We start from the raw sequence: 496,900 nt of genomic DNA, 5'->3' as shown, positions 1-496,900 counted from the left end.
GACCTAAGTGACAGAACCCGAAGAAAACGGAGATTTAAAAACAGAAATGTAAAGACGATATTAGGCGTTGCCATAGCAACCAGGCCTAACAAGATACGAGCACCGTTTCCAGAAATCTTATTGAGTCCGATAAACAAATGGAAGAAAGTTGCGAGTGCAACACTGTAAATGACGTGGGAAAGTAACAGCGAAGAAAACTGGAGAGAAGACCTCAACTTTTCGACTAACAAGATCGGGTGTGGAGAGGAAGCAGTCTTCACACACGTACATCGCGCTGACGCCGACTGCACCAGATGCTATATTCACCGGTGCTGACTCCGCGTCCGCTCGCCGACGACGACGCTGAATCCAACGTCCGACGCCTCCGGCGCCAGTGCTGTCCTCCATCGCTGCTTACACATTCGCTCACCAACGCAGCTGGAACTCTACACCGGGTGTGCGAAAAACAATAATTTTTTTTTTATAAAAGTTTAGGTGGCGAGTGAATAATAAACTTTTAGTGTAGTTATTGTACTTAGTGGTGAATTTTCTTTTAGATGATTACTAGGTCTAAGATCAATAAAATTATGGATCAAGAACAGCAACAAACTTCGGGATCAGCCAGGGCCATGACAGTGAACGTGTCTGGACTGAAGTAGCAAATTTAATCAAAGGACTAAGTCTAAAGTTAGACTCAGTAAATACTCAACTAAATGCTAGATTAGATGACCAAAAAGCTAAGTTGGATGACCAGAAGGCTGATTCAGCAACTCTAAGTGAAAACTTAGATGCTCAGAGTGAAATTTTAAGTAACAAAGTGAAACCTTGAACAGCCAAGCAGCAGATATAGTTTTATTATAGACCGAATTTGACTCTTTAAATAATAAGGTAGAAAATCTGAAGTTAGAAATAAAGAGTGAACCCACTAGTTCTTTGAATACTCTCGTAAATCAACTGTTCACTGACTTAAATCAGAGACAGAATGAAACCTTAAATATTCCAATGACAAATATAGGTTTGTTGCCAGTCAAAATAGACGTTCAAAGCAAAGTATCTAGTAATCGATGGGAAGGCATAGTTACTTTCGAGACGTCATATATTATAACAATTTAAAAACTGAACTTGGTGAAAAGTCAGGATCTCGTGAAAATGTATGTAATATTAAGTTTAATTCTCTAAGACAGGAAACGAATACTTTGGAAGAGAGCACAGACCAGCCGAAAGAGTTAATATCGATTATTCAATCGCAAATTCCAGGTGTTAGTATACCAGCTGTTACTACACGAGCTGTCAGTTCGCGAGTAAACAATGTAGAACAAAATTTCAAATGAAAATTAGTCTGGCGGAACCTTTTGAGCTAACCATAGATCGAGAAATTTCCGTGAGTATAATCTCCGGAAACATTACGACTGTTGCTTTTCCAAACCTAATGATACTAATAAGGTTATAGACGACCTGCGCGAGGACTTCAAACTTGTCCATGATGAAGTAGAAAATAGGATAACCTAACCTGCTGTTGGGTTACGTAGTAAAATGGTGATTGTTTTGTTGTGAGGAGACTTTCACACAAAATTTAACGAGAAATATAGGTCCGTGAGTAATCAAGTGAGGTAATTTTAGATTCCTGGGATCCGGGCGGAGTCACATCTACCTGCCAGGGACCTTAACGTTCTGTGTTAACGGGTGGAGAGACGACCGTCGGATCCCTAGTTGTTTTCGGTGTTTCTTCTGTACTGCTGTTCCTGTACCGAATGCCCTTCAAATCTTAAACTATTCTGTAATCTATTCTTGAATTCTTATACTATCCTTTTATCCGCCTTTAAAAAGAGAGACATATAAGTTGATCAGTTTTCTCTTGCATATGCAACCTTGTCTTTACTTGGTTGACAAGCAGCGGCTACTGCAAGTCAGTGATATCAAAGCCGTGCTGCTTCTTGTAGTAATAGCAATAAGTGGTCTCGAATCCCAGCATCATTTTAGAGTTTGGAAGAAGTTGTCCTGAGTATTTAAGTCGCCTTCACGCTCCACTCTAGTCAGCAATGGTCTCGAATCCCAGCATCAGAGTATAGTTACATCTTAATTTTGCCTAAGTTATTCTTTGAGAGTAATCAAACTTTTACCGTTTGTGAGATATAATGTAAATGGGAGGGTTTGTATCACTTTTGGAAGGGGTGGGTAGTGTAAGTACAAGTATGACTAACACTAATCACACATCCCACCTTTCAGACAACCCTGGCAGGCAAGTGTAACTGATTCTTCACCATTTGCCGTTCCTTAGGTGTTGCTAAGATTTTTCTTCGTGGGCTTCAAAGGTAAAGGTGAGACTGTCCGTTCTGTAGGAGACATTTAACATCATACCTCCTCTGGCTTCTCACTCAAGTACCGGCAAAGTAGGGATCCTGGGGAAGGGGCGTGGGAAGGGTTTCCCTGTCCTTGGGGCTATCTTCTTTCACTTCTTCGATCTTAGAAACCGTTTCTACTATTTCCTATCTTACTTCTCATCTGAGTACCAGTCTATCTTTCCCTCTTTCCATATGCATATACTTCCATCACTGAAGTGCTCCTTATTTTCCGTGGTTTCCAATAACCTTCAGCTTATTTCATATAAGTAGGCCGAACAATCAGGATACACGAACACACATCTACATACACACAAAAATACACTTAAACACAAACAAGAGAATTACGAATTAGAAACCTGGAGTGATGTCAGAACCGCCAAGGGATTTGGGGAATAAAGATATATATGTACATCTGAGTCGATGCACATATTACATTTTTGATATGTGACGTTTTACATCATTACTTTTGGTTGCTCTCAAAGATATATTTACATGTGCTGTGCTAGACCTTTAAGAAAAGGCATAGTGTCTACTGGGAGTTGGTAAATACAGGTAGACATAGCATTTACTATGTGTGCGCATGATATCTGTTTATATAGTAAAAGTGAGGAGTGGAAGAGGACTCTAGGGTATTAGATGAAATATTAGAGGGTGGAATTGAAGTGTAAAGTAGATTTGTAATTTTACCAGAGAATATTTAAGAATAGTATTCATAAATATGTATGCTAGGACAATCAACCAGGAGGCCTACTCAAGAAGGATATGGAGGACTCACTCGACATTTAGTGGATGAGAAAAAGGGTGGACAGGCAGACCTATGAAAGGCTGACCTATACTGCACAGACAGGGGCACCAAAAAGGGGATTGACTTGTACCATAGGAGGATAGGAATAAGAAAGGCGCATACCTTACAAAATGGAAGGAGAAAGGGTACTCCTAGGATCAACCCATGTAAGATATAGGTACTGTTCCTAAAAGGAAAAAGTGCAGTATCGTGACAAAAGTCACACATTTAAAGGAATGAGTCTGGTAATTTTGAATTCTATGCAGCACTAGCATTTTCACGTTTTAGATTTACAAGTGTCAGGAGAAGGGAACACTTTTTTTCTACCCAGAGTTCCTCCAGATTACAATAAGTAATGAATAAGCACATACTTAGGAAAAGTAGTATGGGAAGTAAGAACAAAGAAGTAGAATATTCCTGAGTTAAGTACGCCTGTAATTTACGATTCGAAGAGGAATAGAAAACAAAAGTTTGGTACTCACGAATTTTTGGAGAGTGAAAAGAGCTAACTCCAATATAGATTGAAAGGTTCAAGTTTTATAATTGTGGTAAAATATGCACTGTTATTAGTACACAGAGATGTACTGTTAAAAGATAAAAATTGTCTTGTGGGATATTATTGCACATAATGAATATGTATAAAATATCGCGTGTTCGAGCTAAGGGGAGGGATATGTAGTGCCTCAAGAATTTCGAGGTAAATTCTAGAAACACTCAGCCTTCCATCATCTCGAACATCTGGTATTTTAGGTACGAGGGCAGGAGAGTGAGAACGTTTTTAACGATCCACCTGTTTCTAGGTGCAGATCGGAAGTTTGTTATTAGAAGACTGTAAGAGGGACGAGTCACTGACGATGACAAGTGTTTACTGCCAGTGCCACAGAAGATTTGTAGTATTCTTTGATGTGTTAGTGTCTGTGATGATTGACAAAAAGACCATTGAACAAATGAATGTAGATTGCTACGCACATTCATGAATTGGACTCGATTGAGACTAGAGACTTTTGAATTATTTCATGTCTTGGCTATGAACGAAACAAGACACATGTATGCTATTTTAAAATGTGTAAATGAGTCTAACATGTAAGGAATAAGTTAGCTTGCAGAAATTATTATCTGTGAAAGTTGAAAATAAAAAGTGATTGAACTGAAAAGTATTATACGAGTACCAAAATTATATCAAGGATAGATAAGTATTTTAATAAATTCCGTTAACCACCTATAGTCTTTGGAGAAGAAGCTTGTGGGAGATACATGTAGCTGATTACCCAGAGAAGAGGATCGGCTACACACAACGTGCAAGTTAACTGAATTGAGAGACATGTGTGCTTGGCAACACAATACCAAACTGTCTCTTGTCGTCCAAAAACGTTAGAACCCTGAAAAGATGAAAGTAATTAAGGAATGTCCATCCCTGAAGAATAGGACACAATTTAAGGCTCTTCTGGGTTTTTGTTACTTTTACAGAAATTTTGTACCTGAACAAGTGTTCAAATGCCCATGTTTGAAAAGGCTTTCCAGTTCTAAGGTAGCTTTTGCTTGGACAGATCAGTGTCAGGAAACTTATAACCATCTAAAGGAGTTCTTGAAAGAGGACAACATTTTATATTATGCTGGTCTTAGTCGACCTTTCTGTCTAAGGACTGACTCTATTGGAAATTGTATTGGAGTAGATTTGTTTCAAACTTTTGGGGATGATGAGAAGGAAGATCATAGGACAATTGTCTTTGCAAGCAGATCATTAAATAGTTACAAGAGAAATTACAATGTGACAGAACATGAAGCTTTGGTGATAATTTGGGGATTCAGAAATTTCGGAGATTATCTGTGGGGAAATGAAATTATAATTTAAACTCCAGAACGAGATTTTCACTCTGTAGCGGAGTGTACGCTGATATGAACTTTCCTGGCAGATTAAAACTGTGTGACAGACCGAGACTTGAACTCTGAACCTTTCTGGAAACATCCCCCTGGCTGTGGCTAAGCAATGTCTTCGCAATATCCTTTCTTTCAGGAGTGCTAGTTCTGCAAGGTTCGCAGAAGAGCTTCTGTGAAGTTTGGAAGGTAGGAGACAAGGTACTGGCAGAATTGAAGCTGTGAAGACGGGTCATGACTCGTGCTTAGGTAGCTCAGTTGGTAGAGTACTCGCCCGCGAAACGCAAAGGTCCCGAGTTCGAGTCTCAGTCTGGCACACAGTTTTAATCTGCCAGGAAGTTTCATATTATTTACACTGATAACTAAGCAGTTATGCTTTCCAATAAATTTAGACTAATGCTTTCATAATTGATGGACAGTGTTTATGCAACAATTTGAATTTGAAATCAAATATGGCAAGACTACACAGAACATAATAGCAGATGCATTATCCAGGCTACCATTGGGAGAGAATGGTGAGGCAGGACAATATGTAGATGGCGCTTGTGTAAAACTATTTTATATAAAATGGAATTTGTAAATACATGAACAGGTATCAGAATCATGATGAGATATGGAAGATGATTAAAAGGGACTTGGATAAGCAAAATGGCAACAATAAACTGCCAAAATACTACAAGATTCATGTTATAGCTTGGTTTAGGCGATATAATGAAAATTCGGAAGACTGGAAGGTGGGTTGGCCCAGTGAGTAAACAGGCAGTATAACTGATAACGTCCACTTGAGTTTTGGACATGTAGATGTTAAGAAATATATGCAGAAGCTAAGAGAGGTGTCATTTTTGATAACATGTAATGAAGGTAAATAACTTTATTAAATTGTGTGATAAGTGTCAGAAAGCCAAGGTTAATAATTAAATTTGTAGGCTTCTCATACCAAATGTTAAACCGAATGATTTGATGGAACTGTTTGCAATGGACTTTTTATGACCCTTTGCCAAAGACAAAAGTGTTTGCCTATACCATTGCAGTGTTGGAAGTATTCTCTAAATTTGTAAAACTCTATCCTTCATGTAAGGCAACTGATGCGATTTCGACTAAGTTACAAATGGACTACTTTGTGAGATCTGATGTACCAGAAGCCATACTTTCTGATAATATGTCATAGTTTACATGTAAAACCTGGAAGGAAGGTCTTACCAGCTATGGAATAGCAGTAATTAATATATCAATGTGTCATCCAGGAAATCCTGCAGGGCATTATATGAGGGGAAACTGGATGGTTGTAGTATCTGTACTGTAGCAACACTTGTAACTCACAGGGAGATATGTAGAGAACACTGAAGATGTCATGAACAATGTAATTCATGATGTAACAAGATTTACTCCTTATAAGATTATGAAGAGATAAAGAGGTCTTTGAATTTTGTACAGGAGAAACTGGATTTTTACCTTAGAGATGAATTAAGTCTGGATGAGGAGAACAAAAGAGTGAGGGAGTTGGTGGAAAGGAAAGTGGAGGAGAAAAAGAGAAGACCTGATGAGAACATAAAGAAAGTTGATATAAAATTGGGAAATTTAGTGTTAGTTAAGCCGAATGAAAAATCCAGAGAGATAAAATGTAATGAGATACCAAATTTTTTTGATGTATGGAAAGATCCGTTTGAAGTCATGAGTATCCCACACCTGAATACATTCTATTTAGTGTACCCAGAGTCAAAGAAGAAATTCGGTCTTAAGAACATAGTGGATTTGAAACCATTAAGGTTAGAGTAATACAAACAATGAACATGATTGCAATGAGTGCAATAAAATTTCAATATGACGCTTGGGATCAAGGATGAGAAATGGATGGAAGGAAAGGGAGTATATAATTTTGTTTCTTGAAGTATAAACATAACATTTTTAATTGTTTTTTTAAGTTTGCGAGGCCATTTAAGGCAGAGGATATTTCATTGTGTGATGAGTGTTAATTTAATAGTAGTTCAGTGTTTTTAAATTTGTTTACAATATGCAGATGCAGAAATAAACTAGGAAAAATAGCAATAGACAAGAGTTATGCCAAGTAGTAAATAGAATTGTAATTTGTAAGATTATGCAATTTTCGGTAGATTGCACAGGTTAGTAGTAAGAAACAGATTGAAAGACTACTTGTATCTTGAAACATAGTAACAACACATTTGTAGGTAGAGGAATAAGTGTACAGAAATAGGGAATTCGTATGTGATGAGTTAAGAAATGAAAACCTACATAAAAGTGCTAAAAACAATAAAAGCTTAAAAGATTATTATTTTGAGTTCTGTGTAAGTTATCAGTTGTAATATGTTTTGTTGTATGCCAATAAGGATGGATGAAACATGTTCCTTGCAAAGTGTGTCATGTTACATCTAATATCGGTTGAATAATTTAGGTCCAATGAAAAAGTTATTCTTATGTGTACCTCTCATAATGAGAATTTGTATGTGAAGAGAGAGGTCTCGTGTGATATTGGTCTAAGCTCAATAGAACACAGTAGTATTTTAAGTTATGTTGGCATATGTGAATAGAAACAAAACACAAACATCATACTTCATCTGTGTTTGTGATATTTTACGATGAGAGCTTCATTTCATAAAATACGTGAGGAGGGGGGGGGGGTGGAAATGTACAGATAACACTACAGATAGACACAATTTTTTTTCCTCTTTACTATATTGTTCTTCCCTGCTTTACTTTCCTCATACATTGAAAATGTTATTTCAGACTGGGTTTTGTAAATTTAATTCTTGGTGTAACTATGTTTCTGTTTACATAATGTAGTTGTTATGAATATGATTGCTATTTTCAGTTATTCTGTTGTTATGTACTTTCATATTTGTCAACATGTTATTTAATTCGTTTTCGAAGGGCATAGTAACATGAAACTGCGATCCTGGATAAAACTGTAAATCGATGAAATCAGAATTTTCGAATGTGTTCTGTGAAGCAAGTTATTTAAGCGATGTAGAATCATATTGAGAGAGTAGAGAAGGCGTCAACAAAGAGTTGGGAGTGAGAAGAAGAGAGTGAGGTGATTGCCGTGCCACATATGTACTGCTACACATTGTGTTCATAGCCAATGAAAAATATCAGTGTTTGGACAGTGCTACACTTATGATCTCTCTGTGTACCACAATTAAATAGCTAGTGACTTTATGAGTCATATTACTCATTTGCTGGAACCACATTTTGACTCACTGAACATAAAACTTTGATATGCAGACTGGTAAGCTATATGCACACCATACTGTTTTTGGTTGTAGACGGGACAAACTGTTTAGTAAAGTCCGCATCATGTTGGAAGACGGCCCAATTTTCAGCCATTCTGCACATCCCCCTCCACTAGCCACTGGCAGCCAATAATATTCATTCTCTTTTCGTATGGCTAGCAGAGGGTTACAGCTACACAGCGAGAATCTCGCTCCTACGTGCTGCACTGTTGCTGTACTTTGCGACATCCGAATTAATGATTAAAATGTCAGTTTTCTTTTGCGTTGTTTATTTTTTCTTGTAGCTGTATTGGTGTGAACGTATATCTGTAAATGTTTAAGTTTGATTAAAAGAAAAAAAAGCCAGGGACAGCAAAAATGTGAAGTCCTTCACAGACAGGCGAGGGGGATTATTTACCGCATTTATAACTTTTTCAACCATGGATTTGAAGGCAGGTCTCCTTCTGTTGACAGTTAAAGACACAAGAACGGACTCCAAAAGTATGTGGTTTCAGCAAGATAACTGTAAAGAGAATTGTAAACGAAAGGGTCAGAGCTGTAGGGACCAACGAAAAAGTTGGTTTTGTGTCGCCTGGAAAGCATTGAAATCGCAAGGAACCTGTAACACAAATGGATAGTTTTAACAACGATGTTTTAAGGTGCTCCATGAATGCCTGACATCAAGAAAACATGTTACAGCTATGCAGGAAAAAAATAGCTTCAATGGTAAGCGCTTTGTCAATGTAAAGGATTTTAAAAGACGCTGGTTCCTGATAAGTTAAGAAAAGAGTTTTTAGTTCAAGGAAGTGACATAGGTGCAGCACAAACTACATCCTATACAAAGATTCACGATATGATTTTAATGAATTGCTTGTGCATGAGGCAATAGACAACATCCCAACTGTAGCATGGGCACAGCCTGGGCGGCACGCTTAAAAGCTTTAGAAAATATAATTTGACAGGGAAGTGATGAAGGAATATAAGCCTTGAACCTACCATCGTAAATTTACAATCAGGTTGTTCCGAAACAGACTCAAATAGAAGTGACGGTGGTATTACAATGTGGACTTTGGCACAAAATAATAATATTTCTTAGTTTCAAAGACTCTTAGTTTAGAAAAGGTGTTTGTCAACATATCAGTTGCATACATAATAATGAGAACTTTATAGCTTTTTGATTAGGACTTTGTATCCTTCGAATTTTGCAGACTATAATGTTGAACATACTGCCCAAGGAGAAGTTAAGCTTTACCCACCATGTTGTATGCTATAATAACATACGAGAATGCAGCTTGATAAATTCGTCAAAAGTCCGATATTTTCACAGGTAAACCCCTGTCATTTTCAAGGCACGAACTGGATAGGGACTTAAAATGACAATAACTGTTACTGGTTTTCGATGTTATCGGCCATCATACCCTGGGGTTGTTCACAGATGATGGTACTGTTTGCTTGCTCAATGGATTATAAATGCGGTCTCTCACTGTAATATCGAACGAGTTAATTTACACTCATTATGCCCATTAACAGCGAAAAATATGACAACTTACTTACCATTTTTACGATAGTCTTTTCATTAGTCTTTCCTACCACTAATTCTTTTTTACACATAGTGATTACATGTAACTACAGTCAAACACATCAATACACACGCCTTTAAATGGTTCAAATGGCTCTGAGCACTATGGGACTTAACGTCTGAGGTCATCAGTCCCCTAGAACTTAGAACTACTTAAACCTAACTAACCTAACGACATCACACACATCCATGCCCGAGGCAGGATTCGAACCTGCGACCGTAACGGTCGCGTAGTTCCAAACTGTAGAGCCTAGAACCGCTTGGCCACTCCGGCCGGCACACGCACCTTATAAACAGTTTTAAATATTGTATTGAGTAGAAGCAGTTGTTAAGCAAATATAATGATTTCGTTTGTGCTTGAAGTTAATTTTGTTGTGTATTAATTTTTTACTTATATTACAGTTGAAATCGCAATAAATGATAATTATCACAAGCAGTTTCAATGATCTTGTCGTTAGAGAATTGTTCTTTTGAGAAAAATTGCACTTCACGTCTTCACAAAACTGTGTCATCTGTTCTCGCTTCCCGACGTCACGCAGAGTAAATCTGTAGAGCAGTGGACGCAACGTCGTCAAGGATTAATATTTCTCTCATGATGACTGATCGACTTTGGTTTTAATATTTACTATTCCCCTCATAGATTTTGACGTATAATATGATGTACTGTAGACAAATGAGCTGACTGTTATCAACAGCAACGCAGTTCGTCAACGTGGATTTTGTTTGCCCACTCTGCTGCCACGCATGCGCAGTTCTCAGCCCTCCACTGCTCCGCCTCTATGAGCGGAAGCGCCGTCTTACGTGACCTGGGCTATATATACCACGAATTGTGGAATTAGAACAGAAAATACGGTAACACATTAGTGTGTCACATATTGATATGAAGGACTTTAACTGTGAATGTATGGGGTGCTGATCGCCACGTGAGTGAAGAAGTCGCTTAGACAACAATGCATGGCACTCATAGTTCAGTTTAAACTGCAAACTAATGGTATACACTACAACTGACTTAATTTACTTCCGTACTGTGGATGAGTGTATTGCAAAGCACTGCACCACGATTGTTAAGCATAAATCTGAGAACTATGGTTGGGCTGTGTAAAAAACTTTGTAGCATTGGGTTATGTCATGTGTTAATGGAAGGAAGTGTGTTATATGTATGTCTATGCATGCAGATTGGAATTAGTTCTGCAAATATCCAGCATTTCTGTTAAGACCCCTGTAAGAGATCAAAAATTTTTTCAAACGTAAGTATGCTTGTCAAATAGTTGACCACATACGGTGCTGTTTGACATGTTTGTCAAGCATAGACATGTTTGCGAGAAATTTTGATTCACAGAAAGATTGACAAATGGCGGACGTTGTTTGTGTCGATGTATCGCCACATACGTTTAGTGACTTTTATTACAATTTCTCTCGCTGTATCGTGAGTTTCACTACTATGAAAGATAATATAATGTATAAAAATAAAATAGCTTTGACAGTTACCAAAATGGTAGACCTATCATATGTTTCCCAGCCACATGTTATGCATAAAGAGGTTATGAACAAAATCAGTATTTTATGTATACAGTAACTTATAAGCAGGGTGAAATAAAATAAAAGAACTGGAAGCTCACCGGTTGTTCCACAGATAATGTGAGCTATTTGTTCCCATGCTGTGGTATTTTAATCAACTGTCAGTAGAGGATCAAGCAGATGAGAATACATTTTCGACTACTTGTGTCTTCTTTTTCAAGGTGAATAACACTGAACAAGTTATTAAACGTTACACTCTCCATCCACAGAAAGTTAAGTAAAAATTAGGTTTCAAGTGCAACATTTCCACTAATGGGTTTTCGTTTGTATATTGCTCATTGTAATCCATTCGCTGGACCACCATCCTGTTTTCCTTTTCCTTAAACACAGTGCCAGAGACGATGTTAGAAATGCTTTGTCTGCATTTGTAGCCATTTCCATTAGTGCAAAAATACAGCATACTCCAAAAGCGTCTGCATCAAAGGTAAGGGTAAACTGGCAAGGCAAGTTTGTTCTCTTAGGAGAGCCTTAAAAAGTTTCGTTGTCCATTCGCAGAAAGTTGTTGTAATCATCAGGTTCTGAGAGTAATATCTCTTTTAGCAGATTTTTATGGGTAAATCTGTCATTTTAAGTCAGTCCCTGGATTAGAGTTGTGTGTTTAACTTCTTCTTTAAAAACAGGTCCAAAGTCAGTTCCAGGACTGCTTTCTCTGTGTGTGTGGCCATTCTCACTACTGTCAAAAGCTTGCATTGCAAATCTATGGCTAGAAAAGAGCGGTTTTTTAAAATACATTTGATCTTTTACGGGGAAGGAATTAGCGAAGTTCAGTGGCAGGAGGAACAAGACTTCTGGTCAGGTGAATACAGGGTTATAATCAAAGAGAGGTAATGCAGGAGTAGGTTTAATAATGAATAAAAAAAATAGGAGTGCGAGTAAGCTACTACAAACAGCATAGTGAATGCATTATTGTGGCCAAGACAGACACTTAGCCCACGGCTAGTACAGTAGTACAAGTTTATATGCCAACTAGCTCTGCAGATGACAAAGAGATTGAAGAAATGTATGATGAGATAAAAGAAATTATTCAGATAGTGAAGGGAGACGAAAATTTAATAGTCATGGGTGATTGGAATTCGATAGTAGGAAAAGGAAGAGAAGGAAACGTAGTTGGTGAATATGGTCTGGGTGTACGAAATGAAAGAGGAAGCCACCTAGTAGAATTTTTCAGAGCATAACTTAATCATAGCTAACACTTGGTTCAAGAATCATAGAAGAAGGTTGTATACATGGAAGAAACCTGGAGATACTGACAGGTTTCAGATAGGTTATATAATGGTAAGACAGAGATTTAGGAATCAGGTTTTAAATTGTAAGACTTTTCCGGGGGCAGATGTGGACTCTGATTAAAAATGTGGGAATTTAAGGAGATAGGACCTGGATAAACTGACAGAACCAGAGGTTGTACAGAGTTTCAGGGAGAGCTTAAGGGAACAATTGACAAGAATGGGGGAAAGAAATACAGTAGAAGAAGAATGGGTAGCTTTGAGGGATGAAGTACTGAAGGCAGCAGAGGATCAATTAGGTAAAAAGACGAGGGCTAGTAGAAATCCTTGGGTAACAGAAGAAATATTGAATTTAATTGATGAAAGGAGAAAATATAAAAATGCAGTAAATGAAGCAGGCAAAAAGGAATACAAACGTCTCAAAAATGAGATCGACAGGAAGTGCAAAATGGCTAAGCAGGGATGGCTAGAGGACAAATGTAAGGATGTAGAGGCTTTTCTCACTAGGGGTAAGATAGATACTGCCTACAGGAAAATTAAAGAGACCTTTGGAGATAAGAGAACCACTTGTATGAACATCAAGAGGTCAGATGGAAACCCAATTCTAAGCAAAGAAGGGAAAGCAGAAAGGTGGAAGGAGTATATAGAGGGTCCATACAAGGATGATGTACTTGAGGACAGTATTATGGAAATAGAAGAGGGTGTAGATGAAGATGAAATGGGAGATATGATATTGCGTGAAGAGTCTGACAGACCTAAGTCGAAACAAGGCCCTGGGAGTAGACAACATTCCATTACAACTACTAATAGCCTCGGGTGAGCCAGCCCTGACAAACTCTGCCTTCTGGTGAGCAAGATGTATGAGACAGGCGAAATACACTCAGACTTCAAGAAGAATATAATAATTCCAATCCCAAAGAAAGCAGGTGTTGACAGATGTGAAAATTACTGAACTATCAGTTTAATAAGCCACAGCTGCAAAATACTGACATGAGTTATTTACAGACGAATGGAAAAACTGGTAGAAGCCGACCTCGGGGAAGATCAGTTTGGATTCCGTAAAAATGATGGAACACGTGAGGCAATAATGACCCTGTGACTTCTCTTAGAAAATAGATTAAGGAATGGCAAACCTACGTTTCTAGCATTTGTAGACTTAGAGAAAGCTTTTGACAATGTTGACTGGAATACTGTCTTTCAAATTCTGAAGGTGGCAGGGCTAAAATACAGGGAGCGAAAGGTGATTTACAATTTGTACAGAAACCAGATGGCAGTTATAACAGTTGAGGGGCACGAAAGGGAAGCAGTGGTTGGGAAGGGAGTGAAACAGGTCTGTAGCCTCTCCCCGATCTGTGTATTGAGCAAGCAGTAAAGGAAACAAAAGAAAAATTCAGAGTAGGAATTAAAGTCCATGAAGATGAAATAAAAACTTTGAGGTTCGCCGATGACCTTTTAATTCTGTCAGAGACAGCAAAGGACCTGGAAGAGAAGTTGCATGAAATGGACAGTGTCTTGAATGGACAACATAAGATGAACATCAAAAAAAGCAAAACGTGTGTAATGGAATTTACTCAAATTAAATATGGTGATGTTGACGGACTTAGATTAGGAAATGAGACGTTTAAAGTAATAAATGAGTTTTGCTATTTGGGGAGCAGAATAACTGATGATGGTCGAAGTAGAGCAGATATAACATGTAGACTGGCAATGGCAAGGAAAGCGTTTCTGAAGAAGAGAAATTTGTTAACATCGAGTATAGATTTAAGTGTCAGGAAGTCGTTTCTGAAAGTATTTGTATGGAGTGTAGCCATGTATGGAAGTGAAACATGGACAATAAATAGTTTGGACAAGAAGAGAATAGAAGCTTTTGAAATGTGGTGCTACAGAATAATGCTGAAGATTAGATGGGTAGATCACATAACTAATGAGAAGGTACTGAATAGAATTGGGGAGAAGAGAAGTTTGTGGCACAACTTGACTAGAAGAAGGGATTGGACATGTTCTGAGACATCAAGGGATCACCAATTTAGTATTAGAGGGCAGTGTGGAAGGTAAAAATCGTAGAGGGAGACCAAGAGATGAATATACTACGCAGTTTCAGAAGGATGTAGACTGTAGTACGTACTGGGAGATGATGCAGCTTGTACAGGATAGAGTAGCATGGAGAGCTGCATCAAACCAGTCTCAGGAGTGAAGACCACAACAACAACAACAACAACAGGAGCCTTTATAATCGCAACAGTCGCCCATGTTCAAGGAGCTCCGCAAGACGACAGCAATTACTGGATTACATTCTCACGGATCGTAGACTAACGATGCGGATTTCGACGACCTGGTGGTAGTATCAGTTAAGGGGAGACCCAGGGCAAAAAATGGAAAAAAATATTTTTTTGTTTCATTAAAATGTACAGAATCTCCTGAACATTCTGATATATTATTTATTTGGTGGTAATATTATCTTGTTGGTATTATCGTCCTTTACTGTACATCTGCATTGTCAGTTTTCCTCCTCGCGACTTACATTCAACTCATTTGAACGGTCATGTTTCCGAAACTATTTACTATAGAAGGCTGTGGTTTTGTTGTTTTGTAGTTGACAGTCTGCTCTACAAAGTGTATTGTTTCCGTAGAATTTGTTTGAATGGCGCGAAGTGTTTCGTGAATAACTTTCTGTTCAGTGGGTTTTAGTTCGCGCAGCTGCAGACACTGGCAGCATTTTGCAGATGAAAAATGACAAAACCACGCGGAATATTCAAGAAGCGAAGAAACAAAGGTAACAAGTTTTACCGAGAATGTGTAGCTGATGAAGCTTGTTTGAGTATGCCACAAGGCACTACAAGCGGCAGCAGTGACAAGAAAAGTTCAGTGCCTACACCCTCTCCCCCCAGTGCTTCAAAAAGGAAAGTTGACTTTAGAACTCATGAAAAGCTCAGTGTAGATAAAGACATTGATACGAATATAATTATGGAGTTCGGCATTCTGGCTCGTGTTCTAAGTGAAGCAGTGAGTTGGTCTCTTTGTGGTGGTGCAGTAACACTGACTTAAGATGAATCAGATAGGAAAGGAATTGTTTGTCGTTTACGTATTTCCTGTCAGAACTGTGAATTCTCTAAATCGTTTTGCACATCAAGCAAGTGCAAAAACAAATTGTATACTAATAACGTAAGATTAGTATATGGACCGAGGTGCATTGGGAAGGGTTGGGCAACTGGGAAAATGTTGTGCTGCGTCATGAATTTGCCAGGTCCTCCTACAGAGTATGAACACTACACTAATGTCATTGGTGATTGTGTAAAGTAAGTGGATACAGATTCCATGATATCTGCAACGAAAGAAGCAGTGGAAGCAAATGATGGTTGCACTGATATCAGTATTGCCTTTGATGGTTCCTGGCAGAGACGAAGACACAAATCTAAGAATGGAGTTGCAACGGCAACAAGTGTTGACACAGGTAAAGTCCCGGATCTTGAGATTTTGACAAAATATTGTCAAGGATGCACATGTGCTGTCGTGGATAGAGAGAGAGTAGAAGCCCATAAACCAAACTGTGGAAAAAATGAGGGAACAAGTGGAGGGTTGGAAGTGGCTCCTGCAGTAAATATTTTTCAGTGATCTGAGGAAGAAAGTGGAGTTAGGTACATTCAGTTCTTGGGAGATGGAGACAGCAAGTCTTTCAAAGCAGTAGTGGACAGCAAACCTTACAGTGTGCCCATAACTAAACTAGAGTGTGTAGGCCATCTGAAAAAGAGAATGGGTGCATGTCTCAGACAGTTGAAAATAAAACTTGGCAATGCAAAGCTATCAGATGGTAAAACAATAGAAGGTCCAGGCAGACTGACTGACAAGGTGATAGATCAGTTTCAAGATTATTATGGCAAAGCTATCAGGTACAACACCAATGTTTTGCACAAGATCGTGAGAGCAGTGTGGGCTATCTACTATCATAAAATTTCAACTGATAACAACCCCAAACATTGTTTGTGTCTTCCTCCTCCTGAGACATGGTGCAAATATAGAAAATCTGAAGCTGAAGGATCTCTGACAGATTTTAAGCATAAAAACAGTGCGCCTCAAGCAGTAATGGAGGCTCTGAAGCCTATGTTTAGATATCTGGCCCATCCAGATCTGTTGAAAAGGTGTTTGCATGGGAAAACACAAAACGTCAACGAATCTTTCAATAATCTTCTCTGGACTCGCATAACAAATGTGTATTTGTTGTCATGAAGACCGTACAGTTAGGAACGTATGACACTGTAATCACATTTAATAATGGATGTAGTGGCAGGCTGAGAGTACTTGAGAAGCTGGGAGAGACTTTAGCGAAGCATACATTGGAAGGTATTCACAAAGTGGACATCGGATGAGTGAGAAAAGCTGAGGTTTCAGCAAAACATGTGACCAAAGAGGCAAGGAAAAGGAGAAGCCAGCTGTTACTTGATAGAACTGATGGTGAAGTTGACCTAGAATATGGAGCAGGGTGTTTTTAATAACATCATGTAACAATAAAGGTAAGAAATTTCATATGAAAACTTTAAACGTCCTTTTCTCAGTTTTACATATTTCACTACAAATGCCCCATTTTCTCAGAAACCATTCATGCTATTGAACTGAAACTTTTACAGGGTCCTGCACAACTATCCAGTAATCCATGGATCTACAACCAAGAATATACGTTCAGCTCAGCTATTTTTATGTATATTTATGTTAACAAAATTTTTGCGAAAATACAGGCACTGAGGAAAAACTTCGTAAAACCTTTTGTTTTCATGCAAAACCTTCCATCGTAGATCAGTAGAATAAAGAGTCAGTAGTTAATATATGGCAGAAAATTCGAATCCGTACCTACAACAGTCTCGGAGATAATGGGTCAATAACATTGGTGAATTAACATGGGCGAGGTAGGGGCCCGGGTCTCTCCTTCAGTGGAAACTGGTTTGAAAGGGCATTGGAGAAGAGGCACCACTAATCAGTGGTGTAAAAAACCTCCTTACATAGAAAAAACAATAACCATTCGTTTCATATGATTGTAAACTCTCATGTTGTAATACTATTCGGCTTTAATTTGAATAACATTCAGAACAGCAGTTAAAATTGATTTCACCCATTTAATTATTTCTTTTCATAACCATAATAACTTTGCAAACCTATTATTTTCTGACAAAGTCATTTGGTAGAATTTTTATATTTGGTATCGCACTTTCAAGGACTTTAGCAGAATAATCTAAGAAAGAAACGCTGTCTCTTGGATATTACCATTTATTATCAGTTCTTTGTCATTCACCAGTCGTGGCTGGACTGACTGCATCAATTTTACAATAATGTTACCACTTTAAAATTAATAAAAAATGCAAATTAACCTATGATACTAAAATAGGTGCTACAAACGTATATTTAAGAATTTATATTTCAATATACATTACAATAATAAGACAATCATGTAGTAAAATACCAGAGCTGCTGTTTTCAGTGGCAATGAGTTACCATTCAGGTAGACACTGCAGAATGACCCCAATGTAACAGCCCATAGCTGATGTGTCTGCAACATTGCATCATATACTGTTAGTAGGTACTGATGTGCTATAACACTTTTTAGTTTTCTCAATAGTTATAGGACTCATGAGAATTTGGAACATACATGTTTAGTGTGCTCACCAGAGGAGTTCTCTTCTTCTATGTCATACTATACAAAGGTTTTCCTTTTAGTACTCCTTCAGATGGTATGGTGGTGAAATTCTTGTCTTGTTAAGGAGATGTTAGTGGTGTTGATTCTTCTCTTGTTGCCTATGTTTCTGATGATAATGATTCTGGAGATGCTGCTGCCACTGGTGACTGATTAGATTAGATTAGATTAGATTAGATTTACTTTCGTTCCAATTGATCTGTAGTGAGGAGTTCCTCCAGAATATAGAACGTGTCAGAAAAAACAATAATACATGACAAATATTTACAACTGAAACAAATAAGCTAGTGTACCTTCCACAGGACCCAAGTGGAATGATCGTCATTTTCTTTACTAAACACTATATGAAAGAATCATTTTACAAACACTCATTTACTAAGATCGCATTAATGCACTAAATTTAAAATTAAATTTTTTTTATTTGTAAGATAATAAACATATAATAGAACTACTACAATACCTATTTACAATGAACACATTACTGCACTGAAATGATGCGGAAGTTAGATTGTACTTACACACACACACACACTTATTTACAATGAACACATTACTGCACTGAAATGGTGCAGAACATAGATTGTTCTTATACATATTTATACACACACAAATCATTTGGTTCTACTGAGAAATTCATCAATGAAGTAGAAGGAGTTGGCCACCAATAAATTCTTTAGTCATCTCTTAAACTGAACTTCATTGGTTGTTAAGCTTTTTATGGCTGCTGGAAAGTTATTGAAAATGTGTGTTCCTGAATAATGCACACCTTTTTGTGCAAGAGTAAGTGACTTTCAATCCTTGTCAAGATTATTCTTATTTCTAGTGTTGATTCCATGAATTGAGCTGTTGGTTTGAAAAATTGATGTATTTTTAATGATGTATTTCATTAAGGAATAAATATATTGGGAAGCAATAGTTAGTATCCCTAGTTCCCTAAACAGGCTTCTGCAGGGTTTTCCTGAGTTCACACTATAAATAACTCTTATTGCACGTTTTAGTGCCCAGAAACCTTTAGCTTGACTTTATGAATTACTCCAAAAAATAATCCCATATGACATTATGGAATGAAAGTAAGTTCATTTTTATATCCCCTATGTCTGACACAATTTGCATTGCAAATAGAGATTTGTTAAGACTCTTCAGCAGTTCTGTAAGGTGGTCCTCCCAGTTGAATTTATCATCAAGCTGTAATCCCAAGAATTTAACACTGTTCACTTCTTCTATCTGCTTGTCATCATATGTTAACCATGTACTCGTGGGACACCCCTTACAAGTTGTGAAATGCATGTAGTGTGTTTTTTCAAGGGACTAATGACCTCAGCAGTTGAGTCCCATAGTGCTCAGAGCCATTTTTGTTTTTTCAAAGTTTAGTGACAAAGAATTGGCTAGGTACCAGTGATTAATGTCCTCAAATATCTTTCTAAGACTACACTTGATTTGCTATTTATTGCAATGTTTGTTATCATCAGCAAACAAAACAAACTTGGCATCTGATAATGTTAGTGATGATACACAAGAAAAAGAAGGGCCCTAAAATGGAACCTTGTGGGACCCCACATGTAATTAGTTCCCAGTTGGATGATGCATGATAGATTAATACATGTCTCTTTCCTAATAACACCCTTTGTTTCCTGCCAGAGATATAAGATTTGAACCATTTTGCAAAATTTCCTGTTACGCCATAATATTCTAATTTGCTTAAAAGGATATTGTGATTTACACAGTCAAATGCGTTTGACAGATCACAAAATATACCAGCTGCCTGCAAGTTTTTGTCTAATGAATTAAGTACATTTTCACTGTAAGTATAGATAGCCTTCTCAATACCAGAACCCTTTAGACTTCCGAAATGCGACTTTGACAGTTTGTTATTTGTGATAATATGGTTATAAAGCCGATTGTACATTACCTCTTCTAAATTTTTTGACAATGCTGGTAGAAGTGAAATTGGACAGAAATTTGATGCTATTTCTTTATCTCCCTGTTTAAACAGTGCTGTACCATCTTTTAGAGTCTTCTGCAATATTATGTATAGAAAAATGAAACCTCTAGTGGTACGCTTAAAAAGCATACTGACACACCTATTTAGCACATAATCAGTACTAAACTAAATCTTATTATAATCTAAAATAACTTATCTTTACGAGAACACCAAAACTCGAACTAGTCGCCTGGCTGCAGGGCTGCTGTTGCCAGCAGTGGTTGTGGCTCTGATGTTGACTAGGATAATGATGAGGTTTTTTAGGTCGTTGCTGCTGCTTCTGACAATAGTTTTGTTTTTGTTGCTGCTGATTTAGCTGCCGATAGTGCTGGTTCTGCTGAAGTAGTAGTAGATGAGTTTGTGATGGCTACTGTGTTATTGTTTCTGGTTGGCAATCAACAGTTGCTCCTGCTATTATAGACACATCATCCATTTTTTTCCAGCTGTGGTCAACAATTCCAGAATTTTGAAGCTGAGAAGTCTCTTGCCCTTTCTATTTATGTCCATTCCACGCTTTGCGAAGCTTTCTCTCTGCAGGTAGTCAACAAGTAGAAACCGAGAGTTTTGATACATTTTGCAGATCTCCTCAAACTGTTTGTTGACCTTAATAATTGCTCATTCTACTTGCGAATCTTTTATAAGGTTGTATTTACGTGGTATTCCAATGACGATCATATTTTTGCTCTTATTAGAGTTCAATACTGCCTTCAGATATTGGACAGCACTAGACAAATCGTTCCTATATACATCATTGGCACTCCCCCCCACCACTATTATGATACAGGGTGGTCCACTGATCGTGACTGGGCGAAATATCTCACGAAATAAGCGTCAAACGAAAAAACTACAAAGAACGAAACCTGTCTCTAGCTTGAAGGTGGAAACCATATGGCGCTATGGTTGGCCCGCTAGATGGCGCTGCCATAGGTCAAACGGATATCAACTGCGTTTTTTTAAAATAGGAACCCCCATTTTTATTACATATTCGTGTAGTACGTAAAGAAATATGAATCTTTTAGTTGGACCACTTTTTTCAGTCTGTCATAGATTGCGCTGTAATAGTCACAAACATATGGCTCACATTTTTAGACGAACAGTTGATAAAAGGTAGGTTTTTTTAAATTAAAACACAGAACATAGATGTGTTTGAACATTTTATTTCGGTTGTTCCAATGTGATACATGTACCTTTGTGAACTTATCATTTCTGAGAACGCATACTGTTACAGCGTGATTACCTGTAAATACCACATTAATGCAATAAATGCTCAAAATGATGTCCGTCAACCTCAATGCATTTGGCAATACGTGTAACAACATTCCTCTCAACAGCGAGTAGTTCGCCTTCCGTAATGTTGGCACATGCGTTGACAATGCACTAACGCATGTTGTCAGGCGTTGTCAGTGGATCACTGATAGCAGATATCCCTCACTTTTCCCCACAGAAAAAAGTTCGGGGACGTCAGATCCGGTGAACGTGCACGCCGTGGTGTGGTGCTTCGATGGCCAATCCACCTGTCATAAAATATGCTATTCAATACCGCTTCAGCTGCACGCGAGCTATGTGCTGGACATCCATCATGTTAGAAGTACATCGCCATTCTGTCATGTGGTGAAACATCTTGTAATAACATCGGTAGAACATTATGCAGGAAATCAGCATACATTGCACCATTTAGATTGCCATCGATAAAATGGGGGCCAATTATCCTTCCTATCATAATGCCGCACCATTCATGAACCCGCCAAGGTCGCTGATGTTCCACATGTCGTAGCCATCGTGGATTTTCCGTTGCCCAATACTTCATATTACGCCGGTTTACGTTACCGCTGATGGTGAATGACGCTTCATCGCTAAATAGAATGAATGCAAAAAATCTGTCATTGTCCAGTAATTTCTCTTGTGCCCAGTGGCAGAACTGTACACGACGTTCAAAGTCGTCGCCATGCAATTCCTGGTGCATAGAAATATGGTACGGGTGCAATCGATGTTGATGTAGCATTCTCAACACTGACGTTTTTGAGATTCCCGATTCTCGCGCAATTTGTCTGCTAGTGATGTGCGGATTAGCCACAATAGCAGCTAAGACACCTAATTGGGCATCGTCATTTGTTGCAGGTCGTGGTTGACGTTTCATATGTGGCTGAACACTTCCTGTTTCCTTAAATAACGTAACTATGTAACTATCCGACGAACGGTCCGGACTCTTGGATGATGTCGTCCAGGATACTGAGCAGCATAAATAGCACGCGCCTGTTCGGCATTTTGATCACAATAGCCATACATCAACATGATACCGACCTTTCCCGCAGTTGGTAAACAGTCCATTTTAACACGGGTAATGTATCATGAAGCAAATACCGTCCGCACTGGCGGAATGTTATGTGATGCCACCTACTTATAAGTTTGTGACTATTACAGCGCCAAGTATCACAGAGCCAAAAAAATGATCCAACTAAAACATTCATATTTCTCTACGTGCTACACGATTATGTAATAAAAAATGGCGGTTTCTACTTTAAAAAAAACGCAGTTGATATCCGTTTGACCTATGGCAGTGCCATCTAGCGGGCCAACTATAGCATCATCTATTTTCTCCCTTCAAGCTAGACGACTTTCGTTCATTGTAGTTTTTTCGTTTGATGCTTATTTCGTGAGATATTTGGCCCGGTCACTATCAGTGGACCACCCTGAATATTGGTTTGCATTTGGTGAAATCCCAGCTGTTAGTCTTTTTGTGATTACGAACATAGGTACCCTGGTTTCACATAACTACGAACATTTACACAATGTTCTTTATGTAATACTTTTGCTAGTCCACACACATGGCTATCAGTGTGTTTGTTTACAAAAGGTTTCTGTCCTATCTTTTTCGTCATATTTGTCCATTTAGGGCTACTTTTGTTTGTAATTTCATTTGCGCACATTTTTTCTACGCTTGTGTCTATCTCTGGGACACTAAAACTGTTTTGTGCTGGTATTTTCTGCGGGTAAACCTTTTAGGCCTAATAAACTCTCCATACTTTCTGTTTGGCGTAATTTGCGATGTATTTGCACTGTTGCACTGTTATAATTCAATTCAATTCAATTTATTAGCGTCCTTCTAGTTCATCATTAAAATGACATTACAATTTAAAATACATGTACATGAAAATTTATAATTGAATTCACTTGTCACTTAGATATTACAATTTTAATAGAACTATAAGAACATTGACATAAAAATATACTAGTAGGATAACAACATACAAAAAAAGCTAGTGATTCTCACATCAAAGATTATTTCCATTCTTACATTAACACTGTTTCACACGTTCATAGAAACAGCAAGTATTTAAATGTGAGCAATTACACATATTTGTTATCTCAGGGAAATATTAACTGCACTTTTATTGTCAATGATTCATAAACTCTTCAATACTGTAAAAACTATTGCTCTATAACATGTTTTTTAATTCTCTTTTAAATATGAGCAGTTTTGGTATTATTTTCAGTTCTTTGGGGAGACCACTGTAGAGGATTTTGCGTTGGTATAGTACACTTTTATGATACATCGCTTTTTTATGAATTTCTCTTTGGAAATCATTCCTATTCCTTGTTTCTTAGTTGTGAAATTCTCTGTTTAATGTAGAAAATTCCTCGTGTTCTTTTAAGAAAAATATGCTTTCATGTATGTATAAGGATAGTAGTGTCATGATTTTTAATTCTTTGAAAGCATGCCTACAAGAGTCTCTATATCCTATACCTTTTATTAATCTGACTGCCTTCTTTTGTAGTCTAAATGAATGTTTTGTTAGACTGTTGTTCCCCCAAAACTGTACACTGTATCTTAATTAACTGTGCATGAATAAGAAATAAACACATAACACTGTTTTAATATTACGCGAGCTTTTAATCATTCTAAGTATATAACATGTTTGACTTAATTTTTTGTTCAATGGTATTCCATACTTTTCCCATCTTAAGTGTTCATCAAACCATACATCCAAGAATTTAGTGTATGATGGTTGTTCAATCTTACACTTACCCTTACACTTACCCAGTTCTACTGTAAGGTTAGTTTTTTATTTTATTTGTAATATGACTGAAGTTGATCCATGTTGTTTTTGTTGCATTCACAATGAGTCTGTTTTCATTAAACAATCTGTCTGCTTCGTCTGTTCCTGTAAGTCAGTTGCTTTAACTAACAAACTTGTATCGTCAGCAAACAGTACTGAATCTGCTTCAGATAGTTGACTTTGTAGGTCATTGATAAATATTAAAAACAGTAATGGCCCTAATACAGATCCCTGGGGTACTCAGTACAAAACTCTCTTGAATCTTGATGAATATCTCCTATCTGCATGGCTTATCTCCACCTTCTGATACCTGTCCGACAAAAATGATTCAAACCATTTGTGGGCAACTCCACGTATCCCATAGGCATATAACTTGCTAAGCAGTAACTTATGGTCAATGACATCAAAGGCCTTTGATAAGTCTAAAAACAATCCACAATTTAATTACTTTCTGTTTATGGAATTTAGAACCAGTTTTAAAAAATTGATGATAGCTGTTTTTGTTGATTTATTTTTATGGAAACCATTTTGCGCATTAACCAATATTCTGTTCTTATCTTTCTATTCTTATCTTTGGTGTGACGTCATAAGCGCGTGACTGCATGTGATATTGCTCTCTTAGTTTTCATATATTTTTAGGTTTCAGGTACATATTTTAACGGTTTTTGTGATAATATTTACTATATAAGTGACTTATTAGTGGTTTCTTCATTCACTTCCGCCTTTCTTGTGTTGTGACCTGATATTTGTGAGTGTTTCGTATCGAGCAACTTTACTTCTTACCTGTGTTTACATTCTGCACTGACCAGTTGCAGCTGTAGCGGTGCATCAAAAGCTAAGTTTGTGTATAGTGGTTTATTTAGGAACTTTATATTTAGGAACTTTACTAGTCTTCAACTGGTGTTGTTTTCTGGTGAAATAATTTCAGAAGAAATTTTTGGAAACTGTTTTCAGTTTCGTTACTGTGTCATTAGACGTTTTATTTTCCTTCTGTGTTAGTCTTTTGTTTTATTATCATTTGCAGTTGATTAATACTGTTAATAATAGTAGTTACTTCCCTTGTAGAGTAAGTTTGTGACTATTGTAGTCAGTTTTTAACGTCTTCTTATTGTACTAGCGGAACTTAGATAAAGTAGTTTTCTTGTTTCAAAAACTCTAAAATTTTACCATGAGTGAGAAGTGTCGGCTTTGCCATGGGTTTGTGAGTAGAGGATTGCGGTGTGAGACTTGTTCGAAGTATTTTCACTGAGGGGAACGCCATGAGGAAGCTAGTGGGCATTCTGGTCAGATCCTCTCCTAGAACTGCAGGTTACGTACCAAGAGTAAGTTGATAGAGGAGCAGGAGTGTAAGATCTGTGCCCTTCAGATGCAGTTGAAAAATGCACGGGAGGAACTAGATAGGATGAGGAGGGAGAAGGGGGCTGGGGAATGGGAGCTGGCTGTTGGCAAGAGATCTGGTAGGAGAAGGAGATTTTCAGATAGTTTTACTATTGGTGCTTGCAATAGATATGACCAACTGTCAGAATCTAGTGGAGAGGAATCTCTAGTAGCTGTAGATGTAGGAAGTATGCAGCAGACCCCGGCAGTTACGGTGGCTAGGACAGTTGCAAGGTCTAAGAGAAAGAAGAAGATTCTGCTGTTTGGTAGTTCTCATGATAGAGGTGTAGGCCAGCTGTTGTAGGAAGTGTTGGGGAGTGAGTACCAGGTAACCAGCATTGTGAAGCCTAATGCAGGATTGGCTCAGGTGACTGTTAACATAGGGGGGTTATGTAGGGATTTTACTAAAGAGGATCAGTTAGTGATTGTGGGTGGGGCTGGTAATAGTATTGATAGAGATGGGGAGTATGAAATAGATGGTGACCTGGTAAAGATAGCCCCTCAGACTGGCAACATGAATGTGCATTTCGTGGAACTGTTTCAGCATCACGATCGGCCTCATCTTAATACAGCCGTCAAGCGTAATAACATGAGACTTGGGGGTGCCCTGATGACAGAAGGCATGAGTCACATTTCAGTGGTGTCGGTGGAGTCGATCAGCAGGACAGGTTTCACTAGACATGGCCTGAGAGTGTTTGATGACTTTCTAATCCCCTGTGTAACCCATGTTTTGGTTTTATGTCTAGTTTTGACTCTTTTTATAGGAAAGGCAACATTGAAGCAGTGTTTGTAGCTTTCAAAGAATGAGTCAAACTTTGTGTTGACGTCACCACTTGATTCACTACCCCAATTGTTATTTTCCAGAATTTAATTAAAAATTCTTATGCTGTCATCATTTATAGATCTCCTTTCTCTGTAATTGTTATTGATAACAGGGTCCTTGCAAGATGTGACATTTAAACTCAATTTGATACCCTTGTGATCCGACAAACCAGTGTCAATTACTTCAGTGTGTAACCCCCCCCCCCTGCCCATTCACTTATCGACCTTAATGACAGTGAAAAATTAATCCGCATGCACCTAATGGAAATTTGGGAAAAGCAATCATCACCGAAGTTAATTTGTCGGTAAAGAGGGAGGAAAGGGTTACATCTAAATGAAAGGAAAAATGCAAATGAAATTGGTGGAAATTAATTTTGAGAAAAGGGTAAAATTAATAAAGAAAGTAAATGTGCAGTCGTTACATTAACAATTAATTGGCGTTAATTAGATATTTAGGATTTGGGGAAAATTACGGTCGCCAGTCCTATGGACAACTACTATAATAACTGAAAATGAAAGATTAATGCACATATAATTAGCACTAAAAGCATAGCAACTGAAGGTTGACACATGCTGTGTGAAAACTGAATGTTTGTCAGAAGTAATAAATTTCGCTACACTCTGACTTAATTTAGCAAAAGAATTAATAAAACCGGAAAATAGAAAGTTAATTTAGTGACTGAAATTAATAGTGAACTTTGTTTCTGAAGCGCTACGAAATTCAATAAAATAAGGTTAGTCTTGCGCTACCTCAACAATCATTTCAAAAGCTACTCGAATATACGCAATTTAGAAATAAGAGATTGAACTTTGGACTTGAATTAAATGATTGTGAACAATTAACAATAGTAAAATTTAGTACGTACCAAGCTGAGCTGCAGTCACAGGTAAGCTAAAATATGGTAACAAAACTCGCACTCTTAATTTGTGCTTGTGTAATGTAAATATTGTAGCCAACTATGAATACTTTAACTGAACATTGAAATTAAAGCAGTGAAATGGAATGATATTACTTTAATGCTGGCGTTTGAATTTCAACGACACTTGGGTTCATTCCGGAAAAGGAAGGGACCCCACTTGGTAATGCAATTGGGACAATGAGCAACAAAGGTTCATGCTAAGTTGCTGTAATTTTGCGAAGCAACAGTTTGAAAAAGCTGAGGTCTGCAATACAGTTCTAGAACTTTACGTGCTTTTAGCCTTCTTCTCGACACGGTCACCAGACGAAATGGGCTCTTGATGTGCGCCAGCTAACGCTTCCTGTCCGTGACACCGTGTCAGAAGCTATCATAGGAAGTCGAGCCCAATTACGTGCTGCCAAACCCCGAAAGCGTGGCAACTCGCGGGAGCGTCACACAACACACCTGCTCCACCGCCCTACTCCAGCCAAACTCTGCTCTGCCCGCGCTCCACGCGGCAGAGTTAACACTACCAAAGATCCTAAACACTTTGGTTCTCCACACGACCTATCGATGTAATCGTTCGATAGCATTGTTTTCCCTAGGCTTGACCCAGCGTAAAAATACAAATAATATTTACAAAACAAACCAATTAACACCGACACACACACACACACACACACACACACACACACACACACATATATATATATATATATATATATATATATATATATATATATGTCGGTGTTAATTGGTTTGTTTTGTTACCTGAAGATATGACATTTCTACGTCTTTATATATTGTAATTGTTTTACTATTTGCTTTTATATATATATATATATATATATATATATATATATATATATATATATATATATATATATATATATATAGATAGATAGATAGATAAGCAAATGGTAAAACAATTACAATATATAAAGATGTAGAAATGTCATATCTTCAGGTAACAAAATAAAGGAAAAGAATTTATAGTACAATAGATGGAAGTAGGAGGATATGCGTTTAAGGCATTACAAGTGTTTTATTCACACTTGTGAATATGACTATAGATGTTTCAAATCCTTTTGAAGCTTGTTTATATTGTGATGGTAATAATTTTTTTCTTTCGTCGATATTTCACAAAGTATTTAGTTTTTATTTTGTTACAAAGATCTGTGTTTTGGGAGCTGATCACTGTTACTTGTACTTACATGTGGATCTACTTGCACTTTTCTACTGGTGTTTTTTATTAAAATGTGACATGGCGCACACATATTATCATACATTGCATTGTATTTTTCGCACAAAGAACACATATACACACGACCAGTATGTAGATGTTCAATGGCTGCCGTCTTTACGTACAACACTACAGCAGCACAGTGAATGCATTATTGTGGCCAAGATACACACAAAACCCACATCCAACACAGTAGTACAAGTTTGTATGTCAACTAGCTCAGCAAAAGATGAAGAGATTGAAGAAATGTACTATGAGATAAAAGAAATTATCCAGATAGTTAAGAGAGGCGAAAATTTAATAGTCATAAGGGCTGGAATTCGATAGTAGGAAAAGGAGTAGGTGAATATAGACTGGGGGAAAGGAATGAAAGAGGAAACTGCCTACTGTAATTTTGCACAGAACATAATTTAATAATCGCATACACTTGATTTAAGAATCATGAATGAACATTGTGTATGTGTTAGAGATCTGGAGACAGTAGAAAGTTTAAGACTGATTATATAATGGTAAGACAGAGATTTCGGAACTGATTTTGAATTATAAGGCATTTCCAATGGTAGATGTGGTCTCTGACGACAATTTGTTGGTTATGAACTGTAGTTAAAAAGTAAATATTTTCCAAAAAGATGGGAATTTAAGGAGATTGGACCTGGTTCCTTTAACCAGAGGTAGTTGTAAGTTTCAATGGAAGGATTAGGGAACGATTGACAAGAAAAGGGAAAGGAATACAGTAGAGGAAGGATGGATAGCTTTGAGAGATGAAATAGTGAAGGCAGCAGGGGATCAAGCAGGTAAAAATACAAGGGCTAGTAGAGATCCTTGACAACAGGAGAAAATACAAAAATACGGTAAATGAAGCATGGTAAAAGGAAGACAAACGCCTAAAAATTAAATTGGCAGAAAGATGCAAAATGGCTAAACAGGAGTGGCTAGAGAACAAATGTAAGGGTTTAGAAGCATATATCGCCAGGGGGAAGATAGCTACCACCTACAGGAGACCTCTAGAGAAAAAATAACCATGTATATAAATATCAAGACCTCAGATGGAAAAGCAATTATAAGCAAAGAATGGAAAGCAGAAAGTCGGAAGAAGTATATCGAGGGTCTATACAAGGGAGAATTGTTTGATGGCAGTGTTATTGAAATGTAAGGGGATGTAGACGAATATCAGGTGGGAGATATGAGACTGCATGAACAATTTGCCAGAGCACTGAAAGACCTAAGTTCAAACAAGCCCCTGCAAGTTGAGATCATCCTGTTAGAACCACTCATAGTGAGCCAGCCATGACAAAACTCTTCCATCTGGTGAACAATATGTATGAGACAGGTATAATACCCTCAAACTTCAAGAAGAATATAATAATTCTAATTATAAAGAAGGCAGACGCTGACAGATGTGAATATTACTGAAATATCAGTTTAATAGATCATTATTGCAAAATACTATTGTAAAATACAAACACGAATTATTTACAGAAAAATAAAGAAAATTGGTAGAAGCTGACCCAGGGAAAGATCAGTTTGGATTCTGGAGAAATGTAGGAACATGCAAAGCAATACTGACCCCAAGACTAACTGTAGAAGATAGGGTAAGGAAAGGCAATCCTAAGTTTTGTAGCATTTGTAGATGCAGAGAAAGCTTTTGACAATGTTGACTGGATTACAATGTTTCAAATTCTGAAGTTATCAGGAGTAAAATATAGGAACCGAAAGGCTGTTTACAACTTGTACAGAAATTAGTGACAGTTACAAGAGTTGAAGAGTGTGATAGGGAAGCAGTGCTTGAGATTGGAGTGAGACAGGATTGAAGCTTATCCCCTATATTATTCAGTCTTTTCATTGAGCAAGCAGTAAAGGAAACAAAATAAAAATTTGCAGTAGGAATTAAAGTCGAGGGAGAAGAAATTAAAACCTTGCAGTTTGCTGAAGACATTGTAATTCTGTGAGAGACGGCAAGGGACGTTGTAGTGCCCCCAGTCTGCTAGTCCAAGGAGCACGGGTCTAAGTTTTAGAGAAGATACAATGGGGCACCACAAAGTGGAAGAGCAGTTGAACAGATTGGACAGTGTCTTGAAAGGAGGATATAAGATGAACATCAACAAAAGCAAAACGAGAATAATGGAATGTAGTCGAATTAAATCTGGTGATCCTGAGGGAAATAGATTCAGAAATGAGACACTTAAAGTAGTAGATGAGTTTTAATATTTGGGAAGCAAAATAACTGATGATGCTTGAAGTAGGGAGGATGCAAAATGTAGACTGTCAATGGCAAGAAAAATGTTCCCGAAAAAGAGAAATTTGTTAACATCGAGTTTAGATTTAAGTGTCAGGAAATCATGTTTGTAACTATGTGTATTTGTATGGAGTGTAGGCATGTATGTAAGTGAAACATGGATGGTAAACTGTTTAGGCAAGAAGAGAACAGAAGCTTTTTGAAATGTGTTTCCAGAGAAGAATACTGAAGATTAGATTGGTTGAACACATAACAAATGAGGAGATACTGAACAGCACTGGGGAGAAGAGAACATTGTGGTACAACCTGACTAGAAGTAGGGATCAGTTGGTAGGACACATACTGAGACATCAAGGGATCACCAGTTTAGTACCGTAGAGGAGTGTGGGGGGTAAAAATTGTTGAGGGAGGCCAAGAGATGAGTACAGTAAGCGGATTCAGAAGGATGTAGGTTGTCGTAGTTACTTGGAGATGAGGAAAGTTTCACAGGACAGAGTAGCATGAAGAGCTGCATCATACCAGTCTTTTTACTGAGTCCCAGAACAACAACATTGTCAAATTAACCAGAACAGATTAATAGTAGATCCAACCATCGGCAGCTGAAGCTTGTAGGGGATGGTAAGGAAGTGACATTGTAAAAGAAAGTAGTGTGCCTTTTAACTTTCGTAGCTTATACGTAAGTTGGCATGATATTATGTAAGTACGGTGATTTAGTTATGTTATGTGTGAATGGTGGTTAGGGGGATGCAAGTGTAAGAAATTCATGCCTGTGGTAACCCCACTAAACATATCAAACAATATTTACAGTCTAAGTCAAAAGAAATGATGCCATATGAAGGAGTTAGGAAAATTGATTGCAAATTGATATTCATAAAGATATCAATGGAAAACGAAAAACTGTAAACTTTGGCAACTGATGGATGAAGGTGTGACCCTGCAGCACAATCTCCACACAGCAGGTAAGGACTGCAACTGGAGGACATATCAATATTAGTGCATGAACTGTTTGTGTATTTTGTTCCATGTACCTAGGGGGGCTCGAGGACAGGCATGTTAACAATGTACAAAAATGTCAGCATTTGAGAGAGGATATGTAACTGGGCTCACAGAAGCTGGTTGGAGTATTTGTGGAGTCACTTGACATTTGTAAAAGGAGCGATGCTACTATTCGACGTATTGGCAAGAATGGGTGAAACGCGGCTGAATACATCAACCAGAAGGAAGTGCTCAACCTAGAGGGAAGACCAAGCAATCATCAGAGAGCCCTTCAGACCTCCAGATTCATCGTTATAATCAATCCAACAACAAGGACCATTGATAGGTGGCTCACATAAAGGTGGCACCAACAAGCCAGTTTGCAGTGTTGTTGGGCCAATAAATTGTTTTCTTAGCACTAATAATTGTTTAAGCTCTTAAAAATACTGCTCATGCAGTGAACACAGTTGGATTTAAATTAACAGTCCGGAATAAAACGGTTCACTATACTCGACTGTGTAAACCTTGTCAAATTCACTTACATTGCTGTGAAAGCTTCTTTTATGCACTTAACAATAGTGTTCTGCAGCTGCATAGTGTACTAACTAAGAACGATTCTTTCATGTGATACAGCTCTATTTTGGAATAGGCCTACGCATTCTAATATGCTTACTGAATTACTATTGGTCTCTGAAGAGCATTTGTCGTTTCATGGTAAGCCAGATGTTTTCCCCTTATATGCAATTTAGAAATACTGATGCACTTTTAGTACCATGTAAGAGTTATGAACATAAAAAACTATCATTATAACTATAGTAAAACCTGTTTTTACATTAGCAGACTGTACATTTTGCCGCCATTTTCGTTTCGTCCAGTCCTAAGCTTTTTGTCTCTGAACTACTTGTTGTCCTGCTATTAAAAATCAACATTCGGAAGTAACTGAAGGATATCTTGTCATCCTTCCATTCAAACAACGTTTGAAAGCTCCATCCTCCTCTCTTCCTAAATTAATTGTATGATGATCCCAAAGTATTCGGTTTTTCCTTCTCCTTTTCATTAGTTGACACAATAACAATACTTAGATTTTACTGGCTGTTCATTTCAAACAAAACTGTACGTTTAAAAAAATAATAATTTACATAACACATTAAAATTAAATGAACGAGTTTGATGATGAAAGTACATTGCCTGTAATCTGCTGACTCCTGCGGTGGCGACGGTGATTTTACCGTGGTGTGTGTAAACACTGGATTTCTGACAATGGCGACAGTCAATTGACCTGGCGGAAAATATCCGCTGTGAGTGCAACCGGCTTTAAAGACCTGGTCAGAAAGAGCGCGGCCTGGCGGTCCGACCTGCGGCCTTGAACAGCAACGGCAACGGCCAGGCCGCATCTTTGTTGTATATAGGTGTCGGTTGCACAGAGCGCGACTCTGGCCGGCTCGCGGCACCAGCTGACGTCGAGTTTCAACACAAACAGATTCGCAGCAGCCCGGAGCGGCTGTTTGCATTTGCTGGCGCATTTGACAGCAGCGGCGCGAGGCAGATCTTTGATACCACGCTACACGTGCAGGCTGCTATGTGATGAGGTTCCGTCCGTTTCCACGGTGTGACAGCTGACGCAGCAGCAACCGCTTTTGACTGTGCGGCGTTCCTTGCCCTGGTCATCCGCCGTGCCTGACCCGCACAGGCAGACTGCGGCGTTGTGTCTGACCAGCCCTTCAAGATGCTGAAAATCAGCACATCCAGGATATATTATAGGAATGAAGCCTAGAAATACAGGTGGCCCTTGTGACTCCTAAGGGATTGAGACCACTCATTTCTAGGTCATTATCAAACTATCACAAACAAGCCATCATTGTCTCATTAATCATCAGTCACTTATTAGTTACCATCTCTCTACAATATGCCATATCGATCAAATGCCTGGATGGTTAATGGCAGCTGGCAAATGTTTCAAACTTGGTCCCAGTGTGGCGACTCCACATGGTCATAGAGAGGAGACAAATAAAACTGGAAACGCATTTCCGAATAAAATTTGGCATCTCTGCAAAGTTTAGATTCGTATGCTATGATGTATCTTACAGGCAGACGCCCTAGTGTCAGGCACATCGGTTTTAGATGAATTCGCTGTTTCTCATACATTTGCTGTCAAGGTGTCTCATTTTAAGAGTTAATGTTGTGGGAATATTCTGAATTGCTCTCGTAAATGCACATTTTGAGGCACAACGCCATGTCAGTAAGTGCACCACTGCTGAGAGATGTTAATAGGTGCTTAAAATACATAATAACAGTTTCAGATGGTTAAATAGGTAAAAATAAATTATTTTCTCTTTTTAAGTAAGAATAAACCGTTCATTTTCCCCTGCCTTAATACGTTTTCTTGCTAGTTACACTTTTCTCTGTTAGTCCCCTGAAGAGTGAAAAAAACAGTGCTTTACTTTCTATTTTGTAAAGTAAAAACTAAATGTACACAATAATTTCCACAACCCATAACAGATTCATGTCTTAACAAATTTTGTGAACTTTGGTTGTAAGGATGATGTGACTGTTTTACTGTTACAGACATATTAATGTAGTTTGAAATACTGTTGTAAATTTAATGTTAAGAACAATAGAAGGCATACGGTTGTGGAAATCGGTTCTGTTACTAATAATGTGCAAAACTTGACTACTCACATACCTGCATTACTTAAACAGAAATTGAATTCCTTTCGGGTCCTTCCCATAACTATCTACCACTTTTTTGATAAAGGACTCCTCCTCTGATTTTATCTTATCATGATGAACTGACACCATACACAAACAACTGAGTCGATTATCTGCCATGGTAGTTCTTAGCCACGTTTTCACACGCCTAAAGAGTGCTGCAAACAAACATGACGTCGGCCTATACTAATTCATACAGTGTAACCTTCTTCAATTACTCTATTGTGATAATATTTCAAACAAGATTTAAAAATAATTAGAAGAAATGTTTCATCTGACTTAAGAAATTGTTTCAAAGTCTTTCTAATTAAGTAATTACAATCAGAAAAATGTTACTGTGGTAATTAAGTACCTGAACGATCTTTCCGCAGAGCAGGTGGTTGCCGGTAAGCTAAAGGCTATCTTCAAGGCTGAAGCTACGGTGGGCAAGAATTTGGCTTTGTCCAGTAGATCAGTCAGGCTTAATTCAGCAATATCTCCTTCAGTTACTTTATCGCGTTCCCACATACTGATCCATGTCCGTGCTTCTTCAGTGAAGTTATTTAAAAGGTCGCCATAAAATCTTTTGATATTTTCAATTATCCTTTTCATATCTAGGTCGCTTTGGGATTTCATTACCTTTGGGTGCAAGCAGAAAATCTCAAAAGATGCCTTGTTTTCTTCTGAAAACCGTACTTGCAAGGACTGGACTGGGGAATCCAAATATGGAATAAAGAGAGATTTTCTGTAGAACTAAGTGACAGAAACTGATGGATGATTTGGACGATGCATTTGTCGTGCAACAACTCGCGGTTGTCGAATGGCAGTGACATCTATTCCAAGTGCACTCTGGTTGCTTTCAGCACTTTTCATTATTATTTCAAATTCGGCTTCCGCATTTTCTGTGTCATCCAATAACATTTTTACAATTCCTTGAATGTGTTCTGAAACTTCTAACAATTTAATGTTTACTGATTTTAGGATATTGGTGACAGGTTCTAGTTTGGCTGAATATTTTGCTATGACTTTTAATGTAACAATAAATGTTGGAGAAGTAAGTTGCAGTAAAGTTGCCAGGCTTTCTGCCTAGTTTCACGATCTACTTCTTTATGTAAAATTGCTAATGCTTCAACAGTTTCTAAGAACTTATCATTAAATTTCCTTATAGACTTATGCTTCTCAGACCAACGTGTCTCACACAGTTTTTGAGGTTCCCAACTAGGAATTTCCTTGGTGTGCTCCCCCGGAAAAAAGAAATTCCTTCTTTGATAGTACCAATGGCATTTCTAACCTCTGGTAAGGTGTTCAAATCATTCACAACTAAATTAAGTCTATGGCTAGCACAATGATAGAAGCGAGCCTTGGGATATTTCTCAGCATTTATCTTCTGTACTCCACCAATTTTACCGGCCATTGTACTGCACCCGTCATAGCCTTGTCCTACCATTTTATCTAGATTTAAACCCCAAGCAGATAAAGTAGATATTATTGTTTGGAGATGTTTTTTGCATCTAACCTTGCTAATGGTGTAAATCCAAGGAATTCTTCTCTGACAACATTAGTTGCAAGGTCAAAATAACGTGCAGAAAGAGAAAGTTGTGCCTGCAATATCCATTGTTTCGTCTGACAAAACTGAAATGATTCGCTGTTATCGATGGTATTAATCAAATCATTTCTTAGTACTTCGGCGCATACATCAATTATATCATTTTGGGTTCTATGAGAAACATAGGTAGCATTTTTAGGCGCACCCTCAAAATGTTTCCGCAATGTTTCGTCACCTGACTGTACTCTAAATTGTAATAACTCATCAAATACAGCATTTGAATTTGTTTTTCCTCTTAAAGATAAGTCACGTAATGCAAAAAACAATGCACAAGAAACAATTGATTTTAACTTTGCACAATTAGTTTGTACTAATTTCGCAAGATTCTCGTTGGCGAGTTCTTCCACACTTTTAGTTTTGTTTGTCACAACACTAATGAAATTATTTGCATCTTTATGCCACTCATAATTCATATGCATTTTTGCACGTTCATGGAACTTTCTGAAATTTGTGAATGGGCGGCTTATGAATGCGCCATGATGACTACCATGCGTTATGCGTGGCCGGAAAAGCACATAAACCTTGCAGAGGGCACCTTTAACTGCTTTAGAATAGACCAACCATGGATATAATGACAGCCAGTCTGGTCGAAATGTTCTTTTTGTGCTGTCTATATCATTCTTAAAATTATAACTTTTTTCAGGCTGCCATGGATTCAATAAAATCTTATACTTTGGGCAATTGTCAATATCCTTTTTTTCATTGTAATTTCCGACATCGGGAATACTGACCAGGATACTACTACCCTTTTCATCAACGCACTTGAAGCCAGCAGAGGTACTGGCTTCATCTTTATTTTCTCCATCAGCACAACTACTGGAATTTTTAATAGTGATGGTTGCATTTGACTCACCCTTTTCCTGTGATACCTCATCATAGACAGTATCTTCTTCGACACCTCCACTTTCATTTGTAGTTGTCATTCACTTATGAGGTATGAAAAACTTACGTATATCGGTCATTTTGCCACTGTACACACTGCGCTTTTACATTCACAACGCACAAACGTCTATGCAAACCACAATCATGCACCACTGTCCACTTACAACTCACAATGAATTTACACAACCCTTAACGCGATGCGATGCCAAACCGAGCTGATCGATGACTAAAGAACAGAAGCTGAAATCGTATCACAGTGGCGGGAGGGAGGGAGGGGTTTTGGTTCAACAATGAAACAGCGCGGTGTCCATTAGGCCGCAAGCCAGTGACTTTGAGTTTCGAGCGATCGTTTGGAGCGGTTTCTTGCAATGGATGTGGAAATATTTATGCGATATGTTCCTATTAGAACATAGCAAGACTCATCTAGAACGTTCCGGAAATGAAGGTAGCTCATGCCACACCCTGCTAGACCACGTTCGTTGACAGTAGTTCCAATGACGAATATTGCCTACTTCTACAGACAAGTAGCGATATTAGTGGCTACACAGTACCATCGAACATTTCTTCAGCAAACGAAAAGGAACATAATACAATACGCTAATTTAAATTAGCGTCTGATAATTGTTAACCACTATTTGAAATGTGAAAGAATAAAATTTTGCTGAGTGTGTTTTGTTGTGCAACTGTATTGTGTTGCCAGTTGAGGTTTATGAAGAGGTTTGTACCTAGTGAGGTGGGAGCAGATAGGGTGACATTTTAGTACACTATAAATCAACATTTTCGAGATGGAACTCTCACCATGGGAACCATTCTTAATGGGACCACGTACACATGTAGTAGTTTGTCGATCGGCAGGTCGCTTTATTTGTTATAGCTTATTAGTAATGCTCAGAGTTTGTTAACATGTAAATGGTCTTTTCTTATAAGATATGCGTTGTTTACAGTTACTAAAATCTCGAATATTCCGGCTATAGATATCTATCTTTAATTTTGTATTTTTCGTCATATAGGTACTGTATCGTAGATTATTTTCAAGGAAGATATCATTTTTTTACGTTTGTGTTTAACGTCCCTTTATGACACAACTGATTCTTTTAATATGTAAAGAATGAACAATGGGCGTGCCTTCAGCAAAAACGCTTAAATGTTGCTCAAGAATGCATTTGTAAAAGTTAACAATAAACTGCTGGTTCATCTGATTATTCCAATTGTTGCCTCACTTGCTGTTGTTAATTTCTACCACGTTTGGGCATAGAAATAAAAATAAAGATACTTCATAGGCAATAGCTGTAAGACGGATATATAACAATTTTGCACATCTTCAACGAACAAGATTTCTTAAAGAAAAACATACAATTTTTAAATTTATCATCATTTTTTAATTTTAGTTCGATCCTCCTTTAAAGTTTTTCATTGCTCTAGTTCATCCTGTAATTCTGTTTAAATATGTTTTATATCATTTTTACGTCATTTTATCGATATTTTCCGGTTATTTTAGTGGTAATATTGCAGGTATTTTAACTCATACATAACTGTGCCCTAAAGTTACAGGTATTTTTCATGTTCGTAAACTGAATGAATTCTCACTAGGGGCAGCTGCCCTCACTGCCCCGCCCCACCCCACCCTGCAGGCGCCCCTGCCCAGGTCCACTTGCATGGGAGACACCCTGGGCAGTTGACTGTTGCTCGCCATATGGCCTGACAACCGGGAGTGATGGATGGTCTGGGGTGCCATTTCGTAGCAGGTTCTCTTTGGTTGTCATCTGTGGCACTCTTATAGCACAGCAGTACATCGACGATATTCTATGCACTATTTTGTTGCCCCTCATGGCAAGCCACCCTGAGCTTGAATTTCAGTAGGTATATGCCCGCCTGCACTCGACGAGAATTTCTACTGCTTGTCTTTGTGCTTGCCAAACCCTACTTTGGCCAGAAAGGTCACTGATTTCTTCCCAACTGAGAACACTTCGAGTTTTATGGGCAGAGCACTCCAACAAGCTCTGGATACTGGCGAGCTAACGTGCTAGATGGACAGTATTTGGCATGATATACCTCAGGAGTGCATCCAACAACTCTATCAATGAATGCCAAGCCAAATAACTGCCTACATAACTACTGGAGGTGGACCAACAAGTTATTGACTTCTTTAATTTGTAAAACTCTTACTCTTGAATAAATCGTCTAGTTTTCTTGTAATTGTAATCGTTTGTTTGTCTGTACATGTGCATCACAGCTACCGATTTCCCATTTGGATGATTTCTTTGAGGTGGATAATTGTATTTTTAGTGTATGAGGGACTAATTAGAACCTATTTACCTTATTCATTATGTTTTGCTTTCTTAACCAATTACTTACGTCATAACATTGTATTTCTCTCCACCGTTAGAGCTGACTTTTTCATTTAAAATGTTATTTAATGACAATTTCTTCAACTTCTTATTTTTTCACAGATTGGGTGTCAGCTCTGTGCTTTTAATGTAAAACCAAAATAATTTTTCGCTTTCAGGTATTTCTACTCGGTTGCGGAAAAACAATAAATGGAGAAAACATCCATGTCACTATAGATTCAAAAGCAAAAATGCCACAACTATAAAATGCGTGAGCACCGCGAAGTTCTCTTCTGACAATGCAGTGAAAACTTTCCTCCTGACTAACCTTAACGGCAAGTGACGTGACGTGAAGGTCCGTTGACAGCTTGTGTGACTGTCACCATTTGAAATTCATTATGGAATATTCTGACGTTGACATGGCGTGTTGGCCTTAAGTCATATCCTTAAGTTCACCGTTCGGTACTAGAGTAGAAGCGAAATGATGTGATGTGACATAACACCCACTGTAAACGTACCCTCGTTCTCCATATTGCCACAGTTAGACTAATAAAATAGAGTTTTCCTTTGTGCGAGGCAGCACGCACAAGTTCGTGAGCCGATTTTTAAGTTCTAGATTCGCGTATTTTGCTGGTCACGTAATTTCTGTATGATCTTTCATTGATTGTGTCAATACCCGTTTGTATTGCGATATATATATTGGGAATGTGTGAACATTAGCGAGTGCCGTGATAAACTTGTACTGTTATCATCAATTGCAGCCTTAAACGTAATTGAGCTCTTTAAATTTTTTTAGAACATTAGGCCTATCCTTGTTCAAAACAATCTTTCTCTAATTTCATTGTATAGTTCCATGAGAAACAGGTTATTTTAGGAGTTATCGGACGCTTACAAAACTGTTTTCGTATGTTACAGGTATGAATGTTTTTGATCTGTAGTTCATTTCGTAGCACATCAGTGTTTCTGATTCACATAGTTCTACCAAAGAATATATCACCTCTGAACTCCATCGTATATTTATCAATGCAAATAAACGTGCGTTTCAAAAATTTTGGGAAGCTACCAAAGACTTTGCATAATCTAGGAGCAGTTGTAGCAAATTGGTGTTTGTGATTTAATTACTGTAGCAGATTTTCTAACTGATATATTGCGTTACATCTAACTTCCCTTAAAGAGGAGTACCCCTGTATATTATCAGCATTTATCGAAAATCAACTTTGTTTTCGAGTTTGCTAACAACTGCAATTAATCTCAATACAATTTAGGAAACTAATAGTTTCTGCCACTGGTTTTTGTATTGTGTTAATAGAAATCTCGTTTTGTATATTTGCTTCATTTCTCATAGGGAATCAGCAACTTTTTAGCTCAACAGATTAAAAGATAATCAGCTGGCTTATTTTAAAGTTATTTGTTCCCTGCTTTATAATATATTGCACCAGCCAAAACGCATCTCCACTGTGAACAATGTTCTCGAACACAGGATGAGTTGATTGACGTTCGTAAGCAGCTGGAAATTGCTCTGACTACTGTCAAACAATTGGCAGCTGCTGCGAATCGGTGTGTTGGGAGAGCTACCAAGAGTCATGTACCTGTTATACCAGTACCAGAGGTAGCTCATCTACTATCCTCTCCTGTGGATCCCATCTCCTCTGCAGAAAGTACAGTATCTGACATTAATCGTCTACTTGATTGCAAGTGGCGTGTCAGTGGTAGATCTAGGCGTCCTGTAGCAGGTGGACAGGGACTAGGGAGAATGCAGTGTGTTGTACAGATTCCCCTAACCAACAAGTTTGAGGTGCTGTCCTTTACTGAAACTAACCAGTGGGAGTCACTGCATCTGTATTGGGGAAACCTGCTTTACCCAGTGTCAGGAGGAGGCAAATGGAAAAGAGTAGAGGTCTATTAATCGTCGGCACTTCAAATGTATGGTGGACGATGGTACCCCTAAGGGAAATAGCAGCAAGAGACAGGAAAGAGCACAGGTTCACTCAGTGTGTATGCCTAGAGGTCTCATACAACATGTTGACGAGGCTATTGCAACAGCCATTGAGGGAAAAGGGTGCCACCAACTGCAGATTGTGCGCATGTTGGAACAAATGATGTCTGTTGGTTGGGCTCTGAGGTCAATCTTTGGTCATTCCAGCGACTGGCAGAGAATATTGAGAAGACCAGCCTTATGAATGGGGTTTACGAAGCACACAATTTGCTCCATAGTCCCGAGAACTGATTGTGTCCCTTTGGTTCTTAGTCGAGTGGAAGGACTGAACCAGAGACTTTGCAGTTCTCTGACAAGTTAGACTGCGACTTCCTGAACTTGCGTCATAGCGATGAGAACTGTAGGGTCTGGCTAAACGGGTTCATGTGTACATTAAACGGCAGAGGTTGCTACACAGGTAGCTAACGGTGTCTGGGGTGCACACAAGGTTTTTTTTAGATTAGGTGACTCTCCATCCAATCTAGATAACGATAACTTTAGGAAACGCAGAAGCATCAGAGTAAGATCGAAAGAAATGCCTCCAATAGGTGAGAGTATTAAAATCTTAATGGTAAACTGCCAAGGCATTCGCAACAAAGTGCCAGAGTTTCAAGTGCTCCTGAAAAGTATTGAAGCTCACATAATATTTGGTACAGAATGCTGGTTGAAACCAGAAACTGATAGCAGTGAGGTTTTTTGGGAAAAATTTAAAAGTACATCGAAAGGATAGGCAAGTGAGAAACAGAGGTGGTGTATTTGTCACAATAGACAGGAAACTCAAGTTAAAAAAAATGGCTCTGAGCCCTATGGGAATCAACTGCTGTGGTCATCAGTCCCCTAGAACTTAGAACTACTTAAACCTAACTAACCTAAGGACATCACACACATCCATGCCCGAGGCAGGATTCGAACCTGCGACCGTAGCAGTCACACGGTTCTGGACTGCGTGCCTAGAACCGCGAGACCACCGCTGCCGGCCCCTCAAGTTCATTAAAGTAGAAATTGAAGCTGCATGTGAAACTGATTGAGCAAGACTCAGTATCAAGAGTGGGCATAAAATGGTAATCAGATTCTTCCATCACTCACCAGATAGATAGTGTCGGAAGTTCCATGCGGCTTTTCGCGGATGATGCTGTAGTATACAGAGAAGTTGCAGCATTAGAAAATTGTAGCGAAATGCAGGAAGATCTGCAGCGGATAGGCACTTGGTGCAGGGAGTGGCAACTGTCCCTTAACATAGACAAATGTAATGTATTGCGAATACATAGAAAGAAGGATCCTTTATTGTATGATTATATGATAGTGGAACAAACACTGGTAGCAGATACTTCTGTAAAATATCTGGGAGTATGCGTGCGGAACGATTTGAAGTGGAATGATCATATAAAATTAATCGTTGGTAAGGCGGGTACCAGGTTGAGATTCATTGGGAGAGTGCTTAGAAAATGTAGTCCAGCAACAAAGGAGGTGGCGTACAAAACACTCGTTCGACCTATACTTGAGTATTGCTCATCAGTGTGGGATCCGTACCAGATCGGGTTGACGGAGGAGATACAGAAGATCCAAAGAAGAGCGGCGCGTTTCGTCACAGGGTTATCTGGTAACCGTGATAGCGTTACGGAGATGTTTAATAAACTCAAGTGGCAGACTCTGCAAGAGAGGCGCTCTGCATCGCGGTGTAGCTTGCTCGCCAGGTTTCGAGAGGGTGCGTTTCTGGATGAGGTATCGAGTATATTGCTTCCCCCTACTTATACCTCCCGAGGAGATCACGAATGTAAAATTAGAGAGATTAGACCGCGCACGGAGGCTTTCAGACAGTCGTTCTTCCCGCGAACCATACGCGACTGGAACAGGAAAGGGAGGTAATGACAGTGGCACGTAAGGTGCCCTCCGCCACACACCGTTGGGTGGCTTGCGGAGTATGAATGTAGATGTAGATGTAGATGTAGATTTGTTTCCTGATGAAATCTAAAACTTTAGAGAAAACCTCAGTTCACATGTATGCAAGTTCCCCACTCATACTGCAGTCATTGGTGAAGACTTCAATCATTCAACAGTTAATTGGGACAATTTAAGTTTTGTTAGTGGTGAGCATGATAAGGCATCCTATGAAACTTTACTAAATGCCTTCTCTGAAAACTTTCTAGAACAGACAACTAGGAACTTCACTCATGATGGAAATATATTGGGTCTAATGGCAACAAACAGACCTGATGTCTTTGACGACATCCACATCGTAACTGGTATGAGTGATCATGATGAGGTTGTGGCAACAATGATTACCAAAGTACAAAGGACAACTAAAAGAAACAGAAAGATCTATATGTTCAGTAAATTAGATGCAAAATCGGTAGTGGCATATCCCAATAAGGACCTTGAAACTTTCAGCACAGGGCAGGAACATGTATAGGAACTTTGGCTCAAGTTTAAAAGAATAGTTGGTCATGCACTGTATACATATGTAGCCATTATAACAGTTCATAACGGAAGGGATTCTTCACTGTATACAGTCACTGTAAAGAAACTTCTAAAGAAACAGAGATTACTGCATAATAGGTGTAAAACAAAGCCTAGGGCTAGAGACAGCGAGATGCTGAATGAAAAGCAGTTGGCTGTCAAAAGAGCCATTCATGATGCCTTCACTGACTACCATAGCAGCATATTGTCAATTGAACTTTCTCAGAACCCAAAGAAATTCTGGTCGCATGTAAAATCTGTTAGTGGCACCAAAATTAGTTTCCAGTTCCAGTGAATGAGACAGTAACTGAAATTGAGGGTAGCAAAGCAAAAGCTACAATGCTCAACTCTGTTCTAAAATGTTAGCTTATAAAGGGAAACCCAGGAGAACTTCCCCAATTTCATCCTCATTCCACTGAAAAGATAAATGAAATTAGTGAAATTAGTGTCAGTGGAGTTGAGGGCCCAATGGATTCCCAATACTGAATTTGCAGCTGAGTTTGCTCCTCTTCTAACTGTAATCTGTCGTAGATTTCTCTAACAAAAAACTGTGCTCCGTTCTTGGTAAAAGGCACAGGTCATTTCCGTCTACAGGAAGGTTAGTAGAACTGATCCACAAAACTACTGTCCAGTATCCTTGACATCGATTTGCTGTAGGATCTTATAACTTATTCTGAGCTTAAACATAATGAGGTACCTTCAACAGATCGTCCTCCTCAGTGCCAACCAGCATGGATTTCGAAAACTTCGATCGTGTAAACCCACTCACACTTTTCTAACATGACATACTGAAAGCTTTGGCTCTAGGCAGTCAGGTAGAAGGAGAATTTTTTTATTTCCGAAAAACGTTTGACTCTGCACCACACCTATAATTATAGTCAAAAGTAGGATCATATGGGGTATCAAGTAAAATTTGTGACTGGATTGAGAACTTTTTGGTATGGAGCACACAGCACATTGTCTTGTGTGGAGAGTCATTGTCAGATGTTGAAGTAACTAAGGGTGTGCCCCAGGAGTGTGTTTGGACCCTTGCTGTTCATGTTGTATATTAATGACCTTGCAGGCAATATTAACATTAACATCAAGCTTTTTGCAGATGATGCTGTTATCTATATTGAAGTATTGTCTGAAAGAAGCTGTATAAACATTCAGTCAGATCTTGATAGGATTTCAAAGTGGTGCAAAGATTAGCAACTTGCTTTGAGTGTTCAAAACTGCAAAAATGTACACTTCACAAAATGAAAAAAAAAAAACATGGCATCCTATGACTATAATATCAATGAATCATTGTTGGAATCAGCCAACCCATACAAATACCTGGGTGTAACACTTTGTAGGGATATGTAATGGAATGATCACATAGGTTCAGTCATTTATAATGCAGGTGGTAGACTTCAGTATATTGGTAGAGTACTGGGGAAGTGCAGTCAATCTACAATGGGGATTGCTTGGAAATCAGTCGTGCAACTGGCTGTAGAATATTGCTTAAGCGTGTGGGACCCATAACAATTAGGAGCAACAGTCGATATTGAATGTATACAGAGGAGTGCAGCACCAACTGTCAAAGGTACCTGTAATCCGTGTGGGAGCATCACAGAGATAGTGAAGAAAGTGAACTGCAAGACTCTTTCAGACAGGTGTAAACCATTCTAAGAAAGCCTATAAACAAATTTTCAAGAATCAGCTTTAAAGATTACTCTAGCAGTTGGATTCAAGACTTTCTTGCAGGTAGAACTCTGTTAAAAGAAAAGAAAAAATTTCTTGACGTCTATATTTATGTGCTGCTCCATGACTCTGCTGTCAATATCTTTATTCTTGGCTTGTGTGTAACTTCTGTGTATTTTCTTACAGTAAATGTGTTTTTCGTATCCAGGGTGTAATTACAAAGTTAATAAAATGTTTTCTTGCCTTTAAATAATATTTTTCATCAGGTTATGGGCCCAGTACACGTGTAAAGGCAAACAACACAGTTTAATTAAAACAATATTTGAAATGAGCGTATGTCTGTAAAGAAACATGACTGCTAGCGGCGATTATAAGGTCAGCATTGATAAGCTTGAAGGACCTGACGACTGGGCCAAATGGAAATGGCATATTTCAATGGTGCTACGTTCATATGGACTAGAAGATATTATTAACGGTACACGTGAACGTGTAGAGTTGCCGCAACATGCGACAAGTGAACAAAAAGAAGCGTATGTGGAATGGCTCAAGGACGACGCAAAGGCAGCAAGTCTTATAGCAAGTGCGCTAAGTAAACCTGTTGCAGAACTCGTCTTAACGTGCAAGAATGCTAAAGAAATCTGGGACAAATTACGCGCCCGATTTGAACGTAGCAGTACTCAGCGTTTGAATATGTTGATTGAAACATTTTTCCGTGTTAAACGTGATGAATCGGAAGATATTAGTGCACATGTGGCCAAACTGCAAAAGTTATTTGTGGACCTGAACGATGAATTAGCAAAACATGAAGAAAATACGCTATCTGAAAGAATCTTAAATGGTCGAATTTTGTCTACACTGGGAAAAGACTACGATAATTTTAAGGATCTCTGGGATACGATACCGACAGAAAAGCAAAGCTTGAATTTATTGATTGAAAAACTCTGTACTATTGAACTGCGTGAACAAGACGTTAATGGAAGTGCAGCTTTTGTCGTTTCTAAAACAAGAAAACGGCAAACAAGTAATCAGCAAGTAAAGATGACGAAGTCACAATTAAAACAGAAGTTTCCGTGTAATAAATGCAAACAATTAGGTCACTGGGCAGCAGAGTGTCCACAGAACACTTGTGACAGCAATAAAAGAAAAGAGAAGAAGCGAGACAGTGAACACGCTGCATTTACTTCATACGCTATGGGCGTGTGTACCAGTAATCACAGTGACCCAAATAAATGGTATTGCGACAGTGGCGCTACAAATCATATCACTCCCAACAAACAGTATTTTGTTTCGTATAGTGAATTGGATGTTCCTCAAGTAATTTCATTGGGAAAACAAGATGTGAAAATGTGTGCGCACGGTCAAGGAACAGTTTACATCCGAATCCGACGAAACAATAAATGGTACAATGCTAGAATGGACAATGTTTTATACGTCCCTGATGCAAGTGCTAATCTGTTTTCTGTGAGAGCCATTGCCTGCAGAGGCTACAGTACTAATTTTAGTTATAATAATGTCTGTGTCCGAAAACAAGTCAGTGGCAATATTGTTATGACAGGTTATGTGAAAAATGGACTTTATGTGTTGAACATGCATGTTGTTAGAAATGCAAAAATGAATCGTATGAGCTTGATGACTTCATCCGAAACATTGCAAGTGTACCATGAAAGGTTTGGTCATCAGAATAAACAACATGTGAAGAATATTTTAAAAGGAATGAACATTAATGTGGAAGATGCCAAGAGTGAATTTTGTGACGGCTGTGCGGTTGGAAAGATGCATAGGCTGCCATTCAAAACACGAACAATACGCGCTACCAGTACTGGTGAATTAATCCACGCGGATGTAAATGGACCAATGAGCACGAAATCTTTTGGAGGCAAGCATTATTATGTATGTTTCAAAGACGATTTTAGTAAATTTCGTCGAATTTTCTTTTTAAGACACAAAAGTGAAGTGTGTACTGTGCTTAAGCAGTTTTTAAATGAAGCACGAACTAATGGACATGTTGTCAAACAATTTAGATGTGATGGTGGCAAAGAATTTAACAATAAGAATGTCAGTGAACTGCTTGCAGACAGGGGAATAGAGCTACTGATTCCTCCTCCTTACACTCCTGAACAAAATGGTGTGGCTGAATGGGAAAATAGGACCATTGTTGAAGCTGCCCGGTCAATGCTAAATCCGAGTAAATTACCTAAAGGGTTGTGGGCAGAGGCATGTAACACAGCAGTCTACCTAATAAATCGTACTGGAAAATCTTCAGTTGAAAATAAAACCCCTTATGAACTATGGTTTAATCGACCAGTAGGACGACTTGATCATCTCAGAATTTTTGGTACAGGCTGCTATGTTCACATTAACAAACAATTCCGTTCCAAGTTTGATGATAAGGCAGTGTTTGGACGACTTGTTGGATATGTTAATGACAAAGATGGGTTCAGAGTTTGGATTCCATCTAAAAGAAAAGTGGTGTTGAGTCACGATGTAAAATTTAAGCCAGAAATTGTTTGTGATTTACATAGTGATCATGTTGAATTTGAAGTCCCTCGGGAAGAATTTAATGATCCGAATTCATCTATAGGTGACCAATGTAAATCTCCTAGGCTGTACACTTCTGGAGGAAGCCAAACTCAAGAAAGAAATTGCTGTTTTTATGGATGTTTTACAACATGAATTCCAAATAACAACTGGCAGTCTTGACAATTTTCTTGGCATAAAAATAAAGCAATATGAAGATGGAGCAATAATGATAAGTCAAGAGAAATACACAGAAGAAATTCTGCAAAGATTTCGAATGGCAGAATGCAATACAATCTCAACTCCTATTGGACGTGAGGACAATAATCAAAACGAAGAAGTTTCGTCATCTGTACCCTACCGTGAAGCAATTGGTTGTCTCATGTACCTTTCAACAGTAACTCGTCCGGACATCACTTTTGCAGTCAATAAAGCTGCTCGTGCTATGGAGAAACCAACCACTGAAGACTGGAATAGAGTAAAGCGCATTTTCCGGTATTTGAAAGGGACCTTAAATTTTGGAATTGTATATAATAAAAAAGAAGAGTTAAAGATTTACGCTGATGCAGATTTCGCAGGTGATAACCGGACAAGGCGCTCAACAACTGGAATTCTTGCAAAGTACTCAGGTGGTGCAGTGTCGTGGACAAGTCAGTTGCAGAAAGTAGTGGCCACATCCACAACCGAGGCGGAAATAATTGCGGCTAGTGAAGGAGCAAAAGAGTTAGTTTGGTTACGTCGTCTGCTATCAGAATTAGTGGAAATGTCGGGACAGCCTCCAGTTCTTTACATTGACAATGCTAGTGCATTGAAGTTGGCAAAAAATCCAGAATATCATCGACGTTCTAAACATATAGAGGTCCGACATTTCTATGTTCGTGAAAGATATCTGAACGGTGACATTTTCTTGGAACACATTGATGGACACAACCAGTTGGCAGATATTTTGACGAAACCTCTTGAACGAGTTCGATTTAATTTTCTATGTTCAGAAATTGGCATGCAAGAGACAAAGCAATAATTTCATGATTTTTTTCTTTTGGAGGAAGTGTTAAAAGAAAAGAAAAAATTTCTTGACGTCTATATTTATGTGCTGCTCCATGACTCTGCTGTCAATATCTTTATTCTTGGCTTGTGTGTAACTTCTGTGTATTTTCTTACAGTAAATGTGTTTTTCGTATCCAGGGTGTAATTACAAAGTTAATAAAATGTTTTCTTGCCTTTAAATAATATTTTTCATCAAACTCAACACTCTGCTCTTAGTGGAACTAAATGGACATATGTAAAGGTAATATCCGGAGTACCACAGGGAAGAGTGATAGGACTGTTGCTGTTCACAATATATATATATATAAATGATCTTGTAGAAAGCGTTGGATGCTCTTTATGGCTATTCGTAGACGATGCAGTTGTTTATACCAAAGTAGCAACGCCAGAAGATAGTAAGAATTTGCATAACGACCTGCAGAGAATTGATGAATAGTGCAGACTCTGGTAGTTGGCCCTGAACATAAATAAATGTAACATATTGCGCATACATAGGAAAAGAAATCCACTACTGTGCAGCTACACTACCGATGAGAAACAGCTGCAGACATCGTCTGCCATAAAATATCTAGGCATAATCATCCAGAGCGACCTTATGTGGAAGGGCCATATAAAACAGATAATGGGAAAAGCAGACACCAGACTCAGATTCATTGGAAGAATCTCAAGGAAATGTTACTCATCCACAAAAGAAGTGGCTAATAAGGCGCTTGTTCGCTCGATTCTTGAGTATTGTCCATCTATCTGGGATCCCTATCAGGTAGGACTGATAGAGGAGATAGAGAAGATTCAACGAAGAGCAGCGCATTTCGTCACAGGATCGTTTAGCTGGCGAGAGAGAGTTACGGAGATGCTAAACAAACTCCACTGGCAGACATTACTAGAGAGACTTTGTGCATCATGGAGAGATTTACTATTGAAATTTCAGGACAGCACTTTTCAGGAGGAGTCAGACAACATATTATTTACCCCCACATACATCTCGCATATTGACCAGTTGCAAATTAGAGTCAATACAGAGGCTTACGACAATCATTCTTCCCAAGCACTATTCGCGAGTGGATCAGGTTTGGAGGGATCAGATAGTAATACCGAAAGTACCCTCCGGCACACACCATTAGTTAGCTTGCGGAGTATGATCTAGAAGTAAATAAAGAAACCTCCGACATATTGAAGATAAGAAAGAATGAAGCTGCGGGATATTCTCAGATTTATCTAAAACGTGATCTAATCTGCCATGACTTATTGCTTATGAAACTATAATTTTATGGTATCTGGGGACTTGCCTTCAAATGCTTCAAGTCTTATCTCTCTGATAGACAACAGAAAGTACAAATATGTCATGAAAGCAAAATGCGTCTTCCAGATTTCAAAAAAACTAGCTATGGTCTGCCCCAGGGTTCCGTGTTAGGCCCTCTGTTATTCATGGTATACATAAACGATTTGCCAAATCATCTGACAGTTGCAAAAACGGTGATGTTCGCTGGAAACACTAGCATTTTTATGAAATGATACACGGAGGATAATCTACAGCAGAGTGTCTCTAGGACAAGAAATGAGACAGGAAAATGGTCTAGCGATAATGCTTTGATCATAAATATGGATAAAACGGTATTGACGAATTTCAGTACTATTAAAAGTAAAGCTAGCAGAAGAGCAAAAGCTGACTTAGGGAACTATGTTATTGCACAAGCTCCATATACAAAATTCCTAGGTATATGGGTGGGTGAGCACTTGAGATGGGAAAAGCATCTAGAAGGACCGAGCGGGGTGACGCAGTGGTTATACACTGGACTCGCATTTGGGAGGACGACGGTTCAATCCAGCATCCAGCCATCCTGATTTAGGTTTTCTGTGATTTCCCTAAATCGCTCCAGGTAAATGCTGGGATGGTTCCTTTCAAAGGGCACTGCCGACTTCCTTCCCCATCCTTCCCTAATCCGATGAGACCGATGACCTCGCTGTCTGGTCTCCTTCCCCAAACAACCCAACCGCATCTAGAAGTTTTGAGTAAAAAATAAAGTAAACGCTGCTATGTGCTAATAATGTTTCAGGAACGTTTCAACACTGAACCATTTCTGTTTGCCTATTCTGCTTATATGAAAAGTATGCTTAGATGTGATGTGATCTTTTGGGGAAATACAGATTTTGGAAAACAAGCTTTCAAACTTCAAAAAAGTAATATTAGAATAATGAAAGGGGTTCCCTGCAGAGTGTCATGCAGGGAAATATTTATAGAATTTAAAATAATGACTCTTCCTAGCTTATACATCTATGACTGTGTATCCTTTCTGAAAACTCACCAGGAATTTTCAACATTAAATAATCAGGTTCATAACCATGAAACAAGGAACAGAGATGATTTTCACAGAACACCCACAAAGGAGCACTCTACCAAAATCGTGTAAACTACCAGCCCAAAATACTTTTTCGTGTATTGGCTTCTACAATAAAGAAAATTAAAGAATTTCATAAATTTAAGGTAGATCTTAAACAATTTTCACTAACACATAGTTTTTATAATATTGAAGAATATCTGAATATGTAAAAGTAATATTATTTATATATACTGATATAAAATATTTGTATTTATTATCCAAGTTTTTGAAACAAATTAAATATTAGAATCTATATTGTAATTGACTACATCTATACAATGTATAGTGTTAACGGATGAATAAAGGGATTGAATTGAATTAGAATAATTACTGCGCGCACGGAGGCATTCAAACAATCATTCTTTACGAGCTCGATACGTGAATGGAAGAGAAAAAAAACAATGGGACGTACCATCTGTCATACACCTCATGGTGGTTTACAGAATACAGAATATAGATGCAGATGTAGAAATGTGTCGCGGGATACGGTACTACAAATTAGATAGCTAGCTGCAGCAAAGTCAAATAATGATTCATTATCGGACGTGAAGATTAGATAAATGTGCAAAGGTAGCAATGTAGTCATCCGGAGTTCTAGATACAATTTTTTATTACTTCTTAACGTAAAAATATTGTATGCTTTGCAAACTTAACTTTCCAAGCCAAAGATTCCTATCATGGTGTGTACTGTGTAGTTGTAACTTTGCCTTGCGATGTACGAATCATTTCATTTGTATACATTGTATAATACAAACATGTTTTATCTGTGAATGATGTTGGATATTAAGCGTAAAAAATGTCAAAACGGAGGTCTGCGGTGACTCTAAGTAATGTTGTTGGTGTCGTAAAAGAGGTTCACTACCCGGGAAAAGCGATAGTAACGTTTCGGTTTGATGGGCAACAAGAACGCGCGCTTCTTTACGGCGAGAAATTGCTTGTAGATGGAAAAAGTGAATCTGATAGGCAAACACTGTACGAATTCGTTGCGCAAGGGTCTGTGCTGAAGTTCACATGTCATTCGTTCAGTAATAATGGTGAAGATCGTTGTAACTGGTTTATAACCTGTGCTTGGCGCCTGCATACTTACGACCTGGGTAGTCCTTCTGGTACAACCACAGTGAATGTGATATTTGGATTGAACAGTACATTGGGTACTGTTGTTGAAGTGACTGCGAGACATTGTGTACTTTCGTTCATCAATTATAAAGGTGAGTACCTTGACTGACAGCTCCCGTGGTTCTTGGTTGATATTGTATACATTATGAATGAAAACACTGGCGACATTGCTGTAATATTGAAAGATATTTATCATTTGTTACATGAACCGTTTTTCCAACGAAAGTACTGTGTTCTTTCATTCATAACGAAGGTGAGCTATCGTATATGCATCTAATTTAATATGTTGTAATGCTGTACCACAGTAGTGTTGGTTATGGACTGTTGGATTATATCGGTATTTGTAAAGCTTAATCTGTCGTCCACTAAGCAGTATTAAAATGATATTGAAATATTGCTTTAGTGGTGGATAAGTGTTGCACTGGATGTTTCAAAATGAATATCGATGTTTTAAGGCTTAGTAGCATTTATGATATTAAACTTAATATAATAAATAATAGCTGTATCAAATGAACGAACTACTCAATTTTGTTTGTATACGTGTTACAAGTTCCGAAGCGCACAGACTACGATTTTCGTAATCGACATGTCACCTAAGGGGAAATATAAACGCAGTTTGGTGGCATCCGGGCGTCAGCAAAAACTCACGAGATGGTACTGTTGCGAGACACCCTTGAACTGAATGTTCTTTGTGCCATATGCGGGAGGAAAGTATATGGGCCTTTCTTTTTCGGCGAAGCTAACCTGGGTTGCCAGGTGTTCAGTTTCTTCCCAAACTTTTCCGTATTTCAGGCCCGCGTTCGATACCGACTTCCGTCAGGAATTATTTGTGGTCTAATGCTAAAAACAAATTGGGTGTCGATGGGGTAGAAGCAGAATTACGCAGTCGTTGTAATTTAAAATTTGCTACATGCAGCGACTATTACCAAAAACTTAAAGGCAAAAGAAAAAGAAGAAAGAGATGATAATAACATTGGAGAAGCGTCCGATTCCACAGTCTGCTTGACCCATGACGTCATCAGTATGGCGGATCCGGTTACTTCCAGCGTGTACAGAGTGGCGACAATGACATCATTGCATTCACACGCCAACAAAAGCGGCCAAAAATAAAAAGACACAATAACGTCTCTCCAAAAATAAAGTGAAACTAACGGGACAGCCATTAAAAGGTTAGGATTTACGACGGGGCAAGCTAAATATACAACAATAAAAACACACCGCACCGTCCCAAAACAAATAATATAAAAAAATTAAATGACTACAGCGAAAGGCTATTTACAATTTGTACAGAAACCAGATGGCGGTTAAAGGAGTCGAGGGACATGAAAGGGAAGCAGTGGTTGGGAAAGGAGTGAGACAGGGTTGTAGCCTCTCCCTGATGTTATTTAATCTGTGTATTGAGCAAGCAGTGAAGGAAACAAAAGAAAAATTCGGAGTAGGTATTAAAATCCATGGAGAAGAAATAAAAACTTTGAGGTTCGCTGATTACATTGTAATTCTGTCAGAGACAGCGAAGGACGTGGAAGGATAGAGAAGGATAGAGTAGCATGGAGAGCTGCATCAAACCAGTCTGAGGACTGAAGACAACAACAACAACAAAAACAACATAGCAGGTCAGCAACTGGAGGCAGTTAATTCCATAAATTATCTGGGAGTAAGCATTAGGAGTGATTTAAAATGGAATGATCATATAAAGTTGATCGTCGGTAAAGCAGCTGCCAGACGGAGATTCATTGGAAGAATCCTAAGGAAATGCAATCCGAAAACAAAGGAAGTAGGTTACAGTACGCTTGTTCGCCCACTGCTTGAATACTGCTCAGCAGTGTGGGATCCGTACCAGATGGGGTTGATAGAAGAGCGCTTCGTTACAGGATCATTTAGTAATCGCGAAAGCGTTACGGAGATGATAGATAAACTGCAGTGGAAGACTCTGCAGGAGAGACGCTCAGTAGCTCGGTACGGGCTTTTGTTGAAGTTTCGAGAACATACCTTCACTGAGAAGTCAAGCAGTATATTGCTCCCTCCTATGTATATCTCGCGAAGAGACCATGAGGATAAAATCAGAGAGATTAGAGCCCACACAGAGGCATACCGACAATCCTTCTTTCCATGAACAATACGAGACTGGAATAGAAGGGAGAAATGATAGAGGTACTCAAGGTACCCTCCACCCACACCGTCAGGTGGCTTGCGGAGTATGGATGTAGATGTAGATGTAGAACTTCATTGAAAACCATCTGGGTAATAGATGAAAAAAGAAAAGTCTGTTATGCTCAGAGTGGAGTGCTTCCAATAAAAAAATAATTAATTTGCAAGCAAACATGGACAGAAGACCTCCAACCTCAAGATGATTATTTCAAAGCCCTGTCAGGCGTTTCTGAGCAAGCTCTACAACAAATTCCAAAATGCCACAGCAAAATTACAGCATACTATTCTAAACATAAAATTCAACAGAATCTATCTTTCACATAATGTAATAGCTAAATATATACATGTCAATGTAAACAGTATGTCTCCTACCAACCACAAAGCCAAAATTGGCTGCCTAAAATAAGAAATTAGATGTGAACATTCAAAGAAGCAGGAACTCAATGTTGAACTGTTCAGAATTTATATGTAAATAGAAAGTAGCATCAGTATCTGTGACATACTTAATGATATCAGGAATACAGTGTAACAAAATACAGAATCAGTAATAAAGATAAAGCAACAACATAAAACTAATCACAGTTTTGAAACAAAATCATTAAACATAAACACAGATGGCAAACAGACCACACATTCTGCCGACACCTGGTCAGTCTTTCTGACATGTAACGTACCAACTAAGAAATAAATTTAACTTACCAACTAAGAAATAAATTTGCTAGAAAAAGGACCTAAATACAATGTGAACACATGCAAGACAGTGGAGAATCTTATTATGGAAAGTGAATATTTAATAAAACAACAAGAAAGAAACAAGGTCAATGCTGGTCTGACAATTGAGTTAGCTGCACAAGAAATTAGATGTGTAATAACATATTGACAGGAACAAAAAGCAATGAAGAAACGTCCAGAATATAATGAACAAACTTACAAACAGTGGGGCTCTCATCACGAAACTGGAAAAGGGCAACATCCTGATAGTAGTAAAACAATAGGAATACAAAAATAACACATTAAAATTTCAAGAAGACATAGTAAAGGTAAACGGTGACCCAATACAAAGAAAGCAGAAAAATATAAAGCTAACCAGTGACCCAACACCAAAGATACATTTCAAAAAAAACATCTCACACATATTGACAAAACAGAAAGTGGAATAGATAAAACAAAGAACTCCAAGGCACCTACACTGAACAGCCTGCTATAACTCCACAGGCAGGATATTCCAGTATGCCTCATTGTAAATTTCAGAAGTGTACCCACATGTAAGAAATATTACATAAACACAAACGACAGAAGCATGCACAACCCTGGAGAGCTGACACAAAAAATCTTAACACATTAACATATTCACCACACACACACACACACACACACACACACACACACACACAAAATCATGTGACATCACACCAGCGTACATGAATATAATCCCCATCACAGAAACCACCATCATCATCATCAGATGGCAATTAAAACAACAGAAAGACATTCACAGATCCCACATAAAAGAAATAACAAGCATTCTGAAACTAATCACAGAGCAAAACTATGTTTTGTTTTACATTCGGTTCTACTCACAACAACATGGGCTTCCCACTGGATCAGCAGTCAGTGGACTCTTAGCTAACATCTTCCGCAATCACCGAGAACAAGAACAAAATAGCTGAAACAATAATAAGACCCAAACAATACTGAGTAGTCTAGTGGAATCACCAACTAGGTGACATCATATGCCTTCCAGATGAAACATCCAGTCTCATCCAACAGCTCTACAGTACGCAGTTCACCCAAAAATAAAATTCACCATAGAAACAGAAAATGATATGTTAAATATGCTTGACCACACAAAACACAGACACAACAGCCAACAGCAGTTCTCCGTATTCAGGGAACTCACTACCACCAACACAGGTGTGCACAAATACTCAAATCACCTGACTGTGCAAAAGCTAGTCAGTTTCCAAGTTGGAGAAAACAACTAGAAAAATAAGTTACAAAAAATCATATAATCAAAAAAAATAGCCGTAGAGGAAGGATTTGACACAAATTTTATAGAGAAACTGAATCACAAGATAAAAACAAAAATAAAGGGGGCTCTAGCACCTAGTGCCTAGAATACATGAACAAGAAACACCCACAACAACAATGAAATGGTGTGCTCTCACAGCAACAAAGCAGCGCATAGGATAGCCAACATACTCAAAACGCAAGGACTAAAATTAACATACAGAACAAATAACTCAATACTGAGAAAACTAAGAGCAACCATTACTAACACAGATAAACACGACATATCTGGAGTTTACCGACTGACATGCCAGGACTGCAAATCACTTTATACAGGGTGCTCAGAAACAGCCTGAAAAGCTTGTAAGGGTGTTGCAGGATAGATTGTGCCCAGAAATAATTCTTAAGGAGTAAACTGATATGTTGTGCCATTTCCAGTTTAATTAGCATTTAACAATCAGGTTGTTGCACACACAAATTTAAGCAGTCTGCCAGATACGGTGTTGTCAGATGTGTCCAATTGGACGTTGGATGGTAGCAAGGATTGAACATGAGGTAATGGTTGAACAGTCTTGTGTTTTTTTATTTTTTTTACAGGCTGTTTCTGACTGCTGTATATAGGACAGACAAGCAGAAACTTTAATACTAGATACACAGAAGACAGAAGATCTTTAAAAATTAACAGTTATCATTCTACATTTTCTGAACATCATATGGACATGAAAAACAGTCCATCAGACATCATCACCAACTTGAAAATTCTCAAGTGCAGCAACAGACCCGCTCAAAAACTAAAAGGAAAACAGATAACAATGAATACACAGCTCTCTAAAATGGAGCTCTGTTCTCTGCCCTCAAACCCATAAACACACACAACTAAATAATTGTTGAACAAAACCCACAAACATTCAGCTATTTACACACACACACACACACACAAAAAGAAAATGCAAGTGGAATACACTGCACAACCACAAACACCTAATCTTCCACATAGAATAAATTAATGCTAGGCCTAACCGCAAAATTCCCAGTCATAAAATTTTGAGATAAATAACTTTCTTACATTACGTTATACACTAAACAGAAAGAAAATGAAAGCTCACTAATGATGATGAATCTTCAGTAAAACGTATCTGGGTAATTGAAAAAGAGAAAAACTTGTGTTTTGCTCAAGGAAGACCTTCCCCAACAACAAATTAATTTGTAAGCAAACATGGACAGAAATGTGTAAGCCTCAAGTGAATAATAAATATAATTTCTAATGTTTTCTAAGTGTGTTATTGTGTGTTATTGTGGTCACCCTTACCTTAGCAAATCCTTCCACCAGGCAATGTTCAGTAATTTTGTCAGCTTAATCTGGAAGCCCTAAATCTAACTGTTGTTTTTTATCTTTATGTGTTAGAAATGTGGCTCTTACCTCAATTGGAAGAAGCTGAATCGCAGAACTTTACCGGGCAGTAAGATTGTGTCTCACTGGTGTAACTCAGTATGCGATTGATTCAATGACATTCAGTGGTGGCTGCTGTGTAAGAGCACAAGAGCACGTGTACACCATAACTTGTGACACCTTGTGGATTTATTGGTTATTTTTCTTTGAACGCTGTTAAACATAACTTAAATGCCACAATCTGAAAGATATGGGACTTAAATCTGCCTCGCTACTGCTCTTCTATACTCCGTGGAACTTGGCATCAGTTTCCCTTGCACACCTTCAGTTGTGCATGTTTTAAGGTGCTTTTGCGCAACTCGCAAGCCATAATTGCATTATATATACATATGGACTTGATAGAAAACAGTTAGCCCATGCCACTAGACTAGAAGTTTACGCCATTGCCAACAGGTGGTAGCACTGTAGCAGACTTTTAGCCATGTTCGCTCAGATTAAATCCTGCTAGATAATAGCACACTCCTCAGATATGCTAATTCCACTCACTATGTACTAAAATTAGATTGGACGTTGGTATATGTTAAAGTTGTACTGACACTAAACCTATTTTGAGGCTATCTGAATGAGTTATAGCATATTAACTTATGAATTTTACCATACAGTAATCCATTTGAGGTGCTAGGAATCATAAGGACCTAAAGCACATCACTGTTGATTGTGAGACTGTAGCATTTATTCATGCTTCTGAAATCTTTTGACCTTAAGGTGAGTCAAGTTCACCTGTGCTGTAGGCAACATTGTATATATGAAAATTCACGAAAAGCTGTGTCACTGATTTCCCTGTTGTCTTGACATCACTCAGTTTAAATAGTACCATCATATTATACTTTCCACTAATATAACATTCTATTCATTTCACTTCATGTCTATAGATCACTATTCATCCATGATTCTCTTAAATTGGTCTCAGTCTTGTAGTCATATCCAGTTTCATACGTACTAAAATTATAGTATAGTTAAGAATTCAAGACTAGATTACAGAGTAATTTAAGATTTGAAGGGAAATCAGTGCAGGAAAAATAGTACAGAAGCAACACCGAAAACAACTCAGGATCTGACGGTCGTCACTCTGCCCATTAACACAGAACGTTAACGTCCCTGGGAGACAGATGTGACTCCGCCCGGATCCCATGGAGCTGACATTAATCTCACTCAATTACTTACGGACCAACATTTCTCGTTAAATTTTGTGTGATAGCCTCCCAACAACAAAACAGTTACCACTTTACTAGGAAACACAACATGAAGTAAAGTTATTCTATTTTCTACTTTATCATGTGGTCGTGCGGTAGCGTTCTCACTTCCCGCGCTCGTGTTCCCAGGTTCGATTCCCGGCAGGGTCAGGGATTTTCTCTGCCTCGTGATGACTGGGTGTTGTGTGATGTCCTTAGGTTAGTTAGGTTTAAGTAGTTCTAAGTTCTAGGGGACTGATGACCATAGATGTTAAGTCCCATAGTGCTCAGAGCCATTTTTTTCTACTTTATCATGAACAAGTTTGAATTCTTCGCACAAGTCATCCATAACCTTGCTAGCATCATTAATTTCGGAACAAGCAACCGTCAAAATGTTTCCGGAGATCATACTCTCAGTAACTTCTTGATCTTTAATTAGTTCAAGTGGTTCCACCAAACGACTTACATTTACAATGTCAAAGTTGGCTATTTTTCCTTTAACATTTCGTTCCACATCGTCTACTCGAATGCTCATGCCTGCCATTTATGATTGAGTGATAGGTATTAATTTATCCTGTTTTTCCAAACTCTCCTTTAAGATGTGCAACCTCTGCTTTACAGCATCAAATGTAACGTTGCATACGCTTTGAAATCATCCTAACTTTTCGCTAAGTTCAGCCTCTACATTATTACATTTATCTTCAATATCAAACTCTAATTTTTAGTTAAGTCCTGAAATTTGTTATCCTGCCTTAGACTAAAGTCAGTGAATAGTTGGTTTACACGAGTATTTAAAGAACTAGTTAGTTCACTCTTTAAATCTAGCCTCAGGTTCTCGACCTTATTATTAAAAGTATCAAATTCAGTCCTTAATAAAACTATAGTTGCTGGTTGACTGTTCAAGGTTTCACTCTGAGCATTTAAACTAGAACATACTAAACCTATTTCTCTCCTTAGAGCTTCATTCTGAGCATTTGAATCTGCTCTTTGATTATCTAACTTAGCGTTTAGTTCTTGTCTCTGTGCATCTAATTTTTCACCCAAAGGTCGCAATTTGTGCATTTGCAGCTGCACTTTGTGCTTCTAGTTTTTCACTTAAAGTGGCACTTATTAACTTTACTAACTCCATCCAGTCTGGCACTCCCCTCTCGACTTCCCCAGCCATGGCCGGCTCTGAAGTTGTTCCACGTTGATGTTCCTGATCCATAGTCTTACCTCCAGACCTAGTGTTCATTAAAAAAAATTTCCTTCTTAGTATAATAACTATTCTGCCAGTTTATCATTCAACAGTTCCTTCAACTTTACCAAACAATTATTGATTTTTGCTCACCCGGCATAGATTTCTTGCTGTGTTGGTGAGTAAATGTGTAATCAGCACTGGTGTACAGCACTGGCGCTGATGGCGTCGAATGTTGGTTTCAGCGTCGTTTCTGGCGAGCAGACGTGGAGTCAGCACCAGTGAGCAGCAGCTGGTGCATTCGGTGTCGGTGGCTGGTTACTGTGTTGGTGTCGGTGCGATGTATGTGTGTAAAAACTGCTTACTCTCCACATCCAATCTTCTTAGTCAAAAAGGTTGAGTTTCTTTTTCGTTATTACTTTCTCACGTCTTTTATAATGTTGCACTTGCCTCTTTCTTCCATTGGTTTATTGGACTCAGAACAATTACTGGAAACAGTTCTCACTTCTTGTTAGGCCTGGTTGCTATGGGAACTCATAATATCTTCTTCTTGTTTCTGCCTTAAAATTCTCGTTTTTTTTGGGTCCTGTCACTTGGGTTGCCACGTTCTAACGTTTTCCGTATGACAGAAAATATCATCATCTTATTTCTGTAATCTGTTGATCACAATATGAACTTTAGTGTCAATGTACTCATTGATTAACGGTGTACTAGAACTGCTATGCAGAACAAAATTCTCTTCTTAGACATATAAATATCTTCGTCATCTCACTCGTATCTCGAGCTTTAGAAATAATTAAGTGCATTGAGACATAAGAGTTGGTTTAAAAACCATATGAAAAGATGAACATGCGTCTTTACTTCTCAGAGTCCAAGACATGAATGAACATAGAAATCTATATTCAATCACAATCAACACAGACACTAAAGAGCACAGAACACTACATAAAGTTCCCTTGTTCTTCTCGACACATACATGGAGACTCTGTGGACCGTACAGCATGTACTTATGTGCCGTGTTCGGCCGCCGGATCTATCTTTTTCTCGTAACTGTTTTTTTTTTTATCTGCCCATACAAATAGGCGATGCGCAGTGGGGTGTATTAGTTTCTCCCACTCACCTCTAAAGTATCAGTTTTTCGAAATGGTGGAAGACTGAGTGGAGTGGTTCTAGAAGTTACTCCAAAATTCTTGAAGCACTACACTGTAACAGCGAAGTTATTTTGTGCTACAGCCCTTGTAGTTCCTAGTCAGTACATGTGCTTCTGCGAGCTCTGTGTAATCAGTAGTGAGATGCTGCTCACTCAGGAGAGTGTGTCTGCTACCACATTCTCAATCCCAGATATGTGTTGGATGTCTGTGCTGAACTGTGCAATAAACCTAGGAGGTTATGCTGCCACAGTGAAAAGTTGAGATTTTGCTGGTATGTATACGTGAGCGGCTTGTGCTTGGTGAAGATTGTAAACTCAGGGCTTCCAGCTGAAGTCGAAAGTGCTTGACCACCTTGTATATCGCTAACAATTCACAATCATAAGTGCTCCACTTCTGTGCTGATGTTGACAGTTTCCACAAGACAAAGGCTAGAGGCTGCCAAGCATCATTGTTGTGTTGCTGCAGCACAGTGCCCACTGCCATCTGGCTCGCATCTACTACAACGCTAATGGTGCACTTGGCTCAGGGTGCGCCAACAGTGCAGTGTCTGCCAGTGCTTGTTTTGCTTGTTGGAATGCAGGAGTCATGCGCTCTGCCCAGGGTATTGTGTGTTCCCTGTGAATTTCGGGGATGCAAGTGTAGCCATGAATGGTTCTTGAGTTTCTGCTGCCCACAATAAATGCCAACGTAAAAAAATTTAGCATCCCTTGAAATTGTCACAGATGGAGGGCCGAGGGATCTTTGGAACGGTTTCCATTTTTTTAGGTAGTGGTATGGAGCCTGATGGGATAATGTGATGACCAAGAAAATCAACTCGTGGCTGATTGAATATGCACTTTGCTGTGTTCAGCACTATGTTATTCTCATCCAGCCGCTTGAAAACTTCAGTACGATGCTGATGATTTTACTCTGGTGAGGTGGAGAATACCAAAATTTCACCAAGGCAGGTGGACTTTACAATTCGGAGTCAGTTAGTCTCTGCCAAGTCTATGTGGCATTCTTGAGGCTGAACATCATGAAATTGCTCTTGAAGAGGCTGATTGGTGTGATGATGGCTGTCTTTGAGATGTGTTCCATGGCCAGATATCTGTGTGTCTGCCTTGGCACAGTCCAAATGCTGTACTGGTGAGCATGACTCAGTTGCAGAGTAGTGGCACTGGATAACAATCTGACACTGTACGGACATTCAGTGCTCTATAGTCAATGCAAGGGCATCGTGCACACCATGTATTTGGCACTAGATGCAGTGCTGAAGACAAAGGACTGCTGGACAGTTGCTTGATGCCTTCTTGAATCATGCTGTTGAATTCTGCATTTGCAATTGCTAAGCAATCCAGGGCTAACCGTCCCAGCCTACAAAGTAACAGGGGTCACTTGGTAGTTGTTATAGTGCACAGTGTTACGCTTCACATTTTTAGGCATGTCTGGTGGTCTTTTCAGTGCAGGGAAATCTTAAAGCAGGTGGCTAACTCACTGTTGGTGGCTTTGATCAGCTTGGCAGGCTAGATGGTGCCATGGCACCGTAATCCTGTGGCCACGAGTCCACCATTGTGTTTGAACAGGCATGTATTGGTGGTGTTGGGCAATCTATTGTAGTTTGCCAATAAGTCAGCCCTGATTATTGGCTCAGTGACATCCACTACCATGAAATTCCAGAAACCAAATACTCCAGATGTGTCTCAGCATGCTGTCTGCCACAGTGCCAGCCTCGATCTTGCTTCGCAAGTGCTGTAACTACTGGGGTAGTTTGTGATCCGTGATGTCTTCTTGTGTCAGGACTTGGCAGAGGCATTCTTCTTGCAAAGTAGATGCACAATGAATTAGCTCTGCCTCGAGACAGATGTGTGAGGAACACTAGACAGATGTGTGAGGAACACTCTGGCAGTGAAATTATGACATTTTGCTCTTCAGCCGCATACTGATCGTCAAGAGGACTCTCAGCCAGTGCGAACTTGATGACGTCAGTAGTTATTCCTGAATACAAGAAAGTTGCTTCAACCTGAGTGTGCAGGGTTGTGTGGCTAGAAAGTGGTAATCGTACAGCAATCTTAGACACAGCAAGGTTGATTCGATGCATGGTTTTCTGTCATCTCATATTATGCTTAATCAAATCTGTGCGTTACACAGGTGGTAATCACATCAGGGTCACAACTTTGGCCATAGGGCTGAGTCTGGCGTGTCCGATCGGTTAGCCTGCATACTTGGATTAGAGAGATGGGTACAACAGATTAGACCTAGTACAATAGGTATTAGTCTCAGTGGTGCTGAGCAACAGCTGGAATCTTTGGAATTGAATAAAGCCCCAGAGCCCAATGGAATCCCTGCCAGATCCGTTACTGAATTTGTGGCCTATTTAGCCCTTCTTCTAACTACAATCTATAGTAGATCCCTTACACGAAAAACCATGCCCAGTAGTTTGAAAAAAGCACAGATCAGGTGTTTCTACAAGAATGATAACAAACATACTGGTGGCTGTGGATCAGGGCACTCAGGTAGGTGAAGTATTTCTTGATTTCCAAAAAAGAATTTGACTCGGCACCACATCTGTGCTTATTATGAAGGGTAAGATTGTAAGATGTATCAAACGAAATTTGAGACCAGATTGAGAATTTCTTGGGAGGGAGGATACAACATCTTTAACGTGGATGGGGAGTCGTCAACAGATGTAGAAGTAACTTGGGGAGTGCTGCTGGCAAGTGTGTGGGGGCTTCTAATGTTCATGTTGTGTATTAATGACCTTGAGGACAATATTCATAGTAACCTCAGACTTTTTGCAGATGATGCAGCCATCTATAATGAAGTACTGTGTGAAAGAAGCTGTACAAATTTTCAGTCAGAGCTTGATAAGATTTCAAAGTGGCGCAAAGAGTTGCTTTAAATGTTCAAAAATGTAATTGTGCACTTCACAAAATGAAGGGGGGGGGGGGGGGAAGGAGTATCCTATGACTATAATATCAGTGAGTCACAGCTGGAATCCGTCGGACCATACAAATACGTGGTTGTAACACATAGTAGGGACATGTGGTGGAACAATCATACAGGCTCAGTTGCAGGTAAAGCAGGTGGCAAACTTTGTTTTATTGGTAGAATACTAGGGAAATGAAGTGAGTCTACAAATGAGATTGCTTACAAATCATTCATGTTACATATCATAGAATTTTGTTCAAGTGTGTGGAACCCTTACCAAATAGGACTAACAGGGGACTGTGAATGTATACAGAGAAAGGCAGCATGAATGGTCACAGGTTTATTTGACCCATGGGACAGCATCACAGAGCTGCTGAAAGAACTGAACTGGTAGACTCTTGGAGACAGATGTAAACTGTCCTGAGAAAGCCTAACTACAAAATTTCAAGAACAAGCTTTAAATGATGAGACTAGGAATATACTACAACCCCCTACTTATCACTCTCGTAAGGATCACGAGGACAAGATGAGATCAGTTACAACGAGCACAGTGGTATTCAGTCAGTCATTTTTCTCGTGCTCCATATGTGAATGGAACATGGAAAAGTCCTAATAATTGGTACAATGGGATGTACCCTCTGCCATCCACTTCACAGTGGTTTACAGAGTATAGTTGTAGATGTGAAAATCTGGGTCAACCAAAACACACGGTTTTTAGCTTTGACTTGTAATGTAACTGTGTTGTTTTATGTGGCACTGCAACGTATTTTAAATGGTTTGTGTTTGAAGAAGACATTATTTGTTGTACGTGGTGGTGCTCTCTAGCGTTGAAACCGAGGGAGGTGATGCAGTGATTAACACACTGGACCTGCATTCAGGAGGACGATGGTTCAAATCCACTTCCAGCCATCCAGATTTAGGTCTTCCATTATTTCCCTAAAATCACTTCAGGCAAATGCTGGGAGCTTGTGCTCCAACCCTAATGTCCTCGGTGTTGATAGGATGTTACACCCAATCTTCCTTCCTTCCTTCCTCCCTCCTAGTCTTGAATGTCAATGATTTGAAGTATCTTTTGTGTGGAGTTAGTAATTAAGTGGACTCATTTAGTGATGTTTATCAGGCATTGTACATTGTCTGCTTTAGATTGGAATTATGTTTTTGGAACTTTGTTAGTGATTTATTGTAGTGTCAGTAATTATTGTCTATGGATTTCTTATGATCTCTGGAATTGTTAGTTTAGTGTGTTGGTAATGCTTGGAAATTTAATTTTTGCCTTGCATATCTGATGGATATGAAGAGAAAATTGACTAATAGGTTGTTGCATGCCCAGAGGGTGATCACAACAATAAGTTCCTTCAGTGTTTTTATGTTTCTTTTATTGTAAGAAGTATGGTATGTGTGTTTAATTTATGTGCATGATTGATTGCATTTTAATTGTGTACTGAAATTGGTATTAAATTATTTTTTTTATGAATTTGTGGGTTGTTTTATTAGTTGCAGTTAATAATGATTCAATTAAGATTGGTGGATCATGGTGTTTGTTCTGTCTATTTTGTCCAGGTTAAGTTTTCGATAATAGTTACATTAGTGAGGTTTGGTGTCATAGAATTTGTTCTGGCTGGTTTGCTTAAGTGAGATCTTCGATAATACTGCAATGAGTTGTGGCTTTATCATATTGTGGTGTTTGTTCTAGTTAAGTGATGTTGTCAGTTCAAGTTGTTGGATGAGTTGTGGTTTTGTGGTATTGTGGAATTCGTATGCACTATGTAGGTCAACCAAAGTTTTCAATAACAGCATTTGGAGTGAGTTGAGGTTTTGTGGTATCATGGACTTCATTTTAGCTATATAGGTCAAGCGAAGTTTCTGGATCAATCTGTGTGTACAACACCACTAGTCAACTTTGACTAATGGCATTGTCTGCACCACAATACACAATGCACACTTTTTTTAAATGATGAGCAATACTTTTAAACATTTCCATGCTGCACAAATATAATAATAAAGTATGCAAATTCTTAATAATAAATAATGAAAGTAATGGAACAACCACAGGAAAGTTGGGGTTTGGGCAGGAGGAAGCTGCCATCTAATATAACAACTGCAGAATCATTTTACTACCAAAATAACAAAATGCAACAACAGAAACATGATAAACCAATAATTAAATAGAAAAACACTATAAGAGGAAAAAACCAATAAATCATATAGAAAACATCAGTTCAACTATATAGCTGATGTTCAAAGACCAATACTAATAAAGAAATTCTAAAAGAAATCACACTACACACATAGTGCAAAACCACAAAAATAACAAAACATGATACCGAGAAAATGAGTTGAGCTATATAGTTCAATTTGAAACTCCAATACCAATAAACGAAACCTAGAAGAAATTTCACAAAACAAAAATAAATAACCATGAAAATTAACAGGGTGTGGAATCAGCAACATGAGTTGAACTATGGGATATAACTTAAAACAGGAATCCCTGTGAATAGAATGCCATATTGTCCCACTGACAGTGTCACATATACTGGTCTCTGGTCCAAGGTACAGCAACTCTAGTCGATCTCATATCCTTTTACAGTGCCTGGCAGTTAAACCAAAGAACTAGAGGAATGTAATCGAACTCTAGATTTCACCCCCATCGTAACATGATGGGACTTACTTGTGCAATTTTTTGTCACTCACAGAAATAACGAAAAATAAATCTCTACCAATAAACAAAACACCACACTAATCATTCCAGTCCTGAAATTGAAATATTTCCCATAAGTGTCAGCATCAAATTAACTCACTAACAAGCTGCCACAAACTCTTCCAGTGTTATCACAAACAGCCCTCAAGGAGTCCAATATTACTAAAAACACTCACAAATAATTTACAGGCATAAACATCCCACTCTAAAGTGAACTTCTGCGTACTCCAACATGCTCTATGCAAACACAATACATTTCAAATATGTTGTCCACCATGATATCACTCAACACAGTACAGTTATGGCACAGGTCAGAGAAGACGAGCAATATCGAGCACTTAAGTTGACCCAAATTTCTGGTATCACTTTCTTGTAGATTTATTTACATGTTGGTTTAGTAGAGTTTTGTTTATGTATTTAGATTGTTTGATGATAGTGACACAAATTTTGTGGATTTTGTGTAATGTTGGCATACTGGAATTTTGCAAAACTTTTTGTGTGGATATACATTTTGTATTAGGAATGGTAGTGTGGCTTCAGCTGCCAGAGACTGTGGTCATGTGTGTGAAAGTTGCGACCTTTTTTTTTTTTTTTTTTACAAAGGCTTTGTCGACCAAAAGCTCATTTTGTGAAAGTCTTTTTGTTGTTCCTATCTGCGACCCAGCATCTCTGCTGTATGGTGACTAGCAACTATCATTTTCATAATATTGTTATATTAGGAATATTGTTTATTTTATACGTCCCCTTCCCAAAAGTTCCTAATTTCCATGGCTGTCCCATTAGTGTCATGTTGTTATTCGAATTATTTTGATTATGTTTTGTATAATGGGATTATTTTTGTTTGTTCTCATCTGGAATGTTTGTCTTCATGGCTGCCATATTGCCTAAGGGTGAAATGATGTTATGGATCGGAGCTGACAGCCATATCTGCATGTTTTTGTTATTTCCAAAAATCTCTATTTTTCTACTTTGGTATGATAGTTTCAAGTTTTTAATATGTTTCAAATTGTTAAAAACAAAACAGCCCTGTTACCTTTTGTTTTTTGCTTTGCCGAAGTTTTCAAGTAGTTATTGATGTCATCTATTTATCATTTCTTGAGATTCATATCTCTGCCATGTTAAGAAGGTCATCTGTCTGTTGCTACAGCATCATGTTATTTATTAATCCAAGTCATCAAATGTAATACACACTCAAAAAGTAAGAGAGACTTCTCTTTTTTTCCAGGTGAAGAGGAAAATGTCCTTGCATTGGCAAGCAGAATTTTTGTGGGAGGTCATCGAGTGAGCTCCAAGCAAAGCCTGCAGTCTGTTCTGCATGTGGATGATGCAGTCACATTTGATGCAACTCCCTGTGAGCCAGAAGAAATTCCAAGCAATTGCAAATGGTTTGCAACAGTGATGTGGCGTGGGCGTAGGCCTTTGCAGGACTATGACAGTGCTTTGGAAATACCTCAGCACTTGAATCTAAGTAATCTACTTGGCTTTATAAAGCAGGTACCAGTATATCTATTGTGATGGTAATGTAGCTGGAAATCTCTCTCTCTCTCTCTCTTTTTTTTCCTCAACCCCCATTGCAGGCTTCCTCCTCTCCTACCCTGTTTTTCTCCTCTTTATGATCTCCATCCCTCCCTTCCCTCACCTAACCACTCCTGTCCATATCTTTCAAATGAATAATGTTCCTGACAAGCAAAGACACTAAAAACTTTCTCCTCGCAATTAATAGTCTGTGTTTGTGGTCCCCACATTCAGCTCTTTGCTTTAAGAATATCTTAGGCTTCATTGCTGTAATTGAAAGCACTAATTATGATGAGGGGCCCTGTTCTTCAGCTTAAATCAGCCAAGCTAATATACGAGGGGAAGTCCATTATTATCCACAAAGTAGTTATAAAATTTTATCCTAACCAAATAGGAAACTTACAAGAACATCATTTTTCGACATAGTCTCTTTGCGTTTCAATGGACTTGGTCCATTGTTGTGCAAGCTTCCTGATGCCCTCATAAAAGAAGGTTCTCTGTTGAGCTGCAAGTCAGGAATGCACCGCTTCTTTCACTGCTTCATCCGAGGCTCCCTTAATGCCTGTTTGAGTGGACCAAACAAGTGATAGGCAGAAGGGGGCAAGATTGGGACTATATGGAGGATGATCCAGTACTTCAAATTTGAGTTTCTGAAGCATTTCAGCAGCGTGGACAGCAGTATGCGGACGGGCATAGTCGTGCAACAATACAACACCTTTTGACAGCAATCCTCGGTGTTTGCTTCGAATTGAAGGCTTTAGCCTGGCAGTAAGCATCTCACTGTAACATACACTGTTTATTGTTGTGCCCCTTTCCCCATAATGTTCCAGTACTGGACCTTGAGCGTCACAAAAAACAGAAAGCCTCAGTTTTCCTGCGGACAGTTGGGTTTTGAACTTTTTCTTGCATGGCGAATTTGGGTGTTTCCATTCCATACTCTGCCATTTACTCTCTGGCTCATAATGATGGATCCATGTTTCGTCACCAGTAATGATCATGTCTAAGAAGTTGTCCCCTTTGTTACCATAGTGATCCAAAAATTTTTTGCGTATGTCCAAGTGCATTTGTTTATGCAACTGTGCGAGTTGTTTTGGGACCCATCTTGCACAAACTGTATGGAACCCAAGTCTGTTGTGGATGATTTCATAGGCAGAACCGTGAATAATTTGCAGACGATGTGCCACTTCATCAATAATTAATCGTCTGTCTAAGAGAATCATTTCATGTCAACACTCAATGGTTTCTTCATTTGTCGGGGTAAACAGTCATCTGGCTCCTTCATTGTGCATAACACTTGTGCGACCATTTCAGAATTTTTCAATCCATTCGTAGACACTCCACTGTGGCAAAACACTGTTCCCGTACTTACTGAAAGTCTTTGATGAATTTTGGCCTGTGATACGCTTTCCAACCACAAAAAACGGACCACTGAACGATGCTCTCCTTTGGTTCAAATAGACAGCGGAGCAGCCATGATTAACAGCATGGCAGTGATAACGAAACTAACCTAGCAGCTTGAAAATTGCAAAGATATAACAATAAATAAACAAAGCATGTGTCATCAATGAAAAACGACAGTACTACCAAAATAAACAAAAATATAACTAAATTGTGGATAATAATTGACTTAACCTCATATTTACTTGTAGTGTAACAATACAGGCCTTTCTCTGGAAAAACACACACACAAAAGGATTCTTACGTTCCATCATTCCTATATATATTGTGTTGTTGGCTTTATTGATTGTGATAATGTTGTGTCATTGTTGATGTGTTATGGCTTATGTGATGAATCAGTGTGATTTGGTGTTTACTAATTAAAAGGTGGGTCATTCCTTGTCAATAAAACCAATTTGAGAAAATGTTCCAGCTGATACTCTCAGATTTTAGCACACCAATGCTACCAAGTGTGGAACACTCATTTACAAAATTTTAAGTTTCCCTGCCAATTATTTCCAGAATTTTGGCTTGTGAAAGAAGGTGGCGTGACCCGGAAATTGCAACCCACATCTGGTAATCTACCTTCAGACCCACCTTCAGTTCTTAATAACTTTGGAACTATTCCGCACAGTCCAGTGACATTTTTACAACCCAGTAACATCCATTTAGAGAACACACTCTATGAATCAAAATACCAACAACATATTTCTGAGGGAAAATAAAAAAATTCCAAAATATGATGTAAAAAATGTAATATGTTAAAAGGTACATATTGTAGGTTCCCTCTATGCTAAATATAATTCACTCGAAAAGGGTATAAATCTTTTTGGTGGTAAGCTTAATGTGGCCTAAACACACACAGAACTCATCATGCCCATATCAGTCACAAAAACTGAGTTACATGCACACGAAAATACAAAAATTTGAAAAATTACCTGAAAAACATGGATTTTCTAAGTGTGGTAGCACAAAAGAGACACGTGATATCCAAGCCAAATTTCAAACAGTGCATAAGTAGACCATAATATAATATGTGACAAAATTTCAACTTGTTATTGCAAGGAATTTGTGTACAATAAAAGTTGACAGAGATGTATTTGGTTATGTTTCTTTTAACACAATTTAGCAAGTAATAATCATGATGCAGGCAGCTTGTTTTAGATGAAGCTGCAGCAATTGTTGGAAAGCATTAGGCAACAGAAAGTTAAACAATGGTAGTTTTCAGGGACAGAGTGAGTCATAATTAGGCAGGAACAACAAAGGAAGCAAGCAACAATTACAGGTTACACATGTTTTTAAGATTCCAGTTCAGACTGGTCAGTACTGTTGTGTAAAGTCAGTATGGAGGCAGAAGAGTGTACTAGTGGTGCTTTTGTTCAAACAAGTTACAGTATTGGTAGAGCACAAGTGTCTGAATGTCATAAAACAACATATGGAACAAAATGTGGTATTCGCTTTGTACTGTATGATCTGGATGAATCGGACCAAGATTTGTTGCTGTGGAGATCTGGGATACACCCTGTGTGCACAAGAAATACAGTTCCAGGAAACTTTAGTGTTTGTTATCATCATATGAAAGTGTTTCTGCATAAGTATTCTTTCCTACATAGAAGTTGTTTTGATCCATTTCGGATTCATAAGAAGACAGTGAAGTGTAGCCTCAGAGAAACTGAAATAAAATCAGGATTGAAAGTGAATCAGTGCATGGGACTTAACATGAAACCAGGACAAAAGTTATGTTCCAGGTGTGTTACACTGCTAAAGAATGAAGAATATTCTGATAATTTGCATGACAGTGACGAAGAGTATCAGCCACCTACAACTACAGCGGATGAGCAATTAAATACTTCAGTGACTGCTCTTGGTTTGTCTCCCATGAAGACACACGAAGTTGGGAAGAGATACAGGCCCAGCTATCGTAGAAGAAAACTACAAGAAGCTCAAATGTAATTAAAACACAAAATAGCTGACACACTAATGGTGGAAGAGGAAGAACTATCTGCTCCAAAGTAACAGAAACCTTGCCAGAAATGCTCTGATTTGGACAAAATTGTGCATGATTTGAAAGAAAAATGTGCCATATCCACACACCAGAAAAAAGTAGCTTTTCTTACCCTTGCACCTTCCAGCTGGTCTATTGCCTACACTGCAAAAGAATTCAATGTTTCTACACATATGGTAAAGCAAGCTAGGAAAATAAAAACAACCCAAGGAGTGCTTCCACAACTTCAGCAGGCTCAGGGTAAGCAATTGAGTTCAGAAATAAAGATGCTAGTGTCGGAGTTTTATGAAAATAATGACTACAGCCGAATAATGCCTGGAAAAAAGACTATGTAACGGTGAAAATGGGAAATGTGCATGTACAGATGCTAGAAAGACTGTTGCTATGCAACATATCAGAACTATATGTAGAATTCAAGGAAAAGCATCCCTATACCAAAGTAGGTTTATCATCTTTTTTTCAATCTTTGGCCAAAATGGGTTGTGCCTGTAAGTGCAAGGGGCACACACAATGTTTGTGTATGTGAGACCCATCAAAATGCTAAGCTGATGTTTGCTGCTATAAAGGATTCTGGTCTGGATTACAAAGGTGCAATGAAGATGCTAGTGTGTGATATCAGTTCCTACCAGTGGATGATACACAGGTGTGAAAAGTGTCCTGGTCAGGCAAATCTGGCAAAACACATGAATAACAAACTGTATGGTGAACTCCTTATGGATGACGATGATCTTATTTCTTATAAACAATGGACACACATGGTTCGCACAAGTCTTGAAACAAAGCAAATTACAGTGGAAGATTTTGTTGAAATGTGTTGTCAAAAAATGGACAAACTGACCACACACAACTTCACAGCAACAGCACAATCGGCTTACCTCCAGTTTTGTGAGGATAATTTGAAACAAGATGAAATTATAGTAATACAAGACTTTTCTGAAAATTATGCATTTATAGTTCAAGATGCCATCCAAGAATATCATTGGGACAACAGTCAAGCAATTCCCCAGCCATTTGCGATTTACTATAGAGGTGAATCACGTGATGTGTCTGTCATGAACCTGTTTGTTTTTAGTGACTGTTTAATTCATGATGCCATTGCAGTTCATGCCCACATTCGCACTGTCATGGCATATGTGAAAAACAAGCTGCCTCACATACATTTTGCAAAATACTTCAGTGATGGGGTAGCGAGTCAGTACAAAAACTGTAAAAATCTCAAAAATTTATGCATACATTACCATGATTTTCAGATTCCCGCAGAATGGAATTTTTTCACAGCAAGTCATGGTAAAAATGTATGTGATGGTATTGGTGCTACCATTAAGCTCATTGCATCATGAGCTAGTCTGCAGCACCCTACAGAAGGTCACATTCTCAACACCTCTTCAATTATTACCTGGGTACAGAAAAGTATCTCTGGCATACAATCATTCTATGTTTCGAAAGATGAGGTGAAATCAGTCGAAGAGTTGCTAAAAAGCAGAGTAGAACATGTTAAAACAGTTGCAGGCACAAGGAGCCATCATCACTTCTCTCCAGCGGACTCTGACAATGTGCAGATGAGCAGACTGTCCGGTTATAACTATAGGTTCATGCACAACATGTGTCTTCACAGTGTGTCTGGCTCAGGATTCAGAAGCAAAAGCAGCAACTTACAACCAGGTTGCAATGTTATTGCTGTTTATGATGACAAATGGTACTTAGGATGTGTTGCAGAGTGCTGTGAAGCAGAAGGTGATATATTTGTGAACTTCATGGCACCAGCAGGACCAGCAAGATCATTTTATTGGCCACGTTTGGCAGACAGGTGTTGGACTCCTTTTGAACACATCTTATGACAGTTCGAGTTCCTACCGCAGTGTCAAGAAGACAGTACAATTTGCCACTCAATGTACAGAGTACAGTAGCTAAAGTGTGGGAGAAGTTCCGTTCGAAGCACAATCGACTGGTTTTTAGCAGTTAATGTGCAGTAAACATTAATGATAGGTTGTGTTAATCTGTCTATATGTTGTTGCTTGTGATTAAACAGTTGTGCGAGAGGATAAGAAGAGGCAGAACAGTTTACGATATGTTTTTACAAAATTGTGTTGTGGCACAATGGCCACATCACCAAATACATATGTCAACTTCCATTGTACACAAATGTCTTGCAATAACATGCTGAAATTTTGAGATATTTATCATTATGGTCTACTTATGCAGTGTGTGAAATTTGGCTTGGATACCACTTGTCCCTTTTGTGCTACCACACTTCAAAAATCCATGTTTTTCAGGTAATTTTTCAAATTTTTGTATTTTCGTGTGCGTGTAACTCAGTTTTTGTGACTGATATGGGCATGATGAGTTCTGCGTGTGTTTAGGCCACATTAAGTTTACAACAAAAAAAATTATACCCTTTTTGAGTGAATTATATTTGGCATAGAGGGCACCTACAATATGTACCTTTTAACGTATTACATTTTTTAAATAACATTTTGGAATTTTTTATTTTCCCTCAGAAATATGTTGTTGGTGTTTTGATTCATAGAATGTGTTCTCTAAATGGATGTTACTGGGTTGTAAAAATTTCACTGGACTGTGCAGAATAGTTCCAAAGTTATTAAGACCTGAAGGTGGGTCTGAAGATAGATTGCCAGATGCAGGTTGCAATTTCTGGGTCATGCCACCTTCTTTCACAAGTCATAATTCTGGAACTAATTGGCAGGGGAAACAAATACTTTGTACACGACTGTTCCACGCATGGTATAATTAGTGTACTGAATTTCAGTTAAATATGAGACTGAGCTGGAACCCCTGGTTGAACTGACATGGAATGACTCAGGTGTCAGGTATATCAACCAAGAGATGGAATTAAATTTTTACTCTACAGTGGAGAGTGTGCTGATATGAAACTTCCTGGCAGATTAAAACTGTGTGGTGGACTGAGATTTGAAATCGGAACCTTTGCCTTTTGCGGGCAAGTGCTTAACTGACTGAGCTACCCAAGCATGACTCATAACCTGTCGTCAGATTTATTTCCACCAGTACTGCATCTCCTACCTTCCAAATGTCACGAAAGTTTTCCTGCTAATCTTGCAGGCTAGCACTCCTGGAAAAAGGATATTGCAGAGAGATGGCTTAGCCACAGCATGAAGTGTTTCCAGAATGAAATTTTCTCTCTGCAGTAGTGTGTGCACTGATGTGAACTTGCTTGTAGATTAAAACTGTACATACAACATGCCTTCACAGATTTACTTCCACCAGTTGTGCAGGAGAATTTCTGTGAAGTTCGGAAGGTAGGAGCTGAGGTACCAGCTGAAGTAAAGCTGTGAGGAGGCATGTTGAGTTGTGCTTGGGTAGCTCAGCTGGTAGAGCACGTGGCCGTGAAAGGCAAAGGCCCTGAGTTCAAGCCTCAGTCTGGCGCACAGTTTTAGTCTGTCAGTAAGTTTCAACCATGAGATAATTACTATCAATTTTTTTTTTATTTCGTTTAATTTCCAAGTTTTTTAAGAGCATGTAGCAACATTGTTCCAAAATTGCAAGCGTACGTTTGCGATGAATTGATATTTCCACCGTGAAACTGTAAGTAAATAACTCTTTGAATTCAGTGACTTAAATTTATGTATTTTTTGCATATATTTTGTTCTTCTGTATTTCAGCCTGTGGGCATGTAATTAATGCAGTGAAAGTTTTGTGGATTTGTTGATTTAAATTCTACATGTTATCTGTGTAACTGAGAATGAGTTTTTAAGTAAGTATTTGTACATATGTATGTGGACATCTGCAAGAAATTTGCAGAATGGGTTGGAAGGACAGAATTTTGACACATTGCTCTTCCTTTCCACAGCGCTATGCAGCTCTGTCTACGAGTGTTTTAGTCATAGTGGACAGGTTACTATTATTGTTCTAAGTTTCATGTTTTCAAAGTATGTATTAAGCTTCCTGCACACCAACTGTACATTGTGCGCTACAGTTAATCCCGAAACAGAGCATTCACTGTGGCACCATAACCATAGTACCAGACATGTAACTTACTATAATAATACCTATCAGACTCTTATGTTATGTGTTACGTTTTTTAAATGTGGTAATAAATATTCCCTCCATCTGATCAGCATAGTACTTGGATCATGTTTTGCAGTCCTCTCTATACGTGCTGGAATTGAAAGGTGGTGTAGTTATAATAGGTTTATGTTAAAAGTTCCTATTTTAAGATTTTATTAGGATGGAAACTAATCCCTATTTTAGTTACCTTAAAAATGTTCTAAATTGGATTTGACTTAATCCCAAGGTATGGCACCATCGCAAATATCAGTTGTAGGTTGTTTACTGCTTCTGACCTAATCATGATGCTGTATTGATTAACGCATGTTGGAATGTACCACTCTCAGAATTTTAACTGTAAAGTATGCCTTGCTACATAATGCCTCTCTTGTAACAATTGCTACTGGAGGTGGAGAAGCATTTCCATGACAATTTCACAATTATTAAAAAAACCTGTGATGGAACATGCTGTGCACGTCTCTATTTCCACTATTAATCCTGCTACATAATGGTTCCAGACTGAGGAGCAATAGTCAAGTATTGGTCGTATGAGGGTTTTGTAAGTTAACCCCTTTGGAATTGGACAACACTCCACGAAGATTCTTCCAGTAAATCTCAGTTTGGCATCTACCTTTCTTATGATTGGTTTTACCTGCTTGATTCACTTTAAATTGCTTGGTATGCATACTCCCAGGTATCTAATGGCTATGACTGCCTCCAATGATGGTTCCGGAAATTGTATAATCATACAATTAGCATCTTTTGCATATTTATGTGCATTTTGTCTTATGCTCCATATTGTGTTTCTGTTTGAACATCTTCATCACCATTCCCAATTTAAACCAGTTTTTAATAGCTGTATTTTGTAGAAGTTTAAACCAGTTTTTAATAGCTGTATTTTGTGGAAGACTAAGCTCCTCATTGATCTCTTAATTCTTTAGTGAAGGGTCCAAGATGTGATGAAAGATTGCATGAAATTGTGCTTTTTTTTTTCTACCCTTCAGAATGACAGTATTGGTTATCTGCATAAATAAAAATGTAAATGTTAGTTTGTTCAAAATCTTAAATCTCCGAAAGGTCTTCACCAATCTTTTGAAATTTTGACACAGCGTTGTATTCCAGTATATGCATGTTTTTATGTACCTACTGCACCATAATACCCATCTCCATACTAATATTATAAATTAGAAAGTGATTCTGTGTATTATGCTTTCAAGACTAAACTGATGAACCAATTTGGACGTAATTTGGTATGGAGATAGCTAGAAACGTGAGGAAGAACATAAGCTACTTTAAGAAAATGTGTAGTACAAGATTTTATTGATTTGAAGAATATAATGTGAAACATGGAACAATAATTACTCTTTGAAAAAAAATTACTTAGTCTTTGACTTTTTAACTTTATCGTATATGTCAAAATGCTTTTATTATTTGATATATTCTACATCATATGATTCAATGTAATTAATACAATGCTTATACAATCCTCAGCATGTTTAATCCATTCTTCCATACTAATATCATTCACAAGATCATCACATGCATCTCTTACAGTTTCTGAGACGTTTAAAAGCCCACAATGATGTCATCATTTCAATGCTGTACTACAAACAGAGAGACATCATGCTTTTATGTAGAATGTGGGAGGTTGCATTTGATTATGATAAGTGAACACAGCAGGCACTAACAGGCAGAGATGTTAGGGCAGCCAATGTTATTACAAGTACAAATATTATAAAATTTGTGCTGCACTGAACTGCAAATTATTTATTTTCTTTCTTCACAAGTTTAATACTATATAATAATTTTAGAAAGTATTGCATTTTATTTTAGTACTGTCACCATCACTCATGATAACAAAACTACCAATATGCTCAAACAGCTTGTGGACTAGTGCATAGCATTGCTCACTATTGATCACAAGGTTACAAGTTCAATTTCTGGCTGCCTTGAATTTTCTCTGCTAAAGACTATGTATGTGCGTTGTCTTTATCATCATTATATCATTGTCAACACACAAGTCGTCAAAGTGACATCAAATTAAAAGACTTGTACCATGCAACCTGGCCAATAAAGTTATACACACATTACAGTTCATTTTACTGTTATGGGCGCTCAGCCATGGTTAGCAGCTGGTTGTATATAATACATACATAGTGTAAAAAGGGAAATGTTGTTACCAAAAATTTGAAAATTACTTGGTCAGTTTACTTTATGTTTTTACAGTACACTCTAATAAACATTCATATATTTTTTAAACAACACTGTACAGGTTTTATGTAAAAACTGGCTACAAGAAAGGAAATTCTGTGCTTTGCCCTGATGTGAATATGTTTGTTTTGTTTTCTTACTTGCAGCTAGTTTTAACTATGATAGTAGGCCATTTAAACTATTATAAAAATTGTTTTCCCCACACACAATCTTTCTCAGTATATATATTTTTAAACAAAAATTGTGTACACAAGAATGTGCTGTTTTGTTTTCTTTCTCGCAACAGGTTTTCGTAGAAAACAGTGAAGTTGTATAAATAGCTTGTCAGCTTATGATTAACAACAAAATAAGGAATGGCCAGATTCCTACTCATCGTAAAGATGGCCCATTGAATTGCACACTGACACAATGAGAAGACTGTTACACGTGCAGCTATTGGCCAAAGCCCTCCTCAGAAAAGGAAACACACACACATTCACACAAGCAAGCATGCTTCACATACACTTGGACACCACCAGCAGCTCTGACCGGATTCCTGTCGGAGCTACCAGTAGTGGTGGTCGAGTGTGCTTGAGGTGGGCTTGCTTGTGTGAATGTGTGTTTGTTTTCTTTTCTGAGGAGGGCTTTGGCCGATAGCTGCACGTGCAACAGTCTTTTCGTTGAACCCGTCTGCAACTCAGTGGATCATTTTTACAGTGAGAGTAGCAATCTATCCTATTCATTATATTGTTGTTATTCCAACCTGAAGTTTCCATTGTTTGTCAGCTTATGATTAGAATACTACTACATAATCTGAATTTGCAATAACAATAAACAAGACCCAACACCAGAGAGAGGGGGAGGAGTAGATGGACAGAGAAGGGGAGTTGGGAGGAAATGGATGTTGAGAGGGGCAAGGAGGTGATGGACAGAGTGGGGAAGGGGGTTAAGAGATACGTGTAATTTCAATACATATGTAGCAATTGCAAATCGTTGCTGGATTAGCTAGTGTATTTGTGTCTTTCTCAGAAAGAGAATTGTTTCTAATGAATGTATGTTATCCTCATGTCTAGGAAATTGGCAGGCTGTTCTCCTAAATTAGTTTTGTGGATTTAGTTTTGCAAGTCCTCATTTTGATTAATTTTAACATAAAATAAAACCAAAACATAATCTACACACCCATAATAATAGGCAATTCTAGCTTTGATTTTTTGAGTTTTTATGTTTCTAATTTATTCATAAATATATCTGCCCAGGCGGATAGGTAGATAGTTTTTTGTTTGTTGATGGCACATTCAGTCAGAGTGAAGGCCTGTATGAGGCACTGAATTACTTAAAATGCAAAATTAAATTAATGAGAAAAATAACAACATTGTAGCAGTGTTGGTAACAGGATCTCTACTGGAAAATATGTTTGTAGTTAGTTTAGAAAACGTGATTCTTTTTTCTTTTATTTTTTTCTGAAATTAATTTCCAAACAAAAAATCAACGTATCTATTATCACAAGTACATAGATGACACACTGTTATTTGATGGCACAGTAAACCAAATTGAAGACATACATGACAATATGATCTTGGGATGGTAGTACTCTGTGTGTTCACAGACCTTTAGTTGTCACATATCATACCTGGTACACTTATAAAAGTGAACAGTATGCAATATTTCCACTGGTTTTGTTAGTAATTATTATAGTAAGTAATGTGAATGTAATATGTTGAGTGGAATCAGGGCCATGTACTTTGTGCCTCAGCTAGTCATTCCCATTCCTGTTCCATTCTCAAGTGGTGCAAGGGAAAATTACTGTCTGTATGCCTCTATATAAGCTCTGATTTCTCTTATCCTATCTTTGCAGTACTTGTGTGAGCCGTACATTGGTGGCGGTAGAATCGTTATGCAGTCACACAGAAATACTGATCCTGTAAATTTTCTCAGTAACGTTTTGCAAACTGAAGATGGTCTTCACTCTAGAGATGTCCATTTTTCATGTAACTTTTATGTAATAATTGCACATTGGTCATACCTGTCCATAACAAATCTAGCAGCTCACCTCTCAATTGCTTCAATGTCTTCCTTTAATCCAACTTTGTGGGGATCCCATACGTTTGAGCAGTTCTCAAGTATGGGTCGCACAAGTGTTCTATGTGTGGTCTCCTTGATATATATGAGCTATACTTCTCTAGGACACCCCCAATAAACTGAAGCGAATCGCTTGTCTTCCCTACAACCGACCTTAAGTGCTCACTCCATTTCGCATAACTTTGCAAAATTACGTTTAGATATTTAATTGATTTGAGTGTGTCAAGTGCCACACCACTATTGCTGTATTCAAACATTACTGTATTGTTTTTGCCACTCAACTGCTTTAGCTTGCATTGTTCTACATTTAGAACAATCTGCCATCCATCATGCTAAAGAGAAGTTCTGTCTGTCATTCTGTATCCAGCAATCACTGAATGACGGCACCTTCTTGTACACTACAGTATTTTTAGCATCTGGTCAAATGATAATATGTTTGTACAATCTTCCTATGTGAATGATTTTAGTAAACACGAGATTTAAATTTTCAGATTTCCTTTTGTTGTCTTTTATTGCCACACCCAGCTGGTCGATGAGTGCCTGAATAGAAGCTTTTGACCCGTTTATCTACTTTACCTAGGACCAGAATGTATGGTTCCCAGCAAGATCTTGCACAATGTTTGATGGTGGCAGTTGTTGTGTGCTTTATGCATCAATCTTTTAGTAGATGCACAAATTTCTACTAACCTCTGCCTATTGACACTTCTGTGTTTTGTTTTGATCAAGAGTGCAACTGTCTGTGTTTCTTCAGCACTTCCGGAATTTTATTACTAAACCAGGGTAGGTCTATTATGTCTTTAATCCACTTACTTGAACTTACTTCTCGAGAATGTGATTACCAATCAGTTTAAACTTTGCCTATAATTCCTATATGTCCATCATATTAGAACTAAATTACATCCATTCAGTGTTTAAGTAGGATACTAACTACTGCATATCTGGTCTTTCCACATAAAAACTATTGCAGTCTTCTCAGTGAACTGATTAACAATATTAACCATCACTATGATAACATCACAACCCTTGTTCCCTGTCTCTGTACTGACACTGTCAATAAGATCAGACCTTTTCATATGCACTAGGTCTAAAATATTTCCATTGCGCATTGGTTACCAAACTAGCTACTCAAGTCAGATTCTAGGGAATGCCTTCAGAATTACTTCACAAGACTGTCTGTCTCCATTACTGCAGTGGATCCACAGACATCCCAATCTGTAATCGGTAGCTGATGTTGCCTCCAACTAATATTGTATGAAGACACAAAGGAATCAATAACATTTGCTGCTAGTGGGCATTGATTTAAATCAATGGGAAAAATTGAAAATTTGTGGAGCACTGGGATCCAAACCCAGGTTTCCTGCTTACTTGTTCAGGTGCACTAACCACTGCTCCATCTAGACTATGGTCATTGCAACAGCACATACTACCCTAGCATGCCTCCTGTCTATCCACACACTACTGATGTAGTGCCCCTTGGCCTATTATCCTCATTACTCATGGCATTTCACCACTTCCCGTAATGGGAATCCTCTGTAGCAGCTAATGTCATTAATTCCATTATGTTTTACTTCATAGTAACTGCAGGGTCAAAATGATGTTTGTCCATGTGGACATGTCTGAAAGAACATAACCACGTATATAATACTGCGTGATGAGTATACTTCTGCACTACTGTGCATAGATTTTCTTTGATGGTTCTACAACTGTTACAACAAAATTGGTTGACCACTGACATAGGCTGGTAATTTGCATCCATATAACTTCGCAGTCAGCCTCAATTTCAGTGTTGATGACAAATTGTATGGCCCTGCTGTAAACTGATGCCTCCAAATGTTCTGTGTGAAAATGAAACAAATGTTATCAACATTCTACATCTTTATTCTTCATGTCTACATATTTGCATCCCTCTGCCACTATAGTGCTCTGAACTGTGGCATGTAAAATGCCAGTGTGTAACTATTTCAGTGTGTGAGAAACAGCTTAGTGTAATTGAGCTTTGAATTTGAAGAGTTTGTCCACACATGGAGCCCCCTCTCCTTCAACATGACAATGCTAGACCACACATGAGCACTGGAACATCTGCAACAAGCTCAAGCATGAGGTTGGCTGTTATCTTTTGTCTTCCACACAGTCCAGACTTGACCCCAACCAATTTTCATCTGTTATCAAAGCTTAGAGAACACCTTCGAGGACTTCACTTTGATGTGATGAAGCGGTGCAAGCAGAGGTGATGTGGCTCCATCAACAAAGTCAAACATCGTACACTGACTGTGTCAACAAACTGGTCTCTCATTGGGAAAAAAGTGTTCATTGCCAGGGCGACTATGTTGAGAAATAAATATGTAGACATGAAAAATAAACACTCCCTTTCCCTGGTATGTGTTTCATCTCGTTACATATTTCAGAGCTTTATATTTAATGTTTCATCCATAGCTTGGTTCCAACTATAATCTGAGTGTGATAGCTATCCTGGACCCTAATGAATTTAGAACCTTTTCTATGAATACTTCGACAATTTACTGTTAATATCTTGTCATTCGAAGTGTCTTTATTTTGTACACAATCTGATTCACCCTCTTCATATTGAATGGCAAGCATTCATCAGAGCATCTCAAAATGTTGTGTAAGCCCAGAAAAATCTGTATAATCTCTGCAAATAATCTGCCACCCTAGTAGTAGCTGCTTTGTGTGTGTAGTGCTCCCCTGACCTACCAATGCGAATCTTACAATTTTCCATCCCAAAGCTCAGATCTAGAAATCTGCAGCCACCAACAACTTTAATCTCGCTGCAATTAAGAGTTCTTTTAACCCATACAGACACAGACTTTGACTCATTTATTTTGCAATGATTCCTCGTCCTAAGAACCAAAGGCATTGTGGACATATAATAAAATGTACCCCTATCTCTGTTGTACACCTCACAAATCTGAAATGTCTGATAAGCAATAATTTCTCGACTGTTAAAAGTTTCCAGGACTGCTGCAGTCTCTACTTAACCCCCACGTACTACAGTCACGGTAACTCAACGCTTACCATGTCCACTAGCATCTGCGTTAGTAAGTGTAAAATTCAGTATACATCCACAAAACACTGAAGGGCCGTGCAAAATCACTTGTACACCTACACTGTTCTTCAATTGACAAAACCTCTGGTTGAGCCCCTCCACTTGGTTCCCAACCAAAGGACCCTGATCACTTTTGAGTACTGCAAACAGTAAGCTCTGCTTGCATCCTGCAAGGTAGGTCAGCAATCTTCACCACACCAATCAAGCACCTGTACAAACTGAGGACAGCTTCAGAACCCGAGTGACAACTGACATTGTTGCTGGTATGAGCCTCAGCTTGCAGATAACGGTACCCGGCACTCTTCGTAGCTGCAGACCGACCTCCTCCACATCTTGGCAAACATACTGAGTGCACGTTGGACTTTTTTCCATCCCTGGATGGCATTTTCTAGACTCTCCATAACAAGTCCAACATTTAAGTTCTCAATAACTAGCGAAACCCTGACCCCGTTTGCCTGCTCAGATGCTGCTGAAGAAACAGCTACTTGTCCACTCATAGGGTGAACTGGTGAGGCTACATGGACAGTCACCATATTCACTCGCTGTAAGGGATTATCCATGTTCTGATCTCAAAGTGTATGTTAAGCCTGTCACTAGCTGATTTGTATTGCCTATGATGTTGTATCAACACTCTTAACCTACTAGGTGCTAGTGTGATAAAACTGAATTTTCAGAGAAAAACACTTCATTACAGGTGCAAATACATACAGATAAAGGTAACAAGCTAACATAGATCTACCGCTATCTTTTGTATGTAGCTTCATCAACTCTCATTTGTATTTTACCTTCCAACCTTATCTAGACCTCAGGCTATGCAGTTCATCAGTCTCTCACTAAGATCTAGATTCTGCCTTGAGACGAGACGTTAGAGATCTTTCAACACAGACAGTGAAGAAGCTTCTGTATTTACCAATAAAAGTACTCCTGTAAGCAGACATTTTACCTTGGATGAACCTGATACGCTACAGTTATCACAGAAAAACCATGGGGCCCATGGAATACCACGATATGGCTGCCCAGTCATCACTGACCCCAGCTATGTCTCACTCTTGTGGCATAAACTCGACCAGAATATGGAAACAGTGTGCAATATCACTCTTCGTACCAAGTGACTTTCTTCCATTGCTCCATAATCCAGGTTTTATAGCTTCAGCATGATGTTTTCCTGTTAAGGGTATTTGCATCACTGACAAGTGGTTATGGGATTCCAACTAGCTCTGCAATTTCCTGCATTTGGAACTCTCTTCATGTTGTTTTGGTGCTGAAAGGGTTCACGAGTGCAACATTCAGTTCTGCAGAGACTTAGCAGCTGGCGTTCTCCTAATTTTCATCACAGTCACTCTTCAGTGACCATCTGTCATGATCACTCAATAAACAATTTTGTATGCCTTGTGACTTAGTGGATTATGTTTTTCCATTTTCTCTGTAAACAGTATAAATCTTTGACATGGTGCATTTTGAAACATCAAACACTTCAGCTACTTTGGCTATGGAAGCACTGACCATGCAAGCACCAACAATTTGTATCTTTCAAATTCCCTTAGCTCCCACATAGTGCACTCGCAACTAAAAAGAGCGCTGTTCTCACCCTGACGCTTGCATTGTATAGACGACATTGAACATGTGTCAATTGTGTTCAAATACAACAACCAACATGAAGGTGTATCTGCAACTGTTTAACAGCTGTTAATTGACTACCACATATTACCCTACCATTGGAAGTCTCCAACGTAATATGGAAACATGTTGCCAACATCTCATTTGTACATCTCAAGTGCAGTCCATGAACAGCCCTTTGTAAAGCTTCGCTCTCATTTGTAGAAAAATGTTACACCCCCATTTTATATGGGTAGCAACAAAAAAGTGTTTGATCGTATACAGATGATGTGAAGTGGGTTAATATGGTTGGACACGAGGACAATGTCCTCTTCAACATGTTGTTGTTGTGGTCTTCAGTCCTGAGACTGGTTTGATGCAGCTCTCCATGCCACTCTATCCTGTGCAAGCCTCTTCATCTCCCAGTACCTACTGCAACCTACATCCTTCTGAATCTGCTTAGTGTATTGAACTCTTGGTCTCCCTCTACGATTTTTACCCTCCACGCTGCCCTCCAATGCTAAATTTGTGATCCCTTGATGCCTCAAAACATGTCCTACCAACCGATCCCTTCTTATAGTCAAGTTGTGCCACAAACTTCTCTTCTCCCCAATCCTATTCAATACCTCCTCATTAGTTACGTGATCTACACACCTTATCTTCAGCGTTCTTCTGTAGCACCATATTTCGAAAGATTCTATTCTCTTCTTGTCCAAACTATTTATCGTCCATGTTTCACTTCCATACATGGCTACACTCCATACAAATACTTTCAGAAACGACTTCCTGACACTTAAATCTATACTCGATGTTAACAAATTTCTCTTCTTCAGAAACGATTTCCTTGCCATTGCCAGTCTACATTTTATATCCTCTCTACTTCGACCATCATCAGTTATTTTACTCCCTAAATAGCAAAACTCCTTTACTACTTAAAGTGTCTCATTTCCTAATCTAATCCCCTCAGCATCACCCGATTTAATTTGACTACATTCCATTATCCTCGTTTTGCTTTTGCTGATGTTCATCTTATATCCTCCTTTCAAGACACTGTCCATTCCGTTCAACTGCTCTTCCAAGTCCTTTGCTGTCTCTGACAGAATTACAATGTCACCGGCGAACCTCAAAGTTTTTACTTCTTCTCCATGAATTTTAATACCTACTCCGAATTTTTCTTTTGTTTCCTTTACTGCTTGCTCAATATACAGATTGAATAACATCGGGGAGAGGCTACAACCCTGTCTCACTCCTTTCCCAACCACTGCTTACCTTTCATGCCCCTCGAATCTTATAACTGCCATCTGGTTTCTGTACAAATTGTAAATAGCCTTTCGCTCCTTGTATTTTACCCCTGCCACCTTCAGAATTTGAAAGAGGGTATTCCAGTTAACGTTGTCAAAAGCTTTCTCTAAGTCTACAAATGCTAGAAACGTAGGTTTGCCTTTTCTTAATCTTTCTTCTAAGATAAGTCGTAAGGTTAGTATTGCCTCACGTGTTCCAACATTTCTACGGAATCCAAACTGATCTTCCCCGAGGTCCGCTTCTACCAGTTTTTCCATTCGTCTGTAAAGAATTTGCGTTAGTATTTTGCAGCTGTGACTTATTTAAACTGATAGTTCGGTAATTTTCACATCTGTCAACACCTGCTTTCTTTGGGATTGGAATTATTATATTCTTCTTGAAGTCTGTGGGTATTTCGCCTGTCTCATACATCTTGCTCACCAGATGGTAGAGTTTTGTCATGACTGGCTCTCCCAAGGCCATCAGTAGTTCTAATGGAATGTTGTCTACTCCCGGGGCCTTGTTTCGACTCAGGTCTTTCAGTGCTCTGTCAAACTCTTCACGCAGTATCTTCTCTCCCATTTCATCTACATCCTCTTCCATTTCCATAATATTGTCCTCAAGTGCATCGCCCTTGTATAAACCCTCTATATACTCCTTCCACCTTTCTGCCTTCCCTTCTTTGCTTAGAACTGGGTTGCCATCTGAGCTCTTGATATTCATACAAGTGGTTCTCTTCTCTCCAAAGGTCTCTTTAATTTTCCTGTAAGCAGTATCTATCTTACCCCTAGTGAGACAAGCCTCTACATCCTTACATTTGTCCTCTAGCCATCCCTGCTTAGCCATTTTGCACTTCCTGCCGATCTCATTTTTGAGACGTATGTATTCCTTTTTGCCTGCTTCATTTACTGCATTTTTATATTTTCTCCTTTCATCAATTAAATTCAATATTTCTTCTGTTACCCAAGGATTTCTATTAGCCCTTTTTACCTACTTGATCCTCTGCTGCCTTCACTACTTCATCCCTCAGAGCTACCCATTCTTCTTCTACTGTATTTCTTTCCCCCATTCCTGTCAATTGTTCCCTTATGCTCTCCCTGAAACTCTCTACAACCTCTGGTTCTTTCAGTTTATCCAGGTCCCATCTCGTTAAATTCCCACCTTTTTGCAGTTTCTTCAGTTTCAATCTGCAGTTCATAACCAATAGATTGTGGTCAGACTCCACATCTGCCCCTGGAAATGTCTTACAATTTAAAACCTGGTTCCTAAATCTCTGTCTTACCATTATATAATATATCTGATACCTTTTAGTATCTCCAGGATTCTTCCAGGTATACAACCTTCTTTTATGATTCTTGAACCAAGTGTTAGCTATGATTAAGTTATGCTCTGTGCAAAATTCTACAAGGCGGCTTCCTCTTTCATTTCTTCCCCCCAATCCATATTCACCTACTATGTTTCCTTCTCTCCCTTTTCCTACTGACGAATTCCAGTCACCCATGACTATTAAATTTTTGTCTCCCTTCACTACCTGAATAATTTCTTTTATCTTGTCATACATTTCATCAGTTTCTTCATCATCTGCAGAGCTAGTTGGCATATAAACCTGTACTACTGTGGTAGGCATGGGCTTTGTGTCTATCTTGGCCACAATAATGCGTTCACTATGCTGTTTGTAGTAGCTAACCCGCACTCCTATTTTTTTTATTCATTATTAAACCTACTCCTGCATTACCCCTATTTGATTTTGTATTTATAACCCTGTAATCACCTGACCAAAAGTCTTGTTCCTCCTGCCACCGAACTTCACTAATTCTCACTATATCTAACTTTAACCTGTCCATTTCCCTTTTTAAATTTTCTAACCTACCTGCCCGATTAAGGGATCTGACATTCCACGCTCCGATCCGTAGAATGCCAGTTTTCTTTCTCCTGATAACGACGTCCTCTTGAGTAGTCCCTGCCCGGAGATCCGAATGGGGGACTATTTTACCTCCGGAATATTTTACCCAAGAGGACGCCATCATCATGTAATCATACAGTAAAGCTGCATGCTCTTTAACATATAAGATTTGTATCAACTCGCTTTATGTTGAAATGTCGCTTGGAAATGGCACACACTATGAAGTCATGATTCCAAGATAAATAATTGCAATAGAAATCCTGGCAGAACATGTTGCCCTGTGTGAAATTTCACAGTTCAAATTTAAAAACTGCACTAGTTAAATGTGTGTGTGTGTGTGTGTGGTTTTTTTTTTTTTATTTTTTTTTTATTAAGGCCAGTGTACATAATTTCAGTTTCATTTCAAGTCAATTGTAGAACTAAATAAAACAACAAGTTTACTGTTACCAATCACTGTTTATTTATCTTCACAATACGTTTCAAAGGTTTAAACCTCCATCATCAGGTGGATTTACATTTGTTAGTATGACATTTTTGTGTGAGTTGTGTTACAATTTTTTTGGAGGAACTTGTGACACCGTCTACAGTGGTCACAGGTTCCTTTCGCTGTCGTAACACATCACATGTATACTGTCATATTTTGTATTTAAGAATATTTTGCTAGGAGAACTTGATCTTTTACATTTAATGAATTTATGACTCAAACAAGTATTCCATTTCAATTGATTCTTGCAATTTCTGTTTATGAGTTTCACATTTATTTATACTAAGACATTATTTGTTGCCAGTATAACTGACTGCAATGTAAACTTCTACTTAACTACTCTTTAATTAGTTCAGCAGTTCCATTAGAACTATATCATGGATTGGTCTTAAAATTACAGTCTTGCTTAGAAGAAAGGGTTTTGCTTTCCAGCCAAGTGACAGTTCTACTTTTTGTACAGTATTTCAACAAATATCTCACCCGTCTTTTCCGTATGCTCCAATCAGTGGCCAGACTTTGATGTTTGGCTAGTGTAGCTTCTTATAGCAGAGTTTTACCCTCAGTGATTGCTACACCCTTTGATGCATACCTGATTACATAAATTTCCACATCTTTAACAGATGACATCATGATGTCTTATTGAAATGAATGTATGACCCCATGCCTTACTTAAATACAAATTCCTGAGTCATCCTATAATGTCTGCTGGCATCTCTATTTGAATAGACTCCTTACTTTCACTGTTCCAGAAATTTGGAGGCACATCACAACATCTACATCTACATCCATACTCCGCAAGCCACCTGACGGTGTGTGGCAGAGGGTACCCTGAGTACCTCTATCGGTTCTCCCTTCTATTCCAGTCTCGTATTGTTCATGGAAAGAAGGATTGTCGGTATGCTTCTGTGTGGGCTCTAATCTCTCTGATTTTATCCTCATGGTCTCTTCGCGAGATATACGTAGGAGGGAGCAATATACTGCTGTATACTGCAGGTACGTTCTCGAAACTTTAACAAAAGCCCGTACCGAGCTACTGAGCGTCTCTCCTGCAGAGTCTTCCACTGGAGTTTATCTATCATCTCCGTAACGCTTTCGCGATTATTAAATGATCCTGTAACGAAGCGCGCTTCTCTCCGTTGGATCTTCTCTATCTCTTCTATCAACCCTACCTGGTACCGATCCCACACTGTTGAGCAGTATTCAAGCAGTGGGCGAACAAGCATACTGTAACCTACTTCCTTTGTTTTCAGATTGCATTTCCTTAGGATTCTTCCAGTGAATCTCAGTCTGGCATCTGCTTTACTGACGATCAACTTTATATGATCATTCCATTTTAAATCACTCCTAATGCGTACTCCCAGATAATTTGTGGAATTAACTGCTTCCAGTTGCTGACCTGCTATTTTGTAGTTAAATGATAAGGGAACTATCTTTCTATGTATTCGCAGCACATTACACTTGTCTACATTGAGACTCAATTGCCACTCCCTGCACCATGCGTCTATTCGCTGCAGATCCTCCTGCATTTCAGTACAATTTTCCATTGTTACAACCTCTCGATACACCACAGCATCATCTGCAAAAAACCTCAGTGAACTTCTGATGTCATCCACAAGGTCATTTATGTATATTGTGAATAGCAGCGGTCCTATGACACTCCCCTGCGGCACACCTGAAATCACTCTTACTTCGGAAGACTTCTCTCCATTGAGAATGACATGCTGCGTTCTGTTATCTAGGAACTCTTCAATCCAATCACACAATTGGTCTGATAGTCCATATGCTCTTACTTTGTTCATTAAACGACTGTGGGGAACTGTATCGAACGCCTTGCGGAAGTCAAGAAACACGGCATCTACCTGTGAACCCGTGTCTATGGCCCTCTGAGTCTCGTGGATGAATAGCGCGAGCTGGGTTTGACACGACTGTCTTTTTGGAAACCCATGCTGATTCTTACAGAGTAGATTTCTAGTCTCCAGAAAAGTCATTATACTCAAACATAATAAGTGTTCCAACATTCTACAACTGATCAACGTTAGAGATATAGGTCTGTAGTTCTGCACATCTATTCGATGTCCCTTCTTGAAAACGGGGATGACCTGTGCCCTTTTCCAATCCTTTGGAATGCTACGCTCTTCTACAGACATACGGTACACCGCTGCAAGAAGAGGGGCAAGTTCCTTCGCGTACTCTGTGTAAAATCGAACTGGTATCCCATCAGGTCCAGCGGCATTTCCTCTTTTGAGCGATTTTAATTGTTTCTCTATCCCTCTGTCGTCTATTTCGATATCTACCATTTTGTCATCTGTGCGACAATCTAGAGAAGGAACTACAGTGCAGTCTTCCTCTGTGAAACAGCTTTGGAAAAAGACATTTAGTATTTCAGCCTTTATTCTGTCATCCTCTGTTTCAGTACCATTTTGGTCACAGAGTGTCTGGACATTTTGGTTTGAGCCACCTACCGCTTTGACATAAGACCAAAATTTCTTAGGATTTTCTGCCAAGTCAGTACATAGAACTTTACTTTCGAATTCATTGAACGCCTTTCGCATAGCCCTCCTCACACTACATTTCACTTCGCGTAATTTTTGTTTGTCTGCACGGCTTTGGCTATGTTTATGTTTGCTGTGAAGTTCCCTTTGCTTCCGCAGCAGTTTCCTAACTCGGTTGTTGTACCACGGTGGCTCTTTTCCATCTTTTACGATCTTGCTTGGCACATACTCATCTAACGCATATTGTACGATGGTTTTGAACTTTGTCCACTGATCCTCAACACTATCTGTACTTGAGACAAAACTTTTGTGTTGTGTTGTACTGGTCTTATTGCATATCTTTTGTAATTACATTCCAGCTATTGCTTGGCAGCTTGTGATTTGCTTGACTATTTCAGTCTTGTGTGTGACTGATGTTCAATACAAACACTGGGAAGTCCACGTTGGCATCTCCTTGACTGTTGCACTTGTTGTGATTGGCCAATCAACATATGCTATGTCACATTTAAACAGAATGTGGCATATGCCGGCTTTTGGAGCCCTAGATTGTCTATGAGATTAGAAAGCATACATTTAATTGTGACTATGTAGATTTTTCCATTGTACTAATATATGGGTATTCTTTTCACATTTGCTGCCAAATCCTGAAAAAAGTAGTATAATCTGGCCACTGTTTTCAGAGGAGGTGCTCTTGCTGTGTCTCATATGAAGATAGGAGCAAGGAGAGCTGTTAAAATATTAGGTTAAGTTGATTTTATGATCTAACAGCATGCGTGAGAATAATATCACAGATTTTGTTGCTGTTAGTGGAAATGAAATGCATTAGATGACACACTTTTTAGGAGTCTGCTGATTTCTCAGCAATTTAGTTTGCTTATGACAGATTAGTGACCCTCTGGGAGAGCACAGAAGCAGCATCCCCAGTGACTGTATAAATTACACCATGAAATAGCAAAATAGCAGTACAGTTGAGTGCACCATGGGCAGTAGTGTTTATTAGCAGCGGTCGATTCCTCCACCAACAGTCAACAGAGAAGCAGTAATCTCCCTAAAGAGTCATTTTCAACGCCACTTTTTATGGTCTTGATAAACATCAATGGATTTGGTGTGTCAAGGAGACCTTATTGGCTGATTTGTGTAAGGAATGTACATGTGACAAACATCCTGGTAGTTCAAAAGGCTCACCGAGTCTGCAACAGTCATCAGCCAAAAACACAGGTACAGAGTTGGTTCTGGGGAGGTTCCATGATTAATATGGCAGTGCCATCATCACGAAAGCAAACCTGACATTCTCATCAACCTCACTGACTGAAGGAGATAACATCAAGATTCTTTCGGTGTATATTCCGAAGCTTCTATATACAAGCTTCCAAGTGTCAACTTCATGTTTGAAGAACCCATCAACTTCAATTAACAGGGCATACACTTAATTGTCAGTGATTACAACTGTCAAAGTACATCTTGGGGATACACAGATTAAGATACCAGTGGCGAAAAACTGAAAGCTGGACAGAGATTCACGATCTGCAGCTAAGTCATTTCCTAAAGCTGAGAGCATCCTTCAGCAGTGATTGAGTGACGTGCTTCATCTGCTCCTTACACTGCAGTCACATTCATGAAGAGCATGCTTCCATCCCCTTACACTGGAATCACTTTCATGAAGAGCATGATTCAAATCCCTGTCTGGTGGTCATCCTAGTTTACATTCTCTGTTGACTGCTGTATCGCTCAAGGGAAACACTTGAATGGTTTCTTTTCACAAGACAGGTCTGCTTTCCTTCCCTAACTGTGTTAAAAACCAATTATGTGCTCAACATAACTGACCTCTTTGTCAATGGGGCCTTAAACCCTAACCTTTTCTCTTAACCAATATATTAACGAAATGTAGGTGGTACATTGTCACAAATGCTGGTGTGATCGATAGAGTTTAGTTGTTCTAAGAGGTTGTGAATTTTGTCAGTTACAGTAGTATATTATTACTAAGAGTATCTTGTCAAACAATAAATATCGTGATGTCATAGTCTGCTAGAAGAGTTTAGTGTAGGATTCAACAAACTTTTCAGCAGTTAGCTCCAAGGATACCAAAGGTATTTCTTGCATAACTGAGTACATTAAAACAAAGTGTAATGTACGAATCTCAGAGCTGCAATTGACTAATGTGGTGTTCAAATTCAGCAGGGTTACAAATGTTGTGTTTGCTGTTGTATACATATTGTGTATGAATGAGTATCTGCTGGTAGAGGAGTGAATTAATGTTACTAACTACAACATGTGTAAAACTATTACTGTGTGGTGGACACTAGGAAGTATTGCTCTAATACTAGTAGTTAGTAACGTTGGTGCACCCACGTACAAATTGGCAATAATGCACTCATCAAGAAGAGTTTTGCATCACGCCGGTTCCCAGAACTTTTGAAGATAAATGTTGACTGTGGATATTGTACTACAAACACAGTCCCTTTGACTGTTCAGTGATGTTACTAAACCTGTCCAAAGATGTAAACAACTATGCATGAGCAGTGCCTATTAGATAGAGGAGATCCGACAGCTGTTCAGTTCCAGTCATTCTACCAGGAAGGAGGTACATGGCTCATGTTGTGTGTAGTTAAACCATGCCTAGAAGGCCAATACCGTGGTTTGATCACGTCCACATTGTTACTTTGTGCCAGGAAGGGCTCTCAACAGGGGAAGTGTCCAGGCATCTCGGAGTGAACCAAAGCGATGTTGTGTGGACATGGAGGAGATACGGAGAGACAGAAAGTTGATAACATGCCTCGCTCAGGTCGCCCAAGGGCTGCTACTCCTGTGGATGACAGCTACCTATGGATTATGGCTCAGAGGAACTATGGCAGCAACACCACCATGTCGAATAATGATTTTCGTGCAGCCATGGGACGTCATGTTACGACTCAAACTATGTGCAATAGGCTGCGTGATGCGCAATTTCACTTGCGACATCCATGGCGAGGTCCATCTTTGCAACCACGACACCATGCAGTGCGGTACAGATGGGCTCAACAACATGCCGAATGGACCGCTCAGGATTAGCATCATGTTCTCTTCACGGAATAGTGTCGCATACGCCTTCAACCAGACAGTTGTCGGAGACATGTTTGGAGGCAACCCAGTCAGGCTGTGAACACCTTAGACACACTGTCCAGCGAGTGCAGGAAAGTGGAGGTTCCCTGCTGTTTTGGGGTGGCATTATGTGGGACCAACATACGCCGCTGATGGTCATGGAAGACGCCATAACGGCTGCATGATACATGAATGCCATCCTCCGACCGATAGTGTAACAATATCAGCAGCATATTGGTGAGGCATTCGTCTTCATGTACGACAATTCACGCCCCCATCGTGCACATCTTGTAAATGACTTCCTTTAGAATAAAGACATTGCTCGACTAGAGTGGCCAGCATGTTCTCCAGACATGAACCCTATTGAACATTCCTGGGTTGGACTGAAAAGGGCTCTTTATGGATTATGTGACCCACCAACCACTCTGAGGGATCTACGGTGAATCGCCGTTGAGGAGTGGGACAGTCTGGACCGACAGTGCCACGATGAACTTGTGGATAGTATGCCACAATGAATACAGGCATTGAGACGCCCTGCTAATCCAGCAGGACAGGACAGATAGTATAAATTGTGGGAAGGGGCCAAAATAAGGGCTGTCAGTTACACTCGAACGTACAACTTTATTATTTGATCAAACCTTACAAGATTCCAATTTTTTTTTAACACAAGGCTTTAATCCTTGGGACTTAATTATCGGCTGAAAACCACTTTAATTTAAAAATGGCTGAAGGCCAATAACTTAAAATGCAAGCATAATCAGAAATTTAACTGGCAAGTGTTATCTGAAAACAGTCCTTTAGTTAGGCTGAAGTAAACATATTAAATTCAAATCGGCCGAAGGCCTAACATTTAAAACTCCATAACATTAAACTTTTTAAATACCAAAGGCCTTATGTGAAACAGTTCTTTAATTTAGGCTGAAGGCCTTAAGAGCAAAAGAGCTCAAACTCAAAATCGGCTGAAGGCCAAAGGCTTAAAATTCAACAACATTAAAAGTTTTAAAATGCCAAAGGGCTTACATGAAACAGTACTTTAAACGAGGCTGAAGACCTTAAAAAAAAATCGGCTAGAAGCCGTACAAGTACAAACAACAAGAACCCAAGGGTGCTCAGATGTTCGAAGGTCGGCCTGTATTTCAAACACTAATGCTCGCTTAGGTGAGACAGGCAGTCGGGCCAACCATTCATGATCCGACGACAACCCAACCAACCGACAGTCAACGGACCCACCGACAAGATAACTTCCACTTCACCCAACCAGGGCACAACAGGGAGTTCAACAGAACAACGTATAAGATACTGGCGCCCACAACCAATCATACATGAAGCTGTCAAACTACACACTGTGCTGGGCAACAACAACACGATGAGGAAAATACACTGCCTGAAATTTACGTCAACGGCCAGGCCAGGTAACCGGAACGTTAACAGCCACAAGGCAGAAAATTCCGCTGGTGCACTTCAATTCAAATAACCGAATGCAGTGAAACTCCACCAGAGGGTGGCTAGAATTTTCCAACTTGAAAACCACACTGTTGCTCACGAGCATATCCCAACAGCCGACAACGAACTCCAAACGACACAATGTGAACAGTCTTGACTTGCTGGTAGGCCAAATCAAAACTCAATTTTTGTGTCCAGGGTCGGTGAGCCACGGACCTCGTAGCAATGGGAACAGCACCACACACTCTGCATAGAGACCGCCAGTGGGCCCAGCCAAACTATGCCCTGTCGAGAATTCCTCGCTGCTCCACGCCAACTGACCGACTCCGCCAACCCATAAGCGATCAGCGAATAAATACACGTCATCCGGTAAGATGACCAACCGACGATCAACCAAGACCGTCCCCACTCGAGCCATGTGTGCTGGCAAAGGTTGGGTGAATCATGGCTATCCGAACCTCACTCCCGCTCCAACCCAACCAAACTTCTGCCACGTCCCAACTGTCTGACTGCCAGGTCCGAACCCCACTGCTGGCACGTTCCAACTCACAGCAAGACACATGACGACCGGGAAGTAATGACAGTGCCGCAAAGATAATACGGCAGAGCTTATATTGATAGCGCTGCTGTCGCCACTCATGGGCAGGCAAAGCAGCAACTCAGTGACACAAGTAATTGAAACCAACCTAATGAGGTGGCAGTACGTCAAAAACAGGATGTTAAATAAGAGATGGCATGAACATGAGCCACGCATAGCTCAGGCATGCATCAGTGCAAGAGGACGTGTTACTGAGTATTAAAGGTATTGGTGTGAACAGCAATCTGGACCACTACTTCTGAAGGTCTCTCTGTATGGTGGTACAACATGCAATGTGCAATTTTCATGAGCAATAAAAAGGCCGGGAATATTGTTTATATTGATCTCTATTCCCGTTTCTGTACAGCTTCCAGAACTCTCGGAACCGAGGTGTTGCAAAACTTTTTTTGATGTGTGTATAACTTGAATGCCTTAACATCTACACCCTAAAACTTGATTGATTAGTTAGGAGGAACAGTTTGATCCCTTCATCACTATGTAGAGAAAATCCATTCACCTCATCCTCTCTCTCCATGCTGCAAAACATCATCGTTTGTCAGAAATAAATGCAATGCGGAGGACTCCGGACTGTAGAGCACTGTTGGATTAAGAGACCCTTGCTGAATTAGAGATCCCTTCAAATAGTGTTCCAAAGAAGTGGGTTATTAGGTTAACAAATCAAGCAGGTGGTGCATCTAAAATAAACAGTGCCTTTAGAAGAAATCAAAACTGAAAAGGAATTAGAAAACTAAACCCAAAATTATGATACAGGCTCCTAGTCTCTGATACATTATAATTGTTTCTATCATAGATTGTTAAAGTCTTGTAAATAGAGACAGGGTTTTCAGTTGGGGCAAGGTGTAAATTCAGTTCTCATAGTGTTAAGATCTTGCTCATTATCTCACATCTCAGAGCTGGGAAATCTTAGTGAATCAAACCTGGTTGTAAAGCTAGGTGTAACATCATTCACATTAAGGCTAGAGTCCAAGGCAGCAAGCACACAGCAGACTAGTGCTTGGAGCAGCTGAAGAAGATAGCTAAGTCAGTTTTTGGAATATTTTGAACAAAATGGGTTCTCCAAATCATCTAGACATCTGATACGTACCTTCAGTTAGTTGCACATAGAAAGTTTCAGAATTATCATTAGAATTCATTTGAAGATCCTTTTGATGTCCCACTGTTGTGTTATGGACATACTTCCTTGGAAACATTTGCTGTGCCTACTTGTAATGTTTCATCGGCCAACCATCTTGTGGAATTTGGTGGTAACCAACCAAATGTGGTTTGTGGTGAGTACCACATGCTGCTTGCCTCCATGATCAGTTTACAGTGCGGACAATGAAAACAAAAAATGTAGAATATATGTTAAAAATTGGCAACAATCCATTAATCGACAACGTATTTTCTGGCATATGCATATGATTTGATTGTAGTGTGCTATATTATTTTAGTTTTTTTATTTTGTTGTTGGTGTTAACTCTTTCAGGCTGCCTTCAACCCTAAATCACCTTTTATTAAAGGGTATGGTCGCATCATTGAAATACTTAATGAAGAATATGGATTGGCACTGATATCTCTGCGTCATAATCATTGGGAGAGTATGCTTTTTCATCGTAGTGTTGCTTTCCTTTTTGGCTTGAAACTAACAACACACAACCTTCAAGAAATCTTCAAAGAAGGTGAGACATTTAATACTTAGTGAGTTAAACACATCGCTGTTTATGTGATTTATGTAATACTGCAGTAGAAAGAGAACATGTGTAAACTTTACTTTCTTTCTCAAGTTTACTGATAGACAGCCAGTACACAAAAACTGAAAATATGAGTAAGCTATAATGCAACAACAACAAGAATGCTCATTTAACATCTCTTAGAATTAAATCAACTATAACAGAGCTGCAAATACAGTGAACATGTACAAAATTCAACTCTCTCCGTTCAAAAATCTGTGTTTTGGCTGTTCGCTTCATCTGTTGAAGGTAACCAAGCATTTTAACGTTTTTTTTAACTACGTAAGATGAAATAACTAAAGTGCTCAAAAACTAATATTCTAACTGCAAGTCACTTGCTCACATGAAAATAAAAGTCTGTAATGCAGAATGGAAATGTACAGTTGAACCAAAGTAATTTCCAGCACAGGGTGTATACGACCTAGGACAACCGGGAGATCCGGGAAAAATCCAGGAATTTTTTCATCCGGGTGAAAACCAGAAAACCCAGGAATTTTTCATTGTTTCAGTTAAATTTTTGTAATTTTGACTGGAAAGAACCAATACTCTGACAAAGGACCTCACTCCTGCAGAATAATACTGCAGCAATAAAACATGAACGACAGAAAAAAAATGAAAATAAAACTTATGTTCTAAAGGAAATGCGCCATATACAACAACAAAACACAGTGCTCATATAAGCGTCTGCCAACAGCAAAATGTGTCGAAGGCTTTAGGAAGACTATGCAGTGCTTAATAACAAAAAATTGCCTTAGATGAGCACGAGGTCACAACTGCTTACATTAGATTCATCTGAGCAGTTGCAAGCGAGCTCATGCACATGCGCAGTTAAGTCGCGTTTGAGTAGTACCTTCTCCCGCTTCTGGCTGCGGAAGCCTGGCAGTTAGCTATATAAGCAATAGCAGCAGGCAGCCAGATGCTACCCAGAAAATTTTTACTGGCACTCCTAAGCTGCCAGATTTACGCATGTACATCAGGCCCAGATCTAGGGGGTGGGGGGCAAACCGAATTTTCTGCCCCTGGCGTCAGTTTCGGGGGAGGGGAGGTGGGGGGGTGCAAATTCATATTCTTGAGGAAAAAGACCTTGTTTCACAAAGTGCCTAGTATCCAGAGCACGTTGGTCTATTGATTATTCATATGATTTTCTTCCTGTTGGTTTTTGAGCAGATTCTAAGTTGATTTATGAAGGAATAAGTTGATTTTTGAATGCGTGCATAGTGTATGTAATGTCTCTGCCAGGGGAATCCCTGATGCATCTAGAAATAAACTTTGCAGACCAAAGGGGACAAGGCTATATGAGCTGAGCGAAATAAAGCTGATCGGGTGAATGCCCGTTGCTGTTTATGTGGTTGACTGGGTTTGTGAATGATCAGCATTGTTATAATTACTAGCGAAATCCATAGATTCAGACTACCAGAGTGGAAATAAATGACTAACAGGAATAACAGGTAAGAAAGATTACAAATTTTCTTCTCGGTGTATCCAAGAAAATGAAGTTTTCACAGAAAATTTTTGGCCAGCCGCCACACTAGTAAGGGCCAGTGGTACAATCCCCGACTAACAGCCGCTAAAGTGCGGAAAATGCATTGTACAAACACATAATAACGCCTAACCGGAGAATAAGCACGGGATAACTAAACTGGTGATCGTAACAGGGTTAGTGAAGTTAACCAGAGAACAAGTTTTGACCCTGGCAGGAATAGTTACAGAATTAGTGATGACAAGATTGTTTGTTAGAACGAGGAATGAGAAGAAACGAGGATGTCACACATATTGTGGAAGAATATGACGATTCCAAATTTATATAAAAGTGCTTCAGAAGTTAGAGTGTATGAATTAAATGTGAAACTATTTCCTAACATAAAACTTTTTGCTTGTAATAAGGCTAATAGGCATTTGGTATTGGTACTTCGGGAATTACATTCTGTCGTGTTATAAAAATGCCCATTTGTGCTGAAACAGTCTCGCTCATTTGGTGTGTGTTGAAATTGCTGCAATATTAGGCAGACCTATATTGTTTTATCTAGCAGATAGTGACAAAATACATGTAATTAGATCAAGAAACTGCACCAGTGTTGTGTACTATTTGTATTAACAGTTTTTTCAGTATTAGATAATGACATTTTGAGTTTTCATGTAGCAAAACGTCTTACGATCTTTTATGAGGTAATAGATTCTTTCCCAGGAAGGAAAGCACACCATTTAAAGCTGTAGCAAGATTGGAGAGAAAAAAAATGCTAGGTCTTAAGGAGTGAAGAAATGTGTACTGTCTTCCTTGTCTCTTGTCTTTACTGGTTTTATGTATCCTATATTTAATTTTATGTCACACAAAACAAGAAGTTATGAAGAGTTCTTGTGCTCCCGGTTACAAATAATCCCATCCAGTATTAATTGTGAGTTTATTTTTTTCAGAGGGGCAGGATGTCAAACTGGCTGACAGGGAGCAGGAGAGGCACCACAAGACATTTTAATTTCCACTGTCCTGAATATAGTTTGATGGCACCCATTACAAAATATTACACATTTGAACTTCACAGAGTGAAATTCAGTGGCGTGCAATAGAAGAATGCTGTGTGAAGAGGCATGGCACTGCACTTAGGCATACTTACAACCAAATAACATGTCTTACATTTCCTCTAACACATACGTTTTAAGTTTATCAGACTCTTCAGAAAGATGCGCACTACAAAATGAACATATTTTTGAAAAGTCGATTGTTTTTAAGTCTTGGTGTCCTACATAACACTCGAGGGAGGGGGTGGGGGGTACTATCATCTATTGTTGCCCCGGTTTGGAAATATCGTAGATCCAGGGCTGATACACAGAGCAGTCTGAGTTGTAGTGGGGAGGTGGGTAGTGTCCACGTGACCCTTGTTTACATTTAGTGATTTTGCTGTTTCCTCTTTTGTTTATTGCTCTCATGTCAAATGAAAACAAAACATATTTCTGTGACCGGGAGCTATCATGTGAATTACAATACGTTCACATAATTACGGAAAGCTAAAATATGTTATTACTTTCAGATTGTATTTTATTTTATTTCCACCTTTCTGACAGTCAAGCATTAATTGCCTTGCAGAACAAAGAAGTTATTTTTGTTGGTTTGCTAAAGAAATTCGGCTTTTATTAATCTGTTCTGCTGAGGTAGTCAATTTATTTGAAACAAAATGTTTAATTCCACACTATTGGCTAGTTTCATGTGTTCATTGCATTTTAAATGCACATTTCTATCTTCTAGCGCATGTGGCATTATGCCATAATAAAGAACCAAACATGCGGTGATACAGTACTGGTATCCAAGAAAATTTTACTTTATGCGTATTAGTATTGTTCACAAAATTCCGATGCTCTTGAAGTATCCTTTAATGTCTTGTTTCTTTTATGACATAATGTGAGCTCTTTTAATGTTGTACACACACGAACATAAGAGTTTCCTGCGTAGTCGTAGCAGTGCAAGCATGGTGATGCCTGTTATCTGGCGCTCTCTGGAAACTGCTGAAACAAATCTATTTGTAATGGGTCGCGGGAAAATATTGTGAATGGTTGTTTGAAAAGTGTTACTTTCAGAATAAATTTCCTTTTACACAAGATGAACTATGCGCGAGAATGTGTGATGAATGTGTTAAATCACAGAGTGCTTGACTCTCATTTAAAAATCATCTCTTTGAGGATGACCATTTAGAATAATTTGGAGCCCAGAAGATCAGATATTTATGTTATTGTTAAAAAATTTTACTAGCACATTTATGTGATATATCTTAACGTGCAACACACGCAAAAAAGATCAACATTATATGTGAAAGCTTAGCTTCTCTTGCAGCTTGTTAATCTAAGAGACCAATATTATATGTGAAAGCTTTGCTTTTCTTGTAGCAGCAGTATGTATAATCATTTAAACCATTAACTTTTCCTATTTGTTTGTTCACACTACTTAACAGTGATGTTGCTATTGGCCGACTACATCACGTGTCCTATGCTCTGAATATCCCCCGTCATCAGATGGTGAGATCACGTGACATGAGCTATGACTGGCTAACAAAAGCGCATCACAATCTCGATTTCAATGCTTCGGAAAGTAACATGCGGTGTTTGGTGAAATTAGAATTTATACTTTCATAATATGAAAATATGCAGTGTCCATGTTGCTACATATCAGAAATCTTTCCAAAACATGTTTTTTCCGTGAGTTTCGTGTTCGAAAGTGCCAGGAATTTCTATGCCAGTGTATAAAACCATAACCATTCGAAGGATTGATAAGTTTTACAGTTCCGAGGAAAAGTATACTGTCAGTTAATACGAAAAAGTATATTTTTATCTAGGAGAGGGTGTATTTTTAACCGGGAAAAATCAGAGATTTTTTTTTCCTCGTCTGTGTATACACCCTGTAGCAGACAGCGTCAAACATTCTTCTGGAGTCTTTCACCTGTGACAGGCAATCTGTAGCTCAGACTGCAAAGATTTGACTCAGAGGGACAGTTAGAACAATTTTTATTCTCACGTTTCCCTCCAGTACTAAATTGGTGATCCCTTGCCTCAGAATGTGTCCTACCAACCGATCCCTTCTTGTAGTTAAGTTTTGCCACAAATTTCTCTTGTCTCCAGTTCTATTCAGTAACTCCTCATTAGTTACATGATCTACCCATCTAATCTTCAGCATTCTTGTGAGCACCACATTTCAAAAGCTCCTTTTCTCTCCTTGCCTAAAATGTTTATTGTCCTCATGTTTCACTTCCATACAGAGCTACACTCCATATAAATACTTTCAGAAAGGACTTCCTGACACTTAACTCTATAGTCGATGTTACCAAATTTCTCTTCTTCAGAAACACATTTCTTGCCATTGCCAGTCTACTTTGGCAATCATCAGTTATTTTACTTCCCAAATAGCAAAACTCATTTAGCACTTTAAATAAGTGTCGGATTTCGTAATTTAATTCCCCCAGCATCTCCTGATTTAATTCAACTACATTCCATTATCCTTGTTTTGCTAAATCCTTATTCAGTCATTATTTCATTAAACCTTTTTACCCACTATATTATTTAACAGTTGCCAGTGACAACAGACATTTGGTTATTTTGCATTTTATTTAAATAAATATTCATGATTTACTATGCCTGCATGTCAAGTGAAGTGAGGATGCAAAAAGTCGTTTTTTTTTTCTAGGTTGTTATAATTTGAAAGCTCCTATTCTCCTCTTTACAAGAAACATTTTACTTTTTCTGAAAAGTAATATCTCAAAAGTTACTCATATTCAAAATTTTTGTGTTCCAAAGCATTAGACTCTTAAAATGCACTTTTTTTCCAAAATGCAGCTACATAAATTTTGTTGCCCTGGTTTTGCAGTTTCTGAAGATGTGTACTACCTCTAAAATAACCGTTTAGTCTGTTAATTATTCCAGTTACAAAATTTGACTTTCAAGGAACTTTATAGTGTACTTTGGGAACCACCGCACACACTCTCCCATAAGATAGTACCAATAATTTTACTGTTTTGTAATCACAAAATTATGAGTTAAGCAAATTTATTTCACCGTGTTTTGTATCTTGGCCCCTTTTAATTTTTCTGTCTTATGTTCATATGCAAAATGAAGTAGCTTAATATTTTGCCAATTTGTAATTTTCTGTAATATGCACATCTATAAATTAGCATAATGCACAAAACTTCAATCAATCTATTACTCTGTTAAGCCACTCGTGGAGTATGTAAAGTGCTGACCTTTGAGATAACAGTTACTAATTACAAGTCAATCGTGATTGGTTTAAAACAATACATGCAAATAAAGGAACAAGTGAATTTGACTTTGTTGTGATACTGTATCATTATTTTCTTCGAACAAACCTATTAATTAGGTACTTAAGATTTTTGTAGTTGAGTGTCAATGAGACTTATGAGGCAAATTACGGGTCGGTAACAAATTTATCCACTCATAAGTATAAAGCAGTGCCTGGCCTCTGCACTGTGTGGCACTCATGACAACACAATCACAGGTTCATTGCCGTATGTTGTGGCACCTTACAGTCGAGGCTAAAAGTTACTACGTAATTTTATTTGGGAGACAGGACATTTCCATTTAGTTAAAACAGTACATGTCAAGTAGAGCAACTGATGGCAACTGAATTATTACAGTAACTTTTGTTACAAACTTGGTGACAGGTAGCTCTGCAGCTGTTGATTTGTAAATGTTCTGTAATGTTCTGTAACAAAGAACAACTGGATATCTTTGTAAAAAATGTGCAACACACAGTAATAAAAGGCATTAAAGGCACCATTGTAATACCTGTCTCGATACTAGGGAAAGACTGATTAATTATGGTAGCCGCATAGGGAAGATCTGGCAAGAGAACCCACTAATCCATGGTGTATGCATGTGTCTTACAGCACATTTTATTTTTTGACATGAGTGACAATGAAAGTTGAAGTCAGGTTAGGAGACATGCTTTATTAGTGTAATTCTTGAGTCAACTGCTTGAGAAAAGCAAGAATCTGGGGTTTCTTTTGCAGTCTGGCGCAAATTTTAAATTGTCACGATACTTTCATATTCATAAAACTTTGTAGATTTTAATGTCGGTGTGTGAGTGCACATTTCCATAGGTGGACTGTGTTAGTAAATCTTCCTGTCTGTCTGATAATTATGTTGTTCAGGCTCTAGTATCAAGGACAACTGTCAGGAATGTGCTGATATTACTAAATGTTTTCAATTGATTGTTGTTTGAAGCATTGAAATTGACATTTTTCCTACAGGCTGTTATGTCGACAACTTATCCAATAACTATGAAGAAGTCATTGAAACAATTTTGTACTTGATCAAGATTTACATTAATACCATTTTTAAACTTAATTTGCAGAATCTTTTTACTTTTAATCTTGTATTTAATATTTAATTCTATTTCAACAACAGGTTACACTGCCCTTGTCTTGTTTCTGTGTTTGATTATGAACATACAATTGCACTGTTCTTTTGTTGTCATAACTTTAGATATATATGGTGTTTAACATGGATCACAAAATCAGTATTCTTGTTACATTTTAGCTCGTCTTGTAGCTTTATGATTGTGGAATTGAAGACTTTATCCCTACAACCATTCTGTCCCATTTACTTTCTTCTTTCTTTTGCCAAGTTTGCATTTTATAATACTGTCTCCAGTTCAAAGAGTTATTGGGGCATGTAATTACCCCCCATGTATGCTGTCAGAATTGTCAAGAAGCAAATGCTAATTTTACATGTAAGAAACAGTGGTATTACATGTTCAAAATATAAACAACCTTTTTCATTTGACTGTAAGATATGCAAGAACATTTTTTATTGTTCAGAAACTATGCAAAAAATCAGAACTTCTAAAGTGAAGCCTGTAATAGCCTTGAGTACATGTTTAAACATCGTTTTTGTTCCAGGTGACCAGATTCGTTTTATTGCTGTGCCAGCACCAACTAAAAAACTTATGACCCTTTGGCTGGCAACACAGATTAGTGTAGCAGTTGGTTCCACACTGTTGGAGGGTGATCTCCCTCCAATTAAATGATAAATTCATACTGAATTATTTGTACATGATGCTTTCTATTGTTTTCAAAGCTATTACTTGTATGGTTACTGTTTAAGAAGATTATTAATATAGTGCTCAACGAAGTTGAGACAGAGAGGTAAAATTTTGAATTCAGTTTCTTGTAGTTTTTTTATATGTAAGATTGTGTAGAAGAATTGTAATGAGGAGGTGAATTAATGACTCTGTATCTGTCAAATTTCATATTTCTTTGATAAAAAGATGTGTAATGCTGAGATGAATATCTTCAGGTTTGTAAATTGATTATATGAAGTAAAGGGACATAATGTATAACAATAAAACAAAGAGAAGAGGAATTAACCAATTAATCAGAAACAACCATTCCCAAGAACATACAAGAATTATAAAATTAACAGATGATTTAGAAATATTGATACCAGTAGGCAAACAACAGGCTGAAAAATTGAGTCCCATATGAAATTGATGTAAAAAACACAAAAAATGCTGCCAACCTTATAAAAATCAGAAAATCATTCAGCCAAATTATCAGCAAATCTAATCAGCTCAGCACGAGAATATTACAAGACCTTTGGGAGACAACTTCTGTCGTAATGCAGAGAAGTGAGTACAGAGAAATGCTGTATGCTAACCAGGTAGTGCCAAAATCATGGAAGAAGCATTCAGTATACTTTCGAAACCTGCAAAACTTTGAGATATTACAAACACCCCAACAAAGATGAAACAACAAGACATAAACCATCCCCTTCCCCTGTCCAAGAAGCAGCACTCAAGAAACTGAAAATTTAGAAGGCATGCAGAGAAGACAAAAGTTTTCACAGAAATGTGGAAACATGCCAGTGACATAGTTTGGACACACTCCCTAGCCCCCTACACATGGCTGTACAAAAATTTGAATAACATAAAAATTCTGCAAACATTGGACCGACATATAATCCTCCTACTCCAGTAACAAGGAGGCAAGAAAAATCCAGGTAACTACAGGGGTGTATCTCTATGGGACTTTTTTTACTTTGTACTTAATTATTAAATTTGTAATATCAACTTTTAATAATTCAGCTAAGAACAGTGTATCATGCAATCTTTCTGAGGTAAATGTTGTGAGAGAATCAAATTTTCTTTTACAAATCGTTATTCTCTGAAAAAGCCTCTTTCTTTTGCTATGGAAGCTTAGGGCAGTACTCACGTATGACTTGCAGCGCATTCTATTTCTGCTTCTTGATTTTTGTTAATAGTGTATTGTAGTCCTCCATGAGCTTGACCTCTTTTTCGATAGGATTATTTACAACTTTCAGTGGTTGACTAGATGTAGAGTATTGATTAAGTCTTTCGTACCACTGTGAAGAATCCATCTTGAGGAACTTTACCTTCAAGTCAAAGCGGATGAAAATAGTTTTGTTTTATTAGAAAGAAACTATTAAATCCCATTATTGATAATTCTGAGAATGAATATTTCTAAATGAACCCTGGTAATATATTCATCTGATAGTTGCAGCTCATTAGTCCGTGTGTTGATTGCTTAATTTTTTATTCAGGAGACAAATTAAGGTCAAAGGTGACAAATTCAGAAGACAGGTACCACAAATGTTTTTTCAGTTTCTGTAAAGCCATACGAGAGATCATGACCAACAACCTGATATTTTTAAGACTTTGAAAGAATGCTGAAATCCAAATACAGTGCTGTGACTGTGAAGAGGCACCAAACCACACTTCAGTGTAAGCCTTGACAAGGACAACAGAAATATCACAAACTGCATTCTCTGCTTCTGATCACTTTTGCCCTCCAACTTTGCACAATGTAGCCCTTGGAGCATGGAAAAATATTCCATGAGATGATGCTTCCCCTAGAAAGAGCACATTCAACTCTAAAAATTCTCAATAACTTTCTGTAGGTTGCTGTTCTCTGAAATTACCTAAAAAAGTCTAATATATCAATGGGAAGTCAAGCCAGAATAACAACAATATGAAAAAGGATAGATTGCTACTCACGACATTAGAGAAGGCTTGAGCTCTAGGCAGACAATCTTTTCATTATCTGTGCCTCCTCTATCTGGTGAGCAGCAATCTATCCGTCTCATACTGTTAAAATTAAATATATTGACTTGATTCTCAAGTGTTCCATGACTTATCCTTGATGAATTCCAATGTGGAGTTTATCATCATCAATTCCATACCAAGCATTTTGAATCTTTTTAAGGATTGTTAGATTCCTACACTTCCACCACCCATCTTTTCCCGAAAAATGTTTTTGGTACTTATAAATGTTATGTCTGCAAGGTAAATACAAGAGGTCTATTTTCAAAAAAATTGGCACTCGGAACATGTGCAAATGTGTGTGCACGCACAAGCCCGCGCACACATACACCCCCGCGCGCGCTCACACACACACACACACACACACACACACACACACACACACACACGTCTCTAAAAGTTTCCTTTGGTTGGAGTTGAGGTTGGAGTGGGAAGGATGTTGGTTCCATCAGATTCACCTGGTCCTACTCCAAATCCCATGCCACTTTCCTTGACGTTGACCTCCACCTGTCCAATGGCCAGATTCACACGTCCGTCCACATCAAACCCACCAACAAGCAACAGTACCTCCATTATGACAGCTGCCACCCATTCCACATCAAACGGTCCCTTCCCTACAGCCTAGGTCTTCGTGGCAAATGAATTTGCTCCAGTCCGGAATCCCTGAACCATTACACCAACAACCTGAAAACAGCTTTCGCATCCCGCAACTACCCTCCGACCTGGTACAGAAGCAAATAACCAGAGCCACTTCCTCATCTCCTCAAACCCAGAACCTCCCACAGAAGAACCCCAAAAGTGCCCCACTTGTGACAGGATACTTTCCGGGACTGGATCAGACTGTGAATGTGGCTCTCTAGCAGGGATACGACTTCCTCAAAACCAGCCATGAAATGAGATCCATCCTTCATGAAATCCTCCCCACTCCACCAAGAGTGTCTTTCTGCCGTCCACCTAACCTTCGTAACCTCTTAGTTCATCCCTATGAAATCCCCAAACCACCTTCCCTACCCTCTGGCTCCTACCCTTGTAACCGCCCCCCGGTGTAAAACCTGTCCCATGCACCCTCCCACCACCACCTACTCCAGTCCTGTAACCCGGAAGGTGTACACGATCAAAGGCAGAGCCACGTGTAAAAGCACCCACGTGATTTACCAACTGACCTGCCTACACTGTGAAGCTTTCTATGTGGGAATGACCAGCAACAAACTGTCCATTCGCATGAATGGACACAGGCAGACAGTGTTTGTTGGTAATGAGGATCACCCTGCGGCTAAACATGCCTTGGTGCACGGCCAGCACATCTTGGCACAGTGTTACACCGTTCGGGTTATCCGGATACTTCCCACTAACACCAACCTGTCAGAACTCCGGAGATGGGAACTTGCCCTTCAGTATATCCTCTCTTCTTGTTATCCGCCAGGCCTCAATCTCTGCTAATTTCAATTTGCCGCCGCTCATACCTCACCTGTCTTTCAACAACATCTTTGCCTCTGTACTTCCGCCTCGACTGACATCTCTGCCCAAATTCTTTGCCTTTACAAATGTCTGCTTGTGTCTGTGTATGTGCGGATGGATATGTGTGTGTGTGCGCGAGTGTATACCTGTCCTTTTTTCCCCCTAAGGTAAGTCTTTCCGCTCCCGGGATTGGAATGACTCCTTACCCTCTCTCTTAAAACCCACATCCTTTCGTCTTTCCCTCTCCTTCCCTCTTTCCTGATGAGGCAACAGTTTGTTGCGAAAGCTTGAATTTCGTGTGTATGTTTGTGTTTGTTTGTGTGTCTATCGACCTGCCAGCACTTTTGTTCGGTAAGTCACATCACCTGTGTTTTTAGATATATTTTTCCCATGTGGAATGTTTCCCTCTATTATATAAATATTACTTTAGCTTGACATCGACAATTCAGCATATTGCTATGAGAAAAAATAAGAAAGAGATAGCAGTAGCAATTTCAATCACCTAAATATAGTATCCTCCCAATTATTTGGGGTAATTTGGGGGAGAAGATGCACAAATAATCGAAAAACACGGATACTCAAGATTTTTTAGAACAGCTTTGTTTGAAAGTTTATGCAAGTTGAGTGCATAGACACTGTTAGATGTGTTATTTCTTAAAACAGTTCTTTGTTTTGTTTTTTTTGTTCATTATTTGTGCAGTTATTTTTTCTTTACTATTGAAACCTTGAAAACCACTTTCTTCTGTATCTGGAAGAATTTTCCTCCATGATTGACCTAGTGTATGTGGCTTGACTTCCTGCCAGGTATCAGAAATGCTTTGAATGGCATATAGAATTGTGAACTTCTAGAATGCCGCCAAATCATCCTCGTCAACTAGCATTCTCAGTAGACTAGCCGAGCAGTGCTGTTTTACGAATGCAATTATGTCTTGGTCCATTGGCTGAACAATGGCAGTCATGTTAGGAGCTAAAAACGTAGATATGATGAGACCATCATCAGGTGTGATAATCATCTCACTGGAATGTGAAGGGGTGTTAATGAACAATGGGACAGCCTTCTATGCCAATCCTTTCTGTTCTAGAAATTGCTGAACTTGTGGTACAAGATGTCTGTGGAACCAGTTTTTGAAAATTGCACTATCCATTTATGCTTCTTTATGGTTGTGATAATGGACATTGAGGTCCTTAGCTGTGATGTCCTTGAATTCTCTTTTTTTCCTCAATCATTAGTAATTTCACTTTTTGGTTCTCGGAAACATTAAAGTATACAAAATTGTAATGTGTTCTGTAGAGGACTTCTATCCAAGAGTACGAACTTCACTCTGGAAAGCAAGGGTTCTGGTTGGGAGACATTTACAATACAGACCACATTATAAATTTAGTCTGGATGGAAATTCTCTTCTTCCACAAATTTTTGGTGATATTACCAAAAGGAATCAGCCACCACAACATTTGAAATAAGTGCTCTCCTTGCACATGAAGTATGCAAATCCTGTGAATTTTAAATCTGCTTAACCATGCAGATATGGCGTTAAATTCTCGATCTAACCCTACAGCTTCAAAAAAAAAAAATTTTTTTTTGGCACAAACAGTACCTGAAACAGTGACAACTTCTGCTCATTTTCGGCTAAACCATTGCAAAAGAATAGAATCTAATTCGTCAAGTGTAGACCCTTCATGTTTTTTGTGCAGACGATCCAGAACTGGTATCACATTTCCTGATAAAATCCTGTATTTTGTTCTTATTGTTCCAAACAGTCTACATTCTGGTCTGATAGGTAGCACTTAGTTTTGCAGCAGTTTTCTCTTCCTCAAATCTTTTAGTTAATTCTAATTTTTATTTTAATGTCAACACATTTCTTTATTTTTTTTATGTCATCTCTTTTGCAGATTTCTTTTAACTTGCTTCGTTGACACTTCCAATTAACATCCGAAAACAGTTCATTTTCAATTTTTACACAAAAGGCTGGCCAATAACACAAAGAACAATCTCTGTTATCACATAGCAGTTGTTCAAACAATGGAAATGGCATGTATTGTCATGTGGCGGGTTGTTTATTTCTGTTAGTTAGAGAAAAACATTGCACTTTTTTTAAACCACCTAGGTAATTGGGAGTACACTGTAAATGTAAAGTTATCATCATTGAATGAACGGTGGACTTTTATTTTATTTGCAAATACATACAAAAATGTTTAACAAATACATAAATAAATTACTTACAAAATTCATGAATTTTGTATTTGCCATAATCTTGCGTCTTTCTAGATAATCGTACTACATTCTTCTCTCTTTCTGAAGTAACTGGTAATGATTTCACACTTGAACCCTGGCCATTCTTTCAACTGTTGGCTTATCGTGTTTATAATAATAATAATATTTAAAGCAGTAACATGGGGATGTCAAAGGATCATCAGTTTTTTGAACGATATCTGTTTCTTATGTCTGGCAATCTTCCAGCATATTTTCATAGTTATCTTCAGCATTGATACAGATCTTCTAATTTTTGTATGCTCTTTCTCAACTCGCATGTCAGAATCTGCAATTTTTCCAGTACATCAAGACTTCCTACGCAGATGGTGTGACACTTTAGTGCAGCATTAGTTAAAACACCTACAAATTGTAAAAGCAAATCTCTAGATCTCATAACTTTCTTTCTTTCTTCCTTCCTTTCGTCCTTTTTTTTTTTTTTTTTCTTTTGGGGTGGGGTGGGGTGGGGGGGGGTTGCTTCCAGTTGTTTCATGAAAGTAATATTTAAGTGCTTGGCAAAGTGGTTCATCGAACCACAATCATACTATCTCTCTACCATTCCACTCCCGAACAGCGCGCGGGAAAAACGAACACCTAAACCTTTCTGTTCGAGCTCTGATTTCTCTTATTTTATTTTGATGATCATTCCTACCTATGTAGGTTGGGCTCAACAAAATATTTTCGCATTCGGAAGAGAAAGTTGGTGACTGAAATTTCGTAAATAGATCTCGCCGCGACAAAAAAGTCTTTGCTGTAATGACTTCCATCCCAATTCGCGTATCATATCTGCCACACTCTCTCCCCTAGTACGTGATAATACAAAACGAGCTGCCCTTTTTTGCACCCTTTCGATGTCCTCCGTCAATCCCACCTGGTAAGGATCCCACACCGCGCAGCAATATTCTAACAGAGGATGAACGAGTGTAGTGTAAGCTGTCTCTTTAGTGGACTTGTTGCATCTTCTAAGTGTCCTGCCAATGAAACACAACCTTTGGCTCGCCTTCCCCACAATATTATCTATGTGGTCTTTCCAATTGAAGTTGTTCGTAATTTTAACACCCAGGTACTTAGTTGAATTGACAGCCTTGAGAATTGTACTATTTATCGAGTAATTGAATTCCAACGGATTTCTTTTGGAACTCATGTGGATCACCTCACACTTTTCGTTATTTAGTGTCAGCTGCCACCTGCCACACCATACAGCAATCTTTTCTAAATCGCTTTGCAACTGATACTGGTCTTCGGATGACCTTACTAGACGGTAAATTACAGCATCAAACATTTAAATTTATTACTTTGTTGCTACTAACTCTTATTTGCAACACCTTTTCCAGGCAGTATCCACATATGCTGCTGAATGTACCTAGAAAAGTATATCATTGTACAACACATACAAGTAGTTCAGGAGATATGACGTCATAAACACTGTAATGCATGGGAAACTGCCAAGTCAAACATGACATTTTAACCAATACTTACTTACTAATACCTCTATTCACAGCACAATCCACCAGATGTACCTGCAAAATTATATCATTGTACAGCACACAGTTCAGGAGATTTGTTGTCGTAAGCATTGAGCTGTGTGAAAATGAAACTGCATATATACAGGTGAAATGAAATACATGTAATAATACACATGAAGTTTATATATAATAGAGGGAAACATTCCACGTGGGAAAAATATATCTAAAAACAAAGATGATGTGACTTACCGAACGAAAGCGCTGGCAGGTCAATAGACACACAAACAAACACAAACACAAACACACACACAGAATTCAAGCTTTCGCAACAAACTGTTACCTCATCAGGAAAGAGGGAAGGATAGGGAAAGACGAGAGGATGTGGGTTTTAAGGGAGAGGGTAAGGAGTCATTCCAATCCCGGGAGCGGAAAGACTTACCTTAGGGGGAAAAAAGAACGGGTATACACTCGCGCGCACACACACACATATCCATCCACACATATACAGACACAAGCAGACATATTTAAAGACAAAGAGTTTAAACTTTAAATATGTCTGCTTGTGTCTGTATGTGTGGATGGATATGTGTGTGTGTGCGAGTGTATACCTGTCCTTTTTTCCCCCTAAGGTAAGTCTTTCCGCTCCCGGGATTGGAATGACTCCTTACCCTCTCCCTTAAAACCCACATCCTCTCGTCTTTCCCTCTCCTTCCCTCTTTCCTGATGAGGCAACAGTTTGTTGCGAAAGCTTGAGTTTTGTGTGTGTGTTTGTGTTTGTTTGTGTGTCTATCGACCTGCCAGCGCTTTCGTTCGGTAAGTCACATCATCTTTGTTTTTAGATACACATGAAGTTTGTTACATATTTGTGAAATATATTTTACGTATGCATATGCGGGCAAAGGCAAGTGTAAAACACCCATCCTAAACCCTGCAAATGATTTTAATCAAATTTGGCGCACGTATGTGGAAGGAAATCTACAGGTACGAGAACCACAGGCCTCCTATTGAGGTGTGTGTGATAATGTGGAGAGAGCAAGGAGATGGAAAGACAGCAAGGGAGGGGGAGGGGGAGGAGGAGGAGGAGGAGGAGGAGGAGGAGGGGGAGGAGAAGAGAGAGGCACAGGTAGGAGAAGATGCAGACAGAAAGAGAAAAGGAGGAGAAGGAAATTTACAGACAGGATAGGAAGAGAGTCAGAGAGATGAGGGAGGAGGAGATGAACAAACAGAAGAGGATGAAGAAATGGACAGAGAAAGCAAAGTTGAGGAGATGGACACAGATAGGAATGGGGAGGAGATAAGCAGGCAGAGGGGGGGGGGAAAAAGTGGACAGAGAGAGAGAGAGAGAGAGAGAGAGAGAGAGAGAGAGAGAGAGAGGTGGGGGGGGGGGGAGATGAGATGGGCAGGAGGAGGAGGAGGAGGAGATGGACAGAGGGGTAAGGAGTAAATTGACAGTTAGAGGGAGAGGAGGAGATAGACAGAGAGTGGGGGTGGAGGAGGTGAACAAAGAGACAGAGATGGGAAAGAAGGAGATGGACTGGTAGAAGGTTGGAATAAATACATACCCAGCAAAGCTGAGTACTCATCTAGTTATGGTATCAAGTAAGATCAGCAGACCTACTAAAACAAAATTTCAAATGTATTTATGAAATTCTTATGTTGTTTGAAGAATACTTGGCCTTAAGTAAGTACATTTCAATGGAAAGAAGTTATTTTGGAATAAAAATATTTCTTCTGTATCAGTGTTGAACTCAGTAATAATCGGTATTGATTGATATGGTTATTAATGGAGGTGAGTAGTACATACTGGCTGCCCAGTGACAAGTCTAGATGTCTCCCATTGTAATTTTTTCTTTTGGTCCATTTCTGATCACCTTGTTGTTGAGCATTAAAGCCCAATCGCTGTATCTTGCCTTCCCAAAGCCTAATCTTGCTTCATTTTTCCCAATACTTGGGAGGCAGAGTAACCATTTCAGTAGATTTGATTAACAAGTGAGTATACAGAATAAAAGTACAGAAGTCAAGCATACATATGGCAGAGTACCTGAATGACATCAGTGGGCCATCTACACCAGCAGACCGGTTAGAAAAGTTGAAACACAAATGTATGTTGTGTTATCATGGATAAATATAAAATGTAGTGATAGTCTTATTTCTCAAAATAGCAGTCACTCTTGTGTGTATTCTACTTGATGTTTTGAATGAACTGCTCCTGTTTGTTTCGTACTCCTCTTTGTACATTTGTACCTACTTCCTTACTACTTGCTGGTTTGTGAGCTTTAGCACAAAGCTGAATGTAGTCCTCATCCTTGTTGGAATTTCCGGTATGACCCCCTTGAGTTGTAGAAATGCTCGCAGTTTGTATACTGCTTATAAGTATACCTGTCCTTTTTTCCCCCTAAGGTAAGTCTTTCCGCTCCCGGGGTTGGAATGACTCCTTACCCTCTCCCTTAAAACCCACATCCTTTCGTCTTTCCCTCTCCTTCCGTCTTTCCTGATGAAGCAACCGTTGGTTGCGAAAGCTAGAATTCTGTGTGTATGTTTTGTTTGTTTGTGTGTCTATCGACCTGCCAGCGCTTTCGTTTGGTAAGTCACATCATCTTTTTTTTTAGATATAACTAATAAGGTAATATACACATATATACTAAAGATATCTCAAAGTAACATTCACTTAAAATTAGCAGATTAAAAAAAATGTGTACACATTCAAGACAAATTGGACTGCGCTGACACAGCATCTGACAAATACCTACAAAATGACATATTGACCATAGTCCACAATGTACTGACATAAGAATTCTGTGTTTAACATACACATGTGTTTGGTTTGCACATGCGAAAGTTTAAGATACTATTCAAATATTTACAGTACACATGAATAAAAGGAGTCTTCACTCAGTTTACCACAACACCCATGACTTTACCCAAAAGAACTCCTGAAAATTATATTAAATCACTTTCTGCAGAGTGCACAACAATTATAATAATATTTAACACTAATATCATTCTAAAATCAGAAATCTATCACTAGATATTTAATGGCAGTGTCACATTTGAAAATTGTAAAAGGATCAAGGGTAGTGTAACACAGAGTTAAACTCAGTCAATAGATAAGACAGAACTTTAGAAATGAGATCATCTTGCATACTACATTCCTGACAAATGAGAAAGAAAAGAAATTAGATACTTATGGATCATGTCTATAAGCTTTCAGTTCAGTGGTATTGCATAACCCAAACAACTTCTTAGATTTAGGATATGCAAGTCTGTATGCATTAGGATGTGGATTTTCAAGAATTTTGAATGGTCATATATAAATATCGAAGAATTTATTTGTCAGATGTCAACATTTTAGATTTCTCTTTGGCTTTCACCAACACAAGATCTCCTATCTCAAACTTAGAAAATCTGCCTTTACCACCATGTATCTGCTTTCGTCTATCCCCCTTTTCATCATCTCCCTGACATAGTCTTCTCTCTTTTGCAGTGACAGAATTTTACATAGTGGAAACTCAACATTCTCAGAAAAAAAGTTAGCTGGTCTGCGATTAAACATGATTTCAAATGCTGAGAAACCTGTTGAAGAATGTTGTAAGCTGCTCATAATATCCTCAAAATCACTGACATAATCTATACAACTGGTATGATTCTTACTACTCTATATGTTCTAAACAGTCTTCCAATTTCTCTTATATACAGGGTGATTCAAAAAGAATACCACAGCTTTAGGAATTTAAAACTCTGCAACGACAAAAGGCAGAGCTAAGCACTATCTGTCGGCGAATTAAGGGAGCTCTAAAGTTTCATTTAGTTATACATTTGTTCGCTTGAGGCGCTGTTGACTAGGCGTCAGCGTCAGTTGATGCTAAGATGGCGACCGCTCAACAGAAAGCTTTTTGTGTTATTGAGTACGGCAGAAGTGAATCGACGACAGTTGTTCAGCGTGCATTTCGAACGAAGTATGGTGTTAAACCTCCTGATAGGTGGTGTATTAAACGTTGGTATAAACAGTTTACAGAGAATGGGTGTTTGTGCAAAGGGAAAAGTTCTGGATGGCCGAGAACGAGTGATGAAAATGTAGCACGCATCCAGCAAGCATTTGTTTGCAGCCCAGGAAAATCGACTCGCAGAGCTAGCAGAGAGCTGCAAATTCCACAATCAACTGTATGGAGAGTCGTACGAAAAAGGTTAGTTATGAAACCTGAACGTCAACTACCCGAGGCGATGGATCGGCCGCCAAGCAGCCCGTGACGGAGCACTTCATCACTGGCCTCCAAGAAGCCCTGATCTTACCCCCTGTGATTTTTTCATATGGGGGTAAGTTAAGGATATGGTGTTTCGGCCACCTCTCCCAGCCACCATTTATGATTTGAAACGAGAAATAACAGCAGCTATCCAAACTGTTACGCCCGATATGCTACAGAGAGTGTGGAACGAGTTGGAGTATCAGGTTGATATTGCTCGAGTGTCTGGAGGGGGCCATATTGAACATCTCTGAACTTGTTTTTGAGTGAAAAAAAAACCTTTTTAAATACTCTTTGTAATGATGTATAACAGAAGGTTATATTATGTTTCTTTCATTAAATACACATTTTTAAAGTTGTGGTATTCTTTTTGAATCACCCTGTATATTTCTGCAGGATTTCTTGACAGATGGTACACAGAGATTAGAATATGCCTTATTTTTGCATGATCAACAAAGCTTTTCCAAGCTTGAGATGTAAACTGAGAACCATTGTCAGATAAAATTGTTGTAGGAATACCCACCTAATGACAATATGTGTTTTGCAACTTAGAAATGATTTGCTTACTGGCAGCTTTTTTTAAGAGAAAATGGCCTTACGAACATTGAAAATACATCAACAATCTCAAAAACATAACAAAATCCATTCTTAGACTTAGGCAAAGGTCCATAGACGTCCACAGACACAAACCTAGACAAAGCAACAGCAACTACATTGTCTGTGCCCTTAATATATCTGATTTCACAATTAAACTACTGTAAAAACAAGGCCCAGTGAGTAATTCTGTTGTGTTCCAGCTTACTCTCCTGAAGATAACGTAATGCTTTGTGATCAGTATACATGATGACTTTGTGACCTAGTAAATAATTTTAAACTTGTTGAATGCCCAATGTACAGCCATAAGTTCTTTCTCAGTTACAGTATATGTCTTTTCATGCTTCTGCAATACTCTACTACCAAATGCAAGTGATCTATGTTCAGTAAGACCTTCAGCTCCAGCCTCCTGAAATATCCAGCCTCCTGAAATATCCAGCCTCCTGAAATATCCAGCCTCCTGAAATATCCAGCCTCCTGAAATAAATGAGCACCCAAGTCAACATCACTACTGTCTGTCATAAAACAAAAAGGAAGAGACAAATCCGGTCTGAAGGATATCTGACTTTGACATGACTGTCCTTTGATCTCATCGAAAGCATCCTGGCATCGAAAGCAATCCCAAATAGTATTCTTCTTCAAAAGTTCACATTGGCATGAAGCATTCAAAGCTTGGCTGCTACAAAATTTTGTATAGAATCTAATTAACCCAAAAAATGATTTAATCTGTTTTTGTTGCAAAGAGCAGGAAAATTAGCAAAGTTTCTCTTTATCAGATGCAATTCCTTTCTCCGATATAACATGTCCTAACACCAAATTTACACTTACTTATTTTCAAAGTCATACCTCCTGATTCCAATTTTGAAAACACATCTCTTAACAGATCCAAATGTTGTTCCCAAGTCTTTTGAGTGACCAAAATCTCATCCACATACACAATTAATTTTGAACCCATTTCACTTCCCAAGACAGAATCCAGCAGGTACATTTAGCCCAAATGGCACCACACAGTATTGAAAACACATACCTTACATACAAAAATGCAGTATACTTTCTAGAAGTCATTTCAAATCGAATCTGGTGAAATTCAGAAGTGAAGTCCAAACTACTCATGAATTTTACATGGTCAGATTTGTGTAACAGCTTGCCCATGTTCTCAGGATGGTCATTCTCTCTGATAAGAAGCTTATTAAGATGTCTAGAGTCCAAAACAATTCTCACTTCCCCATTTCTCTTACTTACCACAGCCAAAGAATTATTATAAGCACTCCTCCTCTCAACTACCCCCCTCTCCCTTCCCCTCCTCCCTCCCCCGTCACCACCTTTCCATTTTCTGAATTTCTTTCTCCACATCTTCCTTTTTGAAAATGGTATATTTTTATACAGCTTGAGAAAGAAAGGTTGACGATCTCTAAGGAAAATCATGCACTGATAGCCTTTCACTTTCCCTAGTCTTTCACTGAACACTTTTCTAAACTCCAATAATAAATTCCTAAGTTCTTCCTTTTGTTGGTCATTAAAATTTTTAGTTTCCCTCACTTTAGGATCTACTGCACTTCCAAAATTCTGATCCTTAGTGCCATCAAAATTTATATTGTCATAAAACGTCTGGTACTCACCTTGGTTCACAATTTTTTGCAGATAGTTACAACTTTTCCCACAGTTTAAAATACAGAAATTAGTTTTCACGTATTACTTTTAGGTTCCAAAATAAACAATTTTTTAGCACTCCATCCAAAACGAGCCTCAACTTCCACTATCCAATCCATAGCGAGAATAATATTTTCTTCCAGACTAGGGATCACTTTGCATCCGTGTTCAAAGGTCTTGTCTTCTATACTAAAAGTTGAAAGTACCTGAGATTTTCTACCAATTTGCTTTGCTTACCTGTAGCTCCTCTTATCTTTACACCTACAATGGGCATTTCCACAAAATTCTTACTATACTTCATTTTGTCTCTAAAATGTTCAGATGTACCACAAATCAGGCTACCTGTATCAATCAAACAGTTGCCTTCCCACTGATCAATCTTAATTTTAATGTAAGGACACCAAAAATCTGAATCATCTTCTATGTTGTCAGACATTTCATGCAAAAGATCACTTCCAATTTCATCAACTGCTCTATCCACATTGTCTTTTCAAGGTTTTATCAACTTTAATGTATCATAACATTTCTTTGATTATTCTTGTTGTGAGGTAAAGAATAGATTCCATGGCACAACTATCATCACTTGTTACAAAAGGAACACAAGACACATTACTGTCAAAATTACAATTCCTGCTTAGACTCTCTTTCACTTCCTTCCATCAACTGGGATACAAATTCTAGCTAGCCACAGCTAACTTATTCCAGAATACCCCTTTATCTAAGTTATCACCAATCTGGTCCCAAACAAACTTCAGAAAGTTTTCACCTTTATTCTCCGGGCTCACAAGATACCTTATCTTCACTGTTTGAATCATTACTCTGCATGATATTAATGAAAAATTGTTATGGCTGGACTGGTATTCTGGGACCCTCACTCATAATATCACATACATCATTACCTTACGTGTATTGTCAACATCATTTACAATTAACTCTGAAACTTCATTAATCTTAATCTGCACAAATTCCTGGTACTCATCATATTCCTCCAAAATTACTTCATCAACAACATCACTGACAATACTAGTCTCATCTCTGTCTGTCAAAGTCACTTATCTCACCTACATTCATTTGCAATAAGCCACCAGTCTCAGACTTACCAACCTCAGTTGCTTCACAGCTTTCATCAAAAATGCCACCCAGTTCTGATCCAATACAGTCATCACCTGCTCAGTTACTTCACAGCGCTCATCAAAAATACCACCTAGTTCTGATACAATATAGACATCACCTGATTTACATTCATCAACAACACTGTTTTCCACCCAAGAAAAGAAATCATTAGTACATACTACATAAAAATTCTCACTACTCACATATTCTGGTTTGTGATTATCACTTCATCATCATAATTAAGCATAGTATCCCAAAACTTTTGATGAAGACATAAATGATAATCTGATGTTCTTTCTGTTCAATTTCAGATACATTTGTCATGTTATTAACACTGTTATTACTGTCTAATTGCAAGTGTAACTTGGGGATCCTGTGCTTGTTATGTTTCCTCAGCCCAAAACTATGGACCTTCATTGAGACAAACTGCAGTTTCCTGAGTAGTTACTTCTGTGATTCTTTCTTCTGTTAAAATGCCCATGGTTATTCCCATTATTCCTCTCCTGCTGCTGTTCAGAATTTCTCTCTCTATCGTCACTTTTATCGTGGTAGAAGTTAACATTATCTCTGTTTCAAAGATTATTCCCATTGTGATTTCTATCATTCCTATTATTATGGTACATACCTGTTTCTACTGCCCTATCCATCCTGTCAACACATCGTAAAAACTGTTCAAGACAATTGTCAGGTCCGTGTACCAAATCCCACTGCAATCTTTCTGGTAATCTCCTTTTAATTGTATCAGTCAAGGTCATTTAGTCCAATGGTTTGTCAAGAAGTGCTAATTTTTTAAGTTGGTTCTTACAAAACTCTTTCAAAGTGCTTTCTCTAGTCCTATAATTAGGGCCATTCAAAAATTCACTTTTGATTCTCCCCTGTTCTGCTTATGACCAAAGTTTATTTCAAAAACTTTTCTTGAAACGCTGATATGTTTCCCACTGGCTTAAATTTAAATTCACCTATGACAAATCTTCACCTTTAATAATTCTTTAAACAAATTTAATTTTTTGATTGTCATTCATGCCTGGCACAGAACAATCACTTCAGTGTTATAGAAAATCTACTGGATGTAAATTATCTGATAGAAAATTTTTTATTGGAGTGTTGGACCATGCAATACTATTATTTGCATGCAGATTTTTGTTAATACAACTTTCCTGAACTGCTGAAATTTTTTGATCTTAACCATTTACATTAGTCTGCACATTGTTTTGTACATTTAAAATATTTTGTTTTAAATGGGGAACATTTTGCGGTATGGTAGGTCCCAACTCAAACAGTTTTTCCACTATGGCCTTCTGTTCAACTCTGTCATCATCAACATTCTTTAATTGTTTCATTGACTCAGCTACAAACTCATTTCCTAAAACAATAAACATATTTTCCGAAACATCAACTTTTTCATTCACACTTTTTAACCCATTTTTTAGTTCTGAAAGTTGATTACTAAATTGACCTATCTGATCTTGTACCCTGTCCGTTTCACTATTGTTTTCAGTTTTCAAGTCATTTAAGTGTCCTTTTAGTGAAGTAAATTTGCTATTGTTATCTGTTCATATTTCAGTTAACTGATTATTAACTGCACTAAATTTGCTATTGTTATTTGTCTTTATTTCCTCCAGTTTTGCCAAAGTTAACTGCAAAACATCAGTCTTTACCGTTTCTTTACTGTCTACGATTTCACTTGGCTAAAACATTATATGACTGAATCCTGCAGCTTCCATTTCTACCTCACTTTTGCTTTTGTTCCTATTCATTTTGTTAACAAGCGCATGAGCCCACAAACAAATCAACTTGATATAGTTCATACTTATCTTTACTTTTTGATGTTCCTGGTTGTAATTGTAAAGTCCTCCTCACTTTCATTAGATTCAGTCCATCATTATTGGTAGATCCTTCATTGGGCAGCCTTCAGTTTTGCTCCATGTGATTGAAAATTTATTCATACATAAATTTCAAAAATCTAGAAATAAAATACTTTCTGCAACAGACAATCTTCCCCCCCCCCCCCCCCCCCCCTCCTGCCCTTATTCCTTCTTCCATCTATTGTCCACATTAAACAATGTCCAGTACAAGTAATTAATAACCAAAGTCTTTTACGAAGGTTGGAGAGGAGCAAAGATTACAGTAAACTTTCAAGTTTACTTAGCTTGTCATATTGAGATGGCTCCAATTCTTCTAATCTGGGGGTCTGATTTTTGAAGCTGAAACTCTAACATCAGGTCCTCACAGTTTGTTTGGACTAAATAAGTTTGACGATTGTTGTTGCAGGACTTCTTATGTAAATATATGTATTGCACTGATTTTCTCATATTTTAGTATATCTTACAGTATTTTGATTTTTCATACTAACAAAGCTGAAATTACATTGTTCGCACCTATTACACAAAAATAGACCTGATCACATCAGAGGCAAGCTTACCACTCTCACACTCTGTGGGAAAAACTATATTCCAAAGGGTTTACAATTTTTCTTAACAAATGAATTCATACTAGTTTTTATTACATTATTAAATTCGATTATTATTTCATAAATGAATCCAGAAATAAACATGTTAAACACTATAGGTTTGCATAACTAATAGTAGAAATTTTAAGTGTGCAAGTAATTCGTAATTTCAAATGTTTCTGAAAAAGAAAAAGAAAATTAACTGTACATTCAGAACTAGTACTTATTGATTAGAACATCTAAATTAAAATATTTTGTAAAGTAATTCCTGTTCATTAATTTTAGCTTGAAATGTACCATACTGTGTATAAATTATATGAATGTTTTCAGAAAAGCAACAGAGATAATATTAACCTGTCTGAAATTCTAAAAATAATACTAGTATCGACAACTACTGTTGAGGGACAGTAATGCTAGAGGAATATATCCCGTTTCACTCTGCTTGTGTATTCATCTGATGACAGGTATTTAGGTTGCCACTCATGTACTCGGCAGCTAGCTATGCTCAGGGCTGCATAGCAACCATTCAGCCGCTCCACAGTTTATGCTTTCGGCTCAATGACTACTGGCAACTGCTGCCCATCAGAATCATCTTGCCCTTGCTGTGAGTAGCAGCCACTCGAATTCCATCAACATCATCAAAGTGTTGAGGAGGGTTAACAACCTGACCTTGCAATGCAGTGGCTTTTGGCAGTCAACCAGTGAGGAGGAGGTGCCAAGAATGAGTAGCGATCAGGTTCCACATGGCTGTGGGTTCACGGGCTGTTGACACTCCATACCATGAAGTGGTGCCATTGGGAGCGGTTGACAGAAATGCAGTGGTGGGTGCTCAGGACAAGGACAAGAAGTTACCGTCTAGGCCTTGTGTCTGTAGCAGGAACTATGGGAGTGACTGATACTAGTCCAATGAATGTTGAACAGCCAGTGTGAGCTGAGAGCATAACTAGCTGCCATATGAATGAGTGGTGATCTAAATGGTGCAGCAACATGTGGTCACACGACCACACAGAAGCAACTTAGTGCCCGTGAATTCAGCACTGTTTGCCATGACATCTGCACCACATACCAGCCTGGTCAGTGCCCCCTGTCACTGTGGCAGCTGTGGGGGCTTGGAGAGAAACAACCTGGTAAATTTTGTTGATGTTGTCTATTTACAAGTGGTGTCCCAGAGTAAAGTGACTAACAGTGTGAGCCATGCCTGGCCTACGGAACACATCTGTGTGTGGCTGCATATACAGGGGCACAACCCAGCTTATGCCACAGCACTCCCCTCTTAAGAGAGATGGTGCAACCATCTTGGAAAGTTGTGGCCTCCAAGAGAGGAGGCACAACACTGTCACCAGCGCAGACGGCCCCATTGACTGGGATGAAACAACAGTATGTTCAGCCAATTTGCAAACATTTGCCTGATATGGTACAACCAAGAAATTTTTGTGTACTGTAACACAGCATCACACTCAACAATTACTGAACATAACCAAAATATTGGACACACTATGATGAAAATGTTAACAGTAACCCCATAAGAACACAAAAACCTCTGAAGAAGCATGAAAGGTACAAAGAAATATAAATGCTGAGCATATAGGTCATGACTATTGACATCTGAGACTCAAGCAAGGAAAAAAAAAAAAAATGATACCAACAAAATGAAGAAGCTTGTTGTGTCTACATAGTGGAGTGGCAACCGCACTCTGAAGGCGGTGATGGGAGGGGCCAGGTGAAGCCAAGACAGCAGCAAAATTTCCCTTAATGTGCAATCCAAGGCCTAGAAGAATGCAGATAAGCAACAGTTGCATAAACTGAACCTTGCAAGATGTCAGTGAAGGTGTGCATGCTACCCTTGGCTGTACCCTTGGCTGGAGGCAGCCAAGGAGGGCTGAGCACTTCACATTCTGAGGAGCTTCACTCACACTTGGGTAGAAACAGGCTCAGTACAGTGGTAGGGGCACTGTAGATGTGTATGGAAACACTCCAAGGGAAGGGAAGAAAGACACAGGCACTTAACAGAGCTGTCATGGAGTCTTGAAGTATCGAAAAGTCAATGGGATTGGTGGTGTCACTTGGGGCAACAAGCTGGTAACAGGACTCACAGCAACATTGGGGGGATTGGGGGGGGGGGGGGGAGGGGTGGCTGGGCTGGCTGCAGGGATGACTTATCTGAGACTGACAGCGGCAGCCGGGGCAGCGTTGAAGGGGCTGGCAAGAGAGCTGGTGTTGGCATCAGCAGGGCCAGTGACAATGTGTGTAGCATTTACTGGGCTCACAACAAAAGGGTTGTCGATGAGAGGGTCAGCAACCGATGCCGTCCCATGTGAAGAGGGTTTAATAGCACATGAACTTCCTTCACAAAACTCTGAGAGCAAGAAACTGGGTGTCATAAGACATGGCAATGCTGCAAACAAACTGAAGATGACCCATCTTGCTGCACACAAAACTCTTGGATACCCAGTTGAGACACTGTCCAGAATCATGCTCATGTGAACACTGGAGGGAAGATTGCCTTGACAGTGACCAGAGGAGTGGCACATGCATGCCACTGCTGGAGGTGACTGTCACCACAAAAGTGCTTATCTAATCATTCCAATAATGACTCACAGTCTACATCCTCTGGACAAGAGTTTCAGAAGAACTGACAACATTTCAGCACCTGTACATCCAAGAAAGTGAGCACTGCGATGCATACCTTTTAAGTGATATGCTGTGAAGTACAACTTCACCTGTGGGCAGTATATGGCCTATGAGAATACGCTGCCAGTGAAACTGCAAACTGAAATTTCACAGAAGTGCAAGAAATATGCTAATAAACCACTGAAAACAACACAAACTAACAACATAAATTAAGATGTTGTATTGTTTGGAACTGGAGACCTATAAACGATGGAGAGGCTTTGTTCCCCTGTAGCCCTCAGTGGTTCACAACCCCACAACAGGGTACAGCAGTCCACTCATCCCACCACCACCCCACACCAAACCCAGGGTTATTGTGTGGTTCAGCCCCAGTGGACCCCCCCTGTGAATGTCTCACACCAGGCGAGTGTAACCCCAATGTTTGCGTGGTAGAGTAATTAAGGTTTACATGTATGTGGAGATAGTGTTTTTACATCAATCGCTGACATAGTGTAACTGAGTTGGAATAAGGAGAACCAGCCTTCATTCGCTGAGGCAGATGGAAAACCATCTTAAAAACCATCCACAGACTGCCCAGCACACTGGACCTCGACACTAATCCACTGGGTGGATTTGTGCCAGGGCTGGCACGCCTTCCCACCCAGAAAGCAGTGCGTTAGACCACACGGCTAACCGGGTGGGCAAGTATGCATTAACAAACACTTGAACATACTGCCCCAAGATCACAGAAAAGAGAAAATGCAAAGAAAGGTATTTCACAAACTTGCATTCAGTTGGAACACCAAGCTGACAACCAAAATTGACATACGAGTTTAACTCTGTGACTGAGTCCAAGGCAAGAACAGTTCTTGTCCGATACGCATTCGGACACACTTGCTCTGTAGTATGACATTAACATTTCTTGCCCGGTACACAGCTGGGCACACTTTCTTTGTTGTAGTATCTGCTGATGATGACTAACACTGCTGAACACAGGCTGTCACAACACATGAGCATGAATACGCTGCCTCTTAAAAACCAACCATTACATGTGTGAGAATCAGACTCATCACCATTTTTCTGTCCTTTGCCAACTGGTGTAACAGACCCAAATTGAAATGCACATGTAGTAGTATCAACTATTTGTTTATTAACTAAGAACAGAATTCAGTACAATTTCTGGGTACCATTGTCCATGCTGCTTGATTACAAACTGTAATGACAGGGCTTGACAGCACTTAGTAAGTGCCCATAATGATGCAGTACATGAAAACAGTAGTGGACAAAGGTCAGCAAGGTACTGAGGAGGATTAATGACCTGGTCCCATGAGGCAGTGGCTCAAGAGCAGTCAACCTCAGGGAATTATGGTGTTAATCCTCTTTGGCATGTTGCTGCTCATCACCCTTATGACTTTTGTGGACTGTGCCATTGTTGGCACTTGTTAGGCATCATCAAGGGTTGATATTTCAGTTTGTAACTGAGCAACATTGGCACTGTTCATCAGAAACTGTATTGTATTCAGTCCTTAGTCAATAAACAAACAGTTGATATTGCTATGTGTACATTTCAGTTCAGGCTAGTTGTACAAATCAGCAATGAGTAGAAAAATTAGAGAGCATTTGAAAGAGGTTTTGAGGCAATTGCAGGAGACAGGATTGACAGTGAACCCTGAGAAAGTGAAGTTTCTGTGCCCTGGTATGCAAGTCCTGGGACGTATAACTTTCCCAGAAGGAATAACCATAGATCTGGATGGAACTAAGACTATTTTGGCAATTCCTTCACCCAAGAATGTTAGTACAATGACGAGGTTTGTGTGGATGGCCAAACTTCTTTAGTAAACTTGTTCATAAGGCTGTTCCACTGAATCTGCTAAGGAAAAAGAGTAAAAAATTTGAATGATGAGGTTTCCAGGAAGCAGTGTATACAGCACTTAAGGAATGTTTGAGTACAGCACTTCAACAAGCCTTTTACAGTGCACAGTGATATGTCCATATTAGGTCTTAGTGCAATTTTGCTCCAGAAAAGACAGCAAGTTGTTACTTTTGCCTTGAAGGGTCTTAGTGAGCCAGAACCATGGTGCTCTGTCTATGAGTTGGAGGCAATAACAGTATTGTTTAATTTAGAGGAGTACTTTTAGAATCATCTGATGTCCTACCAGAATTTATTGTCTTACAAAGATTTTAATAATTGTATTTAACAATACATTTTCAGAACTGTCAGTTATAGTGCTAAATGTCCAAACTATTACATGTTAACTGATATTATGCTTAATTGAAGTGGTTTTTTGATAACTGATTCTTGATTGTCAGATGATTTCAATTGTACAGAAGTTGAATCTTCTGGGAGTTGTTAACAAGTTAAATGCTTGTATTGTGATGTTTAAAGAGCAAAAATGTATTACTCAAGATTATATTTTCAGCTTAATGCCATTTGTGTATTTGAAAATAAATGTGTAATGAAAGTGCTGCTTGGGGTCAATTAGACTAGCCCTCCATGCCATAACTCCCCCGATAAGTTTTTTGATCCTCTGATATTGCATTTTGGTGTCCACCCCAAGGGCACTGTGGAAAGGTGGGACTCAAAATGTATCGATATTGACTTTAACAATTTCTTCATCTCCTTTCATGTTCTTAACACCAACAGTATCTCTGTTTCACATCGGAAATCAGTTCATTACCAAAATGAGTTACAATATCAAATTACATCTGATTGTTACATTGTTTTCAATGTAGTTTTTCTTACACACAATATAATTAGCAAAAGCATATAATTTCAATTCTAAATTTTCTTTTATATTTTCCATTTTTTTCTCAAAACAAACCTGTGTGATATCAAAGTTATTATTTACACTTTTATTCCTGCTGCTAAGACTCAAAACATTCTTTCATATCGACCCTAAAATTGTCAGTTTCACTTATGATGTCACTTTTAAGGTTTTGGTTATCATGTCGGATTATTGAGAGATAACACACACTAAGTATTTGATACACATTTATTAATCACTCATACATAACAAATATGGCAGTAGAACGAGTTACGCACTGAAAGTTAACACTGCAACAAAGCAGTCCAAAGAAGCGAAGAGAAAGATAGGGCACTCTGCGCCAGAGACGCCACAGAGTGACAGAGTGCCCAATGGGTCACACGGTTGTTGATCGATAAGATGTACCTCTAACCCTCGGAAGGGGGGAAAAGTCTAGTGATGTTGATATGGACATGCCGGAAACGCCCCTTTGGAATGTCAAACTTGCCCAATGGTGGTTGAGTGTGCCTGCCGACCTCACTGCACTGGCTCGGGATGCATGCACGGATCCAAGTGTGACAGTCGTTCTTCATGCCAGGCCAGACAGAGCTCTGTAACCGGCTGCATCGTGGCTTGCATCCCAGGGTGAGCTAAACCATGCAAGGCAATAAAGACCCTATGACAAAGGGCGGCAGGGACCAGGGAGGGAGTGTGCCTGTAGAGGTATCACAAAGGGCAGGGATCACCGAACCATGTAGTATATGGGGCTGGACAGAGAGTGATGAGTTGTTGTCTGATATTATTCTCTGTATATCATCGTCGTCGGCTTGTAGTTGGGCGAGCTCCTCCAGATTCAGTGGTGCGGGTAGATCGCAGATGTGGGAAAGGTAGTCTGCCACAACATTCTCTGTGCCACGGATATAGCATGCATTGGAAGAGTGCTGACAGGTGTAGTCCATATGTAGGAATCGCCTCAGTGTAAGTTCCTTAGCCGGATTACAAATAGCATCCATGAGTGGCTTGTGATCTGTATAGATCGTGAAGGGTCACTGCTTGAGTTCACTAGGAAAATGTTTAACTGCCTCATACACAGAGAGGAGCTCATGGTCAAAAGCCAACCACTTGCACTGGCTCTTAGTCAGTTTCTTGGAAAAGAAGTGAAGGGGTCAGGTGGAGTCAGTGGTGTGCTGTTGTAAAACAGTGCCCACAGCTGAGTCACTGGCATCAGTCATAATTGAGACACGGGCCTCAGGGTCAGTGTGGGCAAGTGTGATGGCTTTGGCGAGGGCAGTTTTAAGGTTACCAAAAGTGTCGAGCATCAGTTTGGTCCACTCCAACTTCCGTTTTCCAGTGGTGTTTTGCCGGAGAGAGCGTCGATGAGGGCCATTTGGATGGAGGCAGCTTGAGGAATATGGTGGCGGTAAAAGTTAGCCATACCCAGAAAACGATGGAACTGAGCATAATCCTCAAGGAGAGTAAGGCTAAGTATGATTTCAACATGAGAACTTGTCGGTCTGAGGCTGTCAGCAGAGACAGAATGGCCAAGGAAGGTAATGGATGTGGAACAAAGTTGAGATGTATCATGGTTGATCACCACACCATTGGCAGTGAGGGCCAAACAGACTGCACTGAGGTGAACTTGGTGCTCCTCAGCGGAGGAGGAAAAGATAAGTACAGGCTGTACATAAAGTCTGGGAACACTTTCAGTTATTTGTTGCACAAGAACTAAACATTGTATATATGTCATACAGATTGCATTTTGGAGAGAAACATCTGATATGTGAACCATGAGTGATTCTTGCCATATCTGTCCCAGCATGGCATCGTTGACTGTGGCATTCACTTCCCATATTCTCTCCTGGAGCTCTGCTACATCATGTGGTAGAGGCCTTCCTTGTTGGTGGCTTCTTACTGTACTTGGTTCTAAACATCCGTTAAACAGCTGTAGCTGTTTATGTTGAACTCCAACTCAGAAAGCTCGCTCTGCACCTGAACTCACCATGTTTGCGACTAGTACTGACTATCGGCAAATTACCACACTATGCTGTGGCAGTGTACATGAAAAGAAACTTTCAAGGTTTCTCTTCAAAATGACATATGTATGATATCTGTAAAATGTGTGGTTCTTGTGCAATAAATAATTGAAAGTGTTCCCGGACTTTATGTATACCCTGTATATCATCTAAGTAAGTATAGGCAAATGCCAGAGGGAGCAAAATGGAATCAATGAACTGCTGCCATGTCTGCGCAGCATTTTTCAATGCATAAGGCATGTAACAGTATTCAGATAGGCCAAAGGGAGTGATGGTAACTGCTTCGGAATATCCAGTGGCTGCATAGGAATCTGATGATATGCCTTGGAACAATCTAAAATGGAGAAAAAGCTAGAACCATGGAGTCATTGCGTGAAGTCCTGGATATGTGGAATGGAGTAGTTATTGATAATGATGTGAGTATTAAGGGGCCTGTAGTCCCTGCACGTGCATAAGGTGCCATCCTTTTTCAGAACGAGGTGAACAGATGAAGACCAGTGACTATCGGAAGGGTGGAGGGTGCCAGAAGCCAAAAGATCCTGTATGATTTCCTTGCCATGCAGAAGTTTGGAAGCATTAAGGCACCTGGCCTTATAGTGAACAGGCGGACCATCGGTGGTGCGAATCGTATAACAGGTGCCATTACTGATGGCCAATAATCGAGTAAGAGGGTCAGCAAGAAGAGTCAAGATGGTTCACTGACTTGGGTGAACCAGGGCAGTGTAGGCTGGGCATTCACTGTAGTCTGTGATGGGAGGCACGATGCAGGGGCGAAGCAGCACAAAGAATCTCGAGGGGCGCATTCAGGTGCATCTTGTTGATTTGTCTGCGGCGGTGGAAAAAAACAGCAGGTGATGGAATGCTTGACACAGGAGCAGATTGGTGAGAAGACGCTGTAGAGGCATGTGATGGTCTGCCTCACTGCAGGGCTGCAGATAGGTGATGTATGGTATGCCGTGCATGTGAGAATTCAGCAGAGGCAGAGGTGACGCGGGTTCATTAGGCCTCTTTCTGGGTGCTGAGTTCGTTGATTTGTGAGCACACATGTGACAGATCAGAGAGCCATGTTGTTATGTGCTTGACCAGGGACACACATGTGGAAAACATAGCCAAGTAGGTGGAGAGCAATGTCATGCTGAACTCATGTGAGCATGGAACTGTAGAGCCAGACGTATGGTGGAGCATGGCGGCCTTCAGCTTTGTTGAAAGTTCGTAATGGTGTAGTGAATCCACCCTGATCACAGGTTGATCCATGACATCAGTGTGGAAGGTCCAAGGGAAGGTGTGAACCAGTGATAGGTGAAGTGACATCTTGATGGAGCCATGGACAGAAATAGGAGAACGATTGGCGGCGATCAAGGTGAGGATAGAAGGAGACAGTGCATTGACAGCGTGCTTGTCCTAAATGTGCCCACTGGTCTCGTTTGGGTAGGTGCAAGGCATGTGGCAGTTGTGGGCAGCATCCCCACAAGTAGCATGGAACCAGCACAGCAGGTAGGTTGGTTGGCATGGTGGTGCGGTATGGGAGGGAATTGCAGCTAACTGCTTCGGAGCTGGTAGCTGATTGGGTTGCTGCTCAGGCGAGGTTGGCAGTTGTCGGGAGCCCACTGGCAGTATGTCCTGTAGGCTGCTATGTGGCAGCTCCTGATAGGCAGCTGAGGTGTGGGCACTGCCTCTGCCAATAGGGTGTGGAACCGGAGGTGCAGGTGTGCCAACTGTGGATGATGGAGAAGACGTTCATGACAGGCGGTGGAGGTGACAAATGATAGCGTAAGCCTGATCTGCCAAGCATAAACAAACCTCAAGTGCGTCAGTGACGTGATACAGTAGATGAAGTTGCAGATCCAAAGGCATTTTGATCATCCACAACATCCAAAGCACAGTGTCACGTAAAACTTGATCATCAATTAATGCATGTAGGTGCCGCCAAAGCTGCGAAGGGGTACGGTTGTCGAGATGCTCCTCATGAGTAATGTGATGAATAGCCTCCATCAGAGGATGGGAAAGGTGCTGATCGATAAGCAGTGCTTTGGCTGTCGAATATTTGTGCGATATTGGCGGTGAGAGAAGCAAGTCGCTGATGAGTTCTTTATGTGCATGTAGGTGGCTCACTAGGCAGACAAAACAGGCATCATCATCCAAAATGCTGTGAATTTTCAGTAGGTGGTCCACTAACGTGAACCAAGTTTTAGGATTGTCGTTTTGTAATGCAGGTAGCTTAGGGAACCTGCCAGGTAACACATGTTGAGGCAGCTACGGCAGATGGGGATTGGTGTGGGCAGAGCAGGATGCCTCTGATGCTGGGAGTGTGGTAGTGGTGAACGGTGCGTTGCCCAAGGTCTGTGTGGGGCAGTGGCCTGCATGCAGCACGTGGTGTGGACTGAGTGGTCATATAAGTTGGCACGGTGTATCCAATCTGCAAGCCCGGTGAAGAACACGGCGCGTTTGTAACGGCTGGTGGCATTGCAACAGCAGGTGGGGAGCGGTTGTGGTGGCACCACTGAGTGACTGACCTGGTAACCAGTATGGGTGGAATGGCTGGCGCCGTTATGAAGTCGAGCGGAAGGCAGTCATGGTGCAACTACAGTGCAACCATGGTGTGATGGTCGCGGAAACTGGCGAGTCAAGGCGACCGGAGTCACCGAGATATGGCGGACAGAGGGGGAGGGGGCAGGGGTGGGGGGTGGCGCTGCAACACCATGTATATTAAAATGTGCTACCCCATGCATAGAAATGTTCGATTCACAGCTCTGGAACTTTGTCGGCACATCAAGCCATTCTGAAGGTAACGATGTACATGAAGGATAAATCACAATGTCTTTAACTGGAAGATCATCCACGATGTGTCCATGTTGTGGCTGTTGGTGTGCTGCCATGTTAGGCGGCAGCCATTTTGAGCTGGATGAGGTTAGTTGGCCCTCGGCATGGCTGGGAGTAAATAATTGTTCACTTTTAACCAAATTTGAAGTAGATACACTTGTCCACACGTGTTCACAAGTGGCATATTTAATGGGGCCATTATACACTGGTGTATCCATTGTGGCAGAAAGAATGTGGGCTGGCACATGAAGTTTGTAAATGACGAAGCCAAGCAAAAAATAACTCATGATGAGATGACGACAGTGTTGGGGTCACCACTGTGGTTATCAGGTAGGATTAGTTGAGAGATAACACACACTAAGTATTTGATACACATTTATTAATCGCTCGTATATAACAAATATGGAAGTAGAACAAATTACACACCAGAAGTTAACACTGGGACAAAGCAGTCCAAAGAAGCATAGTCACAAAGATAGGGCACTCTATGCCAGAGATGTCACAAAGGTCATTGGTGTTTTTGAATAGCTTAGGACACAAACTGTTACCAAGTTTGTTTGAACCTGCCTTTACTTTACTTTAATACCAATATAAGATTTGTTATTTGCTGCGCACAATTCTTACATTGCCTGTCCATTTTTACCTTTAAATTATCATTGTTACTTTTAATATCATTTTAGTATCTCTTTCAAATTCATTAAGAATTCTTTAATTCATTTTAATCAATGCATTCAATAACTACTCAAAGTTACTAACATTTAATAGTCCCTGACTAATGGAATATTTCCTGGTGTATTGAACAGGTGCTCAGAGGGGGATTTCATGTTTTAATTCTGATGCTGATGTTCACCAAACTGAAATTACTCACTTTCGTATTGGAGTTTATCTCCCCTTTCAATATCTTCTTTCTTCTGTCTTGGAACTTAATCTCCTGTGCAGTTTGCCCTGTACTGGAAGTGGAACTATTCCAATAAGCTACTAAATAACAGAAGTCCATCTTTCAAGACACACTTATTTTCTTCCAGCTCTTACAGTATTGAAACACTCTACACAATAAATGTGTGCCATTATAATTTGATTTTTATATCAAGCAATACAAATTGATAGGCAGTTCAGAGCCAACATGCCACTAGACTTCAGATCAGATTGACTCTTTTTCTCTTTCTCCCATGACATAGGACATTGTTATGGTGTGCCCTATTTCACGGAGCACAGCACGTCTCCAACCCAGGGTTGCAGCTGCATGGGGTAATTTCCAGATCATCAGGTGCCACAAAATGTGAGAAAAGTGCCAGTGTCACTCCATCCTGCAGATCTACAAACAATATGTGTATCCAAACTTAATAAAACAACTAATGAAAATTAATTACATGTTTGGTGATCATTATTCATTGGTACTATAAAGACTGTGCAACATGCCACTTTGCTGATATGGTGTGTTCTATCTCACCAAATATCATTATGGTTGTACCTTTGGTCCTATCCCCAAGTTACTCAACACTCTTACATCACTTTCCTCTCTCCTTATCACAGTATTCAGCAGGTAAAGCTCTTGACATTTCATCAATAACACAACTGTCATTCATTTAATTATGAAAGCTTGGATCAAAACTTTGATTTATGCACACTATTCTCACAAGGCACACTTTGAAATACAGGATGCAACAAAAAGAATCATCTGATTTAAAAACATATATAACTTTTATATTATCTGAGACATTTGTGTGAACAACATACTGTTGGAAAGAGTAAAGTCTCAAGTTTTACATGTTTCCACTAGGTAGCAGCATCAGTGTGTGTCCACTTCAATTCTAGTAAAAATGGTGTCGGGACGACAGAAAGTGTTTCGTGTTCTATGTTTTTCACAGTGCTGGACAGTACAAACTGTTCGGCATGACTTTCATACTAGGTATGGTGTGGATCCTCTTACAGCACAGAGCATTAGACAATGGCATGAACAATTCGAAAAAACAGGTTGTTTGCGCTATCCCTGAGTGTCTGACAGAGACGTCAAATGTATCTGCCATACTTTCACAATGAGTCCACAGTAATCCGTTTGCTGTGCAGTTCAGTGGCTCAATGTGACCCCAATGTCCATCTGGCATGTGTTGCGTTGGCATGTGTTGCGTTGTTGTTTACACATGAAACCATACAAAATTCAGCTACTGCAATCTATTCATGAAGGTGACAAACAATAATATGTGGAGTTCTGTAATTTTGTTCTTCACAAGATGGAGGATGACAGTTTTCTTCCATGCTTATTGTTTAATGATGAGGCAACATGCCAATTAAATGGAGAGGTGAACCATCATAATGTGAGAATATGGGATATGGAACAACCACATCAAGTTGTACAACATGAGAGGGAATTTCCAAAATTTAATGTGCTTTGTACAGTTTCATGGGAAAAGGTGTATGTTCCATTTTTCTTTGCTGGAAACACTGTTACAGGAAGCACATATCTTGATGTGCTTGAAAAATTTCTTTTCCCGCAGTTGGAGACTGAGTCAAATGACTTCATTTACCAACTGGATGGGGCACCACCACACTGGAGTCAGCAAGTGTAAGCATTCTTAAATCAAAGGATTGGTCGCACTGGACCAAATGATTCAGCTTTACATCATTGGCCTCCAAGGTCACCGGACCTGACTGTAAGTGATTTTTTCTTGTGGGAGCTTATAAAAGACACTGTTTATGTGCCTCCATTACCAACAACAATGAATGAACTGAGACACTGCAGAACAGCACCTGTGAAAGCTGTAACTCAAAGACATGCTCACTGCAGTGTGGGAACAATTTGAAAACTGCATTGACATATGCCGTGCCTCTCAAGGAGGGGATATTGAACACCTATGAGAAGGTGTGAAAAAAACTTTTTGAGTTTCCCGTTCATCAGAAAACAAAATTCATTGTATATGTTCATTAGTTTCAGAAATATAGAAATGCCAAACTGGATGGTTTTTTTGATACACCCTGTATTACTTTTTCCCCACTAATTGCTACTTCCCACATTAAGCACACACTCTTCTACTGTACTGTACTCATTTTCAAATTATTGTAAATAACACTAGAAAATATAAGCACTTTACCTTATCTTTCTTCTGAGTTGACTGTTGTCGCATGTACTCCATCTCATATCATCATCTTCAGATCTGCATATTACCTTATTCATGGCTGTGTTGACATCTCAATCTTAGTCACATCATCACTGGTTGAATCTCTTCAAATATGGCTGCTACTGTCCTGGGCTTCTTTTGGTTAAGGTCTTAAAAGATGGTGATTGCTTCTTGATGTTTTGTTGGTTAATGTGTAACTTGAAGCCTTCCTAACACAGCTCATCTGCAAGTCAACTGCCCAACATCTACCCACACTTTGTTTTGACTTTTAGTTCATTGTTTACTTTTCATCCCAGCATACCATCAGGTGCTCAGTATTTTGATTTTTCTATACTAATAATATAGTCTGTACTGTTCCTAGCTATAACACTTGCATTCAAGTTCAGTGTTTTATTGCCATTGTCACTATATTTCACTGTCTTTAAACGCTTTTAAAATCATGAGTTTTTTTTACTGGGTCCTTTCTGTAGCCAACTCCAAAACCTTTGAGCACCACGTATAAGGGTACTAAGCTTGTGGTGTCTCTGCAAATTGTCTGTTGTGCACACGGAACTGAAGTCTCATATTCTGAAATTATTGTAGTTGGTGGTTTCACTTTTCAATGAAAGATGAAACACCATTGATTTAATTTTGACAGTCTTTCAAATTTTTTTCAGATTAAATTACATTTGAGTTATGACCAGGTCTCTCTACACGTTTTCATATAATCAGCTGTTTGTTAATAAGAATCTCATTAGTAATACTCATCTGATCAGTCCATTCTTCCTTTAGGTAATAACACCAAGTTAGCCAAGTCAGTAACTGAATATAATGGACTTAAGATAGTGCCAGGAGAACTGGTCAACAGCTCTGTAACAAGTTGAACACTAGTGTCCCTCCTTTCCATATTTACACACATCACTCACTAAGTGTCCAAAGAGGTTCATAAAAATTCATTTATACAGGTTACACTGAAGTAAATAGATGGCTAGATGCAGATCTCATCACTGATACTTTGACAAAGTGATTGTTGCTTGGAGGTTAATCAAACTTACATGGAGATTTTAGCTTTGCGATGGTTAGACACAAACTGTGGTACAGTGTGTGATCAGAATGAATGTTGCATGTAGACTCACTTTTACATGAACTGACATCGAGATGTTAACCGTGTGATAGCATGAATCTGACTTTTTAGACGTAAGATTGGACTCTGATACACAGGTCACAACTGATAAAATTCTAATTGGTGACTCATTTTCTCCAGGTACAACTCACTGAAAGATCCTTAACATATAGGTGGTTACATAGCTAACCCCAGACCGATTACGTGCTTCTGGTTATGGATAATTTGTGAAATCAGTAATTGCATTTAACTTTATAGTAATACAAGGTTCAAATTTATTAGAGGTGTCACTCCACTGAACAAAGTATTTATTTTGTTTAACTGTATGCTAAATATTTATAAAATACAGTATTTGATTGATACACTGTATAGCTACATGGTGGTTGACTGAACTTCATGTAAAATTCAGAGGTTCATAGTTTCGCTAAATTATTCAGTTTTTTAAATTAGTGGCATATTTCAACAACTAAAGGCACTGTATGGTTTAGAAAAATTAGGGCAACAAAAGCATAACATAAAATCTGGGTGTTAAATAAGCTTAAAGACTCAAATAATAAAAGTAATTTCAGGTGGGGCAAAAATTTAAGTATGAATAATTTCATAGTCAGTGAATTTTTGGAAGATGTAAAGTGATTACAGTAAAGCATAAAATTAAGGCTGCCCAACAAGCTAGGTATTTTTATGAATGAAAGGTTGTTAATTCACCACATTTTCGTGATAGCCCAGCAAGGGAACAACTTCAATTACAGTTTTGTCTTAAAAGGAAACATTTTATGGCAAACAAAATATCCCAATGAAATTATCAGCACTCCAATACCCTAAAAATTAGGAACTTTAAAAATATATAGCTTAAATAGGAATTATGGCAATGGCCTTGCCACACTGGATACACCAGTTCCTGTGAGATCACCGAAGTTAAGCACTGTTGGACGTGGCCAGCACTTGGATGGGTGACCATCTAGCCGCCTTGCGCTGTTGCCATTTTTTGGGGTGCACTCAGCCTTGTGATGCCAATTGAGCAGCTACTCGACTGAATAGTAGTGGCTTCGGTCAAGAATACCATCATAACGACCAGGAGAGCGGTGTGCTGACCCCATCCGCATCCTCCTCTGAGGATGACACAGCGGTCAGATGGTCCCAGTAGGCCACTCGTGGCCTGAAGATGGAGTGCTTTTTTTTAAATAGGAATTTTGACATTTAAAGTAACCTACAAATATTTGCCTTAATTTACTAACTAAAATAAAAAGAAACAGATATTTACGAAGAATGTTAGCAAATGGAATAATTCCATCTTGCTATGTCTCAAGTTCATTCATTTTGTATACTGTGGCACTTTGTCATCATGTGTCATCACATAGTAAAGAACAGTAGAAGGAAATGCCATTTAAAGTATCTATGAGGTTCGTTCGAACGAAACCTGGTCAGTGTGTCTACCTTTGCCTTACATGTAAGGTGGCACCATGTAACTGTGGCTATGGTGGCACCATTTATTGGTAGAGAGACTGACGCGTGCGCACCATTTGATGTTGCATAGTGCCAGTGTGGTTTCACACCAAAAAGAAGGTGGCCACACAAATTATCGTCCGCTACTGAACATGCAGGTGAGTAAGCAGGAACAACAAGGAGTGATTCAATTTTTGGCGGTGGAGGGAGTTGGAGGCTGTGAAATGTATCGACGGTGAGTACGGTCTGATTCATTCAAGTGTTGTGGAATGGCGCAAATGATTCCTTGAGGGGTGCAAGTCACTGGAAGACAACGCTTGTCCTGGACAGGATCATCACGTCATCACACCAGAAACAGTTGCAGAAGTGGATGCTTTAGTCCTGGACAACTGAATCACTGTGGACGAAATCCATCGGGTACCTCATATTAGCATGGGCACTGTCCACACCATAATGCATCAACACTTGAACTTTTGAAAAATCCGTGTGCAGTGGATTCCCCACCGACTGACTGCTGAACAGCGCAATACTCGAATGACGCTGTCTTTGAGTCATCTGCAACATTATCATGAGGAGGAATACGGCTTTCTGTCATGTATTGTCACAGGTGATGAAACATCGTATCACCATTTTGAACCAGAAATTAAGTGTCAGAGCAAGCACTGGAATCATGCGACTTCATTACCTCCAAAGAAATCAAAGGCCTTGCACACCAGTTGTAGTAAGGTGACGATGTCCTTTTTTTTTTACGAGGGCCCACTGCTTGTCAAGTTCCTGGAAAGGGGAACCACCATCAATGCCCAGCATTATCAAGCCACTTTACAGAACCTTAGACAAGCCATCATGTCAAAACACGGAGGCATGTTGTCCAAGGGCATTATCCTCCCACATGATAGTGCCCGCCCACACACGGCCAATGCAGTGAAGACAGTATTGCAGCAGTTTCGATGGGAAATACTGGAACATCCACCATACAGTCCTGACCTTTCACCGTGTGACTTTCATGTGTTTGGACCTCTAAAACAATCTATTATGAGACATTCTGTAAAACAACATATCAGATATTATACTCTTATTTACAGTAACAATTTGATACAAAAATAATTTATCATTTGGAACATCACAATTATAGTGAAGAAGACTAAGTTCACACATGGTCTATCTCATTTCACAGATTCCAATTTCCCCCATTATATCATGGGCATTGTCACCACCACTCTTCCTCTATGGCTCACACCATATCTCCAGGGCAGGACATGACAACATGGAATAAACCAGCCAAACAGCAGCTACTGTGAACATGGTATGATGTCTATTGCAGTCCATTCATTTCATGATATGTGCACATGAATAAAACATACATTCAAATAATACATTATGTTATTTATTATGAAAATAAACCTTTTATAGTGGCGATCATCATTCACTGGTTCAAAAAATCCATGTGCAATGCATCACTGCATCAAAGTGATGTACCCAGTTTTGGCTAAACCTGTCAGTCCAATGTACCATAGTTTGCTTAACATACAAGCAAGGCTATCTACCTTCTACCTCAAATCATCCTGTTTGTCTCTTTTTGTTTCTGGATAAGTTTGTAAATCCATGATAGCTCATAATGTAAAGTTTAAATTTAAAGATACTAATGAGTGTCACTGTTTTTGTAAGTTTTCTCCACTATTGAACTTAATAATGTGTCTACAAAAGTAGACCACTCAAGGTTGCTGCATACATCTCACCCCTCTCTGTCCATACCAGCAGTATTGCCACATCAAGTACTGTGTGATCTGTCACTACAGTCTGCTGCTTCCATGTATTTCATTACACATTGTTCCATGAACTAATTTTCGTTTTACACTTAGTTATGAGTGGTACTGCCTAACTACAGTATAGAATTGGGTCTGAGGGAGCAGAAATGGATGTTCTTCTCCGTCAAAAAGACATATTGCTCTCAAAAAGACATACAGGTCTTAGATGTGACAATGGATGCAAATTTCTTATGGAACAAAGGGATACTGTTGCCTCGATAGCTATATTTTTGCAGACTATTTATTTATTGCATATGGAGGACTATCAGGTACATAATCAGAGATAAATATCTTACATATCCTCATAAATGGAAAAAAAATTCTTTTTATCAATGTTGTTGTTGTTGTTGTTGTTGTTGTGGTCTTCAGTCCTGAGACTGGTTTGATGCAGCTCTCCATGCTACTCTATCCTGTGCAAGCTTCTTCATCTCCCAGTACCTACTGCAACCTACATCCTTCTGAATCTGCTTAGTGTATTGATCTCTTGGTCTCCCTCTACGATTTTTACCCTCCACGCTGCCCTCCAATGCTAAATTTGTGATCCCTTGATGCCTCAAAACATGTCCTACCAACCGATCCCTTCTTATAGTCAAGTTGTGCCACAAACTTCTCTTCTCCCCAATCCCATTCAATACCTCCTCATTAGTTACGTGATCTACCCACCTTATCTTCAGCATTCTTCTGTAGCACCACATTTCGAAAGCTTCTATTCTCTTCTTGTCCAAACTGGTTATCGTCCATGTTTCACTTCCATACATGGCTACACTCCATACAAATACTTTCAGAAACGACTTCCTGACACTTAAATCTATACTAGATGTTAACAAATTTCTCTTCTTCAGAAACGATTTCCTTGCCATTGCCAGTCTACATTTTATATCCTCTCTACTTCGACCATCATCAGTTATTTTACTCCCTAAATAGCAAAACTCCTTTACTACTTTAAGTGTCTCATTTCCTAATCTAATCCCCTCAGCATCACCCGATTTAATTTGACTACATTCCATTATCCTCGTTTTGCTTTTGTTGATGTTCATCTTATATCCTCCTTTCAAGACACTGTCCATTCCGTTCAACTGCTCTTCCAAGTCCTTTGCTGTCTCTGACAGAATTACAATGTCATCGGCGAACCTCAAAGTTTTTACTTCTTCTCCATGAATTTTAATACCTACTCCGAATTTTTCTTTTGTTTCCTTTACTGCTTGCTCAATATACAGATTGAATAACATTGGGGAGAGGCTACAACCCTGTCTCACTCCTTTCCCAACCACTGCTTCCCTTTCATGCCCCTCGACTCTTATAACTGCCATCTGGATTCTGAACAAATTGTAAATAGCCTTTCGCTCCCTGTATTTTACCCCTGCCACCTTCAGAATTTGAAAGAGAGTATTCCAGTTAACATTGTCAAAAGCTTTCTCTAAGTCTACAAATGCTAGAAACGTAGGTTTGCTTTTTCTTAATCTTTCTTCTAAGATAAGTCGTAAGGTTAGTATTGCCTCACGTGTTCCAACATTTCTACGGAATCCAAACTGATCTTGCCCGAGGTCCGCTTCTACCAGTTTTTCCATTCGTCTCTAAAGAATTCGCGTTAGTATTTTGCACCTGTGACTTATTAAACTGATAGTTCGGTAATTTTCACATCTGTCAACACCTGCTTTCTTTGGTATTGGAATTATTATATTCTTCTTGAAGTCTGTGGGTATTTCGCCTATCTCATACATCTTGCTCACCAAATGGTAGAGTTTTGTCATGACTGGCTCTCCCAAGGCCATCAGTAGTTCTAATGGAATGTTGTCTACTCCCGGGGCCTTGTTTCGACTCAGGTCTTTCAGTGCTCTGTCAAACTCTTCACGCAGTATCTTATCTCCCATTTCATCTTCATCTACATCCTCTTCCATTTCCATAATACTGTCCTCAAGTACATCGCCATTGTATAAACCCTCTATATACTCCTTCCACCTTTCTGCCTTCCCTTCTTTGCTTAGAACTGGGTTGCCATCTGAGCTCTTGATATTCATACAAGTGGTTCTCTTCTCTCCAAAGGTCTCTTTAATTTTCCTGTAGGCAGTATCTATCTTACCCCTAGTGAGAAAAGCCTCTACATCCTTACATTTGTCCTCTAGCCATCCCTGCTTAGCCATTTTGCACTTTCTGTCGATCTCATTTTGAGACGTTTGTATTCCTTTTTGCCTGCTTCATTTACTGCATTTTTATATTTTCTCCTTTCATCAATTAAATTCAATATTTCTTCTGTTACCCAAGGATTTCTATTAGCCCTCGTCTTTTTACCTACTTGATCCTCTACTGCCTTCACTACTTCATCCCTCAGAGCTACCCATTCTTCTTCTACTGTATTTCTTTCCCCCATTCCTGTCAATTGTTCCCTTATGCTCTCCCTGAAACTCTCTACAACCTCTGGTTCTTTCAGTTTATCCAGGTCCCATCTCCTTAAATTCCCACCTTTTTGCAGTTTCTTCAGTTTCAATCTGCAGTTCATAACCAATAGATTGTGGTCAGAATCCACATCTGCCCCTGGAAATGTCTTACAATTTAAAACCTGGTTCCTAAATATCTGTCTTACCATTATATAATCTATCTGATACCTATTAGTATCTCCAGGATTCTTCCAGGTATACAGCCTTCTTTTATGATTCTTGAACCAAGTGTTAGCTATGATTAAGTTATGCTCTGTGCAAAATTCTACAAGGCGGCTTCCTCTTTCATTTCTTCCCCCCAATCCATATTCACCTACTATGTTTCCTTCTCTCCCTTTTCCTACTGACGAATTCCAGTCACCCATGACTATTAAATTTTCGTCTCCCTTCACTACCTGAATAATTTCTTTTATCTTGTCATACATTTCATCAATTTCTTCATCATCTGCAGAGCCAGTTGGCATATAAACTTGTACTACTGTAGTAGGCATGGGCTTTGTGTCTATCTTGGCAACAATAATGCGTTCACTATGCTGTTTGTAGTAGCTAACCCGCACTCCTATTTTTTTATTCATTATTAAACCTACTCCTGCATTACTCCTATTTGATTTTGTATTTATAACCCTGTAATCACCTGACCAAAAGTCTTGTTCCTCCTGCCACCGAACTTCACTAATTCCCACTATATCTAACTTTAACCTATCCATTTCCCTTTTTAAATTTTCTAACCTACCTGCCCGATTAAGGGATCTGACATTCCACGCTCCGATCCGTAGAATGCCAGTTTTCTTTCTCCTGATAACGACGTCCTCTTGAGTAGTCCCCGCCCGGAGATCCGAATGGGGGACTATTTTACCTCCGGAATATTTTACCCAAGAGGACGCCATCATCATTTAATCATACAGTAAAGCTGCATGTCCTCGGGAAAAATTACGGCCGTAGTTTCCCCTTGCTTTCAGCCGTTCGCAGTACCAGCACAGCAAGGCCGTTTTGGTTAATGTTACAAGGCCAGATCAGTCAATCATCCAGACTGTTGCCCCTGCAACTACTGAAAAGGCTGCTGCCCCTCTTCAGGAACCACATGTTTGTCTGGCCTCTCAACAGATACCCCTCCGTTGTGGCTGCACCTACGGTACGGCCATCTGTATCGCTGAGGCACGCAAGCCTCCCCACCAACGGCAAGGTCCATGGTTCATGGGGGAAGTGCAAAAATATAGACAAGCAGTAAAGTATAACTTCATATATTTGAAAAAAAGTTATTATGTAAATAAGAATCCAACATGTAATCTTGATACGTGGTTTACATACTACCTCTTAAGCTAAGAGAACAAAACTCAAAGAATCAAAATGAAAAATGTTTATTACAAGTGTTTTGTGGTTCTTCTGTGAATGATATGTTCATTTAAATATTTAGCACTTGTAGACACATTCTTATGAAGCACTTTAAAGACCATAATTATGTGCATTATGCACAGCACATCATACACACTGATCTAGTTTCACATGAATGCGCTGAAATTATCAATTCATAGCACAGAATATTGCCGTGACATCATAGTAACCTGCTCGTGCCGATACACATAACACAGTGTGGCACTGTGAACTGAATAAAGGGTGATGAGAAATGTAAACAAACATGCTGATGACTGGGCCAGGAATGTGAATGACCTTCCAGTGATGGAAGGGGCATGTCACCTACCAGCAAACCAGAGTTGTTGCTCCATTGCACCACATCACAATATGATGTACTGTCTTCCATTATGGCTACAGCTGCTCCCAGTAATGCCACTTGATCACATCTAAGAACATGAAATCAGACAATGTTAAGTATCCTCACAAAACACCACATGCTGAAACACATGTGTGTGATTGTCTCGCTGTCTATGTGATCTGTTTACTGTTGTTGGGTTGGCCATAGTGCTGCTTTGATCATCACCATAGGTGCAGCTTTTGTACACTTATGATATGTCACACTTATGATATGAATGGATACATTGTGAAATTAAACATAACACTGTCAGAATAAACTACTTGCACTCAAAGACCCTAACTGAATTGTCAGCAAATCCCGTTAGAAAGATTGCCTGACACTCTTAGACAATTCTGAATAACTGGAATTGATATTTTGGCCCTTTGCACAAACACCAGAAGTGAATCTATGTGTATTAACTAAAATTGGCCACTCCTGATGTTTCTTTGCCGTGGTCACCATATGAAATCAACAGGCAGAAACAGTGGCACATGGTATGTTAAGCAATGGATACTGAAGTTCAAAATGCTAGAGATTGTTTTAACTGACCAAGGCACTAACTTTATGTCTGAGTTATTGAGGTAATTTTGTCAACTATTACGCATAAAGAAGTTAAAAACTTAATGCACTACACCTGAAATACATGAGATGACTGAAAGGAAACACTAAACAGTAGGAAAATGCTAAGTTGTTACAGAAACAATAGCCACAATGATTAGGATGCTCTACTACCATATGTTGTAGCAGCCTACAGCTCAAAGTTCCATGAAAATATGGACTTGTAACCATATGAGGTTGTTTTTGGCCAAAAAATGCCCTCCCTTTTCAAATTAAGCAAACCTGCCTCAAGAAAAGATATGACCTCATTTTGAAATTTTGGTAAAAGTTCAAAAAGTCCCACATCTGAAAGGCAAAATTGCCTGAGTACCACCATTGGACAGTCAATGATATTATCTAACCATTATGTACCAAAAAGGAAAACTAAAAAGTTCATTTTGTATTACCAAGGACCTTATCAGGTAGTCAAGATGATGTCTCCAGGTAACACCGAACTACAACATCTGACCCAAAGCACAGTATGAAGTATGTGAAGAAGAAGTCCATTTCAGGTTCAATCTGAACCTCAATTGCCAGCAGCTTCTTATGAAGGGGAAGGAAAGTGGTTGGAGGTAAAACTAAGCAGGTGAAGAAGACTGTACCTGCAGTTATCCTGTCCATCGGTATGTGACATTTCAGAACCTTTCAGGAGACGTGCCACTGTGACCTGAACCACAACCCTAAACACCAACTACTTGTTGATACATTCTAATGCTGTGCGATGATAAGGATCAATGTGACTTTGGATTGCAATAAAAATCGGCACCTGTCTCACATCAGTTGACTTACTTGATATGCACAACCGATCTTCTTCTCTGGATAGCCTGCTACATCGATCTCCAAAACCTCCTTCTCTGAAGAATAATGCTGGTTACCGGAATTTATCAGACTATCTCTCTCTCTCTTTCTCTCTCTCTCTCTCTCTCTCTCTCTCTATTCTTGAACTAAGTGGATACTCACAGAATACCCTCTCTACTCTTGAAATAAGTGGATACTCACAGAATACTTTTAGTTTAGCCTTGATGTATTTCAACTTCTAAAAAAAAAAAAAAAAAAAAAAAAAAAAAAAAAAAAAAAAAAAAAAAAAAAATCATGAACATGTCTTACTTCTAGCAAGTCCAGCACATGAAGTACAATTAAATGTCTATAATCAGTTGTTCATTTTTCTTTAACAATAATCACAGACACTAAAATAGCAAGGAATACTACAAGATTACTTCTTGCTTTTTGAATTCGGCTTCCGTGGTGTGGACAGCAAACACTTGTCGATGCCGTTTGACCGTCGCGTCTACCTTGTGCTCATGACTCCTTCCAGCCTGCACACACAAACATGTGTCGTGCAGTATGTACATTCTCTCACACTTATTTTTAAAATATCATGTGTTTGAGATGGTAGAAGGATGAGTGGTTCTGGAATTTACGTGGAAATTCTCGGAGCACAACATATCCCTTCCCTCAGCTCGAACACACGATATTTTATACAAACTCATTATGTACATTAGTATTACATAGAATAACAATTCATAATTCCACATTTTTTTATTAGCCATGCATAACCCTTTTATTTACTCTCTAGCTTTTCTTTTTTCATTTTACTTTGAATATAAAAGGGAGTATTTTACTCGATGTTGGAGTCAATTCTTTTATATCTAGAATTTGTGGGGCCTAAACCTTTGAGTTTCCAATCATAAGCTCCAGGTGTTCATGACACTTGAGTATTTTACTCTTTATTCTAATTCTTTGTACTGCTTCTTTAGTATATAATAACATCATTAATTATATACTGTTTGTAGTCTGGAGGAACTATGGGCAAGCCGGCTGCGGTGGTCTAGCGGTTCTAGGCGCTCAGTCCGGAGCCGCGCGACTGCTACGGTCGCAGGTTCGAATCCTGCCTCGGGCATGGATGTGTGTGATGTCCTTAGGTTAGTTAGGTTTAAGTAGTTCTAAGTTCTAGGGGACGGATGACCACAGATGTTAAGTCCCATAGTGCTCAGAGCCATTTGAACTATGGGCAAATGAAAGTGTTCTTCTCGATACTTGTAAACTCACATAAAACATAATAATGCTAGTGGAACATAGAATTCAAACTTACTAAAATAATTCCTATTTAATGAGTGACTTCTGTCATGATACTGTCCTTTTCCCCTAGGATCAGTACCTATATCTTACAGGTGGGTTGACCCTATGAGTGCACTTACTCCTCCCGTTTTGGTAAGTATGCCCCTCTTAATTCTTATTCTCCTATGGTACAGGTCAATCCCTTTCTTGGTGTCCCTGTCCACACAGTATAGGTCAGCCTTTCTTAGGTCTGCCTATCTGCCTTTTATATTCAGTAAATGCGCCCCCCTTATCCTTCCCAAGTAGGTCTCATGGTTCATTGCCCTAGTATACATCTTTATGTATACTATAATTAAATATTTCCTGGAAAAAATAAAAATCTATTTCACACTTCACAATCACTTCTTAATACTTCATTTAATACCCTAGAGACCTCCTCTACTTTTCAAGTTTTGTAATCTTTAGTTGATACTATGTCTACCCATATTATTCAACTCTTAGTAGATACTATGTCTACACCTAATGATCACGTCCCACTACTCTGTGACTCATCACTCCATCAGAACATTTGATACACTGACTTTACTTAATTAAGCATCATAATTAACTCCAATCAATTAACACACACGTGCGATGTAGAACTGTCACAATAAACAACAATGTGTGAAGTTCTCATATGTATATATTTTTTTTCCTACATATACATCCAATGTAGAACCATCACAATAAACAACAATGTGTGCATATTTCACAATGTGCACACACCTTCCCTCTACAACACTTGACGGTTCATACCTCTCAGCAGGTTTCTAATTAGCAGTTTCATTGTTTGCGTACTTGTGTATCTTTGTGTGAATGATGATGTGTGTTTGTGTAGCCTGATTCTTTGGCCTACTTATATAAAATAAGTTATAGATTATTGGAAACCACAAAAAATGAGAAGGACTTCTGCGATAGAAGTAGATGAATATGGAAAGAGGGAATAAATAGGCAGGTACTCAAAAGAGAAGTAAGAAAGGAAAAAATAGAAATGGTTGTTAAGATCAAAGAAGAGAAAGAAGGTAGTCCCAAAGACAGGAACCCTTCCCACACCCCTTCCCCAGGATCCCTACTTCACCGGTACTTGAGTGAGAAGCCAGAGAAGGTATGATGTTAAACATCACCTACAGAATGGACATTCTAACCTTTGCCTTTGAAGTCCCCAAAGAAAATCTTAGCAACCCTTATGGAATGGCAAATGGTGAAGAATCAGTCACACTTGTCTGTGACGGTTGTCTGGAAGGTGTGGTGTGTGTTCTGTGTTAGCCATGATTTATTAGTTAGTGTAAATCATGCTTTAATCTATAATACCCACCCCTTCCAAACTCAATACAAACCCTCCCCTTTACATCACATCTCATAAAAGGTATAAAATGTTCTATAAAAATAAAAATTATACATTAAAGTCAAATTGTTGTTTAGTTAATCACTTTACACTATATTTTATACACACATAAAATACTCTGTCCAGTTTACGTCTTCTAGACATCACTTGGTTTAAATAGTACCATCATTTTATACCTTTCACTCAAATAATATTTTATTTATTTCATTTCATGTCTACAGGTCACTGCACATCTGTGATTCTCTTAAATTGGTCCTAATCTTGTAGTCATATCTGGTTTCCTAATTACCAACATTATAAGATAGTTTAAGAATTCAAGAATAGATTACAGAATAGTTTTAAGAATTGAAGGGAATTTGGTGCATGAAAACTAAGTTTGAAGAAACACCGAAAACAACTGGCGATCCAACAGTCATCACTCTGTCCATTAACACAGAATGTTAACGTCCCTGGGGGATATATGACTCTGTTCGGGTCCCATGGATCTGATATTAACTTCACATGAGCAAGTGCAGACCAGTACTTCTTGTTAAATTTTGTTTGAAAGTCTCCCCACTGCAAAACAATCACCACTTCCCTAGGGAACACAACATTAGGTGATGATACATTTTTTTCTACTTTATTTTGGGTAAGCTTGAATTCTTTCCACATGTCATCTATAACCTTGCTAGTATCATTAAGTTTGGAAGAAGCAATAGTCAAAATGTTTCCAGAGGTTATACTCTCGGTAACATTTTGATCTATAATTTGTTCAAATGTTTCCTCCAAACTACATACATTCATAATATCAAAGTTAGATATATCCTCTTTGAAGTATTTATCAACATTATCCACTCAAATACTGACACCTGTAATTTGTGATTGAATAATCAGAATTAATTCCTTAGGCTGATCTACACTCTGTTTCAAAGTATTCATTCCCTGTCTTACATTACTGTATTCACTATTGTACACTTCTTCCAAAGATTCTAAGTTTTCAATAGGTTCTGATTCTACATTATTACATTAGGCATCAAATTTAGTTTTTAAGCACCCATGCCTTTGCACAGATTACTAGATTCTTTGCTTTGAGCATCTACTTTGACATTGCATCTAATGTTGCACTCTGAGCATTGAAATGAGCACTTAAAGCTTCACTCTGGGCTTTGAAGTGAGCATCTAATTTAGCATTTAAAGTTTTGATCAGATTTACTAACTCAGACTAGTCAGGCCCTTCTTTAGTAATTCTCATAGCCATGGCTGGTTCTGACTTCTCTCCAACTTGTTGTATACTGTCCATGCTTCTATAGACTTTAAGCTCTCATGAGCATTTAATAATAATTATATTTATACCAATTACACAGTAGAAGTTCACCCCACACTATTTTGTAACACTTCTTATGAGAGTAATAAAGTTTTTATTTCACGCTCACCCAGCATAGAATTCTAGCTGTGTTGGTGAGTGGATCTATAATCAGTGGCGTCGAATGTTGGTTTCAGCGTTGGTGAGCGTATGTGGAATCAGCACTAGTGATCAGTGACTTGTGCCGGCGTCATAGGATTTAGGCTGGTTTCCACATCTGTGTCTCCGTGATGTGGGTGAGAGCCTCTTACTCCCCACACTGGATCTTCTTTGATGAATTATTCTCATCATATTTCTTCTTAGTCTAATACATCAGAATCTTCTCTCTTTTCTTTTAGCATAATATCTTTCTTATGTCTTCTCTTTTACTGCATTTATTACTTTTCACCATTTGAACTTTTAGGCCGAATCCAATTCCAGGAAACAGTTCTCTTGTCTTGTTATACCTGGTTGCTATGGCAACACATCATATCTTCCCATTTTTTTGAGTCTTTTTCACTGATCACCACATTCTAACACTGTGCAATGATAATAAGCGGTGTGACTTTGGATTGGAAGCAAAATCCACACACCTCTCTCACATCAGTTGACTTACTTGATATGCACAGCCTATCTTCTTCTCTGGATAGCCAGGTATGTTGATCTCCAAAACCTCCTTCTCTGAAGAATAATGATGGTTATGGGAATTTATCAGACTCTCTCTCTCTCTCTCTCTCTCTCTTTCTCTTGCTCTCTCTACTCTTGAAATAAGTGGATACTCACAGAATACTTTTAGTTTAGTCTTGGTATATTTCAGCTTACATTCACCACTTCTCACATAAATATTTGAATGTTTGCAAGTCAACTGATTCGTCTATCATTATATTTGATTAGATACATTTTTTAGCGTAGTTTTTGCAAGCACACAATTATGAACATGTTTTACTTCTAGCAAGTCTGATAGATGTTGTGGTGCTTTGAGAATTTCCACATAAATTCCATAACCTGTCATCCTTCAACCATCTCGAACACACGATATTTTAAAAATAAGTGTGAGAGAATGTACATACTGCATGACACGTTTGTGTGTACATGAAGTACAATTAAATGTCTATAATCAATTGTTCATTTTTCTTTAACAATAATCACAGACACTAAAACAGCAAGGAATACTAGAAGATTACTTTTTGTTTTTCCAATATGGCTTCTGTGCTCGTGACTCCTTTCCAGCCTGCACACACACAAACGTGTCATGCAGTATGTACGTTCTCTCACACTTATTTTTAAAATATCGTGTGTTCAAGATGGTTGAAGGATGAGTGGTTATGGAATTTATGTGGAAATTCTCGAAGCACCACAACATCTATCAGACGTTCTGTAGTGTAAGTGACTGGGGGGAACAACACACAATGGCTGATGCACCCAGGAGTAAAGAACAAGGGAATTTATCGAGTCTAATGAACAGTTTCCTGGAAAGTGGGTTGGCACTACTTGGTTAAGTCTGATAGTCAATCACAGAAGCACTGGAATGTCCTAGAGGGTAATCACTGCTGGTGGATGAGCATTTTCACATGTGGATGAAGTCCACGATGACAGTGTCCTGTGATGTGGCAAGCTCAGAGATGTTTCAAAAACAAAGTCCCATTAAGAGGAGAGCTGTGGTGGGCTCTTGGCTGATGGACTGCTAGGTGCATTCAGCATAGAGCAAGATACATAAAGGACATGCAACAGACTGTAGAGCTCAGAACACGTAGTTGGCAGAAGAACTCTTAATGGAGGAAATGCTAGGCACAGGGGGTATAAAGCCTGGAGTGTGAACTGACTGCAGAGCAGTCAGGCAGTGACCTAATTACCCATCCAGTGGAAGAACCCAGCATATTTGTGTGTTGCTGCAGACTGTTTTCATCTGTGTTCCAGAGGAAGTGTTATTTATGGGCCAGAGCTATGCCAACCCACAGTACACAACTCTTTGGTTGGTAGCTATGTCACCAGTGGATACAGCACCTACCCTTCAAGATCCTCCCATGGAAAAATCTAACGTACTTAAATGACACGCTAGACCCAGTCCTTTTTCCTTCACTGGATCAGATGACAGCCACACAAAGTGGTCATGTAATTATGGAACACCTGCTTGACTATGTGAAAAGATACTGGACTGAACACTGTCACTGACTTATTATCATAGGAACATCCACATCATCTGTCTGTGTAACTATAACAATAACAAGTACTATGCACTGTCACTTCAAATGTAGAATTGGTTAAATCCCACCCTTACTTTCCTTCAACCTGGGGATCCATAGTAGTTATGTCGGCACCAGTGAAGAAGGGACTTAACCTCAGCGAGTGAGGTGAAGTTGTGCAAAAAGGAAAAATCAAGGGGAAACCTAGAAACCCTATGTTTCAGCACCACAAGAGTAAGATGTGTATGCAATATAAAAAGGGAAGAAGGACATGCCAAGGGGGAAAGTTATGCAAGAAGTGTTTACTCTGAATTGGTGCAGGAAAATGTAAAATGTAGAACAATGATGGCCATATCAGTGCCTCTGATACAGCTAGACCATTAAACAGCAACATGGTGGGCCAGATTGATCTAAGAAGGGAGAAAATGTAATGTTACAAAACTCTACCATGGTCCAGAGTTTAACCAGGCTGCCATTTGCCATTAGCAGCTGCAGACAGAGACCTGTTGATGCAGCAATCTTGCACTGTTGGGCCAATTTCATATTGAGCTCCTTCTGAGTGACAATATTTGCACATGGAACACTGGTCCCTTTTGAGAGACCTTGACACAACACGGAAACCTGGCTTCCCCACATCAGCAGAACTAGGCAAATGTGTTTAAACTGCTGGAGCCAGACCATTTTCATTCAGTACAGCCGGGCCACCTAATGGTGATCATCCTGTCTGCTGCTGCCAAGTGGTCTGTGACATGCAGTGTGGTTCAGCCAGCTTAGCACTGCCATTCCTCAGACTGTGGGGTCTGTGTTCAACACCCAGGCCAGTCCCGAGGGGCGAGCCTGTCTATCCCTGGCCCCCGGTTACTTCTCCACTGTCTTGATGTAGCCAATAGCCACCCGCTGCAATGCACAGATAGTGAAAGCCATATGTTGCCTCAAGGAATGCATGCGTCAGTGTGCTCAGGTACTAGGGTCATCATGTGCTGTCTGCAGTCTGCTGCAGACAAACTGCTCTGCATCTTTTTTTATGATGGTTGAAGAAGGGATTTTAGTAACTAGTTGGCTGCCTTCATTGTTTTCACCTCCACCCACATCTGGCAGGAAGCCACTTGCACACACCTTCCTGTTGACACCCAATGCAGTATAAACTGAATTATATGACTGAGACTTTTATTTCAAATAGTATGAAGCCTATAATACAAGAATTGTGCAGAACTGAAACTGATCCTGGGACACTCAAAAACACAGCTTCATCATCGAGAAGATTGACTTAACAAAAAATAAGTACATTACTCTTTTAAAACACTTTGCTTTTCTTACTAATTTCAAGTTTGTTGTGCTAACATCACATGACAGCAGCCATTGTGTCCAGCTGAGAAAAGCAAGTGTATTTCAAGCAGTAACATCAATATACAGAAGTGGAGATAAGCAACTGATCTCTAGTTATAGACATGTCCAGCCCTTCTCAAATATTCAAAAATATTTGAGAAAGTAGCTTACAATGGAATACTGAAACATGCTTTTGAGCATAACCATTTAACAAGAACTCAGTTTGGCTTCAGTAAAGACCTTGTTACAGAAAATGCAGTATATGATCTCATCAACTCAATTCTAGAACTGAACAACAAAAGTTACTCTGTCAGCACTCTCTGTGATCTTGCCAAGGCCTTTGATTGTTTGAATCATAGAATTCTGCTGGGAAAACTAAAGATGTGTGGCATTAATTGTCTTCCCTTTGCAAATTCAGAGTGGGGAAACATTAAACATGCTGTACCATAGGATTCAGTATTTGGCACCCTCATGTTCTTTGTCTACATAAATGATTTACCTGGGACATTGGACTTCTTCAGAAACTGTAATCTTTGCTGATGACACAAGTTTATTGATAAATGGCCCAAGCACATACATACCTGACAAAGCCAGGAGAATACTGGAACAGGCTTATAATTGGTTCACAGCCAACAATGTCCTATATATTATCCTTATATTGTGCAGTGCTAAACAAATAAAAATGACTTGGAAGTGTCATATGAAGACATCAGTGGAAAGACACTGGATGAGGCACCATATGTGAAGTTCTGGGAATCCAGATGGATAATAAATTGAGGTGGCACCAGCACATGGAGAAGTTAACAGAAAAAGATCAGTTCTGTCTGTTTTGCATTGTGTTGACCTGCAGATGGAATTGCTCGTAAGCTTTGCATGCTTTCATTTAATTCTGTCCTTTGGTATAACTGAAAAAAGTATTTATTTTAGAGAAGTGTACAATAAAATTATTATGTCAAGTTTATAACCACATATCTTGCAGAAGCCACCGCAGGACAGGGATTCTTACACTTACATGCGGATACCTGTATCTCCTAATGGTACTTCTGCATTATTACAAGAGTGAATATAAGATTTCTGTATGCACCTCTCTCTAGGACTCAGACAGTAAAAGTCTTGCAACACGTTTTCAGTTAGACATCATGCAAGAGGTTAAACATCTCAAACATTTAATAATGAGGAAAAGAATGCCTCATTAATTACTCCTTTTATAATATATTGGAATATCTAGACTCAAGAATGTAAATTCCATGTTGGGCTGACAGTGGCCGCTCATCTGTGTGTGTGTGTGTGTGTGTGTGTGTGTGTGTGTGTGTGTGTGTGTACAGCTACATAAATCCTTTGTTTGAAGTAAATGTAACTATGATAATTATCAATTTGAGTAGATCAAACTAGTCATACATTGGTGTTAGTATACATTACAGAAGTAGGCAGCAGTGGTTACTTCTACCTGTTAATGTATAACTTGATACATTTCCCACCAAAGAAGGCTCTCCTTCAAGATGTGATTTATGGAACACAGTGTTTGAATGACTCAAAATGAACAACTGTTTTATACAACTCCAAATAATTTCCAGAAATTAGGTTTACAGTTCCATATACTGGAATGAGATATTCACTCTGCAGCGTAGTGAGCACTGATATTAAACTTCCTGGCATATCAAAACTGTGTGCCAGACTGAGACTCAAGCTTCTGTGAAGGTTGGAAGGTAGTAGATGAGGTACTGGCAGAAGTAAAGCTGTGAGGATGGGGCATGAGTCGTGCTAGGATAGCTCAGATGGTAGAGCACTTGCCCGCGAAAGGCAAAGGTGCCGAGTTCAAGTCTCAGTTCAGCACACAGTTTTGATCTGCCAGGAAGTTTCAGTCCCCCCCCCCCCTCCCCCCCCCAAAAAAAAAAAAAAAAAAAAAAAAAAAGAGGAGCAAGTCAATGATAGGCTTGCGCAAGGATCAATTTCCTAAACTGCTAAAACAGCTGGTTGATTGTTTGTATGTAGAGAAGAAGGAAAATATGATATCTGGATTAAAAAAAAAAAAAAAAAAAAAAAACAGGTATAATTCCTTTTGAGGGAACCAAAGTAATGGAGCGCTTGCCTCAACATGGTAACTTCAACAGCCCTATGAAAAGTCTAATTGGAGAAAGTTTGATGCAATGCCTTGCAGAAAAAAAGGAACAATGTGACAAAAAATACTAGGCAAACTCAGAAAGGTAAAAAGTTGGATGTTCCAGCTGGAAAAAAGTTCTTGTTCAAAATTGTTTGATGAGTCAATTGAAAATGAAATGGACTTCTACATCTAAGCCAAAAAAAGTGGCCCGGCGTAGAAAGCAAGAACCAACAAGTGAATCAGATAACTCTAGTTCTTACAGTCTTCATGATCACAGTGCTTCTGATGATGGCTCACACCTTTCTTTAACTGAAAGTGAATATGAAGATTTTGACGAAGAAGCTGTTGCCATCGAGTCTGTAAAGGAAACACCACTGGCTCCGGACCTAGAATCATTAAAACGTAACTTGAAAGAAGGTGACTTTGTTATAGTCATGTGTGAAGGAAAGTACTATCCAGGTTTGATGACAAAACTGTATAATGGGGGAGAGTTAAGCCCTACAGTAGACTGTGTGAGGAAGACAAAAAAGTCCTGGAAGTGGCCCGACAAAAAGGATATTCTTGTTTGTGAGTGGACTGACATGAAGTAAAAAATCAACTCTCCCAATCGCGTGAAACAAGGACACTTTAATGTTCCTGAGATGGCTGATTTTGAGTTGGTATAAGAAATTAGATTTAAAAAAGTCTGTAGAATAAAAATAAAGATTTTTCATGTTTTACAAATCAAATCTAAAATTTTATTTTCTTTATAGGTATTTAAATATGTAAATAATTTTTTTGCTACTCTGTTTTCTCATTTCATTACCTGATGGTTGTGTAAGGAGTTACAATATCCTAACATGTGATTTGTATTCAATTTGTGTTAAAATAAGTGAGTGGTCCAAAGTAGCCCCGAACAGGAGTTACTTTGTTCCAACATTTAAAAAATAGTAAAAAATTAAAAAAAGATCATTTATTTAAAGAAATGTGATACACTTTATTTCTTTACACTTTCTTAATTTGTTAAAACTCAATTTTGACATTGAAAATACATTTATTATGTTTTTTATTATTTAATACGCAAGTGAAAACATGAAAACCTGGCCCAAAGTATCCCCAGTTGACATACTGGGAAATGAAAAAGACTTTGAAATTTCAGCTACAGAAGTAATTTCACTGAAAATAATAACAACTTCCCTGAACAGAAACCCAGATTGTGAATTTACATATATTCGTACAGAAACTAGACAGTGCACCAAGTAAACTTAAAGGTAATGAAAAATCTAATAGTATGTGGTGGTTTTAATATAAGTTTCCGAGAAAAGCCAGACAAAAAGCAAAATCCATGATCATTTTTTCAATGCGTCATTTGCAGCCCACTGTAAACTCTCCCACCAGAATTACAAAAACCACACATGTAGGCCTATCACTGTTGACCAAATATTTATAAATGCAGAAAATAATGACTCCCAGGTAGTAACTATAAGTACAGGATTTAGTAACTGAAATGGACATTATACTGCTTTCCATACAATACATATAACCACACAGCAGACAGAATTAGTCAAAGGACAACAAATCCTCAGTGAACAAATTATAGGCATCGTCAGACAACTGTTAGCAAAGGAAACATGGAATGCAATATATGAGTATGGCAGTACAAGTGAGAAGTCCAACAGATTGCGGAAATATTTACTAACTAGTATTAAAGTGCATTCCCAGTGAAGAAACACAGACTAGTGCCTAAAAATAAAAACAAGCCTTGGATAACAGCTGGAATTAAGATCTCAAGCAAAAAGAGAAAATGTCATGGTATTATTAAGACACAGCAGGTGGGTGATGAATTTCATGCATACTACAGGAAATACAAGATAATGCTTAAAAAAGTTGTCAATGAAGAAAAAATGAAGGCAAATGACCTTTATGCACAATCTGTTGGAAACAAGGCAAGAGCTATATGGAAAGTCATGAACCAAAAGTTAGATAATGCCATTTCCAGAAATATCAATGTCAAGTTATGTCAAGATGAAGAGAAAATAACAGACTCAGGGAAAGTAGCAAATATCTTCAATAACTATTTCACAAATGTAAGTGTGCAACTAATCAGTAAGATTAACTCAAGTAATCAAAATGCAACAACAGCATCAATTAAGATCAACAGCTGTGCTAACTCGTTGTATCTGTACCCAATGAGTGAAGAAGAACTTCTGACCATCATAAAAACCTTAAAAATGAAACAGTCTTTGGGAGCAGATGGTGTACCTGATAAAATAATAAAAAGATGTAGTGAACTCATTGTAAAACCACTCAGAAAATTGAAACCAACATACAAAAAACGAAACACAGAAAATGTTGACTATTGCAGACCAATCGTGCTATTTAGTAAGCTGAAGGTTGGAGGGGGAAAAGGGAAAAGAATGGAAAGGAACTACTGATGTCAGCTGCATCAGGAATTTATGTGGAATAAACGGTGATGAGTGGAAATGTGTACAGGACTGGGATTCAAACCCAAGATCTCCTGCTTATTAGGCAGTTGCATTAACCACTGAGCCATTCGTATATGTGGTCATTGCAATTTCACAGACTGTATCGGTACACCTCTCACCCGACCCACATTCCCAGCTAGCACCACCTGTCTGTAGTCCGTGTTCATGTTCTTCATGCTTGTTACTTTGAGAGGTTGAACATAAATGTGTGTCTGCACTGAAGATGGTGGATTCATTGCCAATTGTTGTGAATAAATTATATGAAAGCATGGTGTTGGTATCTGTTCTTTCAGACATTTCCACAATAGACTTACAGGCTTTGTGCAAAAATACCAAATTCTGTGAAGATCACTGCAATGGGCTTAGAAAGACTTACTCAACCAACAATGCTGTCTATATATTCCTGTATGAAATATACTGGAAAGTAGCCAATAGTGACTATATTACTAGTGTGTGCCTTGACTTGCTGAAGGACTTGAGTATTTCAGATCATGCGGTACTACTCCAGAAATTAAATCAACTGGGGCTCAGGGCCACATCTAGTGATGGAGTCAGGTCACACCTTTGTGGACTTAAACAAAGCGTGGAAATACAACACACTGAGGCAACAAAATTTCAAAACCATTACTTAGATTACCAAGAGATCAAATATAATGTCCCTCAAAGATCAATCCTGGAACCAGTGCTGTTCCTCATACATGTAAATGACCTACAAATAAACATATATTGTTGAAATGCTTATCAGTTTGCTGATGACACAAGCTTTCGTTTGTATGAGGAAGTGTAATGAAGACAATAGCCACCACAGTGGAATGGTTTACACATTAAAAGCTAATCATAAATTGAGAAGAACTGTATCATTCAAATTTCATAGTGTCAAGGGAAAGATCCCACAAACTTTTAAGTATCCAGTTGTCAACAAATCTGCAAATAGAACCGACAAGACAAAATTTCTTGGGCTCTATGTGATGAGGGGCCTTGAAAGCTGGTGCAGTAAAGACTGCTTCAAAAGTGTATACTATGCAATTGTTCAGTCACTTCTGAGGCACGGGGTAATTTCCTGGAGAGCTTCTCCAAACAACACAAAGCTATTCAAAATCAAAAAAAGAATCCTAATAATCACAGAAGGTACCACAAACAGAAAATCTTGCAAGCCACTCTTAAAGAATCTGCAAATCCCCCATTTCCATGTCTGCGAGTGTACAGAACCAATAAAATAGCTAATGGAAGTGATGAGCCAATGCAATGCAATAATATCAAATTGGGATAACTGAAGCAGCAAACTGAACCACAGTATTCATAAAGCAGTATGCCATTGAAAATCCCACACTTGTTCTCAAAAAAGAAGACGTACACACCCACAATGCAAAACAAAAAATGAATCTCCAAATGCACAGAAAAAAATAAGGTCTGACAAAATAGCACTCTGCATCTTTGAAAAAAATATTTAGAAAATTATCAGATAACATACAGTCAATCAACAGTGTTATTGATGAATTTCTTAGGAGAACAGATTGACAAGTTGATGTTATTAATAACATCACATTATGTGAATATTGCATACAATCTGACTTCTGTGCAAATTTTGTGCAGTAATGTGATCATTGTAAATAAGTTCTGTAAAATGCTTTTATTTAATTTTTTTAATTTGATGATGCATGGTTACAATAACCTAAGAACTACCATATACACCTTCGTGTATGGAACATTTAATATTTGGTGACAAGTTTTATATCCTTTTAAATATAAATACACTTAAGATTTTGTTGTTATGTTACTGATTACACATTCACAAAGGCAGTTTTGTTTGTGATCTATGGATAGTACATTCGCTTATCTCATCTTATTTTGTAAATATTTATTGTGTATTCTTGTTTTCTGATATGATCCACATCCCAGAGGATCTCCTCACTGTGGCTCTATTGGAATGAAAAGTAAATCTAATCTAATCTAGCATTGCAGGATTCAAAGCTGCAGTGAACGCATACCTACAAGTAATTGACCATTGCTTCTATGGCCTGGAAGGTTTTTTGATAGCTAATGCTGTACCAGTACCAATAATATAACAATATTATCCACTGAAACAATAGTAGCATATAACCAATGAACCAGTAGTAATAATGTACAAATAAGCTGTATTGTAACCATAAGTAATTAGTGATGTTTTACAATGACAGAGACAATATTGTGTTAAATGATGTCCAACATGTTACTGCACATTCTATGTACTCACATGATCTCATGGACAAACAAAAAATACCAGATATTTTAATGTTTTATGTGTACTGGTGCAGTGACTAAATCTGCATATGGGTTGCACTTTTCTCTTTCTAGATATAGAACCTACCATGTCTGATTGGGAAAGTATCTTGCCCTCTCAATTGACCATTGCTGGACCCTTACCCCATCACTTGAGCTAGTACCAGCTACCTTCCCTGTGCAGTGTTTTTGACTCTCTTTATATGTGTTTGGAGCTGAGTCAGAGCACTGAAATTTGATTTGTCACCTGATATATTGCGTGTTAATTTACCTTTAATGTAACTCAGTTGCTATTAATTATCTTCTTTATGTGTTTTGCAGCTGTTATTGGTTGAAGGAAAAATGATATCTACTCTAATTATGAAATGACATCAACATTTCATTGACTGTCTTATATTTGTTTCAGTGGGTGTACAGACCACAATTACTCTGTGACTTGCAGCAGATACAATATGAATGAAATATAATATGACCCTTTAAGTTTGACAAGAACTAAGTGGCATTTCATTTTAGAGCTTCCTTTGTTTGTTGCTGGTTACATTCTTGGAGAAAGTGTGTGCTCCTTGACAGTCAAGACACTGCCAAGCCACAACGTCAAAACATAAATCACTCCTTGTGATTAGTCACATTGCACACTTCTCCATTCATCTCTGCACAAACATGAAACAAGATGACCTCACACAGTATGTTTTTTGCAACTTATTCTCTACCTAATACTAATTTACTATTTTGTCTTGATCATCTTTCCTTGTCATAAACAGGGAGTGGGGAAAGTCGTTTGCCTAAATGGCATTTAACACCAGAACTCAATTATTGGTTCACCACTGTCATGCTCTGTCATAATCCCATACCATAATATTCCTTACACTCATCATCCCATAGCCCTTCCATATCTCCGGCAATGACCTAAACACAAAATCAATACTTATAGCAGTTGGTTTGTAGTGATGATAGACAACGGTGCACAACATCACTGATCACTGGCAATACTTGGATACCTGTAAGGTTAATGCTGTACAATTTAAAAAAAACTAGAAAAGATGCATATTATCTACTTTTAATACCACCACTGCTCTCAGCTTACTCTTCTTGACTTAACATATACTGCCTGAAGATCATAACAGTGGCAACAAACTCTAGTCATTATATGTAGCCAAGGAGATGGTACAAAGTGGGGAGATGTGCAGTAGTAGTTGATACTATATGTAAATCTTCTTTTCTCTGTCATGACTAAAGAGCTATTGCCTACAACAAGATATAGCGAAGATACTGAGTCACAGATAGGCACAACAAAGCTTTCAGTCAAACAGGCCTTCATCAGAATCAGACAACATACAGACACACCCACTCATGCAAACGTAAAACACATGCACCTGACCACAGTCTCTGGCTGCCAAGGCCAGACCATGAGCAGCAGTGCATGATGCAAGAAGCAGCCTACTGTTAGTGGGGGCAAGGAAGAGGCTGGGTTGGAGAGGGGCAGGGATAGTATGGTAGCACTGGTGGACAGTGAAGTGCTACTTGTGAGAGCATACAGGGATGAGGTGGGGAAAGGGTAAGGCAGCTAGATGTGGTCAGGAGATTAGCCAGAGAGCACAGGGGGGCAGAGGGAGGGGGGTTGACAGTGGAAAGGGAGAGATGTAAAAAGACTCTGGGTGCATGCATTGGTGGAACAGAGGGCTGTGTAGCACTGGAATTGGGCCAGGGAAGGGTATAGGTGGGTAAACGACAATTAATAATGTAGGTTATATTGTAGGGAGAGTTCCCATCTGAGCAGTTCAGAAAAGCTGGCGTTGGTGGGAAGGATCCAGATGGAAAAGTTGTGAAGCAGTCATTAAAATAAGGAACATCACACTCTGCAGTGTGCACAATAACTGGGTGGTCCAGCTGTTTCTTGGCCACAGTTTGTACGTGGCCATTCATGCCGACAGACAGCCTGTTGGTTATCAAGCTCCCATAGAATGCAGCACAGTGGTTGCAGCTTAGCTTTTAGATCACGAGACTGGTTTCACAGATAACCCTGCCTTTGAAACCTGAGACTAGAATTCAGGACCTTTGCCTTTTGTGGGCAAATGCTCTATCATCTGACTTACCCAAGCATGACTCATGATCCACCTTCACAATTTCACTTCATAGAAGCTCTCCTGCAGATCTTGCAGAACTAGCACTCCTGGAAGAAATGATATTGCAGAGACATGTCTCAGCCACAGCCTGGGGGATGTTTCCAGAATGAAATTTTCACTCTGCAGTAGAGCATGTTCACTGATATGAAACTTCATGGCAGATTAAAACTGTGTGCTGGGCTGAGAATCGGGTCTTAGTCCAGTACACAGTTTTAATCTGCCAGGAAGTTTCATACCAGTGCACAGGATAAGTATAGTAATTTGATTAACAGTCTTTTTGTTGTGCCTATCTGTGACTCAGCATCTCCACTATATGATGAGTAGCAACTATCCTACTCATAATATTGTCATTATGCCATCCTGGATTTTCCATTATTTGATTTTGCCTTACGATTTTCTTCCATCCCCTAACCCAGTGCTGTTTTCCTTTGTTACTCTCTTCTTAAACATAACTATACTCAGTGTCCATCCTTCTGTCTCTTCTTTTCTGCATTTAAGTTGTTGCCTCCCAAACCACACTGCAGGCTCTATTTACAAGCCACATTGTATGACTGTATGAACTTATCAGCCGCACAGAACAGGTGGCTACATGACTGCACTGATTGTTGTTGTAGCATCTCATGTGCCATATTACTCCTGCCATTATCATTAATCCTAGACCTTCAAATTGATCACTCTTCCCGCATCACTCTCATGTATTTCCTCATGTTATTTTCTGAATATTCCTGTGTCACATGAACCTTTATCTCATTGACCTCTCCCCATCCCCCATTCCTTCTCATCTCTATTCCAATTTGCACATACTAACATCACTTAATCTAGGCACATCTGCCATCCCTCTTCTTCACAGTTATCCAACCACAGACATGCAACCCACATTACAATCTTTTTATTGATATTTTTCTTTGATCTCATAGTGTTTTCACATCAATTTCAGGTGGTTTTCACCTTTCACTATTGTCCTACTCATCTGATTTCATCTTGTTTCCACACACATCAGCCATTTTATCCTTTTCATGATTTTTCCCACATGTTTGGATGTATTTTTGAGAATTTTTCTGGATGTATTTCTACATTATTTACATATATTTTAGCATTTTGATCCTCCACCATGAATCCTTGCTCTTCCCATCTACATCAATACAGAAAAGTTTCCTTGTCCCTAACCAGAACCCAGACCCATATACTGTTCGTGTGTTGTTTCTTGGCTGTTGGAATCCCCCAAAATGGCCTTATCTTCAAATTACCCATCTTTTGCCTGCAACCCTTCCTTCCACAATGTTCTCCATCAGTCCAGACTCTGCCAGTCCTCAACCCTTACCAAGACAGTCCTGCAAAGCCACATCAATCAGGACCAAACCTCCTCGCAATACCTTGTCTCCATCCATAAAATTCTGATTCCTACATCCCATACCTCATACTAACAGCCTTAGGAACTAGAGCGGCATTCACAGTGCCATCTCAAAATACTCTTCACCTGTTCACTTCCTACTTCTGCTTTGGACTACCACTATCCACCACCTCTACAAGAACCTCCAAACCTGCACTACAAACCCTGCCTTGCAGACCTTCTGCGTCTACCCCATCAAAAACATCCACCCACCACCATACGGAATCCAGAACCTAAACAGATCCCAAACACAGTCATGTACCTTTCCTCCAAGTGCCTTAGCCCTCCAGAAGTATCAGTCCTGTGTAAAGGCCTCACCTTATGCACCACTCCCAAATTCAGTCATGCAGGATTTACTAAACACCTTCTCCCCTTCTCCCAGTCTCTACAGTGGTGACACTTTTTTGCCATCTACCCCATCCATCAGAGTCAACCAAAGATCAATGTTGAACCCTGCCTGACTCACTTCTCCATCCAATTGTGGTCCACCCCCACTATCTCCATATCACCCTGTGTTAACTTTCCAGAATTTATTAACCTCAAATATAGTGTCACCACCATTCCACAAATCCCTCCACATGATAGCTAAGCTTACATCCACAGAAAGAACCACATTCCACCATTTAAAAACTGGTCCTGACCTTATAAATCTATCTGCTGAGAGGCTTCACCACTGTTGTTTTGAACCACTAAGATTAGCTGGCCGAAGGCCTCCTCCAGCTGTCAAATTCATCCACCTACAAACCCTGCCACAGAGACCCAATTCCAGAAATCCAACAGGATCACCAATCTCTGCTCAAATCCTTAGGCTCACCTCTACCTGAGTCCATCTCTCTCCTCACCTCTACTGTTCCCCACACCCATGCTTTCTACATACTTCCTAAGGTCCATAAACCCAACCACCCAGGATGCCCCATTGGGGCCACTAACTGTGCACCCACTGAGAGAATATCTGATCCCATAGGCCAACAGCTTCAGCTTATTACCTGAAATATATCCTCCTATATAAAAGATACCAACCATTTCCTCCACCGACTATCCACGATTCCTGTTCCTTTATCACACGATAGCCTGTCATCACTATTGATGCCACCTCCCATTACACTAACATCCATGATGGCCATGACCTTGTCACTACTCAACACTACCTTTCCCAACGCCCAACAGATCCAAACCTACAACCTCCTTCCTGTTGCCATTACCAACTATATCGTCACCTGCAATTCCTTCTCCTTTGAAGGCAGCAACCACAAACAAATCTGGGGTATGGATATAGGGACCCACATGGTGCCATACTGTGCCAACCAATTCAGGGGCTGTCTAGACGAATCATTTCTAACTATCTGGACTCCCAAACCTCTCACCAGGTACAGCTAGGATGATGACATCTTCTTGATCTGGGCCGAGGGTGAGGACACCCTGTCCACATTCCTCCAGAATGTCAACACCTCCTCCCATATTCTCTTCCCCTGCTCCTCCTCAACACAACAAGCCAACATCCTTGATGTTGGCTGACAACTAAAAGATGGCTACATCAGTACCTCCAACCACATCAAACCTACCAACTGCCAGCAGCGCCTCCACTTAGGTAGCTGCCACCCATTCCATACCAAGAAGTCCCTTCCACATAGCCTAGCCACCAATGTCTGTCGCATTTGTAGTGATGAGCAGTCCCTCTCAAAACATACCAAGGGTCTCACTGTGACCTCCACAGACCATAATTACCCTCACAACCTTGTAAAAAAAGAATCTACCATATCTTATAGTTCCAGCCAACCACCACCTCCCAAAGCCCCACCATCTGGCTAGAGAGCAGCATTCTTCTTGTGTCTCAGTACCATCCAGCACTGGAGCAACTGAATCACATTCTCTGACAGGATTCTGACTACTTCTCGTCATTCCCTGAAACGAGTAATGCCCCACCCACTATTCTTCCCACACCTCCTACAGAAGTATTCTTTCACCCATGAAACCTACACAATAATCATCCATCCCTACACAATCCCTGCCCCCAACCCCTTGCCTCATGGCCCATCAAAGCAGTGATACCAGTGAAACCAGTTATGTGGTCTACAAGCTAAGCTGCAACCGCTGTGCTGCACTTTATGTGGGCGGGACAAGCAACCAACTGTCTGTCCACATGAATGGCTACTGACAAGCTGTGGCCAAGAAACAGCGGGAGCACCCAGTTGCTGAGAACTCTGCATAACATGACTTTCTTAATTTCAATGACTACTTCACAGCTTGTGTCATCTGGATCCTTTCCATCATATTAGCTTTTCTGAATTGTGCATTTAGGAACTCTCTCTACAATATGTCCTATTTTCCTGTAACCCTCCTGCCTCAATCTTCATTAGTCATTTTCCTTTACCCATCTAACCCCTTCCCTGTTCCCCTTCCAGCATTACATTAGCCTTGTGTTCCACCAATATCCCTACAGTCTTTTTAATTCTCTCCTTTTCTGTTGTTCCCTCCTCACCCCCCCCCCCCCCCCACCTCTTCCTCCCCTTGCCTTCTGTCTAACCTCATGACTGCATCTAGCTACCCTACACTCTCCCCACCACATCCATGTATGCTCCCACATGTAGCACTTTACTGTCCCCCGCCACTACCCCGCTATCCATCCCCCTCCCCGCCTCAGCCTCCTTCTTACTGTAACACCCCAAGAAGCCCGAAAACCAAAATAAGAATATCATGATAATTTAAAGTAGGGAACAGTGTTATCCTGACAGGTATGACAACTGTGACAGTAATATAACACCTTAAAGTTTTGATGAACACAATTTTAATAATTACTGAGTATGTCATGATATAAAGCTAGAAAGAAAGAAAGGTTATTTTTAATTAGCTATCAAACATCTAAGTAATAACTGTAAATCATTATGGCAAAAGTTAAGTCCAAAGTAATATGTCAGTCAGAGATAACATTTATTGTGAAAGAGAGTTGTAAATATGGTGAAAAGGAAATTCAATGTGTCTACAATGCTCAATCATGGAAAAGTTAGTCGCTTGCTAGCATGCTTGCTATCAAGTTGAGAGAGAGCACCGTTTGTTATAGTACTACAAACGGAATGCTATGAGATTGTTTCCATAAAAAAAAAGTAATACTGTGTGATAGAGATGTGCGGACTTCGTTCGCAGTTATTCTGATTTGAGAACTTGAATTGAAGTGATATTCTGATAGTGTACGATGAGTTAATGAACTTTAATTATTGGAGATATTATTGTTGGACTCAACCTTCATCAAAGTGAACAGTTACAATGTAGAATGGACATAGCATTGAAGACTGCAATAGCTGATTAGCCTTGAGTAGGAAACGTTAATACGACCACATGAAGATAATATAAAGACGCCAGTTGTAAAGCTGTCATAATTGTCATGATCACCAAACTGAAAAGAATCATAATTGATCTGATCCTTCATTGTGAGTGTGGTATGATGATTATAAACTAACTGCTAAGAAGGAACAATAAAATTGTTCATCAGTAATGGAAATCTCACGTGTTGGCTCCATCATTAATTGAACTGTGTGATAGTTGATGATCAAAATTAATTAACTGTGAACATTTTAATTGAAAGAGTGACTTGATGAACATTGAGCATTGAAAGTCCAAGTGTTTTGCTGAAATAATATCATGATGCACAAAAGCAGGATAGCATTATAGATTATCTCTGGATTTGCATCATGCCGTAGTGAACAATTCTGCTTAGCAACGTAACAACAACTACTGATACTGAACTGCAAATAAATTTTTCCTTGCTTCAGTGGTGTGAAACGATGCCGGTGATGAATGATTCACTCAATACTGCAATAACTAACTAACTGGGCATAGCATATCATCATAAAACCATAACAGACAATTAACCCTTTCACTGCGCATTTACTCTCAGTGGCTCCCGCCCTGTGCACGTTATTTTCACCCGGTGCGTATATATACAACTGTAGCAGTCTACCATTATTATTGAGATAAAAATTGAAATGCAAAGTCCAGTATTGTCAGTGTAAACCATTTCCTTTTTTAAAATCTTTGTCCGGAAAGTCTTATTTTGTTCAAAAAAGTTACTTTATTAGGAGAAAAAAATACAAAACATATTACATTAGTAATACCTCAAAGTATGATATCTCTCGAAACAAAAATTCAAACACAAAGGCACATTACATTTTACACAAATGTATCTTGTGTCACTTCGTTTATTATGTTTTGCACATACAATAAACCTTCTTTGGGCGACCTTCTTCTTTGAAGCTCCTGGGATTAGCGAGATAAAGTGGCGCTCGGTTAGGCATAAGGGATTGTCACCATCAGCCAATCTCCTTCCATGATGTCCCTCTGTTTGCGGTTGGTTTACTTCCTTGATAAGTTTCTGTTGAAAATCAGATACTGAAATATTTCGTCCCATTTGAGTTTTATATATATTGCATGCGCATTGAGCAGAGACAGATCCACCAAATGAAAAAATACTTTTTTATACCATTTTACAGTTTTTCGTATACATTCTACTGAACTTATATCTAAAAACAAAGATGATGTGACTTACCGAACGAAAGCACTGGCAGGTCGATAGACACACAAACAAACACAAACATACACACAAAATTCAAGCTTTCGCAACAAACTGTTGCCTCATCAGGAAAGAGGGAAGGAGAGCGAAAGACGAAAGGATGTGGATTTTAAGGGAGAGGGTAAGGAGTCATTCCAATCCCGGGAGCGAAAAGACTTACCTTAGGGGGAAAAAAGGATGGGTCTACACTCGCACACACACACATATCCATCCACACATATACAGACACAAGCAGACATATTTAAAGACCATTTAGGAACTCTCTCTACAATATGTCCTATTTTCCTGTAACCCTCTTGCCTCAATCTTCATTAGTCATTTTCCTTTACCCATCTAACCCCTTCCTGTTCCCCTTCCAGCATTACATTAGCCTTGTGTTCCACCAATATCCCCACAGTCTTTTTAATTCTCTCCTTTTCTGTTGTTCCCTCCTCACCCCCCCCCCCCCCCTTTAAATATGTCCTCTTGTGTCTGTATATGTGTGGATGGATATGTGTGTGTGTGTGTGCGAGTGTATACCCGTCCTTTTTTCCCCTTAAGGTAAGTCTTTCCGCTCCCGGGATTGGAATGACTCCTTACCCTCTCCCTTAAAACCCACATCCTTTCGTCTTTCCCTCTCCTTCCCTCTTTCCTGATGAGGCAACAGTTTGTTGCGAAAGCTTGAATTTTGTGTGTATGTTTGTGTTTGTTTGTGTGTCTATCGACCTGCCAGTGCTTTCGTTCAGTAAGTCACATCATCTTTGTTTTTAGATATATTTTTCCCACGTGGAATGTTTCCCTCTATTATATTAATATCATTAATTTCTACTGAACTTAGCATCATGTCACCCCTGTCGACAGCCACAGTATTTTCAGTGTAGCTTAAGATGCAAGCTGGTTTTGTTTTTGGTTCATTCATTGTTCTGTCAATTTTGTCAGTTGCTTTAATTTAGCTTGTATGAAGAGTTGAAAGCATTCTCACTTCCTGCTTGTCCTGCCATTTCAGAGCAAGAAGTTTATCTTTTGACATAAACTTGATCTTGCCTTTTCTAAGTTTTTTTGATAAAGCAGGCATGCCTTTGCAGTATGTTCTCACAGTTCCACAGGCATTAGTCACTCTGTCATGCAAATAAGAAAATAACATTGGGCTAGAGTACCAATTGTCAAAATATAATGTGTGACCTTTACCAAGATAATGTTCAAGTAAAGTTAGAACAATGCTTCCAGGTATTCCAACATTTACACCAAAGTCAGTTTCTTTTTTTACATCTGTTGCTGCACCCACATAAATAATAAAGTCAAGAATATAACCAGTTTCACAATCACATAACACAAAAAATTTTACATCAAATCTGTGGCGTTTGGAAGGAATGTACTGCTTGAAGAAGACACGACCTTTGAAGAGAACTAAACTTTCGTCAATGCACAAATTTTTAAAAGGATAGAAAGCACCTGGAAATACTTTTCTTAAGTGATCCACAATTCAACGTAATTTCCAGATTTTGTCATCTCCAGGGTCCTTACTGTTAACAGCAAAATGTAACGTTTGAAGTAACAGAAGATATCTATCTCTCGGCATGATTTGTGCAAACATTGGAGTAGACAGTAACTGATGATGGTCCAATAACTGTTTATTTGATTTTTTCTCACTTGATCCATCAGAAAATTTTCAGCAAGGAAACAGTAAACTTCGTCACTGTTTGTGTTTTTCCAAGGTCGCAGTCTTGATTTTTCACTGGCATCATTGCAAAGGTGTTCATAATATAAATTACATTGCTCAGCTATGTCGCTCACAATTTCTTGGCTAAAGAAAAACTTGGAAGCAGTCGTATACAGTACATAAATCATCTAAATTGACAATTTTGCAACCGAAACCACTGTTATCGAAATTATACACTTTAGGGTCCAAATCAGAGTCTTTTCATCCAAAATCAACTGTTTTGTGTCTCTTAGGAGATTTTTCAGGCATACACTCAGTCTCTTCTTCGGAATCGGAGAAAGAATCGATGATAACATCAAAATCTGAATCTGCATTTACTGGTTAAACGTTTGTTGGTTCACAAATATTTTTTATATTTGTAGTGACAGATTTATCTGCCAGCTCATCATCATCATTATTTGTCCACCCATAATCAGCTGGATTGGGCATGATGATGTCCTCGTCGTCACTTTGGTTTAGAATACTCAGCAGCTCATCGTCTGTAAACGCACGGTAACGTCGCGTCATTTTATTTGGTAACGCGGAAACGGCCGCACACAAACTAGGTAATATAGCGATACGAATGAACTCAGCAGAAAGAGAATTCAGCATTCAATAGTTGTTCAGGTATTTCCCAGTATTCCAACAATTAAACTGCGTACTTGCACAACAATTACCTCCGACTCGCTGGCCCGATTGTCGGCGTTATACGTAACTACATGACTGCACCAGGGAACTGCTGTAAATATTTTTTATAGTAAATAGTATATATACATCTGGAGCACTGAAACGATTAGCGTATATTTACGTCTGGAGCAGTGAAAGGGTTAAAATCAGCAGTTCGCATCGCTGAGACGACTACGTGGATTCGCAAATGGACTTTCATACATTACACGAGGAACAATTTTCTTTAGAGATTTTCAGGTGCTGTTCCATGTTATCCAATGGGGACAACTATCACTGCGTGTCATGTCTCCATTCCACCGACCGAGCTGTAGCAGTAGCGGCTCAACATCAACAGTGACAACAAAAGGGGAGAGGGGACGTCACATCACCCCCACTGCACAAGGTTGCTTCTCCCATCATGCACTTCAGCTCACAGTCTGGCCTTGGCAGCCAGAGACTGTTGTTATGTGCATGTGAGTTGCTTTTGTGTCAGTGAGTGTGTGTGTGTTGCCTAATTTGATGAGGTCTATTTGCCTGAAAGCATTGTTTGATAGTCTTTTTGTTGTACCTGTCTGCAACTCAGCATATTTGCTACATAGTTAGTAGGAACTGTTCTTTTTATAGTATTTCCTACATCTAAGGCTGTTAAAATCTCCTTGTGTAATAATTTAAGTTTAATACCCAACTTTTAGAATGGTGGGCGGTTGGCTATGAAATACCTGTAAAAATGTGATTGGAAGGAGTGTTCACCATGGTTCTAGAAGAGAGAGGTCTTGTGCCTTTATCAATATATTATCTTTTCGAGTTTCTACCACAAGGACTTCGATGAATGCTCTTTTGAGAAAAATAAATGAAATGTCAGCTACATAATCATGCAGTTCAGGAATCAAATTATTACGTAAATCATAGAGTAGTTTCCTCCCCATTAGTAATGAAGTCAACATTGCAATAGGACCCAGCTGTGTTCAGCTCACAACTCATCTGGACATAGAGGCCTGGGGTGATGGTAGTGAAAAAGGGAGTTGTGACATCAGTGACTTCTTTTGTGCTCTCTTCTTGTGGATGGAGACTTATAAGGTCTTCTTGGACATTTGTTGAGTTTACTCACCTTGCTGTATGGTATTTTTGTGCGTTAATTAATTTGTCCATAATCTGCTTCAAATGGAGTTTTTTAAAAACTATCCAGCAATTGAAAAATCAGGATGGAATAATGACAGTGTTGCAGTGGAGATGCAGACAGTCTTTTCGTTGTGCCTCTCTTTTGTGTCACTAGGTCCTCCTGTCGGGTATACCATTCGCCGGGTGCAAAGTCTTTTGATTTGGCACCACTTCGACGACTTGCGCGTCGATGGGAATGAAATGATGATGAATAGAACCACACAACCCCCAGTACCTGAGCGGAGAAAATCTCTGACCCAGCCGGGAATTGAACCCAGGCCCTTAGGATTGACATTGTGTCGCGCTGACCACTCAGCTACTGGGGGTGGACTGTGCCTCTCTGTGATTCAGCATCTTTGCTGTATGGTGAGTAGCGAATATCCTTTTCATAATATTGTCTTTTAATTTTTTAAAGATGATATTACCACAATAAAAATAAATTAATAGGAATGTTTGTGTACTCAGTGTGGCCTTTTACTTCCCTGGGGGTGTCCTGGCAGAGAAATTGTGCAGTACCTTTCTCACCAACCAGTAATTCCTCTACCTGTGGCTTCATAATACTAAACTTCCTTCACATAGCTTTTTTTGCCCATTATTCACTTGGCCTGTGCTGCCATATTGTATAATGAAAGCAGGCTAGTTAATAATATTATCAGAAGGAAAGTTACTACTCACAAATAGCGGAGATGCTGAGTCCCAGATAGGCACAACAAAAAGATTTTCACACTTAAAGCTTTCAGCCAATGGCCTTTGTTAACAATAGACACACATATGCACACAGTCACTCAGGCAAATGGAACTCACACACATGACTGCAGTCTCAGGCAACTGAAACCACACTGCGAGCAGCAGCACACATACATCTCCGCTATACGGTGAGTAGCAACTTTCCTCCTGATAATATTGTTACATTCCATCCTGGATTTTCCATGTCAGGTTATACTTTCATCAACAGTTTCCTGTTTGCCCACTTCAGTGGTTTTCTTTCCAAGGTTGCAAAGTAAAATTCACATTAGATCTCATATTTCACTGGTACAGTTAGAATATAGATAGATGTGCAATTTGATTAAAAATATTAATGTTAAATTCAAAAATAATGGATCAGACTAATGCAGGTTCAGCCCAAGCCCTCCCTCCCTCCCTCCTTCCCTCCTTCTCTCTCTCTCTCTCTCTCTCTCTCTCTCTCTCTCTCTGTGTGTGTGTGTGTGTGTGTGTGTGTGTGTGTGTGTGTGTGCGGGCACACGCGTGCGCGTGTGTGTGTGCATGCATGTCTGTTTGTATTCTGCAGATCTGATCATGACTGACAACTCGCAGAGAAATGAAATGTATCAAAATATAGAAGTACAAGGTAAGTCACTATGAATGTGAAATGCTGGTACCTTAATAACCAGCGTAACCACCAGAATGTTGAATACAAGCATTCAAACATGCATGCATTGTTGTGTACTGATTCTGGATGTCAGTTTGTGGGCTGGAGTTACATGCCTGTTCTGTTTGGTCTATCATTACAGGTTGTAGATGATTCTGGAGTTGTCATCTGATGATGTCTCATTTGTGCTCGATTGGAGGCAGGTCTGATGATTGTGCAGGAGAAGGCAACATGTCGTTACTCTGTAGAGCATGTTGAGTTATAACAGTGGTATGTGGGTGAGTGTTATCCTGCTATAAAACACTCTCTGGAATGCTGTTCATGAATAGCAGCACAACAGGTTGAATTACCAGACTGATGTACAAATATGCAGCCAGGGTGCATGGTATAACCATGAGAGTGTTCCTGCTGTTATACAAAATTGCACCACAGACCATAAATCCAGGTGTAGGTCTAGTGTGTTTAGCATGTAGACAGGCTGGTTGCAGGCCCTCAACTGGCCTCCTAACACACATGTCCATCACTGGCACTGAGGCATTAGAAAACACAACTTATCTCCACCCTTCCCTCCAGTGAGCTCTTGCTTGACACCACTGAAGTCACAAATGCTGGTGGTTCAGGATCAGTGAAATGCATGCTACAGGTTGTTTGGCACAGAGCTTTCCTTGAAGTAAATGATTTGTAATAGTTTTGTTGTGTCACTATGGTGCCAACTGCTGCTCAGATTGCTGCTGCAGATTCAATACGAAGTGCCAGAGCCACACATCAAATACAATGGTCTCCCCTTTTGGTGGCATCATGTGGCTATATAGAACCTGGTCTTCTTGCAATCATATATTCCTGTGACCACCGCTGCCAGCAGTCATGTACAGTTTCTGCTTTCTTGCAGAGTCTTTCTGCAGTATTGCAGAAGGAATATCCAACTGTTCACAGACCTATTACACAACCATGTTCAAACTCAGTGAGGTGTTGATAATGGGGTCTTTGTCATCTTAAAAGCATTCTTGACTAACTTCAAGTCACCATGTCAAATTTCAAAGGTAACTAACACTCTCAACTGTTACAATATGTATTTAAGGCAAAGCTGATTTGCACCTTCATATGTAACTGGTACAAAATTTGAATAGACATCATTTTTCAGATGTACAAACATGCCTACCAGCTTTAGTTTATGTCAGACAATGTCTATTAGTGCTGCAATTTTTTTGTTGTTGTCAATGTACATGATGACTTATCTGAGGTTCAGCCAGAATGATCCACTTCTGACACGTATAAAAACTGCTACGACAATGTATGTTCTTTTTTAGAGTCACATGGCATACTGTTATCCAGACTTTAAACTGCTACAAACAAGTGTTGTATACTTATTAGTATAGATGCCACTTTTTTCAGAAAATCTACTGATTCTCAAAACATTCTGTCCAGTTGCTATTTGTTTAACACAACATACTTGGTAATTATGTTAGTTTAGAGCTTACTATTAAAGAATACCATTTATTTAATACATTGGAAAACCCAGGATGGAATGTAACAGTATTATGAAAAGGATAGTTACTACTCACCATATAGTGGAGATGCTGAGTCACAGATAGGCACAACAAAAAGACTGTCAGACTATGAGCTTTCAGACAACAAGGCAATATACACACACAAACACACTCATGCAAACACAACTCACACACAAACGTCCACAGTCTCTGGCTGCTGAGGCCAGACTGTGAGCAGTAGCACATGATGGGAGAGACAACTGAGTGGTGTGGGTATTGAGGCAGTTGAGGTGGGGAGGAGGAGGAATAGTAGGGTAGGGGTAGTGTTGGCAAAGTGCTGCTTGTGTGAGCATAAAGGGATAAGATGGAGAGTGGGTAGGGCAACTAGGTGCAGTTTGAAGGAGGGCAGGGTGAGGGGAGGGGGGGTTAGCAGTATATATATATATATATATATATATATATATATATATATATATATATATATATATATATATATATATATATATATATAAAAAAAGAAAGATGATGAGACTTACCAAACAAAAGCGCTGGCAGGTCGATAGACACACAAACAAACACAAATATACACACAAAATTCAAGCTTTCGCAACAAACTGTTGCCTCATCAGGAAAGAGGGAAGGAGAGGGAAAGACGAAAGGATGTGGGTTTTAAGGGAGAGGGTAAGGAGTCATTCCAATCCCGGGAGCGGAAAGACTTACCTTAGGGGGGAAAAAGGACAGGTATACAGTCGCACACACACACATATCCATCCACACATACAGACACAAGCAGACATATGTCTGCTTGTGTCTGTATGTGTGGATGGATATGTGTGTGTGTGCGACTGTATACCTGTCCTTTTTTCCCCCTAAGGTAAGTCTTTCCGCTCCCGGGATTGGAATGACTCCTTACCCTCTCCCTTAAAACCCACATCCTTTCGTCTTTCCCTCTCCTTCCCTCTTTCCTGATGAGGCAACAGTTTGTTGCGAAAGCTTGAATTTTGTGTGTATATTTGTGTTTGTTTGTGTGTCTATCGACCTGCCAGCGCTTTTGTTTGGTAAGTCTCATCATCTTTCTTTTTAGATATATTTTTTCCACGTGGAATGTTTCCCTCTGTTATATATATATATATATATATATATATATATATATATATATATATATATATATATATATATATATATAGAAAGATGATGAGACTTACCAAACAAAAGCGCTGGCAGGTCGATAGACACACAAAAAAACACAAATATACACACAAAAGTCTAGCTTTCGCAACCAATGGTTGCTTCGACAGGAAAGAGGGAAGGAGAGGGAACGATGAAAGGATGTGGGTTTTAAGGGAGAGGGTAAGGAGTCATTCCAATCCCGGGAGCGGAAAGACTTACCTTAGGGGGAAAAAAGGACAGGTATACACTCGCACACACACACATATCCATCCACACAAGCAGACATATTTAAATATGTCTGCTTGTGTGGATGGATATGTGTGTGTGTGCGAGTGTATACCTGTCCTTTTTTCCCCCTAAGGTAAGTCTTTCCGCTCCCGGGATTGGAATGACTCCTTACCCTCTCCCTTAAAACCCACATCCTTTCATCGTTCCCTCTCCTTCCCTCTTTCCTGACGAAGCAACCATTGGTTGCGAAAGCTAGACTTTTGTGTGTATATTTGTGTTTTTTTGTGTGTCTATCGACCTGCCAGCGCTTTTGTTTGGTAAGTCTCATCATCTTTCTTTTTAGATATATTTTTTCCACGTGGAATGTTTCCCTCTGTTATATATATATATATATATATATATATATATATATATATATATATATATATATATATATATATATATATGAGTGTGTTGGTGGAATCGAGGGCTGTGTAGTGCAAGGGAATGAGCTAGATGGGTAAGGACAATGGCTAATGAAGGCTGAGGCCAGGATGGTAACAGAAATGTAGGGTACATTTAGGGAGAGTCACTAAATACACAATTCAGAAAAGCTGGTGTTGGCAGAAAAGATCCAGCTGGCACAAGATGTGAAGCAGTCGTTGAAATGAAGAACATGAAGTTGTTTTGCATGCTCAGCAATGGGGTGGCCAACTGTTTCTTGACTACAGTTAGTCAGTGGCCATTCACGTCTACAGAAAACTCCTTGGTTATGTCCACAAATATAGTACAGTGGTTGCACCTTCGCTTGTAGATCACATGACTGGTTTTACAGGTAGCCCTGCCTTGAAGGGATGTGTGATGTTTGTGACCGAACTGGAATAGGTGGTGATGGGAGGATGTATAGGACAGGTCTTGCATCTAGGTCTATTGCAGGGATATGAGACAAGAGTCAATGAATTGGGAGCAGGGGTTGTGTAGGGCAGTTATTATGTGGATTCAGCTGGTGGCAGAATATCACTGTGGGAGGGGTAGGAAGGGGGAATGATACTGGATAGAACACTCCTCATTTCAAGGAGTGATGAGAAGTAGTCAAAACCTTGGCAGAGAATGTGATTCAGTTGCTCCAGTCCTGGGTGGTACTGAGTCAAGAGGGGAAAGCTCTTCTGTGGGTGAATAGTGGGACTTAGTGAGGTGGTGGATGACTGTAGAAATAAGTCATGGGATATCTGTTTTTGTACAAGTTTGTGAGGCTAGTTATGGTCTACGAAGGCCTCAGTGGGACCCTCAGTAGATTTCAAGAGGGGCTGCTCATCACTGCAGTTGCAATGGCCATGGGTGGCTAGGATGTATGGAAGGAACTTCTTGGTGTGAAATGGGTGGCAGTGGAGATATTGGTGGTGATTTGGCCTATTCATGGGGCATCTAGAGGAACCTTTCTGAAACACCCTGAACCTCAAACCCCTTACCTAATTCTGATTCACTGATGGCATCTTCATGATCTGGATCAAGGGTGAGGACACCCTATCCACATTCCTCCAGAAACTCAATACCTTCTCCCCCATTCACTTCAACTGGTCCTCCTCACCCAACAAGTCACCATCCTTGATGTTTTCCTCCACCTAAAAGATGTGGGAGAGGAGGAGGGAGCAATATACTGCTTGACACCTCAGTGAAGGTATATTCTCAAAACTTCAACAAAAGCCCATACCCAGCTACTGAGTGTCTCTCTTGCAGAGTCTTCCACTGGAGTCTATCTATCATCTCTGTAATGCTTTCGTGATTACTAAATGATTCTGTAACAAAGCTTGCTGCTCTCCGTTGGATCTTCTCTATCTCTTCTATCAACCCTATCTGGTATGGATCCCACACTGGTGAGCAGTATTCAAGCAGTGAGTGAACAAGTGTACTGTAACCTACTTCCATTGTTTTCGTATCACATTTCCTTAGGATTCTTCCAATGAATCTCAGTCTGGTATCTGCTTTCCCGACGATTAATTTTATGTGGTTATTCCATTTTAAGTCACTCCTAATGCCTACTCTCAGATAATTTATGAAATTAACTGTTTCCAGTTGCTGACCTGCTATATTGTAGCTAAATGATAAAATTGAGCTCTCACTTGATATCACTGAAGTCACAAATACTGGTGGTTCAGGATCTGTGGAATGCATGCTACAGGTTGTCTCACACAGAGTTTTCATTGAAGTAAATGATTTGTAACAGTTTTGTTGTGTCACTGTGCTGCTCAGATTGCTGCTGCAGATTTAATATGAAATGTCATGCCACACATCAAACACAATGGTCTCCCCTCACAGTAGTGTCATGTGGTCATTTGGAGCCTGGTCTTTTTGCGACCATACATTCCTGTGACCACTGCTGCCAACAGTCATGTACAGTGGCTACATTCGTGCAAAGTCTTTCACTCCTATCAAAAGTTTTCCATCAGACAATTTACATCCAGTGGATTTTCTGCACCACTATACATATAGTTTTGTGTCATGCATGAATGATAATCAAAAAATTAAGTCTGTTAAAAGAGGCCTTGAAGGCAAAGCTCTGTCACTGGTAAATTTAACTTTATATCCAAGTTTCAAGAAATTTTTTTAAAATAAATTGTGATTGGGAGCTGAATAGCGGAAAATCAAAATTGAATTTTTGGATTGGTCCTAATTATAGGAACAGGGACAGTGCTTTGAAAGAGTTTCATAAGAAACAACTTAAAAAATTAACATACCTTGACAAACCATCTGATGAAATTACCTTGACTGATCCACTTGCAAGGAGATTACCAGAAAGGTTGAAGTGGGATTTAGTACATGGAACTGATGATCATCTTGAACAATTTTTCTAATATGTTAACAGGCTGGATAGGGGAGTAGAAAGAAGTATGTACCATAATAACTGGAATGATAGAAATCACAATGTGAATAATTAAAGAAACAGAGATAATGATAACTTATATCCGGATCAAAGTGTTAATAGAGAGAGAAATTTTGAACAACAGCAGGATAGGAATAATGGGAATAACCATGGGCATTTTAATAGAAGAAACAATCATAGAAGTAACTACTCAGGAAGTGGCAGTTTACCTCAAGGAATATTCACAGTTTTGGGGTGAGTAAACACAACAAGTACAGGACCCATAAGTTACACTTACAATTAGACAATAATAACAGAGTTAATGATATGGCACAGATATCTGAAATTTAACAGAAGGAATGCCAAATTTCTCATTTCTGTTTTTATCTAAAGTTTTGGTAGTTCTGTATGATGTAGTAAACAATCAAACAAAATTTGGTGTGAGTCTGGTTATTGTTGCAAGCAAGAGAATTGAAAATTCAATTTCTGTTCTTTCTATTCAGTTTTTGTCATAAACAAATTTCAGGATTACTCCAAAAGGTTAGTACTGAACATATTATCACTTGTAGTTTATAAATTTAAATCCAAAATGGCCCATTGGGGCAAGTGCGGACGGTGTTCACTGTTACCCCATTCCTGATTTAGAACAGAGGCCAACTATTAATTTCATAATTTTACATTTATAAATGATTTTAGTAAATTATCTCTATTGTAGATAGTGAGGACATATATCTGGAAAACTGACAGGGCTAATATTGATGAAGAAATACTTCAGAAAGCAGTAAAAGAAGTTTTGTTCAAAAAGGGGAGTATTTGACAGACTGCAGAGAAATGTGGATTAAAGAAGTCTATGCCACAGAAATGCGTCACTACAGCTAAGAAATATGCTGCTGAAAGCATTCAGACCCATACTGTTGAGTTTCCAAACGACTATGCTAAAACATAATAATTTTATTGTTCTTAGTAAACCAAATGTCTTAGACAAATAATGGACACAGTTGTGTAACTGCACAAATCCTTTTTGATTCTGTACATTGTGGCTTGTAGCAGTTCCACAACATTTTATTTCTTCATTGGTTGTTTGTTGTCCTTATTGTCAGCGTACACTGGCTGGAAAATTGAGTTTGTAATTTGGGCACTGACTACTGTAAATAATGTAGCCAACAGATGCAGAGTTGCATTTCCTGTCTTTTACTTTCACTTTTCACAACCCCCCCATATACACGTTTATATGCCCAGTGCACTATTGTTTAACTTTCCATAAGCCTCATTAATATTTTGCACGTGAACATCCACATACTGCTACAATAGTTTCCTGTTTAACACCTACGAACGGTAAAACCTAACCACAAAGTTCACAGTTCTTGAAGAATAATCAGATGCATATGGAGCAGACACTGTCATTGTTTTACACATGACCTAGTTGTTTAACACTTATTCCACAGTTCAGTTGAAGCATTGTTGTTGTTCTAACCAACACAGGTTTCTTGTCTGAAACTCAGCCATGGATTGACTGCCTCGTGATCAAAATTCATTCCCATCACAATAATAGGTGCTGAAACTACACATTGTTCAAAGTTAAATTTACAGAAAATACAATTAAAACTTAACTCATTAAATTAACTGAATAGATTGAAAAAGTCCGTCTTTTGAACAGTTTCTTCTACTACAAGAGTTAGGCCAAATTATTTGTTTAAATCATGAAATTAACAAATATAAGTATGTAAACAATACTTTGGACAAAGCTGTTAATTACTTTGGAATTAATTAAGGCCTGGCTTTGCTAACATGTTTTCAAACAGAGCTGAATAGATACTTTAAGATTACTAGTATTTTGTCTTCCAAATGTTTATAATTAGTACAGAATTTATATTTGTTTATATGTCAACAATAAAATTTCAATTACAAAACAATTACTGATTTCACCCTATAATGAAAGATACTTACTAGGAATAGTCAAAATAAATTAGAAAATCAGTTACATACCTAAAACTGAGCACAAAATTAGATCTGGTGTTATGTTCTTTAAAACTGAGGGCCAAACTTTCTCCTTTATAGAAATGCAGATTATATTCATGTATATTAATGATAATTAGTTAAAAGTGAAAAATTGAATTCTAAGGAGGCTGATGGCAAAGCTAGAGGGCAAGTAAAAATATCCCAGCTTGGTTCGTAACATCACCCACTCATTGGTTTGACCAGACAGATATTGCAAATAGCTAACTGGACAATTCAATGACCACAAGTGACCCCAGACATTGGGTTTAAAATCTACAAACAAAAAAAATTTACATAAGAAATCTTGTTAAAAACGACAGGAAATATGTTTTCAAATTCTAACTTATATTAACTGGCCACACAAAAATCCTCGTACCTAATACACTTCTGGAAATTGAATTAAGAACACCGTGAATTCATTGTCCCAGGAAGGGGAAACTTTATTGACACATTCCTGGGGTCAGATACATCACATGATCACACTGACAGAACCACAGGCACATAGACACAGGCAACAGAGCATGCATAATGTCGGCACTAGTACAGTGTATATCCACCTTTCGCAGCAATGCAGGCTGCTATTCTCCCATGGAGACGATCGTAGAGATGCTGGATGTAGTCCTGTGGAACGGCTTGCCATGCCATTTCCACCTGGCGCCTCAGTTGGACCAGCGTTCGTGCTGGACGTGCAGACCGCGTGAGACGACGCTTCATCCAGTCCCAAACATGCTCAATGGGGGACAGATCCGGAGATCTTGCTGGCCAGGGTAGTTGACTTACACCTTCTAGAGCACGTTGGGTGGCACGGGATACATGCGGACGTGCATTGTCCTGTTGGAACAGCAAGTTCCCTTGCCGGTCTAGGAATGGTAGAACGATGGGTTCGATGACGGTTTGGATGTACCGTGCACTATTCAGTGTCCCCTCGACGATCACCAGTGGTGTACGGCCAGTGTAGGAGATCGCTCCCCACACCATGATGCCGGGTGTTGGCCCTGTGTGCCTCGGTCGTATGCAGTCCTGATTGTGGCGCTCACCTGCACGGCGCCAAACACGCATACGACCATCATTGGCACCAAGGCAGAAGCGACTCTCATCGCTGAAGACGACACGTCTCCATTCGTCCCTCCATTCACGCCTGTCGCGACACCACTGGAGGCGGGCTGCACGATGTTGGGGCGTGAGCGGAAGACGGCCTAACGGTGTGCGGGACCGTAGCCCAGCTTCATGGAGACGGTTGCGAATGGTCCTCGCCGATACCCCAGGAGCAACAGTGTCCCTAATTTGCTGGGAAGTGGCGGTGTGGTCCCCTACGGCACTGCGAAGGATCCTACGGTCTTGGCGTGCATCCGTGCGTCGCTGCGGTCCGGTCCCAGGTCGACGGGCACGTGCACCTTCCGCCGACCACTGGCGACAACATCGATGTACTGTGGAGACCTCACGCCCCACGTGTTGAGCAATTCGGCGGTACGTCCACCCGGCCTCCCGCATGCCCACTATACGCCCTCGCTCAAAGTCCGTCAACTGCACATACGGTTCACATCCACGCTGTCGCGGCATGCTACCAGTGTTAAAGACTGCGATGGAGCTCCGTATGCCACGGCAAACTGGCTGACACTGACGGCGGCGGTGCACAAATGCCGCGCAGCTAGCGCCATTTGACGGCCAACACCGCGGTTCCTAGTGTGTCCGCTGTGCCGTGCGTGTGATCATTGCTTGTACAGCCCTCTCGCAGTGTCCGGAGCAAGTATGGTGGGTCTGACACACCGGTGTCAATGTGTTCTTTTTTCCATTTCCAGGAGTGTATTTTCATACAGTTCATTGTACAATGACACAAAAGATCCACAAGTTATACTTTTAATAAAAATTATGCATCTTCATCATAAGTGATGTCCTTTTTGGGTAAGTGGAGAATACATTTAAAGATACATATCATTTGATACAAGTCCTGTCCTGCTTTAAATAATAAATCTGCATTTGTAGCAATAGACAGAAAATTTCACTTGCTCAATGTTTGGTAATATTCACAAGCACTTTCACTCTTTCAATGAGCTTTACACACTTTTTCACCAAGTTGTCCATGCCTTCAACAGGTCAAAGTGGCAGTTAGTAAGGAAACCCACTGCTATCAGTTCCCTTGGAGGTGGTTCTCCTCCGCCACAGTACATGAAAAAAATCAGACAAAATACCCTACTTTGGTACACTTATACTTCTAACTTAAGTCTAAGAAAAAAATATGTAACACTAATGGCAAATGATAGTCATTACATCATAAATATATATGTTATATAGTTCTCATAACATTACAATAATCAACACTAAGATCTGACTATAGTACGAAAGGTGTGGACTAGAAATATTTTTAAATCAAGTGCTCATTACACTACAAAACATTAGTCTAAGTGATAACTCTTTCTGAAACTGGTTAATCTTGAAAGATTTGGGTCTCTTTCCCATTTGCCAAATAGCAAAATCTCAAGATGTGAATTACCTCTAGTAAAAACTCAAGATGTGCAGTAGTATAGATTTACTAATCATTACATAATGAAAAAAGACTAGAGTCATCATTACATAACTTAATTACTACACAAATCAAAATTAACTCTCATTACCGATCAGACAAAATTATCACTTAGAAAAAGTATTATTTGCTTGACATTCTAGACTGAAGGGCGATATACATACAAATCTTGTTTATTCTTTCCACATGCATTACTCCAGGGAACTATGTTCTGAAGATGGAATTCCTTAATGTTAGAAAAGGCTGTATCATGACACAGATAGATGGATATTTCACATATACTGATTGCACTAAACACTAACACATCTACTATATCACAATTAATATTAAGATATAGTATTGAAGATGATTTTTACTGTATATTACCTCTGCTGCTACACCAAATTAAACTAATTTCACACATGAGCTGATTACTTTGATGTTAATTATCCTCCACATATGCTGACAGCTTTCATTTTCAGTTTACCTTACCTCCTTTCATTCACCACTGTACCAATTTATTTTCTTCCATCCTCTTATAACTGCATTACTTATCACTAATGCAACATAATGCATATTAATAATACTGGAGAAACAATTTCTAAAATATTTCTATACTACAGAATCCTACTGCACAAAACTACATGAAAGTAGAAAGATAGAATGATTCTAATTTACCTATAAACTATAGATAGAATAGGAGAAGAGTCTAACTACCTCAAGAAACATGAAAAATGAGACAGACAGCTGGGGTAAGCATTATTGCCACATAATGAATCCAACACAGAATGATGAACCCCCTACTTGCTAACTGCACAAGCAATTAATTTGAAATATTACATCAATGCTTTGAAATTTTCAATTACCAAGAAAGTGCACTCCAACAGCTGTACTGCCAATTCCACGGTTAATAGTGTAGTGGGTGGTGCCAGGAAGTGCTGTATTAAAACTCTGCGAGAACTTTCCAAGTGATTTATTGTTTTTTTAGCTACAGTGCCCTCATTTCTCTTGGTCTGCACCACAGGGCCCCACAATGCTGAGAAAGCATCCCAGCGGTCCATGCAATGCAATGCTGTGTTGATGCAGCCTTGTACACCAGTGAAGTTGCGGCGTCATCAGTATGCCAGGAGTTGGCTCAGTGGTCTGCATGTCCCTGCCAACTCAGTGCTGCTCAGTGTGATCTCCAGGTGGCCAGCTGCATCCTTCTTCTCGCCGGCATGGCTGAGATCACTAAAACAACAAGCACCTGTGATCCAGCGTCTGAATCTGCAGCCCTCACATTGGGATGCCTTCGGTGTGTCTTGGAAGCCAGGACGAATGCCTGCAGTAGCGAACCATGGAGTGGCCCACTGCTGGCTGGCTACGGACCCATGTCAGCCTCAGAAGGTCTAACCAGTGACCCACCATAGACTAGAATGCTGGTGCCACATCTGCTGCTGTGTGTAGCTGGTGGTGTGACACGCCCCGCCATCCAGGAGAGCTGCCACACCTGAATGAATCTCTTTAGAAAATGGCACTTATTTATACTCGGCTGTGCACCTTTGTTTTGCCAACGTGCCACTCCGAGTCACATACGCACAACACCTGGGTTGCGTCAGTGGCCCCCTTCTGCCTGTGATTTGCACCATGAAAACTTCTGTGTGTGCCCTCTCCAGCAGTTCTATGCCCCTGTGGCCTCTATGTGCCTTCACAACTCCTGGTATGTGTAACTCACTGCAATCTGGCCCACACCTGACTGTAACTTGTACTCAGAATATCACATAAAACTAACTTTCCCTATCCTATACGCTGGTGCCACTACATTATTCCCCTCTTTGGAAAGACACGGTCCCCGGGTCGACCCTTAACTAGCTCTTAACTTGTTTGGGTCGGCACCTATGGCATATTTCCTTACCACTAATAAAGTTAAATGTGGTCTAGTGCCCCTCAAACCATGACATGAAACAAAACGAAAAAATTCCTTACTGGATGACCACTGCTTGATCAACCCCTTACCTACTCATCTGAGGCCCTCGGTATCCAAGCCACTGGAACTTTGACTACCCTTGGTTCCCTTGTGGAATTAATTCTCCGCTTGATTGAAAAGAAAACAACACATAACAAAGTTAAGATGGTGATGACACCTGTCACAGAGGTTCTCAAAATGATCGTTATTTGCCATTGCCTTTCCCTATACTGAGCGACATGTTGGACTAGCTGTTCAGCTGATATGCACCCCTCTTGCTCTAAAATGAACTGGTTTACAGATCTCAGCAGACCTGGCTCCAGAGTTTGATTTAACAAGGTCAGATTCTGCCTTGGCAAAAACTCTAAAGTGGCTTCTGGCCAGTACAGCTGTGGCTGCGTAACATTCAATTGCGTGACTCCTGATATTGACTCTGGCAGGTGGAAGGTTGGTCCTATTATGTTATACTTAGTTCTACTGATTAAAATTCTGCTCCCTCCAAGCTCTATACATTTCACTTCTGAAAATACTCCTTGCTCAAAACAACTTGCTACTACTACCAAATTCTCGTAGGTGGAGGAGATCCAATGCATGCTGACCCATTGCAAGCTCAATGATGTCCCTTAGACAGTCTATTCCTTTCCCCCTAGCTAAAAATAACTGCACCATGTGCGTATCCCATATTTGTAGCTTCACAGATTTTCCTCTGACATTCACTATTTTTGATCCAAAACAACACCAATTGTGTGACTACTTTCATCTTTAAATTTACATTATATGAACTGGTGCAATAAACATGACTTCCCTGAGCCAGCACTGTTGATAACGAAAAATTTAAACAGGAAATCATATGACTCTGACATCATTCAACACATGCACTACTGGCCATTAAAACTGCTACATCAAGAAGAAATGCATATGATAAACGTGTATTCATTGGACAAATATATTATACTAGAACTGACATATGATTACATTTTCGCGCAATTTGGGTGCATAGATCCTGAGACCCCCGCCCCCCCCCCCCCCATGAACCATGGACCTTGCCGTTGGTGGGGAGGCTTGCGTGCCTCAGCGATACAGATAACCGTACCGTAGGTACAACCACAACGGAGGGGCATCTGTTGAGAGGCCAGACAAACGTGTGGTTCCTGAAGACGGGCAGCAGCCTTTTCAGTAGTTGCAAGGGCAACAGTCTGGATGATTGACTGATCTGGCCTTGTAACAATAACCAAAACGGCCTTGCTGTGCTGGTACTGCGAACGGCTGAAAGCAAGGGGAAACTACGGTCGTAATTTTTCCCGAGGGCATGCAGCTTTACTGTATGATTAAATGATGATGGCGTCCTCTTGGGTAAAATATTCCGGAGGTAAAATAGTCCCCCATTAGGATCTCTGGGCGGGGACTACTCAAGAGGATGTCGTTATCAGGAGAAATAAAGCTGGCGTTCTACGGATCGGAGCGTGGAATGTCAGATCCATTAATCAGGCAGGTAGGTTAGAAAATTTAAAAAGGGAAATGGATGGGTTAAAGTTAGATATAGTGGGAATTAGTGAAGTTCGGTGGCAGGAGGAACAAGACTTCTGGTCAGGTGACCACAGGGTTATCAACACAAAGTCAAATAGGGGAAATGCAGGAGTAGGTTTAATAATGAATAGGAAAATAGGAATGTGGGTAAGCTACTACAAACAGCACAGTGAACGCATTATTGTGGCCAAGATAGATACGAAGCCCACACCTACTACAGTAGTACAAGTTTATATGCCAACTAGCTCTGCAGATGACGAAGAAATTGAAGAAATGTATGATGAAATAAAAGAAATTATTCAGATAGTGAAGGGAGACGAAAATTTAATAGTCATGGGTGACTGGAATTTGAGTGTAGGAAAAGGGAGAGAAGGAAACGTAGTAGGTGAATATGGATTGGGGCTAAGAAATGAAAGAGGAAGCCGCCTGGTAGAATTTTGCACAGAGCGCAACTTAATCATAGCTAACACTTGGTTTAAGAATCATGATAGAAGGTTGTATACATGGAAGAACCCTGGAGATACTAAAAGGTATCAGATAGATTATATAATGGTAAGACAGAGATTTAGGAACCAGGTTTTAAATTGTAAGACATTTCCAGGGGCAGATGTGGACTCTGACCACAATCTATTGGTTATGACCTGGATAAACTGAAAGAACCAGAGGTTGTACAGAGTTTCAGGGAGAGCATAAGGGAACAATTGACAGGAATGGGGGAAAGAAATTCAGTAGAAGAGGAATGGGTAGCTTTGAGGGATGAAGTAGTGAAGGCAGCAGAGGATCAAATAGGTAAAAAGACGAAGGCTAGTAGAAATCCTTGGGTAACAGAAGAAATATTGAATTTATTTGATGAAAGGAGAAAATATAAAAATGCAGTAAATGAAGCACGCAAAAAGGAATACAAACGTCTCAAAAATGAGATCGACAGGAAGTGCAAAATGGCTAAGCAGGGATGGCTAGAGGACAAATGTAAGGATGTAGGGGCTTATCTCACTAGGGGTAAGATAGATACTGCCTACAGGAAAATTAAAGAGACCTTTGGAGAGAAGAGAACCACTTGTATGAACATCAAGAGCTCAGATGGAAACCCAGTTCTAAGCAAAGAAGGGAAAGCAGAAAGGTGGAAGGAGTATATAGAGGGTCTATACAAGGGCGATGTACTTGAGGACAATATTATGGAAATGGAAGAGGATGTAGATGAAGGTAAAATGGGAGATACGATACTGCATGAAGAGTTTGACAGAGCACTGAAAGACCTGAGTCGAAACAAGGCCCCCGAAGTAGACAACATTCCATTGGAACTACTGACGGCCTTGGGAGAGCCAGTCCTGACAAAACTCTACCATCTGGTGAGCAAGATGTATGAAACAGGTGAAATACCCTCAGACTTCAAGAAGAATATAATAATTCCAATCCCAAAGAAAGCAGGTGTTGACAGATGTGAAAATTACCGGACAATCTGTTTAATAAGCCACAGCTGCAAAATACTAACACGAATTCTTTACAGACGAATGGAAAAACTAGTAGAAGTCGGCCTCGGGAAAGATCAGTTTGGATTCCATAGAAATACTGGAACACGTGAGGCAATACTGACCTTACGACTTATCTTAGAAGAAAGATTAAGGAAAGGCAAACCTACGTTTCTAGCATTTGTAGACTTAGAGAAAGCTTTTGACAATGTTGACTGGAATACTCTCTTTCAAATTCTAAAGGTGGCAGGGGTAAAATACAAGGAGCGAAAGGCTATTTACAATTTGTACAGAAACCAGATGGCAGTTATAAGAGTCGAGGGACATGAAAGGGAAGCAGCGGTTGGGAAGGGAGTAAGACAGGGTTGTAGCCTCTCCCCGATGTTATTCAATCTGTATATTGAGCAAGCAGTAAAGGAAACAAAAGAAAAATTTGGAGTAGGTATTAAAATCCATGGAGAAGAAATAAAAACTTTGAGGTTCGCCGATGACATTGTAAATCTGTCAGAGACAGCAAAGGACTTGGAAGAGCAGTTGAACGGAATGGATGGTGTCTTGAAGGGAGGATATAAGATGAACATCAACAAAAGCAAAACGAGGATAATGGAATGTAGTCAAATTAAGTCAGGTGATGCTGAGGGAATTAGATTAGGAAATGAGACACTTAAAGTAGTAAAGGAGTTTTGCTATTTGGGGAGTAAAATAACTGATGATGGTCGAAGTAGAGAGGATATAAAATGTAGACTGGCAATGGCAAGGAAAGCGTATCTGAAGAAGAGAAATTTGTTAACATCGAGTATAGATTTAAGTGTCAGGAAGTCATTTCTGAAAGTATTTGTATGGAGTGTAGCCATGTATGGAAGTGAAACATGGATGGTAAATAGTTTGGACAAGAAGAGAATAGAAGCTTTCGAAATGTGGTGCTACAGAAGAATGCTGAAGATTAGATGGGTAGATCACATAGCTAATGAGGAGGTATTGAATAGAATTTGGGAGAAGAGGTGTTTGTGGCACAACTTGACAAGAAGAAGGGACCGGTTGGTAGGACATGTTCTGAGGCATCAAGGGATCACAAATTTAGTATTGGAGGGCATCGTGGAGGGTAAAAATCGTAGGGGGAGACCAAGAGATGAATACACTAAGCAGATTCAGAAGGATGTAGGTTGCAGTAGGTACTGGGAGATGAAGAAGCTTGCACAGGATAGAGTAGCATGGAGTGATGCATCAAACCAGTCTCAGGACTGAAGACCACAACAACAACAACAGATCCTGAGAAATCAGTACCCAGGACAACCACCTCTGACCATAATAATGGCCTTGATATGCCTGGGCATTGAGTCAAACAGAGCTTGGATGGCATGTACAGGTACAACTGTCCATGCAGCTTCAACACGATACCACAGTTCATCCAGAGTAGTGACTGGCGTATTGTGACGACCCAGTTGTTTGGCCACCATTTACCAGACATTTTAAATTGGTGAGAGATCTGGAGAATGTGCTGGGCAGGGCAGCAGTTGAACATTTTCTGTATCCAGTAAGGCCCATACAGGACCTGCAACATGCGGTTGTGCATTATCCTGCTGAAATGTAGGGTTTTGCAGGGATCGAATGAAGGGTAGAACCATGGGTCGTAACACATCTGAAATTCAATATCCACTGTTCAAAGTGCTATCAATGCTAACAAGAGGTGACCGAGACATGTAACCAATGGCACCCCATACCATCACGCTGGGTGATATGTCAGTACGGCAATGATGAATACATGATTCCAATGTGCATTCACCACAATGTCGCCAAACACGGATGCGACCATTATGATGCTGTAAACAGAACCTGGATTCATCGGAAAAAATGACGTTTTGTCCTTTGTGCACCCAGGTTCATCATTGAGTACACCATCACATGCGCTCCTGTCTGTAATGCAGCGTCAAGGGCAACGGCAGCCTTGGTCTTCAAGCTGATTATCCATGCTGCTGCAAACATCGTCGAACTGTTTATGCAGATGGTTGTTGTCTTGCAAACGTCCCCATCTGTTGACTCAGGGATCGAGACGTGGCTACACAATCCGTTACAGCCATGCGGATAAGATGCCAGTCATCTCGACTGCTAGTGATACTAGTCTGTTGGGATCCAGCACGGCATTCCGTATTACCCTCCTGAACCCACCGATTCCATATTCTGCTAACAGTCATTGGATCTCGACCAACACAAGCATCAATGTCACTATACGATAAACCGCCAATCACTATAGGCTACAATTCGACCTTTATCAAAGTCAGAAACATGATGGTACACATTTCTCATCCTTACACGAGGCATCACAAAAACGTTTCACCAGGCAACACCAGTCAGCTGCTGTTTGTGTATGAGAAATCAGTTGGAAACTTTTGTCATGTCAGCACGTTGTAGGTGTCGCCACTGGTGCCAACCTTGTGTGAATGCTCTGAAAAGCTAATCATTTGCTTATCACAGCATCTTCTTCATGTCGGTTTAATTTCATATTTGTAGAACATCATCTTCATGGTGTAGCAATTTTAATGGCCAGTAGTGTATTTATTATGGCTTTGCTGCAAAATTCACTCCGACACATTTATTTCTCCAGAACTGCGTTTGATTTCTCCTTCAACAACACTCCACATACGTCAGACGCTACACTTCCCTTTCGAGTGACCTGAGGACAGGGATCACCATCACTCTTCCTCCCTCTTGAAAGACTTCTGCCCCAGCAGGCTCACAATACTCGAAAACACATATATGAAGATACAATGCCTACTTAATCTACACAATGATATGTGACATGAAAACAAAAAAAAAACTACAAATACTCTACTACTTTCTAGATCACAAAGCATACGGTACTTCATGCTGTACTCTATCTTCATGGTTTCCTCTGTGCTTAGCGCCTCTCTTCACTCTCTCTTTCTTCCTCTTTCCTTCCTGTGACACTCCTGGAATCACAACCGGGCAACCCTTAAATGGCCGTACCCACCGAATGTGTACTATCATTGTTCTAGTTGGCAGCTGAAGCTTAACATTAATGGGAGATTTGGTTTCAGCAACTTGGTATTGCCCTTGATACCTTGTGAGGAGCTTCTTCATTTTCCCTCTTTGCGTATAGGGGCAGGACAGCATTACCCATTGCCTCCCCCCCTCACCCCCCCTCTGTACTGCAGCAAACTTCCTTTCCACTTAACTGCATCTTCCTGCCTTTCCAAAGCTTTTGTATTCATCTTTTGTACCTGTATCCAAACATCCTGAATTGTTCTCGCGAACTGATGTACTGATTCACTAGTCCTTCCTTTCTGTAGCTTCACTAAATCGAACAATGATGGCATTTTTTGCCTGTACCTCATATGGAGACAAACCGGTATTTGTATGGACTTTTGCATTGTATGCACATACAATATGTTTCGAATACTCATCCCCCAGATGGTGATGTGAATCCACATAAAAACTCAGCAATTTCCCGATTGTTCTGTGTACCCGTTCTGTCCTTCCGTTGGCCTGTGGATGCAACTTGCTCACCCTCAACTTCCTTATGTTCAAAAATTTACACAGTTCCTTCATTAAATCTGACATGAAGTTGGTCCCTTGGTCAGTAATTTTTGTCTCCGGTACACCAAACTTCAAAATCCAGTTGTTTACTAACACTTGCGTGACCATTGGTGCCTGTTGATTTGGCAAAGCCACCATCTCCACATACCTCAAAAAATGGTCTATTATTGTTGGAGTGGACCTGTTCCCTGATGGTGTTTGCCTATAAGTTCATAAGACATCAATCCCCAGTAAAGAGAATGGACATGATTTTTCCAGAAATTGTTGTAGTTGTATCTGTTTCTGACTCAAATCTGCTCTCTGCGCACATGGTATACAATTCCTGACATACTGATCCACATCTCCTTTCCTACCTCTCTGCCAATAGCTCTCTGCCACTCTCCTATTCATTGCTCTACACCCTCCACGTCCAGATAACACGTGATTGTGTGCTTCCTTTAAGACCTCATCCCTCAACTTTACTGGCACTACTACCCTTGGCCCTAACTTCGTTTCCCTGTACAGAAGACTATTGTTCACATTAAACTGTGGCTGTGTCCTATACAATTTACAATCGTTGTCCACGTCCTGTAATTCTTGCCAGACTGCTAGGTCATAACCTATGACTTCTACTTTTGCCGCCTTCCTACTTAGTGCATCTGCATTACCATGCTTCTTCCCAGGCTTGTGCACCAGCTCATAGTCAAATTCACTAAGCCTCACAGCCCATCTAGCGAATCTAGTGGATGGATCCTTCAACCCCAACAACCTCTTCAATGCAGCATGATCTGTCACTACCCGAAATCTTCTCCCATATAAATGTGAGTCCATAGATTACAGTAAGCATCTCCCTCTCTGTTGTTGAGTAATTCCTCTCTGCTGCAGTCAACTGCCTAGATGCACAGGCAACAGGATGTTATTTCCCCTTGAATTTCCTGACTAAGAACACACCCCAATGCTTGATTTAATGCGTTTCATGCTAGTATAAACTCCTTTTCAAAATCTGGAAACACAAGAACCGGACTTGATGTTAACACTTCTTTCAGTTTGTCAAACGCTTTCTGACACTCTTCTGTCCACTCAAATTTCACACCATTCTGTAACAATCATGTCAACAGTTGTGCTAAATCTGCAAAACCCTTCATGAACTTTTGATAGAAATTGCAAATTCCAATGAATGACTGCACTTCCTTAACTGTTTTTGGTTTCTGAAAATCCCTTATAGCCCGTACCAGCCTCGGATCTGTTCATGCTCCGTCCTTACTGATAATATGACCCAAATATTTTACTTCTTCTAATGCAAAATGACACTTCTCCAGGTTCAATGTCAAACAAGCTGCTCATAACCTCATAAAGACTTTTCTTAACCACTGTCTATGTTGCTCCATACTACCTGAAAACACTTTATCATCATCCAAGTAGACAAGACACTGCTGTGGTTTCAAACCCCTCAAGACACTGTCTAGCAACCTCTGAAATGTTGTCAGAGCATTTTTCAAACTTAACAGCATTCTAATGTACTGGTAATGGCCTCCAGATGTAGAGAAAGCAGTTTTTGGACGATCCTCTCGAGCCACTTCTAACTGATGATAACTTGTCAAATACAATGTAGAAAAGTACTGGCATTGTCCTAAGTGATCCAGAGTCTAAGATATGTTTGGAATGGTGTATGCGTCTGTTACTGTCTTATTATTGAGGTATTGGTAGTCACAACAGAACCTTTATTTCTTAGTTCCATCCATAGATTTTTTAGGCACAACGACAATGCCTGCTCTCCAGCAACTATTACTGTGCTCTATAATACTGTTCACAAGCTGCTGATTAATGAAATCCTCCACAATTGGCTGCAAATACCTTAGTATTCTGTATGGAGTTGCTGGTAACAGCCCTTGTGGAAAAAACAAATCCTTAAATTGCCACAATAATTCTTCCATATGCTCTCTTTCTCCTCCTTTCAAATGTATAATTTTGTGCTGCAATGCAGTTCTATCGACAGTTAGTGGTTGATCGCTTTGTCTACCTCTCGAACACCAGTCTTCGTCATCTGGCATATCCAAATTTACTACTATAACTCCTTTCCTCAAATTCGCATCTTCAGCACTAAAATTTTCCACGTTCATGAGAACTACTCGCCTGTCGTTCCCCTCCTGCGTGCGTACAACACTGTGTTTTACAAAACAACCCAGTGAACTCAAAACTTCATTATCCTCCATTGGTTCAGTAACACATACTGTATCCACAGGTAGATTTGACTCCACACTTACCCAAATCGACTTCCTGGTGCCACTAGACACACAGTCATGTGATTTAAGCCTTAATGCCAATGTACATGGATCAATTGGTTTGTTCATTATGTTGAATGCCCCTAGTGACAGCTCTGCTTTGACAACAGGTTCCCCAAGCTGAAATAACATTTCACCATGTTCCACAGTTCATTGTCCAAGGTCAATTTTTGCATGATGTTGATGCAAGAAATCTTCTCCTAGGATCATGTCATAGCCCTTGCTTACCCATTGTACTACCTCCATGCATGCATTAAATCGGACTTTCTCTATTTGAAAGTCAACTGTCAGCAACCCCAAAGGTGTGACCTCCTTATCCCCACTCCATGCAACCTATAACATGGTGGGTCTAGCTTCCTTCATCCTGTTATATTCCTAGTAGCCACTGACACTTGCACCCCTGTGTCCAACAAAATCTTAACCTTTTTAGTTCCTATGGCTCCTACCACTGAACATTCACCCCTGCATATGTTTTGTAGTATTGAAATTAAGTGGGATCTCCCTTAGGTTGGTCTTGGGCCCCCTCTCCTGTCTCCACTTCTCACTCCTCAAAGCTGCTGATTTCCACCGCTTCCTCTATTCCTTGGTGACTGGTACATTGCCTCTGCACATTTCCCATACGACCACACTTATATAACATTTTATACCCGATGTAAACACTGTTTGCCTCTCACATACCCCTGTTGTCATGTCTATTTCCTCACATTGAATTGCCAGCTGAATGGCCAAATACAAATGTTTCAGAGTCTCTTCATGCACTTTCTGTGACATATGCACTGGTAACCCTCTCAAAAAAACATCAAGTGCCATTTGCTCAGCCTCCTGCAACAGAACACTATTCACTTCATCGCTCTGACTCAACTCATAAGTATACTCATTAATTTCCCTTATCCTGTCCACAAATTTCTCCATCATCTCCCCCTGTCTCTTTGACATTGTACTTAACCTCTCTCTAAAGTACCGAGCACTACTCTGTTTCTTGTGCCTTTGTAAAAGCCCTTCCTTAAACTGCTTAAACTGTCCTGCCTTCCTTAATGCCTCAGAACACCTTACGTATGTTTTCACTTCACCCGTTAATCTAATCTTGGCTACATGTAACAACTGTTCATCAGACCAACCATTCATCACAGCTGAAATTTCCAAGTCCTCCACAAATGAACACACATCGTCAGATGCCTTGCCAGCGGCAGCTGGATCAATCTCCTGCACCCTAGGCAACAACGACTGATCAGATGCGGTTTCCAGGTTACTTCTAGATGTTAATTCATTTATCAACTGTGTATTGTCTGCTATCAATTGTGCTACCTTTTCCATCAAAATTCGCACCGTTTCTGGTTCCAACACACCTTGCGTCCTTGACTCTGCCATTGTGTTGCTTTTGTTCCCGGTTAGTCCTGAAATAAAACAATTAAGTACAAGAATAACCTGACTTCCTACACCTCAGTATCATCATACTCGGAAACATCAATACAAAAGTAATGAAATGACACAAAAAAAAAAAAGACTGAATCTTACTGACCCAAATACACTAATGCTTACTCTGACAACAAAAAAATACTATGCCCATGCAAAACACCTAAAATGTGGCTTGCCAGGAGCCATAATGCAGGTGGTGGGCTCAAACATTGCACTGTACAGATGACGTCCACTATTCTGACACCAAATGTAGTGGGTGCTGCCAGGGGCCTTATTCTGTATTGTTCATACTGATTGGTGAAGTAGATTAGTCTCAGTAGTGACGTCATTGTCGGTTCTTTATCAAAATATCCTATTCAGTAAGCTTCTGAGACCTGTTACCAAAGGGTCCTTCCACTGATTTTATGACAATTGCACTGAGAGGTTTTGGATTTCGGTGTGGCCCTGTCGATCGGTGAGATGACCTCAGCTATACTTTGTTATTTTAAACATATTTAGCGATTTTAGCTTTGGATTTAGTGATTGTGTTACTAAAGAATCACCAGAGGATACATCCGGTTGAAAAAGTTAGTTCATAATAGACTATTTTCCTTTGTTAGAAATATGGTTAGGTTAGGTTGTTACTGTGAATGATTACATTCCAAAAAACGTTTTTGGTCAATATTCTCTCAAAATACATGTTATTTTTTATGCAAATAAGAGTTTAAAGATAATTAAATATCCAGACATCGGCTCTGCTTATGTATATTACATGAGTGTGAACTGACGTAACTAGTGACTTTGTGTACTTTTTCCCACAAATGGTTTAGTTAGTAATTATCAAGACGTGTTTACAACTTTCAAGTAACAATGGAAATCAATTATGTGAAGCCTGATATTGGAAACCTTCCAAACTATCATGTACTTATGACTTACTCAGCATCATTTGGCAATGAAGTCAGCCTACATTCCTCTCAGAATACTACAAGAGTTGAGCTATGCATTTTTATTGTTTAGTGTGGCCGAGTGGTTAGCGCACGAGAGTGCAAAACGAAAGGACACAGGTTCGAGCATAGGTGGGTACTAAGTTTTTTTTTCCTCTTCATGTATGCAACACGTTCTAAGACAATGTTATTCATGTAAGCAAAGATTTTTCTGCAATATTTGTTATTACTTACATGTAAGAGCGGACTTCCTCAGTAATGATTACTGTGTGTTTAAGAAATGAAATATGAAATTGCTGTGAGTGAAACAACCACCGGCCATGGTGGCCGAGCGGTTCTAGGTGCTACAGTCTGGAACCGTGTGACCGCTACGGTCGCAGGTTCGAATCCTGCCTCGGGCATGGATGTGAGTGATGTCCTTAGGTTAGTTAGCTTTAAGTAGTTCTAAGTTCTAGGGGACTGATGACCTCAGAAGTTAAGTCCCATAGTGCTCAGAGCCAATTTTTGAAACAACCAACAGTGACCTTTATATTTTTTCTTGTCAGAAATAATTCACCATTTTTTCTGAGTATGTAACGATTTTCGAGTATGTGGTTAGGCGGGAATCTAAGAGCACAACTTAAAATACTGGGAATATAACTAGCAGAAAGTCATATTCATAATCTTGCTTGTCACAAGTATTTATATGCGATCGAATCCTCAAGAACAGTAGACAGAGACGAAAGATCTCTGCTGTAATATTTTTATACTGTAACACCATATACAAAACATTTTCATTCATGAGATGCATGTTATAAACTTCAACAAATTGCAGGAGCTCTCGAAAGTGCGTTTTTTCAGTTTTGTTTTTAATACCCAAATCGTTGACTTATAGGGAAGTGGGTTACTTAATCATTTGGATCTCTTGGAGCGAGTTATAACCACATTCTGTTTATCTTCTTATTTGTTGAAACTCTCAGAATCATTTTTTTGGGTGTTTTTATAGATGTGTTAGTACAATGTGGTACTACACACTATTCCTAACTCATTTTCCGAGATATAAAATCCAAAACACCATGTCAGTGCGAATGAGAATAAGATGACATAATGCGGCACTTATGACAATCTGCAGAATACAGTCAAATATGCTATCTTTTCGGTACTTCGAAGAATAGTGCGCCTGTGTCGTCTGCTAGCTGCTTTGTGTTCATGGCACTGTGCACGCTGCAGTGTGCTTGCGCGGATCTGCGGCCGCTTGCTTTTGATTGTCTTGTGTGATGCGAACTGACAACAGTGCTTCAGTTCTCTAGACCTGAACGGTATCTCTTCCGAAATGCATACTGAATAACACAGGGGCTCTAATTCGAGTACTAGACCGTTCGGTGCTCTTTAGTACCAAAACGACTGGCAAAATAGCGGAAAGATACAGAATAGGCACCCCGGAGGTGCCGTATTAAAACTCGGTGATAACTTTCCAAGTGTTTTTTTTTTTTTTTTTAGCTACAGTGCCCTCGTTGCTCTTGGTCAGCATCACAGGGCCCTGCAATGCTGAGGAGGCGCCCCAGCGGACCGTGTAATGCAATGCTGTGTCAAGCCGGCCTTCTATGCCAGCAGAGTTGCGGCATCATCAGGATGCCGGGAATTGGCTCAGCGGTCTGTGTCCATGCTGACTCAGCACCGCTTGGTGTGAGCTGCAGGCAGCCAGCTGCGTCCTTCTTCTCACCAGTGTGGCTGAGATTGTAGTGACGACAAGCACCTGTGATCCAGCATCCAAATCTGCAGCGCTCGCCTCAGGATACCTCCAGCATGTGTTGGAAGCCAGGACGACTGCCTGCAGTAGCGAGCTGTGGAGTGGCCCGCCACTGGCTGGCTACGCACCCTGCGTTGACCTCAGAGGTTCGAACCAGCAACCCACTGTGGACTGGTATGCTGGCGTCCCGTCTGCTGCTGCATGCAGCTTATGGTGTGACTTACCCCACCATCCAGGAGAGCTGCCACACTGGAATGAATCTCATTAGAAAACGGCACTTATTTATACTCAGCTGTGCACCTCTGTTTTGCTAACACGTCACTCTGAGTCACGTACGCATAACACCTGTGTTGCGCCAGTGGCCCCCTTCTGCCTGTGACTTGTGTCATGAAAACTCCTGTGTGTGCCCTCTCTGGCAGTTCTACTCCCCTGTGGCTTCTATTTGCCTTTTCAGTTGCTGGTATGAGTAACTCACTGCAATCCAGCCCACACATGGCTGTAACTTGTGCTCAGAATATCGCACAAAACTAAATTTACCTATCCTCAATGGTGGTACTGCTACAATAGTATCTCTTGTTTCACACTCTTTAACAGCTTACCAGTAGCACCAATAATTTGTATTCCAGAAGCTTGCATTATTACTATACTTTCAGTGTTATTAATAGATTCAAAAATGCTTGTGACAGACCATTCAAATCACTACCACTGTCTAGTAAACACTTAACCTGTATCCATTGTACACTTGCTGTTTTTACAGTGTGCCCACACTTCCTTTTTACTTACCTTGTGATCTTGTTCATACAACAAATCCTCATTAATTCTTTCCCTGGATAAACTATCATCCTGCTTACCCAAAGATTATCAGACACAATCAACTGACAGATAGTATGGTCCTCTTCCTCATTACCACTCTCAATCTCTAACTATTCATTAGGCCTGATATTATCGTCCTTTATTCTTTCTTTATTTAACACATTGCCATCATTATCAATTTTAAATTCAAATACCTTGTCTTCATCACTACTGGATTCATCACTGCTATCATCAATACAACTACTGTCAGAATCAGACCCACTTTCAGTTTCTCTGTGCTTTAGATTTTGTACCTCTTCTACCTTTTTCTCCATTTCAGTCAATTTTGAATCTACATTTTTGTTTAATTTTACCAGTTTTTCCTCTACCACTACTGCTAACTTGGTTTGTACGTCTGTTTCAAAATCGTTTTTAATCTGATCAATTTAGTTCTCAAGTTTAACCCAATTTTCAGCACACTGTTTCTCAAAAACCTACACCTTTCTACTATTGTCATCACAAAGTTTCTCTCTCTCTTCTACACATTTACTACTCGATGTTAATTTCTCATTAGTATTATGTACTACTTCCTTTATTCTATTTCCCAACCTCCTAATGTCCTTTTTCATACTATTTTCAAACCTGTTAAAGTCTTCTTTCATAGCTATATTACTCAAACTACTCATAATTTGCCTTAACACTGCTCCCAAATTTTCGTCTGCGCCATAAACTTTTGCCCTTGCTGACTTTTGCTACTAGGATCCTCCTCCTTAATCTTAACAATCTCATGTACTTCAGTACCATTTTCATCCATTCTGCTCACCTCACCATACACTGTAGATGATGCTTTTATCATTTCATCTACAATAGTACCTTCGTCCTCATCATTCAAAGTTACATTCGTGTTTGATTTATGACTACTAACATCTACAGATCCAGTCTCCTGTTGTCCCTTGTCTCCTGTTTGTTAAGGTCACTCATTATGTATCACTTAATATAAAACAGCTTTTGCAGTGAATTACCTCACTTTTAATTACATGTCTTCTGCTGCTCTCCTACTGCTGTTGTTGCAGTTGTCATCTTGATTTTCTGTCTGATGCGCGTTGTATTTCTCTTGGCAAGGTATCTTGTTTAACTTCATTCAGCTGTGTCCACCTGCATGCTGATTGGCTGCTCCTGTACTCGGTGGTGGCATCCATATAACCCATTAGCTGATTGGCTGCTCCACATTCTTCGTTAGGAAAACCCAGTGCCAATTGGCTGTATCATCTCTTCCATTTGAAACTATACTGTCAACCACTCGAGTTCACACCTAATAGTCTAATTTCGTGAGTTCTAGTTTATTGTGCCAATATACAATACTTGTCATGTTGGGGCACCACATGTAGTGGTTCTGCCCTCTTTTATTTCTTCATTCGTCATTTGTTGTCCTCGGTGTTGATGTGCTGCATTGCTATACTGGCTGAAAAATTGGTTTTGTAATTTGGACACTGACTACTGTAAATAATGTAGTCAACAGATACAGAGTTGCATTTCCTGTCTTTTACTTTCACTTTTCACAACCCTCATGTACACATTTATATGGCCAGTGCACTATTGTTTAACTTTCCATAAGCCTCATTAATATTTTTCAGGTGAACATCCACATTTTGCTACAATAGTTTCCTGTTGAACATCTAAGAGCAGTAAAACCTAACCACAAAGTTCGCAGTTCTTGAAGAATAATCAGGTACATATGGAGCAGACACTGTCATTGTTTTACACATGGCCTGGTTGTTAAACACTTATTCCACAGTTAAGTTGAAGCATTGTTGTTGTTCTAACCAACACAGGTTTCTTGTCTGAAACTCGGCCATGGAATGACTGCCTCGTGGCCAAAATTCAGGCCCTTATATATCATCACAATAATAGGTGCTGAAACTACACATTGTTCAAAGTTAAATCTACAGAAAATACAATTAAAACTTAACTCATTAAATTAACTGAATACATCAAAAAATTCCATCTTTCGAACAGTTTCTTCTACTACAAGAGTTAGGCCAAATTATTTGTTTAAATCATGAAATTAACAAATATAAGTATGCAAACAATACTTTGGACATAGGTGTTAATTACTTTGGAATTAATTAAGGGCTGTCTTTGCTAACATGATTTCGAATTGAGCTAAATAGATACTGTAAGATTACTAGTATCTTGTCTTCCAAATGTTTATAATTAGTACAGAATTTATATTTGTTTATATGTCAACAATAGAATTTCAGTTACAAAACAATTACTGATTTCACCCTATAATGAAAGATACTTACTAGGAATAGTCAAAATAAATTAGAAAATCAGTTACATACCTAAAATTAAGCACAAAATTAGATCTGGTGTTATGTTCTTTAAAACTGAGGGCCAACCTTTCTCCTTTATAGAAATGCAGATTATATTCATGTATGTTAATGGTAATTAGTTAAAAGTGAAAAACTGAATTCTAAGGAGGCAGATGGCAAAACAAGAGGGCAAGTAAAAATATCCCAGCTTGCTTTGTCACAGGGTGACTACATTATACACTCCTGGAAATTGAAATAAGAACACCGTGAATTCATTGTCCCAGGAAGGGGAAACTTTATTGACACATTCCTGGGGTCAGATACATCACATGATCACACTGACAGAACCACAGGCACATAGACACAGGCAACAGAGCATGCACAATGTCGGCACTAGTACAGTGTATATCCACCTTTCGCAGCAATGCAGGCTGCTATTCTCCCATGGAGACAATCGTAGAGATGCTGGATGTAGTCCTGTGGAACGGCTTGCCATGCCATTTCCACCTGGCGCCTCAGTTGGACCAGCGTTCGTGCTAGACGTGCAGACCGCATGAGACGACACTTCATCCAGTCCCAAACATGCTCAATGGGGGACAGATCCGGAGATCTTGCTGGCCAGGGTAGTTGACTTACACCTTCTAGAGGACGTTGGGTGGCACGGGATACATGCGGACGTGCATTGTCCTGTTGGAACAGCAAGTTCCCTTGCCGGTCTAGGAATGGTAGAACGATGAGTTCGATGACGGTTTGGATGTACCGTGCACTATTCAGTGTCCCCTCGACGATAACTAGTGGTGTACGGCCAGTGTAGGAGATCGCTTCCCACACCATGATGCCGGGTGTTGGCCCTGTGTGCCTCGGTCGTATGCAGTCCTGATTGTGGCGCTCACCTGCACGGCGCCAAACACGCATACGACCATCATTGGCACCAAGGCAGAAGCGACTCTCATCGCTGAAGACGACATGTCTCCATTCGTCCCTCCATTCACGCCTGTCACGACACCACTGGAGGCGGGCTGCACGATGTTGGGGCGTGAGCGGAAGACGGCCTAACGGTGTGCGGGACCATAGCCCAGCTTCATGGAGATGGTTGCGAATGGTCCTCGCCGATACCCCAGGAGCAACAGTGTCCCTAATTTGCTGGGAAGTGGCGGTGTGGTCCCCTACGGCACTGCGTAGGATCCTACGGTCTTGGCGTGCATCCGTGCATCGCTGCGGTCCGGTCCCAGGTCGACGGGCACGTGCACCTTCCGCCGACCACTGGCGACAACATCGATGTACTGTGGAGACCTCACACCCCATGTGTTGAGCAATTCGGCGGTACGTCCACCCGGCCTCCCGCATGCCCACTATACGCCCTCGCTCAAAGTCCGTCAACTGCACATACGGTTCACGTCCACGCCATCGCGGCATGCTACCAGTGTTAAAGACTACGATGGAGCTCCGTATGCCACGGCAAACTGGCTGACACTGACGGCGGCGGTGCACAAATGCTGTGCAGCTAGCGCCATTCGACGGCCAACACCGCGGTTCATGGTGTGTCCGCTGTGCCGTGCGTGTGATCATTGCTTGTACAGCCCTCTCGCAGTGTCCGGAGCAAGTATGGTGGGTCTGACACACCGGTGTCAATGTGTTCTTTTTTCCATTTCCAGGAGTGTATATTTTTTTTCAGATCCATGTGATCGAAGTGATTCTGGAAATTCAGATGAAGAAATCCAAACACTTAATATGACTGAGTCCAGTTACAGAGTTTGCAAGGTTTTCACAGATCCTCAAGAGAAATTACTAGCTCAATATTTGATGAAGGCATCAAATTTACATTGTGGACTGACATACAACTAAGCTCATGAACTGGTGTATATGTATGCTAAAAAAACTGCGAAAAAGAAATTACCCTAGGAGCTGGGATGTAAGGCATATGGCAGGAAAGGACTGGTTGTATGGGTTTTTACGTGGGCGACAGAAGCGATCTCTTTGTAGACCTGAAAATACGAGCTTCGCAAGGAATGCAGCATTTAACAAAGTAAATGTTAACCTCTTATTTGGCAAATTTTTGAGTATATTGAACAAATTTAAGTTCACTCCATACAGGAAAATTGGATGAGTGTGGAATTCCTACCAAATGCAGCCTCCTAAAGTTATTGCAGAATGTGGTAAGAGACAAGTGAGAATGATAGCATCACAAGTGAGAGGGGAAAATGTCACCATGTGTGCTTTCTGTTCATTCCCAGGGGTGGCTATACTGCCAGTGTTAATTTTTTCACGAGTCCATAAGTAAGACAAATTTCGGGATGGTGTGCCAAATGGTAGTGTTGGATGCACCAACAAATCTGGATATAGCATTTCCACTTTCATTTACCCAAAAAAATATTTCATCTGGCTTCAAGGTGCCTGATTTGTGGCCACTTAATAGGTTGACATTCACTGAAGATGTTTTTAGGCATTGGAAGTAGCTGAGTAGGCAGCAGCCTCTACGTCAAGTTGTGGCACACCTTCTCCTGTGGAATCTGCAATTTTGTGTGGTGCTCCAACTTCCATTGCAGGTGCAGTCCTAACTGAAATTCCATCTCCTGAAGACTGTCAACCTTTCCCAAAACCAAAAAGGTGAGAAGGAAAATCAAAGCAAAAGAAATTTGTGGTTTACACTAGCACTTCAATCAAAGGCAAATTGGAAGCAGCAGTGGCGGGTAAAATGAGATCAGCTTTAAGAAGACTTTGTTCCAGAGCGAGGAGGACCTGAAGATCTCTGCAAAAAATAAAATTAATGATGATACAGATAGTGAATTGGAAACCCTTCCATCCACTATGCTGGAATCTGAGGATGAGGGATGTTGTGAAAGAGACGACGATGAAGCCCAAACCTTACAAATGTCAACAGATGATGAAGAAGTGAGGTCTCGTGATTTTGTTTTGGTTCATTTTGCCACCAAGAAGACTTTTAAATGTTATGTTGGGCAAGTTGTGAATACTTTTGGGAAAGGAAATGTATGTTTCCTATCTGTGGGAGAAATGATCTGATTTTGTATTCCCTTTTGTCCCAGATGAGTCAGTGGTGGAGAGGTCTGATATAATTTACCTCCTGCCTTCTGCAAATACAACCGGGGCACAAAGGCATGTGAGGATGATGCAGTTTAATGTTAACTTTCAAAAGTACAATATTTGTTAAAAAAAGCAAAAAAATAAAAAAAATTCTTTAGGTCAATATTGATTTTTCACGTTTATCAAGGAATAAATTAAACTTTTTTGTGGGAAACTTGGGTTTATGTATATCAAAAACATACTGTCCACATTTACCCCATGCAGTTTCAGTCAGTGACCACATTTGCCCCACCACGGGGCAAATGTGGACAGTTTGTAGACATTTTGTTTTTTTAGCTGGTGGTCAAAATGTGGAAGATACAAAGAATTGCTTTAATGACTCTGGTAGTGTGAAAACTGGCGAATTCAAAGATACTGAATTTAAAAAATTTTCCTCAAATGGTTTTAGGGTAAAGAATGTAACAAAATTTTCACACTAGCCCCACCCTCCCCTAGGTGAAGTAAGTGACTTTGATGGAGATGAGACTTGTACTGTTAGTGATGAAGTAATTTTGGAGAAATATAATGATGATGAGTATCAAGTATTTGTGGAGTTTAAAATAATGAAGTTTCAGAGTTATTTGTGAATGATGTTGACAATACGGGTAAGGTAAGTGGTGTATGTGATGTTGTAAGTGAGAGTCATGGAATACCAGTGCAGTCAAAACAGGTTTTCATTAATGTCATGCAGAGTAATGATCCACACAGTAAAGGTGAGTTATCTGTGAGCCTAGAGAATAAAGGTGAAAATTTTTTGAAGTTTGTTTGGGACCAGAATCATGATAACAAAGATAAATGTGCATTCTAGAGTAAATGAGCCATGGTTAGTCAGAATCTGTACCCAAATTGGTGGAATGAAGCGAAAGAAGATCTAAGCAGAAAGCATAATTTTGACAGTAATGTATTTTGTGTTCCTTCTGTGACAAGTGATGTTATTTGTGGCATGGAATCTATTCATTGTGTTCAATCTTTACCTGACAACATGAGTAACCAAAGTAACATTATGATACCAGTAAAGTTGATAAAACCTTGTGAAGATAGTGTGGGTGTACTATTTTATGAAATTGAAAGTGAACTTTTGCATGAAGTGTCTGACAACAGAGAAGATGATTCAGATTTTGAGTGTCCTTACATTAAAATTGAGATTGATCAGTGGGAAGGTAACTGTTTGATTGATACAAGTAGCCTGATTTGTGGTATATCTGAACAATTTAGAGACAAGATCAAGTATAGTAAGAATTTTGTGGAAATGTCATTGTACATGCTAAGATAAGAGGAGCTACTGGTAAGAAAAGCAGATTGTTAAAATCTCAAGTACTGTTAACCTTTAGTATAGAAAACAAGTACAGGGTTGCATAGTGACCCCTAGTCTGGAAGAAAATATACACAGTGCTTGCAGATTCATAAGACTATACAATTGCGTTTTGTTTGTCAGGAATGTAGTATGTAAGATGATGTGATTTCTAAAGTTTTGTCTTATCTATTGACTGAGTTCAAATCTATGATACATGATATTTGCAGGTTCATACAACTGTATAATTATGTTTTTTGCTTTATCACTTTACTAGTTGATTTTTTCATTGCATTTGGCTCTGTTTATTAAAGTTTCATATGTGAACACTTTTTAATTCAGTCTGATGTAAAACCTGTATACTCTTTCTCTGCCTCTCTCTCTCTCTCTCTCTCTATATATATATATGTATAAATAAAGATGATGTAACTTACCAAATGAAAGCACTGGAATGTTGATAGACACACAAACACACACACAAAATTCAAGCTTTCACACCCCATGGTTGCTTCATCAGGAAAGAGGGAAGGAGAGGGAAAGACAAAAGGATGTGGATTTTAAGGGAGAGAGTAAGGAGTCATTCCAATCCCGGGAGTGGAAAGACTTACCTTAGGGGGAAAAAGGGACAGGTATACACTCGCGCACACACACATATCAATCCGCACATATACAGACACAAGAATGGAAACATTCCACGTGGGAAAAATATATCTAAAAACAAAGATGATGTAACTTACCAAACGAAAGCGTTGGCATGTTGATAGACACACAAACAAACACAAACACAAACACAAAATTCAAGCTTTTGCAACCAACGGTTGCTTTGTCAGGAAAGAGGGAAGGAGAGGGAAAGACGATAGACGAAAGGATGTGGGTTTTAAGGGAGAGGGTAATGGGTCATTCCAATCCCAGGAGCGGAAAGGCAGACAGTGTTTGTTGGTAATGAGGATCACCCTGTGGCTAAACATGTCTTGGTGCACGGCTAGCACATCTTGGCACAGTGTTACACCGTCTGGGTTATCTGGATACTTCCCACTAACACCAACCTGTCAGAACTCCGGAGATGGGAACTTGCCCTTCAGTATATCCTCTCTTCCCGTTACCCACCAGGCCTCAACCTCCGCTAATTTCAAGTTGCCGCCACTCATACCTCACCTGTCATTCAACAAAATCTTTGCCTCTATACTTCCGCCTCGACTGACATCTCTGGTCAAACTCTTTGCCTTTACAAATGTCTGCTTGTGTCTGTGCATGTGCAGATGGATATGTGTGTGTGTGTGCGAGTGTATACCTGTCCTTTCTTCCCCCTAAGGTAAGCCTTTCCGCACCCGGGATTGGAATGACTCCTTACCCTCTCACTTAAAACCCACATTCTCTCGGCTTTCCCTCTCCTTCCCTCTTTCCTGATGAAGCAACCGTTGGTTGCGAAAGCTTTAATTTGTGTGCATGTTTGTGTGTCTATCAACATGCCAGCTCTTTCGTTTGGTAAGTTACATCATCTTTGTTATATATATATATATATATATATATATATATATATATATATATATATATATATATAGACACACACACACACACACACATATATATATATAAGCTCCCAGATGTTCAAATCTCGTCCGATGCAGTTCCCAACAATCAGCCTCTCTTTCTCATCCTGTACGGTAAGTCTCCCCTGACCCGCAGTTCTGGGTGAATTTCCTGAAATCTATCCCTTTTCCTAGACCTCTCCAGTCCTTTCCCTTCACCCTTCTTCCTTTCCCTTCAACCCACCTGTCTGAAGAAGGAGCCACTTGCTCCAAAGGCTTGCCAATCACAACAGTCTTTTATGCGTGTGTTCTGCTGCCACTTGGTGAGTAGATTTTTTACCTATCCAATGAAATAATTTTCTATATATAAGGGAGGTATTGAACAGCATATTTTGTACACAAAACAATGTTTCAGGATTTGATGAGAATGCTAGACAGGAAGTGACCCTTTTGTTGGAGCATGCAATGAGAAATATAGGAAGGAAACTGAAAGATGTGGGTGATTCCACTCTCCACACTCCTGTATGGCTGCGCCCTTGCTGATCCAGTCGACTTACAAGAGACCATGGGTATTGGGTAATATACTCAATGATCTGTCAACTACATCAGTCATGTGACAGAAATTTGTAAATTGTTAGCCAAGAAATTATCCTGTATGAAGAATTCATGAAACTATTTGTTCAGAAAATTCGTCACTGCCATGGACAGTGTTATTCTACATAAATGAATGTTTTTTCAAGTAGGGGGTTAGCTTCCCAATACATCATGTATTTATTTTTATCAGTTGTAAATGAATCTTCTAGGCTTCTATGTATGTAGGTTAGTTCATATGAACAATTAGCAAATAGTGTGGAAGACATTTATGACTATAATCAGTATAACAATATGTGTACATTTCTGATTTCACACACTGATTTTCGAACTCAAGTTACTCAGTTATGTCATCATTCAAAGTTATTTATGACTCTGATTACCGGTATTTATCCTGAGTACTGCATTTACACAAGTAAAACCTTTTTTTTGTATGTGTGTTGTCCTGCTGCCACTTGGTGAGCAGATTTTTTATCTGTCCAATTACATTATACTAAGTGACTATTACTGATAGAGAATGATGGGATATATGCTCATTTGAAAGAATCTGTAGAACTGTACAATGATAAGGACTTCAAGAATGGAAATAATCTAATTGAAGCAGCAATGAATGTGAAAGAGAAATGCAAGGTCCTCCAATGATGAGACATGAATTTGAACATGTCCTTTCGAGTCTCAAAGAAGGAAAAGCAACAAGTGTTGATGACATTCCTACACAATTGCTATAAAATTTAAGTAACAACATGAAACACAAATTATTCAGAGTAATAAATGATTGCTATGAAAGAGCAATCATACCAGAAGACTTCACACAATGCATGATCATTACGATACTTAAAATAGGAAAGGCAGTTGACTGCACCAATTGTAGAACAATATCAAAGTTATCACATGCCTCCAAAATACTTATTATTTCAGTTAAGAGCAGGATAAAAGGGAAAGTAGGTACATATATTGGAGAAGGCCAGCTTTGATTTAGGAATGAAAGAGGAACAATGGAAGCAGTTTTGGCCTTGTTCTTGCTATTGGAGAGAAGGGTAGATGTGAACAGAAGAACTTATCTTATCTTCACTGACCTAGAAAAAGCTTCTCAGAATGTGAACTGAGAGCTGCTCTTTGGAACTATGAAAAAGTAGGACTTGACTGTAGAGTCAGTCGGAAGAGTGATTAATTAATTGTATAAAAGAAAAAAAAAAAAAGAAAAAAAAGGACTAGAAAATGAGTCAGAAGAACACAAAGGGAACAAAAGCCAATTGTGAAAGGATCCACTGCATCAGATTTGCTAATGACATTGTGATAGTTGCAGATTATGAAAAAGAAATGAATTTAATGGTGAAGTCCTATAAGGCACTGTTAAGCTATGGAAATGAAAAGTGATGGTGTTATGGAAAAATATTAGACAAATTAAAACCAACAAAAAAATTGATGATGTCAGAATTCATAAGGTGAAACAATTTTGTCATCTCACTAGTATAATAACAGAGGACAATAGATGCATAATGAAAGTGAAGGAGAAGGATTAAATTGGCAACACAGGCATTTATGACTAAGAAAAACATTCTAGCCAGCAAACATATGAATACAAATGTCAGATAATCCTTTAAAAAATCATTTGTGTTGAGTACAGTGCTCTATCAAAGTGAAAGTTGGACTTTGGGTAAATTAGAAAGGAATTAACTTGATGTTGCTGAAATGTGGATGTTGTGGAAAATGACAAGAACAAGATGGATTGAAAGAAAAACCAACCTGGAAGTCTTAAGTAAATGAAGAGAGCAGATTATTAAAGGAAATGGAGAAAAGAAAAATAAATTTATTGGAAATGTCATTGGACACAACATTGGACACAACACTTTTATTGTTAATATCCCTGAAGGGAAACTGATGGGAAACAAAGAAATATTATGGTCTAGTATGAAATATTTGGAAGACATCAAGAAAAGGATATTATGTGAGAATGACCAAAGAAACTGGTATACAAACAAGACATTAGTCTTTAGACTATTGCTTGCTTTGCTTGCTTACATTGTGATACACTTTTCTAGTGAATCATACAGTTCATTATATTCTTATGTTGACTTACATTTTCAATTATATTTTTTTACTATCATACATATTAATTGTTGTTTAATATAATTCACAGGAATTTAATGACACACAAATGGCACAGTTCATTCCATTTCGTATGCAAAATTATAAAATTCTTCAGATCAAAAATTTTGAGTACATGTATTTTAGTTCAGTCAGTTTTGTAATCTAAATACAGAAAGACAGGAGTTCACTTATGTAAAACAATTTTTGAATAAAACACAAATTTACACTATAAAATGGAATAGATGTGCATTCTCAGTTGGTCAAAATGTAAACGTTATGAACTTCCAAAACAGATGAAATGGTTTTAAAGACAACTTCACATATGAATTACTGATACTGTACTGCAGCAATGGAATGCTTGTAAATGAAGGTGACTAAAATACTCAATTAATTTAGTTATAATCTGTATATATCATAAGTCACTGTTTTGAAGTAAAATTTCCCAAATTTTTATATGGGTTATTTCAAATGTTATCTTTGTCTTCAAGGACCTTGCTGACTCATTAAACATTTTGTGATTACCTATTCTCCATTGTAATTTTGTAAATGCTATTATGATAATAATGATAAAAAGTCTCTGATCGTTATTTGATTATATAAATTGTATAAGGGCCAGTGCCAGGACCATTGGAGACAAATTTTTTTTTAGACAACATAGTGGCACTTTGTGAACAATTGTAATGCTCCATTTAAGGTCAATCTGCACTGTATTTGATAACACGCTGATACAGAATAAGAATAAGAATAAGAATCTTTATTAGCCGTTCAGTATTTTCTTATACAATGGGCTTCGTCAATAAGTTCAATTACAGTATAAAGATGGTCATATTCTCATAACAATGTATATATAAATCATATGAAATTTGGTGTAGTACAATAGCACATATTTGGAATTTTATATATTATTAATTTTACAATAAAAAGGAAAACATTATACAGATTTATATTAAGCAGGGAGCATTCATGTTGATGACACTATGTCATTATCATATACATGTTGATAACACTATGTCATTATCCTAAGCTATTGATACAAATTTAGGTCCTACTACAGGCAGAGGTACCTTTCTCTATGTTAAAACAGCAAATCTGCCATATTACAATCTTTCAATTCATCAACTGAGTAAAATGCTTTACTTTTGAGCCATTGACCCAATGCTGTCTTAAATTTACTTTTAGATACTGTTTGTACAATTTTAGGGAGCATATTAAACTGTTCAAGGCCTACATATTTATAACTATTATGTATATAATAGAGGGAAACATTCCATGTGGGAGAAATATATCTAAAAACAAAGATGATGTGACTTACCAAACGAAAGTGCTGGCAGGTCGATACACACACAAACACAAACATACACACGAAATTCTAGCTTTCACAATCAACGGTTGCTTCGTCAGGAAAGAGGGAAGGAGAGGGAAAGATGAAAGGATGTGGGTTTTAAGGGAGAGTGTAAGGAGTCATTCCAATCCCGGGAGCGGAAAGACTTACCTTGGGGGAAAAGAATATTTCCTCAGTTTTTGTTTCATTTATGAATAGGGAGTTTGCACTAAACCAATTTTTCAAATATTATATTATTTTTTTCTCGTACAGGTTCAAGAGTCTGTCCTGAATTGATAAAAGTTGTATCGTCTGCATAGAGGACTGTTTTACAGGGTAAATACTGTGGCATATCATTAACATACACTACAAACAGGAGCCCTGTGGCACACCTCTTTTTATTGTTTGTGGGTTTGACAGCTGCCCATTTACACTAACAAATTGTACTATGTTGCTTAAGTAGGATTCTAATAATTTCAGGGTGTCCTCTTCCATGCCGTAGTGTCTTAATTTCATGATCAAAGTACTATGAGACACAGTGTCAAATGCTTTACTCAGGTCTAGGAGAGTAGCACATGAGATTAATTTATTTTCAAAGCCATCATATATATCACTAACAATATTTTCAACTGCTTTAACTGTGGTTAGTTTAGACCTGAATCCATACTGTGAGTTACTTAACAAATTATTCCTCTCAAAATAGTGATTCATTTGTTGGTGAACACAGTCTTCGATTATTTTAGATATTATTGGGATTAATGAGATAGGGCGATAGTTACTTGGATTTGATTTATCTCCTTTCTTAAATATGGGAATAGTAACTGCTATTTTCAAACAGTCGGGGAAAATCCCTTGCTGTAATATATGGTTAATGAGAGTGGTTAGAGGGGGCAGAAAATCACTTGATATCTTCTTTATGACAAAGTTTGACAGACCATAGAAGTCCTCTGCTCTGGAACTACTTAGTTTGCCTATTGCTTTGCTAACATCATTTTCAGTTACTGTTGCCCAGCAGAATTTATGGACTACATACTTATTTGAACCTAAAAGAGTTTTAGCATCAAGCATGGCATTGAGGGGAGACAAATCTTGTTGTAAATTGAAGTTAACAAAGTGTGAGTTTTAGATATCTGGGGCTATAGATATAGCTAGTTGAGTTGTTGGTCTATTTATTTCACTTTTAATTACTTCCCAGGCAGCTTTACAGCTGTTTCTGGATTTAAGAATATAGTTATCATTCGCCCTACGTTATGCCAAACTTATTTCAGATCTATAAATTTTTCTTATTCTAATGTACATCTCTTTGTACCCGTTGCTGTTATGAGATCTGTCCTTAAACATAAGAAGCATAATCCTGATGCTATTGAGGTATGGTATAAACCAATTATTTAGTCTCTGTGGTTTATGAGCTTGGTTATTATTCTGTCTTTTTACTAATCTGGGACAACACTCATCAAATATGCTTGCAATTTCCTCTATAAATAATTTGCTTGTGTTATTCACACACATATCTTTGTATAAGATGTCATTCCAGTTAACTGACCTTAATCTAGTTCTAAACTCTCTTATGTTGCATTCATTCATAGGTCTAACAGTTTTGTGTTGTTCATCTGGAATGCTGACTGGAACTGTAATCCATAGGCCATCATGGTCAGCTAGGCCTAACTTCACTACTCCAATTTCAACATTATTTTCATGGATATTACTTATTATATTGTCTAAGCATGCATTATATCTTGTAGGCTTATCATTTAGACAATAGCAATCAAAAGCTCTCAGGCTATCCAAGAATTCCAATATGATATGACTCTGTACCCTGATATCAATATTAATATCACTAAAAATTAAGATTCTTTGGTATTTATATTTAGGCTTAGTTAGTAAGACTAACAGTTTTTTTAAATTTACCATAAATTCATATTCATTAGAAGATGGTGTGCGATATACAGATGCAACAATAATATTATGTTTATATATATAATAGAGGGAAACATTCCACGTGGGAAAAATATATGTAAAAACAAAGATGATTTGACTTACCGAACGAAAGCGCTGGCAGGTCGATAGACACACAAACAAACACAAACACACACACAAAATTCAAGCTTTCGCAACAAACTGTTGCCTCATCAGGAAAGAGGGGAAGGAGAGGGAAAGACGAAATGATGTGGGTTTTAAGGGAGAGGGTAAGGAGTCATTCCAATCCCGGGAGTGGAAAGACCTACCCTAGGGGGAAAAAAGGACAGGTATACACTCGCACACACGCACATATCCATCCACACATATACAGACACAAGCAGACATATATATCAAAAGCTCTCAGGCAGGTCGATAGACACACATATATATCATATATGTCTGCTTGTGTCTGTATATGTGTGGATGGATATGTGCGTGTGTGCAAGTGTATACCTGTCCTTTTTTCCCCCTAGGGTAGGTCTTTCCGCTCCCGGGATTGGAATGACTCCTTACCCTCTCCCTTAAAACCCACATCCTTTCGTCTTTCCCTCTCCTTCCCCTCTTTCCTGATGAGGTAACATTTTGTTGCGAAAGCTTGAATTTTGTGTGTGTGTTTGTGTTTGTTTGTGTGTCTATCGACCTGCCAGTGCTTTCGTTCGGTAAGTCACATCATCTTTGTTTTTACATATAATATTATGTTTAGGTATATGTACAACTGCAGCCTCAAAGATGGTGTCTATACACAGGTTTGTGACATCAATAGTAAAGTATTGTAGCTTTAGTCTATGCTTAATATACAGGGTGATTCAAAAAGAATACCACAACTTTAAAAATGTGTATTTAATGAACGAAACATAATATAACCTTCTGTTATACATCATTACAAAGAGTATTTAAAAAGGTTTTTTTTTTCACTCAAAAACAAGTTCAGAGATGTTCAATATGGCCCCCTCCAGACACTCGAGCAATATCAACCCGATACTCCAACTCGTTCCACACTCTCTGTAGCATATCAGGCGTAACAGTTTGGATAGCTGCTGTTATTTCTCGTTTCAAATCATCAATGGTGGCTGGGAGAGGTGCCCGAAACACCATATCCTTAACATACCCCCATAAGAAAAAATCGCAGGGGGTGAGATCAGGGCTTCTTGGAGGCCAGTGATGAAGTGCTCTGTCACGGGCTGCCTGGCGGCCGATCCATCGCCTCGGGTAGTTGACGTTCAGGTTTCATAACTAACCTTTTTCGTAGGACTCTCCATACAGTTGATTGTGGAATTTGCAGCTCTCTGCTAGCTCTGTGAGTCGATTTTCCTGGGCTGCGAACAAATGCTTGCTGGATGCGAGCTACATTTTCATCACTCGTTCTCGGCCGTCCAGAACTTTTCCCTTTGCACAAACACCCATTCTCTGTAAACTGTTTATACCAATGTTTAATACACCACCTATCAGGAGGTTTAACACCATACTTCGTTCAAAATGCACGCTGAACAACTGTCGTCGATTCATTTCTGCCGTTCTCAATAACACAAAAAGCTTTCTGTTGAGTGGTCGCCATCTTAGCATCAACTGACGCTGACGCCTAGTCAACAGCGCCTCAAGCGAACAAATGTACAACTAAATGAAACTTTATAGCTCCCTTAATTCGCCGACAGATAGTGCTTAGCTCTGCCTTTTGTCGTTGCAGAGTTTTAAATTCCTAAAGTTGTGGTATTCTTTTTGAATCACCCTGTATATTGCAACACCCCCATGTCCAATTGTTGATCTGCAGTAACTACTAGCTAAGGAGTAACCAAATGGAATATTGAGGTCAATTTCTGATGAATACAGCCAGTGCTCATTTACACTAAGTATACCACAGTTGGAAGTTTCTAACCAGTACTGCAATTCTTCCAACTTCTTTCTTAAAGATTGTATATTAATATGTAAGAACATAAGACTATTTTTGCTAACCCTGGGCAGTAAAGATGAGGGTTCAGATTGTCTTCTTAAGGGCACTTCTATACAGCTGATATCTTGAGTTGTTTGTAAGTCTATTGCTGGTAGCCAGGCCCCATTTTGACAACGTTTGGATACATCTAGTTTCCTGGACTCAGAGTGAATGGTTTTGAAGGTTATTTTGATCCTGCTGGAGGATATCTGTTAATATTTTGCCAGACAGACCAGCAGGTTTTACAGGTTTCCCTGGTCCAGCGGTATTACTGTTAAGGTGGCCATTTCTTTACTCACAGTTTTGGTAATCAGTTTTGAGATTAATCTTCTTCCTTGGTTGCTGAGGTGGAATCCTTGTTGTGTATAGCACTTCCTGTCAAACTCGCTAGCTTTAATGATTGTGGTATTTTTGAATTTTGAACACAGGTGATATACCCGTTTGTTTACGTCCAATACCTCGCGATTTACGCAGGATCGTTTTGTAAGATCATATCTAAATGGAACATCGACAACAAACACTTTTTTTGATGTGATACTTGGTAATGTGCTTCTTAAACCTTTTATTAAGTTTGCGCTGTTGTTTTTCGTTATGTCATTTGTTCCAGTCATAATTACGACGACATCAGCTTCAGAAGTCTTTTTGTTAGTGTTTTGCAAGACATCCTTGGCTTCTGCTGAAGGATACACACACCCCAGACACACAAGATTTACGTTTTAATTAAGGTAACTTGAAACATTACGACCTTGGCTATCACTCAATAAAGTAATTTTACAGGCTTTACGTACTAAACTTTGACCATCACACTGTTATACTCCTGTTTGAATTTCTTTTTGATATTTATTAGCACTATTATGTTTCACTGTTATGTGACAGGAAAAGTGATAGTTCAGTGCAAGACTACCTACAATAATTCGTTCTTTTCAATATTTTGTTTACCTATTGATGGGAGGGTGATGTCCTTGTTGTCGATGTACTCTTAAACCCTAATTTTCCCTCATTCCTTTACAGAGAGTCCTTGAAAAATTTTAAATGCCTACCATAGGCTGTCAGTATCTTTCGATATACAGATGTACTTTAGTGCCATACATACATTTCTGGCCAGTTTTAGCTTATTGCCACTTCAAAATGCCAACAGCATCAATTTCAACAAGACAAAAAGGTATAAGAAGTTTTTAACATTGCTATCCTTTACAAATTACAGCTGCTGTTACATTAATTACTTTTGAAATGGTGAAATGTGTGTCACATTTAAAAACTGTTCACTTCAAATGCAGCTCAGGCTTCTCATCTGCCTCCACTACTTTTGCAGTTCATTAAACTCAACAGAAGAAAATATAAATTTTTTCAGTTTGATGACACATCTTCCCATGCAAAATCGTTACATAGATCTACAAGATGTAAGGCAACAAAGGAGGGCTTTGTATCAAGAATTGTAACTTTTCCTGTTTTTGTATATACACAATGAACCATTCCATGTATTGTTATTATTATTATTATTGACTATGAGTTGATGGAATATGTCTGAAGCACATTTGTTTTGCCGATTGCCTCTAGAGGAGATAAATTTCTAGAGCTATCTGAAGAATTTAATACAACAAGTTTGAAACTAGGCCTGGAAACTAATTATAATATACAGTTTACAGTTAATGTCCGTTACCAGTTTTAACTTATGGCAGTGAGAGGTGGACTTTCAGTGCAAGAAAAATTTTAAAAAATGAGGGTTATTCAGTAAGTAGTTGTGAGACACATATTGGGAATCACTAAGAGAGAGGGCAATAAATGGATCAGGGAACAAACTGGAGTGGAATATATAACTAAGTTTGTAATGAAAATCAGATGTAGGTTGGTGGGGCATGTTATTATGACAATGAGTGATAACAGTTTCTTGTATATACACCTAGCAGATGTACCCAATCTACCACTTACACAAACCATCTTTTAAACCCAAAAAAGGCCTCTGATATTCTAAATAAAATTATCAATGTTTCTTCTGAGACATGCTAATCCAATGAAGTCTTATTATTGTTACCCCATTATGACCAGGGGTAGTGATAGTAGTAGTAGTAATAGTAGTAGTAGTTGCAGTAGTTTCATTCATCTGTTAGGTCACTTTGATAGGACTATTGGATACCTCAGCATATTACAGTTTAAGAACAAACAAATATATTTCATGTATAGAGAAATTGATATACTTATAGGACTAGTTTATGAAGGATGAGGCAGGTAGTCAGCCATGAGCTTATGGTAGAAACCAATTTATTATTTAAGGAAATCGTAGAAACCTAAATAAGGATGACAGTATGCAGATTAGGAACTGCATCCTCTCAAGTACAGATCTGGAGATGGCTCAATTGAACCAAAGCCAGTCATAATATTTAAAAACATGTGCAGTATAAATGGACAATACAATTTATTGTACCATAATTGACTGTAATTTTTTTCCAGAATAAGACAATATGTCAGATTTGACAGTAAACACAAATGCTAGATGTTGAGGGACTATGCCCAGCAAATATGTGTTATCAGCACTTTAATTAATGGTTTAAATTACAATGTGACACACTGAAACAAAGTATGACAAATAGCAGGTATTGGCTACAGTAGAGACCATGAATAATGAGGAGGAAGATATAAAAAGGTCAAAATTCTTGAATATATACTACTCGCTGAGCATGGGAATGAGAGCGGGGGAGGGGAGGGGGGTAGAGAGAGAAGGGGAGGAGTAGGTATGTAGGTATTGGCAGATGTAGTTATAGGAAGGTATATACAAGGTGGGTATAGGTGCAGGTAGGCAGCTATATGAATTGGTAGATATAGGTAGATGGATATAAGGACAGAGGTAGGTAGGAATAGGGAAGGAAGCAGGTAGATATAGGTATAGTGAAGCATAGTTATCGGTAGATATTATTATAAGGCTGTATATGTAGGTAGGAATGTATGGGGAGGGAGTTAGGGTTGATGAATGTACAATAGTAAAAAGTGATACAGAAAATGGTGGTAAACATTAAGGATGTTGTGTTTTAATGCTAAGTCCAAGATGGTGGCAGCAGAAGGATATCTTATAATAATCTGTGTGGTGCAGGAAGCACTCAAGCCTCTTGAGTTGTAATGCAGAGTGTAGAGCATGCACAGTAACTGGTTTCTCCTTGTCCTGAATGTGGAAACTTCTTCTTTACTCATTCATACACTTAACCAGTTTAGTGGCAGTCTTTTCTATATAAAACACTGTGCAGTGAACAAATGATAGTTGGTAAATGGCATGTGTGCTTTCACATGTTACTCTGCTTTTGACGTAGGATTTAATATCGGTGGGCCTAAATAAGTGGTAGTGCATGGAGGAACTTTTACAATAGGAAAAATTGCAGGCATAGGAATCATAGGGTATGGACAAGAGTCTGGGACACTGACAAGTATGTTGCAGAGGTTGGAGGGTGTCGGAAGGTGACATTGAGTGGTGCACTGAGGATATCCAGGAGAGATGATCTCATTTCAGTGTTTGGAGGCATTTGAGTCCTGGATGGTATTGGCTGAAAAAGAGGGGGTGAGGAAGCAGGAGGAGGGATGTGTTTCTTTTTTCAATTTTTTAAAATATTGTGTGGGAGATTTTTGTGTGCTCTCTAGAGATGCAGCAGGAAGGGAAATCCTGGATGAAGTAGCCCAGGAAACCCTGGAAGAAGTAAGTGGTAGCAGATTCATTAGTCAAAACAGATGCAACTGTAATTCTGTCTCCTTGTAATTTTGTTTTTGTCCCAAGCAGATTATGTGGGTACAATGTACTCATGAAACAAACCAATCCTACTGTTAAAGTGTAATTTACGAATGTTTCCACCATTCAGCTGCACATTATTCTGATTTAAATAATTCAAGAAAACCTAGTGAAGTTTCATATATACATGCAAAGGAACAAAGGAACCTAACTATGATGTTGCACAGAACGATATTAAGAGGATTGACTAAAATTTAATGCCTTCACCTTCGTAACTCTTCAACAGTTGACAGCATTGGTATGCAGCAGGTACTGGCTTGTTCCGTAGCCTCTTCTCTACAGCTCCAGTTGGAAGGAAGCCTTAGCATTGAACAGTTGTGTTGTTACAGTGTAAAGTATGGAACCCTGTGTAGACGGTCTGTCAATGTGATTTAAGCAACGTGCAGTCATTGAATTCTTGACAGCAGAAGGTGTCACCCCAAAGGAGATTCATCAGAGAATGAAAACAATTTATGGTGATTGTGTTGATGTGAGTACCGTGTGTCATTGGGTGAGTAAGTTGGAAGATGTTGAAGCGGGAACATCTGACCTGCATGACAAACAAAGAGTTGGACGACCTGTGACAGCAACCACTGAGTTTCAAAAGCAAAATGTTGACAGATTGATTTAGGAGGATCATCGTATCACTCAGAGAGAAACTGCAAGCACAATCAGCATTTCACAAGAATGTGTGGCTCACATTATTCCTTTGCTTGGCTATCAGACGATCCGTGCACGATGGGTACCCTGGATGCTGACTCCTGAAATGAAAGCAAACAGACTTTAAATTTGACAGGAACTCCTCTCGCATTACGAGAATGAAGGTGACACCTTTCTCCATTCAGTTGCAACAGGAGATGAAATGTAGGTGCTCCTTTACAACCTGGAGATGAAACGTCAGTCTACGGAATATCAACACAGAAAAAGAAATTCAAGACGCAGCCCTCAGCTGGAAAAATCACAGCCACTGTGTTCTGGGATGCAAATAGTGTTATCCTGTTGATTTTGTTGATTGTGGAACAACAATAAATTCCAAGCATTGCATCACAATGATGCAAACTCTGAAATGATGGCTAACAAGGGTTCGAAAGGAAAAGAGAAATGTCTTCCTGCAACATGACAATGCCAAACCACACACTTAACGTGCCGCCACAGCAGAATCTCACCACAGTATGGCAGTCTCCATACAGTCCAGATTTAGCACCATCTGATTCCCATCTGTTCCCGATAATGAAAGACGATCTGTGGGGACATCATTAGGCTTCTGATGAAGACGTTGAGAGAACTGTGAGACTGTGGTTGTGGAAACAGTGTGTTGACTAAATGTGTTCATCGTTGGCAAAAATGTATCCAATTGGCTGGTGATTATGTGGAAAAGTTAATACTGGTGATTAAAGATCACATTCTAAGTATTATATCTGCATTTGATTTATTAACATACTCCCATCCAAACTCAATTAATGAAGGTGGAGGCACTGCTTTTCATTCAACCCTTGTACTTAAAGCTTAGGTCTCCTACATTTTATTGAAATACTCGAGAGACAATTATGACAAAACTTGGTGTTACATGACCTAGTCAGTAGCAACATATTGGTCTAAAAAGGTATCTTAAGTGTGCCTCTTTAAATTCTGAAAAGGAAATTTTGAAGTAACAATACATATAATCACTTTTGTAACATGACAGTGACTGACACACAGAAGAAAATCATTTTACTCTCTAAAACTAATTTCGTTGTGTAAGTACACCAGAATTTTTACAAAAAGGAAGGAAAGAGAGATACCTGTGTTTCTCTTATGAACTTTTTTCTGCAGTTATGTTGAGCCATTATGTATCACCATTCTTGTCAGATCTAATCTGCAGAATTTATTCTACACAAAATCATCATACAGCTTTCTTGATTTCTTGTTAAGCATGATACTGACTGTTGTACCCCACAAAGAAAATTTATACTAAGAACAAAGTCCTTTTTGCTGCATTTATATTAAGAAAAAAAATAAAGTTGTTACATTAACTTAAGTATGTTGTTAAATTAACCTAATTATGTCATGTATTGGAAAATTTGACTCGTTCCACATCATTACGAAATATCGTATTCATGATCCATGGAACTAGTATTAATCTAATCTAATCTAATCTCTAGCACAAACTTAGCTTTCTGGACTTTTGAAATAGTACTTTTTCTGTGGTTCCATCAATGTTTTCATAGTCTGCACTAGTTTATGTACTGCAGGAAATGGGTGACACTACATGTATCTAGACTACTGCTGCAGATGAAAATTTATGTAAGTGTATGAGTGTCATAGTTACCGATACTTTAAAATGATATTAAATTTTGTCATTAGTGCTTGTCATGGAAATAGGTTTTTATTTGAAAATAATTAAAACTGTAATTTTCTTAACATTTATTAAAAATGTTAAGGACAATTTTACATAAGAATGATTAAGCTTTTCCACTTTTATCCTGAGGAATGAACAAACATACAGCACATTCGCCATTTAATAAAATAAATATTATAACATACATACGTCATCTTTGCAAACAGAAACAGAAGGTAGTATTTATTTCCAATCAACAGTTTTAAATGAATGCCAGCATTCACAATAATTTTTTGGCTTTCACCACAGGCTTTTTAAAAAGTGTAATGACAAAACATGACTTTATCATTTCTTTCTAGTTATTCTCTGCACCATATGAGTATTTCTCCTCATTTAACTACCAACCACAAAGGAGGAGCACATACATCTACAAGTATATGAGTTGATTACAGATGCAATTTGTGTTACAAAGAAAGGCACATGAAAGTTCAGAACTGAACAGCACAAGAATGTAAGACTCACATGTTACATTATTAGACAATTTAATCATTTTGACATTGTTTTCGAAAATTGTTTGGCTCTTAATCTGGACTCTGCAGACAGTGACAACACCTTTAAAAATATGATATAATAATCAATATCCAAATGGTTATTCAGTTTCTTATTAATTAAGAAAATCTGTTTCTACATTTATAATGTAATAAAATACAAATGCTGCACCAGAGGAGTGGAAGGATTGAGAGTTTAAACAAATATAATAACTAATAGAGATCCTTCTGTGAAAGTAATGAGATCTAGTTCTCTAAAAAAAATACTACACTGATAACATACTTAATGTTTTGCATTAATTTTGGTATTTGAATTTTTAAATGTGTGTTTTGCAGTGAAAAACTATTTTGAATACAATAAAGGCATTATCACTGTTTACAAGGCACCATGAGAGTTTATACATTAGATACATTTTTTAAACAAAATCTACAGATGTTAATCTTACCTGTAAAGCAGTTATATAATCTGTGGCCCCACTGTTTTTTATTTGAATAATATTATAAGACTACCTAGATTTCATGTTTTGTCAAGATGTCCAAGTTTTATTGACAGCAGTATTGGTAGTAGATATATGGCATCAGGAATGAGAGTTAAGATCATTGGCATACATGTGTCAATGCTATGATTACTCAAAATTCTCTTGACTTACAAGCATTTAAGAATATATGATTGAATACTTTATTTCATAAAGCATTTAGCAGGTGATTCATCAGTATGAAATATCATGAAGTTATAATAGAAAGTTTTTATCTGTTTGTAAACTTATCCTCCATATTAAAAAGTTACAAGAAGTAATTCTGATGTTTTATTTGTTTTGCTGAAAATGGATGAAATGTCCATTGTAAAATTTAAAATTAACTATTCATTTCTGAAATGTACTCTACATGAATTATACCCAGAAAAGAATTACTAGATTATGGAATGTACAAAATTAAAATATACAAAACAATCAATATCTAAATGAGATACTACTTTTGAATTCATAAACAAACAGACAAAATATAATACTCACATGACATACAAAGATGCTGTTAACAAACTGTTGAGCTTTTAAAATAAGTTATTGTATTTACGATTTGTAGAGCACAAATGAACAAAAAAATAGGAAAGAACTAGCACAGAAGAGGACCATTATAATGTTTAGGTAGATTGTGGGAGAAAATTATTGAATAGGAACCAAATATTTCAAGGATCAAGGTTCATATGCATAGCTATAGAGAACTGCAAGTATATGCCAAAATTATTATATCCAAGTTATTACCTTTCTGGTTAATATCATAGAACTGGATACCTATTGTTATAACATCAATGAGAAATATGTCATACGTAATGTTAAGTGTATACATCGCAGTCTGACACGTTAGTCAAGTAACCTAAGACTGCTTGTCTTCAAGAACATTTCTGAGTGTTATAAGTATGGCAAACATGTAATTCACTTTCTACTTTTTCCCTTTAATTTCCTGCATCCCCTTCTTTAACATCTTCATTAATTATTATTTAGTCTCCTTTCTACTCATCCATTATAGTTTTCAATTCTGAAGTTCTTTTTCTACACTTCAGATGCTGACTTCTCTTTTAATAACTGGGAATATACAACCTCACAAAAGTTTGTATGTTACATATCTAATACCATCATGTATACAAATATATTGGGGTATGATATGAATTCCAAAGCTCTGCTAATTGCTCACAATCATTTTTGCATTATTATTTCAATGTGAAAGTATGATCATTTAAAGCCTAGTTCACAGTTTTTTGCATCTGAAATGGAAATTAAGAACATTTGGATAAGTAAGATTTGCGATTACAACAAAAACGAAGAAACTTGCTGAGTAAAAAACAGTTCTGAATCAATAATTTGTCATTTTTAATTTTTTAAAATTACTTATTCCAATATTTGAATTCTGTTAGAGATTTACATGCACGGCATTTCACTACTGTTTCAAATAATTTATATGTAATTGTAATGAAGGAATCAGGAATAGCATTAATCTGGCCAAACAGACATGTAATCATATTATGAAACATGTTCTTATTATGAGCTTAAATTTATTTCACTGATTACACTTGCACTTTCATCATCTGCAGTGAGAATATGATGTAAGTAAACCAGTTTTTTCAGTTATATGCACTGTAATACCATTTAAACATCTGTATTTTAGTTTACATCAGTTTTATAATTTGACTTGGGTAAGTGTGGCTCATGAGTGATTACAGAATTGCAGCCATTAATAAGATGAAAACTTCTTTTTATAGCATATTTGTAGACTCATGAAAGTATGAGACTAGGAAACATATGATATGTTGAATATTATTTTAAAATCAATAGGTCATTAGACACATTCATATAACATGATTGACAAAACTAAGACACAGTAATCAAAGCCACAGCAGTTTATGTTTTAAATTCAGCAGTCCTGTTTCAAAGTGTTACACACACTTAATTTTATTTGGGGGCTGATAAATGTGTTGCTATTCTTTATCTTATTGTTACCGCTTCAAAATTGCTAGATGTGAACTTCTTATTGATATGGCAATACTTAGCCACTCCCCTATTTCCAGTGGCATTCAGAGGTCTACTACATGCCGTTTTCAAATGTATTGAAGCTTTCACTTTCAGCAGTGTTTTACCTGTGTGCTGTCACAAAGACATTCATTCTTAAGAAAACAAGTGTTTTAACTGTCTCTATAAGTAACAATGCTGCACTCAATCCTTTAACATACGCTGAGAATAAAAATATTGGTTTTCTTTCTACAGATGCACAGAATGATTTCTTTTCATGACACAGTCAGCTTAGCCAAAATTAGTACAGCATATGTATTTTGTTACCTTCACTGAACTTAGTCTTATTGACAAATAACAAATCACTATTTTCATACGACCTACTTGTTGTTATTTTAAATTAAATCCTCAAAAATACAGATACATTAACTTGTTCACACAAAATCTCGAATTCATTGCTATGCATCTCATACCCATTTTGTTGCTTGTTGCAATAGCTTTTTTACACACTTTTGCACTCCATACTTGCATTTCTTTATAGAGCAAGCTTAATGGTTAATGCCATTTGCCTAACATTTCATCATTACTTCAGTCAGAATTTAATTAAAGTTTTAATTATGTAATTATTGCATGAATAACTGCTAATACCAATATAAACTCTGTGTCTAATACAAAACTAACAATAGAAATAAAATGCTGTCAGTCCGACTTACCCTGGTAGACAATTATTAACTTCAAAATGTGTCAGGAATATAGTGAGTAACAGTTCAGAGAATTTTGTAGTGATTATACACCTGTGAAATGCAAGTTTCTGTGCAGTGACTTAGATTTCCCAACTTCCATTTCAGCAGAATGGCTATAATGTTAGCCATGAAGAAATATTCAGAACACAGATTTGATAATCAACTTGGTATAGGTAACTACCTAAAAGTGCATGTTTAATGGATTATTTAGTATAAACAGAACAAAAATCTTTTTTCATGTCTCCCAAGTTAGAAGTTTTGTTGGACATAAATTCCGTATGTGCATCTACATATATATAAAACGAGATTACTATTAACTACAGTAATTTACTATTTTCACCAGCTACAAATAACATATGTGCATTTGTTTATTTATTTTCCATAGCAGAACTTAAGCGATGTCACATCATTCAGTGTTCTATTTCCTCAAAAGTTTTAATGAATGACTTAATTCTGTGCAAATATCTTTAGCTCTGTCTTGACTTCTATATCTGATATTGCAACCCATCGGTTCCGACATATGCTAACATTATATTCTGACTATTAGATCATTTTTCATGTCCTATAAATGAAATCTGGGTGTCAATAACAAATGTATGTTTCTCAGCCAGAGCGTTGTGAATAAATAAAAGTAAACATTGGAATTTCTTTTAGTTTTTTCTGTTTGAGCATTAGATATTGGTACACATATAAACTAAACCACAAGACACACCAAACATAACACTATTCAGGACATATTTTAAGCAGCTTAATGACTTATTTACTTCTTACTGTGGAAAAAACAACAGTTCAAGATTCTGTTTCCATTAGAAATAACAGTTACAGAATTAACTGTGATATGCTGCCTGGAATAACATGAATGTAAGTACATATATTTAGAGGAAAGATATGACATTAGAAAGGTTACCACTTTCTAGATACCATCTAATATGTTGTATTGTGACACATTTCTGTCAATGCTAAAAGTTTTTATGAAATTGGCTGTCTTTAAACACAAAATATTACACATACTTTGATTTACTATGCTTCTAACCATTGTTAGTATTTGAAAATGAAATGTTACAGTGGTTTCATTGCATTCGGTTCCTCTGTAATTTATTAGATAGTTTGAGGGAATAATTTCAGACTCTCTTAAGATTTATACTGTCTACATGTCTTCAGGGTCCCATCAGCATCCCAGCCCATAATTAACAGAATGATCATGCAAATTTTTTAACGAAAATTGTAAATCCATGGAAATACCACTACTTTTCATTTACATTCATGTTTTACGTATGCCATCAATGTAATGAATAAAAGAAATACTTTGCATCTTGATTCACATTTCATTCTGTTTATTTCGTACATAACTGCTTAACACTGGCTCTCCTTCTGTCCAACTCAAAACTGTAAGTTCTGAATAGTAAATGTCAACTAACATTAAAATTTTGTTATCACAAATATCTCTGGTACTCATTTATGTGAAACTCACAGGAATACTTTGGCACGTTTATATTTTCAAAACACAAGATGGATGTTACTGATGGCAAGTGTACTTCACATGTTTATTATATCCATTTCAAAGTAACATAATGATGAAAGAATAGAAACTAGATGATGTTATTCACAATAAGAGCTTATAAACTGTACGCAACACAAAAATTAAGTTTCCATGTGGGCTTCTTGTGAAGTGTACATAAGTGATCAGAAGACAGCACAGCTATCTTAATAGTGTACATAAGTTATTGTGTTCCCAGTAAGTCATGCCTCTAGTGTTAACATATATTTTTTTCCTTAGGAACACTGATCCAAATTTTTACGTCTAATGCATACTCCAATTTTTAAATTACTAAGTTTGTTAACCTTATGAACGTCTTCCTCTATGATAATTCAAAATCTATAAAATTATGTTTGTTCCTTAGAACCTTGAACTATTCCATTTTCCATAAACTCAGTGAAATATGAGTACGACATTAACAAAATACCTCAACATGAGACTGAATTTCCATGCACCCATTATTTATGTGCATTTGCTAAGTCTAAAATGAAGACTCTATACAGAAAACTGATGTTACAGCAACAAAACAATTACCTCTGAAAACAACATGGATTATGCACCAGTGCTTTGTGATATTATCATTATCACTGCTATGACAGTGGCTTTTCAAGAATCAGAAAAGAGATGCAGTGTAATATATGTGTTGCCCACAACACAAAAATGCACAATACCACAAGTTACACTGACACCATAATACAAAACCTAAAGTCATGGTTCAAATAAGACTTCATGTGGCAAGAATGTTCTCAGAAAAATGTAAAAGCAGAAGACTGTACATATATCAACAATATGTGAATCACCTCTTGTGATAAATTTTAGTCAGTTACTGCCTGAGTGTTGAGTGAAGATGTGGCCACAGATATTTTTAATGGATGTAAATATATGTATATATCCTTGGACCCGAAAGTTGAAGTATTAACTGCAGATATGAAGTGCAACAATAAATATGTTCTATAGCATTTTGCATAAACAATATATACAGTATGTTGTGGATAATATGTATATTTAAGTTTCTAACTGGCTTAAGAGTATAAAATGATATTCTTATTTCAAACTGTGCTACCAGATATAAGTTATAAGGTCAGTCAATAGTTATCAGATTCGAAATGGTAAAGAGACAGAAAATTTATGCCTAATAGGGTATGATGTGTAAAAGCAATCTTGCCAAGGTGATTAGGATCTGTAGCTACACAGGATAGCCTGTATAATTTGCTGTGGAGCTGTTTGTCTTGATTTAATAACACCACATTTTGAATAATCAAGTAATGATATCATAAGCACAACAAAATGGTTTATGATATTTTCCACTTATGCAAATGGGCTTGCACAGGAACTTCGAAATTTATGGTATGATCTCTAAGTCATTTACATAACTGGCATTCTGAGAGAAAAATTTTCACAACTGCAAAAACAAAAAAAGCTGCTACACTACAACTGCTGATGCACTCAAAATAACTAGGAATGTTTGAGGTATATGCGCCAGTATGTTGATGCACTCAGTCTTCAAGTACCAAACATGTACACGTCTCCCACATCTAGATGCTTCCTGTGTATGTAATATTAGATCTCTAACAGAAATCAACAAGGATAAATATTAATGATGTGTATGTATAGAAGATTCATACAATTCACAATGTATGTTACGAAAAGTCTTGTTAACCAGAAATTTGTACATTTTTTAAGTCAAGTAATCAGTTAAGTCAAATACATTGATTTTAGAGGTAGTGCTATACAACAAAAATCACTGCAGATGTTAGCAGCTTTTCCTTCACTCCTACAAAGAGAAACAGCAGACATTCTTCCAGATAGGATGGAACAGCTACAGCTGTTTGGTGTAGATTGTGATGTTTCATTTTTCATGTGTGAAGAATGTCTGTTTTCATTTCAAGTGGTTCATAGACTGCCTGATACACTGACAAGATGAAATAAAATACACTTGCTTATGACACTAGAGACAAAAGATGAAACCAGAAGTAAAATTTAATCAGTATACTACTGTCTTAACACCACTGAGTGGGCCATACAAACAGCTTGAACTGTTTGTATATATATGAAAGAAACCAAATGATCCATACTTACATTACCAAAATAATTATAAAATATAATACTCTGAAATAACTTAAACAGTTACAAAAAATTGCACCTACATTTATGTAATGTCTAAACTAATGAACATGCTAGAATTTCAGTAGTAAAATCCTGATGTTTATCGAAATACCATTACTGTGAAAAAGATTATTTGTGCAACCAACTCTCAAAACAGTCTTCTTCTGTATTAAAAACAGAATGGATATCATATGGCAGTAACAAAAGAAGACAACATTCTATAAAATGTAATTAAAAATATAGAGCACAAAACTCCAATGAAACTCAGCAGCATTTATAATTTATTTATTGTACAAGAATAGAAATGAGTTTTGCCAATATTTTGTAGACACTTTGATTAAATGTTGCGAAGAAAAAAAGAAAGTCACTCCATTCTTCCAGGTTTCTCTCATTGAAGCGGTCCATGGAAGTCCAGATGACAGAAAACGTTAAGAGGGCCACTGTTGGATACCTTTGCTTAGTCCAGATGTAGGAGGGAGGGACAAGCACTACAAGTCCTATCGTTTATACAGCCACCACATCAGTTTTCAGAAACACCAAAGTATTATACTCCACATTTAATGCAGAAGTCAATGTGTACAGAATCTTTTACATATACTTCTTTTGAATGATTCACAATACTGCAGGTTGGAAAGGCTTCCATTGCAAATGTCACATGAAAACAGAGCCCACGAGGCTCAGTGGTCCACCACGTTAACTCTATGTTTATGTAACTGCAGCAAAACAACAAATTCCTTCAAATTTTGTTAATTCACATTTTCATCTACCACTGCACCAGAAGTGTCACCATCTCGTGCAACACGCACTCTGGGATCAGTTCGACGGTACTTGTTGCGTAGGCCGAGCCTGAAGAAGCGTGCTATTTTCCGAGGCCAAACTTCATGAAGATGAGCTCCTTGCCCTTGGAGATGATGTCGTCTGCGCCGCCTGTCATCTCGCTGAATTTCTGCATGAGATTTGGCGCTTCCGGGAACTTGGATCCCGACACGGGCGCGGTGGGTGACTCCTTGTTGTTGGGGATGACGAAGTCCGGAACGACGCTGGGCACGCCCTTCAGTGGTCGGCTGCTGGCCTGGGGTGGTTGTTGCTGTGCCTGCTGGCCCCCATCTTGCTGCTGTGGGCCCGACACTCCCTGTCCTTGTGCCGGACCCTGAGGCTGCTGCTGCGGTGGCTGCTGCGACAGCGGCTGCAAAGCCTGTTGGTGCTGCTGCTGTTGGTGTTGTGGCTGCTGACGGTGGTGGTCCTCTTGCCCGCGCTGTGGCCGCTGCGGTGACTGGTGGTGCCCCTCCTCTGGGGGGCCGCGCGGGCCCCAGTCTCCGCCCCCCCTACCACCTCTCCGACCGTGGGGTGGTAGTGGGCCGCCTCTCGACCTCTGACCCTGCTGTGGTAAAGTATCCATTTACTGTACAATATGTTTATTTTGAAATATATTTCCACCTGAACAGCTTCTTTGCTTCTCTTTTTTCATATCATTTCAGAAGAAATTAGTGGAAATTTAGCTCATGTACGATGAACAATCTAACCAGTTTTGTTTTGGCCCAAAGTTTTGCTCCTATTCTCAGTAAAAGTAATGTTGAATTAAATACATAATAACAACCTTCCAATCATTGTGTACTTCACAGAATACAAATGCAGTCCTGGACATCTAATCATTTGCTACAACATTTAAATTAATTGTCTTATAGCACACTTTTTGAATAGAATTGCTGGTTTCAGATATGTAATAACCATCTTCACACTCTACAATAAAACTAAAAGAAAGTACTTTACTAGCTACTGCATTATAAAATCAAAAACAAATGACAGGAGTTGTAGAAAAAAAAACAGTATACCTCTCATTTTGCTGCACAGTAACGAGTCATTACATGAAAAATAACACAGGTCAGAATTGTCATGTGTGCTTCAATGAGTTACACATTGGATGCAAAGTGAACCTAGAGGTCACTGATGCATGCCTACTGTACAAATAACTATACAAAGTAATTAAAAATAAATTCATTTAAAAGTACAGTTCTTAAATTATTCTCAGTTGTATATAAGAAATCAAGCTCTTTTAAAAAATGTTCATACAAAAAATGTATTGGTTGTCTGACAGTTTAAACTGGTCAGAAAAGCATAACAAGAATTGTAGCCATGAGAAAGTTACATACAACTACAAATACTGTGCCATTTGGTAACCTATGCATTTCACTACCTTCCCCCTATAAATCCTGCTACCTGTTATTTAGTTTATTGAAATACTGTCAAAACTACTTCCTTCCATTATTTATTGTCCAAATCAAAACATAATCAGGAATATGAGAAACAGGACAATATGTATGTGCCTAAAGGTTCTAATTTTAGAACCCTCAAAATGTATTAAATTTTAGAATGATATCTGTAATCGATTTTTGTTTTTTGAACATTTTGTTAAATTCTGACCATTTTAAATTGTCAGAAGACGACTGTATTTTTCATATTGTTAAACAGTTTTTAAAATATCTTGCTTTCTTATTTATAACTGAGAATATTTTAAAGAGACATATACTTTTAAATGAATTTCCTTTTAATTGCGTTGTATACTTATTTGTGCATTAGATACACATCAACAACCTCTACAATTTCTTTGCATCCTATCTATAACACGGCAGGTTTCACTCATGTTATTTTTACATGTTACTTGTTGCACTGCAGCAGAATGAGATGTATGTTGTGTTTTGTTATGCCTTTTCATTTGTTCTTAATTTCTTAATGCAATAACTAATAATGTACTTTCTTTTACTTTTCTAGTAGCGTCTCTAGATGGCTATTGCAAAGCTGAAACTAGTAATTCTATTCAAAAAGCTGTGAGATCATGACAGTTAAATCAACATTATGTACATGATGATTTTATGCCAAGTTCTGTTTGAATCATATGTTTCGTATACAACTCTATAGACAGTTGAGCAATGTATAACCAGTTCCTGCTATGATTTGGCAGACTTGATGTAATGTTTAGATATTTGTAATACATAAGAGATAATTAATCTGTGTGATAGTTAAACATTCGTGCTAGACTTGGATCAAAACATGGATCTCCTACTTAATGCAATCATTTGTAAGGACATACCACTATGCCTCTAAGACAGATTCAGAGTCATTTGTCTCCTCTTAAAATTTTTTTCTGTCTGAAATGATATGGAAGAAAAGATGAGCTACAGAAACCAACTGAATGGCTAACTTTAGATGAGCACAAAGTTATTGTGTGGATAGAACTGGGACCTGCCATATTAATGACTGACTGTTCATGCATACAGTCAAAGCTACTGAGATGTCAGTTCAGGTATATTGAAAAAAATGACATTGTTTCCCACAGTTAGTATCTATCTGTTTTGTATAGTTCATGCAAAATAAAGAAGAATTAAAAGATAGCAAATTGAATACATTGATGATGTGTCATTAGGAAACAAAGTGTCTTATTTTTATCACCATGTAGCTGTAATTATAAAGCAACCTAACTTCTATGAACATTCTTATTGTAACACACTGAAAACTGAAACATCAAATAGTTTAGTAATATTTATTTATTCATTAAATGCTTAAAAATTGAGTGGTTGGATAATATTTGCTGTAACTTTTGGTGGAAGTAATAATATAGCGAAGTGCAAACTCAGACTGTAAATCTCAAGCATTTGAAGGCAAACGTTCCTTCTTCGTAGATATGAGATAAATGAGACAGCAAGATGCATGTAAAATAATAACGGAAATAATAAACGTTTCAGCCTTGTGTTTCCTCATGCTTACTTTCCAAAAAAGGAACCTTCTTAATTTAAGATTTAAATTTCATGTCTATTTCCAAACATCCCTAATGTCCATATGTCTGCTGAGAGTTAAACTGACTGAATTATGATTTACACATTTAAGTTTTAATTTTTTAGTATTTTGAATTTAATTGAAAGCTTAAATTTATTATGTTTAACTCATAAGCAAGTACCCTGATCTGACTGTTACCTACTGAGTGATGTAGAACATATTAAAACTCCATCCCTTTAATATAATAAATATAACAAAATGATAAATTTTGTGGAAGATGCATGCATTTAAAATACCTTTTCCTTAAATGTAAAATTAATGAACATATTTTTATTTTGAAGAACGTGTTCTACAGTAAAAAGTATGTTGATAATTTTCAGTTGTTTGTTCAGGTGGAAATACATCTTAGTAAAAGCTTGTTACTGAAAATTTTAATACTGCTATTAAAAGCATAGTAAAAATAGTACATGCATTATTTATGGTAAATTTCCAAATAAAAAATGGTTTAGAAGTGCTCAACCTAAACTAGAGATCAAAATGAGATTTCAGAATTGTACTTTATGAAATAACAAATTAACAATTATCTCTAATTTACTGTCTTTTCTACCAGTAACTCTCACTGAAAGCTGAAGCAATGGATTATTTATAGTTTAAGTTCAGCACTCATAGTGAAGCAAAACATGGAGATTAAATGGGAAGGATTTGGAATGTCAACAAATAATATTTTCAGGTTGTTTCTACATTTTTCCCTTTCTGGTAGTATGAGGTATAATTTTAAAACTACAGTCAAACATTCACAAATGAATGGGGAAGGTATGTCTCTCTGTTCCCAAATGTTTAGATGCAATAGTTCATTTCAAACCTCACTTAAAACCATGTCTTTTTAATAGATGTAACAGGCATTATTAAGCATACACAACTGTGGCCTTCGTACAAAAAGGAAACATACATGATAGAACTAAAAACTCCTTAAGAAATAGGACTGAGTACTAAACAGAAGTGAAGTTTTTGCATTACAGGCATTACTCATAGACTCATTATTACGGGAAGAACAGTACTTCTTGAATATTAAATTCCAAAACTGGATTACAGTACTTAAAACTGAAAAAAAGAAAACATGTATGAACACAATAATTGAATTTAGTTTCATTATTCCCCGAGGCAGAGGACTTACAGCACCAGAGAAAGATGGGTTAATAAGAAGAAATGAATACATACAAAATTCCAGTGGTTTTATTTATTTTATAAATATTTAAAGGAAATAATCAAGATCAATCATACATTGCAAGGAAACAAGCATGAATCAGTAATCATTTGCATTCAATTTATCTCCTCCAATTTCTGTCTCTCTTGATCCATATTTACATAAACTTACCTACCCCTCTGTTCTCTGCTCTCTTGGAACACCTTTTCTGGATACCAATTCTTATAATTACTTATTTACATTGTTGTTAACTACACTGTCATGCCAAACTTCCACTAAGTCGAAACAGCAATTTATGTACACTCTGAAACTGTTATTTGTATTTGTATTTGCTATTAGATTTCTTAAGCAATTACATTAATTTTTTCATAGTCTGAGGACCAACAATATGAGAAAAATGTGATAGTATCACGTCCGGGATCAGCTAGAAGAAAGGATGAGAATTGTTCAGATCACACTGACATGTGGATTTCTGGGAACACATCAAAACACATTTATGAAATCTTACTAGATATGGTCTCATATGATGGCATATGAGAAACAGGAGAGTACCCAGTACTGAAATCAACAAGAAGAAAGCATTTTTTAAAAATTCTTCACTTTATTTCTAAATTGGGAAGACAGATATCCAGATGCCACTTAATCCCAGCAGTATAAGGAATTGATAAAGAGAATGATCACAGTTCGATTTTTCTCAGAGGTATTTTATATCATACATTACTATACCTCCCACAAAATAGTTACTTTTCCTTTGAAGGGAGAGGGGGGAGGGGGGGAGAAGCTAATGAAATGTTATGCTGCTTGGAAATCTGCATGGAATGCCTTTAATAGTTAAATGCATAATTATGACATACAAAAATGATATAAAGAATGGCAGAAGACAGACAAATATTAAGGATAGATTTTCCAGTGGCATGGTCACCACAATAAACTGTCTGAGTGGACACTGAGTGAATTAACATGCAGACCATCGCAGCCAAGCAGAAGAGTGAAGCATCTGTTCTTTAGATTGTCAGTTCTTGCTGAGTGATGCTATATGATGGAAGCTTTTGTACTGTGCAGTCTCAAATAAACATTTTATACTGAAACACCCATGTTTTGCATAGTACTGGAAAATTACTCAGGCAATATTATGAAAAGGGCAGATTGCTATTCACCGTAAAGTAGAGATGTTGAGTTTCAGACAGGCACAACAAAAAGACACACACACACACACACATATTCATGCAAACACAACTCACACACACATGACCACTGTCTCTGGCTGTTGTGAGAGACAGTTACTGGCCACAGACTGGACACATGTATGTAGGGTGTGTTTGCGTGAATGTGTGTGTGTTGTATACTGCAGAAGAAGTTATTTGGCCAAAAGCTTACTTGTTTAGCACTCTTTTAGTTGTGCCTGTCTGCGACTCAACATCTTCACTATATGGTGAGGAGCAATCTGTCCTTTTCATAATATTGTCATTATTCCACACTGGATTTTCTGTTGATTGGTGCACTAAATTCCATTATATGAAGGAAACTAGTGGTGACCCTGAATGCAGTGATTGCTATGATAACTGCGAAATTTTGGGTCAAGTCACTTTATTGTCTATTAGCAATACAGCCACTGGACATGAAACTTGGTTCATCTATCATTTCAGACAGCTCCATTACTCTGATTTCATCAAGAACTGTTGCTTCTCAGTGTTTGCATTGTCTTCAATAGCACATAGTGTGCAAAAGCAAACAATATGTTAATGTAAATATTGCTTCACAAGACAGTGTGCAAGGCAACAATGATCACCAATGGAGCCATTATTAGTGAAATTGTACTCTGAATCTACTAAGATGAGTATTAACGATACCATGCATTCAGCCAGAGATTGTGCAGATAGATATCATCCCGACCACCTCTTCAGAAAATGCTGTGCTGCGACTGAGCCATTCAAAACAGCCATTTTGTGTGCTCAACTGTTGTGCAATGTCGATGCAATGTTGAGTGCCATCACAAAATGTGGATGCTGCCAGCAGCACCAGTTTTAATATTCACACCCCACAATACATGTGTCACTGGACCATACAGCACAGCGCCTTCCTGCTTCTCAACCTAAAATTCTGCCTTTCTGCACTCATCAAGTGACATGCCCTGCATTCGGTGCTTGTGTGGACAGATATCGTGTTAAACACATCTTCTGCACCTACCACACCCTGTTTGCAGTTGTTTAACACAACTCTCTCACACACTCAACCATTGTGCAGTGTTGACACCATTCTGAGTGTACAACCAAGCTGTGGATGCCACTGGTGGCCCCAGTTGTACCTTATTATTCGGACCTCACATTATGTGTGTCACTGGACCATACAGCTTGGCATCATCCCACACCTCATCCTAAAATTTTGTATTTCTGTCCTGACCAAGTGACACTGTGGTTTGTGACAACTGAATGTGTCTTTCCTGCTCTGGGCATTGTGGATGACTATTTGAAGTTTGTTTTGCTAATCAGTCATCTGGCCTAACATGCTCAACCAATTAGTGACATTGTACTCACCCTGCCTGCCTACAACAAACACGACACCTTCACCACCTCATGCTACGGCTGACCACATAGCCTCCTGCCATTACTTGCACCAATCCCTTGTATACAATACCCCGGCATCATTGCTCCTCAAAGACATCGACCTCCGATCACACACTCCAGTGGTTTGCACTCTGGGACACAGGTGACCAATGCAGCTGAATGGAGGAGTGTAGCGTCTGTGCTTTGGACTGGCACATTTTGCGGAGTGATGCTAAATGTTAAAATAAATGTTTTATATTGAATCATTTCCACATGACAAAGGAAATTACCTACAAGTCAACTATGTTATGCCTTTCCTCTGCTCCTGCCATTCACTGTTGTTGTTAGAAGGAAATTAATATTTCAGCACACTTATACTTTCCACCCTCTTATCTGCTGTTGAGTTACTACTTATACCTGTAGAGTAGGTAACACTTTTGTTTTCCTACTCAAATTGACAGAGATCACACATCACTTCCAAACACAGCAACCCAAAATTGATACTCAAGAAATCAAACAAGAAGACAGTCTGACCAAAACTGGATGATATTGGCCTCAATAACTTTTACTTTTCAGATAAATGAAGCAACCTGTCTGATTCATCATGGTATTGAATAGTGAATGAGCATTACAAAAATGCTCAACGATTTCCAGCAGGAGACACTGGAAGAATGGTACTGTGCATTACAAAACAGTTACTATTAAAAGTCCTTCAGCATGAATCTTAAATAATGAACAAATTATTATACAATTCATTCAGAGTACCATCTCAAAATGAAATATGAAAGAATTTAAAATGAACGTGTACATTATTCACCCACTGGCATACAAATTACTACATGTTACAGGATATAAAAGCTGCAGATGCAAATAATAAATGACAGTGACTGTTTACTTGAAACACACCTCTTCAACAAGATTAGTACTTTTGAGAAATGTTTCGTGGCACAATATGTAGGGGCAACTAAAATAGAAAAGGATAAAATTTTGTGGCTATGATAATGTGACATGTACAGTGTAATATGATGTGAAATCTAAAGAGCCACAGCAGAGGGATGTTGCTCTGAGATAGTTGAATATATATTAGTCTTCATCACAGAATAACATTGTTTAATAAAACTGATCAAATACAATGAGTCTAAAAAATATTAAAATATGAGGAATGTGAACAGAACTAAAAAACAGATGACTCATTTTGTAGGATGTAATAGGTCCGGGGGAGGGGGGGGGGGGGGGGGAAATTATACAAGAAACGTAAATGATTGACTATGATACATTAAAGACAATAAACACACAAGTTTATATGTTATACTCACTGATAAAAGATTCTATCTGTTGTTCCCTCAAAACAATTGTAACAATTTCACATTTATGTTAAGTTTATTCCATACACTTATTTAATTCTGTCAAGAGTGTCTCTTTCTCAGTTTTATGACAAGCTTTTTCAATTTATTTACACATGTCTCTCAGTTCTCTCAAATTTGCTTATCTGAATTTCCTATAGATTTGATGTCTCAGTTACCTTTAGTGATGGATGTGAAATTCATTATTACAAAGATCAACAGCACTTGTGTATTAAGGGATGTGAAGAGTGTTTTAAGCTACAACAGGGTTGCTACATTTGAAAATAAAATCAGTTTATGAATATTAGAACATTTTTCATGTGACACACTTACCTCTATCTATCAAAATTCTTGAAAACAATGAAAATTGATTATTGGATGTGGATTAATTTAATTATTCTAAAAATGTAAATGTTGGGAGTCAATCAATCAAAATACATACAAGGAACTCAATGAAGTTAATGAAGAAGATTAACAATATTACAATGAGTATGCTCAAGCATGCTGACCTGCATTGCGTTAATTGACATCTGCATGTCAGAACTGAGAGTTTGGATAACAATTATTGGAAGTGATTGCATGTTGTTCTAGGTTCATGAAGGTTTGTGCATTATATTTACTCAGAAGAAGTGTGTAAACAATACACACTTATTTTCACTCTGCAGTGGAATGTGCTCAGATATGAAACTTCCTGGCTGATTAAAAGTGTGTGCTGGACCAAAACTCAAACTTTGGACTTTTGACTTTTGCAGACAAGTGCTCTACCAGCTGGACTATCCAAGTACAGCTCACAATCCATCCTCACAGCTTTACTCCCACCAGTATTTCATCTCCTACCTCCCTAACTTCACAAAAGTTGTCCTGCACAGCTTGTGGGGCTAGCACTCCTGAAAGAAAGGATATTGTCAAAATATGGCTTATCCATAGCCTGGGGGAGTTTTCAGAGTGAATTTTTCACTCTGCAGTGGAGTACGCACCGATATGAAACTTCCTGGCAGAGTAAAACTGTGTGCTGGACTGAGACAAAAACTCGGGACCTTTCCCTTTCACAGGCAACTCCTCTACCAACTGAGCTACCCAAATGCAGACTCTTGTGACACATGCAATGGTCTTTCTGGGTCAAATACTTTTTTCCTTATTCCACTTCCATCCTATCCTAAAATACTTTCAATATTTCAACTGACACCAGTGGTCACACTCTTTGTCTCCACTTTCTTAATTTGCTAGTGTTCCACTTCATTGATGTTCTTTCACATTTTTGGATTTACAGGTTACTTTTCATGCTGTAATATTGTCTGGCTGTTCATAATGACAATTTTCTGTCTTCACTTTATGAATCCACTCAGTAGCTCTAAAAATAAATAACATGTCTTGGCTCTTAATTATGCATGTCTTACTATGGACCGGCACAAGTGAAAAATTAACAACTAGATTCTCTCATCTAAAACACAACACGAAAGGCAATGGATGGAAAGTAGACATATTTTAAAACCTTGTCAAATTTTGATTGTACAGCATTAAAAATAAGCATAACGGATAGAGCAAATTGGTGAATTGTACTAACAGAAGGAAAACAAATAATGTGTGGAAAATAATATTGGAAAAATAACAGCCTCTGCTGGTAATGCTTTTGTCAAGGAGGTCCTTCAAGTTCATCATAACTTACTGCACAATCTCATGTGGTACTACTGCAATTTTATTCATGATGACATTCTTCAAATCTACGAGTGTTCACAGTTTATCGATATACACTAGATATACCCAAACGTAAATGTCATGTGGAAATGAAATCTGGGAGGCAGGGAGGCCAGGAAATGTCACCATGTCAAGAAATCACACGTCCAGGGAAATTCAATCACACTGAGTTCAGTGAATTCCTTGCTGCATGAGCAGTGACACATCTTGTTGAAGCCACAAGTTACCAGTGTCAATTTCATTTACCTTAGGATGATGGATGAAAAAGTCTTCAAGTATAGGGATGTAAAGCTCAGAATTCACTGTCACTGCCCCATTTCTCTCATTTTGGTTGTTGGTATAATTCTCGGGGTTGTTAAGAGCTCAATAAAGGCAATTTTGTTTGTGATGTCACTTTCCATGTGGAAGTGAACTGGTTCTGTAAACATCATCACTTTATGTTCATCATCTAAATTTATAAAATGTGTGCACTGAATTGTTCATGTTGATGGTAGTCAGTCGGAAGAAGCTTTTGAATGAACACATTTTTGCAAGGGTGAAATGTCAGATGTTTGTCAATGAAATTAGATTTTGAAAAGAAATTCTGAATGCTTGAGAGCAGCGTTTAGCTGAATGGCTTTGACTATGATTAACAGACATTCTCACACAATTCACTTTTTCTGGTGTGACTACCATTCAATGAGGGCCAGTGTTCTGTTCATTTTCATATTACCAAACATGTGAAAATCATTCACTCATCTCAAAACAGTATTACAATAAGTATTAAAATCATGAACACAGATGTTAAAGTGATGATGGAAGACATGCTGAGTGGCCATGGTAGACCCACTATTTTGAATAAATATATTCATGACAAACACACGATGCTCAATGCTTCAGTTACCCATTGCACCTAAATTTACTTATGGGTGGATTGGGTCATTGACCTTGAGTGGCTCTGATAGTAAAAGTACTACTCATTATAAAAAAAATCAATTTCCTGTTCTCTACCCTGTATGGAAATCTTGTACATTGACTGTTAAATTAGAAAAAAAGAGGCACGTTTACATCAGCTTTACTGCATGATAAGTATGCCATTAGGCTACCATATTAGGATAGTCTTTTCTTTCAGTGTGCTCTTTTCACCATAAAGAATACAGTCATGAACAGAAATAACTTTATTTTACATATGGTTTATTTCTCTTTAGCTATAAATAAATAACAATGTATCATGTCTCTGGCAGCCATTCCTAATGTCAGATAAAATCTGATTAGGTTTACTTGTCTTCATAATGTATGTAATATAACAGCCTCCTATCTTCCAAATATAACCAGTATACTAACATATTTTTATGGACATAAAAGTTGATGAACAGCAGCTGAAGTTCACAAAACGAAATGCCGTAGCATGCTCGATGGTAAGAAATCTTTCTATTAATTATATAAGACATTAACATACATCCTATTCCAGATCAAACATATTTATAAAGTGATCTTAACAAATAATGCAAGCTGTAGTAATTAATGATAGTTTTTACAGAAGCAACACGTTATAGTTGTGTCTGTACTAATGTAAGAGTTATTACGCAAAATTATAGAGTTTACAATATGCATGATGATGAATTTATATTTTATGATATTTATTGTAATCTACTAAATTATCATGTACTACATTTTTGGGATCCAATTATGAAACCAATTTCATTACAAAACAATCAGGGCTAATAATTTTGTTTTTCATTCTCTAACCTGCCCTTATACTTATGGTTTGATATGACAATGGTGGAAGCTGAAGAAATGAGTTAAAATTTGTGCCATAGCTGGGCACTGAATTATGGTTTGAATTCATGATATGATCTATTCAACATGAAGGGCGAGTGGATGAATTTATTAACTGTTTCCCATCAGAAGCTCTCAGCTTCCTGACTTATTATCCCTGGGAAATGACTATGATCAATGGACAAAACAAATTTTTCTGTGAAGGGTGCAAGTTTTATTTGCTAATGACTGGATTTATTTTTGGTAAATATACATTTTTAAGAAATGTTTAATAAATGGTCCCCATAAACAGTCATTTGAACTATGATATACTGCAAAGTTTTGCAGAACATTAGGAAGTATTTTTCTATTTAATATGTTATGAACTGCAGATTTTCGGTCTGTATTTTATGTTTTCTTCTGACTTTTCTTGTATATTACTTATCTCAAGAATTTTTTAATGATCTCATTTCTGATTGTATCTGTGGTCTGGTAATTCTCAAAAATTTTATTTCTGCTGATGCTGATGCAAACAGCAAAATTACCATAGCAGCAATTTGTTTTTGTTCATAGCATGTCATGTTCCAAGAATTTATTTCTATTTATTTATATTCTGAAGTGCAATATGTTGTTTCATAGAAGTGAAGGCACAATATCTTATGAATATGGAAAGATTATTCCAATTATTCTAGTGCAGTGATTCAGAACAACATGGAGACATTTTGGTGCACATGAGAGAAGGTAACTGATGTAGCAATTTTATTTTTGTGTCACTACTGATAGAAAAGCGAAATTTTTGAGACCTAGGGAATAATGCGAAAGGAAAGATAGAATAAGAATTTGGACATTAACGAAGAACTTCAGATAGGCAATGAACAAGAAAAGTTAGAAGAAAATAGAAATATATAGACTGAACACCTAAGTTAATGGCCCCAAAAATAGTACTTTGTTTCTTATTTTAAACCTATGATTCACTACCATGCAGCAATGTTCATAGAGAAACATCTTATAAGATGGTTTACTTGCCTGTTGATTGTTTCTAACATGATGCTAAGCTTGTTCACTTTATTCCATTGTCTTTGGGTGCGCATCCAATACAGTATTACTTCTCCTTTTGATATTTTGGCTGATAATCTTACAGCCACCTTCAGGGCAGAATATAACTGCTTGACACACTACTGTGGAGAAAACATACCATATTGTGTCAAGTGGTTTGAATTCTGTCAGCGACTTATCTCAGAGATGGCTGTTAGATTATCAGCTGAAATATCAGAAGAAGAAATAATACTGTTCCAGATGCACACCTGAAAGATGATAGAATATTCTATCCACCTTGAAAACTTAAAGAACTACATTATTCACTTTACTAGTACTGCAGCCATAAAATTTCACAACTGAAGTAATGTTATATTATCATCAACACTTTGAGTTTGGATAGAATTTTGGCTTAGTAATCCATTGTTTTATTCTCATGAGCTGACATTTTCCAATTGTATTCAGTACATATTTTGGTATGTTCACACATTGGTCTAAAGAATTGTAGGTGATGCCTACAATGTTCATTTGAGATCTGCCTTACCTTCTAATTTCTTCCTTGCAGCCAAATAAAGTGAAATATATAATGATGTACTTGTAAAGGAAGTGTATTTTATTATCACGCTGTTTCATAAATCAGAATGTCATCTGTGAGAGTGACATACCTAGCAACTCAGGTGCAGTTCTACTCAAAGAAACCCTCAATAATTGTGTTAGATTTGTATGAGAAACAGTGAGAAGATATGAGGGAATTTGTGGTGTTTTCCAGGTCACTACATTTAGACCTATCGAACCTGTCTATGATACTATCAAACAAGATATGTGCATCTTGGAACCTACTAAAGCTTGTAATGGCTCACGGAGTCCATCCCAAAGTGTGGTCCTGCTTTCGGCAAGGTAAAAGGGGTTCTACACTCTACACACTAGCTATGTGTTATAACTCATGAGTGTAGTTATATATGTGTCTAAAAAACTTGATAAATCTGTGGTGCTATCCACAGTCAGTTACTCAGAATATACTATTTTTTAAATGGTTAATGGTCTGACAAATCTCCATAATTTCTACAAGCTTTCATTCCTAGTTGTGTCATTCACATTGTACGTAACTGATAATCACAAATAAGTGCTGAAAATTAACTACTACTTTAACCACATGCTGACAAAAGAATATACTTATAGCTGATGAGATAATGATGAAAATATTGTTAGAAGTGAGTAATAACGTCTTTGAAATCATTACTGGTTGACAGATAAATATAAATAAAAGCAATTAGCATAAATATACGAAGCACACATAGTGGGAATGCTGATATTTCAGAACTATGTTTTATGGGGGATATGTTTTTTTCAAACACCAGTCAGTCATGAAATTAAATCCACCTGGGAGATCTGATGAAGCTTTGTGCAGGTGTATTGCCCGTCAATTGCATTATGTTGCACTTGGGGCATTCAACATCAAATGGATCAGGGATCCCCACTTGAGGATTTCTAAATCCAATGAATTTTTTGGGAAAGTTCCACAGTGTCTTGGATGGATATTTCCAAATGTTTCAGCTTGATATCTCCTTGGATTTCATTTCTGTAGCCTCTCACATTTAGGGGTCACAAGTTTGCAAAAATACCAACTTTGGATAACTTTTATGAAAGATGCTCTTAACTTACATGCCCCTGGTTTTATATACTTTTGTCCCGAATAAGAATATATTACTGATTACATTTTTAAATGCATCTGGTGACAGGTGTACTGCTTCAAAATTGGGTGAAAATTCATTGTGTGACCAGAAGAGCTCATCTTTAACCAGGCCTAAATCATACTTTTATGGACAGATTCAGCCAAGAAGTGGTAACATAACACACTGTCATGCTGCCTCCTTGTGCTTTTTGTACAATAGCCTCAGTCATTTTCCATCAAAATGTATGCACCTGCAAATTTGATGAAAACGTTTTGGGAGCCAAATTTTGGATAGTTTTGGGGGCACATATCTCAATTGTATGTTCTTCAATCTCTTTTTATGTTGCTATATCTAGAAAGAGCATTCTTTATGCTTCAGGAGCTACATCATTTAACTTTTGATCCATACCTGCTTATATCCAAAAAACACAGTTGTTACTTTTCATACTCAGTGTCTATGCTTGAATGTGATGTTAATGAGTAAAGAGAAAGTAATATTAGTAGAAATTGCTTGTATGTCCATAAAAACACAAGTGTAGTTATGTAGAAGTGAGGCACTGAGAACCATAAGGGCCTAAGGCACACCATCATCAATTTTGAGATTGTAGTGTGCTCCTGAGAGCTTTTGATCTTATTTGTGAACCAGATTTATCTATATCTGTAGGCTCACATTGTACTTATGAACATTCAAAAAAAGTTGTCATTCCAATTTCTTGGTATTCTTTACCCTATGCGCCCAAAGCACAGAGCATAATTTTGTTACACTGTGTTGCTCAACTGTGATGCTGGCTTGCCTACAGCAGGTATGTAGAATTAGTACTTCATAACTGGAGGTGTATCAGCAGTTTTATCTGAACATCAATACACAGAATGTGCTTAATGAAAATGATGATGATGAGAACAATTTGTGTTGGAACAGAATGAGACTTTCACTCTGCAGCGAAGTGTGTGCTGATATGAAACTTCCTGGCAGATTAAAACTGTTGGAACAGTTCATAATTGTGTGTAAACTTCATTTACTATCTGTTCTTTATGTTCTGATTCTAGTTTCACATTAATTACAAACTTTGCATCTGTCAAAAGAGACTATTTTCACAACCCTATACATGGAAATTTTGAGAATTAGCCATTAATTAATTATTAATCTAATACTAAATTTTAATTAATATTTCATAACAAAAAGTGGATACATTTTTTTATGGGAAGTTTAGGATGTTGAAGCTTGGTTAAAAAACAGTTCAGACCTAAGAGACTAAAGGTCTGTCTACAAATTTGATTTTCACAAACATTCATTTTTCTCTGGATTTTGTGTTTGTGCTTTGGGACCTTATGGCTTTCAGTGTCTCAAATCAGCTTCAGGCAATAAGTCACAATAAAACAAATGAAAATCCAGGTGGATAGAACTTTAAACACACTGCAATAGTTCTTTTCTTCTCACTATAGAGATGATCCATTGAGCTGCAGATAGGCGCAACTAAAAGGCTATTACATATTATAGCTTTTGGCCAAAGCCATCTTCAGCAAAGAAAAAACACACACATAGTGTATGCCTGCAACTCAATTGGTTATTTTACGGCGAGTAGCAATTTGTCCTTCTCGTTATATTGTTGATATTCCAACCTGGGGTTTCCTTTGTTTGGAACAATTCTTTTCCACTTCAGACTATATACATTTTTAATACTGTCTTTTGCAGATTCTGAATAAATACAGGTGTCCCACACAAAATCTGCATGCCTCACACACCAGGTAATCATCTCTAATTGAATTGCTTGTGAAGTGGCAACACTGTCTTGAAAGTTGGCTACACTGCATTTTATTGGAAATCTGAGTGAAGTTGTTTGTTCATTTGTCAGTTTTTGTGAGAAGCTCATATTTTTGAGTTTTTACAGAAATGGGGCTGTTTGCATGAAAACAGCAAATTGAATTTGTGGAGTATTATCTAAAGACAGGCTCCATCGAGGAATATAAAGAAATGTTTCAAGTGACATATCCTATAGTAACTAGCAATATCCAAGATCTGTGCAAGAAATGTAGGGCTGTAGGGTCTGTTCAGAATGTGCAGCGGAAGAATAGGTGACCAACAGTGAGGATCCCTGAAACTGAAGACTGTATTTGCATGGACATTACAAGATGTCCCTGCAAGTCAGTGAGGAGGTTATCAAAGCATGTTGGTCAATCTCATACATCATGTCACTGTGTACTAAAGGATATGAAATTACAAGCCTTTCATGCGAGTATGGTGCAGAAGTTGAAATTTGAGGATCAGGGGAAAAAAAAGATTTAATTACTGTAACTGACTGTTAACATCAATTGTTAAATGTTTCTTGGACCCTTTATTTTACTGGATGTCAGATGACACCTGGTTTCATTTCTTACACTATGTAAACTTCAGATATTGATTGCAGAACAACCCACATATTTTACAGGAAGAACATCTCCACTCAGAGAAGAAATGATTGAATACAAATAGTGGGTTCATGCTGACAACAATACACTAGAGAAGTGTCATGCAGCTGTACTAAAATTTTAGAGGAATTTGTTCTAAAAGAAATCATGGTCTGCCAAGCCACCATTTCATTTCAAAACACAAAAGTTCAAATCTGAGGCATCTGAAAGATAATCTAGCAGATTCCAGAATGAGATTTTCACTCTGCAGCGGAGTGTGCGCTGATATGAAACTTCCTGGCAGATTAAAACTGTGTGCCTGACCGAGACTCGAACTCGGGACCTTTGCCTTTCGCGGGCAAGTGCTCTACCATCTGAGCTACCGAAGCACGACTCACGCCCGGTACTCACGGCTTTACTTCTGCCAGTACCTCATCTCCTACCTTCCAAACTTTACAGAAGCTCTCCTGCGAACCTTGCAGAACTAGCACTCCTGAAAGAAAGGATATTGCGGAGACATGGCTTAGCCACAGCCTGGGGGATGTTTCCAGAATGAGATTTTCACTCTGCAGCGGAGTGTGCGCTGATATGAAACTTCCTTCCAGATTAAAACTGTGTGCCCGACCGAGACTCGAACTCGGGACCTTTGCCTTTCACGGGCAAGTGCTCTACCATCTGAGCTACCGAAGCACGACTCACGCCCGGTACTCACAGCTTTACTTCTGCCAGTACCTCATCTCCTACCTTCCAAACTTTACAGAAGCTCTCCTGCGAACCTTGCAGAACTAGCACTCCTGAAAGAAAGTATATTGCGGAGACATGGCTTAGCCACAGCATGGGGGATGTTTCGAGAATGAGATTTTCACTCTGCAGTGGAGTGTGCACTTATATGAAAATTCCTGGTAGATTAAAACTGTGTGCTCGACCGAGACTCGAACTCGGGACCTTTGCCTTTCACGGGCAAGTGCTCTACCATCTGAGCTACCGAAGCACGACACGAGGTAGGAGATGAGGTACTGGCAGAAGTAAAGCTGTGAGTACCGGGCGTGAGTCATGCTTTGGTAGCTCAGATGATAGAGCACTTGCCCGCGAAAGGCAAAGGTCCCGAGTTCGAGTCTCGGTCGGGCACACAGTTTTAATCTGCCAGGAAGTTTCAATCTAGCAGATGCTGAAGTGACAATTTTGATGGATTTTTATGAGAGATATTCATTTGTCATTCAACATGTTTTCAAGGGTTTCACACGCCTTTGTTGTTTACTTTGATGGTAAAAATCTACATCTGTATTATTAGTGATGCCTTAATCATGCTATCATTGCAGTTCATGCACTCATAATGAGGCTGTTTAAATATCTGAGGATAAAAATAGGGGGACTTAAGCACATTCACTACTTTAGTGATATTATTGCTTCCCAAGACAAGAATTTTATGTATTTTATCAATTTGGTGTCTGTACTGAGGGGGATTTCTTTAGAAGTAGCAATTGAAATTCTCTTTATGATGGAGCTGGAGGAATAGCTAAATGACTGGCAGCTCATGTTCATTTACAAATGTCTTCAAATAACCAAATATTGACACCTCTTGATCTTTACAACTTCTGCAATGACAATATTTCAAGTATAATCTTTTTATGATGTACAGAAAGAAATTGAGAAAATTCAGTTTGATCAGGAAAGAAGCTTTGCCAAAGGCCACACAATTGCTGGGACAAGAGAAAATTACCAGTTCACGCCCACTGGTTTAAGCAAGATCAGAGTAATCCATTTTTCCAATGATGCTTCAATATGCCGTTCAAGCATTTCAAGCAGATGAAAAAAATTCTAGCCTTGCTCAGCTTTATGCACCCTGTGGTGTTATCTATTCACTTTACTGGCCACCTACTAAAAATATTTGCTGGATTCCAGAGTATCACATTTTTAAAATCATAAAAGTACCATCAACAACATCAGGAAGGCAATATATTTAAACAGAGTCTGAACAAGATTGTATTAGCAATTTACACAGTTTGAAGTGGAAAATAATTATTCCAGTTGTACAGTACGTTTAAAGTTCTAATGTTCTAGATTTTCATTTGTTTTTTGTTGCTTATTCCTTGAAGTTGATTTGTGCACAACTAAACTTGATTTTTATGTTTGTAAAAGCAGTTTTCACTGGTTTTACTTTCTCTTCACTCATTAGTGTCATATTTGAGCATATTACAATGTATATGAAAAGTCATAACATTAAGTGATGTTTTTTCAGTCATAAGCAGGAATGGGTAAAAAATAAAATATATAGCTTCTGAAGCTTTCAGGATACAGCAAGATCAAAAAACGTTAAATAACATATAGTTGAGAAATGGGCCCCCAAAACTATGAAAAATTTGGCACTTAAAATGTTTCCATCAAATCTGCAGGTGCATATATTTTGACAAAAAAGGACTGAGGCTATTGTACAAAAAGCACAAGAAGGCAGTGCGGCTGTGTGTCATGTTACCACTTCTTGGCTGAACCTGTTCATAAAAGTAAGATTTAGGCCTGGTTAAAGATGAGCTCTCCTGGTCACACAGTGAATTTTCATCCAATTTTGAAGTAGTACATCCGTCACCAGTTGCATTTAAAAGTATAATTGGTAATATATTTTAATTCAGCACAAAAAGCTATTTAAGCATATAAAGTCATGGGCATGTAAGTTAAGAGCACCTTTCATAAAAATTATCCCAAGTTGCCATTTTTGCATGGTGGTGCAAACTTTTGACCCTTAAATGTGAGAGGCTATAGGAATGGAACCAGAGAAGACGTTGAGCTGAAATTTTTATATATACATCCAAGACATTGTTGAACTACTCCAGAAATTTCATTGGATTTGGAAATGTTTGATGGGGACCATCTCTAAATCTGCTACACTTGATGTGGAATGACACACTTTTAAGTTCTGAATGATGGTGAGCAAATAAAAATATGTGGAATTATAGTCTCCCAACAAGTGTGAAATGGTGCTGTCATTCACTGAGCATTTCTGCCTGATTTCAAGCAATCCACAGAATATAACTGTCATGTGTGATGGAAAAGTGCAGCAATGTTGCAGGAGCTCACTGCAGGTGCAACAAAGAGACCCCTGCAGCATTTTTGATTGTAAGTATTTGATCACTCACCATGCAGCAGAGACATGACTCCTTCTGACTGTCATCTCTTTACTCACATGAATCACAGGCTATGATAATGGCACATTGGCACAGACAATCAACTGCAGATGAGCGTAGGGAATTGGCAGAAAGCGCAGGTGGTTGCCTTCTATGATGAGGATATTGGAACATTAGTACAAAGCTATGACAAATGTCTTAAGTTGTAATGGTGACTATGTAGATAAACAGCTGGAATATGTAGCTAAATAGTGCAAATAAAATGTTTTTGATTTTCACTGTAATTTACATTTCATGACTGATTGGAGCTAGAAAAAAAGATAGCCCTCATAGCACAAATATTATTGGCACATTACAGGACATCAAGTTTCCTGAAATGCACAGTGTAAACTATCATGGTTATGGACTACACAGTGCTGTTATGAAAAAAAAAAAAAAAAATTGTGATATGCATTACATGCTGTCAAAAATGAAAACTGTCACTAATTATGACAGTATAAGAATGGAATATAATACTTCAATCCAATATGTCACAAGTTTTCTGAGAAAACAGATCTGATTCTCATATTGCATATGGGAAAGACACAAATCAAAAAAAGTTTTGCATCACCTCAGTTTCTAAAGTTCCAGAACCTGTACAGAAAACTGGAATAGAGATCAACAGAAACATCATTTCCGCTCTTTTTACTGCTCATGAAAACCACACATTGCATGTTGTACCACCATACAGCGAGACCTTCAGAGGTGGTGGTCCAGATTGCTGTACACAGCGGTACCTCTAATACCCAGTAGCATGTCCTCTTGCATTGATGCATACCTGTATTCATTGTGGCATACTATCCAGATTGTCCCACTCCTTAATGGCAATTCGGCATAGATCCCTTAGAGTGGTCGGTGGGTCACGTTGTCCATAAACAGCCCTTTCCAATCTATCCCAGGCACGTTTGATAGGGTTCATGTTTGGAGAATATGCTGGCTACTCTAATTGAGCAGTGTTGCTATTCTGAACGAAGTCATTCACAAGATGTGCATGAGGGGGGCACAAATTGTCATCCATGAAGAAGAATGCCTCACCAATATGCTGCTGATATGGTTGCACTATCTGTCGGAGGATGGCATTCACATACCGTACAGCTGTTATGGCGCCTTCCATGATCACCAGTTGTGTACATTGACCCCACGTGATGTCACCTCAAAACGGCAGGGAACCTCCACCTTGCTGCACTTGCTGGACAGTGTGTCTATGGTGCTTAGCCTGACTGGGTTGCCTCCAAACACATCTCCGACGATTGTCTGGTTGAAGGCTTATGTGACATTCATTGGTGAAGAGAACATGATTCCAATCATGAGCGGTCCATTCAGCATGTTGTTGGACCCATCTGCACCATGTTGCATGGTGTCGTGGTTGCAAAGATGGACCTCGCCTTGGATGTTGGGAGTGAAGTTTTGCATCATGCAGCCTATTGCGCACAGTCTGAGTCATAACACGAGGTCCTGTGGCTTTACGAAAAGCATTATTCAACATGGTGGTGGTGTTGTCAGGGTTCCTCCGAGCCATAATCTGTAGGTAGCGATCATCCACTATAGTAGTAGCCCTTGGGCGGCCTAAGCGAGGCATGTCATTGACAGTTCCTGTCTCTCTGTATCTCCTCCATGTCCAAAAAATATCGCTTTTGTTCACCCCGAGATGCCTGGACACTTCCCATGTTGAGAGCCTTCCTGACACAAAGTAAGAATGCGGATGCAATTGAACAGCTGTATTGACTGTCTCGGCATGGTTGAATTACAGACATCGCGAGCTGTGTACCTCCTTCCTGGTGGAATGCACCTCAAGTCAGTTATGGTAAACTGTGTAACAGACTGCAACTTAACTCGGGCTTGTTTACTACCTATTTTTCACGGGGCTCATCTGCAAAGGGGGTTGGTAGTAAACGGTTGCCTTTGCGTCCCTATTATTGAGTCAGATATTGGCTGCCTTTTGAAGAGCAGTGAATTGAACTATACACGTTCAGATTGAAACTTATTTATTCAAAAGAAACACTTTAACGTTGTGGCCATGCATTTTAAGTTCACAAATAATAATCGGTGCAATTCATACACTGACTGTCTCACACCCATACACTTTCACTTTGTTCCTTCGCGTACACTCGCGTACATGCTTGCACTCACGGCACTTTGCCGCTCCCAACTCGCCACAACAACGACCAATGACAAAAGACCCCAATTTTCCCGCTCATATCCACAGTCCTGAGTCGGGTCACATGACACCACAGTAGTCAAAATAATCGCTAAACATGGCCACAATTCGTTTACAATATTTTATAATATTTAAATACTTAAATCTAAATACATTATATAATTTTACAAATTATCACCACACTTATATAATTCGTTGCAATTAAAAGAAAACCAAAACACTATGCAACGGAACTACAACGCCCATCAAAACACAAAACAAGTATATTCCGGTCTATTTTGCCCAGCATATTATCTCTGCTGCTGTGCTTTAAATTTTAAATTACTTGAAAGAGTTCCATATTATGCCCTGTTACCTTACATACCCCCACTTCATGGAGACATTACCTTAGTAATGGCAACATGAAGTAGCACCAAATGGATTCAACCCATATTACTTTATATATTAAACATTTTAAGTATTGTCATCAGAAACATACAAACATAATCCAACAATGTATCCAACTCAAATATACAATTATATAGTCTCCTATTGAGTCTGATTGGGCAGGCAAAATACAAAGAAACCTGTATTATATAAATGCCCATGTTAGTCTATATGCAGGTTGCACACTCACTGCACATTAACACTTCCACTTGTTACACAGTTGTTTCTGTAAGTTGCATGAAGTTGTTGTAACCAGATCCTTGTGTTCACAGGTTTATGCATTGGAATACAGTCTTTCCAAACTTGTCAGTCAGCAGTACTGTGCTTCCTCTTGTTAGCCAAGCCATCCTATCAAAATTTAATCAAATCCTCATAAATCTTGCCTAGACATGCATACCTACATTTCCCAGGAGTCAGGCTATCCAAAGCCTCCCTGGAACATCCTGTGTTCACTGACCAGTTCTTATTGAGGTTTGTACAAATGACAAACATGCACACAAATCAAACACAAACATGGCATAGTTAAATATATTCTATTTCACCCTTCAAATGTTCCCAGATCAGGAGCTCCGACACTTCTACCCCCCCGCACCAAGAGAATTTATTCCCAGATGCAGATTCTTATATTTTTTAAGCATCCATACACCTATATCACTGTACATAAATACTCTCTCTTTTTTTTTTATGAATTCCTATATAAATTTTCACGTAATATTTGGCAATATCTTGAAACCCATTCTTTTATAACATTTCCATGGCTAACTAGATTCAATCATAAATGGCAAACAACTCACCAAGGTCATAAACTTTTACAAGCATCCACTTAGCCACTAGTATTCTTTCCCTCACTTCCCTCATGAACATCTTATAATAAGCAAGTTAATTATTTCCCATATGCCTCTACAATTTGCATATTTAGTGATTGCCCTACATGACTGTCCCAGCAACAATCCTACCCCCACACACCAGTATCAACACCAGGTGCCATAGATACATTAGAAATTTTAATAAAATCTCAACCCCCCCCCCCCCCCCCCCTTTTTAACTAGACAATAGTATAAATGGGAATCTCACTTCCTTACCCTTTATCCTTCCACCACATATTTTTTCAACTCCATTACATTTCTCAGTCCAAATGGCTTTTATGGACACTGGATATACCAACCTATATGCATTAGGGTGTGGACAACCAGTTATTTCAAAGGGTCCATGGTATAATTCAAATAACTTTTTGATTTCACCATCAATGTCACTGGATTTTTTCTTGTTCCTCACCAGCACCTTATCTCCCTCCTTGAACTTTGTTGTCTTATACCTTTCTCCATGCCTCCTCTGTCTCTCATGTCCTTTCTTTAACATTTGCTGTCTGGCCATCTGCATCTTCTCTTGACTTGTCAAGCCTTGAGATGGAGGAAAATCTGTGTGTTCTGCTATTAGATTGTCTGGTTTGATATCTTTCATGAGCTCATAGGGTGAGAATCCTGTCGCACAACTCTTCACTGTGTTCATAAGATCCTCAAACATAGTTATATATTCTGCCCAAGTACTATGCTTTTTACTGCAATATGTCCTACATAGCGTACCCAGCTCCCTCATATACCTATCAGCTGGGTTTCCCGCAGGGTGATACACTGAAATCCTTATATGCTTTATCCCAGATCTTTGCATAAACTTCCCCCACACACTAGATACAAATTGTGCTCCATTATCAGACAGAACATTCTCTGGTTTTATAACATTCACAAAGTAATCTCTCTCTAGCTTGTTAATTATATTCTGGCTAGTGGACTTTTTCAGTGGATACAGCCTTACAAACTTTGAGAATACATCAACAGCTGAAAGAACATACTTTACACCCCCTCGACCTGTTGGCAGCCTCTCAAATAAATCAATAGCCAGCAGTTCACCATTTCTTTTAGGAACAATATTCTGCATCTCTCCTTGTACTGCAATAGTATTATATTTCACTTTTTGAAATTTGTCACAAGAAGCCAACAGTCTCTTTACTCTCCTGGCCATGTTGTTAAAACTAACATAGTCCTGCAGTATTTCCAAACATAATGCCCATGGCTAAGGTGGATGTAATTGATTAATTTTTCCACATGCTCATATGGAAAACATACCTTCCACTCCTCTTTGTCCAAATTTCTTCATCTAAATAAAATACCCTTATAAATTCTATAATATTTAGCTATTTTTTCATGTTCTTTATTTCCAAAGTTTGTTTTGATAAACTTCAAGGTTTAGTCCCCATTCTGAAGTCACCTCATGTCCTTACAGATGGATCTGATTTCCTTCTCTCCATCCACTTCTTTCATATACAATATCTGTAGTTCTTTCTCGTCTCCGATCCCTTCATGTTCCTTGATAAGGCATCAGCCACATTGTTGTCTGTGCCCTTAATATATCTTATCTCATAGTTAAACTGCTGCAGAAACATGGCCCATCTCATGAGTTTATTATTTAACAGCTTACTTTCTTGCAAATAGCTCAGAGCCTTATGGTCTGTGTAAACAATCACTTTCCTACCTTCCACATATATCCTTAACTTCTGAAATCCAAAAACTATGGCTAAAAGTTCCTTCTCTGAGATACCATACATTAATTTATGTTTGGACAGCATTCTGCTTGCAAAAGCGATTGCCCTGTGCTCGGTCTTCCCATCTGCTACCCTCTCCTGAAATAGCACTGCCCCTATCCCATAATCTGATCTGTCTGCCTCAATACAGAAAGGCAAAGACAAATCTGGATAGAACAAAATTTTGCTGTTTTTTAATCTAGTCTTGAAGGCTTTAAATTCCCTGTCACACTCAGATGTCCAGCACCAGGTTACACTTTTCTTTAATACTCTACATAATTTAGGTGAATTCAGGCTATAATCACTTATGTACTTCTTGTAGAATGAACATAGTCCTATAAATGATTTCAATTGTTTCCTGTTTGTTGGCACATTGCAGTCAACAATAGCCTTGATTTTCTCTTTATTGGGCAGAATGCCATCAAGAGTTAACTGATGACCAAGAAATAGTAATGTTGCTTGAAAAAATTCACACTTACTTAACTTAAGGGTCATCCCCCCTTTAGATATAGCCTTGAATACATCCTCCAACAGCTGACAGTGCTCTAGCCAATTGCTACTCGTAATAAAAATGTCATCTACATACACTGTCAATTTTCTCATCAGTTCATCACCCAACACATGACTTAAAGCCCTTACAAAAACTGCTACAGATATTGATAAACCAAATGGCACAACTGTAAACATATAAGTCCTGCCCTCAAATAAGAAAGCTGTGTACTTTCTGCTCTCTTCAGCCAATTGCACCTGCCAGAACCCTGAAGTCAAATCAACACTTGACAGAATTTTAACATTATAAAATTTTTGCAACAGCTCATCCATGTTCTCTGGCTGATCATTTTCTTTGACTAATATTTTATTTAGCTTTCTTGCATCCAATACTATTCTTATAGAACCATCCCTCTTTTTTCACCACTACTATTGGATTACAATACTCACTCCTCCCCATTTCCAGAATGCCCCACTTCAACATCATCTGTATCCTTGCCCTTACAGCCTCTCTATTAGCTATTGCTATAGGATAAGGTTTGGCCCTTATCACTTCATGTGGCAATACCCTCAAAACATAACTGAAATCTACGACTTTTCCAGGTCTGTCAGAGAACACATGCTTATGTTTACACAATAAATCTGTAAGCTGCACCTTTTGTTCCTCATTTAAATGTCCCATTTCATTTACTTTGTCATGTATCTGCTGTTCAGTGCACATTTCGTCACCTACCTCTTCTATCCTTTGTAAATGAGTAATTGTCTCACCTCCTTTAAATTCCCCTTTAAATTTTATTCTTCGTCTATTTCCACCAGCATCAAATTCTACCACTCTGTCCTTTACAAAAATGCTACAGTCATACTTGTACAAGAAGTCCATACCCAAAATTATATTCAATGAAAAAACCCTTCACCACAAAGCAATTAATATCAAAACAATACTCATTACTATTAAATTCCAGTAATACTTCCCAGCTGATGGGCTTGGTACATGTCCCAGTTGCTGTCTTAATTTTGACTCCTGTAACTGGTAATTCTATTAATCCTAAACCTTTAATTTGCTGCCAGAAAGATTCAGAGATTGCAGATAAACTTGAGCCAGAGTCTAATAATGCCATATCTGTAGCTCCTCCCACATTGATATCAATTATTGGCTGTATCACCTCTATTTCTACTCTGTTCAGCCCTGATTCCTGTAATAAATCTCTTTCTACTTCACTCCTGCTTTCCTCTTGCATAATGCAAATATCTTTAGGTCTTTCTCCAAAACATACATCAGTATCCCCTTCAAACAGATCCTTAATAGCAAACTCAACATTCTCTTCTTCACTTAATTCTTCCAATTTTCTGGCAATTTTAAATTTTATTTTACCCCATTTTTCAGGCATCAAAGCTTTATGTAATTTTGCATAGGACACCCAATCACTCAAATCATAATCAGCCTCCTCCTTTCCTAACCATCCACAATTAACATCTTTCAGGCTTGCATCATCAGTTAAGAAAACATAGGTTTCAATTTTATCTTCTGGGCAACCTACAGCAACATTCTCCAAATCATTACCCATTTCCATATCCACACTGAAGTCATTATCACTACCACAGTTAACACCTGCACCCACAAGCACAGTAACCTTATCAGTAGGTAATTTATCAGCATTTTCCACATTGTCAAATACACCACTCATATTAGCCTTTACATCACACTGAATAACCCTCTCCTCACCTTTTCCACAATTCTCCATACTATTTCCAATAGACATCTCTACCCATTCATCACACCCATTATTACTGCGAACATTGCCCCTCAATTCCATATCCACTTCTGTTCCCCCTTTTGATGAAACTACCTCTGTCTCTGATCTTTCAATGAAATTTGCTGCACACAAACCAATATTGTCCTCCTGTGCTTGTAATTTCTCTTCCCTTCTCTATCACTCCTCATCTGATCAAAATTGTCTCTTCTCCCCCCAAAATTTCTGTTATATCTTTGTGGCCTGCTTCTCCAATCTCTATCCTGATTATTCTGATCACTTCTATCTTCTCTCCACCTGTTATGGTTATTACTGTATTCATAATTAATACTGTTTCCCCTTTCATGATACCTTCCACTCTCCCTATGTTCCATGTATTTAGGTCTGTAACACAATGCCCTGTCCATATTATCCACAAAATTAAGAAATTCTTCCACTGAATCTGTTGCACTGTGAATCAAATCCCATTGCAAATGCTCTGGTAATCTTCTCTTTAGTGTAGATATTTCTGTTAATACATCCAGTGGCCTATCCAGATGATTTAATTATATTCAGTTATCTAACACAGAACTCTCTCATACTTTCCTTTCCACTCTTGTAACTGGGTCCATTCAAAAAATCGTTTTGCAGTCTTAATTGTTTTTGCCTGGCCCCAGTATTTGTTCAAGAACAGGTTTTCAAAGGTTTTAAAATCACGAAATTTATCATCATTTTGGTTCACCCAGGTTTGAGCACCCCCCCCCCCCCCCTCCAACTGCCTCTTAACATATTTAATTTTTTCCTGCTCACTCATCCCTGTCACAAAGTTATCCTTACGCGCAGCTAGAAAGTCAACTGCATAGTACTTATTCTCCCCACTAAAAGGTTTTGACTGAAATCCATGCCCCCGAGGATATCCCAACAATAAATTTCCATTCCCTGCTGCCACAGTCTTAACTGTTTCCCTCAAGACATTTATTTCCCCTTCTAATTCCTTCTTGTTGTCAGTAATTCCCTTATGGCAATCCAGCACTCCTATCTTAATGGATTCAATGTCTGCCTCTGTTTGTCTTTGAAATAATGTGCATTTCTATTCCTGTACCTGAATCTGCCCCACAAGATTACTTTGCACAGTGTCCACCTTGGCTACTAGGCCTCTTTCAACCTCATCAACTCTCTCAATAATTCCCTCAACAATTTTAACTGCGTTTTCCACTTTATCTGTAATTTGAGTGAATTTGAGATCTAGCTGATCAAATTTTTCACTCACTGTCTTTATTTTATCACTAAGCCTTAATTCCATATCCTCTATTTTCGAATCCATTTCTCCAACTATTGCAGTTTTTATATTCCCTATTTTCGAGTCTATTTCTCCCAATTTACTAGTAAGTTTTACAAAAAATGTACTCAGGTCACTTCTTGTTATCCAGCCTATTTCTTTTGGCATACTAGGGCTACTACAGTTACTCCTAACATCCATTGATTCGCCTTCACTTTGAGATTCACGCGTCTCATCAGCCATGGCTAATGAAAGGGCACAATTTTGCAATGTAGCTGCTGGCTGTACTTATCTTTTAAATCCTCGTGTGACACGACGTCTGCAGTGAGCTCCACAGCACAGCTATGCAATAAATCGTAATCGGCGGCGTGGACACGCAGCAAACTCGATCAGGAGCGAGACCATGTTGTGTCGGCCCCTGGCAGCATGTAGTCATGTTGGTCAGTGGCACGGACAACGGCGCTGATCGTCGGCAGCATGTGGATACAGCTTCGACTGCTTTACCCGTAGCAACACATGGACATGGCACGGACGACGGTTTTTTCTCGCGGCAACACGTGGTCACGGCACGGACGACTGTTTTACCCGTGGCAACATGTGGACACGGAACGCACGGCGGTTTTAACCGTGGCAACACGTGGTCGACTCATCAGACCATGTAAATGACTGCTTCACAATCGTGGTGGCCTTATATCAGCATAACCATGGGGCAGCGCGTATCTTGTCCAGCACAAACACTCCGGTACTGCTAATGCACCGATTTAGCTCAGAGCCCCCACACTGACTGTTCAAAAGCCTAACATCAGACGGACGTCCGATTCCGAAATACTATGGAATATGGAAGAAAGTCCTATCCCGGACGAGCCCCCAATTGCAACTGAACTCGGGCTCGTTTACTACCTATTTTTCACGTGGCTCATCTGCAAAGGGGGTTGGTAGTAAACGGTTGCATTTGCGCCCCTATTATTGAGTCAGATATTGGCTGGCTTTTGAAGAGCAGTGAATTGAACTATACACGTTCAGATTGAAACTTATTTATTCAAAAGAAACACATTTACGTTATGGCCATGCATTTTAAGTTCACAAATAATAATCGGTGCAATTTGTACACTGACTGTCTCACACCCATACACTTTCACTTTGTTCCTTCGCATACACTCGCGTCCATGCTTGCACTCACGGCACTTTGCCGCTCCCAACTCGCCACCACAACGACCAACGACAAAAGACCCCAATTTTCCCACTCATATCCACAGTCCTGAGTCGGGTCACATGACACCACAGTAGTCAAAATAATCGCTAAACATGGCCACAATTCGTTTACAATATTTTATAATATTTAAATACTTAAATATAAATACATTATATAATTTTACAAATTATCACCACACTTATATAATTCGTTGCAGTTAAAAGAAACCCAAAACACTATGCAATGGAACTACAACGCCCATCAAAACACAAAACAAGTATATTCCGGTCTATTTTGCCCAGCATATTATCTCTGCTGCTGTGCATTAAATTTTAAATTACTTGAAAGAGTTCCCTGTTACCTTACAAGACCAACTTGCAGATTCTACAGTACTAAAATAATATTGTTGCTATTATGAAACAAGAAAATGAGCAATCAACAAACTGAGACACAACAGAAACAACATGAAACACATTGTCTTTGCACTATAGACCCCCTCTGTCTAATAGGCGCTGCTCATGTGTGGTTGTTTACATCTTTGGGTGGGTTTAGTGACATCTCTGAACAGTGAAAGGTACTTTCTCTGATACAATATCCACAGTCAACATCTGTCTTCAGGAGTTCTGGGAACCGAGTTGATGCAAAACTTTTTTTGATGTGAGTACATAAAAATTTGGGAACATTGTGTTTTAGTAGGTAATTACACTTCAGACTATTCTCTAAACAGCAATAAACTTCGTGTATAATGCACCTCAAGTCAGTGAAGGTAAACTGTGTAACAGACCAACTTGCAGATTCTACACCACTAAAATAATATTGTTGCCATTATGAAACAAAGCAATGAGCAATCACATACAACAGAAACAACATGAAACCCATTGTCTTTGCACTATAGAATCATATTATACAAAAAATTCATTCTCATTGTTTGTTCTGAAAAATAATGTGAAATTTCTTTGGGAGACTCAGTCTGCTCCACCTTACTGTATTTTCCTCAGTACTCGAGAGTATGGTTTATGTTTCTACAGCAGTAGTGCAACTTCTTTGGATGTTTTCTTTCCCAAAAGCCTTGTAACTTCGAAATTATATTTATAATTTCTTTGAATTTGTAAATAACAGTCATATTACGCCCAGTACTATTTATATAGTTATCACACAAGTGTCTTTGTAAGTTTCATTAGAGTACATAAAAGTTTATCTGAATTTTTCTCCTAAAATTGTCACACTTACTATTTACAATTTATTTCATACACTATAATTAAAAAAGTGTTCAAAAAAACTTAAACTTGAATACTGTAAACTGGAATGGAACACAGAAAAAAGCACTATCCTGAAAATATTTGTCTAAATAGAATACTGACTCAGGCCATTCAACACACACAATTTTTACAAAGAAAATGAATTAAACTTTAACCTTCCTTCTGACAGAAGAGATAAACATAATCATGACTGCAGCTAAATTGAAGTCTATGTACTGTCATCAACTGGAAGCTCATGGTATGAACAACAGGATCACAAATATTCTGTTATTTCAGATAATGTAAGTATACATTTTAAGGATTCAAGAAAATAATTATACAACAAATAACATGGAAATCAACACTTGATTTATGATGACCAAACAACATTATATACAATGAATATGGGGGCATTAAAAAAAAGATAGACATGTAGACAACACAGTGGAGCAAATGACATGCCAATATTGTTGGTTATGTCAGCAATAGGGCAAGACTTGTTGAAGAAGCTAGTGTTTTGTTTTTGTCAATATGATGTTTAATTTATTAATAATGGAAGAAAGAAAGGGCACCTGCTCTGATCTTGGGTACTGTGACTATTGCAGATCAATGATAATTTAAAAAAAGATTGGAAATTTATGTGGAAAAAATCTGACTAAAATCGACAACACTTTAATTCAAGTTTGTGGTGAGTTAAAAGTGGACCACAGTGTAAATTCTCATTCAGCTAAACTTTTTTGTGAAGGTTATGGGAACATACACAAAGACCAAAACCAGGAGGTCTGAAATCATTAACATATGAAGTAATTGTGGAACTTAAGGCAGATGTACTTTAAAAAGATCATTATGCATCATGTTGGGAAATTTCTGAACCAACAAGGATTGCTTCAACATCAGTAGCCCATGTTCTGACAAATGAGTCAGACAAAAGAAAAGTTTCCATATGATGGCTCCCTTATGGCTGGAACAGAAGTCCAAACACCTAGACATTGTAATCTTGCTGAAAGAATTATTCACATTGAATCATATATATATATATATATATATATATATATATATATATATATATATAAAAATAATCAAGATCGATCAAAAGTTAAACAAATGATGATCTTTTCTTATGATTACCGTGGAATTATCAGCACTCCACAGTTCCTTGTGTACAAAGGATCAAAGATGGTGTTGTTATAAATTCATTCAACAGCAGAATAGAAAAATGTGCAGTGCAAACATGGTAACTGAAAAGCTGTGTGAATATGGTTGGTAAGTGTTGCCTTAAGCACTCTACAGTTGTGATGTGAGTCCATCAGATTCCGATTTATTTCCAAAGCTGGAACAGCTTGTACAAGAACACTGTTATTCACTTATGAGAGAGCTTTCTGCCACTATTACTTGGGTTGTAAAAACTGTCAAAGTGGAAACTATATTGAAAAAATGTTGAGAAAAATTTAAAAATAAACATGGAAGAAAACTGGAAAAAAAAATGAAATAACTTTATTACTACAGACAATAGACCCCCTTTCCAGCCCCTTGCCCACACCCCTTCCTATCTTGTCATTTTCCACCCTATTATTTACCTATCTCTATACTGTGGTCCACTTAACTATACTTTTTTTCTCTCTTTCACTCTCTCTCATTTTGTCATTTTGTACCTCCTCTACTTTGTGTTTATTTAACCCTATTTTGTTTAATGCTGCTGATAGCTCCAATGCCCACCATCACATCTTATTGTGTGTAAAACAGCAGTAGTGTGCTCAAAAGCTGGTGAAATTTTCTGTATCATGAAGAGTGTATACACCGTCGGCTCAAACAGTTCCAAAACAGATTTTAATTCCTTACTTATAACACATCAGCAAATTAGCTATGGTGAAAGTTTGATCTAACAACTACAAACAACAAATCCGGATTTGACCAGTCAGTTGCGAGCAGTCACTGTTAATAGGGTCATAGCATGTCAACACTGATGCTTCACAAATCACAATGTAGGAACAAACTTGAAATCTTTGGGTGAAATATTCAAGACACTCTCCAGAATGATTTGAAGAAGAGAAAAGTTTGTCCTGCAAACCTTAGCTTCCAAACAACAAAAATAACATGTGAATACCTGTCTGACATGATTGAAATAAAAATTATGGACAATTCTTTATTGGAAAAAATCATGATGGGTAACAATACTTGGTGTTATCATTAAAAACCTACCACAAAATGTATCTGACAGTTCACAAAAACTGAAGAAAGTGTGAATGTGACATGCATGGTGACAACTTCTGAAAGAAGGTCTTTTCTAGTAGTTTCACATGCCTGTATGAATGTTCTATGTGTTGTATTCATGTTGGGGAGGACTATGTAGAATATCTGAAGCATTAACACCAACATGTTAACCCTTCTCTATGTTCCATTAGTCAAGTCTTGAAACTTTTTAGACTGATAGCATCTTTGGGAAGAAGGGCAAGTCACTCAGATGTTTGGTTGAGACGGTTCAGCTGTTGTGAGGATAGTATGGATTACTCTCAACCTGGGGTCTGATGACACACCCTTTCCTCCCTGAGCAGGCCTGGATCTAGGGGGAGGGAGGTGGGGGTAAACCAAGGTATCTGCCCCGGGTGGCAATTTCAGGGGGTGCCAGATTTATATTCTTGAAGAAAAAGACTTTGTTTCACAAAGTACCTATCATCCAGAGCACATTGGTCTGTCAATTATTCATATGGTTTTGAAACACATCCTAGTTGGTTACTGAACATTTTTGATCAAATTTTATGTTGATTTCTGAACTAATCATAATTTGATTTTTGAATGCTTGCATAGTGTATGTGATGTTTCTGGCAGGGGAATCACCATCGGCATGTGAATGACCAGCACTGTTATAATTATTAGCGAATTCCATAGATTCAGATTACCAGAGTGGAAATAAAGGAATAACAGGTAAGAAAGATTACATATCATCTTCTCAGTGTATCCAAGAAAATGAAATGTTGACAGAAAATTTTTTGCCAAATCACTACACTACTATTCACACAGCCCTTGTTAGCAGCCACTATAAGTTCTATTCTCTGAACTGCACAGGAAAAGTATTGTATGCACGTGTACTAATGCCTAAGTGGAGAACAAACATGAGATAACTGTTCCTGTGATTCTGGCAGGGTTAGTGAAGTTAACCGGAGGATACATTTAGACAATGGCAGGAGTTGTTACAGAATTGATATGACTAGACTGTTTGTTAGAATAAGGAAGGAGAAGAAATGGGCACATCACACAAATTATATTGAAGAATATGAGGATTCCAAATTTATATAAAATTTTTGTACTACTACTTCTTGTTCTCATGCCTGAGAAACTGGAGCATATGAATGAAATGTGAAACTATTGCCTAACATAAAACTTTTTGCTTGTAATAGGCCCAACAGGCATTTGATATTGGTATTCACGAAATATGTTCTATCATGTTATTTATGTAAATGAGGTACATAAAAATGACCACTTGTGCCAAAACAGTCTCACTTATTTCACATGTGCTACAACTGCTGCAACATTAAAAAGTTCTATTTTGTTTTATCCAGCATGCAGTGACACAATAAATAAAATCAAACTGAGAAACCACACAAGTCTTGGGTACCATTCATATGAGCATCTTTTTCAGTATTAGACAACGAAATTTTGATTTTTCATTTAGCAAAACGGTGATGAACTTTGATGAGGTAATAGATTGTTTTGCAGAAAGGAAAGCATGCCATGTAAAGCTGTAGCAAGATTATACAGAAAAATACTGGTACCTAAGAATGGAAGAAATGTGTATTGTCTTGTTTGTCTTCTCTCTTTAATGGTTTTCCATTTCATATATTTAATTTTATGCCACACAAAAGAGAAAGGTATTAGCTAATAGGCAATAAAGAGTGCAATTTTTCTGAATAGTTTTTATTCTCCTGGTCACAAATTATCCAACTCAGTATTAATTATGAGTGTTTTTTAAGGGGTTAGGATGTCAAACCTGCCAACTGGAAGGAGGAGAAGCACTGCAGGACATTTTAATTTTTACTGTCCTGAATTTAGGCTTGATGGCTTCCATTACAAAGTATATCTGTTTGAATTGCCCAGATTGAAAAACAGTGATGTGTGATAGAAGAATGCCGTGTGAAGAGGCGTGCGGCATTGCCCTTTGGCTACATGTCTTTCATTTCCTTGAACATATATGTTTTATGTATCATACTCTTCAGACAGATGTGTGCTATAAAATGAACATATTTTTACAGTACAGATTTTTTAAAAATTTTTGATGTCCTATCTCAAACACTTGGAAGGGGGGAGGGGGCGCCACTATCAACTTTTGCCCTGGTTTGAAAATATCATAGATCCAGGGCTGTTCCTCAGGAAGGAATGAACTGTTCCAAAAGCCAGGGAAGATTTTTTTTCCCCACTTCAATGTGCCTATTAGTAGTTGTTGTTGTTGTTGTGGTCTTCAGTCCTGAGACTGGTTTGATGCAGCTCTCCATGCTACTCTATCCTGTGCAAGCTTCTTCATCTCCCAGTACCTACTGCAACCTACATCCTTCTGAATCTGCTTAGTGTATTGATCTCTTGGTCTCCCTCTATGATTTTTACCCTCCACGCTGCCCTCCAATGTTAAATTTGTGATCCCTTGATGCCTCAAAACATGTCCTACCAACCGATCCCTTCTTCTAGTCAAGTTGTGCCACAAACTTCTCTTCTCCCCAATCCTATTCAATACCTCCACATTAGTTATGTGATCTACCCACCTTATCTTCAGCATTCTTCTGTAGCACCACATTTTGAAAGCTTCTATTCTCTTCTTGTCCAAACTGGTTATCGTCCATGTTTCACTTCAATACATGGCTACACTCCATACAAATACTTTCAGAAACGACTTCCTGACACTTAAATCTATACTCGATGTTAACAAATTTCTCTTCTTCAGAAACGATTTCCTTGCCATTGCCAGTCTACATTTTATATCCTCTCTACTTCGACCATCATCAGTTATTTTACTCCCTAAATAGCAAAACTTCTTTATTACTTTAAGTGTCTCATTTCCTAATCTAATCCCTTCAGCATCACCCGATTTAATTTGACTACATTCCATTATCCTCGTTTTGCTTTTGTTGATGTTCATCTTATATCCTCCTTTCAAGACACTGTCCATTCCGTTCAACTGCTCTTCCAAGTCCTTTGCTGTCTCTGACAGAATTACAATGTCATCGGCGAACCTCAAAGTTTTTATTTCTTCTCCATGAATTTTAATACCTACTCCGAATTTTTCTTTTGTTTCCTTTACTGCTTGCTCAATATACAGATTGAATAACGTCGGGGAGAGGCTACAACTCTGTCTCACTCCTTTCCCAACCACTGCTTCCCTTTCATGCCCCTCGACTCTTATAACTGCCATCTGGTTTCTGTACAAATTGTAAATAGCCTTTCGCACCCTGTATTTTACCCCTGCCACCTTCAGAATTTGAAAGAGAGTATTCTAGTTAACATTGTCAAAAGCTTTCTCTAAGTCTACAAATGCTAGAAACGTAGGTTTGCCTTTTCTTAATCTTTCTTCTAAGATAAGTCGTAAGTTTAGTATTGCCTCACGTGTTCCAACATTTCTACGGAATCCAAACTTATCTTCCCCGAGGTCCGCTTCTACCAGTTTTTCCATTCGTCTGTAAAGAATTCGCTTTAGTATTTTGCAGCTGTGACTTATTAAACTGATAGTTCGGTAATTTTCACATCTGTCAACACCTGCTTTCTTTGGGATTGGGATTATTATATTCTTCTTGAAGTCTGTGGGTATTTCGCCTGTCTCATACATCTTGCTCACCAGATGGTAGAGTTTTGTCGTGACTGGCTCTCCCAAGGCCATCAGTAGTTCTAATGGAATGTTGTCTACTTCGGGGGCCTTGTTTCGACTCAGGTCTTTCAGTGCTCTGTCAAACTCTTCACGCAGTATCTTATCTTCCATTTCATCTTCATCTACATCCTCTTCCATTTCCATAATACTGTCCTCAAGTACATCGCCCTTGTATAAACCCTCTATATACTCCTTCCACCTTTCTGCCTTCCCTTCTTTGCTGAGAACTGGGCCTATTAGTAGTATTGGAACTAATTCAGTGATACACATAACCATACCATAGGTCCAGACAAACATGTGGTTCCTGAAGATGGGCAGCAGCCTTTTCAGTAGCTGCAGGGGCAACAATCTGGACAATTGGCTGATCTGTCCTTGCAACACCAACTAAAATGGCCTTGGTGTGCTGGTACTGTGAACAGCTGAAGGCATGAGGAAACTATGCAGTTCTACTGCATGGTTAAATGATGATGGAATCTTTTTGTGTGAAATATTCTGGAGGTTAAATAGTCCTCCATTTGGATTTCAAGGTGGGGACTACACAGGATGATGTTGCCATCAGATGAAACAAAATTGGAATTCTACAGATCAGAGCATGGAATGTCAGATTCCTTAATCAGGCGGGTAGGTCAGAAAATTAGGAAACAGATAGGTTAAAAGTTAAATATAGTGGGAATTAGTGCAGTCTGGTGGCAGGAGGAACAGGACATCTGGTCAGGTGAATACAAGGTTAGAAAAAAAACATGCAATAGGAGTAATGTAGGCATACGTTTAATAATGAATAAGAAGGTTGGAATGCTGGTAAGCTACTATGAACAGGATAGAAAATGTATTACCATAGCCAAGACAGTCACAAAGCCCATAAGCACCACTGTAGTACAAGCTTATATGTCAGCTAGCTCCATGGATGATGAAAAGATTGAAGAACTGTATGGTGAGATAAAATACATTACTCAGATAATTAAGGGCAATGGAAATATAATTATAATGAGGAACCAAAATTTGATAGTAGGAAAAGGAATGGTAAAAAGAACTAGATTTAAAATTATGAGACATTTCCAGGGACACATGTGGACTCTGACCACAAGTTATCAGTTACGAACTGTAGATTAAAACTAAATAAATTGCAAAAGGGTAGGAAATGAAGGTGATTGGACCTGGATAAGTAGAAAGAACCAGAGGTCATCAAAAGTTTTTGAGGAAGCATTAGCCAATGGTTGACAGAAACAGGGGAAAGCAATACAGTAGAAGACAAATAAGTAGCTTTGAGAGATGAAATAGTGAAGGTGGCAGATGGTCAAGTAGATAAAGAGACAAGGCCTAGCAGAAATCCTTGGATAATACAGGAGATACATAATTGATGAAAGGAGAAAATATAAAAATGCAGTAAGTGAAGCAGGTGAAAGGGAACAGAAATGTCTAAAACATGACACTGTCATAAAGTGCAAAACTGCTAAGCAGAAATGGCTTGAGGACAAATGTAAGGATTTAGAAGCACGTATCACTAAGGGAAAGATGGACACTGCCTACAAGAAAATTATAGAGCTCTTAGGAGAAAAGAGAAACAGCTGTATGAATATCAGGAACTCAGATGGAAAACCAGTTCTAAGCAAAGATGGGAAAGCTGAAAGGTGGGAGGAATATATGGAGGGTCTATACAAGGGAGATATACTTGAATGCAATATTAAGGAATGGAAGAGGATGTAGATGAAGATGAGATGGGAGATAAGATACTGTGAGAAGAATTTGACAGAGCACTGAAAGACCTAAACTGAAACAAGGTCCTAGGAGTATACGACATTCTGTCATAACTGCTGATAGCCTTGGGAGAGCCAGCCATCACAAAAAACTCCCATCTGGTATGCAAGATGTATGATACAGATGATATATCGTCAGACTTCAAGAATAATATAATAATTCCAATTCCAAAGGATGCACGTACTAACAGGTGTGAATATTAACAAACTATCAATATAATAAGTCATCACTGCAAAACACAGACATGAATTTTTTACAGAAGAGTGGAGAAACTGGTAGATGCTGACCTTGGGGAAGATTAGATTGGAGTCCAGAGCAATTTAGGAACACGTGATGCAATACAGACCCTATGTCTTCTCTCAGAAGATAGGTTAAGGAAAGGCAAATCTATGTTTATAACCCAGAAGATAGGCTAAGGAAAGCCAAATCTATGTTTATAGCATTTGTAAACTTAGAGAAAGCATTTGATAATGTTGACTGGAACACTCTCTTTGAAAATTTGAAGGTAGTAGGGGTAAAATATCGGCAGCAATAGGCTATTTGCATTTTGCATTGGAACTAGATGCAAGTTATAAGAGTCGAGGGGTATGAAAGGGAAGCAGTGGTTGAGAAGGGAGTGACACAGGATTGTATCCTATCCCCATTGTTATTCAATCTATACAATGATTAAGCAGTAAAGGAAACCAAAGAAAAATTTGAAGTAGGAATTAAAGTCCAGAAAGGAAGGAAATAAAAGACCTTTTGAAGTTTCCCAATGACTTCGTAATTCTGTGAGAGATAGTACAAGGGACTTGTAAAAGCACTTGAATGGAATGGATAGTGTCTTGAAAGGAGGATGTAAAATAAACATCAACAAAAGCAAAACAAGGATAATGGAATGTAGTCAAATTAGATTGGGTGATGCTGAGGGAATTACAATACGAAATGAGACAGTTAAAGTAGTGGACAAGTTTTGCTATTAGGATGGCAAAATAACTGAAGACGGATAATGTAGAGAGGGTATAAAATGTATAATGGCAATGGAAAGAAAAGTGTTCTTGAAGAAGAGAAATTTGTTAACACTGAATATAATTCTTTTCATTTAGTATTGCCATGTATTGGAGTGAAATGTGGACAATAAACAGTTCAGACAAGAAGAAAATAGAAGTTTTGAAATGTGGTGCTACAAAGAGTTCTGAAGATTAGATAGATAGACCATGTAACTGATGAGGACTTGGGAGAGAAGAAATTGAGGCACAATATGACTACTGAGAAGTGTAGAGAGCTGCATTACACAATTCTTCAGACTGAAAACCACAACAACAACAAAAATTTAAATAAGTGTATGTTATTGTTGTGGTCTTCAGTCCTGAGACTGCTTTGATGCAGCTCTCCATGCTACTCTATCCTGTGCAAGCTTCTTCATCTCCCAGTAGTTATTGAAACATACATCCTTCTGAATCTGCTTAGTGTATTCATCTCTTGGTCTCCCTCTATGATTTTTACCCTCCATGCTGCCCTCCAATGCTAAATTTGTGATCCCTTAATGCCGCAGAACATGTTCTACCAACCGATCCCTTCTTCTTGTCAAGTTGTGCCACAAACTCCTCTTCTTCCCAATTCTATTCAATACCTCCTCATTAGTTATGTGATCTACCCACCTAATCTTCAGCATTCTTCTGTAGCACCATATTTTGAAAGCTTCTATTCTCTTCTTGTCCAAACTGTATAGACAGTTAGTCACAGAAATAAAGTGAGAGCTATATTAACAAAGGAAAAAGAAATTCTGATAACTGATGAGGAAAAACAAAACTGTGACACTGCTGAATGTTCCAATAATTGTATTACATCACACGTCCCAGTAAAAGTAAATAGTACACAAACACAAAGGGAATTAGCTGTGAAATGAACCAGAAATCAATGTAATATAGTTATGCCAGAAACTAAAGTTCTTATGTTGACTGACGAAAACGGCTGAAACTGTGCAAGCCTGTTAAATGAATTATTATAAGAAACACTCTCTGTACTGTCCTTTGTTGAACCAGGTGCATTATTTAACAAAGTTACTAGAGACATTCATAGCAAAATCAAACATCTAGGAAAAGAAGACACTCTTACAGTCTGTGCTTGATCAAATGACAGCAGAAAGTGGAAGAAGACTTATAATTTCAGAAGTGCTGTAGAAGAGTTAATCGGGAATATGTTACAAACAAGGGTGATACTGCGTACAATTCCATACCAGCAAGACAGGGAACAGCTAAATTATGTCATATATCAGTTGAACAAGTACACTGTCAAATCAGGTGAACAATACAATCATGCCACTGAAATTGATGTAACCAGATTCCTAAGAAGACAAGATTTCACATGGAACGGACTACATATAAACAAAAGAGGAAGAAAGAAGTTATGCAGAGATTTTAAGTATGAAACTTCCTGGCAGATTAAAACTGTGCGCCGGACTGAGACTCAAACTCGGGACCTTAGCCTTTCGGGGGCAAGTACTCTACCAACTGAGCTACCCAAGCATGACTCACGCCCCATCCACACAGCTTTACTTCCACCAGTACCTTGCCTCCTACCTTCCGAACTTTACAGAAGCTCTCCTGCGAACCTTGCAGAACTAGCACTCCTGAAAGAAAGGATATTGCTGAGACATGGCTCAGTTGGTAGAGCACTTGCCCGCGAAAAGCAAAGGTCCCAAGTTTGAGTCTTGTTCCGTCACACAGTTTTAATCTGCCAGGAAGTTTCATATCAGCGCACACTCTGTTGCAGAGTGAAAATCTCATTCTGGAAACACCCCCCAGGCATTGGCTAACCCATGTCTCTGCAGTATCCTTTCTTTCAGGAGTGCAAGTTCTGCAAGGTTCACAGGAGAGCTTCTGTAATGTTTGGAAGGTACGAGGCGAGGTACTGGCAGAAGTAAAGCTGTGTGGATGGGGCGAGAGTCGTGCTTGGGTAGCTGAGTTGGTAGAGCACTTGCCCGCGAAAGGCAAAGGTCCCGAGTTTGAGTCTTAGTCCGGCGGTCAGTTTTAATCTGCCAGGAAGTTTCATATCAGCGCACACTCCGCTGCAGAGTGAAAATCTCATTCTGGAAACACCCCCCAGGCTGCGGCTAAGGCATGTCTCCGCAATATCCTTTTTTCAGGAGTGCTAGTTCTGCAAGGCTCGCAGCAGAGCTTCTGTAAAGTTTGGAAGGTAGGAGGCAAGGTACTGGCAGAAGTAAAGCTGTGTGGATGGGGCGTGAGTCATGCTTGGGTAGCTCAGTTGGTAGAGCACTTGCCCGCGAAAGGCCAAGGTCCCGAGTTCGAGTCTCGGTCCGGCGCACAGTTTTAATCTGCCAGGAAGTTTCATATAAGTGCACACTCCGCTGCAGAGTGAAAATCTCATTCTGCTATCACCGCCCCCCCCCCCCCCCCCAGGCTGTGGCTAAGCCATGTCTCCGCAATATCCTTTCCTTCAGGAGTGCTAGTACTGCAAGGTTCGCAGGAGAGTTTCTGTAAAGTATAGAAGGTAGGAGGCAAGGTACTGGCAGAAGTAAAGCTGTGTGGACGGGGCGTGAGTCGTACTTGGGTAGCTCAGTTGGTAGAGCACTTGCCCGCGAAAGGCAAAGGTCCCGAGTTCGAGTCTCGGTCCGGCGCACAGTTTTAATCTGCCAGGAAGTTTCATATAAGCGCACACTCCACTGCAGAGCGAAAATCTCATTCTGGAAACAACCCCCAGGCTGTGGCTAAGCCATGTCTCTGCAATATCTTTCTTTCAGTTGTGCTAGTTCTGCAAGGTTCGCAGGAGAGCTTCTGTAAAGTTTGGAAGGTAGGAGGCGAGGTACCCTTGGAAGTAAAGCTGTGTGGTCGGGGCGTGAGTCGTGTTTGGGTAGCACAGTTGGTGGAGCACTTGCCCGCGAAAGGCAGAGGTCCCGAGTTCGAGGTTCAGTCCGGCGCATAGTTTTAATCTCCCAGGAAGGAGTTCGAGTCTCGGTCCGGCGCACAGTTTTAATCTGTCAGGAAGTTTCATATCAGCGCACACTCCACTGCAGAGTGAAAATCTCATTCTGAATTTAAGTATGCAATAACAACCAAAAAGCCGACCATAGTCATGGGAAACAACATAGCAGTAACCACCAAGCCAGAAGTACGAAAATCTTCTATAGAATAAAAAAAACAGGAAGTTGGAAAATCTGGACCATCCTATTCCAACAATGAGATAAACCACACTGAATCAATAAAAATAGGTGGAGATCCAGCATTAACAGTATTGGAACAAACACACAATAAAAAACAGGAAGATCGCAATGTGCCAACAGAAGCAGCTGTTAGTGGATTAACATAATAAAGGAAACATCACCCACAGCACTACAAAAAGATTGTGAAACACATTAAAGCATACAACCAACAGCTTCAAAAGTTGAACAAATAGAAAGGAAAGCAATGTGGACTTCACAGAGAGTGCGAGCAGTTCCCCACTATTTGGCAAAATATTTTTTATTTCACAGCGAATGAAACAGAAGAAGGACAAGATGAATACAGCATAGTCACATATCAAGCTCCAACTACAACAGATATTCAGCAACCCAGGATTCACGAAGAGAACAAAAACATTAAAATCTTTTACCAAATTTTCAATACTTAGGCAATAAAAAAACTTGAAGTGGAAGTGACCTGAATGAAACACAACCAAATTTATCACGCTTCAGTGAGCATGGGCTACATGAAGCAGAACTTAGCAGTCTAGTAATAAGAGACTATGATTTAGTTAATTATTTCTGTAGATCAAAATGTAAAGGTGTAGGTGTTGCTATATACAAGAAGAAAATTGGAATCTAGAAGATACTGAATACTGTAAATATGTAAACCTTCCAGCTTGCACTGAAAAAGATTTTCAAATTACTGGTGTAATGAGTGAAGAGCTCAGAATTATCAGTGTATACCGATCCCCAAGTGGTAATATTACAACTTTCTGAAAAATCTAGAAAAATTATTAATGTAGACTATAAAGAAAGATGTTGTAATATGTGGAGACTATAACAAAAATTGAAAGGGACATTATTACAGTGTAACATGAAAACAATAATCGATGTAGCTACAAGAGTGACTGATCATAGTCAGACCAACATTGACAACAATATCACAAATATTGAAAATGGTAAATGTGAAGCAAAAGTTCTACAGACACCAATCTCTGACCATCATGTGTTAATAATTCACATCCACATAAATAGGAGCACAAAAACAGAAGAAATTGAAGATAAGGAAGAAGTCAGGATTATCAATGCACAAAATATGAACATTTTCAAAACAACAATTAGGAAAGAACAATGGGCTGAAACAATGCAAGCACAAGGTACAAATGAGAAGTATGATGCATTTCTTAACGCACTAATGCATCACCTTCATGTAGTCTTCCCCAAAATAGCCTATCAAAAAAAATGCAACGTCACAGTAATAAATGGATTACAAAAGAAATAACTGAACTCAGGACTACTGTGAAGGAACTCAGACAAGCAGGGAATATGGAGACATATAAACAATATCAGAAGAAGTACAGGCAATTAATAAGAGAAGCAAAAGCAATTTCAATAAACAGAGCCACAGCAAATTTAAATAAAAAAACATGAGATATAATCAACAGTGAAAGATATGCCAAAAAAATAAAAAAAAACAGCAATTTTTGTAAGTCAGTGAGAACTGATGACAACATAGTTACAGATGGAACAAAAATTCCTAATATACTATAAAAAAAGTTTATAGATGCCGTAAAAAATTTAAAAGGGGAAACGAATCATCATTGGTCGATGCAGGCTATAACACTTGGCAAACCATCCCACTCAATGTTCCTGGAACCAGTGACAAAAACAGAACTCATGAAAATAATCCATAAATTAAAACCCAAAATGTCTGCAGGAGATGATCAAGTATTAAATTATTTAATAAAACATGTGAATGAAGAAATAATGAGACCTCTTTTGGATATTGCAAACTGCTCATTTAGAGAAGGAGTATTCCCAGAAAAATTAAAAGTAAGCAAAGTAGTACCATTATTTAAGAAACGTGACAAAAATGATCCAAAAAACTACAGACAGTGTCTTTAATCTCAGGTTTCTTAAAAATACTAATGATGCTCATGCATAGTAGGTTGACCATATTCCTGGAGAAACACAGTATTCTGATACAACCACAACATGGTTTCCAAAAAAGGAAACCAACAGGAACCGCCATCCCAAGCCTCACAGAATCCATTATAGATGCATTAGAGAAAAGAAACTCTGTCTGCTATGTTTCTGGATTTGTCTAAAGTGTTTGACACAATCACCCACACAACACTTATTGAAAAACTTGAAAGCTATGTTATTCGTGGACATGTAGCCAAGTGTATAAAATCATGCATCGGCAACAGAAAGCAGTATGTGGAAACAGAAACTGGATGCAGATCTGAAATCATAAATACTAAGTATGGAGTGTCTCAAGGATCTGTACTTGGCCCACTTGTGTTCAGCCTTTTTGTAAACAATACTGATATCAGTGAGAAAGATAAAAAAATACTATATGCAGATGACATGACACCAATGAATGTAGAAAAAATCTGGGAACACTGGAAAGAAGTGTGTTTATGTCAATAAATAACACAGCACAGTATCTTATACAAAATAACCTAATTTTAAATCTAAAAAAGACAATGTTTGTGGTGTTCACAAATAGAGAAAAGGAAGAACACATAGATATATTCATAGATGAGACAAGACTGGAAAAAGTTACCATTATTAAATTTTTAAGGATTACAGTCAATAATAAGCTCCAGTGGAGTCACCATGTAGATAATGTTTACTGTAAATTAAGCACTGCAGTAATTGTTGGGAAACAGATTGCACATTATGCCAAAAAGGAGTTTCTATGTACAGTGTACCAAGCTCTACTTGTGTCATACCTACAATATGGAATTACTGTTTGGTGAAATTCTAGCAGAAAAAAATTACAAAAAGAATAATTAAATTGAAAAAAAAGGTCTAAAAACTTTGACATTTCCATCTCTATACATTTACAAAAGAATAATATCATTAAGAAAAGGAAATGTAGTACTAGAAAGAAATGCAAATGTTCGTACACATGAAACAAGAAATAATGGCCAGCTGAGAAGTATATAACACCAACTGAGCGTTCATGAAAAATGTTCTTGATACTTGGGTGTCAGACTCATAAAGTGCCTCCCAAAGTGTTTGCAGGACAATGTGAGCAAAAAGACATTCCAAAAGCTTTTAAAGGATTATTTAATGGAAAAAGAATTTTATAGTGTAGAAGAGTATATGTATCAATGAATGAAAAATGCTATTATTACTATTATAGAGGTACTGTAACTAATTGAACATATTATGATATGTAAACAACATAAATATCGAGAGAAAAATGTAATATACAACATGAATACTGAGAGAAAAATGTAATATGAGTATAATGTAGTATGTAAATAATTTTCAGGGCCTAAAAGATGGATGAAAAATGTATGCAACATTATTGTAAGTATTGCCACTTTGATGTATTAAATTGGTTAAATATTGTAAGAAAATAGGTTTACAAGCACACACATCGCACAAAATGTAATCAAATGGGACCAAATAAAAATCAAATCAAATCAATTGTTAGAATGTCAAAAGCACTTTCTAGATTACATTAAAAGTTAAAAATCAAAGAAGAGAACCAAGAGTAATAGGCCATGAAAAATTAGGAAAGGCATGGAGAGCTGACAGCAGATTTTATTAGTGATGATACAAGAAGGAAGTAATGAGAAAATAATTTAAATGGCAGAAGACATATACTTCAAAGGTACAAAACATGAGTTTGTCAAATGTAAGTACAGCACATTATAGTGGAAGAAGAAAGTACTTTTGTATGATAATTTCTAGCTGTAAGATTTCACTGGAATAAAACTTAAAATAAACTAAAAGACATGAGGAGCATAATACACAGTGATCCTTATTTAATGCTTCTTTAAATTTCTCTTTCCATTATGGTGTTGACTTTACCATCTGAGACATCAAAATAAATACAAAATCTGTGAGCAATCAAACAGATAGAAGCCATTACATAGGGAAGGAAGAGACCAGTGAATTAGGATTGTGATAATGTCTGACAACGACTGTCACAGACCAATAGGATGAATGAAGTCACAGCCACTGGATTACGGAATGGCAGAGCATGTATGCAATGCTCCATTACTGAACTTGGGGAAGATATGATTCTGACATGCAAAGTGATGAATATTATGTAACCATTATAATACTTACTGGGAGAGCTATGTTAATTTTGTGTTTGATATTCCATAGACTGAGAAATGAAACTATTAGAATGTTACAGGCTCACAGTAGGGCCAACACTTATTCCACAAAAAGGATTAGAATTCATTTGTGATGATGTAAAATCAACATATTTATCTCAGTTTTTCAATCTTCTGGACACAATGCCCAAGCCAGGACCAAACAATGAAATTTGGCATTAATTGAGAAGAAGGAGAGTGGTGAAATGGAGAGGGAAAGTGGGGAAAGGGTGGGTGGGTGAAGGAGACATTAATTGTAGGAGGAACATGAATCAGAATGTTATCTGACCTCTGAATATCACAACAGTCTCTTTAAGAGGACTGACCACCACAGCTGAGATTTGTCTCTATGTTGAATTCAAACATTAGGCCAAAATTTGTAACTAGAGATCAGAAACGAGCTCTTATACTTGCTTTAAACTTGCGAGCACGACCTATGATACCATCTCCGAACTTGCTGTCACCATACACTCAGAGACTTGACTTACCAGTCTCTGCCACTACTCATTTCATGGAAAATTCTTCACTTGAGTCTGATGCAAGTACATCTTAGCAGCATGGGAGGGAGAGTGAGTACATGAGTTTACAAGTATAACCGAGGATTTGTGGCATTGCCTACTACATATGCAACTGCTGGGCATGACAATTATTTTATGCCAATACAGTGACTGATAACTTAGCAGTGAATACTGTTCTATTCATGCAGTCATTTATATAGATCATGCATGCCCAACCCGCAGCCCACAACCAGTCCAAAGCAAGTATCAATGCGGCCGAAGAAGTGAGCATAATAATGAAATCTCACATAAAAATGTCAGATTAACTCCATACTCCTGTTTTTAGAATAAAGATTCATCAATTAATAAATTCTAAATTAACAATGTAGGAAGAGATATATTGTACTTACCATAAAGAAAACATGTTAAGTTGCAGAATTCAAAAAGGTTTCGTCCACAGCGTTCAACAGCAAATGAGAAACAGACACCACTCATACACACAAGTAAGCACGACTCATGCACATAAGACTGCCAACTATGGCAGCTTGGGCCAGAATGCTGTTCTGACCAGAATGTTATTCTGGCCTGAGCTGCCGGAGTTGTCAGTCATGTGTGCGTGAGGTGTGCTTACTTGTGTGTATGAGTGGTGTGTCTGTTCCCCATTTGCTGATGAAGGCTGTGACTGAAAACTTTGTGTAAGTGTCTTTTAACTGTGTCTGTCTGCATCTTAATATGTCGTCTTTACTGTAAGTATCAATTTATATTTTCCTACATTTTTGATATTCCTGTGTGGAGTTTCCAAAAGTAATTCTAAATTACTTAAATGTGGTAATTACATACTACCGAGTGTGCCAATCTTTTTTCTCAATGGTTATTTTTGTGTTCATTATATTAATTACGGCCCAAAATTACCTGTCTTCTTCTATTGTGGTCCAGGTACGATGAAATGAAATGTTGGACACCCCTGATATAGGTGTATATTCACACACACACACACACACACACACACACACACACACACACACACACACACACACACACACACATATATGCATATTTGTGTACGTAAACATGTGTGTGTACGTATGCATGTACATATATGTATAAAACTGTTCCAAAGGCAGTTATTTTAATACTTAATCTCTATTCAGAGACTGTCTAACACTTATGTTGACACACACAGTCTTTTGACAAGTTACCATGTCTGTGATGACACTACTAGAAAAAAGGACACAAGATGTAGTGTATTCTCTAAGTGATGGTCAATTATTACAATAAATTTATGGCAGTCTTGAAAAGAGTTACACAAATGAATGATAAGCGACACAATTCACTATTAGCTGATAAACGCAAGTGCCATGAATGAAAGAATACACAGATAGTGGTCGTAGGATCACAACATAGATGTTGCTCTGTGCTCTGCTTTCATTTGATGGAACACACATATTTTTGCTGGTGGAGATGGAATAATCAAGAATACAACTATTTTGTTTGTACTGGACGAACTTTTTATGTGTTTTGTCTGAAGTACAGACTAAAGCATCAAACTTTTCCCAAACAGTACTCTTCCTGTTACAGAGAGTACTCTTCCTATTACAGGGTACATTTGCAGTTGTATACACTGTATCATTTAATTTTCATTTTACATCCTACAGAATACCACAAAATTTAGCTTCTTTAGAGGCCATATGACCATGAGAGTCGATAATTTTTGCCCTGTCAGTGCTACTTTGCAACAGAAAGATTGCGCTTTTAGTTTCTGTACTGAATGATGACTATCGCCACATTCCTGCATTCTTCAATAAGAGGGAGCAACTCGAAGAGTAGAAAGCAACCACAGTGCCACCATTCTCATACACATCATACTTGTGGAACTGTAGCAGGAAGGAAGGAAACCAGTATAATACTGACACATAAGCAGTGAATTGATTTCTAATGTATGTAACCCTCAACTTTAAACTTATACTCACTCCATTTCTGATCTCTATTTGTAGCACAATGTGAGACTGCCCTTGTCCCTGTACTGAAAAGTATCTTGTTAATGTGCTGACATAAAAAGCAACTGTTCTTTTGTTTGTAAATATTGTGAAACTACTGCTAACACAGTTTTAAGTTATAGAGTGTGCATTCTTGAAATGTTGAATATAATCCGTAATTTAATAAATCAAGCAAATATAGCTAAAGCATTTTATCTACTATGTTCCCTTGTCCCACATCTTTGAGAGAGCAATGGCATCCTGTTATTCATCCAGCGTGAAGTAAATAAGCCGATTTTGACTTCTAACTTTTATGCTATGAGGGATCTACTGCAATACATACCTGAAAATTTACCAATAACTTATGGAAATTAAGTACTACATCATGGATGAAATTATATTAATCTAGTTAGAAGAGAAGTGTTCCTCCTAGCGGTTTTCAAGGAAATGTAAAATCGGAAGAAATGTGTGCCATAAACAAATTGGCTGCAAATGGGCAAGCAATGAATAATTAAAGGATGGTAAACATTGGCATGTAGCTACAATTTGTTTGTTTTACTACCTCGAAACAAAAACTGAGATTGAACAATTTACTTAGGAACTTGTTCCAACAGCATAATAGTACACAATTGTTTTTTACCTTAACTATCCTTAAGCTGTGACATAGTGATATACTTCATCGAAATTGCTTGACTCAGTGACAGGAAATTGGCTTAGCCAAAGGGCAATGTTAGCAGATCTGTTGTAGTCTTCATGGGAAATGACATGTAGAATTGTTTCACGCAGTGTTGAGAATGAATACAGAATTTAAGAACTCAAATAGGTTCTACTTCCATGGTGACCACTGCTAACTGAACATCTTTGGTAGGTACATATATCTGTAGCATCAGTCTAATTTCTGATGTGTCATGTGTCACACAAAATATTTCACTAGAGAGTATTAAAACATCTGTATCAAAGCTGCTCATCAATGATACTGTGTTGATTGATATTGGTGAAGCTTGTTACAACATAAGGAAATACTTAAATTTTAAAAACTGTTGTGCACTAATACGTCCATAGTCCACATACAATAGAAACCATCTTTTATAACACAGTTCCATCTGACCTCAAGACAGCTAATTAAAACACTTTAAGGAATAAAATTAAGTAGCTGTTGTTCAGCAGAAGATTTTAAGTTGTATAATCCCTTTGTAAATCAGTTTACATAGAATAAGTTTGTTTCTGCAACACAAAAATGATAATTTTTGATCTTCACACACTATATCAATGTATGCATTTATATCTCAAATTGTAAAATATCTATAAAGCTGTGTATATAGGATCAGTTTGTTTTTGCAACAAAAAATTATAATTTCGGACCTTCATTACTTGTATGAATGTGTGCACTTGAGTTTTTTAACTAAACCTTTGTACATGTGAGCTAAAATATATGACAATGTCTGTAAACTGATTGTTATATGGACAGAAAACAAACAAAAAAACAAATTTTAACTTTGAGGTAAAGCCTATATATTATCTAGAACTGAGGGGTGTGCTCTCAAAACTGAGTTAACTGGCATTGCTCCAAGTGCATCTAGAGCCTTCTAGTGGCTTCAGGAGTAGATATTCTACTTGAAGGTTCTTAAAGTATTTGCTTGATGTAAACTTTTGTTTTTATTGTTCATTACTGGTAAATATAATTCTTTAAGTAAAACTGAAAAAAAATGGCTACCTAAAACTGAAATTCTATTTTCCTTTTTTATTCCTTAACTCTGTGTGGTGAATAAACACATAAAGTGACACTTACAAATTGTTGCACAGCATAAATAGGTCGTGAGTGTTATTACTGAGATGTGATTAAAAATATGGTTTTTTGGGCAAGTGCTGAGGACATCATTACTTTCACTTCATATAGCAGGACCTTTCAACCTTATCAAGGTGACTCAGTAATTGACTTCCTAGAGTGAGACCATACTAATTTATTCTTGAGAAGCCACAAACAAATGATTCAAAGTTATACTGGAGAGTATGATGAACTAGCATCACAGATGATATAATCACAGATACAATTTTTACATTAAAGATAAAATATTGCAAGCATTGAGTATAAGCCAACACAAAACTTCCTGATATTCCAAAAATGCACAATAATTCCTTGACCACAATGTGGAATGTGGCACCGTGTCAGGCACTAAGGAGTCAGAACAGAAACTATTATGGCTGAAGATATGAAATGAGATGATTCAATGAATGGTCTAGATGGAGACATCATCCCAATTGATCAAGTTGTCTGCCAGTTGTATTTCCATTGCTTCCTTGATGTTAGAATTTCAAAATGACTTGGCTCCCCTGTATCTAAATCTTTCAAAGTTAATGGAATGGTCAGTTAAAACACTCTGGCAAATAATATTAGTTAAATTGTAAAAGGAGGGTGTGTTGCTGTTATTCCTTTCACAATGTGTATGGTTAACTTTTTCCACTGTGTCACAGAATTTTATAAATTCACACTTTTCATAGGAATGATCCTCCTGCACTTGGCATATCTTCCTGATTTTGGTATTTTTTAAAGACAGATTTCCTATGTACAGAGGAAAAGCGATGGCCTTTATGAGGGTTTGTTTTTTCTTCCTATGGCTGACATAGGATTCTGACTGGCAGAACTTTTTGTATCTGATATTATGACTTTCTGTTTTACCTGAATACTACGTCTAGCTGTACCACCTTATTCCAATTCCAGAGGCTACCAGCATGACACAAATAAACAGAATGCACCACCAGCTCATTCTCCTGCTGAATTAGTACATCCACAACACATGTAGGAAAGTCTATGTTGGAATGACTGGATGTTCCAATAGTAGCACGTTTATTGAATAAAAACAGCAATGAAGGTTGAGACAGTTGGTGAATTTGGCTGTTGTGGTGCGTGCATCGTGTGAGACCATGCACCATTCACTGATACACAAGTTCTCACTATGGAGAAGAAGCATTATGTATAGATAATACATTGAAATTCAAAGACATCCCAACAGTTTCATCTATAAAGAAGACAGTTTCACAATAAATACATCAAGGATTCTTCCACTGCAGCAAATAGCCATTGAAGGCAACAAGGGGTAAACTACAGTGATAATGACCAAGGTAGAGCCCTCGGACATTGGTGTGGCAAGTCCATACACTGTGTAATCAAAAGTATCCGGACACATGACAGAAAATGACTTACAAGTTCATTCCTCCCTCCATTGTTAATGCTGGAATTTAATATGGTGTTGGCCTTGATGAAAGCTTCCACTCTCACAAGAATATGTTCAATCAGGTGCTGGAAGGTTTCTTGGGGAATGGCAGCCCATTCTTCATGGAGTGCTGCACTGATGAGAGGTATCGATGTTGGTCGGTGAACCGTGGCACGAAGTTGGTGTTCCAAAACATCCCAAAGGTGTTCTGTAGGAATCAGGTCAGGGCTCTGTGAAGGCCAGCCCATTATAGGGATGTTATTGTCATGTAACCACTCCGCCACAGGCCGTACATAAACAGGTGCTCGATCTTGTTGAAAGATGGAGTCGCCATCCCCGAATTGCTCTTCAACAGTGGGAAACAAGAAGGTGCTTAAAACAGCAATGTAGACCTGTGCTGTGATAGTGCCATGCAAAACAGCAAGGGGTGCAAACCCACTCCATGAAAAACTCAACCACATCATAACACCATCGCCTCTGAATTTTACTGTTGGCACTACATTTGCTGGCAGATGACATTCACCAAGAATTCGCCATACTCACACCCTGCCATTTACTGGCTTGATGTGTGGCTTATGAGCAGCCACTCGACCATGAAATCCAAGTTTTCTCACATCCCACCTAACTGTCATAGCACTTGCAGTGGACCCTGATGCAGTTTGGAATTCCTGTGTGACGGTCTGGATAGATGTCTGCCTATAACACATCACAAACCTCTTCAACTGTCGACCTGTACGCTTTTATGTTGTACAGGTCCCTTCATGTTTCCAGTTCACCATCACATTGGAAACAGTGGACCTAGGGATGTTTAGGAGTGTGGAAATCTCGCATACAGATGTATGACACAAGTGACATCCAATCACCTGACCATGTTCGAAGTCCATGAGTTCCACAGAGCACCCCATTCTGCTCTCTCACAATGTCTAATGACTACTGAGGTCGCTGATATGGAGTACCATGAAGTAGGTCACAGCATATTGCACCTAATATGAAAAATACATGTTTTTGGGGGTGTCCGGATACTTTTGATCACATATTGTATGGCCTCTGGCCACAGGTTAGACTCCTGTCCACCACCAGCAATGAAAGATGAATCTTTGACAATGCAGCCACTCATACAGCCAAAACATTAGAAAAGATGCTAAGTGATCATTGGCCAAAATTCCTGAGGTGCATGTCAAGAGGCAAAATCCCAATTATGACAATGTCTTGATTCTAGGATGCCACATACTTTTGGGATGATATCATCAACTGGGATAAGTGTTTACACCTAAAGAATTGATGGAATCTTCTTATTTCATGTATTTGGTCTCATAGGATTATGATGACAGTGATGATGATATGTTTGTTTCGGTGCGTGAGAGCTACAGCTTTAGTGCCCTCTGTTCTAAGTGTTTACTGCCTGTCATACTTCATCCTAAAATTTCAAAAAAGAACCACCTTGTGGATCTGAGTAATCTCAAGCAGTTCTATGTTCATTTATTAGTATACTTGTAACATTTTATTGTTGACCTACAAGTTTTATCCATAACTGGTATTCTTTTGCCACCTCAATCTGTGATGCACATATACTGAATCGCCCAGCTTTGAGCATTACAGCATTGGTTTTGGCATTACAAAGAATAGACAGATGTGCTGTTGCACATTAAAGTGAATCACTGACTCATCTTTATAACAGCTGGAAATATCAGAACATTAAACAATTGTATCAAAATGATCTTCACTTGCGAAAATTATAAAATTATGAGACAGAATTTCTGTCCAGTACTTACCTTCACCAAGGTGAAATTTTTCAGGTCTCCCCTCATCCTCACAACTGTTTGATATCTCATCCTGGGGTTTGAGTGACCTGCCCTCCATTTTTAACTTTCACCAACCTGTGGTCTCTCCTCCCCAAGGAAATAAATAACAGTTTCAAAAGCTAGGATATCTTTGTGACTTTTATACATGTCTATCAACTGTACTGGAAGAGCAAGTAATGGTGTCCTGGATGAAAATTCAAAATGTGGTGGGTAGTGTAAAGAACTGAAAATTCTAATTCAGTTTTCCAACTGATAGCCTTTTTCATGGGAAACCTCTATAGAAAGCCAACATAGCTAATTTCTGCCACACTGTGACATAAGTGGATTGATCGGTTAATACAATTACTAATGGAACACAAGATCTTTTGTTTTTTATGCAGTATGTGATTTTAAATTGTATTTATCTACAAATCAACATTTAATCTTTTTGGTATAAAGGAGAATAAAAAATCTCAGTTCTCAATTTCGTACCACCCAGTTGTCTTAACTGCACACACATTTACAAGAGAATAGGCAATGGAACAACTTTTTTAAAACAAACATATGAGAAGAAGAAACTGAAAGTGAAAATTTACATACTAAGGAATAATTTAATAATACACAATAGCAATTAATAAATGTGTAATACTGTAGTATGCGTGTGAGAGAAGAGACTGTTGAATAACAAGAAAAAGATGTAGAGCTAGATAGATAGAGATGAGACAGACAGATTGATAGATAGATAGAAAAAGAGAGAGAGAGAGAGAGAGAGAGAGAGAGAGAGAGAGAGAGAGAGAGAAAATAGAGAAACAAACTGCTGTGCCATGATTTTAAGGTATCCAGATAAAAGTTTGAACCGAAAGCAGCTTCCATTGAAAACGTCATTTAGTTCTGATAACAAAGCAGCTAACAAAATCCAAAGTATTAGCATGCATTGCATTAATGCGTATATTGATATTTTTTAAAGATTTCCTTTGGTTTTTCATTTGTGTAAGAATCTGTAGGACATGATGTGTATGTACATTTTATTGGAGGATGGGAATTATATTAGTGATTAGTCCATTCATTTTGGCTGATCACTTGCACAGACGCAATATTTGTGTTAAACAGACTGAGCCCATGAAAATCACCTTTGAGAGATGCAAGGCACTCTTTAACTGAGGTATTTCTCTTACATGATGGGAGTTCAGATAGTACAATATTTTAATTGCTAGCTATCAGTATCATACATTGACAAAAATAAGTAGCCACATAAAATTCACAGTTAATTTCGCCAGAAGTGTTGGGAACTGCAACGAAGACCTCTCAAGTAAGTTTCATGTGAGCAAATTTTACAGTTTTGAATTCTTCTTGTCTGTGAATATATTTCATGTTCTCCTCCTTATCCTTACAGACTGTACTATCTACATCATCTACACAGTAGGCATCCTAAAATTGCATTTACTTGGGGTTCCTCTTTACATTCATTTGCATACTATTATCTAATCCAACCCTGAAAGGGTGGTTTGGTGTGGGGTGGTGGAGGGGTTAAGTGGACTGTGGTAGTCATCGTGGGGTTGTGGACCACTGCAGCTGTGGTGGGGACAGAGCCTCTCCGTCATTATTGCTCCTGTTCTATATATACGGGCATCAATGTGTGGATACCATCAATCATACCTAGCCACCAGCAAGGTCCAACCATCTGAAGATGTTGTACAGTTGGTCCAAGGAAATATTGTGGAATTTGCACAATATCATCCGATGGCAAACCTGTGAAGACTATTTACAACATATCCACCAGGAAGGCTTGAAGAGTCACATCTATATGCTAAACTGTTTCTACAGGCAATTGCAGAATAAGAATTAATGAATTGCATAGATAAAAAAAAGTCTACTCACCAAGTGGCCGTGGCTACACACACATAAAAGCTGTCAGAGCCAGTGGCTCATTCTTCAGGGAGGAGGGTTGAAGGGGAAGGAAGAGGGGTGAAGGAAAAGGACTGGAGAGGTATAGAAAAAGGGGTAGATTTTGGGAAAGTCACCCATAAACACAGCTCAGGGGAGACTTACCATACAGGATGAGAAGGAAAGACTGATTGTCGGGGACTGCCAGTCTTTTCTGTGTGTGTGTTCTGCTGCCGCTTGGTGAGTAGATTTTTTTTATCCATACAATTAAATAACTTTGTTAATAATTGATTGTTTTTGTTGTTAGAATAAGAATTAAGTCACGCATGAAATCATAATTATCTAAATTTGAATCAACACATTTTATGTAATTTTTCAGTACTGAAAAGAGAAAACAACTGTTGTTGATACATATGTACAAGGAGCACTTCAAACAAGAAAATTATGTTGCCAAGAAAGAATTTAAGTACTAGGTTAATCCAAAACAGTAATCATGAGTGGAATAACATATGGGCACTGGAAAGAAAATCTGCAGCTTCCACTGTGAAATGTGTGGCAAGAAAACAATGTGTTGATTAAACTGTTTCCACATTGGTACATTCAACTTTCAATATACCTCTATCAAAGAGTATTATGTCTGCAACATAATGAAAAGAATACAAGGTTATGTCAGTTGTCAAATTCACCAAATATTTTTCACAAGTTATAATATCAACTGTGCATTAGCAGTTTCAATTTGACAAAAATATTACTTTTATCAGTGTGTCATTCTATGAGCCTCTTTTTTTCTCCTTTTGTTTCCCATTTTTATTCTCATAATGAAAACATTAAAAAGTACAAATAACTTCAAAAAATGTCTTCTTTTGTTACTTTTGACCATGAATGCTGTAGGACCTTTATTAGTACAGTCTTATCAGCTGCATTTATTTTATTTTTGTGATGCCTATTGTTCTAAATGAACACATCCCTCCATTGTATTTTTGATATATCTGTGTAAACTGCTGTTATTGTTAAATATGCAGTAAGTGTATATCAGTTAATAAGCAGTGAAACTGAATATATATTCCATGTGTGGGTCATAAGATTGAGCAAAATTACTATGTTGAGATTGCTCTCCAGATGAAACAGATGCTCGGTGCTGAAGTCCCCTCAACGTTGAAGCATTTAGTGTTGAAGTAGTTCTTCTCGGCATTACACAGATGTCTAGTGAGCTACTGATTAAAGCACTGTCTATGGGACGTACCAGCAATAACATGGAGTTGTTTCAGAGAAGTTACAAAAAATTAAATGTCAGTTTGATAGCTCTTCAAGTTGGGGAGACTCCTTGCAGCTACTGGTGTGGCAAATTGGCACTGGTCTCTCTTAGCTTCTCAACAAAAAAAGAAACTTTCTCAGCAGCAGGGATAGATTTGCCAGGTAAGTCCTATTTACATTCCACACAGGAGCAATTTCTATCAGCATGCGATAAATATTTCTCTATTAAATAGTCAAATATACAATGCAATAAAGCTCAGGCAAGAAGCATGCAGTAAAGAATCATAGTTAGACAAATTCATTCATCCAAAGTACGAAAAAATTTGAAAACACATGACAACAGCCATGCTTACATAAAGTTGCGAGAATAGGTAGCACAGAACAGAACCACTTACCTGGTGCACGTTCTCAGCCCTATAGTCTAACTGTGAGGGGACAGGGCAGGCATCTAGCAACAGAGAGAGAGAGACAGACAGACAGATAGAGAGGAGAGAGAGAAAAGTGTGTCAGAGTTAGATGGAGACAGGAAAAAAAAATAAACAGATAGATGGAGAGAGACAGAAAGGGTAACAGAAAGAGAGAAATACAGATAAAGACTGAGGAGAGCAGAACATCAACCCAGCTTGCATGCGACACATAAACGAACATCTGCTGTTGCTGCAACCAGCAACAAGCCTACTGCAAAAATCATGAAAAGAGTAATTTGTAAGTCTTATTTATTTATTTATTTATTTATTTTTTCCCCCTTGAGCTTTTGACAATATATTGCTGTAGTTCTGGAAGTGTACACACACAGACACAGACACACAGACACACACACACACACACACACACACACACACACACACACACACACTGAAAGAAAGTAAGTGTGATTGTTTATTTTTACTTTCAGAACAGATACAACCAGAGAAAAATTTGTAACTTTTTTCCTTGTTATAAGACATGCAATTACTATCAACTAAAATTATGTGAAATTCATTTTGGCAAAGACTGCCTTCCAAAGAGTATAGTCAAATAGCTAAAATGTCAGTTTATGACTGAACTTTTAATGATTTCATGTATATAAAAAGATTGAGATTCAAATTAAGAAATAACATCATGCAGATTTTTATGTCTATGCAATTTGAAACTTGTGTTTTCAGAAAGATGGTAATGTAAAACGCTAATTGTTGACCTGATATATCTGAGACTTGTGACTGCCTCTATGATATGGTTTTCTACTCTTTTTCCAATCAACATGTGGATAATGAATCTTATCAAACAACCAATACCCCAAGTATCTACTATTGCAGTTTCTGTTTGGAAAAATAATGTGATGATTGTATTCAGAAGAGTAAAGGAAGATACAGAAATTTTTGTGTTATTCATAATGGATCTGTTTCAACACTACATAGGCTATCAAAGTATGTGAAACATGAAAGTTTAAATCTTATATAACAAAAGGGAGTACAGATAGTCACTGATGAGTCACCGATAGGCAAGTAAACAAGAATGAGAACACTGTATAGGTAACAGAATACATATACAGAGATACAGTTTGAGCCAACTATCAACATTGTGCCTGCACAGCAGCTCAAATGGGATGAGAGGTTGTGTTGGACAGAGTGACAGAGGTGAGAAAGAAAGCATGGAACAGGAGGGAAGTTTGAGGAAAGATGGCTGATGGCAGGGAAGCAGAGGCCACAAGTAAATGAGATAGAAATGTGGGGAAATATATGTGGCACATAATGGAATTGAGGAGAAGATGGAAGAGAGGAAGAGGGAGATTGGAGGAAATGATGGTATGACTGTAGAGTGAGCATGGTGGGGGCTCAGCAAGGTATGGAGGTAAGTATGTGTCAGAGGCTAGTGTTAACTCAGACTGGAAGGTCTACTAGAGTGAAAAACTTGTTGTAAAGATAAATTCCACTGATGTAATTCTGAGAAGATGGTGGGGGGAATCAAGATGGCATGGGTTGTAAAGCAGCCACTGGAATTGAGTGTGTTGTGTTCAACAGTGTGTTCTGTCACTTAGTGGTCAATTATGCTCTTGGCCACAGTTCGGCTGTTGCTATTCACGAAATTACACAACTCCTGACATGTGATATGGGTGCTTTAAGAGGTGATCTTGCCTCTGACAGGATAAGCTACACCTTTGACAAGACAGGAATAGGAAGGGCTGTGTGCGTTCATCACAGAGCTTTCACAGAGGCATGACTCGTGTGACATGATAGTGGGAGGAGTGGTGGCGTATAAATGGATAAGTGCAATTCACAGATTGAGTGAGTAGAAGAACACCATATTTGGAAGGGTGGAAAGAATTGAGGACAATCTGTTTCTAATTTCTAGGCATGATGTAAAGTAGTCAAAGACCTGGCTAAAGATATGATTAAGTTAATTAGTTCCAGTACCAGATTGTAATGGGTGGGAGAGGTGTGCCCCTTCAAAGCTTGTACATGGAAGTGGTCAGAAGATTAAGGACATGCGTGGGTATTGTAGGGGAAATCTATTTGGCAGTTGCGGCTGTTTAAGGAAGCCTTTGTAAGAGATTAAGTACTGGGGAAGGGATTGCTCAACACTGCAGATGCACCATTCACAGGCAGCCAGACAGTATAGGAGAGACTGTTTAGTAGGCACATGATAGCGTCTATCAAAATGCAGGAAATGTTGACAATTAGTGGGCTTTATATGGACACAGACTATTATGAAGCCAATGAAGAGGAGGAAGTCTATGTCCAAGAAGGTATCACACTGGGCTGAGGAGGACATGGACCCATATCATAAACACATCTTCAATGAATCTGAAGAAGACAAAGGGTCTGGGTTTTTGGGTAGTTAGGAAGGTTTCTTCTAGATGGCCCATGAACATGATAGCACAGGAGGGAACTGTGTAGGTGCCTACTGCCATTTCATGGATCAGTTTGCACATCTTCTCCTCAAAGGAGAATTTGTTGTGGGTAAGGATGCAGTTTGTTAGGTTTATGAGGAATAAGGTGTTGGGTTTGTCGTCCACATTGGGACAGGAAGTGTCTGACAGCAGCAATGACATGGGTGTGAAATATGTTGGTTTATAGAGAAGTAACTTCAACAGTAATGAGACGGGATCTAAGTGACAACAGGGTGGGGATGTTTGAGAGGCAGTAAAAGAAGAGGTTTGTGTCTTTGATACTGGAAGCTCACATACAGTAAGTGGGATTGGAAATGTTGGGCAGTAATAGCTGAGATTCTTTCCATGGAAACATACTGAACAGTTAGAATGGGGCATTCAGGAGAGTCAGATCTACGGATTTTGTGAAGTTTGAGAAGTCTCTCTCTCTCTCTCTCTCTCTCTCTCTCTCTCTCTCTCTCTCTCTCTGTGTGTGTGTGTGTGTGTGCGTGTGTGTGCTGAGTAATTTAGGTGAGGAGGGAGATAATTTTGGGATGGGATCACTGAGTCAGGGCTTGTAAGTGGAAGTGTCAGACAGTTGGTGGTGCGTTAAGTCATGTTATCATACTGGTTCAAAAAGACAGGGTCCATCAGTGTATTGATGAATGACAGTAATTGCAGTTCAGAACCAAACAGTCAAAATGTGAGCAGATTAACGTTGTACACAATAACCAAGGTATAGAAGAAGTTGACTCAGTCAAATTCTTAGATTTCTATGTAGATAAAAATTTGAGCTGGCAGGCACACATTGAATACCTGGCAAACAAACTGAGCAGCTTTGCATTTGCAATGCAAATATTGTCAACTGCAACTGACATGGACACATGAAAAGTAGCATATACAAGTTACTTTGAATCCTTTACTAGGTATGGTACTGTTTTTTGGGGTAACTCGACAAACATAGTGTGGATACTAAAAATACAGAAAAAAATCATACGAAATATGTGCACTGCAAATCACAAAGAACCATGTCGACCATTATTTAGAAAACTTAAAATATTAACTCTGCCATCCTTATACATATATGAGATTATTATATTTTTGTACACCAGACAGGAATTATTTGAGGCAAACCATTTTGTCCATTCTCATGATGCTAGAAACAAAGAAAATTTTATGCTTCCCACCCACTGCCTCAGACTGTATGCAAAAGGGAACAAGTTGATGCAGATGAATTTAGGTTCACTTAAAAGAAAGCTACATGAGGTACTGACACTAAAGTGTTATTACTCAGTGGATGAATTCATGTGGGACAAACTGGAAATTTGAGCTGGGTACAATGTGTTATCCTTATAGTGATGTTATTTATTATAGTACTATTACTTATTAACGTAAAAATCATTGTGGTTGTTTTATAAATTTTTGACATGTCTCCTGTATGCAAACCAAATGGATTGCGTATGTACATCAGGAGATGAATAAAACACAAGTCACACTTCACAATACATGATAGAATGTACCCACCATCTGCCTAACTCTTCCACCTTCAAGCCTTACCACACTGACCCCACCACAGTAATCCAGCGTAATCTCAATTCATGACTCATATCGTTAGCCTATCCCCACAAAATCCATCTCCTTCCACATTCCAGCTACCCTTCCCCACCCGACCACCTTTACATGTTTCCCAAAATCTATAAATGTAACTATCATCAATACCAAACTGCAGCTAGTTACTGTGTTGTTATATGTACTCACTGCCTACGCTGGTGGAAATATTGTTGGTGTCGCACTACTATTTATAAGTGAGTTTGACTCCCGGCACCCAATATGAGTTGAGAAACCGTCGCCCATGTTTAATATGTTTTCTGATACCTTCTGCAAGGAACTTGGAGATAATACTGGTTCATCACTCAGACTGGACACAGCTGTTGTCTGTAAGATGGTGTCAGTGTCACCTCACTCACTGAACAAACATAACAAAGTGTTTCCTTTTGAGTTTAAAAAAGAAGCTTGTAGAGACACTCACACTCCCCATACTCTACTATTGTGATGCCTTTCTCCAAGGACTTTCATACGAAAGCTCATGCAGGCTGAAACTGCTGATGAATGCTTGTGAATGATACATTTGTGATGTACAATTTTTTGATCATAAAACACCAACCTACAATAAATTTTCATGACTAAGTGCCAATAAGTGTAGAGAATATCATATGCTATGTTTGCTCTATTGTGTTCTCAGTCATTGCATTCCCTCTAATATGTGTTCAACTCTTACACTATTATATGAACAGCACATCAGAAAATACTTGTCCTCAACAAAGTAAAATTCTATCTGCACCATCAAGACTTTGATCTTCCTCAAAATATAAGAGAAATTAAATTTCTTTCCAACGTCAAAAGACTGCTAATGCTCTGCCTTCTATCACATTAGCCATCTCTCTCACATTCTGTGCAGCTCACTCTCATCTGTCCCCCTCCTTTACAAGTTTTCCCTACACCTTGTTGGCAGAGTTCTCTGTTTATATTCTGCTCTTTCGTCACAGCCACTGCCATTGTCATTTCAATCTTCTCCTCCTCCCTTATCCATACCACTTCTGGTAATACTAAACATAGTTTCACATGTGCTAATCTAATCTATATCATTCTAAATGTCTTTTACTATTACACTTATTATTATTATTATTATAAATATATCATTATTATTGGGAATGTATTGCAACACAGTATAAATTTCTTTTATTTCTGTCTATGATCATAAAATTATTTGGCCCTTAGACTACCAGTTTCAGTCAGTGATGACTATCTTCAGATCTGTTTCAAAACATGTCACCTAAAGATGGTCATCGTTCACTGAAGATGGTCATCTAAGTAGCAAAACATTTTGTGATCATAGACATAAATAAAAGAAATTTATTCTACACTTTCTGGATCACTATTCTATTCACAAGTTTTGTGATATCTTTGGTATGTGTGGTTGTTCAGCTGCATTGTTAGCTGCAAGAGGCAGAAGAAGTGCTTTGTTGGTACTACACATTTTGGCGATTTTGACTGACATAAACTCATGCTGTAATGTTCTTCTTCAGCACACCAGTGTAGAACTTAGCACAGCAACAGGTAGCAAAAAAACTGTGCAATTTGCATGTTTATTTATATATAAAAGCCGACTTCGAAATTTTTCTTTGTGTGAGGCCATGTGTTCAAGATTCGTGTGCTGATTTGAAATTGTACAGTGAAATATTTTACTTCTTATGTAATTTCTGCATAATCTTTCATTGATTGTATAGTACCCATTTGTATTGTGATATAATTTCAAACATTCATGAGTGCTGCGATAAACCCATACAGTTATCTTCAAGTTATTTTCGCTCTTTTAAAATTTTCGAGTACAGCAGGCCTAGCCTCATTCAAAACAATTGTTCTTTAACTTCATTATATAATTACATGAGAAATAGGTTATTTTTTTAGAAATTTTGGAAGCTTACAAAACTATATTTTCATCAGTTACCAGTAAGATACCGGTAAGTTGCAATACGTAACTTATTTTGTAGTGAATCAGCATTTGTGGTTCACACTTACTGAAAAAGAATACATGACCCCTGGATTTCACTATATATCAATGCAAATAAACATGTATTTTTGTGAGTTTTCAGAAGCCACTATTGACCTGGCCATAATCTATAAGTAAATCACAGTAAATCAGTGTTTGTGATTTAGTTACTGTAGCAGGTATTATAACTAACATACTGTGTTGCATCTAATTTTCCCTTAAACAGGAGTAGCCCTTTATATTATCTACATTTACCAGAAATTAATTCTGTTTTCAAATGTTCTAACAACTGTAATTAACTCCAGTAAGTTTTAGGAAATTAGTAATTTTGCCACAGTTTTTGTGTTGCCTCAATAGAAATCTTTTTTTTTTGCATTTGCTTCAATTTTTATGAGGAATTATCAATTGTTTACCACAACAGATTAAAATATAATCAGCACAGTTAATTTAAAGTTATTTGTTTACTGCCCGTAACACATCACACCATCTAAAATGTAGCCCCAATGTGAATGGTGTTCTCAGACGTGGAATGAGTTGGTTGACATTTGTAAGCAGCTGGAAATCATCCTGACTATTGTCAAATGATTGGCAACTACAGTGAGTCATTGTATTGGAAGAGCTCCTGAGAGTCATGTATTTGTGGTACCAGTACCAAAGAACCTCAAATACTATCTGCTTCTGTGGATCCTGTCTCCTCTGCAGAAAGTACAGGATCTGTCATTACTCTGATGTTTTAATGGGTGATAGGCATCCAGTACTGGGTGGACAGGGAGCAGAGATGACTCAGCGTGTTGTAGCAATCTCCTAAACCGACAAGTCTGAGGTGCTTGCTGTCTTTCACTGAAACTGCAACTGTGCCAATGGGACTCACTTCACCTGTTTTGGGGGAACCTGTTTTTCCAGTGTCAAGAGTCAAACGCAAAAGAGCAGGGGTCTATTAATTGTTGGCAGTTCAAACATATGGTGAATAATGGTACCCCTTAGGGAAATGTCAGCAAGAGACAGGAAAGGAGACCAGGTGAACTCAGATTGTATGCCTGGAGCTCATTCAATATGTCGAAGAGATTATTTCCAGCATCCATTGAGGGAACTGGGTGCAACCAAATGCAGACTGTGGTGCATGGTGGAACAAATGTTGGCTGTCATCTTGGCTCCGAGGTCATACTTATGTCATTCCAGCAACTGGCAGAGAAGGTTGCGAAGACCAGCCTTCCGCATGGAGTTTCAATGAAGCTCAGAATTGCGGCATTATCCTCAGAACTGACTGTAGCTGTTTGGATTTGAGCCAGGTGTAAAGACTGAACCAGTGACTTCAAAAGTTCTGTGGCAAGCTAGTTTGTGACTTTCTAGATTTGTGCCATAGGGTTTAGAACTGTATGGTACTCATAAATGGATTAGGTGTACACTACACATCAGGGGCTGCTACTCAGGTAGCTGGCTGTGTGTGGGGTGAACACCGGAGTTTTTTGGATTTGGTGATCTCCATCGAATTCAGATAACAATATCTGTAGGAAACTCAGAAGTATCAGTGTAAAATCAAAAGAAATGCCTCACACTGGTGAGAGTATTAAAATCCTATTGGTTAACTGCCAAATCATTTGCAACAAAGTGCCAGAGTCTGAAGTGCTTTTGAAAAGCAGTGAAGCTCACATAATACTAGGCACAGAAGCATGGTTGAAAACTAAGGTAGAATTTGAAACAGCATGTGAGATTGTTTGGTTCAAATGGTTCAAAAAATGGCTCTAAGCACTATGGGACTTAACATCAGAGGTCATCAGTCCCCTAGACTTAGAACTACTTAAACCTAACTAACCTAAGGACACCACACACATCCATGCCCAAGGCAGGATTCGAACCTGCGACTGTAGCAGCAGCACGGCTCTAGACTGAAGTGCCTAGAGCTGCTCAGCCATAGCAGTCGGCTGAGGTTGTTTGGGCAAGATTTAGTATAGGGATGGGCATAAAATGATAATTGGATCCTTCTATCGCACACCAAGCTCATCTCCTGATGTAATCAAAAATTTCTGAGAAAACCTCAGCTCAATTGTATATAAGGTCCCAAATCATACTGTAATCATTGGTGGAGACTTTAATTATCCAGCAATTAATGGGAAAATTACAGTTTTGTTAGTGATGGGTGTGATAGCACATCCTCTGAAACATTACAAGATGCATTCTCTGAAAACTACCTAGAACGGAAGTTCAGAACCCTACTCATGATGGAAATATGTTGGATCTAATGGCAACAAGTACATTTGACTTCTTTGAGGATGTTCTCATTGAATCTGGTATCAGTGACCAAGATGTAGTTGTGGCAATAATGATTACCAAAAGGACAACTAAAGCAGGCAGAAAGATATGTCTATTCACTAAACAAGATTAAAAATCAGTATTGTCATATCTCAATGAAGAACTTGAAACTTTCAGCACAAAGCAGGAGCATGTAGAGGAACTATGCCTCAGATTTAAGATAGTAATTGACCACGCACTGGACAGATATGTACACAGTAGAACAGTTTATAATAGGAAGGACCCTCCATGATATACACTCACTGTAAAGAAACTTCTACAGAAACAGTGATTACTGTATAATAGGTGCAAAACAAAGCATAGGGCTACAGAGAGAGAGAGATGATAACTGAAACATGTTTGGCTGTCAAGAGTGCAATGCGAGATGCCTTCAATGACTACCAAAGCAGAATATTGTCAAATGATCTTTCACAAAACCCAAAAAATTCTCATCTTATGTAAAGGCTGTTAGTGGCACCAAAGTTAATGTCCAGACCCAGTGAATGAGACAGAAACTGAAATTGAGGGTAGCAAACCAAAACTCTATTTTCAAATGTTCCTTTACAAAGGAAAACCCAGGAGAACTGCCCCAGTTTAATCCTCTTACCACTGAAAACATGAATGAAATAAGTATTATTGTCACTGGGTTGACAAACAGCTGAAATCAAAACTGAACAAAGCTCCATGGCTCGATGGAACTCTTGTCAGATTCTATACTGAATTTGTGGCTGAATTAGCCCTTCTTCTAAATATATTCTATTATAGGTCCCACACACAAAAAATGATGCCCAATTTTTGGAAAAAGCACAGGTCATTCCTGTCCACAATAAGGGTAGTAGAAGTGATCTACAAAACTCAGTTGAATATCTTCACATTGATTTGTTTAGAATCATAGAATCTTAGAACATATTTTGAGGTCAAATATAATGAGGTATGTTGAACAGAATAACCTCACAAATGTCAACCACCATGGATTCCGAAAACATCGACCATGTGAAGCCCAACTAGCACTTTTCTCACATGACGTACCAAAAGCTTTGGATACAGGTAGTCAGGTAGATGCAGTATTTCTTGATTTCTGAAAAGTTTTTGACTCAGTGCCGCAAAAACACTTATTGTCAGAAGTACAATAATATGGGATATCAAGTAAAATATGTGACTCACTTGAGGACTTTTTGATAGGAAAGACACAGAATGTTTTCTTGGATGGAGAGTCAATGTCAGATGTAGAAGTAACTTCAGGTGTGCCCCAGGGAAGTGTGTTGAGAAACAGTAACCTCATATTTTTTGCAGATGTTGCAGTTATATATAATGAAGTACTGTCTGAAAGAAACTGCATAAATATTCGGTCAGATCTTGATAAGATTTCAAAATGGTGTAAAGATTAGCACCTTGTATTGTATGTTAGCCTGGGGCCTAGAAATGATGGGTAGGCTCCGTCACCACTGCAGCCGCAGTAGTCCACAACCCCACGATGACTTCTGCAGTCCACTTCACCCCTCTGCCACCCCACACTGAACCACTCTTTCAGGGTTATTGTGCGATTTGGCCCCCTGGTGTTCTGACAGTCTGCCCAAAGTACAATATGCCACATTTGCATGAATTGTGGTACACATCCAGCTTTCGTAAACCAAGATCATTTTCACGTTATGAAGAATACACTTTATGTTTACTGATGGGAGCACAATACACTGGATGCCATGTTTCTGCAGAAGTATAGAAATCTTTCTGATACTGGGGAACAAAGCAAAATACATTATTTTTGGGAATCTACTGATCATTATGGATACTGGGAAAGCATAGTAAAATATTTTTGTGTAAGAGTTTACTCATCTTCACAGACATGGGGCAGCCTTTCTATTAGAGCAGACACCAACAATACTTCACAGACTGACTGGAACTGAGGCAGTGAGCATGCAAAACAACAAAGCTAACAGTACCTGAGAAAGAATGAGTTTCTCACTCGGCAAAATATTTTGCATAAAATAAATCACTAACTCAGGTGAAAACCCAACAGCATACCCTTAATAAATCACGCCAAAAAACCCTGAGAGATCTGTTTCTCAATTGTGTCTCAATCATTCCCTCCCAATTAGCTCCTGGAGGCCTTCTCATCAGTGTTGATGCCATCTACATCTACATCTGTGTCTATATGACCACTCTGCAATTCACACTTAAATAGCGTGCACAGGATTCATTGAACCACCTTCAAACTATTTCTCCACTTCTCCATTCTCAAGAAGTGCATGGGAAATAAGGATACTTAAATTTTTCCATGCGAACTCTGATTTATCTTATTCTATTACGATGATCATTTCTCCATCTGTAGATTGGTGTCAACAAAATATTTTTGCATTCAGAGGAGAAATTTGGTGATTGAAATTTTGTGAAAAGTGCCTTTTTTTAATGGTTGCCACCTTCACTCGCATATCATATCCATGACTGCAGTGAAAAATGCCTTTGTTTTAATGGTTGCCACCTTCACTCGCATATCATATCCATGACTCTCTCTCCCTATCACAGAATAACACATAATGAGCCACTCTTCTTTGAATTTTTCGATATCCTTCATCAACCCTATATCGTAAGTATAGCAAATCATGCAACAATACTCCAAAGAAGACAGACAAGTATAATGTAGGAAGTCTCTTTGGTAGACCTGTTGCGTCTTCTAAGTGTTCTGCAAATAAAACACAGTCTTTCATTTGCCTTTCCAACAACATTAGCCCACAACATAAGCTATGTGATTTTTCCATTTCAAGTTTTTTATTCTTGTAATCCAGGGGCATTCAGTCTATTTGACATCATTTAGATTTGTGTGATTTATCACATAACAAGAATTTAATGTATTTCTTTTAGTGCTCTTGTAGAAGACCTCACTCTTTTCATTATTTAGAGTCAACTGCCACTTTTTGCACCACACAGATATCTTCTGATGACTTCACTACACAGCAAATGACAGCCTCATCTATGTACAATCAAAGAAGGCTGCTGAGGATTGTCTCCTAAATCATGTATATGGATAAGGAACAGCAGAGGGCCTATAACACTTCCGTGGGGAATACCAGATATCACTTCTCTTTTTCTCGATGACTTTCCGTCAGTTCATATGAACTGTGACCTTTCTGACAAGATACCATGAATCCAGTTGCACAACAGAGATTAAAGTCAACATGCTCCCTATTTGACTTCAAGTTATTTGTGAGGAATGAGTTCAAAAGCCTTCTCGAAATCTAGAAATATGGAACCAGTTTGATATCCCCTGACTATAGCACTCCATGTGAATAGAGAGGTAGTTGAGATTCAAAAGAACAATATTTTCTGAATCCATGCTATAGGTAAACAGGTAATTCATAATATTTGAACACAGTACATGTTCCAAAATCCTATGGCAAAAGTATGTCAGTGATATGAGCCTGTAATTCAGTGATTATTCCTATTTACTTTCTTGAGTGTTGGTGTGAGCTGTGGAATTTTCCAGTCTTTATGTACAGATCTTTCAGTGAGTGAATGGTTGTTTATGACTGCTAATGGAGCTATAGTATCAGCATACCTTGACAGTAATCTAACTGATATACAGTCTGAACAACACTTGCCTGTTTTAAGTGATTTAAGCTGCTTTGCTTCACTGAGGATATTTACTTCTAAGATACTCATATTGGTAGCTATTCTCAATTCAAATTCTAGAATATTTACTTCATCTTATGTGTTGAAGGGAAACCTTGTTTAGCAACTCTGTTTTAGTTCTACTGTGATTGGTAACATTACCATTTGCTAACATACACTTAAGGTATTGATTGTGTCTTGACACTGCTGCACTTTACATATGACCAGAGCCTCTTCAGTTTTATGCCAGATTTTGAGGCACAGTTTCATTGTGGGAACTATTAGAAGCATCTCACACTGAAGTCAGTACAGAGTTTTGAGCTTCAGTTAAATCTCCCTATTAACCAACAGTCCTCACATCCATCAACTTCCTGCTAACAAATACTATGTCTCCCAAAATCCTATCAATTTCAAACTAACCACATCATTCCCTATAAACCGAACAAACTACAGTGTGATTATAATTAAAGTTAAACTTTCAAAATGCTGTAGAAATAACACAACTGTTCAGAATGATGTCAAATTGCAACGGAATATTATCGGAGAAGGGAGAAAATGTATGGCAATAGAAAACAAATAGTGTGCAAATTGATCAATAGATGGTGCTGTATGTGTCAGAATACATAAATGAAACACCTGTCATGTGCACGACCCATTAAAGTTAGTAGAAACATGCCAGGGACACGGCTTTTCCTCCTTTCACATCTGCAACATTCGCCATGACTGTCTCAATGCAAGATCACACTCTGCTTGTGAAGCTGTATTACAAGAATGATGATTATGCACAGATTGCTCTGCAGAAGTTCTGGACACTGAAGGGTTTGAAAAAAGGTGTTGGTCTGATGACTGCCATGGGTCTGGAGAAAATGATTTGGCAATGTGAAAAGATGGGTTCCTTTGATGTGCAACCTGGTAGAAGGAGGAAACAAATTGATTTGGCATCGGTGGAAGCAGTGGCAAAAGCAATGCAGGAGGGGATGAGTGGAGGTGTTCAAACGTGTAGTGCATGGAGAATTGCCTGAACATTGTACATACCAGTGAGCACTGTGTGGTGTGGGTGTGGGTTTATGGCATCATTTATCATTGGGCCATATTTTTTCAGAGACAGCAGCTTCTGGTCCTGTTACCTGTGCCATCACTGGTAAGAACTATGAGTGTCTTTCATGCAACCACATCATTCCAACTCTCCAACAGTGTGGATGAATGGATGGGACCATTTTTATGCAAAATGGCACACCTCTGCACATTGCAAATCCAGTTAAGCAGCTGCTGAAGTGTCATTTCAGAAATGCTAGAATTAACAGCCACCATTTCCCTACGGCCTGGCCGTCCTGATCACCTTATCTTAATCCATGTGACTTCTAGCTGTGGGGCTGTCTGGAAGATGTTATGTTCAGTGTTCTGATTGCACACTTAGCTGCATTGAAGGCACGCACTGTGCAACACATTCTGAGTGTGACTCTGGAAACATTTCGGTCAGTTGTGGAACATGCTATTTCTCAATTTCAAATTGTAACAGAAAATGGTGGACAGTACATTAACATGTTTTGTTCCAGTCACATGGAAATTAATAATACAATTTGATTTTAATTGATGCTCTTATGTGGTTTTTGGCCTCTGGACAATTAAAAATGAATGTGATTGATGCTTTTTATGTGATTTTTGGCCTCAGGACAATTAAAAACTGATTTTTCCCATCCAATGTGATATGACCTTGCCATGGCCGATGGGCTTATGTAACTAACAGTATCACACCTGTACACCCATACACAATGAGTAGCACAGTTTGTTTAATGTCAAACGTACACCTTAGGAGTTGTTGTATGATTCATTTGTCATTTGTAGTTGACCACTATTAAATTATGATGCTTACAGTGCCATCTATTGCTACATTTTGTAACTATTTATTTTTCTTCCGACATATGTTTTCCCCCTTCTCCAATAATATTCTGTTGCAATTTGACATCATTCTGACCAGTGGTGTTATTTCTACAGCAGTTTGAAAGTTTAACTTTAATTATAATCACCCCGTATATCTTCACCAATAACTACATTTCACTTGAGGAGAAGATATAAAAAATTCATAGCATGGCAATCCTCACTCACATAGCGTACTCCTATGTCAACCTGTTTACTGCTGATCTAGATAAAACCTTCCTAGCCACCCAAAATCCCAAATCCCTCACACAGGTCAGGTTCATTGGTAAAATATTCATGATCTGGATCCATGGCCAAGACTCTCTATCCTCATCCCAACACAGACTCAATACATTTGCTCCCATCTATTTCACCTGGACTTCTGTAAGTTCTAGCATCCCATGTTCATTGAAGGTGACCTCCAACAGCTTCATAAAGCCCTCTGTTTATATGTCCCACTAACCATCAACAGTACCTGCAGTTTGATTGCTGCCATCTCTTCCGCACTAGTAAGTCTTTCCTATGTAGTCTGTGCCCTCCCCCCTTCCATACTTCTATGGACAATGCATTTGCAGTGATGACCAATAATCCTATGAGCTGTATGTTGAAGATCTTATTAAAGTCTTTATAGACAAGCATTACTCTCCAAATTTTGTGGACCATATCCATACATTCTCCTATCCTCTGACCACACCAACAGCCAACAGTAGAGGAGCACCACACCCCCCAAAGCCACCTTCATCCCCTCATTTTCACCACCTAATAGTCCAGACTTGTGTCACATTTACTCCCAAATGTTTGCCAACAGAGTCATACCCATACGGAAGATCCAGGTGTACCACCTGTCTGATGCACCTTCCCAACACGCATCCTACTCCAGTCCCATCACATGCATATCCTATCTGATCAGAGGCAGATCATCTGTGAAATCAGCTATATTATATATCAGCATGCTGTAACTTCTGCATGGAATTTTATGTGTGCATTACTGCCAACTAGCTATCCACCCAAATGAATAACCACCACCAAATTGTGGTCAAGAACAGAGTTGACCACTCTGACAAAGCTTAACATGCTTTACTTCAATAGTTGCTTCACAAGCTGTAGCATTTGGGTCCTTCGTCCCAATACCAGTTTCTCTACTGTTTCACCTCCCCCTGCCTCCCCCCCTCCCTACCCCCTTTTCCATCATTCATTCTACCCTCACTCTCCTCTCCACAGTTCTATTCTGTCTTCCATTGTCACTGTGCATTACACACAAGTCCCTATTCCTCACCAGAGCAAGCTCACTGGTGCCACATTCCCATTCCATGTGATTGCTGCCTCTCTCTCCCCACTGTCAGCCACCATTTTCCAATCCTACCTCTCACTGCCCACTTTCTTTCTCCCCTTGCCCCTCCACCTGACACAACCTCTGACCCCATCTGAGTTGCACTGCTGGTATACTGTAAGTGGCTGAGACAACGTATGCAAGCAGGTGTGTACATGTGTACTCTGTTGTCTATGAAGAAGGATTTGTTTGAAAACTCTGCAATGATCTAAGTCTTGTTTGTGTGCCTACTGACAACTCGACACATCAACTATATGGTTAGTTCTTTGTTGTAACCCTTCCATCATTTATATTTCACCAAGGACTTTCCATTACCAAAGTTTAATTCTTTCTAAAGAAACTGAACAACCAGCCACATATTAAGAAAATAAGCAAACAGTGGTCCTGATAATTTATAATTTGTTATCCCATTTCTCAATAATCTGAGTTGAAGTTTTGGAAAAGAATGTGAAAAAGTACTGTTTGTTCGAATAGTGGTAGGAGTAAAGGTAATCACTCACTGTATAGCTGAGGCACCAAGAAAGTAACAGTCACATAAACAAGACTGAAATTTTTGCTAAGCTTTCAGAAAATATCCTGCTTTTTTTTCTAAGATACCAACAAACACAAACATACATACAAATACACACAGCAACATTGGCCTTGCCAGCTATGCTGTCATTGAACTGCAGCTGTATATGTGTCTGTATGTGTGCATATATATTTTTGTCAGTCAACGCAATTATGAGGAAGAAACTGCTGGCCTGTACTTACCTTCAGGAGGTGCAATATTTAGTACTGTCAATAGACACATATCAAAGTACTTGCAAAAGTGTTTATTAAATATTTTGTCCATTGTGAAAATAAGTACTGGTCAGCAATTCTGTCTCTGAATTTTATAATTTTCTTGATTGAATTTTCATTTTGCTTAAATTAACAGTATTTTGCTAGTTTGTTAACTCTAAAGTTGGACACAGACCAAAAGCTTGGCAACAATTTCAATCTTGTTTATGTGCCTGTACTGCTCAATGCTTGAACTACACAATGAATGGTCATCTATACTAGTCGTTCTCTTTGTATTGTACCCACGACTTCCTGTTATTCTATTACAATGATATTTTAAAATCATGACCTTCTAACAGAGAATCACAAAAAAATAATACAACATTAAGATAATAGCAAGTTTAAACACAATTAACAGTACTCCTCTGTTGCACACAACTGCAGCTGTAAATTAAATTCTTTTCTGCACCATGTAATTATGCAAATGTGAAATCTGTCATATGCTTGTACTGGTCAGCAGCAGGAAAGCTACTTTACAGGAATAGGAAAAAAAAGGTCACCTCATATTTAGGGTACTTTTATCACTGCAAAATATGACTTTATGAGAGCTATTACAGATTAGCCTCATAATCATAGAGATTCTCTTTGCATGCATTTCCCTAATATATACACTTGCTTTTCTCATGTTAGTTTCAATGAATTTTTATGAGTCAGTCTTTAATGGCATTCAAAGTCATATACACAAAAGAGTAATATGAATACCTCATATGAAAAGAAAAAGAAAGAATACAATATAAGCTTACACAAATACTATAATATTCTCATCTATCCTGTAGGTAGAAGACTGTTTCAGTTCGGAAAAAAATTTAAGTAATTAAAGATTCATGGGCATTTTATGTTTACAGAATTTTGTAATAGCGTATCAAACTTGAAAGAATAGTATGTAAACTGAGACGTGAATGAGTTATGAAAGACTACCTGCCTACAAAAAAGGTCCAGTAAACAAATATAATTATTTGTGAATTTTTCTTTTGTGTATTCCCAGTGTGACTAACTGCCTGTTTTCTGCAAAGTTATTTTAAATTAGAAAGGCCAACATTCTATAGTCAGGCATTATCGCTATCACACAGTGCCTTGCTGCATTATATCCATGTAAACAATATGTGTAATCCAGGATGCAATGTAACAATATTATGAGAAGAAACATTGCTATTCACCATATAGCGGAGATGTTGAGTAGCAGATAGGCGCAACAAAAAGACTGTCAAAAATAAAGCTTTTGGCCAATAAGGTCTTCATCAACAACAGATGACACACACACACACACACACAGGCAAACCCAGCAACTGAAACCACCCACATATACTCACGCAAATGCAGCTCACACACACTACTGCAGTCTCAGGCAACTGAAACCACTATTATTGATGAAGGCCTTAATGGCCAAAAGCTTTATTTTTTACAGTCTTCTTTTTGTGCCTATCTGTGACTCAGCATCTCGACTTTGTGGTGAGTAGCAACTTTCCTTTTCATAATATTGTTGTAAACAATATGTGAGCTGTTTGGGAGGCATATGAGCTCCAGGTATCAACATGAGCAGATCTGTATTTTATTTGAATATGAAATCTCACATTATCTTAGTGCAAAGTGAGAATTTATGCTGCATTTGTTGCCTATAAAATATGTTTTGTAAGAATTTTGAAAAGATTTGTTATATAAACTAAAAGAAATTATAGTAAAATACAGAGTTTCAAAAATTTGTGCTTATTATTTAAAAGACAAATTATAGACATTTAGTCCAAATATATGTTAGGTTATGGGTGTCTGCAAGGATCTCTTCCCAAGTTAAATTACAAGTGCTTCACACAGTACTAACACAATGTAACTGACCCTCTGTTCCAATACCTGTTGTGTGTACTTCAAACCCACATTAGATTTTATAAATTTAATGTTATCTGGCAGTGCTTGAGTTTCCTTGTTGAGAGGTATGACAGAGAATAATAAACCTTTGGTTCTGAATATTAGAGTTGTTCAATTTTGTGGCATTTGGTATTTTCCAAACATTCACACTTTTCTAGATGCCTTAACATTTAGTTTTCAAAGTTTTTAATTTTGTTTTACTCACAGCATTATGCAAATTTAAAATAGTACAACAATGCAAAAATTTAGTGTAAACTTTCATATAGTTCTGTATAACTGTAAAGGAATAAATGTATTGGGATGCTGTACCCTTTCAAGCAGACATATTTTTTATTTGTTATTGTAGTGAGTACATAAACATGACAAACTTGAGACATGCTTCTCATTCATATCTTATGAGACCAGCTGGTATAAAGAAAAACTTATTTTGACAATATAAAGTGCCCTAACATCCAAGGAGCCCTAGCAGCACATTTGTTTTGGATATTTAAATGTGAATTCTTGGGAAATAAAATTACATATTTTTCAAATTAATGATTGTTAGAGAAATTCTTCCTCATATGAGAGAATGTTATGCAACCATTAAGCACCTAAAATATTTCCTAATTCAGTTGCCTTATGTAGGTGTGTTTGATTGCAAAAAATGTTAAAAAGAGTCGTAGATAAAAGGACAAATCATTTCACATCCCAAAGGTAAAGTCAGCAGTAGATTAAAAGCTTGTAAGCTCATTTTGCAAAGGGAAAAAGTTTTAATGACTAGTGATTGTAGATGTATCTTAACCATTACAAAGGCCAATAAAGACACTGTAACAAGATTGTGTACTGCATATCAACCACTAAATAGCATTTACATCTGTTCAGTCATCTTTCTGCTTTCAGTAAAGAAGTTTGTGAAGTACCTTGAGGAACAAGCTAATAAATTTTTATTTCCTACAAACTACATGCGAAAACACCTGAAAGATGCCTTTTGATCTGGCCTTTCTTTACCTGTAATCATCTTGTTTATGACTTGACACTCTTGTTTCAACATAATTCATTTGTTTGACTTATGACAAGAGTAATACCTCATGTTTGTCAAAAAAAACACCACCATTTAGATTGCTTTAAATTGTGCTAAATAGTAACTAAGCAAGCAGAAATTTTAATGTTAGCAATGAAATAAAAATGGCTTTGACACCACCTTACTGTATTGTATTGTCAAAATTTATTTACTTTGTTTTACTGAGCAATCAATGAAGTAATGAGAAAATTAAATCTCACAATTCCATTATCATACTGATCCTAAGACATGAAATACGTAACATAAACCAGTTTTTGTAGACTACTTTGAGCTCTGTTTCATTTATGTGTTTTACAAATTAATCCAGTATTTTATATTCATTCTTCATATGTGAATGCATGTATATGTTTTGAATGTCATACACAATGGCATAGCTAAATGTTTAAAGTAAAGTTGTAAATTATATACAGTAACTAGATTAAATTATATTATCAAAAATTGATTATTTTCACTGTTAAAACTGCATACTGTGTAACTTTCAGTGGTTATCAGAAAGTATGATAATGAATTTGAATCACAAATGAAGAAAATGATGATTTCTTGGTAGTTATTAGTTCTGGTTTTTAATTTCCTTCCCACAGATAATGTACAACCGAGGCAGGATGAAATTTAGGAACTGTCTGTCTGCAAATGCAACTACACACTTGTCATACTTAACATTGTAGCCAGAAAGCACACCAACAAACAAACCCTAGCCGGGCTGCCACATACAAGCATCAGTAATGACAATAAGGAATGCAATAGGATTGCAAAGGAATATAAATCTTACAGTATACCACACAGACAGCATAATTTTAAACAATAACAGCAACAATCAGAAATAAACTGAAAACTGTCTAATAAAGTAAATAATGGGTGCCATATATTACATTGCAAAATAATACTCACTGAAATAAAAGAAAGATAAAAGACAAACTACTTGCCAATTATTTCATATCCTACAAACTGTAAAACCCATACAACACAAAGAAATATGCAGCTCAGTTTTACAACCTCACCTTGAGAGAAAGCATAACAAAACACAGCAGCAGCCAACAAACCTGAAGTTCAGTGATCACTTACTGTGGTTTAAAATAAACAGTACTTCTTTTTTAAAACTGATTGTAACTGCTGCAAACATACATCTGTGAAAATCTAGAAGTATCTATGCAGAGGTAGAGTTTCTACATTGTTACACACCATGTAATAATAAACTGTGTTTACACATAAGAAAAAAATGCATATGTAACAAAGAGTACATGTTTATGCCACCTGTCCTTTTACTACATGTGTCTCTCGTGGATTATTTTGGAGCTGGAACTCGACAGAGAGATATATTTTTTTTTTACAATATAAAAGTCTGCATTTTATTCAGTCATATAGCATCATAATCCTTTTAATCTTCATTGAATGTTTAGTGAATAATAGGCATTAGTTAATGCCATTTAAAAATACTAGAAGTTGCTTCCCTATCATACTTTGTAACAAAAGCAATAAAAATTTCTGTTTGCCTTATAGCAAGAATCTACACAATAGTCTGAAAAATAATACTGCTGTCACCTACTTTCTGATGTATCACAGCCTGACCAAATTGTTCCTTCCTGGTTACAAATAATCCAAAGGTACCATTACCACACATAATGTTTGCTATACTGTCTGCTCTGTAATCACAGTCTCAAATTTCTGCCCTCATTTTATAAAAACAACACTGATGAACAGAGGAAGAAACATTATAGTTTATTTCACCCTTTGAGAAGAAAGATCAAGAGCTCTTACAATTTTCAAGTTAATTTTGGCCAAACTCGGCACACCTATAACTTACTATCTGGACAGAAATACTGTGGGTAGAAAGACACACCAGAGATGTGATAGGTGACATATAAAATAGTTGAAACTGACTGATATTAATATTCTCGGATCCATTATGGACTCAGGACAGCAGCTGATCAATCAGTACATAGAACAAAAACCAAACAACAGTCATATATCAATCAGTTCTTATTTGCATTTCTTTAAGCTACCAATTTTGCCACTTCACTGGTGCTTTCCTCAGGCCCCTGTATATTATAACAGCAGCAAATATACCATATACCATATGTCTGGTATATAACAAAAGATAATAATATGGATACAAAGCAATATGGGCAAAGGTTGCTGCACTATACAAAATGTAATGTAAAGGAATGTAAAGAATTAAATGTGCACCAAAATAACACTCCAAGAGAATGCTAAGCATTCTTTTAACATCAAGTAATCTGAACTATCTGGAGAACAAATTCTAAGGGTGGTGTAAGGAGATGCTACAGACATCGTATCAAACAGCGAGGTTAGGCATTCTGTTTGTGTTCAACAAGTTTCCTCCTTATTCCTTTCTGTACCTTCATGATCCTGTAATAGTATGCCTATACACTGTATACTTTGTTGATTTTTATACAACCCTCCAACCCCTTTTGTTGATTTTTATACAACCCTCCAACCCCTATGTTCCTTTATCCTTTTCTTTCCCCACATTTCCATTCTGCTAAGTGCATACCTTATAGTTTAAGTTTCTACTTGGATTCACTTTTCATCACTGTTTCTGCAAAACACATCATTTGTATGACACTTCGTATTTCCCAAGAGACATGGCAATCACACAATCACCTTACAACACTGCAACAATGTGTTTTAAGTGATTTCCCTATGTTGTTGGTATGATGTCTCGAGCATCTGTTAGCCCACCCTTAGTATTTGTCCTCTGATTAACTCAGAGTACTCAGTGTTACAGGTAGGCTTAGCATGTAACTATTGGTCTAGTATAAAGTTTTATGCTGATCAAGTTTATGAGTTCTCCAAGTTATTTCACTGTGTATTGTCCCTCACATAATATTAGCAGGACTACTCGATTTGCCACTGCATACATTTTCTTTGATAGTATGTCCACTATTTCAGTTATTTCATGATTGCCACATAATATGTGGGTGATAGGTAACTAGCACCACAAAATACTTCATAAGTTGTAAATTTTTTGTCTTATATGAAGGAGGGAAGTTTTCTTTTAAGAATAAGGATTGGCATTAAATGTCTTTTATATCTAATGTTGTAATTTTTCATCTTATATGAAGGAGGGGAGTTTTCTTTTAAGAATAAGGTTTGGCGTTTACTTGTATGACTTGAATGAGTCTTACATTCTGTGTGTGTTTGTGTGTGTGTGTGTGTATGTGTGTGTGTGTGTGTGTGTGTGTGTGTGTGTCTGTGTGTGCATATCACTGGGTGGGTGGGTGTGTTCTGTTTTCTGATCATTTCATGCATTTGACTGGTTACATCACATCTCAGATTTTTTGTAGTTTCTATTAAATGTCTTTTACGTCTAATGTCTTGGTTTATTGATACCAATGATCATGTGAACATGTCCTCTTATAGTATGGTTTGTGTGCACATTTAATCCTTTATATTACTTTATCTTACGTTTTGTATAGTTAATGACCTTTGCCCATCTTGATTTGTATCTGTATTATTATCTTGTGTTGTATACAAGACATACACTACATTTAATACTTGTTTATGTTCTAATGTACAGGGGCCTGAGGAAAGAACCAGTGAAGTGGCAAAACTGGTAGCTTCAACAAAAATAAATAAGAAATGACTGAAATATAGCTGTTATTTGGTTTTTGTTCTACATACTGACTGGTATTAGTTTTCAGTCCACAGTATTTGGAGTAACTATGCTGACTGGTGGCACCCTTAATGATAATTAAGTCTATGATTAGTTGATCAGAGCTCTGTAGACCCTTCTGAGAATTTTTAAAATCAAATAATACTCTTAGAAACCTTGTACAAATAAAAATATATTTGGAAGAATTAGTTTTTCAGTGGATTTACGTTCAGAGAAACCACATTTGCATTATATACACACACACTAATATTTTTAAATGGTGATTGGAGGGATAGTGAGAAGGTTTTGGGGGAGGGGGATAACAGTGACAAAATATTTCTGGGTAATTTGCTAGTTTAAATCAAAACACAGTATATAAAACTGCACTTGGCTGCTATCATTTTGTACACATACTTTCTATGTGATTTTCAGGCCAATCAGGTACATGTATACAGTTTCTATGAAACTAATCCAAATCCACTTTTACCCCAAGGAAAGAAGCACTTTACTGAACAAAAATACAATTGTTTGTGCCATACTATAAATCTATTTGAAATATAAAATTGCATTTCAATGGTTTCATATATTTCTAATGTACCACTGAATACCTAATGACGTATATTTCCTCATTAATTTGCATAACTCACTGATGCAGAATTATTTGCCACTTGCCTTACACATTTAACTGTAAGTGTCAGTGCCTATTTTCATATCACATGAGCTGAGAAAATATATTCATCCCTGAAGCATAACTGATAGGAGACGGAAGTAACAGACATTTATTCATGCTTAATAGTAATGACAATGAAAGTGACTTTTTAACTCTACAAAAGTATAATTTGTTGCAACTTGTAAAAAAGTTTACTTCCATAAAATGTTTTATAATTCCTTCTTTCATTTAGTACTTGTTTCATTTTAAAACTTCTTAAGATTCTGAAAAAGTATGCCTCACTTTCTACCCAATGTTATATATCTTTCTTTTAATCAATATCATCACTATTTTACCAAACTCTGCTACATTTGGTTGCTTAGCTTACTACTTATAAGCTTCAGGTTGGTTAGTACAAGGTTGATCAGTTTTCTTGTGCCTGTTGAAAATATCACTGCATTTGTACATGTCTGTATAACTCTTCATTGCACACTAGTACGTACTTAGCACTTAATATTTTTCTTCTATTCACTGATGCTTCTGGTGAATTTTACTTTTAAGGGGCAACTGCATTAAGTGTAATACATGAAAGTAGGTTTTTATTGTATGTAACTTTTGGTTGTTGAGGAATGTCACATCTTTCCTCTGAATCTTAAAAAATAATTCATTTACACCTTACTGGAACATCACTGTATTTTATGGAAAATAAATAACTAAAGGCTACATTGCTGTTAGGAAGTACATAAAAATGACAAGAATGAAAACTTCTTGGTAACCACTGTGTGAGAAAATACGATCAGCAGAACTTGCATGTTTTGATTAATTTGTGTTACATTCTTGGAAACTATTATCCTGCAAATGCATCCAATTAATACCATATATACTAAGTAATAAAATGCCTTTGAATATGAAGCCTGTATTTAAACATACAACAAAATATAAAATCAAAATTCCAGGCTACAAAAATTAACAAAAGTGAGAAAATGCTACTACTCATATGCAGCTGATTAAAGATAGACACACTGACACATAAAACACCCAGAGACTTCAGTAACTTTTGAGTTAGAATTCTTTTTCTAGTTAAAGAACATACTCTTCTGGAAACAATCTTATAGACGCAGAAACACATCAACCTGAGGCCGCATCATCACTGCTCATAAATACTGATATTGTGATCCCAAGTAATAGCATGTGCTACTGTCTGTGTGTAACTGAACTACAAAACGTGTGGTAGATGAAACACAGGTAAGGCTTCTGTATTACACATTGATACGCATTATGAATAACCTGCAACAGCTAAGTTTCTGCCTTTACTTACATTTGTTCAAGAATATAATGAACATTTTTAAATACAGTTAGGTTAAAAAGGAAATGTATTTTGTTAATATAGATTGGAATACTACAATATATTATCTGACAGTTTGGAATGTCATGAAATACTGTAGACTGATAAAAATTTTCCCACTGTATTCCATTGTATTTTTACGTTCTTCTGTTCCAGAATGTTGTCATATCAGAGCATTACTCTTCACTGTGAATTAAACCCATTATGCACTATGTACACAATGGTTTACAGATTAACTGATTATTATTGTATATCAGAAATGGGGCTTACATTTTTCATACTGCTTCTTCTTTTTCTTGTGTCTCTGTCCTGCATCTGCACATGGTTGGCATGATTAGTAATGGGTTTTGCATGGCTAATTTAAAGGCTGCCTGGATGCCCTTGCTGTTGCCACCCTGTTATCCCCTGGGATGGAATATGTGTTCCCAAACTGACTGTGTGTAGTGTTATTGATGTGAAAGTGTGTGAGAGTTTTCTAAATGTTTGTGGATTGTGTAACTGAGGTGGGACTTGGGTACCATCTGAGTCTGATGTGGGAAACTGCCTAAAAGCCACATCCAGGGTGGATGGCACACCAGCCCTCATCATCAATCCAGTGGATGGATTCATTCCAAGGCCATCAAAAAACACTCAAACCATGTTAAAGCACCAATAGACCATGTCAAAACTATGTAAAAATTGTCATGTTTAAACAATATCTAAGAACTGGAATCATTTTCTTGAATGTGAATTACTACAAGTTTCATTAATGGATCTGCTTGATTTGGTGAATCTTTTGATCAGTTTAGAAGAGAAGTATGTACTAACATGGAGCAGCCTGCATAAAGAAGTTTAGCAAAAGTTAAAAAATGATATTAAGAACATAACAATATTGCTACACTTTGATTTGAATCAAATGATGGCCTTGGTCCCTAATGGCTCACCTTATGGTATTGGCTCAGTGCACTTGTATAAAATCTGATGATCAGAAAATTCTGCTGCTTTGCTTTGAAGATACTAACTAACATAATGGGAAATCCATCCAACCAAATTGAAAAAGAAGCAGTATCAATAACTTGTGAAGTTAAGAATTCCACTAATACCTACAGAGAATAAATCTGTAACTTCTCACAAACCATAATGTACTGAAGCTTCAAGAGCTGCAAGATCACCAATGGTATCTGTTCTTTTGGACATGTTTGAAAGAACACATACCATCTTCACACAATGCACTAATTTCAATGTCAAGCTCAGGAAACTGTTGGTAGTCATACCAGATCAATGGATACAATAGTAGCAATCATTTTATGGTTTACAGTTATATTATTTCCTCCAATCCCACAGGAAAGCATGGGCCAGATCAAATATTTGTTGGTACTGAAGAATCACATTTCCATATTGATGAAGACTCAATGATGAGGACAGTTTGTCTCCCACTGGACATAAATAAATTCACTAAGGCAGGGGAAAGGATGCACATAGAAAGATTATGATGTAGTAAGTCAAATAAGAATGGACAAACCATTTACTTTTTTCAGCCACACTATTACAAATTAAATGCAGTAGTTACCAGTCATTGCTTGATAGCATTTCTGACTGATTTCACACAACTGCTAATACCAACAGCAGGCACAAACAAGATTATAAAGACACTTCATAGTACTCAAAAAGAATAGTAAAAATGAAACAAAAGACAGATGGTATTGCTGATGGTGAAAAATAAAGAAATCAAATACATCATTTCTAACTGACAACTGTGCCAGAAAATAAATCCAACTTTAAAAAACCAACTTGAGTTTAACTGTTTTCCTCAATGGTACAGTATGACTGGCAGGTGCAACAGATTATAGTGTTAGCATTAAAAGGACAAAATCAATCGTGTTTGTTATTTGTATCAGTAAGATTCTTTGAGTATTAATAAAATACTCTGAGTCACTGTCACTTTGTCCAAAAGACATTTGGGATTCTAAAACTCTTGTGGAACTAAATATATCTGTTTCACACACAGATTATACAGCCACTGCATATCTCAAATTAAAATGTGACATGTTTCCTGTTCAAATATGAAACAAAATAATTATAAGTACCATTCATCACGTGATCCACAAAAGAGCCATGTCTACAGTCACTATTATTCAGACAATGAATTCAGGTTACAAGTATGTAGCCAACATGATCATATTGTTGCTGTGGTCTTCAACTTGAAAACTCGTTTGACACATGGGTCAATCCAGTGCTAGTCTCTTCATCTCTCTGTAGCTACCTTAACCGAATGTTAAGATACATACTTTAATTTCCATAACCGTAGTACAGCAGAGAAGAGAATATTAATTTGCATCAGCAATATAGGAAGTAACTTGCTGTGTAAACAATAGTAGAATATATGGGTGACAACTAGTGCTCTTTGAGTTCTCCTGTGTGAGCTTTTGCAAACTATTGTCTCAGTCTGGCATGTACTTTGTGCAATGTTAGAATAAGTCTGTAGTGTGCACCTTGTAAATATTCATGGAAAAGTTGCTTTGGACTTCAGTGGTTGTTTAATGGCAAATGATATGGAACTGTGTGATGGAAAGTTACTACAGAAATCACAAGTCTTATTCTACCACAGTGCTTCTGTTGTCAATCAGCTGACTATCCTCAAAATTCAAGTTATAAGTACTACGAATAATCTTGCTGTGCTGTCCTCTGAACATGGTCTATGTATTTAGAAGGAGAAGAGTACACTATGCTACATCCACTTGAACCCATTTACTGTTGTTGAGGCTTGTTTTCATCTTCATTACTTATCTGACCCTGCCCATCTCATTTCCAGCATACTTCAGTAAGGCTGTAGTACAAAGGCTTCTATTCTCTTCTGTTTGTCACCCACATTTCAATTCCATAATTTCCTACCTTTATGCAGTTGGTTTGGCTTTAATATGCATTTCATATCTAATAAATTATGTTCAGAGTCCATTATGACTGAATAGTCACCAAAAATTTGGAGGAACGTTTTAATCTTTTCTCATCATATTGGGAAGCCAACAGTTAATAAATATTTGCTGCAGCCTCATGATAGTTGGTTCCCCAATATCACTGGGATTCTGAAGTAGTGTATTATAAAATGAGAACCTATTAAGTAGACCAGTGCTGATGGTGAATATTTAATTATAATCCTCAGAACTTAATGTGGGTTAACTGAGTCATTAATATGCTCTCATTTTAAATTCAATAGAATTGAATTTAAAATGAGAACATATTAATGACTCAGTTAACCCACATTAAGTTCTGAGGATTATAATTAAATATTCACCATCAGCACTGGTCTACTAGTGGCAGTGGCCTTCTGCAGTTTCATAACTACTAGTAGGCTTCGTGGCATACATCAGCAGTAAATTCTTTATAATTATGTCCATCTGAATTTAGTCAGTAATCTACAAATTTTACATCTTTTTCCATACTCCAGTTGCCTGTATGTCCATGCTGTTGTTGTTGTTGTTGTGGCCTTCAGTCAAGAGACTGGTTTGATGCAGCTCTCCATGCTACTCTACCCTGTGCAAGCCTCTTCATCTCTGAGTAACTACTTCAACCTACATCCTTAGTGTACTCATTTCTTGCTCTCCCTCTACGAATTTTACCCTCCACACTTCCCTCCAACACTAAAGTGGTGATCCCTTGATGCCTCAGAATGCATCTTACATACACTATTTATCATCCATGTTTCACTTACATAAATGGCTAGGCTCCACACAAACACTTTCAGAAAAGACTTCTGGCAATTAAATGTATACTCAATGTTAACAACTTTCTCTTCTTCAGAAACGCTTTCCTTGCCATAGCCAGTCTACATTTTATATCCTCTCTACTTTGACCATCATCAATTATTTTGCTCCCCAAATAGCAAAACTCATCTCCTGCTTTAAGTGTCTCATTTGCTAATCTAATTCCCTCAGCAACACCTGATTTAATTCAACTTCATTCCATTATCCTCGTTTTGCTTTTGCTGATATTAATCTTATATCCTCCTATCAAGGCACTGTCCATTCTGTTCAACTGCTCCTCCAGGTCCTTCACTGTCTCTGACAGAATTACAATGTCGTAAGCAAACCTCAAAGATTTTATTTCTTCTCCAGGGATTTTAATGGCTATTCCAAATTTTTCTTTTGTTTCATTTACTGCATGCTCAGTATACAGATTGAATAACATTGGGGATACCCTGGCTCATCCCCTTCTCAACCACTGCTTCCCTTTCATGCCCCTCTGTGACGTAGCATGTTATTATGAGATGACATTTGTTGCAGTAAGGCACGCAACCATTTGGTATGGTGGCTGTAGGATGGCTATTATTTTTATTTCTCTTTGATCACAGCACAATTGACGCTGCCTGCTGTGAGAACTGCATAGCATAACAGTCAGTCAATACAGAGATTCATACCTTCTACCAATATAAATAATCCATATTAGTTGTTATCTCATTTTGTTCAAATCTGGTACACAGCCTTTTGTTATTAATGGAATGATGCTGCCAAAATTTCAGATTTTTATTTATTATAGTTTTGGAGATAGAGAAAATTACCTAAAAGTCCAAAACCGATGCTTGTTTTTTAAAACCAAGTTAGGAACAAATACAGATTGACTTTTATTATCATTTGAAGCCATTACCAAGTTGCCATTGCATAAAAATCAATTACTTAGAATTTTTTTAACACTTTAGTCACAGTGCATTACATAATACACAAATTGGTCAAAATAATTATTTGATTATATTTTGTTGCGTGAGTGCATGAGAATGATTGAGAGAGTGTATGTAGGACATATGTTAAAACTTAATATGTCATTTTTCATAAAACCTTGTACAAACAGACTGTGGGAAAGTTATGGCAAAACCATGATTCAGATGACGTATGTTGGTGTGAGCTTGCTTTTGTATAAAGGCAGCCAGAATTAAGGTTAGAGGTGGAATAAGTTTATTTAACAATTTGGAGAATATTTCATACTTTGCTTATTTTAATTAAACAATATAGTAGAAATTGAAGTTTAATGACATTAATTACTAACAGATTATTGATTGGATAAAGTAAGTTTTGCCATGATAATGATCTGGAAGGAACATTCTGATTGGTTGTTTATCAATAGCCAATCAGAATTAAGCTGTTCCTGTGTGAATATAGTGGAGTGGGCAGTGAGTAGAATAGTTCGAAATAGTCGCTTGCTAACCAGCCAACAGATAACACCATGTTAGATAGTGCGTAAAAATAATCTGTATGATGAAGAACTAGTGAGTTAATTTTGTTTAGAATATGTCATGACTGAAGCAACTGGTGTTACAAACATTTTAATGAAAGTTTGGTATTTCAAAATTAAATAATTTGAGAGATATGAGCGTGTGAACTTTCTGATCATAGTAACAATTCCGCGAGGCATGTTTCATGCTCTGTACGGAATACTTTGGCGAGCACTTCTTTCAAAGAAGACCTCTGAAATGACTGAATGTTTAACTCATGAATAGTTGTGGGTCAGTACCTGGTAGAATGTGAAAATTAGTCAGGCCAGACTTGAAAAAATTCTGGCTGCTTTTTGAGTGAAACTTGTACAGACAGTGAACTTTGACTGATAGAGCATTACCATCTTAACTACAGATCTGATAGCCATTTCATGTGTTTCCATGTGAATAAAAAGCAGATTCAATCTAATTTTAAATTCTTTCTGCAAGTAGACTGCATCCTCCAAACAACTGATTTTTTAAAAATGAACTTTCAGGAACTGACTTTCAATTCGAGTTACACAGCCTCTGTGTGGTAGGTATTAGTTAGTGGTTTCATCAATGCTGCTTTACAATGTCTAGCACATATCAGCTACTACAGAGTGGAGGGACATCAGAAAGAAGCATATAATGACAGGTGGACTTTCGGCAAGTGTCTAAGAGAGAATGCAGACGACTGACCCCGCCCTGCCACACCTCGGCTATTATAACTGCCATCTGGTTTCTGTATGACTTGTAAATAGCCTTTTTCTCCTTGTATTTTACCCATGCCATCTTCAGAATTTGAAAGAGGGTATTCCAGTCAACATTGTCAAAAGCTTTTTCTAAGTCTACAAAAGCTAGAAATGTAGGTTTGCCTTTCCTTAACCTATCTTCTAAGATGAGTTGCAGGGTCAGTACCGGCTCACATGTTCCTACATTTCTATGGAATCCAAACTGATCTTATCCAAAGTTGGCTTCTGCCAGTTTTTCCATTTGTCTGTAAGGTATCTGTGTAAGTATTTTGCAACTGTGACTTATTGAACTGACAGTTTGGTAATTTTCACACATGTCAACACCTTTCTTTGCAATTGGAATTATTATATTCTTCTTCAAGTCTGAGGGTATTTCATCTGTCTCATACATCTTGCTCACCAGATGGAAGAGTTTTGTCAGGGCTGACTCCCCCAAGACTATTAGTAGTTCTGATAGAATGTTGTCTACTTCTGGGGCCTTGTTTCGACTTAGGTCTTTCAGTGCTCTGTCAAATTCTTCATGCAGTATCATACCTCCATTTTATCTTCATCTATGTCCTCTCCCATTTCCATAATATTGCCCTCAAGTACATCTTCCTTGTATAGACCCTCTATATACTCCGTTCACCTTTCTACTTTCCCTTCATTGCTTAGGACTGGTTTTCCATCTGAGCTCTTGATATTCATAAAGGTGGTTCCCTTTCTCCAAAGTCGTCTTTAATTTTCCTGTAGGCAGTACCTATCTTAGCTCTAGTGATATATGCTTCTACATCCTTACATTTGTCCTCTAGCCATTCCTGCTTAGCTGTTTTGCACTTTCTGTTGATCTCATTTTTGGGACATTTGTGTTCTTTTTCTCTTGCTTCATTTACTGAATTTTTATATTTTCCCCTTTCATCAACTGAATTCAGTATCTCTTTTGTTACACAAGGATTTCTAGTAGTCCTCGTCTTTTTACCTACTTCATTCTCTGCTGTCTTCACTATTCTCTTCATCTTCTGCAGCACCAGTTGGCATTTAAACTCATACTGCTGTGGTAGGCATGGACTTTGTGTCTATCTTAGCTACAATAATGCGTTCACTATGCTGTTCATAATAGCTGATCCACATTCCTATTTTTTATTCATTATTAAACCTACTCCTGCATTACCCTTATTTGATTTTGTATTTATAACCCTGTATTCATCTGGCCAGAAGTCTTGTTTCTCCTGCCACCAAACTTTACTAATCCCCACTATATCTCCATTTTTAAGTTTTCTAACCTATCTGCCCGATTAAGGGATCTGACATTCCACGCTGCGATCCTTAGAACGCCAGTTTTGTTTCTCCTGATAATGATGTCCTCCTGAGCAGTCCCTGCCCAGAGATCTGATTGGGGGACTATTTTACCTCTGGAATACTTTACCCAAGATATTGCATGGTTAAATAATGATCACATCCTCTTGGGTAATCATGCAGTAAAGCTACATGCCCCCAGGAAAAATTATGGCTGTAGATTCCCCTTGCATTCAGGAATTCGCGGTACCAGCACAGCAAGGCCAGATCAGGCAATCATCCAGATTGTTGCCCCTGCAACTACTGAAAAGGCTGCTCCCCCACTTCATGAACCACTAGTTTGCCTGGCATCTCAACAGATACCCCTCTGTTGTGGTTGCACTTAGTCTGGCAATCAGTATCACTGAGGCATGCAAGCCTCCCCACCAATGGCAAGGTCTATGGTTCGTATTGGTTCATTGATCTGGATTCAGACTTTCACAGACTGTTGTAGGAGGCCTTACCTATTGGTGGACATAGTCGCATGGTGAATTTATTTCTGGACCAGTGCAGAAGTTCCAGATCATGCAGGTTTTGCAGCACTTCTGTTGACTGTAGGACTCATTCTGCTTGTTAATCAGGGTTCATTCTTTCACACAAAGCTGCAGATGTTCAAAACTACTGCTGGATCAAGTGGTGTGTAGCAATGGGAAATATATCTGTTATTATGGCCTTCCCAAAGTAATGAGAAAAACTGAGATATCACAGTTTTATCTTGATTTTTGATGGCTATATAATCATATTATTGTCTTAGAGTTAATTAATTGTTTCAACAGTAGTGGCAGTAGAGTATGGAATTTTTGTAGACTATGTGGTGTATGGTATTGGTACATATTGCATTTATTGTTCTGAAGAAAATGTGTTTGACATTTGAGTAATTTTTTATGATTTGCAGTGGACATTTGTACATACATGCTACACCATTTGATATGTCTACTTCAAGTTAGTATTAAGATCCTCAAATATCTTTATTGGCAAAGTCATGATGACTCTGAATATTTTACTAACCAAATAGCATGTGAAATCACCACTGGAAACAACTCACACATAATGTCATTGTACCTATGTTGTTATCTCCAACTTCCAGGAACAAAAATAAATCCACGTGGTCTTTAAAACAAAGCAAACTTCTACTACATAGTGTTTACAAAAGAGCACATATATTAGTTCACATTAATTATACTATGCCCCTATGGAACTCATCATGGTTCACTCAAAAATTTGATGCATACTCACAAAATCTGTACACATTAACATGGCATCAACACCTTCTGAAGACATTATACTGATGTAGAAAAAATTCAATATAACAGGACCCTCCAAGATATTTGCTTCTGATACTGGTATAGAAGGCATCTCAAAAGAATTTGAGAATTAGCTTTAACTGGGTAACTACAAAACCAAAACTGGGAAATCTCAACATCAATTACATGTATGTCAATAAAGAAATTGGTTTTCACTTTTATGCCCCCAAAAAATGAAGACAAGTAAACAGTACTCACAGTTTAATGTTAGAGGTAAAAAGTATGCAAACAATGTGCCAAGATTATCACCATGACTAACTGGTAAAATTTTTAAACAAACTAGAAATATTGTGGATGCTGCAGAGCTGTCTACAGGCATGATAAAATTGTATCAAAATCAACTGATTACATTAAGTCTCTTGATGTTTTCGTGGCTAATGGGACATATGTCTCTCAACTTCAATTTCACAAGCAGTTTTGAACATTGGGACATACATGTCTCATATCTGTCTTGTGATGCAATCTAGCAAGAAGCTTTTGGAACTTCCAGAAAAATGTTTTGGACTGTGGGGTAGATATACAGAAGGTTGTGACAGATGAAGTAGGGCAGTGTTTGTTTATAGCTGGTACAGTGCACGCTTTACAAAAATCAAATCTGGTCACCAGCTTCTATACTGAAACAGAGGTAAACTATTCAAAAATATTTTGGATGAACACATTACTGACGTAGTGCTTTTTGGTCAGAAACAGCTTTTGAAAGACTGTTTGATGATTCAAAACCACTGCCTACAACATCCTGTGTAAGTGTAGGTCAGTCGCATACACTGTGGCCCCATCATGAAATTGACATTGCAGCTTGTTTGTACTATTCAACAAACATGCCTCAGAGGGTCTTTGTGAGCTTAGAGCATGCTCACATTGACACTTTGTGGTAAGATGGATTGCCAGGATGGGAACTTGCTTGTCAAATAGACAAACATCCCAGCAACATTATTTGAACATTTACCTGCTACAGTGAGACACAATACACTGAAGATTTGCTTTGTAGAGGTCACCCAAGGTCAACAACACCAGCACCAAAGGCCAACAACAGCAGCTGTTTGTGAGGATACTATACTGTTCCACATCAATATGTTTGTTATTCTTTGGGATATTTGTTGTAAAGTTATTGGTTAAATGAATCACAGACTATGTGTTATATTATTGCTGCTACTGTGGTTTAGCAGAGTCCACCATTTCAGAGTAATCACTGCCTGATGGCAGTGTGTTCTGATGTAGTGATTGTTGCTGTTTCAGGGGCATGCTTGTTGTGGCAGACTGGAGTAGCAAGCATTAGTTCTGTAGAGACTGTGTGTGTGCATTGGCATCGGTCTGATGTCCTCGTTAAATGTACTTGAGTGAGACATGTGTCTTTGTAAGTAATGGATTCAGTATGATTATTAACATCATGCTGCAGTCTCATTCATTACTTTTCAAGAAGTAGTTGCAGTAAGGAGTTGTCTAGAGTCTGTCGTTAGCCATCCCTGCTCATTTACGTTTCTGGGCTCATTATCAGTGTCACATTCATGTTGTTGTAAAGTTTCAGTGTGAAGTGGTTAATGTTGTTTATTATTATTATTATCATTTATTTTATGGTGTTCATTGGACCACTCTAGTCAAAAATACAAAGTTGTAAACAAGTTGTTACACAGGGATACAATTTGGCTCAACAAAAACTTAATATGATATTTAGGTAATATAATTATTAGAATCTATTCTTAAATGAAAGGTGTTTTGCTCTTCTGTCTGCCCAATATTTCTTCATTCTTTCAGATATTTTCTTTCTTTCTTCATCTGAGACCACTCTGTTCTCCTTTTATTGATTTTTGTTTGTAGTCTGGTTTTTGGGTCTTGCAGTATTCTGGTTTTCTCTGTCTTGTTTTTTAGGTCATCTACTGTGATTTGGAGTTCTTTTATATCTTCCTTAATTTCTGTGATCCATTTAATGTCACTCTTGGTATTCCACAAATTTTGTATTATTTTTTTACTAATTCTGTTTTCTGGAGTTCTCATCAGATGTCCAAATAATGAGATGCGTTTCATCCTGATCATGCACATGACTGGTTCTACTTTCTTATCTACTGTTTCATTTGATGCTATTCTCCAATGTCCATTTATTTTATACTGTTTATTTATTCATGTCCTAATTATTCTTCTTTCTATTTTTAGTATTCTGTCAATTTCTGCTGTATTAATTATTTAGAAGATAGTTTCAGCTGCATACGTTATTTCTGGTTGTGTAACTGTTTTATAGTGTTTTAATTTTGCATCTATAGATAGGCTTTTTTTGTTGTATGTAGTTTTGGTAATGTAATTTGCTTAATTCAGTTTTTTTATTCTATTCTTCCATGATGGCTTCTCATTTAGATTGTATGTTATTATTTCGCCTAAATATATAAATTTATCAACAATTTTGATTTCCTGTTCTCCTATTGTAATTTTGTTTGCAAGTGGTGGATCAGTTAGCATAATCTCCTTTTTTTTCAAATGATATTCTAAGGCCTACTTTCTCTGCTATTTCTTTTAGTGATTGCACTTGTTGCCTGGCTTCTTGAACGGTGTTGGCTAGGAGAGCAAGATCATCAGTGAATCCAAAGCAGTTTAAGCTAATATCATCTTTTGTACTTTCAGTTCTTATCATCTTTGGATTGCCCTTATACCATTCTCTCATTATATATTCCAGCGCACAGTTGAACAGTAATGGTGATAGGCAGTCACCTTGTCTTAAGCCTGTTTTTATGAGGAATGGTTCCGAAATTTATCCTCTAAACTTCAATTTTGATTTGGTGTTGGTTAGAGTGAGTTGTATTATTTTAATTAGTTTTGGATGGAGTCCTAGATTTCTCAAAATTTTTAATACTGAAGGTCTGTGGAGATAGTCATATGCCTTCTTAAAATCTACTAATGTTATTGCCAGAGGTTTGTTCCATTTCTTGTAGTATGCCATAATCAATTTTAAACTAATTATCTGCTCTGCACAGCTTCTCCATGGTCTGAAACCTCCATGATATTCCCCTAACTCCTGCTGTAATTGCTCCTTGATTCTTTCCTCTGTAGTTGTCTGGGTTGCTCTTATATCCCTTTTTGTGTAGTGGGTCCAATGTTTGGGGAATCATTCTGTTACCCAAATTTTTGTTGGAGCCATGTGTAAGGAGGACTTGACTGTGTCACTTGCATATTTCCATATTTCAACAAAAACCTGATCTTCTCCACATGCCTTATAATTTTTTTGTTCTTTAAGAATTTTTTCTACTTCTTGGAAAGTTGGAGGGTCTAGTTTGTTAGGTGTGGTTTTTGTTGGGGTATTTAAGTTGATTTGTATGGGTTCTTTGGGTTCCTCACAATTCAGAAGTTTGTTAAATGCTTTTGCCATGAATTCTGAATTTTTCTTGTTACTGTGTGTCATTCTTCCATCTTCATCTTTCAGTATTAGTGTAGGGGCCTCATATTATTGTAGTTGTTTCCCAAAGATTTTATAGTTTTTCCTGGAGTTGGTTTCATGGTAATTACCTTCTATAGAGTTTATAATATCATTATGGAATCCTTAATGTTGTATTGTGGTTTATATAATTAAGGTTCTTGAAATGAGTAATGATTGTAGTAAGAAATTGTACAGTTTGTGATTCACTAATAACTGTTCTCAATGGAACTCATCATTATCCATTTTCTAAAAAGTACCAGCGAAAGAAAATATACCATTACAACACTGAATATGAGAGGAGAAAGGCATCATCATTTAATGCAACATACCAGATGGTCACGTTACACATGGCAATTGTGAATGGACATTGCATCCTCCAGCAGTCTTTTGATCTGGAGTCACATTGCCAGAGTCAATGACATGTGCATTTGGAATTTTCAGTGGCACTTCAATTTTTCAAACAACACAGTACAGAAAAAAATAATATAGACAATTTTTTACCTTGATTATAAATTGTGTATGCAGTGTATGTATTTCAATAACAATGTTGAGTCAAACAGGGAAAGGTGATGTAATCAATGGAGATGACAATGTTGATATTGTTCTCATTAATGAGACATGATTAATTAATAGAATTGAAATTATAGATGCAACTGGGATTGAAAAATCAATTGTGAACATAGCCACTGAATTATGAGAGATAGTAATAAACAAGGATGTTGATAATGTAGGAAGCGGAGATGTGTAAACTTTTTTTTTAATTTTTAATTTTTTATTTTTATTTTTTTTACTAAGAAGGGATATAATCAAAAACTGAGTGTAGATATAAACCAGAATTTAATTTATAATAAAAAACTGAGTTGTCAACTGAAGGCAGATTAGAGAGCAAGAGGAAAAGAAAGATGATGATGAGAAGCAAGATCTGAGTTCAAATTGGAATAAAAATGTCGGTGAGTATAATCAAAAATTGAAAGCAGATTTGAACATAAGGTTAGACCAACATGTGATAGATATTTGTAATGATTTGCAAGAATTATTCACATACATAAAAATGCAATTATAAGGCTGAAGAATACTGAACATTTTGATGACCTTCAAGACAATAAACAAGATGTTGAAGAAAAGGAATCTGAGGTGGCTGAAATTCAGTGTTAATTAATTTCACAGCAACAGAAAGTTCATATGTCCTCTGAACTGAGTAGAGTAATTCATGATGCCACTATTGACATGCAAAGGTTGTGTGATGAAAGTAATGCAGACATCAAATTGACTCCTGATGCATGATGACATCTTCCGATCTTAAAATTAATGTTGACTTGTCTGTGCTTGACATAGCTGCAACACTGAAGGTGACCAACACTTGACATGAGAGGATATTGAATTGTTAATACAAGGAAGTTACAATGATAATTGCAACTCTGATGTAAGGATTGACAATTTCATTATCATGGACAATGTAAAGTTCTGTTCATGGATTTCTAATGTGGTAGATAAAATCAGTTTTTGTGCACAGTGAATGTATGATGCTGAATACATAGGGGGAAAGTTTGGCCCCGGTAAATGTTATGACAATTTCAGAATTTGAAATAACATTCAAAAGTGAATATTTGTCCAAGGATCAGCAGAATGAAATACATAAGTTACTTAGCAATGACGAGCAAGCCTAAAATTGTGATCAGAATGTCACAGCAATCTTAAAGAAGAGTTTACAGTGTAACAGCAGACTGGAAAATAAAGTGAGAAGGAGAAAAAGAAGAAACATGTACAAAAGTTTCAGAAATAAAAGGTAAAGGGACTGGAAATGGAAGAATAAGAAATTTCAATTTTACTGATGAGTGATAGAACTTGTGATGACTTTCAAAACTTTGATTTAGGTAGAAGTTTACTATCATTTCCAAAACTAAATGTATTTAAACAATGGAAACTCCAGGTTTGGAATACTGCATTTCAGTCTAAGCTGTTGGAAATGGTGGTCATGTGTGGTTGCTTGACAAAGGTTTTGGCTGGAAACTAATGCATAAGTATCTTTCCATTGTGCCTGTCTGCAACCCAATGTGTCATTTTTATGGCCAGTAGCTACCTAGATCTTCCTTATATGTATTTAAAGTTATACTGTTGCACTGTTTCAAACTATTTTTTGCATTTCACTATTATTCAAGTGTTGTATGATGTTGTGGCATGAGTTTTGCATCGGAATGATTCTGCTGTTTTCTTTCTTTTTGTTTTTCACGGGGTGTTGGCTCATGATACTATGTCACTGTTCTGTCAGCCTGTGCAAGGAGGAGTATCATGGGAGCCGTACTATGTAACTGCTTATGATCCCAACAGTTGGCACACCTTCTGTTGAACAGTGCTGTTATGTAACATTATGTGGTATGGGCTGTGCCCTAGGCTGTTCATGGCAGTCGGGATGGAAGTGGTTTGTTTATCAACACAACCATGTGAGTCAGCGCAAAGACATGAATCTCCACTTGCCTGTAACACACTATGTGCCAGCAACATTTTTTTCCCCAAAGCAGAGCATCCACAAGTGTAGTGAGGATTAAGCTAAAACAGTGTGAAGTGTGTTTACAACTGGGTATTCCAAATTCTGAGATATTTTTGTATGAAAATGTATTAAGTTGTATAAACTGTATGCCACAAATCTAGCACAGGCTCCTTCTATTGTCTTTCTTTATTTCTGAACCTACAAACAATTAACCTTTGTGTATTTCACTTTGGAACATCACACAGATACTTACATCATAAGATTATTACTCTTGTTATGTGACTATATAATATGTTGATGTTTGTCTACCATAATAACATAAAATAGAGGATTTTTGCCCTTAATATACATTCCTTTGAAGCACAATGAAGCTTGCTTAAACAAAGACTAACAAGGTGGACTACCACGCATTGAGTTAGTTTCTTCTGTAAAGGAAATTAATTGCTGTTTGCAAATAGTCTTTAGCTGCACATACACCTTAATTATTTTGCTAACAACATTTCCTAAAATTCAAATTATGCATGCATTTTTGTGTAAAAACAGGGATTTTGCACTAAAATGGGCCTGTTACTTAATTAAACTGTATTTGTCCGTGTGAAGAAACAGTAAGGGATTTTGCCCTAAATGTGCCTGGTAACTAATAGTTACAGTCTCATCAACTGCTACAATGCTCTGTAAGGAACACCTTCTGTAAACAGTTGTGTTTTTTCTCTTTTTTGCTGACATTTACTTGAATACCACATGGGAAATTTTTCATCAATGTCTTATGTACTTATCCTTTGAACTTATGTTTACATTTGGTGACAACTACAAAGTGTTTATAATTCAAGTGCCTTAGTCATTAATCCTGGAGGCCTAACATACATCCTGCAGGCACTAGATGTATGTATAAATTGGCCATTCAAAGCTACACTTAAACAGTGATACACCCAATGGATGGTCGATGAGAGCAAAGTTGACACCAAGCCGGAAAATTAGATGGCCAAATTTTTCCCAGATTTGTTAGTGAGTGAAATGTACATGGGACTCCATTCCACTACCATTGGTGGAAAAATTCTTTAAAAAATGTGATATCACAAATTCACTGGATGGAGCCAATGACAACATTATATTGGAAGATGGCGACAATGAGAATGATTCTTCTGCTAGTGGTGATGATGAAAGTGACGATGAATGGAATCATAAAGTTAGAACAACATATTTTGTTTTTTTCCTCCCTTAAAATTAGGATGCATGGATTGTTCGATGGCACAGATGATCCACGTATATACAGTGTTTTGTTTATTCTTTTTCTTCCTACTTCTCTTTAATAGAAGCTGATAAATGTTTGCATATGTTCAGATGGTGCAAAACTTTTATTGAGCAGTTGATAATAGATGTATTCACTGAGGTGCAAAAGTCATGGGACATCATCTAATATCATGTCAGACCTTCTTTCTCCTGGTGAGTGGAGCAACTCAATCTGTCATGGGCTCAAAAAGTTGTTGGAAGTCCCCTGCAGAAATATTGAGCCATGCTACTACCTTTACAACTGTCAATAATTGCAAAAGTGTTGCCAGTTCAGGATTTTATGTATGAACTGACCTCTCGATTAAGACCCATAAATGTTAAATGGGATTCATGTCAGGTCATCTGGGTGGCCAAATCATTCACTCAAAGTTTTCTTCAAACCAATTGGGAAAATTATGGTCTGGTGACATGGATCATTGTCATCCATAAAAATTCCATCATAGTTTGGGAACATGAAGTCCATGAACACCTACAAATAGTCTCCAAGTAGCTGAACATTACCATTTCCAGTCAATGATCAGTTCAGTTGGACCACAGAACCCAGTCAATTACATAAAAACATGGTCCACACCATTATGGAGCCATCACCACCTTTTACAGTGCCTCGTTGACAACTTGGGTCCATGGATTCATAGGGTCTGCATCACACTTGAACCCTACCATCAACTTTTACCAACTGAAATTGGGACTCATACGACCAGGTGATGGTTTTCCAGATATCTAGTGTCCAATTGGTATGGCCATGAACTCGTGAAAGGCGCTGCAGGCAATGTCACGCTGTTAGCGACAGCACACGCGTCGGTGTCTGCTGCCGTAGCTCATTAAAGCCACATTTCACTGCACTGTCCTACTGGATGCATTCATTGTATGACCCACATTGATACCTGTGGTTATTTCATATAGTGTTGCTTGTTTGTTAGCACCTACAACTCTAAGCAAACACTGCTGCTCTTGGTCATTAAGTGAAAGCCGTCAGCCACTGTGCCACCAATGGTGAGAGGTAATGCCTGAAATTCGGTATTTTTGGTACATTCTTGACACTGGATCTCAGAATATTGAATCCCTAATGATTTCCAATGGAATGTCCCATGCATCTAGCTCCAACTACCATTTCGCATTCAAATTCCTGTAGTGCGGCCATAATCATGTCAGAAACGTTTTCACATGAATTGCTTGTCCAACACACTGCACTTTAATACTTTGGTACGCAATACTACTACCATCTGTGTATGTGCATATCACTATCCCATGACCTTTGTCTCTTCAGTGTATATGACTAATTTGATTACTGAGAGGCAGCTGTTGGTATATTCTTTTATTTGAACAGGATTCTGCTGGGTGATCTTGAATTCACACCACAAACAATTCATGTTGCATGCTTTTGGACAAGGAAAACTACTTCTTGGTTTAAAGTGGTACCTCAAAACAAAATACTACACGAGTCAACATCATCTACTACATTCATCTCACAAACATAGCTTTGTTTTAATCAGACAATGGAAACTCCAGGTAGGAATGCCAACAATGTAGGAAAAGACAGATTGCTACCTACTGTAAAGAAGACTTCTTACAGTGAAGAAGACCTTAAAGAAGAACTTGACGCAACGTGATATGTCCTCTTTACAATTAAGTAGCAATCTGTCTTTTCTTACATTGTTACAGTTTTGTTTTAGGAGTTCTTTGAGATGATCATCCCAACTGAATACCTGATCAAGATTTAATCTCAAGTAACACTGACAGCCTCTTCTTTCTGAGTGGCCTCATATTTCAGATATATGCAGGGATTCTTAATGGTGTATACAGTGATTTTTTTCCCAAAGTTTAATGATAAGTAAATGTCTATAAACCTTCATTAATGTCCATGGAGATTTCATTAGCTACATTTATTTGTATCATTTGTAAATAAAACAACTTAACATCTGGTAATGTTACTCATGAAATATAAACCAAGAAAATTAGAAGCCTCCAAATGGAACTATGTGGGACACCACAGGGCATTAGTTCTCACAAGGGAACCTCCCCATCGCACCCCCCCTCAGATTTAGTTATAAGTTGGCACAGTGGATAGGCCTTGAAAAACTGAACACAGATCAATCGGGAAAACAGGAAGAAGTTGTGTGGAACTATGAAGAAAATGAGCAGAATATACAAACTGAGTAGTCCATGTGCAAGATAGGCAAAATCGAGGATAATGTGAGCTCATGAGCGCTGTGGTCCCGCGGTTAGTGCGAGCAGCTGTGGAACGAGAGGTCCTTGGTCCAAGTCTTCCCTCGACTGAAAAATTTAATTTTTTATTTTCGCAAAGTTATGATCTGTCCGTTCGTTCACGGACATCTCTGTTCACTGTAATAAGTTTAGTTTCTGTGTTTTGTGACTGCACCGCAAAACCGTGCAATTAGTAGACGAAGGATGTGTCTCTCCAATGGGAACGGAAAAAATTTGATCGCAAAGTCACAGGTCAACCAATTCCTCAACAGGAAAACACGTCTGATATATTCTATACAACACTGGTGATGGCATATCCGTCACGTGACAGGAATATGTTGTCGACCCACCTAACTTGTACATTTGGCAAATGGGTAAAAAGATTCTTCTGCCTTGTCCGATTTAGGTTTTCTTATGGATGTGATAATCACTCCCAAAAACGTGATGAAAACATAAGAGTTTGTCACATAAACTGCAACAAATGAATGCAACAGTTTCACAGTCGCACAGTTTTCCCTGTGGTCTGTCATAACATATGTTTTTAATGTTTTCAAATTTTTCCGTGTGTAGACCGTCAAATCCTGCATATGTCCAAGCAAATCTGAACATGTCCTAGAATTTTGGAGAGGGAAGTTGATTTATGTGTGAGTGCCTGAACTGAAAATTGTCTGAAAATAAAAATTAAAACTTTTCACTCGAGGGAAGATTTGAACCAAGGACCTCTCCTTCCGCACCTGCTCACGCTAACCGCAGGACCACGGCACTGCTGAGCTCATATTATCCTTGATGTTGCCTATCTTGCGCATGGACTACTCAGTTTGTATATTTTGCTTATTTTTTTCATAGTTCCATACAACTTCTTCCTGTTTTCTCGATTTATCTGTGTTCAGTTTTTCGAGGACTATCCACTGTGCCAACTTATAACTAAATCTGAGGGGGGTGCGATGGGGAGGTTCCCTTGTCAGTTGAATTCAAAACAGATAGCATAATATAAGACTCTTTCATATTGAAAACGTTTTCCTTATAAAAAAATTACATTGCAAATCAGTGTGATCCATATGAAAAGTTTATTATAATTTTCAAAGAAAGAAATTAAATATTCCCCATAATTTTAACTGTATCTATAGATGAGAAGATTTGAATCAGATGAATTATTCTTTTATGTGTTTGATGTTAATTATGAAATTTTGGGATAGCTCAGTTCTTTTTTGTGCTGAAATGTTAAGTGTGTGGGATCCCTAACAGGCAGAACTAACAGTTACAGACCCAGTATAGAAACCTGATAGTCATTAGTCTGTTCACTTCAGTAATCTTAAATGACAGGCATTTAGAGAAAGGTACTAATTGATATCGTGTGGAAATATAATGTACAAGAATAATCAAAGGCAGAAATTATCTGAGAATGTAATCAGACATCTCCACACTGCAATGCAAGGACAGCTGTTTGCTGAACAAAGAGAGATAATAATACCTAGTTTTCAATTTCTAAATGATATTTACTATGTATACATGTTCTATTATAATGGTGCATTCCCAGTGGACTACCGTCAACAATGAGGAAACAGAGTTACACACTACAGAGGAAGTGCAGAGCAGTAGATAGGCACATAAATGAGAAGTTTAACTTTGCAGCTTATACTTCAAACTGGAATTCTTGTTCAGTGCCTCCCCCTCCCCTCCTCCAACATCCTCTGTCTGTCTGTCTCTCTCTCTCTCTCTCTCTCTCTCTCTCTCTCTCTCTCTCTCTCTCTCACACACACACACACACACACAAACACATTCTACTGACATAAGAATATGGCTGGTGTTAGTATCTATTCTGAATTGAATTAGAATAGGTGGTTACAGGGGGGGGATAAATGGTAAGGATTATAGTGAGGGTTATTTGTAAGGCACAGCAAAGCACCAAGGCACACCAACCTAAGATTAAGGCATGATAACTGCATGTTGCATATCAGGACACTGTGTGTGTGTGTGTGTGTGTGTGTGTGTGTGTGTGTGTGTGTGTGTGTGTGAGTGCCCGTGCACATATGTGTAGGAGGATAGTGGAAGACCACCAAGAAAACGGAGTGCATGAGTATACATGGACCAAGGAAACTTCTTCTTGGAAGCTAAGAACACTACAAAAATCTACAGCATAGCCAGAAACTCTCACAAGGTTGCCTAATAAGTCTATAAGTTCATGCGTCACATAAGGCAGTCATTCACAGTAACATAAATCCCAAACTTTTCATCTGGCTCACATTCATAGATAATTCAGTCTTCCTGGACATTCGACATTACCTTACTAAGAGTTCTATAAGAACTTCTGTTAATATTAAGCCAACCAGTCACCTAAAATACTTCTCTGATAGGTGCCATCTTCCACACATATGAAAACACTAACCCTTCATAGTTGGCACATTGACAGAAATACGTAATTTCTCCACTAATGTGCTGAAAGCCTTGCAAAATTTTGACAGGTAGCCCAACACTTCAATCCTGCTCTATAAAAAGATCTTCCTTTTTACATACTCCTGTGCCATCATGGACAAGAATGACTGAATTACATCCATTCCCACGAATTCAACTACCTTACACACTATTTTCTGTCTCAGACCACAGTGTTGGGAGAATCCATATATGTGGTTTGTGGGCATTTGAATGTGTGTGCTAAAGAACATGAAAAGTTTGGAAATTGAGGTATATTAAACTTCTCATTTTGGTGCTTATTTACTGCCAAATACTTTGACTATATGGTGCATGGTTGTCTTTTTGGATTTTCATAATACGGTAGATACGTCTCACAAAGTCATGGCAGTATTGTAGCCATGCCTACTCAGCATAATGTATGTCCATTATCTTCCCAGCTGATCTCCTGCTACCAGTCAAGATGAGGCAGTTGTTGAGGCATTGGATTCATATTTGGCAGATGTTGATTTAAATCTTAATCAAGATTTAGATTTTCTGTTGTTTCCCTAACACACAAGGCAACCACCAAGATAGTTCCTTTAAAAATGACATAAGCAATTTTCTTTCCCCTCCTCTCCCAACTCAATATTGTGCTGTCTTCATTAACCTCAGTATATCAAATTTAGTTCTTTGGAGTAAGACACATTCTCAAAATCATCTAATTACTTATGTTTGAATGGCAATTTCAAACTTTGATAACCTGTCTTCAGTCGGCCACATGTTTGGCTACTTTCAGCCTAACAAACAGTTCGTGGCTGCAGCCAATTATCCAGATTCTGGGATTGGGGCTGTACTAACACATAGGTCTTCTGAAGGAATTAAGTAGCCAATAGCTTTCACTCCCAAGAAATTAACTGCCACTGCTCAAAAGTATTATTCACAAATTGAAAAAGAAGCGTTAGCCATTATATATTCACTCAAGAAATGTCATGTGTTTTTGTATAGAGTGAAATTTCATCTGATAACAGATCATAAGCATTTTACATCAGTGTCGATCTCTTCATTCAGGCTCCCAAAGAAAATGGGTAACAGGTTACAGCAATGGGTACTTTCTTAAGCAGATACAATTATGAAATTCATTTTATTACCACAGATAAATGTGCAAATGCAGGAAGATTTACAGCTTCGTAAAGTGAGTGTGTATCAGATTCCTTGTGGAAATTGTGAGAAGTCATACATAGGTCAAACAACATGCACCATTCATGAGAGATATGTGGAGCATCAAAGATAAACACGCTTATTACAATCAGACAAGTCAGCTGTGGCCGACCATAGTACTGATACAGCACACTCCACAAATTACAGTGATGTGAAGATTTTAACATCCACCTCTTCCTTTTGGGAATCTGTCTTCAAGGAAGCTATAGAGATTAGATTAGCTAATAATTTAATAAATAGAGATAATGGTTTTAATTATGACAAAGCATGGAATCCGGCTCTTGGAGTAATTAAACTGCAGAGAAGTCATCATGGTGTCACCACTGCTGATCATACATTGATAAGCAAATCGAATGTCTGTATGCCTTCGACACAGGCGGTGCATGTGTAAGCGTATTTCTTTGCTGCCGACCAGCATCTGTGACCCACGTGTGCAGTACCACCGCAGTGGACCATATAACGCCATGCTTGGCATCTTGTCATCAGTCTTGTGACTCACTCTGAGGATGGCTGGATGATACGCAGCCGAAATATGAGTGGAGGAAATTTTAGTTGCGCAGCTGCATGCTGAAATTTAATGGACTGTGCAAATGTAGATGCCCTCTTTCGGCTACCAATGGCTTCCAATCTGTCATTTGACAAAGAAGAGATTTTATGTTTCTACTTAGATGAGGAAGCTTAACCAACAGTAGACACATTTCTATTTTGAATGCATCACACTGCCATGGGTGTAGACTCCACCTTACAACTCATTCATCACAAAATTCTGCAGTGTGACCAGAGAATCTGCCACAGTGGAAAATGGATCTTTACTACCAATCTTTTCATCTATGACTGGAACTGAGTTTGGTTGACAGGGCAGTGATACTAGCTACAGAACATGTATCACCATGAGTAACCATACCCCTCTCAAGATGGAACAACAATCTGCAGCTTCTGTGTTACAGCCACTAGGAGGTATCCAGAAATAAATTCTGACACAAAGATAGGTATACAAGCCAGGAAACATCACACAACAAATGCACTGAACAGCAAGCAGCGCCAAAGCAGTATTTTTTTTCCATGCCCTTTAACCATGCAACTGTGGGAAAGGGGCCACCTGGATTTTGGATTTTATGGGCCCCTTTTTAAGAATAAATTGTGTCATTGTGATCAATGCATGTTCCCGCTTCCCATATATAGTCAGGCATCAGGTCGACAATGAGAGAAAGATCATTACAGCTTTTCAAAACTTTTTTTCAATTGAGGATCTTCCCCAGATATTGATAAGAGTCAATGCTGTCACCCCCCCCCCCCTGTTTATTTTGCAAACCTTCAGAAATTTTAGTGCAACACATGGCCTCCAACATATTAGGGCACCACCTTTACATCCACAATCCAACGGTGAAGCTGACAGCCTGGTGCAAATTTTCAAAACACAAATGACAAAATACATCAGAAACACTCAAGCAGAAAATACTCAACTCAGTTTTTAAGTTCTTGCAGAGTCACACCTGTGGGACCAGCCAAGCATGCTGCTTCAATTGCTGATACCAGCCTCACACTGAGCACCATCACCACCAGTGTCAAAGTTCTGACTGCACATCACTGTCTGGGTGAGGACATTTGGCTGTCATGGCAGATGGGTCCTGGTGGTCATCCAGAAGCAATAGAGATACCAACTGTTGCTGCTGAAAGTGCACAAGTAACCCACCACCTTAACCAGCTACACCTGCACATCACTGGCCAGTCACCACCTTCATCTCCTCCAGCCACTATGTCATCTTCTCTGGAGGAGGATGATTCCTTTAATGCCCCATTCTCCTCACCTCCGGTCACACTCATCTTGAAGCCCCCCAATTTGCATCACCCTGCACTAACCTCTTCTTCCATCAATACCAGCTTAGACAAAACAGTTTCCAGGACTCTGCAGCAGAAGGCTGACCCATCTCTGAACATCAGCCAGGGGCCTGACTGCCATCACCCAACGGCCACACAAGTCTACACAAAGCAGTTTCCAGCCACCACAAGGGGTGCTGCAGCACAGAGGGTCTCCACCATAAGCATTGTTCAGGCAGCATTTTTGTTCCACTCACTGGACAGTGCCCTCAGTGGCCTGGACACAGAGAAGACATCGCCACCAATGAGGACCCAGCAGGTGCCCAATTTTGAGCTTCCTCGTCACTATCTGTGCAAAGGCTGTCCCCACCCGAACCATTTCTAGCCTTACAGCTCGCAACCAGCAAAGAGCTGGCAGGGTCTCTGACAGACAGCAATGACACAGATGTCATGTTCATGGGGGACCACTAGAACAACAGGTTTCACAGCACCATCTGTGTCCACATGACATATGGTGGCTTATTTAGGCTGATGCCCACCTCCATTACTTCACTCCATATGTTGCATTGTTGCAATTGTCATCTAATACTCTGCATATAAACTATATGGATCTTCTGCAGGACTCTCCTTTGGATTTGCTGTTATTATATTATATCACCCATGATCATACTTGTGCTGTCAATAAAATAAATGCTTAATTGTTTCATATTGTCTCACTGTGTAGTAGTCAGTAGACCTCTAGTTGAGGCTATAGCACCAAAAATAAACAATTAATATTAACCTATCACACTGAGCAAAATTATTGACATATCTATGTAACAATAATAAATGCTCCTGACAAGAATCTGTGACTTCAGAGATAATAAATACAATGCTGCAATATATTTACAAATATAGTGAACTGAAATATGATGTTTTTGGTATCCGAACACATTGTCATAACAACAAAGTATATCACGGGAACAGCATATTAGGTACATTTATGTGAGACACGTTCATTCTGTGATTGTTGTTGCTGTTATGGTCTTCAGTTCTGAGACTGGTTTGATGCAGCTCTCCATGCTACTCTATCCTGTGCAACCTTCTTCATCTCCCAGTACCTACTGCAACCTACATCCTTCTGAATCTGCTTAGTGTATTGGTCTCCCTCTACGATTTTTACCCTCCACGCTGCCCTCCAATGCTAAATTTGTGATCCCTTGATGCCTTAAAACATGTCCTACCAACCGATCCCTTCTTCTAGTCAAGTTAAGCCACAAACTTCTCTTCTCCCCAATCCTATTCAATACCTCCTCATTAGTTATGTGATCTACCCACCTTATCTTCAGCATTCTTCTGTAGCACCACATTTCGAAAGCTTCTATTCTCTTCTTGTCCAAACTGGTTATCGTCCATGTTTCACTTCCATACATGGCTACACTCCATACAAATACTTTCAGAAACGACTTCCTGACACTTAAATCTATACTCGATGTTAACAAATTTCTCTTCTTCAGAAACGATTTCCTTGCCATTGCCAGTCTACATTTTATATCCTCTCTACTTAGACCACCATCAGTTATTTTGCTCCCCAAATAGCAAAACTCCTTTACTACTTTAAGTGTCTCATTTCCTAATCTAATCCCCTCAGCATCACCCGATTTAATTTGACTACATTCCATTATCCTCGTTTTGCTTTTGTTGATGTTCATCTTATATCCTCCTTTCAAGACACTGTCCATTCTGTTCAACTGCTCTTCCAAGTCCTTTGCTGTCTCTGACAGAATTACAATGTCATCGGCGATCCTCAAAGTTTTTACTTCTTCTCCATGAATTTTAATACCTACTCCAAATTTTTCTTTTGTTTCCTTTACTGCTTGCTCAATATATAGATTGAATAACATCGGGGAGAGGCTACAACACTGTCTCACTCCCTTCACAACCACTGCTTCCCTTTCATGCCCCTCGACTCTTATAACTGCCATCTGGTTTCTGTACAAATTGTAAATAGCCCTTTGCTCCCTGTATTTTACCCCTGCCACCTTCAGAATTTGAAAGAGAGTATTCCAGTTAACGTTGTCAAAAGCTTTCTCTAAGTCTACAAATGCTAGAAACGTAGGTTTGCCTTTCCTTAACCTTTCTTCTAAGATAAGTCGTAAGGTTAGTATTGCCTCACGTGTTCCAACATTTCTACGGAATCCAAACTGATCTTCCCCGAGGTCCGCTTCTACCAGTTTTTCCATTCGTCTGTAAAGAATTCGCGTTAGTATTTTGGAGCTTTCTTTGGGATTGGAATTATTATATTCTTCTTGAAGTCTGTGGGTATTTCGCCTGTCTCATACATCTTGCTCACCAGATGGTAGAGTTTTGTCAGGACTGGCTCTGCCAAGGTTGTCAGTGGTTCTAATGGAATGTTGTCTACTCCGGGGGCCTTGTTTCGACTCAGGTCTTTCAGTGCTCTGTCAAACTCTTCACGCAGTATCTTATCTCCCATTTCATCTTCATGTACATCCTCTTCCATTTCCATAATATTGTCCTCAAGTACATCGCCCTTGTATAAACCCTCTATATACTCCTTCCACCTTTCTGCCTTCCCTTCTTTGCTTAGAACTGGGTTGCCATCTGAGCTCTTGATATTCATACAAGTGGTTCTCTTCTCTCCAAAGGTCTCTTTAATTTTCCTGTAGGCAATATCTATCTTACCCCTAGTGAGACATGCCTCTACGTCCTTACATTTGTCCTCTAGCCATCCCTGCTTAGCCATTTTGCACTTCCTGTCGATCTCATTTTTGAGACATTTGTATTCCTTTTTTGCCTGCTTCATTTACTGCATTTTTATATTTTCTCCTTTCATCAATTAAATTCAATATTTCTTCTGTTACCCAAGCATTTCTATTAGCCCTCGTCTTTTTACCTACTTGATCCTCTGCTGCCTTCACTACTTCATCCCTCAGAGCTACCCATTCTTCTTCTACTGTATTTCTTTCCCCCATTCCTGTCAATTGTTCCCTTATGCTCTCCCTGAAACTCTCTACAACCTCTGGTTCTTTCAGTTTATCCAGGTCCCATCTCCTTAAATTCCCACCTTTTTGCAGTTTCTTCAGTTTCAATCTGCAGTTCATAACCAATAGATTGTGGTCAGAATCCACATCTGCCCCTGGAAATGTCTTACAATTTAAAACCTGGTTCCTAAATCTCTGTCTTACAATTATATAATCTATCTGATACCTTTTAGTATCTCCAGGCTTCTTCCATGTATACAGCCTTCTGTTATGATTCTTGAACCAGGTGTTAGCTATGATTAAGTTATGCTCTGTGCAAAATTCTACAAGGCGGCTTCCTCTTACATTTCTTCCCCCCAATCCATATTCACCTACTATGTTTCCTTCTCTCCCTTTTCCTACTGACGAATTCCAGTCACCCATGACTATTAAATTTTCGTCTCCCTTCACTACCTGAATAATTTCTTTTATCTCGTCATACATTTCATCAATTTCTTCATCATCTGCAGAGCTAGTTGACATATAAACTTGTACTACTGTAATAGGCATGGGCTTTGTGTCTATCTTGGCCACAATAATGCGTTCACTATGCTGTTTGTAGTAGCTAACCCGCACTCCTATTTTTTTATTCATTATTAAACCTACTTCTGCATTACCCCTATTTGATTTTGTATTTATAACCCTGTAATCACCTGACCAAAAGTCTTGTTCCTCCTGCCACCGAACTTCACTAATTCCCACTATATCTAACTTTAACCTGTCCGTTTCCCTTTTTAAATTTTCTAACCTACCTGCCCGATTAAGGGATCTGACATTCCACGCTCCGATCCGTAGAATGCCAGTTTTCTTTCTCCTGATAACGACGTCCTCTTGAGTAGTCCCCGCCCGGAGATCCGAATGGGGGACTATTTTACCTCCGGAATATTTTACCCAAGAGGACGCCATCATCATTTAATCATACAGTAAAGCTGCATGGCCTCGGGAAAAATTACGGCTGTAGTTTCCCCTTGCTTTCAGCCGTTCGCAGTACCAGCACAGGAAGGCCGTTTTGGTTAATGTTACAAGGCCAGATCAGTCAATTATCCAGACTGTTGCCCCTGCAACTACTGAAAAGGCTGCTGCCCCTCTTCAGGAACCACATGTTTGTCTGGCCTCTCAACAGATACCCCTCCGTTGTGGTTGCACCTACGGTACGGCCATCTGTATCGCTGAGGCACGCAAGCCTCCCCACCAACGGCAAGGTCCATTCTGTGATTAGGAAATGTTTACCCCTCAATAAATTTTACCCTAGAAAAATCATGGATTGATGGTTTTTGAAATAGATAAGAGGAACCAGTTGTGTCAATAGGCAAAAAAGAAACTGGACCAGCTGTCAAATTCCCCATGTTCCCTCTAACAGCTAAAAGTCTATGGGAATTAATGTAGTTGTTGTGGTCTTCAGTCTGAAGACTGGTTTCATGCAACTCTCCATGCTACTCTATCCCATGTGAGCCTCTTCATCACTGAATAACTAAACCTAAGTTCTTCTTAATCTACTTACTGTACTCACCTGTCTATGATTATTACCTCCCCCCCCCCCCCTTCCAAACACTTCCCACCAATACTAAACTGGTGATCCTTTGGTGTCTCAGAATGTGTTCTAGCAACTGATCCCATCTTTTGGTCAAGTTGTAACACAAATTTCTTGTCTCCCCAATTCTATTCAGTACCTCCACATTAGTTAAGTGATTGACTCATCTAACCTCCAACATTCTTCTATAGCACCACATTTTGGAAGCTTATACTCTCTTTTTGTCCAAATTACTAATTGTCCTCATTTCACTTCCATACATGGCTACACTCAAGACAAATATCTTCAGAAAAGACTTCCTAACAGTTAAATCTATATTAACAAATGTTTCTTCTTCAGAAATGCTTTTCTTGCGATTGCCGGCCTACATGTTATATCCTATACCTCAGCTTTCATCATTTATTTTGTTGCCGTCAGTTTCTCATTTCCTAATCTGATTTCCTTAGCATCATCTGATTTAATTCGACTACATTCCATTACCCTTGTTTTCCTTTTGTTGTTCATTTTATATTATCCTTTCAAAACAGTGTCCATTCAATGCAGCTGCTTTTGCAAGTCCTTTACTGTCTCTGATGGAACTATGTCATCGGCAAACCTCAAAGTTTTTATTTCTTTTCCCTGAACTTTAATTCCTATTTCAAATTTTTACTTGCTTTCCTTTACTGCTTGTTCAGTGTGCAGATTGAATTACACTTGGGCAGGCTACTATTCTGTCTCACTCTGTTCTCAACCACTGCTCCCCCTTCATGCCCCTCAACTCTTATAACTGCTGTCTGGTTTCTGTACAAGCCATAAATAGCCCTATGCACCCTGTATTTTACACCTGCAACCTTCAGAATTTCAAAGAGAGTATTCCAGTCAACATTGTAAAAAGCTTTCTCTAAGTCTACAGATGCTATAAATGTAGGTTTGTCTTTCCTTTATCTACCTAATAAGATAAGTTGTAGGGTCGGCATTACCTCGCGTGTTCCTACATTTCTCCACAATATGAACTGATCTTCCACGAGATCAGTTTTTACAAGTTTTTCCATTCTTCTCTAAGGAACTCATGTTAGCACTTTGTAACCATGCCTTATTAAATAGATAGTTTGCTAATTTTCACAACTGTCAGCATCTGCTTTCTTGTAGTTGGAATTACTACATTCTTTTTGAAGTATGAGGGTATTGCGCCTGTCTTGCACATCTTTCACACCAGGTGGAAGAGTTTTGTCATGGCTTTCTCCCCAAAGGCTATCAGTAATTTGACAGAATATCATCTACTCCCAAGGCCTTATTTCAATTAGATCCTTCAGAGCTCTGTCAGATTTTCTCACAGTATCAGTATATGGCAGAGATGCTGAGTCCAGATAGGCACAATAAAAATACTGTCACAAATAAAGCTTTCAGGCAGTAAGGCCTTTGTCATAAATAGATGACAGACATACATGCACACACACTCATACACACAACTGCAGTCTCAGGCAACTGAAACCACACTGCCACAGTATCATATCTCCCATTTCATCTTCGTCTATGTCCACTTCCTTTTCTATATTATTTCCTTCAAGTTCATCTTCCTTGTGTAGACTTTCCATATGCTCCTTCCACCTTCCAGCTTTCCCTTCTTTGTTTTAGAACTGGTTTTCCATCTGAGTTCTTGATATTCATACAACTGGGATTTGATAGGAATGGATTTTTATGAACCTCCTCTAAGGGATGGGTCAGAAAATATATAATTTTGTAATATTTGATGTTTGGTGAAAGTATGATCACTTATATCCATTACGATCAGCTGATTCAAGAAGTGTAGTCAGATTTCTGGGAAATGAGTCCTTTCCTAGTTATGGTATGCCTAAGTGGTTTTTATCGGACAATGAGTGTCACCTTTCAGGACCAATTTTTGAACAGTTGCAAAAGAAAGTTCCCATAAGACAGAGATTACTACACAGCAAGATGCACTAAATGTATACAGATGCTACCAGAATTTGTGAAATTGTAAAACATAATGGTTCATGTAAGTGTCAGCTTCAATCCCCTTGAGATTATAGGAAAAAATGATTGTGGGAGAAGCATTGATATCTAAATTGTAATGATCTCCTCTTGTTAATTCCATGAATGAGGACAAAAACCAACTGTTGAAAGCAAATTGCAAATGAGTCCCAATGATAGGTTCCAGAAATACAATGAGCAGGCTGTGGAACCCGAGTTTAATATTGATAAACTAGTCATGGTGCATGTCATATTACACTCCTCCCCCAGCTGTGACATAATGCAGTCCATTTAGTTTTATAATTTGTAGAGTTATAGATTTATTTTTTCATAACTGATTAGGTGCTCACTTGAGCAAAACCTGTCTCTGATGCTGAGTTATTTTCACTTTTCATCTATGAAGGATAAAATAAATGAGAGCAAAAAAATCCCACTCTCATCCAATGGCAGTCCTGGGAGGAGATACAAATCTAGATGTGCACTCACACTTATAACTTGTTGAAGCAATTAATGCATTGTCTACATTAAACAAAGACCATCTGGTGAAAAAGAAGTTTTACAGTGTTGAAGAGTTCTTATCATATTAAATTTGTATATACTACTATTTATAGTCAATGATGTTAGACTGTAAGATCATGGTTAGGAAAAACTTGATAATGAATGTTTTAAATTTTTGAGATGACCTGTATGAGACATACACCTACTGTACACCATGTAATCATACAGGATCAAATGAAATTCAATTCAGTTCAGATTGTGAATCAAATCATTCAAATATAAATTTGTTTAAGGAACAGTAACAGCCAGCTCAGCAGCTAAACAGGGAGAAGGACATATGTTATACATACATAAGTGGATAGTACAATTCCTGATGTTACAGGGCCTGATGGGTCCAAGATTGGCATGGCTAATATAGCAGGGGATGAGAGTGGCCTATAATGTACACTGATTGGCTGCCTGGGGAAAAGAATTCTGTTTAGTTTACTGAATGTACCTGAATCACCTCATAAGCACAGATTCCATAATGATGATTGTGTGAGGCAATGCACTGTGAAGTCAGTACTGCCTTTTTTTGGTACATGTATTTGTGATGGCTGGAGAAGCTCATTTAGGGTTGAGGAAACTCATTATCTATTGTTCATGAGGTACTGAGAATGAGCAACTGACTCCTACAAACTAAAATAAATAGTAATTGTGAATGTTTTATAATAGAAAAAATTCTACAGGACATCATGCACAGTTTTAGGTCAGTGAAGAAATCTGGCCAATGTTAAAAGGCTGTTGATAATATTAAAAATATAATGGAGTAAAATAACCTCAGTATAAGAATGTAGCTTGTAGTGTTTATAAACAATCAAGTTTTCATAGTGAATAACAAGTTCTTGTGTTTCCACCTGTGTCACGTAATTAAAACTGCACAAGCCTTTGACCAAGTACTCCTTGGCCATTATCCTCACTGGTGCCTGTGGCTTTCCCGTATACTGGCATATGCTGACTCAGCCTTCAAATGTCCTCAGTTCAACTATGCTGTTGCTGGATCCCACGTCATGCTGAGCTGCAGGCCACAGTCTCTATTTAGGATGTTATTGATGATTTTTCTTTCAACAGCTTCTTTAATTACACAATTCCAGAAGTTGTTTGCGTGAGCCACGATGGATGTTTCATCAAATTTTATCTGGTGTCTCTTTTCTAAGGCATGTTTCATGCCACTACTAAAAGCTGATCAACAGCATACCACCAATTTTAATCTCACCTTTTTTAATTTTATATAATTCCACTTTTGAACTGGACTCACAATCAGTCAAATATTTGTCATTAGTAAATAGCTTGAAGATGACACACAAAATCTAACATTTCATATGTACCTAGTGTAATAGCCTGCCATGCAATTTTAAAAAGTACAGCAAGCAAGGCCCCTGACATTTCAGCACTGGTACAGTATCAAATGCTGATTCCGCAGCTATGCTGCCAGCTAAGCACATGGAAGTAGTGTGAGCCCAAATGGCCATTTCAGGATGTGTCTGACCATCACAAGCTGAAGCTGAGTGTGACTGATAAATATGGCTCTCAATCTGCTCAAACAAACCAGATGTTGGTTTCCATTTTCTGGGTGCCATTTGGTCTGGGCCCTTGAATGTCTGTTGTTACTGATAGTCCACTGCTAGCATGACTTTATAATGTGTACATTACTGAATAAATGTACTGAAGTCACCATGGTCTTGGCTAATTGCTGAACACATATCCATTGAAACTGAGACTTTAGCCAGTTGAACTTAACTACCAATCTGCTGCTGCCCCCACCATGTGCAGCATTGAATTCACAGCCTTAGCTTAGGATCTGCTGCCATGCAAATCCTATATACCTCACCAAGTCTAGACTAAAGTGAGCATTCTGATACATCACAGCCTACACAACCCAAAATAATTGATGGTAGAGTGTGATCGGTGTGCAGATTAATCATTCCAGAGGATGCAGAGTTGATGCTGACTGAGTACTTCAATGTAGGCCACCCCAAATTAAAGATTTGACTGTTGAAAGCATGTACAACCTGTCTGTTTCAGCAGTCTCCCCTCTCCATTCTTAGTATGAAGCAGTAACAAGATGTCAGTGGGAATGTTACCACACAACAGGTGGTGCAATATCTCTTAAATGACGATCTGGGTAACTAGATTTTGAGCAAGGAACTAAATAAGCTGAGGACAGGCCGAAGGGCAGAAATCCCTTCAATATGCAGTCACTCTTTCCCAACACTGGATTATGCTTCAGAAACGCCCTTTGGGGAGAACAAGGAAATGAGACAAAGTATTTCTGAGAAATCTGAAGCCTTCAGCTATGTTGGGTAAGATGTAATAGACTGGAGCACCAAATGTTGTGTAAAGTTGACAGGTGGTATGCATGTGTTCATAATTTGTGAGGAGAAGCTAAAATATATGGGAACTTTTGTAGATATGGAAGCTAGATTGTGTAAGTCCTATAAGCCGAAAGGTATCAATAGGCACCTCCAGGAGGTACTTAATAGCTTCTCAACAGTGTATTGGGGAGAATACTGACAAGGGGAGGCCACAACATTGGGATCATAGATTTACTCCAAACATCGAACACCTTTATACCATTAAAACAACATAATGTGCAAGTAGTAAGATACACTACTCTGGCAAATCCAAGAAAATCGCAAGAGAAGTTTTACGTGTCTATTATGTAATGGATTTATCTGGGCATATGTGCTAGAAGTTAGAGTTCATGGTGGACAAGTCGATAGCATTCAAGTTTCGTAAGATGAATGTATATGAGGCGACAGTTCAACTCCTGCCCAAAGTTAATTTTTAATCAACATTTTTTCATCACTGGTCATATTATTTAATTTATATGATGTTTAAGAGGTAATGTAATTAAAAATATGTGCATTTGCATGAAGTTTTAGTGAATTTCATGTTATTTGACCTTTCACTGTTTTTAATTAAATTTCATAATGAGAACAAACCTATTTATAATTATCACACATAAAGTTTTCCTGAAAATGTATGACTGTCATGATTTGCGAAATCCCTTATAGATGCAGTCTGGTAAGTTATCTGGAACTGAAACTTCCTGGCAGATTAAAACTGTGTGCCCGACCGAGACTCGAACTCGGGACCTTTGCCTTTCGCGGGCAAGTGCTCTACCATCTGAGCTACCGAAGCACGACTCACGCCCTGTACTCACAGCTTTACTTCTGACAGTACCTCGTCTCCCACCTTCCAAACCCTACAGAATCTTTCCTGCAAACCTTGCAGAACTAGCACTCCTGAAAGAAAGGATATTGCGGAGACATGACTTAGCACTTGCCCGCGAAAGGCAAAGGTCCCGAGTTCGAGTTTCGGTCGGGCACACAGTTTTAATCTGCCAAGAAGTTTCATATCAGCACACACTCCGCTGCAGAGTGAAAATCTCATTCTTATCTGGAACTACTTTGCACCTCAATGCTTTTGAGCTGCAGACACAGAGGCAGGCCCCATTTGGCAGTTAACCGGCATAGTGGTGAGACATTGCTAACGTAGCAAGAACAAATAGTGTAGGTGCAAATTTTTTTAATATCACAGAATTGCAATTTTCTCGGAACTGCCAGAGAAGTGCACCTCACTACTTGCACATTATGTTGTTTTAATTGCCTGCTAAAGGTGTACAAAATTTGAAGTAAATCTGTGATCCCAACATCGTGGTCTCCCCTTGTAAGAATTTGGAGACCAAACTCATAAAGTCAAATTGAAAATGTGCATCCAAACACCCAAAGAGGAAATGGAATGGATAATCATCCAAAAGGGTGTGCAACACAGAATGGAGTAACACCCGCCATTACTTTGACAGGCATACAATGTGACACATGGCATTTGCATCCAAAGTGATATATTACCAGTGTCTCTACTCAGATCACATATGCTGGGAATGAAGATGCTACAGTGTATAAATTGTGGACAGGTGATCCACTAAGAAATAGAATGGCAAGAATGGCGAATGTTTAAATCTGACAGATCACATGAAATCATGAATGTGTTAAATACAAGAGTAAGAACTGTTGCCTCTGGGCAGTAGTGCACATTGTCAATGAATAACATTTGTGTAACCTGTAGAGTAGGAGGGCAAAAAGGAAAATTTTTATTGGACACTGGAAAGCAGGTGTCAGATGTTGGTCTTCAGTTTTTTGGGTTAGAAAATATGGATCCACATCATGGTGGAATGGAGGCAGCACTGTGAGCTTGTTTGGGTCAGCAAAAATTACTCTCACCTTAATATACTCCATAACAATGGTAAGAGTTACTATGTTATCCTTGAACTGGCTTCCTTAGCTTCACATCACAGTTTAGTGGAAACTGTGCACAATTTCCTAGTATTTAATATGCAATTCTTTCCCCATATGGCAATTAATTATCTAAAATTTGTGTCCAGTTACACTAAAACTGAAAGCTTTCTAATGCATTTACTGAGAAAAGGTAGCAAATTTCTTTGGACTGCAGAGTGCAAAGAAGCTTTTGTGCAGGTGAAGGAGCTAGTAACATCTATCTCCACTTTCACATATCCAAACTATGCAAAACAATTTATTCTATCCTGCAATGAAAATAATTTTGCAATTGGATTAGAACTTTCGTAGCAATTAGCTGGACTAGAACACCCTGCTGAATACGTGTATCATCAGCTGAACAAAAACGAAAAGAACTACTCTGCAATAGAGAAGGTATCATTGAGTGTGGTACACAAACTGTCTTTCTTTTGGTGCTAGTTGTTCAAAATGGCTCTGAGCACTATGGGACTTAACTTCAGAGGTCATCAGTCTCCTAGAACTTTGAACTACTTAAACCTAACCAACCTAAGGACATCACCCACATCCATGCCCAAGGCAGGATTCGAACCTGGGACCCTAGCGGTCGCGCAGTTCCAGACTGTAGCGCCTAGAATTGCTCGGCCACTCCGGCTGGCCACTAGCTGTATGGTACACATTTGAATTATTACTAACCATTTGACCTCGAGACAGATTCCTAACCTTAAAGACCCAACAATCAGGCTCATATGATGAACATTGCATCTCAATGAATTGGTGAAACATGGACCACAAAAAGTGAATGGTATCTTGGATGCTCTAAGTGAGGACACACTACATTCATGACAAGCAATGCAGCCCCATTTTAGCACACACAATCCTTTAATGAGAAAAATGACAGTTCTTGTGAACTGGGGCCTGGTAGTGTTTGTACACTGAATGCTTTGTAAAGCACAATGCACAGCCTTTGTGGGACATGGCGAGAACTGTGCTGTGAGATTATTCATTGTGTTGCAGAATTTTACTGGTGGAAAGACAGGAACAAGGACTTTGAGTAGCATATTAAAATAAATAAATAAATAAAATGTCTCTTGTGCTCTGGGAACTGAATGTGGATGCAAGACACAGAGCATTATAATAATAATTATTTCATGTATCTCAATGGCCATGCACAAGTCTTTCAATGGGTGCTACATAGTGTGGAATCTGAACCATGGGTCATTCCTGGTGATTCTTCACAATGTTGAGAGGTGTAAGCTAGATTAAAGGTGGACTGAAAATTTCTGTGGTCTGACATGGATTCAATCTTGCTACCTCTCACTTTCCAGGCAAGTGCTTTACCACTACAACACCAGGCCTGGCTACAGAGCATCATTACAGCAGATAAATGATTCCATATGGTCAGACTTGATAGCTATAGACCGTTCATGTACACTCTCACTCATAAAAAATTCTGCTTGATAATAATTTATCATTTCTCATGGTATTTGGCAATGGTGGTTATACAGATCAAAGAATTGAGACCATCATTCACCCTTTGATATCCCAATTGCTATTTAAGTTCAGGATGCCTAATGCCCTTATTAAGGACCAGGGTTTGAACTTCATGTCAGAGCTGATGACACAATTGTGCTTAGTTATGGAAATAAAAAGATTATAGACTAGTTTGTACTATTCTGAATGCAGTGGTCACTCTGAGTGAGTGTAATGAACAGTGACAAGATTCTCAGCCATTAGGTAAATGCACAACACAACAATTGGGATGAATTTCTACTTTAATGTTCAACATAACAACTGGGACAAACTTCTACTTAGTCTATAAACTGTGTACAGTTCCAAAGTGTACAAGAGCATTGGAATTTCACTGTATGAAGTAATATGCAGTAGGAAAAATGTCCTTGCACTATGAATTACCAAATCCACCACTCGTGATAGACCTTTCCTCTGTATGTGCCTTTTCTAAGAGACTGAAGATTATATGGAGGCAAGTATAAGGAGCCATAAGGACACAATAGAGAAAATGAGCATGCTTCCAAAATGGTATGTTGGACGAAGTGCAATGTTAAATAATCCACTGTAGTAGATTTGGTACAGGGAGTGGTCAATGATTAATGACTTGTTGGCATTTCTTGAAGATTTGGATATGTTAAAAAAGGAATGTGGGGATTACATATCAGGAGAAAACTGTCAAACAGATAAAAATGAAGGAAACCATTATCAGCCACAATTCCAACGAAAGAACACAGGCAAATATTGTAAAGTAAGGAAGAAAAATACTGATAGGTGAAGGAATTTAGGATGTAATGAGTCACCAGCTTTTTCCACAAATAGTATAAACAAAACATGTACTTATACACCATCAGACCATTTAATTTTGAATCAGCCATTGGTAAATCACTGAAGTCCTGGATCTGGGGCCAGGATCCAGGATGTGAAAATGGAAAAATGGGCTTCCAAGAAAAGAAATTAGTAGCTTTCTCAACAAACCATGGAAAATCCAGGATGGATTGTTACAATATTATGAAAAGCTGTTAGGCACAACAAAAAGACTACCACAAAAATGCTTTTGGCCAACTAAACCTTTGTCAAAAAAGAGACAACAGACTCTCACACTCAAGCAAGTGCAACTCACACACACATATGACTACAGTCTGTGGCAGCTGAAGTAGTGTGGCTTCAGCCACCACAGATTGTGGTCGTGTGTGTGTGCGTGTGAGTTGCACTTGCATGAGTGTGTGTGTATGTGTGTCTGTCATGTACTTTTGACAAAGGCATTGTTGGCCAAAAGCTCCTTTTGTGACAGTCTTTTTGTTATGCCTATCTGTGACTCAGTATCTCCACTATATGGTGAGTAGCAACTATCATTTTTATTATATACAATACATCCTGGATTTTCAATTCTTTAATATTACAAAAATGATAGTTGCTACTCACCATATAGCAGAGATGATGAGTAACAGATAGGGGGAAAAATTGTCATGAAACTGAAAGCAGCAGCACATGATAGGAGAGGCAACCAGAAGGCTGGAGGAGGCTGGGGTGGGGAGGAGGAGGGCTAGCTGGGTAGGGGTGGGGAACGGTAAAGTGCTTCTTCGTGGGAGTATACAGGAATAAGGTGAAAAGAGGGTAGGGCATCTAGATGCACTTGGGAGGTTAGATGGAGAGTGGTGGTAGGGGAGGGGGGGGGGGAGGGGAGGGGTCAGTAAAGGAGAGAAGTAAAAGATTGAGGGTGCACTGGTGGAACATACAATATATTGCAGGGAGAGTTCCCACCTGCACATTTCAAAAAATCTGGTGTTGTTGGGAGGAATCAAGATGGCACAGACTGTGAAGCAGTCATTGAAATGAAGAATGTCATGTTGGGTGGCATGCTCAGCAATGGGATGGCCCAGTTATTTCTTGGTCACAGTTTCTTGATGGCCATTCATGCAGACAAATAGCTTTTTTGTTGTCATGCCCATGGAGAATGCATCACAACGGTTGCAGCTTAGCTTATAGATCAAGTGAATGGTTTCACAGGTAGCCCTGTCTTTGATGGGACAGGTGAAACTTGTGACAGGTCTGGAGTAGGTGGTGGTGGCAGGATGTATGGGACATGTCTTGCATCCAGATCTCTCACAGGGATATGAATCATGAGTTAAGGGTTTAGGAGCATAACAGATATGACCTATTATAGTGGGAAGTTTTTTGATAGAGCCATGGATATTAATTTACACTCTGGAAGTGATGTCTTTTTAATATCACAAGAGTCACATATATGTCACAAATACAGCTGTTCACTACTGCATGTAACTGGACTTTATGTGGTTGAAAAAACTGGCAGCAAAGGAGACCTTATTAAGGAAGAAACAAGATTACCAATAGCCAGAAACAACTTTTCATTTCAGCAGACACTGTTGGTTGAGTCAAATCTTAATTCAGGAGTCATATTTGGTATAGAATGGTAACAGAAAATAAGACTTCTCTTGATTTTAATACAAATAGAACAATGTGGATAAGGATAAGGATAATTTTCAAATGTCTTTTAAAAATAATTCTGGAGATTTTAAGCAGCAAGAATTGCAAGAAGTAAAATATGACAGCTTGTTAGCTATGGCCAATACAGTAGCAACACGAAGATCTCTCAAACATATTGTGCACTGATAGAAAAAGTCATAGTTAAGTCAAAAGGAATCTAACATACAGAAACAGAAAAAATTACAGGAAACATTACTTCAGTATCAAGCTGTATTTCTGGATAAGCCTGGAGAGTGATTAGGGATTATATTTCCAGAATGAAATTTTCACTCTGCAGTGGAGTGTGCGCCGATATGAAACTTCCTGGCAGATTAAAGCTGTGTGCCGGACTGAGACTCAAACTCGGGACCTTTGCCATTTGTGGGCAAGTGCTCTACCAACTGAGCTATCCAAGCATGACTCATGACCTGTCCTCACAGCTGCCAGGAAGTGTCAGTGATTATACTTGTTTGTATAAGATAAAAGACATTAAGAGCCCTCATCCCCCCCCCCCCCCCCTGCCCTTTTTATTTTCACTAACCTTATACTATTCCTATGAGTCTTCACATAGTGGTACAAGAAGAAATACAGAAAAGATTGAAAATGTTATTATAAAATGTAGCCTAATTGCTTATAATAAGCTCTTATTCCCTTATTAGTGGTGAGAAAACCAAATGGGAGTGTTTGTTTGGCTTTAGACATAAACATAAACATAAACATAAGGGATGGGAAGAGATATGCCTTTTTAGTATGCAAGAATTACTATCCAAGTTTAAACATGCAAAGTTACAGATCAGTGGAACTGACATTTGGATACTGGCAGGTGCCCCTCTATAAGGATTCTAGACTCAGTATGACATTCTTGTTCAATGGAAAGTCTTTGTCAATATAGAGTACTTCCCTTTGGCTTAAATATATCTGTATCAGCTTTCATATGAGCCTCAAAAAAAGCTCTTGATAACAACTTAATACAGGAACTACTCATGTATGTGGACAATATGCTACTGGTTTCTAAAACATGGAATGAACATTGTCCTCCATTTATCAAAATGCTAAAAAGATTGCAGGATAGTGAGATAGCAATAAAACTAAGCAAATTTCATTTTGGAAAAGAAGTTTTAAAGTAGGAGTAAAAGGCATAAAATCTGATCCAGAATGATTTCAGAAAATAGAAGATAGTCCAGTCTCATGAAATGTAAAACATTGTATTTATTTCTAGCTGGATTCTATAGGTGATTTATAAAAGATCAATCTATGAACAAACGACTTTTAAATCCTTTGAAACAATGATCCCAATTGATCTGGAATGAAGTGGCAATGGAAGTGTTTAATAACATTAAACAGGCTTTATTGCACACCACAAAATCCTAAGATGCATCAGCTCTTTAAATTGGCAACATATGCATCAGAATATCTGCTTGGAAGTGAATTGTTTCAAGGGGGTGACATGATTTTTGTGCATATTTGTGGTTCCAATATGATGGAGTTCTAACTCAGTTTGGTCATCTTGCTTCTGAAGATCTTGTGTCAAACATTCTCTGAAAAGTGAATAGGATGGAGATCTGTTTTAGTGGCCACCTTAATCATCTGTTCTAATTGCACATTACGACTTTAACATTGCACAAATGGATATGGCAGAAACTTTTGTGTCTTGATGTCATGATTGCATAGAAGATGGAACTGCCACTTTGAATAACTATAATGCAAGTTGTGCAGATAAATGAAACTATTTAAAAAGTATTGATATAGACTTTTATCATCAATCGCAAACTCAGTGTAAATTTTAAATGTCCAGATTTTCCTTATAACTTCTGAATGAATTATTTCTGGACCAGAGTACACTATCTCAAATTGATACATTTGGCTTTTTCATTGTCCCTGGAAATTCATATTATCATCACAGAAACAGCCTTTATATTGAACACTAATGGCCCAGTTTCTCCACTGAGAACCTGCTTAGTCCAATCATATTCCTGCTCTCAAAATAAATATAAAAGACAAATTAAAACTATATGGCACTGAAGTCATACATTATAAACAACAACAAAGTTACTCACATGATGTGCCAGAGAAAGCACACTGCAGGTCATCATATACAGAAAACTGAACTACCGAGCTTCTTGCTTGAACAGTGAAATTAATCATAAGGCAAACAACTGGCTACATCCATGTAAGGAAACACTCATATAAACCACTAATCCACTTGAAGATGAGGATATGAAATCTCTAAACAGACTGAGGAATAAAATAAAAGTGACTGATATAGATAGGTGATTTAATTTGTCTTTTATATTATACAATGTTCCAATTTTCTAATCACAGACCAACATGGATGAAACTAAGTTATATATTTTATTTATTTGTTAGCAGTGTGAAATATATCTCTCTTGTTTTTCTTTCACAAAACGGTACCAAACCTATCCCATATCCCTAATTCCACTTTTACTTTTGATGATGGATACATAGGTTATAAAATTCAAGAGCAATGATTTACAGCTTAATTTACTACCTACCATATTACAGGTGTTTCATACGATAACTAGATAATTTACTTCCTGTTAAATTGTAGTTTACTGTCTTTGTTTTACCTTCCGTATTCAGAGTTGGAACTGTATGCACGTTAATCATAAAACTGATTTGTTACAATATTTACAATGTTTGTGATCAAACAAAATGAGGCATGTGAGTAATAAGGGGAGCATTTAAGTATTGTGTGCTAAAGAAACTATTACTGATGAACAGGAGAACTCACAATTTTAATCCTGCAAAATACATTAAAGCAAAATACTATTGTGGTGACCACAGGCATTGTCTGGTGTGTGTTGTGTTAGTGTGTGAGTGTCAACCCAAGCGAAAGTGTCAATTTTCATGTCTGCACCAAGTAGTTCCATGTGTTCTGCTAGGGCACTGTGTTTTGTCCTCATGACATGCAGAGCTTTTATTCCTTGTTTTGTTATTTTTTGTATGTTCGTTATTTTATGATTTTTACCTTTAATGTTGCATGGGTTCCTATTTACAATGTAACTACTAATGCAAGCAAAAAATGAGCTTACTAAGAACAATCGATCTGTTCTTGTATTCCTAGTCTCGAAAGTCCAGTATTTAGCATTCATTGATCAAATAAAGTTCTATTGTTGTGTTGAAGATATCCTGGGAGGCACAGTAGAGGCTCAAGGCCCAATTTTTCATACACAATGGCCAAACTGTTGACTCCGATCTGATTGGCCACCTGCAAATATGTAACACAAGAAACAATGTAATGGATGGAAGTCCAGAGACTGTGAACCTGATCATGTCTAGACTAGCCATGATGCTGCTGATGTTTTGGGCGCACAACCCAGCTTTTTGGTTTTCCCTGTAGTGGCAAATTTTTTCTGTTTTGGTGTGACTGCAGCTGTTTCTAAATTTGCATTGGTAGTAAGCCAACTGGGACCATAATATGTTGTAAAAGTTCAGGACATCATTGTCGCACCACCTGAAGGAATGCATACGACTGCTTGAAGTCAGAAATGATCCGCCATGTTTCTGCATTCAAAGAGAAGCGGATTAGACAGGTACTGACCCAATAGGATATCGGTGACCAAAGACCATCACAGTACCTGCAGCATCTTAGAAGTAAAATCGACACAGGTACCGTACCCAATCAGCTGTTGCATGCAATTTCGATCAGTCACTTGTCTCCCTCTATGAAGGGGATTATTGTGTCACAGTTGGAGGTGTCGTGGCAGTATTGGCCAACAAAGTACTGGATACCATACTGCCTGCACCAATTACGGTACAAGCTTTGCAGCACGTGAGTACAATCACCATGGCAGTGTGTGCCAAGTGCAAGACATTATCAGCGAAAGTCAATCATCTGATGCATCTGGTAAGCCAGCTGGTAGCACGTTGCAGTATTGGTGGAGATCATAGCCGGCAAAGAGATAGAAGGTGCTCTTGCTGCAGGGCCATGTCTTGCTCGCCTGCACCGAGACCTGATGCACAGATGGATGTCTTCTGGTACCGCTGGCATTTCGGGAAACATGCGCAACTCTGCATGAAGCCATGCATGCATCCAAACACCAGTAGCAATCAACCATAGGTGCTTCATTAGATTGCCAACCAACATTGCAGTGCCTATGCATCAGCAATCAACAAATAGGTTGTAAGTACCTGATAGACGCCGGCTCCAATTTATGCATCTACCCATATGCGCTGCTACATCTGTGCTGACTGCATATGACTTTCTGCCTATCTCTATGTACGGCCTGCACAGAACAGAGCTGGACTTTGGTCTCTGACAAGACTTCCATGGAATTTTACTGTGGCAGACGTGGGCACAGATTTATTGTTGTACTACACCTTTTGCCAGACATTTTCAATGCCTGCCTTGTAGGCAAAACTATCGGGCTGATGGCCAAAGGCTTCCAGCACTGGACACCCGTCCAATCAACTTGGCTGATAACTGATGCAGACAACAAATATGCCACACTACTGAAAGACTTTCTGGCATTAATGAAGCCACCAGGTATTCTGAAGGATATCCGACGCAACACTGTCCATCACACTACGATGACTGAGGGGCCACCGACCTCCTGCCTATCTTGACGATTAGTGCTCGACCAGCTGAAGATAGTGAAAGCCAAGTTCAACAACATGATCAAAGAGGGCATTATGTGGCCATCTGATAGCTCTTGGTCTTCGCCCCTGTGCCTCATTCCTAAGAAGTGTGGTATGTGGCGGCCTTGCAAAGATTACGGAGCTTTGAAAGCCTGCACGATTCCTGACAGATACACAGTATCTCTGCTCCACGATGACAACTATGTGTTGAGTGGTGCATGTGTATACAGTGTACTAGATTGTGCCAAGATCTACATGCAGACATCCTGAAGATAGTCATTATTATGCCATTTGGCTTATCCGAGAGCAAGTTCATAACTTTAGGTCTCTGGAATGCAGCACAGATGTGGCAGAGGCCCATCGTTTCAGTGCTGTGTGGTCTGTGGGTTTGCTTCACATACCAGGACGACATCTTAGTGTTCCATGCATCACCAGAAGAACACCACCAGCATCTCGTCCAGGTTTTCCAATGACTGAGTGAACACGGAATCATGCTGAATGTGGTGAAGTGCGTCTTTGGACAGCTGCAGATAAGATTTTCTACACCACCAGATTACTGCCTCAGGCTCACTGCCATTGCTGGACATGGTTGAGACTATCTGCCAGCTGCCTTGGCTGGCCACATACAAAGAATTAAGGAGCTATTTAGGCATGCTGGATTTTTATCGACAGTACCTGCTGCATGCAGCTGAATTTAATGACCCATTGACAGCCATGCTGGTGGGCCCAAAGGCTAAAGGCAACTTAGCAATTATCTGGACAGACAATACAATTGCAGCATTTGAGAAGTTTAAACAAGTAATAATGAATGCAGCATTGTTTGCACATATTGAGCTGAACACACTATTGACTGTGGTAGTAGACGCAAGGCAGATGGGAATAGGTGATGTACTTCAACAATGTGTCAAAGAGACCTGGCAAGACACTAGCTCTCTTATCTAAAAAGCTGACCATCTCAAAGGAGAAAATGAGCCATCTAGTATTTCTGCCCTCATGCTGAGGTTCACACCTTCATGATATTTACAGACCACAAGCCACCGACATTCACTTTCTGGCAAAATAACCTGAACTGCTTGCTGAGATAACACAATCACCTGCTGTACATAGCCTAATTGACCAAGGACATCCAGCACATCTTCAATGTGGACAAAATCATGGCAGACTGCCTCTCATGTTGGAAGCATCTCTACATTGGACTATATGGCACTTGCAGAAGCACAGAGGTTGGATCCAGAGCTTCATGATCTGTTACAAGACACATGGTTATCATTGCAACTACAACTCATGGACATTCCTGGCACTGGCAAACAACTGTATTGCAATGTGTCCACAGCCAAGCCATGTCCATACCTCCCTCCAAACTTCTGTTGGTAAGCATTTGAATCACTGCACAACCTGAGCCACCCAGGTACAAGGTCTATACCCTGTCTTCTAGTTCACTTTGTGTGGCCAGGGGTGAAGAAGAATTGCAGAGAGTGGACAAAGTGCTGTCTAAGTGCCAACATAGCAAGGTTAGCAGGTACATTCATGGGCCAGTAGGTAATTTCTCTGACACCTCAGTGCGTTTTACACATATCCATGTTGATGTCATCGGACCACTGATGCTCTCGAATGGCTCACCATTGTCAGCAGATTCACTGGTTGGCCTGAAGAAATTCCGATAGACAATATCTCGGCCAAAATGCAGGCCTTTGTAATGCACTGGATGTTGCGGTTTGGCTCCCTCCTCCATGTCACAACTGATAAAAGCAGACAATTTGACTCTGTGTTGTTTGTGGCATGAGACATCATTAAATGGGCAGCTACCACTCGGCCAGCAACAGAGAGGTGGAATGACAGCACTGTGCCCTAAAAGCGGCCCTGATGTGCCATGCAGCCAGCTGGTCTCAGGCTCTGCCAATCGCTCCCCTCCAGCTTGCACACCTAAGACCAGATCTGGATAGTTCCTTGGCAGGGGTAGTATGTGAGGAAACAATGACACTAACCTGTGATTTCGCAGAAGCCACCCAGTGACAGGAGATTGACCAGTCTACATTGATGGGCATTTCAGAAAGCACAAAGAGATGATATGCTCCCCACAGCCTTCCAGACAAGGTACCAGTCTGCTGTTCACACACAAGGACCTCATCTTGTGCTCACACATGTGAAGCTACATAGCGATGGCATCACACTGGCTCTCCAGCTGCCCCACACTGGTCAACACTAGGTCGCTAGCTGGGAAGACTGCACCATGGACATTCTCTTCAATGGAAGACATACCGTGGTCGCAGGCCAACAACCACTGCCAATTCCACTGCCTGGTTCAGTGCCTAAGTGTGCTCCAGAGGCAACCTGCACCTCTGCACTGACTTTGCCAGCAGCTTATGTACCACACTACATCAAGGACCTGGCTGTCACGTGCACTCCTGGCATGCTTTCTAGATGGTGGTCTTCTCCCTCTGGAGGGGCTGTTGTAGTGACCGAAGTATCATCTGGCGTGTGTTGTGTTAGTGTGCAAGTGTCAACCTGAGTGCAAGTGTCAATATTCGCATGTATGCCAAAAAGTTCTGCGTGTTCCACTAGGAGTGCTGCTTTTCATCCTCTTAATACATAGAACTTTTACTCCTTGTTTTGTTACTTTTTATATGTTGGTTATTCTATGTTTTTCACCTTTAGTCTTGGCTGGGTTCCTATGTACAATGTACCTAGTAAAACAAGCGAACAATGACCTCACTAAGCACAGCTGATCTGTTCTCTTGTTTCTTGTCTTTTGAGCCAAGTATTTAGCATTTGTCAGTGAAATAAAGTTATGTTGTTCTTTTGAAGATATTCTGGTGTATGTGTTGCAGCAAGCCTAGTATAGTCTCAAGGCATGATTCTCAAATATAATGTTGTCATACAATAAACATATCTGCTTAGCTGCAAAGGAACATATTAGATCATGTTGATTCAGTAAGAAAAATTGTCCACAACCAAAAGGGTGGTTCAGACACCAAAGTGCTTTATCAGATATAGTTCTTTTAGGGATGTTGTGCCCTCATCATCCTCTAACCTTAAAATTAATACAGTTATAGAATTATGACCTATAGTTTAAAGTGGACTCTGGGTGATTATGAAACTTCAAATTTTTCACATTAACAAATCATATAATATAAACTGCCAGTGACAGATGTTTACAAGTTGAATCTAGTTGACATCTTGTGGTCCAGATTACTGTGTTACTACTTCTTTTTTTCAAATGAAAATAGATAAGTATTTCATGTGTCTCATGTATTTTTCTTAATAGCAATGAAATAATTGTAAATATTTTTAATTCATAAAGATTCACTAAAATAAAATAGCAATACTAAAGATCAATGCACAGTAGTTGTTAGAAATATCTGCTTCTTTCTACATCAAAAACAAGTAAATAAATCTTTGCTAAATATTTCTTAAGAAGTAACTGCCCTCTCTCAGGGTCTTCAAGACATTTTCTTGCCAGACAGAAAACCTTTGCCAAAAAGTTGTATAGTAATACACAAGAAACAGTTTGACACATTACAATGAGAAACAACCCCCCACCCCCCCCCCCCACCCCAACCACACACACACACACACACACACACACACACACGAACTGTGGACTATGTCACTCTGTGCCACTGTACTATCATTGCAAAACAATCAAATCGCTGTTTTTATTCTTACATGTACATGTTTCATATTAAGTTGTGTAGATAAATTCATGAAACAGAAACCTGAAAGTGCTGTATTGTGCTGAAATAGCATGCACCCTCTCCCATGCATTTCAGGGTGACTTGCAGATTTACATATGTTAACAAAGACACATGTTACTACTCTATTATGAGTGCCAATTTGGTATGTTAACTGTGTCAATATTGCAGCAAGCAAGTGCAAATATTTCAGGATAACTTTCAGTGATATAAAAAGAATACTTAAATCATCAGCATATTTTCATTTCACTATTCTGTATTATAAATTTAGTTTAATATGAAATAAAAATGAATGTTACTATTCAGATTATGCATAGAGCAACATTTTTTTAAATTAATGATGTTGGCTGAAGTAACATATTCAGTTCTGAAAAATTTGATGGAGTATGGTAGCTGGAAGTTTTCACTGTTCTATAAAATGCAAAATTCATGAAAGAAAATATTTTCCAAATGGAAACCAGTTTACACACACAAACTACTTACAAAAGAACAAATGTCATTTAATGCAGAGTGATCAATAAACAGATGGCTATTTGCAACAGTAACATATAAACAGAAGTATTTGACTACAGAAAAGCTTTGCATATACTGCCACTAGAAAAGGAATTTCTGATAGAATTATTGACAGCATTATAGTTATCCTGATTCTTCAAAAAATTTTGCTAATGCTAGACCAGTCATAAAAAGATTATAATTGTGGGAAAAGAGCTTGTAAGATTATGTAGTGACTTTATTGCTAGCCTCAAATTTGTTGTATTAGTAGGTCTTTTTATTGAATGATAACAATGTACTTTAATTCAAGAACAAAGGAAGTGCTTCCCATGAATCCTATCACTCACTTTAAACCACAAAGCAATGGATACTGATTTCCACAGCTAAGAATGCACATCAGTGAGTGCAATAATGGTCCTAAAGTTACTCCCCTTTCAGATGTGTTGTTTTATGTTAAAAATATAACGAAAACAGGAAATTACAGCAAAGAAAACATCTGACCTCATAACACCTAAATTAAAATAAAATATCAGTAACAGTAGACACTGAGGTATAACTGAAAGGAAGAGAAAATGAAACTCCTCTTGTTTTTGTACAGAACTATTTTAAAAAAATCACTATGTTTTTAAGAGCCTAAATCAGCAGAAACTGATAGCTAATGTTTGTAATAACTGCAAAGCAGATATTAACTTTGTAGGTTACCAAAAATCAAAGAGAAAAGCAAAAAATATGGACACTCCATAAATATGGTAATCTAATTTTAATGCACAACACCACCGTAAAGAAAAAGTCATAAATTTGAGTAAGTTTTTCTTAAACAATTCTACAATATATTGTAAAATAATTACCACATACAAAACATGAATTAAAATTAATTTTCATCTGTGTCATCTCTCATTAGAGTTGTGCTAATAAAGTAAATTAAAGTGAACTTATAAACAGAAATGCACAGAGACTTCATGAATCGATAATGTCTTGCTCTATAGTAGAAAACTGCAATAAATATAAACATCCCACTTGCTGATAGTTACAGGAAGAATATATTTTTTGATTAAATTTAGATACCAAAATATAATAAGATAGTCAATAAAAGTAAAACACAAAACTAAATTAGCAAGGTTGATCAATGTAATTTGTGCTGGCTTAAAAAAATCTTAAATATGGTGCAAACATGGTATGTGAAACATATTGTTGGACAATAACTATTCCCAAAGTGACGTTCAGTATGATATAGTACTACAGTTGTCATGAATAAATAACAGCAGTGTCATAGAAGCAATTGAAATACAGAAAGCACATGGTATATTGCTCAACATACTTAACACAACCTATGACACTAGTCACAATGTACTGCCAAAACATTAGCATCAAATTTATTATGTGTTAATATGATTTGCTTTTTATTCTGGGTTCTGAATATGAATGTACATATAAAACTAAAAATCTGAAGAAAAAATAAATTCCTCTAATGCATAAAGTTGACTCACGGGTACTGCAACTCTTCAGCCAGTCCTTGTGCCTCTCTAAGCATTAGGAAGCCAATTTTGTGACCACTAAAGGGCTTGGATCAGCTCTCATTCTCTTGGTTAACACTACAAACTTTATGTACAAAATGCATGACCCGTTTTTGAACCTGACTATTATTTTCCTTAACAGGCTGATAATAAAGCATCAAGTAACTCAAAAACAACCTTAGAAATTCGTCAGTGCCAAGGAACACATTTTCTGAACTTTCTTGTAAAAATAGAAGAATAATAAACACTACTGTAAATTTTGCTTAATACATGACATAAATTCAATGTCAGAGACTCTTTACTTGTCCTTAGCATGGTCTATCTGTGTGAAAGTCATAAAATTATATTAAACTTCAGCTGCTATGTAAAGATGAAAAGCTGCTATGAAAAGACATTTACACATTAGCTTTCAGCCAAAGCCTTCTTCACACAAGGAAGCACACCTCATTCACACGTAACCATCAACCCCATCAGTTTGGACCAAAATGTAACTGTTATGTTGAACTGGTGGGGGTTGAGGAAGATAGAATGGTGCAGGTGGAGGGAGAGAGAAGCACTGTCTGGTGGAATTTGCATGGACTGGACTGCCAACTGGCATGTTGGGAGACTGTGGGGTAGAGAGGAAAGAGAGAAATGGGGAAGGGGAAAGGCATGCGGTTGTGTTGGCAGAAGGTGGCACAGAAAGAGAGTGAGGGGTGAGAATAGGGAGAAGGTGGCAGAACAGAGGGGATGGGAACTGTTGGGTGGAGTTTGTGGGAACAGTGGGTTACCATAGGCTGAGGCTGAGACAATTTTGGAAGCAGACAATCTGTCGTAAGGATAACTCCCAGCTGTGAAGTTCAGAGAAGCTGCTGATGAAGGAGAGCATCCATATAGCTTGGGTAGTGAGGCAGCCATTGAAATCAAGCATGTTACATTCAGATGTGTGTTATGCCATATGGTGGTCTACTTTGCTCTTGGCAACAGATATGTGATGGTCATTCATCTTGATGAACAGCTGGTTGGTAGTTATACCAGTATAAAAATCTGCGCAATGAATTCAGTACAGCTGATATATAACAAGGCTGCTTTCTCAGGTGGCCCTACCTCTGAAGGGGTAGGATAAGCCTATGACAGGACTGGAATAGGAAGTGCTAAGTGGGTGGATTGGACAGGCCTTGAAACTGGGTCTTCCACAGTGATTATGATCCCTGCACCATGGGTTTGAGATTGGAAGTGGCACAAAAATGGACTAGGTAGGTGGTGGAATAATAGTTTAGGATGGATGGGAAGGATCTTGAGGAACATGTCACTCATTTCAGGGCATGGTAATGGGTGATCAAAGCCCTTCCAAAGGATGTGGATCATTTGTTCCAGTTCAGAGTGGTATTGGATGACAAAGGGAGCACTCCTCTGTAGCTAGTTCTTGGGAGCAGTGGGAGGATTGTGGATGAATGGAGAAATGGCACAAGAGATCTATTTTCTGACTAGCTCAGCAGGATAGTGCTTGTCTGTGAAGGTCTTGCCGATAACCTCAGCATACAGGGCAAGGGAGTTCTTGTCACTGCAGACAGGCTGTCCCTGGGTGACCACAATGTGTGGGTGGGATTTTCTGGTGGGGAAGGGATGACAGCTGCCAAACTGCAGGTACTATTGGTGGTTGGTGGGTTTAAAGTGGATAGAGGACTGGATGGAACCATCAGAGAGGGCGAGGTCAACTTCCAGGAAGTGGCATGCTGCGGTGAGGAGGATCAGGTGAAACAGATGGGAGAGAAGGTGTCGGGGCTGTCAAGAAACGAGAAAAGGTGTTTGGACATTGAGTCCAGATCATGAAGCTCTCACTGACAAACCTGAACTATACTAGGGATTTGGAATTTTGTAGGCTTGGAGAGTCTCCTGTAGATGGCCCATAAACAGCTTTGTATAAGAGGGTGCCATGCAGGTGCTCCTAGCTGTGCCATGGATTTACTGTATATCTTCCTATCAAAGGAGAAGTAGTTGTGAGTTGGGGTAAAGTTAGTAAAATTGTAATAGGAATGAGTTCATGGGTTTGGAGGGAAAAGTAGTGTTCAATATTGTTAAGGCCATGGCCATGAGTGATGTTGGCGGTTGGTGCACAGGGATGTGATGTCAACAGTGATGAGTAGGGATTCAGGAGGCAAAGGGGTGGGGATGGTGGAGACTAAGTGAAGGAAGCAGTTGGTATCTTTGAAGCGGGAGGTTGGATTATGGGCAACTTGTTGGAGGTGTTGGTCAATGAGAGATGAAATTCTTTCAGTGTAGGCAAAATAACCAGCTACAATGGGGTATCCAGGATTATTGGATATGTGGATTTTGGTGAGTAGGTAGAAGCTAGGAGTATGTGGTGTCACAGGGGTGATGAAGAAAAAACTGCTCTAAGGGAGAGGTTCTGGGAAGCGCCTAAGGCATTAAGCACAGACTGGAGCTTATGTTGGGCTTCTGGATTGGGATAACTCTGGCAGAGTTTATAGGTGGAGGAATCAGGCCTTCCGCCAGCTACTCATTGGGATTCATGACACTGGTGGAATACTTGTCTGCAGTTACGATAAAGTAAGGTCAGGATTTATTTTGAGATTGTGTATGGCTGTCTTTTCTTCTGCTTAAAGGTTGGTGTTCTGAAAGGGAAATCTGGGGAAGGAAGATGAGGCAAAGTATCCTGAACCGCAAATGCATTTCCTTTGAAGGGAAGGTATACAAACAAATGCACAGCACAGCTGGGAGCACCCACATGATGCCAAGCTGTTTATGGGCCATCTAAAGGAGACCTTCTTAGCCTCCAAAAACGCCAAACCCCAGTCTGGTTGAGGTTCATTAATGATATCTTCGTAATCTGGACTTAAGGCCAAGACACTCTTTCTTTATTTCTTCACAACATCAACACCTCTCCCACTTCTTCACCTGGTTCTGGACATTGAGCTTCTCCTCTTCATGGCTCCATCCACATCTCTGTCCACATTAAGCCCACCAACCACCAACAGTACCTGCATTTTGACATGTGTCATCCCTTCCACACCAAAAAATCCCTCCTATACAGCTTGGCTACCAGGCATTGTACCTGGGTCTTCCACAGAGATGTGATACCTGTGGCAAGAGAGTTATTGTCACTGCAGATAATGCAGTGACAATAACTCTCTTGCCACAGGTATCACATCTCTGTGGAAGACCCAGGTACAATGCCTGACCAATCCACCTACCCAACACTTCTTATTCCAGCCCCGTCACAGGCTAATCCTACCCCAGGCCACCTGCAAAAGCAGCTGCGTCATATACCAGCTCTGTAACAATCATTGCACAGTTTTTTATATTCATATGGCTACCAATCAGCTGTCTACTAGGATGGAGAGCCACCACCAGACTGTGGCCAAGAGCAAAGTAGACCATCCTTTGGCACAACATGCAGCTGAACATAACGTGTTTGATTTCATTGGCTACTCACTACCCGAGCCATCTGTATCCTCTCCCAACCAGCAGCTTTTCAGAGCTGTGCAGATAGGAGTTATCCTTTCAAGAAATTTTCCACTCCCAAAATTATCTTGGCTTAAACCTGTGGTAACATAATGTCCCCACAAAATCCACCCAACAGTCTCCACTGCCTCTGCCCATCCTCATCCTCTCATGCTATTTGTCTGCTGCCATCTGCCAATGCACCTGCCTGTCTTTCCCCTTCCCCACTCCTCTCCTTATTTTCTTGCTGTCCACCCCTCCCACTCCCCCCTTCGCCTTTCAGTACCCACAGCCTCCCAAAGCTACACCCGCCCTCTCCAGATTACTGCTTTCATTGTATATAATAGTTGCAGTCTGGTCTGAGTTGCCAAAGATTGTGGTCATCATGTGTGTGTATGTGTGTGTGTGTGTGAGGTTTTCTTGCTTGTGTGAATGAATAATGTGTGCCTCCTTTCCTGAAGAAGGCTTTGTAAGTGTCTTTTCCTTGTGCCTATATGCTAATCAACATGTCATTATTAATAAAATGTTGGGTACAGCACAGCTAGCATATTCAATCATATTAACCTGAATGCAAAAGTATGAGCACAGTTTACATTTTGTTGCATGTTAGCTTGCAGAAAATTTCCCAGAGCAATGCAATTACAGTTACTAATGTATATTTCAGTTCTTTGTAGCCTACTGTAACTGCTTGTAAACATGTGGGAACCTATTGTGGTATCCACAATATAGAAATAATTTATATGAAACAGTTATTTTCATTTTGGATCATGTTTAACACATGAAATGATTTACACATAAGGAGGAAAACTCTACATACATCAACCGACAGTTTCTATGGAACATTTTATTGTCTTTAGTTGCTTTCAAGGATATATTGAATTATCAAAGTTCTGTAACGCAATCACGCTCTGAAAGAGAAACACTGTTTTCACAAAACAGTATTTTGTCATATCTTCTTTATTTTAATTATTTTTAAAGATCTATTCTGCTGCACAATTGTTAATTATGACACAAAATGTGCAAATAAGTAACATTATGCAAATAATTAAATAAATACTTCTCATTCTTCCTGTTAAATGATGAAAACCTATTGTGAAGCCAAATTCAGATGTTTTTTTAGCAATAACAGAATAACTGAAGACTCTTATTCCCCAACTCAGTGTTTCGAAGTTGATTTTTTTTTTTTTTTTTTTTTTTTTGTAATTCACAAAATAGTTTGCAAATAATAATAAAAACATAATACCCAATTTTCTTACTAACTTGGTATAAATTTAAAATTTTGAGTACTATTGGACAGATCATAATTATGAATACAAATATATGACTTGATAAGGCATTTACTCACACCTCAGTGAAACTATCTCTATAATCTTTACTATCATCAAAAGGAACCCAGAAGACTATTACAAACAGCTGTTACTCAAACAGTGTGCCATACTTGAGGATCTTGGCACAGTTTTAGGTACTTAGAATATTTATCCATCCAAAAAGCAAAAAAAAAAACCAGTTATAATACATATTTTGCAGGTTCTGGCACAAATATCTTGCACCTATATTCAAGATCCTAACTGGATCTCTGATTATCTAAAATCAGTGGCTTTTCCCACTACACAGCATTTGCTTCTGATCACTGCCAATGCCATATTTAACTCCAATAGCTCTTATGTAGATGCCCTTCATGCAGCTGTCCTGTCTCAATGGCCTTCTGATTGCAAGTCCAAGGCATATTTTCTCATTACTGTGGTCTTCTTCTTTTTTAATAGGGTAAATGAAAGTCCTTGGTGGTATGTAAAAGACAAAAAGAGCAAAGACACCACCTCACAATGAAATTAAGGTGTGGAGTGATCGTTAAGCACATAGACATGATTGAATGATTTCTAAGCCTTTGGATGATTTCCTTCTTCAGAATAAACCAGCACAAAATGCACATACACATATGATCATACACCTGCATGGCTACCTTGTCTTCAGTGAATACATTTTATTAGCAGACTGTGTGAGGGAAGGGGGTAGGCAGGGAGGATTGGAGGGAAGGACAGCTAATGACTGGGATGGACAGGCAGAAAGCATAGAATACATGCGAGTGACATCAGTGAGTTCACTGCAGGTAGATGTCACAATGATGTGGAAATATGGATTGGGAGGAGGAGATACAACAAGGGAAGAGGGAGGCTGTAGAAAGGCAATTGTAAATAGTGAAAAAGGAGTGTTGAGGACAGAGTTGTAGATGGTGTGAGATAGGGATGAGCAAAGATTGAGGTCACGATAACTGCTGGATTCAAGGATGTGTTTAAAAGACAATTTCCATCAGAGAAAAGTTGGTGTTTGGGTGGAAAGGGGGGGGGGGGTCCAGGTGACACAGTGTGAAGCAGACATTGAAGTCAAGCACATTGTTCTTGACCATGTCTATATCATTTCACAGGTGGCTCTTCCTCCCATTTGATTGGATATGTTTGTGAGGGGCTGAAATAGTGCTGCTGGGAGGGTGCATAGAATGGTTCTCATACCTGCCAACTCCAAAGGTATATGACTCATAAGGCAAGGGACTTGGATAAATAATGACAAAAGGATAGACCAGGATATTTCATTGACTGGGCACAAGATATAGTTAAGCAATTCCAGTCCAGGGTGATAGTGGGTATTGAAGGTTGTGTTTCTTTTCAGTTAGTTCACTGGAGGTGGTCAGAGGATTAGGGGAATGTGTGGATATTACTGAAATCTTCAGCATATTATTACTAAGACCCTCACCAAAAGGCATTACCCATCTGAACATAGTCAGAAAATAACATTAGCCATTAGATATGCACACACAATCATAATCCTCCAACTAGCTGATGATTCAAATGCAAAGGAGAGGCCCCTCTTTATTCAATATCATCATGGATTAGAACCACAGAGTGTCCAGAAAAATGTACACTCTGTGATAGTAAATAAAAATGGAACAAAATGACAAAACATTATAATTATTACACAAGGGAGAGGGGGAATTTATTTTATGTGTTCAAAGTGACCCCCGTTAGCGGCCAAACATTGTCAATGTTGCTGTACTGTTGACTGAACTATGACTATCAGTGTTGGCAGTGTGATAGCCCCAAAGGATGCCCTGATGGTTCATCATAGCTCCATCTGTGTAGCTGACTTCTGTTGATAAACTTCTTTTTGCATCAAGCCCCCCCCCCTCCCCCCTTCCCCAGGTAGAAGTCAAGAGGTGTAATGTCTGGACACCATAGTGGGTACTCAACAGCTCATCTTAGACCTAGAGAGCATTGAGTTAGATCTCCATCCAATTAGGCTCTGACATCTATGTAACAGTGAGGCGGAATGCCATCCCATTGTATGTAAAATTTTTACATATAGAATCAAAATCAAACAGTGGAAAATCCTGGATGAAATAATGATAACAATATGATTTGGATAAATTACTAGTCACCATACGGAGGAGGCAGTGAGTGGCAGTCAGGTACATTTAAAAGTAGACTGTTGGATATTACTCAGCTATGGCACAAAGTCCTTCAACAGAGGAAGAAAAACACACACACACTCATGCACACACACACACACACACACACACACACACACACACACACATGGCCACTTTCCTCTGCAAATGCCAGTTGGGCCACAGCATCTGGAGAAAACTATGACCTAGTATACACACAAAATTCAAGCTTTTGCAACAAACTGTTGCCTCATCAGGAAAGAGGGAAGGAGAGGGAAAGACGAAAGGATGTGGGTTTTAAGGGAGAGGGTAAGGAGTCATTCCAATCCCGGGAGCGGAAAGACTTACCTTGTGGACGGGTATACACTCGCACACACACACATATCCATCCACACATATACAGACACAAGCAGACATATTTAAAAACCAAATGAAAGATAAAAATATATGGGGAGACATAAAGGTGAACTAGAAAGCAACTAGAGATCTGGTATGAAAAAAGGCGAAAAAGTGTTGGTTAAGTTGATCCTGTGGTGAACTTGGGTTGGTAGACAACGATGTGCATAAAGGTTAGGTGGTTGTGTTGCCGCTAAAACACGTTAAAGGACGGAGAAATTCGGGAAAATTTCGAAAAAACGTGTAAATGTATTAAAAGGAGTGGTGTTGTGGTGAAAGATTACGAAAATGGGGCTAAAAATTGTCTGACGAAGAAATAACGACTTTAAAACCTGTGGGGAGCGGCTAAAAATGATCAGTGATGTGCGAAAAACGGAAGTGGAAATAAAGTGAAAGTTATTAGAACTAGCAGAAATGGTTGTTTAATACGTGAAAGCAACTGTTATTGAACTAGAATAGGTGGATTTTATAGCAGCGGTAGTGTTGAAAGCGGAAAATAATTTTTTTTGGTTATGGTTTGGAAGTGGGTTACGTATTATTGAGTATATATAGGTGGGATAAAATTGTATAGTAGATTACGGTAAAAAGGGGAAGGTGAATACAAAGTGAGACTACTGGTAAAAACAGAAAGAGAAAATAAGACGACAGGAAAGATTTCGAAAAGCAACAGCGACAATAACAAACGTAATTGTTGGGTTAAAATTAATGATATGATTATAATAGAGGAAAACATTCCACGTAGGAAAAACATATCTAAAAACAAAGATGATGTGACTTACCAAATGAAAGTGCTGGCAGGTCGACAGACACACAAACAAACACAAACTTACACACAAAATTCAAGCTTTCGCAACAAACTGTTGCCTCATCAGGAAAGAGGGAAGGAGAGGGAAAGACGAAAGGATGTGGGTTTTAAGGGAGATGGTAAGGAGTTTGCTTGTGTCTGTATATGTGTGGATGGATATGTGTGTATGTGCTAGTGTATACCCGTCCTTTTTTCCCCCTAAGGTAAGTCTTTCCGCTCCCGGGATTGGAATGACTCCTTACCCTCTCCCTTAAAACCCACATCCTTTCGTCTTTCCCTCTCCTTCCCTCTTTCCTGATGAGGCAACAGTTTGTTGTGAAAGCTTGAATTTTGTGTGTATGTTTGTGTTTGTTTGTGTGTCTATCGATCTGCTAGCGCTTTTGTTTGGTAAGTCACATCATCTTTGTATATATATATCTGTGTGTGTGTGTGTGATTGTGATACATGACATTGTCTGAAAGCTGAATAATATCCGACAGTCTACTTTTAAGTGCGCTTGTCTGCCACTCAGTGTCCCCTCTACATGATGAGTAGCAAGCTATCTAATCCATATTGTTACCTTTATGATCTAGTTGGTTAATTTAATTTACGACTTTCTTTGTGTCAATTATACTAAAATGTAAACTTTCACGGCCGGAAATATCATCTCCATTATAATTATCCGGGCTGTTATGCCGTGGTCGGTTGATGAATTCCGTATTGTTTCACAACGTTTCGTCTCCGACTGCGGGAGACATCTTCAAGGGGGTCTGTAGCTTGATGGAAGGTCCAACACACACACTGGCTCGCTACTGACTGCCGCTAAATTCAGTGTCCGCGTGCCCCCGCGCCGCGGTGTGACGTCACATGTTTTGAAAACGTCAGTGCAATTGGCCGCTGTCCATCGCCGTCGATCGCCGTTGCCATCACCCAGTAGTGGACGAGTGGTACACATCTTCTTTAACACCGGCATCCATATACCGTTTAATTTGACGCCCTCCTCCTTTTGGTTGAAATTATTTGGGTGTTTAGCGATTTCGATTGCCTCCCTGTAGAGCCTTTCGTAGTATCCGCTCGTGGCTGCTAGTACTTGCGTCTCCTCGAAACGAATATTGTGGTTCCCTGGCTGGAAAGCATGCTCCGCAACAGCTGATCATTCCGTTTCTCCTCTTCTACAATTTCCCTTGTGCTCTTCCAAACGTTTAGAAACAGTTCTTTTGGTGGTACCCACATAAACATCACCACAGCTGCATGGGATCCTATACACTCCAGATTTTTCCAATGGTTTGCGAGCGTCCTTGGCAGGCCTAAGGTATTCCTGTATCTTCCTGGTGGTAAATTACGGTAATATTCCGCTTCATCAAGATCCTCCCTATTCTTTCCGTTACATTTTTAACAAACGGCAGGAAAACCTTAGATTTTGCAGTAGCCTGTACGTCAGTATGATTTCTGCGTGGCTGCCTCAACGCATGTTTTATTTCGGCGGACGAATATCCATTCTTTGTTAGTGCATTGTGGAGATGTTCCATCTCAGCATTGAGCAACTCAGGTTCACAAATATTTCTAGCTCTGTCCGCTAACGTCTTGATAACACCCCGTTTCTGTTGTGGGTGGTGGTTAGAATCCCGGTGCAAATAACGGTCCGTGTGCGTGGGTTTGCGGTACACTGAGTGGCCCAAACTACCATTTTCGTTTCTAAACACAAGCACATCGAGGAAATGTAGTTTGCCGTCTACCTCCTCCTCCATTGTAAACTGAATTCTTGAGTTTATACTGTTCAGATGTTCGTGGAACCGGCTTAGTTCCTCCCTACCATGTTTCCACAACACAAATGTGTCATCCACGTATCAGAACCATACATTTGGTTTCTTGCTGGCAGTACCTAAGGCCTGTTCTTCGAATTTCTCCATAAAGAAGTTTGCAATTACAGGACTTAGGGGGCTTCCCATAGCCACGCCATCCATTTGCTCATAAAACTGTTCATTCCACTTGAAGTATGTGGTCATCAATCAACACTTAAACAGCTCTAAAATATCGGCAGGAAAAATTCGATCCAGCTGTTCCAATACATCATTAAGTGGAACCATGGTAAACAGCAATACCACATCGAAGCTGACCAATATGTCCTCCGGCTGGACCACTATGCCATTCATCTGCTGATGAAATGTGTCGAATTCTTTATATAAGAGTCCGAACGGCCCACATGTGGTTTTAACAGCGTAGTCAAAAACTTGGCTAATGAGTAGGTGGGCGAACCAATGGCACTTAGTATCGGTCTTAACAGAACATTTTCTTTATGAATTTTGGGCAATCCATAAAGCCTCGGTGGTAGCGCAACCGAACTGCAGAGACCTTTCTGTACACTCTCTTCAATGGAGGACTTTTTTATTAACCGCGACACAGTTCTGAGAACATTGCTAGTGGGGTCCTTATTCAGCCTCCTATATGCTTGCGGATCCAGTAGATCCGTAATTTTTTCTCTGATAGTCGGCCACATCCATAACCACCGTTGCGCTTCCTTTGTCAGCTGGGAGAACAAAAATACTATCGTCGTCATTCAGGAGTTTTAAAGCTCTTCTCTCACCCACAGTTATGTTACTTTTCGGCGGTTTTGCATTGGCTAATATTCTCACTGTTTCTATACGGATTTCTTCAGCTGTTACAGAATCTACACTGCGAATTCCTGCTTCTACATTGGCTATAATTTCTTCTGTTGGCACAAAACGCGGACTAACAGCAAAATTTCCTCCCTTGGCAAGCACAGATGTCTCATCGTCAGATAACGAATGTTTGGACAAATTGATAACGGTCCGGGAAACGTCTAAATGCCGAAAAGTCTGATTAGGTAGCAAATTATCAAACTTTTTCTTCTGTCTACTAGACGTCATCAACATATGCTTCCCCATGGTATCATGCAGTAGTCTATCAATTTTATCCCAGTCACCGCTGCACAGTTTATTACTGATCGTAATATGGAGAGACATTAACTTACAGTTTGTGCTTGCCAAGTCCCGTCGGGTCTGCTGAATGCGCTCTCGTAGTAAGGCCTCCTCAGTCCGTTTGAAAATGCGTTGTGCCTTTCCCGAATAGAACAGTCGCTTTATCTTCAGAAACTTCGGTATAACGCCGACAGCTCTGCAACGAGACAGGAATGTGAGGGAACACAAAAGCTGCACTCTCTTCTTCTGGAGTCCTTCCAGGCGTCGCATTTCTCTTGACATCTCCTCCCCGTAGAGGCGTCTGATACTAAAATGTAAACTTTCACGGGCGCAAATGACATGTCCATTATAATTATCCGGGCTGTTATGCCGTGGTCGGTTGATGAATTCTGTATTGTTTCCCAATGTTTCGTCTCTGACTGCGGGAGACATCTTCAAGGGGGTCCGTAGCTTGATGGAAGGTCCAACACACACACTGGCTCGCTACTGACTGCCGCTAAATTCCGTGTCCGTGCGCCCCCGCGCCGCGGCGTGTCAATTCATACTTGTAAAATTCTGGACCGCAAAAATATCGTCTCTCTCTCTCTTTCTCCCCCTCCTTCCTACACACACACACACACACACACACACACACACACACACACACACACACACACACACACACACACTTGTTAATTGTTTGAGAGAGAGAGAGAGGGGGGGGATGTGAAGGAAGGTAGGGAGAGGGAGAGGAAGGCAGTGTGGGGAGGAGGGGTAGGGGAGAAGGAGACAGAGATGGACAGAGAGAGGGAGAGAGGAAGTGAGAGAACATTAAATTATGGATTAAAGATAGTCTCAGTTACTCAAATGTCTAACATATAACAGAAAAACAAATGAAAATAATGTCAAAAAATGAAGAAAGGCAGCCATTCAACTGTATATGGTTGATGCACCGAAAATGGCACACAAAAATCCACTAGCTTTTAAGCACGCTGCTGCTCTCTTCATTCATTCATTCATTCATTCACACATGCTGCTCTGTGAATTCTGTTCTCGAGAGCATTCAGGGATGTGATACAAGCTCAGCTGTATATTAACAGGCAGAAATGGCCACTGCAGGCTACTTCTGTAAAATATACCAATATAAAAATAGTGGCTAATATTAACATACACACACTGCTGATTATGGAAATAATGTCTAGATTACTTTATATATGTACATTAGTACAAAAACAGCTACTTTTAAAAAAGCTCTGCTGCTCATCTTAAACAATTCAGTTGATGTTTTTATCCAACACTCAAACAAACAATTTATGCAACTTTATGCTAAACACAAAAACTCTACATCTATTAACAAAGTCAAGATCCATTTCATAAAAATATGACTCTTAAGTGAAATTTACATCCTTGATTCCAAATGTTCTGATAAATTGTAAATGAATTGACTACTAAAGAAACCTTTTACTTTGTGTTCGAATATCTGGGGATTTCCAATTTCTTATCTAGTGACTACAGGAAACCCATTACAGATTTTTGCAGCAGAAAGTAAAATACTGTTCTGAACCTCAGATAGGATGTGTGGTCTATATATAAAATATATTTTCTTCTGATGTTGTGCTTGTAAAATGTACAGTTCATCCTAAATTCACTCTTGTTAGTAACCACAAATACTGTTATGGAATCTATGTAATGGCATGTTAGAGAAAGAAACCCTAGTCCTCAAAGAGGCTTCTGCAAGATGTTCAGCTTTACACAAATTGTTATTGCATACTCCTCCAGTATAAATAATTTTCTGGTTTTAATTTCATTGCCCTAGAAGATCATGGGCTAGAACAGTGTTGAGTCAAAGCACATCTAGTATGTTTGCAAATACACTTGCAAGGCAACAGCAAATCAGACAGAACTCAGCTTGCTGGTTAATTTTTCCTTATGGTTGATTATCCTCTCTCTCTCTCTCTTCTCTCTCAATCACTGCCCCCCCCACACACACAGCACAATAACATGGGGCCACTCAGTGGAGTGGAGTGGAGGAGATTTCTGCTAAGCATTGAAAGAGTACGGATGCACTGGGAAACGGAGGAGTGTCTATTTAAACTTGAAAATAAACAGCAAGTTGTTCAGAAACTTATAGAGTTTTGTGGTGTTTAATGCATCTGCGCACCATGCATCACTCCACAAAAGTTCAGTGGTTGGCTTCCCTGATCTCAATGTATCATTTTCATTGTAGAAATGTCATTACTGTGATAAAAAACTAAATAGAACAATTGACAAGAAAGTCTATGCATTCATATTCTCCTGTACTGCTCTGTTATATGTCCATACTGAGTCAACAGCTCATGAATGAAAACTCTATGTCTACAGTTAAAATACCAAGCAGAATTTTATATTAAATTTGGGTGAACCATTAATCTTGAAATCATATCTACATAGCAATAAATGTTAGTTATACAGCATCTCTTAAAGGTGCAGCTGATACATTGCAAAATACAAACCCTCCCCAAATTTCAAATTTGAATGAATTCTAATAGAAATTTTGAGAGGAGGGAATGATGATAAGATGTTAATGTCATAAATCCATATAAGTAACATGACAACACACAAGAAGTACTTAATATTGCTTTGAATTACTATGTTTTGTAGCAATGATCCATAAGTGGGCAACTGAATGGAAGACTGGAGCTTTATTACTGTACTGCTTATTGAGTTAATAATTAATATACATGAACATATTACTAAGTAAGATCTTTATATCTCAGTATAAATTAACTAAAGATCAAAACAGTGCTGAAGCAAATTTCTTCAAGCAAATTTTTGAAAGCACTGTATGTGTAAAACCTACCTTTCCTGCGGTCACGAGCATCACGGGGTGGTGGTGGAGGGCCCCTGGCACCAGGACCATGCCCCACAAGAGGTCGGCTCCCACGATGATCCTGAGGGGGCAGCCGCTGCTGCCGAGGTGGCCCACTGCCATCTTCATAGTCAGCTGGTGCCTCTGTCAGGAAGTTAGATGGCACCAGCCCACGAACACCATCAAGCTCTCCCATGTAGAACCCATCATCATCCATTTCCCCATAAACGTAGATGATGTTACCCGTGTTGAAGGACAGTTCCACCTGCAGTGGGAGGTAGAAACCATTCCACGATATTCTCTTATCTGTGATTTCTTTGTCAGTACCATACTTTCATGTGTCATTATTTAGGAATGAAGTTTTTTTCCAACTACTACAACTACTTACTTCACTGTAAGTGCTGCACAAATAAAACTGTATTTGTTATTTGATAAATTGACAACTAATGTTGAAGCTACAGCAAAAACATTATAAAAAATTGAAAAATGAATATACTTGGAATGGTCTGATAATCTAGAATGAGCTGCACTTATACATCTGTCCATTTCTGTCATGACTTATTGTTGTTGTGTTCTTCTGTCTGTGCAAAGGTTGGTTTGCTACAGCTCTCCACACAACTCTACCCTATGCAAGGCTCTTCATCTCTGAATAACTACTGCAGCCTACATCCTTCTGAATCTGCTAACTGTATTCCTCTCTTAGTCACCCTCTATGATTTTTACCCCCCCCCCCCCGCCCCCCCCCCCACCACTCTTCCCTCCAGTACAAAACTGGTAATCCCTTGATTTCTGTCAACTGATCCCTACTTCTAGTCAGGTTCTGTCACAAATTTCTTTTCTTACCAATTCTTTTCAGCAGCTCTTGATTAGTTATGTGATCTACCCATCTAATCTTCAGCATTCTTCTGTAGTGCTACATTTCAAAAGCTTCTATTTGTTTCTAGTCTAATCTGCTTATCATCCATGTTTCATCTCCATACACAGCTACACTCCATACTTATACCTTCATAAAAAACTTCCTAACCCTTAAATCTACACTCAATGTTAACATATTTCTCACCTTCAGAAACACATTTCTTGCCATTGCTAGTCTACAATTTATATCTTCTCTGTTTTGGTCATCATCAGTTATTTTGCCACTCAAACAGCAAAACTCCTCTACTACTTTAAGTCTTATTTCCTACTCTAATTCCCTCAGCACCACCTGATTTAATTCGACTACAATCCATTACCATTGTTTTGCTTTTGTTGATATTCATCTTAAACCCTACTTTTAAGACATTCTCCATTCAGTTCAACTGCTCTTCCAAATCCTTTACTGTCTGACACAGAATTACAATGACATCAGTAAAGCTCAAAGTTTTTATTTTTTTCTCCCCCAACATTAATTCCTTTAATGCTGGCTCTATGTACAGACTGAATAAAATCGGAGATAGGCTACAACACTGTCTCGCTCTCTTCTCAAGCACCCCAACTTTAATAACTGCCATCTGGTTTCTGTACAAGTTGTCAATAGCCATTTGCTCCTGGTGTTTATCCCTGCTCCCTTCACAATTTCAAAGAGAGAATTCCAGTCAACATTGTCAAAAACTTTCTCTAAGTTTACAAATGCTATAAACATAGGTTTGCCTTTCTTTATCTTATAAAAGAAGTCATCTTTCTACATTTCTCTGGAATCCAAACTGATCTTCCTAAAGGACCATCTTCTGCAAACATTTCCATTCTTCTATAAAGAATTCATGTTAGCATTTTGCAACCACGATTTATTAAACTGATAGTTAGGTAATACTCATACCTGTCAGCACTTGCTTTCTTTGGAATTTGAGTTATTATAGTCTTCCTGAAGTCTGAGGGTATTTCACCTGTCCCATGCATCCTGCACACTAGATGGAATAGTTTTGTCATGGCTGTTTCTCCAAAGATTCTCAATGGTTTTCACAGAATGTCATCTACTCCAGGGGCCTTGTATCAAACTAGGTCTTTCAGTGTTCAGTTAAATTCCTCTTGCATTATCATACCTCCCATCTCAATTTTCATCTACATTCTCCTTGTTTTCTGTAACATTGTTTCAAACCCATCTCCCTTGTCAAGACCCTCTACATACTCCTTCCACCTTTCTGCTTTCCCGTTTTTGCTTAGTACTGGTTTTCCATTTGAGCTCATGATACTCATAGAGCTGCTTCTATTTTTTCTAAAGGCCTCTTTAATTTTCCTGTATGTGTCTTTACCCTAGATATACATGCTTCTAAATACTTACACTTATCATCTAGCTATTCCTGCTTCCCCCCATGAACCATGGACCTTGCCGTTGGTGGGGAGGCTTGCGTGCCTCAGCGATACAGATAGCCGTACCGTAGGTACAACCACAACGGAGGGGTATCTGTTGAGAGGCCAGACAAACGTGTGGTTCCTGAAGAGGGGCAGCAGCCTTTTCAGTAGTTGCAAGGGCAACAGTCTGGATGATTGACTGATCTGGCCTTGTAACAATAACCAAAACGGCCTTGCTGTGCTGGTACTGCAAACGGCTGAAAGCAAGGGGAAACTACGGCCGTAATTTTTCCCAAGGGCATGCAGCTTTACTGTATGATTAAATGATGATGTTGTCCTCTTGGGTAAAATATTCCGGAGGTAAAATAGTCCCCCATTCGGATCTCCGGGCGGGGACTACTCAAGAGGATGTCGTTATCAGGAGAAAGAAAACTGGTGTTCTACGGATCGGAGCGTGGAATGTCAGATCCCTTAATCGGGCAGGTAGGTTAGAAAATTTAAAAAGGGAAATGGATAGGTTAAAGTTAGATATAGCGGGAATTAGTGAAGTTTGGTGGCAGGAGGAACAAGACTTCTGGACAGGTGACCACAGGGTTATAAACACATAGTCAAATAGGGGTAATGCAGGAGTAGGTTTAATAATGAATAGGAAAATAGGAACGCGGGTAAGCTACTACAAACAGCTTAGTGAACGCATTATTGTGGCCAAGATAGATATGAAGCCCACACCTACTACAGTAGTACAAGTTTATATGTCAACTAGCTCTGCAGATGATGAAGAAATTGAAGAAATGTATGATGAAATAAAAGAAATTATTCAGATAGTGAAGGGAGACGAAAATTTAATAGTCATGGGTGACTGGAATTCGAGTGTAGGAAAAGGGAGAGAAGGAAACTTAGTAGGTGAATATGGATTGGGGCTAAGAAATGAAAGTGGAAGCCGCCTGGTAGAATTTTGCACAGAGCACAACTTAATCATAGCTAACACTTGGTTTAAGAATCATGATAGAAGGTTGTATACACGGAAGAAACCTGGAGATACTAAAAGGTATCAGATAGATTATATAATGGTAAGACAGAGATTTAGGAACCAGGTTTTAAATTGTAAGACATTTCCAGGGGTAGATGTGGACTCTGACCACAATCTATTGGTTATGACCTGTAGATTAAAACTGAAGAAACTGCAAAAAGGTGGGAAGTTAAGGAGATGGGACCTCGATAAACTGAAAGAACCAAAGGTTGTACAGAGTTTCAGGGAGAGCATAAGGGAACAATTGACAGGAATGGGGGAAAGAAATACAGTAGAAGAAGAATGGGTAGCTTTGAGGGATGAAGTAGTGAAGGCAGCAGAGGATCAAGTAGGTAAAAAGACGAGGGCTAGTAGAAATCCTTGGGTAACAGAAGAAATATTGAATTTAATTGATGAAAGGAGAAAATACAAAAATGCAGTAAATGAAGCAGGCAAAAAGGAATACAAACGTCTCAAAAATGAGATCGACAGGAAGTGCAAAATGGCTAAGCAGGGATGGCTAGAGGACAAATGTAAGGATGTAGAGGCTTGTCTCACTAGGGGTAAGATAGATACTGCCTTCAGGAAAATTAAAGAGACCTTTGGAGAGAAGAGAACCACTTGTATGAATATCAAGATCTCAGATGGCAACCCAGTTCTAAGCAAAGAAGGGAAGGCAGAAAGGTGGAAGGAGTATATAGAGGGTCTATACAAGGGCGATGTACTTGAGGACAATATTATGGAAATGGAAGAGGATGTATATGAAGATGAAATGGGAGATACGATACTGCGTGAAGAGTTTGACAGAGCACTGAAAGACCTGAGTCGAAACAAGGCCCCCGGAGTAGACAACATTCCATTGGAACTACTGACGGCCTTGGGAGAGCCAGTCCTGACAAAACTCTACCATCTGGTGAGCAAGATGTATGAAACAGGCGAAATAACCTCAGACTTCAAGAAGAATATAATAATTCCAATCCCAAAGAAAGCAGGTGTTGACAGATGTGAGAATTACCGAACAGTCAGTTTAATAAGCCACAGCTGCAAAATACTAACACGAATTCTTTACAGACGAATGGAAAAACTAGTAGAAGCCGACCTCGGGGAAGATCAGTTTGGATTCCGTAGAAATACTGGAACACGTGAGGCAATACTGACCTTACGACTTATCTTAGAAGAAAGATTAAGGAAAGGCAAACCTACGTTTCTAGCATTTGTAGACTTAGAGAAAGCTTTTGACAACGTTAACTGGAATACTCTCTTTCAAATTCTAAAGGTGGCAGGGGTAAAATACAGGGAGCGAAAGGCTATTTACAGTTTGTACAGAAACCAGATGGCAGTTATAAGTGTCGAGGGACATGAAAGGGAAGCAGTGGTTGGTAAGGGAGTAAGACAGGGTTATAGCCTCTCCCTGATGTTATTCAATCTGTATATTGAGCAAGCAGTAAAGGAAACAAAAGAAAAATTTGGAGTAGGTATTAAAATCCATGGAGAAGAAATAAAAACTTTGAGGTTCGCCGATGACATTGTAATTCTGTCAGAGACAGCAAAGGACTTGGAAGAGCAGTTGAACGGAATGGATGGTGTCTTGAAGGGAGGATATAAGATGAACATCAACAAAAGCAAAACGAGGATAATGGAATGTAGTCGAATTAAGTCGGGTGATGTTGAGGGTATTGGATTAGGAAACGAGACACTTAAAGTAGTAAAGGAGTTTTGCTATTTGGGGAGCAAAATAACTGATGATGGTCGAAGTAGAGAGGATATAAAATGTAGACTGGCAATGGCAAGGAAAGCGTTTCTGAAGAAGAGAAATTTGTTAACATCGAGTATAGATTTAAGTGTCAGGAAGTCATTTCTGAAAGTATTTGTATGGAGTGTAGCCATGTATGGAAGTGAAACATGGACGGTAAATAGTTTGGACAAGAAGAGAATAGAAGCTTTCGAAATGTGGTGCTACAGAAGAATGCTGAAGATTAGATGGGTAGATCACATAACTAATGAGGAGGTACTGAATGGGATTGGGGAGAAGAGGAGTTTGTGGCACAACTTGACCAGAAGAAGGGATCGGTTGGTAGGACATGTTCTGAGGCATCAAGGGATCACCAATTTAGTATTGGAGGGCAGCGTGGAGGGTAAAAATCGTAGGGGGAGACCAAGAGATGAATACACTAAGCAGATTCAGAAGGATGTAGGTTGCAGTAGGTACTGGGAGATGAAGAAGCTTGCACAGGATAGAGTATCATGGAGAGCTGCATCAAACCAGTCTCAGGACTGAAGACCACAACAACAACAACAACATTCCTGCTTAGCCATTTTGCAACTCCTGTCTGTCTCATTTTTTAGTTGTTAGTACTGCCTTTCACCTGCTTCATTTGCTGCATTTTTGTATTTTTTCCTTTTATCAATTAAATTCAGTATCTTTTGTGATATCGAAGAACTTCTACTAGTCCTTGTATTTTTATCTATTTGTTCCACTGCTGCCTCCAGTATTTCATATCTCAAACTTATTACAACAAAGGAAACTCCATAATGGAAATAATAAATAAACATTAGGAACTGCAACAGCTCAGCTGCAGCTGTCTGATGTGCTGCACATAGGGGAATGAAGAATACCCTTCATCCCTCTCTCCCCAAACATACAGATTCACCCAAACATGCCGCCCCATGAGTGTGCAACAGATAGTTAAAGTTCTGATATAGGGGACTTCTATTCATTACATTTGTTCAAAATAGGAGATGGGGCGAGAGGGGGGGGGGGGGGGGGGGGGGGGGGGGCTTCTGGCAAAATCTCACCAAACGGAATAGTGATACACACATATAAAAATGGCAGTAACGTGCATTGGCACAGCTGTCATTTGTACTCAGGTGATTCAAATGAAAAATTATTATGGCAACATGACTGGAATTAACAGACTATGAATGTGGAATGGCAGTTGGAGCTAGATGCGTGGGGCATTCCATTTTGGAAATCATTAGGAAATTCAATATTCCTTTATCCACAATGTCACGAGTGTGCTGAGAATTCCAAATTTCAGGCATTACCTCTCATCATAGACAATGCAGCAGCCAATGGCCTTCACTTAATGACTGAGAGCAATGGCCTCTGAGCAGAGTTTTCAGTGTTAATAGATAAGCAACACTGTGTGAAATAACTCCATAAATCAATGTAAGACATATGAAGAATGTATCCATTAGGATAGTGTGCCAAAATTTGGCATTAATGGGCTATGGCAGCAGACGACTAATGCAAATGCCTTTGCTAACAGCATGACATTGCCTGCAGTGTCTCCTTGGGCTCATGACCATATCTGTTGGCCCCTAGATCCCTTGAAAACTATGGCCTGGTCAGAAGAGTCCTGATTTCTGCTGACAAGAGCTGATGCTAGGGTTTGAATGTGGTGCAGATCCAAAGAAGCCATGGACCCATGTTGTCAACAAGGTACTGTGCAAGCTGGTGGCAGCTCCATAATGGTGATGGCTGTGTTTACATGAAATGTATGGGATCCTCTGATCCAACTGAACTGATCACTGACTGAAAATGATTATTTTCAGCTACTTGGAGTCCATTTGCAGCTAACAATGATGGAATTATTATGTTTTACAGGAATTATTATTGTTGACAATGTGCCATGTCACTGGGCCACAGCTGTTCATGATTGGTTGAAGAACATTCTGGGCAATTCAAGCAAGTGATTTGGCCACCAGGATCACCCGACATGAATCTCATTGAACATTTATAGGACATAACTGAGAGGCCAGTAAAGGCACAAAATCCTGTACTGGCAACACTTTCATAATTATGGATGGCTATAGAGGCAGCATGGCTCAATATTTCTGCAGGAGACTTCCACCGACTTGTTGAGTGCATGCCACATCAAGTTGCTGCACTATACCAGGCAAATGGAAGTCTGACACAATATTGGGAGGTATCCCATGACTTATGCCACGTCAGTGTTCATTATTATGAAAGATAAAATTGTATTTTATAAAATTAATCTTGAGCATAGACAATATAAAAGTGTCCACTAATCTTTATGACATCTCTCACTTGAACAGAGCTGCATGCCCAGGATTCCCTGATTTGAAACAAGCATTTGGGGAGTTCCCTGCAACACTGGTTGAAACCACTGCATCTCAGTCAGTGAGTCAGTCTTTATATTCTGCAACATATATAAAGCTGATGTTATTGTGTTCAACGTGAATTTGTATGGAAACTATGACAGTACAGAAGTTAAGTGGCATGTTGCAAAGTTGAGAGAAACATGCAAGCAAGATATGATACTCGTTTGTGGAATGAAGCTATGATGAAGTCAGTCGGCACTGCATGGATCCCCATGAGCACATATGGTCAGTGTACAATGTTGGGTTGTGGAGCTGCTGTCCACTGTGGACAATAGGTTGGAGTGGCTACATGAGGAGGATGTAGGTGCTTCTAATGACTGTCTTTCAGTCCCAAAACTCATGGATGTCATGTGTCCGATCACTACAATAGGGGAAGCATATAAATGGCCAAGGAGTGAAGAATTAAGAAAGGTGGTATTGCAGCCTATTTTTTCATCTGCTTATTTGTGAAAATTATTTGCAAGAACCATGATATGTAGACAGCCATTTGACAGCTTTCAAGGCAGTTAATTTAATTAAACTTGCTATATGGCACCTTCAACACAATTGTTATTTTCACCTCTAATTTTATAGAAAAAATCTAGTACATGGAAGATATGCTTCGTCAAACACTGTAAAATCCAGGATGGAATAATATTATGAAAAGGATTTATTGCTACTCACCACATAAAGGAGATGTAGGATTACTGTCAGGCACACATGTGAGCTTCTGGCCAAAAGGCTTTCCTCTGAAGTAGACCAAGACCACACACACACATTCACACAAGCACAACTCACAAACACTTGGCCACTATCTCTGGCCACAGAGGCCAGACTGCAAGCAACTGTGCATGGTGGGAGAAGTAAGATGAGTGATGTGAGTAAGGAGGAGGCTGGGGTGTGGGGTGTGGTAAAGTGCTGCTTGTGGGAGAATGCAGGGATGTGGTGGGGACAGGACAGTGCAGCTAGGTGCAATTGGGAGGTTACACCAAGGGAGTCAGAGGAAGGGTGGGGAAGGTTGAAAAGGAGAGAAGTAGAGGGGGCAAAAAAACAGCATTGAAGTGAAAAATGATTGTATTGGGCAGAATGCCCAGTAACTAGGTGGTCCAACTGTCCCTTGGCCACAGTTTGTTGGTGGCCATTCATGCAGACAGACAGCTTATTGGTTGTTTTGCCAATGTAGAATGCAGTACAGTGGTTGCAGCTTAGCTTGTAGAAGACAACTGCTTTACAGGTAGCCCTGCCTTTGTTGGGATAGGTGATGATTGTGACTGGACTGGAGCAGGTGGTGGTGGGATGATGTATTAAGACAGGTTTTGCATCTAGGTTTATTGCAGGGCCATGAGCCAAGATGCTGAGGGCAGGGGTGAAGTACAGATGGCGAGGATATTACATGGGTTTGGTGGGTGGCAGAATACCACAGTGGGAGGTGTGAAAAGGATAGTGAATAGGACATTCCTCATTTCAGAGTGAGACAAGTGCTAGTCAAAACCTTGGCATAGAATGTGATTCAGTTCCTCCAATTCTGGGTGGTATGGAGTCATGAGGAGAATGCCCATTTGTGACCAGATGATGGGACTCTGGGAGGTGGTGGATGACTGGAGAGATAAGGCATGGGAGATCTGTTTCTGTACATGGTTGAGAAGGTAATTACAGTCTGTTAGGGCCAAAGTGAGACCCTTAAAATATTTGGAGAGGAACAACTCGTCACTATCCTCCCCATCTATGCTGCCCACAGAACATTCTCCACCCCTGATTCCAACTCCTTACATCATGGGCCATATCATTGTAACAGACCCAAATGATAGACCTATCCCATACATCCTCTCACTGCCACCTACTCCTGTCCTGTCACAAGCATCAACTATCCCATCAAAGGCATGGCTATATGTGAAAGGAGCTGTGTGATCTACAAGCTAAGTTGCCACCACTACACTGCATTCTATGTGTCCATGACAACCAACAAGCTGTCTGTTCAAATGAATGGCCACCAACAAACTGTGGCCAAGAGACAGTTGGACAACACAGTTGCTGAGCATGCTGTGCAACACAATGTTCTTCACCTCTTCCTTCCTACCAACATCAGCTTTATTATACTTCACACATGGGAATTCTCCCTGCAATATATCCCATGTACCCGTATTCCCCCTGATCTCAACTTTCGTTAGTCCCTATCTTTCACCTATCTATCCCTTGCTCCCACTCCAGCACTACACAGCCTTCTATTCCACCAATGCGCCTACTAGTCCCCCCCCCCCCCCCCCCCCCCCCTACTTCTCTTTTTTTCCCTTTCCTCTGCTTCTCTCCTTTTGCAGTCCCCCCTCAAAATGTCTAACTTCCGGACTGCACCTAGCTACACTACACTGTTGTCACCACATCCCTGCATGCTCCCACAAGCAGCACTTTACCATCCCTCACCCCTACTCTGCTATCCTTTGCTGTCCCCAGCCCAGTCTCCTCCTTACCCTCACCACCCAGACTGCTTCTTCCATCACATGCAGTTGTTCATAGTCTGGCATCAGTGGGCAGACAGTGGTCATGTGTGTGTGAGTTGTGTGTATGTGAATAAGTATGTGTTTTCTACCTTAGAAGAAAGTCTTTTGGCTGAAAGCTCACATGTTTATCAGTCTTTTCAATGTGCGTGTCTGCAACCCAAATTCTCATCTATATAGTAAATTGCAGTCTATCCTTTTCTTAATATTGGAAGTATGCTTTAGGTATTTTGGTGGCATGAAGCAAGAACATGAACATATTGAATAAATTTAATTATTTAATAATTATAAGGTAATGATGAAGCAAGCTGGGATAATTTTACTTCCCCTCTTGTTTTGCCATCTGCTTACTTAAATTCGTTTTTTTCACTTTTAACTAATTACTATTAACATTCATGACTATTTTCATAAAAGAGAAAAATTGGCCCTCAGTTTTAAAGAATATAACACTAGATCTACTTTTGTGCTTAGTTTTATGTATGTAATTGATTTTCTAATTTATTTTGACTATTCCTAGTTAGTATCTTTCATCATAGGGTGAAATTAGTAATTGTTTCATAACTTAAATTCTATTGTTGACTTATAAACAAACTTTGGAAGACAGCATATTAGTAATCTTAAAATATTTATTGGCTCTATTCGAAAACATGTTAGCAAAAGCATCCCTTCATTATTCCAAAGTAACTAACAGTTTTGTCAAATGTATTGTTTATGTAACTATGTATGTTAATTTCATCATTTAAACAAATAATTCGGCCTTAACCTTGTAATAGAAGAAACTGTTAAAAAGGCAGAATTTTTCGATGTATTCAGTTAATTTAATGAGTTAAGTTTTAATTTTAATAACCGTAAATTTAACTTTAAACAGTGTGTAGTTTTAGGGCCTATTATTTTGATGATATATAAGGCCCAATTTTTGGTCACGAGACAGTTAGTCCACAGCCGAGTTTCAGATGAGGAACCTGTTTCGGTTAGAATGGCAACACTGCATTAACGTAACAGTGAAATAAGTGTTACACCAATAGGTCGTGTGTTAAAGCAATGACAGTGACTGTTAAATTTATTTGAAAGACTATGAGCTGTGTGGTTAGGCTTTTACTGCTCGTAGATGTACAACAATAAACTATTGTAGCAGTATGTGGGTGTTCACCTCCAAAATATTAATGACGTTTATGGAAAGTTAAACAATAGTGCACTGGCCATATTAAATATATATATGGGAGGTTGTGAAAAGTGAAAGTAAACATCTGTGAAATGCAACTATGCACCTGTCACTACATTATTTACTTTAAACAGTGTCCAAATTACAAACCTCATTTTTCAGCCAGTGTAGCAGCGCAGTACATTGACAGTGAATACAACAAATGAAGAAAATAAAGAGGCGAACTGCCACATGTGCTGCCCCGACATGAGGATTATTGTATGTGGGCACAATAAACAAGAACTCACAAACTGTGACAGTGAAGTGTGAACTCAAGTGGTTTACAGGGATTTAAATGGAAGAGATGATACAGCCAATTGACCCTGGGGTTTCATGATGAAGAGGGTGCAGCAGCCAACCTGTAAGCGGGTTCTAAGGAAGCAGCCATTGAGTACAGGCAGCCAATCAGCATGCAGGTGGACACAGCTGACTGGAGATAAACAAGACACCTTGCTGAGAGAATGACAACTTTCCGCAGCCATGAAGATCCAGATGACAACTGTGAGGACCACAGTAGAGCAGCAGCAGACGAGTGCTTAAAAATAAGGTAATCTAAATGATTAATAGAAAATCTCATATAAATATGTGAAACAAATACTAACAAAGAGATAGAGGGGCTGGCCAGTACTTACCTCAGCTCAGTACAGCTGACAGATACACAAAACAGAACAGAAAATTTACATTCCTAGCTTTCGTAACTTTGTTCCTTCGTCAGGGAGGAGAGAGGGGAAAGAAAGGGAAGAAGGGAAAGTAGATTCAGTTACTCACAACCCAGGTTATGAAGCAACAGGGAAAGGTAAACAGGGAGGGTAGCAAGGATGCAAGGATGGAGGCATGGTTGTCTAAAGGAAGCCAAAGAGAAGTCAAAGATATTCTACTGTAGGTACTGTGCCAACTTCAAACCAAAGAGGATGCATATAAAAGTAAAGAGGTATATAGTACGAGGGCAGTTCAATAAGTAATGCAACACATTTTTTTTCTCGTCCAATTTTGGTTGAAAAAACCGGAAATTTCTTGTGGAATATTTTCAAACATTCCCGCTTCGTCTCGTATAGTTTCATTGACTTCCGACAGGTGGCAGCGCTGTACAGATGTGCATTGAAAACAACGGGCAGTGATCGAGTTTCTTTTGGCGGAAAACCAGGGCATCTCAGATATTCATAGGCGCTTGCAGAATGTCTACGGTGATCTGGCAGTGGTCAAAAGCACGGTGAGTCGTTGGGCAAAGCGTGTGTCATCATCGCCGCAAGGTCAAGCAAGACTGTCTGATCTCCCGCGTGCGGGCCGGCCGTGCACAGCTGTGACTCCTGCAATGGCGGAGCGTGCGAACACACTCGTTCGAGATGATCGACGGATCACCATCAAACAACTCAGTGCTCAACTTGACATCTCTGTTGGTAGTGCTGTCACAATTGTTCACCAGTTGGGATATTCAAAGGTTTGTTCCAGCTGGGTCCCTCGTTGTCTAACCGAACACCATAAAGAGCAAAGGAGAACCATCTGTGCGGAATTGCTTGCTCGTCATGTGGCTGAGGGTGACAATTTCTTGTCAAAGATTGTTACAGGCGATGAAACATGGGTTCATCACTTCGAACCTGAAACAAAATGGCAATCAATGGAGTGGCGCCACACCCACTCCCCTACCAAGAAAAAGTTTAAAGCCATACCCTCAGCCGGTAAAATCATGGTTACAGTCTTCTGGGACGCTGAAGGGGTTATTCTGTTCGATGTCCTTCCCCATGGTCAAACGATCAACTCTGAAGTGTATTGTGCTACTCTTCAGAAATTGAAGAAACAACTTCAGCGTGTTCGTAGGCACAAAAATCTGAACGAACTTCTCCTTCTTCATGACAACGCAAGACCTCACACAAGTCTTCACACCCGAGAGGAGCTCACAAAACTTCAGTGGACTGTTCTTTCTCATCCACCCTACAGCCCTGATCTCGCACCGTCGGATTTCCATATGTTTGGCCCAATGAAGGACGCAATCCGTGGGAGGCACTATGCGGATGATGAAGAAGTTATTGATGCAGTACGACGTTGGCTCCGACATCGACCAGTGGAATGGTTCTGTGCAGGCATACAGGCCCTCATTTCAAGGTGGCGTAAGGCCGTAGCATTGAATGGAGATTACGTTGAAAAATAGTGTTGTGTAGCTAAAAGATTGGGGAATAACCTGGTGTATTTCAATGCTGAATAAAACAACCCCTGTTTCAGAAAAAAAATGTGTTGCATTACTTATTGAACTGCCCTCGTATAAAGATAAACACAACTATGTAGGAGGGAAAGATGCGTGAATGGCTAAAGAGGAAAAACCTACAAAGCTGTTACCCAGGATCCCATTCCCTCCATCCAGACTGAGCTGCAGAAAATCCTAAAAATCCAAGGTCCCTCACAAGGCCTCACAACAGCTTCCATAGACCTACTCACTCTACCTGAGCCACGTACCCCTACCTTCTACCTATTACCCAAAATCCACAAAGAGAACCATCCTGGCCGTCCCATAGTAGCAGGCTTCAAAGCCCCAACAGAACGTATCTCAGCTCTGGTAGACCAACACCTCCAACCTATCACCCGCACACTCCCATCCTACATCAAACACACAAACCACTTCCTAGAACGCCTCAAATCCATTCCCACTCCTCTCCCACCTGAAACCTTTCTTGTCACCATAGATGCTACATCCCTTTGCACAAACATCCCACATACCCATGGTCTCTCTGCCCTTGAGCACTACCTCTCCCAACGCCCACCCGAAGATCTTCCAAAAACCTCGTTCTTTATCACACTTACCAACTTCATCCTCACCCATAATTACTCCACTTTTGAAGGCCAGACCTACAAACAAATCAGGGGAACAGCCATGGGAACCAGAATGGCTCCATCCTATGCCAACCTCTTCATGGGCCGCATGGAGGAGGCTTTCCTGAAGACCCAACAGCTGCTTCCCCTGACCTGGTATAGGTTTAGAGATGACATCTTTGTGGTCTGGACTCATGGTGAAGAAACACTCCTTAATTTCCTCCATAACCTCAACTCCTTTTCGAATCTGAATTTCACCTGGTCCTTCTCCAAAACCCAAGCCACCTTCCTGGATGTAGACCTTCATCTTGTTGAAGCTCACATCCACACCTCTGTCCATATCAAACCCACAAACAAACAACAGTACCTTCACTTTGATTGCTGCCATCCATTCCACATCAAATGCTCCCTTCCTTACAGCCTAGGTATTCGTGGCAAACGTATCTGCTCCAGTGATGAATCCCTCAACAATTACACCAATAACCTGACCAGTGCTTTCCTCTCCTGCAACTATCCTGCAGACCTTGTCCACAAACAGATCTCCCGAGCAATACATTCCTCCCCATCCAACAACAATGTTCCTACCCCCAGACCACACAGAAGCATCCCCTTGTCACCCAATATTATCCTGTCCTCGAATACATCAACAAATTACTCCACCAGGGATATGACTTTCTCAAGTCAAGCCCTGAAATGAGATCATCCCTTAACAAAATTCTCCCCACACCACACAGAGTTGCCTTTCATTGCCCCCCTAACCTCCGTAACATCCTTGTCAAACCCTACAATATTCCAAGACTACCTTCTCTACCCAGCGGTTCCTACCCCTGTAACCGACCCATCTGCAAAACCTGCCCCATGCATTCCCCCACAACCACCTACTCCAGCCCCGCTACTGGTAAAACATACACAATTCAAGGCAGGGCCACTTGTGAAACTACACATGTCATTTATCAGCTGATATGCCTGCACTGCACAGCCTTTTACATCGGTATGACAACAACTTAACTGGCTGAACGCATGAACGGACACAGACGAACTGTCCGCCTAGGAGATGTCCAGTACCCAGTAGCATAACCTACGAACCTGCTACACCGTACGTGCCATTTGGCTTCTCCCACCCAACACCAGTCCTTCGGAACTGCGGAGAAGGGAACTTGCACTCCAACACATCCTTTCATCCCGCCATCCCCCTGGACTGAACCTACGTTAACTAACCTCACTCCCATTTACTCTTCAGTCTTCTCCTCTTTCCCTTTCCTCATCCCCTCAAACCCAGAACCTCCCACAGAAGAACCTAAAAGTGCCCCACTTGTGACAGGATACTTTCCGGGACTGGATCAGACTCTGAATGTGGCTCTCCAGCAGGGATACGACTTCCTCAAATCCTGCCCTGAAAAGAGATCCATCCTTCATGAAATCCTCCCCACTCCACCAAGAGAGTCTTTCTTCCATCCACCTAACGTTCGTAACCTCTTGGTTCATCCTTATTAAATCTCCAAACCACCTTCCCTACCCTCTGGCTCCTACCCTTGTAACCGCCCCCGGTGTAAAACCTGTCCCATGCACCCTCCCACCATCACCTACTCCAGTCCTGTAACCCGGAAGGTGTACACGATCAAAGGCAGAGCCACGTGTGAAAGCACCCACGTGATTTACCAACTGACCTGCCTACACTGTGAAGCTTTCTATGTGGGAATGACCAGCAACAAACTGTCCATTTGCATGAATGGACACAGGCAGACAGTGTTTGTTGGTAATGAGGATCACCCTGTGGCTAAACATGCCTTGGTGTACGGCCAGCACATCTTGGCACAGTGTTACACCGTCCGGGTTATCTGGATACTTCCCACTGACACCAACCTGTCAGAACTCCGAAGATGGGAACTTGCCCTTCAGTATATCCTCTCTTCTCGTTATCTGCCAGGCCTCAACCTCCGCTAATTTTAAGTTGCCGCCGCTCATACCTCACCTGTCTTTCAACAACATCATTGCCTCTGTACTTCCACCTCGACTGACATCTCTGCCCAAACTCTTTGCGTTTACAATTGTCTGCTTGTGTCTGTGTATGTGCAGATGGATATGTGTGTGTGTGCGAGTGTATACCTGTCCTTTTTTCCCCATAAGGTAAGTCTTTCCGCTCCCGGGATTGGAATGACTCCTTACCCTCTCCCTTAAAACCCACATCCTTTCGTCTTTCCCTCTCCTTCCCTCTTTCCTGATGAAACAACCGTTGGTTGCGAAAGCTTGAATTTTGTGTGTTTGTTTGTGTGTCTATCGACCTGCCAGCGCTTTCGTATGGTAAGTCACATCATCTTAAACACAAACACACACAAAGATGCTACAACTTACCAAACAAAAGCGTTGGTACATTGATAGAGACAACACAAACACACACAGAAATTTCAAGCTTTCACAACCCACGGTTGCTTCACCAGAAAAGAGGGAAGGAGAGAGAAAGACGAGAGGATGTAGGTTTTAAGGGAGAGGGTAAGGGGTCATTCCAATCCCAGGAGCGGAAAGACCTACATTAGGGGGAAAAAGGGACAGGTATACACTCGCACACACACACATATCCATCCGCACATATACAGACACAAGCAAACTCCTTACCATCTCCCTTAAAACCCACATCCTTTTGTCTTTCCCTCTCCTTCCCTCTTTCCTGATGAAGCAACCGTGGTCTGTGAAAGCTTGAAATTTGTGTGTGTGTTTGTGTTTGTTATTGTCTCTATCAACATACCAACGCTTTCGTTTGGTAAGTTACAGCATCTTTGTTTTTAGATATATTTTTCCCACATGGAATATTAAAAAAAAGAGATGCTGTGACTTACCAAACGGGAAAGCACTGGTAGATAGACACAATAAAAGACACACAAACACACACACAAATATCAAGCTTTCGCAACCCAAGGTTGCTTCATCAGGAAAGAGGGAAGGAGAGGGAAAGATGAAAGGATGTGGGTTTTAAGGGAGAGGGTAAGGAGTCATTCCAATCCCGGGAGTGAAAAGACTTACCTTAGGGGGAAAAAGGGACAGGTATACACTCGCACACACACATATCCATCTGCACATATACAGACACATTCAGACATATGTATGTGCAAAGAGGTTGGGCAGAGATGTCAGTTGAGGTGGAAGTACAGAGACAAAGATGTTGTTGAATGACAGGTGAGATACGAGCGGCGGCAACTAGAAATTAGTGGAGGTTGAGGCGTGGTGGATAACGAGAAGAGAGAATATATTGAAGGGCAAGTTCCCATCTCCAGAGTTCTGATAGGTTGGTGTCAGTGGGAAGTATCCAGATAACCCGGATGGTGTAACACTGTGCCAAGATGGGCTGGCCGTGCACCAAGGCATGTTTAGCCACAGGGTGATCCTCATTACCAACAAAAAATGTCTGCCTGTGTCCATTCACGCAAATGGACAGTTTGTTGCTGGTCATTCCCACATAGAATGCGTCACAGTGTAGGCAGGTCAGTTGGTAAATCACGTGGGTGCTTTCACACGTGGCTCTGCCTTTGATCGTGTACACCTTCCGGGTTACAGGACTGGAGTAGGTGATGGTGGGAGGGTGCATGGGACAGGTTTTACACCGGGGGCGGTTACAAGGGTAGGAGCCAGAGGGTAGGGAAGGTGGTTTGGAGATTTAATAAGGATGAACCAAGAGGTTACGAACGTTAGGTGGATGGAAGAAAGACTCTCTTGGTGGAGTGGGGAGGATTTCATGAAGGATGGATCTCATTTCAGGGCAGGATTTGAGGAAGTCGTATCCCTGCTGGAGAGCCACATTCAGAGTCTGATCCAGTCCCGCAAAGTATCCTGTCACAAGTGGGGCACTTTTGGGGTTCTTCTGAGGGAGGTTCTGGGTTTGAGGGGATGAGGGTTGGCAACACTGCGCCGACGTGGACTCTTTGAGTATTTGCTGCACTAAATAATTATAACAAGCGTTGTTATTAAGCTATTTTAAACGTGTACAGGTGTTATAAATATAATATAAGTGTTGTTGAATTAGGGGTAAAAAGCGTATTTTTCTTCTCGCGCCTGTAGCACGAATCCTAGGCCTAATTTCACACGCGCAAATCGTAAGTAAGCAGTGAATTAAACTTATAGATAAACGTTTCCAGTTGGTATAAATATAATGTAAGTGTTGTTACATTAGTGGAAGTGTTAGTGAAGTGTTAAGGAAGATTAAATGGGGTAAGAAGTTTATTTTCCTTCTTGCGCCTATAGCACGGATTTTAGGCTTAATTTCACGCGCGCGTATCGTAAGTAAAAAGTGAGTTATATGTAATCACCAGTTTTTTTATTCAGTACTCTTTCAATTTATTTATATCTGCCTGAATAGTTTCTAGGGTCCTTTGTTTACGTTTTAGTCACTACTTAAATCAGCTTATACGATTTCTGTTTTTACCATGAGTGAGAAGTGTGTGACATGCCGTAGGATCGTTAGTTCCGGGGTATGGTGTAATGGATGCTGTAGTTTCTTTCATTGGGGCGAATGTAGTGGCGTGGGAAATGGGGACATAAATGAGGCTCACCAGTGGTATTGTAGGATCTGCAGTAGAGATAGGAAAATACTGGAACAGAAAGGGAAAATTGCAGCTCTTCAAGCTGACCTAGACAAGGCAAGGGAGGATCTGGACAGGTTAAAGAGGGACAAGGGTGAACAGAGGTTGGAAGTGGCAACAGGTAATAGGGGGAACAGGCAAAGGAGAGCATCAGGCAGCTTTGTCATAAATCTTGAAAATAGATTTGACCTGTTGCCTCAGTCAGAACCGGATGAGCCTCATGTAGCTGAAGCTGTAGAAAGGGCACAACAAGCTTTCAAGGACCTGAAAAAGGTAGGGAAATTTGTAAAGAGAAAGAAAGTTCTGTTGTTAGGTAGTTCCCATGGTAGAGGTGTTGGCCAACTACTGCAGGAAAATCTAGGTCCAGAGTACCAGGTCACAAACTTTTTCAAGCCTAGTGCAGATCTGGGTCAGGTAACAGAGGATGTAGGTGCTTTATGCAAGGATTTCACAAAGGAGGATGCCGTGGTTATAGTGGGTGGTCCGGGAAATAGCATTGGCAGAGACTGAATATTCCATAGAGAGTGACATGGTGAAGATAGCATCAGCAACGAAGCATACGAGTGTGGGATTTGTGTCTGTGTTGAGATGCCATGATCGGCCTCATTTGAACTCTTCTGTAGGGAGGGTGAACTTGGAGTTGGAGTGGCTGCTTAGGATGGATATAGGGTCCCATATTAGTTTGATTCCTGTAGATGCTATCGATAGGTGGGACTACACTAGGCATGGCCTTCACCTCAATAGGATAGGGAAGGGAAAACTGTCTGGGTTGATTGCAGAAAACTTAAGGGGGGACACTGGCACAAGTGGTAAAATACCAGTGGTCACAGGTGTCAGAGGGATGCCTTTTTTAGGATAGGGAAGGGGGAAAGAAAACGAGTTTTAAGAGAGATTGGCAGACACACTCAGTTTGAGAAAACAGATGAACAGGAGTCAGATTTTTTCATACAGCCTCCATTTAAACAGTGTTTAACAGAAAGTAATCAGAAACTGCCAGTTCATCTTCGCCAAAGCAGCTACAATCCCATTAGTATGCAGTATCAGTTATCTTTATTACACCAGAACATTCCGGGACTTAGAAATAAAGTTGATGAACTACTTATTTGTATCGATGAAATGAATTCATCTAACCAAATTGACATAATCTGCCTCTCTGAACATCAAGTGACCACTGATATAGATATGTTAGACATTTCAGGATTTATGCTAGCTTCCTACTTCTGCAGAATAGATATGGATGGAGGAGGAGTTGCCACATTTATCAAAAACTGCCATAAATTCAAGAACATTGACATTAATAAATTCTGTTTAGAGCAGCATCTAGAAGCATGTGCAACAGAAGTAGAGTTCCATAACAGATCCTATATAATAATAACTATTTACCGAGCACCTGCAGGAAATTATAATCTATTCTTAGATCATCTAGAAGCTCTTTTGGGTTATTTAACAGGAAGAAACAAAGAAATTTTGATTGCTGGTTACTTTAATACAGATTTTCTAATGCAATCTTCCAATATACATTCACTGCAGTTAGTACTGTTGTCTTTCAATCTAACTCACACTGTAAACTTTCCTACTAGGATCACTAAATCCTCAAGGACAGCCATTGATAACATTTTTATAGACAAATCAAAGGAACAAAATGATATCATGAAACCCGTTATAAATGGACTATCAGATCATGACATGCAGCTACTTGTTTTAGATGTAAATTCTAAGCAGATTACCAAGACTGCTAAATCTGAGTACAGGAGAGTAGTCAATCAACCAAAAATTGAGTGTTTTAGAAAACTGCTCAAAGATATGAACTGGAAAGATGTTTATAGTGCTCATGACATGAATGAAAAATATAACACATTCATGAACAATGTCAGTACCATGTTTGAAAACGGTTTTCCTCTAAAAGTTACTCAAATTAAACAGAAGTCTATAATAAAACCATGGATTACACAAGGAATAAAGATTTCCTCTAAGACAAAAAGGAAAATGTATCTGTCGACCAAGAATAGCTCCAATGCTGATGATTTAGCTAAATATGAGGAATACTGTAAAACATTAAAAAAAGTAATTCAGACGTCTAAACAAATGCACTACGAGAAGAAGATAGCAATGTCAGGGAACAAAATAAAAACAATATGGGATATAGTGAAAGAGCAGACTGGCAGAACCAGAAAGGAACAGGAGCAAATAGCACTAAGGGTAGATGACACATTAGTAACTGATGGGCATAGTGTGGCAAATCTATTTAACAAGTACTTTATATCTGTTACTGATAGAATGGGAGTTTCAGGATCAGTAAATAATGCCCTTGAATATCTGAAACTAGCCTTCACAAATAGCTTCAAGGACATGAATATATCACTCACTTCACCAAAAGAAATAACGTTCATAATAAAATCTTTAAAAACAACGCATTCTAGTGAGTACGATGAAATATCAACAAAGTTAATTAAGGCATGTTCTTGTGAGTTTAGTACAATTCTAAGTTACTTGTGTAACCAGTCAATTATAACTGGGACATTTCCTGACTGGCTAAAATATGCAGATGTTAAGCCTCTATTCAAGAAAGGGGATAAAGAGATACCATCAAACTACACACTGATTTCACTTTTGCCAGCATTCTCAAAAATTTTAGAAAAGTAATGTACAGGCAGCTGCTCAACCATCTGACCACAAATAACATATTATCAAGAACACAGTTTGGATTTCTGAAGGGTTCTGATATCGAGAATGCTATTTACACCTACAAGTGAAAATGTACTTAATTCATTAAATAACAAATTACAAGCAGCAGGTATTTTCTGTGATTTGTCAAAGGCATTTGATTGTGTGAACCACAACATCCTTTTAAGTAAATTAGAATTTTATGGTGTCACGTGCAGTGCTGCAAAATGGTTCATACCTCACTAACAGGAAACAAAGGGTGTCAGTGCAAGGGACTAGTGAATTAAGTCATCAGTCATCATCAGAATGGGAAGAAATTACATGTGGTGTCCCACAAGGATCCATCTTAGAGCCATTGCTTTTTCTTGTGTACATTAATGATCTCTCATCAGTTACACTGCCAGCAGCAGAGTTCGTTTTGTTTGCAGATGACACAAGTATTGCAATAAATAGTATGTCAAGTGTAGTTCTAGAAAGATCTGCTAATGATATTTTCATGGATATTAATAAATGGTTTAAAGCCAACTCACTGACATTAAACTTCGAAAAGACTCACTATATGCAATTCAGAACCTGTAAGAGGTTTCCACCCAGCATATGCATAAGATACGAAGAAGAGCAGATAGAAGAGGTTGACAGTCTTAAATTCCTGGGATTACAACTTGATAATAAATTCAGTTGAGAAGAGCACACCACAGAACTGCAGAAACGCCTTAACAAATCTGTATTTGCAATTCGAATGTTAGCAGACATAGGCGACATAAAAACGAAAAAGCTTGCATACTTTGCCTACTTTCATTCCATAATGTCATATGGTATAATATTTTGGGGTAACTCTTCAAGTCAAACAAAAGTTTTCAGAGTCCAAAAGTGTGTTATACGTATTATTTGTGGAGTAAATTCATGGACGTCCTGTAGAAACCTCTTCAAAGAACTGGGTATACTAACTACTGCCTCTCAGTATATTTACTCATTAATGAAATTTGTCCGAAATAATATATCTGTTTTTCCAACAAACAGCTCAGTTCATACATACAATACCAAGAACAAAAATGATCTGCACAAGGACTTAAAAGCACTTACTTTAGTTCAAAAAGGGGTCCACTACTCAGGAACACTAATCTTCAATAATTTGCCAGTAAACATAAAAAATTTAGTTACAAATAAAGATCAGTTTAAAAGGAGCCTGAAAGACTTACTAGTGGCCAACTCCTTCTACTCCATTGACGAATTTTTTAATAGAAACAAATGATGTATTGTATATATTCATACTATTAGTATTGTTATTTCAGCTTAAAAAAAATTGACATGTTCCACATCCACGAGGATCTCCTCAGCACGGATCTATGGAACGAAAACTAATCTAATCTAATCTAATCAAAGGAAGTGGCCCTAGCTGTTTGCTTCTGTACCAGGTCGGGAGGGTAGTTCCAGGATGCGAAAGCTGTTTTCAGGTTATTGGTGTAATGGTTCAGGGATTCAGGACTGGAGCAGATTCGTTTGCCACGAAGACCTAAGCTGTAGGGAAGTGATCGTTTGATATGGAATGCATGGCAGCTGTCAAAATGGAGGTACTGTTGCTTGTTGGTGGGTTTGATGTGGACAGATGTGTGAAACTGGCTATTGGGCAGATGGAGGTCAATGTCAAGGAAAGTGGCATGGGATTTGGAGTAGGACCAGGTGAATCTGATGGAACCAAAGGAGTTGAGGTTGGAGAGGAAATTCTGGAGTTCTTCTTCACTGTGAGTCCAGATCATGAAGATGTCATCAATAAATCTGTACGAAACTTTTGGTTGGCAGGCTTGGGTAACCAAGAAGCCTTCCTCTAAGTGACCCATAAATAGGTTTGCGTATGAGGGTACCATCCTGGTACCCATGGCTGTTCCCTTTAATTGTTGGTATGTCTGGCATTCAAAAGTGGAGAAGTTGTGGGTTAGGATGAAGCTGGCTAAGGTAATGAGGAAAGAGGTTTTAGGTAGGGTAGCAGGCGATTGGCATGAAAGGAAGTGCTATATCGCAGCGAGGCCCTGGACATGTGGGATATTTGTATATAAGGAAGTGGCATCAAAGGTTACAAGGATGGTTCATTTCAGCCTCATGTTACACTTTCCACTTTCTAATACCACATCACCCTCACAACATCCCCACAATGACCCCATTAAGTTTTATTTACATTCCCTCCACAAACATGCCTTCGCCCTAGCCAGATTACGCTCCAATATTTTATTTACTCAGGCTTGCCTGACATTTGGTATTACCCAGAAAGGCCTCACACTTAAAGTTCCCTCTGGTTGTAACCCTTCTTTCCATCAGTCCCTATACCAGTTACAAACTGAACAGTCCATTGCCCTCAACCACCTAATCCTTCACCTACACATCAACTCAGCCAATGAACACACCCGTCAACTCCTATCCCTAATAAATGTTTTCAATCTTTCCTCCCACATCCACACCGGCTGTTCAGAGCATCCTCCTACAGGCCAACCGCAAATTAAAACAACATGCCACCCTCCACCTCAAAAAACTATCCAATCTCCAGGTTTCCCACCTCTGGAAAAGCAACTCACTCACCCTCCACAACCTTTCCAACAAACCGCAACCTCCTCTCATTGCACACAGACCCAGTCTCTCCCATCTACTCAATCTCCCACTTCCAGCTCCACTATCCCCAAAACCTCAAAATTCTGATCAACACAATCTGGAACCACAACACCCCAATTCAGTAGTTAACCTTTCCTCCAAACCTCCCTCCCAATCCGAGACCTCTGTCCTATCCAAAGGCCTCACCTTCAGCCCTACTCCCAGATTCAACCAAACAGCCCTTGTCAAAGATTTACCATCCTACACTTGTACTCTCTGCTGGAAATATCACTTTGCCATGAAGAAAAATAATCCTAATCCTTTTGGTTGAATTTAGGCATGGGGCTAAATGTTAAGCCTTTTGATAGAACAGATGTCTCTGGAGGAGAGAGGGATCTGGATGAGAGGTTTAGAACTGAACTGGGACTGGCGATATGTGGCATTTGACTGGGGCTATAGTTGAGATTTGGTCTGTGTGGGGTATGTGCTGGGATTGGGAGATTGAGTAGGGGGGCTAGGCTAGGTTTGTTGGCTATGAGCGGGGTTTGTTGAAGGTTCTGTTGTGGTTGGTGTTTGTGAGGGATAGGGAGAGGGACCCCACTTCTTAGGTGTTGCACTAGCACTGTGGATAGTTTTTTCAGGTGGTGTGTGGCATGGATCTCAAGTTTACAGCTGGCTTCTAGGATGATGTTCCTGAGTGTGTTCTCCAAGCAAGGGTTTGAGAGGTGGAGGACTTTGAAGAGAGACAGGAGCTGTTGGGAGTGGTGGTTACATGAAGCAGTGTAGAGATTCAGGACAAGTTGGGTAAGGGCTAAGGATTGAAGGTACTGGAAGTCCAGGAGAGACTGGTGGAAGGAGGAATTGCACTCAGAGATGGGAACTTTTAAGGTAAGTCCTTTAGAGGTAATTCCAAAGGTTAAGCACGACTGGAGGAAATGTATGTGGGATTGCAGTTTGGCTATGGTGAATGCATGTTTCCGGAATGAATGTAAATAATGTGGTATAGGATTAGGGTACATAGTGGGTAACTGGTGGGTAGGGAAATTAAATAACTAAAGTTAAAATAGTAATAATAAGAAGGAATAAAACATGGAGGGAAGGACGAGAAAGAAAGAAATTGTGTTGGTAATGTTCAATACCAATAAATTGTGTTGCATTAGTTATTAGTAACAGAATCATAAGAGGATGGAAGAAAGTAAATTGGTACCATAATTAAAAAGAATTTCTATCAAACAAGGGGGTAAGGTAAACTGAAAATGAAAGGTGTCAGCATATTAACATCTGAAGTAAACAGTTCATGTGTGAAATTAGTAGAATTTGGTGCAGCAGCAGAGGCAATTTGCAGCAAAAATCATCTTAAATATGACATCTGAACAGCTTCTGTAAAGTTTGGAAGGTAGGAGACGAGATACTGGCAGAAGTAAAGCTGTGAGTACCGGGCGTGAGTCGTGCTTTGGTAGCTCAGATGGTAGAGCACTTGCCCGCGAAAGGCAAAGGTCCCGAGTTCGAGTCTCAGTTGGGCACACAGTTTTAATCTGCCAGGAAGTTTCAATTGATGGAACAAAGAAGAATACTTAAAAATAGAGATGAAAGTGAGTATAAAAGATTACATGCAGAAATACGAAAAGAAACACGGTGAGCAAAAGAAGAATGGTACAAGGAACAATGCTCTGAAATTGAGAGTTATGAAACAAGACATGATAGTTTCAACTTACACAAAAAAAGTTAAAGATTTAGCTGGACTTAATAAAAAGAAAAGTACAAGTTTATTGTTAGATAAAAATGACAAAATAATTCCTGATGTTAAAGGTAAACTGGACAGGTGGACAGAATATGTCAAAGAACTATTTGAAGACACAAGAAAAGATCAAAAATTTTATGATAACATGATTGGAGAACGAGGACCAAGCATATCGAAAGAAGAAATATTACATGTTATCAACAAATCGAAGACAGGAAAAGCCCCTGGACCGGATAAGATACCAAATGACATCCTGAAACTCATAGGAATAGACCATATAGATATATTTGTACAATTGTTTAATGATATTTATAATTCGGGAATTATTCCTAGGGATTGGTTGACATCTACCTTTGTTACATTACCCAAAAAGGCTAATGCCAAAACTTGTAATGATCACCGTACAATAAGCTTAATGAGTCACACCTTAAAGATATTTCTAAAAGTTATACACCAACGAATATACAAAAAAGTAGAAGAAGGTATAAGTGAAACACAATTCGGTTTTAGAAGTTCCCTCGGTACAAGAGAAGCATTGTTTGCTTTTAACATATTAGCGCAACGATGTATGGAGGTTAACCAGCCACTATATGTGTGCTTTCTGGATTATAATAAAGCATTTGACAAAGTTCGTCATGATCATCTCATAGAATTGTTAGAAAAGAAAACACTTGATAAGAAAGACATCCGCATTATATACAACCTCTACTACAATCAAACCGCAACCGTGAAGGTAGAAAATGAATTATCGAATGATATAGAAATAAAGAGGGGTGTGAGACAAGGTTGCGTTCTCTCACCCTTATTGTTTAATATGTATTCAGAAGACATAATCCAGGCAGCTCTATCAGATGAAATAGCTGGCATTAAAGTGAATGGGCTAAACATTAACAATGTTAGGTTTGCTGATGACACTGTACTACTAGCTGGAAACCTCAAAGATCTACAATTACTTCTTGACAAAGTCGCAGAAAAAAGTGAAGAATTTGGCTTGACTCTTAACGTAAGCAAGACTAAGTTCATGGTGATATCTAAAACACACCAACAAGAAAATCTTACAAGTAATAGGGAAAGAGTCGACCAGGTACGTAAATTTAAATATCTCGGAACAATTGTAAATGAGGAGATTGAAAGCTCAGAAGAAATTAAATCGAGAATAGGACAGGCCAGAAGTATCTTTAATAAGATGAAAAATGCATTCTGTTCGAGAGACATTTGTTTAAACACAAAAATGAGGTTGCTAAGATGCTATGTATTCTCAAAATTATTATACGGAATGGAAGCGTGGACATTGAAAAAGAAAGACATGAACAGTTTAGAAGCTTTTGAACTGTGGGCATATAGAAGAATACTTAGAATTAGTTGGGTGTCGAGGATTACTAATCAAGATGTCCTAAGAAGAATGGGAAAGGAAAAAGAATTAATTAAAACTATTAAAGTAAGGAAGCTACAATATTTAGGCCATGTTATTAGGGGAGTAAATTACAAAATATTGCGAATAATACTAGAAGGGAAAATTTGTGGGAAGAGAACGAGGGGTAGAAGACGGACATCCTGGATTGACAATCTAAAAAATTGGTACAACTGTTCAACGTCAGAACTCCTTAGATCGGCCAAATCAAGATCAGAAATTGCCATGATGACAGCCAACCTTCTTAGAGGAGACGGCACATGAAGAAGAAGAAGTTTCAATAATTTTGTTGTTTAACTGGTAACTGTGGTGCTAGACTGAAGTGAATATTCTGACAGGTAAACTATTTGTTAACATTTTGCGATTTTGTGAGGATTTAATTTTGTGGTTGAATGAGAGTAGCACTCAGAGTTGAGTAAAGAAGTGAGACAATTATTTGGTACAACTTGCATTACTGTAAGTTTGATTTAAGTAGTAATTAAGTTATGTGATGGTGATTCTACTCTTTTTTCATAACATAATGATTAGCAAATCTATACCACTGCACAGCTTGAGCTTTTACTAGAGGCAACGCACATCTTGAGATTTTGCAATTTTGAAAATGGAAAAGAGACTCAAATCTTTCAAGTTTATCCAGTTTCAGACAAGTATGACTTCAAGTAATGTTTTGAGGTGTAATGTGTTCTTGATGTTAGAATTTTTTTTAGTCCTCACCTTTTGTACTATAATCAATTTTAGTGCTAATGATTGTAATGTTATGAGAACTACGTAATGTATATGTTATTTATAATGTATATATTTATGATTATTATTTACTGTAGACAATGTCCAAATTACAGACCCCATTTCTCAGCCAGAGTAGCAGCGCAGTACATTGAGGACAAGTGTGCAAAATAAAGCAAGTGAACTGCTACAAAGGGGGAGGGTCATCACCAATGGGGGAGGGTTTACAAACAAATAGTAAACAATACCCATAATAAAAATTCTTTTGTAAGTAATGGACATTCCCAAAGGATGTGGCTGAATTTCTGAAGGCATGTAGAAATTTCTGAAGACTTGGTGAAATTTTATGATACAGAATGATTAGCAGCTGGTTCACGCTACATTTGATTTATTGAAAACACTGGATGAAATGGTGTGGGAAAAGATTCTCTATATTAATGGGGGGTTGGGGTTAGGGGGGAGGGTTGTAAGTTTATTGGCATGGCAGATTCCTTTGCCAGCTGGTTTACAGGTCAACTACTTCCTATATTCTGAACACCTCAAACCCATAATCTAGTTCAGCTTCCTGTACACTATCTACACCCACAGCAAAGAAAGTCTCTGCACTGTTGTACAGAACCTCAACATCTGTTCCCGAACCTGCATGACTTTGTTCTTCTCAGCTCAATGTGATACCTCACTGATATTGTGCCCTACCTCATCCTCCAAGGAATATCGTGTTACTCACCAATAATACTCAGTATCCTAGGCTATTCCTCTGTCATTACTACTCCTAGATCTGAACCTCAGCATGCAATTATCATGAGAACAAACCAGATAAGGATACCAGAACAATCAAACACTTTCCATTCCTATTGAATTTTTTGTATTTGGAGCTTTGTATTTGTTATTAAACTTGTAGTGGTTCTGCCTGCTTTATTTATCTCTTCTTTTGTTGTCCTCAGTGTTAACGTACTGCGTTGTTACACTGGCTGAAAAACGGGCTGTGGCTTCCGACACTGACTACAGTAAATAATGTAGCCGACAGATGCCCAGTTACATTTCACAGTCTTTTACTTCCACTTTTCACAATCCACCACCACAATAATACACACTTATATATGGTGAGTGCACTATTGTTTAACTGTAGATAAGCCTAATTAATAGTTTGCAGGCAAACCTCCACATACTGGTACAATAGTTTACTATTGAACATCTTTGAGCACTAAAAACCTAACCACAAAGTTCACAGTTCTTGATGAACAGAAAGGTATGTATGGAGTAGGCACTGTCATTAATTTTACACATGGCCTAATTGTTTAACACTTATTCCAAAGTTAAGTTGAAGCACTATCATTGTTCTAACCAACAATGGCTCCTCGTCTGATACTCGGCTGGAATTAATTAAGGGCTGGCTTTGCTAACGTGTGTTGTGTTGGCAGAAGAGCCAACACCATGTTACTAGAGGAGGCCAAAATGCACGCGTTTTAGCTCATGCAGGCTGGCGTGAGGAGGGAAGAACTATACTGACATGAGGTCTGGAATATGACAAGGAATTAGAATTCAGAAAGTGGACGTAATTAGTTTGATAATTAACTTTAATCCATTAATGATTAACGTCGCTCTTAACGGTACATGAGTCACAATATTATCTGTTCAGAAGACATAGTAACTAAATATGGCGCCTTGGTAGGTCATAGCAAATGACATAGCTGAAGGCTATGCTTAACTGTCGTCTCTGCAAATGAGAGCGTATGTTGTCAGTGAACCATCTCTAGCAAAGTTGGCTGTACAACTGGGCGGGTGCTAGGGAGTCTCTAGACTAGACCTGCCGTGTGGCGGCGCTCGGTCTGCAATCACTGATAGTGGCGACACACGGGTCCGACGTATACTAACGGACCGCAGCCGATTTAAAGGCTACCACCTAGCAAGTGTGGTGTATGGTAGTGACACCACAACATGTTTTCGAATAGAACCAAATAGATACTTTAAGAATACAATTAGTTGTTCCTCCAAATGTTTATAATTAGTACAGAATTCATATTTGTTTATAAGTCAACAATAGAATTTATGTTAAGAAACAATTACTGATTTCACTCTCTAACGAAAGATACAAAAAAGTAATAGTCAAAATAAATTAGAAAATGAATTACATACGTAAAACTAAGCATAAAATTAGATCTGGTGTTATATTCTTTAAAACTCAGGGCCAACCTTTCTCTTTCATGAAAATACCAATTATACTCATGTATGTTAATGGTAATTAGTTAAAAGTGAAAAAACGAAATTAAGTGGGCAGATGGAAAAACAAGAGGGGAATTAAAAATATCCCAGCTTGCTTTGTCACAAACTGTTAACTACTTACATGAGAGCTAAACATCAAAAGTGAAATTTTGATTATATGCAGTACTGAAATAATGATCAATACTAGTCTTTCCTTTTCATCCCATATGGTAAGTCTCCCCTAACCAGTGGTTTTGAGTGACTCCTTCCCTAGACCTCTCCGGTCATTTTCCTTCAGCCCTCTTCCTTCCCCTTCAACCTTTCTACCTGAAGAAGAGGCCATTGGCTCCAAAAGCTTGCCTAATTACAATTCTTTTTTATGTATTTGTTCTGCTACTGCTTGGTGAGTAGATTTTTTTATCTATACAATCAAATTATTTTGTCAAAAATTGATTGTTGTCATTGTTATAATTAATAAAATGTATTACATTGAGAAAGCCTTGAACAGTGTGTATATTTCTTCCCCTTACAGTCATAAGATAAAAAGGATTGCATACAACTACATAAATATAGCCAGTGGAATGATGCTTGTGATATATCATGTTTGTAACATACCAACACATTCTATACCACAATTAATTGAATTCAAAGTGATTGATGAAATGATTGAGAAGCACAATAATTGCTTGTTTACTCAACCACTGTATCATTTTGGATGAAGCCTGAGTGAGTACATACTTCACTATTGATAAACCTTGGGTCGCCTGTGGAATCTATGATCTTTGCGATCCTGTTGTGTATAAATAGCAGTCAAATGATAATGAAACAAATGGAAAAAAGGTAAGTAAACTGATTATTATTTCAATAGTAATCATCATAACTGTTCATATGTTTATTGCACAGTGAGGCAAGACAGTCAGTGCCTTCCTGGAAAAATATTTGCACTTCCCTATGGGGCCATGATTGTAGCTAGGCATGCACCTCCAGTCAGAACAAATTGATTGCCAGGCCTTCCCAGCAGAAATTCTGCTGTGTAGTTGAAACAACCTGCCAACAAAATGTCCATTTACATGGTGCCAAAGCTGTTTCAACTATACTGCTGAAGTTTTGCTGGGCAGCCCTTACACATCCTCCATACACTCCCAATCTCTCCCCATGGGATTTTCATATTTTTGGAGTCCTGTAGAAAGACATTTGTCACAGTTGATTTGCTTTGGATGAATAGGTGCATGCCTGGCTACAACCATGGTTCTGTAGGCAAGTGCAAACATTTTCCCATGAAGGCACTGTCTCTATTGTCTCACTGTGTGATAAGTATATGAACAGTTGTGACAATTACTTAACTTATATTTTCTAACAATCTTTCATTTAACTGCTCCTTATACATAACAGGATTACAGACATCACAGATTGCATACAAGGCCAAAAGCTTATTAGTAGTGAAGAGTATTGTCACTCAGGTTCCTTATTCAAAATGATAAAATGATTGAGCAAATATAGAAGCTCCAGAGTAGATAAACAATTTATTTTACTTGATCCTGAATGTTCTATTATATACAATTAAAAATTACATAATTTGGAAGCCACAGGACTTCATATGAAACACCTCAGAGGGTGGAGGAGAAAAGAAAAGAAGTGGGCTAATGGCACTGTCTTACACACTGCTCTGAGTTAAAGTTGTAGCCAGAAAATTATGAATGCAGTAATGGTAAAATCCTGTTGTGAGGTGGGTCCCACTCATCATGGAGTCTGAGTGACATGCCCTTTCTTTTTAAAATTGCTTAACCTGTAACTCTCCCCTCTCCAAAGAAGGTACGAATGGTTCTCAAAGCTAGGTTAGTGTCATGTATTTTGATAAGTATATATAATTAGGGAACACCTGGAACAATTTAAACTAAACTTAGCACACTTACAATGTACTAACTGTGAAAATTACCAAATGGCAGCAGAAGAAAACACATATAAAAGATGTGGAATTGCAAAAGCTTTCAGAGCTAATGACTTCTTCTTCTGTCTGAGGGATTGAAGGGAAAGGAGGAGGGGTGAGGGAAAAGGACTAGTAAGGTTTATGAAATGGGAAGAGATATGGAAAAGTGAATTAGAACCTGGGATCATGGGAGGCTTGATGGAAGTGATGAGGAAGAAAGATTTATTATTAATGCCTTTAAAACCTGAGACCTTAGAGGTGGAAGGCAGAGTAATAAGTGAGATAGAGGTTACTGAAAAAACATAGTGAAAGAGGTAATATGATTGAAAATCCAAGTGGGTTTTACATGGTAGATCAGAGAAGGGGTCAGTGAAAAACAGCTACATAAAATTAAATAAATAAATAAATAAAAAATTGAAAATTAAAAGTGGCTGAAGAAAAGGAATAGTTACTGAACAAATTGCTGAGACCATAGAAACTAATGTTAATTTAGGCCAGGAGGGAGGAGAGAATTAAGCACAGTGTTGTAAATCCAATTCCCATTTGCAGAATTCTGAGAAACTGATGTCAAGGGAGAGAATGCAGATGGATTGTTTGGTGAAACAGGCACCGAACTTATGACAGTAATGATGTAGACGATGTTGTATGTTGCCAGTATACGTCTTCTGATGGTACCCATTCAATCACTGATAACCTGGTGGTTATCACATAAATGTAGAAGACCAAACATTGTCTACATAACAGTTGACAGACATGTCATTTCACAGGTGACTCCCTTGAGATAGTATGCGTGTTGCCAGTTACAGTTAGGGACTGTCTTAGAGGTAGGAGCAATATGGTAAGGAAATGGGTGTAGAAAGAGCGTAGGGGTGTAACTGGGATACTGCACAGAGTGGGAGAGTGATGAAAAGCTGTAGGTAGGGCGGGAAAAATATCAAGCAGAACAGACCTCATTTTAGTGAGTCACAGCACTACCAAAGTAGCTGATTAATAGATTCAAGACCACAATAGTGCTGAGTGACAAGAGCTGTACTCCTAACCTTTTTTGGGTGGATCAGCAGGAGCAGGATTTGATGTGTTGACGTGGGAAATCTGCTTCTGAACTAGAGCTGTGGGATAATTATGTACAGTGAAGACTGAGGTGAAGTGGTGGTGTATTGCTGCTAAGAATCTGCATCTGAGAAAATGTGTTTGCCTTGAATGCAAGGCTGTATGGGGGGGGGGGGAATTTGACATGAGATGGATGGCAACTGTCAAAATGTAAGTACTGTTGCTTGTTTTTAGGTTTAATGTGTGATAGAAGTACGTAACTGAGCCTTAGTGAGGATGAGGTCAACATCAAGAAAAGTGGCCTGAGACAGGATCATGTGAAATTTCATTGGGAGAATGTATTTAGAGATTCCAAAAATTTCAACAAGTTAGCCTCACAATGAGTGCATGAGGTAAAGAAGTCATCAACTGACCTAATCAAATCAGAGGCTGAAGGCTTGTGGACTCCAGGAAAGGCTCCTTCAAACAATCCATGGAAAGTTTGGCATAGGAAGAAGCCACCCTGATACCCATGGCCATACCACTGATTTGTTTGTCTGTCCCTCAAAGGTAAAGTAGGCACTGGTAAGTATGAAGTTGATGAAGGTTAGCAAGGAGGACATCACTGATTTGGAATTATGTGGGAATTGGTGTTACAACATGTGACTGGTTCTCACTGCCCACCTGGCCTAAATTTACATTTATTTCTCTGCTCTCAGCATTTCTTTTCAGAACTGTAACTATTCCTATAGTCCTTTTAGAGGGACTATACAAGAGTGATGAATCTGAAAGCAATGTTATAGAAATGGAATAGGACATAGATGAAGATGAGATGGGAGATATATAGGTGGGGAGAAGAATTTGACAGAGTACTGAAAGGCCTAAGTCAAAACAAGGCCCTGGGAGTGGACAACATTCCATCAGAACTGCTGATAGCCTTGGCAGAGCCAGCCATGACAAAACTCTTCCATCTGGTGTGCCAGATGAAATGTCCTCAAGACACTGACAAATGTAATAATTCCAGTTCCAAAGGAATCAGGTGCTGACAGGTGTGAATATTACCAAACCACCAGTTTGATGTGCCATAGTTGCAAAATACTAACATGAACTCTTAACAGACGAATGAAAAAACTGGCTGAAGTCATCCCCAGAGAAGATCAGTTTGGATTCCCGACAAATTTAGGAACACACAAGGCAATAAAACCCTATGATTTCTCTTAGGAGATAGGGTAAGGAAAGGCAAATCTATGTCCACAGTATTTGTAGATTTAGAGGAAGCTTTGACAGTGTTGACTGGAGTGCACTATTTGAAATTTATTTAACTGCATAGATAAAAAAATCTACTCACCAAGCAGTAGCAGAACACACACATTAAAAGACAGTTGTAATTGACAAGCTTTTGGAGCCAGTGGCTACTTCTTCAGGCAGAAGGTTTGAAGCGGAAGGAAGAGGGGTGAAGGAAAAGGACTGGAGAGGTCTAGGAAAAGGGATAGATTTTGGGAAAGTCACCCAAAACCATGGGTCAGGGGAAACTTAACCTACGGGATGAGAAGTAAAGTCTGATTGTTAGTGAATGCATCATACAAGATTTGAAAACTTGAGAGCTTGATGATGAAAGACAGGGTAACATGCAGACAGAGATTACTGCTTATACCTCATGCATCAGTCAATAAGAATGAAAAGCTAAGTGGATTGTATGTAACAAAGGTAGGAGGGGGGCAGTGAAAAATAGACGGGAAAGACAATGAAAAATGTAGAAAACTAAAATGCGGTGAAGCGAAGAGTAATTACAGTGAATAAATGCTGAGACAGAAGAAATTAACATAAATTAAGGCCAAGTGGGTGGAAAGAACCAAGGACATGTTGTAGTGCTAGTTCCGACCTGCAGAGTTCTGAGAAACTGGTGTCCAGGGGAAGAATTCAGATGGCGCATGTGGTGACACAGGCACCAACCACATGAATGTCATGTTGTAAAGCGTGCTGTGCAACAGGATATTGCAAGTTGCCAATATACACCCTCTGCCTATGCCCAGTCATCCTAACTGATAATTTGGTGGTAGTCATGCTGACGCAGAAGACTGAACAGTGTTCACATAACAGCTGGTATATGACGTGTTGTTTCAAAAGCAGCTGTCCCATTGATTGCATGTGTTTTGCCAGTTACAGGACTGTTATAGGTGGTGGTAGGAGGGTATAGGGCAAATCTTGCAGGGGGGATCGTCACAGGGGTACGAGTTGTAGGGTACGGAGATGGGTGCAGTAGGAGCATAGGTTCTGACAAAAGTATTGTGGAGATTGGGTGAGCCATGAAAAGCTATTCTAGGTGTAGTGGGCAAAATTTCATACAGAATGTATCTCATTTCAGGGCATGATTTTAGGAAGTTATGGCCTTGTAAAAGTAGCTGATTAAGACATTCGAGACCAGACGAATACTGAGTCACCAATGGTGTGCTCAAAAGTTTTTTTTGGGGGGATCAGCATTACCAGGATTGGATGTGTAGGCCCAGGAAATCTGCTTTTTAATTAGGCTGTTGGGGTAATTATGTGCAGTGAAGGCTGAGGTGAGAATGGTGATGTATTGCTGCAAAGAGTCTGCATCTGAACAAATATGTTTGCCTCAGATGCCATGATTGTATTGGGGGGGGGACACATTTGACATGGAAGGATGGACTCTATCAAAATGTAAGTGCTGTTGTTTGTTGGTAGGTTAAATGTGGACAGAAGTGAGTAGGTGGCCTTCAGTGAGGACAAGATCAACATTTAGGAAAGTGGTATGGGATTCAGAATAGGACTATGTGAAGTTCCTCACCCTTCTGCCAGTTAAACTTCACATGGTCCTATCCTGAAGCCCATGCCACTTTCCTTGATGTTGATCTCATCCTCACCGAAGGTCAGCTATGCACGTCCGTCCACATTAAACCTACCAACAAACAACAGTACATTCTGACAGTTGCCATGCTTTCCATGTCAAACATACAGCCTTGACATCCCAGGCAAACATATTTGTTTGGATAAAGACTGTTTGCAGCAATGCACCACCATTCTTACCTCAGCCTTCAGTGCACATAATTACCCCACCAGCCTAATTAAAAAGTAGATTTCTTGGGCCATCACACCCAAACCTGGTACTGCTGATCCCTCCAAAAAACAACTTTGGAGCACACCATTGGTGACTCAGTATTCTTCTGGTCTTGAATATCTTAATCAGCTACTTTTACAGCTTAATCAGCTACTTTGACGTCCTAAAACCATGTCCTGAAATGAGATCCATTTTGTCTGAAATTTTGCCCACTGCACCTAGAATAGCTTTCCATTGCCGTCCCATTCTCTGCAATGTTCTTGTCAGAACCTGTGCTCCTTCTGCACCCGTTTCCCTACCCTACGACTCCTACCCCTACGACTATCTCTGCTGCAAGATTTGCCCTATACCCTCCTACCACCACCTATAACAGACCTGTAACTGGTAAAACATATACTATCAAAGGGACAGCCACTTGTGAAACAACACATTATATACCAGCTGTTATGTTAACGGTCTTCTACGTCAGCATGACTATCACCAAATTATCAGTTAGGATGACTGGGTGTAGGCAAAGGGTGTATATTGGCAACTCGCAATATCCTGTTGCAGAGCATGCTCTACAATATGACAACCATGTCGTTGGTGCCTGTTTCATCACACGCGCCGTCTGGGTTCTTCCCTCAGACACCAGTTTCTCAGAACTCTGCAGTTGGGAACTAGCACTAGAACATGTCCTAGGTTCTTGCCACCCACTTGGCCTTAATTTATGTTTATTTTTTCCAACTCAGCATTTCTTCTCTGCAACTACTCTATGCTTCATTGCGTTTCATTGTCTTTCCTGTCTACTTTCCACTGCACCCCTCCTACCTCTGTTACATACAATGCACATAGCTTTTTACTCTTATTAACTCATGGATGATGTTTAAGCAGTAATCTCTGTCTGGATATTACCCTGTCTTCCACCTTTCAGCACTCAGGTTTTCAAATCTCATCTGATGCAGTCCCCAACAATCAGTCTTTTATTCTTATCCTGTATAGTAAATCTCCCCTGACTTGCAGTTCTGGGTGACTTTTCCAAAATCTACTCCTTTTCCTAGACCTCTCCAGTCCTTTCCTTGACTGCTCTTCATTCCCCTTCAACCCTTCTGCCTGAAGAAGGTACCACTGGCTGTAAATGCTTGCCAATTACAACGGTCTCTTATATGTGTTCTGCAGCTGCTTGGTGAGTAGATTTTTTTACCTATCCAATTAAATAATTTTGTCACTATTTGAAATTTGGAAGGTAGCTGAGGTAAAATATAGGGAGCTAAATGTTATTTACAACTTGTGTGAAAACCAGACAGCAGCTATAAGAGTCAAAAGGCATGAAAGGGAAGCAGTGGTTGAGATGGAAGTAAGACAGGATTATAGCCTCTCTCTGATGTTTTTCCATCTGTATGATGAGCAAGCAGTGAAGGAAACCAAAGATAATTTGGGGTAGGATTATAGTTCAGGGAGAAGAAATAAAAACTTTCAGGTTTGCTGATGTCATTGTAATTCTGCCAGAGACAGCAAGAGACTTGGAAGAACCGCTGAATGGAATGGACAGTATCTTGAAAGAATGACATAAGATGAAAACAAACAAAAGCAAAAAAGGATAATGGAATTAGTCACATTAAATTATGTGATGCTGAGGCAATCATATTACAAAATGAGACACTTAAAGTAATAGATGAGTTTTTAGCTATTTGGGTGGCAAAATAACTGATGATGGCCAAAGTAGAGCAGATATTAAATGTAGACCAGCAATGGCAAAAAATGTGTTTTGGAAGAAGAGAATTTTGTTAACATGGAATATAGATTTAAGTATTAGGAAGTCTTTCCTGAAGATATTTGTATGGCATGCAGCTATGTATGGAAATAAAACATAGATGATAAACAGTTTAGACAAGGAGTGAATAGAAGGTTTTGAAATGTGGTGGTACAGAAAAATGCTGAATATTAAAAGGGTAGATCACATAATTAATGAGGGGGTATTGAATAGAATTGGTGAGAAAAGAAATTTGTGGTACAACATGACTAGAAGAAGGGATCAGTCAGTAGGACACATTCTGAGACATCACGGGGCCACCAATTTATTACTGGAGACAAGAGTGGGGGTAAAAACCACAGAGGGAGGCCAAGAGATGAAGTTGCAGTAGTTATTAGATGAAGGGACTTGCACAGGATAGAGTAGCATGGAGATCTGCATCAAACCAGACTTCAGACTGAAGACCACAATGACAACAAGTATTCCTTTTCTTCACTGTCTTTTATTGTTGTACTTTTTTGTTATTTGGGCTGCCATTAATATCATAACATTTTAAATCAATGTTTTTGTCTTAAGTTCACTGCTAACTTAGGTGAATGTCACACCACATTTATTTCACTTTCATTGACAAGTCTGGTTCTGTAAATATTTGCATAGATAGAATGTTTCTACATTTTGATTATGTAGATTAAGAAGGAAAAACTACTTTTAGTCTATGAGATTCAAAACATCATAATGTATTATGTAAGTAATATTACAGAACCACAATTGATGACGCATTGCCAGTAAACATAAAATGTACGTGGTGTGACACTCTTCTAAATTATAGTACAATTAAGACAAAAATTGATATAAAAGGTTGTGATACTAATGGCAATCCTCTTTTGTAGAAAGACATGAAAAATCAGGATAACATAAATATAAACTGTGTCACAGGAATAACTTAATTAAGAACGGAGAGACATAATGTGAAGTTTTAAAAGGTTTAACTATGGCCCCACTCCTTTTATTAACCTACATAAATGATTTTACGGACACAAACATACTAATCAAGATCCAAATTTCCACTCTGCCATAAACAGCCCAGATGATAGCTGAATGACAACTGTTCATAGCAAACAATTTATCTCACAAAGACTCATTTTAAGCATTAAGAAAGATCTTATACTGCCAGGAGTCAAATGCTAAATCAAAAAGTGTGTAAAATTCCTTGGAATTCAGGTGAGTTATGTATTAAAATGTAGTCAACATACAGATAAACCAGGGCTTCACAACATACATGCTCACAGAGCAAGCTGTGAGCAGCAAGGCGCGAGCACGGAGCAGCGCGAGCACGCTACCCCCACTACCGGACCAGAGGGACCAGAGCGGAGAGTGGGGAAAGTCACGTGGGGCACACAACAGCTGCCGCCAGTCAATGTAAATCCGCGGCCACCTGCAGGGATATCACTCACAAATTATTACTGCGACAAACGAAACAAATAAAGGAGAATGTACACGTGCCACATAATTTTATTAGCTTCGCATTAATTTGTGAACTGTTACACAATAAAAGGTGTCACTGAAGTGTGGGATTCTCGGTTATCTTGTACTTTTTGCCCTTTACAATTGCGTCTATGTTCGGAGTAATTGTTCTTGTGCATTTAGGTGCAGCGTGCAGTTTAAATTTCGATCAGACAATGCGTTTCTCAGGCGCGTCTTGTTACATTTCATTGCAGAGAACAGTTGTTCACAAACATACGTGGAACTGAACATTGATATTATTGTCGCCGCCAGTTTGTGCAAACGAGGAAATATATCCTGAGGGAAGTGTCTGTAGAATTCCAAAACGTTTTTCTTGTTCTGAAAGTTGTCTCTGTATTCTCTGTCACACTGCAGATCGATAATTTCTTGCTGCAGCTCAGGACGAATCTCTTAAATATTCGCTGAATATGGAGAGAACAGATAAAAATCACTGTCTAGTGCTGTCAGATCTTGAAAGCGCTGATCAACTAAACTATGTGAATAACGTTCACAGTCTTTGTGAACATCTTGCATGGATGATAATTTAGGAAAATGAGCTAGGTTTCCTGTTTCCAGCTGACTCACCCAAAGTGTCAATTTCATTTTAAAAGCTTGTATTCGATCTATGAAACGAGTAATTAGCAGATCTTTACCTTGTAGTAAAATGTTCAAAGCATTCAGATGGCTAGTTAAATCTGCTACGAACGCGAGATCACATTCAAACGTGCGCGCGCATTTCCCCTCCCTCCCCTCCCTCCCTACTCCGCGACCTTGCACCTGCTCGTGAGCACGTGCCAGAGCAGACGCGAGTACTTGCGCTCAAAACTGGCCAGTTGTTAAGCCCTGAGATAAACTAATCAAGAAGCTCAATCTGGCATAATTTGCAACCAGAAAAATCTCTTTTTTTAACTGGCAATAAGGATGTTGACTATTTTATGTATTTTTGTCTCACATTATTTTATGGATTTACATGTTGGGACAATGTACCTAATGCAAATAAAGTATTTGTTGAGGAAAAGCAAGTGGTAAGGATACTAAAGGATGAATCTTTCACTTTGCAATGGAGTCTGCTCTGTTTTGCAACTTCCTGACAACTTAAAATTTTGTGCCAATGAGGGACTCAGTGCCACAACCTTGACTTTTGGAAAAATTGCTCTTACTGGCAGAGTTCTTCATGCAAAACTCATGACCTGCACACAGATCTGAGAGTTGTGAATTGTGCCTGGACAATTCAGTTGGTAAAGTATTGGCATGAAAGACAAGGTTCCACACAGAAGTTGCATTTCTGGCAAACTGTTTAATCCACTGGAAACATTCAGTAATGATATTGTGTAATGTAGAGAAATAAGTCAGATAGAGATATATCTACATCTACATCTACATACATACACCACAATCCATCATACGGTGCATGGCGGAGGGTACCTCGTACCACAACTAGCATCTTCTCTCCCTGTTCACTCCCAAACAGAACGAGGGAAAAATGACTGCCTATATGCCTCTGTATGAGCCCTAATCTCTCTTATCTTATCTTTGTGGTCTTTCTGCGAAATATAAGTTGGCGGCAGTAAAATTGTACTGCAGTCAGCCTCAAATGCTGATTCTCTAAATTTTCCTCCGTAGCGATTCACGAAAAGAATGCCTCCTTTCCTCCAGAGACTCCCACCCGAGTTCCTGAAGCATTTCCGTAACACTCACATGATGAGCAAACCTACCAGTAACAAATCTAGCAGCCCTCCTCTGAATTGCTTCTATGTCCTCCCTCAATCCAACCTGATAAGGATCCCGAACGCTCGAGCAGTACTCAATAATAGGTCGTATTAGTGTTTTATAAGCGGTCTCCTTTACAGATGAACCACATCTTCCCAAAATTGTACCAGTGAACCAAAGACGACTATCCGCCTTCCCCACAACTGCCATTACATGCTTGTCCCACTTCATATTGCTCTGCAATGTTACACCCAAATATTTAATCGACATGACTGTGTCAAGCGCAACACTACTAATGGAGTGTTCAAACATTACGTGATTCTTTTTCCTGTTCATCTACATTAATTTACATTTATCTATATTTAGAGTTAGCTGCCATTCTCTACACCAATCACAAATCCTGTCCAAGTCATCTTGTATCATCCTACAGTCACTCAACGACGGAACCTTCCCGTACACCACAGCATCATCAGCAAACAGCCACACATTGCTATCCACCCTATCCAAAAGATCATTTATGAAGATAGAAAACAACAGCAGACCTACCACACTTCCCTGGGCCACTCCAGATCATACCCTCACCTCCGATGAACACTCACCATCGAGGAAAACGTACTGGGTTCTATTACTTAAGAAGTCTTTGAGCCACTCACATATTTGGGAACCAAACCCATAAGCTTGTACCTTAAGAGTCTGCAGTGGGGCACCGAGTCAAACTCTATCCGGAAGTCAAGGAATATGGCATCTGTCTGATACCCTTCATCCATGGTTCACAATATATCATGTGAAAAAAGGGCCAGTTGCGTTTCACAGGAGCGATGCTTTCTAAAGCCGTGCTGATGCATGGACAGCAACTTCTCTGTCTCAAGAAAATTCATTATATTCGAACTGAGAATATGTTCGAGAATCCTGCAACAAACTGATGTTAAGGATATTGGTATGTAATTTTGAGGATCCGTCCTTCTGCCCTTCTTATATACAGGCGTCACTTGCGCTTTTTTCCAGTTGCTTGGGACTTTACGTTGGGCAAGATAAATGCAAGCTAAGTAAAGAGTCAATGCAGTAGAGTACTCTCTGTAAAACTGAATTGGAATCCCATCAGGACCTGGCAATTTATTTATTTTCAACCCATTCAGCTGCTTCACAACCCCAGGGATGTCTATCACTATGTCCTCCATACGGGAGTCTGTATGAGACTCAAACGGCGGTATGTTTATACGATCCTCCTGCGTGAAAGATTTATCAAATTCTTAATTTAAAATTTCAGCTTTTGTTTTGCTGTCTTCCATTGCCAGGCCAGACTGATCAGTGAGTGACTGGATGGAAGCCTTCGATCTGCTTACCGATTTTATGTAAGACCAGAATTTCCTTGGGTTTTCAGCAAGATCTTTTGCTAAGGTATGACGGTGGTAGTGGTTGTATGCTTCGCGCATCACTCTTTTTACAGCAGCGCGAATCTCCACTAACTTTTGCCTGTCCCCATTCCCCCGATCTTTCTTGTACCACGAGTGCAACTGTCTTTGCTTCCTGAGCATTCTCTGAACTGCACTGTACCACGGTGGGTCTTTTCCATCCGTAACCCACTTTTCTGGCACATACTTCTCCAATGCATGATTTACAATGTGTTTAAAATTTGTCCATAATTCTTCCATGTCCATCGTACCGGAAGTAAATGAAGTTGATTCATTTACTAAGTGGGATGAAAACAACTGCTTATCTGCTCTTTCTAGTAAGAATACTCTTCTAGCCTTCTTGACTGACTTTTTAACTTTTGTAACCATATTCGTAATGACAACATCATGATCACTAATCCCTGTCTCAACACTGACACCATCGATATACAGAGGAGGAACCAATTTTAATCGGTCACTGCAGTACCTAGCCTACGCAGATGATGTGGTATTACTCACACAAAACACCACTATGCTGGCTGATGCCTATCAACAACTGGTGAGAGGTGCAAGGGAACTTGGTCTGGTAGTCAATGTCGAAAAGACCAAATATATGGGAATGACCAACCAACAAAACCTACCGATTCTCGAATAGCTGACAAGGAGTTTGAAAGGGTGAGAGACTTCAAGTACCTCAGATCAACTACCACATAGTCAAATGACATCAGCAGCCAGGTGAAAGATAGAATAGCAGCAGGCAACAGATGCTACTTTGCCACACCTCCCTTGCTTAGGAGCTCACTTCTATCACGAAAATCTAAAATCCTCATTTAAAAACCAATTATAAGACCAGTTGTTATGTATGGTGCTGAGACATGGACCATGAGTACAAATGAGAAAAGGATACTTAGCATTTGGGAGAGAAAGGTTTTGTGTAAAATATACGGCCCAATATACAATAAAGAAGGCTGGTGCATCCATATGAAGGAACAATTAGAACAACTTTTTGAAGAATCTAACATTGTCACTACCATTAAAATAAGAAGACTGCAATGGGCAGGACATGTGGTCAGAATGGAGGAAGACAGAACATGTAAGAAGATTTCTGATAGCAATGCTGGAGGCAGACAACAGAAGGGACGTCCCAGAAAAAGATGGGTGGACAGAGTTAAAGAAAACATGAAAAAACTGGGTGTCAGAGGTTGGAGACGGAAAGCCATGGACGAGATAGAATGGCAGGATACTGTGATGCAGGCCAAGGCCCTCCAAGGGCTGTAGAGCTGAGGAGCAGTAGTAGTAGTAGCAGTAGCAGGAGTAGTAGAGAAATAAGGGTGGAGGAGCAAAAATGACCTGGATTGCTTTGGTACACTACACTTTTCAAAAATAATTTTTAGGTGTGTCTGAAATGTAAAAATTACAATCAGTGTGTATTAACAGCTTTGATTTATGGAAGAGGGACAACGACTTGGAAAAACCATTCAAGAACTGAATATTAATCATAGAGCAGTGGAGATACGCGTGTTGAGACTTACTTGGAGACACAGGAAAACAAATTAACATTTCAGAAGAATATATTTATGACTTAAATGACATATTTATGACTTAAATGACAATGAAATAAAATTGGGTTGAACACACAACCAGGTTAATTGGTGGTTGATGAGCTCAATAAGACCTTCATTAGATTCCAAGGGATTTAAGAGACTGAGACATATTATATGATGATGAAAGAAAGAGAATGACTGACATGGAATTAACAAGCTGATCATTCAGTGTAATTTTAACAATGTAGCTTTTTTCCAACAAACAGCTTGCACAGTAATAACAAATAAATGATGAGACCTGCTGCCTGAGGCATTCCTAGTAATTTGACAATATTTCAATGGAACACTACTCATCCTATTCAGGTGATGATGCTGATAGGTGATGGAAGACCCCAAGAAGGTGTTAACAGATGTGGTAAAATGCAGTGTGTGTAATCACTAAGCTAATATTTTACAAGTTAACTCTGTAGAAGTTCAAAGAAAATGGGACATTGCGGTGGCTGTCAAAAGTCAAAGCACAGGGATGTGATGCAAGTGGACTTATTCCTCCTCTTTTGCATTGACCTCCACGGTCAATGAACATTTAATATGTCCAGTGTATAGTCCCATTGCTTGGTAAGATTACAGTTAATCCTTTCTGTTAATACATTTATTATTAGTTGTGTGGTTTAGACAGCACCTTAAACAACGCAGTTCCAAAAAAAGTAAGCCTTCTTTACATGCAGGTGCTTTATTCAGTTACTGCTGTGCCTTAGAATAGTGATGACCATTGATCATGCGCTAATGTGCTACACCACACTGTAAATATCACACTAAAATTACGCAATTTCTTGTTGAATAAGTGCTGGTATGCAAATAGAATGGACAAAAACACGTTTTGTTGTGCTATCTACCTGATAACCAGAAACCAGTGTTGAGTGTTGAAACTGCCACACTATGATCAAATCAGAGAAGGAGCACAACTGTTGCCAACTGCACATGCTCTAATGCAATGTCATCACTCCCAGCATTACTGGTGCTATGTTGTTCACAGCACCAGGTCAGTATTTTTCTTTGAAAGTGCTGTAAAGTAGTGTGCAAGCAACATGGAAAATTCTGTAGATGATCTGTTACGGCCAGTTATTGGTTGGTTGGTTGGTTTGGGGAAGGAGACCAGACAGCGAGGTCATCGGTCTCATCGGATTAGGGAAGGATGGGGAAGGAAGTCGGCCATGCCCTTTGAAAGGCATTGCCTGGAGCAATTTAGGGAAATCACGGAAAACCTAAATCAGGATGGCCGGACGCGGGATTGAACCGTCGTCCTCCTGAATGCGAGTCCAGTGTCTAACCACTGCGCCACCTCGCTCGGTACGGCCAGTTATACAAACTCTGGTTAGCAGCCAGTTAAGCTCTATTCTTGAAATGTTTGGGAATGACATTGTGCCACCTAACAGGAGCATAAACTAGGGCTAACTTTACCAGTGATATCAGGCCAAGTTAGCAAGTTTAACTGGAGAATAAGTTTCAATGATGGCAGGAATAGTGCTAGAATCAGACAGTGCTGATGAGATTTTGGCAGAATCATTTGTTAGAAAGAGGAAGGAGTCAAGACAAGATGTCATCCCAATTACTTTTAAGAATTTTATGATTCCAAATATATATCTAAATTTTGTCCATTGAAGAAAGAAGTAATTTGTGTTTTTGATCTCATACATGAGAAACTGGAGGATATGACTGACTTGTGTGAATATTTCTGCATTTCCTAACATATACTGTTTATTAGTAGCAATATGCATTTTATATCAGTACTTTGCAAATGACATACTGTTAAACTAAACACCAGGTGTAAACATATGAAAAATTCAAGCCAAACTGTCTCACTTAATTGATGTGTGTTGTAATTGCTGCAGAATTTGAAATAAACCACAGTACATCATTTTATTTAGCAGACTGTGCCGAAATAGACCTAATCAAATCAAAAACCCACATCAGTCTTGGGAGCTATTTGTATTATCACCTTCTTCAGTATTAGAAAACAACAGTACAATCTTTAATATAAGAAAAAGCTTGATAGTATACTGATGTTCCAAATTCACCCCGACGCATCTACAGCTGAAAATATCATTCATTCTTATCTCCCATTAGGACATTAACTTTCCTTTTAGTGAAAATAATAGGACCACAGGCTCATTAATGCTTCTGAGCAATGAAGTTATCTCCCACCAAGCACTGTTCCCACAACCATGTAAATTATTTGTTATTCAAGCTAAGTTTAACACAGTAACATTAACAGTAAAGTCAGTACTTTCTCTTTTCTTCTTTCTTTTTTTTTTTCACTTCAAGGAAAACTAGAGAATTTAGCTGTTGTGTTTCTCAGTTATTAGTATTACCCACATAAACACACCCATATTTATCATGAAATAATAGTTATTTGTGTGCTGTAAGTGCATAGTTATTGACTCTAAATAATCAGAACAAGCAGGAGAGTCTGCCAAGTTATTTTTTAGATTTTTTTGAATTGTCACACAAATTTTCTCATGTCATTATTTTCTTTCTTTCAGAAGCGACTTTGTTCTACTAGTGAACCAGCTGCTATGACACTCAGACACTTTTCATCTGGTGATTTCCTTCTCGCCACTGGAGATGACTTGATACTGACAAGAGGAAAGCCAGCAAGATTATTAAAAGGACGTGTATGACACCAGATAACATGCACAATAGACAGTTTTGTTAATTATTTTAGGACTGTAATGTAATTAAATATAAAAGATGTATATGGATTAATATATTATTATTCTAAAATCATTTGTTTTAATTTTTATTCTCTAATCCCAATTTTGAGCTTTATACTCTTTTTTTAACTGATACACTTCTTTCTCTCTTCTCTGGTGTTTGTGATGTGACATTATCTGCAATTTTGCTAATTCTTTCACAATTGAGAACAGGTGATTTTATTCTGAGAACAGAATGATCATTTTAAGCTGAAATGGTTGTAAGAAACAAGGAAGAACACAGTGAAGGTGTCATGTCTCCAGTTACCCGTCATGTCTCCAGTTACTACCCCCCCCCCCCTCCCCCCAGGTTACATATGGTTCCTAGAGATGATTGCAGAGGCCAAAACTATGAATGAATGAAGTATACTGTTCCCCAAACATATAAGTGAATTGCATATTATTATTCTTCATACATGCTGCTAATATAATTATTAAAAACTCATCACATCATAGAAACAGGATTTATATATACCCAAGGACTGCAAAAGTAGATAAACAAATAGTGTTCACTTAATTCAAGAAGGATACTTTCTGTGGAACACCTACTGCTGCTGTAATGAATTAATCATTCTAAGATGTAAATATAACAGAATTGTCAGTCAAGTCAATCCCCATGATGTCTGTGTTGACCCAGATTGTTTGAAACTGTGAAAAGACAACCTGTTTCACAAAGCAGACTGCATTTCACAGCTCCTACTACATCAGGGACCTACTTACAATTCATCATCTACCATATAGCAACATCTAATGCTACATTATCTTGCCTAGAAATGTTACATCTGAATCGAACTGACTGCGGCGTCCTAATGTTGAAAACTGTATCAAATTATGTATTTTATTTTACCAAATTTAGGACTTACCTTCCATTTATGGGTAACCACCAAACTGTAGCCTCTGTTGCCTTTAATGGGTATAATATTCCATATTTCTTTCTTTCTTAAATAATGACTATAATAATAATAATAATAATAATGGTATTGTATGATTGTTGTAGCTGCTCTCTCAATCTATGTAAAATTGTTTCTGAACTAAAACTTGCATACTTTTTCCCCATGCATTATTCAGAAATTTAGGAAAATCTCTTACTAGTGAAACAACAAATACCTGATTCTTTAACTAGTTTTAAGACAGATTTTTATGTGATACACACAAATATATTACAAACTTAATTAAATGTTTTGTACTAATCTTTCCATTGCATGAAACATCATCAGTTTTCATATTTTCTACTATGCTTTTGAACTCTCTTATAGCATCTGCCAGCCTCAAAGAATACTCAAGTGAACAGTTTAGCAATCTGGAATGCTTATCACTCATGTTAGATACACTATTTCTGCAGACGATGATTAAATAAATGTCAAATGACATACGCAAAAGTATCCAGTTTACACTTCAATTGTTGCCAACTTATCTGGACACAAAGACATGGCATTGTACAATGCACATTCCAAGCTAATCTGTTGTTAGCCAGTTTCTTGGCTAGCTATCCCTCAATTTATCCCAAAATTGTTTAACTGCCTCTTCAAGAGCAAGGGCATGAGACAGGGCTCACCACTTTGGCTCATGTACAAGTACAGTAAGGGGGATTTTAGAACAATACCTGACTTATTAGTGCTCTGGTGCAGTGGTCAAGGGCACCAATTGACAATTTGTCTTTAACTGCTACCTTCACATTTTATTTTCTTTTTTCCATTTTATTTTATTCCTCACAATGTAAATTTATTAATTATAAAATTAAAATATATTTAAACAGTTCAATTTATATACATAAAAGTATTATATTCAATTTAGTTATGATTTCTACCCCTGTAAGTCAAAAGGCTATAATTTGTGGAAAAAGAAAAGCAAGTATATGAGGAAATTTAGTATGTAAGTATATGAAAAGTATAATAGAGGGAAACATTCCACATGGGAAAAATATATCTAAAAACAAAGATTCTGTAACTTACCAGACAAAAGCGTTGGTATGTTGATAGAGACAATAAACACTGAAACACACACACACAAATTTCAAGCTTTCACAACCCAAGGTTGCTTCGTCAGAAAAGAGGGAAGGAAAGGGAAAGACGGAAGGATGTGGGTTTTAAGGGAGAGGGTAAGGAGTCATTCCAATCCCAGGAGTGGAAAGACGTACCTTAGGGGAAAAAAATAACAGGTATACACTAGCGCACACACACACATATCCATCTGCACATATACAGACACAGGCAGACATTTGTAAAGGCAAAGAGGTTGGGCAGAGATGTCAGTCGAGGCGGAAGTACAGAGGCAAAGATGTTGTTGAATGACAGGTGATGTACGAGGGGCGGCAACTTGAAATTAGCAGAGGTTGAGGCCTGGTGGGTAACGGGAAGAGAGAATATATTGAAGGGCAAGTTCCCATCTCTGGAGTTCTGATAGGTTGGTGTCAGTGGGAAGTATCCAGATAACCCGAACGGTGTAACACTGTGCCAAGATGTGCTGGCAGTGCACCAAGGCATGTTTAGCCACAGGGTGATCCTCATTACCAACAAACACTGTCTACCTGTGTCCGTTCATGTGAATGGGCAGTTTGTTGCTGGACATTCCCATGTAGAAGGCTTCACAGTGTAGGCATGTCAGTGTGTGAATCACGTGGGTGCTTTCACATGTGGCTCTGCCTTTGATCGTGTACACCTTCCGGGTTACAGGACTGGAGTAGGTGGTGGTGGGAGGGTGCATGGGACAGGTTTTACACCGGGGGCAGTTACAAGGATAGGAGCCAGAGGGTAAGGAAGGTGGTTTGGGGATTTCATAGGGATAAACCAAGAGGTTACAAAGGTTAGGTGGACGGCGGAAAGATACTCTTGTTGGAGTGGGGAGGATTTCATGAAGGATGGATCTCATTTCAGGGCAGGATTTGAGGAAGTCGTATCGCTGCTGGAGAGCCACATTCAGAGTCTGATCCAGACCCGGAAAGTATCCTGTCACAAGTGGGGCACTTTTGAGGTTCTTCTGTGGGAGGTTCTGGGTTTGAGGGGATGAGGAAGTGGCTCTGGTTATTTGCTTCTGTACCAGGTTGGGAGGGTAGTTGCAGGATGCGAAAGCTGTTTTCAGGTTATTGGTGTAATGGTTCAGGGATTCAGGACTGGAGCAGATTCATTTGCCATGAAGACTTAAGCTGTAGGGAAGGGACCGTTTGATATGGAATGGGTGGCAGCTGTCATAATGGAGGTACTGTTGCTTGTTGGTGGGTCTGATGTGGACAGATGTGTGCAGCTGGCCATTGGACAGATGGAGGTCAATGTCGAGGAAAGTGGCATGGGATTTGGAGTAGGACCAGGTGAATCTGATGAAACCAAAGGAGTTGAGGTTGGAGTAGAAATTCTGGAGTTCTTCTTCACTGTGAGTCCAAATCATGAAGATGTCATCAATAAATCTGTACGAAACTTTGGGTTGGCAGGCTTGGGTAACCAAGAAGCCTTCCTCTAAGTGACCTATAAATAGGTTGGTGTACGTGGGGCCATCCTGGTACCCATGGCTGTTCCCATTAATTGTTGGTATGTCTGGCTTTCAAAAGTGAAGAAGTTGTGAGTAAGGATGAAGCTGGCTAAGGTAATGAGGAAAGAGGTTTTAGGTAGGGTAGCAGGTGATTGACGTGAAAGGAAGTGCTCCATCGCAGCGAAGCCCTGGACATGTGGGATATTTGTATATAAGGAAGTGGCATCAATGGTTACAAGGATGGTTTCTGGGAGTAACAGATTGGGTGAGGATTCCAGGTGTTCTCGAACAGTGTTTGTTGGTAATGAGGATCACCCTGTGGCTAAACATGCCTTCATGCATGGCCAGCACATCTTGGCACAGTGTTACACCATCCAGGTTATCTGGAAACTTCCCACTGACACCAACCTATCAGAACTCCAGAGATGGGAACTTGCCCTTCAATATATTCTCTCTTCCTGTTACCCACCAGGCCTCAACCTCCGCTAATTTCTAGTTGCTGCATCTCGTACCTCACCTGTCATTCAACAACATCTTTGTTTCTGTACTTCTGCCTCGACTGACATCTCTGCCCAACCTCTTTGCATTTACATATGCCTGCCTGTGTCTGTATATGTGCACATGGATATGTGTGTGTGTGTGTGTGTGTGTGTGTGTGTGTGTGTGTGTGTGTGTGTGTGTGAGTGTATACCTGTCCTTTTTCTCCCTAAGGTAAGTTTTTCCTCTTCTGGGATTGGAATGACTCCTTACCTTCTCCCTTAAAACCCACATCCCTTTGTCTTTCCCTCTCCTTCCCTCTTTCCTGATGAAGCAACCTTGGGTTGCAAAAGCTTGAAATTTGTGTGTGTGTTTGTGTGTTTCTTATTGTGTCTATCTACCAGCACTTTCTCGTTTGGTAAGTCACAGCATCTTTGTTTTTTTAGTATATGAAAAGTGTTTGATTTGTGAGTGTGATGTTCCCAATGCACTTCTTTGCTTTCCATGGTTGTTCTTTGGGAAAAGTGATTCATGAGGTACTGGGGAAGTAAATATCTAGGACATATTAATGTATTAAAAAAATTTTAAAAAATTGAAAATCATAGACACATAAACAACATACTTGAGCTGAGTGCATTAGGTAAAGCTAATATTGCCACAATATTAAGTCACACCTATCACAATGACACAGTGAAATACAACCTATTTATTTCTCTATATTGTAGCACATTGGTAAATTTTTGAATGAGCTAGCACTGTCTTAGAATCTAAGATTCTAAGACTGCTAACTCAGTACTGATGTCAATCAAAGAAAAAGAAGTGAAATTTACTGACCAAAATGATATATTCAGTCTCATTAAGACTAATTATGATTATAAGGAAACAGTGTGACCAGTATATAAAACTGAAATCTGTGAGACACTCATTCTTTCAATCATTCATTCCCACACTGTGACCTATAAATCTCATTATTATGGAGCCTTCAGAGGTATGGAACAACTCAGGCTACATATATGGAAAGCTTCAGCAACCGTAGGCTGCTTCTGTAAAGTATTTATTGAATTACTTAGAGTATTTACATAACTTTTCACTGAACACTATCAGGTGTCTATATACTGGCAACAATAAGATCAGATTAAAATAAACATGCAGAATTTACATGAGTCCACATATTCTGATAAACTGCAGTAGTGGCTATTGAGGTGCTTTTGTATTTTATTTTCAAATATCTGGGAACTTTCAATTTCATGTGCATTGTCAGCTGGCAACCTGCTACAGACTTTCCAATCAGAATGTAAAAGACAATTTTCAGTCCTAGATAGGGATGTGTAGTAGATATGGAACCTATTTTTAATACTAGTAATGTGGCAGTGAACTGCACAGTTCACACTAAATGCCCTCTTGTTATTAATATTTAAGCTTAGTGATTTCTGGAAGGTTCTGAGACTTCTTCATTTATAGAATACAGTAATTTGCTACAATAATTTAGTATATATAAATAGGAGCACTTTTGTATGTGATAAATAAACACACTTTTAGTATGAAGTATTAATTCTTGTCAATGACTTTGTCCTTGGAACTGGTACTCGATTCTGAATTCTGTATCACATGCTGGGTATCTCGGCCACCAACTGAGTCTTAGCTTCAATAGGGCTATGAAAAAATCATGGTATTTATGGGCTGGCATTTCTCCTACAGTCCTCATTGGCAAAGTGCCAACAGATACAAAAGAATTGGTGACTTATGCACATCAGGCATCCAACAGTGATTTTGAATGACAATGGCCAGTAGAGACCAAAAAGATGTTTATACAGTGTTGTTAAACAAAGCAGATGGGATGACATGATGTGTCTCATCACTTTTGACTGGATAGTATAGCTCAGAAGTGGTTTGAAAATTAGGGGGAAATACTCAAGGCCTGGACAAATTTCAAGCAGAAATTAAGAAAACATTTAGCTAGAGTCAATGGAAGCTGATAAAGTTTCGCACCTGATGAAAGGCACATGACATTCAACATCAACTTCTTTTGAAGGATGTCGTTAATGAAAATAATAAGGTAAGAAATATGAGAGTTTAGGATGTCTGTTAATGTCGAACACAGATGGAAACATGTTGCCGACACCTGCAGGTGACTGACCCTGACCTATGGGATAAAAAGCATTACTGTTCATGGACCAGGATGCTGTCTAATATGCTGCAGTCATTTCCCTTTGTCACACAAAGGTTTCAGTACTTGTGCAGCTGCTGAAACCTGCCATGGAAGACACATTGATATCACTGACATCAACAAGACAAGTTCAAGTCAATGGTTTAGACATTCAGTTAAACTGTAGAGCACTCATCAGAAACCAAAAGCAGTATTTGGCCTCACAAAAGAAATCTGTGCATCTCTGATGATTACAGCCATCACAAACAGGCAAAGAGGGCTCTGGGTCATCACTTATATGAACAGGTACAAGGTGTACAACTTTGCTTCTGCTGTTTGCTGATAGGTGGCGACAGCGGTAAGTAACGGTCAAAAGAAACAGATCGTAGATGTCAGGCAGTTAGCTTGGACATCAGTCAACATAACCTCATTCAAACATTAGTTGATTTGTGTCTGCATCATAAAGTTTTTCTTGATTGAAAATGTCAGTTTACGATCCTAATTCTCGTCATTTGTGGGAGGTGTTGCTGTTTTGTTTCAATATGAAGAAAATAGTGGTTGAGTCTTATTGAATGCTCTCAAGTATGTATGTTAAGGACGCAATTAGTGAAAGAATGTGTCATGAGTGGTTTCAATGCTTCAAGAACAGTGATTTTAACTTCCTAGACTGGCATAGTGATGGAAGAGAGAATGTTTTCGAAGATGCAGAATTGGAAATATTACTGAGTGAAGACTCATCTCGAACTCAAGAAGAATTGGTACGATTAGTGGGAGTGACACAGCAAGCCATTTCAAGACGTCTCAAGGCTATGGGCATGATTCATAAAAAAGGAACTTGCATGCCGTGTGATATGAAACCAAGAGATGTTGAACAGAATTTGTGTGTTTGTGAACAGTTGCTTCAGAGGCAAAAATGGAAGGGATTTCTGCATCGCATTGTGACTGGGGACAAAAAATGAGGCCATTAAGATGACCATAAATGGAAAAAATCATGGGGATATCCTGACCATGCTTCTATCTTGACGGCCAAACTGAATATTCATAGCTCCAAGATCATGTTCTGCATTTGGTGTGACCAGCTCAGCATAATTTAGTAATTTTGCAGCATGACAATGCTCGACCCCATGTTGCAAAAGAAGTCAAAACGTACTTGGAAATGTTAAAATGGGAAGTCCTACCCCATATTCTCCAGACTTTGCTCCCTCTGACTATCATCTGTTTAGATCAATGGCGCATGACCTGACTGACCAACACTTCCGATCTCATGAAGAAGTCACAAATTGGATCGATTCGTGGATCAGTTCAAGAGATGAACAACTTTTTCAACACAGGGCAAAGTAGTGGCCAGTGAATCATACATGTGTAACCAATTTGTTTCACTGGCAGGAGCAAAGTTGTACACCTTGTACAATTAATCAAGAAGGGCATATGCACAGGGACAGTCGAAAAAGGCCAGGCAGTACCATCCTTGGAGAATCATGTTATGCTTCCATTACTGGCTCATGCCAATTTTAAACACTATACTAACTCTATAGATCATTCATCTATCTGTCAGAGTTCAGATACACTGTGGCCAGGTGAATGATGGGCTGACAGGAATAGGCAAGTGGTCTCTGGAAAGGAGATAATCTGCTGCTTCCCATTCGACAGTGTCTGCAAGACCAGGAAAGCAAACTGTCAAATCAATGGCAGAGTGTTCCCATTGCAAAAATGTGACATTGTGCCTGTATTCAGGAGACGTTGTGTCAGGTGGTAATGCACCTTCATCCAGATGACCTCTTGGGACAATGGAGAGACTACGCCACAGAATAAGCAACCTCATCCCTACTATTATAGCTCTCAAGTCCTGGAACTGTTTTAACCTTATCACCATTATACTGCACAGCTGCAATAGTTAACCAACCATTACCACACTGCACAGGATCAACTTTAGTGAAGGTAAAATTCACTACATATCCACACAACACAGAGGGAGCCTGCACTATAACTTGGGCACCAATGGCATCAGCTGTGGTAATCTCCAAATCATTGATAGCCTTGTATACTATCATGCGTGAATGTCTTCTGTAGTGAGGCATCTTCTGTGTGAACTGTCCAATGCTGTCACATGTGCAGCTGCTCAAAGACTGATGCCTTCTTAGCAAAATGAATACTTATATAGAAGAAACGGTTGCCTCCTTGAGCCCCTGGTTCTTGATGTACACGTTTTGGTTAGTGGCTGACACTAGCGATCAATGTGTGATGTTATCTTGGAGCCCGACATATTCTAAGTCCGGCACAGGGTAAAAATACCGTATGAGTGCTGAGGTCTTACTAGCTGTGCTCATCCCACTGTAGGTGGTTATGTAAACACTGATAAGCAAAAGGTTGCTCACACAGACAGTGCTGCCTTGTCTAGGTCACTGGGCAATAAGCGGTTGTGTGAGGTGAAATAAACAGACACACCAGTATAAGCTTTGGCATTAAAATCCCCTAAGAGCAGAATTGTTGGTGGAATTTGGTCAGTAAACTCAGAAAGTGCCTCACCATCCAGTGGTTCCTGCAGTGGGAGATAAAAGAGATAGAATTTACCTGAAAAAACACAAAATGCACAGTGACAGAAGCCGCCTACACTATGGTGATTAGGGTTGGAGATGAGGAGCAAAGTGTGTCATTGACAAACACTGCAGCTTCTCCCTGAGCTCTGTTGCCACTGACATCCACTTTCCTACTTAGATGGTAACTCCTAAAAACAGGGGTATTGGAAGCTTTGATTTGTGTTTCCTAAAACACACACACACACACACACACACACACACACACACACACACACACACACACACACACGCGCGCGCGCACACTGGTCTGATCTGTCTGAGGCTCTTTAGTTCATCCATGCAAACTCTGGAGCCATTTAAATTCTACTGCATTATGTATATTATCTACTGATAAGGTTTGCTTTCCATTTCTATTTGCACCTTGGCGGGGAGCCTAAGATCATTTTCGGTGGACTAGTAGGACTTGGTGGGCCACCAACTGGGATTGAATCTATTGTCAAATCTTCAATAGCAGCAGCAGCTGCTGATTTTGTTGCTGGTGTTGTAGGTTCTGTTCCACTGGACTTTGACTTGATCTTTGTGACAGCTTTTCCTTTTTGGGCTGAAACACAGAAGGATCCCTGAATGAGTGTACCATTTGGTGCTGATGGAACCTTTGGTTTTTGGGGGCAATGGCTGCACATTGTCAGTCTGAGAAGTTTGTGCAACTAAGCCTCTGGTAAGTGCAGGATTACTAAAGTCTGTCTTTTGGCATGTGCAGCAACAGGAGCAAGTGCTAGAAGCAGCAGTTGCCTCTTTCGTTAGTCATGACACACTAACATTAACTATGGGCTGTTTCACAGCTGATGCAAATGGGGTAACAAATGATGGGGCCGAATGGCTTTAAACAGCTACTTCATTTCTACATATGACAATCGACATTTAACTTTAAGTTCTTTAATTCTTTTGTCCCTGTAGATGGGGCACTCTCTGTGATGAATGGTGGTCATTGAAGCCTGCCAGAAGTTATGGTGACAGACTGGATGTGAGGTGGAGCAATTAACACACACTGGTCAAGATGTAAATTCCATACCTGGCTCATGAGCTGCTCGACCACAGTTCCCACAAGTAGCATGACAATTACACACTACGGTAGTTTGAACAAATATTTGGCACTTGAAATGCCACACTGGATTCAGAAAAAAAGGGAAAACTGTTAATTGTCAGAAGCCTGCCTTAATGTGGCTGGGCAGGTTTTGCGCATTGAAAGTTAAAATTGATGTAGGTGTTGTTTAAAGTTTTCCGTTCACATTCTGTACTTCCGTAATGCCTTCACTTTCCCATTCCTGTTGTACTACATTGATGTCTTCATCCATGAAGTCTTCACATGTTACCAGCCGGCAGCTGTAATTTATGGTTTCATGCAGTTCAATAATAATAGGGTATGCGCCCATTGTTGTTGCTTTGAAAAGTTTCTGTACTTGCCCTGAAGTGATTATTTCAATCAACAATGTACCATCATGAAGCCTCTTTATTGACTTCAGACCACTCATAATACTATATAAACCTTTCTAGATGTAGAATGAGGACACCTTAGCTAACTCTCACAAAAACATTTTGACACAGGTATGCCTTATTACCATACCCTATTTTTCATTTTTGAGGAGTATGCTGAGGAGAGATACCCTCAAGGCTCCTCTTGTTGGGATGAGTATAAGTGCTCACCAATGGACCAACAGATCCACTAGAAACAGTTTTTGAAGAATTAATAGTCTCTTTGGTCATACCGAGTGTAACAGTCTCCCCCTCCTCTTGCCTGAGTAAGCCTCGTACAACTGAGGTCGGCCAGGTTCCCCAGATATCATCCACTTATATTTGTGTTGCCTCAACAGCTTTGCATCCCATGCATCAGCCCACAGCACACCTTAGCATAGAGGTTTTTTCAGAGAGGTTTCTACCATCCTTGCGACTCAGGCAGTTAAGCCACAGTCTCTGGCCCATATGACACTGCTGTGCTGAATGGTGGTTGTTGAAGACTGTTCAGAAGTTACGGTGACAGAGGACTAGTGGCATTCACCAGTCATCAGCTCTGAGAACCTGGGTTCGCCAATCCCGTACCCAGCAAATGTAGTTCTCGTGAAGAATAAAAGATGACACTTGGCATTTATGTTGGCATTTCTGCACCAATTGAAAGATGCTGATTTAAATTATGAAAAAGAATGTATACCCACTTTCATGAACTGATGACACCTTGGATTCTCTGGTGAGCGTGAAGTATTTAATTACTATTGGTTTGCAGTCTGTTATTGGCAGATCATGATTTACAAGGCTAGTGGGAAAAACTTCTTTCACAGAGGTTCTGGATTTCCACAGATCATATTCACAACTTTGCCATGATGGGAAACATGTCAAAAGGTTAACGAATAAGATAAATTTTCTTTGCACAAACATGGCTAAATGCTTACCATTCACATCACCACATATTTTTATAAAATTTTAACCTACCACAATATTTCACCAATGAAGTAGAGGAAGGTGTGAAGTAGAAATAATTTTGTTTCTAAAACTTTCTTTAGCACCAGGAACTTTTAATTCACAAAGGAGGTTATCAAATATTTCATGGTTGCATACTTTGGTACTTTCTGTGAAATGTAAGGGGGGGGGATGGAAGTAACTTTTTTTCTAGTGCTAAATTTTTATATATGTTACTATTATTTTCAAATTGTGTCTGATTCTTCGCAAGAGAACAAATGTATCATGCGGCTGATGTTAGTATGTCTAATCTTTCATTCAGTTGCCTACGTGAAGTTAGACGCTGGACACCATACATTATCCTTTCAGTTCAATGAATATTTTGTGCCCATGTGTGGAATTGTCCCAGAGAATTATTCCATATAATATCAATGGATGGAAGTGAGCAATGTAACATGATCAGAATGCAAGGATCTGTCTGTGCCAGAGTATGAAAGACCATTGACTAGATTGAGATTGCCTCAAGATGACTGGGTGTTTGTGTTGTCCTCATCATTTCATCATCATTCATGAAAGTGGGGAGATTGGACTGCGCAAAGGTTGGGAATTTGTATGGGCGCTGATGACTGCACAGCTGAGTGCCCCGCAAACCAAACAACATCATCATCATCTAGATCCAGATCCAGGAAACTATACTGCATGGTGAAACAGCGGGTCGCAGTTTTGTGAGGACGAGGATCAATAACACATACTTAGTGATACACTTATAGGAATTAGCTAGTGTGTGGGCTACCTATTCATTCCCACTTGATGTAATTACTTATCATTTAATCTTTGCAATTTATAAAAGCCATAGGACTTAATGTAGATTGATTCTTACAGAGAAGAAGACACCAACCAGCCACTATTAATAATGCTATTTTTTTAAGTAAACAGTGCTGTAACTGGTTTCGAACTGACAAGTCCATCATCAGATGGCTGTTCACAAGATTCACTTTACATAATCATCAGGTTTCGATTTTTATTCTCCCACTGTAGTGAAATATTCTCGGTGTGCTGGTGCCATCGAAAATTCTGCAAAATTTTATTGCACACACACACCAAAAAGTATTTGCCACATTTGAAGTTGAGACATGCATCAACTTCACATGTGGCAAATACTTTTTGGTGTGTGTGTGTGTGTGTGTGTGTGTGTGTGTGTGTGTGTAGGAATATTTCTCTACAATGGGAGAATAAAAATCGAAAACTGATGATTATGTAAAGTGCATCTTGTAAATCTTGTGAAGAGCCGTCTGATGATGAACTAGTCAGTTCGAAACCAATGACAGTGCTATTTACTTAAATAAATAGCATTATTAATAGTGGCTGGTTGCTGGCTTCTTCTTTGTAAGAATCAATCTACATTAACTGTACACAGCCACAGTCTCATCATGTCAGTTTTAGAAAAAAATAGCCCTAGAAATTATTTTTGGAATACTGTAATTAGCAAGAACATTCTGTGCATGTACTCTCTGCTGAGGGAGCTGTTCAGCTTCATCTGCATTTTTGAGTGTGCTCAATAAATATGCTTCCAGTGTGAGATGTTACTTTTTTTTGATGACTCTGTTCTCATAATTTCTACTCAATGTCTATTGTCACATGACAATATGCATTGGCACGTATCTGTAAAAATCCCCAGGTCCTAAAAGATGCTTCTTTCCACAAAATGTTCAATTATCAATTTAACATGATATTCTAACTCCATGCTTCTGCAGCAAAAACTTTGCTGTATTGACCCCTACGATTATGCCATAGGACAGTACAAAGCGAAAGTGTGTGAGCAATGTTGTTTCCAGATAAGTAAACTGAGAGAGCTTTACAAGTGTAAAGCTAGCTTCTTGCATATTTTATTTGTTAGAATTATATTTAGATCCTGCTGTCTTGTGGTTTTATGACAGGTTGTACATCACAATTTACTAACAGCAGTTTGATGTTTTGTACATAATGATACAAATAAACTTAAAAGGAAACACACAAAATTTTTTATTTTAGTTTAGAAGATAAAAAGATAGTAGAAAGAAGACAGAGTACTTGAAGATCCCACCACCTATGCTGGCCAGGGATGGAAAACTTAGCAATACATTGAGTAACAAGTGAGTGGTATGGCTCCTGTTGGTTGGGGCCTCATCATGCACCTTTCTTTTACAACCCTATGTTATTGTGATACATGTTAGTTAGTATTATTCTACATGCTCTACGTGATGTACTTGGGAGGCACCTCATCATGATTTAACCAATCTTACCCATGTGCTAAAGAATGAAAAGCCCATGGAGGAATAACAACAATATCAAATATATACTCACCACGTAGAGGAGGTGTTGAGCTGCAGACAGGCACAATGAAAATACTGCTAAACATTTAAGCTTTCAGACAGAAGCATTCTTCTTCAGAAATAGATCACACACACACACACACACACACACACACACACACACAGAAGCACAACTGACATACATGGCTATTGTATCCAGCTGTGCTTGGGCCTGACTGCAGACTACACCTTCTCTGTCTGACATGCAGCAATCTAAGGTGAATGGCAGGGATGAGGAGGAGGCATGGAATGGGGAGAGGAAGGGATAGGACAGCAGGGGTTGGGGAAGATGTTAAGCTTCTGTGGGAGAATGCAGGGGACAGGATGACATATTATCTGTAGAGTTTGGAGGCTGTGTGCTGAGGAAGGTGGGCAGGGTGGTGGTGGTGGGGGGGGGGGGGGGGGGAGCAGAAAGGAAAAAGAGGATGAGAGATGTAGAGAAGGGAGAAAATACTGTAGGTGCATTGGTGGAATAGAAGAATGTTTAGGTGCTGGTTGAGAGGAGGAAAAGAGATAGGTGGTGGATGACAAGGATTGCCAAAGGTGAGACAACGGGGTGAGAGGAATGAAGGATATGTTGTATGGACCATTCCCAACCATGCAATTCAGAAGAGTTGGTGTTGGTATGAAGGATCTAGATCATGAGGCCATTGAAGTGAAGCACATTTAGGCAGCATGTTCAGCAACTGGGTGGTCTAGCTGTCTCTTGTCTACAATTTGGTGGCAGCCATTCAAGCATACAGATAGCTTTTTAGTCATAATGTGCATGTAGAAAGCAGTACAGTGGTTGCATCTTAGACACATGACTGATTTCACAGAAAGTCCTGCCTTTGCTGGGATAGGAGATACCTATGACAGGACTGGTATAGGTGGCAGTGGGAGAATTTGTAGGATACCTCTTGCATCTATCCCTATGACACGGACATGAGCCATGAGGCAAGGTGTTGGAAGCTGGGGTGGAGGGGATGGACAAGGATACTGCAAACATTCAGTGGTCAGAGGAATAGCACTGTGGGAGGGGTGGGGAGAATAGTAGGCAATATGTTTCTCATATCAGGGCACAATGGAGATGGTGGAAACCCTGGCAAAGAATGTGATTCAGTTGTTCCAGTCCTGGATGGTACTGAGTTCCAATAGAAGTGCTCCTTATCAAGCAGACAGTGGATATGTGAGACTGGAAAGACAAGACACACAAGATAGATCTATCTCTGCCCCTGAAGCACCCCCCCCCCCTCACCCCCCTGCAATCCAATTAGATAATTTCCTAAACTCAAACTTCGCCTCACCATGTTTCCCCAACTCCCTCAACATTGATACCAACCTTGCATCTGCAGAAAGAACTGCACTCCACCATCTACAAACTGATCCAGACTTTATAATCTTACCTTCCAACAAAGCCCCCACCACTGTCGTTACGAATTACAGGGATTACTTGGTCGAGGGACTTTGTCAGTTCTCATACATGTCCACCTACAAATACTGTCACAGTGACCCCATTCCAGAAATCCAGTAGGATCTCCAGTCCCTCTTGAAATCCTTGGGCCCATCCCAGAACCTTTGCCCTGAGCTGCCTATCTCTCTCTCATCAGACCAAAACACTCCCCACACTCCTACCTTCTACATGCTTTCTAAGGTCCATTAATCCAGCCACCTAGGTTGCCCCATTGTGGCCAGTTACTGTGTTCCCACTGAGGGAATCTTTGTTCTTGTTGAGCAACACCTTCAGCCTATTATGCATAACCTACCCTCTTACACAAAAGACACAAACCATTTCCTACATCTACATCTACATCTACATTCATACTCCGCAAGCCACCCAACGGTGTGTGGCGGAGGGCACTTTACGTGCCACTGTCATTACCTCCCTTTCCTGTTCCAGTCGCGTATGGTTCGCGGGAAGAACGACTGTCTGAAAGCCTCCGTGCGCGCTCTAATCTCTCTAATTTTACATTCGTGATCTCCTCGGGAGGTATAAGTAGGGGGAAGCAATATACTCGATACCTCATCCAGAAACGCACCCTCTCGAAACCTGGCGAGCAAGCTACACCGCGATGCAGAGCGCCTCTCTTCCAGAGTCTGCCACTTGAGTTTGCTAAACATCTCCGTAACGCTATCACGGTTACCAAATAACCCTGTGACGAAACGCGCCGCTCTTCTTTGGATCTTCTCTATCTCCTCCGTCAACCCGATCTGGTACGGATCCCACACTGATGAGCAATACTCAAGTATAGGTCGAACGAGTGTTTTGTAAGCCACCTCCTTTGTTGATGGACTACATTTTCTAAGCACTCTCCCAATGAATCTCAACCTGGCACCCGCCTTACCAACAATTAATTTTATATGATCATTCCACTTCAAATCGTTCCGCACGCATACTCCCAGATATTTTACAGAAGTAACTGCTACCAGTGTTTGTTCCACTATCATATAATCATACAATAAAGGATCCTTCTTTCTATGTATTCGCAATACATTACATTTGTCTATGTTAAGGGACAGTTGCCACTCCCTGCACCAAGTGCCTATCCGCTGCAGATCTTCCTGCATTTCGCTACAATTTTCTAATGCTGCAACTTCTCTGTATACTACAGCATCATCCGCGAAAAGCCGCATGGAACTTCCGACACTATCTACTAGGTCATTTATATATATTGTGAAAAGCAATGGTCCCATAACACTCCCCTGTGGCACGCCAGAGGTTATTTTAACGTCTGTAGATGTCTCTCCATTGATAACAACATGCTGTGTTCTGTTTGCTATAAACTCTTCAATCCAGCCACACAGCTGGTCTGATATTCCGTAGGCTCTTACTTTGTTTATCAGGCGACAGTGCGGGACTGTATCGAACGCCTTCCGGAAGTCAAGAAAAATAGCATCTACCTGGGAGCCTGTATCTAATATTTTCTGGGTCTCATGAACAAATAACGCGAGTTGGGTCTCACACGATCGCTGTTTCCGGAATCCATGTTGATTCCTACATAGTAGATTCTGGGTTTCCAAAAACGACATGATACTCGAGCAAAAAACATGTTCTAAAATTCTACAACAGATCGACATCAGAGATATAGGTCTATAGTTTTGCGCATCTGCTCGACGACCCTTCTTGAAGACTGGGACTACCTGTGCTCTTTTCCAATCATTTGGAACCCTCCGTTCCTCTAGAGACTTGCGGTACACGGCTGTTAGAAGGGGGGCAAGTTCTTTCGCGTACTCTGTGTAGAATCGAATTGGTATCCCGTCAGGTCCAGTGGACTTTCCTCTGTTGAGTGATTTCAGTTGCTTTTCTATTCCTTGGACACTTATTTCGATGTCAGCCATTTTTTCGTTTGTGCGAGGATTTAGAGAAGGAACTGCAGTGCGGTCTTCCTCTGTGAAACAGCTTTGGAAAAAGGTGTTTAGTATTCAGCTTTACGCGTGTCGTCCTCTGTTTCAATGCCATCATCATCCCGGAGTGTCTGGATATGCTGTTTCGAGCCACTTACTGATTTAACATAAGACCAGAACTTCCTAGGATTTTCTGTCAAGTCTGTACATGGAGTTTTACTTTCGAATTCACTGAACGCTTCTCGCATAGCCCTCCTTACGCTAACTTTGACATCGCTTAGCTTCTGTTTGTCTGAGAGGTTTTGGCTGCGTTTAAACTTGGAGTGAAGCTCTCTTTGCTTTCGCAGTAGTTTCCTAACTTTGTTGTTGTACCACGGTGGGTTTTTCCCGTCCCTCACAGTTTTACTCGGCACGTGCCTGTCTAAAACGCATTTTACGATTGCCTTGAACTTTTTCCATAAACACTCAACATTGTCAGTGTCGGAACAGAAATTTTCGTTTTGATCTGTTAGGTAGTCTGAAATCTGCCTTCTATTACTCTTGCTAAACAGATAAACCTTCCTCCCTTTTTTTATATTCCTATTAACTTCCATATTCAGGGATGTTACAACGGCCTTATGATCACTGATTCCCTGTTCTGCACTTACGGAGTCGAAAAGTTCGGGTCTATTTGTTATCAGTAGATCCAAGATGTTATCTCCACGAGTCGGTTCTCTGTTTAATTGCTCGAGGTAATTTTCGGATAGTGCACTCAGTATAATGTCACTCGATGCTCTGTCCCTACCACCTGTCCTAAACATCTGAGTGTCCCAGTCTATATCTGGTAAATTGAAATCTCCACCTAAGACTATAACATGCTGAGGAAATTTATGTGAAATGTATTCCAAGTTTTCTCTCAGTTGTTCTGCCACTAACGCTGCTGAGTCGGGAGGTCGGTAAAAGGAGCCAATTATTAACCCAGCTCGGTTGTTGAGTGTAACCTCCACCCATAATAATTCACAGGAACTATCCACTTCTACTTCACTACAGGATAAACTACTACTAACAGCGACGAACACTCCACCACCGGTTGCATGCAATCTATCCTTCCTAAACACCGTCTGTACCTTTGTAAAAATTTCGGCAGAATTTATCTCTGGCTTTAGCCAGCTCTCTGTACCTATAACGATTTCAGCTTCGGTGCTTTCTATCAGCGCTTGAAGTTTCGGTACTTTACCAACGCAGCTTCGACAGTTTACAATTACAATACCGATTGCTGCTTGGTCCCCGCATGTCCTGACTTTGCTCCGCACCCTTTGAGGCTGTTGCCCTTTCTGTACTTGCCCGAGGCCATCTAACCTAAAAAACCGCCAATGACTTTCCACAGGTATTGTTCCTTTACCACCAATGCCCTGCTCATCACTGTTGATGTCCCCATCCTCCACACTAACATTCCCAATACCCAGAGCCCTCTCACTGTTAAACATTACCTCTCACAATGCTCACCTGACTCCAGACCTGAAACTTTGTTTCTGACCAACTATATCTTCACCCATATTCACTTCTCCTTTGAAACAAGTCTGTGGTACCAACCTATGCCATCCTATTCATGGGTGATGGGTGATCTAGAGGAACCCATCTTAACAATGCAGAACCCCAAATGGTTCAAATTAGTTGATGATGTCTTCATGATCTGGACCCTATCCACATTCCTCCAGAGCCTCAAAATCTCCTCGTCCACTCACTTCACCTGGTCCCAGTCAACCCAACAAGCCACCTTTCTCAATGTTGACGCCCACCTCAAGCATGGCTACATCACTAACTTCTTCCACATCAAACCTACCAACCACCAACAATACCTTCACTTCAACAGCTACCAGCCATTCCATACCAAAAGACCCTTCCATAGAGCCTAGCCACACATGGTTGTCACATCTGTAGTGATGAGCAGTCCCTCCCCAATATGCCAAGGGTAACGGTGAGGCCTTCACAAATTACCTTCCAGACCTTGTACAGAAACAGATTTCCCATGCTTTGCCTCTCCAGTCACCTGCCACCTCCTACATACCCTCTGTCCGGCCACAAAGGAGTGTCCCTCTTGTTTCTCAGTATCACCCAGGACTGGAACAACTGAATCACAGTCTCTACCAGGTTTTTGAATTCCCTTTTTCATGCCATAAAATGAGGAGCATCCTACCCACTACTCTCCCTGCCCCCCACCCCACAGTGATATTCCACCACATCCATATGAAAACAGAGCTGAGTTCTTACTAAAAGGTTATTATTAGATAGATGGTTCAATATTGTGTTGTAAGCTACTTTACAAAAAGAAATTTGGAACATGGCAAGGAGAAATATGGGTCTTTAAGCAAATATCACTTCCATTTCTTCACTTTTTAAATTGGTGTTACTATGACACCTTTCAGTCTTTCAGGAAATACAATTTGACTCAGTGACTAGATGGAAAAATAATTCAACAAGATTTTGGTATTTTGGTCTGACAGCTAGAAAAGTTACAGCTTTCCAGTAACCTAATGATTTTTATAGTCTCTGATTTGATAAATATAATTTATATAATTCATTCATTTTATATCTGATAATGCTCCAACTTGCTTTTGTAGTTGGATTTTGAATTTTTTGAACATAATGCATGATTTTATTTATTTACTTATTTTCTAGCAACATGAAGGATTTTTCAGTGTTGGTTGTTGTGCCCATTTAACATACAAACAGCAATACCGGGAGCAAATCTGGAGCGAAAGCCCAATCCAACACAATGACCTGTTTTCACTACCATGCAACAGAGCATAAATTGATCTGTGTGTGAAAACATTCTGATATCTCTGTTCTTCCATCCACATTTTCAAATTTTCTAAATAGCTGTAATGTCTCTAATAAAAATTACCATCAATTATCCAATACACTCTGTTAATCACGCCTGTCTAGTAAGTTCTGACAATTATTCTAACTTCACATACAAAGAAGTCAATCATGAGTTTTCCTATGAAATGATAAATCTTTTCTTTGCTTGTAACTTCTTTCTGTTTTTCCCCTGACTTTCCAATCTTACTTATAATCAGTGTTGGGTTAGAAGAAATTAAATTCACTTCTGCCCAGAAGGTAAGATATCTGCTACATTTACGAAAAAATGTAACATATGGCGATGATGTGTTCACTGCAAGACTGGAGTCATTAGTTTTGATGTGGTCCACCATGAATTACTCTCCTGCCCTAATTTTTCATCTCAGACTAGCACTTGCATCTATATGCTGGATGTATTCCAATCTCGGTCTTCCCCTACAGTTTTTACCCTTCACAGCTCACTCTAGTACCATGAAGATTATTCCATGATGTCCTGACATGTCTCCGATCATCTTGTACCTCTTTCTTGTCAGTGGTTTCCAAATGTTCCTTCCTTTGCTGATTCTGCAAAGAACCTCCTTGCACCTTATCTTATCAGTCCACCTAATTTTCAGTATTCTTCTGTAGCATCACATCTCACATACTTTGATGCTCTTCTGTTTCTGTTTTCGCACTGTCCATGGTTCACTACCATACCATGCAGTGCTCCAAATACAGGTTATCAGAAATTAATTCCTCAAATTAAGGTCTATCTTTGATGCCAGTAGACTTCTCTTAGCCAGGAATGCCTTCTTTACCTGTGCTAGTCTGCTTTTCATGTCATCCTTGCTTTGTTTGCCATGTCTGATTTTGCTTCCAAGGTGGCAGAATTCCTCAACTTCATCTACTTCATGATTATCAATTTTGATGTTAAGTTTCTTGCTATTTTCATTTCTGCTATTTGTCATTACTTTTTTCCTTTTCTGATTTACTCTCGATCCATATTCTGTACTCATTTAAACTTTTCATTTCATTTAACAGATACTGAAATTCTTCTTCATTCTTACTGAGGATAGCAATGTCATCAGTGAATCTTATCATTGATATTCTTTCACCCTAAATTTCAATCCCACTCTTGAACCTTTCTTTATTTCCACTATTTCTTCTGCAATGTATAGGCTGAACAGTAAGGGGGAAAGACTGCATCCCTGTCTAACATTGTTTTTAAATACAAACAATTCATTATTGGTCTTCCAATCTCATTATTCCCTCCTTGTTCTTGTACATATTGTGATAATCTATCTTTCCATATATAGCAGCGTACCCTTATTTTTCTCATAATTTTGAACATCTTTCAATTCCTCACTATACTGAGTATACTGCAATTCAGTTAGGCTTGCAGTAATCCCTTCATTTCTGGACAAGTCCCTTCTGGATGTCAGCAATGGGCTGTAGTCACATTTGTATGTGTGACCTGAAAGCAGCTCTGCCTGGTATAAACTAGCAGCAGAAAACTGTAAATTTGACTTTGTTCCAAACCTCAAGAATGAAATTTGATGACATGTTCCCAATAATCCTCCATGAAGAATCCTGTAGCCAAAAAACAAGGAGGGTAAAAACCTATCAAGGGGAAGATGTGGTATACCACTAGGCTTGATAAATTAAAATACACTGTCATAATGTTCAGGGACGATGTGTAGATAGCTTTATGTCTTCCAATTAAAGACCTGCTTCCCTGTAACTAATTAAGAGCCAAGAGGACAGAGGAGGACACAAAAAAGAAAAGAGGACAGTGGATGACACAAAAAAGAAATACAATGACAGGTTCATTGAAAAGAAACTTAACTCATGTAAAGCAGCTTGGACTTTGGTAAATGAAAACAAGAAGAAGCCTCCCTCCATCTTAAATTCCTGTTGTCCTGATGTTTTCAATCATTACTTTGTTAGGATAATGAAACAGATACTAATTTACTTTGAAGACAATGACCTCTTCCAGGACACGCAGCATAGTTTTTGCAAAGGAAAATCAATGGTTATATCAGCACTGGACTTATACTATGAGGGGTGTTCAGTAAGTAGCGCAACACATTTTTTTCTGAAACAATTCTTTTGGCTACAAAACCCTACTCTTTAACATAACCTCTGTGCAATGCAACAACTTGATGTCACTTCATTGAAAGGACTTGTATGCCCACATGATACCAGTCTAGTGGTTGACATTAGAACCAATGTTTTTCTGCATCAATAAGCTACGCATCATCAATGTATTGCTTCCCACAGAGTGCATCCTTAATTGGGCCAAACAGATGCAAGGCATGAGATACGGGCTGTGGGGCAGATGAGGAAGAACAGTCAGATGAAGTTTTGTGAGCTCCTCTAGTAATACTGAAGTCCTACTGAGTAGCGATATGTTTGTGCTCTGTCAGTTATCTTGAGTGACAGTATTCATATGTTCCAGCACTGAAGGGAGCACAGCTGTGGGTGGACAGCCAGTATGCAGGAGACTGGAGTAGTTTACATGACCTCACTGTGATGATGACAGTCGCCTTGCCCAATGACTCACAGTACTTTTGCTCACTGCCAGGTCTTTATAGATATTCCGCAAGCACCTATGAATATTTGTGATGCTCTGGTTTTCACCAAAATAAACTCAATGACAGCTCTCTGCTCACAGTACACCTCTGTTACAGATGCCATTTTGAAGGTTATGCATAGCACCACTACTTATTGGAACTTCATGAAACTAAAGGGGCAAAAGTGGAACTATTCCATGATGTCCCACAGTAAATTTCGCATTTTTTTCAACTGAAATTTTCTGAAAAAAAAAAAAAAATGCATTGGATTGCGTACTGAAAACCCCTCACACAATAATACAAGGTTCTAAGGACAGAGAAAGCGTGGCAATGACACTCTATGATCTCAGTAAGGCAGAAGATAATGCTTAAAAAGCTAGTGTCATGTTATTGGAAGTGTTGTTCTGGCAACACTTCAATATTATCTTGAAAACTGAAGGAAAGTAATATCAGTCCTTGGAGCAATCACCCAAGAACAAAAATTGGAGTATGGCTTACCCCAGATATCTGCCACAGGACCTCTTCTGTTCCTTATTTACATCAATGATATAGATTGTAACAATGATATGTTGCAGTTTTCTGACGAAAATACCTTTTTTACCAAAGAAAAAGCTGCTGTACAAGCTCTGCTAACAACTGATGTGCTGTTTGAAAACTTCAAGGAGTGGTTTATCTCTCTACATAAAAGGCAATGTCCTGATCGACTGTCTGACTAACTGACTCAGCATCACCCAGCCCAAACCACTATGTATAGAAACATGAAATATAGTTGTCATTTAAGAAGGGAATTCTTGAAATTACAGCCATAAGAGGGTGAAAAGGGTTTGAAGGATTTATTTTTTTGAAAAATGTCACTTTTAAGGGAATTTTGAAGCTAGACTTACGAAAATTGGTATTTTGTTTCTCGGTCAGAAATAAAGAAATACATGATTCAGCATTTTTGGAAATTTAGCTCTATGTGGGTGAAATAGTGGGTGAGAGGTTTTTTTGAAAATATATCATTATTACAAACCTACTAAAGCATTTTAACGTTACATCTACAAATACAGCTATTTGACTTCTTGATTACAAATAAAAGAAATATGTGTTTTGATGTTTTTGGAAATTGAACCTCTAAGGGGGTGAAACAGGGGATGAGATTTTTTAATGAAAATATTTTATTATGAAACCATTTTTAAAACAAAATCTATGAAAATTTAAATTTGGCTTCTCAGTTAGAAATAAAAAAGGAAGTGCTTCACTGTTTTTGGAAATTCAGCCCCTATGAGGGTGAAACAGGGGAGTTTTTATGGAAATATTTGTATTTGGTTTCTCTGATACAGATAAAATACACGCATGTCACTGTTTTTGGAAATTAAACCCCCGAGGAGGCAAAATAGAGGGGGAATAGTTTTATGAAAATATTTCATCGAAAAAGCATTTTTGAACCCAAAAAATCTTTGAAAATTGTTGTTTGGCTTCTTGATTAGAGATTAAAAAATACGTTTTTCACAGTGTTTGGAAATTCATTCCCTAAGGGGGCGAAATAGGGTCAGATTGATTCACTGACTCATCATTGCCCAGTCCAAACCATTAAGGATAGAAACTTGAAGTTTGGAGAGGGTGTGGATCTTATACTGTGGGCATTGTTTATGAAGGGACTGTCCAAAATTCCATTCCTAAAGGGGTGAAATAGGGGATGAAAGGCTTTTTGAAAGTATGTCACTATTAACAGAATTTTGAAGCTAGAACTACGAAAACTGGTTTAGGTTTCAAAGTCAGAAAATAAAAAATATGTTTCAGCATTTTTGGAAATTTAACCACTAATGGGATAAAACATGGGTGAAATTTTTTTTGAAAGTAGATAACTGCCAAAGAGCTACTAAAGGAATTTTAAGGTTACATGATGACAATTGCTATTTCACTTCTCAGTTAGAAATCTCTGCTAATTTCAAGTTGCCGCCCCTTGTACATCACCTGTCACTCAACAATATCATTGCCTCTGTACTTCCGCCTCAACTGACATCTCTGCCCAAACTCTTTGCCTTTACATATGTCTGCTTGTGTCTGTATATGTGCGGATGGATATGTGTGCATGTGCGAGTGTATACCGGTCCCTTTTTTCCCTAAGGTAAGTCTTTCCACTCCCGGGACTGGAATGACTCCTTACCCTCTCCCTTAAAACCCACATCCTTTCGTCTTTCCCTCTCCTCCCTCTTCCTGATGAAGCAACCATGCGTTGCAAAAGCTTGAAATTTGTGTGTGTGTTTGTGTGTTTTTTATTGTGTCTATCTACCAGCCCTTTCTCATTTGGTAAGTCACAGCATCTTAAAGATGATGAAACTTACCAAACGAAAGAGTTGGTATGTTGATAGACACACAAACAAACACAAACACACACACAAAATTCAAGCTTTCGCAACCCACAGTTGCTTCATCAGGAAAGAGGGGAGGAGAGGGAAAGAAAAAAGGGCAGGTATACACTTGCACACACACACATATCCATCCACACATATACAGACACAAGCAGACATCATATATATATACTGGGTGTTACAAAAAGGTACGGCCTAACTTTCAGGAAACATTCCTCATGCACAAAGAAAGAAAATATGTTATGTGGACATGTGTCTCGAAACGCTTACTTTCCATGTTAGAGCTCATTTTATTACTTCTCTTCAAATCACATTAATCATGGAATGGAAACACACAGCAACAGAACATACCAGCGTGACTTCAAACACTTTGTTACAGGAAATGTTCAAAATGTCCTCCGTTAGCGAGGATACATGCATCCACCCTCTGTCGCATGGAATCCCTGATGTGCTGATGCAGCCCTGGAGAATGGTGTATTGTATCATAGCCATCCACAATAGAAGCACGAAGAGTCTCTACACTTGGTACCGGGCTTGCGTAGACAAGAGCTTTCAAATGCCCCCATAAATGAAAGTCAAGAGGCTTGAGGTCAGGAGAAAATGGAGGCCATGGAATTGATCCACCTCTACCAATCCATCAGTCACCAAATCTGTTGTTGAGAAGCGTACGAACACTTTGACTGAAATGTGCAGGAGCTCCATCGTGCATGAACCACATGTTGTGTCATACTTGTAAAGGCACATGTTCTAGCAACAAAGGTAGAGTATCCCGTATGAAATCATGATAACATGCTCCATTGAGCATAGGTGGAAGAACATGGGGCCCAATCAAGACATCACCAACAATGCCTGCCCAACTGTTCACAGAAAATCTGTGTTGATGACGTGATTGCACAATTGCCTGCGGATTCTTGTCGGCCCACACATGTTGATTGTGAAAATTTACAATTTGATCACGTTAGAATGAAACATCATCCGTAAAGAGAACATTTGCACTGAAATGAGGATTGACACATTGTTGGATGAACCATTCGCAAAAGTGTACCCATGGAGGCCAATCAGCTGCTGATAGTGCCTGCACATGCTGTACATGGTACAGAAACAACTGGTTCTCCCGTAGCACTCTCCATACAGTGACGTGGTCAACGTTACCTTGTACAGCAGCAACTTCTCTGACGCTGACATTAGGGTTATCATCAACTGCACAAAGAATTGCCTCATCCATTGCAGTTGTCCTCATCGTTCTAGGTCTTCCCCAGTCGCGAATCATAGGCTGGAATGTTCCGTGCTCCCTAAGATGCCGATCAATTGCTTCGAACGTCTTCCTGTCGGGTTACCTTCGTCCTGGAAATCTGTCTCGATACAAACGTACCGTGCCACTGCTATTGCCCCGTGCTAATCCATACAGCAAATGGGCATCTGCCAACTACGCATTTGTAAACATTGCACAGACTGCAAAACCACGTTCGTGATGATCGCTAAGCTGTTGATGCTAGGCACTGATGTGCTTGATGTTAGTACTGTAGAGCAATGAGTCACATGTCAACACAAGCACCGAAGTCAACATTACCTTCCTTCAATTGGGCCAACTGGCAGTGAATCGAGGAAGTACAGTACATACTGACGAAACTAAAATGAGCTCTAACATGGAAATTAAGCGTTTCCGGACACATGTCCACACTACATCTTTTCTTTATTTGTGTGTGAGGAGTGCTTCCTGTAAGTTTGGCCGTACCTTTTTGTAACTTATATATATATATATATATATATATATATATATATATATATATATATATATATATATATATATATGAAGGAATATTTGATAGGGAATAAAAGTTGTTATGGAAATACCTCCACAAGAATGCAACAGGCATGATTAACAAACATTTTGGACTCCAGCTACCAGAACTGCTTTTTGGTTAGAAGTACATTCAAAAAAGACCATTCTGTTGTGACTCGCCGATCTTTCAACGCGCGCCCTCTACATGCGGCGCTGTATGCCAGCCATGCAGCAGCAGCACCACCTAAGCAGCCAGCCAGCCAGCGGCCGCTTGACTCGGACTTAGTTATGATTTGACTGTTAAAGTGACGCACATCTTACTCTGTTTACTTGATCCGTGACTTTCATGTATTGCGGCGTCCTTGAAATGTATTTGTTCACCTTGAAGTCTTAACACATTCTTATCTAGCCTTAATTAGCCTGAAAAGCTTAGAAGGCGTTGCAATTTGTGAACAACATATAAATTTGATTAAATAAAAACAAAAGAAAACCTCTGCAGGCCATACAATATATGCAAGCGAAGTAGTTGACACTAAGCTAGTCAAAAATAAAACGAAAATGAATGAAGAAAAGCACATAATGTGATATGCAGTATCAATAATGCCGGATGTCAGTATAATTTGGAGGCTGTCAAACTTCTGGACTTCATAATTGACAGCAAACTATCAATGAATGAGCACAGAGTGTATGTGTGCTCCAAGCTTTCCCATGAAATGTACTATCTTCGGAGATGAAAGGTTGTATTAACTGACCAGTACCTTATAAGAATGTATTACGCACTGTTTTGTAGCCACATCAGTTGTGGCCTGTTGTTATGGCGACAGTCTTCAGGTTGCATGGAAAGGTTAATGTTGTAACGAAAGCTGTCAGGATCATCACACCAACCAAAAGACTGGAACACTGGAAGCCTATATTCACCTGTTTACACATAATGACCATTTCCAGCCAGTATCTGTTTTTTTTTATATCACATAGTGTAAAAGAATACCAAGGGGCATTCAGCATGCAACAAGAAATACATAATTATGACACCCACGGCAAGAGGAACATTGAAGCACTAAACTGTTGACAGTCTGGAGCACAAGCTACTTTTCCAACGCTTACTCTAAACATGCTTTACACATTGGCTCAAGAAGTGCAATGTCCACTGCCAGCATTATTCAAAAGGAAAATTGCACACACTTGAAACAGCACCCATTATGCTCATTGAAGGATTTTTCAACAGTGACAAAAGTGATTGGGCAAAATAATACTGTTTTCATCCATATTGTGTACAATTTTCTTTATATGTGACGTGAAAATTTGTAAACAACTCATATGTATATGTAATTTTGACACAGCCTGTCCACTCATGACTGGTAAATGACACAGGTCTCATAATAAAGTAATAGTAATTTCATCTGATGGAGACCAGGTCTGTATGTACTGCTGAAAAGGCACATGTATCTTTGTAGGCTGCAATACCAGTACCCTAGGAAGCAAATTGTCTCAACAAGATGACATTCCCAGATGACATTAGAAGATTCACAATAATAATGGAAGGTTGTAACATGTTCCAGGATACAACAGATGAAAAGATATTGGGGACTGCTTTCCAAGCTGAATTGTGACTCATCTATGGACAGGACAATACTTCACAGTTCCAACATCCACTCAGATTTGAAGGTTCTCCTCCTTGATGGGATGTACAAAAAACCATAAATGAATGACATCACATCACTAAGCTATGTGGTGTCATTGTGTTTGGTGAATGCATCATATACGTCACTTGCATACAAAGCAACTTTTCAAAGCAAACGATACATATTCCAGTAGGAAATATGAGACACAGAGATAGTCACCACAGTGACAGTCACAAGGTCTCCATTCACAACAAAACCAGCATTTCTTGTGTGTGTTTGTACACTTATGGCAAGTTTATTACTCTAGTACTAGGCTATAGTAAATGTTCAGCCTTGCCCATACAATCATTAAATGTTTTCTTATTTCTGGGATCTTCTCTGCAGCTGTGGATAACATTCAACTGCAGGCCAAACTTGTATTGACTGTGCCAGACTTCAAATGTACTAATGACCTGGTGACGTGTAAACTCATTCAGGTGTATTCACTATGGCATCATATTTATTCATGACTATAACACCGTGTAGCATATACATATCCATGACCTATCCTCAGTTATATTCCAGACACACACTAGGTACTTTCATAATATTGTCCTACGTGTATTATGTGCCTGTGTTTTCTCTTTATTTTGTTGCATGATTGCTATGATATCATGTCTATTATTTGTAGCTCTGGAAGATGGTTCAACTTATGGATATTACAAACCATAAAAATATTACAGAAAGCAAAAAAGTCAAAATATTTAAGAGAAATTTTGAGTCTAGCCTCAGAGACTTTCTTGCTGGCATCCATGTATAAGATTTTCTCAATGCCCAAGCTACAAAATTTCTGATTTCAAAATCAAGGATAGAGAGATGCTCGCCATCACCTTCATCAGGAACCAACTGAAAGTGTGATTATCACACATGATGTGCTCTGAACACCAGGAAAATTTGGCACACAAACTTCATGTTTGTTGTTCAGAAGTAGGAAGAGGTCAAGAAGCAACCTAGGAACTATCTATTGTTGAAATCTATTTATTATTAAAATAATACTAAAATACCAATGCCGAAGTGAAACAGATTTATCAACATCAGTACCAATAATGCCAATAACTTAATTTCAGTATTAGTTGAGCAGAAAATTTGCTGCTTGTGATGATAAACAAAAGTTGTGTTTTTTGAAAACTCTAAAACTGAAAAATTTGTTTCTGAGGTTTAACCAACAGCTTGAAAATCCTGTAGTTATGTCACTAATAGATGTTTTTGTATCTATTTGATATGCACACTGCACATGTTTATTTGTCTAACTATTGTGAGGCTTCCATTATTTTTCAAAACTGATTATTTGTGTATTCATTAAATTAATAAATTGTTCCAATTACAAAAGAAGCAAATATGTAATCCTGGGAGAATAATTTGTTTGTAAACAGAGAAGGAAAATATGCAGGCAGAGACTTTGAAACAGACAAACACATCCAGATGATACCTAGCTCAAGGTTTGTTACTTGGTTCAATTGATGGACAGTTGATATAAGCATATCAACTCAATAAAATTTGCTCCAAAATATGCCACACCAAATTTTTAATAAGGAAATTGCTGGAGGGAGTAAATACTGGTACATCTTTGACATTGCACTATGATCTAATGTAGCCACACTTACTGCACTGTGACATGGGGAAATACACCATATACACTTATAAAGAGAATAGTGAAGCCACAGAAGAAGTTATACAAACAATTAAAAATGTGGCTCGAAGATATTCCTGCACAGATAAAACAACGGAACGCCCAGGATGGAATAACAACATTATTACAAGAAGCATAGATTGTTACTCACCATATAGAGATGTGACTGAGCCGCAGGTGGATGAGTTGTGCTCACGTGAGTATTTAGAAACCAGTTATTAGAGAGACACAGTTACAAGACTGATACATTAAATTATGTATATGTGGAGGTAACATGTAAACTGTTTAAATTTCTTGTGCCGAAATGTTTCCGGTGCATACTTTTCTCTCTTTTTTACTTACCTTTAAACACTTAACAGACCTCTGAAACAAGGCTTGCAAGGAATTAAGTGAATGGAGTAAAGCAGTGTGAGTAATGTGTGAGCATGTGGTATGATTGAAGTAGTAGACAAATCTCTCTCTCTCTCTCTGTCAGTGTGTGTTTTGTTTTGACACAAAATTAAGAAAAAAACTGTTATAATTTTATAATTTTGTTCATAACATGCTTCTTGTTTCTCTACAATTCTACATGTCTAATATAATTTTGTAAAATGTCAAATTGGTACAGGTACCTCATCCTCCTCCTCCTCCTCCTCCTCCTCCTACTACTACTACTACTCACCTCGGCATCAACATTTGGTGACAGTTCCTGAGGATCATAATCATAAAGTGCAATCATCTTTTTGACTGGCATGTTGGCATATATATCTCCCCATCGATCACGAGAATGAGGAGGTCCATGTGAAGGATGAGGATGTTGTCCCCTTACAGGTTCTATACTATTCTGTAAGACAGAAATGGCAGCAACAATAATCAGAGAACAAGCAAAATCATTAATGAGCTTGCCATGTATCTTTTGTATCTAGGACAATTTTGCTATCACTAGATTGATGAAGACATCAAAATTTGGTTGTTACATTTAAACAATGAAAAATCCAGGATGGAATAATGACAATATTATGAAAAGTAAAGATTGGTACTCTCCATTTACAGGATGTGCTGAGACAACAAAAAGACTGTCATACACGTTGCACTTTTGACCAAAAGGCTTTTTTCTAAAGTAGACATTCATACAAGCACAGCTCACACACATATGACCACTGTCTCTGGTCTTTTGGTCGAAAGCTCAATGTATGACAAAATCTTTTTGTTATGTCTGTCAGCAACTCAACATCTCATCTATATAGTGGGTAGCAATCTTTCCTTTTCATAATATTTGCATTATTACATTTAATAACACAACATTCATTTTTGACAATTACTATGAAACCCAACACTAAGAATGGGATCCAATAAATTTATGAAGTATTATCAATAGAAAATTTGACATATTGTGATTTGTTGGTCACACAACTTATTTTATTTTCTATTTATAGAGACTACACTGTACCAGCACAGAAATTAGTCAGACCTCTGAGATACATGACATTCATGTTGAGTAGCACTGTTAGCTATCCCGATGGTTGATAAGTAACATCTGACAGTATACATAATCACTGTGCTATTACAATAACAGATATTAAAGGATAGATACAATAAACGGCCTGTACGTATCTACAACTAAAAATTTTTCTATGCATTTACACACACGCACACACACACACACACACACACACACACACACACACACACACACACACAAAATTCGGCATTCCCCGAGGTTCCAAATTAGGGCCGCTATTATTTTTGTATTATATCAGCAATATGCCATGCCAAGATTAGTCTGATACTATCCTCTATGTAGATGATTCAACATCAATAGTCTGCTGTAAAACAAAGATTTAATTGAACGTACTGAGCAGACACTTGGGGAAGTATATGCATAGGCCAAAAATAATAATTTGATACTTAACTTTGGAAAAACAGAAATTGTTCATTTTACCACAAAACAATCTCCACAATATATAAGTGGAGTAAATTATATGGAAACAAAGTTGGACACAGCAAACTGTGTCAAATTCCTGGGTGTACTGGTAACTAAAAAGATGTTACAGTGTAATAATGTCGATACCATACTGATCATGAGTTGATTGAACTGTCTCATTTATGTCATGAACGACTTACATAACATCATTGATTCTGTTGTAAAAACTGTATATAATACATATTTTGTTTCAGTCAATACATACAGTATAATTTTCTGGGGGTCTGAGAAATCTAATCTATTCAAAGCTTTTAGAGGATAGAAAAGAGTTACCTAAGACCTCAAAAGTATTGAAGCAGAAGAAGTGTTCACAGCTCTTAATGTATGCATTTTACAGCCCATGTTTACTGGACTTTTCTGCTTCAAATGTTCATTTCTGTCATGCCATGAATAATGACCATTCCTCCTGACACTCATTTTCACAAAGAAAAATCCACAACTATACAAGGGTAACTGCTTTTTTCATCAGGATGAGACAAGACACAGAACAGTTACATGTTATCTAGCCACAGTCTAAAAGTACATAAAAAACTCCATATTATATTGGAGTGAGATTTATAAATAAAATCTGGAATGAGAAGTGTGAACAAAATCTAAAAAATTCTAAAGGAGACTTGGAAAATTATCTGAAAAGAAAATGCTCCTATGGTGTAGAAGATTTCTTCAATGATAAGCATGTAAAATAGTATATGTCCAGAGAAGTAACAACATATGAAGTATAACCATAAGTTTTTAAGGGAAAATAATGTAAAATATTACCTGTATGAAGGAATACCAATTTATGTATTATAATTGTAAACTTAATTTTATCAGTCTATATATGCTGTTAGAATTTACAAGTCACCCATTCTGCAATTGTTGGTTGTATGAGATGTGTTACGTTCATTTGATATTCTTCCCTCCCTCCCTCTCTCTCTCCCTCCCTCTCTCTCTCTCTCTCTCTCTCTCTCTCTCTCTCCCCACAAAGTGGCCATGTGGTTTGAGGTGCCTTGTCATGGATTGCGCAGCCCCTCCCGCAGGAGGTTCGAGTCATCCCTTGGGCATGGATGTGTGTGTTGTTCTTAGCATAAGTTAGTTTAAGTAGTGTGTAAGTCTAGGGGCTGATGACCTCTACAGTTTGGCCCCTTTGAAGTTCACACACATTTGAACATTTTTTTCCCTCTGACCCCCCCCCCCCCCCACCCTCCCACTCTCTCTCTCTCTCTCTCTCTCTCTCTCTCTCTCTCTCTCTCTCTCACACACACACACACACACACACACACACACACACACACACACACAAAATGTAGTACATATAAGTAGGATAACAAATTTCTTTCCAATCCGAGAAGGAATTACACTCACTTTTGGCATATCCTGCACCTCCACAACCATGTTATGCGGCACGTATCCCCTTCTACCTCTGCATTCACCCCAGTAAAAACCATCAGCATCCTTTTCACCATAGACCTATATCAAAATTAAAACAGTTTTTAATATTAATTATTCCCAACATGCCAATCAGTTTCATATAACTGCTTAGTAAAAGGGCGATGGCTACATTCTCCTAGTAGTCAAGCATGGACTGACCAGTTATAAAATTTACTGCACATATGTGCTGGATGGTCTGCAACTTGAACTGATTAATTTACAGTATGACACTGTGCTGAAGGATTCCTGCCATTATAAAAATGTTATTGACTTCTTTATGTAACTAAGGAAAAGAACAATGGATTACCAAAGGAATTGTGGTGATTTTCTGCTAACACAGTTTGTTTCATCACAACACAGGACAAATGTGACCTGCATTCATTTTCTTTACTGCTACATCAGAAATGCAAGAAGATTTTGGCAAGTTTGTGACAGTATTCAACCAGTTGACTGCTAATTGGGAACCTGTATTCCCCTTAGGAGATACTGCATATGTGCTTGGTATCTGTGGTGCTGACTACTTCATCATTGTTGATAATCAGGCTACTTGCTCCCAAGTTCCTTACACTTGAGCTGTTACCTGGTGATGGGTTACAAAAGCGGCCTGCCATTTCCTGTGCTGAATATTTCCTGGAGTGCAAAACAGAGATATAATATGAAGGAAATAGTCTTACACTGTGCACTGAAATTGTAAACTGTTGCACGTTCTGTAATAGTAAAATATAGCAAAAAATCCATATTATCATTTCACAACTGACTTGTCCTATATCTATAATAATAATAATAATAATAATAATAATAATAATAATCAAGCTAAAACTAAACAAAGGTCTCTACACTACGCATACATTGATTACCAAAAAGCTTTTGATAGTGTACCCCACTCATGGTTACTACAAATATTGGAAATATACAAAGTAGATCCTAAATTGATACAGTTCCTAAACATAGTAATGAAAAACTGGAAAACCACACTTAATATCCAAACAAATTCAGATAATATCACATCACAGCCAATACAGATTAAGCGTGGAATATACCAAGGAGACTCATTAAGTCCTTTCTGGTTCTGCCTTGCTCTGAACCCACTATCAAACATGCTAAATAATACAAATTATGGATACAATATTACTGGAACATACCCACACAAAATCACACATTTGCTATACATGGATGATCTAAAACTACTGGCAGCAACAAATCAACAACTCAACCAATTACTAAAGATAACAGAAGTATTCAGCAATGATATAAGTATGGCGTTTGGAACAGACAAATGTAAGAAAAATAGCATAGTCAAGGGAAAACACACTAAACAAGAAGATTACATATTGGTTAACCACAGCGACTGCATAGAAGCGATGGAAAAAACAGATGTCTATAAATATCTAGGATACAGACAAAAAATAGGAATAGATAATACAAATATTAAAGAAGAACTAAAAGAAAAATATAGACAAAGACTAACAAAAATACTGAAAACAGAATTGACAGCAAGAAACAAGACAAAAGCTATAAATACTTATGCCATACCAATATTGACCTACTCATTTGGAGTAGTGAAATGGAGTAACACAGACCTAGAAGCACTCAATACACTTACACGATCACAATGCCACAAATATAGAATACATCACATACATTCAGCAACAGAAAGATTCACATTAAGCAGAAAGGAAGGAGGAAGGGGATTTATCGACATAAAAAACCTACACTATGGACAGGTAGACAATTTAAGAAAATTCTTTCTAGAACGAGCAGAAACTAGCAAAATACACAAGGCAATCACTCATATAAATACATCGGCTACACCACTGCAACTTCATAACCACTTCTACAACCCTTTAGATCACATAACATCAACAAATACGAAGAAAGTAAATTGGAAAAAGAAAACACTACATGGCAAGCACCCGTATCATCTAACACAGCCACACATCGATCAAGACGCATCCAACACATGGCTAAGAAAAGGCAATATATACAGTGAGACAGAAGGATTCATGATTGCAATACAGGATCAAACAATAAACACCAGGTATTACAGCAAGCATATTATTAAAGATCCCAATACCACAACAGATAAATGCAGACTTTGTAAACAACAAATAGAAACAGTAGATCACATCACAAGCGGATGTACAATACTAGCAAATACAGAATACCCCAGAAGACATGACAATGTCGCAAAAATAATACATCAACAGCTTGCCTTACAACATAAACTTATAAAACAACACGTTCCTACATACAAGTATGCACCACAAAATGTACTGGAGAATGATGAATACAAATTATACTGGAACAGAACCATTATAACAGATAAAACAACGCCACATAACAAACCTGACATCATACTCACCAATAAAAAGCAGAAATTAACACAATTAATCGAAATATCCATACCCAATACAACAAATATACAAAAGAAAACAGGAGAAAAAATTGAAAAATACATCCAACTGGCTGAGGAAGTCAAAGACATGTGGCATCAGGATAAAGTTGACATCATACCAATTATACTATCAACTACAGGAGTCATACCACACAATATCCACCAATACATCAATGCAATACAGCTACATCCAAACATATATATACAATTACAGAAATCCGTAATTATTGATACATGTTCAATTACCCGAAAGTTCCTAAATGCAATATAACATGTACCGTACAGCAAAAAGGAAGTGACGCTTGATAAAGGTCCGCGTCACTCCATTCTTAACCAGACTTCTAAAAAGTCTGAGAAAGTAAAGAAATAATAATAATAAAAAGGGCAACGAAGAAGAAGAATATAATGCAGCACAATAGCGGTGAAGGACCCAAGTGCCAACAGACAGTTTGTCAAAATTCAAAATTGGCAGACATTTTAAAAGTGTGGAAAGCATTGACATAATTAATGTAGTATGTAGACTATGTACACAACATTTGTAAAAAAGAACTATGCACTGGGAAGAAAAAAGAATCAAAAGTCAATGTATATGCAGACAACCATGCAGTAAAAGGTATGATTAAGCCAGGTGCCAGTTTCAAGGAAGTGATAAGAAATATCATGAAAAAGGACAGCACAATGATTTGTGCTAGAACAAATGACATTTACAAAAATAGTGCTGTGAACAACGTTTGAGACTTCTATTACTTTTGTCTAATACAAATATGATATTTAACACAACAAATATCATACTTGAAAGACCTGCCAGAATGCTTTCCTGTTCTTGTTGTTGTGGTCTTCAGTCCTGAGACTAGTTTGATACAGCTCTCCATGCTGCTCTATCCTGTGGTAGCTTCTTCATCTCCCAGTAACTACTCCAACCAACATCCTTCTGAATCTGCTTAGTGTATACATCTCTTGGTCTCCCTCTACGATCCTTACCCTCCACCCTGCCCTCCAATACTAAATTGGTGATCCCTTGATGCCTCAGAACATGTCCTACCAAGCGATCCCTTCTTCTAGTCAAGTTGTGCCACAAACTCCTCTTCTCCCCAATTCTATTCGATACCTCCTCATTAGTTATGTGATCTACCCATCTCATCTTCAGCATTCTTCTGTAGCACCACATTTTGAAAGCTTCTATTCTCTTCTTGTCTAAACTATTTATCGCCCATGTTTCACTTCCATACATGGCTACACTCCATACAAATACTTTCAGAAACGACTTCCATACATGATGTCAACAATTTCTCTTCTTCAGAAACACTTTCCTTGCCATTGCCAGTCTACATTTTATATCCTCTCTACTTCAACCATCATCAGTTATTTTGCTCCCCAAAACTCCTTTACTACCTTAAGTATCTCATTTCCTAATCTAATTCCCTCAGCAACACCCGAATTAATTCGACTATTATCTATTATCCTCGTTTTGCTTTTGTTGAGGTTCATCCTATATCCTCCTTTCAAGACTCTGCCCATTCCATTCAACTGCTCTTCCAAGTCCTTTGCTATCTCTGACAGAATTAAAATGTCATCAGTGAACCTCAAAGTTTTTATTTCTTCTCCATGGATTTTAATACCTACTCAGAATTTTTCTTTTGTTTCCTTTACTGCTTGCTCAATATACAGATTGAATAACATTGGGGAGAGGCTACACCCTGTCTCACTCCCTTCCCAACCACTGCTTCCCTTTCATGTCCCTTGACTCTTATAACTGCCATCTGGTTTCTGTACAAATTGTAAATAGCTTTCCTGTAAACAATGAAATTCATAGAATAAATGCAAAACTTAAAAGCATGTTTAAGATGTTCAGTTATATCAAATTAATAGATGTCACCTCATATGATAGAGTATGTTTCATCAGACATGGACTTCACTTGTATAGTAAAAGGAAGTGCATGTTAGGAAAGTTGATAAGCAAAGTAGTTAAAAGTAAATCCCAAAAGACAGTCTATACAACCCTCTACTGAACCAGTAGCAGCAACCACTTCAACAGACTGCAACAGCAGTAGACTGAATAGAACTGCAGATACAGCAATATCAGCACTCAAGGGGAAGGATAGTGCTGCCACTAGTTCATCTATCAGAAGCAGAGATGTGAGTAGCTGCAGAGAAGGTATTTTATGAACTATCATGTCACATTTAATGCCACCAAAATTGTAAGTACAAATGCATGAAATTATTTAGCTATCCTTAACTGACAACAGAATTTTAATTATACCTCTCAATGTGGAATCAATCAGAAACAAAATAGTGCCTATGTATTCCTCAACTCAAACCCACCTCACATTTTTTGTGTAAATGAACACTGGCTCACACTTGCTGAGACTGCTCTGCATGTCCCAGTAGGATATGAATTAGAAAGTTCATACCACAGAAGCAAAAGTAGAGATGGAGAAGTTGCTATTTTTGTCAACAAAAACTTCAGCACTGAATATGTAACATGAAAAGTTGATCAGTTTTGCAAGGAACAACTTTTTGAAATTGTTAAGTATTATTTCCTAAACCAAAGTTAGTGCTTATCTGTAATTATCACATTCCAACCTCTGATGTGGGTCAGTTTATTGACCAAATGGAGACTCTAAATAAATATCTGCACCACAAGACAACATACATTGATGATATTGATACTGACATTACACATAGAACACCAACTGTCACCTATTTTCAAAACCTTAAGATCCAACAACTTGTACAATATGAGTGACAAGCTAACCCAAATAGATGCATGCCTGGATAACATAATCTCAAATTTGATGAAAGGTGAATATCAGTATGGAGTGATAGATCCAATACTATCTGACTGCCACAGTCGATGCCTGATGGCCAGTTGTGAAAACTATCCTATTCAGCAACTCAGACACATTAAGAGGATCAGACTGATATAGCCAGACAATATTACATAGCTAAGACAACAATCATCAGCACTTGAGTGACACAGAGTAGGCCTACACAATTGTGACAACAATGATAATGCTTTTAGCTTAATTATTAACACGCTCTTGAGCTTAGTTAAATGTTGTTGTTCACAAGTAATCTAAAAGGTGAAAACAGTGATAACCTAGAATCAAAACATACATACAAAGAAGTCAGGAAGAAATACAAGACTGAAATATGGAGAGCAAAACAGAGGACAAATGATGCTTTCATAGAAAATTCCAACAGCAAATGTAAAGGTGCCTGGAAGTTAATAAACACAATATCACAGAAATATAAAAAACAGACAAGAAACTCCAATACTGCCAGAAATACTAAATGAGTTCTTTGTAAATAGTACTAAGTGTGAAGTTCTTACTACTTCCACTCCACTTCTGGAAGTACTTTCCATAACAATCTTGACTCAAATAACTTAACTCTTACATGAAAGCAGGTTACCTGCCAAATTGTAAACAAAGTGGTCACAAACATATGTTGCCAACACAGAGGAAATCGCTATGACTTCTTAAAAATCATTCTGAAACAGAAAATAAACATTATCGTTGCCCCTCTCACCCTTTTAAGAAATAATACTTTTAAGACTGAAAAATTTTCTGAGGCCCTGAACACAATCATTGTTATCCCTATTTATAAGAAGTGGACAGAAAGAGACCTGAATGTTACTGTCCAATACCTACAATATCCAAGGTGATAGAAGGGCGTATTACATTGTAACTTTTCAGCTATTTTGGGTATCACAATCTATTTTCCGCTTTGCTCTTTGATTTTAGACCAGGTTTGTCTATAGTAAATGCAGTATAAACTCCTGTTACTGATATTCTTGATGATTTTGAGAAAAAATTCTTCAGCTGTGCCTTAGTACTAGACTTGAGCAAAGCATTTGCCACTGCGTTACATGAAATACTCATAAATAAGCTAGTGTGTTATGGTATCAAATATTCTGAAGTCAGACCTTTGTTGACGAAAGGGCCAAGGGAAGACAAGGGAAACTATCACCCGATTTCTATTCTTTGAGTCCTGTCAAAAGTTGCTGCAAACTAGATCAAAAATTTTATTGTAAAAAATGACATTACAAGTAACCAATATGGATTGCAAGCAGGAAAAACACTCTGGATGCAGTGAATAACTTTATTGTAAAGATATGCAAATCATTGGATCAGAAAAGTAAAGGTGCAGGTGTCTTCTGTAATCTCACAAAAACATTTGACTCTCTGAACCATGACTTGCATATCTACAAATTAGATGAATATGGGATGAAAGATAATGCTCTAAATTGGCTCACATCATACGCATGCAACAGAAAGCAAAGGGTAACTATCATCTCAGATGCAGTGAATTATTATTCTAGGTGGAGCACATTATCACAAGGTGTGCCTCAAGGCTACATTTTGGGGCCAATCCTGTTCCTGTTCTACATAAATGACTTACCCACAAAAATAAATTTCCCATCAGTTCTATTAGCATATTATACTTTTGTTTCAATTGAAGATGACAATGCAGAAAACATTCCGAGCTCCATCTCAAGCACACTGGATACCTATGAAAACTGGTTCCAGTTAAATGTGTAGAAACTGAACATTGCAAAAGCCCACATGGTACACTTCAAAACCAAACATTTAAAATGTGCGAAACTTGAAAATAAACATAACAATCAACTTATGAAAGAAGTTGACACAGTCAAATTCCTGGGACTAAATGTGGACAAGGACTTAAGCTGTAATACACATATTGACTTCCTACCAAATAAACTAAGCAGTTTTGCATTTGCAATGCAAATACTGGCAAATTCCACTGACTTGAGTATATGAAAAATTACTTGTCATAGTTATTTAGAATCTGTTATTAGATATCAGATAATTTTCTGGGGAAGTTCAAGCAGTGTATCTCTAATACTGAAACTGCAAAAGAAAATTGTCAGATACATGTGTACTGCACAGCAAACAGAGTCTTGTCATCAATTATTTTGGAAACTACAAAACCTAACACTGGTCCCCCCCCCCCCCCCACCCCACCCCAATATACATTTATGAAATTATAATCTTCCTACACAGCAGGCAAAAGTTATTTGAGGAGAATCATTTTAATCACACATATAACATGAGGAATAATTCTTTTTTATGCTACCCACAAACCAGTTGAAATTATATGCACATGACAGTATATGGAGAGGACAATATATAACAAGTTAATCGCAAAAACATATTTAATATGAAACCAGAAATTTTAAAAATGAGGCTACACCAGATTCAGTGTGAGAAATGCTATTACTCAATAGAAAAATTCATAGAGGATGAAATTATAATTTGTGTGAGGGGTGATTAAGTGTTAGATTTTATAGTATGTATAAATAACAAAACTGCATTACTATTATGATGCTTTTTGTTGACATCAGCTGTTCTGTGTTTATGGTGATATTTTACCACAATTTTGACATGTCTCCAGTACCTCAAATGGTTTAGATTAAGTACTTTATGAGACAAATAAATGACAATTCACAACAAACTGGCACTAAATAGAGCATACTTAACAAACAGAGGTCAGGTGGTTATGGTAAGTAACTGACAATCAAATGCCCTACCAGTTGTTAGGGGTGTACCGTAAGGCTCAATGCTTAGACTGTTCCTTTTTCTTGTTTGTCAACATGAACGACTTGCCTTCCTTCTCATCTCACACATCCATAATATATGCTGATGACACTACTCTGATTATTGTGGATAACAACTTGGAGGAGGTGAGTAAAAAAAAAACAGAAGTAATGCTTGAAACATCTACAACATTGTTCAATAACAGCAAGGTTATACTAAGAATCAAACTACATGCTTCTTCTTGCAGAAGTTAAATGAAAAAAGTAAATGAGTGTTACTCTGTTAGACTTCTCAGAATTGACATGGATCCCATACTGACTTGAAAGAGCCACACCGAATGGTGTAGTGTTTCGAGAATTTCTGCATAAATTCTGGAACCACTCAGCCTTCTACTGTCTCAAACACACAATATTTTAGATGTGAGTGTGGGATGATAGAATCCTACCTCCTGGCATCACATGTTTGTATGTGCAGGTTTGAAATTCACTCACGAGAAGAATGTAGATGCGGTGGTCAAACGGCAACGACAAGTACTTGTCGGTGGTCCATGGAAGTTTTAGTGAAAGTGCGTATGAGAGGGCCATGGAGTATTTATGTAACTCTGTGATAATAGTGTCAGTGACTATTGTTAGTGAAAAAAGAACAGTTGAGAAGGTACTATTGAGAAAAACTTTTGTCTCAGCCTTGTTTAAGGGAAGACGTATATTACGGTTCACGTTGAGACTGGACAGGATGTTTAAGCAACCTTTCTCTTATATGTAAATTAGTTTTTTTCTGATGTTTGGAGACACAAGAGACTTACTAAACAGTATATATTTATGTGAAGAGTGGGTTTTGTAATATGGCTGAAGTTCAAATATACACCATTTGTACGACTACTTATTTTTATAAGTAGAAAGAGTATTAAGAAATTCCTGTACCTAGCAGCATACTTTGGAGAAGAAGTGAAAGAGAGTTTGCAGCAGCAGGCTAACCAACTAGGAAAGTTGGCTGAGCATGTCAAGTAAGTCATTTCGTAAAAGAAGTGGAAGTTAGTATATTTACTTTGCACTTAAATTGTCGTCCAAAGCCATTAGAATAGTTACATACTAAATTATCTAGATTAATCTTTTTGCAAATCAAATCAAAAACATTAGTTAGTAAATATCAACTACTCTCTTCCTAGTATGCCTTCATTCAGTCTGATCTTCAATAAGCAATAAAACTAAGGGGAACTTTCCTAGTGCTCAAACAGTGTTCCTGTGGCAGAATAAAGCTATAAGAGTTGATAATCATGTCAAAAGCATTTTTTATCTTGACTGTGCCTTCTCTTTTTATTGAAAGATGTCTTATATATATATAGCAGTTTTAAATTTACCAAATGATACTTTTGAGAAGCATCTAAGCTGGTAAGTGTTTTTACAGTGGTAAGGAAGTTGAATATTTTAGTTTTTACTTTATTTATTTATTTATCCACCCGTAGACAATAAATATTGTATGGATGTTATCCATACAATAGTCATTTACTGAGTCAAAACACAGTTCAAGTAGAAATTCTTTAAATTCTACTTTAAATCTATTTTCATCTTCTAACTTTCTGATGTTGACTGGCAGTGTGTTGTACAGTTTTGTACCCATATGGCTCACATGCCTTTGTGTGCATGTTCTTTTTGTTCACTTAATATGGAGTGCTAACTTTAAGCTTGTTGAATAAGGGTCTGCATTGTGTCTATGGATGTCTGTGTGTTATTATTTGGATAGCTCACTTCTGTAACAGAAAGATTTGATTTAGACGGCAAGTGGTGGACCCCCTAAATGTTATTCCATATGTTGCAAGAGACTGAAAATAGTCAAAATATGTCATCCTGGCACCCTCTGCAGTAAGACATTTGCAATAATTCTAAGAGCAACACCAGCTGAGTTAAGTTTCTGCACAAGTTTCATTACATGATCATTAAAATTAAGATTTTCATCTACATGAATCCCCAGCAATTTTATTGATGCCACTCTGTCTATGGCCTTTTCACCCAACAACAGATCAAGATTTACATTTTGACATATTTTCCCAAACTGCATATAATTATTTTATTAGCATTTAATGTCAACTGCTTTGCATTGAACCAAGTGTGGACATTCTTTATTACTTGATCAGTAGTTATTTGCAGCATTTGATTTGGTGCACCTATTATGACACTAGTGCCATCTGTGAATAGTATGGTCTTTGCTGCTCCACCTGAGGTGTGAAAGTCATTTATATAGACAAGGGACAATAAGGGACCTAGAATACTGCCTTGCGGCACTCCTATTTCAACTTTTTCTTTGCATCTGATACTAAATTTATTTTGTGGTTGGAGTAATCTGACATCAGTCCTATAATGAGTCCTGTTTTGTAGGTATGATTCAAACCACTTTTTCACTGTCCCATGAATACCTAATGCTTCCAGTTTTCCTAAAAGAATGCCATAATTAACGGTGTCAAAATGCTTTGGAGAGATATAAATTTATTCCTACTACGCTGTTGTCTTTTTCTAGAGTTTTGATTATTTGTTCAGTGTTACACGTTAGTGCTGTTTCTATATTTTTACCTGCCTGGAAGCCATGCTGATTTCTATTTAGTAACTTATGGTCACTTAGATATTTGTTGAGTCTGCACTCCATTAATTTATCTATTATTTTGGAAAATGCTGGAAGGAGGGCTATTGTCCGACAGTTTTCTACCTTATGCTTGTCACCGTTTTTAAATAATGGCTTCACTTCTGACATTTTCATCCTTTCTGGAAACACTCCATCACTAAATGGTAAGTTGGTTAAGTTGGCTATGTATGACAAGAGTCTTGTGATTTGTGCAGCTGTCATTGTTATGATATAAACAGGCACCTCATCTACTCCTGTTGACATTTTAGGTTTCAAGCTCATTACTACTCTGAACACTTCATGTTCATCTTTTGGGTCTATCCTCATGCTACAAGCAACTTTTGGAAATTCAGGTTTTTCTTGGTTTGTAAATTTCAAGCTTAAAGAAGTTGTTGCATTTATGAAATAATTGTTGATGTAATTTGGAAAATCATGTTTTTTAATATTGACATTTTCTTTGTTTTTGAGAATGATATCCTGGTCTTCACATCTCTTTCCTGTGTCAGTCTTCACAGTACCCCATATGGCTATTGATTTGTTATCAGACTGTCTTATTAAGTTGTCATTACTCATAAATTTTGCCTTAGCAAATTACTTTTCAATATACCTTCTTGTAATTCTTAACATTTTCTACAAACTGTGGATCTGTAGATGTCTTCAATTTTGAATTTAGTCTCTTTAGAGTTTTACAAGAAGTTTTGATGCCAACTGTTATTCAAGAACTTGGCTTTGTATTGTGATGTGATGTAATTCTTGACAGCTTTTTAGGAAAGCACATTAAAAATTTCCCATGAAAATTGAAGAAAAAGTGTTATATGCATCATTCGTATTTGTTAGGAACAGCAATTCTGCCCAGGACTCACAAGTTAGGATATTTGTAAAGTCTATACAGTTTTCAGTGGAAAATTTTTTCTATTGCAGTGGCATTGAAGGAATTTTGAGGACAAGATCATTATGGTCTGATAATCCCAAATCAGTATTTGTTACGTCAATTTCTGTGGACTGTACATTTGAAAATATATTATCTATAAGACTGTTGGTATTATATGTTATTCTTGTGGGTTCACGTATGCGTGGAAACAGACTGAAAGTACATAATAGATTTAGAAATTGATTTTATAGCCTACTTTCATTCATAAGATTTATGTTGAAATCCACACAGACAACTACAGTGGCTCTTTCAGTAAAAAGAATGTTAAGCAGTGTTTGTAATTTATTAATGAATATGTCTGTGTCCCCAGTAGGTGGTAAAGCTCTTCATTCCCATGTATCTCTCAAACTCATCACTTACTGTAGTAAATAAGCTAAGTAGGAAATAAAAATTCACCATTTTGTATTCCTGAAACTGGAAAGCGCATATAAAAACAACAGCATTGTGTAACATAAAGTGTATTTCCAGCAATCAGGTGGTAAAATAGTAAATGTCATATAAAACTTGAAATGTAAAATTGTCTATCTCAACATACATAGGCTAATAACAAACAAATAAATAAAAATAAAAATAAATACATCTGAACAGCTTGGGAAAGAATATCTGGCATAACCAATAATAAAGGAAATAAAAAAAGAACACCAAAATTATTTCAAAATAAAAACAATAGTTGCAAGTTACTCATCAGCTTCAACAGGAAAAATAATGCACTACCAAAAGATGTACAAGCAGTAGCACTACCATCAGTGGGGGAATAAAGAAGTAGATAAATAAATAATCAACAGAAGCACCAAAATTATTTCAAAACTAAAACAATTGTTGCAATTAAATCTTCAACTCCAACAGGTAGATGTGGTAGCAAGATCATCAGAGGGGAATAAACAAATAAGTGAATAAATAAATAACCAATAAAAGCAGCATTGGCTAGTGTAATTAAACACCAATGGCTAGTTAAAGTAGTGGCAAGAAAACTATATGTCTTCATCACCCAAATTATTTTTTAGACCAAGGCTTGAAAAATGAGTCCTCAATGTTCTTGATCCACCAAAGTATCCAGTTCATAAGAAATAAACAGCAACAGCTAAAAGTGGAACTGCAGACTGTAGGCAGCTCACTTTTTTTAAATAGTGCAACACTGGTTTAGCACATCTAGAATAACATATGTAGCTCCAAACTCATATAATCTCGCATGCCAGTATGGTTGAAACAGCTAAAAATGAACACTAAACTAACTAGGTGAATGTAAAGACACATATTGCTTTCATCATAGGCCATCAAAACTGTGTTGAAAACTACTGGAAAGATATAGTTCAAGTTGACAAAACAATTTTAATGATTCTTGAGTCTGTGCAGTTATTCATCTTCAGATAAAAATGAAATTCAGAATTTTTAAGTGTCCAAATAAATTATGTATGCACTGTGTTTATGTCATTTGAGCACTGGTCACACTCAGAGCAACAAATGGAACAAATAAAATAATTTAGGGTATTAGGGCATGTCATTATGAAACTAAATTGCCAACATTTTGAAAGACTTACTGTGGTCCTCTTCAGGGCAGTTAATTGCTAGATACTTGTGAATTCTTCTCCTTTGATGATATTGTGGGTACACATTTTACAAAGACATAATATGCAATACTTTACAATTTCAATACATAATGTAAGGTTATTTTCTTCAAATTATATCTTCTTTGTGCACTCCAAATAATATGGTAGGCCACCAACCACAGACAACAGTCCCAGTGCAGGGCACTCAGCATGCAAGTAGTCAGATTATCAATAATGATGCAATGGTCAACACCACAAATCTGGGTAATATAGGTTACCAAATAGCAGTCGTTTTGTTGAATACCCTCACAACTTGCCAAAATCTGGTTGCATTTCTGACACAGTGATGAAGAAAACAGAGGCATTTAACATTCATCAAAATGAATGGAGGTCACAAATATCCTGCTGTGTGATGAAACAAACTGTATTAGCACATGCTCAAAATCACCATCATTCCTTTGGTAACCCATTAGTTGTTTTCATAGTTAATATACATAGGCGTTGCTTGAAGAGGAATTTATCTCTTCTATAAATGCAGTTGTCATTTATGTATGCCTTCCATCTGAGTTTAAAAGGAAGTAATCCATAATTTAGCCCACCCGGTTAGCCATGCGGTCTAATGCGCTGCTTCCCAAGGAGGAAGGCATACCAGTCCCTGGCATGAATCCACCCAACAGATTACTGTCAAGGTCCAGTGTGCCGGCCAACCTGTGGATGGTTTTTAAGGTGGTTTTCCATCCATCACGGTGAATGCAGGCTGGTTCCCCTTATTCCCCCTCAGTTACACTATGTCAGCGACTGCTGCACAAACACCGTCTACATGTATGCATACACCATAATTAGTCTATCACGCAAACATTTGGGGTTACACTCATCTGATATGAGACATTCCCACGGGTGGCCCACTGGGGTCAAACCACACAATAGCTCTGGGTTCAGTGTGGGGCGATGGTGGGGTGGGTGGACTGCTTTGGCCTGTTGTGGGGTTGTGAACTACTGAGGGCTATGGCAGGACGAAGCCTCTCCATTGTTTTTAGGTTCCCTGTTTAATACATAATACACAATACACAATCAATAATTTAATTTCTTGCTGTAACCTAATGTAAATCATTTCCGATAGTGTACACTTGTATCATCCAGAAAGAGAACAGTTTTTAAAGGCTTTTTGAAATCATTTATGAAGGTCAAGAACAGCAGTGGGTCAGGTTCTAAATGGCGTGACACTCCATATTAAATCTCTTTTCACTCTGAATTTAGTTTTACTTCCTTGTTATCATTTATTAATATGACCCTCTGTTCTCTGATATTACGATATGACCCAACCCATGGAAGTAAGTTGCATTTTACATCACAAAATCCTGATTTCTATAGCTGAACTTTATGGTCTACAAAATTAGCTAGCTCAGTAATGTCGAAGAAAATGACTAACACAGTAATCTTCCTCATTTAGTTTTATCATAATTGTGTTTGTGAGGTCATATAATGCTTTCCAGTACTGAACCTTTCACAGGAGTGTGAGAGCAGCTGGAGAGGAGGATTATGGGTTTATTCTCAGAGGTCATTTGCATATCTTTATGGCTGAAGGCAGACAGATTAAATTTTGGCAAAATACAATTCATACAAGTAATTGATTTTCTCAGAACCTATATTTATAACCTGTATAAATATAGAACCTTGTTAAATTGATAGCTCTCTGTTCTAACCTCATCAATGTCTTCTGTCCTTATCAACACTTTTGTGATGAAAAAGAAGAGCATAAAAATAATTATAGTGTCCCAGATATTACCCATGTATCTAGTATCATCCACATCTGTTCTATGCACATCATTTTTGATTTCATGTAGACATAACTGTCAGGTTTGGGATTCTACAGGGTGATTCAAAAGTCATGTCCCATACAACAAAACAGGTATTAAAAGAGATAGTGAAAACTACAACAAGAGGAATGACCCACCATCACACCTCAAAATGACCAGTCACATGCAGTGCACAGTACCACATGGCTGGTTGCCTATCAGGCAACTGATTAATTTAGCCTGACAGAAGGGCATTAAAGGGGCACTAGTTACCACAACCATGTAACGTGCTGCTGTTCTGCAACATAGTGACTTGAACAGAAATTTACACTGTCAGAAAAAGGCAGAGATGGTCCTTATTCACATGGCAGACTTGACTCAATGGGAAGCAGCAGCAGAATACTACAGGTAACACCGGAACCAATGTAAGCCTAATCATAAAATGATTGGCCATTTAATGGATGTTTCAGACAATCATGCACAGTAACACAGGATAAGTACTAGCTAAGGTGATGGTGAGCCGAAGTCTGTCAATAAGCAGGTACTGCAGGAATGAATCATGAAACAAGCCTCCATGTCCAGGATACTATCCTCTAATCATTTCCACCTTTATGGAATTTACTTTGTGCAAGAACTCCACAGTGATGATACTGACAGCAATTCTGTGAGTGGCTTACAGAAAGATGCACACACTAGCAGAACCTTGAAACTGACATTTCTTTCCACAATGAAGTTAGTTTCCTTTCCAATGAGAGTGAATAGACATAATGCTGTCTATTGGGCAAATGGCAATCTTGATTTTGTTGTCAAGGCATACACTCAGACTAATCCTAGTTTAAGTGTGTGGTGTGGCTTACACAGAGATGTTCTCATTGGTCCTATATTTTTTAATAGCTTGCTCATTGCTGCATCCTACAGACAACATTTTGAACAAACATTGCTACTCTATTTGGATGGTCTTTCTGTTGAACAGGGATGTACATTTTCCTTCCAGTAGAATGGCACACCCACACAATTCAGATGAAATGTCTGCCACATCCTGGACGAGGTTCTTCCTGAGCATTTTGTTGGCAAATGGGGTCTGCTGGAATGGCCAGCTAGGTCACCATCCCTGACATTACTGGACTTTTTCCTTTGGGAGCACCTCAAGTCTACAGTGGACACCAACATACCAAGAACATTAACTGACTTGCAGGAGAATATCACCAGAGTCTGTACGGAAATACCAACAGTGACATTACAGTCAGTGTCCATCAGTGTGAGACACTGCATTCACATGTATCTTCTGCAGGATAGCAGTCAGTTAGCACACCTTCTGTGTTAGTGGTACTTTCAAACAACTGAGTCACCACTGACTGACAATATATCATTTTGTTTGCATGATTAAAGCACATCAGTAGCGTGTATTCATTTCTTTGTATCTTCACTATCTCCACTAATTACAACTTTTGTCCTATGGGCCAAGACAGCTTAATCACCATTGTTGATTATGTCCTATTGGACACAACTTCGAATCTCACTGTATACATATGGCACTATCATGGAGCATTTTACCAATGACATACAAGACCAAGATGAATTTAGGAGTTTCCCAAGCTTATTCATCATTTCTTAAACCTATGTTCTGTCTTGGAGAATGATCAGGTAAATGTAACCCAACCTTCCTACTGATGATACAATTTTAAAGGGGAAGAAACGGAGAACTGAACAGTATAATACTTTGAAAAATGTCTTTTGAATTACTACTTATTGTGTAGGTGTACTAACAGAGCCATGTGCAAAAATCACCAACACAAGCCCATTCTCAGGTACATGCAGTATTATGAGCATTCATATTGTAGCTTTCATGCCCAAGTACCCTGCAGATTTTCAGCTGTTTTATCTCAAGCAGTTTAACACATATTCATTGTCATATTACAATACATAAGTATTCCAATATGTGAAATGATATAAAGAAAAGTTATATAAGTTATATACAGTCACAACAAATTTTCAAGCTATATGTCATGCTGTAAGGAATTAAGAATTGAAAATGGTGAAAGCTGCAGAAACATTTCGAGTACCAAGGTCAACTGTATGACAAAATATTGGAAAATGAAGGAAGTAACTACATTAGAAATAAAGAAGGTCAGGAAAAAAACAGATGCAGACAGTAGATATTGTTTTTAAAAAAGTTTATTCATCACTGCATCAATATGGAAAAGAATTTGTTTGCCATAACTGGGACTGAAATAAAGCAGATGGCTTATCAACTAGACTTGAGGAAGAATCTTCCCTACTCATTTTCAAGTGCAAATGACAAAGTTGTGCAAAATTAATTGGTGTTATTTCTGGCAAGGAATCCAGTGTTGTCAGTCAGAACTACTTGGAGTATTTCAAGACCTAGGATCTTAGAATTCACTGAAAAAGTGTGTTTTTCACCTCCTTCTCAGTTCTTTAAAAGGTAAGTACATATTTCACAAGCTTAAACTCACTGTGAACATCACCTGCTGATCAATATGCCCTTTCCCCCTCTCAATGATCATTTTCCATATTTATATAAAACTCATGCCATGCCCCTGGACCAGAGTGGTCCAAATTTGAAACACACACTCCTTGCACCAAGGGGACCAATACAGTGAGGGTATTGCCCTGCTTTGCAGGAGAGCCTGCTCCTCAGATGCAAGAAACAATTTTCTAGACCCAAACATAGGCTGCCCAGCACAACAGGTATATTGTGTTGGAATAATATCAGCCTGCTTTGCATGACAGCCGACACATCATGGGAAATAATGTTTCATATAGGCTGTGCTGCACAAGAGGTGTGTTGTGGATATAGTACCAGCCTGCTTTACTGACCTCCTTTACAGAGGATACATCTGTAGATGGACATGCCGAAGGTTGAAATGGGTGTAAGAGGAGATGGAGAAAGGGGGGCAGGAGGAGATGGACAGGGTGAGAGGAATGCAGGATGGTATGAGTAAGAACAGAGGGGGCAGGTGGGGGTTGTAAAGAGAGGGAGGAGGAGGAGGAGTTCACAAAGAGGGGGAGGACAAGATGGGCAGAGAGGGGGGAAGGAGTAGATGGACAAAAAGCGGGGAAGAAAGAGGAGATGGGCTGAGAGGTGGAAGGAGTAGATGGACAGATAGGGAGGTGAGGAGGTGATGGACAGGAAGGGGGGAGGAGGAGATGGAGCACAAGATGTGCACATTATTCATGACATACCTGCACACAGGCGAAGCTGTGGGAAAAATGCTAGTTTATACACTAGCTGAAAGACCTGGCATTGATTGAGTATTAATTTTGCTGATTTTCTTATAGAAATGAAAACAAAATATGAACTGTGTTTGCAGTGTCATACAGGAAAAATTTTGAAACACTTTCTGTATGCTGGACACAGCTACTTCGCTTGTCTACAATGCAATTTTGTAAATGTCTGTATGACAATGCCTCTGTATAGTTATTTATAACTGCTATTGTTTTCATCTAAAACTATTTGCACTTTGCAGTTGAAAGCTGTCAAAAGTGCTGCCACAAGTCATGGATTTCCTTAAGTTGACTCAACTTTAGGAGAGGCTTAGTAGTAAAGAATAAACATATTGAAACTTCATGCACAATGTGGAATTTTTTTCATGTCTCTCATTGTTTATGAAGTTACATCTCTTGAACTATGTGTTGCCCAATAATATATTTGTTTAGGTACATTTGGCAGAATATGTGAATATCATCCATGAAATTGTTGCGAACAGAGTTAGTAGCAAAGAAGTAATAAATTTAATCATCATCATGATGTGGCAGCTTTTCTTGTATCTCATTGTTTATATTGTCATATCTCCTGAACTATGATGGATAGCTGGTTCTTATCCCCAAAGCAATTGTTTCCTGACAGTGAGGGATAGGTGTATCAAGTTTGGTTGAAATCCGTCCAATGGTTTAGGAGGAGATATGGAACATTCATTCATACATGCATCCATTTTGATAATACGTATGGTTGTACAAACCACTAGGATAAAATGAGGAAGAGGTGAAAGATGGATGCAGTTAGGAAATGTGATACAGTCTCATTCATATGACACTACACTGTACACATTGAAAGCTAACAGACTAACAAACATATTCAGTGATCTTGAGTTGAGTCTAACCTTTATCGTGTCTCCTTCAGAGAAGGGCAGCTCTTCTTCACATGCGTCAGGATTAGGAGACATGGTTGTTGGGTCATAATCAAAGAGCGCAACAAACCAGCGTGTGCGCTTTTCACGAGGAGGTGGAGGACCCCGTCCCCCTGGAGGAGGGGGTCCTCTGTAGGCTGGGTGGCCTGCATGCCGAGCTCTTGGATCGCCACGCATTACACCATCCATGTAGTATTGGTCCCTATGAAGAGAATCAATGAATAGCAGCAACATGAGTTTAGTTTCTGGGGAGTACAACTGTGTTTGAAAGTATGATCCCAAGTATGTTTCTTGTAATGGGTATAAATTTTTGCAAGCACATACATAATAAGGCCCATAATTTTCATGAAACACTCTAAACACCATCACTACTGCAGAACATCTGAATAATTAAATCTATGAACTTTCTGAACACAATGCTCTTCAACTGGGAGACTAGATGAACAGTACATGGTGTGACATAAAAAAAAGAAGAAGCATTCATTATGATTTGTAAATAAGTTACACGCTAAATGGATCATAATGGAGGATTAGTCATTTCAATTTATGTTTCTAAAACACAATATTACACAGGTACCAGTAGACTGTGAAAAATGGAATCACTGACAAGCCATCATACAGAATACATACTTAGGAATCAGGATTAATGGAGGACTTTCTTCTTTATGCTCATCCTCTGTTTCAGTGAACCCCTAACTATAGAGCTTGAGATATTTTTCATGTTGTAAATTAACCATCTTTTTCTTGCTGCAATAGTAATATTTGATTTACCATAACTTGTGAGATATTTTTGTCTTAATATGTGAATTAGTAAAAAATATACTTCCAGGGATGCTATTTTGTATGTGGCAATAAATGGTAGCATACAGAAGTAATTTTAGAAAACATTATCATCCTTGCACTATTACTTCTTTGAAGGTCATTGTTGAGTAAGCTAATGCTTTGTATGAAGGGCACATGTATTGTTGAATATCTACATCTTATTTCTGCAAAACACTGTGAAGTCATAACGGAGGGTACATAATATTTCATCAGTTATTTGTGTTTCTTCCTGTGCCATTCATGTATGGAGCATGAGAAGAATGGGTGTTTAAATGCCTCTATGTCTAGTTAAATTAATCTATTCTTGTCCTCATGACTCCAATGAGAATGACACTTAGGTGGTTATAGTATATTCATCATTTAAAGCTGTTTCTTGAAACTTTTTATGTAGGCTTTCTGGGGATAGTTTACATCTATCATCAAGTGTCTGCCAGTTCAGTTACTTCAGCATCTCTGTGACACTCTGCCATGGGTCAAACAAACCTGTGAGCATTTGTGCTCTCTTTCTCTGTATATGATCAATATCTCCAGCTAGTCCTATTGGGTAAAAGTTCCACCTATTTGAGCAGTATTCTAGCATTGGTTGCATGGCTGATTTTTAAGCAATCTCCTTTGTAGACAGACTTCATTTCCCCAGTATTCTACCAATAAATTATAATAATCTTCTTTGTAGACAGATTGCATTTCCCCAGTATTCTACCAATAAACTTAATCAACCATCTGCTTTACCCACAACTTAGCCTATGTGATCATTCCATTTCATATCCCTACGAAGTCTTACAGCCAGGTATTTATATGAGTTGGCTGAATACAACTATGACTCACTGATATTGTAGTTATAGGATACCACATTTTTTTGCTTTTCAAAGTGAACAACTTTATGTTTCTGAACATTTAAAGCATGTTACCAGTGTTTGTACCACTTTGAAATCTTATCAAGATTTGACTGAATATTTATGCAGCTTCCTTCAGACAGTACTTCATTATAGATAACTGCAACATCTGCAAAAAGTCTGAGGTTAATATTAACATTGTGTTTGAGGTCATTAATATACCGGGTGATCAAAAAGTCAGTATAAATTTGAAAACTTAATAAACCACGGAATAATGTACATAGAGAGGTAAAAATTGACACACATGCTTGGAATGACATGGGGTTTTATTAGAACCATCCCATATTGCTAGATGCATGAAAGATCTCTTGTGCACGTTGTTTGGTGATGATCGTGTGCTCAGCCAACATTTTCGTCATGCTTGGCCTCCCAGGTCCCCAGACCTCAGTGCGTGCGATTATTTTCTTTGGGGTTGCCTGAAGTCACAAGTGTATCGTGATTGACTGACATCTCTAGGGATGCTGAAAGACAACATCCGATGCCAATGCCTCACCAAAACTCCGGACATGCTTTACAGTGCTGTTCACAACATTATTTCTCAACTACAGCTATTGTTGAGGAATGATGGTGGACATATTGAGCATTTCCTGTAAAGAACTTCATCCTTGCTTTGTCTTACTTTGTTATGCTAATTATTGCTATTCTGATCAGATGAAGCGCTATCTGTCGGAAATTTTTTGAACTTCTGTATCTTTTTGTTTCTAATAAAACCACATGTCATTCCAAGCATATGTGTCAATTTGTACCTGTCTATCTACATTATTCCGTGATTTATTCGGTTTTCAAATTTATACTGACTTTTTGATCACCCGGTACAACACGAATGTGAATATGATCCACTCATACTTAACTTGAGCAACTATTGAAAAAAAATTCCATTTTTGAAAGCAACACAGATCTAACTGAATGCTTTCCCCCACTCGCAGTCGAGCAGCCGACCCGAGCGGAATGCTGCTCTCTACACCTGGCGTAGCTGCCCGCTGATATCTCCTCGGAGTGGTCTCTAATAAGCTGCAACTGGCGTAGCTGCCAGTGACGCTCTACTGAGCGGCACGAACCCGAGCAAGCCGCTTAACGCTTTCAGGCACTAAGTGGCAAGAGCTTCAGCTCAACTTCCTGCAACTTCGGTTGCAAATCTCCCCAGCGGGACTCTCCCGTTCTTTGGTAGGGTAATCTCAGTGTCAGGGGCCCGTTCACGTTGGATAACCACACGCACTGTAGGCTGCTCTCTTCAACCCGCGCTCTCTTGCGCCGCGCATTGCACTCCGCGCAGATAGGTCGTAGGGACTCCCCTCTTCTGTAGGAACACGATACACAGCGCTTTCGCTAAAAAGCAAATATTGTCACTTCGTGAAAAGAGCAAAATTGTCATGCATCCATCCTTCCCTATCCAAATAAATACTCCCGAAACAGCAAAGATGTCCGATCTTTCCTGTGCTTCCCCACCACTCACCCGCAGCAAAGCTGCAGCACAAGAGGCAGAAATGCCGGCTACTCCTGCCATCATTTCCGTCCCACTGTCCACCTTCCAAGAACAGGATGCCTTGAAGGACAAACAGATCGCGGAACAGCAGGAGCTGATTGCAGAGCTGATGGGCAGTGAAAACACACAGACAGAAACACCCACACCACACACACAGGCACCTGCTGAACAACAGAAGGACATGCCCCCTATTTCACCTCTGGCGGCCCAGGCACCAACGGAACTGGATCCAGAGCCGACGGAGGACACAACAAACACAGATGAAGATGGGCTGTGGCAGCAGGTCGGCCCAAGGCGTAAACAGCAGCCAAATACGCACACAAGTGAGCCCACAAACTCATGAGGCAATGGCCAAGCGCTGCTGCCAACACCATCTACATCGCGAACAAACAACAAAAACAACACAGGGACCAACACAAACAACCCTGCGACTGCAGCAACCACAAATATACAAGCAGCTACGCAGAACACAAACAACACCGCGACTGGCTTCCCACTGGTCATCATTCACAACTACGGAGACCTAAGTCTCCTAAACAAGGAATTTAACAATCAGCACAGCCCCACAACATACTACTCTAAGCTCACCGGGGAACGCGCCGCACTGTACATGGCGAACAAGGCAGACTACACAAATCTACTGGACTTTCTCAAAGAAAGGAAGGTAGAACACTTCACGTACAGGACAATCCTGGAAAAAACACAGCAGTACATGATAAAGGGGATAGACTCACGAACCCCAACCGACACAGTACACAATGAACTCTCTGCTCTCAGGTGGGAGTGCATTCGGGTAAACCGAATGTCAGACTTCGGCACAGCAAGACCGTCTCATAACTACATGGCGGAATTGGCCGACACAGCCAAGTCCCGCGACCTGCTGAAGTTAAAGCTATTTCTTCACATGGTCGTCAATGTAGAGGTTTACAACATGCCGCGCACCCCCCAACAATGCCACAACTGCCAGTGCTTTGCGCACGCAGGTATCAGATGCGGTCTCGCACCCCGCTGCCACATTTGCGCTGGTGGTCACATGACCCAACGCTGCAAACTCCCCATACAGCACCTCGCAAGTGCGCCAACTGTGGTGCTACCCATCCGGCAAACTACAGAGGGTGCATTGCTTACAAAGCAGCTCTGAGGTGCAAAATCGCGAAACATGCGAAACCTACCGCCATCACAGTTCCAAAACCGCCCCCGCGCCCAGTAAGAAGTGGAATATCCTTCGCTGGAGTGGTCGCTGGCAGCCCCAGCAGCGCGGGACAGTCAGAGGAGCCCCAGAGCTCAGTACACACTCGGCAAACACCCCCAGCAACAGACACACAACAGACAAACACAACACCTGACACCAAACCCGCACTGGGCACACAACACGAAACCAGCAACAACACTACCCTACCCCCTGAGATCGCGAACTGCAGCCCACCACAGGATACAGAAAACGCACCTACACAGGGACAACCACAGCGCCAGAAGAGGAGGAGAAGGAGAAACAGCTGCACCATGAGGAACACAAGCACACCACAACAAGTACACAGACAACAGGACACCAACACTCACGAATACAACCCGGACACCAACTCAACAACCCACATAACACACCCACTCACCACAGAGATTACACAGGTGCCCACAACTGCCACATGAACAGCCGACTCTCAGACCAGCCCTCACCAAACGCCAACACTGGAACAAGCGGCCACTAACACGACCAATAACTCGTAGGCCGACATGACCAACATTACGACAACATTTCAGAGAATAATGGAAACATTATTCCCCAGATGCACGACCACCGAAATAGTCACGAAGATTATGGGGTGTGTCTCACAACTCTTCATGCAGTTCATGTCGGGTACGCTCAACTGGACTAGCTTCCAAGCCACTATCACACCACACCAGCCCCGAAACGCAGACTTAAACACAATCTCACAGATCCTGTTTTGGAATGCCAACGGGATCGCAAGCAAAAAAGCCAAGATGGCCGCGTTCATGGAGCGAAAGGGTATCCGAATCGCTCTTGTGAACGAAACACTGCTTACGCCTCGTAAACAACTAAACTTCCCAGGGTATTGCATCTATCGTGCCCACCGAGCGGATGGCAGGAGGGGGGGGGGGGGGCGGCACGGCAATCATCATACACAGAGACATAGAACACATGAACATCAAGCTCCCAGCACTTGAAAGACTAGAGGCTATGGCCGTCAGGGTCAAGTTCAACGGGGCCAACACCACACTGGTATCACTATACAACCCTCCTAAAAACATTGTAACACGTGATATCAGCACAGTACTCAACATAGCACCGCGGGTAATAGCTGCTGGAGACCTCAACGCAAAACACCCTGATTGGAACTCACAAATACGAATCTCCAACGGCAAGAAACTGTACGAACACGGACTGGGCCGAAACTACATTATACTTGGACCGGATGTTCCCACGTTCGTGCCTACACAGGCCCGACATAGGCCAGACGTGTTAGACATAGCCCTCATAAAGGGCATCACATGCACACTCAACCTAACGGTTGAAAACGATCTGGACTCAGACCACATGCCTGTAATACTGCACATGGAAGAGACACTGCAGGACATCGAACCACACAGGATGCTTAACTACAAGCATGCGAATTGGACACTGTTCAAGGAAACGCTTGATAGTCGCATTCCTGACACCCACAAAATTAACAACACACAGCAGATTGATGAGGCTGTGGAGGCTCTCACAACTGCCGTCCAAGACGCAATGACTGACGCCATTCCATTTACAACACCAAGACAACACTTGACGGCCCTGCCCCAGGAAATCCTGGGCCTTATCTCAATGAGGAACCACCTCAGAAGATACTGGCAGCGTACCAGGCGCCCGTTCTATAAACTGCACGTCAACAGACTCCAGGGCATAATACGGAATAAAATACAAACATTCAGAAACGAGCAATGGGGACAGAAACTCGCTGAGCTGGATACCATACGTCCTGGCATGTGGCAGCTGGCCAGACACTTCACCAGGGAGAAACATTACATTCCCACGTTACAAGGACCAGACTGCCCGGCCTACTCCGCGACGGAAAAGGCAGAGCTTATGGCCACAACACTTGCAGCGTCCTTCATGCCTAATCTGGTTCCTTCAGACCCAGCATTTACACTTGAAACGGACCAGGAGGTTACACAACTTGTAGCCCAGCCCTCGCGCAACGAAATAAGACGTACTAGCACAAATGAAATCACATGGGCTATCAAGCACACCAACACTAGAAAAGCCCCTGGGCCTGATGGCATTCAAAACCGTGTCCTCCAGGAGTTCACGGATAAAGCCGTAGAATACCTCACACACTTAACGAGTGCCATCCTGACACACCAACACTTCCCTGACTTTTGGAAGGCGGCCAAGGTCCTGATGTTCAGGAAGCCAGAGAAAGACCACTCCCTCCCACAAAATTACCGACCCATCAGTCTGCTGTGTTCGCTCAGCAAGATTGTTGAGAAGGTAATACTGAAACGTAGCACTAGGCATTGCATCGCCAACGACACCCTAAGACCGGAGCAATTCGGCTTTAGGAATCACCACTCGACAACACAACAACTCCTCCGCGTAGTCGAACATATAACACACGGCTACAACATGAACAAAGCCACAGGGGCCATGTTCCTAGACATCGAAAAGGCTTTCGATCGTCTCTGGCACAACGGACTCATACGCAAACTAAGCGAAGCTGGTTTCCCAGACGGACTTGTATGTCTCATACACTCATATCTCATGAACAGATGTTTCAACACTAACGTGCAGGATAAACAATCAACACAATATGGTATCCAAGCTGGAGTACCCCAAGGGAGCATCCTAGGGCCCATCTTATTTAACCTGTACATTAATGACTTCCCAGCGACTCAAAACACGACGTTAGCTGTCTACGCGGATGACACAGCCATCCTCGCGCAAGACTGGAAACCGTCGAACATCAGTTCACGAATACAGACAGCACTCAGAACAGCTGAGCCTTGGTTGGAGCGATGGTGTATTAAAGTAAATGTCGACAAGTGCGAAGCAGTTCTGTTCACACGCAGGCCGAAACTACTGCGCAAACACCAACACTGTAGACCAATAACACTACATACACGCCCAATACGTTTCCGAGAAAAAGTCAGGTACCTTGGTGTCTGGCTGGACCGGAAACTTACATGGGGGGACCACATCGAATACGTTGCCAACCGAATGCACGCGAGGCTCAAACAGCTCTACCCAATGCTCAACAGGGAAAGCACACTGAATAGGAGGGTGTCGAGGTCCTTATACATGACACTGATTAGACCTCTGATGACGTACACAGCTCCCATCTGGGGATATGCAGCTCCCACACGACTGCGCCGCCTGCAGATCATACAGAACAAGGTGCTACGAATCATTAGCAATGCTTCACGCTACACACGTACTGTGGATCTTCACCATGAATACCGTCTTGATACCCTCAAGGAAGTATTCAAAAAACATGCCACACGACTATACAGGAACTCGAGACACTCGAACAATCCTTTCATCCTCACTCTGGGAAACTACGATCACAACCACAGGTGGAAACACAAGCGGCCAAAGACACTGCTAGCTAGGACATAGCCACCTATGGTTAACTAACATACGCAAACAGCGACAAACGTCGGCAAGCCCCTGCATATCAGCAACACTGACTGGCAACTACCAGCTGCTATTAGTGCCGACCAACAGGCCACAGCAGGGACACCGACGAGCTCGCCCACAGACGCACAAACCATCTGCCAACATCCCCTCACACTGTGCCTCCGGTGTATAACCTATCAGACACAATATCGATAACAAACCTAACTGTTGCCAGTTGCTGACACTGAACAAGGACTCTGACCAGCACCCAGCGCCAGCCGCCGAGCAGCACAAACGCACAACGTCAAGGTATCAACATGCATGATACCCACTACTAACAAAGCCTATCCTTACACAACCTATCGCAGGCAGCAAGACAATCGCTACTGCTCTTGCCGCCCGACCTAACTTTCGGAGGTTTTTTTCCCTTGGCCCTTGCCTTGGCACTTTTTTCCCTCTGCCCTCCAAACCGCTACCCTTCATCAGATTTCGACCAATCTATCTCCAGATGAGTGCGTATTAATGGTTAATCCTAACCAGATGTACGCAAACATCGCAGTACCCACATCCTGCGACACCTCACTTTAGTGAATACTAACCCTTATGCAGAGATGGCAGTAGACCTTTCGTGTTGGCCATCATGCTGGTGTGGGCGTGGAGGGGCTCCACCTCTGCATAAAATAACTGAAAAGATTAAGTTTAGGCACTATGGAGTTTAAGTCTATGGCCATGGATGTGATTAAAAAACTGTCAACATTTCAACTAATATTATGCTCTGAGATAGACAACTATGAAATCAGTATAACTGCCTGTGCACATAACATGCAATCCAGAGACCAAAGAGTTGTGAATCGTTACTGTATTTTGGTTTTTAAAAAGTCTTTTTGAAGCAATTGAGTTAATTCAGTCAATGCAGGAGTAATGGGTGTACAAATATGTTGATTAAGCCTACAAATACTCCGTTTACAAAGAGGTATGAAGTGCTCAGTGCCTACAGTGCTTCTAATATTCTTGAGCATAGTCAAAGTTTGAATGTAATGAATTCCCTTGAGACAGACATGTGTCTGTTCACAAGTCACCATAGATTTAGAAAGATCACCTATGTGAAACTCAGTTTGTCATTTCTTCACATGATATTCTGCAAACTATGAATGGAAGGAACAGGCAGATTCCACATTACTAGATTTCTGGGAAGTGTTCGACACAGTGCCCCACTGCAGACTGTTAATGAAGGTCTGAGCATATGGTCTAAGTTCTTACATAAGTAAGTGGCTTGAAGAGATCTTAAGTAATAGAATCAAGTATGTTTTCAAGGATGGTGAGTATTTATCAGAGATATGGGTATCATCAGGTGTGCTCCAGGAAAGTGTGGCATGCCCACTCTTGTTCTATATATACATAAGCAATCTGACAGATGGACTGTGCAAAAAGCTATGACTGTTTAATGATGATGCTGTAATGTATTGGAAAGTGTCATCATTGAGTGACTGTAAGAGAATACAGGACGACTCTGACATAATTTATGTTTGATGTGATGAATGACAGCCGATTGTAAATGTAAAAAAATGTAAATTAATGCAAATGATTTGCAAAAACAATCGTGTAATGGTTCAATACAGTACTAGTCATGTCTTGCTTGACACAGTCATCTTGAATAAATCTTTAGATGTAGCACTGCAAAGCAATACGAAATGGAATGAGCACATAAGATTGGTAGTAGGAAAGGTGAATGGCTGACTTGTCTATTTGGAGAATTCTAGGACAGTGCCCTCTAATGTTCAAATAAAATATCAATAGTGTGCTCTGAACACATTCGTGCCGATTAACTACCTAGGCATAACATTGCAAAGCGATATGAAATGGAATGAGCACATACAGTTGGTAGTAGCAAAAATAAATGGCCAGCTTCAGTTTATTGGGAAAATTTACTGGGAGAATCCTAGGAAAATGTATCTCACCTACAAAAAAAGACCATGTACAGAGCACTAGTGCAATCCAGTTGTAGACAGTTCTTTTTCCTCACTCCATTTATGAGCAGGACAGGAAAGGGATGACCAGTAGTGTTAGAAGGTACCATCCGCCACACACTGTGTGGTAACTTGCAGTGAATGTATGTGCATGTATGTGAAGATGTAGAGATACTAGAGTACTACCTGCCACAGTAGCTTTTCTCCAGAAGATTACTTCTAAACATTAAAATGTGCTGTTGTTCCTGTTACCTAAAATATCCACACATGTAAGTCAGATTCTAACTGCTCAAGAAGCTCATGGTTTTTGATAATAATCTGGAACATAGATCCTTTCTTCTGGAAATGAAGTTGAAATTAAGAGGGCAACAGGTTTCTCCAAGCCTGGGTATGTAATAAGAAAACATGTTCATTTGGAGGAAATCAGTAGGTTGTTGTTGAATACCTTCACTGCACATTTTAGTGCTGTAAATAACATATGAAACATCAGCTGCTTGCTCAGAACTAAAGAATGCTTGAATTATCTGATAAAGACAAGGGATATCTATGTAAACATTATTTACTGCTTTGGTCAATTGCAAACAAAGAGATTACTGCCATGGAACAATTTAGGAATAAAAGAGACAACTCACCAAAAGGCAGAAGCGCTGCGTCATCGATAGGCACACAAACAAAAGATACCGAGCTCGGCTATCTTTTGGAATGTACTTCTTTCTACCTGTAGGTAAAATATGCACACAAATGCCCACACACTCACTCACATGCACATGCCTGTCTCCCTACATTGTGCTTAGTTGACTCTCTTTACTGGCACACAATGAGTGTACTGTGGTGAGGTGGGGATGTGGGGTGAGGTAGGGTGAGGGATGGAGAAAGGCACAAGGCAGGGAGGGGGTTGTGGAGAAGCATCTAGCAGCTTGAAGGAGAGTTGGGAGCCATCTGTGGTTTCATGTTTCAGGTAGAGAGAGCAGGTGGAAGATTTCATAGACTAGGTCCTGAGATAACAGTACACAATTAGCTGAAGTGGGGAGACAAATTGGGCAGGGTTACATGGCAGGGGATGCTGTACACACACACACACACACACACACACACACACACACACACACACACACACACACACACACACACACATTCATTCTAGTTGACAGCTGGCTGGTTGTCATACCAATGTGATATGCTGTGCAGTGGTGGCAGCAAGGCTGGTATATCTTGGCTGCTTTCTCAGGTGACCTGGCTTCTGATGGGATAGGATGAGCCTGTAATGGGACTAGAGTAAGTGGTACTGTCTGAGTGAAATGGGCAGGTCTTGCATCTGGGTCACCCACAGGGGTATGATCCCTGTGGCAAGGGGTAGGGGGTGGGAGTGTCATAGGGACAGATGAGGATGTTGTGGAGATTAGGTGAGTGTCGGAACACCAGTTTGAGAGGGGTGAAAGTATCTTAGATGTGATGTCACTCATTTTCAGGGCATGATGATAGATAATCAACACCCTGATGAAGGATGTGGTTCACTTGTTCCAGTCCGAGGTGGTACTGGATGATGAGGGAAGCACTTCTTTGTGATTGGTTCTTGGGATGGATGTTAGGTTCAGGTGTGTGTGAGGATGTGGCATGGGAAATCTGTTTGTGAATTAGGTCTGGAGGTTACTGCCTGGTTGGGAAGATCTTTGTGAGGCCTTCAGTGTACTGGGCAAGAGAGTTATCATCACTGCAGATGCATCTACTACGGATGGCCAGGCTGTATTTGAGGGATCCTTTGCTGTGGAAGTGGTGGCAGCTGTCAAAGTGCAGGTACTGTTGGTAACTGGTGGGTTTGATGTGGGCCAAGGTGTGGATGCAGCCATCTGAGAGGATGAAGTCGACATCTAGGAAGGTGGCAGGATGGGTGGAGGTGGGTCAGGTGAAGCAGATGGGAGAGAAGATGTTTAGGTCATGGAGGAATGAGGATAAGGTGTTCTGGCCTTGGGTGAAGATTATAAAATGTCATCAATAAACCTGAACCAGACCATGGGTTTAGGGTTCTGGGAAGCTATTAATGTTTCCTCTAGGTGGCCCATGAAGAGGCTGACACAAGATTGGTAGAAAGTAGTCAGTTAGGCACACAAGGAATGAGGTGGTGGGTCTGGAATCTACAGGGTGATGGAAGAGGTGGTGTTCAGTCATGGCAAGGACATGAGCATGAGGGATGTTGGTGTATAGGGAGGTTAAATCAACAGTGACAAGTCAGGATCTATGACGCTAGGTTGTGGGGACGGTGGAGAGCTGATGCAGGTAGTGGTTGGTGTCTTTAATGTGGAAGGCTAGATTTTGGAGAACTGGCTGAAGTGACTACCTGGCAGAGGGCCTCCGCCAGTTATGCAACACCTCCAAGTACAAGCAGAGTGACTCCATGCCAGAAGTCATACACAAGCTACAATCCCTGCTGAAATCCATAGGCCCTTCTTAGAACCTCTCCCCTGAATCCATCTCCCTACTCACATCAACAACAGTCCACACTCACACCTTATACATGCTCCCGAAATTCAAGATGTTGATCAGCATGGGCCAAGATTCTTTCAGTGGGGCCACTGTAACCATCCTTGATGGAGCACCCACAAGTGTTGGGTTTGTGGATTTTGGAAAGCACATAGAAGGTGGGTGTGTGGACTGTTGTTGAGATGAGGAGGAAGATGGATACAGGGGAGAGGTTCTAGAAAGGGCCTAAGGATTTCAGCAGGGATTGGAGTTTGTATTGGACTTCTGGCATGGGGTACTCCAGCAGAGCTGGTAGATGGAGGTGATGGACAACTGGCGGAGGCCCTCTGCCAGGTAGTCACTCCAGCCAACTGTCCAAAATGTAGCCTCTCACATTAAAGACACCAACCACTTCCTGCATTGGCTCTCCACCATCCCCACACTCTTATCTCTCAGACCATGACTTGTCACTTTTGTTGCAACCTCCCTATACACCAACATCTCTCATGCACATGGCCTTGCCATGACTGAACATTACTTCTTCCATCAGTTGGCAGATTCCAAACCCACTACTTCATTCCTAATACATCTCAACAATTACATCCTAATCCATAACTACCTCACGTTTGAAGGAAAGATATGCATACAAATTCGTGGCACAGGCAAGGGCACCCACATGGTGGCCTCTTAAGTCAACCTCTTCATGGGCCACCTAGAGGAAACGTTCATAGTTTCCCAGAACCCTAAACCCATGGTCTGCTTCAGGTTTATTGATAACATTTTATAATCTTCACCCAAGGTCAGGACACCTTATTCTTATTCCACCATAACCTCAACACCTTCTCTCCCATCCGCTTCATCTGGCTGACCTCCACCCATCGTGCCACCTTCCTATATGCCGAATTCCTCCTCTCAGATGGCTGCATCCACACCTTGGTCCACATCAAACCCACAAGTTACCAACAGTACCTGTACTTTGACAGCTGCCACCACTTCCACAGCAAAGGATCCCTCAAATACAGCCTGGCCATCTATGGCAGATGCATCTGCAGTGACAAGAGCTCCATTGCCCAGTATGCCAAAGGCCTCACAAAGGCCTTTGCAGATACGCAGTACCCTCCAGACCTAATTCACAAACAGATTTCCCATGCCACACCCTCATAAACTGCTGATCTTTACATCCAATCCAAGAACCAATCACAAAGAAGTGGAACCCTCATCACCAAATATCACCCTGGACTGGAACAAATGAACAAAGTCCTTCATGACAGTGTTGAATGTCTATCATCATGCCCTGAAATGAGGGACATCCTACCAAAAATACTTCCAACCCCTCCCAAAGTGGTGTTTTGCTGCCCTCCCAGCCTCCACAATATACTAGTCCATCCCTATGCCACTCCCATCCCAATCCCCTCCCACAGGGCTCATACCACTGTGGAAGACTCAGATGCAAGACCTGCCCAATCCATCCACCCAGAACCACCTATTTCAGTCCAGTGGCTGCTTCATACCCCTTGCCATATGGATCCAGCCAATGACCACCACCTTTTCTGAGCTGCCCAAATGGGATCTATCCTTGCAGCACATCCTTCATTCCCATAAACTTCTTGGAACAAACCTTGGGTAACTCGCTGCCCCTCCACACAATTGTGTGTGTGTGAGTGTGTGTGTGTGTTTGTGTGTGTGAGCACACATGTGTGTGTGTGTGTGTGTGTGTGTGTGTGTGTGTTTTTCCTACACCTAGAAAAAGGAATTGCATTCTGAAAGTCAACATTTTGTTTGTCCTCCTACTGATGACACATTGCTTCTCACTTCCAGTAAGTAGTTTCCTTTATTCCTAAATAATTCATAATTTTCAACCAGAACTTTCAGTACATTGAGATTACTGCCATCTTTATGTGTCAGGTGTTGTAGCAGATATCACTGCTGTCCATGCACAATATTTTGACAATGCAATTCATTGTCTTCACCAGCCCCACCTGAGTCTGCTTTGTCAATTGGAACATATCCAATGTTTATACATACTGCTTTCCCCTCCCACGTCAGTTATAGGCACTCTATCTGTGGCCCGTTCCTACTAAAATCATCCTGAGACATTCTGTCTTCACTAAGGTGCACCTGGTCATGAGCCGGCATTCCATTTTCCGCTTAGCGCGCCTGACTGCGATCCGGCATTCTGTTCTCAGTATGGTGCACCTGATGCTCTGTTTGGGGACTGTTCCACAGTCTCAGTTCTTCTTTTTATTGATTTTTGCTGCTGCAACCATTGCATTTTTAACAACTCCATTGCAGCATCCCAGGCTTTGCTGAGTTGGAGCCCTGTGTTTTGATGCATGAGATTCTGTGCCACCTTTATCTCAATTGACTCTCTTATAAAACTATCGCAGTATCTGAGTGGCTATGCCACAAACCTAATTGTTTCATTGTTTTTGGTATGATTAAGTTACAGACAGTGCTCAGCAATGCCTGCTTTAGTTGCCTATTATAATGGATCATATTATTTTTTCTTTCTTTGTTCTTTTCATTTTATACATGTACAAAACCAACAATAAAGTAACGAGTTATTTTTTGCCAGAGATAATGTTTTGATACAAAAAAGAGAAGAGATAGGCTATTCATGATTAATTTCTGTATCTTCTTCTGTTTGTTTCTATAAGTGGTAGCAGACGAACGTATGACTAGCACCGCTATGCCAGTGTTGTTTAAAAATGTGTATTACAACTGTATATTAAAATTTATTATAAAAGTTATTCAGAAGGCAAGTTTATTCATATGTATATTTACATCAATAACACTCATCTGTTCATCATTTTGCCCATGCCAAGTATTCTGCAATTCTGCATCAGGTGGTTCGAAGCAGACAAGAGGAATTTGTTTGAGCAACAAAGGGGCAATCCAGTATAAGCATTGTCATAAACAGTTCTATGCACAATGAAACTGAGAAGGAGTATGTAACTTTAAATGATGAATACTGATCTTAAATGTATTGACATTGAAGGTCTGTTGATAATAGTAAAAGTTAAAGTTCACCAGGATATGTGTACCTTCCAATTTGCTTCAATTATTCTTTCCAATTAATGTTTCTTTAGTTATTCAAGCAGCATTTATTTATCGGTTTCCATTATTCTTCCCCCCACCAACCCACCCCCTCTCCCACTCATATGCCACTATTCAATGGTGACTGTTTCAAGGACGGTGCTCAGCGGAGTGTGAACAGACGTATCAATTGTTGAGATTAAAAAAAAAATTTTTTTTGAGCCAAAGGATTCATTTTATTGACACAAGAAACTAATGAAACTTTTGTTGTATTTCTTACATGTCTGTGAAATTGGGAATAAGAAAAATATTGAAGGAGCAAATTAAACTTAAATTCTGCCTACAAACTAGACACACTGGGAATGCTGATTTCAGTGGTACAGATAGGAAGCTGGTATGCTACATGCTTATACTGCTGCAATTGGCACCATCTGTCTGGCAGTCAATACTCTCTTTTCCTTCAAATTAATATCCTGTACGGAAAGTGCATTTCTATAGAAAAGAAAAAAATTTGTATACACTCATAATTAAAGTGCAAGATAAGTGATCAAATTCTGTAAGACTGAGTCAGATAATAATCACATTTACTAGTGAATATGTAGCTAAATATACTTTAATTGAAAAGTATTGACACAGGCAAAATTTAATTTTTTTTTTTTTAAGAAACACTATTCACAATGGAGTCAAAGGAAATGGCCATTGTTTTTTAAAAAACACTATTCACAATGGAGTCAAAGGAAATGGCCATTGTTGCAAATTCATTGTCGTGGTCTTCAGTCCTGAGACTGGTTTGATGCAGCTCTCCATGTTACTCTATCCTTTGCAAGCTTCTTCATCTCCCAGTACCTACTGCAGCCTACATCCTTCTGAATCTGCTTAGTGTAATCATTTCTTGGTTTCCCTCTACAATTTTTACCCTCCACGCTGCCCTCCAGTACTAAATTGGTGATCCCTTGATGCCTCAGAACATGTCCTACCAAGCGATCCATTCTTCTAGTCGAGTTGTGCCACAAACTCCTCTTCTCCCCAATTGTATTCAATACCTCCTCATTAGTTATGCAATCTACCCATCTAATCTTCAGCGTTCTTCTGTAGCACCACATTTCGAAAGCTTCTATTCTCTTCTTGCCTAAGCTATTTAATGTCCATGTTTCACTTCCATACTTGGCTACACTCCATACAAATACTTTCAGAAACGACTTCCTGACACTTAAATCAATACTCGATGTAAACAAATTTCTCTTCTTCAGAAACGCTTTCCTTGCCATTGCCAATCTACATTTTACATTCTCTCTACTTTGACCATCATCAGTTATTTTGCTCCCCAAATAGCAAAACTCCTTTAACACTTTAAGTGTCTCATTTCCCAATATAATTCCCTCAGCATCACCTTACTTAATTCGACTACATTCCATTATCCTCATTTTGCTTTTGTTGATGTTCATCTTATACCCTCCTTTCAAGACGCTTTTGATTCCGTTCAACTGCTCTTCCAAGTCCTTTGCTGTCTCTGACAGAATTACAATGTCATCGGCGAACCTCAAACTTTTTATTTCTTCTCCATGGATTTTAATGCCTACTCTGAACTTTTCTTTTGTTTCCTTTATTGCTTGCTCAATACACAGATTGAATAGCATCGGGGAGAAGCTACAACCCTGTCTCACTCCCTTCCCAACCACTGCTTCCCTTTCATGTCCCTCGACTCTTATAACTGCCATCTGGTTTCTGTACAAATTGTACATAGCCTTTCGCTCCCTGTATTTTACCCCTGCCACCTTCAGAATTTGAAAGGGAGTATTCCAGTGAACATTGTCAAAAGGTTTCTCTAAGTCTACAAATGCTAGGAACGTAGGTTTGCCTTTCCTTAATCTTTCTTCTAAGATAAGTCGTAAGGTCAGTATTGCCTCACGTGTTCCAGTATTTCTGCGGAATCCAAACTGATCTTCCCCGAGTTCGGCTTCTACTAGTTTTTCCATTCGTCTGTAAAGAATTCGTGTTAGTATTATGCAGCTGTGGCTTATTAAACTGATTGTTCGGTAACTCTCACATCTGTCAACACCTGCTTTCTTTGGGATTGGAATTATTATATTCTTCTTGAAGTCTGAGGGAATTTCACCTGTCTCACACATCTTGCTCACCAGATGGTAGAGTTTTGTCAGGACTGGCTCTCCCAAGGTTGTCAGTAGTTCTAATGGAATGTTGTCTACTCTGGGGGCCTTGTTTCAACTTCGGTCTTTCTGTGCTCTGTCAAACTCTTCACGCAGTATCATATCTCCCATTTCATCTTCATCTACATCCTCTTCCATTTCCATAATATTGTCCTCAAGAACATCGCCCCTGTGTAGACCCTCTATATACTCCTTCCACCTTTCTGCTTTCCCTTCTTTGCTTAGAACTGGGTTTCCATCTGAGCTCTTGATATTCATACAAGTGGCTCTCTTCTCTCCAAAGGTCTCTTTAATTTTCCTGTAGGCAGTATCTATCTTACCCCTAGTGAGATAAGCCTCTACATCCTTACATTTATCTTCTAGCCGTCCCTGCTTAGCCATTTTGCACTTCCTGTCAATCTCATTTTTCAGACGTTTGTATTCCTTTTTGCCTGCTTCATTTACTGCATTTTTGTATTTTCTCCTTTCATCATTTAAATTCAGTATCTCTTCTGTTACCCAAGGGTTTCTAGTAGCCCTCGTCTTTTTACCTACTTGATCCTCTGCTGCCTTCACTATCTCATCCCTCAAAGCTACCCATTCTTCTTCTACTGTATTTCTTTCCCCCATTCCTGTCAATTGTTCCCTTATGCTCTCCCTGACACTCTGTACAACCTCTGGTTCTTTCAGTTTATCCAGGTCCCATCTCCTTAAATTCCCACCTTTTTGCAGTTTCTTCAGTTTTAATCTACAGTTCATAACCAATAGATTGTTGCCAGAGTCCACATCTGCCCCTGGAAATGTCTTACAATTTAAAACCTGGTCCCTAAATCTCTGTCTTACCATTATATAATCTATCTGATACCTTCTAGTATCTGCAGGGTTCTTCCATGTATACAACCTTCTTTCATGATTCTTGAACCAAGTGTTAGCTATGATTAAGTTATGCTCTGTGTAAAATTCTACCAGGCGGCTTCCTCTTTCATTTCTTAACCCTAATCCATATTCTCCTACTACATTTCCTTCTCTTCCTTTTCCTACTGTTGAATTCCAGTCACCCATGACTACTAAATTTTTGTCTCCCTTCACTAGGGGGGAGTGGGGCACTCTGAACCACGGGGCACAATGAATCAGGTAACATAATTTCAGTATAAGGTGGTAAATTATTTTTTCCTCTGTGCGTATGTTGTCAGTACAGCTCTACTGACTGCCATTTGTTTTCTGCAGGATCTAGTTCCTGCCATTAGCGTTATACTGGTGATGAGTTAGCTTCGCGACAGTGAAGTAATTTTTGGAGACGTAGATAGATTGAATTTTGTTCAATCCTTTGTCACCAAATTTTAAACAAAGTAAGTCATTGTAACAATATCAATATTGTATTTTAATGATATAGATCTTCAAATATTAACAATATTCATACATAACCTCACATGAGCTCTGTTTGAAGTATGTACTGTTGGGGCACATTGAACCAAGCCCCCTTGGGGCACAATGAGCCGTGGTTCATTGTGCCCCAGGAATCTTTTAATTGTCCAATACAAGCACTCTGTACTTTGTTTCCTTAGCATAGGTAAAAACATCTGTAGGTATTTAAGGCTTTTTAATTACAGACATTCAGCATTCCTGTTTTATATTATCAGGTTTGAAGGTGGTTCATTCACACCGCAGGAAGACAGAGGTAAAACTGACCATGATGTTATGCAAGAAGCTGTACATAATGTTCTTAATAAGGGCATGGCAGTTCGCCAAGCACCTAAATCTCATTCAATATCTTACCCTACTCTTCAACAAAATGTTCAAAACATTAAATGTGGTTCCAGTGAAAGACTGACAACAAACTATGACAATCGTAAGGTATTTTCTGTGGAGCAGGAGAAAGAATTAGTGGAGTATTTGTTGCATTCTTCTAAGACACGATTTGGTGTTGACACTAAAACATGCAGGCACTTAGGAAGTGAGCTGGCTTTCAAAAATGGTCTGAAATGTCCTGAGAACTGGACGGAGGGAATGGCTGGTGTAGACTGGTTCTATGGGTTCATGAAACGAAATCCCAGTTTAAGTGTCTGAACCCTAGAGGGCTGCAGCTTATCCAGAGCAACATTCTTTAATCAGTAAACAAAGCACTGGTTTACTATGTGGGGAAGAATTTGAAACTGAAGGATGAAGCAGGAGACTATCAGGTATCATTTTTGAGAAAAACTGAAAAAATGGGAGGTAAAGGATGAAGCTTTTGTTCCAGCTAGCATCATAATTTACATGCTCCCATGACCTGCTACTGATGGTGTGACAAAGAGACAAAAATCATATTTCAAATTTGGAATCAGCTTCGAGTCCATTGATGTTTGGTAATTCCAAAATAAGTTACATGATTGTGTGGCTAAGATTTTAATTATATGATTCACACATGGAATATATGTAAACATTATGTTTAAAGTACATTTACACTTCCTTTGTATGCTAAATAGGTTCTTTCAATGAACCTGTTTAAAGTGGTTCAATGTACCCCACATGTGGGGCATAATAAACCATTTACCAAATTTTCTTCAAAGGCGTACAGCTAAAAAACAATTAATGACAGTGCTATCATATAAGGCCGTTTGATACTTGAATGATTAAAATGTAACATCTGTAAATCACAACTCTGTGGTAAAATTATTGGATGAGTAACATGGAGAAATATTTTTATGGTTCAATGTGCCCCACTCTCCCCTACCTGAATAATTTCTTTTATCTCATCATACATTTCATCAATTTCTTCATCATCCGCAGAGCTAGTTGGCATATAAACTTGTACTACTGTAGTAGGCATGGGCTTTGTGTCTATCTTGGCCACAATAATGCATTCACTATGCTGTTTGTAGTAGCTTACCCACATTCCTATTTTTTTTATTCATTATTAAACCTACTCCTGCATTACCCCTATTTGATTTTGTATTTATAACCCTGTATTCACCTGTCCAAAAGTCTTGTTCCTCTTGCCACCAAACTTCACTAATTCCCACTATATCTAACTTTAACCTATACATTTCCCTTTTTAAATTTTCTAACCTACCTGCCCGATTAAGGGATCTGACATTCCATGCTCCGATCCGTAGAACGCCAGTTTTTTTCTCCTGATAACGATGTCCTCTTGAGTAGTCCCCGCCCGGAGATCTGAATGGGGGACTATTTTACGTCTGGAATATTTTTCCCCAGAGGATGCCATCATCATTTAATCATACAGTAAAGCTGCATGCCCTCGGGAAAAATTACGGCTGTAGTTTCCCCTTGCTTTCAGCCGTTCATATTACCACAACAGCAAGGCCATTTTGGTTAGTGTTACAAGGCCAGATCAGTCAATCATCCAGACTGTTGCCCCTGCAACTACTGAAAAGGCTGCTGGCCCTCTTCAGGAACCACACATTTGTCTGGCCTCTCAACAGATGCCCCTCTGTTGTGGTTGCACCTACGGTACGGCTATCTGTATCGTTGAGGCACACAAGCCTCCCCACCAACAGCAAGGTCAAGGGTTCATGGGGGGCAAATTCATTACAAAATGAAATACCCCAACATGTTGGAAATCTGAACTTGGCAACAGTTGAAGGTAACGTGCCAGCTTGTGAACTGGGCGATGGCTACCAAAACAACGAGGCTGGCATCCCACTGTCAAAAACTGGTAAAATATATCTAATCATGGTGTCACTTTTATGATGCTCAATGAGACAGTTTCTCAGTTCTCATGGAGAAACATTTTTTCAAATAGTGAAACTGAAGCATGCGACAGCAACACTTCCTTTGATTATTTGCTCATGACATCGCAAATACGAGAACAGCAAACAGTTCATAAAAGAGATGTAAATACTAGTAATACACACAGTTTGACACAACTCATGCAACTGATAACACAATAGTTTACAAAACAACAGGAATTTTAGGAAAGTGTAACACAACATTTTAAGGAAGATACAGGACAACAGTTTAAACAGCAAAATTAGGCATGTAACTATTTCAAGAATAATATTAGTCAACAGTTCAGTGTGGTGAGCAAAACTAACTGGGAAGATGACAGAGCTAGGTACACAACTACAACAATAAATAATTACCAACATACTCTGCAATATAAATTCATCAAACAAAAAAGTATCATCAGTAGATAATAAACATGAACAACTTGCAGGTGAGTTACAAAACCTTAGTGAAGCATATTTGCAAATTCAGGAGATGCAATCACAAGTGGATGCATTGGTAAAAATTGTGACGGGCACAAGACATATGCAAAAACTTATCTACAGAAGCACAAAAGTTAAGTCTAAGAGTAGCCCAGTTAAGTTTAGGGTCAAAATTTGCCAAAAAATAGAGTGATAAGATATGTGAAGATGTAAAGTACATAACTGAAAAAGCTGAAGCTGGGATGCTGGATAAGGGCAGCACCCTTGCTGGAAAGCTAGTGTCAGAATGCAAAATTTATGTAAACTACTGATGTTCCAAAACAACATCTGACAGAAAACAAACCTATGCTTTTAGAGAAATTAGGTACTTTTACTAGTTACCAACAATACGTGGTTAGCCCAACACCGGAAAATAACAAAGGTAGCAGAATACAACAACACTTGCCGGCAGCTATACTTATCAAGCAAGCACAATTACCATGTGCTACACCACAAGTGAACGCAAACATGCTTGTCACTGACAGTGTGGTGTGTTTGTCAACATTACTTGTAGACAAGGGATTACTTAGGCATTGATGATTTCTGGTAGTTACCACTGAAAAACCCCATGGTTTTTATCACATCATTTCAAAATGTTTCACTTTTTACCTGGACCGAAGCCCAGAAAACTAGATTTGTTGTTGGATACACATAGAGTGACACTCTGCTGTGGGCTATGGACATGGTGGAATGTTGTCACTACTATAAACAGTTTGAGAGAGCCTTTCTGGGTAAATATTGGTCTGAGGCCATACAAAAGAGACTCAGACATTAAGAATTCAACTCAGCTCCATTCAACAGCAAACATAGCAGCTTAAGGGGCTATTTTGAGAAATATTTGAATAAAACCAGACACTGGACAAATCCGGTATCTCAGGTAGATGTGCTGAAAATTTTAAAATTTCCTGCCCACACTAGGGAAAAACTCATTACCATTTGGAACATGACACCGAATACTTTCAATCTGTACTGGACTCAATAGATTTGATATATGAAGAGTGATCAGTACAACTGAAGCTTGTTAATATGCAGATAGTGCCACAGAGATTTACGGACCAACAAGCAAACAACGGATTCGTAGTACAACATGGATGGCAACCTTACCCAACACAGACCTATGGTAACGGTAATGGTAATCACAATGACAAAGGACAAAGCCATAAATTCAAGGGTGGATATAAAAGAAATGAGCAAATATTTAGCAAAAACAACTACAATGGGCAAGTAGCGTATGGCCAGCCTGTACAATATGTACAGACACAAGCTACCATCAATAATCAGCTGGTTGCTTGGCAAACACAAAACAATACCAGACACCAAATAACCCACAGACAGTGTGATTTGGCCAGCAAAATAATGCATATATGCCAAACAAAGTGCAAAGACAAAGAGAATTTCAGTCGAGAGCCTCACAGTAAACTAATTGGCATAATCAAACACCAACAGTCCATACAGTGGAAGTTATGTCTAACCCACAGACTGATGCCACCGTGTTGCCAGAAAACTTGAACTGGTCACAGTAGGTCCCCCATTCTGTGACCTTGATGTACACATGGTGCTTGACACAGGTGCTACGACTAATTTGATGTCACAGAGATTCTTTCAAGAACTGAAGAAATGTGGGCATATACCCATACTGCCAGTGCAAAATTGCAAGGTACTAATTGCAACTGGTCAGAAACTGAGTGGAGTCAAAATACAAGCCTTAATTCCTATACAATTATGACAGATTTCTGTACCATGCAATTTTTTGATAGTAGAGAAACTAATAGTTGATTGTTTAATCAGTATGGATACATTTAGGGCATACCAAGTACAAATGATATAGGAAAGGGCCAATGTCATTTCACTGTAAATAACCATTATTTGTAATAAACCTAATCAGGAGAAGTACTAATAGATGTAAAACTGAAGTTACTCAGGACTTTGATGTTCAATAGGTAAATCCCACAGTTATGTTTGTCAATACATACATTAACAAACAGTCAGCAACAGAAGAAGTAAACATTGACATAATAAGCACAAAGGTAAGTGAATCTAAGTGCTTGTCTCAAGAACAGCAAGCAGAACATAGGGAACAGTTACTTGCTTCTATACATGTATTTGAAAAAAGACCAGGTATCATTAAGGATTTTGTGTACAAAATGGAAGAATATCTTCACAAAACTTTTGTTCTACCTCATACCATGGACAAAGAAGGAAGCAGTAAGAAAAAGAGATTCACAGGATGCTTTATTGGGGCATAATAAAACC

The 496,900-nt window shown here is 38.9% G+C and overlaps 2 protein-coding genes across 2 annotated transcripts; one reads left to right on the top strand and one right to left on the bottom strand.

The window, feature by feature from the left end:
* Positions 1-52,076: 52,076 nt before the first annotated feature.
* On the top strand, positions 52,077-105,910 carry LOC126203411 (uncharacterized). The gene is made up of 4 exons (XM_049937716.1): positions 52,077-52,608; positions 68,455-68,723; positions 97,883-98,075; positions 105,521-105,910. The coding sequence occupies exons 1-4, from the start codon at positions 52,197-52,199 to the stop codon at positions 105,646-105,648; spliced, it is 1,002 nt and encodes a 333-aa protein (XP_049793673.1). The 5' UTR covers positions 52,077-52,196; the 3' UTR covers positions 105,649-105,910.
* A 124,134-nt stretch (positions 105,911-230,044) lies between these two features.
* On the bottom strand, positions 230,045-473,406 carry LOC126204134 (RIMS-binding protein 2-like). The gene is made up of 5 exons (XM_049938547.1): positions 473,014-473,406; positions 453,984-454,088; positions 451,338-451,499; positions 374,666-374,939; positions 230,045-230,226 (listed from the first exon to the last, which is right to left on the bottom strand). Exons 1-5 carry the CDS (start codon positions 473,404-473,406, stop codon positions 230,171-230,173), a joined length of 990 nt encoding a protein of 329 aa, XP_049794504.1. The 3' UTR covers positions 230,045-230,170.
* Positions 473,407-496,900: the final 23,494 nt, after the last annotated feature.

The sequence above is a fragment of the Schistocerca nitens genome, chromosome 9 (genome assembly GCF_023898315.1).
Source record: "Schistocerca nitens isolate TAMUIC-IGC-003100 chromosome 9, iqSchNite1.1, whole genome shotgun sequence".
Classification (NCBI taxonomy): Eukaryota; Metazoa; Arthropoda; class Insecta; order Orthoptera; family Acrididae; genus Schistocerca; species Schistocerca nitens.
This window is presented reverse-complemented; position numbering and strand designations above follow the sequence as displayed.

Excerpts from the sequence above, each read along its gene's own strand:
- LOC126203411 (XM_049937716.1), top strand. The coding sequence starts at position 52,197 with ATGTCAAAACGGAGGTCTGCGGTGACTCTAAGTAATGTTGTTGGTGTC. Across the intron at positions 52,609-68,454 it reads TTCGTTCATCAATTATAAAG|GTGAAGAGGAAAATGTCCTT; the intron begins GTGAGTACCTTG and ends CTTTTTTTCCAG. Across the intron at positions 68,724-97,882 it reads TACTTGGCTTTATAAAGCAG|GCTGCCTTCAACCCTAAATC; the intron begins GTACCAGTATAT and ends TAACTCTTTCAG.
- LOC126204134 (XM_049938547.1), bottom strand. The coding sequence starts at position 473,406 with ATGGTGTTTAGAGTGTTTCATGAAAATTATGGGCCTTATTATGTATGT. Across the intron at positions 454,089-473,013 it reads CTGAAGGAGACACGATAAAG|GTCTATGGTGAAAAGGATGC; the intron begins GTTAGACTCAAC and ends ATTTTGATATAG. Across the intron at positions 451,500-453,983 it reads AGGTGCAGGATATGCCAAAA|AATAGTATAGAACCTGTAAG; the intron begins GTGAGTGTAATT and ends TCTGTCTTACAG.